The 467,351-nt window shown below is 28.9% G+C and overlaps 2 protein-coding genes across 2 annotated transcripts; one reads left to right on the forward strand and one right to left on the reverse strand.

Annotated features, from left to right (window-relative positions):
- Positions 1 to 48,576: 48,576 nt before the first annotated feature.
- On the forward strand, positions 48,577 to 299,147 carry LOC129972185 (uncharacterized). Its single transcript, XM_056086215.1, has 4 exons — positions 48,577 to 48,652; positions 289,708 to 289,853; positions 292,363 to 294,475; positions 298,849 to 299,147. Exons 2-4 carry the CDS (start codon positions 289,737 to 289,739, stop codon positions 298,935 to 298,937), a joined length of 2,319 nt encoding a protein of 772 aa, XP_055942190.1. The 5' UTR covers positions 48,577 to 48,652; positions 289,708 to 289,736; the 3' UTR covers positions 298,938 to 299,147.
- Positions 299,148 to 343,073: 43,926 nt separating this feature from the next.
- On the reverse strand, positions 343,074 to 419,555 carry LOC129971208 (uncharacterized). Its single transcript, XM_056084784.1, has 10 exons — positions 418,214 to 419,555; positions 376,982 to 377,218; positions 372,586 to 372,855; positions 369,407 to 369,494; positions 364,666 to 364,806; positions 362,547 to 362,628; positions 360,516 to 360,641; positions 357,683 to 357,881; positions 354,268 to 354,294; positions 343,074 to 346,912 (listed from the first exon to the last, which is right to left on the reverse strand). The coding sequence occupies exons 1-10, from the start codon at positions 418,803 to 418,805 to the stop codon at positions 346,767 to 346,769; spliced, it is 1,908 nt and encodes a 635-aa protein (XP_055940759.1). The 5' UTR covers positions 418,806 to 419,555; the 3' UTR covers positions 343,074 to 346,766.
- Positions 419,556 to 467,351: the final 47,796 nt, after the last annotated feature.

Here is a 467,351-nt window from a genome sequence, read left to right on the forward strand (position 1 = left end):
TTAGTTGGATAGGAATTTACTTTATGCTCATTTTAAATATGAGCAAGACAATTTATTCACAGAAAGAAAAAGGTATTTTCGCTTCCTAATTGCAATTAGAACACACTTTTCCAAAATGTTCTGTCAATACATATGAGTTAGGGATTGCAATACCGGTATACCGGGATACCGAATACCGGTATTTTGAGCCATTTGTACAATTTTATAATACCGGTATTCACAAGTTTAAATACCGGTTTTTCGGTTTTTACAAGAAATTTTTAAAATTGTCTCCACTATATGCTCAGGGATCGCGAACATAGCAATATAGTATACGTTTTTGTTTTTATGTCTCCCTAACGGGCGAAATTAATTAACTAATTAATGGCTTAAATCTAAATTGGCGAAACATGGATTATCCATGAAAGAAAATATTGTATCCATAATGACTAATGGAGCAACAGTTATGAAAAAAGTTGGAAAGTTGATTGGTGCAAATCAGCAGTTGTGCTATGCACATGGAATTCAATTAGGAGTAATAGATGTATTATACTAAAAAAATAAAGAACAGAAGAATCCAAATACTGTGGATATAGAAACTTCGGATTCCAACTTTGAAGAGATTAAGAGTGAGAGTGATATTGACAATGAAGATAATAACAGTAATTGTTGAAGAAGTTATTGCTAATGAGGATGAAATATTAACCTATTAAGAATTGCTTCCTATAATTTATAAAGTTCGAAAAATTGTTAAGATATTTAAACGTAAAAGTATAAAGCGTTACGTTAAGCGTAAACGTTAAAAGTATATCGCGCATTTGCTAACAGTACCACTAACTATCGTAGATGGCGAAAGAGCCTTTTCGACAGCTAGTATTTTTTGCACAAAAATACTTTTCAGGCTTAATGACAGTACAATCGATGCATTATGTTTTTTAAGAATCCCATTTCAAAAATTTGTATTAGTACCACAGACTGAATAGTGATATTTACAATTTTTTGTGATTTAAATAAATAAGTTGTTCCCTTACTTTTTTGTGATTCTTTATATACTGTTATAATTTATAAGTTACAAATTATTTTTTGTGATATTTACACTCTCTAATAAAACTGGCAAATAAAACAAAGAAACACCTGCGTTTTCTTTCCTTTTCTAAAATTTCTAATACCGGTATTAAAACCGGTATCCCGGTATTAAGATCTAAAAAATACCGAATACCGGTATTGTAATTTTGGTCCGGTATTGCAATCCCTAATCTGAGTGATAGAGAGTTAATATCTTTTAAAGAGGGTATCATTGATTGTTCTAAAACTCCCTTTTGCAATAGCCAAACACATAGATTCCAACAAAAAAGTGCTTACAATGAAAAAAAAAATATCAATGTAAGACAAGAAGATGCAAAATTTAGGCAAGATGGTTATATATCGTTCCATATGAGTATAAAAGACTTGATGAAGAAGTGTTGATGAGACAATTACAAGAACAGATGCAAATAATTGTGACGGGGAAAAGTAATACCGATTTTCAGATAACGCTTTTTATTTAAATAATACTTTCAAACATGGGAATAGAATGGAAATATATTGTAGATGTAAAATAGAAATATTAACATATCGTTAATTTTTAAGAACCGATTTTTATAACTAATTTATAATTGCCTAATCATGCCTAATTTATATTAAAGAAGGAATCAAATCTACAGTTGATGTTGTTTTATTTCTTTAAGGACAACCAACTATTTTCCCGATATTATTTAAAGAATCTCATGTAAAAGTTCGATTAAGAAAGATGATAAATAAATAAAAGTTGGAAATATTCGTCTATCAAAAAATAATTTTTTACAGACGAGCTCAAACTCAATAAACTCAAAATATAATTTTTGTATTTGTCCTATCTTCAAATCTCTGATTCAATTTTGCAATTTTTCTTTATTTTAATAAAAAAAATTTTCAGTCAGGGAATTTAAAGCTAACTTAAGTACCAAAAACAAAAACGTAGCGAAATCGCAAAAAACCTGCTTAAATTAGCTGTGAAAATGTTTCTACAAATAACCTCTTTTGTATTATTCAAAATAATATTTTTCACAGTTATTGCATAATAAAACGTTGTGTAATTGTGGAAAACATAGTTTGATTTTTTTTTCTCTTGCATAGTTTTTTACTTGTGATATGCATGCTGAAAAAAGATCGTTTGCTTTTATTGCATACCTGAAACCTATATATGTTTATGGAATAAAAATATGTATTTTATTTTCTAAATACCTTGCTCGGAAATAATAATAAAGAGCAAAGAGGATTAACAAGAATAGATTTCAAATATTTTGCGTTTACCGAAAAGATCTGAACTAAGCCTAACAAAATAATTAGTATGAAGTTTATTATCGTTTTCTTTTAGCTCTTTAAGCGACAAAATTTCCAGTTATAAACTGCTGGTGTAATACCATTTTAATTTCTGATTGAAATAAACACGGAAGAAATTATAAGTTTTTCTAGATTTAATTTTCATTATCTTTCTGATTTACAGATATTTCTCATTGTTTATCATAATTAATTTTTTTTTTTACTTCTGAGGTACTTGATAGAATTTTTTTCTAATTCCATTAAAACTTTGTTACACTCTAACAAAATGGTCAAATTCCAGGAAGAAAAGCAAAAAGTAAAGAAAAGAATTTCAAATTTACTCACCTTAAATGGCATTATTTGGTTTTCGTATTCTTATATTTGTAGCTTCGCATCGAGATCTAAATATAGTTGCATAGTTTGGAAAAAAATGATAAAATTCTTTTTTATTGATTGTTCATGCGTAGTTTCTTTTAGGACTTTTAAACACTTTCATTTAACTCGATTTCTGTCATGTTTTTGAAAATTGAGTTTCATTATTATTATTTTTTTTATCTTTTAAAATATAGTAGTTTTGAAATTTTTTACATTTGTGTATCTTCAGTGACATTACACTGCTTTAATATTTTCTCAATTTAGCTACCAGTTTAACAGTTAATTCAAATAGTTTTTGAATTTATACGTTTAATGCCAACTGGCAGCGAATTTGAAAAAAAAATGATTTCAAATGTCCGTAACTTTTATAACAAAAAACCCCTTTATAAATTAAAAGAAAAGATTAAGTAGAAAATAATGCTTAGTGCATTAAAAACTTTTGCTTTCCGTACAATATTAAAAATGTATGTTTTAAAATCTGTTTACATAAAATATACTTTATTACAAAATAATTGAAGTTGGTTTTACCGATATAAGAAGTTAGTATGTGTTGTATATATTGTTTTGGAATAAATTGTTATTCTTCGGATCTAAATGATAATTATACACAAAGGCAAAAAGAATTTTTTTGAAAGTGAATGCTTCATTCTTCAAATCTTTTCTGCTTGTTTTTGGTTTAGGAATAATAGTTTATTTTTTCTCTTTAAATACTTATCAGCATTCTAAACGGCAAGCTTTACAGTATTATTTCAGTAGAATGCAATGTGAATGCTTTATATTTGAGATACTAAATTTAATACTTTTCAGATGAGGAAATGGTGTTATGCTTTTATTCTGTTCGTAGAAATGAGATTTAGAATTGATGGATTCTGAAGACAATGGAACTGACAGTGCTTGTAAAACAAATCAGCCCTTCTATGTGTCAACAAAAACAAATTGATACCATGTGATGTATGAAGCACATTTTTTTTTCTCCAAGAAATGTTTATTCATTTGTTTCTTTTCTTGAGACACTTTCTATTGCTTAGTTTTTCGCTCGAAAACTAAGTTATATAATTAGTTGAAATAAATAGTAAGCGATTATTTTCTGTTTTTAGCTTAAATGCAAAATTTTATATAACCTTTTAATTAGCATGGTTGTTAAGAAGAAAAATGTGTTTTGATTAATTCTTTGAGAAGTCTATTACATCACATGCTTTAATGGGTATTGTAAATATGTCTTCAAATATAATTTTCTGGATAATTATTAAATAAATAAAATAAATTTCTAAGAATTGATAAAATTACAGTTAATTAACTATTTAATTAATACTAACAACCTCATAAAAACTAAAATAAAATATAAAAAATAATTTAAATAAAACTATTGTTGATTTTAAAAAATGGGTGATAAACTTTTAACTATATTTATTCTAATAAAGAAATCGGTCATGAATGATTAGAATTTAAATAGAAAACGATATATAATAAATCAGTTAAAAAATAATAGAAATGCAGAAAATTGAATTTATGTTCTAATGCGAGAATTAGAATATGAAGAAAATGGAAGGCGAACATAAAAAATAATTTAAACAGTTAAATAATTATTTTTATTGTTAAAAATAAGAATAAAAAGGTATATAATAGAATAGAAATTTGAATTGGGGTAATCCACTGCGCATGCATGAGGTTATTATGAATTTATTTCATTACATATTAAATTAAGATTATTGATTTATATCTTTTCTCTGTTTTAGTTTTATGATTAAAATAAATCCATTCCAAAATTATCTCCTTTCAAATATTCGTTAAGCTTTTCCATTTGTGCAGAGCGAATTGTTTTTTAAAGTAATTATTTAATTTGTAGTGCAAAATATTTTAAAGCAAAATAAATATGCATTGGGGAAATATAAATGCAAATGATTTATGTCGAGATTCATGTATGTTATAAAAGTATTTCCTCTTTTCATTTAACTGTAACCTTTTAAAGCAATCATAAATATTAATGAGCAAAAAAAAAAAAAAAAAAAGATTAACAATAAATGATTATTTCTAAAGAAAAAAAAAGAACGACTAATTTTTTTAAACAATTTTTAAAAACTGGTGGAAATATATTTTCAGTTTGTGAAACAAATTTGTTTCTCCCACTAAATAAATGATGCTATGATCAGTTAATTTACCTTCTTATCACCTTTAATCTCTTTTATTTCGTATATCATTAACATACAGACAAAATTTGTATTTACAATTTTTTTATTTAACCCATTTACTTTAATAATAAAAAAAACATATTTTAGAGCTTTCGACGACATATAAAAACATGAAAAATCACAAATTGGAGCATATTTCATGACGTTATTTTTTTTAGTTTGCCTTCGAGCAATATCATAATATGTTTTTTTTTTCAGTTTTTTGGTATTTATGCGATATTGTGAATAAGTATTTGATGAAATACAAATCATTTATATAATTAGTATTATTAAGAAGATAATAAAAAGCAATTTTTTCCATTCTATTTTCAAAGAATTCTATTCATTTGTTTATCCAAAATAAAACTCGAAAATTTGAAATTTATCTTGCCGGATTAAAAGTCAAAAACTATCAACTGTATAACTAATCCTCTGTAATGAAAAAAGTTTTTGTAGAGCAAAACTTGAAGAATTGATGGAAAAAAAAGTAAAATATATTTTTCAAAGATGAATTCCAAAGAAAAATCACGGAAAAACATTTGTACAAAGAATAATAACAAAAAGGAACAGTTGCAGACAAACAAGGGATTAAAACCATTTTTGGATGTTTTGTTTTAAGTATTTAAAAGTTCTATGTTAATTAAACAGAAAGCATGAAGGTAAATTTAGGCATTTTCAAAGGTTCAATTATTATAAAAGATACTTAGCTCTTTAAATTATTAAATATCCTGTAAATTATTCTTAATTTTATCAATATTTATTTAGTTATGATAACAGATTAAAAAGTTATATGACCGATTCCGCCTTTTTTAATTCCAAAATAATAAAGATATACAGTGGCTCAAAAAATTGAGAGTACACCTTACTTTTACTTGATAAATCCGACTTTCAATACAAATAACACATAACCGGGAAGAGCAAACATGTTTTTATTTTTACACATAACAAATGGTTTAATTTAGAGTAAAAATAAAGAAAAATCAACGAAAAACTTCTAAATTCAAAAGTTTTAGAAGCATTTTAAATAAACATACGCAGAAGTTTGCCTCAAAAAATGGAGAATACACCAATGAAATTCTTTTAATATCTCACATAGAAAGAACGTGTCAGTATTTAGTTGCATGTCTTTTGGCTTTTATAATAGCCTCTAAATGTCGTGGTACCGATTCCACCAATTTTTGGTGGTATCTGAAGATATTTTATCCCATTCTTTTTGCACCATTTGTTTTAAATGGTTTTTGTTTCTAATTTTATGTATTTGGACCACTGTTTCGAGTGTGGCCCACAGATATTCAATGGTATTGATGTTGGGGTAATGTGGTGGTGTGTGTAACTGCTGTTTACAATGAAAAAGACACCATATTTTGACGTCACAATCATTCTGTTTGGGGTCGTTGTCCAACTGGAAAATGAAATTTCTATCTAAACTCAGATTTTTAGCACTTTCCTTTAGATTGCTGCGAAGTATATCCAAGTAAACCATATCGTTTATAATGCCATCTATAAAAATTAAATTCCCTACCCAGGATGAAGCCATGCAACCTCAAATCATGACGGAGTCACTATCATGTTTAACTGTAGGAGGTAAATATTTTAGATCCAAATTAGTATTAGTCTTTCTCCATACAGTACGATGGCTGTCACTGCCAAAAATATTGAATTTTCTTTCCTTATTAAATATAGCTTTCTTCCAAAGGTTATTGGTCTTCGACAGATGAGTTTTTGCAAACTTCAGATGTTTTTTTCTGAATTTGCAAGCTGATGAAAGGTTTCTCTCTAACAATACTACTTTTATATCCAGCTTGTCTAATGGCATTTCTCACAGTTTCAGCACTTGCACATCTGCCTATGATTTGAAAAGTTTCTGCAACAAGTTGGAGGAACCCTATGGTCGCAGCAAAGGAAAGTGTTAAAAATTTGGGTTTAGATGGAAATTCCATTTTCCAGCAGGGCAACGACCGCCAACAGATTGCTCGTAATGTCAAAATATGGTGTATTTTTCATTGTAAATAGTAGTTACACACACCACCACACTCCGCCGATATCAATGTCATTGAATATTCTTGGGCCATACTCGAAAAAGTGGGTTAAAAACACAAAATTAGAAACAAAACCCATTTATAACAAGTGGTGCAAGAAGAATGGGGTAAAATATCAACAGATACCATTAAAAATTGGTTGAATCGGTACCATGATGTTTAGAGGTCATTATAAGAACCAAAAGACATGCAACTTAATAGTGACACTTTGTTTCTATGCGTGATATTGCAAAAATTTCATTGGTGTATTCTCAATTTTTTGAGGCAAAATTCTGCGTATGTTTATTTAAAATGCTTCTGAAACTTTTCAATTTAGAAATTTTTCGTTGATTTTTCTTTATTTTTACTCTAAATTAAACCATTTGTTATGTGTAAAAATAAAAACAGGTTTGCTCTTCCCGGTTATGTGTTATTTATATTGAAAGTCGGATTTATCAAGTAAAAGTAAGGTGTACTCTCAATTTTTTGAGCCACTGTAGATAAAACCAGAATAATCTAGAAGACTTATTTATTTTTACTTTTCTTTTTCTTGAATATTTTTATTTGCCCCTCAAATAGTTTTTAAATGAGAGATGCTCACATGTTAAGTTGATATCTCACTTAATTATAAGTGAGATATCAACTTAAGTTATGTCCTTTAATCATCTCAAGTAGGAAATCGTCTACCCTATCAAGTGATATATTCTAAATGGAAGAAGGCATCATAGACTCATGATTTAAAATTATGATATTAAAAGTTATTTATTTAAATAATCACTTTAAAATAACTTTTAAATAATTATTCTAACATAAAATTCAACTACCGAAAATACTAGCAATACGTCAGCAATAAAGACGAAATACTTCAGAAAATACTTCAGCAATTAAGACGAGGAATTGCTAGTGTAGCTATCTAGCTTGATTGTTTATGTTGCAATGTTGGCGGCATATTTTATCACACCAGAAAGTTGATCACTACCTCAAACTGTGCTTCAGTTAGAGAGCAGTTTAAATTGCAGCAAATAATAAAATGCATCTGTATCAGATCTTGTTTTGCGAACCTTTTTTTAAAGAGCCAAGTTCGTTCAACAGACTAGTCAAAAATTTCCATAATAAGATTCTTTCGTTTAACCTTAAAATCAATCCGTTTAAAATGAAGGTACATACAAATCTGCTTTTGTGTGGCCTTTTTTATGTGGTATATGAATTCTAATAGTGTTGGCCTTATTACACAATTTTGTTCCAATAATCCAAAATGAAATAAATAATATAATTCCAAAAATAAATCAACTCTAATTCTTCAAGTGATGCAAATGATTTTGAACCATTTCATCACACGATGCGTGTTTTGTATTACGGTGAGTAGTATTGAATTATGTGCATTTTGAAAAATTTTCCATGTTTAAAATGAGTAATTGAATTATTTGTATTATTTGGAAAGAAATTTCTCATTATTTCGGAAATCTCCGACCAATTTTTTCTACGTGAGATTTTTTTTTGTGCGGTTCTCTTCCACTGCGTAATTTTTTTTATATATGTAGTAAAAAATGTTTGTTATAGCTATTTATGAAATTTTGGAATATTTTTTTGTACGATTTCTTTTATGGGGTTCCTATTCAGTGCACAAAATCAGGTTTGAGTGTATTGCATAACATTGCGCATCAAATTAAAGCTTAAAGCTTGTGAAAATCTTAGAAATAGTTTAATTTGTCATACCTTCAAGAACAAAGGCCGAATTCATAAAAGGAATGAAAAAAAAATTATTTCAGAATTTCCCAAAATACATTCTTTTACACACCATTATAATGACTTTTCAGATTGGAAAGGAGATTTCATTTCAGTATATTATATAACAGAAAGTCTACTAGGAATGTCTCCAACAAATTGCCAACTGCCTCATTCAATTCGGAAAACTATCAATTTTTTCCAATTTCTCTCATTTCCTCGTTACACAACTTTGTAGTAATCCAATGGGAGAATTCTATTTATTTTTTATTGTATACTTTTATAAAACGACATACGTTTTATATTTTGCTTCATCGCATAGTGGCAAGAACCAAATGTGAGTTGTTGAATAGTGCATTTTCCTATTGAACTCTTTTATAACAAATTTTACATTGATCTATCATCTCTCTCTATATTGTTACAAAATTTTTTCTCTACAAATGCCACCAATCAATCGTTATGACGCAGCGCATTTAATCGCTAGGTCAGCAGCTTGCTTGCTGTCTAATCCTCCAAGATCTCTTACTTGTCGGCGACTCCGACTACTCTCACACACCACTTCCCTGCAGCTTCAGAGACTGCCTGTCTTATATAGTTCCGGGAGGCGGGGCTAGAATCTTCCAGACCAATCAGGGCGTATATGGGTGTATCTCGGTTCTTAGTGGATGGATCGTGAAAGTTCTCGAACTTTCCAGTATGATCCATTTAGTTGCCAAACTCGCCAAATTCGTCGCCAAATCGTCGCCAAGCTCAGCACGCACAAGACAGATCTTACAAAGGTTTTAACGGTTTTTCCCAGGATGACACTATTCGTACCGGGTAGCAAAATTACAGATTTGTAACAATATATATAGAGAGAGATGAAGATTTGTTTGGTTATCTTTTGTAGAATTATGCACTTTCGTTCTGAAGCGGAAGAAGAAGAAAAAGAAGAGGAAAGAGAAGCAGAGAAAGATTTGGCCTGATAGCGTTGTAGGACGTGACTTCAAAGAGTTTCAGTAAGTGCCTGTGCCGATGCCTTAATCGACGAGATTTTGCTTCTGGCCAAGATTATGGAACTAAAGGTGGATAACAGTGACATGGATGAGCTGGTAAAAGAACATAACCAGAACTATCGAAGAGTTTATGGAACTGCATTCTATGACATCAAAAAACTGCGGTGGAGATTTGACCAGGAGGCGAAGAAAGAATAAACACAACATATCGACAACCTTCCAATGAAATAACGGAGATATTGTAAGCATGAGAAATAATCAAATCTTATGATGAGAAGCATCGCCCTGATAAGGCAGAAGTTGTGCCCATTACAAATTCAGTTAATGATAATATTGTGCCTTCCTTTAGCCAGACTTCGAAGCGTAGCCAAAGATAAATGTCTATAAGCCAGTTAACAACTACATTACACGAGCGAACGCTTTTGTATCATGGTTTAGTTACTGGACTGCGAACCACAAGGTCCCAGGTTCTATCCTTCGTGCATTACATATCGCTAAATTGGTGACCCGGACGTGATATAAGCCAGTTAACAACTACGCTACACGAGCGTATGCTTTTGTATCATGGTTTAGTTACTGGACTGCGAACCACAAGGTCCCAGGTTCTATCCTTCGTGCATTACATATAGCTAAATGTCTTTAGACATTTTTCGTGTAAAAAAAACATATGCATTATAAATAATAAATTACGTTATTATAAATTTATTTGAGTAATTTTTTTCAGAATGGAGCTCATTGTCCTATTTTACATTTATTTTTATGGAAAAAAATTGTTTCGTTTAATAATTGTTTCACATTATGAGTAAGATTCAGAAACGAATCATGCTTAAGAAGCATGATTCGTTCCTGAATCGTAAGCATGATTAAATTCATGAATCTTAAGCATCTTCATTCCTGCTTCTTAAGCATGATTCGTTCCATTGTATTTTGACCTAAGTGGTCAAGATTTTATGTGTTTCTAAAGTACGCCAACTCTTATTCGAAATCGAATTCACAGTTTTGGAAAAATGGAGCTAGTATCGTAACTTTTATTTCATTTTCCTCTTTTCTAAGAATTCATTCTCAAGTTCATGAAGGGAAGAATCAAGGATACTAAAAGGTTAAATTTAGAAATGCAAAGAAAAAAAATAAGAGTAGTAAATAAATGCGAAGCCAAAAGAAGAAAAAAAATGTTGCTACTTTTTCTCAATAAAAAAAATCAGCCCCTGAATTTTTTTTTTTATTGAATCAGAGCAGATTCCGAAGAAAGTGTTCTACTATCTAGGCATTTCTGCGAACTGTTTCAAGAATTTTTCTATGATTCTTTTTATATGGCAATGGCAACCTGAATAGAGGCTCCCGAGAGGTTTGGCTCCGTCGACTCCAGCGCCCTCTGGAGGAATCAGGAAGCGATTTCAATCAACGTGTCATTTTTGCACGATCGTTCGATCCAACCTGATGTTTCGTAGAAAATGCACGAAAAAGAATTTGCTTTATTTTGTAAGAACTATCGCTCTGCATGGTTTAAAAAAGCGTGCTGGAAATTTTCGGAAGCAAAATAATGTTAGAAACTTTATTTAGTTTATGAAAAAGAGTAAAGCAAGTATCAAAATGTTCTATGTAAAAGCTTTTGAGGAAACTTTTAAAGCATTATTCTTCACTCACATAAATCGTTAAATAAAAAGTGAGAAAACTTCAAGTTGTTACTATTTACAGAAAGAAAATGTTGTATTCGCTAGTTTTCGAATAAATTCAATAGAACGTAAAATGATAGGAAGATTCAATACTAGTAAAACAAATATACTATTGTAAGCAAACAAGAATGAATTGCAAGTCTTATAAAATTTTTCATTAAAGTATTATGTAAGCCTTAATCGAAAATAACAGCAGCTTCATTTTGGCTTGAAAAAGAAATTCCTGTAAAAAGCGAGGAACATATTTGCTACTAAACGATTTGCTTTACATATGACAGTTTTATATTTGGCAACATTGTATAAAGACGCGAACGGAAAATTAAAACAGTGACATCACTAAAGGAGAAGAAAAAGGGATGCTATTTTGACATATTCTAACGAGCATGAAATAAATATGCAAATGACCAACTCTAGTTTAAAAGGGAGAAACTGATTGAATGGCAGACGATTCTTTTGTCATTCCAGAATGTGGTCTCACCATCGTTGCCACAATTTAAAAATAAATTTTAAAAATTATATAAAGATAGATAAGTTAAGCTTAGAAATGTTGCTATATTTATGTTACTATATTTCGGACAAAAGTGTTCCTTAAAATTTTCTTTTGAAATCATTCATTTTCATTTTTTTTTTTTTTGAGATTCAGAATCAGAAAGAATTAATCCTATACCTAAGAAGAATTATCTAGCTGTAATACGATGCATTTGATGTTTAGCTAAATATTACCTAACTAAAAAAATTTCTGAATAATACAAATACCCTTAAAAGCCGCCTAATCTTATTATACCACTTTATAATAAAACTATCGAATAACAATGCCGATTTGATAACATAGCTATAAATTTCCTGAGTAATAAAAACGCCATCATCTTGATCATAGAAATGACAATGAATTCAAAGAAGGCATACATAAAATTTCAATATCGCATAGTTCTTTTCTACGAAATAATTAAATAAACAATTTACTAATCACATCAGTTAAGTAACAAATGGAAATGCTATTTAACAAGATATGACGACGTGTCAAAAGTAATTCGATGAATCCATAAAAACTGTGACACTGATTTCGCTGATTACCCTAACTGGGCCACGAGATTGTTTAAACGAATTTCGGCAAAATAGGGTAATTAACAGTCAGAGCCTAACAGAAGTAAGAGAACAACCAACTATTGGATTCGTTTCCTTGCTTTGGAATTCAAGTTGTCCCGGAGCAAATATTACTTCCTCAGTTTCTTCGAGAAACTTCGTGGTTTCGTTTTAATCTCGGAGGTCCGAAATATTGTTGCCAGTTTACTCACGCATATGTATTTCTCGAGGCTCAAAATACTTTCCGAGCAATTGTGTTAAGTAGAAACCTTTGGATGTTTGAAGGGAATATAATAAACTGTTTTATCTCTCATTCAAGATCTTTTGAAGTATATATTCGAAGAACGAGCTAAATAAAGATATAATTTTTGATGAAAAAAGGGATGGCAAGGGTTACACTGACCTCGATAAAGGTAAGAAAATATTACAATTTTTTTTATTCGAATTGAAAATGATGAACAAAAATAAGGTTACTAACTTCCGCAGGACGATTTGTTAAGGTGTTGTTTTTGTAAATCTTATAACTTTAAACAATCAATTCTTGTCTCTATAAATTTATTTCGTGCATCTCGGAAACGGCTCTAACGATTTAGATGAAATTTTATTTTTAAGACTACTTATATAAATTTCTTTCCTGAAAAACGCGAGTTTAAACACACACGCACACGCGCGCGCACACACACACACACACACGCGCGCGCATGTTCACGCACATCATAAAGGCATGAAACACGCACACACACGTACACGTACACACACTATAAAGGCATGAAACACACACACACGCACACACACACATACTATAAAGGCATGAAACACACACACACGTACACGCACACACACACGTACACGCACACATACTATAAAGGCATGAAACACACACGCACACGCACGCACGCACGCACACACACACACACACAGTTTGTTTTCATAACTAACGAATAGATCCTTTTTCTATCTTCTTTCACGCTGACAATGTCGTATAGCGTCATCTCGTAAATTTTTCTGATACTTGCATGTTGTCATAGGATGATAACCTACTGGTGTATCAAAATTTTATCCGAATGTCGCTATATGACATTTTCCGAATACGAATACATTCGGCTCATATCCAATAGCAACAACGCAATTATTATATTAACCAATTCAAATACATGTTAAAATAAGTGCATTCATGATTTTTTTTTATTTAAATGACGAATTTTCACATGTAAGTAAGATTAAAAAATATTCATATGTAATGAGTATGTAATTCGTATCAAAATATTTTATCAAAAAAAAAATATATATATATCCGAGCGAAGTTTGGTTTTTCTGGTACTACACTAAATCTTTTTCACACTTAAATGTATTTAAAAGAAATCAATAATTGATAAAAGAGTACCTTAAATGAAACTCGACTGTTTTAAGATACATGGTATCCATAAAATACATTTCTGGATCTAGCAGCAATTGGCGCAAAAGTAACGTTATGAAATCAGGTTTTATACACACACTGTAGAAGGTATGGAAAGATGTATTTCAAAAAAAAAAGTCAACAAAGTTATAAAAGATTTCGGCTCTATCTGACCGAAACGGGTCTCTAATCACAATAAAGGTATGAAAGATGAATTAGGCAGTATTTCATTGATTTCGACTAATAAATAATGCAGATACAGAAATGAATGACAAACAATATGAAACTCACAAAATACGGTCTCATTAATTATCTTTAGGTATATATGAGTCAAGTGCAGTATTTTTCAATGTGCCAGCCTCCACTGTGTGTCAGATCCTGTATGGAAGAATTCTGGATGTCTTTTTAGATATTCATTTCTCTATGTCTTCCACAGATTGTATATGAAATGTGGTTTCATCCCATTCATTACTTTTGGAAGAAAAAGTTTCCTAACAGATAAAGTTTTTTTTTATTTGTACCAAGTACCTACAGATAGCTACCTACATATAGCTAGCCTATACTTTTCTACTGTAATTATTACACTGCTCCCTATTGCTGAAATATCTCCTGGAAATATATTTGTGTTATATCTCTTCTTTTGTTTCAGATAATCCATTTTTCCATCCATCCAAAATAAAAGAAAATCCATAAGATGAAATTAAAAAAAAAGAAAAGAGGAAGGTTCGTTGTTGACAGTAGTCACATGTTGGATAACCATTCAGAGAGTCAGTGGCGAGGCCTTCATAGTATTGTCCTTTCATATCACTTTCTTTAAACGATTCATTACATAAAACAAAAGCTTAATGTTTATTCTTTGAGTTATTTTAAAGAATTCATGCTTAAAGATTCCCTGCTAGCAACTATCGGAAGTGGTCTCTTCTAAACTTTCTCGCATACTCTCTAAATATTATTAACTGCATACATTGGCGAGCAGTAGTTCTAAAAGGATTATAGTGCGTGATCTTTGGCGACCATTTTGGCTAATCGCTTAGTACACAAACACCAGAAAATCGGATATTGGATATCATTTTCTCGAATGATTGAAACGAAAAATATGATTGAAATTGCAATTATATTCACAGGATTACATATTGGATTTCATAGATTTAATTTATTGTATTTTTGAGATATCGCGTTTAACTTTTTGTCAAAATACAGAGCTACAGACGGACAGACTTCATGCCAATATATTTCATTCAAAATTTGATTGAAATCTACAAATTCGGTCATAAGTTAATATACAAAATTTCATCCTTCTTGCTCAAATTGATTTTTGATTCATCGTTGTTCACAGACAGACAGATAGACAGACACGTGCCAAAAACGTGTTTGTAGCATTGAAGGATATCTGGAATGTGGAGATCCGTGAAGATCTCGACTTCGAATTTTTTGACGATTAAAATGTTTTTTCTATTCTTCATATACGAGAAAGTAAAAATACTATATGTTACAAATTTTGTTGTATAATGCCTTTGGCAACATTTATTTGAAATATCATGGACATTATTTTTTACATTTAAGTACATATAAGAAGTATATATATCTCAGTAAAAGACAGGCTCTCCTCTATAATGACATATATTTCTTTAACTTCTGCAGTCTCATAATGGAATTTTTTTGTTATTTGATACAAAGAAAAACTAGTTGTCTCAAGAAAAGACTAATGTTCTTTTCTTGCATTCTCTGTAGCATGATTTTGTTACGTTTTGTTATTTACAAAGAAGTAACTAAAATGCAAATGACTTAAAATTTGATCTATCTAATGCTGGCACACATTTCAACATTTGCATTTTTATGAAATTACGATCTCGCGTTCTTGGCGACTTCTTTAAAACAAAGAAGGACTAAACGGTTTACAAAAGCGAAGAAAAAGTTATTTTACGACATTGGCTGGGAAATATATTTTTTTGGCTTTATGTAAAGGCCTTTAGAGTTTTTAGAGCTAATTTTTTATTGTATTAGCAAATATATTTTAAGACTTTAAGATTAAAAAAGCATTATTTTTAAACAAATCTTTATTGAACTTCAATTGCTTTATTTTTGTAAATATGTAATTGAATAATCTATTTTTAATCGCTTTTTTGTGCCGGAATACTGACATTTTATACATAGTGTATTCCTTATAAAAATATAGAACTTAAAAATTTAAACACTTTATATAAATTGATAGCTGAATTTCATTCAGTTTCACCTCTATCTTCAGTTCTACCTAGGACCTCTATCTGGTAGTGAAATTGAGAAAAGTTGATAAAAATTTAATAAAAAAAGCGATTAACGTTGCAAGTACAAAAAGCGAAATTATGAGGTACCTATCTATACTCACCCTCTCTCCTCACACGCAATCACGTACGCTCGCTCGCGCGCACACACACATACGTACACGCACAATAAAAAATAAATCCTTAGAACGTTAATTAAGTTAAAAAAATGTGCTGAAAAATCAAACATAAATCGACGGGTTATTAAAAGAACTCGTAATGTGTTATGCCAGGAGCCTCGAATTACTTGTATCCACCACCTCACAGTGGTGTGCCGTGGAAGTTTAAAGGATATTGGCATAGGGATCGATCTCATTATCTAAACACGATTCAAAATCACAAGATTAGTTCAAGAAAGCTCGAAGTTTAAAGATTCTCAATGCGATTCATATGGTGCTTGTTACATAAAAAATGAAACCATTCGAAATTATCCAAGAAATATGACATCATTCGAAAAATGCAATATTCTCCTATTTAAGTCCTCGTTCTTTGTGATAATCACAACAAAACAGCTTGATTTGAAATAAATTGTAATGAATAATTCAAATCATTAACTACTTAACGTACATTGATGGGTTTGACTCGTTCATCAACCACCCGGGGGGCACCTCGAAAAGAGGATGAGATGCTTCCGGTATGGTGGTTGGATTTCACCAACCTGGAGGGTACACAAAAAGGTGGGGGATATGGCTCCTCCCATCGATGGCGGGACGTACTTCCTTCGGGAAGGGTTGTACCGTGGCCGGTGATGGCAGTTCCCGCCAGGGTTTCTGTTGCGGTGGTCCGGTCATCCAGTATTATTTATCCGTGTGCCTTCGGGCGGGTTGGAGAGTCAGTGATATGACTTGACTCGTTCATCAAAGATTGTTGATATTTAAGAAAGTATTTAAATCATAGCAGTGATTAATTTAAAAAGTAAAAAATCATTTACACATGATTAATAATTCAGTTAACTATGTGCCTCAACAATAATAGGACCCTTATTGTTATTGAAAATACTCATCTTCAGCAATCAACTGTTTGACAACCAACTTACGAGTATCAATTTATTCATCTTAGCTTACTATGGTCGATTGCATTTTATCAAAATAAAAGATTATGCTACTTCAGCTATTTGTGTCCCAACCACATTGAGATCTTCATTATTGTCGGAAATCACCATCGGCGGTCAGCTGTTTGATCGCCAAATAAATAGTAACAATTTAGTCATCTTAATTAATTATGATCGATTACATTTTATCACAACAAAAGATTATGCTATTTCATTACATCTTATGCGTTCCCCCACATTGGGACCTTTGTTATTATTGAAAATAATCCTCTTCAACGATCAATTGTTTGAGCGCCAGTAATATCAATTTGGTCACCGTAGCCAACTATGATCGATAACATTTTAATCTTTTATCACAATAAAAGTTATATTATTTCACAGTAATATAACATATTTATAGTGCGTTTAAACTTACACAATAAATACTGAGCATTACACTTATTTAACTATGCTTTCAAAATGACGAGACGAACTGCGAAATAAGCCTGGAGAAATCAATCCAGTTGTTCTATTAAGTTTTATAATGGCAGTTTTTGCAAAAACTTATCAGTGTTAATCAGTTTTCATATGAAATAAAATAAAATGAGTTCTGAAGTTGGGGCTTTGTTTTTTACACCATAGAGAAAGCATAGTGAAGTAGTGATTCCCACATATCTGTTTTAAATGGTGGAAAAGAGGGACTTATCTATCCAGCGATGACAAGTCTGAGTCACGAGCTTTCATATAAAAATTTATCGAAATAAGATAAGTTGGAACTGGATGACTGGTTTTTGATTTTCACAATTATTTCAGATATTTAGTTGATAATAAATGTTCCATGCAAGTTGAGTAATATAATCGAGAAGCGAAATAAAGTGATATGTTTATAGGATGAGAGAAATAAATATAATAAAAATAAGCCAATGAATAAAGAATGTGCTAATATAATAAAGAATGTTGAAAATGTATTAGTATAATAAAGAATGATGAAAATGTGTTAATATAATAATGATGAAAATGTGTTAGTATAATAAAGAATGACGAAAATGTGTTAATATAATAAAGAATAATGAAAATGTGTTAATATAATAAAGAATTATGAAAATAATAAAGAACATTTTCGTGATTATTGACAATATACCGTCAGACTACTTTTAGAATTACCAAAATCAACACATATATAAGTTTAAAAATGAGAATATACATCTAAAGCAGAACTTCTCCTTTTTTTATATAAAACTGCAATTAGAATACCGCTTTTCTTGAATAACATCTGAAAATATATTTGTACAAAAATTATTTTCATGCGATTTAAAAAGCGATATCAATTTTACTATCGCCAAAGTTTTTAAAGAAGCTTGATAATTTTTCAAACTATTCTTTTGGATAATTTTCAACAATATTTTTATAGTATTAAGAGAATTCAAACCATTTTTATACTTTTATAAAATATTTAATCTCGCGATATTCGTTCATTGTTATAAATTAAAGAGGGAGAAATTTATTAATTATCTGACCGATTTCCATTAAAAATAAGGCAATGAAGTTGTAGTACTGCGAAAAAATAATGTACAGTTATAAGACTGATTAATAAGACAGTTAAGCATTTTATGGTCTAATGATTTTAGGGAAATAGACACCATTAGAAATGTTCAATTTCGTAATAAAAAGACCATCTGGAAAGGTAATTAAGGTAATAAAAAGTAACATAATTAAAGTCCATCGCAATTTGATGCTCAGAATGCTGAGATCAAATGAAAAATAGAATGAAAATATCTTAATTGCATTACATTTAGCAAAACTTTCATATTAAGGAATATCGTCTGCAAAATGAAGGCTTTTAGCAGACTGTTTTGAATTTGATTTTATAGAGAAAACGCCAAAAGCATTTTACAAAACAATTCAAAATAACTCGGTTTCCCTTTTTCCGATTATATTTCTATAAGAAATAACTATTAATTTCTAAAATCTATTAAAAATTTATTTATTGCTATACAGAACAAGAAAGTGAATACAGCTTAATATAGATTAAATGGCCAACAAATAAATTCAAATTCATAAGTCGTCATTATACATTTAAAGAGTTTTAGAAGCAATCGTAAATACTTGATTTTGTCTTCTAATGGATGTTTTCCATAATTTACATAAAGAATTTTGTTCAATAATTTGAAAAGCTTTTGCTTACAGTTAACTTTAAGCAATTCTTTTATAAAAAATAATTTCAGTTTGGAATTTCTCCAAGAAAGTTGGTTTATTCTGGAGTAATTTGCTAAAAGGAAGATAAGTCGGAAGGATGTTTTTATTTGTCTGTTAATGTTAGGCCTTGATTATTTTCGCAATCTTAGTTTTGGCATCTTGTTAAAGTATGTTTGCTCATTACTTGGTAGATGATAAAATTTTTCTTTTTTAAAATATACCGTAAGGAAATTGCCCAAATAAAGAAAATTCTTATATGTACGATAAATATTTAGATTGAAATTAAAAAAACATTTTTCAATGTCGATAAAAAGGGAAAAAGAAACTAAAATTTTTAAAATGAAAAAAAAAAAATACTACCATTGTGTTCCTTTCAAAATATTGATTTTACATGACTTTCTCAATTCACCATTGCAAGAGATTTATTTAATGGTTAAATTTGTTCAGATTTTATTTTTAGGTAAATTAATGCACGAAATATAAATAGAAGAAATGATAAACGGTTGCAAAAACAAATTTTTTAAAGAGATAATCAAGCTTTAAAGGTTTTTTTTTAAGAATATATTTTGTTCCATGTAATTATGGATACAAAAGACCTAATCCTATGTAATTCCACAATTTTGCGACTTCTACTCCCCGTATATAGTTTTAAAGAAATTTTATAGCATCCTTTCTATTAAAAATCTCATATATTAATTGCAGTAACATTTATAGTCTAAATATATTAATGTAATAAAATCTATTCATAACAAGATTGTTAGCAGTTATAAAAATATTGTTTTAAACAGTTTATCATTATAGACAATCTGCATTGTACATTCAGCTATTCAATGTATGGTTGCATGCTTTAATATACTAACCGATTTTATTACTCTTACTGATTTATCTACAGATATTGGGCAGATATAAAATTGTATTTTATAAACTTAAATTTATTTAATTTAAAAAAACTTTAATGTGTGCAATTTCGTTAAAATTTTTACTAGCACTATAAAAGTGCATAGAATTTAGACAAAAGGAAGAAAGCCATCCATTTCTAGCTTTTAAATATTTCCTGACTAGCAGAGAAAAAAAAATGTTCTTTTTTTCAGAAATCATTGGTTTATTAATGTGTAACTTTTGAACATTTTAAAGGACCAATGAACGTACTGTAAGTTCGTTTAGTTTAGTTTACTTATATTAACGCCCCATTTCAAAGCAACACTAAGGCTATTTTGGGATGGAATTTATAATTTTCAACCTTGATCAGATGACTAGGACGATACCAGAGCTAGCACCTCCTTTCTCCAAACTTCCGTACCACACCAGAGTGAGGACATTTGGTCCAGATGGATTTAACGTGAACCAGATCCTTTACACGATGGTTCTTCGGTGGAATTGGGTCTCGAACCTGCAACCCTCCGTTTCGTAGCTAAGACTTTACTACGCGACGACCTAATATTGTAAGTTCATCGAAATATTTTTGTGTAACTTTGTCAACATCGCTGTTTACGCATCTTTGAATAATCTTTTCTTAAATTCACATTACCTTTTTTTTCTCGACAGCTTTTTTAATTTCTTTTCTTTTTTACAAAAAAAGTAATTATCGTCGTGCGAGAAATTCCAAACTTTGCAACAATCGTAGTTAGTACTTGATCAATTTCTGATATCGTTCATAGCTTTTCTTTAAAAGTAAAATGGTTTAAGAATTGGCAAGGCTATAACATACATAAAACGAACGTTCCCCTGCTGGTGTGGTGTGAAAGTTTGCAGGGGCAACCAACTCAGGTGTCGTCCTCGTCATCCGACAGCGGTTCAAAATTATGAGGTCTGACCCAAAGTAGCGCTAGTATTGCTTTAAAACGGACCGTTAATATAATTGAGCTGAACAGAAAACGAACTTCAAGTTGTCAACCTGAAGTGTGAACTGCGAATCAGCACGCATAACGACAATACCCACTTGGAGGAAGTAGCAAAGTCTCAGTAGCTCGAAACTGGATGACAATGCAGTTTTAACTTGTTTTTTCGTCTGTCTGTTTGTTCCGTATAAATTTCGAATCGATTTTAAACTAATTTAATAATATATGATGAGCCAAAGAATCGAAACTTTAAGGTGTATGTACACAATTAAAACTTCGAAAATCGTTCAAAATATCGAATATTTTTTTTATTGCTTAATAATGTTCTCTGATCCTTTAGCTTTCAAACGATACCAAGATGTTGTCAATTTTCGAAATATTTCTCGAGTTATAATTATTTTTCTTGAGGTGCTTTCATTAAAAACTCTAGTTACGGATTTTTTTAAAACTCATTTTATGAAGAATGATATTATCCCACTATACTGCTTCATTCAAACAATCATAACTCAACAAGAAATGAACCCAAAACAATTATTTATATATCAAAATAAACTGTATGAAATAGCGAATGTTTTGTGCTTCAATCAAAGTTATATTTATAGAAATAAATTTTTAATAGCTATTTAAAAGTTAAAACGACAGAAAAAAATCACGCTTTTTCTATTCATCGTTGATAAAAAAGTTGTTAAAAAAACTATATATTTTTATAACTTGATTGAGGCAGATAACATGAAGATTAATATAGGCATCATTTCCAACTAGAATTGTGTGTCTGTACAAATTAGAATTTAAGATATCATGTTTCAAAAAATATGCTAATTAGCTCATTAAATATTAATTAATTAATTAATAATGAGTGTAATATGGTTTTTTTCTCACTGAAATAAGTTTAAACATATATTAATGATCAACTGTAAAAAAACTGGATTTTTAAAGTTAAAATTAAAAATTTTTTTTTTTTAGTGTGTACGTACACCTTAAATCTAGCCCATAATTGAATGACAGTGCGATATTAATTCACTTTCTAGTATGTTCGATGCTAATTTTGTCATCGGGTGTAGCTCATAGGGAAGCTAGTTTAAAATCAATAACATTTCACACATAGATGAGTAAAAAGCAGAAAATATTTATTTAAGAAAAAAAATGTTTAATATAACACTTTTTAAACCGGATTAAAAATTATAACATAATTTATCTTAGAGCCATACAGCTTTTCCTGAAAATATATAATTGTGAAATTTAAAAAAAAATTCGTAATCAAAAAATTTTAGAACAATTTTTACGGAGTTAGGAACTTTAATCGAGTTAGGGAAAACTATTTTATATTTTTTAGTCTGTTTTAAAAATGTGGTGTACTGATTTTTTAAAAATTTAAATGATAATTTCGTTGCAATTTTGGAGCAAAAAGTTTTTATATAATTTTAAAATTCAAAAAATTAAATAATCAATGAAACATTTCATTACAATTGTTATTATAGTTTTTAGTAAATTTTTCATTTAATTTTTTGTTTTAAAATGCAACTAATCCTTTAGAATACTGTATGATTAATTATTATTAACTAGAGTTGTGGGTTCTAAAACTTGTTAAGTGGTTTGTTGAAAAGTGTACAGTATATATATATATGAGTGTGTGTGTGTCTTTACTTTTTCTTTCAAACTTAAACATTAAGTTTAGGTTTTCCCTCTTTGGGTAAATATAGGTATTCCTTATGCGTTAATTTACTTTTTGGGTTATAAATAAATGATGGGAAAACCCCGAGTATAGAGATTGGTTTAAAATAAGTATAAAAAATATTAATATTTTTTCAGATATTTGTGGAAAATTAATATATTTCGAAAAAGGAAACGTGGCGCATAACCGGATAAGAATTTTAATATACCATTCGTGAATAAGAAGACCCAATAAGTTATTTGAGAGAGAGAATTAATAAATAAATCAACTGCATCCAGTGACATATTCTTTAATTAATTTCGAGAAGCCCATGCATTTCGAAATGAATTTCAATAACTCTCCAAATACGATCAAATATTTTTATTTGTTGCTAGGCAATAGGCAACCACCTGTCCGATGCGAAACTAGTTCGATAAGAGTTATTTTCATCGAAGATTTTCTTAAAGTATTTTTTTTTAGCGCATAAAAGTACTAAGAACTTATTGTTTGCATTGTTTAGATATATTTCCGATTATTTAAAGAATTTAGATTTAGTCACGCAAAAAGGTAATACGTTTCTGTCATACATTATGACAGCATTTAAATATTTGTTTGTATTGCACGATATCAGTGGAGCAAAGATTCGATTTGCTATTTTTGTTTGCATTCATGAAATTGATATGGTTTTTTTACTAGATACTATAAAAGTTGAAAAACAAAATTTAGCTAGAACAAAACAAATAAAGTTGAAAAAAATTGGAAGTAAGTTGAAAAAATTTGCAATAAAGTTGGAAAAAGTATAAATATTGAAAAACAAAATTTAGCTCATTTTAGAACAAAGATTTGCAACGTCACAGACATGAAACAAAAAGAACTTTTCTCCAGAAAATTTCAAATGTGAATAAATATTTCTCTGTTAATTTCTTTTTAGGTTGATGGAATGGTTTTTTTATTGATTCAATAATTGAACAATGAAATAAAACCAGCGGGAGTAGTCTCTCCAAAATTTTTCGCATATCTATACTTATAATAAAGCTCAATGTGTGTGTGTGTGTGTGTTGGCGCTCTACAAGCCAGGTCATTTGACATACAGCTATCAAATTTGGTACATGTATACTTTAGAGGTCGGGAATGTGCACCTGGGGTCCCTTTTTTTTGAAATTTTAATTATTAATTAAAAAGTAACTTTCCCGCCAGAAAAATCTTCCATTTTCCCCACCGCCAACTTTTCCGCCAAAAAAAAAATCTTCCATATTCCCCACCGCCAAATGAGTAAGGCTTTAGTTCTTTTTTTCTCCCAACAGTAATAAGGCTAGGGTTAACATTTTTCGGCGGATTATTTCAAACGATTCTGTTTATTTTCTTAATGTTTTATGCATTTAAAATTAAACATTGTTAATTAATCCATGTTTCAGATTCATTCTGAAGTACTTTTGAATTAAAATAACACAGAATAAAGGAAATTAAAAATGTATAATCTGCATAGCGTTACCCCAACTGGCGTAGAAAAATTCACGCATTTGCATTAACGTAACTGGCGAAGAAAATTCACGCATGCGCACTCTGTTCTGATTGTTGGCATGACAACCGACGGATGATTTAAATTATTTTTAGGTTAGTTGCATGCTTTTGTAAGTAAATTGTATTTATGTTAGTTATATATTTTTTGTATATGCTTATAATTTTAAGTACATCGTTTTTTAAGTAGTTTTTTTTAACCTGTTTTCAATGATTTAAATTATTTTTAGGCTAATTGCATGCTTTTGTAATTAAATTGTATTTTTTTAGTTATATATATTTTTTGTATATGCTTATAGTTTTAAGTACATCATTTTTTAAGTAGTTTTTTTAAACCTGTTTTCGACCGATTATTTTAAACGATTCATTTTATTTTCTTAGTGTTTGATGCATTTAAAATTAAACATTGTTAATGAATCGATCTGTTCATGATGTATCTGAGAAATTTTTGTTGACAAATTCTTGAGATATTACATAAATTAAGAACGATATTCTTTAGTGCCCATAAAGTTTAAACGCTCAGTGACTCTGTTATCAGTAATCATATTATTAAAAAAAATGCTTTGTTTCAGTTAAAAATATTATTATATTAATTGCAGATTAATCATTTACACTTTAATTTAAAGCATAATTTCTACGAGGGATAACAGAAAATTAGAGAGATACATATCACGCTACGACTGAAGGCCTTTATAATATTATGAGTGATTTATATGACTATCAAAATTTGAAGTTTTAAAATATTTTGCTGAAGAATCTATTAAAGTTGGAATTGCTTAAAATATTTAATGGTACGACCGCTGTCTAAACACCTGCTTGACAAAATTTTTAAAAATCGCCAACAACGGCCTTGCGAAATGTTCAAAAGCAAAGGAGCAGATGTTCAATTATAGTGCATAATAAAGATTGCCAGCTTTGGCGCTTAATCGTAAACTTGGCGAAGAAGGGGGTTATAATCCGGTTAAACCTATTTAATTATTAAAATTTAAACGAACATTAAGATTGGCGAACCGGCTGGTCGCCAAAGGCTAGTACTCTAATAAAGGTGTTATTCAAGTGAATGCCTTGCATGGCATTGGTGCACAATAGTTATGAAATATTAACTTTTGGCGCGAATATAGCCTTTTTACTGAATCTATCGGGTGATCCTTGGCGAGTGTTTTTGGCCATTAATCCCTGGCATGTGGTCAAAATTATCCAAAAATTGAATTTGGATTTCAGGTGCTTTTTTCCTAATAGATTGAAGCAAAAATTTGACATAAAACTACACTTCAAGTCACAAAATCACGTAACAAATTTGATATATTTAAGTCATTGCATTTTTGTGTTATCGGGTTCACATGTTTCTGAAAGTACATACCGACAGATGGCCAACCTCCTACTGGATTTCGTTCAAAATTCGACAGGCGTTTGTACTAAAGATGTCAGATCCGTGTACCAAATTTTATCTATATAGCTCTCTTTGTTTTGTAGTTATAGAGTTAAGTTGTATATGAACCGTCGGACAGTAAGACTTCCTCTGAACAGATTTTATTCAAAATTTGACAAAATCTACAAATTTGGTTTTAAGCCCATATAGCTAATTTCATCCGGTAGCTCAAAGTTATCTTTGTCACAGACAAACAGACTGACATAATAGGACATAGACGGAATTTCATAAAAATTTGCACTTTAGATCCTAAACTTCTGTTCCAAATTTCATCAATCTAGTTCTTTGCATTCTGGGGTTATCGAGCTCACTTGTTCTAGAACAGTCAGTCGGCCAGATTTTCTATGATTGGAATTTTATTGAAAATTTAATGGAAAATATACAAATTTTTCATAAGTTCATATAACAAATTTCATGCTTCTAGCTTAAAGCGTTTTTGATTCATCGTGTTCACAAACAGACGGACATTTTTCAAAAATGCGTTTTTTCGAACTCAGGGAGGCCTGAAACGAGGATATTCGTCGAAATCTCGAGTTCGAATGTTTTGACAATTACAAAATTTTCTCTATGCTTCGAAAAAGTAAAAATTGAAAACGATTCAATAAGAAGCGGAAGAAAATATTTATAAAAGTTCTAAAATGGCAATTAGAATGAAAGAAAGCAGTTGATCATTGGAAAAGATTTGGACAATTATATTTTGTTTTAAATTTCTTGACAATATATGATTCTATTTTCTTAAAACAAAAATCAAAAGAACATTCGATCAAAAGAGTAGCAAGGTTCAAAAGAATATGGAATTTATAATTTCATTTCAAAGAAATTTGGTTTTAAAATCAGTATGTATATAAATATAAAAAATCTAAGGAAGTTAAATTCAATGTGAGCATTTCTGAATGAGCAATTAACATTAAGCATTTATTACTTTTTAAATTATTACTTTTATAAAAAAATTATTACTTTTTAATAATTTTTTTCATTGGAAAGATTTTTCTTCAATGAATGGATCAAATAAAAACTTAGCATTAATGAATAAAATTTTAAGTTTAGCTAAAATTATTCTTTAATTGAATTGAAGTGAGGAAGTCTCATTTTCAAAGAAAACAGTATTTAAGTTTTATTACGTATTTATTTTCTGAAATTATCTTCTTGATTTTTTTTTGCAGCTAAACATATGGTTTTGGAATTGCTATAAGAAGCAATATTTTGAAATTATAGGAAGGGAATTTCCGCTATATATCTAATATTTAAATTACATTATATATTTTTTTCACTTTCTCCTTTACTCAGTGTAGAAAGAAAAATTATTTCAAAGACTATTGTTTGTCTACGAAAAGCACTTTGAAGTAGATGAATGAAAATGATTATATGATCTTAATTTTGGACGAAATCTATTTGTATAAGGTTTCTCTGTCTGACAGTTTGAGTACAAATCAACTTGATAATTACAAAATGTAAAGAATTCGAAAGATAAAATTAGGACTCAGATTTGGAATCTAAAATAAAAGTCTATATCAAATTTGGAACGAATTCCAAAGGTTTGGTTCCATATTTGACAAACGTCAAGTGGTTGACCGTCTTTCAATACTTTCACAAATATGTAAACACGATATTTCAAAAAACAATAACTTAAGCAAATGGAATTTGGTTCATAGTTTGAACATTGAATGCATAGAATTTTTATACATGAAATAAAAATCCAACTTAACCTGCCAAAGAATTGACCGTCTGTCTATTTGTACTTTCGTATTATTTAGACCCAATAACTTAAAAACGTTAAGCCTTAAATATTGTTACGAACCTGTGATGCTGCTTCCCAGCATAGTTGGTTTCATGGGAGGTCCCAGAGCTTGGCGACAAACTTGGCAACCATTTGGCGACTTGGCGATGGATTTGGCGACTTTGGTGCCAAAATAGATTATACCCGAAACATCGAGAATTTTCCCGATCCGTCCAGTAGGAACCGAGTTACGCCTCGAACGTTCCTGATTGATTGAGAGGCTTCTAGCCCCGCCTCCTGAGACCTATAAAAGGAAGCAGCCGCAGCTGCCGGGCAGTCGTGGTGAATTGAGTGGTCGTGAACCAGATCGGAGAGTAGTCGGAAGCGACAGAGAAGAGTAGTCGGGATCGACGGAGAAGAGTGGCCTTCCAGAGATAAGAGGAGCAGCGACGGAGTGAAGCTAGTGCTGAACTAAGCTGTGCGCTACTGTCTGCAGTAGAGTCCTGTATGCTGCACGTCTCGGCTGAAGATAATCGTCTTTTGTGCTGTATATAGTTGTCGTCTTTGTGCTGTCCTGTGTGTCTTCGTGTACATAAACGTCGTTGTTTATTTTCTACTGCCGCCTGCTGAGTGAGCGTTCTCCACACCACATAACTCCCAATATCCCAACAAACCCGGAAATTTCGTAACAATATTTAAAATTTGGTATGCGACCTTATGACTACAATTCTATTTCTATGTCAGAATTTGGGTTCAGTCTGTCCGAAAAGAGGTGTCTTAAATCCATATTCAATTTTTTTTGAAAAAATAGCTACGACTTACCCTTTTGTAATTGGGATAAAGATATAAGGAATTATAAACAGCAAAAAGTATATGTCAACTAAAATGCAAAAAAAATAAATAAATAAAATATTACTTCAAAGATTTTATTGAATATGACTAAATTTTTTTTTTCAAATATTTGAGAAATTTTAAATTTATTTTTGATTGAATGCTATCCATAGCAGCAAATTCCTTGAGTGAAATAAGGATTTAAAAAATTATTCGCTCATGATTATTGAGATCAAAAAGAATACACGTAATTATCTAAGAAAAATAGAGATGCGGAAAACTCCCCTCAGATGAATTAATTTTTTCTTCAAATAAAAAAAAAATTCTAATTCATGGTATGAACAGAATTAATGGTGTTTTAACATTTAGTTTATAATATTCAAATAAACCGAAAAATGAAATACGAATTTCCAAATAACATAAAGAAATTTTATCATACAGTTTTATCTTTCTACTTTTCTGTGTGTTGTTGACACCAAAAACGATTTTCCACAATTGGCTACAATTTTTCTTCTTCTAAAATATTGAATGGTTCGGTATTGTATGCACATCTAGTTTACTGCATGAAATAAAGATTACGAAGAAAAACATAAATATTTGTTTATAAATTGGACAAACACAATATCTTTGGATAAAGTATTCTAAAACTCGAAGTAGATTTGAAATGTTTGTTTTCTTTATTTGAATATTTTATGAAAGCGGAAGCTATTGTTTTGAAAAGAAAATGTCTCTTGAGAAATCGATTCCTAAACACAGACTTTCAAATAGATTTCTATTTCATAGATTTTGTCCCAAATTCAGTATAGACATGCAATTTTACAATATAAACTGCATACCAAATTTCATTAATCTGAATCCTTTCTTTTTTGAATTTTCGTGCTCTTGGCGATACAGACAAACTGACAAATGCACAAACTGTCTTCGAGTCTGTAAACTAAGCCTTTCGGAACCAGGAAGATCTAAAACATCGAGTTTCAATTTCAAAACTTTTTCACGATTACAAAATTTTCTCTTTTCACATTTTATTTAAGAAAAAATGAGAAACTACACATATTTTATGTTTATTTTTTCAATTGTAAAACGGCAATCAATTAAAAGATAGAAGTAATATAAATAAATTTATAGACTCTACTGCGATTGAAATCTTTTCTCTTTTTTAACAATTTTCAAACAAGACATTTAAATATTTTATTTACAATCCATTTTCATAATTAATCTACGCCTATTATGCAAGCCTTCTATGGTGCATAACAGCAGCAAAACAGTTTATCCTTGTTTAAAGGAATGCGCAGAATTCTCGGAAATAAGAAATTACCTAAAAGTTGTAAATAATGATTTAAGCATGGAACTATCAGTGCCAGAAAATCTTAAAACACTGAAAGACATGATGCTAAAATTGAGAGTTTTTTGCCAACTATTTAAAAGTGTTTTCTTTTCTTTTGTTGTGGAATGTACAGCGTTAAAAAGAATTAATTTAGCTACTTCAGAGGGCTTTAAAATGTGTTCTATTGGTCCAAATAAGATAAAATTTGAACCACTGATTATTCAGATAATGCACTTTATATTTATTAATTAAAAAATTAGTACAAAAATTCACTAATAGATGGTGTTTTAACAAAAATTGCATTTATTTGCATATATTGAAAATGTGAAACATAATTTGCGTTACAGCGCATGTCTATTACCATTTTACTTTGGATAAAAAGAAGGCGGATTCTGCAAGAACATTAGTTTGTTCGTCATGCCTACGTTGCAAGAAAAAGCGCTACTGGTGAAATTGTTCAATTAGAACCAGCAAAACTCCGTTGCGGCTCTAAAGGAATTTCGTCTTATGAAGCAGATACGAAGAGGTCCAATCTCCTACGCAAGATGATGTAGAAGTTTGAAAAAAAAAAAAATTGGGCAATTTCGCATTCTTTCAGATAGAGGACAAAAAAAAAAAAAAATCCCCTCTTTCATTATCGAAAATGTTGCGACCGCGCTCGTTGAAGCCAGCAGTCAGTCGCCGCATAATAGTGTGAGTTTGCCAAATGTTTCATGTGTTCTGGATATGCCGTATTCAACCGTACGAAAAATCGTAAGACAGATTTTGAATTTTTACCCATACAAAATCAAGTCTGTGCACCTGTTGCAAGACGCGGACATAGAGGTCCGTAAAACTTCTGCACTTCAGTTCCTTGCTCGAATGGTGGTTGACACAACTTGGCTATGGAACATTCTGTGGAGTGATGAGGTCCACTTTTGTCTCAATGGGCAAGTTAACACCCACAACTGTCGCATTTGGACAAAACCCTCAAGTTATCCATACATCCTGAAAAAGTGACAATATGGTGTGGTTTTACAGCTACCTTTATCATTGGACCGTATTTCTTTAAAGAGATAACTTCAAATGGAATCCAAATTTGTTCTATCACAGGACAACGGTACCATGATATGCTGAAGGATTTTCTAATCCCAATTCTTCTACAGCGTGGAGGCCTTCAAGACATCATTTTCATGCAGGAGGGTGCGCCACCTCATATTGATCGACGTGTAAAGCGATTGTTGATACAGAATTTCACAGAAGCACGAGTTATCAACCGTCATTTCCCAATACCATGGCCTCCTCGCTCGCCGGACAGCACCCCTTGCAACTTTTGGTTGTGGGGTTATTTGAAGGATAATATCTACCGTCAAATGCAATCATCTCTACCAGATCTGAAGGACAACATTCGGTCCCATATTCTTAATATTCCGGCAGACTCACTCCGGTCATCTATAGAAAATGCAGTTCTCCGATTAGAGCATATTGTTGAAAATGAAGGAGGACATATTGAGCAACTTTAATTTTATTTTATTTAACAATTATAAACCGTATTAAATGGTTTTATTACAACGTCACCTAACGGTGAATTTTTGTACTAATTTCTTTTTATATAATAAATATAACGCTCATTATCTCAATATGCAGTTCAAATTTTATCTCATTTGGATCAATAGAACGCATTTTAGAGCCCTCTGAAGTAGGTAACTTATTTCTTCCTAACCCTGTTCGACATGATGGCCTGTTCCTTATTAAACAGATTGATAGATATAGGAGATGAGGAGGAAGGTTAAAGACTGACGGCTGTTGATTGGGGGGCTAATCGCCTCAAAGAGGATTCCAGTTCGGAGAATCGGCCAGTGTTATGGATGGATTATGATGCAGACAGCAGTCGGCCATAACAAATCCTGTCCCCTGCATCATTCAGTGGTGGTGGGGTGGTCGGCTGCACAAGAAGGTGCATGATAGCATAGCAAAATCATTTAACAGTAGATAATGTAATGTTGCGGTGCTCTTTGAAAATTTAGAAGGATCCGTAATTTATGTAAAGGCCTAGAGTTACTGTAGCACTGTTAAGTATACGATTAAAAAATTCGAATTTACTTGATCGCTAAAAGTTATAATCACCAGATCACGAAAGCAGAAACAGATGACGCAATAAATAGTAGCTGTAACAAGCATCCAGAGGTGAAACCCTATGAGCAGCTAGTAGAAAATGTAATATTCCAGATTTAACATAACTAGGGGCCATACATTTTTATAAGAAACTCAAAATATTGACATTTATTCAGTGGGTTTGGCTGGTTAACTTAGTCTCAAAATTTCCCCATAGAGGATGCATTATGAACTATTTTTTCCCAATTTCATTCAAAAATGATCAAAGGAAAAAGATGGCGGGCTTGGATGACACATTTTGAGGTCATGATCTTTTATATGAAACTGATATTATCAAATTTATACAAAAAATTATACAAAAAGATCAGGGCACAGAAAATTTTGTAAATGGTTCGGCGAACATTATTGTATAAGATTATTTTCTTTAAATTTAATATTTTATATTAATAATCCTACATAGATAGCCTTTCATTGCTCTGGCATTAACGGAATTTTGCACATTTCAATTTCTATATATTTACTGACCTATTTTTGATTTCAATTGCGCCAAAAGTTTTTATATTGGTAACATTTGATATTTTTTTGGTGAAATTCGTATAAATACTTTCCACAGTAGGTATATACATTTAGGTTTTATTCCATTTATTAATTTCATGTGCAGATGCTTCCAAATAGGAAAAGCTGTTTCATAGCCATTTTGTAGATTGCTTGTGTTTTCTCATATTTCATATGGAGAGCAAAAAAAGTAAGAAAATTAAAAGGATATATTAGATTGATTTAATTAAACAGTTTAAAAATGCTGTTTAGATTATTGCCAAGTTAAAGAGAAAACTTTGTAGAGTTTTTGAAACATTTTCAATAAGTGTCTTTTATTTATTACTAGCGGCCTTTGGTGACCAGCCGGTTCGCCAACCTTAATATTCGTTAAAATTTTAATAATTAAATATTTTATGCAATTCCTACTTTAATAGCTTCTTCATCAAAAATTTTAAAACTTCAAATTTTGATAGTCATATAATTCACTCATAATATTATAAACGCCTTCAGTCATAACGTAATATGTATCTCTCTAATTTTCTGTTAGCTCCCGTAGAATTTAAAGTGGAAAGGATTAATCTGCAATTAATATAATAATATTTTTTACTGAAAGAAAGTATTTTTCTGTAATATGATTACTGAAAACAGTCACTGAGCTTTTAAACTTTATGGGCACTAAAGAATATCTTTCTTAACTTATGTAATATTTCAAGAATTTGTCAACAAAATTTTCTCAGATTCATCATTACCAGATCGATTAATTAACAATTTTTAATTATAAATGCATCAAACACTAAGAAAATAAAACGAATCGTTTAAAATAATCGGTTGAAAACAAGTTAAAAAAAACTACTTAAAAAACGATGTACTTAAAACTGTAAGTATATACAAAAAATATATAACTAACATAAATACAATTTAATTACAAAAGATTGCAACTAACCTAAAAGTAATTTAAATCAAGTCCGCATCCGTTGATAATGGGTGTCATGTCAACAATCATAACACAAAGCGCATGCGTGAATTTTCAACGCCAGTTATGGTAACGCAAATGCGTGAATTTTTCTACGCCAGTTGGGGTAACGCTATGAAGATTAGAAATTTTTAATTTCCTTTAATCTGTTTTATTTTAATTCGAAAGTACTTTAGAATGAATCTGAAAGATCGATTCATTAATAATGTTTAATTTTAAATGCATCAAACATTAAGAAAATAAAGAGAATCGTTTGAAAAAATCAGCCGAAAAATCTTTAGCCTAACCGTATTAGCGTGGGAAAAAAAAAAACTGAAGCCTAACTTATTTGGCGGTGGGGAAAATGAAGATTTTTTTTGGCGGGAAAGTTAGTTTTTAATTAATAATTAAAATTCTAATTAAAAATTTAAAAAAATCGACTCCAGGTGCACATTCCCGACCTCCAAAGTATGCATGTACCAAATGTGGTAGCTGTAGGTCAAACGGTCTGGTCTGTAGAGCGCCAACACACACACACACACACACACACACACACACACACACACACACACACACACACACACACACACATTGAGCTTTATATAAGTATAGATTTAACAGACAATATTATTCCATATAATCTGTGAATAAGGGTTTCCTATTCAATAAGGGTAAAGCAAGAAAATCTGATAAGCTATAAATTAATTTTAGGTCAATTCCTTATAGAAAAATTACCTATTGCAATGGCTCTCATGAGAAGATTTCAGGAAAATTTCTTCAGCTCTTTACCGATTATGGTCCCTAGAACCCAAACCAAACCTTCGTTCAAAAGTTATATATAACGCTTTGTCCATGTTATCTTGAGAACAGGATAACTAGAGGAATTTTGCTTAGATTTTAACTGTCTTGGAATTTGCTGTTAGAAATGTAAAAAATCTCGGACGAGTTCGTAAATGGCCCGTCTAGTTCAAAAGGGGTGGAAATGGTGGGAGATGGAAATTTTCATTTCGCTATAACTTAACTTTCTTAATATTGAAGACAGAAAAATGAATCCAATAAACCAAATTAGCGATTCATTAAGACGAACAACTTTTGTATATAAAGTGTTTCGATAAAAGCAATATCTTAAAAGTTAGGGGCTGAAAAGTAACATTCAAGCTTAATATTGACTGTTTCTAATATCAACAATTTACGTTACCAGATAGTAACTTAGATATAAAGGAATTTACCTTTGCCTTCCAGCTTGCAGAGATGAATTTTTTTTTTTGCAGCGAATTATAATAATTTTTTTCTCATTAAAGCCATTACGGTATAAATGAAATTTCAGTAATGAAATTTGAAAATAAGCGTAGTTAGAAAACAACGAAGTTAGAAAAAAAATCTTCAATTTTTAGATTTTTTTTCTATTTGAAATTTATTTTATTCTCATTTTTGAAATTTTAAATTTTTATAAAATACTGAAAACAGAGTAATCCATGTTGTGAAATTACGTCTCAGAGTGTTTATTGAAGAAAAGAACCAACTGCATCGTTCTGTCTAAATCCAATTACTTCCATTCCAAACAAATAATTACCCCGCAGAATTGTCGATATGAATGATTAATCAATTGATATATAGTTTTATGTACTAGAAATTCATAAATAAATCTTATGATGAACAAACCAAGTTTTTGGATAACTGCCTCGAGGAAGAATCATAGGGGGAGGAGGGGGATAAGATGCATTGGAAATGAAATAAGAATGTCGATTCTTCACCAAAATAAATCTCCTTCCATCTTCCATTATTGGAAGATATTTTTTAATAAAGGAACTCATGTTAATAAATTATTAAAATGAGGTGAAAAGATTACTTTTGAATTTTAAGATAGCGCTGCAGGGTGTGACCAAAGAATGTTATTTAAAGTAACTGTTCTTTTTGGGGGATGGTATCTTGAGTGATATGGTGATGATAAACTTATTAAAAAGGATGCATCTTTTAGAAAATGTATGTTACTTTATCAAATAAGGCCTCTCTGATGACCAGCTTGCTCGCCCTGGATATTGGCTATCCTGGATATTAGAATATTACTATAGAATGCATTCATTAAAATTTAACTTTGTTATTTGATAAGATCCAAAAATATGGATTTAATTGTATCAGTATACTACAAATAACTGTGGATGCAAGTTAAAAAGAATATATTCTAAGAAAAAAAGTGAAAATGAAAATCTCATTTCGGTGTTAATGGCCAATAAAAGCATTTTTTTAAATCTTTATTTTAATATTGTCAAAATCAAGTTATTAAATAATTAATGACGAAAGGAATTTGAATTCATTCTAAAAATAAGTACAATAATATTTGTAATAAAATTAAATTGAAAAATTATTAAAAATTATTTGAGAAAAATTAGCATGGAAATGATATTGGCCTCATTAAAAAGGTAACTTTTTGGTGCCTTGGAGATAAAGTAAAAATAATTTTTGTGCAGTAATATTTCAGGAACGTAGCTGAAAAACATCAAATATTTGCTTTAATTCTAGTTAAAATCTTGATTTAAAATTTTTTTTGAAAATCGAGTGCGCTTTATTTCTTCAAGATCCAGCAAAAAAACTTTACATTTGTATTGAAGTCATACAAACAAATATTTGTCTTCATATATAAAGTTATTTAAATATACATAAATAACTAATGATTTAAAATTATGAAAGTAGTAGATATCAAAATTGAAAGCATAGCAAAAGCTAAGTAAGCGATTATCAGTTTGTAAACAGCAGTTTACAGTAACTGCTCATTTCATGTTTCACATACTATTTTCAACTATTTATAGAACTACCAGACATTTTTTACACTAATCACATATTAAAATATTGCTCATTTGACAATTTAATATAAAATACAATATTTGAAACTCTTAACATTTACACCATTTTTGAATTTTTCAATTCATATCTACATCTATCAAAAAAATTTTTTTGTAAACATTGCGTTTTATTTGCTTTGTGATTGGTAGATAGCGAGTCACCTGACCGATGACATTTGAGGTTTGGTTTGCCAGTATTGTTTGAAATATTTAATGAAACTTTTTATTACTTCTAATACTTACATTGTACTTGACGATGACGTGGTGGTAAAAAAGGAAAAGTAAAGCTTTAATGAACATCAAATGAGTTTAAACCAATATTATTTGTTAACTGAACTTTTAGACACACCGTTTGTGACAACACTAATAAATAGATTCCCTGTGTGTTTACCTTTTTCGAGTAACGGAAATTTTTTTGTGTTTCGGCTGGCAATCGTCTGAATAACCCAAGCAATGCACGTGTTAATCCTGCATTGGTTTTTTTAAAAATCGTAATGGGGCATTCAGCGATATTAGAAGAAAAAATGCAAAGAAAAACTTAACGGTTGTAAGAAAGTTTATATATAATTTGTTTAAAATTTTTCGAATTTTATGTTTTATTAGCCGTTGTTTTATAGATGTTTATTCCAGACGTAAAAAGTAAAAATATGATGCAATTTCATCTGAATTTTAACTAATAATAAAATGCTTCATTTTTTCACAAAAAAAAAAAAAAAAAAAAATGGGATTAAGTATTTATTTGTTCAAGACATTTTTAAAATTCTGTAATTCAATAGTTAGCAAACTGATAAAAAATATGAGGAAATCTTTATGTATGGAATATAATGTCTTTAGCAGTTTCCTTTTCATAATTTCAATATAACAGTTCATTATTTGTCATCTTGCTAGTTTAGTTTAGTTTAGTTATATTAATGTCCCATTGTAAAGCAACACTAGGGCTATTTTGGCACGGACCTCGTAATTTTGAACCGCGGTCAGATGACGAGGACGACACCTGAGGTGGCACCCCCTCTCCACGCCACACCACACCAGCGGGAGGACGTATGGCATGACGGATTTAACGTGCAACAGATCCCCTTACACGACGGTTGTCCGGTGGAATCGGGTCTCGAACCTGAAACCTTACGGCTCACAAGCCGAAATTTTACCCCCCAGGCCACCGCGTCCTTGTCATCTTGCTAAGTAATATAAGTAATATATTGCCAAATTATTTCTCCATCTAATCGTTATGCCCGAAGGTTATGAACCTTGAGTTCAAGCACTCTACCTACCTCCAAGCATGATACGTGTTAGTTTTTTTTTTCTAATTGAATATCATGATCAGTTTTAATTTTTATCCTACGTAATAATTTACAATTATTACGTAGGATAATTATTATTAATATCCTACGTACTGAGAAAGTAAACAACGAATTTAATTATATAATATATATATATATTTTTCGTTTTACAAAGAAATAGGTTTTTGACTCTTTTTCTCATGAATCAGAAGTCCATCTAAAATCAGATTATTCTAGAAAGCCCAGGGTATCTGGAGCATTGTTCCTAATCATTGGAAGAAAGTGTACTAGAAATGTTAGTTACTAAAAAAATAACTAAAAACTTGCGCGTTTCTAAGCAGAAAGGTACGATTTACGACCAGCACCTATTTGATTCGAGGGATTCTAAATCGAAATATTTTAACTTTTCTGTAGACTTCCGGGTTGTGAATAACACTTTAGGGAAAGCTGCGAAGCATCTGAGCCCGGTATCAAGTGAAACTATAAATCAAAGCAGAAAAAATAAAGCCCGAATAAATCGAAAGTGAATTTTCTACTCTATTCAAAGCAATGCTGGTGTCGCTTTAATTATGTTTTAGTTATTTGAATGAATTTTACTTACATTTAATTCATGTAGAGATATAAAAATAAAGTGGAAGGAAGTACCTCTAGAGTACGTCAGGTTTCTTGAGGCTTGTTTAAATTAAAGTAAAGGGATAAAGTAAAAATCTCCTTTGGACATTCTTCGTATTTTCGCAATCTGGTATTTCTCTGCTAGTAATTGAATGGAAGATACATTTAATATATTTTCTTTTTCATCGAACGAGATCCAAAATTTTGATAATCAATTTCGGTGTTAAAGGCCAAGGCTAAATTTAATTTACTTAGCTTCTCGCATTTTTACTTACTCTCGTGTACGTTGTGTAGTGAAAGTATAGCAACCTTAAAAAAAAAAAAAAAAAAAAAAAAAAAATCGAACTTGAGATTTTGTCGAATCTCCACGTTGTAGACTTTCCTGAGATCGAAAAAAACATTTTTGGAAAATGCCCTTTTGTCTGTGGCAAAGATAACAGAAATACTTTTTGAGCTAGACGGTTGAAATTTGTTATACGGTCTTTGCATCAAGTTTGCAGGTTTCTATCAAATTTTAAGTAAAATATACAGAGATGAAGACCATCTGTCTAGCTGTTCAAATGTAAGTTAAAAAGATAACTACAAAATGAAGAGCGCTAGATGTATGAAATTTGGTACACATATTTAGCATCTATAGTACAGACATTCTGTCAAAATTTTGAACCAAATCTACCCACGTATTGACTGTCTGTCGGTCTGAACTTTCAGAAACGTGATGTTAACACGACAATTCAAAAATGCAGTGACCCAATTATATCAAATTTGGTATGGGATTTTGAATAAAAGTGCAGTTTTGCGCCAAATTTTGGATTCAATCGGTTGAAAGAAAATGTGTATAAAGCACAAATTCAATTTTTGAATACTATTAACGCGTGCCAGATAATAATCGCCAAATAATTCGCCAAGGATGACGGCAATTGATTCAGTAAAAATGCTAAATTCATGCCAGATGTTAATATTTCGTACCCATTGTACGCCAATGCCATACAAGTCATTCTCTGGGATAAAAGTTTTATTAGAGAATATGAGAGAAAGTTTTTGGGAGACCATTTGCGTTGATTGAGTTGATATTTTCACAAGAGCAGACAGACCATCAGAAGCGTCAGTGCTTTGACGGTTTTGATTAAAATTTGATACATATTCTGCAATTCTAGTTATATAACTTTATGTTATGTATCATTCATTAACTGATTTTTGAATATTCTTGCTCAGTTTAGTTTAGTTATATTAACGTTCCGTTTTAAAGCAACACTAGGGCTATTTTGGGACGGACCTCGTCATTTTGAACCTCGGTCAGATGACGAGGACGACACCTGAGCTTGCACCTTCTCTCTACACCAACGGGAGGACGTTTGGTCATGACGAATTTAACGTGCAACAGACCCCCTTACACGACGGTTCTTCCGTGGAATCGGGACACGAACCTGAAACCCTCCGTTTCCGAAGCCGAATATTCTTGCTCAAATGTACCTGGAACTATAATTAGACACAATACCCCATAAAAAATTTACTGAAAAATTTAATATTGGTCTGATGACCAAGTATTAAGTTTCATTAAACTAGTCGCTTCCGTTAAAAATGGGGGCGGGGGGAGAATTGCATTTCCCGTCTATATGTACCATAATAAATCCGATGGCAACACTATATGCACATTTAGCTCTATTATGTAGAATAGGTTGAAACTAAGATTAATGTGTAATTTTCAGCGAAAGCATGTTTTCATGAGTCATGAGTCCTCTTACGATATGTTTTAGTTTTGAAGATAGGGTAACAATTCCAATATTTTTAAATCAGAACTGGCAGTTGTGCCTATAAATTAATTAAAATTTCATTTCCTCTAAAATATTACAATATCATGTTACATTATGCAGTTTTATCTTTACGCTTCATATTTATAACAGAAATACGGTTTCATTGTAGCATAAAATATACCTAAATCAATTTTAAAGTATGTATGTATCCTCCCTTTCGAAAAATAGTAAGATATTTTGAATTATACATAAATGATATATTTTCGAAGCTTTGTATTTTGGAAATGAAATACCTGTCATTATTTGCTTTAATATGGGAATCAGAAAATCTTTTCCCATTACATTTTATAAAGGTTTATTTCGAAAACATATCTTATAGCTTTAAATTAGTTTTACTGAAATTTATAAAAAGGACGAGAAAAAATGCTGAACAGATATCAGAAATTTAATTAAAGAAATATAGCACTTCTATTACTAATATTCGAAACGTTTCAAAATTTTCATTTCAAATGCATGGAAATTTAATTTTATATTAAAATATTCTGTATCAAAGCCAGTTTACAGTTTTTTAAACGGTTTTTCAGAAATTTTATTTTTTAATCCGTTAATTACTGGGAGCATTTTTGTGGTAAATGTCGACTGCAATTTACAAAAAAAAAAAAAAAAAAAAGAGTGAGAATCTTTTAAAAACTTAAGTTTATTGTGATTTTACAAAATCAATTTGATGTGTGTTTCTTTCGTGAGTGGAAAGCAAATTTAGACACTGAAAAAGATTTTATTATCATATAATAAAACCTTTATATCGGTAACTCAAAATCAAGCAGTGCGGAAAATAAATATTTTCCAAGGGTAAAAATTTATACTTTTGACCGAAAAGGCAATGAACTTTTGCATTATACAACTTCTTAAATTTAGTATAAAATATTCAATAAAAAAGTACTTGAAAGGCCTCTAATTTAGTTGTGTTAAAAATATTAAAACATGAATATTGTTAAAAATCTGTCACAATAGATTTTCCTCCGCAGTGAGTATCATGGTAAAGAAGAGACTTTTAGAGATATTTTCATGAATGTTAAATGGGTGCCAGGTCAATGACTCCAGGACTTTACTGGAGCCTGGAAGATTACAAAAAATATAAGAATTCTGGAAAAGCTTCTATATGGTGCAGAGATCTAAGATCCCTCTAAAAATTCTCTAAGCTGTAATGAAGACTATATTAGAAAAGTTGTACAAAATCTTTAGGAAGGAGCTTTCTAATTATTTGCGCTGAACCATTTCCTATTTAACGATCAGCTATTTTGTGTGTGTTGCTGATTTCATCAAAATGCCTTTTTGTGTGTGCGTCGATTGCATTTTGTTGCCTGCATTTTCATGTTATCTTTTGAAATAAAGCGTCATATCTTTTTTTCTGGTTGGTGGTACACCCACCAGGCAATTTCAGTAGCCAACGATGTGCTTCGAGCACGGTGTTGGGGTGGAGCAATTCAGTAACAGTAACAGCAATTTCAGTAACAATATCACCAAAAGAATTTCAAATCCATTTTTGATTTCTTGTATGCGATGTAAAGAGGAAGTATTAAAAAAATCCCGAATTCTAGATTTTGTCGAATCTCCACTTTTCAGTCTGAAAAACAAAATTTTGGAATTATGTCTATTAATCTCTCTCTGTCTGTGAACACGATGGCTTTGAGCTCGAATGATGAAATTTGATAATTGAAATAACGAAGAAATCTGTAGATTTATTTCAAATTGGGAATGGAATCCATTCACAACAAGTCTGCCTGTCTGGGCGTTTGAATAACTACAAAACACAAAGTAACAAGGCAGATAAAATTTAGTACACAGCTTTAACATCTAAAATACTGATACATGTCATATTTTGAGCTACATTCATCAAAAAGTTGATTATCTGCCGGTCTGTGCTTTCACATGCATATAAATACAATGATTTAAATCAATGAAATTCGGTACGCTACTTTGTACTACCGAATTGTACAATTTGTACAATTGTATTGTATTGTGACTACAATTGTACTATGTATTGTATTGTGACTACAATTGTACAATGTATTGCATTGTGACTTCAATTGTACAATGTATTGTATTGTGACTACAAATGTAAAATGTATTGTATTGTGACTTCAATTGTACAATGTATTGTATTGTGACTACAATTGTACAATGTATTGTATTGTGACTACAATTGTACAATGTATTGTATTGTATTGTGACTACATTCGTACAATGTATTGTATTGTGACTACAATTGTAGTTTTGTGCCAAGTTTTGGTGTCCATCCGTCCAAAGCCTTTTCGTAATGGATTCAGTAAAAATGTAAGACTGGTGCCAAAGATTTGTGTGTCTTAACTATCGTTTATCAATACCATGCAAGGAATTCGCATTCTTCGTCAAGTTCAAAATTTTATGTGGAAGAAAAGGGGTGAAACTTTATTGGAGAGTATATGAGAATTTTTGGGGAAGCGATAGGTTTATTATGAATTTGAGGATACTTTATACCAGGGTCCTAAAAATGAATTCCGAAAAATACATTTATTTTTACTTTTTATATGAAAGCAGATTATATATTATATTTAATAATAGATTATATATAATATATAATATAGATATATAATATATAATATTATTAATAATAGATTATATATAATATAAATATATAATATATAATATAGATATAATATATAATATTATTAATAATAGATTATATATAATATTTAGATTAAGAAAACAAGCAGTTTTCTTAATCTAAATATTTTATTAATAAAAAGAGGAATTAAAAAAATTTAAAAATAATTTAGCTAGTCTCGAAAATAAAGCGAAATAAAATCATAAATCATACATCTTGACCGTTCCAGTTTTGATCTAATAGCAAATTTATATACCGTTAGAAATCAACAAGTTGAAAAAATGGCATAAAGAATTGTCATTTAATACTCCTTGAGTCAATTAATGTAATACTGAAAAAATTAAAGTATCTAAATCTATACAATTCCCTGATTCAATGATTCCTACTCAATTATATATTTAAAATACTACCATTTGATATAAAAGAGAAAACTTTCTTACGCAGTGGAAACTAATCGAATTATGAACTTTGCATTTCATTATTTTCAGTCAATAAATGGTCACACTCAGGAAACATTGACTGTTGAATATTGATTCTTTGTCGAGGCGAATGGTCGCAGTAGACAAGTAGTAAAGTTCTAAGGTTTCCGCTTTGGAGTCGGGGAGCTCCAGATTAAAAATCCGATTCCTATAAAGTATATTTATGCGGTTCTGGTGTATGCTAAATCTGATGCCATGAACCAAACGTCCTTCCATTAGCTCCCTCAATTTCAGAAAGCCAGAACAAGTGTTGCCCTTGTCATCTGATCAGACTCAAAATGATGACTTCCCGAAATATACATAGTGTACTTCCAAACGGCACGCTAATATAATTAAACAAACAAATAAAACTTCCTGGCTGCAATTATTGAAAACGGTCCAAAAATAATTTACAATAGTGATATTTATATCATCATTGTTTGGTCTATTTTAAGTGTAAAAGATTTGACTTTTCTTATTTAAAATATTAGAGTTATATAAAAAAACTGTATAAAAATTTAGACTATAAAAATGAATAAAAATTACATAAAATAATCAATTTAGATTATAAAAATGAATAAAAATTACATAAAATAATCAATTTAGACTATAAAAATGTATAAAAATTACATAAAATAATCAATTTACTATAAAAATGAAGGAAAATTACATAAAATAATCAATTTACTATAAAAATGAATAAAAATTACATAAAATAATCAATTTAGACTATAAAAATGAATAAAAATTACATAAAATAATCAATTTAGACTATAAAAATGAATAAAAATTACATAAAATAATCAATTTAGACTATAAAAATGAATAAAAATTACATAAAATAATCAATTTAGACTATAAAAATTACATAAAATAATCAATTTAGACTATAAAAATGAATAAAAATTACATAAAATAATCAATTTAGACTATAAAAATGTGCACTATAAAAATGTATAAAAATCAATGTATAAAAGCTGTATAAAAATTTAGATATAATATTTCAATATTTTATTTATTGATTCAAATAATATAAAAATGTAATTCTTTATGTCATTTAGAGCATTTTTCCAATGGGAAATTATGCCTATTTCAACAGGTTTAGAAATGAGTTTTTGAGCTACAATCAGAGTAAGCATTTTCCAGACTTAGCTTTAGTGTTTTCCATTAAGCAATATGTTGCAACCTATTTTTTAAACACAATAAAGAGAATTAAACATGCAATTTAGAACATTACCCCTCGACAGATTTGCTCTAAAATAATGACTAAAAAGAAGGGATTGCTATAACTTTGTAATCGCTATTAAAAAGTATTGATTTACAAATACATTTATAAAGAAAGAGATAATTTTCTCATGGTAAGTGCTTGGGTTAACGGAGTGCTTGAACTCAAAGGTTACTCACCATTATTATAGGGTGTAAGTGATATTGTAGTTTCAGTTACATAAAATTATATTTCTGTTTAGAACTCGATATACAAATTTCAATCTCCGAATGATTTCGTCCAATACAGGTAACGTCTACTACAGAAGAAATTCATGCTTAATTTCTTTTTTTACTTTCTTTTATATAAGTATACTGAGAGAAAAAAAATCTTGAATGAAATTACTTTAAATGAACAATCTGGTTTTTAATTTTTTTTTCTAGTCCAAAAATACTATTTGTGAAAGTGAAACTTGTTTTTCTCAGAATACGATGATTTCAAAAACTGGATGAGTTGTGCTATTAAAATCGCCAAATAATTCACATCAAAATTACGATGAATAATATCATTTTTAACCTTTTCGAGTTTGAAACTTTCATTTGTAGATTACATTTGTTTTTCTGAGAACATGGTAGCTCCAAAATAAGAATAGTTGTGCAAATGAAATATAGAATATAAACTGTATCAATAGATCTGTATCAATCCACACAGGGAAATCTATCAGCCTATGTGTCCTTCTATGTATGGACACAACTCTGAAGCGAATAAAATTATTTTGTAAGTTGGTAAATTTAGAATAATTGGTAACATTTGGCAAGAAGTTATACCAAACACTATACTTTACATATCTTATACATAATATTACCTAATTTTTATATTTGTAACTAATTTTGGATTTCAAGTGTGTATGTTAAAGCTAAATGTTTGTATGCCTATATGTTCTTGTGAAAGTGAAGACACAACCCAGAAACAAACATAGTGCATACAAAAATAACTTAAATTTGATGTTATTTTTTGTCAAAAAAAATTTGTAACTTTGCACCAAGTTCCAATCCCAATAGTTCGACAGGAATAAATAATCTTGAAGACACAAGCTTAATCTGTTCCTGTAAAGACGAAATTAAACTATAAACTATTAACGAATTAAAATATATATGCAGCACGGAACTATTTTTTTGAAATTTTTATTAGAATTTTGATTAATTAAAAAATGAAGAGAAATTTTGGCGTTTTTCCACGATAACTTTCGAAAAGATTACGGGACAAAACTAATCTTTGCGTCATCCTAAAGTAAAATTGAGAAATAACTATTTTTTCAATGATGTCAATTTTTGAATATAAATAAAATTTCTATTTTAAATCAATTTTTAAAAAATATTTTAATTATATTTTCCAGCAATTTGTCTCTCAAAAAATAAATTTGTATGTGAATTTAACTTTATGTGTAAAATAATAAATTTATAAATTTGTATGTGTAAAATTAACTTTACTCTACATGTTGCCATCACATTGATAAAAGATTAAATTAAAAGACTGAATTAATTATCGTTACAAATTAAACCTAGAAAAATGTAACTTGCACACGTGTCTGTAAGATATCGTAATGTCGTGAAACATGACATTTTTTAGAAAGTTAAGTACAAGAAAAAATTTCTGTGAACTCTTAAAATATTTATATTATTAAATAAATAATTCTGTAGTATTTAAGGCACGCACACACGTACACATACACACGCACGCACGGACGCACAGAGAGGGGGGAGCTGGGGAACATCTTCTATAGAACATTCCATATTATATATAGAGAGAGAATATCTTTTTTAATTGAGTCCTAACATTTTATTTCTAAACATTTAATATTAGGAATATGCATCTAATAAAAAGAATGGTCTAAATGAAATAAAGAATATTATTTTATGCAATTTGAATTAATAAATATTCTGATGAATTAAAAATGTTATATTTTTATACAGACAATACCGTGAGATATATCGATTAAAATATTCTTAGGGTATTAACTTTTTAACAAAAATAAACCCACTTTAATGCAATTAAAACTCAATGAGTTAAGAAAGTTTGAATTTTACTATTTTCTAAATACGCGCATTTTAACACCATTCCATTGACTACCTTAAAGAAGATACGCCAATCAACGCCTGAAATTTCTCGACAGCTGACTAGTCTAAAATTATGAAATAGTCGACTGTCCTAATAGTGATATTTACACTTCATAACTCCGTCAGATCTAGTCACAGAAGATAGAAACGTCCTTTAATTGATTTAAAAGTTGAAGTGTCAAGAAATTTTCGCTGAAAATGATTCCTTAAGATTAAAGGACTGTATAAAATTTAGACTTCATAATTTTTTCTTAAAAACATTTATTGACTGAAACAGAATAAAAATATTATTATTTACATTGTTTAAATCCTTTTAAAAGTAAAATTAAAGTTTGAATTTTATGATGAATCTGAGAAAATTTTATTGAATAATTATTGCAATATTCCATAAATTATAAAAAAATATTATGTAGCTCATATAAAACTGAAATGTTGAACAATTCTATTTTTTTCACATTTTTTAAAAGACGTGACTGATTTCAATCAAAAATATTTTGTATTATTAATTGATATTAATTGAATCTGAATCACATCCTCTTCAACTTAAAGCTCATATTTGACGCAAATTGACAAAAAAAAAAAAAAAAAAAACATAATACAAAAAACAGATCGGCTTAAGACTTTTATAATAATATTTGTTACATATAAAAATTTGAAGCATAAAAATATTTTGCTGAAGAAGCTATTTACACAACAAGTTACATAAAATATTAAATTAATAATCTACGAACCATATGATAGCCGAAGAGGGTCAGTCTCTAATAATATATTAATATGGCAATGTTCATTGGATGAATACTATTATCAAAATACGCGATACAAAAAGGTTTTTAAATGCAGGGACCTTTGAACTTAGAGCTAACAAACTTGGCATGTAATTGAATTTTAGGTAACTGGCTCTTACTAAGACAGTATTTTTCAATGAAATTTACTTTAATAACTTCGATGCGTATTGTTTCACAAAATAATTTTTACAGCGGTATAAAATGTAAAACAAACTGAAAGACAAAAGTAGATTCCTTTTACATTTGAGTTACAACATAATTGGCATAAATTAACAGAATTGACAACACAAATTGTTGATGCAAGAAAATTAGGGCGTGACAATGACTTCTCAGCCTCTAACTTCTAAGATATTGCAGTTATCGAAATACTTTAAATACAGAAGCTGTTTGTCTTAATGAGATGCTAATTCTGCTATGAGGGTTTATTTTTCTATCTTTAATATTAAGAAAATTATAGCGAAATGAAAATTTCAACCTCCACCATTTCCACCCTTTTGAACTAGATGGATCCTTTACGAACTCGTCCAAAATATTTACATTTCTGACAACATACTCCAAACCAATTAAAATCCAAACAAAGTTACTCTAGTTATGTTGTTCACAAGATAACATGGGAAAAGCGTTATACGCAAATAAACTGTTGGACGAAGGGTGGTTTTGGGTTCTAGGGATCATGATCGGTGAAGAACTAAAGAAATTTTCCCAAAGTCTTATCAAGAATACCATTGCAATAGGAAGTCTTCCTGTAGGAATCTACCTAATATGAGCTTCCAGTGTTATTAATTTTATTTGTAGGCATTTTTTTCTAATTTTAATAAATACTTTTAGAATACTTTAAAGTATATTTTATAACAATACTTCTCATCGTTTTAATTACAGCATTTATACGCTAATATGTAGCAACGATGTTAAATATATTTTTTATGTAGATGATATCTTCTCTATAAATAGGAGTAAATTTTTAAAAATAAGTTAAATAAAATCATATTCTCAATAAAAAAGTAATATAAAGACAGACGAATCAAATCTGAAGCCCTATCGTTTGGTGTAGAATGTAAAATATCTTTTAGAGTTTTGATTATGACATTCCTACCATATTGAAGCCTAAATTTAATTAAAAGTCTATTAAAACAATAAAATATGTACAAAAAATGAATTAAAGATATAATAATTGAGAAATTCAAAGGAAATTGCTGACGTATTTGAATACAATGCTGTTTTTCTCGTCTCAATTTTTTTTTATTGGTATCTTTTGCAGAAGCATATTTCCATTATATTAGTCATAAAAATATATCTATAATTCTGAATTTTATCCTTTTTCACATCACATTCGTTTTTAATATTACTAATTTGAATTATATTTACATATAACAAATATATTTTATGAATAAAGTTATTTAAATTAGAAGTGAATATGAGTAAATGTACCTATTGATTGGATTCTAAACTGTTGCTCTAATAATCGAAGTTTAATTTTAGTTTTCACGTAAGAAAAACATTTAACTATTGACCACTGCATCAAAGGCTGCAAGAACTTACTTTCCTAATCATTATTTCTCGCTGAAATAGAACAAAAGAAAGCGAGCTGAAAACAACGGAAACGCGCGGACGCGGCAACACTGGCCAATCGGAATTGGCGTACGGCAGCGTGACGTCATTCGGTCTATGCTAATGGGATGCGTGCGCGAGAGATAAAAGTTGATTTTGGAGAAACAATCCGACCATTCACAGCTCCTGGGCTACGAGCGGTCATCCTCACGAAAACGAAGAAAATTCTCCGCTGTCTGTAGAGGTAAGGATTTATGCTAACATTTAATAAAATCTCATCTGGAATAAATTCTAATTCTTAAAATAAATTTTTGGAACTAATTGCTAATTCATTTTCAAAGAGTAAACGATTTTATTAATACAGAAATTATAAAATTAATATCTTCTCCGGCGTAAATTCTAATTTTCAAAGAAGATTTTCAAACCAGTTGCTAACTTATTTTCAAACGATTTTATTAATATGGGAATTATAAAATTAATTTTTTATATGAAGCATGATAAATCTTTTTTTTAATACGAAAAATTTTCAAGTTATTCTTTGCTTATTAAAACTGTTCCATTTAAAGCAAAGTTTGAGCGTTATTAATTTTTTAAATAATGTTGTTGCAATATAACTTTCATTAGAAATTTTTAACGCCAAGAATTTGAAGTAAATTAAAAATATGTATTTTTTGAAAAAAGCAAACTACTTTTTAATGGGTCAATCAAATAAATTATTTCATATCATGATGTGAAATACAATATTTTATCTAATTAAATAAATAGAGCATTTTAAACAGAGTTTAAACTATAATAATTTTTATATTTTAATTTTAACACTAATAAAAATGGCAGTTTATTGAGTTCTTCGTAAAAGTAATTACTAACATGAAAAATCATAGAAATAAAAATTTTAAATTCATTTTAATGCAAATTTAGAGAATAAAACAATTTCAAAAATTTTAGAAGATGCAAAGCTATTTTATTTGAAAAAATATTTCTAGACATGCAAGTCTGAAAATTTTTCCGAAATTTTATTTTGTCCTATAACTGATACTGCAGAAGTAATATTGCATCTGGAATGCCCTTATCTAATTTGAAATGAATTTAAAAAGTTCGATAAATTCAGAAAATTTGATAAATCCGCCTTTATTTAAAGAATCCATTATTTTTCAATATGGACTCTAAGCTGAAATGAAAAAATATTAGAATTTAAAAAAATTCCAATTTTAAATCAAACGAATCAGTTGGAATTCAATGATATTCTAATTCTCATATGAATTAAATAAATATCCACAATGGAATAAACATCCTCATTGAATCCGAATGAATTAAATAAAATATTTTTTTATTTTAATTAAAGTGGTAAATAAGCAGTAGAAAATGGCTCAAGTTATATGAAGACGTTTATTGCAATTCCTCTAAATTCAGTATTCCATATAAAAATAGCAGTAACTGAATGATCTAAAAGACTGATAGAGGCTCTCAAAGTTCAGAGTAAATAAATTTACTCTATCATTTCGAGTTTTTCGTTTGATTTAAAATCTTCTTTGAGATAAATCATAAATAACCAAACGATAAATAACTCAAAATATAGAGATATGTTAAAAACGATCCAATCCAAAGAATTCAAATTCGAAGCTGTTAAACTAAAGATGGATGCGTTATCTCTGAAGATATTTCATGTCAGATGGCGTTTTATGTTACTAACAAGACGCTGCTTTGTAAACTATAAATCTGAAAATTTTTGAGTGCACTTCCGCCTTTTGATTAATCTTATATTCCATTTTTTTGCTCTTTTAAAAAAAGACTGTTCTTCAATAGCTTTTCTATACTTAAGTGATGCATTTTTTTAAACGTGTTCACGACCAATTTCGATATTTTTTCAACCCATCATTCTCTTTCAAGTTCTTGTTTTTTATGTAAGAATCTTTGTTTTTTTAATCATTTTTCAAGTGTAAAGTTCTTGAGCGAATTCAAATATTTTTCAACCAAATGCGACTGATGTTTTTATGAAGTGCTATAATAATGCCTCTGGCCAAATAGTACTGAATATTTGAAATTCCTATTTCTGCATAGGCGGATGCGATAGGATGAAAGGAAAACAGCATGAAAGCAAATTGTGTAAATAATTGAAAAAAAAACATATTATATGTAAATTAATATAATTAACTGAAGATTTACAAAATACAAAAAGGTTTTAAGAATTAAAATCTTGTAAGCAACCCAAAAGTTGATTTTAATGAAGTTATTTAGAAAAATGAATTTAGAGACTTTTATGAATCAGAAAGTAAAAGTACATTACTAGCAAAATAATGAAGGAAATAAATTTAATACTCGAATTATATCAATATGGTCTGTTGATTTGATTGAGAAATTGCTATAAAAACATCATCTATAAAGAATTGCACTTAAAATTATACATAAACTGAAAAAAAAAATAATATAATTGACAAGCAACTTTTGTATATATGCATATGATTTTTTTGAAATTAAATTTTATTTAAATCCATTTAGTTTGCATAAATTACTTGTTCTCCCGATTTCAAAATTACATATATATGTTTTAAATGTATTTATAACACATTTAGCTATCTTTTTGTTAAACCAATGTCTCATTAAATCATGTCAATGCTGCATAATAATAATAAAAAATTATTAATTTTTTTTCTTTTTAAAATTTTATTAAAAATAATGAATTAATTTTTTACAGTCGTTTTAAAATATTTTACTTATGATCTTTGATATATATCGAAAACTTTTCCCATCAAAGTGGTAAAATGTTATTTATAAGTATTGAATTCTAAAAAAATCTTATTCTGATACCTTTTCATTCATATTATTATCGGTATGATTTAAAAATTTTTTTTAGAAAAATATGAAAGATTTGAGAAATATAGTTAAATTATAAGCTTTTTACAAATCAAGAGTTTATAAATCTAATTAACATAAATAAGTACGGTTTTTGAATGTAATCGTGGAGTTTTAACATTAGAATATTTATTCGTTCTTTATGAGCATTCGGGTTGCTAAATAATATACCATTTCGATCATACTTTTTATTGATATCATCCTATGAATATTTAGAAATTTAACAATAAAGAATTATAAAAGCAAGATTTAAGGGAGGTGTAATCAGATTTTATATTCTTTTAGAGACAAGATTATAGGTTTAACAAACAAAAAGAAAAATGCTTTTTTTCCTTCATTTTTTTGTCGTTGTTACAAAATCAGTCAGTAAATCTGTAGTCAACCTTTTTAGAAAATGTGTAGTCGAAATAGTATATTCAAATAATATGAGAAAAAAATTAGAATCTCAATCTAGAACTTTTTACAAACGATTTATATATTAATTTACAATAATAAATATATAAATCTAATAATAATTTTATATTTAAACAATAATTCATCGCATAGCTCAAATTTTTCCATCATTTTTTAAAAATATACATAAGAGTATGAGCTTGCTTTGAGAAGTTCAAATGGAATGAATTAGTCGCGATATAGTGAGTCTTATGTAGAAAGTTAATAAGAGATCTTGATATAAAAAACGAATTATCTGCATTTTGTAATTGAGTGTAACATATTTGAAGAAAATTTTAAAATTATTCTTATATATAAAAATCTTTTGTTGACTTTAACTTCCTAGATATGTTTGACGGTTAACATTTGCTACGCTTTCATTTTGCTGGTTATAAGATGAAGCATTTAATTCGTCAGTCGAATTAGATAACATTTAAGCAATATATTGAAGAAATTACTATCAGTAGAAACAGAAGCAACAATTACAATATTTTTTTTAACGTTTTTTAAAAAACAAACTCTGATGAAGTATTTTTGATGTGCCTATAATTGTTAATCACAATAGTGAACTAAAAATGATAATAATATAACACTTACCCTTTCCAACTTTAGGTTTACAATTTCAATTTTTTTCCAAATAAAAAATAATAATAACTGCAGAATCTCAGAAAATTTTAAGTAACCGACTATGCACATTTTAATGTATAAATGAATAATTGTTATGCATCTAAGTTGAAATAGAAGAATTAGAAATCCTCAATAGATTTATTTACTTGTTTTTCGAACAAAAACTTTCTACAAGAAACCTTTTTTAATTTCGATTTTTTAAAGGAAATAATTATTACCCCTTTTATCTGTATCGCAAAACATAATATAGAAATAAATGACCAACTTCTTTCACCATTTTATTATGATTTTATATTCCATATTATATTTCACATTATATTTATATTCCACAAGGTTAATTATTTGGATTAATATTTAAAATAATGCTAATTAATTCAATTTTTAGTTTTTACCATAGATTTCGAAACAAATAAATGATGAAATATCTGATCTTTTGGAAAGCTCACAAATTATTATAGACAAGAAAAATGGCATATAGAACAATAGATGCGCAAGATATTTATTAAGTTCTTGCAATGAATCATCTGGAGAATCATTACCAGAAAGATGGATGTAAGAGTAACTCTTGTTGAAGCAAAATATTTTTCTGAAATATCTATTATTAATCCATTTCTTGAAATCATTAGCAATATGCTTTTAGGAATAGCTTAAATTAATATGTTTTCATTTTGTTCATGTTATTTATATATATTTTGGAATTCTAAATTTCAAATGAAAGTTCAGTAACATTATATTAGTAAAATATTTATTAAAACTGAGCTGTTTTATTAATTTTTTTGAACCGTACATTTAAAAAGGTAAAAAAGAAATTCGGGACGATCTCTAAGAACTGATTTTTAAAACTTGTAACTAAAACTTCACGAGACCAGTAAAATTAGATAAGAAAAATGTTTGCACCTGGTTGAGTAGGATTGTAGTGAAATTGATGCCACTTTACAAAACATTAATGCTCATTTTCTTCTGTAAATTTTTTTTATAAATCCATTCACAATTCTTCTAGTTCAGATACTATATTTCATCGGTATGGTTAAAAATATGATAGAAAATTTTACAATATTTTCCCACAAATTTAAATCTAACCGAGAATTTAGAATGATAGAAGTTCTAGAGAGCGATGGAATAATATTATTTCAACTCTATTTGAATAAAATGAACTTATAAAAAATTCCATCTTTATTAGCATTTTACGATTATAAGCGTGCATTTTTTGGGCTCATAAAATATTTAAATTTACAGAAACTTCATACTCTTACTTATGTGATACGAAACTCCGTACGGACATCCTTTACTTTAATTAAGCCACTACATAAATTTATCAGTAATAAAAGTTAAAATCGAAATGAATTTAATTCCTCTTTGAATGGAATCTATGATGAATTGAATAAAATATTACTGGAATTATTTTTTGTTTTGATAACACAATGTTTTTATTTTATATTCTTTATCAAAAACAAAAGTTAATTAGGAAACTAATATATTTATATATTTTGCTTTAATCTTCTTTTCTAACAAGATTATTTTAACAAATCGCATGGTTTTTGTTCTGGCAACATCAAGAAAGAAAACGATTAATCAAGAGATTCATTTTAAATTCCGGATTAAATTATTAGTGGCAGAAAATGAAACTTTGTTTCTGTTGATTTAATAAAATAATTTCATAAAAATAATTGAATTAATTAAAAAACATAATCTTTCCTATTTTTTTAATATTTTTATTCATCAGAGAGTTACTTTTCCGTTTCAAATGGTCATTAATTTGTGAAATAGAAAATGAACATTATTGTAAAAATTGATGATTGCTATTTTAATATCTTTACAGTTATATTCATATACTGCAGTAGCAAACGATTTTTTATGATTTCCATAAAATTGAAAAGAGATAATGGATATTTATATTTATATCCCTGTCTTCTATTATGAGAATGTACTGTCTAAGATTATTGGGGAAAATATATGAGAATTACTCTCTACAGCTTATTTTTGTAATTTTGAATTTCGGCAAAAATGTTGAAATTGTTTTGCATTTTGGAGTCTGAGACGCAAGGCATGATATTAATAATACTGATTAAAACTTTATCAGAATAAATTCCTCTTTTTTAAATTTACATAAAAGAGAAAAAAATGTCAAATTTTCAAGCATTTTTCAAATAGAACGTGACAACTAATTTTCCATCATATATTTTAATCTATTTGTCTACATTTATTTTAAAAGGGAAAAATGGATCAAGTTTCAGATTAAAAAATTTATTTCAGTATATAAAAGTTTAAAAATTATGTCCAGATATTTTGATTCAACAATTCTGTTTGAGTATATTTATTGAATCAATGTAATTTTGACACAAGAACAAGTTTTCATGTCCTTAATAGCAAAATGGTTAAAAGAAGTTCTTTCTAATTGACTGAAATAGAATTTTAAGAGATTTGCATTTTTTAATTTTCTTAATAAGAATATTTTTCCCAATATACCGAAAAAAAATTTGAGAGGTGAGTACGTTATATGAATTTAATATTAATCAATTAACTTTTAATTATAAAGTAATTGGTAAAAAGTTTATAATGCTTAGACGTGAATTAATATTTCGAAAACTGCTAATTCATTGGAAATTTTTTTCTTTTTAGTCGAACATCAAAGTAGCAAAACGAATAAATTATAACAACACTTTTTTAACTTTCAATTCAAAATTTTAGTGAGTGATTTGGAGGAAAACCGAAGTTAGAGATTTGTGAGCAATTAAATAAATGAATTATTTTATTGAATAAATATTGTTTTAATTACTCTTGTAACTTTGAAGGCAAACAATTTTATTTCAATGTATTAAATTATTTCATATTATTGATTCATTGTAATCTCATTAAATATAAAAAAACTAAAAATTCAAATTTACGATATTTTTTTTTTAGAATTACAATAACAAAATTCTATAAATCTTTATAATTAAGACTTAGGCAGTATTATTCATGATAAATCAAGCATTTTCTCGAGAGGATCGGATATTCTTTAAATAAAGTTTTCATTAGTCAAAATTATATTCAAACATGTAGTTATTTGCTTCAAAACTCCACTTATCTAGATTTAATAAGGATTGAGCTGATTCGAATATGCGTTTATTTAGATGATTGGATAAAGCTCAAAAATTAAGTAAAATAAAAAAAAAATTAATTCATGAAATTAAGTTTTGTAAATGTAAAGTATAGAAAACTGTAATTATTCTAAGAAATAAACTACAGAATAAAACGCAAATAAAACTGTAAAAAAACTACAAAAGGAATTGTATATGAAAGTTTATTACATATAAATAACTGAATTAAAATTACATATGAGCAATGAAATTATATTTATTCTATTGAAAAGAATTGTGAAGGCACTTCAAGATCACTGACATTAACAATTCCTAAGCTGTTCTAATTTTAAATTTTTCACTTTTTCCTACAATCGATTTGGAAAATTGTATTTAGGGAAATTCCTACTCTAGGTAATTAATAGAACTATTGAATTATTTTTAAAAAATACATTTAATGTACTATATAAAAAGAAAAAGAGTCAATGCAATATTTAATAGGATATTATGAACTTTTAATTACATAAATTAATAAAAAAAACTGATGACACTCATGGCAAAATGAAAAAAAAAATCCTTACAAAGTGTTATAGTCAGAATATTTCCAATCTTTTATTTTTGTGTGATATAAGTTCATGCAGCCTTTTTGAGAACAATAACAATAAAATAATTTCAAAATATGCTTAAAAAGTTAAATTAACTTTTTTGTTAAACCTTAGCATTCCTCCAGATTTTGCTATTCAGTCAAAATGTGTAACTGAATTTTGAATACTGAATATATATTAAATTTAACCGTTTGAGACAATTCATTTCTCCCATTCATTTAGAGTCATCCATTTCATTCATTTAGATTTAAGATTGTAAGTATTGTTTCAGACTACAAGAAAGATTTTTTATATTTTAATTTTATTTTTGGTAAAAATATTAAAAACTGAAAAATATTGAAAATGTTGCTTCATAAATAATCAGTAGACTTACTTCCTAAAAAAAATCAAAAGAAAGTTTTAGAAGTAAAATTTTTAAAAAACCTTTCTAATTTTTAAAAATCGCAAGAATTTGCATAAAATTCGTTATAGATTCTTTAAATATATGTTATGTGAATATTTAAAAGCAGCAAATGCTTCCTTATTGCATAAAAAATGGAATAGAAAGAGCTGATGCCAGCAACAACCAATCAAATGAATTGAAAATGCCAAATTTATTTTTTAAAGTTTGTTACTGCACTAGTTCTTTTACTCGTTTATTCTGTCAGCAAATTCCTGAAATTGGGGAACTTCCAAGGGAATATAGTTATTTTCGATGTTTCAAAAGAAGAGTGTTTCATTCATTTTTAATTTTACCTTTTTTATTTATTATGCATACCAGATGAATCATTTGTTTGTGCATAGCAGACAAATGTGTAACGATTTCCAGATAAACACAAAAGTTTTGTTGTTTTGGAATAGAAATGTATTTATAAATACTTACAAAGTGAAAAAGATGCTGTATGAATTCATTTATGCTTCGTCTTAATTTCAAATTCAAACTCTTAATTTTCGCTTTTGTATTAATCGAAGAAACTTCTTAGAATTGATGGAATATTAAAATAATTTTATTTACCGCATTACTTGAAAGTAAAAAAGTTATTTCAGCACAAAAAGAATTATTAAAAGAAAATTAATATTTTTGAATTCAAATATTCATAACATACGAATCAATTATATATTTTTATTTCATTTTCTAAATAAATTTAGAATACATGAAACAATTAGAAACATTACAAAGGTCGAAACCCTAGTTTTGAAACTAAATCATGTTTATAAAATTTCTCTTTGCCTTAATTTCTCATTAGCAAGCTCTTTCGTAAGGTGACGCTTTTAACACTTTATCTTATTATAAGTTCAAAATAAATAATATTCATGGAAAACGTTTTTTAGGCCATTGTGTAAGTAATTGCATTAAATTAATATTAGATTTTTAAAGCAAAATAAATTGATTTTTTTAAGATTAAAATAATATCAATTTTCTTTTTTTATTTGTACTAAAAAGGCATTTTAATATTGGAAAATAGTTTTAATGCATCTGGGAGATAAGAGGTCTAGGGGATATCTCTAATGCTTTGTTATCATCTATTTATATTTTGTGTAGAGCAAGCATATCATTAAAAATTTCCATTTCTAGAAAAACCTTTCGAATTAAACGTTTCGTGAAACTAAAAGTTGCTAACTTGAAATAATTATTTTGAGACTAATATGACTAATAAAATAAAGAAGCAATTATAAACTATCAAATATCTTCTAAGACATTTAGTAAATTTGAAAATGTATGTCGATATGTTATTTTTATACTTTTTGTCTTCGTATTTAATAAGTTATTCAAAAATTACTATAGTTTATGAGTTAAAACGTAATATAAAACTATTATAAATACGTTTAATAGTTTTTCTGCTATCTTATTTATATTATATTTACGAAAACAAATATGATAATATCCACCACATAGTGGAACTCTATATCCCACAACTGTCTCAGAAAAGGAAGGACTTCAAGTTCGAAAAAAAGTTATTGACTGCAATATGTATATCTTTTGAAACAAGAGACAAGAATGTCTTCTTCTTTCATATTAATATATAATTTATCTACAGGTAGTAGCGCGAATAAAACGTAAAGCTTCAGAATTCTGGGCGAACTCGATTCACAATTCTGGAAGAGAGCTATATTTATTCATATAGACATTGTGTTCCGATATTATTCTAAGGAAATCCATGCTTTTTTGTGGAGAAAGAAGTTCCTAGTAGGTAGAAAAAAGCTTTTACTTCAGAGAAATCGTACCTACGAGGAAAAAGCCACTTTGGAAGAGGGGTTAAAATTTTTTGTTCCAGCAGTGGCATATTTCACTCCCTTTCGCTTTCGCTTTCTGTATTTTCTGTTTAGAAACAGAATCCACATTCAATCTTTTATAAAAGAATGCGGATAAACTAAATAAAGAATTTACTGAAGAATGATAATTTATTTCGTAAATGTCCAAAAGAATATTGAATTTAGAGAAACAGATGTAGTAACACAGTTAAAAATGCGAAAGATAAAGGAAATTGGTAAAAAATAATTTAAGGAATCCATAAATCCGTGTTATATCAATAAAAATTTATATAAGCATATTCCAAATTATTCAGAAATAAAAAAATTAATTAACACTTCCTTGAAAGTTGAGGTAAAAATAAAATTCAGTTAAAATGAACAGGATTTAAAGCCTGATTGCCCATTCATTCTTGTGGATTTGTTCAAACATGCGAGTCTCCAGCGGAGAAACTTAGTCTTGCATGATTTAGGGTACGATTTCTTATGAGATATCCGTAATAAATATCTTGAGTCGTTCACAGAAGAATATTGTCTACAACTGTTGTAAATTTAGTGATACATAATTCCCCAAAAATTCTCTATTGAATTAAGATCTAACATACCCGCTAGCCATTCGAGAACTTTTCTATCCTGAGAATTAAACCAAACGTTTGTGTTGTTTGCAGTGGAACTAGAAGCATTCATTGACTGGCTTGGTTGTGCCAACTCAGAGTCATTTAGAAACTCAACTAGTGGCAACAGGTTCTCCTTCAGTGTCTCAGTATAATATCATGATATTTGTCCAGTACTTGTAAATGCAGAGATGCCTGTCCATTGTAGTAAGAGATTGCCCAAAACAACACTACTAAAAAACCCTAAAAAGTTGCTTGTGCAAGTCGTGCCAGTAGGATGTCCAATCAGCTAGATCGTTCAAATTACATTTTTTAAACCGCTAAATATCACTGATTGCCATTTTGGTAAGCATGATATAAAATTTTGGGACCATAACTTTCTTTGTGACTTATCATGTGACTTTCTGGTTTGTTTCTTTTTCATTTTTTCTTCTTTCTTTTAAAGTCGAATCACGCCAGTATTAACACCTTTGTATTGCACGATATGTCTCTTTATTGTGGTTGAAACAGTAACTGAGGCCCAGTGAAAGGGCTTACCATTGATATTTATGTATAAAAAATTATTCGTTTCATTATCCTACAATAATATTTTCATATTCTGATGCATTTTTTGTCTGTAGCAATGAAATTTTTTTCTTTAACTTTTATGCATTATTTATACTTACTTTGCCTCTCTTTTACATTTAAAGCAGAACAGCTATCTTAAAAACGATTCCTTTCTTTTTGAAGGAGAGTCTTTCTGAAGGAGAAGGACTACTGCAAGCAGTAGCAAATCATTAAAAAATTTCCCACGAATTCTTTATCCTTTACATCCTTTAGTTTCTCGAGTATGTATCATACACGTTACAATGACATCAATGACAGATACATTTAGAGAACAGAGGAAAACTTAATGAAAATCATCATTTATATAATGTGTTTCTTTCTAATTTCTTTTTATGATTTAAAATAAATTCAGAAAGAATAGTAGTAAGAATATCATCTTTTTGGCTTTTTTATGGAATATTTTTATACCATATTTTAAAAGTTCGTAGTTCAGCGAAGAAGTGTATTTTGTACCGCTCCTCTTTGACCGATTGGGTTGATAATGTGAGAAAGATTTATAATTTTGGAGTTAAGACCACATGTTCAGTAATATAATATATCGCAATTTTTGAGTTATCGTCCTTACATATTATATATATATATATATATATATATATATATATATATATATATATTAGAGAGACACATATAGCCGATTCTTTAACAGACTTGTTCAAAACTTAATAGTGTTCCACAGCTTTGACCACAAAATATGTGCCAAATATTATCCGATTATTATCATTGAGTTATTCGTTGCTTGGGACAGAAACACGGGCCATAATAGTTTTGGATGTAAAATACTTTTCACTCATAATATGTATTTGCTATAAGAGAAAAGGAAACAACAACAACAAAAAACCGGTATGCTAATGGTAAAAGATTTGGGATTTTAATAATTTTGAATGAATGAAAGGAATTTTTTCAACAGTTTTAGATTATAATTATTTTAACAGAAAGTGCTATAAAGAACTGCTTTTAAGAAATAAAATTTAAGGTTTCCCGTTACAGCGGGAAACAATGATACCATAAAAGGAATCGTATCAGCATAGAGTTTTCCATCTCGAACTATTTCCAAGAAATAACCTGCTTATAGATGAATTCATTTTAAAATCAATTATTGATTTTGAAATTTTTTAGAAATTTTTTTAATGAATGCCAAAAATTAAATCCTGAAAATAAAATGTTTGATTTTTAATCGAAATTCAAAAGGTTTTAGAATAAGATAAATTTAATATTTAACATAACAAATATTATGCATACAAATGAATATTGAATTACTCATTTATATTCTATTAAAGAGTGGAAATCTTCTTTCAAGACTTTATTCAGAGAAGTCTTTCTGTTCAAATATTTTTCATAAAAGATGCATTTTAAAAACCGCTTATTATTCCATATTCCATGAAATCATTATCATATATGAAAAAATATTTGATTTGTAGTTAATATTTCTTAAATAAAAAGAAATTATTTGTTTGAGGTTAGAATTTGTAGCCCTAATTTAAGTTAAAGTAATATTTTCAGACAAAAAAAAAAAATAGAACTACTTATGTTTATCTTATTAAGTGGCATCAATAAATTTGAATAAATTTAACTCTTAAGTTCTCTGAAAATGTTAAAATATCGAGCATTGCATATTACAAAACTATTCAAATTAAAAATTAACTAGTAGCAAACAAAACTTACATTATAAAAATTTGTTTTTACTAGTTTAATATTTCAGTAACATGCTTTCAGTAATTGCAAGTTAATAATTCTTAAGGAATTTGTAATTTGTTGAATTTTTTATCATATTCAACCTGAAAGCAAAAAAAGCAAAAAATAAGCTCAGTAATTAAAGCAATAGAAAAGTACTGTTTCAAAATATCCTAAAGAATACATTTAAAATTAAATGGAGAAAAATTTATCCGAAAATAATAGTATCTCTTGAAAGATTATTCTTTGAATTTCAAAGCGATTTAAAAATAGTTATTGATCAATTAATACGCCGGTGTTATTAATGTTAAGATTTTCAATTAAGCATTTTACATAACTTGTTCTTGATGGCTTCCTAAATTAAAAAAAATATAAATTTAAAATTATTTTCGTCAGATTAAATTTTTCTCTTCAAAATAGTTTTAATTTTCAGTTATTTTGCTTCCAGTGGCAAAACCAGCAATAAATTGCAGCTATATTTTGTTTTATATATGGACTGTTTAGTCTGTATAAAAGGAGAGCATTAAACAAATCTGTATTATAGCATAGTACATAGCATTAACAAAAATATTTTAAATTTGATTTACGCTGCAATTAAGAATGCCAATTTATTATTATTTACTTTGCTCAGAAATTTCTTTTTTGGATACTGCACATTGGCATTAAAATTAAATTGTTCTTAGAAATGCATAAACAGCTCTAGCTCAAGACAAGATTGAAGAATTTAATATCGAAAAATTCTTTCTCTTTGAAATTTTCATCCAAAATTGAAAATTTTCTTTAAAACAATAAACCGTATGCAAGTTAAAAAAAATCAAAATGGACATTTTTAAAAATCGTTTTCTCTCGAATTCCGGATTCTAAAGTGAATCACTATTTGTTGACTCTTATTTAATAACTTTTCTGCATTTTATATTTCAACTAAATGAAAACTAATCAAAAACATATTTTTTCTTACCAGTTTTGCTTTAAGTAGAACGATAAATTCAATAATCCTTACAATTCTAATTATGTAAGCGTAATAGTTTTCGATATTTCAGAATATAAGATTTGTAATTTAGAATTTTAGTAATAAATAATCATAATTAAAATTATATAATAATATTAATAGATAGTAAAACAGAAAACGTTTTACTATTTTACCATAAAACTGCAATTTTCCAAAAAATACTTTGATTTTGTACTAGTTTCTTAAACTTCATGAATCTAAAGAAGAGATTACAAATTTAGAAAAACAGTATTCTAAAAGCAAAACAATGTATTAGTTTATAAAACTTAACTAATAATTATAAATTTCGAATCATTTCATATTTTATAATAAAGCTGCGATTTAAATAAAATTATATTTTAAATTCTAGCTTTATGTAACATTAAATAATTAAACCTAAAAAGAAAGGTTCTTTTGAATCATCTCTGTTAATTACAATGGCTTAACAGCTAATAATTCATAAAAATCTTTTAGTTTTATTTTATGTAATGTCAGATTTAAGACAAAATAAATAGGCTTGCCATATAAAATATGAATACTTTAGTTAATCTTAAACCATCGCTTAAAAAAATAAAGAATTTTTCGTGGGTGGTATCGATTTTATGTAAGAAAGTCTACAACAGCGTTCAAATAGAATATAAGTTTCTGCTTACTTTTATGTACTTTTACCATGTTAGAGAGAGATAAAACGCAGATCGAAGCAGTGCATAACATACTTAAGATTTCCTTCATAGAACTTTAAAGCAAATAAAATTCTCTTAAGAATTTTCTACTTGCTTCATAGAGAAGGAAAAAATTTTGATCTAATTCCACGATTTTATTATTAAAATTTAATATTTAATTAATTTTTTTCTGTTCGGAATTCAGTACTTCTGTCTTGCACGCTTCTGTTTAACTTCGCATGTTTGATGTTTGTGGAAATGGAATATTTACGATAAATTTTTCATTCCTTTCTTCATGTTTTAAAGTAAAAAAATTTGTACGTTTGTGTATTTCTTATAAAAACAATATAAACGTAATATTTTTTTATATATTTTTTTCAATCTATTTGTCAATAAGTCGTTTAATTTTATTTATTTAATATGAGAAACACCATCTTTCAATTTGAGAAAAAGTGATCTAAAAATTCATTAACTTTAATAGTGTATTATGACTGCATGTATAATTAAAACTACAAATAGAAAAAAATAAAATTAAAGATGATTTTAAAAGTACTCTATTATTACTACAAAAATAAAGTTAAAGATATTTTTTTCGTTGCAAAAATATGGTTATAACCCATATATATATATATATATATATATATATATATATATATATATATATATATATATATATATATATGCAAAATTGAATAGAATATGAAAGAAAATTCTTAAGTATTAACTAAAAAAAATTTTACTCATGTATATGAACTTAAATAGAAATATTTATCTGATTATAATTCAAATATTTAATCTTGTTTCATTTCTATTCATATTTCAGGTAGTGATATAACTTGTAGATAAATTTAGATCTTTTTTCCTCTATAACAATATTATTAACTAGCCGCCTTTGGCGACCGGCCGGTTCGCCAATCTTAATGTTCGTTAAAATTTTAATAATTAAATATTTTATGCAATTCCAACTTTAATAGATTCTTCAGCAAAATATTTTAAAACTTCAAATTTTGATAGTCATATAATTCACTCATAATATTATAAAGGCCTTCAGTCATAACGTGATATGTATCTCTCTAATTTTCTGTTACCCCTCGTAGAATTTATGCTTTAAATTAAAGTGTAAATGATTCATCTGAAATTAATATAATAATATTTTTTACTGAAACAAAGTATATTTTTTAATAATATGGTTACTGATAATAGAGTCACTGAGCGTTTAAACTTTATGGGCACTAAAGAATATGTTTCTTAATTTATGCAATATCTCAAGAATTTGTCAACAAAATTTTCTCAGATTCATCATGAACAGATCGATTAATGAACAATGTTTCATTTTAAATGCATGGAACACTAAGAAAATAAAATGAATCGTTTAAAATAATCGGTCTAAAACAGGTTTAAAAAAACTACTTAAAAAACGATGTACTTAAAACTATAAGCATATACAAAAAATATTTAACTAACATAAATACAATTTACTTACAAAAGCATGCAACTAACCTAAAAATGATTTAAGTCATCCGTTGAAAGTGGTTGTCATGACAACAATCAGAGCAATGCGCATGCGTGAATGTTCTTCGCCAGTTAGGTAATGCAAATGCGTGAATTTTTCTACGCCAGTTGGGGTAACGCTATGCAGATTATACAATTTTAATTTCCTTGTGTTATTTTAATTCAAAAGTACTTTAGAATGAATCTGAAACATGGATAAATTAACAATGTTTAATTTAAAATGCATAAAACAGTAAGAAAATAAACAGAACCGTTTAAAATAATCAGCCGAAAAATGTTAACCCTAGCCTCATGACTGTTGGGAGAAAAAAGAAACTGAAGCCTTACTCATTTTTCGGTGGGGGAAATGGAAGATTTTTTTTTGGCGGAAAAGTTGGCGGTGGGGAAAATGGAAGATTTTTTTGGCGGAAAAGTTAGTTTTTAATTAATAATTAAAATTCTAATTAAAAATTCGAAAAAAGGAACCCCAGGTGCACATTCCCGACCTCCAAGGTATACATGTACCAAATTTGATAGCTGTATGTCAAATGACCTGGCCTGTAGAGCGCCAACACACACACACACACACACACACACACACACACACACACACACACACACACATTGAGCTTTATTATAAGTATAGATATAGATATAGATTAGTCACTTTTGGTGTCTATCTGGTTTGGTGAGGATATTGACTATATTTAATTTCAATTAAATTGCTTGGATATTCACAATCCGTCAAATTGCAAGACATAAAACAGTATTATTTTAATTATTGGCTTAAGCTCTGCTTATATATATATACTAGCCGCCTTTGGCGACTAGCCGGTTCGCCAATCTTAATGTTCGTTAAAATTTTAATAATTAAATATTTTATGCAATTCCAACTTTAATAGATTCTTCAGCAAAATATTTTAAAACTTCAAATTTTGATAGTCATATAATTCACTCATAATATTATAAAGCCCTTCAGTCATAACGTGATATGTATCTCTCTCATTTTCTGTTACCCCTCGTAGAATTTATGCTTTAAATTAAAGTGTAAATGATTCATCTGCAATTAATATAATAATATTTTTTACTGAAACAAAGCATTTTTTTTAATAATATGATTACTGATAATAGAATCACTGAGAGTTTAAACTTTATGGGCACTAAAGAATATCTTTCTTAATTTATGTAATATCTCAAGAATTTGTCAACAAAATTTTCTCAGACTCATCATGAACAGATCGATTAATGAACAATGTTTCATTTTAAATGCATTAAACACTAAGAAAATAAAATGAATCGTTTAAAATAATAGGTCTAAAACAGGTTTAAAAAAACTACTTAAAAACGATGTACTTAAAACTATAAGCATATACAAAAAAATATATAACTAACATAAATACAATTTAATTACAAAAGCATGCAACTAACCTAAAAATAATTTAAATCATTGAAAACAGGTTTAAAAAAAACTACTTAAAAATGATGTACTTAAAACTATAAGCATATACAAAAAATATATAACTAACATAAATACAATTTACTTACAAAAGCATGTAACTAACCTAAAAATAATTTAAATCATCTGTTGAAAGTGGTTGCCATGACAACAATCAGAACAATGCGCATGCGTGAATTTTCTTCTGAAACTTCTTTTCCCTTTCCAGCTGTGTTGCCATAGAAACCGGCGCACAGCTGTTTACACGTTTATGTTTATCTATTCAGATTTTATAACATCTAATCAGAGTAACGGTGAATATCAGTGTGTTCGTGTTCGTCAATAAATGTTAATTTTTTTAATAACATGATTAACGAAAACAGAGTCACTGAGCATTTAAACCTTATGGGAACTAAAAAATATGTTTCTTAATTTATGTAATATCTCAAGAATTTGTCGACCAACCGGTTCCCAAATCTTAATGCTCGTTAAAATTTTTATATTTAAATATTTTATGCAATTCCTACTTTAATAGCTTCTTCATCAAAATATTTTAAAACTTCAAATTTTGATAGTCATATAATTCACTCATAATATTATAAAGGCCTTCAGTCATAACGTAATATGTATCTCTCTAATTTTCTGTTAGCACCCGTAGAATTTATGTTTTAAATTAAAGTGGAAAGAATTAATCTGCAATTAATATAATAATATTTTTTACCGAAACAAAGAATTTTTTTATAATCTGATTAATGAAAATAGAGTCACTCAGAGTTTAAACTTTATGGACACTAAAGAATATCTTTTTCAATTTACGTATTATCTCAAGAATTTGTCAACAAAATTTTCTTAGATTCATCATGAGCAGATCGATTCATTAACAATGTTTAAATTTAAATGCATCAAACACTAAGAAAATGAAACGAATCGTTTAAAATAGACGGTTTAAAACAGGTTTTAAAAAAACTACTTAAAAAACGATGCACTTAAAACTATAAGAATATACAAAAAATATATAACTAACATAAATACATTTTAATTACGAAAACATGCAACGAACCTAAAAAAAATTTAAATCCAGTCCGCATTCGTTGATAATAATTTGTACACAATGCGGAATTTAGAACACAAAGCGCATGCGTGAATTTTCAACGCCAGTTACGTAACGCAAATACGTGATTTTTTTCTACGCCAGTTGGGGTAACGCTATGCGGATTAGAAATTTTTAATTTCCTTTATTCTGTTTTATTTTAATTCAAAAGTACTTCAGAATGAATCTGAAGGATCGATTAATTAACAACGTTTAATTTTAAATGCATCAAACATTAAGAAAATAAACAGAATCGTTTGAAATAATCCGCCGAAAAATACTAACCCTAGCCTCATTACTGTTGGGAGAAAAAAAACCCGGAAGCCTTATTCATTTGGCGGTGGCGAAAATGGAAGATTTTTTTGGCGGAAAAGTTGGCGGTGGGGAAAATGGAAGATTTTTTTGGCGGGAAAGTTAGTTTTTAATTAATAATTAAAATTCTAATTCAAATTTCAAAAAAAGGTACCCCAGGTGCACATTCCCGACCTCTAAGGTATACATGTACCAAATTTGATAGCTGTATGTCAAATGACCTGGCCTGTAGAGCGCCAACACACACACACACACACACATTGAGCTTTATTATAAGTATAGATATAGATTTTGAAAAATAAATAAAATATTAAAAAACGATAAAAGAGAATTTTTTTTGAATTATAGGATCTTATACTTAAACATCTACTTTTTACGTAAAAACTGCTCATTTAATATATATTGTATGTATAATATTATCATTGAATATATGCATGTTTGAAATATTATGAAAAACATTAGTATCTAATTTTGTTTTCGATATTAAAGACATTTTAGTTTCACTTTCAAATTATTCTCACCGATATATTAGAATTAGTAATGTAAGGTAATAATTAATCAAATTTCACATAAAATATTTAGTCTTTTTTTTTATAATGGCTTTCAAATATTTTTAACTAATGTCATTTCGTACTGCATATTGCGCTATCGATGCTTCAGCTAATTTCACTCAAAAACAGTTACTGGTGTTAGATTTAGAAAAATAATTTGATGCCTGCATATATTAATAACATAATTGTCAAATTTCATTGCTATTTGTTCTAAGGTTACTCAACTTGCAAATTTTTATTTTACTTTCATTTATGAAAAAGAAATATCGCTTATTTTGTATTTCAAAATACTGGGAGTAAAACAATTAGCTTTCAAACTATTAACGGAAAATAATGAAATTAAATTTTTTTGCTGATTATTGACTTTTTGTGGTCATTTTTAAACTGGTATTCACCTTCAAAGATGACACAAAAATATTAATAACAGCAAATAATCTATAATTTTTAACGAAAAGGGGTGTCCCTATTTTTAACTTTTAACGTCAAAGGGGAAACCTTAAAAACAGAAGTGCGAGAATACATTACTTTATCTTGGCGTTACATTAATTGGGAATACATTAGCGTTTGTACCAAATGATTTTGAACACGAACCCATGCGTGTGCAAATACAGCTGATACTGTAATGTATTTTGTTTACCTTCTGAAGGAAGTTCTATTTTTCATTTTGTTTTTGCTTTTGACCATTTTTTTAAAAGTCGTGCCATTGTAGTTAATTGGATAAAGTATTCTTAAAAATTCGGACTTCATTTGCGTGTGTTCTTTAAAGTTCTTGCGAGGAAACTCTTGAATAAGAAGTTTCGATAAATTTTAACATAGAGAAACAACATATGCAGTTTCACTGCTGTAACCATAGTAACCATTTTTACATTTTTCAGAAATGGATAACTCTTTTTTTTTAAGTAGAAAAATTCTGCTAAAATTTTAGGGTTAGGGGAAAAAATTGATATGATGAAAAAAATGAAATAAATAAATAAAAATAAAAAATAAAGTTCTTGCAGATAAAAGAAAATTATACGAAAAAAATATGTTATTTACATATATAAAATAAATTTTTATAAAATAAAAATTATTTTGATATAATTTTGGGAATTTCGCAAAAATAAGTTTAGAATTTTTTATTAGAACTTCCCTTGGTAATCAGTGTATCATATCAGTATCAAGTTTTATGATCATAAAATTCTGTTACTCAGTTTTCAATATAATATAATAAATTCTTTGAATATTAAAAGTAAAGTTATTTAAAAAGTTAAAGAACAAATTAAATGATATCCTTTTTAAACAAACAAGAAAATCTGGTTCATTTTTCTTCCTTCTTCATAGTTTTTAGATATTATTGACACAGTGCTCTCTTATGTAATTATTTAACTGTAACTTGAGCTCATTTGCATAATATCTGCTTATAATTATAATAGCACACGGAAATAATATTAAATTAAAAAACAATAACCTAAAATATAAACATGAAATTCTTTCATATTATAAAAATCGTGTTTAATTTTAACAATCACAAATTTTGTTTGAGAGTTTTGGAAAATAACGGTATGAAATTGTTAAAATAATAAACCTTTATAAAAGTATTTGTCTTTCTGTTTAAAAACTATTTTCCAAATCCATTTATAATGGAAAATGAAAAGTAAAACTCTCCATTCTTTGACTCTAAATATTATGAACTTATTTTAAAAGCTATCACTACCAACGATCAGGGAACAACTAATATTTAACAATAAAAATAAATCGCAAACGGAATTTAGAATTAGAAGTAACAAACATTAAAATACTACATTTGTTTAGATCTAGATACCCTAAACTAAATATTTATAACTGAAAAATTATTGTTTAATATGGATATCTTTATAAAAACAAAATTTCGAGATTAAAATTAACGGTTCATAATTGAAAACATTAAGGCTTTTGAAAATTAATGATACATACAAATCGTAAAATGTTTCTTTTTTTATTTTGGAAATCTTCAGCCTTTTAATCTATAAATTCATCGATAAATTTAGTTCCAATTATAAACAAATTAAGAATAATCCCAAGTACTCATAAAACACGAATTTTAATTGACCTGTTATTTTGAGAAGAAATAGTTTTCGAGTTTTTATAAATAATTCACAACAAAAGTTGATGGCATGAATATGAAAAAAGCAAAGTTAATAAAAAAATGCTTTGAAAGTGCAAACTTTTTAAAAGTAATACAACAGTGTAACTTAGGGAAGAAACACTCTTTGAAATCAACTTGAACCACAATTTTCAGATTTTCCTACAAAATTTTTTACCATATTTATAAAAGGTTCATATCAATTAATTTTTTTCATGCTGTGAATCACTTTTGTAGAATAGTGCTTTAATTTGATTATATAAATATCAATTATCAATAATAGAAATACTGATTTTTATAGAATGTGGCTTTCAATATGATTCAATATAATATATTTTTTATAGAATTTCTTTTCCATATAATTGAAAAGAAATTGAATTGGCGTTGATATCTTTTTAATATTTTCTCCTATAATTTGTATTTAAAGTGGTAGTGAGTTTTTGAAACGTTACCACAATTAGAAGCTATAAGTTAATTAATAAAAATACGTAATTCAGAATCGCAAAAAGGAAACAGATGATATCTTAGCAAAACTTTAAAAGGAGAGTTGAGAAAATAACAAAATAATTTCAAAATGAAAAAACTTTTTAAAACTGTTTTTTTAAATTATTAATAATAAATAAAAGCAATTAACAACCTTAACGATGATGAAAAACGTTTCTTGACTTCAATAGACGTATTATTTTATCTAAAAGATACAAGAATTGAACTATAATATGAAAAGATCTTTATGCCGAATTTAATATTTGTAAAGAAAGCATTATAAACACAAGGAAATAAATTGCATTTTATATTATGTTAAAAGAACTGTAAATTTGGTGCTGGATTAAATAAATTTTTACAATAAATTAAAAAAAGTAAGAACGGAAAAGATAGAAACAATATATTGAATGCAAGATAAGCAAGTTACACAAACACACTGTATAATTCAAACGGAAAATCAAATTTTCCAAAAGTAATGAATGACATTTGTAGAAAATTTCATTCTTATATCTGTAGATAAAAGAATAACATTTTTTACTAAGAAAACTATTGCATATTATTAACTGTTTTGAAAATAATTTTACATGCAGTGCTAGGCTAAGACAAGGCTTCATAGATGCATTCCATAGTATTATTATTCTCCATTTATTACGAAAAGAAAGATAGCTGTGTATTTAATCAAAAATTTGTAAAAAAAATAATCTAACTAAGAATAATAAAAAATGCATTATTGAAGGAAAAATAACAATTTAAATGCTTATTTTTTCAAAATAATTATGATCTAATAACTTACAATCGATTATTTCTGGATCATTAGACAATTAGGAAACACTAAAGCATTGCATTTAAATTAAAGGACATTAATTTTTTTCTAAAGCAATAATACTTTGATACCCATAAAATATTTTACATCTGAATAAATATCTAGGAGTTAGACCTTTTATCCTTGAACTGAATTTAATAAGAAAATTAACGCTTAATTCAAATAATTTCTGCCTCCATGAATTTTTATTACAGCGTGGAAATTTCTTTTTATTATATTAATCTAATAACAGGTGCCACCACCGGTCATAAAAAATACAAATTGCATGACTGCCGTAGTATATTTTAATCAGTATATGCTTATGAATTTATTAAATAAGCGGTTTAAAGATATTGGTTATAGAAAGATTTTCTGTAAATGCTGAATCCATCGTCTTTCATTGTTTCGTAAAATTCCTATATTTACTATCTGACATGCTTTTATGAATTACCTTTTTAATTTTAAACGTTTGATTTTTTCTTTTATTTTATCAATTTTCGAAATGTATATTCTGTTTGGACCAAAGAAACTGCATTATTTATTTACAATCGAGCTTTAACTTTTTTTTTTATAATCCGAAGAAGAATTTCTATTTCCCTAACTGGCAACATTTCAGTTCTAGATTCAGAACACATTCAAATAAAAAAAATCTTTGGAGTTCTGTATTTTATTTGACTTTCTGTATTTTACTTTAAATTTCAGTTTCATGTGTTTTTTTTCGAACTTTGTTAGTTATAAAAAAATGTTGTTATTGTTGTTGTATCAAATTAAAATGTTTTCGTGTTCCAGGAATTTATTTAGGTTCACAGACATGTAAATAAATGATTTATTTCAGAATTTCGTTTTATGACTTTCAATATGATGGTGTTATGTCGAATGAAAAAGAAAATATAAATTGTCTGAAAGAAATTAAATTACGTTTTTTCATTTATGTAAAATTTTTAAAAATTCTGTTTTCGCAAATGTTAAATGACACTGAAAGTTTAATGAGCATATATTTTTTTTAATTTCGTTCAGAGTTTATCTAAAACGTTCTGTCAGCTAAATTTTCAATTAAATTTGTCTTCTATTTTCAGATACATTGTTTGAGTATTTTTGAATTACTTTCTCATTAATAATTTATTTTATGCATCAATATTTTAACTTGTTTTCAATATATCACATTTATTCTCGGATATATTATTTGAGAATCTTTGAACTATTTGATAATTAATAATTTATTCTATTCAACCAATTTTTTCAGCTATTGCTCTTAAATCTGAACTATTCTTCAATTGATGTAAAATATCCATTATTTTTCATTCAAACTTCTCATCAAAATTTAACTCTTTTTTATTCTTTTTTTTGTACTTTATTACAATGTTCACTTCGTTTCTTAATCTTTTATAGCAATCAATATTTTCAGCTTTTCAAAAATTAAATAACTTCTAATGTTAGTTGAAATAATTAAATTAATATTATTAACATGATAAGCAAAGCCAGCCTATAATAGTAGAAATGATGAGATGATTGTGTTTAGTTTTTCACTATAATACATTCTTTTTGAAAATACTGCTGGATATGTTTTATATCTGATACTGAAATAAAACAAAAATATCGCTTCAATAATTAGATGACAGTAAAAAAACAGAAAACCTGATTTTCTTCTTCTCTTGAAATACCAATGAAAGTCAACGATATAAAACATTCTTGTAGAGAGATTACTAAATTTTCTTCTATTATGGTAATATCTGTTAATGCATAAAAGTTTGATAAATCTTGCGAGACTAGTCCAACCAATATAATATTGGAAGATTTTTTACTTTTAGAACTTAGAAGAATCAACACATCCTTTCCGTGATCACATACTTCTGTAACTGTACTGTTTTAAAAATGTTTCCATTCCCTCAGTTTTGGCAAGAATCACACATCCTTTCTGTGATCACATATTTCTGTAACTGTACTGTTTTAAAAATGGTTCCATTCACTCCGTTTTGGTAAGAATCACACATCCTTTCTGTGATCACATACTTCTGTAACTGTACTGTTTTAAAAATGGTTCCATTCACTCCGTTTTGGAAAGAATCACACATCCTTTCTGTGATCACATATTTCTGTAACTGTACTGTTTTAAAAATGGTTCCATTCACTCCGTTTTGGTAAGAATCACACATCCTTTCTGTGATCACATATTTCTGTAACTGTACTGTTTTAAAAATGGTTCCATTCACTCCGTTTTGGTAAGAATCACACATCCTTTCTGTGATCACATATTTCTATAACTGTACTGTTTTAAAAATGTTTCCATTCACTCCGTTTTGGTAAGAATCACACATCCTTTCTGTGATCACATATTTCTGTAACTGTACTGTTTTAAAAATGGTTCCATTCACTCCGTTTTGGTAAGAATCACACATCCTTTCTGTGATCACATACTTCTGTAACTATACTGTTTTAAAAATGGTTCCATTCACTCCGTTTTGGTAAGAATCACACATCCTTTCTCTGATCACATATTTCTGTAACTGTACTGTTTTAAAAATGTTTCCATTCACTCCGTTTTGGTAAGAATCACACATCCTTTCTGTGATCACATATTTCTGTAACTGTACTGTTTTAAAAATGGTTCCATTCACTCCGTTTTGGTAAGAATCACACATCCTTTCTGTGATCACATATTTCTGTAACTGTACTGTTTTAAAAATGGTTCCATTCACTCCGTTTTGGTAAGAATCACACATCCTTTCTGTGATCACATATTTCTGTAACTGTACTGTTTTAAAAATGGTTCCATTCACTCCGTTTTGGTAAGAATCACACATCCTTTCTGTGATCACATACTTCTGTAACTATACTGTTTTAAAAATGGTTCCATTCACTCCGTTTTGGTAAGAATCACACATCCTTTCTGTGATCACATACTTCTGTAACTATACTGTTTTAAAAATGGTTCCATTCACTCCGTTTTGGTAAGAATCACACATCCTTTCTCTGATCACATATTTCTGTAACTGTACTGTTTTAAAAATGTTTCCATTCACTCCGTTTTGGTAAGAATCACACATCCTTTCTGTGATCACATATTTCTGTAACTGTACTGTTTTAAAAATGGTTCCATTCACTCCGTTTTGGTAAGAATCACACATCCTTTCTGTGATCACATATTTCTGTAACTGTACTGTTTTAAAAATGGTTCCATTCACTCCGTTTTGGTAAGAATCACACATCCTTTCTGTGATCACATATTTCTGTAACTGTACTGTTTTAAAAATGGTTCCATTCACTCCGTTTTGGTAAGAATCACACATCCTTTCTGTGATCACATACTTCTGTAACTATACTGTTTTAAAAATGGTTCCATTCACTCCGTTTTGGTAAGAATCACACATCCTTTCTGTGATCACATATTTCTGTAACTGTACTGTTTTAAAAATGTTTCCATTCACTCCGTTTTGGTAAGAATCACACATCCTTTCTGTGATCACATATTTCTGTAACTGTACTGTTTTAAAAATGGTTCCATTCACTCCGTTTTGGTAAGAATCACACATCCTTTCTCTGATCACATATTTCTGTAACTGTACTGTTTTAAAAATGGTTCCATTCACTCCGTTTTGGTAAGAATCACACATCCTTTCTGTGATCACATATTTCTGTAACTGTACTGTTTTAAAAATGGTTCCATTCACTCCGTTTTGGTAAGAATCACACATCCTTTCTGTGATCACATATTTCTGTAACTGTACTGTTTTAAAAATGGTTCCATTCACTCCGTTTTGGTAAGAATCACACATCCTTTCTGTGATCACATACTTCAGTAACTGTACTGTTTTAAAAATGTTTCCATTCACTCCGTTTTGGGTATATAAAATTCTTATTTTTATTTAAAAACAAATGTCTAAAAGTGAATTGCCCTAAATAAGAATAACAGAATACAAATACACTTCAATATTATATCCTTTACAAATGTAATATCTTACATTTGATTGGAGAAACTTGAACTGTCCGTTAAGATCTCTATTTTCCAATTTCTTGTTGTAGCTTTTTACTTCTCTATTTCCCTTGCATTTTTTGCTCGCTTTTCCCCTATGGGTTGGTTGTCTGGATTTCTTCATAGTAAGTACTTCTTTCCCGTGAATGTAGTTTGCCCACATTGCACATAATGAAGAAGTAAGAAAAATAACGAAAGTCTTTCGTAAGGGAGAAAAATACAGACAGAGAGAGAGAGAGAAAGAGAGAGAGGAGAGAGAGAGAAAGCGCTCAGAACGTGCATTATTAATTTGAGCTAAGAAATAAATAATTTTAATCCTATGCGACTTCAGACGAAACTTTTAAGCATTAGAATATGGAAATTGCCAGATTAGAAGCGAGAAAAATCTAGGTTTATGTTATATTAAAAATTTTTAATTAAAAGATTCTCAAAATTTCAAGTACAGTACATGTAACTGAATTATATTTTTAATCTACCCGTAAGAATTATAAAAATTAGATTAAAAACCATTTTGAAATTGGTTTTTTAATGAAGCTACAAGCATGAATTTTTTTAGGAATAAAATGCACAAAATTCAAAAAAAGAGAGAGCGAAAATGTGAGGGGAAAAACCTGTTTATTTTTCGAAGACAAATTCAAGTAATAGACCGGAAGTAATAATTATAAATTCTTATAATTATTACTTCCGGGACTTCTTGCTGCAACACATGTAGTCTATATTTAGCTATGTAATGGATTCAGAAAATGTTTAGCTGTAAGTAAGTTTTGAAATTGACGTTGAATTGATACTGAAATTCTTGCTTCTGACGTTTAATCTTCTTAAAGAAACTATATTTATTAAAGTGGGCGTTATTTAAATTGGTTCAGAGCAAAATTTATTTTCATATCAGTATAAATTTAAAAATCTTGAGCAGCTGATATTATAAAAAAATATTTTAATCGAAACATTTTAAATATTTTCGAATATTTTAGTAACAAAATTTCGCTTTTGTTATTTTATTTTATGTAAAAGATATCTTTAGACGACACAATATTTACATTTCAGCAGCAGCTCTACTAATCCGTATAAACCGTGAGAAATATAGATAAATTAATAAAAATATTGACATTAATCCTTAAACGATTTATTGAAACTGACTGATTGAAAAATTAATTTTCTAAATTAAATTTTTTCATTAAAAATTCAAAGAATGAAATAAATAAGAAGTGCTGTTAAATTATTGAGATTAATTTTAAAAATCCAAACAAATAAACTGTGCAAATATAGTATATATTTTTATATAAAGGGAAATTTTTTATATTATAAATCGACCCTGATTGGGATTCAATAACTAATTTCTAAATCGTTAGAGATAGCATTTATTTCTTAGGAAATTGGCAAAAATAATAGAATTTAGTTTAGTTATATTAACGTCCCATTTTAAAGTAACACTAGGGCTATTTGGGGACGGACCTCGTCATTTTGAACCGCTTTCAGGTGGCGAAGACGACACCTGAGCTGTCATCCTTTCTCCAAACTTCCATACCATACCAGCAGTAAAAATAGATTAAATAATTATAAAAATCAAATTTAATGCTGTTGTCTGAAAGGAGGGCTATATAATCAATCGATTCCATTTCTTCCACGCGATCGTTGATTGATCTTAAGTATTGAAATTTAAAGCATCATAGATCGATCAATTTTTATGGCAAATGATTGGAACTCTTTTAAATAAAAAAGATAGTGAATCAAGAATATTTTACTAAGCATTATTAAATAAGTAAAAGTATACAATAAAAATTAATTTTCTATTTTTTTTATAGAATTGTATTGAATTTTGACTAACAACAAACAATATAATTTTCCACGCCATTTAAAATATATCTTTTATTGGAAAAATATACATATCACTAAAGGTTTGGATATCAGCTATTAGTTGCCATTAGAATATATATCAAGTATTAAACACATTGGTAAAATCAGAATAAAAATCAGAATGAAAAAAATTAGCCTCCCATGATTTACAAAACCAAATGATAATAGATGATTTTTGTTTAGAAGAACATTTGTTCTTATCAGTAGGTAATTAATTGTATCTTCTTATCTATAAGCCAATTAAAAAATTAAAACCGTGTTTAATAAGAGAGATAAAGCTACACTCTTTTTTGTAAACCAATTTCCAGATAATCAATTTCACTATATATTTCTCTCTAACAAACATAATTAAGGATCTGTAAGCGTACTAAATTGATTTTTCCCAAAGATATTAAAAAAGAGGTTTTTTTAGTGTTTTTCAGTTTTCCTACATGCATTACCATGGATTAAGTGCTGATTAAAACTGTCAAAAGCAAGCTGTTAAAGCTTAGTTTTAATCTGAAGGATTGCGAAATATTGCTCAAGTTTATAAAAGGGGAAAGTGCTATTTTAAAATTGCAATTGATCATCAATCATATTACTCTTTTCATTCTAAAAATATTTTTATAAATACCAGTATGGAATATATTTTCAGCAATATGAACAAAGAATTTCTTTTCTATACGTATATACATAGGCACTTTATATTATCAGGTTATTTTAAAGAGTTTGTCCGAAATGCAAACATTTTTATTTAAAAAAATTCTATTAAGAGGAGGAAAAAAAAAGGCAAAATAAAAATTATGCATTAGAACCTTAGACAATTGCATTACTACTTATAAAATAATTACCTTTATATTATTTTGATAATTTACATGATTATTTTTATAAAATTGTTTTATTAATTTCATTACCTTACATAATAACTTCCTAAAATGCCTAGATAATTGCATGATACTTTTAAAACAAAAGAATTTATAAAAAGCTTTGTTGTTTATAAAAATCGTTTGCTGATGACAAAAATAATCGTGAACTTCATTATTTTACAGGAAAATATTACACAGAGAATAAATAAATAAATAAATAAAATGGCTAAAAAAAATAAAGTTTTATTAAAGAGTAGTTAGAGAAATAATAAAATGTAAAGCTATGTAAATTTTAAAACGTGTAAAAACAAACGCGGATTACTTTTGATGTATATAAGAAGAAAATTCTATTTTTCTACTTTCAAGGCAGGTTTCTTTACATGTTTAAAGTCGTGAAAAATGCGCGAAATAAATTTAGTCCAAAGAAGTTCTTGTTTTCATTCATAAATCCATTTTATTTATAAGATGTAAGAATTTTCGTTAAAAAAGGATTTCAACATTTTTCTTTTTCTAAATCTCAATGTCAGGTTGAAAATATGTATATTCTAGTTTCCTCTCTAGCAAACGATTTTATTCTTATACGAGATTTCTTATTTCAAAGGCGAAAACGATAATTGCTAAAAACAAAAGAAGTCTCTCACAAGTTTTTGATTATAGAATGACCTAGTTTCTTTATCAAAGAATTTTTTTTATTCGCTAGGAATTGCATATACATAAAAATTCAAGATGATATCTGAATTAAATTACTATAATTTTCTTCTAAATTAAGGAAAAAAACTTGGAACGAAATATAAGAGGACATTAAGTTCCTCTTATATTTCCAAATGCCAAGTGATTCATATTGCATGTAAATGAATTGTGTTTCTATCCTTAATTATATGGACAGCATCCAAATGGTAAACCGTATCAAGTTACACATTGAAAAATATATCTCAGCTTTTGCTTTTAATTACTGCCTTATGCGATTTATGTGCAGAATCTTAAGTCAATAGAATCATTAAATACAGAAAATATTGTTTTGCGCGTAGCCATGTAAATCTTTTGTCCTTACATATTATGTTTTCATCTCATGCGAGTACAGAAAAGACTTCATCCAGTAACCATCATAACAGTAATGAGAAATTGTCGCTAATGCGTAACCATTTTATTTATTAACTAGCCGCCTTTGGCGACCAGCCGGTTCGCCAATCTTAATGTTCGTTTAAATTTTAATAATTAAATATTTTACGCTACTTTAATAGATTCTTCATCAAAATATTTAAAAACTTCTAATTTTGATAGTCATATAATTCACTCATAATATTATAAATGCCTTCAGTCATAACGTAATATTATCTCTCTAATTTTCTGTTAGCTGCCGTAGAATTTATGCTTTAAATTAAAGAGAAAAGAATGAATCTGCAATTAATATCATATTTTTTACTGAAACAAAGCATTTTTTTATAATATGATTACTGATAACAGAGTCACTGAGCGTTTAAACTTTATGGGCACTAAAGAATATCTTTTTTAATTTATGTAATATCTCAAGACTTTGTCAACAAAATTTTCTGAAATTCATCATGAACAGATCGATTCATTAACAATGTTTCATTTTAAATGCATCAAACACTAAGAAAATAAAACGAATCGTTTAAAACAATCGGTCGAACACAGGTTTAAAAAAAGTACTTAAAAAACGATGTACTTAAAACTATAAGCATATACAAAAAATATATAACTAACATAAATACAATTTACTTACAAAAGCATGCAACTAACCTAAAAATAATTTAAATCATTCGTTGGTTGTCATGCCAACAGTCAGAACATAATGCGCATGCGTGAATTTTCTTCGCCAGTTACGTTAACGCAAATGCGTGAATTTTTCTTCGCCAGTTGGGGTAACGCTATGCAGATTATACATTTTTAATTTCCTTTATTCTGTGTTATTTTAATTCAAAAGTACTTCAGAATGAATCTGAAACATGGATTAATTAACAATGTTTAATTATAAATGCATAAAACATTAAGAAAATAAACAGAATCGTTTGAAATAATCCGCCGAAAAATATTAACCCTAGCCTCATTACTGTTGGGAGAAAAAAACAACTGAAGCCTTACTCATTTGGCGGTGGTAAAAATAAAAGATTTTTTTGGCGGAAAAGTTGGCGGTGGGGAAAATGGAAGATTTTTTTTGGCGGGAAAGTTAGTTTTTAATTAATAATTAAAATTCTAATTAAAATTTCAAAAAACGGGACCCCAGGTGCACATTCCCGACCTCTAAGGTATACATGTACCAAATTTGATAGCTGTATGTCAAATGACCTGGCCTGTAGAGCGCCAACACACACACACACACACACACACACACACACACACACACACACACACACACACACAACACACACACACACACACACACACACACACACATTGAGCTTTATTATAAGTATAGATATTGGTTTAGGACGTTTATATATAATGGCATCCTTCTAGAATGGATTCAAATTCTAAAACCATGCTTCGTATTAACGAATTTTGTTTTTGGTTGTTGTTACAATCACGTACATATTATCTATATTTTTCTATAGAAAATAATCTTATAAATGTGCAGCATGAAAAAAATTTATATCGGAATATTTAATCTAAACTTTTTATGCATACTAAATTATTTTCAAGTACCAAATGTCACTCACAAGGCAATACAAAAAAAAGGATATATTTTTAAAGTACAATTTATATTAAGATTAAATACTAGAAAATCAAACTATTAAATTCTTAAAATATAGTCAATAGAATAAAAAAATAGTAGCGTGTAATCTTTCTATTTAATAATATTGGTTAAGAGCGAAATCAAAGATTCAAACCCACATCTTTTTATAATGGAATCAAATTCTACACCCTCGCTTTGTATAAACGAATTTTGTTTTTGCTGGTCGCTATACAAAAAATGAAATCACATTTATATTATCAATACTTTTCTACAGAAAATAACATTATAAATTTTCATGTATGAAAAAATATCTCCCTAAATTTTTCATCTAAACTCTTTATACGTTCAAAATTATTTCAATCTAACACATGAAATACAAGAAATAGATATATTTCTAAAATTCAATTTTTATCAAGATAAAATACTAGAAAATTAAACAAATATTAAATCCTTAAAAAATATTCAATGGAAAAAAAGTTTTGTCTTAAAATCATACATAAATTCATTTCACTGTACTGAATGAACACAATGCAAGCAAAGTAGTTTAGCAGCTGTTAAACAAATATGAAAAGTTTAATAAAGTTCATAGCAAAAGTCATTTTTTTAACAGTCACACTAATTTACATAATCTCATATTGACGCATCGTCAAACTAGAATTGCTACAAGCATTCATTTGCTCGTTGCAATTCTAAGCTTGTGATTCGTCTACTTATTACTAGATGCTGACGCTACCTCTTCAGTACCTCCTTTCTTTCTACTGCAACGAGTGTTTATCCAATTATCGGAAAAATCTTTGAAGGAAAGCAATTAGCCGCGGAGCTCATTGTTTTGCAAGCACTTTTTGACGTAGTTCGAATGAAATAACGCCTAATGAATAGTGTCCGACTTCTTTCTGAATTAATAACGTGGAAGCCACTAACTAATTACTGAAAAGCTATCAGATGATTAACATCGAAGAGAATCTATTGATCGGCTCTGAGTTCGGTGAATAATTAGAGAAAAGTTAATGATAGATGTTAGTGTCTTCAAGTTTTGGTGTAAAATACCAGATGAATAATAGTCCATGGTTCACTATCCTGACTGACAGCACTGTTTGAGAAAGAACATATCTCTGACTAACTGATGTGAAAGCGATTAGAAGTATCAGTTTGTTAATGAATTCTAAATTCTACTGTTTGTTTAGTCAAAGAAATCAATTTTAACGGAAATTTTATTGTTTCACAATCTTGATCCGTGGTATTATTTGAAAAGATAAAATTCCATTTAGTAAGTGATGAGAAAAGGATTATAAATATCAGTTTGATAGTAAATTCTTAATTATGCGCTATATTTAATAATTGAAATTAATTGCAATTCAAGAATTACCAGAATCAACTTTGTTAACAGACACCAAGAATCTGGTTCAAGTTAATTTTTTTGTGCATTATAATTAGTTTTATTAATCTTGATTTTATACATTTATTTAAAGCACAAAAATTTATTTCAAATCTTATTATAAATTTATTTATACAATAATTTTTAAATCTCTTGTTGGATATTATTACATATCAAACTGAAAGAAATAGAAATATGAGCATCATATAAAAATTTCAATCCTTCAAATATTCATCTATTTTTTATTGAGCAAATATTTCTGTATTATAGTGTCGGACTAGAAATATAAATGTTTAAGTCTTGGTTTTATGTTCAAAGAAAAATTGCCTTTTATGTGAGAATGTTTACAATCTTTTCCCTCTCAATATTTTCACCTATTTATTAATATAGATTTAGAAGTAATTATTTTGTAAATAGGAAGCTATGTTAATGAAGCAAAAATTGACTTCAGAACAATGTTAACAAATATTGTTTATCATTTTGGAGGCATTCGTGTGAGAGGGACATCAATTTTCTGTTTTATAGTACAGATAACGGCTTCAATAAGATCAGTTGAAAAAGAAAACAGAACATTTCCTTTATTATATTTTTAAATAATACAAATAATAATTCTTATACAACCAATATCAGTACTTGTCGGTTTTAACGGCGACCAAAAAGCTCCAAGAAAAAATTTCGCCAAATTATTTATTATATATATATTATACTCAAGTGCATATATATATATATAATAAATATGTACATAAATATAAACCAATTCACGTGCGAATCACATGCTGGCAATTGAAATTGCTTAATTGGCGAAATTTTTTCTTGGCGCTTTTTCATTGCCGTTACAACCGACAAGTACCTCAATTTCTTTTAGATATTAATAAAATCGACATCCAAACATCGTCTGATTCTGTAATTGCTACAAAAAAGTGTAGATTACTGAGCAATTAACCCACTTAAGTCATTCGATATGAGAGGTACCTGCTAAATAGTCTCCTCCTATGCTGTCACAGATTGATCAAAAGCCAAGTTATGTATATGAAACTAAACATCTTAATTCCCTCCACGATATCGCATTTACTTAAAAAGTTTGCACCTAATGGCAATGGTTGAATGAATGCTATGGTTTGAAGTTGTTTATAGGATGTAAATTCGTTTCATTTAGACGTTTTAAAAATTTGATGGCTTTTCAGTCTTCATTTTTTTTCAGACTTAAATGCCATCAGTTTTGAAATTGACAAAAATTTATGACATTTCAGTCTTTATTTTTTTTCCATCATAGCCTGATATCTTAGGATTTATAACTTTATGCCAAATCATAATAAATTATATTAACGTATGCAAACTTCTGCATCTCATTTACATAAATTTATTGTTGTTAAATAAAAATTAATTCTTCTTTTTGAAATTTTCTTATAGCAAATATAAAATGAAGACATTCTAAATCATCGTAATAAATAATATGTTTTTTGTATGAGTTTTTTGAATTAATGAAAAATAAGATGTTGGACTAACGAAATACAAAACATTTGCTTGATATGCGTCAGTAGGACGTATTAGAAAATATATAATGAAAAGTTGTGACGATGAGTGAAAATATTAATATTTCTAATACTAAAATAGCTGTCCCTTTAAACGTAAATTTGATTTTGATATATTTATGGAATTAAAAAAGATAACACTGAATTTTTCACTAAGCAATTTTTAAATTTGAATTAATTATTATTTTGGAAAATAAATTCATCTTAGACATGTTTATTTTGTTTGCACAAAATATTTCATTTGTTTTTCAAATAGAATCTTCTAACTAAGTGTAAATTAAAAAAAATTAGATAAACAGCTTTTTTATAAATTCAGGATTCCTAATAATGCAAATATCTGTGATACTAAAAAAAAATCTTATTCCAGAAATTTTCAAAATAATTATAATTTTTAGAATTTACTTTCTGTTATTACTGTAAAATAGCCTGGAATTATTTGTTTTTATTGAAATTTATGAATAATTCTTATTCTTTTCTTTGGAGAGTTTTGAAGTACTAAATAATTATTCCACCCCTCCCCCCCGCCAAAAAAAAAAGAGTACGATTTTATTTAAAAAATATTAAAGTAGTTTCTTTTTCGCAAAATTCTACGAAACGGAAAATGGGTTTTTTTCTACATCGTACATAAACTTGTTTTATTTATGAGTTTGCATTTTTGTCTTAAATAAAGAGTGTAAATTAGATATGTTTATCATTGTTTTCGCATTTTGCCTTTTAACCTTTGTGTGCAACTTTTAAAATTAAACCAAAATAAATTCGCATAAATTTATTTATTTACTTCATTTTTTGTTTGTAATAAAAAAATGTAAATTAATATTTATAAATAATTTATATTCGTAAGTGAGACTAAACTCATAAAAAGAATCGAGCATTAAGTAAGAGTAAATTATTCTTCAGCCAAAATAATCGGCTTTAACTCTGTGAGTTATTTTTATTTATTCAGTTATGAGAAATCCACTACTCACGGAATTTAACTCAGGATTTATATTTAAGAATTCACTGTATTAATCACAATTTAAATGGATGATAAACACATTTGATTTAATTTTATTTAATGCTCATATTTTTGTGTAAAAAAACTTCTGATATTTTATATAATCTTTTACAGATACAATATACAAAATTTTTACAGACAGACAGAATGTGTTGAATGCACACAAATACTTTAATACTATTTTATGAGGCTTTTTCAGTAGCTTAGACTTTCAAAAGTGGATGATGTTTTTTTTTAAGAATTTACAACGCATATGTAATGCAATTTTAAATTAAAGTTTCTATTTTTTTAAAAAAATTTGAAATGGCTATAAATTTTCAAGTTCTAGTAGTTTCGTCTCATTAGTTTTAAAAGGCATTTATAAATTATCACCTTAATTTTTACCTCAAAATATTTTGATACTCTACGAAAACTTTTTGCTGATAAAATTATGGTATTTTATAAAACTTATTTATGCAAGAAAATTTTTGATATTCAGTATATACGAGAACCTGTCGAATGCAAGATTAATTTAATGGAGCTGACAGAATTTTAAAATTCACAATTGCTTTGATTATTAAAAAATAACTTTTTTATTTAGCTTTATAATAACTAATTTTTATAATATTTTTATAACTTATTTTTATTTAACTTTGAATTAGAAATGTGCAGCAAGCACCAAAAAGTCAATTTATTTTTTTCAAAGATTTTTAAAATTCTAAGCTGATACAACTATCTTTTAAAATAGAATTTAAACATTTATAAGTAACCTCATCATTTTCTGCTATATTCAAAGAAGTAAGCAAAATTAGCACAAAATACTTAATTTTAAAAATATCACTACGTCAAGGTTTATTTTAGTAGGGATTATAGGATAAAATTCTTTGTAACTACAGAAAACCTTTTAAGCATTTAAAAATATAATGCTAGAAATTACATAAATACTTTAAAACATATTACTAAAAATTTTATCATGCAGAGATTTATTTTAAGAGTGATTACAGAATAAAATTTTGTATCATAAGAATACCTTTTAAGGCAACTGTATAATTTTTAAAACTATTTAAACTATATTTTAGTCGTTATATTTCTACTTATGTTAAATGTTAACTACTATTGTTACTACTATTAAATGTTAACAAAACTACGTATCTACCACTTCCATTAATATTACGTTAAAATTCTCCCTTCAGTTTTTAAAATTTAAAAAAGTGTTTTTAATTGTGCTTAATTATTGCATTTTTTAACACAACGCTTTTTATTCCCTGCTGTAGTATTCCTTAAACCTCTATACTCGCTTCCAAGAATTGCGTTACAAATAAATATTTATCATTTTACACTACAAAAATGCATTTAATTAAAACAAATAATTTTAAGTAGGAATGTACCAAAATAATTCTCAAGTCACGAAATCAGAGTAAACTCTACGTTCTTCCAGAAATGAAAAAGCACTTTAAGATGCTATTTTTTTCGCTCTCGTTTTGCACGCTTATAAGCTATTCCTGCCTTTAGAGTTAATTTTAAAAAGAAGCGCGAAGTGAGCTAGAAAAAGAAAATAATAATAATAAAGAAAAAACGTCAGCGATAGAAAACCGTCCGAATAATCTTTAACGCTTTCAAAAAGATCCTTTCTTTTTTTTTATTATTGTTCGAAGAAGCCCCTTAACTTCCGCGCGAATGTCACCAAGACGTTTTAGAATATTATGCACAACCTTATGGGAGTGCAAAGTTTTGGGTACTGAAAGCACTTGTTCAGAAGTGGAAAGTGAAATTAGATTATTTTTCCCGTGCTTTTCTAGGAAGCGGGTTAAAAGCCGAGTCATTAGACACCGAAAAAGAATGCAGGGGAGGAGAGTCTCTTCGCTTTCATGACAATCATATTTGAAAAGCCAATCTGTGATTTTTAAAGTTCTCGACTTAAAAATATGCCTTTGGAATACTAGGCTGAGTTAGGCTTAATTTATTTTAATCAGAATAGCATTGGTTTCGATTACAATGAAATTTAATACAGGAAACATAATGATGTTTTTTGTTAAAAAATGAAAAGACCATTTTAAATAATAATGCATTTATGATATATCAAAATCGTTTGATGTTTTTAAAAAAGGACAATAGCAAATGAAAGAATATGCGAGAAAATTCTCATCATCACAACGTTTGCTGTGGATTACAATATAAAAAAATATATTTTAATTATTAATTTCTTTGGGATCCTAGTTAACAAGTTGGACTTTAATTGACGATGCGGAACCATGTTTTTTGTTAAAAAAATTAAAATACAATTTTTAATAATAATACAAGAATGACAGATCAAAATCGTTTGATAGTTTTTTTTTAAACAGAGAAGAAGTAATAGCAGATGAAAATGTATGCGTGAAAATTCTTATCGCCTTATCGTCTGTTGTGACTTAGAATGTAAGAAAAATATATTTCATTTATTAATAATTTCTGTTTGCTATTGGTTAACAAGTTGGACTACAGCGATATTATTAATCTATTTTAGTTTGATCAATTACTAGTAATTATATCTTAGGCTTAATAAGAGTTGATCTGCTTTAGGTGTAAAGGACAAATACATAATTGTGTTGATTACATAATTATGTATGTTACATAATTTAGAAAAATTAATTTATATAATTAATAACATGCATAATTTAGAAAAAATAATTTAGAAAATGTTTTTAAAAATATTGAAATTTGTTAATTAAAACTAATTTTTTCTTAAAAATTAGTTGAAAATTATTTTTTTATGAATAATGGAACGTGTAGTATCTCATTTGAATTTGTGAAGATAAAAGTGTTTCAAGTTAAAAATTATAACAAAATATTAACTTTATTTTTTTCAAGTTTCTACATAAGAATTAAAACTTTTTTGCATCATCCTATTATAGTCACAAAAATTACTTTTTTTATAATACGAATATATTTCTTCTTCAGTAGACAGACACCAACACTTCAAGAACAGAAATACAAATGCTAATCGCCACATATTGGACACAGTTTTTCAAAGTTGATAAGAAAGAACTCATATCTAAAGCATTTTTTCCTAATTTTTTTAATGTCTATTCCATCAGTAAAGCATTTCCCACTTTTGTTTGTAAAATATTTATTTCTATTGTAAAATGTTATGCATACTTCTTGCATTGTCTTTGTTCGGTTTTCTTATACTTGTATTATTTCATATATGTAAAAACAGAATTTTTTTTAATGATTTTTCACTCATTTCATAAGATACTAGAGATATGAAGTTTTGACACCTGTGAGTTCTCTATGACGATATACCTTTTAATGTTTTCACAATTTAATTATCAGTTAATATAGTTAAGTTTTTTATTTCCTGTGAGGAAAGCCTTTAATAATGAATTGATATTTTTTATAAATTTGATCGCTATAAGCATCAAATCTATATCGATAAAGTTTATATATTTTGCATATCTAAATATACGAAGGGTAAAATCAGTTAATAAAATAATTGCTTGAAAAATAAATCATAGGGAAAATGTATATTAACTTATACAATCCACTTTCTTGTATTAAAAACCAACTTATTTTAATATATTATTACAAATAGCAAACTAAAATGAATATTTATAATACTTTATATGTTTATAATTTTTAATAAAAATATATAGACTTTTGGAAATTTTTAATGCTTAAAACAAAAATTCCAGTTTTTCACTAATATTATTTTTCTTATGAAAATACCAGGCATTAAGTATCACCTATTTCGTCGAAAATATTGCTTGTGTTCAATTTCCATTTAATATTTTCAATTTAAAATTTTTATAACCTTAGTATTCATGATTCCACCAAGTAAATATTTTTTAGTATGGAATTGTGACAAATATCAGAGACGTATTATTTTATAACTTTATGTCTGTCATTTTTATTGTGTATTTAAACTATCCTCATAGAGTCAAGTTTATGACATCAGAGTTCTTTTAAAGTCGTATCTATCTGATTATATTTATTGTATAATTTCCTCGATTTTTCTCTCTTACTTCCTATATAAATTTTGAAGATATTAAACTGAATAATTCGTCTTTAGCATTAAGCAATGATAGAAAATCCTATGAATAAAAAGGCTTAAATTTCAATTCAATAATTAAATTTATTTTTAAAAATTATAATATTAAAAAAACGCCAAAATTTGGAAAAATTTGTACAATAATCAAATTATTATTAATAAAAGAATAATTTTTTTTAAAATTTTAAAACAGTATCAGAATTAATTTTAAGCGATACTATTTCCGAAAATATTATTTAAAAATTCTCTCAATTTTAACTTCCAAATTTCAAAGAAAAGCTTCATAGATTCACATTGCAACTTCTGAAATACATTCCTACCAAATTTGGTAGCTTAGTGAAACAATGTTCTGCAGAACATCAAAACTTAAATATATTCATTTATATTATTATTAGATTTTAAAAAAATAATTACTAATTAATTACCGGAAAAACTAATGTAATTTTTTGATAAAACTCAATCTTATCGTGTCAAAAATATCAATGGTGTATACATAATTATATTATAAAGAATCCTTAAGCTGTCATTCTTAATTTCTAGGAGCGGATAACTAAATAATTTTGATCAAATCACACTCTTTTCTTGCTGTAGATATAATTCTCTTTGACTTAATATTTCCAGTATTTTCATAATTCATATTAAGAGATAAAAATGCATATTAATGCGCCTTTGAATATGCATTATTCACTTCTTCGATTTTAGACATCTAGTTACATAACTGAGTTTCCTCTTTGTTGAATGCACGCGCATATTCATGAGATGCAATTTTCCACCATCTTAGGTACAGACAATTATACGCACACATTTTATTTATACAACTTCTTTGACGTCAAATTTGTTATGAGACTGTAAAACTAATCTCTCATCATTCCATGAGCTCCACCAATCCTAGATATGAATATTTAAGAGCAGTCTTCCGTCTTTGATCAACTGTTTCATCATCAAACTGGATTTTTGTCATTTTTATTTTATTAAGACAGAAAAGAAATACTTTTGTCTCCTTCAATTTCATCTTAGTGTAAAAGCTATGCAGAATTAGAACAATTTAGTTCATTCCGACGGCGAAGAAAATTTCTCCCTTTATTTATAGTTATTGCTAGTAAAATATAAGGGCAATCTTAACCAAAATTAGAAATAAATATTAAGTTAACAGCCAAAGAATCCAAAAGAAAGATTAAATGAATCCGGCCCGAAGACTTTCTCAAGGGTCACCCTCAGGTAAGGATTCAAACCAGGGATTTTTTCTGTGAGGGGCCTGACTTTCGTCCAACAAACTGACCCCTCGTGACCCGAAAATCCCAGAAAATTGAGATTTTGGAGATAAATTAGTATCACAAGATTAAAACAAGTAAAAACACTAGCACAAAAACAATCCAAATAAGACCTCAGCAAATCAAACCACAAAATACATGAAAAAAGAACCAAAAAGTAATATAAACACAAGGCAAAATACTTACAAATTGAAAGTACAATTCTGAAGAAAACTTCTTGAGGTTAAAACGTGATATTGTAGATGCATTTCGTTAAACTAAACTAAAATTTAATTTTTCCACGTTTAAAGCTATATCCGCCTACCACGTTTCGTCATAATTCATCGTCATCAAACTTGAAGCGCCATCTATTGAATTAAAACTCAAAGCTAACAAACCGGAGGAAGTCAGAAATTAAACAGACCCTCTCTTATCAAAACTTCTATATTGCAAAAGTTAAGTTTTACTATGTTTCAATATTTGAAAATAACATTGTACAATATTTTTTATACAAATTTTACTATCATTACAATATTATGGACTTCTATTGCTGAAAGATTCGTTAATTGGAAATAACATTTTAGCTATTTCTGTCAGTATTTTATAATAATGAGAATGGTTTAGATATAAAATGATCAGTTTATTAGAAATTAGTAGTTAAAACTTTACATTTAGTGATGGAGAACACTGCACTGAAAATTATGTTGGTATCAAACACCTGAAAGTAAAGAGTGTTCCAAAATTAAAGCAAGATTTGAATTTGACACTATTTGCGCAATAAAATATTGGCAACCTTATTAAAAAACCATGACAGCTCATAGTTTAGTGTTAGTAAAAATAGAGCGTTACACGATGGAAACAATGTGTTAACACAAGATTTGAATTAAATAAAAATTACAAATTTGTTTCTTTAAATTGTTATATTAAATCATAAAGTACACAAGATAGGGTTATGTATGGAATAGCATATAAAGCAAATGGCCTCCTAGGATTTGCTGGCGCATACGCGCTATTTATGTCGAAATTTTCCATGATCATTTTGAATAAATGTGGCTGAATTTCCTCCTTTAATGCACGCGTGGTTGAGGGCTTGTTGGCATAGACCTTTGATTTCAAATAACCCCATAAGAAGAAATAAAGTGGGGTTCAATCACACGATCTAGAAGGTCAATTCTCAAATTTTTAAGTTGTGGCCGCCAGACTTTCTTTATTTTTGAAATATTGTTCAACAAGGAAAATACGAGGTTCTATCCTGTAACGCTCCCTTTTTTCTAACCCTAAGTTACGAACTGTCAAATGGTTTTTTTAATAGAGTTGCCAACACATTACTGCTCGAATAGTGGCAAATTAAAATCGAGTTAATTTTGGGACACACTATACAATAAAATTTTTTTATTTGGAGAGCAAAACTGATGTTTTCCCAAAATATTATTCTGTTAATTTTAGCATCCAACCTAATCACTTAACACAATGTAAGTGAAATCTAATTCCTTTAGTGATTATAAGTAATCTTAGGCGAAACTCTTTAAAAATACAACACACACAAATTTTTTTCCTTTACATCCAGTTTAATTTACTATCGAATGTAATTATCCAGATAGATTTCAGAGAAAAAATAAACCATCAATCAAATAAGATCTTCCCATGTAAATACGAACCAACAGTGTGAAATAACTGTTTTAAATTTCTATGTCATTATGTTAGATATAAGCTCATAAAATCTAAACAATATTGTTATTGCAGATAATAAATGATTAAATTTTTAATATTTGTATGTTTTTTCTACATAGAAATAAATTTTATTTCTCGAAATTATCAAATGATCCGGATATTCGATTTTTCGGGATTGTCCCAATTAGCACGGATAATGAGAATTCCACTGTATCTATGTTCTGCTAATGATGAATAAAATTATTAAGGAATAAAAAGTTTTTCTGGCTCTAATGCTGGATATCGTTATAAAACTGACTATACTACTTCTGTAACAGTTGCATTACTCTTACCTTCCCTTTTGGATACTAGATGGCGATGCCTGATTAGGCCATCCCATATGTCATCCCATAGTGCATTGCGATTGTAATTAGAATGAGATGTGACGCTGAACTGTGAAGTCGCGCGCGTGAATGTTTTGTGTTTGTGCTTGTTTTAAGTGTGTGAATGTGATTATTAAAAGAAATGTTTCCAACAACATTCGTCCTGTTGCTTCCTGCACAGATCATAATAATCTACATTCCACCACACTTCTTTAAAAGGAAAATCTCTAATTTCTTACTTCATTCATACACCTTACTAAAAATATCTCTAAATCTTAAAAAATATATATGTAATGAAATTTTAATTCTAATTTCAATTTAATTAATTTCCAAGATTTTATCTTAATTTAGCCCATAGTAACTTCATTCTAAAATATTCTCTTATTTCGTGATCCAATTCCACTTTCGGTTTAATTAATCCCTTTTTAGAAATAATGCGCCATCAGTACTACGTAACAGATGAAAGTGATACTTTTGCCCTTGTCTAAGGTCACTTCAGCGGCGCGTGGCCGGAAATCCTATGTTATATAAGGCAAGTCATCATCTGTTCGTCCCTTTTTTCCCTTTTCTTACTTCTGTGTGTGCCGCGTTGCGTTTTCTTGTGTGTAATCATGCCTGCCACTCGGAATAGAATAAAAAGAAAATTAAAAAACTACAAAGTCTCTTCACTGCTTCGAACCTGCATTCTAAACCAATATATGTTACATATATATGTGTTGAAATGGAGGCTCTCAGAGCGAGATTCTCTTGTAATAAAAATGGATCGAAATATTAAGATTTGTTTTTATCGGAAGTATTTTTACAGTAAATTTTCATAAAATGTTATGTAGAAAATTCTATGATGATCTGAACGTATTAAACATAATTAAAATATGCATATCATGTTTTGTATATATATTTTACATTAACAAGAGAGATAGACATGTGTATTAAACATCTATCTGCTGTAATAAATATTATTCATATATAGACTTTTGCTCTTCAGTAAAGATACATAAATTAGTTTATATTTTACATTAACAAGAGAGATAGACATGTGTATTAAACGTCTATCTGCTGTAATAAATATTATTCATATATAGACTTTTGCTCTTCAGTAAAGATACATAAATTAGTTTATATTTTACATTAACAAGAGCGATAGACATGTGTATTAAACGTCTATCTGCTGTAATAAATATTATTCATATATAGACTTTTGCTCTTCAGTAAAGATACATAAATTAGTTTATATTTTACATTAACAAGAGAGATAGACATGTGTATTAAACGTCTATCTGCTGTAATAAATATTATTCATATATAGACTTTTGCTCTTCAGTAAAGATACATAAATTAGTTTATATTTTACATTAACAAGAGAGATAGACATGTGTATTAAACGTCTATCTGCTGTAATAAATATTATTCATATATAGACTTTTTCTCTTCAGTAAAGATACATAAATTAGTGTATAATTTACATTAACAAGAGAGATAGACATGTGTATTAAACGTCTATCTGCTGTAATAAATATTATTCATATATAGACTTTTGCTCTTCAGTAAAGATACATAAATTAGTGTATAATTTACATTAACAAGAGCGATAGACATGTGTATTAAACGTCTATCTGCTGTAATAAATATTATTCATATATAGACTTTTGCTCTTCAGTAAAGATACATAAATTAGTGGAATACATAGACATATAAACTCAAGATCTGTCTGGTCAGATATTATTTCATATATCTAAGCTTTTATTTTTTCATGCAGAGATATACAAATATCTTACTCAAGAAACAAACTTCGCAATCGCTTATGTATATATGTAGAGGGAAAGTTTTTATAATCATTTGCATTTACTACTGAAATCAGGAAACTGATTGCGTAACTTAGAATGCCAGTTTAGAAATACTGGTTGTTATTGCATTAAATTTTGCTGTGCGAAAATATTTAATGATGCGCAAACGTTTTCCTTTATATAAAATTTTAAATTAATGCAAAGATACAAATTGCGAAAGGGGAAACTTTCGAAATTTATAATTTCATTGCAGAAATATTGCCTACATCATAAATAAAACTTAATTTATCCAAATTAAATTCAGCAATATAATTTGGTATTGAGTATTGGAATTCATCAGCATATGAAAATATGTTTGCTTTATATTTAAATGTTAAAAATATTGCTTATTCTTTAAGAGTTTTTCATATGTTGTAAGCTTCAAAAGTTCTTATTCTTCGTTCAATTTATAGATGCAAAATGTTACAAAAAACTTTAATTAAAATGCTATTCTTTTTAAATATCATTTAACAGTTTTAGATTTTGAACGAATTATAAGTAAGACAATTATAAATACGAAAGATCATAAGTAAAAATTTTGCTTAGTTTTAATTGTTGTTCAAATCGTTGCAGGATACTGTAAAATTTAAAAATTTCATATTTTTCGTTCAATTTATAGATGAAAAATATCACAAAACAACCTCAATTAAAGGCTATTTATATATTATTTAGAAGTTATAGATTTTGAACCAATCATAAGTAAAACTATCACAGGTACGCATACGTACGAACAATCTTAAGTAAAATCGTGCTTAATTTTAATAGTCGTTCAAATCGTTGCAAGAAGTTGTAAATTTCAAAAGTTCTTATTCTTCGTTCAATTTATAGATGCAAAATGTAAAAAAACTGAATTAAAGGCTATTATCTTTATATATTATTTAAAAGTTTTAGATTTTTGAGCGTATTGTAAGTAAAACAATCATAAGTAAACATAAATACGAACGATCATAAGTAAAAGGCTATCCTCACCGAAATGGAAGCTGGATGGCAGGTGCAGGGCAAGATTGAATTTCAGATTCTACCTATGAATGCATTCATGAACGATTCAATAAAGCATCTTTCAAAGTTATATTGAATTTTTTGGAGATGTTTTTACTTTAGTGATTCTATGAAACAAAAATGATTTTACAGAGTTTTTGAACACAGTTTTTTTCTCATGCTTTCTTTAGTAATTGTAATTAAGAAGCTAAAATACATTTAAAAAAATTAACGAATGTTAGAAAATGTATCGAATGCTTTGAAACCTTTCATAGATAACTCGAGATGAAGAATCCCGTCCTCCACACACAAGTATGGAAGTATTTTGGAGAAATGTGTTATGAATGAATTTTAGAAAACATTTGTAAAGTTTGGGAGCTCTCTGTCAAGCGGTCTGACTTGTAGAGGGCCAACACGCATGCGCATAAAGACATTCATTTTTATTGTTAGTAGAGGTTAGCATTCGAAGGAATGCCAAAACGTCGGTAAGCAAATACTTTTTTTATTTTCAATTTTATTTATCTTATTTTTTCAATATTATTGAATTTTATTTATTTCATTTATTTTCAAGATTATTTTATACAGAATATTCTAATACACACAATATTACTATGATTTTCAAATTAATTTTTAATTAAGAAGGCGAATTCTATTGCATTAATGAATTTAAAAATGTCACAGTTTCTTCAAAAATTACTTACTATCAAGAAGGATTTTTCAAAATCGTGGAACTCTAATATTTTAAATACATTTTAATTGTAAATAATAAAAGACTTTGTTAAATATCATAAATCTGAACATAAATACGTGTTTATAATATAAAATATGAAGGTAGCTATATTCAACAATCAATTTCAATCTTCATGGGCCATCAAATGCAAATAATCAAATTTTTAATCAATTTTTAATTTAAACAAAACTTTAAAAGAATTTTAGAAAGGTAGAAATACACTTCAGTATTAATAATATAAAATAAATCATATTTAAAAATATCTCTCTCCCATGCTTTGGCCAGTTTAGATTTAATTTATTAAACAAATCTCAGATCTAACACATTCTTTTGTTGACACCATACTCGCATACACAAATTAAATAATTTTTAATTTAAAACATAAGCAATTTAATTAATCTTCGCGAAATCTTCTCTAAAACGCCTTTATACTTCAGAATATCTGTAAGAATAATTCAGAAAAAAACCAATCCAGTAGTTTGGAAATCTATAGAAATTTTTTTTAAAAATGACAAATTTATTTACTTATATTTTATAGAAACAAAACATCGTTCAAAGAACAGTCAGACTATCTGTTATGAAGTGAAAAACTGTTTTTTGATCTACAGGTCTGATTAATTTCAAAACTTTTCTAGTTCTAAGGACATGGAACATATACTTCAGATAGAACTACAAATAATTCATATCGAATCAGTTTAATGGAAGCCATTTCCTGATGAACCTGAAACAGTTACTTTGAGAAAGGATTGTTCTATGGGCAGATAGCCTCCAGACTTCAAATCATCTATCAAATGACTTGATATAAGACACGTTTGTCTGTAGAAATGGGAAAAAAATATTTTTTTATAATCAAAGTACGGAAGACGAAGAAATATTGTTGCTTGTTTGTTTGCGCCTGGCTTTTATTTATAAAGTTCACAGGTTCTTAAAAAAGATTCTCCGAATCAATAGAAAGATTTTTACCAGCTGATTATCTATTTAATGACAACCTCGAAAACGGATATTCTGCTGATAAAGAAACTGGAATAAATGTATGAACAATTGCAAAAAGGAAGTAATTAAAAAAGAAAATAAAAGATTTACAATTTAAAAATGTATCTCCGTAAACATCTTATTTAAATTTTTAATGTGAATAATATCACTATATAAAATGATGCAACCAAACAACAATTTAAATAAAAATAATTTATAAAAGTTTAAATGTTTCAATACAATAAAATATTGAAAATATTATATTATACATAATATAATGTTTATTATATATAATATAATCAAATCGATATTTGTAATATTGTTTTGATATAAATGATACTGTGAAGAAAGCCACTACCTTAGAGGACATAACAAATTATTCTGAATCCCCTTCATCATATAATTATTCCTACATCCTTAAAGTTTGTTAAAAATATTCCTTACTATAAGTTTCATTCAGATTTTTGAGAACAAATAAGTGGTGAGGCTGCAAGAAACGAGGAAAAAGTTCAGGAAGAATAAGAAGAGAGATACTGTAAACTACAAAAACACCAAAGATATAAAAAAAACCTCAAATGCAAATTTAAAAATAAAAACAATTTTTTTAGATGTGACTTTGATTTGAAAATAGAATTCGAATGATAAACCTTTTAAAAAATCTAAGACACCAGTGAAAAATTTGAATTAAAACCCGATGAACAATACCTATGGTACAATACTTTATTAAAATAGTTTTTATCATTTTATTTAAATAAATTATGAACATATAATGTTAAAAAAAATTATGATTCCAATGAACAATTCCGAGCATAATTTAGAGTACAAAATAACATAATAAAAACTTTCATGTTTTAAAACAAGCATATTAACGAGCTTTAATTATGTTAATAAATTACTTTATAAAATGGAAAAATCAAAGTATGTTTTCCATTTTAGGGCAATCAATATATTTTCCCGTATTTTGAATTTCCTACCGATTCTTCAGTTTTCTAAAATACAAATACTTTCAAAAGTAATTTAGAAACACATTTTACTCACAAAATATTCTTGTTTTTAATTTTGAAATAATACATTCTATCTCTAGACATAAATTAACTCGGGAAATAATTTTAAATGGATTGCTGAATTGGTTAGATTCTAGTTCTTTAATCTAATCAATAATAATTCTGAAATCTCAAATCTTAAGTATTACTTAATGTTTTTTTTTTGTTATTAATGGATAAAAATGCAAATACACAATATTTTTCATTAATATTTTTTTAAATGAAAATCATACGCGTTTTAATTAAGCTTCATAGAATAAATTTGCAAGTGATTTAACTTTGAAATCCTAAATAAAACAAAACTTGTTCTCTAACATGACTGAAAAATGTATCTTTGCTAATTCCAATACACTAAAGTATTTCCCAGTTTTCTTTTTTTACCAATGAGTAGCTTCTGGCGTTGTAATCAATAACACCTCACTTCATTTAATTTCGCAACAGAAGGTTTTGACTTTACTGTACAAGCTCTGACGCTTCGCGCTTCTGCTTTTACCGCTACTGCTTTAATCTTCCGCTCTCACTCTGAGTAGAAAATCGAAAACGATTTTCTTTTTCAGCAAATGAAATGCCACTGATAACTTAGAGCTTGGACATTTTAGTTTTATACTTTGTTAATCTTTTTATATTCTTAAGAACTTCATTTTTAGAGACACCAATTAAAGTTTCCAAAATCTTTTGGCATCGTTTGAAATCACACTTTGAAAGCTTTTTGGAACAAAATGCTACACATCAAAAGTAAAAAAGTGGGCGTTGCACCTCTGAAAGAAAACCATAAAATCGAACAATTTAGCAGCTGCAAAAGCATTTGCTTCTCTTTCATCGTTTAGTAAACAAGAGTCAGAAGGCTGTTTCTCCATTAGCAGTAATAGGTTTAACCATGTGTTGGTTAAGTATTAAAGGAAGTTTAGCGAAGAAAATGGCTTGATAATGGAAATGTAGAATTTGCAAAGTGATATGAATTTTAATTTCTGGATAAAGAAAATGAATTTTATTGATTATTACATTCTAAGACTATAAAGGGAAATATTTCATGTATTTATAGAATTTTCCATTTAAAACACTAGAATATTCTAGAATTAGAATTTTTAACTATTCACTGGGGGTAAATCAGATATACATAGGATAAGAATGGAACGAAGAGTAATGATTTTTTTTTCCCAGTAAAGAACGAAAAATTTGAATATGAAATGAAATAATATATAAAGAATAAGCTAAAAATTAAATCTCCCGTATTTAAAATATATAAATTTAAATTCGCAGTTTAAACTTTTTGAATTAAATTAAGATAAATCCAGACCGCGATGACAAAAAATGGTCTGAACTGTAATTTAACATGGAAGGAGAATTGAACTATTTAAAAACTCATGGAAAAATGCATTATTTAAGAGTTCTTGAAAATGATTGCACAAAATATAATAATTTTGTTGGTTGAACCAGTTAAGAAAAATACGATTTGGTCAAATTTAAAAGAACAAATATTTTTAATTGCACGAGAAAGTCTCGATTTTCTTTTACTAATTTCTGATTAAGAAATTGTTCCAGTTATGAATTTTTATTATCAAGAATGTTATTTATAATCAAATATCTAAATGATTAACTAAATATTAATTTTCAGTCAAAAATGATTAACTTTACAAATCAGTTAAAAATTAATTTCAGTCAAAAACGATTACCTTTAATAATCAATTTCAATAAAAACGATTATTTTTAATAATCAATTTCAATCAAAAACGATTACCTTTAATAATCAATTTCAATCAAAAAAGATTACCTTTAATAATCAATTTCAATCAAAAACGATTACCTTTAATAATCAATTTCAATCAAAAACGATTACCTTTAATAATCAATTGTAATAAAAAAAAAAGGTTAACTTTTATACTAATATTCAAAAATGTTAAATAATAATGTATGTTTTAAATAAAATGAAATTGAAATGAATTCTCTTTCTGGAGTTTTAAACATATTTTTAAAGTGACCAAATATGTCTGATCAACCGTAGAGTTCAGGTGTTCGACACTTGGAAAGGGATTAAAATTGCAGTTGAATTTGAAGTAGACATCTTTTATTCTCTCGGTACTTATCAGTAAATAATTTATATGGAAAAGGAAATAAAGCAGTTTAAATTTTGTACAAGAAAATCTAGGCAATCTAAATTTTTATTCAGCAAAAATATTTCTAAAATCCAGGACACAGAACTATAGTTTTTGTTATCATTAATATTCTTGTTACATTTGGAGAATTCATTTTATGGCTGGATATATTTATATCAATACATTTGAAATTCTTATTGTAAGTCGTCTGTTGAAAATTATAAGATGCGATTGAAAAGCAAGCTTATTAAAACTATTATCTTGTGATTTTCTTTCATTCATTTGAATGAAAAGTGATATATTATGTTTTGGGTTATAACTTTAGCAATGTAATATTAATAGTTAGGTTTTGGTAGCTTTAAAATAACATTTATTTACATTCAAAACTATAATTTAAAGAAATTTATGCATATATAATTGGATGTTCTAGCGTTATTATAATTTTTTTCCAGTAAATTCATGCTATTTGTATGTTTATTGATTTTTCATTTTTGAAAAGCAATAAGATCAAGGAAGTATGATCTATTTACTTTAACATAAAACTTTGAAACAAGTTTTATGTTGATAATTTAGAGAGATTTGAATGTGTTTATGAGATTTTGAATATTAAATCACATTTGATATGAATGTAAATTTAAAATGAGTTTAAGATCCATAATGAGAAATTTAATTCAACAAATATGAGAATTGCTCAAAAAACTCATTTTCGGAGTATTTATTAGTGTTTTGATTAATATTACTAATAAAGGCGAATTTGTTTGTTGTTTTTCTACTGTTTTTACTATTTTTTTATTTTTAAATTTAAAAATAAAGAGTATTATTGAAACTTGAATTATATTTATTGGTGAAATTTATTATCAGATAATGCTATAAGTATTTTTCGATTAATCGATTTGGTAATGTTTTGAAAATATAAAAATATTCTATTGCATTCCAGAATATAAAAAGTATTCAAAATTTCAAAATTCGAGCCCATCAGAAAGAGAACGAAAAATTTATCTCAAAATTCTATTAGCACAAAAATACGTTAATTTAAGTCAAATAAAAATATATAAGAACCAGCAGGAGCGATTTTCCCTAAACTTACTCGTATACTCCAAACTGAAAGTTACTCCCTTTTCTCAGCATAAAGATTGTGAGTCATGGACAAGTCAATTAACGATAGGCGTACACAAATATTTAATTTCACAGTCCCACACAGGAGAATTTTGTGCATCGTACTATAATAAAGAAAATCGAATATGAATTTTGAATGTCTTATTTTTTACGACCGATTTGAACCAAAATTTGACTTAAAAGTAATATATATATATATGAAAATTTTCATTCGTTTAAGTCGTTGCATTTTTAAATTGTCACATTTAGATGAATTCGAAAGTATTGAGAAACAGACAGTCAGATCCCAGACGGATTAAATTCAAAATTTGATACAGATGATAAATCTGAATTAGATTTTAAATTTGAGCATCAACATTTATCCACATGTCTTTTAGGTTTCGCTTTTACCGTGCTCATTTGTACCCGGAAAATTAGACCGATTTCCAATTTATGGCTTTCTTTGAACATTTGATAAAAATTTACAAATTTGGTGTAAAGGTCTTTATAACATATGTTACAGCTTCACGCCGATAGATGGCGTATCTGTAGAGTACAAAGTTCCTGTTAATTCTTTTTGTATCAGAACGTAGAGTGTGTAAGAACGATTCTGTGAGCGAGACGAGGCATCCAACTGTGAGAGGTGTCCTAATCTGTAACAGTCTACATGAAGTGGCACAAAAAATGTGTCCGAAAATAAAATGATGTTCACCAGAAAGAAATGAGTAATTATTTGAAGAGAATTACAACATATTTAATAGATAAATGTTTCCAGCAGAAAAACTTCTTTTGCCTGTTTAAAACATTTTTTGATTTATTACATTCGCAAGTAGAGAGACGTACAGTGTCTCACAAAAGTGATGGGACACTTGTGCTTTACAAAAGGAAACTGTAATAAAATAAATTTAAAAAAAAACATGTACAAATTTTTTGTGGGTAATATTATTTTTTTATAATAATATGATTAATGGAATAATATGATTAATAATAATATGATTAATGGAATAATATGATTAATAATAATATGATTAATGGAATAATATGATTAATAATAATATGATTAATGGAATAATATGATTAATAATAATATGATTAATGGAATAATATGATTTTTTTTATATCGTTTAATGATATTGAAAACTGTTGAATGACTCAAGTTAACTGTTTCAGCAGTTTTTCTAATAGATTTTCCGTGTACAATATGCAAATTAATAACTCATTTTCGAAAGGTGAAGTTTCTTTTCGTTTAGCATTCATGGCTGCACAGAGCTAAAAAACCCAAAAATTCCAAAACAAACTGTAGAGAAATACTGCAGACGATTTTATAAATTATTGCCAATTGCTTTTGAGTAAAAATAAAATCACCAAAAATATTTTTATTGCTTATTTCACACGATTTTTGTTGCATATCTAATGGTGTCCCATCACTTATGTGAGCTATTTTTTGCCCCGTTCTAAACAATTGTATTTTTATTAAATTAATATTTTAATATTTTGACAAAATGTATGTTATGTAATAATTGTTACTAAACTTAAGTATGAAATACACCCACAAAAAATGTGTACATGTTTTTTTTAATTATTTTATTACAGTTTCCTTTTGTAAAGCACAAGTGTCCCATCACTTTTGTGAGACACTGCAGTTTCAAAAATGTGTTTCTAGAACATAGGGAGATCTGAAAGGTGAAAATTTGCCAAAATCTCGAAATCGATTTTTTTGACAATTACAATACTTTCTCTTTATGTACTTCGTATATGAGGAAGTGAAATAAATAAATAAATAATAATAACGAAAACAATAACATATAATAAATCTTATTGTTGTAAGTAGAACTATATAAAATTAATTCGCAACTTTTCCAATAAGAAATAAAACATTTATATTCACTACTATTTCTCTAATATATAATGTATTTATACGCACAAAATATTGCTGAACTTCGCTTCACTCCTTGAGAATAACAGAGCTAACAACTTGTTTTATCATCCCTGGAATTACGAAATTCTTGCAGAACAATAGCAACAAAATCGTGGTAGATCCACCTGATTTGAGACGGCTAATCCCTCCCCCCATACGGAAGGATGATATTTCGAACACCCTCCATAGAAAATTCCATCTACATTTTGATGAAATATTGATAGGGCAATTCTGTTGCGTTGCGTTTTCTGCGGTCTGGCACCCGGTCTGGCACCCGGCCTGGCCGTATAATGGGTTAGCAAACAATTCTTCCGAAATGGAGGAACGGAGCGAATCATCCAATCGTTTTCAAAACCATGAGTTCGCAGGAAAAGTGGGGGGTGGGGTGGGGGGGGGTTCGGTGCGAAGTCTTCCCACAGAAAGAAAATTTTGCTTGTTCGAAGGAGGAAGATGCGAGCTTAATAGTGTAAGCTCTTAGCATATTATTGAAGATTTCTGGGCACTTCTCTAGTGTATTATAAAGCATATCTTGTTATATTAGTATCGCTATAATGTATTACTGGTTGTGTTATGTTTACATACCTCTTCAAATTTTCTGATTTGATCCGTTTTATAAATTTGAAGCATTATATTTTTCTTACAAGATATGCTTCATTTTGTGTTTTTTTCCTGTCTCAATTAGATAAAATAGCCTTAATTGTGGGGTTGCAATTTATGAATTATTTTAAGTTCACAATTTTGAGTGTTGTGTTTAGAAATAGTGTTATAAATGATAATGTTATTGGAAAATTTTCTTAATTTATTTACTGCAGCGTTTCGCCGAAAATTTAGGTTGTGTTTACTTTCAATTAAATCTCTTATGTATAATTCAATATTTATGATTCCCTTCATAAATTATTTTTAAGTATCAAATTGTGAGAAATGAAAGCCGTATTAGTTTAATAGACTATTACATCTTCTGTTTATTGGACACATGAACTCCCTAACATCCTAATTCCCATAACTACTTACTCCAATTAAATTCGTGGTTGTCTGGATAATCTATCTTATAATTTTCGCTGTTAATTCCTTTTCTTATTTTTCTTGTAAACTGTGCCGATATTAAATTGATATTTAGCATTTAAAAATGGAAGAAAAATCATGCAATTCGAAGAAACAATGGAAACTATTTGAATTTCAGATCAACAATATAATCTTTTGTCCAAAATTAGGCTAAAATTTTTAATTGTTAAAATTTAGAAGCATTTTGCACGATAATAAAATTTGTATCATTAAAAAGATAATCTTTTGAATTTTAAAATAGTTTAAAAGCTAGTTTTCTGCTGTTATTATCATGAAAAAATACAAAAATTTGTATGACTTTTAATTAGCTAAAATCCTAATTTAAATTTCAATAAATATCTACGAGGATTCACATTTCCACTCTTTAAATTATATCCGCGGCAGTTTTGCCTGCGATAAATTTCATGGTCAGTGAGGCAAACCACATGCACCCATACACTTACACACACATATTCCCTTATTGTTGATAGAGATAGAGATAAATTAAAAGTAGATATCTAAAACAATTTTTATTATTATTAAAAGTCTGTTGTTTTCACCGAAACATTTGTTGTCGAAAGTTTCACAAACTTTTCCATTATTCAATTCGAAAAAAAAAAAAAAATTAGAAATAACACCAACTGTTTGTATGTATGAGACAACTCATAACTGAAACACTTTAGATACAACCAATCATAGAAAGTCTAGGGACGAAGATGCTTATTAATTATTAAATTTGAATTAAATAGGTTGAAAGAGGAGAAGATATGAAAACTAAACTTACAATTTGTATTTAACTTTTCACGTGATTGTGCCATTATAATAAACCACGATGGTATACTAGTAAAGCTTCTGGACTGGAAGGTTCCTTGTTCTAAATCATCTCCACTGATGAACCTCCATGCAAGTGTGTCTGACGCACGGCAGAAATTCGAGGAAGCAAACGTTGATGTGGTGTGGAAATTTAATGAGGTGGGTGCCAAATAAGGTGTCCAAATATTTGAAATTACGATAAACGTCCAAAAATAGGGCTTTGAAACGGGAAGGAAACATAACTATATTGAACTGAACTAAACCAACTATGTCATAATGATGTTACTAATTTGTGATATTGCTTCCCTACACAGTAAGTATTCCAGTAAAGAAAAAAGTTTTACATGGCTGCTGAATGGATGCCGAATCAGTGATGTTAACGATCATTTAGTGATAAGAAAGAGCAACGAACACTAGAAAATCTTGGCAATAGCTCTATTTAGTTTGAGTTCCGGCGTTTGTACTAGAACATTTGATGTACTCTCACTGAATGTTCAAAGCTGAGATAAGTTAAAATGCAATTGAGTTTAGCTTAATTGAGTAGTTGAGCAAAGTCTCCAGCGAATTATTTCTTTGCGGCACTTGTGCTATTGCAGTTATTTAATAACGGTTTTCTACTAGTACTTGTGAATGATTCTGCTGGACTTGTGAATGATTCTGCTGGACTTGTGAATGATTCAGCGTGTTTTTTTAATGTGTATTAGTAATTTCGTGTTTAATAAAGTATCATAACTCGCTGCTGAGCCTACTGGACTTTTTTACCATACAATCCAAGAATAATTTTTGAATTTTTACTGTACAATATATATGCAATAGAATAAGTATATGAAGAAAAGAAATTTCAGATGGAATTCAAGCATGCGCATCATATTTTTATTATTTGTTTGAGACAGAGCATTTGGAAGACAAGAGCCATTTATTCAAATTATATAGACTAAAATATTTTTCGCTCTCCTGAACACAGTAAAATTGACGGATAATTGATATTAAACCTAATTTCGTAATTTATAAAGTTCCTCTTCATTCTGTTTATACCTAAGCAGCATCTTTCGTATATATCTCCTTACCTGTGCTAAATATAGTATTTAAATGCATAATAAATAATTAAATTTTCTCAAGTACAGGAAGCTACATTTGAGAATGAGAATGAAATAAAAAATGATTTTGTAGCAAAAGTTTGATTTCCACCATAATTATTTGTAATTTAATAATGAAATTTCATGAATTATTACAATTGCTGGTAAAATACAGCTTTAATTGTTTATGTATTTTCGAAAATAAAATAGATAGATGCGCCTGATCCAAAGCCAAACAATTGTTTTAAACATTTTTTTGAGAATTACATTTTCAACCGCCAATATATCAATAATTAAGAGAAATGTCTCTTAATTGGTTAAAATGTCTTTAAAAAAATCTGCTAAAATCTGCGAATTAAATAGAAAAATACTTTTCCATTAATCAAAAAAAGTTAAATCGATTTTTGGCGTATTGAAATTCATTATTTCATCGTATATTTATTCAATTTTTGATAATGGCTCACCGCATTTAATTCAAAATTTTAAAAAAGAAAACAAGTTTACACAATGCAGTAGTCACATTGCAACTCATCCATCAAATAATTTCATTTTGTATAGAGATATGTTATGACATTATATTCTTTAAAATTACAGAAAAATGTGCTTTGAATTCCAAAATTAAGCGTGTGATAAAACATCTGGATTCGCAGAAGCGTCACATTTTGATAATTCTCGCTAAACAGTTGAAAACAAGGGCTCTAGTTCTAACCATTTACTTTAGTTGATCCTAGAGGGCGCTTTCTAGTTCTCAACACAGCCTATCAGCAATTTTTTCATCTAATTTCCGCTACCAATTACGAATCGACGACGCTAGATTCGAACCGGAAATTCTACCGACTCAGAAATATAAAAGCTCCCACAATGCATCAGCTCTCATCGTTCATTAATTGGAAGTTTTAGGGAAAACTATAGACGCAAGAAAACCAGATTCGGGAAAATAATAATAAAAAAATGAAAAGCACTCGAAGAAGAAATAAAAGAAGGTCGATATGTCGATAATGGCGTCCTTTTTTTAAGCTTATTGAGTGAGTACACATTCGATTACGGCCAAGATCGTAAAAAATATTCCATTGAATCAACCACACAAAAAAACAGACTCGATAACGATAAATAAAATCGTGCTCAAGTGCTTATGGAAATTGAACGCTCAGTACACATAATGGCTGTACTGAAACCATAAGGGAGATCCAAACATATTTTACTCTCTCGCATATGCTTGAAAATAACATTATTTTAAATTTATGAACCTTAATTTTTCGCTGGGAATGTCGTTCGCTATAATCGCTGTATCGTGAACTCTCAAATGAGGTTGAAAACGCTACTTGAGATATAAAAATGATAGCATTTGTAAATGGCAGTTATTAAGTATGTAATCATCATTAAATGATGTTTCAATTCAACGTAGTATTATATTTTTTGGAAAAAATTAGTAAATATCTCAGAGACCAATTAAAATTTGATTTTGAATAGCCAGGCTCTTCACATTCGTTTTTTTTTTCAATAAAAAATTTGATTTGATCTGTAAATAGACTTTTATTGAAAGCTTTTTCAATGGAAAATGTGTGGCTTTTATTTTGGAAAAGGTTTTGATTGCTTTCATTTTAGAAAAATAATAAACAGGTGGATTCTTAACGATAGTAAGATTTCGGAGTATCTGTAACCATCGTTAATTTATTTACAATTCATTTTTAGAAAACATTTATATAACTAATATAATTAATATAGAATTATTAACACTAAATCTGCTACAGCTTTGCTTCCTTCCTTGTGTCTCTGACATATTGAAAGGCTAGAGCTCTAATGGCGTTATAGCCAATTTTCTGGGCATTTATAATAAATAAGTAAATATATATATAATAATACAATAAAAAATTAATATGATTTTCGGTGACACATAGGAATTTAGTACAATTATGTAATTCTAAAAATAAAGCCCTGCACCAAATTTCATTGATCAAATTTATTAGGTCTTTTTCAAACAGACAGGTTTACTGCATTTAGATTTCGACAAAAATTAAATGCAGATCTATAATTTGAAAAATAAAACGCCAGTTTTCATTTATTTTGTTAGTTTCAATTTTGAATAATCATATTCTCTGACTTACAGATAAATAAATAAATCAAAAATGCTTCTTTCCAGATTTCATATTCATATTCTCTGACTTACAGATAAATAAATAAATCAAAAATGCTTCTTTCCAGATTTCAAGAATTTGCGAGAAATTTATACTGTGAATGGATATTTGAGATTTAATTTTGTCAAGAATGATAACTTTCTCTTTATATATTTCGTGCACGAGAAAGTAGAAATGGAAGTTTAGAAAATTTTAATATATTTTTCCCTTCCGTTATGTAGCATATTTATTGAAACCGTGGTTCTATAGCTAGTATCTGACAGATCAGAGATAGAAATATGCTTTTAATAGGAAAACACTTAAAATTGAGTTGTTAAAATTATTCAAAGTGTTTTTATCCAATAAATGTATTTTTAAAAATAACGAATTCTTATATCACTGTACAGGTCCGTTCCTATTAATCAGATTCAATAAAATATTTTTGATATACTAATATTTTATACAACCAAAAAAAAATCTTTCTTATTTCAGACCTTTTTAATGGCCTATTTGTTGAAAATCGTAGTATAGGGAAAGAATTCGATACGTATTCGTAGTATAGGGAAAGAATTCGATACGTATTCGTAGTATAGGGAAAGAATTCGATACGTATTCGTAGTATAGGGAAAGTATTGTAGACATCAAAAAAATTCGGACTCGACATTTTGACGATTCCACGTTTTAGACCTAACTGAGTCCGAAAATTACATTTTTGGAAAGTATCCGTCAATCTGTCTGCTGTGACAAAGATAACTCAAAAACGCTATGAGCTAGACGGATGAAATTTGGTCTACGTTTTTTACATCGAATTTGTGAATTTCTATGAAATTTTGAGCAAAATCTGTTAAGCGAGTCTGTTAGTCCAGCTGTTTGAATATAAGTGAATACAATTTTGTATAATGTGTCAGTTTCTCAATAATATCTTATTAAATATGACGGATGCGTCGTTTTATATAAAAAATTTGAAGTAATATTTTTTTTTTCAGCAGTGAAATGATTGAGTCAAATAGTATGAAATATAATTTTACATTTTACTAACTGGTACCCGGCGCGTTACAGCAGCGGAAGAAATAATTTTGGAAATATCGCTTGAAATTTGAAATAGCTACATTGCTTAATTAGGAATGATAGAAAGAATGATATTTATTTTCTTTCGCCAATGAGTGCATTCATTGAAATTGAATGATATATAAAGGTGAGGTACAAATAATATCTATTCTAATTTTATTTTATTTTTTGACTTTATTATTGTTTTTTCTGTCTTTAGCAAAAACAAATAAATTTTTTTTAGTGTCCGCATCTTGAGCATCCACCATACAACTAACCATGTGAAAAACATGGATTTTCTTGGTTCAATCCGCACTCTAGAAATGATGGATCTTGCGCCTTGTTGATGGTCTTCGAGAATGTAAGTCGAATGGAGAACTGCAATCGTTTGGAATCAAAAGGCATGTCGGTAAGAATAATGGGAATGCGTCGAATGAGCACCTCTTCTCCATTCGACTTTTAGTTTAGAATAGTTGCCTCAATTCTTGCCGTATATAGGTCTTCTCATTCTGATGCGTATGATCGGGTAGCACATAAACGTTTTCTTTCGCTGCTTGCCGCATTATGATCTTGAGATTCTGAAGTTAGTGAATTTGCAATTTGTAACGATTTATTTGTAAATTTTATTGTATTGAAAATATTAATAATTCAAAATATTCAAGATATTATACTATGCCTATAAGCTTCGCGCAAGTACAAACAATAAAATGCCAAAGTTTTATTGCATTCGGATGAACGGTCCAGCAGCGTATGAAATACGAACAAACAAAAATTCATTTTTATATATCAGATTTACAGCATTTCTTTTTTCAACAGAAATATATAACTATTCTTAACTGCTAGAAATTATTATTGATCTTATATCCTGTAAAAGAAACCTATAAACTAATCCATTCTTAAATATTATCATCTTTAAGGTGTATGTACACACTTGAAACTTCGAAAATCGTTCAAAATATCGAATATTTTTTTTATTGCTTATTAATGTTCTCTGATGCTTTAGCTTTCAAACGATACCAAGATGTTGTCAATATTCGAAATATTTCTGGAGTTATAATTATTTTTCTTGAGGTGCTTTCATTAAAAACTCTAGTTACGGTGTTTTCAAAACTCATTTTATGAAGAATGATATTTTCCCACTATGTTGCTTCATTCAAACAATCATAACTCAACAAGAAATGAACCAAATACAGTTATTTATATATCAATATAATCTGTATGAAATAGCGGATGTTTTGTACCTCAATCAAAGTTATATTTGTAGAAATAAATTTTTAATAGCTGTTTAAAAGTTAAAATGACAGAAAAAATCTCGCTTTTTCTATTCATCGTTGATGAAAAAACTGTTTAAAAAAACTATATATTTTTATAACTTGATTGAGGCAGACAACATGAAGACTAATAGTAGGCATCATTTCCAACTAGAATTGTGTGTCTGTAAAAATTAGAATTTAAGATATCATGTTTCAAAAAATAGGCTAATTAGCTCACTAAATATTATTTAATTAATTAATAATTAGTGTTATATGGTTTTTTCTCCCTGAAATGAATTTAAACATATATTAATAACCTACTGTGAAAAAACTGGATTTTTAAAGTTAAAATAAAAAAAATCTTCAAGTGTGTACGTACACCTTAACGCACATTTTGAATTGCCTCAATAAGAAGCGATTAAACTGTACAGAACAAGTTGTCCCCTGATGAATCTCGACAGACGATATCGAAGAGACCTCGAAAGTAAACAAAATCTGAAAAATCGGATCTCTCGAAACGGAGATTCGAGTTACCCGTAACCATGTCACCAGGCAGCGCTATCAAATTAGTGTCAGTGAAATTTTGAAACTTCAGACGACTCTTGAATTTTACTGCAGCTGACAAGTATTGCAAGGAATTTAAGTGCCTCTGAAAACTCGTTACTTGCACGCGCAGAACTGGAGCTTAAGTGAGTTTTAATGCGAACCGATATATTTAACTATGTCTGCAAGTAAAAAGTAAAATAAACTTCCCATGTGTACTGAAATTCAAGTTCATGTCAAGATATGTCGAAATATTAAAGATTAAAAGAGTGGATACGAAATACAGAACATAGGAGGTCTGCAATAAAAACTTATATGAGTGAACTAGAAAGTAGCAATTTTTAGGTTAAAAAATATTAAACCTCAAGTTACTTATACCTCGATTTCCGCGGGTCGGCAATCAGTCCATTTTCTATAGTATCCCGCGTTTTTCGCAGCTTAGTGTGTTTATTTAGTATCAGTTCACTTTGTTTGAAAAATATTTGAACTTATTTCCAAACATCGCATTTAAATAGTGACTAAATAATGATTTTAAAAAATTACGCAATCAGAAGCTTAAGAAATCGCTAGAAATATTCGTAACTTGAATTTCAATTGCATATGTAATTTTAGGAATTAATATAAAAATATAAAAAATTTAAGAAATTTTAAAATGGAATTTTGCAATCAATTTTATGAGCAAGATTTTGGACTTTTGCTAGACTTCTGTTTTTTTGATAACAAAATATGTTTCTAATATTTTCGCAAATTATTTATAAGTTAACCAATTAATTAAATTTTGTTACTATACAAATAAAGCCATCTATTAATAAATTTCAGAAAAACTTGATTTCAGGATTTTACAATAAACTGTGATGAAAAATAATCGAAAAATTTCGAATTAAAGTACCTTTTGGGCTGGTTAAGGGACATACCAAAATTTATTAAAGAATATAATTTGGATTCGTCCCTTTCACAAAACTCAGATAAACATTTGAAGATGTTAGCAATAGTTTTATTTGATTTGACAATATTTTTACGCATATTTGTAAAAATATCATCTAAATTCGGAAAGAAATAATTATTTTTAAATTATTTTTAAATTTTTACGCATATTTGTAAAAATATCATCTAAATTCGGGAAGAAATAATTATTTTTAAATTTTTACGCATATTTGTAAAAATATCATCTAAATTCGGGAAGAAATAATTATTTTTAAATTATTTTTAAATTTTTACGCATATTTGTAAAAATATCATCTAAATTCGGAAAGAAATAATTATTTTTAAATTATTTTTAAATTTTTACGCATATTTGTAAAAATATCATCTAAATTCGGGAAGAAATAATTATTTTTAAATTTTTACGCATATTTGTAAAAATATCATCTAAATTCGGGAAGAAATAATTATTTTTAAATTGTCAGTTTTTTGCAAATATTTTGCTTGTAGAATGGAAAATTGAGAAGTAAAGTGTTAAGCGTACGTTATTAGCTTTAAAGTGAATTCTATATAAATTTTAGGAAATATGAGTACTTTTAGTGAATGATTTTTAATTGCGCAAGTTGTTTACCTTGCATAAACTTTCAAATCAAATAAATAAGGCATCTTAAAGCCATATTTCCTCTCACGACTTAAAACCAGTTAAATGAGACATAGCTTTAAAACCTGAGAAATAAGGCAACTTATATATAAACTCCAGTTGTGTATTATTAAGAATCAGGAAGATATAGATATTGCTCCGAGTTAAATTTCAGTTGTTCTCTATGAGAAATTAAATAAGGTTTTCCCCGCAAAAAACTGATAATTTTTGAACAAGTATTTTCAAATACTGATACTGAATTTTCCTTCCTTATACTAAATACTCCTTCATACTTATGTAACATTTACAGTAGAAAATTAGGTATCACAAGTAACAAAAATGTTGAAAATGGATTCATTATTATTGTGTACATATTAAGATTACGTAATTAAATTCACAACATAATTAAAAGCATCCGGATATCTTTATACTTTTTTATCTTGCAAATGTATCAGCTACTAATATGAAGGGGTGTCACTTTTCCCTGCAATAATGGTTGCTACAGCATGAGGCAGACTATCATTATTTTTTTCGAATTCGTTTGATCCTGGTTAATTTCTAGGCTATATACAGACCAATAAAATTTCTCGAAATCTGTGGATGAATTTGAATTTCGAATTCGGCCTAGATAGCAATACTCCACAACAGGAATACATGACAGAGCTTTAATTTTCATTTACAAAAATGGCTTGCAGAAACATTCCAAAATTAGTGCATAGCCTTTCCTTATAGTGATTATAGATTTTATTTCATAGTGCCTTTATGATAATTAATTATAATTTAAAAGCCAAAAGGCACAAAATTTTTCAAATAATATATATTTACTTTTAATACGTTAATAAGCATTTTGATAAAAACAAATTAATAAAATATTTTTAAATTAATTTATTAGTTTTTATTCTTTTACTGCCATATTATTCTAAAATTCTAAAGCAACTTTTTAGTAAGTAAAAAAATTAAAAGATTAAATTATTTAAAAGTATTTAATTTAAAGATTTTTTATGAATTATTCTCATTAGAAAGGTTGTAATTTTAGAAGCCATTATAAAATTAGAAAAACAGAAGTTTTATGTAAGTCAATTTTTGACACTCACTCGCGATGTACCCTTGCCATGTTAAAGATCTTTTTATATTAAATAATTATAATAATTTAGAGTGATTTATGAAATCGTGGTGTAATGAAGCTCATTATGATCTGTGCAATAAAAGAGGACGTATGTTTTCGGAAACATTTCTTTAAACATCACATTTCACACAAAACAGACACAAACACGAAATAAAAGACAAGACATTAACGCGCGCACACCTTAAGATGTACGTACACACTTGAAGATTTTTTTTTTTAATTTTAACTTTAAAAATCCAGTTTTTTCACAGTAGGTTATTAATATATGTTTAAACTCATTTCAGGGAGAAAAAACCATATTCCACTAATTATTAATTAATTAAATAATATTTAGTGAGCTAATTGGTCTATTTTTTGAAACATGATATCTTAAATTCTAATTTGTACAGACACACCATTCTAGTTGGAAATGATGCCTAGTATTAGTCTTCATGTTGTCTGCCTCAAACAAGTTATAAAAATGTGTAGATTTTTTTAAACATTTTTTTCATCAACGATGAATATAAAAAGCGAGATTTTTCCATAATTTTAACTTTTAAACAGCTATTAAAAATTTATTTCTACAAATATAACTTTGATTGAGGTACAAAACATCCGATATTTCATACAGATTATATTGATATATAAATAACTGTATTTGGTTCATTTCTTGTTGAGTTATGATTGTTTGAATGAAGCAACATAGTGGAAAAATAACATGCTTCATAAAATGAGTTTTAAGAACACCGTAACTAGAGTTTTTAATGAAAGCACCTCAAGAAAAATAATTATAACTCGAGAAATATTTCAAATATTGACAACATCTTGCTATCGTTTGAAAGCTAAAGGATCAGAGAACATTATTAAGCAATAAAAGAAATATTCGATATTTTGAACGATTTTCGAAGTTTTAAGTGTGTACATACACCTTAATAGAATAACGTCTCATTTCATTATAATAACAATTGCAATGCACTATGGGATGCATACCTAATCGGGCATCGCCATCTATTATCCAAAAGAGAAAAGAGAATAATGCAGCAGTTACAAAATCAAAATTATCAATCAAAACTCAAGTTCAGAATTTATAAAGATTTAGAATAATTTCTATTTTTGGTAAAATAAAAATAATATATTTTATCTGATACTTTTTATTGTCTTAGTAATTTTTTTTATCCTTTGAAATGCGCATAATAGAGATTAGAAGGTTCATTCTTAGATCATTAATTTTTTCTCTCTCACAGCTTTGAGCAAGTTTACTTTAATTCTACCAAATTCTTCATGCCCCTTCCAAACACCACTATCCTCCGACCCTTCAGCAAGGGCCCGAGAGAATCTCCCCCATAGGCAGCTGGCTAATCCACCAGCCTTTAGACCCTGCCGCCCAAAGCTTCAAACCTCGAAATCGTGACTCTTAACAAGGATTTCATCTCTCTAGAGCGAAGGCGAAACGCACCATTTCCATAATCTTTGTAGAGTTAACAGCTTCACCATAATGGTCAAATGCCATCTCATCTATGTCCGCGCCTAATTGAGTCAGCTCGCCTCATTTATGCTTTATCTGACAATGGGGGAGTTGTGTCTGCCCTGTGTCCAACTGGCTGAGAGACACTTGCCTGCTAAATGATCATTGACGGATGATGCCATGGGTGAGAATGGAGAAAGTAGACCAGGAATTAAATGCCATGAAAAAACAATAGTGACTTTGATGCAATTGAGGAATTAAGTTCTCTACAAAAGTGCACAGGGTGTTCGAGTTTTTCAATTGAATATTTAATCCCTTTTTTTTACTAATTTGGATGCAAATAGGTGAAATATACATTTATTTAAAACATCATATAATGCGTAATCATCGCTCCATTCATTTCTTCTTTTAACATTATTAAATTTTCGCATAAAAAAGTCTTGAAATATAAAGTTCTGTTAATGTATAAAAATCCAAATTCAAGACTTCGAGTAATCTTCCAGTATTTGATTTGTTTTTTGAAACTCCCACTTCAGTGGAAAAGCTCTTTTAAGAAATTATGTCCGTCTAGAACATGATATAGCAAAAACAACAAAACCTCGTCAAGCTAAATTTGGTACTTGCTCCTGACAGCAAATCTAGATATTTGGAAAATTTTATATGAAATCTGTTGTCTGAAAATCTTTCTGCTGTTCAGATAATGCAATAGAGCAACGAGTTTTGTAAATGAAATTTGGCAGATACTATTATCAGAAAGCTTTTACTGCTGTTTCTAATTTTGTATCGAACATGATGAAAGGATGATTGCTTATAGCTCGGTCTGTATGGGCGTATGTAATAATTGAAAAAAATACTAAAACACTGAAAATTTGATTCTTAAATAGGGAAAAATAAATAAAATTAATCAGACATCAATTTGATACAGACAGAAATTTGTTTTAATGACTAGTATCTTGTTTTTCATCTAAAAAGCGTAAACCCGAATTTAATCAATAATTTAACTCTAATTACTTATAAAGTTAATGAGTTGGCATCTTTCTTTATTTTGTTTAAAAACTTATTTTTTAAAAATATGTTTTAAGGATATACTAATTTATTTCGAAACAATAATTATTTTCCCTTATATTTTTCATACATATTTTTTTATTTTATTGATTGAAATTTCATGTGGATATTTCTCATATAAAAATATAAATTTAAATCATAGATGGGTTTTGAATATAAAAGTTTTCTATGAGTTTGATATAATTTTCCGTTTTAAAATCATACTGATAGAAAGAGAAAACTTTACAAACATTATTATCTTTTATATATAATCAATAACTGTTTATTCATATTATTTTTTAAAAAGAAAGTTTGGAAATATTAATTCAAAAACAGAAATATGTTCTTTACTTTCATTTGTATAAAATTATTTTATTGAAAATGATAAATGTTAATGTAACTACTTTAAGGTGAATTAAAAAATTAACTGAGAATATATTAAATTTTAAAATGCAAATGGATAAATGATAAATAGATGAAAAAAAATTTAAATAGATGAAAAAAAAACAGCTACTGTTAGATTTTTTTCGTAAAACTGAGAAATTGATTCAATGAATCAGTAAAATTTCTTTTAAAATACATTTTAATTTTATTCAGAATTAAAAAAGACCTGATATGAAATTCTGATATTTTTTATTCTTTATGAGAGAAAGAGAATTTTTTAAAGAAATATTAAAGATAATAATTAAAAGCCCCAATGATAAGAGATAATAAATACTAAAACTAGATAATTATTTTTCTAAATATCCCATTACTTCAGTTTAATATTCCAGAAAAATTTATGATATTTTAAATTTATTTATATTGAACAGAAATATTAATTTAGTTACTGATGCTTTCATAAACTTCTGGACATCTCGAAAAAAATGTGCGAGTTTATTAAAATAAAATTATTCTTTGCAATGATGTTTTATAAAAAAAAAAAAAAGGGCAGTAAAGAAATATGTAATAAATTTTATCACTTATCTAGTAAATAATTTTTTCAAGTAAATAGTGCTCAGATAATGACAAAAATTGTCTTTTTTTATTCTTTCTTAAAGTAAATGATAATTACCGGAAAATATTAATTACTGTGTTGAAAGAAAAGAAAAATATGTGTTTAGTGTTTATGCTTTTCGACTGAGATCTTAAATAAATAAATATGGCCTTTTTGACTTAGATTTGTCCCCTAAAAGAACAATAGAAGCATATAAAATTGAAAAAGGCTCTTAATAAAAGCTGACGTATATTGAATTGATAAATGATAAATATTTCACTAATAAATTTGTTTTACGATCGTTTGGATTTATTTCTAATTCTTGGCCGATTTTTATCGTTAAATGTTTTGACATAATATCCCTAAAAAATTACGTTGTTGCGCAAAATACAAACTATTTCAATATACAAAAGCAACATGGCTTTGTGTATGAACTATTTTATTGTTATTTTACCAAAATAAAATAAAAATAACGAAAAGATTTTTTTATTAGCGATATATAGAAACATTGTACTGTTTCGATTTAACCCTTATGTTCATTTTGTATAGTATACCATACATACAACTTTATAAAAATATACTACCACTATAAAATAAAAATATATATAAAATATAAAAAAATATATATATAAAATAAGCTACCTATATACATTTTTTTTGCTTTTCTTCAAAAAAGCAGTCTTGCCACGATAAGGATTAAAAATAATAATGGTGCAATTAAAAAAAACAGAAAATTTTCGATAACAAAAAAAGCGCCTGCTAAAAAACTATGGGAAAAACGGTTCCTTTTATTCACAGCATATCACCGATTTGCGGAATAAAATCGTCTAAAAGTGCGATTTTGAAAGAAGCAACATTTCTGGGATTGAAAGGGTAGGATGGGCCCTCGAATGAATTTCGTAAAAGAAAATATGACAACATTTATATAACATAGAAAGTAAATCAAAGGCATTACCATATGCAGATCTTATGAGTGCAAAATATAGACGTCAGGCCACCATTCATTCTAAAGATGAGAACTATTTGTCTCTTAAAAATAAATCCCATTGTGAAACGTCCCCTTCCCCCATAACACTCAGTATGTAACAATGGCGATTTTTCAGCTTGTGGGAAGGAAGAATAGAGGAAAATACCGTTATGACCCATCTCACCAGCGAATCCCTCATTGGTGCCCTCATTGAGTTAATTTTTCAACCCGATTATAGTTTTCTTTTTTCAGAATAGAGAAGGCATTTTCGAATGTTTTAACAGCCTTCTAGTAACAAAATAAATAAATAATTTTCGCATAATTTATTAGATTCTTTTTGTTTTACTTTTCCAATCTCAGAATTTATGAATATCTTTATAATTTTTATCGATATTAGAAAAAAAATAAAAGTTAAAATAAAAGTCAATGTTTATAAAATTTTTATAAAAGACATATGCAAATTTATGTATAATTGATAACTGAATTAATAATTTTAATGTCTCGGAGATAAACCTAAAAGTATATTTGTTTCTCCGAAAGTTACTTTTCAAATCAATTCAAAATGCGGCCATCTATTTTAATATTTTTGAAACAATAAATAATATTTTGATTTTCAGTGCATATTTTTTTTCAAAACATTTTAAATTTTATGAAGAATAAAAGATAATTTTTTTTGAAAAAAATACAAAAGAGATATTCTAAAATAATAGCTTTTTAAATCACTATATTTTTTACTTGTTGCCACAGAAACAAAGAATTTCCGTCAGAAATAATATAAGAATTCATCAGAATAAGCGAAGAATAATTTTTGAGCGTAAAAAAAATTCTTGTAATTTTTTCATTACAAATTTTTTTCTGGGTTTTAAATAAAAATAATCCTTAATAACTTTTAAAATTACTTATATTTAGGGATATTCATTGCCATTAATTTTGTACATAGATCGTTTTGAAAACGATTCACCAGTTATTTTCATTATTCAGAATACTGTTTGCAGATGTTTAACAAATAAAAATTCATCAAAATAAAGATTGTATTTCTCTTTTATTTATCAAGCATTCTAGCTAAAAAAAATTAAATAAAATATTCTATCATAAAAAATTTTATTTGCTGATTAATGTCAAATTTTTGAGCAATTCAAGAGTTAATAAAAATTATCGTTTGGTCATTTCATGTAGCGTCAAAGTCACATGACCGACATACATGCGCATAATATCTGACATGTAAATGAACATGAAAGTATTATACCATGCATAATCAACAGGATTTTTAAATTAGCAGAAATGATTTGTACTCACGTGTCACATATCTAATAGTTTCTACCAATTTAATTTTGAAGAAAGAAAAAATGATGTTACAGTTGTTTTTTAGGCAACATGCAGTGGAATTCACAAAGAATATGCAATTATTTTTGTCATTTAAGTGAGTCATGATGTGGAAATGAAATTTATAATGTTTTTCTCCTTTTGATATTTAAAATGCTTTAAACCTTTTGTACAAGAAGGCTGATATAGATTTGGACATGCATCGTATGTTGACGAACTGGCTCTAATTCCTAGAAAAGATTAGATAGCAAAGATGGTGCTTGAACCAGTACCCATTTCTTTAAATTTCCACACTACTTAAGAATATCTAGGATTTAATCATTTAAAGGGCGCTTTTTCAAGTAATGATATATTGAAATATTTTTTGGGATTGGAACAGGTTTAAGAAAATTGATACATAATGGTTATTAGATAAAAATTTTTTTGTTAATTAATAATTCATTAATCAGATAAGACATTTCATTGTAGAGTAAGATTGGAAATCAAAACATCACATTTTTTGTTTCATCCAAAAAAAAAAAAAAAAAAAAAATCAAATTTACACCAAGGTGCATAACGGTTCATATAAATTAAAGATTAATTTGGTGGTGAGTTTACACCCATGACCCTAAAAAGAGTGAAAGGAACTGAAGGCAAAATACATCCTGGTGTCATACGGAATCCTGCCAGGTCTTTTATGACAAAAATTAATTACATTTGAGAAAGCGAATTAAAAAAAGAATTAAATAAAATGTTTAAATTCATGACGATTCCATAATTAATAGTTATTTTTCTAGCAGATTATCAAACAAAACAGGAATGTTGAGGAAACAGATGAAAGAAAGTTATCCATAACTGAATCGCTTCAGAATAGTCAATGTTGTTATGTGTTGCCAACACGTTTAGCTTTAAGATAAACCGATCTTAAAACGTGAATCACTAAAATTAAGTGCTTCGAGTAATTAAAGAAAATACTGTGCCTTTGATTTTGTTTTGTTTATTTACAAAATACAGTAATATTTGCTTCTAGTTGCATATAATAGGGAGGAAAACCAAGTGGCATTTTGTACTTTTTTTCTTATGATCGATCAGATCTATAGTTTCACAATACTTTGGATGCCAATACGATATATCTAATGTTAATTATTTTATTTGTAGACGAAAACATATAAATCGATAAATTCGAGTAATTATCGTTACAGAGTTTTTACTAAATTCAGATATCGATCCATAATTGAATTGTAAAAATTTTACAATAAAATTCATCTACCTTCTTCTTTACGTTTTGAAATTAACACAAATAGACAGATGACATTGTAAGCCCAAACTCTGATATCTATTTAGAGTGCTTATTATAAAAATACATGTTAGATTTCATCCATATAGCTTGCTAAGGTTTTGAGTTATCGCTTTTACATAAACTGATTGATACACTGACAGATTGTTTTTTCTGCAGATTTCGTTCAAATTTTGATAGATAAATACAATTCTAACTATACAATGACTTCCAAATTTCCTTTATTTAGCTGATTCTTTCTTAGAGCTAACGTATTCTAGATGGAAAGATGCAATTTTGAAAAGATTTTTAGAACTTATGGAAATCTAAGTCAAGGAGTTTCATCAAAATAAGAAAAAGGAATTTTCAACGATTATAACAGATTTTCTTTCCATTCTTTTTATGTCATATATGAGAAAATTCAAAAGTACGTTACCTATACAATACGATTAACAAAATCTTTTTGATGAGAAGTGGCCGTATTGAAAAGAGGCAGTCGACTCTCTATGGCCGAAGGGTCAGAGCACTGGTCTCCCAATCAAGAGATCGTGAGTTCGAATCCGTTAGCGACAATGCGATGCACAATTTGCGTAAATATTTAATTCCTTGATTTTATGTTTTCCTTTATTTCGTGTTCCAGAAGATTCTGGACCTTTCTTTAGTTTACCAGACAAGTGTTCTGGACTTTTCTTACTGCCTCCTGAAAAGTATTCTGGAACTTTCCGTGCTAGTATAAAAGCAAAAGATCTGTCAGTCACGGTGTTCTGAGTTCAGTTAATAAATTGGTTTAGCTCTACTTCTTGTGTGTGTCATTGAGTTCCACACTAAAGTACCTACGTGACAATATGATCATTCGAATTTGCTCCACAGATTTACACCCATACATTTCTCTCTTAATCTTACATAAACTGAATTATTCATTCTTTAACAATTTTAAAGTACAGCTAAGCCTTTATTCCCTGCTCTATAAATAAGGAAAAGATTCACTTGAGAAGCATTGACTACTGTAGAAATTCAATTTTTTAACTGATTGCAGTGTCTAGGGTGCTGTTGTGTAGGAAGAAATGCTCTAACTGGCTTCTTTTCTATCGAAAAATAGGATCCCCATTTCAAACAATAGTTTCTTATTTTTAAGCTTCGACGCATTATTTTCAAATAAATTCTTTCAAAACATAAAATAAAAAATTCTTTGTTCAAAATGAATTAACGATACTTGTCATAAAACACAAATATAAGTTATCTTTTCGTATGCGAAATGTATTTAGTAAATAAATTAAAATGTCAGACTCTCTAAACATAATGGCGTTAATTCATACGACCTTAGTATCACATATTAAATACAATTTTGCTTACAATATAAAAATTTTGTTCGTCATTTTGACATTATTTGCTTGTGATCAACTCTTAGGCGTTGTTTTACGTAACCACTTAGAAGTGAAAAAACACATTATCGTTTGGAATTTTTCTATAATAAAGCAAAAAATCAATAAAAAGCATTTTTAAAATTTTCATTGACCAATTTTATTGAAGACTACTAAAATCCGAAGGGAATTATTTAAATAAATAACAGACAGTTTACTATTCTGCTATTTATTTAATTGTTACTATAGTAATATTAACCAACACACTGGTCGAAATAATTAGTTACCAACTAACTAATTAGAAATAAAACAAATGTTTAAATGTTTTATAAATACGAAAAATATTATCATTCAGTTAAACTTATCTAATAAAGTTAACGAAGGCGAATGAATATTTATTTTTGCTATGCAAATTTTCAGAAAATTGGCATAAAAAGAGAAATTAATTTAAATAAAGTCATTTTGACTGAAGTTTTTAAGAAAATTTGCAGACAAAAAGAAGTTATAATGTAATAACGCAAATAAAAATAATATCAGTAGTAAATTATTTCAATGAGCAAAAATTTTTCTAACCGTTAAAGTAATTATTAAAAATGTAAAATTTCAAAAATTGGAAATAGGCGGATATCTTTACGTTTATTATGTGAACATGAATTGATTTCATGACATACAAATTAGCAATTTCTATATATTCGACATAAAAATAAGCCTTACTCTTAAATATTTCATTAAATTACACGGAAAAGTGCATATATTATTAATTATCTTACAATTCTTAGAATTTCAGTCATTTTAATTTAGAGAATTAGAATATAATAAATCCTTTTTCATATTTTATTTAGTATTTTCTTCCACTTTTGTTTTTATCATACTTTTTTCTCAACAAATTGAGAAAATGTGGTTGATATAGTATTTCCAAGCCTCAGAGATGAGGTAATCATAACTATTATTCCATTTTTACTCTCTAACGAATCGCAGGAGTCGACTATAAATCTTTTAATAACTTGCTTTTTGTTAAATAATTTTTAGTAACATTTTTTTTGATTAAATAATATATAATTGCTTGTGACCCACGCCAGAAGAACGTCTCTGGGAATAGTTTGAAACATTATAAAGAATATTAGAATGAAATCATTAGAATTTTCTCAAAATTTATTTGCATTGTATACATTGCTATAGCTTACATGAACTGACTTCCGTAAAAAGATTGTTCAATTAGAATTATACTGTCAACAATTTTGAAAACAAAAAACGAATAATGACTTCAATATTCCAATTTTTAATTTCAAGTCAGTTTCAAATAATTCTGAATCTTGCAACAAAGAGAAGAAAATATTAAAAAGTTTAACTACAGTGAATAACAACCATTGCTTACAAACATTATCTAAATTTTTAATTGTACCTACGTTTCCTTATTTTATAGATTTTTTTCTTTTTAGAGATGCTCAGTTGTTTTTAAACTCAGTCTTTGACATGTATCACGTGATTATTAAATGAATATTTGATATGCATCGCGTCCAAATTACTCTTTCTTGACAGTAGTGAGTACAATTTAGTCATGAAATTCATTTGTATATTTATTTGAGTTCTATTTAGAGATGGCTTTCTTTATCTGTGTATCAATTACAGAGGAATACGTTTAGGGATTGGTTCCTTTGGCTGTTTTTTAATTGACTTGTCTGTTAATAACGTTGAAGATGGATTGTTTAGAGATGAGTTGTTGCTGATAAATGAATTTATAAAAATTAAAAATTCTAACAAGACAGTTTGGATTATAAAAAAAAAACAGATTTTATGGAAATGCTTTAATTGGATGCTAAAAAGAAGATTTTTTGGGATCAATTTCTACTTTTTCAATTTTTTACATAATTTTGTAAATAATATACAAACTTGAAAAAAATTTTCCTAAAATTCACTGCCAGATGATGCGTTTTGTTTGAAAACCAAATTTGATTATATTAATCAATTGATTGGCTACTAAGAGAAGGGATTCTTAAATTATGCAATGAAATTTTAACCAAGAATGCATATGTGCCTTTAAGGAAATGAAAATCGGATTACAAGATTCCAACTTTACTCATTTGAAACAAGTTAAATAAGTGTACAAAGACAGTAAAACACATACTTCGTTTTAAAATAGGCGTAATATTTTAAGGATAACATATAATAATGAAACGATATTTATTTTAAACCTGAATGAATAGAATCTTATGTTAATAAAATGGAATGAAATAACTTATAACTTTGCAACACAAATAAAAAAAATCGTCTGCTTATGAAATACAAGCGACGCATTTTTTTAATTAATCGCTGGTATAATGACTTTGAATTAAAATACACAATTGAAGTGAAGCTGCTTTGTTCTCTATACGAATAGAATAATTTCAGTAGTTTTCCTAGAAAAATGATTGAAGAGCACCAGAATTTGCGTTATAATACAAAGAATGATTAATGTAGATGTATTAGATTTCTTTTATTAGCAAATTAAAGTGAATAGATGAAAAACATTGTTTGAAAGATATTTCTTTTATAAGAGAAAGAACCGAGTGCCGGAAATTGTATGAATTTATAAATAGAATTTTGTTTTGTTTTTGCGGTTTAAAATGTTAAAAGAATGTAATATCAACATGATACGGATGAATATAATTGTGAAGAAATAAAAAGAAAATCAACGAAGTGCATGACATTCAATTACCCAATTTAAACAAACTGAATCTGATAATTTTGAACTTACAACTGATTTATTGATGAGTTTTGCGTTGAAACATTTGAACGACAGGGATAAAATTCAATGTTAATTAAATTTAACTATTATTAAAATATTTTCAATAAGTTCAAATATATTTCAGCTTTATCCACTAATTGTTATTGTAAACTTCAATATCAAGATTTCTGAAAATGGGTTTCTAACAAAACTGTAGTAAACAATTGGTTTATATTGTATGGCTTCAATCAGTTTCGAAAATGTTAGAATCTTAATTTTGAATTGTTCATAGAAATATATTTGCGAATTCGCTAAAATTTAACAAATTAATTAGATTTGTCGTTTTTAATAATATTATCTTGAAATGCTTATGGATTGGTTTACTTATTATTATCTGAATGGTATAATGTATGCACATTTTTTAAAAATAAAAGCAAAAGCTTTTATGAAACATATTTTACTTAGAGTTTTAAAAATTAAAGTACTGCTTTTGTTAAGATTATGAACGTCCAAAATAAGTGAAAACATGAGGCGTGTTGACAGAAATCATGGAATTGTAATTTAAAATGTATATATAAAGTACTCAGATGATTTGGGGAATACAGAGTATGTTCGATTATTAAATATTGAATTAATATGTATTTAGATAAAATACAGAGACGCAGTTTAATGTCCTCAAGTGTGGGTTCATCAAAAATGAGAAAAAGGTACTAAATCTTGTAACTACCTAATTATAAGACTGGTCAGAATTTCCGCCATAGTAAAGGCAATATTTCCACATCCAGTCACAACTATTGTTGTTTCTTATGGCACTTGCCATAGGCAAGCCCGCTGTTCGAAGACAGCGGATTTAAGCCTGGGGCGGGGGGGGGGGAGCGCCTCTTGTTTCTATAGTAGCGCCATCTAGAAACGACTTAGCGACTAAGAGAACGAGTTAGCTACACACACGTCACAACCCTTTTTACGGGGCGGACTTCATTCACGCATTTCATTCAATCAAACACAGATCATAATTTAGACCTGAATCAGAGAACGATCACCCCTGATCCAGTACCCCCAGTGGTATTACTCTCGACATGGAGGACTTTGTGACCACGACAGATTTAACGCGCGTCAGCCACCAAGCACGCGGGGAATCTTCGGCTGGCGGGGTTCGAACTCGCAACCTAAGGGACGCGAATCCAACCTACCAACCAGGCTAGTCACAGCTATGATCACAGTTAAAATTCCCAATTACCTCATGTGCTTATTCAACTGCTAGTGTAATTTCCATATTTGGATATACAGTGTTAGCAAGAAATAAATTGCCCACTTCAGAGGGTTCTAGAATGCTGAAGTAGTCCACATTAAATAAAATTTGACTACAGATAAATTTTAATACCAAAATTCACCAATAGATGACGCTAATGATTGATGTTTTTAAGAGGAAGGATAAAATTGATTGTACTAAAGTTACACATAGGTTAATTAGAAATTATTATTATTACTATCAGCTCACTTTTCATTTTTGTAACTACAAAGTTATTTCAATATGTCAGAATTATATATTAAATGAATTTATGTGCATGACAAACTTTATAATCTTCAAACAATAGTTTCTTAAATATCTAATACACTTAAATGATTCACGATCAAAAATGGTTGTAGGGCATGTTTTAATTGGCACATAATTGTCTAGACGCTGAGAATTGTCTAGAAATATGGGAAAGAATAATAATAGTAAATAATAAACGATAATATAGTAAAGGATGTATCTGTTTCATCTGCGAACTCCCGAAGCATTTTAGAAAGAATAAATTATTATTATAGTGTTTGGCCAATGTAATTATATGATAAAACATTGCTTTTAGCAAGATTAGAACTAATATTAATAAGCTATTTTCATGTATTTACACAATGTGGAGCTAATATGTTCTAACTTTTGCAAAATCATAAGGAATTCAAGTACAATAGATTGTCAGAAATCCCATTCGATTTTTTTTTATAGTTCAACATTTTTAGAAGGGCGAATGAGGAGCGAGTTTAAATTTCATGGTACAAGTCATAGATATGGACATGAAACTCACAAGCAAGTGGTACACTCTAAAATGTTTAGGAAAATGAAATACAAGGCGAGTCAGAAGAGTTAATCCTTTACACTCGGAAAAGTAATTCGATGCAAAATTATTCACCTAATACAAGGGTTTGTTTATTGCTCCGAAAAAAATATACAATTGTTTTAAGTTGAATTTCCCTGAAAAACGAATCTACATTTTTTTTACCATTCTGTAAGCGTTTTTAACAATCAAAATTGAAAAATAAACAAATAAAATATCAAAATGATGCATCGTCTTGAATGGTGAGAGAGAGGCCCCATCTGAGAGCAAAGGGTTAAAAGATGAACAAGTCAATGCGGATTTCAGTGACTGCGGACAAGCAAAATGACAAGTAGAAATTTTATTTTGTTTAACATATAATTTTCTTTATAATTTGATGAAAACATAAGATATGCTATTAGAATGCGATTTTTGAATCAACTTCTATTTATCAGGCGCTTTCACCATTCGCGAAGATATGGTTTAATACCTGCCTCCTTATTGAGAGTCTACTTAACTTTTGAACCACTTCTCATTGGTTAATTGTATCAAAATTTTGATACTGAACGACAGATATATGATTAATTATCTACATGCTTGCAGAGATATTATTTCATCTTTGAACCACTTCTCAGTGGCTGACAGCATCAAAATTTTGATACTGAAAGATAACTGGTTTAATACCTTCCGGCTTCCTGAGAGTCGACTTAACCATTGAACCAGTTTTCATTGCTTGATGGCATCAAAAGTTTGATACTGAACGACAGATATCTGGTTTAATACTTACCTGGTTACTGAAAGTTTACTTAACCTTTGAATCACTTCTCATTGGTTGACAGCATCAAAATTTTATTTTGATAATGAAAGACATATCTGGTCTAATACCGACCTACTTACTGACTGTCTATTTAATTTTTGAAACACTTCTCATCGGTTAATTGTATACAAAGGTTGATACTGATTGACAGTTTTAATGAGAGTCTGCTACTTAGAACCACTTCTCATTGGTTAATTGCATCAAAATTTTGATATTGATGGACAATTTCATTACATCAATACCATATATTAAACTGCATTTATACTGCTTGTTTCATTTTTGAGGCATTGAATTTATATCTTCATGAGCACTGACCCCTCTAGATAGTTATCCGTTTGACGAGTTTGGACCAAACTTTCATTCAGATGTACAAGCTTTATAATAAAACTATATATATCAACTTTCAACCTTGTGTTTATCATGTTCACATTTAGACGACAGGATAGACAAATTTCATTTAGGTGTAATTTTTCTATATTCGATAGAAATCTATAATTTTTGTAATAAGACTACACATCCTCTTTCATTTTCCATTGTAGTTGCATTCCTGCATCATCAGGTACTCAGACTGATATAGTATAAAATATTTTTTTTTCTGATTGCGAGTGATTTAACTCGTAACTGGAGGCATGAATTTCCTCAATCGGCCACAAACATGGAGTCAAGACATCATGGACTCCATTGTTATTTTACTTTTTTTGCCTTTTGTAATCTTTTATACATTTAATATTTGATTGGCTCAGCATAACGAAATATGTCTCTTGCGCCAATAAATTACACAAAACCAACTTGCAAACCGCATTTTAACTTGTTTTGGAAACAGTTCATTCTGGAAATCATGTAGCTACCAAAAATATTAATATTAAAAATGTTAAATTTTATAATATTAAATTTTGGAAAAATGTTATAAGAAAAACAAACAGTCGTTTAATGAGTATTTATTTCGTTCAGATACTACGGAATTACACTAATGTTAATAACTGTTAGAATTTAACAAACAAAAATAAAGAATACAATATTTCAAAATAATTTTTAAGAATATTTCTTTATTCTTTTTTCATTATTCAAACTGAAAGCAGTTTCAGAGACCTGGAGTCAATGACTCCATAAACAACAACAAAAATTCTAACAACTTTCATTCTAATAAAAATCTGAGTTATTCTTAGACTTTGGCCAACTGCTGAAAGTACAGAGATGTTTGTATTCAAGAACAAAATAACGCGTGATAATCATAATTAATAAACAACGCGGAGTCATTTTGGTTCCAGGCTCCAGTTATGGGTTAAAATGAAGTATTCCTCCAAGAATCGAAGCCGACTATTTTTACCATAAGAAAAATATCCTCTTTTCATGCATCGCCTACAAAAAAATGAAGACTGACTGACCTATTTGTATAAAAGATTAATGGTAAACAAGTACTCCAACCTCATCAAGGGGAAATATATGGAAATATATAAAATTCATCTATTGGAAATAATTTTTTTAAAGAACATAACATTATTTTTTATTATTCTGGTGAATAAGTGCATCTTTAAAAATTACATGGTTAGAAATAAACCCATTTCCTCATAAGTGCATAATAACAAAGGATGAAAGATTATCTGTTTTCCATGGAGTTCATTTTTCAACGATGCGGCATTACTAAAAAATCAGATTTCGAACAACAATATTTAAAGTATTCAAAGACGCCAGACAAGATAGCGTTTGTAGATTTATTCTGCTGAAATCGTATTTATTAAGATAAGTTGAATACTGAAAAGATTCCATAGTTAATGATTATTTTACTCTATTACCAACATTACATTTTCATGATATAGTCATGTTTTTGTCATGTATATTTAAGTACAAAAAGCAGCGGAAATCTGGATTGTTCAATGAAGCCTTTTTAATGTAAATAATATCATTTATCAGTTATTTTAGAAAAATAAAATAGCAGCCTGATTAAAAACATAAAAGAAATTTATTAAAACAGTCTTCAAAAATTTTTTTGGAATAAAAATGGGCAAACAACTTTCGCATTAGATGTAATTTAAGTATCTTGAAATTTATTTATGGTCTTGTGATATACATCAAATGCTCCGAACCAATTTACTTATAAATTCAATCAGTAATTTGTAGTAAAAGGAGCATTAAATCACAGCTCAATATAAAGCAATGAAATTAAATATTGAAAGACGTTTCTAACTGAGCCAGAAAACCGAGACAACAAGTGATTTGCCTATAATACAACTGATTTGATTATAATATATAATACAAGTGATTTGACTATAATATTAACATTAACCCTTAACTGGGGAGGTGCGGTCTACGAGACAGCATTTCATCTAACTCAAATTAAATTTTCTAATGAATGTATTAGTATGAAAAATTGCCAATATATTTTGCTGATATTTTTCTTGATATATAGATATGTTTTAGAAATTTTTCAAAATACATTATCACTAGAAAAATTAATTATGTTTGAACATACATATCAAAATCAGTTGAATGCGAACTTTAATCGAAAAACTCTTCTGTACAATTATCCTTATCACTAAAATCACTTTCTGCTTCATTTAAAAGTGTCTGGAGCACTGCTTCATAAAAGGATCAGTAAACTGGATGATATTTCGGGATCCAAGTTTTAGCGCCATCTGCTAAGCCTTGTTTATTTACTGGGGCACTAACAGGGAGATGCGGTCTTAGAGACCGCGCTCGAAGAAACAGCTGAATTATTTTAAAAAGCATCTGCTGAAGTCGGTTGAAAAAAATGCACGTGTATTGAAGGTCACGAAACAGGAAGCTACAGGGACAATCCATTCAATTGAGCTAAAAATAGAATAGGGGTGACAGAAAATCCATCGCTAGTGGTCTCACAGACCGCCCGTCCCCAGTTAAGGGTTAAAAATATAAGGTTTGTTGACCTGTCACAAATTTTCAGCCAAGCAATTTTAAAAAAAAGCCTTCAAAATTTATTATTAATTTCTTCATAATAATGCACCTTAATCAATTAGAAAATAGAGCTTCTCCTAATTCTTGATTTAACATCCAAGTTTCTATTTTGTCTGATATTTATATACTGGACTTTTAGATTTTTATACCTACAGAAGACTTATTGATGAAAATTAAAACAAAAGTTTTGAATCAAAGGTTTCCACAATAGCTTAGAATTGTATTAAATAGTCAATTTTTGAAATGTATTTAAAAAAATATATTTTGATGACTTATGCATTGCCCACATTTCGAGCGAAGGTATAAAAATCCCTAATTAATTACAACATTTCCTAATTAAAATATTCTTTTAAAGATACCTAAGATTCCCTTTGCTAAATCTATACGTATCAAAGATATTCCTATTAAAATCTCATTGTAAAATCAACGGAGGAGAAATTTCTATCACTTTGCCCTTAGATCACTTTGTAAAATGACGTCATTTTGATCATCACTCTTCTCTATATATAATATGCCTCAGTGGTGAAATAAGTCGAAGTTAAAGTTTCAATGCTTCTTCTTTTCTGCCCTGCATCTGTTAAAACATGTTTACATTATATATGTCAAAATGCATGACACACTTTTTGGTGCTTTGCACGAAAATATTATTTAATTTATTTATATTATAATTGATTTTGTCAGAATTTGCTAAATAAGAATATCTAAACCAATTTATATTAGCGAAAATATAACTATTATCACCTTTTTCAGACTGATAAAAATACATTAAGAATATTACTTAAATTATAATACATATACTTAAATAATCCTTGTTTTTAATCTTCTATAAAATTAGCAAAATATTTTCTTGATTTAAATGTAATCCAATTCTTTTATTATCGTCTGCTAAACATTTATTATATTTTATTCATATTAAATAATAAAAAAAAAATGTGCAGTAATAGAAACAAACTATCTCGGAAGCTAAATTAAAATTAAATATAACTGAAAATGTCATTTATTACTTACTAAATGTTCTTTTAAACAAATAACAGATTTACCAAAGGATGATTTCATAGATATCTCTTATTTAGGCAATTATTTTAAACTTCAAATAAAAAGCAACTTCTTTTATTGCATTTTTTTTCATTTAAAGAAATGCTATAATTGTTAAAAAAAGAACTTAAGGATTTCATTTCTTTTTATTCATTTTTTGCAATGTTAAATTCATGGGAAAAGAGCTGCTAGACAAACTAATTAGATTAGGCTATTTAATACAATTTGAAAATGCGCGATCTGTATCTGCTTCAATTAGCATTATTTTTTGAAGAAATAGTAATTAGAAATGTCACATTCCAGTTTCTTACAAATATTTAATGAAATGGAGTGCGCATTTTCTCGGCATACTTATTAATGCTAAACTTAATAAATTATTTTAATTCTAACATTTGCATTCGAAATAAATAAATTTAAGTAATTATATTTTATCAGTTTCGTTCTGTCTGCGTTGGTGTGAAATGTGTAAATGTTAAATTGAATGAAAATACGTCTATAATTTTGAATATATTGTTGAAAAATAAAGTTGAATTGATTCATCGAATATTTCAAAGAAAATGAATAATCGTTCATCAATTTATTGACATTTAAAAGTTGTTTGATTTAAAAGAAAAGAAATGATTGATAAAGACCAATGATAAAGTTAGATAATCAATATAGGCAAAATAGGAAGCTGCCTAGAGTTCCACATCTTTGAGAATTTTTCTTACAGAATTTTCAAGGTATTTTAGTTTTGCTTTTCCATCCGATTTCCATGGGCCTTACATTCAAATTTATTCAAATTAAAATCAAATATCATTTAGATTTCAGAATATTTTCTTCGCGATTTTAAATTCATTTAAAGTGTATGCACACACTTGAAGCTTCGAAAATTGTTCAAAATATCGAATATTTTTTTTATTGCGTAATAATGTTCTCTGATCCTTTAGCTTTCAAACGATACCAAGATGTTGTCAATATTCGAAATATTTCTAGAGTTATAATTATTTTTCTTGAGGTGCTTTCATTAAAAACTTTAGTTACGGTTTTTTTAAACTCATTTTATGAAGAATGATATTTTTCCACTACGTTGCTTCATTCAGACAATCATAACTCAACAAGAAATGAACCAAATACAGTTGTTTATATATGAAAATAATTAGTATGAAATAGCGGATATTTTGCGCTTCAATCAAATTTATATTTATGGAAATAAATTTTTAATAGCTATTTAAAAGTTAAAATGACAGAAAAAATCTCGCTTTTTCTGTTCATCGTTGCGTTGATGAAAAACTTTTTAAAAAAACTATATATTTTTATAACTTGATTGAGGCAGACAACATGAAGACTAATATTAGGCATCATTTCCAACTAGAATTGTGTGTCTGTACAAATTAGAATTTAAGATATCATGTTTCAAAAAATGCTAATTAGCTCATTAAATATTATTTAATTAATAGTTAGTGTATTATGGTTTTTTTCTCCCTGAAATGTGTTTAAACATATATTAATGACCTACTGTGAAAAAACTGGATTTTTAAAGTTAAAATTAAAAAAACTCTTCTAGTGTGTCAGACTTATTTAGTTGGCTGACTGATTTGCAAGACAACGTTTTCGCAATTTTTTCTTATTGTCATAAATAAAGAAACAATTGTATAACAACAAGTATAAGAAGTACAGATTCTACTTAACAATTTTACAAGTGGAAACTAATCGAATATTAACATAGAACCCGCCACCCACCCACCCACCATACGCTAAAAGGATACGAGAGAGATCTGCTTATTTTGTTTCTCTATATACAAAGACAAGATAATACAAAACAATTTTATTAAACTCTTGCAAAATATTTATTTTTGAATTAATATTTGAAAACTATATTTAAAAGTCATTTGAAGTTTAAAAGTAATATCTGCTATCTTGTAAGGATTATGATTTATAGAACTTATTGATACAATTATTCATAATATCCGTTATCTAAAAATAGCTTTTTTATAGAATAATTAAAATAATTATAGAATAATTAAAATAATGTTGTCAATATTCGAAATATTTCTAGAGTTATAATTATTTTTCTTGAGGTGCTTTCATTAAAAACTTTAGTTACGGTTTTTTTAAACTCATTTTATGAAGAATGATATTTTTCCACTACGTTGCTTCATTCAGACAATCATAACTCAACAAGAAATGAACCAAATACAGTTGTTTATATATGAAAATAATTAGTATGAAATAGCGGATATTTTGCGCTTCAATCAAATTTATATTTATGGAAATAAATTTTTAATAGCTATTTAAAAGTTAAAATGACAGAAAAAATCTCGCTTTTTCTGTTCATCGTTGCGTTGATGAAAAACTTTTTAAAAAAACTATATATTTTTATAACTTGATTGAGGCAGACAACATGAAGACTAATATTAGGCATCATTTCCAACTAGAATTGTGTGTCTGTACAAATTAGAATTTAAGATATCATGTTTCAAAAAATGCTAATTAGCTCATTAAATATTATTTAATTAATAGTTAGTGTATTATGGTTTTTTTCTCCCTGAAATGTGTTTAAACATATATTAATGACCTACTGTGAAAAAACTGGATTTTTAAAGTTAAAATTAAAAAAACTCTTCTAGTGTGTCAGACTTATTTAGTTGGCTGACTGATTTGCAAGACAACGTTTTCGCAATTTTTTCTTATTGTCATAAATAAAGAAACAATTGTATAACAACAAGTATAAGAAGTACAGATTCTACTTAACAATTTTACAAGTGGAAACTAATCGAATATTAACATAGAACCCGCCACCCACCCACCCACCATACGCTAAAAGGATACGAGAGAGATCTGCTTATTTTGTTTCTCTATATACAAAGACAAGATAATACAAAACAATTTTATTAAACTCTTGCAAAATATTTATTTTTGAATTAATATTTGAAAACTATATTTAAAAGTCATTTGAAGTTTAAAAGTAATATCTGCTATCTTGTAAGGATTATGATTTATAGAACTTATTGATACAATTATTCATAATATCCGTTATCTAAAAATAGCTTTTTTATAGAATAATTAAAATAAATAAAAAAAATAAACACTTTTAGAAATTAGAAAAGTAACAGGGCCAGACCTGAGATTTTAATTGCTTAAAAGCCTCTGGTAATCCAATATGAACAAGAAACAGACGATTTACTTTTTGCTAAATTATGCTTTAAATTTTTAAAAGTTTAAAAATGGATTTCGCTTTGAATTTAATTCTTCTGTTTCGAATTCGAAAGATCCTCGATTCGATACCTGATTCCATAAATGATGTACTATTTTTGTGGGTCAACCATATATCATACTTTCCTCTCTCTGGTGTAGTACATGAATTCAGTTTATATAATACAAAGAAAATAACTGAGAATTTATGTAAAAACTGCCTAAAAATATGCAGTTGTCATAAAGGGTTTTATTCCTTAATCAACAGATCAATCGTTTTTTTTTGGCAGGACATTTGATTCATGATCGTATTATCACGGATTTCAAGTATCATAATCCTTTCTGTCTTACAAGTGGATTATGTCAGTCCTAAGAGATCGGCAGACCATTCACTGATGTTTTGCAGAAATTTGAAAAGAGTTGTACTTGCTCAAATAACATCCTCTAGCTGATGTCGTATCAAAATACGACAAGGTCCATTTTGTTTCAAGTAAGGCGCTTTTTCGTCTGCTCAAAATTACGTACCCTAACCTCAAATAACTAACACCCAGTTTAAAAATGTTAAAGAAACATTTATTTTATTGGGACAAAGACAATGGAACATAACACGTATCAACTGTTTTTTGATAAAATTGAATTTGCAACCCTCTGCAAAAACGAATTACATTTCCTCCTTAAACAATTTATAAATAATTCGAAATTTCATACGTGAATCATGGATTTTGAGTAAGTTAATATTTTGTCCTATTACTTGAATCGGTTTATAAACGCGCAATAAGCTTGAAGTGATCTGAGACAATTTAAACCCACTGCTCATCTTACAAAAGAAGAATTGAGACATAACGAGGAATCGGTTACAGTTGACATATGCCTTTTATACGAGTCCCATGACTTTGTCACGTGAAATACCTCCACTGATATAATCGGCATGCCATTCATTGAAACCTAAAATCTTAACTTTTTAGCGGAAGATTTCGAGCAATGGATGCTCCGTCTCTTTGAATTGACATTTTCCTCAGTTCTCTTGCTCTTAGCATGGGCCATCCTTATCCTGGAACTAAAACAAAGGCATTTAACGCCATTCCCATTACCATGTTATACAATCACCTAAACTGGAAGAAAACTCTCTTCGTAGCTATACTCTGCTCATACATTGACTCAGTTACAGACTAAGAGCATTTATATAAGAACTGCTCTCTGTTATTTGGTAAATCATTACTAAAACTTCAGGTGTGAAATTTCATCTGAATACGAATTAATTTGTAAAAAAAAAAAAAAAAAAAAAATGGGAAGAGATTCAAAGTTCCATGGTTCGGCAACAGAACATTTTATTGAAAAGTCGTTTGAAATAATATGTCAGAATGTAAAACCATGTTTGGCATCTGGTGTTATAAGCACTTTACTCATGTCGCACCTTGTAAATAAAAGAATGACTATTATCATAACTCTAATTTTTATAAGAAAATATATTTCTTGCAATATTTTTATTAAAATGAATGCAAACTGTTTTTCTGTTCCTTTTCTCGGTTGAGAAAATTAGCAGATATTTTTAAAAAGAATTGATCTCAGATCAGAAATCAAATTAATAGTCAGGTGTGTTAGAACAAGGATGAAATTTCTAAAAAAGATGCGAAATTGATAGAAGAATCATGGCAAGTATGTTTCCATTCCAGAGTTAAATTGCTTATTTATATTTGAGAGTGGAAACGTAATTCATAAATTTCTTGTTTGTATTTAAATGAAATGTTTTCATTTTCTACCTTGATAATATACCAATCAAAATGGATTGATCTTAAATAAAAAAATCAAATTGATGGAATTGGTATTAGATCAGAAATCAAATTGACGGAATCGGTATTAGATCAGAAATCAAATTGACGGAATCGGTATTAGATCAGAAATCAAATTGACGGAATCGGTATTAGATCAGAAATCAAATTGACGGAATCGGTATTAGATCAGAAATCAAATTGACGGAATCGGTATTAGATCAGAAATCAAATTGATGGTATCGGTATTAGATCAGAAATCAAATTGATGGAATCGGTATTAGATCAGAAATCAAATTGATGAAATCGGTATTAGATCAGAAATCAAATTGATGAAATCGGTATTAGATCAGAAATCAAATTGATGAAATCGGTATTAGATCAGAAATCAAATTGATGGAAACGGTATTAGATCAGATGTCAAATTGATGGAATTGGTATTAGATCAAACATCAAATTGACGGAATCGGTATTAGATCAGACCTTCTTGGAGGATCATAGCGATGGCGTTTCCATTTCAGGATTAAATTACTTTTTCAAATTGCAGTGTGAACGCTCAATTTATAAATTCCTTGTTTGTATTTCGATGAATTAAAAATTGTGCATTTTAAATTCCTACCTTGAAAATATAAAGATAGAAATGGATTAATTTTAGATCATAAATTAAAATTAACTCTGTGTTTCTATTCAAGGAGCCATAGTAGTGACTTTTGCAATATAAGGTTAAATTACCCATTCCACAAGTCTACAAGTAACAGTAAAAATAATAAGTACATGCAGAACAAGGGGGGAAAAATACAACATGGGAAAAAGAACAAATCTAGAAAAACCAGAAAAAGGGAGGAGGGGGAAAATAAGAACTTTCTCCTGTAGTGTCGGGAGAATTGCTCAAGAAATTCTTTCTCATCCCTTCTTTCCTCCCCAATAACGATCGTAATAAAACGATAACCTTATTTATCCGTAAGAGGGGGTGATGCCGTAGCACTAACCCTCGGATTCTTGAATACATTTATGAAGGCATTTCTTTATACGCCGAATCGTCAGTGGAACCGCGACACACCAAGAAATTCAGTAGCAAACACAGTGCATGCATTTATAAGACTTGGAAATTCGCCAGCAAAAATGGTACAAGTGGTAGCGTTGGCAGAACAATATTTGTTTTTCTCGACATTCCTTTCCCTACTCCTCCCCACTTCTTTAAGGATAGATTGTGGGAATCGGGATGCGTTTGAAATTTTAATGATGTGCATTGCATTCTGCTTTGAGTTCTATTTGATACTGGGTAACGGAGAGATTTAATTATGTTCTTTAATTTCATAAGGAAAATTATTTTCTAATTTAATTAACTTTCATTCGGTGTACTACATCTTTTTCCCTTAGCATTTTCAAAATTATATTCAGGAATATAGAGGATATAGACTGTAGACTAAACTTTTCTAATATTAATTTATTTCAAGGATAAATTAAAATACAGTTTTTAAAATACTTTTTTTTTCTTTCAAGAATTGAAATTACAATTACTTGTGTCTCAGAATTCCAGCTTTGGACATTCTACATCAATGTCGTGACTTATAGCACTTTACAAGCCCGCTGACAATTATCTGTCAGCGATTTAAGAAGAATGAGCATCTCTTGTTTTTATAGTGGCGCGAACTAGGGCCAAGAGTACGTCTTAACTACACACACGTCTTTTTACGGGGCGGACTTCATTCATTCAACCATAGATCGTAATTTAGATCTGAATCAGAGAACGATCACCTCTGAACCAGTACCTCCCAGTAGTATTACTCTCGACATGGAGGACTTTGTGACCAAGACAGATTTAGGCGAGCCAGCCACCACACACACGGAAAATCTTCGGCCGGCGGGGTTCGAACTCATAACCTAAGGGAAGCGAGTCCAACACCCACCCAACTAGGCTATCCCGCCCCCGTCGTCTTGGTATTCTACATCTACAGTTCAAATGCAGAACACTAGATAGTGATGGGAAATAGGGTGATATCAATACAGAAGTCTATTTTATGAGGAATAGTTTGACGAAACAAATCTGAGAAATAAGGAAACTGAAAATAAGTCTATAATAAAGAAAATGTTTTCCCTACCAACTAAATGTGGTGACTGTTCATACTATTTCCCTTTTCATAAGTTATTATCTTTGGTGAATCATGGAAGAAATACGGGAAGTCCTTTCCAATCGTGGCACAGTATCTAGTTCTAAATGTTAGAGACAGATCAGTGGTATTAATCAAAAAACTGCTCTGAATGACTTAAGAATTAGGTTTCATAATTTTTTCCAATCAAAATTTAGGTTTTACAATTTCAATTAAACAGTAATTAACTTTGACTTTTTTCTTCAGTCAGTAATTTGTTTCACGATTTTTTTCTGATGATATTTATGTTTCACGTTTCTTTCAGTCAAAAACTAGGTTTCAAAATCTTTACAATCAAAAACTAGGTTTCACGATTTCTTCAGTCAATAATTAAGTTTCATCATTTCTTTAGTCAATAATTAGGTTTAATTATTTTTTCACTCAAAAATTAGGTTTCATGATCTTTTTCAGCCAATAAGTATACTGTTGAAAAAAAAAATGCTGTGTCTAAATTTTTAAGCAATTTTCCAACCCTATAAAATCATATTTAATAAAATATTCTTTACAAGCTAATATTTTAAGCAAACTAAGTTTTTATTCTTCTGAAAACAAAAATGATGAAGTTATAAAGCTTTATATTTCAATTTTTGAAATCAATCAGCGGCCACTTCAAAAAAGAGCCGTGTGTGAATTCCAGATCCTTCAAAACAGCGAAATGTTAGTGTTGCCTCATCCGTATGAAGTATGCCCCACAATTGGATTGGATCGGCTCTAAATTATTGTTGCATTCAGCAAGTATATAACAATTGCTTCCTTAATCAGCAACTTCTTAACTTATCCGTGATGCCTCCTGCTGTCGTATAGTAAAAGGTAACCTTACTGGAGTTACCCCTCCGCCTACGAAATCACTGGGAGTAGTTAGAAAATAGCCGGAAGTAGTTACAGAGCTGGGAACTAAGGTTTAGACATAAAAAACACCACTAATCAAATTGACTTCATCGTAGATGATATGTCCTGTTATTAGAATGGAGGTAAGCCTCCCCCACAATATTTCACTGCCCATCAGAAAACCAAGAACCATGCATCTATTCTGATATCTTTTCATCTGCTGATTTGCGGTACCCTTGGTGGAATTATAGTCAAAGAGAAATATTACCATAGCGTACTCCCCCCCCCCTCCCGACTTGTCTTAGTGTCCGGGTTAACTGAATAGTCGAGTCACTTCCAAATTTAAAATGGACATTGTTATGAAGGCATTATAGCATGTAATATGATCGTTTTAGGCGTCATTCATGCAGAGGTAAATTCTGTCTTCGGAGTGATAGTAATTAATCCCACAACATTATTGTACCTATTAGGAACGGAAGAGACATCCATATAAGAATCTTCTTATCTTATCTCCAATGTGCTTGTTCCTCCCAGGGAGATAATAAAAGATAACCATATCGGAACGGCCCCCATCCTAACGTAGACTTCCGGGTGAACTAAATGAAGGCCGTTATGGGGCAGTATGGTAGCGAAATTCCAGATTGAATTATAATGTACATCTCTGGTAACAGCACTATCTCTCCTGTTGGAGGCACGTTCCATCATAGAAATGGAGATAATTCCATCCCACAGACATTATATAACAATCAGGAAACTAACTAATATGCCAGAAGTTCGCCCCCTCATATCTAAAGCAACAATTTGGTAAAGGAAATAAAAGACAAAATCGGCATACTAGTAGTCAATATTTACCAAAGAAATAAACGCAATAGTCACTCGACGTTACTAAGAACAAACTCTAACGAAACAATAATTGCTTTTTGATGAAGAAAAGCGAATAAAGATAAAAGAACGACTCTCTAAGTTTCTGATGAATAAAAACAGCAATCACATGTTAAAAAATAAAGGATAACACCATGGAAAAGGGTCCGGCACGTTTTCGTTCCCGGACGTGATCCGGCAACGTGATATTTAACATCATTACGGAGACTAACAGTGCCAACCGAGCTACGTTGCGTTGCCGTCCATAAGAACGACTCGCTACTACGGCCAGAATTACGAAGATATCACTTAGGAGAAACAAGCCAAATCACACTGAATTTGTCCAGATTGTTTTAGCACTTTTTTTCCTCTGAGATAAGTAGAATAGACTTCGGTATGAAAGAGAACAACACTTTGATTTGAAATGAAAGCGCAATGATAAATAGAATAGAAAATTATGAGATAATGAATATAAGATGTTCTTTAAGGGGACAGAGGACTTTGCATGTTTTCATTTTTTTTTCGTCCATTTTTGTTGATTTCAATTTTATTTTTATCGTTTCATCACCAAAATACATGTTTATATTCGACTAAAATAGTGTTCTAAAATGTATTGTTCAACAAAATAAATATTTGAAGGGTTAAAATGAAAAAAAAATGCATCTTAATGACTTTTCCCAAAATGATATTGTAATTAGATTTAAATATATCTGAAATGTCCCAGGCATCTTAATTTTTGAAGAAATTAAATGAAATTGGTAATAAAGATTTCGGTCAAACATTAAAAGATAATGGGATTTGAATTTTATGTTTCGAATTTTTTCAGCACTTTAAAAGTCAATTTTAGTTCAGAAAAACTTAAAATTACTTTTAAAATTCAGTAAGTGTACATAAAAAAAAATTCTAGAAAATTAGCATTTTATTGGAATTACAAAATTATGCGTATTTTTCTTGCAAATAAATTTACATTGGGTATTAAGAAAAAAATAATAGAAAAAAATTAAAATTAAGTCATCTGGAATATTTTAAAATTGTTAAAATCTATATATCTTTTAAATTTTTAAAAAATATATTGCGTTTTAAAATGCTTTTTAAGACGTTTGATAAATTTATATTTTAATACATAAAAAATTATTACATATGTAATAATTTAATACATATGTTAAATACATATGTAAATTTAATACATATGTATAAAAAATTTCATAACCCTGACTGAAAAATTCCCAAAAGTCTCTAATAGAGTCTACAATCCCCTTAAAAAAACATTTTTATTGCAGAATTGAAAAGAATTAAATAATTTTTTTTTGTAGAGAACTTAGAAACTGAAACAAAGATCAATTACGAATGCTCATCTATTTGCGGTTCAGTGTCCAATCAAACTGAACATTCTGAAGTATGCATCGTTTTCACCTTTTTAGATAATGTTCATTATAAAAGCCTCATAAAAGAAAAACTCGCATTAATTTTTAGGTAATATAACAAACTTATATCTATACTTTTGAGCTTTCCAAACTTTGAAGGAATCTTTACATTTACATTATATATAATTATACATTATTATTTTTAGGATTAAGACATTATTACAAAAAAAAATCTGTCATAATGAAGAAATATCACAAATAGCTCCTAAATATTAACTAGAAATTTTAAAAATATAAATGTCATTGAAATTAAAAAGATATTTATATGATCACTCTCTTACTTTTACTATTTTGTTTTTACCTCCGCTAGAAATTTTTCCATACCTTTTTATGCTTATAAAAAGGAATTAGTTTTTAAAACTTTTATTTTTCTATGCATAGTTTATGACTCGTCTAATAAAAATATAAATTTCTATTTTAATATCCAACTCCCTAGTATACTATTGAAAACTAGCGCTCAAATTAATTTAACTATTCATATAATTCTAAGTGAATATAGATGTTATAAATTTTATTTAATAAATAGGGCAATGCATAATAAATATGTGAATTTCCTGTGCCGATAAATGATAAATTTTCGTCGCTAGTTGATAATGTTGAAAAGTCGATTTTTTTGCAAAATTATGAAAAATCTTTTTAATTTAATATTCTTAATGTTTGAGCTAGTTTTTTTATAGAATCGTTAGAATTTCGTTTCCAAATCCATTTTTGGAAAATGACGCTGATTTTTATATTTTCATTTATACACGCTTCAACGCTATCTTACATATTTAGAAACTACTTTCTCAAACTATAAACTTTGATAGAATTTTCTTACGAAAAACCTCATAAATTAAAATCTAAAGCATATTTTTTGTTCAATGCTGGTTCTAGAATTTTTCAATATCTTCTGCAGTTCCTGAACTAGAGAATAAGTAATATATTCATTTAGAAATATTTTATAGTTGTTTTAATGCTTTAAAATACGTAATTTTTTTTAATTTTTTCGTTATTTATAAGTCGAATCCCATTATTAAAGAATGGATAAAAATACACCTTATTTTTTAGTTAAAGAACTAGATAATATATTTCTTAAGCCATCTGTAAAAATGTAAGCAAATCGTTTGATAAACCTCTAAACTAGAAAATTTTTGCTTTGCATCTCTTTAAAAACCAAAAACTGAACTTTTTTATTTTCAATTTTAAGAAAAGTTTTCTTTATTTAACTGGTTTATTTTGGTTTCAAATATTGTTTTTTCAGTCTTTTTATGCAAATATATAAAACTATAACTATTTTCGAACGTTTTTCAAAAAAATCCTCCCAATGTTAACCTCATAGATTTAAAATAAGTACTTAAATACTGAACTTTCTACATACTATATTTGCTACGGTCAATCTATTAATATTGCGGTAAATCGAATAAATGGGAAATTGTGTATAATTACCAGTGATTAAACATAATTACCAATGATAATTATTTCATTATCACCACAGGTAATCCATAATAACTTATTGGAAATTACTTATAATCACCAAAGGAAATCCATAATAACTTACTGGTAATTACTTATAATCACCACAGGTAATCCATAATAACTTACTGGTAATTACTTATAATCAACACAGGTAATCCATAATAACTTACTGGTAATTACGTATAATCAACACAGGTAATCCATAATAACTTACTGGTTATTACTTATAATCATCAATAAGTTTAAAACTTATTTTATATATTGAACCTTTTTTTCACTTATCACCAATAAGTTAAGTGTAAAAACTGTTCTATTTATAAATCGAATGAAAATTTTTTAAAAAAAGTTTCGCTTAATTTAACATGAAAAAAATTTCTGAAATTTTCACCATTTTATACTACAGTGTAGAAACAAAAGCTGTAGTGCAGCACTGCGCCACTTTCAAGTCTAATCCACTTTCTGGATTACAAAAGAAACAAGAATTCGAAGATAACTCAAAATTTTTCCTCCGTCGTATTCTAATCAGTAGCCTCCGGCCATCTCCAGGGTTAAATTCCGAAAATTCGCCCACTTTACGATTCAATTGGTGGATGTAAATGAAAAAAAAAGGGGAGGGGGGTTGTAAATCCACTCGACTAGAAAAATCAAGCCTCCTAGTGACTTAGATTCCGAGTTGTCGCAAACAAAGTTTTATTCGCGCTTCGTTTTATTCTTTCTAAAACTATTTATCCGCTAGTATTTTATTCTTTATTCTTTTATGTTATTTTTGGCTTAGCAAAAGATTTTTTTGGGGGGAGGTAATGGCAACTTAGAGATTTGGAACGCCTGCTGTAGGTGGAGAAAATAAAATTCGTTGGATTTATTTATTTTGGAGGAAATAAAGACTACGGCAATTTTTTTTTATCTTTAAAAAAGGAAAAAAATGTCAGGTATTTAGATTTTTCATAATATCGAAATGACTTATAAGAATATCGATATCTAAAATAATATGTGAAACGTTTTTTGACTTGCCTATCTATAAAATTTTATTTTGACTCTTGAATACAACGATATGTATTATAAAATACAGCATAATATATCAGTACAATATATCTAACTGTAAACAGTCCGGAGTATAATTACATCTAATATAAACTAGTTTAGAAACCGCACACTATTCCATTCATTTTTTTATAGATGTTTATAATTTTCTATCAATGTATATATACCTTACATATATTAAACAGAAAAGAACAACAATAGTAAAAAAAAACGGATGTAGTTTAAAAAAATTCAATTTGTTGCTTGATTTTAAAGTTAACTCTCAATTGTAAGCGTAACAAAATTCAAAAATTTTATTAAAACATATTAAATTATTAATATTATTTATATATTAATTATTTTATTTACGTTTAATAAAATTTCAAAAACTTAATAAATAAATAATATTAATAATTTAAAAAAATTTTATTTATGTTTTATTATAAAATTTCAAAAATTTTCAACATGAAAATATAAATCGAATCATCATATGTTGATCATCAGCAATGGAAAAACCAAGATGAATTATTGCTAACTACGAACGAAAGAATTCATTTTCATTTAAACAGCGAAATATGTTGTTGTAAAATATATCTTAAATAATTTTTAAATATAGAAAAGATTATACGGCTAAAAACTGATGCTAACAGAATGATAATTTCTAAATTTTAAGATGATATAAAAATATTTTTGTGCTGTTATATTTTCTAAAATAATTTCAGAGAAACGTCAAAATCTCACGAAATTTTTAATTAAAATTTTAATTCAGACCACACAAAAAATCTCTTCAAGATATACATTCCCACCATCCCAACGGTTTAACCATGTTTTGTATTATATATGCGAACCATTGTCCGTCTAGATCAAACGTTGCGACTTCTAGAACACCACCATATACACATATATTCATTTTTATTATTAGTAGATATTACTATATTTTTTTGTAAACAGCACTAGAAGATAAATTGGAGCCTAAAACGAAAAAAAAATTTTTTTTGAAGGTCGGTTTGCTTAGAATTATTGTCTAATATGACTTCCACTGTCCCCTTTGCTAACATCCATATAACAGGATAATTATGCTTAATTTTAGACTTTTATTAATTATATTTGAAAAAACAAATTACAACAGATTATACAGTTTGAATTTTTAAAAATAGTTTTTTTCTAGAAACAATTCTAGCTTCGGTTGTTTCGTATAATTTCTTTCAAAATAACAAAGTTTTTCGAAACAACGTGGAACAGTTTTGACTGTGATTGGGATAATTTTTTCTTAAAAATATAGAATGGGTTATTTTAAAATCCTTGAAAACTGTTCCTTTATTATCCTTGATCCTTTTTTATCCTTGAAAAAATTTATGAGGACCACGAAATTTCATGTATAATGCTTAAAAGCAGCAAAAAAATCTCTGAAGAAAACGCTCTGAAAACTCGACTTGAGCATACGCTGTTTGAGCATTATGTCTCAAACAGAGAGTCATTGAAAAAAACCAACAAATGGTATATATTAACAGAGAACTAATTAAAAGAATGGCATTGAAGTACGTTGTAGGAAGATACTTTTTATTTACATATCAATTAGACATCAAACCATATTTTCTAGAAAAGTAGATTTAAACTAAAAATAATTTCTAACACAATTTTTAGCTTTATCTCCAAAATAAAATCTAGTTAAAATCATCTTGTTGCCGAATGGGAAAATCTGAATTCAGATTAATACATGAGCACAAACGAATGAAACAGATCGGCAAAAATTATTTCCTGAGTTGGAAAATATCATCTATGGATGAGATCCTGATAGAACAACAAAGATCTGTTTGGTCATTTAGAAAGCCAATATTCAAACATCTGCCCTTGATTCTATTTTTTGGACATTTTAATAGAGCCACTGGTCAATGAGTTTCGAACATTATAAAATATTCGAGATTACGATTTGGGTATTCTTGAATATTTGGATATAAAAGAAAAGAAAAATAACTAAACATCGGAATTCTATGAAACACATAAGAAATATTAGGTAAAGTATTAAATTTGAAAATTATATTAATTTCTCTAGGCATTAATATACAATACTTAGGAATTCTATAAAATAAAAAGTACTATTCAGGGAAGAGAAGAAGTCATATTCAAAGCGATTTGGCAATGAATCTATACTTTATTAGCTTTTTTATTCTGCTATTTATTGATGTTGTTGTTTCTTATGGCACTTGCCACGGACAAGCCCGTTGTTCGAAGACAGCCGATTTAAACCTAAGGGGGAGCGCCTCTTGTTTTTATCGTAGAGCCATCTTGGGCCAAGAGTGCGACTTGACTACTCACGCATCACTCATTCGCTTGCACAACCTCTTTTTACAGGAGGGCAGATTCACACATCTCACAGATAGAACAACCATGCCCAAACCGGGACTCGAACCCGGGACGCCCAGATCACGGGGAAGACGCGCTACCCCTATGCCAGGACGCCGGGTCTGCTATTTATAAAATGACTAAGAAACGTATGAATATATATTAAATTTTATCTAAACTTTTGGAAAAAAAACACGTCTTTTATAAAATACTGGGTTTCGAACTTCGCCAGAATTTAAATAAAGGGTGTCCCAAAATTAACTCAAGAATTGAATTTGCCACCATTCGTCCAGTTAAGTGTTGGAAACCCTATTAAAGATAATCTCTCACAACTGATAGTTTAGGGTTAGAGAAAATGGAGCGTAACCGATAGAACAACCTGTTTTCATTTAAGAGCATATTTCAAAAATAATGAAAGTCTGGTGGCCACAGTTCGAAAATTTGAGAATTGGCCCCTTAGATCGTGGGATTTAATATCATTGGATTCCTTTTTATGGGGTTATTTGAAGTCAAAGATCTATATCAGCAAGCGTGCATCAACTAAAATCAGCCACATTTATGCAAAATGGTGATGGAATATTTCGGCAAAAAGTGAGCATATGCCAGCAACGCCGTGGAGGCCATTTGCCCTATGTGTTATTCCATATACATAACTCTATCCTGTGTACTTAACGATTCAATAAAAATATAACAATTTTAAGGGAAAAAACTGATTTTTATTTAATTCAAATCTTTCGTTAACAGGTTGCTCTATCATGTAACGCTCCCTTTTTACTAACCCTAAACTATCAGCTGTGAGATTTTGTTTTAATAGGATTGCCAACACACTAATGCGCGAAAGGTGGTAAATTCAAATCTTATATTAATTTTGGGACACCTTTTATAAACTGCTCCTCAGAAAACTGACAGGTGTCATCCTCATCAGACAACGTTTCAAAATAACACAATCCGTTCCAATATAACACTAGTGTTACTTTTAGACGAGACGTTAATATAACTAAACTAAATTAAACTAAACATGAAAAAATTGCACATACTTTAAAAGTAAGATCTACTGCTTCTTCTTATGCAAGGATTAATATAAGCCCGTATCTCATTTTCGGAAAAGCCGATATAGTTCCAAAGAATACATATAAATTTTTAGCGCGCTAAACAAAAGCAGTTGCGCTAACATTTTATCAAATATCTAATTTTAAGAACAACGGCGAACAAGAGTTTACTTATTTTTTATTTACAAAGGAATTTAATCTTTTTGAAACTGTATTAGTTTACAAAAGTTGACTGCACGTAGCAACATCACATCACCTATGAGGACATCTTGTGTTTTTTTGCTCTATTCTAAATTTTCTACAGAATGACAGCAACTTCAAGTACTGAATTTTAGTACTAAAATACAATCGGCTATTTTTAAAAACAAAATTAAATTATATGCCAACAAGTTTATAGACAAGGATATAATGGGGAAAAAATAAATCGAGTAATATCAATGTTATTTCACCCGGTCCTTTTTTTTTTAAAAAAAAATTCTTATATACGAAATGTACAAAGATAAAATTTTATAATCGTTAAAAAAAAACACATTTTGACGAATCTCTAGGTTTCAAAGAACCCTGTATCCGAAAAATACCATTTTGGGAATAACACCCGCTTGTCTATGAATGTAATTCAAAAACGTTTCAAGCTAGGCAGGTGAAATTTGGCATGTAGTCTATATCAAATTTATTAAGGTTACCAAATTTTGGATGAAATCCATTTACAGAGAATCTGTCTGTTGTCTGTCCGAGAACAACTGAAGGCGATAATTATAAAACGTAACAATCTAGATGAATAAAATTTGGTACACATCTTAAGAGTCAAAGAATATATATTTGTATCAAGCTTTGAACCAAATCCTTCAAAGGGTTGACCGTCTGTAAGTCTGTATATCTGCATAGTAAACCTGATAAAATATCGAAACGACTTATAAAAATGAAATTTGGTATACAATTTTGATATTAAAGTTGTAGTCATGAGTCAAAATTGATGTCAATGGTTCTATAAAAGGCCCACAATGTTTATTCGTGCTATTCACTCTATATTAAGATGCACAATGTTCATGGTGGGGGATTCTGAAAATTGAAATAGGGTCATTTATGACATAGTCCACAATTTTTATGCAAGGTAAAAGAATACCTTTATTAAGGGTCAATTTCAGGATGACCAATCCCGCTGGTTTTCTTTCATTTTTATATCAAAAAATAGTTATAGAAAAAAAATTCATGTATCATTAACGTTATTTATTATCCATTCTTTTATGTCTGAAGTCCTATTAATAAAAATTTATGCATACCATATGCGAGCAATGATATCAACATTTCCGGGTCACATCAGAAGATTTTATACCACACAACCCCCAGAAAAAGAGGTCTTTATTAGAACCATAAATAAACAAGGTATGAGAAGTGGCCGTAATTACCAGAAAGAATTAATGAATAATAAAGACACTGGCTTGCAATGTAAAGAGAGAAAAAAACTTCATTATGTTTATCCTTTTTTCGGACCATCTCCGGAGCACTGCATGTCTCCAGATATTAGATCAGAGTTCACAGTTCATAAAGTCCGAGTTTAATTATATGTATATTAATCGGTTTGTTGGCAACAGTTTATGCTTTTGTCTTGCGTTCATTAGCATTTATGAAGAAAAGAAAGCATGACCTGGCTTTATTGCTGGAAGCAGCAAGCAGTTTTTGGACTAACATTAAGCTTAGGTTTTTTTTTTTTTTACTTTTTTTTTACTTCACAGTAAGAAATTAATTGTGAAGACCTTAATCATAAAAAAAAATGAGGAAATGATAAAAGAGGAAAAAATGGTGCGTAAACGACCGTTTAACACAATGTTATCGTTTTCTTAAAGGGATTTTGTAACCTAAATCAAGGTTGCTTGGTACCTATTAATAATAATGATATCTCAGATAAAAAATAGTATATTATTCTTTGATATAAAGCAAATATTAATATCTACTAATAATAAAAGTGATTTTAAGTTATGGCGCGTCACAGGTTAGACCATTAACCGAGAGCTTCGAAAATAAAAAAAGATGCATTAACAATCACTAGCGGCAATTTCGAGGATATGCGTATTTTTATTTTTTAATAAAGATGTATAAAGTAAAGATGCAATTTCAATAAAGACGTAATGACTTTTAATAAAGGTGTGTCGCATTTTGCTTAGAAAAAAAACGCCGAATTAAAAAAACTATCATTTTTCCAAACAACTGATTTTCTGAATGTTTTATCATAATCTAAATGCAGAAATTCTTAATTATGCGAACCGAACAGTTAGTGATATACATATAAATTCACAACATTTACAAATGAAATTCATGAAATTAAAGCAAGAAAATTATTTTAATTAAACACTATTATTGATGATATTCAATTATATGACAAACAATTATAAACGATATATTTAATAAAGAATTACAATTTTATTCCATTCAAGTTTTTAAAACATGGAGAGAGTAAAACTTGTTGCATGAGTGAGAATTAAAAGTAAGAAGAGGTGAAATAGTTGATTCAGCACAATAACTTGTTTCGGGAAAATTTTAGATAAAATATCTTTCCTAGATGCAAACAAGTCAATGAAAGATGTATCTAATTAAAAATTGATTCCTTTTTTTCATTAAACTTAGGAAAAAAAATAAGCAAAAATCTGTGAATTACCATGGATGAGATAAATGTTTCCGCAATTTATTACGAAGTTTTTATTAAGTAGATATTAAAAAAAGAATAAAACGGTTACTTTTTGCTCCCAGATGTTCCAGAATCGATGATTTTTTTATATACTTCTATAAAAATTTTAATTACTCCATTAATCGTGTTTGATAGCCCTTATTAACAGTGGACTTGAGTTTTAAGTGTCATGATAAAATGTTTAATCACCAGGAAGTTTTTTTTAAAAAATATATCCTTTCATAAGATTAATATCCCTGTTATATAATTGAAATATAATGCTTTTAAACATTTGATACCAGTTAGATCGATATTTCTCGTATGCAGTCTGTTTTCTATTTCGAATTTTAAAACTTTGAATACAAAATATTATAAAATTTTTCCTTTTTACGGAAATTGGTATATTTTTATATATTATGTTTAGTGTTATAGTTATATTAGCGGTCAATTTTGAAGCAAATGAGAATATTTTGAGGCGAATTTCGTAATTTTTGACTGCTGTTCGAATTTTTGACTGCTCATCTTTGAACTTCTCTCTAGAAACCTCCACATGACATTCCACAAAGGCTTGGCACATGACTTAAAATTTTGTGGCTGCCTGGTTTGGTTTAGTTATATTAACGTTCCGTTTGAAGCAACACTAGGGCTATTTTGGGACGGACCTCGTCATTTTGAACCGCGGTCATATGACGAGGACGACACCTGAGCTGGCACCCCCCTCTTCACACCACACCACACCAGCGGGAGGACGTTTGGTCAGGACGGATTTAACGTGCAACAGATCCCCTTACGCGACGGTTCTTTGGTGGAATCGGGTCTCGAACCTGAAACCCTCTGGTTCCGAAGCCGAGACCTTATCACCAGGCCACCGCGGCCCTCTTTATGGCTGCCTGGATCACTGGATCACTTACCCAGCGGATCTTATAAGTGGAAATGAATCTAGAATCGAGCCTGAAAGCTTTAAAGTGGACCACCGCGGTCCATTTATAAATAATAGCACAATAGGCAATTAATAGATGCTTAAAAAAATATGAGTTTGATTTCTTACAATCTATCTTGACAGCAGTATTATGCTGCATACAAAAAGTGTATTGTTGAAATGCATTTTTAATTGGTAGTAAAATTGACTGAAATAAAAAAAAAACATTGCCCAAATGTAAACGTTGCCACAACATAACTACTAAAAACAGCAACTTCTTATTTTCGAATAAATATAGCTAAATTAGTCTATAATTATAGCAATAACTTATTTTATCATTTTATTGTTGAATAAGGATAACTAAACTAGTCTGTAATTATACGGTAGTAATCAAAAATTAAAATTTTCAAAATCAAATGGCTACAGTGAAAAAAAAGATGCAAATTTTAAACAAAATATTGATAAAAATCCAACATATTATTAATAAATAAAAATTAAGAAATTATAAAATAGGCAAAACAAATTATTTAATTTGTCAGTCTGTTAAAATACGGGAGGAGATTATAATAGCATAAATAATACATCTTATCACCTTTTACTACCTTTCTCTTCAGACTAATACATGCACATTGGTTATAAAATGATATCGCTAATCCAGTGTTCAAAATTTGCTGGCTAGATGTGAAAATATCGCGAAGAGTAAAAGTTATTTGATTAATGTAATCTCTATAATGAACATTCTAATTAAGAAAGATATATTCTCATCCTAAACTAGACATACCAATACTTAGCGCCATTAGTACTTCGTTTTAACAATGGGTGGTGTTAGTTTCATATATACAGATATTTCATACTTATCTTCGGAATGTTCTTTATTTTTACTTCATACCGAGGAGATATCATCATAATGACACTAAAAATTAAATATAATCAAATCAGTGTCATTTTGGTAGAATTATTATTAATGATAATTACAATAATAATACCTAATTACTGATTTTGTTTCATTTGTTAACTTTGTTTTACTGCAGATAATGTGTGACACAATATTTTGCAATTACAGAAAAGCAAATAGGAAGAAAGAAGAAAAAAAATATGTGAGAAATCAATGAGCTAAAGAAGTCTCCTAAATGGCTTGCATTTTTTATATTATTAAGAAAATACAGCATTATTAAATATTAAGAATACATCGATTAATATGATATTTTAATGGAATGAGTCGAAACAACTGGTACAGACTTTAAACCTATAATATCAGGGCGATTTCAAATGTCTGATACTTTACATTTAAGATTAGAAAAGAAATTTTTTTTTTGTTTGTTTAGGCATAAAAGAATAGCAAGGAATAGAAAAAGAAAACTTAATGGTAATAATTTGGTAATTTTATACAGGTATGGTAATTTTATACAGAAGTCATACTGTACATGCACATTTTATAAATTAGATAAAACATTTATTTTGTACAATCTTTATGGAACATATATATTTAACCAGCGGTAATAATCTCCTTGAAACTTTCTCGCGCATATATATGTAATGATATTTTAAATTCTTAATTTAATCCAAATTAACTTCAAAAGCTTATCTTAATTCAGCCCATAATAATTTCATTCTCTTATTTCCTAATTTTTGACTAATTCGGCCCATGTCGGGGTCATTCTAAAGTGTTCTCTTATTTCCTAATCCCATTCCACTTCTGAAGCTTTGTAAAAATGATGCGCCAGCAGTTCCACGTGTCGAATGAAAATGATCCCTCCGTTGCCCTTCTCAAGGTCAACACGTGTATCGACACGTGGCCGGAAATCCCATGTTATATAAGACTAGTGATCATTTGTTTCGTCCCTTCCTTACTTCTGCTTTTGTGCCACGCTGTTGTGGACGTGTTCTGTCTGCTCCTGCTTGTAAATAAATTGCCTTCCTGAAATGGATTAAAATGAGTTTAAAAATGTAAAAAGTCTATGTCTTCGAACCTGCATTCTGATTCAACCAAAATATGCTTACACACACACATTATATATATATATATATATATATATATATATATATATATATATATATATATATATATATATATATTCTTATCCGTCGTACTCAGCATAAAACTGGGGCCTTAGGTCAGAATGGGAATACCTTGCATATCATTGGCAAACAATAATTAGGAAATAAAGATTTCTGGCGTGAATTTAGCTTTATTATTAAACATTTGGCTAGAATATTTAATTTGGAGACCTTTTTACCGACCGAATGGAACCAGTATTTGGAAAGAGAACTGCAGTCAATATCTCATACCGAATTTCATTGACTTAAGTCATTGCATTTATGAATTATTATGATCAATAGATGATCCAGCCGTTGACTGATTTAGCTCAGAATTTAACAAGAATACATATTTTAGTTACTATACCTGGGTTTCAATCTGTGATACCAAATTTTATCTATCGAGCTCTTTACATTTTTTTTTATTTATGCAGTTCACTTGTATTCGAACAGCTAGAGGAGCAGATTTCTTCAGGTTGGATTTCATCCAAAACTTGATAGAAATCGTCGAGTTTAGTTTAAAATTCATATACCAAATTTCATCTTTCTAGCTCGTAGCATTTTTTTTTTATTTATCGTGTTCAGACAAACAGACTAATACTATACTGGAGACTATACTGCTAAAAATGTGTTTTTGAAACTCAAAAAGGGGGTGGTGGAGCATATTCGTCAAAATTAAGAGTGCGAGTTTTTTGACGATTACAATATTTTCTCAGTATTACATATAGGAGGAGGTAAAAAAAAGTAAGTGAATAATAGACAATTTTTAAAACATCAGTAATTTGAATGAATTTCATACCATGCAATAGGAAACAGAAACTATATGTTTATATCCTTGACATTATAAAGAGCAGAAAAGGACTGTGCGTTAGTTTTTAAAAACTATAGTGAATTATGTTGGACATAGCTTAAGTATCTTCAAATAAAATGTATCTTTGGTGGTAAAATGCATGGACTTGAAACAATTTTCTTATGTTTACTGTTCTTCAATGTTTTAAATTACTATAATGATAATAAGATGGAATTATAAAATCAAAAACTATCGGATTAACGATCATGAAATTAAATGTTTTTGGCATTATTTAAATATTTCTTCTTGGGTATAGTTGACCACCCAGCCACCACTAAACGAGGCAGTATCAACAGGATCCTTATTTAAATATTAAGAATTATAATGAAATCAATTTTTTTAAATACCTGGATTTCCTTCTTTCCACTTAGTGCACGTTTAATCTAACAATATTGTTACGAAATGTTCGGGGGTTCGTTTGGATAGTGGGAGTTATATGGTGTGGAGAACACTCAATCAGCAGGCGGCAGTAGAAAATGAAACAAAGACCGTTAATTTACACGAAGACACACAGGACAGCACAAAGACGACAACTGTATACAGCACAGAAGATGATTATCTTCAGCCGAGACGTGCAGCATACAACAAGACTCTACTGCAGACAGTAGCGCACAGCTTAGTTCAGCACTAGCTTGACTCCGTCGCTGCTCCGCTTATCCCTGGAAGACCAGTTCTTCACTGTCGATTCCGACTACTCTATTCAATTCACGACGACTCGGCAGCTGCAGGCTGCTCCTTTTATAGGTCTCAGGAGGCAGGACTAGAAGCCTCTCAACCAATCAGGAACGTTCGAGGCGTATCTCGGTTCCTACTGGACGGCTCAGGAAAATTCTCGATGTAAAGGTATAATCTATATTGGGGCCAAAGTCGCCAAATTCGTCGCCAAGTCGCCAAATGGTAGCCAAGTTTGTCGCCAAGCTCTGGGACTTCCTATGGAACCAACTATGCTGGGAAGCAGCATCACAGATTCGTAACAATATTCACACTTTTACTCAATAACATGGTATGGAAATATTAAACTTGCATGTGTAACTCACACCCCCAAACTAAAAATTGCGTCATCCATACAGAAATAACCTTCAATTTGTTTCAAAATTAAATTTCAATATAAATATCTAAATTAAGCCTTTTAAGAAATAAATTAGTTAAATTATGTCCGAAAAGGCTTGATTTAAATTATATTATTTATTTAAATATTACTTTATTTAAATATATTATATCTGACTTAAATTATAAATAATAAAGTTAATAGCCTAGACAAGCCCTCTTAATCCTTTCACTGTTCTCTTCTGCCCGCGAAAATTTCTGTTTTTCCTCGCATTTGACAAAATAAAAATAAAAACTTAAGCAAGTAAACATTTACAAAGCGTTTTAAACGTTTAAAAGTTTGAGACTGCAGAAGAACGCCTGCAGCGGGTTACGGCTGTCCAAAAGAAATTCCACTTGAACGCGCTAGAGAACGTTACGGACGACGAAGAGGTTAATTTATGATTTTAATCAGTCTTTTATAAATGTTTAACTAAAGTGTGATTTGGTTACAAGTTATTACAAAATTTACATTTGGAATCGAAACGTTCTTGTTTTATTTATTTTTTTCATATTCGCATTAAAAAATGCTACTAATAATTCAAATAAAACAGAAGAATTTTTCAAAGAGATCTCGAAATAAAAAAAGGGAACTAGACAACAAATAGGAATTTCCGCACTGTGTTTCTATTTATGAATTAATAGGATTTGTCATAAAAGTGAAAAAAAATTAAGATCTTCATTGAATAAAAAATTTATCGTTTTTAAAAGTATTCATTGCTGTGGTCTTTTTTTACTGTTGAAATTATTAGTTTTGTTTTAAAATAAGAAGTGTAGAATTACTGCTGTTAGAAGATATCTTTCGTACGATCCTTCTAGTTATTTCCAATAAAAAAAATTCAATTATTATAATTTTAAATACGACACACGCCGTAAAGATTTCTCTGCTGTATTAAATATATGCTGCTATGCTGCATTTTTTATTTTTTAAATCAAGAAGTCCAGATACATAAAAAAAATACTTGCATCTATGTTTCATTAAAATTAACTCCTTTGATGCTACCTTAATGAAAAAAAAAATTCTGATTTATTTAAAGCTTCTTGGTTGCATCATAAACGAAATAGATATATCACATATTTCGAATGTTGGATTTTTTTTTCTTATTTTTGAGCTTTTTGGATAAAAATATTTTTTTCCTGCTTAAAAAAATTACAAAAAATGAGAGAAAAAAACCCGACGAAGTGGAGAAATGGATTTTGAAAAAGTGTTATAAATTTCGATCATTTTTTTTTTAAATGAATAAATTTACCATATGCTCTTAAAAGCATGTGTAGAATTTTTTTAGAAAAAATTTTACTTACTCAAACAACGAAACAGAATAAACTAACTACAATTTTATATAACGTTTCAACGTAACTTTTTCTAACATTTTGTCTACCTGAAAGGTACTTTTTTTATGCTATCAACTTAACACTAGATATAAATTATTCTTATCAGCGATAAAATGCCACGTTTTACTTGATCATTTTAATTTTTTTTTCAGAATGCTATATTTTAATCAAAAAATAATTATATTTTACCTATTATTGTTTAAGTTGACTTCGTTTATTTTCTAAACATGGAATCAATTTCTTTCATTTCTCAAGTTTTGTGAAACTGTGTTTCTGACGACAAAATATTTTAAAATATCTTCAGAGCTTAAATATCATCGAACATAATGTATTTTAATTAAATTTTGATTACCTATAACAGGCGCCCTCTGAGAGTGAATGTGAGAGAAAAAACTTGCTGCAAATTTTCTTTACAGTTATAATGAATTAGTTTTTAAAATTTAGAAATACGAAAACTTAAAATAAATAATTTTAGAAGCACGTTTTATCGGCGTCTCCCCCCCCCAAAAGAAAAATAGAAATAAACTTTTTATTCTATCATCAAAAAATAGAAGGCTGACTTGGAAATATCACCTGAATGAGTCATTTTTTATTCATATTTATTCATGTACTGATTTTCATATTTGACATTAATTATTTTTTATTAAACTGATACTTTTACAGTTTTGAATTTATCAGACATCATAGTTACTGACTCGTGTGCAGATATTTGTCTTCAAAAGTAAAACACCATATGAGCATAGTCTTTTCTTACTTTGTAAAGCAATTTAGAAAGATGTGGATAAACATGTATTTTGAGAATATTGAAAATGATATTCCTTTTCATATATAGCAAGAATGCTTTATGCCACGTATTGGAGAGATGTCTCAGCGTGAAATACTGTTGGATCACCTCCAAATTATTATACTGTTACTGAATGAATTATATAAGGAGCTTGTTTTGTAAAATTTGGTAAATTCATGTTAAGGAAAGATGTACTTCTTCTTGCACACATTCAAGAAATATCCCCTAGAAGGATTTTTTTTTTGTATTTGAACATATGAAGTATAATATACAATTTCAAAACCAAGTTAAGTATAAATGAGTGAGTTGAAGTATTTCTTTCTAGTAGAAGATTGAAAACAAGTTAGCTAATTTAATGTTGTATGAAATTCCATCAATTTCATTAGATGGATCCATAATAGTCCTAATAACAGTCAACAATTCTCACTTGAGCGATACTTGACAAAGTATTTCATTTAAATTAGCTTCAGTAATGAATCTGTATTATTAGTAATCTTCTGTTTGTTTGTATTATGTTATTGGCGCACGGGCCATATATGGCCATGCTGCACCAAGCAGTGGTAATCTTCTGAGTAGTTTACATTGTCGAACAGCTGATTCTAATCGATTTTATAAAATTTATTACTTTTAAAATTCAATAAGAGTGATTGGAAACTATTTTTATATTTTTTAATTATTTTTATAGTATTTTACTATATATTTTAGCACCGTGATTATTCCCCATATGCTTGGTGCAGCATGGCCAAAATGTCTATTTAACCAGTAAATCCCGAACAACCAACTAATCTAAGGTTTTACCTTTTGCTTTGTGCAGCATAGCCAAACATAGCCACTATCCCAAGAAATTGAAGTTTCAGAAGACAAAATTAGTTCATACAATTTGTACAAGGACATTAGATTCAACCATTAAGAAATTCGTATAAATATAATTTTAGATTTCATGACAGAACTATTTTTAAAAAATTCAAATCAACCAAAGCTAAAACAGCCAAAGTAAAATACCAGTCTTCTAGCTAAATTAAACAAGAAATAAATACCGATCTAAAACTCTAATAAAGACACCCATAAGGAAACTAAATATAAAGGTCAAACTTAATTAACCTCAAAAAATATTTGTGTAAAAATCAAAAATAAAACTTACTTCTGAATACAGATGCAACTATCACTTTTGAACGTTCCCGCGTTTAAGATGAAAACGCCTACAAAGCTTGACCAAAACGTATCGTCATCATACAATTTGAACGATCTCAGTGCCATCTGTTGGGTTAAAATAAAGGAGAAAAAACAAAGTTAAACCAATTAAGCATATTTTCAACTATGAGTAATGCTAGAAGATTCCTCTCTTATCTTCATTACAATAATTTTAATAAAAAATTTCTACATTATAATAATTTTTAGGAAATCATTAAAATATAAATTTTTACGAAAATTGCTTGTTGCCTCATTGTAAAAAATTTGTAATTATAAATCATTTTAATTCTGTTAAGTTGTGAGAAGATCAAATTTTTGAAAATTTTAGAGTTTAAATTGGAATAGAAATTACTTAGTTTACTTTGAAGTCAAATTCATATCTTTTATTGCAAATACCTATCAAAATTCTTCCGTTACAAATTTCTTCTTTTAAATCCAAATAAGAACATTTCCATGGTTTCCATCACCCTCATTTAAATTTAATTATTTAAATTAATTATTAATTATAAAAGAACTATCCATGTTTATCAAAAATAAATCATCAATACATTTAAATCTTTTATTAAATTGTGTTTAATTAATTTTCTCTCATAGTAATGTAGAAAAATATTACCTAATTCACTTCACTTTCAGTGGTTTATAAAAATTAATTCCGTTTTAATAGCTAATTTTTTGAAATATTAAATTTACTAAGTTCAAGCCAGTTATTTTTTATTATAAAATCGCTGTTTATATATTCGTATATATAATACAACAAACGTCAATTAATTTTTCGTAATTTAATACACAAATATTCAAAATCATAAATATTAAGTATATTGATAATGCATTCTTTTAGACATTCCAAAACTTCTTTCTAGTGATTAATTAAAGGCTTATCCTCAATTTTAATTTTATTCAGAATAATTTTTAAATATATATGAAAAATATTTTATCATATAGTAATAGTAACTATCAGTGTTACAAGTCACAACTGAATAATGGAGTTTGTTTTATGGAATTTGACTGTTGAGAACAAATACTGTTGAGTGAAAATCAACATTTTCTTGTCTAATTTCTTTTTATCCTATAATATAAAATATTCAATTATGTAAAATATATTGAAATGCATAAATATTGAATTATTATGTATTTTAAATATTAAATTATTATTTGAAATATTAAATTTTTCTCATTTTATCACGGAAAGAAAAAATATATATATTCCACATTTTGGATTCAATTTCCAAAATTACATTATTCCATATTATTCAGTATTGTTATTTAGAGGCTCCATAAATACTATTTTAATATATATATATATATATATATATATATATATATATATATATATATATATATATATATATATATATATATATATATATATATATATATATATATATAGTTCTAAAATGACTTTTTTAAAAATAAATAAGTAACTAAAAAAGTCTATTCCCACAGTAGAGCTTGTTCTTTTTTAATTACAATGAAATAAACCAAAACATTCATTAAATAAAAAATTTACGACCGTTTCTAGAAACAGAACCTTGAAATAATATAAATACAGAATCTTAAAATAATATAAAACGACATTACATTCAGAAAACCAAAAGCAACAATAATTAATTTCAGATAATCTGAATCAGATGACGTCATAACACTCTGCTAATAAACGTTTCAGACCTTATATATAAACATACATAAACAATCGATGAAGCAGAGAAGTGGTATGATGCTGATCCTCAAATATTTGGACCGAACCAACACATTTCTAGCCAGTTAGGGTTTCTAATCCTCTGGAGTATTACCCTTCAACAAAGAGATAAAGAGAAAATAACATTTGTTCCATTTATTGCTGAGATGCAGAAATACCGCGGGGAATACATTTGTAATGATTATGGACATATTTGGGATATTTGGTTTGAATGCTTTTCCATGCCTTTTGCATTTTATTAGAAGCTATTTTTGGTTCGAATGTCTTAAATTAATAATGCTGATTATTTGTGATTGAAAAGTGTAATCTGGAATGGTCTAGAAGTTGACAATAAAAAAGAATTAAGTCATTCAAGAGGGATAATTTATTTGTTTTATTTAAAATATGGGCTTATTTTCTTCAAATTCTGTTCTCATTTTTTTAATAATATCTTATCATGACAATACATAATAATTTCTGATTTTAAGACATTCTTATCATGACGATACATAATAATTTTTAATTCTAAGACATTCTTATCATGACTATACATAATAATTTTTAATTCTAAGACATTCTTATCATGACGATACATAATAATTTCTGATTTTAAGACATTCTTATCATGACGATACATCATAATTTCTGATTTTAAGACATTCTTATCATGACGATACATAATAATTTTTGATTCTAAGACATGCTTATCATGACGATACATAATAATTTCTGATTTTAAGACATTCTTATCATGACGATACATAATAATTTTTAATTCTAAGACATACTTATCATGACGATACATAATAATTTTTAATTCTAAGACATTCTTATCATGACGATACATAATAATTTTTGATTTTGCGACATTCTCATCATGAAGATACATAATAATTTTTAATTCTAAGACATTCTTATCATGACTATACATAATAATTTTTAATTCTAAGACATTCTTATCATGACGATACATAATAATTTCTGATTCTAAGATATACTTATCATGACGATGCATAATAATTTTTGATTCTAAGACATACTTATCATAACGATACATAATAAATTTTGATTTAAATGAATAAATTTTCTTGCGTACAAAATAAACAAGAAGGAAATATGATGATCATCAAGCCTTAAATGCATCAGATTTTAATGAATTTAAGTTATGTAAATTTCTAAATAAAAAAAATCAAATCGTATTTATTTGTAAAATGCAGCAATTTTAATATGCAAAAACTTATAGGGCCACAACTGTAAATTTCTATAAAATTTCACAGGATTCTACCTACAGGGTTGTCCATGGTCCGTCTTTTTCTCCATGCACATTTGAATACGAGAATTCGCATTTGAAATGAGCAGGATAGATGAAATTAAGGCATATGTTGTTATGACTATATTTATTTGTGCATCTTTTAAGCCTAATCTGTCAAAGGAACTGTCTGTCCATCAGTCTATTAGTATATATGAGAATGCGATAACTGAAAACCCTTGGAAGCTAGTTGGGTAAATTTTAAAGTACAGATCATAATTGTAGGTCTATGCTTAGTTCTAAACAAAATGTGTTTGAAGATATATTATTAGTTTATCTGTCTGTTTTTGAATAAAGGAACACTATAAATCAAAAACATAATTAATCAAAATCAAGATAAATGTAATTTAACAAACAGTCTTGCTACAAAAGTTGAGAATATTTACCGAATTTTCGATCCAATCCTTGGAAGAATAGAGATAATTTGAATCAAGAAATTACACTATATTATAAAATCTAGCATTCTTTCTGAATTCAAATATACAAAAAAAAAGTCAAGATATAAGCTTTCCCTCTGGTTTGAAACATATTTATTGCACTTGAAAGAGTGAAGAAATATATTTCTAACATTTCTTACGATAAAAAGTTACAACAATATATTTTTAAAACAATATATTTATTACAAAAATATTTTTACAACAATATATTTCTAATTTGTGTCCAACAGAAAATCCATTTTTTTAGGAAATTTTACAAATACATCTGTGTTTGTTTACGTAAAAAATAAACAGTGAAAAAAGATATTTGTAACTGACTTTTCAAGGGAAATAAATATTTAATATCAATGCATCAAAAGCTTTACCAAAGTCGACACAAAAGATTCTATAGAATGAATATTTTTGACGAGAAGCTTGGGTTATGAACCAAACAATGCTTGTCAGAAAATTTTCTATCTAAGTAAGCCAGTAATTATCAATTACGCTTGCATATTAAAAAATATCAGTATAAAAAATTTGCAAAACAGACGATTTTTATTAAAAATCTGGTCAAACAAGGCAAAAAGTAATTCAGCTTAATGTAATATTTTTATACCAAAAATAAAATTTCTGAATTTTAATCTCACATTATTATAGAAAAAATCAAAACAATTTTATTAGAAATAATTAAACTGTATATTTCAGAAAGTGTTTTATAAAAATATGTAAATAATTTTCCTTATGAAAGCGGATAATTTTTTCTTCTATACTTCCGTTTTTTAAAAAATTGGATGCTGTTTTTGCTTCTAAATAAAACCTGTGCAATCAGAAAAGTAACACAGAAACGAGGTTTTTATCTCCTGAGTCAAGGTTATAAAGACTTGAAACACTTTTTATGGGTAAAAGTTTTTTTTTACGTATTTTGAAAATTAGTCAGCATAAAATGGTTAAAGATTTATTTTATGACATCAGAATATAAATTTGAGAATATTTTTACGCACAACTCCATTCATTCTATTGATTAAGTAATTGACATTTTTGGCAATCAGGAATATTGCTATTCGAAGCCTTTTTTATGTATATCAACTTCATGAGCTAAAATAAAATGATTAAATTTTCTGATCTTTGAATCAAAATTCCAGAACATCCGATTCGAAAATCATTATTTTGCCAGCTAATCAACAATATCTGACCATTTAGTCATCAATAATAAAAATAATATGGATTTTCTTTGGTTTTTCAATAATCAAAGTAATGTTTTGCATAGAAATAGATATAAAGAAAGAAAATATTTTATTTTTCATGTACGATATTCTTCCCAAACAGTATCAAAAGAAATCACCAATCTAGGACATAATTCATTCTCTTTTAGGAAGGCAGCCTATCTCCAAATATTGGGGGAAATTGACTTTTCTTGTGATTCAAAGCTTAAATCTAGAACATCATTTGTCCTTTTCCAGGAAGGCAGAATAAATGAATATTGGAGCTGATTGAAACTTCTTTTTGTAATTCGGAACTTAGATCTATTAGTCATATAGATCTAAGTGATCTAAGATATATAGATATAAGTCTATTGGATCTCTATTATATCTAAGATGAGATAGATCGAAGAGATATAAGTCTATTGGATCTCTATTATATCTAAGATGAGATAGATCGAAGAGATATAAGTCTATTGGATCTCTATTATATCTAAGATGAGATAGATCGAAGAGATATAAGTCTATTGGATCTCTATTATATCTAAGATGAGATAGATCGAAGAGATATAAGTCTATTGGATCTCTATTATATCTAAGATGAGATAGATCGAAGAGATATAAGTCTATTGGATCTCTATTATATCTAAGATGAGATAGATCGAAGAGATATAAGTCTATTGGATCTCTATTATATCTAAGATGAGATAGATCGAAGTCCATTAGTCTAAGTCATATAATCTTAATCTATTAGTCTACAGCAGAATATCTACTAATATTGGAGCTGATTCAGTTTTCTTGTTGTGATTCAAAGCTGAAATCTTCGAAAACATTCGCCCTCTTCTAAGAAGGTAGCCTATCTTCAAATATAAGAGTTAATTGAGGTTTTTTTTAATGTAATTCAAAGCGCTTATATCTAGAAAATCATTCATCTTCTTTCCAGAAAGAATATCTTCAAATATTGGAGCTAATTGAGACCCCCTGACATGATCCAAAGCTTAGATATAGGAAATAATTCATACTTTTCCAGGACATGAAAGGAACTTCTCTCCAAATATTGGAACTAATTGAAACTTCTTGTTTGGATTCAAAGCTTACATCTAGGACATTACTTATTCTCTTCCAGTAAGGCAGCCTATCCCCAAATACTGGAACTGATTGAAAGTTCTTGCTGTGATTCAATGTTAAGAACTAGATCATCAGTCATCTTCTTAAAGGAATGCCGCCTTTCTCCAAATAGTGGAGTAATTAAGACTTCTTGTTGTGATTCAAAGCTTACATCTAGGACATCATTCGCCCTCTTCCAGGAAGGCATCTTATGTCCAAATAGAGGAATAATTGGAGCCGTGATTCAAAGCTTACATCTAGGACATCATGTGTGCTCTACCAGAAAGGCATTCTATCTCCAAATATTGGAGCTAATTGAGACTTCTTATTGTGATTCAAAGCTTACATCTAAAACCTCATTCGTCCTTTTTTAGGAAGTCAACCTACTAAATAATGGAGCTAAATGAAACATCTGACTGAATGTTTAAACGTTTAGATTTACGACATGTATCCGCCATCCACCAAGAAAAGAATTCATTTCCAAATGTTGATGCTAATTGAAAATTTTTCTTATAGTTCAAAGCTGATGTCTAAGACTTACCACCAAATGTTGGAATTGACTGAGATTTCTATTTAAAGGGTTAAAAGTCACTTTGACCAATAAATGATGCCACTGTTTTCCTTTATCATGCATCTTATCTCAAAAAGTCTGTTGAATATCTTGACCCGAGTGGGATAAGAAACAAAACAACTAGAATAGCATCCGGACTGTCCGTGAAAATGAGTAAAAAGCAAATGTATTCCAAATACTTTTATTATTATTTAAAACCTCTTAATTTCTTTTGTTAGAGAAGATGTGAAATTAATTACTATAAAGTAATTTTTTCCATTAAAAAATTATTATCTTTTTGTTTAAAGTATTCATAATAATATAACTGGCACAACTGAAAAGAAAGTAGCTAAAAACAGATATATTTTATTATTAATAAAAGAGTTCCTTTTGACCTATCACTTCTCACTAACTACGTGTTTTTTATTCCACTCGTTGCTAATTAACCATTCACCTTTTCACCAAAATCTCATTACCATTAATAACGGTTAATTGAAATCTGGCATCAAAAAATTGAGAAAGTGGCTGCGAAAAGAGCAAAAAGGTTTTCTTGAGTAAAAGTAAAGTACTGATGAAGTATCATTAATTTTTATGAAGCATTTTTTTCACGAGATATACAAGCGACAGCGACTTTATGCAGTTTTATATCTGCAGGCATAAATCCACTTTTACCATTGAATCTAAACTCTGTCTTATTTGATATCTGAATTAAGTAGTAGATTCGATTGGGAGACTTTATGGTTTTTAATTAACTACCTCCAATAAGACTTACTGGATATAAAAAACAGTTATTTCTTTAAGACATAAATATCTTTGTGCTTTTTTCTTGACAAAAAAACAATAAATGAAAACAGCATAAAGATGGCGATGAGTTGTTTTCACTTACCAATCCAATCACCTATTCATGAATACAGGATTTGGATGCAAATGAACGGTGCTAAGAATTAAAAAAAAATTCTGATTAGCACTGCTAATGACACGAGGGTTTTCTGCCATTTTCTTTCTGTGGAAAGCCTTGAGGCATTTAGTCGTCGGTATTCATTTGGAAGTAAATTATTCACAATTTATATTTTTGTTTTCAAAAAAAAGCAGACGACTAATAGTACTAAGCGCTAAAAACAGTATATCTGGCAACGACAACTTTTCGTTTGGTAAAAAAAATAAAGAAAGAATATGTGAAAAAATGAATATTTATACTATTTGCGACTTATAAAAACTCTTCAATTTTTTAATGTTTTTTTTTAAATCTTTTTATGTTTATGGCATTGAAAGAGATTTATAAATAAATAAGTTTGTTTTTTTAGGATTTATTCGTTTCTCACTTTTCGAGCAGTTAAAAAATGAATGCAATGAACAACAAATAATTTTTTTTTTGATATTTTGTAGGAAAGGAATACACATAAAATTACATACTTATATAGGTATACACAATTTAAAAAACCTCTGAAAAAATTACGGTTGCCAAACCAACTGCCAAATAATTAAATAAACATCTCATAAGTCAGTTATCTGAAAGTCATCTTTTATTAAACAATAAGTAAATAAGCATAAGGGACTTATTAATAATTGAGGCAGTGAAATGGAATGTGTTTGATTTTCCTTTTACATTTTAAATCTGTTACTTTCAGCTTTAAAAAAATACGCTAGAGTTTGTTTTCTTTTATTAAGCATACCCGAATGCTTTATAATTATTTAAAATATTTAAAAGCAGACGATATTTAAAAAAATGAATTTCAATGTAATGAAAGCCATTTATTTTAATTCTCAAATTTACTAAAAAAACATTTTAAGGGTTACTCTCTTGATTTCAGAAAAAAATACACGAATCAGTGTTTTAAACTTGTTTAACCTTTAAATATTTCAAATTTTTTAAAGTTTTAATTTTGACGATATTATAGCTTTTTAAGGAGAAATGATAGCATTGATGCATAGGTTCATAATATACAATAATATAATGTGATGGAGAAATCGAAGGCACTCATAATATTCTTTGCTTTACGGTTACAGTCAGTGTGTCAAACTGGTTCATTGAAAATGCGAGTGCGATTGAAATTGTAGAGTCCCTATTCATATCTTACTTAAAGTTTCAAATTCTTTAAATTTACTAAAAGTGATTAGAACAGAAGAAAAGTTATGAGTTTAAGGTGTACGTACACACTAGAAAATTTTTTCTTTAATTTTAACTTTAAAAATCCAGTGTTTTCACAGTAGGTTATTAATATATGTTTAAACTCATTTCAGTGAGAAAAAATCATATTACACTAATTATTCTAATTATTAATTAATTAAATAATATTTAATGAGCTAATTAGCCTATTTTTTGAAACAAAATATCTTAAATTCTAATTTGTACAGACACACAATTCTAGTTGGAAATGATGTCTAATATTAGTCTTCATGTTGTCTGCCTCCATCAAGTTATAAAAATATATAGTTTTTTTTAAACAATTTTTTCATCAACGATCAATAGAAAAAGCGAGATTTTTTCAGCAATTTTAACTTTTAAACAGCTATTAAAAATTTATTTCTATAAATATAACTTTGATTGAAGCACAAAACATCCGCTATTTTATACAGATTGTTTTGATATATAAATAACGGTATTTGGTTCATTTCTTGTTGAGTTATGATTGTTTGAATGAAGCAACATAGTGGAAAAATAACATGCTTCATAAAATGAGTTTTAAAAACACCGTAACTAGAGTTTTTAATGAAAGCACCTCAAGAAAAATAATTATAACTTGAGAAATATTTCGAAAATTGACAAAATCTTGGTATCATTTGAAAGCTAAAGGATCAGAGAATATTATTAAGCAATAAAAAATATATTCGATATTTTGAACGATTTTCGAAGTTTCAAGTGTGTACATACACCTTAAGTCTGCAAAATTTTGCATATTCTTGTAAAAAATCTGGCATACACTTTCATATTTACATATATCTGATAAATGAAACTGGATGTTTAAAATTGTCTAAATGGATATCTATTTCATGTGTTTAATGCGAACTTTGAACTTAGATAACTAAAAGATCATACGAATCGAAAGCTATGACTGATAATTAAGCTGAAATTTAATTGCTATTCGACTGAAACCCCGCCCAATTCTTTTTGATATGTGAACTCTGTACTCGTGTCATTTGGATGTTTCCATTTAATTACATGAATACAGAGTGTGTCTAAGATGAAAGTTCGATATATCGAAAGATATGGATGATAAATTAAATAGAAATTTGAGATCTATTTAAATGAAAATCTACCTGATGCTTGTGAATACTTCTGTACTCCTGTACTTAGGTGATGTATCAAATGAAAAGATTCATAAATTAAACAGAAATCGGAATGTTTTATGGGTAGAAATCTAGACTCGATATTCCATGAATGCTTTTATCAGAAGTTGACTATTCCAACTCGCCCTGGGACACTTGAAAATATCTGAATGATCGAAACGCTGCTACAGCGTTGGTGGGAACTAAGACTGAATCCTAAGGGCCATCACCAGCCCCAACACAACCTCTCCTGTGGGAGGCACGTCCCTTTATCGGTAGTAGTTAGTCGACATCACACCATTTCTGTGCCCCCTTGGGTGGCGAAAACCAACCACTATGTTGGAATCTTTTCATCTTCGTGTCTGAGGTGACCACCGGTAGGATGAGAACACTTTTATGTCATTCGAAACTCATGTGTATAGAGGATATCAGAAAGTAACACCGTCCCAGCCAAAAGCCATATGGAACAGAAATGTGGTCGCTACTCTTCCCAATCGAGAAACATAGGTACCATAGGGTTGAGAACAAAACCTCAACTCCAGATTATTTGAGTGAGGTACCATCCGATGTGTGCAAGTAATAGAGTGCCCAATCATGCTGCTACCCATTCAAGTCACACTGCAAGAAGGCTGTCGGTTCCATTGTTTCCATTTGAAATACGACTTAATATTATATTTGTAAATTCATTATTTGAAGGATGTGCCATGGTGTTCTTGAACTCAAGGACTTTAATCTCCGAACTGAACATCATTGTAAAAGCAATTAAATATTGTTTATATTTAATATTTACACTTAGAATGCAAATTCTTTATGCTATCCAGGGCTATATCTATTAATTAAAATGAAATTTAATAATCAAATAAATGAAAATTGCAGTTCATGGATATAAGTTGATTAAGCGAAACCCATGAAAACCAAAGATACGAATGCATATGATAAAGAATGTAATAGAATAATGGCAGTTAATATTTGCTGATATGCTCAAATATCGCTGCAGTGAAGCCTTCTCATAGTAAAAAAAAAATAATTATACTGATATTTTTAAACAGTTCTAGTCATCTGATTTTGAAATTTTTTCTGTGAATTCAAGCAATTTAGTTGCTTATATACAATTAATTAATACTTTAGAAAAAAAGTTATTTTATCTCAATAAACTTTTATTAATCAGATAGGAATTTGGTTATCGAAAGGAGATTTCTGATGAAATTTTATCTTTTGTATTACAAAGCAGCTTATTTGATTAAAATTAATTCCTGTAAATTTTCTTACAACATATTTTCTTGTTTTATTCTGCTGGCAAAAGAATTTTTGAATAACTGCTTAGGACGTAAAACAGAATGAAAATCAATTGTTTTTAATCAGCATTAGGATTCCATGATTGTAACTTCTAAATTATTATTTGATTTTATTTCTATTCAAACTTATATTTTAAGATCTGAAAACTCAATAGTATTAGAGATGCTTATTTAATAAAACAAATGAAGAAAAAGATGAACGCGAATAAGATATAACATCTGAAATAAAAAATTATTTTTCCACAAAAATTCTGTAGAAACAAAGGATTCTAACAATGTTATTGTTTAATATCTAATTATTTTTCTGATGATTTATTGCTTTTTTTGAATATTTACTTTAGGTTTTGGGTTTAATTTTGTTCCCAAACTTAATCTGATAAAATATTATTTTTAAGTCATGAATATCTCAATATTTTGAAGAGGATTTAGTATTCACTAAAATATTTTATAATAAGCGAAAAACTTCGGAAATTGTCTATTTCGATGCTGAAATAATAATTGAAATCTAATTCATTATTAAATAATTATATTTTTATTTTTTCACGGCATTAGTTTAATAATTTTATGTCAAAAAAACGTGCTGTTTTATTAAGATTTAATTATAACATTATTTTATTGCCTAACACTTATAATTATTGAAATATCTCTGTGATATGTTTTACTTGTAAGCTTCTGTAACGTGAAATCCAATCTATAAACTGTGGTGCCACCTCTATATAAAATTCTGCGTTGTTACTTTTTCGTATTCGAAATAAATATTTTACTATCAATAATAAACTTTTCGATGCACCAAGCTATTCAAGCACTTTTACTGATTATTAATAATAACCGATTTACCATTTTAATCGTAACATATAGAGGAGAGTATTGTGCTTTGACCTCTTTATGCTAGCAATGGGCAACAAAATTTGAAAATTTTAGTGTTTAGTACAAACTTAACCATTAATTACTTGATTTAACTTGTTGCTAATTTAAACAAACAGATAATTTTTGGAATAAAAATATTTATTTGATTTTATTACTAAAAAGAAGTATTACAAACATAACATATTGCCTCTTAGCGTTTCCTTGATACAATTAATAGGGGCATACTATAGATAAATAATCTTATTTTTTATAAACTGTGATTTATTTTTCCATTCCAAATTATGAATGAATTATAGAGATTTCTATGTGAAAGCTTCGTATGTTGTGCCTTTTAAACCAAGATATATTGTTCCTTTGAACAAATCAGAAGTATATTATTTCTTATTTAGAGGAAACTAAGGATTCTTCATCCAGTATAATTTTCTCAAATTGTGAGAAAGATGGCAATTTTTGTGGTCCACCACTGTTTGATTCTTGGTCTTATGGCTCATTAAAAGAGATTCCCATTTCAATCCTTAAAAATCAATGTAATAGCGAAAAGGTAAATATGTTTTGTCAGCCCCAAATAAATTTTCTATTTTCATTTCACTGTGGATTGAAAGTCTACTATTGAAATAAAGATAAATGAAATTACTTCTGAGTTACAAGCATACTTTAATCTATTGTTAGATGTACGTTATTATGGAATATATTGAACTCTTAGATTACTCTTTGTTTATGACTCTTTTCTTATGTGGCAACCTTTCGAATTTAGGATTATTTTTCGATTTTCAGACTTTTATTATATTATTTTTCGTCATTTGTTTAAGCACTTTATCGATAATATGCGACAAAGTCCTGAAACACTGCCTGAAAAGTTTTTCCTGACAACTTGAACCATGGAACTCACGTAACTATTCCTGTTATTGAGATGACAAAAAAAAATGACTCGATTATCATCGCTTCACAAGAATCATTGAATGCATCCGTTTGACATGGATTATTTAGCTCATTCAAAGCCTATTACAAACCAAATTACGAAAACTGGATGCTAAATATCAAGTAATAGAGCATGAACATGTTAGCATAAATGATGTAGGTAAATTGTGTGGTTAAATCTGATTTTAAATAATATCATGGAAGACTACAATGTTATAAGCTATTTTTTCTTTTAATTAAAATATTTTTACTAAAGATGAGATTTTGCCTTCATTTATAACAAACAAGTGAATAATTCGTCTATATATTAAGTATGATTTAGCGATTGTAACTTCGTCTGTGGTGGTAGCTTCATAAGTCAGTTAATAGCCTCCGGACTGGGGTGATCACTTTTGTCTAATGGTTATGTTACGCAACTACGGACCCTAAAGTCGCGGGTTCGGTCCTCGGGAATTCAATCTCCACACGCCATCACAAATTCTGACATAAATTTTGTCAGTTTAAATATATCATTCAGTTCTTCAGTGCTGTCTCTGAAATTCTGAAGCTTTTTCCTAATTTCCACAGCGAAGAATAGAAGCATGCAAAAATAGAACAAAAGTTCGATCGAATCGATCAACACTGAACATCTTTGAAGAAATTGTCATTACAAACATTAAAATTAAATTATTCCCGCAAAACTTAAAAAAGAATCGTAGAAAGAAACTCCAAAGAAATACTGTTGCTTTAACAAAAATCTTCAGAAAAAAAAAGGAATTCTAAAAGTAGTGGTAGTATTTTTTTTAAAACTATAGTGGCCAATAAAGAATTTTGTCATTAAATAGTAACATAATAAATATACTTTAAAATATATCTGCAAATACTTTCCAGAATACAATTGTTTGAATATAGTTTGGCACTAAAAGGAAAAAAAGTAAAACTTTGGCAGTGGACGGAAATTCTAGAATAATATATAAAGAAATCGCCCTGATCAATGGGATAAAGAAAAAAGAAAAAATGAGTAGATTGTATTAGATATTCGGACAATTAATTGTCAGTGTATCCAGTATTATCTAAATTAATTCCACAAATGTATTCTTTTCAATTGCACTTCCGCAATTTGGTTTTTGCCTGTTTCCACAAGAATGTGGAACACAATTTATCATTATCGATTCAGTAAAATAAATTCCCAGACATTTTTACTCGAAGTTTTGTACTTTTTTCCATAATGTGAAAAGGAAGTTCTTGAACTTTTGTGGTGATTATATTGTCACGTAGAAATAATCAGGATTGCTCTCTCACAAATGAATTTTATCTTAGAAAATTAATAAAAGCAAAAGAGTACAAACTAGAGAATAATGATAAATAAAAAATATATCAACTTTTAGAATTACTGTGGAATTATGAGATGACAGAAGAATTGTCTGCAATCCAATCAGTTAGGAACACTAAGGAATTCTGATTGCCAGAAAAATCGTTTGCTTTCCAATCAGTTTCTTTCTTTTAAAATGGAGTTGGTTATTTGTATATTTATTTCCTGGAAATAGTTGAAGAATTTTATCAACAATGTATTAATTTATTTATCAAGATATACATAAGCATCATGTAACGTTGTTAGAAAAATCAAAATATTTTTAATTAAGTTTGAAATGAATTATAAGATATATTTCTCAGCTTTTCTCGTTGTGCTCGAAATTGTATTAATACAATCAAATATCTAAAAAATAATTAAAAAAGATTTTAAAAACCTATTTTTATTAGTTTTCTTAAAGCTAGAATTTTTTTTTTAATCATTTTTTTTGTTTTGTTTTAATCGGGAAATGCATTGTTTCTCAAACCCAAGTGATAGAAAATTCGACTGCAAAGTTCCTTCACAAACAGTTACAGTTCAAGTTAAATTAAATTGATTGAAAATTAACTTCTCAGCTAAGATGTATGATTAAAATGTTTTCTTTTATAATATTGACTCTTGCTGATGATAATTTCGGAAACAATTATCCGAAAAGAAAGATTTTTTAAAGACAATTTAAATATTTCAAAAAAAATTGTGTTAAAATTGTTTGATTATTTAACAAGCATTTGCCCTGGTTCAAGATTATGGGGTGTTTGTTAAAAAAAATTCAAAAATGGAATACTAGTTTTGCTAATCTAGACTAACTAATAACCGAGTTTTTTTTAATTTTGTTATATTGGTTTTAATTTGTTTTTATTTAATTTATTGTATAATTACAGTAGTTTAGAACCATGCAGGAGAGTGGAAAAGGAATTTCAAATCGCATAATCTTAAATACGACTACTTTCCAAAATTTCATTTTAGAAATTCAACTTTTACATAATTCTTAAACTGATTACTATATTACGTTTAATCTGTTTAACAACAAATTGGGTAGCTTTTGAGTAGCAAATTATCCATGCTCATATCCAGTTTTAATAATCAACTTTATATATTTAATACGCTTGTTGATTTTCGATAGCGAAACTGAGATTATTGACTAAAAACACTTCTAAATATCTTAAAACGACTATCTAAAATCGAATTGTTTTCTAGCCATTTTGTAAAATAGAATTTTTTTTTTTCTAATTTCTACTAAAACAATCATGTTGAACGAAACTAGTATTGGGACAATTTCTGAGACACATTGTTACTTTTCTTCTTTTAGAACGAAACAATGTACCAAATCTTTCGTATTTCGTACACAACTTTTAATGTTTATTATATTTCAACAGCTATATTGTCTTAGAAGAAACAATTTTCCAACATGCTTTTTCGTTTTAAAGTGTAAAATATTAATGAGTACAACCGAAGAAGAGATTCTTAATTTCGGTCATCCTATTGCCAATTCTCTCATCGTAATCAATGAATAAAGCTTTGATTTTGAGAGTATTCACTTTGGTTTGCCAATGTCAACATTTTATTTTAGCTTTTGTGCTCATTATAAACTTTTTTATTTCACTTATAATTTTTGTTTCCTTTTTTCTGGCTAAATTTTAACGTTTTATAACTCTTCTTGTTAATATATGTTTAAAATTATTTATTATATAGAATTACGTAAATAAATATTTAGTTTCCACTTGTTATTTGGATCAGTTTTTTTTTTTTTTCATTTTACGTTTTGTTTAGAAAAATGTGATCATTTGAAAAATTAATAATAACTTATTCTGCAAATGATTGTAATTTATATTTTTGTTATAATAAGTTAAAATATTATTTCTTAATTATGAAAAAGAATTTTTTTTAAAAAATGTACGAAAAAATTTCGCTTAAAAAATCCGAAAAAAAGATTTATTTATTTTTGTCACAACTTTTTTTTTTGAAGTATGAGTAAAAAAAGTATATTTTAAGCATTTCCATAAAATTTCAGAGCATTTTAAATAAAACAGAACTCATTTAATAAAAAGGGAACTCATTATTAATAGTCTATGAAGGCATTTGTTTTTATAATAATGATTGATTGATTGGTGATTGAAATGGATTGAAAATGGGATTTTTGGCAACAGAGGCCGTTATCCCCTAATTCCGTTTTTATAATAAAAAATATAACATTTCGGTTGTCGCAACCTGGTGAATGAGTCCCAGTTTTAAAGTCTGGTGGGTTTGAGTCCTCTGTCCCGCCAAAATCCCACCCCCCTATAAATATTAAATATTAATTAGTATAAATAATGATGTGAAATAACGAAAAAATGAATATAAAATAATGTGAAGCAGAATTTTAGAATGTGGTGTCCCTCTTAAGTGTCGTCTTCGTTATGGACATCATTATGAGATTCGTGAGTAACCCATGAGTTTGCTTCAAAGTGTAACATTATTTTACAAATCAAACAATTCCTTTAGATATGTAATAAACTAAAATAAATATTATGGAATTGTACTTAAATGAAAATACATCATTATGAGATTCATGAGTAACCCATGAATTGCTTCAAAGTGTAACATTATTTTAACAAATCAAGCGAATTCCTTTAGATGTAAACTAAATTAAAATAAATATTATGAAATTGTACTTAAATGAAAATACATCATTATGAGATTCATGAGTAACCCATGAGTTGCTTCAAAGTGTAACATTATTTTAACAAATCAAGCGAATTCCTTTAGATGTAAACTAAATTAAAATAAATATCATAAAATTGTACTTAAATGAAAATACATCATTATGAGATTCATGAGTAACCCATGAGTTTGCTTCAAAGTGTAACATTATTTTAACAAATCAAGCGAATTCCTTTAGATATGTAATAAACTAAAATAAATATTATGGAATTGTACTTAAATGAAAATACATCATTATGAGATTCATGAGTAACCCATGAGTTGCTTCAAAGTGTAACATTATTTTAACAAATTATACGAATTCCTTTAAATATGTACTAAACTAAAATAAGTATTATGGAATTTTACCTAAATAATAATACAGCATATTGTTACAAAATTTTTCTATACAGCAAAATACCGTCGATCAATCGTAATGACGCAGCACATTTAATTTCTATAGTTCAGCAGTTTGTTTGCTGTCTCATCCTCTAATTTCTCTATTTTGTCGGCGACTCCGACTCCTCTCACACACACAACTTTTGAAGATCCACACAACATTTCTTCCCTGCAGATTCAGATTGCTTGTCTTTTATAGCTCCGGGAGGCGGGGCTGGAATCTTCAGACCAATCAGGGCGTACCTGGCTGTATCTCGGGTCTTAGTGGACGGATCGTGAAAGTTCTTGAACTTTCCAGTAGTATCCATTTAGTCGCCAAACTCGCCAAATTCGTCGCCAAGTCGCCAAATGGTTGCCAAGCTCAGCACGCACAGGACAGATCTCACAAAGATTTTAATGGTTTTTCCAGGATGACACTATTTGTGCCGGGTAGCAAAATTACAGATTTGTAACAATATCATATCTTAATCTGAAAAACGATTTTTAGAAATAAAGAAGTTTTAGTAAAGTTATCATAATAAAGATTCAAAACTGCAAAATCATATCGTCATATACTCTCATAAACTAAAACTTAATTTCCCGGTTTATATTTTGAGAGATAGATGCATTTAAATCATATGTCATGCATCTGATATCTGATCATTATTCATTTCATTGAACAGACCTTATCACTTGGATCTACCTAAAAAGGCTAAAGAAGCGTGTAAGCCGAAGCTTTCCGTAACGTAATTAGTATGAAATTTAGAATGGATTTCGAACCAACATAGAATATCATGAGATATTTTTAGAACATAGCTTAGAATAGTTAAATAGTTCGTTCATAGAATGAGAAGGATTTAAAATTCAATTTTAATAGTATTTTGAAAAATTGAATCGAAAATAAGGTAATATTTGAATTTAAAATAATACGGAAGAAAATTTAAAAGAGCAAAGAGAGTTTTAGCTCATAATCTAATATATAAAAATGAATTTTTGTTTGTTCTTATTTTATCGAACCATTCATCCGATTACGATAAAACTTTGCCAGTTTATTATTTGCATTTTCGCAGAGGTTATAGCCATAGTACAATTATTATATCTTAAATAAAGAAATAGAATAAATATGATTTATTTTTCTCCTTTATATATAATTTAATTTCAATGGACGTATTAAGAATCGACAAGAAAATAAATATAATTCTTTCTATCATTCCTGATTAAACAAGGGTAGCTATTTCAAATTTCAAACGATATTACCAAAATTATTTCTTCTGCGGCAGCAACGCTCATGCTAGAAGAATAGAATTTTAACGCAGAACATAATAGAAAATATTATAGAATAAAGAAAAGTTTAGAATTCCGTGGAATAAAACTTACGATACCACTGAATAATATTTAGAACAGAATTTGAACTAATAAAGAAGCTAACATGTTATAGAACAAAACAGAATTTAAATGAACGGTAAAATAAAATTTAGTATGATATAGAATAAAATTTTCAATTTTAGAGTTACATTGAGCGGAATAAGAACATAATATAAATTACAGTGAATAATTTAAAATTACTTGGAAAAAAATTTACGATACCACTGAATAATATTTAGAACAGAATTCGAAATAATTAAGAAGCGAATATATTATTAAAAAAACAGAATTTAAAAGACGGTAAAATAGAATTTAGTATGATATAGAATAAAATTTCAACTTCAGAGTTACATTAAACGGAATAAAGAACAGAACAGAAATTGCTTTATTTAAAAAGTAATATAACTTATAAAACAACAAAAGTAATCGCAAAACGCCATTGTAAAATCAGTTTAAAGGTAAAATGCCCTTCCACTTTATGTCTATCTTAAAGGTACTTAAAATCTGAAATGCATTTTTATATTTAAAACTTGCGAAGGTGTAAATTCAATTTATTTTAAAGTAGATTTTCTCAGCTTAATCTTTTGTCTCTTTTTCCGATGATAATGTGTTGAAATTATTTTAAAAATCGAAGAAGGAAGCGATAATTAATGCATAGTTCTTAGCATCTCCTACTGTATTTCAAAATTCATTAATCCTTCCGAATAGCTTAGAAACATAACATAACTTTGTAAGATTAATTGAAAAACAATCCAATTTCAGTAGATAACTTTATGAGACAGATCCTGAATCAGTTTGCTATTTCAAAAAACTTTGATTGACCATTAAAGTTACATGAAAAATGCAAATTAAATTTGTTTAAAACTTAACCCACCCACTCGATTTTAAATTGAACTTCTGGCATACATAAACAAATTCAGAAAAGCAAAACTTTTCCTTTAATTTCGTATGACTTTTAATGATTTTCAATTTAATTACAATTTTGAAAGCATAAACATTTTCTGACACTCTGAACTTTACATTCACAAACCTTAACTTTGTAAAATTTTAAGACATTTGAAAGCTTTTCTCTGATTTCATTTAATATGTAATTTTTATCAGAGTAACTAATGTAATTTTTCTTCCTTCCTAATTGACACACCATCGCTTTCCACTCCAGAATAAAATTAAAAGAATTATCGAGACTCTGAAGTCTCTCTACTCCTCTGCTTTATCTTAATTCAATAAACATTAATCAGCTTGAATTATACTGATTTGATAAGTGAATGCCGCTACTTTCTTTTGATATTTCGAGCTTTCTGTTAAGGGCCATTTTCTTGGCGGCAGTCAAAATTCATATCACCGTCAAATTAGTTTTATTGGCTGATTTTTTTTTTCTCTTGGCGTGAATTTCTTGGTATGTCTTTAAAAGAAAATATTAAAATATATTCGATTATGAAGCTATCAAGTCAATTTACTTTTATTCAAAGGATATTTTTTTTTGTTGCTCAAAATGCTTAAAAGAAAGTCTGTATTATATAACGCTAAAGAATAATTATATCACATAAAAGTACAATACGAAAAACTATCAAAAACAATTTATTGATTACTTGCTCTAATTGAAATATAAAACGAAAAAAATTATGGGAAAATATTTTTTCATTTAAAATTAGCTGAGTACACGATATTTCTAGGCATTTCTCTTATCAAAACCTTATAGAAGAAATGAGTTTAATCATCTTTATATATAATTAATATATTAAAAATTAATATCATTTAATACTATTCATGATAAAATAATGTGCCTATTAAACCTATTATAAGTTTCATCTAAATCTATGTTTATATTCTTAGATAAAAATTGCAAGAAATGTAAGGTAAACTTAAAGGAATTACTCTATCCTTCATTCCTTGTATTTCTATATGCTTCAGGTATAATTATCATCTTGATATCTTCGAATTTCTTTTATACGAATGTGGTTTACTTATTCAACCTTCAACAGAGCTTGAAAATAATACGACAGCAAAAGTAATTTATTACCAAGATTTATGCACAAGCATGGTTACTTATCGGCATAATCGTTGTAAAGATGCAATCATTTATAATATTGGTGGATTAGGCTACCAATCCCCCTCTTCTAAGAACATGTCGCCGGTGAACAGATTGAGATGATACATGACAATCATTTGAAGCTTCTCATTGTTCTGAATTTCTTTTGATTAAGTCTGGAAGTTAAGTCTATCAAGGAAAGATTATGATGCAAAAATGCTGAAACATTCGCCTTCCAAAGTATCATTTTCGACAAGATGGTCAGCCATCTCATTGTCTGACTTCCATTTTTTCAACAACTTGACCATTTCATTGAAATAATTAAATTGTTCACTTATGATGCGAATCTACCATAACCTAAAATTGGCTATCACCGGAAAGCACACGGAAAAACTTGAATGATCGGACCACCGCAACAGTAAAACTAATGGGAACTGTGGTTGAGTCCTAAAGGCCATCATCAGCTATGGTATAACCCTTCTGTAAGGAAGTACGTCCCGTCATCGATGGGAGGAGCTAGACCCCCCCCCTTTACGTGTACCCACCTTTTCGAGACTTGTGAGAACCAACTACCATACCGGGAGCTTCTCATTCTCAATTTCGAGGTGCCCCCGTGGGACAGATCTACCATAACAGAACAATATCTTCTGTTGTAGTAAATGCACATTTTTAACATCATTCATCAAGACAGTGGCTTTGAGCTTAGTGGTTTCCATCTCCTCCATGAATTGAATAACTGGCAAGGAAACTAGAGCTATCCGATCAATAAAGCATTTCAAGGAGGTTTTAAGGCATATCTCGTTTTTCTGGAGGCAACAATCTTGGATCAGAAAATTAGAAATTTGGTTCATCAATATAACAAATGCCTGAATTTTCATGGCGATTATATCAAATAGTAACCTTGTTATCATCTGAGAACATGATGTTGTTTTCGTTACGGGGCTTTGAAAAATCGAAGGCAACGAATAATTAAAGCTCGAAATCGCGTAGGCAATGAATAAAGCATAAATGGCAATATTCATCTTCATCTGCTTCACCTGCTTTTACCAGTATATATATAGAGAGAGGGGGGATAGAGACCGATAGAGAAGTGATTGTTTCAAACCGGTTTAAACTGGTTAATGACTTAAATTAATTAAGACAATAATGACTTAAAAATAATAATGTTCCCACATGATAACTTGAAATTTGCAATCGTAGATTTTTTTTTATTACTTTAGTTAAAAAATACATTTTGTTTTCTACGCTTGTCCTTTTGTATTGTTCTTTGGAGATTGAAAAATAAAAATGGCCCTTATTAGATATTACATAGTCTTTATTATATATATGTATTATGACACCTGTTCGTGTGAAATTTTGTTTTACAGTGTACAAAACCGAATGGGTGTTATATAGAAAAAAAAACATTTTTAATTCTTTCCTTCAATTCAAATTTTAAATTATTTAATTTAATCATTAATATCCTAAAGGTGATACCAGTTTACAATTTCAGTGTCAAAACCTCACCCCAGATTTCATTTATTTCCTCTTCTTTATGTTTTGAGTGCTCCTGTTCATTATAATCATTTATATAAAAGAAAAACAGAAGTTAATTCACTAACGTTTTTAATTTAAAACTGATTAAATTCATTATTCTTTATGCCTGATTCATCAGCTAGTTCGGCGCAGTTTCAAATTGTTTTTCAACTAAGTTTAAAATTCTTTAAATTTGTGCTAAATTTTTGAAATTTTATACAAGTTAACGATATATTTCAGAGTATATAAGCTAAAAGTGTCGGATCCATATCTGTATTACATTTCGAACTATTCATTTTTTTTAAATCGTTTGGTTTTTAAAAACTATCTTCAGTTCTTGAATATCTATCTAAATAGGTTGGCAGAAAACAATTATATTCCTGAAGAATACTTTTTCTACAATTTCATTTTATTTTTATATGTTTATTATTCAAAAATAAAATGGAAATTAAATTTGATACTAGCATTTTATTTCAATTATTGTTCCTGAATTCGTTCTATGCCTGAATGCTTTCAAGCCTAATGTTTGAATTATTAAATTCAGGTTAGCATCATTCCTTTTTCAGTTCGAAAGTTTCAAAATAGTGTTTCAGCAGAAATTTTAAACAATTTCATTAGATTTCGCTATATCCAATGTTACTGTATTTTGTATTTCAACCTATGCTTTATGCAATAAAAAATTATGAATTCTATATTGTTAAATATATAAGGTTAATATTTTAGATTTCTACAATTTTCCTGACAAATAAATAAGAATTTACAGACAATATGGAATAATTAAATTATACTTTTATACGCCGATTTTTTTTTTCAATAGCCATAGTTATTCCACTATCGAACGAAATTTTATCAAGCTAATACATTTTATGACGTCTTTCTAGTTATAGCCAACAATAAAAAGCATATAATATAGATGCTTGTAGAGATTTTGTTTTGAAAACTTTAATACATTCGAACAATGATACTAAATAGATTTAGTTTTAGCATTTTCCTGAAGAATTTTTTTTAACTTTGAATACAGCACTCTTTTAGAATATCCTTTTCATGTCTTTTTTTTTTAAATCTAATTATTCTGTTAAGTAGAATCGTATTTACTAATGAAATTATTAACATATTTATTTAAAAAAATAACTGAACTAATATTTAAGTGCGCGTGAGTTAAAATGAAGAGCTACGCTAATGAAAATATAAATATGCAATATTATGGAAATAAGAAAGAAAATAGAATAAGATATATAAATGAAATGCAATTAAAGCAAAGATATTCCGCCATTTTTATTGCTTAATTAATTGCAAGAATATAATTTGTTAATTACGAAACGAAATATATTGAATAAGTGAATTTCAATTAAGTAATTAGAACAACACTTTCATTCATCACGGTTTGCAAAATGAAGAGTGTTTTTATAGACAATGGGGAAAAGTAAGTAATCTTTTTGTGCAAGAAATACTTCATTTTTGATATTAAAGGAATTAATTCAGAATTTGGACGAAGTGAATTCATTTGTTTTATTTTTTTAGATGCAGATTACAAAATGCAATTTTTTTGTATGTGTAAGTGTATATATACATGTTTCAATAAACAGTTACAAATACCTTTATTTCAATATGCTTTAGTTTCTTATTTAACAAATTTGATTTAAATTCTTACAAATAGAATTTAGTATAAATTTTTTATGAATGAGAAACTTTATTCCTTTAACAAAAATGAAATAACATTCGTGTTTTATCAAGATATCGCATATGAAAACTCTCGCACAGAAAAACATACCATAATTTTATATAACAACTGAAGCTTTACTTAGCTCACAACAATTGCAGATTATGACGAAATATAACAATTATATTGTGAGACAATTTGAAAGAAGATGGAGTTAATATCTTCACTTGCTTTTGCTTAAATGAAAAAATTTCAAATTTTTATGTATGACATTTTGATATAAAAGCGATGGTATGACAAGTATAAATAAATTTGTTAAATTTCTTTTAATTTGTATAAATTCTTTTATTAAAAATTATAATACTTATTTTAAATAATGGTTGTTTTTTTTTTTTTTGCTATATTTTGTACACGAAGTATGGAATAGGATGGTATTTTAATCATCCTCAAGAAATATTTATTAGATAACATTTAAAATAATATTTTTTTCGGAACAACAATACAGAAAATAATTATTTCATCCTTAAGGAAATGCTATTTTTTTAGTAACAATCGCAATTAAATCAGAAAAAAAGTTTAATTGATTTTTTATTTATTTAAAGTCTTGACTTTTGTTTTTAAAGTACTTTTTTGCATAAAATATGATTTCAGAACAACCCTAACATCTCACTTATTTCGATTGATTTGAATTCCAAAAAAATAATTTTAAAAATTCTTTATAAAATCATGAAAATCTAGTTAATCTGTAACAAAACTTCAGAAGATATAAACATTCACTTTGAGAAGATATAGACATTTTATTTTAGGCAATTTATGTCGCTTTCATTTCATGACTATTTCTTTTTTCCGATATCGATCGAATTCATGCTGGTGAAAAACAAATCATGATTATCATATGTCTCTGAAAAGTATTTCATAAATTGGATCTATATTATTTATTATATGTTTTATTCAGTAATTATATTTCATATTAGCCTCTGTGTTATTGTTAATATCTGCAAATTTTTATTATGGACAGATTATTGCAAATGATTCAGTTATTCCTGGTTATAAAAAATTAATTTGTTTATTGCAAACGATTTATACGTTTATTTATTTTGAACAAATTTATTAAAATATGTATGGCATCATCAAGAGATTTCTAATATCATTATTGAATATTTTATATAAATTAGAATCGACACGATATATTTATTCATGCATTAAATACAAATTAGTTTGTTTTTAACAAACGAATTAAGCATTTATCTGTTTCGTTTAAATTTAATAAGACATGAATAACATCATTAAGACACTTAGAATATATTATATGCATTTAGGTTCAAGAATTATAATGAATTTTAAATTTTATGAATAAAATAAGTAATCTTTTATGTACATAAGTTTCTAAAATTAGATTAAATTAGGATAAGAAGGTTAGATTAAATTAGAAGAATTAATTAATGTAATTAATTCTTTTTAAAAATTTTTATATATATATATATATATATATATATATAAGAAAAAGTATTAATATGAACGGTTAAATTCTTATGAAGTTTCAGATTACCTAAAAAAACAGATCTATTAATTGATCATTAAATTTTATCAATAAAGCTTTTCAAGCTTCAAATAAATTCAAATGATAAAATATACGCAAGAAATGGTTTTAAAAAAACTTCATTTATAAAGAAATTCGCTTGATGTTGAATAATATATCTGAGGGAAATATTTTCAAAAGGATTTTTAATTCTCGTTTAAGTTTCATTATCAAACTAATTAGCCAATACTATAAAATCAGTTATTCCTATTTTTCCCATTGCAAATACTAAAAGCATTCTTTGACCAAGAAAATCAGTAAGTTTCTCAAGTTCTTCTTTGATTAAAAAATTTAACATTAATATGACATCGATATAAAATAAAGAACCTGAAAACGTAAATTCGTTAAATTAGTACGAACAATTATTATGAGGAATTTAGAATATAAAATTCTAATCTTTGAAAATGAAAAGGATGATTCATTTTTAAAGTCATTAAATATAAGTCAGTAATACATAGCATTTATTTTAATAAGTTTTATTTATTGAAATACCGTGCAGAAGATTTTCCCAGAAAATATTCGTTGACCAATGGATTTTTATATTTTTAAAAATTATACAAATTATAACAAAATATATTTTATTAATTTATTTAAATATATTATTGATATAATAATATTGTTAATTATTGATAATACATTATTATTAATAATATTAATTAATAACATCATAAATTAAATAACATTAATGCAATAAGATTTTATATTTTTGGTTAAATGTGTCACAAAATAAAAAAAAGTTTAAAATATTACAAAAATACAATAATTTTTTTTTCTAACAAATAATTAATAACGAACTGTCTGATGTTTCATTTCAACAACTTTCACACAATAAATGAAGTGGTGGAGGAGTGGTATTATGTATTTATATTTGGTATACAGAGAACGGAAACAAGTATATATTTTTTCTCTGCCTCTTTCACAAAATGAATTCAAAATTTAACACCTATTTACAGGGTGTTATAATTAAACTTCCCCTATAAACAGCATCATACAACGCAAACGGATGAACGGATTGCAAAATTGATATACACACTATACACGAAATGCGCTCACTAATTTTTTCACGAAAAAAAAAATTAGTTCCAAAATGTCCCCCAGATGGCGGTTTTCCGGAAAAACATTAAATTTAACACAATAAACGACCAAAACGGAATACAGAAACAATATTAACATTTATTGACAAGTTTCTGATCAGGTAAAATCAGGTCTGATCGATAAAAAAATTAATCGATTCATTTGTTTACGCATAATAATCGTAAGTGGCGTTTCAAATACATTAAATATCTTACAGTCAAACCATATTGGCAATCAGATTGAATTATTGAAAATTGCTTCGCATTTTATTCTTAAAAATTATTTATTCATTTTTATGTCAGTAATTTTATTGCAAGCGTGTATTAAAAAATGCTTCTTCTTTCGAGATGTCTTACAACTAAAAACAAAACATATTTAAATAGAGGAATTCCATAAAACATATATTCAATCAATTTCTGAAAAATTCTCTGAAACACATTTAATGTTTTCATAATGAATGTAATAGAAAAAATATTTTTTGTTTCAAAATTATGGTGAAATTTATATCGTTTTAAAAAGCAAAATGATAATCGACGTACAAAAAATAAGCGCCATAAAATTTACAAAAAATCTGAATATATTTATATAAATATTCAAAAATCTTACCTTATTTTAAAGACAAACGGTATTTACAACATACGGTAACAGGATTTTCAAATATTCATTTTTAAACAAAGCACAGTTAATAACTGTGTAAGCACTTTAATAAAACATTAATTATCAGGCGGTTCAAAACAAACAACTAAAGACTGGAATAAAATTTTCTAAGTAAATATTCGTCAATATCACTTCACGGTCATAGTTATCAGTGATTCTCCATTCTGAACCACGCATACCAACAATTGAAGTGAACCCAAAATTCCGAAATAAGCGAGGCCATTTTGAAATGAATTCTTATCATATCCATCAGCATACTATCCTGAAAGCCAGATGAGGAATTTCGAGGAATTTAACCATGGGATTGCAATGAATGATATGCAATGAATTGAATCGTTGCAAAACACCTTTATAGTATAGCTAATTGTCGTGTCCGCGTACTTCCATTGGAATAGAATATATTCTCTGAACTATAAAAGACATTTTAAGAATTTTAAGAGAGAATTCATCTCCGGAAGTTGATATCAAAAATTATTTAGTGAGATATACTTATTTAGAATGCCATAAAGAGATTATTTAGAAAAACGCTTTATTTCCAAAGTTATTGACAAATTTCAATAAATCTATCGAAATGAATGTAACAGGGCGTTTTTATTAAGTCAGTGATAATTTAAATTAGCACTCTATTAGTATATAATTTACTTTAATTTTAATTAACAAAATGAATTCATTGACCATTCAAATGAATTCATTAACGATTTAGAATGTCAAATCAGACCCATGTTGGACAGCAGAGGTTTAAAATACTTATTTCAAGTTTTTAATTAATTTATTGGTATGATTAAAAATAAATTATTAGAAAAATTTTGTATATTCAACCCTCATTGGAATACATTTTCCGTAAAAATATCATGTAATAGAAAACAATGTATACAAAGTGTTTCAAAAATTCTAAGCTAATATTTTGTTGTTTGTTATAGTTGATGAAATTATTTTGGCAACAAATTTTTAGTAGCATTTCTATGTATCTTCCTTAACTGGCTTGAAATATAAAAGAAATATTAATCTAAATATTAAATTCTATAACTGCAATTAAAATTTTGAATATTCCATTTCTATAGACTGTTTTTACTGAAATAAAAAGTCCCAAAAAATATAAAAATGCAATTTTTACTTTCTAATTCTGTAATCATTTCAGAATTTAATGAAAATATTTAAACTTAATGGTTGAAATAAAACACATATTGATTACTTAAATTTAACTGAATTTCTTAATAAAGAATATAAGGATTTAATTAGATTTTATATCACTTAAAACTTTTTTTTTATTTTCAATAAAAAAATTAAACTCTACAAAAGATGTTTTGCTCTATGGAAGCTATCAATTCATTTCTCTATTTCTGCCAATATGCCATCCCTGTTGAATTACGTATATAGAAAAGAGAAGAAGTTTTAAAAAAATTGTTTAAATAAAACCAAATTAATCATCAAATATGATTATTCTCTCCGGAATTCTTTATTCGCATCCAAATAATTTCCATTTCTCTGAAATGTTGAGAAACAAAGATTTAAATAAAAAGCAAAAGAAAAAAGAATATGCATGTTTTTTAAGTATATTTATAATTTTGAAGACGCTAAGGATTATTTTTACTTTACGTCAAATGCATTAGTTTTGAAATAAAAATTTATATTCAGAACATTTTTTAATAGATAGAGAAATAAAAAGTTTTAAAATCAACATCTACCAAAATGACATCACTGGTATATTCAACATCTAATATGTGCAAAAAATTGAGTGTATTCCTTTCTTTTAACATTGCATTTTAAGTTAATAAAAGTTTAATTCTATGTTTTTTCGGAATTTTCGGATTCTAGCCTAGCCCTACCCCTCCTCTTCCGGTCGTAATCATAAAAATCAGACTGCAAACCACTATTTTACTTAAAATCTGCAGTAGAGTAAAATTTTATCGCATGGGTGTACCCAAATTAATACAGTAGATTTAAATTAGTTGTGAATTAAAAATAAAATTCTTGTGAGATAGATGTATGTTTTCCAAATTCAGTTTGGCAGCAGAATTCCATGATGCAATCCTGCTTTTGATTAGAAAAGAATATAGTAGCAAAATAAGTATGTGATGGATTGAAATGTCTCCTTGAAAACTTCATTAAAATTCCACTTAAAATTCATTCAAATATATCATGCTATCTTATCAATAGTATTTTAAGAATTAATAATCACAATGAATACCTAATTATTTGAGCATTAAATATTTGCCATTTTTTATCAATACCTTCTTAAAAATATTTACAAGGATGAAATGATTTTGTAAATGATTAAATAAGTTTTATCGTCCAGAACTTATTATTTTAAATTCATTTAAATTATATAAAATTTTTGGAAAGTTTGTTAGCTATATAAGTGTTGGATAAAAATGCACTTTTTTATTACTTTTATTTACAAAAATATCAGAAACGAATATTATTATGACGCTTGTAATCCTCTACAATAGTTACAAAGAATTAAAATAATAATATATTAGTAATCAAATGGGGGTTTTTTGTTGTTGTTAAAGATTTGAAAGTAATTGTAAGAATTTTCCTCTGATCTAAAGTTTAAGAATTTAAACATAATAATTTTGTATTCTTCTGATTAAAATAAATGAATAGCCAAGGAAGTGCGACTGAACATTGGCTCAGTAAAGAAAACTCTTAATAACATTTTCAGTAAACAAAATTTTTTAAAAAAAAATATGTAAAAAAAGTAATGTAGCATGCATATAGCTTTAGTAATTGGGATCACGAACCTACTTAAAAAACAAACACATTTCCTTCCGTGACCATCCATTAAAGTTTTATAGCGAATGTTCTTTATCAACCGGGGAAAAAATGACCTCTGTTACACCTGAGACCTTTTTGCTCAAAACAGTCTTGAGACTTAAGAGAAAACTCGAAATAAATTAACTTTATGTTCGGTCATCGAAGTGCGGTTAATAAACGGCTCAATTCATTCAGAAAATTGCTTTTGTGGAAACAACAATTCGTGTCTTGGCTGGAGCCCATATTCATAAAAATGCAAAACATTGTAGAAGAAAAGGGAGAATAAAGAATCGAGTCTTACGGAATCGAATTTTGTCAAGCAAACGACTTTTTGATCCTGAGTTAGAATTTATTAGCCGGCGGCCATGTTAGGGTTAACTGTAGTTTCCTTTTGTTTTAATTTTGGTAACGAATCACAAACAGAATCGTTCTTAAAATGAAAAAAAACCAAGAAAGGATAATAAAATAGTGAAAGTTCCAAGCATAAAATTAAATTGCTGTTTGAGAAACTGAACTCTAGTTTACTTTCAGATATATTCTTTTACCACATTCTGGTTTGAATACTTTTTATTTTTCTTGAGATTGGAAGAACTTACTTTTCTTAATGAATTAATTGGTTGAAGAAAAGTGTGAGAAGATTAAAATAGTTTTGCTCTCTCCATTTACATAATTATAAAAATCTTTCATTAAAATTCTTATTCCTAAAAGAATTCATATTTGATTTTTTTTTAATAGAAAAGTTGTTCATAACCTTAGGACATCTTAACTGACAAAGAAAGAGGAAAATCATTTGTTGAAAAGTTTTACTATTTGTTAAAAAAAATTAATTAGAACCTTATAATTGCAGAAAAAGTAAGCGTTTTATAATATCGTTTTCGGAGGATATAACTTTCTCTTTACTATTTTTGTACCTTATTTCTAAAATATACAAAATAATGTTTAATTGTTCAAACACGATTTTGTAAAACAATAATATTTCAAAAATATTTTGTACGTTATATATACTCAATGTTTGTATATTTTATTCATCGCTGCGAATTTATACCAGTAGAACAGAAAATGACAATTCTCAATAAAGCTTAATGTCAAAAGTTTTATAATATTTATTTTCACCATAGCTAAATTAAAACAAATCAAAATATGAGTTATATAAATCATATATATAATATAATAAATTATAAAATTATACCATTATATAAATTTTTAATTGCATATAATAAAAAAGTATAAATTTACTGTTCTGTATTGTTTTGCCTTTAATTGCATTATTGTTTTACAAAAAATTTCAAAAAAATACTATAATTACTTTGAATAACAGTCCTTATATTTTACGATATAAAATTTTTAAGCTTATAAGATTCTATCTCCTTTAACAATCGTGAAAGTTATACAACAAAATACCATTTATTTGTATATTTAATTCATGCGTCAATTTAAAATGTCTTCATCAAATAGATTTTTATTTTTAAATTTCTCTTGTCAAACAAACAATAGCAAATTAAGTTAAAGTTTCCGTTTTAATATAAGGTAACTGTTTTTTTTTCCAAAACTTTTGACGTTATATTTTTATTTTTAAAAAATTATTTTTTCAAAACAAATGCTTATTTTCTGAAGTATTTTGATTTTTTTGACATTTTGGAAAACCTTAATATCATCTCAATAGAAATCGCTTTAAATCCAGAATCTACTTTTAAATTAAATCCACTTTTTTATTTATTAATGCGTTAACTCACATAAAATTCAAAATTCATAATTAAATGCTTGGTTACTTTTGAGATTATTTCCATAGGACAAAGCATTATTAAACTCAAAGACGAATGCAAATCAAATAATAATTTTGCGCTATGCTGGCCGTATTTTAAATGCAAGTTTATCTCAAAATAAATCAAATATGAAAAAATAATGACGAGTATAATCTTCCAATTATAAGCATCGGGTGTTTTTTTATGATGTTTCACTGCCGGATAAAAATCTTATTCGCTCTCGTTATTTTCAAGATGCATTCCAACTGAGCTCCGTTCTTATTTTTTTAACGTAAATAAATACTTTCAACTATATGTACTTGCAAACAGGAAAATAATTTCATATATAATTTTTGGATATTTATAAATCTGTTTAAAATTATAAATTTTCATTCAAATCTTATTTCAAAAGAATTTGAAATGTAATAATATTCGAGTCAGATTAACACTGGATAGTAATTACGAATAAGTAAAAATCCATTCTTTAATATTTTGATACAAATGAAACAAAAAGGTTTCACTATTTTAATCAACATCAATGTGACTATATGTAAAGCTGTTGGCTTTTAAAAGAAATATGAAAAATTAACAAGAAGATACCATTTGTCCACTATTTTTGTAACAATTCTAGAATTTTCATACTGTGTACCAAAATATCATACTACAACAGTTAAAAGCAAAATTGGTGAAAGCAGGCTCCTAAGAAACAAACGATATATTTTAATTTTGAAAAGATTTTGCCTTTAGTATATTAAAATAAAATATGTTATAAATATAAAATAAAAATTCTTTTAAATATTAAACTAGTATAGCACCTCTTTTTCAATTTGAACAGAGAGCGCCCCCTCATGGCGTTTTGCAGAAGATAACCAGTTGAACGGTAGACCTGCACCCTGAGGTCGACTTTTTTCCCATGCGCAAAACTTGCGCTAACGCCGACTGTTTCGGCTGGAAACAATGGAATCCCTTCACCATACTGTTCTTTAACTAATTTTCTATGTGTGTCTGTAGTAATAAGTGTTTGTGAAGATTAAAAATAGTGTATTTAAAACCGGGCAGTTTCTTAGAAAATCATAACACACCACTATACTAGGATATATTTTAATTCTTTTTTTTTCGAACTTTCGGGTCAATTTTTAGAAGGTAACAAAATATTAATTAAAAAATTCCTTTCCTATTTATCTGATGCATTAAGACAAAATGACATTCTCAAAATTCATAAAAAAAAAGAGTTATAATAATTGAAAAATTTAAAATATAAATTATTCGAGAAAAAAGTAGTAAAATTACATTATGTGAGCAAAATAAAAATACAGCGTTTAAATATAGATAAAAATTCACTATAAACATTTTGATATTGATTATTAAAAAATATACCATTTAATGGAGATGCGAGAAAATTCAATAAAAGATAATTGGAAGATATGTAATTTAAGCCGTTCAACAAAACTGAGTCCGTTCAAATGTTAATTGAAGATATTCGTACAATTTTGTGATAGAGTACAATTATTAGAATTTTTTATTAATTTATTCAGTTATATTTTTTATCAAAATAACTGAAAATAATTAGATATATTACGATAATTTCTTATCCATAAAGTTTTTATATCCTTAAGAATGAGCTGTTTCTATAATGCCATATACATTATTGATTAACAACTTTTTCCATCGTTTGAAACATCTTAATATGAATTTAAAAATGCAAAAATTATTTCAATTATTCAACAAAACGATATATTTAAAAAGTAATTAAAAAATGCAAACTTCATTTTTTTTTTCATTGTTGCTTTTCTTTTCGAATAAATACAAGAAGGGTTTAGTTTCTGTTTTATGAAAGTATAATCTTTTGTTTGATACTTTCTGAAAAATATTTTGGAAGCATCTATCTACAAAAAGTTTTAAAAGTTTATTTTCAATAAAAAAACTTTCTTCATTTTAATTCTCTTTAATAAATTTATTTTCAAAAAATAATGAAGAAAATAACAAACAAGCTTGGAAGAAAATTATTTGCTGACTATTGTCTTTAAATTTAATTAAATCCTCCATCTTTTCGACTTTTTTTACGAATGAAGACGTATTTATTTCGAAATAGGAAAATATTGCTGCGCGTTCTTTCTTTAATGAATATTTTATTATACGAATAAGAAAAATAAATCGGATTATTGTGGTTTAAAGAAATATTAATTTCAAAAAACTCCAGATGAAGAAAAATGATGAGTGAAATGGAATAGATATAAAAAATAGCAGTTAATATATTTCTATTCTTTTTTCAAAAAAGCAAGATTAATTTCTTAGTCCATTGTGATAACAGATTTTAGAAAATCTCAAATATTTTTCTGGAAATGTATTTAAAAAAATAAAAAAAAAATGAAAAACTGTACCACCGATTGTTTACAAAACTTTCATAAAAAAGATTTTTAAGAATATTTTATACACAGTTTCAGTATTTCATGAAATCCTTTTGAGTAGCATGAACTCATATGAACCTATTCACAACTTTATTAATATTTATTCTTCGGTTGTTACTTTAAAAAAGAAACTGAATATAATGAAAAGCATTTTTTTTTTTGCTAGCTAAACCGAATGAGTTATATAAAAGTTAATGCCCTCATGTTATTACTAAATGTTAAATTTAAGTGGAAGAAAAAAAAGAATTGTTTCTAACGAAAGTTTGAGAAATTTGTTAAGAGTTATCTTGTGTCTTAAGGGAATTTAAACGTTTAAAAATTATTATTAGGATACTAGCTATCATATTCAATACTTAAGAAACTAGTTGCAGAAAGGAAAATTGCTATAAATATTTTTTAACAACCAAATTAAACTTTAAGGCAAAATGCTTGCTAAAATCTATATTTACTACTTTAAAGTAACTGTGAATGTAAACTAACTGGAGAAATAAAACAGTCGAAAGTTAAAAATCATTTCATGTCATTCTTCATTTCAAAATATTTGGTGGTTCATTTTCAAAATGAAGCTCCGTTAGTCCGATTCTTTGCTCGGAGTGATTGTCCTAAATTTCTAGTTTCTAAATATGAAGAAAAAACAAGTAACTAAATTTATTGACATTTAAAATAGCAGATAGAACGCTAATTTGAATAATGAAATTACCTCACAATTTGATTACCTTTATTAGTCATATAATTTATATTTTAATAAGAATATTTACAGTGGCTCCCAAAAGTGTTCGTACACCAACAAGAATCAATTAAAAACCTCATTATTTACCATTATATATTCTTATTTTTACATGAAAATTTTTTCATAGCATATTTTTACAGTTCTTAATAAAGCATTGAAGAATAAATTTTAATTACGATGTAAATTATTTTTTTAAAAATGACTGTAAATAAAATTGCACAAAAATAGGACACAAAAGTGATCATACACTTTAAAAAAACATCCCTAAATATGAAATTTTCTAAATTTTTATAAATGCTTAGTATTTAGTAGGATATCCTTTATTCTTTATAACAGCTTTTAAACGTTTAGGCATAGATTTAACTAAACGGTCGGTTACTTCTGCACCGATCTTGTTCCATTCTTCGATCATTACTGCTTTCAGTTGAATTTTCGATTTAATGTCGTGACTTCTTATTCGCACCTCTAATTCTTTCCAAATATGTTCTATAGGGTTTAAATCCGGTGATTGAGCTGGTGTTTTAAGGGTTTTAGGGCAATGATAGAGGCAAAAAAAGACGAACATTCATGGCCGTATGCTTAGGATCGTTGTCTTGGTAATACACAAAGTTGTTTAAAATGCCCAATTTTTGTGCTGATACTTTTAAATTATTATTGAGAATATTTATATAAACTCTATGATCCATTATACCATCAATGAATACTAAATTGCCTACTCCAGCCGCTGACATACACCCCCAAACCATGACACCTCCACCGCCATGTTTTACTGTTCCAACTAAATTCTTGGGATTAAGATCTTCGTTTTTTTTTTTTTTCTCCATACAATGATTCTTCCATCCGACCCAAAGATGTTAAACTTACTTTCATCTGCAAATAAGACACGATTCCAATAACTCTCTGGCTGGTTTATCATAGATTTGGCAAATTTAAGCCTAGCAATTCTGTTCTTCTGACTTACAAAGAATTTTCTTCGTGCAGAGCGGCCATGTATACCAGCATTCCGAAGAATTCTACGAATAGTTTCACAGGAAATAGAAGTTCCATTTGATTCATTATATTGTGAAGTAAACTTTATTGCACTCAGACGTGGAATTTTTAGAAATTTACTCACAATATTTCTTTGACTTCTAGCTGACAGAATTTGAGGGCGACCATTACGAGGCTTGTTTGCAATCCTTTTTCCCTCTCTGTAACGTTTTATTATGCTTTGCACCGTTGAATGATGTAGATTAGTTATAGTTGCAATGCCTCTAATTGATTTTCAAGCTTCAAAATGAAATATAATTAATTTCCATACGTCTAAACTCGTTTCTTTACGAATGCGCGTCATTCTAAGAATAAAGTAAATAGAATAAATAATTGTGATATTAAATACTGAAATCAAACGATTTTAGTGTATTTTTCAATTAGAAGAAAAATAAGCCGCAAAAGATATTTTTATGATGAATTTAAATAAATAATGTTTGGATGTACGAAGACTTTTGTGTTCTAATTTTGTGACATTTTTTATTTATTTATTTTTTAGAACAATACTACTTGATTTTTTATAAAAATATTTGTTCAGTTTTATTAAGAACTATTTAAAGATGCTAATTAAAAAAACCAACTAATAAAATGCTTTATTAAGAAGTATAGAACACAAATTCTGCAAGTTTCTGTAGTGTACGAACACTTTTGGGAGCCACTGTGTATGTACTCGTCATATATAAGGAATAGCCAAAATCAATTATGATTTATTTAACATTTTATATCGGACCTATACTTTTAATTTGTGCATGGGTTTTACATCATTTATTTTAAAACATAAAATTTGGAAATTTCAAAATTTAAATTCATTTTGAAATCATTAATCTGATTCATAAATTATAAAAAGATAACATTTCTTCGCTAATAGACAATTGTTTACAACTGAATAAAATATTTTATTATAGTTTTGTTTTCAATTTAGTTTATCGAAATTATTCGTATCGATTTATAAATGCAATCAAATTAAAATGATGCATGTCATTATTTTTATCTTAGAATCGTCCACGAATAGAAGCAAAGTCGAAGTTATGAATTTCATTTCATTCTTTTTATTACATAATTTTCATTTTCGCAGATTACAAATCTGAATAATGAGACATGGCTCTTCTAACATTCTTTAAAAATATAGATATTAATATATGTATGTCGTCAGTATTCATAATTTTTATTTCTATAGATTTTTTTTATTTAAATTTTTTTATTTCCTTTGCACAGTTTAAAAAATTACCTAAAACCTTTTTTAAATTAAGCGAGAAATTTAAACCAAAATACGTGCAGTTAATTGAATCAACGTACATTACATGACTGACTGAAGTCAAAATTATTCTGTGTGCTATCTGCCTTCCAAACATCATTATATAAACAGCATAAAGCAGCATTGTATAAAACTTTTTCCTTCATCATAAAGTTTTAATTGCAAAGTTAAATTATAAAAAAAGAATTAAACATTCGAATCAAAAAATAATTTCTTTTCAGTAAAATGTTAGCAAATTTCACCACTTAAAATTGGAAGCAATGCTGCCATTGTAACAGCATATTTTCAGGCTTAATGATTTGTTCTATTTCAAACATTATAATTTTAAACATTCCATAAAAAATAAAAAAAACTTTTTAATTTAGTTTAAATTTTTAAGTAGTGTTATCACGAAAGTCACAAAATATTCACTTTTCTTACTGAACTTGAGAGAGAGAGAGACTATAAAAAGACAAAATATACTAAAATGTAACGAATTCGAAGGATTCTGTTTAATTTTTTATTTTTTATTTTTTCCATACAGAATTTTAATTACATGATATTTTTATAATATTTTATCCTATTTAAATGAAGTAATGAAATGAATGAATTAAAAATGAAAAAAAAGTACAAACAAATTAAATAAAACTGAAAAATGAATTCTTTTAAGATTCTACTATTTTCGGTAACAGCAATTTTGTAATTCTTAAATTTATTCGTGTTATTAAATGTATTACAGGATACAAAATATGATGAAAGCATCCACAAAGCAATGAATTCAGATAAAAATGACATGTATTGTTGTAAAAATAACCTTTTTAATAGTTAATAAAGAACTACAATTTCCAGAATTCTACCGTTTTTTTAAGTCATAATTTCATTATTGTTGCCATTTATTGTGTTTCTTTATGTAATATTATTTGATTTTCTTTCTTCTGTTCAAAACGCAATAACACAGTTAAAATCTGTGATACGTGATTGCTTCAGAATATGAGAGTAAACACCTAATAATTAGTTTTATGGAACTGCCTCGGGGATAATAACAATAATTTCTCATTAACAGAAATATTATCGTTTGAAAAATTGGGCACTTAGTTTTAAAGTGCCTGATCTATTTGAAATGAATTACGGCGCCATTTTAACGAATTATGCTTTCAAATCCCAAACGTATGTTTTCAAATACGAATTAATCTTCCGGATAAAGACAATTAGGAAAATTAAACTAGCTATTTTCCAGAGGAACTTTCAAATGTAATATTGCTTTTGAAAGTGTCCATTACAAGTGATTTTATGCATTTTTAGCTAAATGAGTTGCCAAAATTTAATTTATACATTAAGAAACTGCATTAAAAACTTCAGCATTACAAAAGATCACATTTTTGTGTGATATGTCATATGCATTTGCATTGTTTAAAAAGTAACATTTCACGAATTTGCTGAATCTTCAGAGAATTTTTTCATTAAATATTAATAAACTTTGAATCTTTAAAATTGCTTTAAACTCAAACTTTGAAATGTATTCAATTATTTTGAAAAATTGAATTTTGTTTGATTTTTTGATGGAAAAATAATTATATGAATCGATTTTGCCATTAACCAAAAAGGCATCTAAAATGTCTTTACAAATTGTAATGCTAACTTCCTGGAAAAATCTTTTTAAAGGAGTTAAACTGTTCTTTTTTGTAGAACATAGAAAATGAATTCCTGCCAAGTTTGCTAGCTCCTGTTTTCCTGTATTGTCTTTTGTTTAAATCAAGCGAGAAATACATACTAATTCTCTTAGCATAAATTTTATTGATATTTTTAATTGATTTATTATCGATGATTGATATTCATTTATTATTGCCTTAATTTTTTTTCAAAAATAAAACATAACCTATTCTAAATTCGAATGCTTTCTAGTAATGATTTTTTCGCATGCGACAAGAAATAATTTGTGTCTTCTGAACTGGTATTTAGAATTTCATCCATACAGTTTAATCTCCAATGTTTTTTTATGTCTATTATAATAATATCCTTATTGAAATGTACTTATATTCAGAAACAAAATTTGATTGAAACCTTTCAAAAATAACTAACTGAATTAATAAAGAAAGAATTTCCATTGATTTTAAATACTCTTACTTCAACTATTAATTGTATAGAGGCTAGCAGTTGTTCAAATATTACTTACATAAAATGGAAATGCTGTAAATGGCTGTTTAAGTCAATGTTTTGAAAAAGTAATTTCTCACATTGTGTTCCACATTGAAAAGCTAACAATTCAAAAGCAAAAGATTTACAGAGTAAAAATAAAATTCAAAACAAAATGAAAATATCCAATGAAACAGTCAGACGATATTTTTAAGTGTATAGTTATTTTCAAAAATTAAATCAAATAGAATTGAATGCAGAATAATGACATTTATAAATTTTAATGTTAAAATATTCATGGCATTTTACATGATGTTAAAAATAAATGTTGTTGAAGTCACATCTCGGAAATTTTAATTCAGTGTAATTTTTTTTGGCAATGTATAAATGATCGAATGCATTGATCTAAAATTTAAGTTGCTATTTCAATTGATTTCCATGAAGCATTTTCTTTTTTAGTTTCGACTTTTGTAAAGATATTTCACAAATAATATAAAATATTCCAAAGAAATTAGAAGATAAAACTTATTGATCATTATACAGTATAATTTTTTTTTTACTTATAAAAATCATTTTACATATAAACCATTTTTGAGATCGAAATGTTGTTTTTATGATACTAAATTATTAGAACTAATTATTAGAATTAAAAAAATAAACTAAATTATTAGAATTACGATATTAAATTAGTAGAAATACTTTTAAAAAATAATTGATTCTAGAAAATAAGTTAAAAACTAATTCATTACTGAGAAAAAGTACTAGAATAAAAATTACTAATTAAAAACACAAGAATAAGAATCAGATCTAATTAAAATTTAAAAAAATAGTTAAAATGAAAATTAAAATAAGAATAATAAGAAATTAACTACAAAAATAATTAGAACAATATTATTTAGAACAATAATCATAGAAATATATTAAAATTTCAAAACTGATTAGATTAAGATTGAAAAAAAGAAATGTCCCATGACTTTGGAAAAATCATTAGAATTAAAATGATTCATTGGCAAAAAAAGCAGTAAAAATTAGTTAGAATTGAATATAGTAATAAGAATAATTAAAATGAAAATGATTAGAATAACAGTAAAAAGAAATTAAAATAATATTTTTAAGAACAATAATTACAATAATAAATTAAAATTTCAAAACTGATTAGAATAAGAGTGAAAAGAGAATTGTCAGTTGACATTATTTTTTAAATATTAGGAAACTATCTTTCAAAATAATTGGCTTTCATAAATATTCAAATGTTCTTCTGTTCGACAATTTAACACAAAATTTCTAATTCACTTCCATACTTTGCACTTAAAACAAGAATTGCTTTAATTTTTGCCATTTAAAGATTTATAAGGAAAGAATTCCGGCATTTGAGCTTAAATCCTTACAGATGTTCGTTTTGCCTTTAGGAGAAAGAAGAAGAAAGTGATGGTGATTCGTTGCGTAAGACGCGAAATAGGAATTCACGCGTCCGTGATTATAACATCTCCATATGTCACGGGGGAAGCGAAGAGTACTCGATTGGTCCGGAAGGCATCCGCCTGATTTTGTACACAACGCATGAAAGAGGTTGCTTTTTTTTTTATTGCTAGCTCTCTGCTTCTCTTTACGATGAGTGATTCTCTTTATTATAAGATGGACTCTTCCAAGAATGTTGATGTTCGCTCATGCATTTCTTATCGATATATGTACTCTTCCAGCATTTTAGTCATAAAGGGTTATTAGGTTTAGCTTGGGAAAATTTGTTTCTCTCAAATTTTTGAATTTTTTATTTTAGGAACTGCATAGGTATACAATACTTACAAAAATATTTTTTAAAAGGAAACACTATTTATCTTCTTTTTCTTGTTTGTAACATTAAGTTATGTTATGAAACTACATAAGATATTGATATTATTTCATCATCTGCACTAATAATAAAGGATAAGGTCTGTATATGAGTTGATGACCACTTGACTTAGGGCTATCAAATTTGGTGCAATTATTGTCTGGAAGATGTGAATGTACATGTTAGAGTGATGTTTGTGAAATTTTAATTAGAACTAATTTAAAAATATGTAAAATAATTGCGTTTTCTCATGAAAAATGTCACGAAAATATTGTTTTTTTTCATAAATGATTATTACATACCCTAAGTTTCTGAAAGTTCAGAAAATCATCATTTCTCAGATATCAATTTTCCTCCCATAAAAGGCTTTCACTAATTTTTATAAATTTAAAAATGATTTTTTGTATACTTCATAACAATAGCTTATATTGTTACAAAAAATTCAAATAGTTTTCACTGTTACTTCAAATATTTCATTTTTTGATTTTCTTCCATTTTTGATAAGCAAGGCGCGAAAATAAGGCTTATTTTTTTACTCTCTCATATATATAGAATAAAGAAAGTATAGAAATCGCCAAAAAATTCGAACTCGAGATTTTCGAGCATATCCACGTTTTAGAACACCCTGAGTTCGAAAAACACATGTTTGGGAAATGATCGTCTGTCTGTGACAAAGATAACACAAAAACGATTTGAACTAGACGATTGAAATTTGGTATACATCTTTATACGAAATTTACATATTTCTATCAATTTTTTAGATTTTTATCAAATTTTTATTTCAAGTAAACTTACTTAACTTCAAATGACATTATCAAGAATTTTGAAATATGAGAGAGTGTTTTTCGTTTAAATGTGTGTTTGATAAAAAGGAAGAAAAAAATTATTTTTTGACATCTTTTTAAAAATATGAAAATAAAAATTATATTTATTCAACTATATAATTTTTTTAAATATCTTTGAAAAACGCTAATTTTTATCCATGACTTGTTATACAAAGTACAATTTTAAGTAAATATTTCTATCTAATTCGATGATATTTAATATTGCTTTCTTGGAATTCTGTATTCCGTTTTGATTCCATTTCATTTTTGATACCTTAATGATTCTGTGGAATAATTTGCGAAAAAATTTAATTATCAAAATTAACTATGACATTTGGCAGCATAGTGAACTTTTTTTGCTTTTTTCATCTTCCCTTTTGATGAATAGAAAGAAGAGGAAAATAAAAATTCTATTTATTCAATTATATAATATTTTTTATAATTATATAATTGATAAAATAAAATTGAAAAGAGTCTTTTGCACACGTGATTTTTTATACAAAGTACAAATTTTAGGTACGTGACTACGGTCGTTTGAATATTTTCAAAAATGTACGAAAATAGTAATATTTTTGAAAATTTGCAGGAAAAAAATTGAAAAAACATCGATGAAATCATCGGCAATTTTTTTAAAAAAATGGAGAAAAAGGAAATTTTTTGATTAAAAAGAGATATAAAGCAAAAATCTTCAGGTTTAGAGGTTTATGACATTATTTATTTAAAAATTTGCAAATAGCTTTAAAAAAGATATACAGTTCCTAAGCCAAAAAATAAACTGTATTTCTATACATAATTTATATATTCGGGTTCAAATGATAGAACACGATTTTTCTTTTTTTTTTCACATTGTTACACATGAAAGAAAATAAATATGTTTCTGTTGTTGTTGTTTATAATAGCACTTGCCATGGACAAGCTCGCTGACGAAGTCAATGATTTTAAGCCAAGGGATCGTCTCTTGTTTTCAGTAGCGCCAGCTAGGGCCAAGAGTACGTCTTAGCTACTCACGCATCACATTCGCTTGCACAACCCCTTTTTACAGGGGGGCACATTCACACATCTCACAGATAGAACAAGAAGAACAACCATGCCCGAATTGGGACTCGAACCCAGAACGCCCAGGTCACGGGGAAAACGCGCTACCCCTATGCCAGGACGCCGGCAAATATGTTTCTAAATGAATATATTACTTATTCTCTAGTTCCGAAACTTCAGAGCATATTGAAGAATTATTATACCAAATTTGAATTAAAAATATGCATTAAATTTTAATTTATGAGGTTTTTCGTAAGAAAATTCTATCAAAAATTGGAATTTGAGGAAATGGCATCTAAAGATGCAAAATAGCATCTTACGTATGTAAATGCAAATATAAAAGTCAGTGTAACCCCCCCCCCCAAAAAAAAATAGATTTAGAAAACCAAATTCTTACGGTTTTTTAAAGAAACAATGTTAAACATTAAGAATATTAAATTTATAAAATTCATTATATTCGAAAAAAAATCGACTTTTCAACTTAGTCATCTACCTTAAGTAAATATTTCTAAATAATTCGATGTTGCTTTCTTGATATTTTATATTTCTTTTTGATTCTTTTTGATTTTTTATTCGTTGATGATTGCCTAGTGTAATCAATAAAGAGATTTAATTATCGAAACAAACTTACACATCTGACACCATTATAAACTCCTTCCCTGTCTTTCATTTTCCATTTTCTTGTTGTTGTTGTCGTGTGACAAGTACAATAAGAAATAAGGGAGAGAGGGAGAGAGAGGAAAATTAGATTGGGCCGAAAGCATACAGAACAGCCCTGGCCACACCTTCAGCTTCATCGGAATAAAGAATATATCTGGTGCAGTCAATGTCTATTTTGAAGAGGGTTGAAATAACAGAACGGCAGCTCAGGATCCAGCTGCACATCTGGACAGTGTCTGCATTCTCCATAGAGTCTGGAGCCATCGGACATGATCCTCATCCCCCTCAGGTGTCCTTTTATAAGTCTTGTAATTGTCGTTGTGATGTCTATTTTATAATTTAGATTTGTCAGGGAGAATTTCTTGCAATTGGTACAGAGTGTAAAGTCTCGATCCAATAAAAAGTAGCGTTAAGATCAAATTCTTTATTTACATAAAATTACAGTTCATCATCTAGGTTAAATGAGTGAGTAGTATTCTTATTCGACACAACAAGGATAGTTCCTCGAATACTTTCGGAGAAACCTCCCAAGAAAACAGCTAGCCGACTCTTAGCGTTCTCGCAAACACAGGCGTAGCTTCAGGGATCCACCGAATCTTCTCGGGTGGAATTCTCTTCGGACACTCCGCTCTCTGCCTCCTTCTCCACGATTCTCCTCTTCCAATCTCCTTTCACTTTTATTCTGTCCCCACCCTCATTCACATCGGACCATTTTCCCGGTTATCCAATAATCGTTCAGCAACAACTTCACTGGTCTACCGTCGATCGTGGAAATCCGTTGAGGAGCCACCCTCCACAATGTAAAGAATGCAGGTTTACATCTGTTTCACATACCCGTTTCCTGCATGTGTGGTTCCTTATCTGGACTCACACTAATTGCCCAGATGTCCTTACTTTAAACGGGTTGACCACCTGGCACTTCTGGAAGCACTTACACTGCTGTAGGGCGTCACCATTGCTGATACTGCTGTCTGGATGCTAATTATGGAGCGTGGGAAAAAGTAACGTCACCATGGTCAAGCAGGGAAGAAGCTGAATCATTACAAGAGCTTCTGTCTTGCCAATGCATTAGTATCTAGAGCAGTAGTAGATACTGCTCTGCTCTTCCATTTTCTTAAATCGGTAAAAAATAATTTAATATATATTCAACTTTTAAATAGTTAAATATTACTCGCCAGTTACAAAACATAAAATAAAAATAAAGTAAACATACAGTTGCGCCAGTAAATCCCATATTCGATCAAACAACTTCGCTTAAATTTAAAATTTTTCAGACATTCGAATCAGTTTACCTCGGACGTAGACTCCTATTAATTGCATATAATCTATTACAACAATACTGACACACGCTCCAAAATCACGGACACGGTTCCAGGGAAATTGGCTAATCCATGATGAACGATAAACTGGGAAGCTAGTCGGCCTTATTTTCTAAGTAAATTAATCAGATCACGGTAGGGGTCTAATCGAATCCTGACAGGTTAATCCTCCCTTTGGTCCCGTCTCTTGGGGTGGCATTCCCTGTCCTCCATTAGCACCTGTATGCGTCTGGTATTTAATAAAGGATTACGTGGCATGCTCAAAACTGGATGTCACTTTCTAAATTTGATCAAACAAGTGGTTGCGGAATTAAGATTTTGAAAGATTTTCATCGGTATTATATTTATATCAAAATATGATAGACTTATTGATTATTAGCTTAATAATAATTAGAATTGGCATATAGAAGTGCAGAGGGAGATTATGAGTAAAATAATTTTTTTCTATTTGGTGGCATCTGAAGTAAATTAATCAGCGTAATGACACCAAATGTCATAGACACACTGTCCTAGACATGAAAAGATGATTTCTGTAAGCAAATTTTGTAATAAATGTCGCCAACAAGAAATATTTTGGCATTGCACGGACCAAAAATGGGCCAATAATTACACTGAAACCAAGAGAAAATATTTACAAAAAATAATTTATGTTAGAAAGATAAAAAAAATGTATAAACAGAAAATAATTTTTTATTAATCAGTAGTATAGCTCGCTGGACCATTTACGATATTTTCAACGTACAGATACAAATATAATATTGATACGTATAGATGCAACATTTTCCTGTGACAAGATTACCAGTGACATTTGCATCATTGTTTAATAGTAGGTGAATTCATCTCCTCGTATCTTCTACAATCTATATAAGAAATTTCATTTCATCCTGTATATTTTTTTCAACTGTAGATGCATCCAGAGAAAGAAAAGTTTAATTTATAGTCACCACATACATGCTTTTAGACTCTTCTATTCTAATAGCTGCTAAAAAATTTCCTGCAGCTTGTAAATTTATCGCAGAAGAATAGCATTTATACCGAAGTTTTTTAAAGTTCTTAGTAAGGACAGCTGTACGTTTTTCTTGGCTTCGTACGCTTTTCTTTTCTTTCATCGGTGGTTTCCAAATTCGAAAATCTATTCTATCTGAACATCAGTTATGTATATGGGCCTAGGCATTGTTATATCAGATAAGAGCTTCTTTTATATTGCATCCAACTTTTCAAAAGAATTTTCATATTAACTTCTAATGATTTAATTTATGCAAATGCTGGTCTTGGAAATTTTCATTCCATCAAACTTACATTTGCGATATTTTTAATGCATACTTATCTTTTATTTAATTCATTGGTAATAATAAATAGCCGTTGAATTTGCTATATCGTAGTAAAATTGACTTGTTTTGTATGTCTGAGCAATTTTTAAACCTCTTCCACGATTTTTGAATTATGTTTTACAAAGGTTCTGTGAATGATGTTGAATGAATGCTGTTATGTGAATACTGTTCTGTGAATGCTGTTCTTATAAGGAAAAAGTAAGCACTCCGTCATATGTGGAATTTCGAGTTTCTAATTTATTATATTTTACAATATAGTGTTTCAATTAATATGTACATTTCAGATATTGACATTTTTTTATTATGATAATATATCTAGATAAGGATTTAAAAATTTCTCTGTATTTAAAAAAATTTATATGAAAAAAATAATTATTAGCTAATTAAAGAAAATTAAACTTACATTAACTGCTTCTTCTAAAATTTATAATGGCAAAAGTAGTCCAATAAATCTGATTTACAACGACGAAATCAACTCTTTTTTTTTCTCATAAAATTTATTATTTTTGATAATTTATAGTTGACCATATCAGTATAGGAACATCTTTAAAAATAATTAAATAAAGTATAAAAATCAAATCAACAAATTTTGTTTCATACTTTTCAAAAATTATACATCACATTTGACTAATAATAAAAGATAATAACCATTAAATTAGGTTATCTATTGCATTATAGACGAATTAATTTCAATTGTTTCAACTTTTAATAATTAATAAATGATTTACATCAAGAGTTGCGCCATGACTCTAAAGTCAGTCACTTTTCTTTTTTAATAATTAATTAGTAAGTTCCAGATAATTATTCTTTATATAATTTCTTCGTGCAATTTATCGATTATTTCACTTTTTTATCGTTTCATTTTCGTGCAGGGATTACATTACTTAAATAAAAATATTTAATTGATATCCAAAAAATCCTTCATTATTTAACTTAAACATTTCCGAAACTTGAACCATCGATTAAATGATTGTGCGAACGAAGAATAGCCCGCTGTAACAATGAAAACCAATAACACAGACTTTTTAAAAATTTAACTTCTGTAATTTTGTTTTTTGGGTCCTTACAGGAAAGCGCTCGCTCTATTTTCATAAGCTCTTTATCCGATTTTCTTTCGATCGAAAGTTCACCATTTTTGCAAGCGGCGATCTGAAAGAAAAACATTCGTTTTTCATTTTAGCCTTTTTTTTTTCTTTCCTTTCATTTTCCTTACATTATTTTATCTTGAAGCCTTCATACTTCTTATTTCATTTCTCCTATCATTCTTTTTTCAGCTCCATTTTCCTTAATCTCTGTGGGGGAACAGAAGTATGATAACTCAACTCGGGCTATTTTTCGTTTGGAGGAAGGTATTCTTTTAAAATTTTACGGTATTCGTTCGTCAGGTGGAGGAACAACAGATATTGAGGACAAAGAGTTGTAGAAAGGACTTTAACATGATTTTGCACTCCGGCGAAACTCTTTTGAGATTAACGGATCACCTTTCTCTTGAGATTTGAAAACGGAAACCGACTATTTATAGTTGATTTATATTCATGGCCATCTGGATTCTGTCTGGACTCGAAGGACGCGAATAGGGAAAAAAAATCTCTCAAATCTGACTTAAATCCATTATTTAAATAATATGAAAAGTAATTTATCATATATTGGAAACAAAATACAAACATTCTAAAAGAAATCTTTTCATTGCAAATAGTATTTTATTCAAATCTTTACCTAATGTTAAAATTTAATTTTGAAGTTTTAATCTGGCAATCGGGGACTTCTAAATCCATTTTTAACTGATCAAACTGATAGCACTAAGTCCACTGATAAAACTAAGACAGAAAGTAATTTGTTAAATACCAGAAGCAAGTATTCGAGCCCAAAAGAAAGAAAAATATGTGATTTATACAAAATAATATATTTTATTCAACTTTAGGGGAAGTATTATAAATCAAATTATTCAATGACAATAATTTATGTCATTAATATTGTTGAATTACAGTAAATATTAAAAATTATTTTTGGTGATATTTAAATTTATTTATTATATAGTTAAAATGAAATATAAAAATTCCAAATTAACTTAAATTTTAAATAACTTTATTCCTTTAAATAAAATTTTATCATTAAAATAATGTATAATTAATCTGTGCATATGAAATATGTAATAAAAATAGGAAATATGAATAAGATATGAAATGTCTTAATAACAAGCAAAGCTAAAAAACAGTTTGTTATTTCTAATTATTATTATTCTAAGTGAAAATTTAATAAAAGAGAACTTTGAGTAAGTCAGTTCTCTTTTTTAATAACATGAGGGTTTTCTAGTCTGAAGATATTTTTTTTGTAAAAGGGAGCTATGTTATACTTTTTAGAAATTATTAATTAGTAATCTGATTAAAAAATGTTCAACAAATAAAAGTACAGTGCCCATTATTGTATGGACAAAATGAGGCACGATTGCAAATTTCTTAATCATTCGACAAATAAAGTTTTTTATAATAAATTAAAAATTTAAAATAAAACCTATGCATCTAGAGGAAATGAGAAGAATTGTTTTTGATAACAATTATATGTCGAGCTGTAACATAATAGCAATTGAATATGTATTAAATTCTTCGTTTTCGGATATTCTAGAAATTAATTATACGATCAGACATCATACATAAAAATTATTGCTAACTAAGAAAAGATTATTTATAAAAATATAATTAGATCCGAAGGTAAAATTCTTTATCAAAAAACAAATAAATACATATAAACACAATTTTTTTTTTATTTAATAACATAAAATTCTAAAATTTATCGCATTTTTAAAACATCATTCGAAAATTACAATGTAGTTAAACTGATCTTCAAAATGTTAAGATATCAAGATAACAAATAAATTTGATTTTAAATATTTGGATGCAAAAAAATTTTTATTAGTAATTTTAAAAATGGTTTATATTAGAAAAGAAAACTAATGCACAAATTTAATCTACTATTATATACATACATACATACTTATATATATATATATATATATATATATAATGATATTTTAAGCTTTTAAGCTCTTAATTTAATCCAAATTAATTTCCAAAATTTTATCTTAATGTAGCTCATCGTAACTTCATTCTAAAATATTCTCTTATTTCTTGATCCAATTCTACTTTCGGTTTAATTAATCCCTTTGTAAAAATAATGCGCCATCAGAACTACGTTTCAAATGAAAGTGATACTTCGGTACCCTTGAAAAGGTGTCAAAGGTCATTCCCTCGGCTCGTGGCGGAAATCCTATGTTATATAAGGCTAGTGATCATTTGTTCGGCCCTTTTCTCTCTTATTACTTCTGCTTTGTGCCGCGCTGCTCCTTTTTTGTAAATAATCATGTTTGCATCCCGGGATAAAATAAAACGAAATTAAAATTACAGTCTCTTCACTGCTTGTTGAATCTGCTGCATTCTGATTCAACCAAAATATATTGCATATTATATATATATATATATATATATATATATATATATATATATATATATATATATTCTGACATCCTAAAGAACACGTGGAAATATTGCATGCTATAAATGTTAAAACATCCACTTTGAAATCTTGCTTGTCATTCCCATATTCTAGAAACACAGACACATTTCTAAGAGTGTTTTCAAATAAAAGACATGCTTACAATATCCTACGAATATCTCACAGCAATATATCCCCGAATGTATAAAATTAGATTTCCATCTGATAGATGATTATAGTGGGAATGGATCGTACTTTCCCACCTATGTCCAGCGAACAGTGATTACATTAATCTTACATAAGGCGGAGGAGAACACACGGCATCCAACCCACGTGGAAAGAAAGCACTCAAGTTGTCTGAATCGAAAGCAGTCCCTTTTCATCTATACCTAAATTATAACGGGGTGCTGTGTTTTTTTTCGTGCAAAGACACTAACGCACAAGACCACAAAAAAAAGAACATAAATGGTTGTTATCAAAAATTTTGCTTCTGTACCATTTTGGAGTAGAGGTGCTTGCAAATGCACGAATTTCACGCCCTTAGGAAGCAGATATATATAGATATATTTCTTTCCTTTCTTTTCCTTTTACTTCGAGGTAATCTATAATTTATAGTTGATGCCCGAGTATAAAATGGGGAATGTAAAAAGGAAACAGTTGAATTTTTCGAAATATTTTGAAACTGTAAATGGACCATCTCCCGGAGTTCCTTGAGCATTAGTTTCAAGATATACGCTCCATTAAAATATTTGGGGAGAAAACATGGAAAATATGACGTTTGTTTGAAATAATACTTTTGTTTTTTTTTATGCATTTTTTTTCTGGGAGTTCCTTTATAACAGAAGTATAAAGAACATAGATATTCTTTTACATTTTGGATTCCTAAAAACCTCCCATGAATTTTAGCAACTAAATATAAGAAAGACTGTGAATTTTTGAAAATATCCGTGGATACTCTAAACTTGTTGAGAAATATTTCTTGTAAATTTAGGACTCTAAATAGGGTTCATGCGTCTACAAATATAAGCAGTTAAAGGTTCATTTTATAAATTCAAAAGTTCATAAATGAATTCACAAACGTAATATAAAGATAAACTTTTATTCCGTGATTTCTAACATCAATAAAATAATTAAATGGAATAAAGCATTAATTTATTATCGCTATTAGAATTCTAATTGAACAAAAGACTATTATAAGCATGCTTAAAATAGACTCCCATACAAAACTCATTTATCACACGTATCAAAACATGCAATAAAACTTCTTTAGAACGTCGTTTTATAATTAATTCATCATTTGGCCTTGCCCATTTCTATTGATTTCTGTTCTAAAAGTATTTTTAATGTGAATGCATTTAAAAATATCTTTAGATTATTTTAGTGTTATTGGATTTTAAATAGATACGAAAGGAAGAAAAAAAATTAATGACTTATATTCAGTTTCCTGAAATTAAAATCCATAATCAAACGACAAAATAATGGAAACTAAAAGGAGAATAAGGGTAGCAAGATTAAAGTTTTTGATTAAAAATTTTTTGTGAAAATTTTTCTAATAATATTTTTTTTAAAAATTATATGCACTATTGCCACAAAGATAATCATTGTAATTTCAATCTATTATATATAATCATATAAAATAGAATATAATTCGATAATAAGAATTATACTTTATTTCGAATTCTATAATAAAAATACAAGAAATAAATATCATGTGTGCATAGTTACTCATAAAGAATTTTTATATTAAGAAGTTGTAATTATTATTAGACTTATCGCAATTAGTCATAATAGCCGAATCACAATTCTTAAAATCTCAGAACATCTTAAATTGATTAACTGTCTAAAATTATTAGCCTAATAATATTGCAAAGTGCTTATGAAATCTTATAATAAATTAGAACTTTTCCTTTAAAATACACCGCTAAAGTTAGTAATTCATTAATTTTGAAACAATAATCTATTGAACATTATTGTCGTTGATATATTGTCTTGAAATAGACATTTGTACGAAGTATCAAAGAAGATTTACTAAAATAGAACACTGAGTCTTATAAATTATAAGTCAAATCAACTCCAAATGAAATCTTTCCAAATAAACTCTACTATATAATTTGTAATATAATTTCTTTTGGGTTATAAAATTACTGTTATAAAAATTTAATTAATAATATAAGAAAAAAATACTTGAATGCATTCTTATTTTAAAATCATACGTTTTTCATTTATCTCAAACGACTTTTTCATTTTTGATATCTTTAAACTCTCAAATTTGTTTTACTTTGTTTATATATCTAATCAGCTGGTTTGCTTAAGTAACACACCTCCTAATATTTTTTTATATATCAGTAAAATGTGCAGGCAAGAAATTTCCATAATATTCCTTATTGCTTTGCTTCCTTCTTATTATTATTTGTTTGAAACAAAGAATAATATTAATAAAACTTTAAAAGTATTTAATGGTTTTTATACATTTTATTTCGTCCACTAAACTATTCGTGAATTATATGAGTAAATTATTATTTTAATTCCAATAAAAATATAAGAGCATTTGAGATATTGAAGCCTTTTTAAATGACTATTGCATTTTAAATTATCTAATACTTTAAATTAACTGCAGATTTAAAATTAAAAATTCAACAATTTGATTCGCGGGTCATATTCGTCAATGTATACGAGTGGGATAGAAAAAAAGGCTATGCACAATATCATACAATTTATCGAATATGAAATTGTCGAAATCTGAATTTTATAAAATGGCGTTTAAATGCAAAATTTAAAATATTACGATTTACGAAAAAAAAAGTATCACAAACTTTTCCCCTTGGAACATGGATCCTAATTACTTGACCTTCCTTAATTAAAATGCAGCTAAAATTGAATTCTATAAAATAATATTTAAATACAGCATTTATATTTTTGTGTTATGCTTTATAAAGCAATAGTATCTCGAAATTTCCACACTGAACATGGTTTCCTAATGCCTAATTTTCTTCATTAAAATACAATTAAATCTTAATTCCCGTTATTTATTTAAAATTTTAATTTCTTCACAAGAAAGTGATTATATAAATGAATTTAAGTTGTTTGTCTTTTAATTTAAAATCTACAGCATAAATCTAAACCAATATTGACAATTAAATTTAAAGAAGATTTATTGAGAATACATCATTCTATTTAATGCCATACAATTTAATAGCGCTTTCTTTCACATTATTTTTCAGAAACTTGTGCATAAAATAATTTTCAGAAGCAAATATGAGACAACTAATCATAAACTACTTCATGCAGGCCAAAATTGCACCCATCATTTTACGAAAATATCCTTGACAGTCAATGCAATCCATTATAATGCCCAATTCCCGTTATAATTTAAAGATCACAAAGAACTTGCAGCCACACACCCCCATAGATCAAACCTGAGTACCATTTTTGAAATGCTCGCGAACAAAGCACCATCTTACTTTCTCTAGAACACTATGAACGGTATACATACGGAATGGAAATATTATACAATAAAACCCTTTTCTATTTGTTCTGTGTTCTGTCCACGGTCCGCTGCCCGCATCGGTACCACTTGCGATTCTGCGGCAAGACGCAGCGAAGCATAAAATCTCAAATAGTCTCGATAAGAGATGTTTGGGAAATACGACAGATCGCCAAATGGAACCTGCTTCAAATTCAATTTTTTGAAAACTTCTGGATTTATATAGTTAAAAAATACTGTGGTTGTTTCATTTTATTCAGCAAAAAGCCATTTAGGGTGGAAACAAATAGAAGCTTATGCTTACAAAGCTGTAATAAGAATTTCTATTTTATCTTCTATTATACGAAGTATATAAAGAAATTATATCGAAGCTAAGATAAATCTCCACATTTTAAATCTTCGAAAAATATAAATTTACTATTTATTTTTCATTTATAACCATGATTTATTTTTCTTTTCAATTTTTTCTGTGTCATCAGTATGTAATTCAATCGAAAAAACAATTATTTAACTTTCTAAAATTATTTATTTTATCTAACTTTGTTCGTTCTCTAATCCTTTTTCCAATAACTCTATTTTGATTGCAATTTTAGAAAAATTAAATTTTACTAAAACAACTAAATAATATATAAAGAGAGAGATTTCGAATTTAACGAAATCGTCTGCAACTAATGTTGCATTAAATTTAAAAAATTAAAGATTACATGTACAAAAATTTTACGATTTAATGAAATCGTCTGCGACTGATGTTGCATTAAATTTACGAAAATAAAGATTACATTTACAGAAATTATACAATTTCACAAAATCATCCGTGACTAATGTTGCATTAAATTTAAAGAAAATAAAGATTACATATACAAAAATTATACAATTTCAAGAAATCTGCTATTTATTTTCATTAAATTTTAAGGAAATAAAGAATGCATTTACAGAAATTGTATAATTTCACGAAATTGTCTGCGAGTGATATTGCATTATATTTAACGAAAATAAGGGTTGAAAATATATTTAAAAAATGCAACAAAATTACAAATTCATCAGTGACTGATGTTGCCTTAAATTTGATGGCAATATGGAATAAAAATTACAGAGATTGGTACAACTTTTAAGATTGTCTTTGACTGATGTTGTATAAAATTTGAGGAAAATGTAGGTAACAATTTGTAATGAGATGTATATCCGTCTTCTTACAGAGTAGCTTAAGTATTCAGCTAGATTGATGAAATTGGCTTAAAGTTTCTATTAATCAAGCTGCAGATTCATATAAAGTGCTGGAATATGGAAAATTAATTGCCTATATGCTTATCCGTATGTATAGCTGACAAATGCAATAAGGAAAAAAAAAATTAAACTTTCCATACCATCAAGACATCAAAATTGTAAACCTGTCTCAAAATTTACACTCAATTAAGTGAAGTAAAAAGATCCAAATATGAACTCGATCATAATAATATCGCAAAAAAACCATATCTAAATGTTTTCATTTTTGAAAATAAATAAATAGCAAAGGAACAAAATTAATGCAGTTATTTTCAAGCAAATAAATTATTTTTAAAAATTGTACATTTTTGCATCTACTAATAAAAAATTAATGGAAATTTTTATGATAAATTTTACAAGATTATTTAGTAGGTTAAATTCAGATATATATTATATGTATGAAATAATTATAAATTTAAATTAATTTACAAAATTTAAATCTTAAATGAGAGAAGCATAATTTTTTTGTATTTAAAACATATAATAGTCTGATGAAATTGGACTTGTACCATCACTGTACATACTATACGCATAAAATCTGTCATATAATCTTTACATCAAAACTTAAACTACGCATCAAATTTGACATTAAATCTGTATACGAATAAATTTTAAATCATCTGTAAGATTAAAAAATCATCAAGATTAAAAAATCGAAACTGTGACGTAAATGCAATTTCGTTTGAAAATCGTTTGCAATTTCGTTTGACTTGAATGCAATTTCAGATATATTATTTATATTTAAAATTATTACCTTCTTAACTTTACCATAAAATATACCATAAATTGCTTTTTAAAGCTATTTTAATTTAATATTCTCTTATGAAATAAATTAATATATTATTAGTAAAAACAACAATTTCATAATGATGAAAAAATACTACTTTTAATAAACATTTGAACATTTAAACGTAATACTATAAAATAGGTTCTTAATTTTTAAATAATAAAAGTTAAAATTCTTTGAAGATAAAATCCTAAATCAAGGATTATTGGACTGATAATATTAAAAGATAGCTAATTATCGTTCTAAATCTTGTTTTTACTTTAATAATATAATCCTAGTTTCTCTCTTGTCACTTTCTGTAGTTTTTGATAAAGATATTACATCGCATTTGAAACAAGCTCCAGAACATCAAAAACTAAATGTGAAATTAAGCAGTATTCTGGAGAAATGAGAACAATTTTCGTTGCATAGATATTGCAATCTTTTCTCCAAAGAACTTTCGAATCCGATTATCTGCCCCATGAGACTACTACGCTTGCACGTAATCTACCATCCCGGAATACAGTCTCATTAGTTAAGATAGTTTTCAGATTGTGCTGTAGTTATAGCGTCTAGATTAAGCTGTATGAATCTTTTGCATTATTAAGTTTATTACTTGAAGAATTATTATAAGATAAATCTGCATTGAAAAGCCTTTAATGATAGATCTATATAAAATAAACTATAACATATAAAAATATAAAAGTTTAAAAAAATTTTAAAAATTTAAATAGTTTAGCTTATTTTATATTTAGCATATAAAATAAACTGAACTAGGTCTATATAAAATAAATCTATATGATAAAAAATTATAATAATTTAATAAGAAAAGCGCTCCGTAATTATATTATTTTAAATAATCTGTAATATCATAAAAATTTTAATATCTCTTACTTATCATTTTAATTTACAATATTTAGCTTATTTCTTACAGAAGTTACAAGTAAAACATTTTGCTTTGTATATTTTGTTTCACCGTATACAGGGTGTCTCAAAAGCCTTGACCGTGGCTGTTATTCCTTAAATATTGATCATAGACATATACTGTAAATTACACAGTTGTGTAAAAAAAGGTGCAAAATGTTATGAAATTGATTAAAATTTTCAAGGGATTAAACTTCAAAAAATACAAAAATTAAATTTTTATACGGACCCCGTACAAAAAAATTCCCAGTGAGTAAAATGTACCCCAACCTTTTATAAGGTCATGTAAAAAATTTCAGAATTTTATCATGAAAACTCTCAAAAATATGTTAAAACAAAGTTGGTGAGGGGTCAACCACAAATTAAAATGAAAATGTTTACAGCTCCAGTGCAGATGACGCGACGCAGGAATGCGTCATAAGGAAATATAATATGTTTTATATCTTTAGTTTTAAATACAAATTTTAAAATCTATGCTTCCTGAAAAGTACTTTAAAATTTTATATCATGAATTACAGAATATAACTTAAAAATAGCACAGTCAATGAACTTGTAAAAAAACTTATGTCATCTTTCCTTAAGTTTTTATTTCTACAAATTTTTAATTCTTTTGCACTAAAAAATAGCAACATTATTATTTATTTATTCAATCATTATTTTCTTTGTTAATTCGTGTACGACCCCTAAAACGCGAACATCCGACATGATTTTCCCTCTTTGCGAACTCATATCCAGGTATCGAAAAGTGGTTTAAGTCAGCATTTATGTAGTTTCATATCATTGAGACTTTTTGTGATAAATTGCTGAAATTTTGTATATGACCTTATTAGAGACTGGGACATATTTTACTCATTGGAATTTTTTGTACAAAGTCCGTATAAAAATTTAAATTTTATATTTTTTGAAATTTAATCCTCTGAAAATTTTAATCGATTTTATGAAATTTTACACCTTTTCTTACGCAACTTTGTAATTTACAGTATATGTCTATGATCAATATTTAAGGAATAAAAGCCGTGGTCAAGGTTTTTGAGACACCCTGTATATTCACTCTATTAGAAATTAGATAAATTTTTATTTTCTTGTATGCATAGTATAGAGAAAGCATTGTAATCATTAAAAAAATTCTAACTCGAAATTTTGACGAATCTAAACGTTTTAAACTTCTCTGAGTTCGAAAAACACATTTTTGCAAAATGTTTGTCTATCTGTCTGTGACGAAAATAACTTACAAACGCTTTGAACTAGAGAGCTTAAATTTACGGTCTTTTCACCAAACTTGTAGATTTTTATAAAATTTTGAACAGAATCCATTCAGAGGAAGTCTGTCTGCCCGGCAATTCAAATATAAATTAATATAATAACTAAAAAATGAAGAGAGCTAGATGGATGAAATTCAGTTCATAGATATTTTCGGAGTAGAAGTGTAGTTTTATAACAAATTCTTGTATCACTCGGCTGGGAAAAACCTATTTAAAATACAGATTCGATTTTCGGGTGCTGTGAACCACATGCCAGAGCTTAATCGCCAAATCACTTGCCACGATAGATTTATTAAAAATGCTGAATTCAAGTCAAATATTAATATTTCTTAATTCCAATGCCATGCAAATTGTTCTCTGAGATGACATCTTTATTAACGAATATGCGGGAAAATTTTAAAGATGCTTCTCCCTCCAGTTGTCTTTTTAACTTTCCCTACAATTTATGCGTTAATATTAAAACATAATCTTCAAAACGAATGCGAGAATACTATTTAACATTACAGAAAATTGTACAACTATTGTACTAATATTGCATCAACATGACAAACTATAAGAATAAGAAATAATTACAATATTTATATCCATTATCAAACTACCAGGGCAATTCATATTTTGCACAATTCTCATTTAAGTCTCTGTAACCATGGTTACCCTCACCTAAAGCTCAGATGATACAATGGACCACAGACCGAGTAGCTATTAGGCAATTAATTGGGTCACTAATCTGTTGAAATTTGCTGCGTAAGCTACGACACCTTCGAATCGACTGGAACACAGCAACTGTTTCGAATATGATTGAGGTTGCATTAAACGAAATCTTTCGCTTTGGTTTTCAGAATTATAAACAATAAATTATTCAAAAACAATTTGCCATTATTTTTTTTAAATCGAATAGAAAAATAACGAAAACGTTTTATTTCCCAAATACTGCCACAAAGAAAATTACTATTAATGCCAGTTCAAAAATGATTGTTATTGAAATATGCTAAACAATCAAAGCTCTCATTTGATATCAATAAATTTTTTTGAGAGTAATCAGAATGATATTGTCAAGTAAAACTATTCCAACACTATTTATTTTTTATTTATAGTGTCTCAATATTTTTTAAGGTTTAATCTGAAATGAATGATACGAAATATACTATTTTTGAACAAACATAAATTCTTTAATTAATTTTTAATGACTTTGATTATATGAATCTTTTTCTTATCACCAACCAAAACGGGTTTTTTTTTAATTTTTTTTTTATTATTTTTTTTTTTACTTTGAATTCTAGGTTACAGCAATCTTTTTAGCTGCTAAAATACAACTCACCTCTGTTTCATTCTTATATGATCACACACATTTTTGAGTTGAACTAATGACTAACTTGTTTCGATCTTAGGATAAAACTGGCGGGAAAAAATTTTGTAAATTACATTTTCTATGATCAACAATTTCATAAAGTTCTACAAATAGTATATAACATTATATGATCAAATTTGTTTCTAATAACTCTCCTTGTCTTTTTAATAGAATACATTTATATATAGAAGTGTATAAAAAGCTAAAAGGAAAAAAAGTTGGTTTTTTTTTTCAATTTATTTTGAAAAGGACTTTTAAATGGAATTTCTTCTGCAAAACATCCATTAATTTATAATTTTATTTAATCAATTTATTATATATTGTAATAATAAAAAGAATATATGCTTCTATAAACTTTCGAGCTTTTTATATTCCTTTTATATATGATAAATTAAAACATTTCTAACCAAATGGAAAAAGTCTCCACGAAACTTTCTCGTATTCTCTTTAATAAAGATGCTATCCCACTCTCAAAGAATAAAATTGTGAAATCCTCGAATCGGGTAAGCCCCAGAATGTCTTGATTGGCATTGGCTTGCAGTAGTTAAAAAATATTTATCTTTGGCCTTATCTAGCGTTTTTGCAGAATCTATTTTTTTTTATTCCGATAAATTTTTTGGTGATTAATCCTTGATATCTAGTTGATACACAAATACTCGAAAACAAATATAAATTTAACAAATATAAACAAATATAATTTTGAACACTTTTTTTACAACCGAACGACACCAAAATTTGATTTAAAGCTGCAGTTGTGATCACAAAATCTCATATCACATTTCATTTATTTAAGTCATCCATTTTTGTGGTATTGCAAAGGTATACAAACAGCACTCCTTTTACAGAGAATTCTCAGATCTTTTCACAATTTGATATAAATCTACTTTTTAGATGCTAAGCTTGTGCACCAAATTTCATTTATCTAACTCTTTATGTTTTGTAGTTAGCGTGTAAACTTGTACCAAGAAAACAGAAAATATGGAATTACTCAGATTGGAAGTTTGTCCAAAATTTTATTGAAATTTACAAGTTTGGTGGAATGACCAAATTTCATGCATCTAGCTCGAAACTTTTTTGAGTTATCGAGTTTACAGGCAAACAAAAAGATAAACTATGCTTTTTGGATTCAAGAACTGAAACGTGGAGATTCGCCAAAATCTCGAATTAGAATGTTTTGAAAATTATTGTACTTTGTCTTGTACACTTCGTATACAAAAAAAAAAATCCAAATGAAAAAAATTATGAATGTTTGTTAAAAACAAATAACATTGATGTATTGCTTATATTTTTGTAAATGAAAATGGAAGACAGAAAAACTACAAGTTGATTTCAACCAATTATTTTTGTTTGTTTGTTTCTTATGGCTCTTGCTACTGACAAGCCCGCTGTTACGAAGACAGCGATTTAAGCCTGAGGGGAACGTCTCTTATTTTTTATAGCAGCGCCAACTAGGGCCAAGAGTACGACTTTGCCACTCACGCATCACTCATTCGCTTGCACAACTCCTTTTTACAGGAGGGCGCATTCACACATCTCACAGATAGAACAACAGAAGAACAACCATGCCCAAAACGGGACTCGAACCCGGGACGCCCAGATTACGGGGAAGACGCGCTACCCCTATGCCAGGACGCCGGCCCAATTATTTTTAATGTTTTTTAACATGATAATTTAGATTGGTATATTTCCAGTAAATTATGCGATGTATTATGTAAAACATTTTTTTTTTTTTTTACTTACAAATGGTAATCACAAAATCTTTATTTGAAAAAGATATAATCTAATTAAAATAAGCTTGTGTTTAAAATAAGTTAATAAGTTAATAGTTTAAATAATAAGTTTTAAGTTAATAGTTATAAGTTTGTGTTTAAAATAGTTTAATAAGTTAAAATAAGTTAATGTTTTTTTGCGTACCTTTAGCAATATTGAAGTTGAAATAAAGAAAAATTGCTTTTTTGGAGGCAAAAGCAAACTTTTCAATTATTTTAATATAATATTTTTAGGACTAAACTTTGTTCTGTAAGTTAGTTCTCAAAGAATATGACAAGTGATGCAATCAAGGCGGGCAAAAGCACCACATATGAATCAACTCTCAAACATTTAATAAACAATATTCCAGGATAACTGTTCGATTTTCTTATTTTATAATTTATTTTTTTGCTTCGTTTTATATTGATCATTTTTGTTTTTAGAAATAAGTGAAATACTAAACACTATGAAATCACTATACTTTCATTGATTAAAGTAAAATTGCCGCTTTTAACAGAAAATATACAAGTCAAAGATATGTTTATTTTTTAGAGTGTATGTATTAATTTGTGATTTCCTGATTTTATATAGAATATATTCCTATGTATATATTCCATATATGTATATATTCTATGAATATATTCCATCATTACATATTAACGCATACATAATATGAGCCGTTTATTTTGAAAGTGGGGCAAGTCCATTTTTGAAAAAAATGGGGATAATGGTAGTTATAGATAAAACTTATTATAATCTTTTTATGCATAAACAATTTATAGCAAAAAGAAAAATTCAGGTTATAGTATTTAGGAGATGGAACTTTTAGCTCTTAATAGTATTGAAAATGTGCCTATTTTGAAAGTGGTGCAAGACCATCTTAGATTGAAATTATTTTTGACCGAATATATTACGGGAAAATGTAGCTCCGGTTCTGTATGATGAAGCAAATATGGCCAATTTGACATCATGTCTGTCTAAATTTGATATTGAAAATCCGTGGTTGCACAATATTTTATAAATAATCAAAAGTATATCTTAATTTTGTGTTTCGATAATAATATGCTTACTTCCAACACCGAGAAATTTTAGTAATATTGGCAACACTCTGGAAAACTTTGTTTTTATTATTAAAAGAGGTTGATGCGACTGAAATATTTCCCAATAAAATGAACGATTACAATAATTCATTAATTTTGAAAGAGAGGCAAGTCCATTTAGTTATAATGAAACTCTTACTTTTTTGAGTCAGGACTGTAAATACTATTGTATTATAGACTTACATTATCTGGTACCACAAAATACAAAAAATATATCCATTAATATTTTCCAATATTTTTAAATTTATTGAAATGCTAACCTTTAAATAACTCACAATAACAAAAATAAAAGGCTCATATATATATATATATATATATATATATATATATATATATATATATATATATATATATATATATATATATATATATATATATATATATATATATATATATATATATATATATATATATATATATATATATATATATTATTATATTATATATATATATATATATAATATAATATATATATATATATTATTATTATTATATTATATATATATATATATATATGTCGATGCTAATAAATACTAACGTATTTATTATTATGATAGTGAACATTTACGAATACATTCGTACGTATTAACATTTATCAAAATTTCGTCAAATAGTAACTCTCAAATGAAAATATCTGATGGCTGGCTGCATAACAAAATACTCCATCTTTAAATATCTGTCACTACCTAAAACAGAATATTGTGTCACTAACTCTTAACTTAGTACTCCGATAGAAACTTTTTTTTATTCCTCACGATGAAATGTCGAAAAAATTGTTGCGACTTTCAAACTGTAAAGTAGGAAAAATAAAGTCTGGAACTGACTGAAAAAAGGCTTTCATCGCGTTTCTTCAAGTGGTTTTTCGAACGAGTACGTGCTTTGAAAAATGGAACTTTACATCTGTCGTCGGACGAGGACTGCGTTTTTGTCTCAACGTCTGAAAGACTCTAAATTCTTTTTAAGGGTTTTAGAAGGTATAAATAACATTTTATGATTTACTCTTTTAATAAATTTTCATAAGACATTCTTGGCAATTTTTATTCCATGCAGTCGTGACGATTTATGGAATTGAAATTTATTCATGGTAATACAATATTTTATAGTATGAATTGAAATGGAAATATGAAACTATGAATTCTCCAACACGAACAACATAGAATCGCATACATCGCATCTGTATTATTCCATGCAATTTGAAAAGCTAGAATATGCTTAATTTAAAAAAGGTTTTTTTCCGGGGGGGGGCTAACTAAGTTGGGATCTGGAAAAATGTCTCTGATTTTGTTAGTTTTATAAGAGAACTTTGGAGTAAGATATGAGAATTTAAAGTTGTTTCTAAACGTTCTTATTTAATTTGCTTTCTTTTATTTATAAAGTTTCGCAATCCTTTTATTTATTCATTTAATCATATACTGAAGTTGTAAAATTTCGTACACTTGAATGACGAAACACTATTTCAATGCTTTCAAAACTGATATATAAAAAATTCTCAGTTAAATAAAATTAATTTTTGCTTCGGAACCAGCATCAAGTTCTATTAGAATATTTGAGAAGCACTGTTCTCGAAATCCGATGATAAAAAATTAATACAAAAAAATTGCTGTTTAGTAAATTAATAAAAATATTTTTTTTAACTGTTTAACTGTTCGCAATTAAATTAGTTTTTTTTTAAAATAGTGAAGTTAGTTATGATAATTGTTAACCAGGAAACTACAACTGTACAAAAGTTATTCATCAGTTAGCTTTGAATTGCTTGTAGATACAGAGACTTATCTAACAAAATATGCTCCAAGAAAAACTACATGCATTTATTTTATTAGCTGTGTATAGTTATTTGCTATATAAATACTGTAACGTAACTATCAGAAATATTTAAATAATTATAAAATTTTATATAGTCTTATTGTATGTTTTTTTTAAATTTATTAATAAAAATTCAACAACTATTGCAAACTTTGTATAAAATTAGTTTGCGATGTTCGGAGTAAGTTGTTTTTAATGCATTTAAAAAATTTAGTATTTACGGAAAAGAAATAAACTCCTTAATTCTACAGTATATGAAAAAAAAAACACTTTTTTTTAGAAAAAGTAATTTTTTTTCAAAAGTTTCCATTGTAAGCTATTCAAATCTCTAAAAAGGCAACTGAAAGAGTTCTAAACGTTCGAATTTAGATCTGCATCACAAAATGAGAGTGTAATTTAAATACCATTAACCTCCAGATGCACGGTGGCCTGGTGGTAAGAACTGGTTTACAGCCCGATTCTATCCAGTAACTGTTTCAATGAACGTACTAGTCATTAAATCTGATTTAGTAATTCAAACATCCTCTGCTGATATAAAAAATAAGACACCACATCAGATGTCATTTGATCAGGTTCAAAATTTCAGTCTATCCCAAAAATGTTTGTTTGTTGTTTAAAAAAGGAGAAATAATAATAACTGATTTCTAAATCAATCATGGGGATAATATGGTTTTTGTTAATTTCTTATGATATTTCTTTTATTGTAACTACTCCCAAATATCAATGATGATAATCCTTCCAATCAAATATTTAAAACCCAGCCTTTCTGTTATATTAAGTAACTATTAGACAGAAATAATAAATATCAAAAGGTAAATAACATTATAATTATCCATATCGTCAATTTTATTAAAGACGCAATAATAACATTCTGTGTTAAAAATCTTACATGCACATAACCAATTCCTGACTCTTAATGTATGAATATTAATAAAGGAATCCCTCTCTCAGAAGAATTTCTTTGCTCCAAACTTTCAACAAGGGGGTCGATTAAATCGAAATATACCATTCGTAATATATCAGAAACGAATTTCATAAGTTAAACAATTAACTCAGTTCAAAATTATCCTAAATTCCCTCCGTATTACACTTAAATGAGGACAGAATTTCAGTATCAATTTTCTTTGTGTTAAGAAACAGGCATGAGAAACATCAAGTGACTCATATATCTAACAATTAAAGTGCCTATTTATGGAAATTAGTAATATTTAATTGGAATTTTCTGCAACCTAATCCTCATAGGATGTCAAATTGAAAGATTAAAATAACCATTTCTGTAGAATTAAAATTTAAAAAAATTGTCATTCTTAATGCATTTGGGTTGAATAAAACTCAAACAAGTTCGTTTGCGTGTAGCTTTCCTACTTCCCCTCTCGTGGGATCGTTGATCTTTTACTGTTGTGGTTAATCTTTCTATATATTCTCAAGAATCCTTGCACTAACTTTTAACGTTTCGGCGTATATCTTTGAAAAATAAATGATGAAAAATAATGAATCATTCATCGCAGATGCTTGAGCTTGATTCCAGAAATTGAAGTCTCCAAAGGTTCTTTATAAAATGACGCGCGGATCGAGAATACAGACATAAGTGGGTATAAACAACAGGAAAGGAACATAAAATTCACTAAGGAAAAGGATGACAACTACATGAGACTGTTTGAAAAATAAAAACAATTGGGAGCCGAGAAAAGGAAAAGAATACACTAGACAAAATGTACAACATAGGTTTAATGGAATACAAGATAATAATGGCACAGTATTATTTTCGTATGAGTAACACATACAAAGCGAGTACAACTTTGGACGACAAATCTTTTGAACACTTAATTCAGTAGCAACCGATAGTTGTCGCTGAAATATCATACACTATGCTATTGCATCTGTCATTTTAAGTACGATATGTCTTTTATTTAATTCGTTGACAAAGACCCCCATCCCTCCTTTATTTCAATTTATGTTCGCTATTGTTACGTACCTGTGATGCTGCTTCCCAGCATAATTGGTTCCATAGGAGGTCCCAGAGCTTGGCAACATACTTGGTGACCATTTGGTGACTTGGCGACGAATTTGGTGACTTTGGCACCAAAATAGATTATACCCCGAAACATCGAGAATTTTCCCGATCCATCCAGTTGAAGCCGAATTACACCTCGAACTTTCCTGATTGGTTGAGAGGCTTCTAGCCCCGCCTCCTGAGACCTATAAAAGGAAGCAGCCGCAGCTGCCGGGCAGTCGTGAACCAATGGAGTCAAAGAGTAGACAGAAGCGACGGTGAAGAACTGGTCTTCCAGGGATAAGCGGAGCAGCGACGGAGTCACGCTAGTGCTGAACTAAGCTGTGCGCTACTGTCTGCAGTAGAGAGTCTTGTATGGTGCTGTGTATGCTGCTGTTGTATGCTGCTGTGTATGTTGTTGTATGCGGCACGTCTCGGCTGAAGATAATCGTCTTCTGTGCTGTATATAGTTGTCGTCCTTGTGCTGTCCTGTGTGTCTTCGTGTAAATAAACGTCGTTGTTTCATTTTCTACTGCCGCCTGCTGATTGAGTGTTCTCCACACCATATAACTCCCACTATCCAAACGAACCCCGGGAAATTTCGCAACACTATCTTAATACTTAACACACTATCTTAATCTTAATTCTTAATCTTTAAGTTTGTTCTGTTCTAAACGTTCTTTGTTTCTGTATGTCTGATCCTACCGTAGAGTTTGTGAACGTTTTTTGGGAGCTGTTTTTTGTAAAGTAAATTTTAAAAAAAAATGTTTGCAAAATTATTCAAAAGGTAATTATACAAAAATACTTTGGAAATACAATGTCGACTTACAAAGTATTAAGCGTTTTTTTTTAAAGATTTTCATAATAATAGAAGCATTGTAAGCAAAAACCAACAAAGGAATTTAATGTACGACTTATTTCCACAAAAATTATTATAAAAATGCTACTAAAACGAGTGAACACTTTTGTCAGAAGCAGTGATGTATTCATAAGATCCAAGACACATCGAATTAGGCAACTTCTTCCAAAGTTATCTCTACTTATAATAAAGATGAATGTGCGCATGTGTGCCTGCAAGCGCTGATGCTCTACAGGCTGAAAAGTTTGATTTAAAGTTTTTAAAACTAAAAAAAGGAAGGTTTAATATTTGTGTAGTTTATAACTAGTGATAACTTTGTACTGGATTGTAAAAAAATGTTTACAATCCAGTGAAATTTCGAGCATGGCGCTGCTGTCACGTAGACACTAGGAATTTTGCACAATCCATTTCGATATGCAAATTTCCTCGTTAGTGCGTGGCTGCAGCGCCAATATTTCTTCTATCGGCAACTTTTGGTACTAATTTGTTTTCTACGAAATTTAACTTCCCATGCCTTCCATAGTCTTCATATGAAATGTGGTTTCATTTCGTTCGTTCGTTCGTCTTAGCTGCAAATGACATCAAACAGGGAAAGTTATTTTATAGCCATCCTGTGTTTTAAAGCTTACGAAGCATTCTTAAACTCCCTTTTATTCAAGTGTGTTTCCATTATTTTGAGAACCACCTGTAATTTCCATTCCTTCATCTCTTCTTAACAAAAAAAAAGAAAAGATCTATCCTTTCTTTTAATTTAATTTGATTTTTGGTACAGTCGAGTCACCTACCGTAGAGCTTAACACTGACGATTCAATGTGATCAAAGATTCTTCATCTTTTAAAAGAAAAACGCTCTCCGTCAGAAATCTTCTATTCTTCTGAATTATTGAAGAGCAAAAGAGCTCATTAACTTAAAAACTCCTCTTACAAATTCTAATTACAGCTCGAGTTATAACTGATTTGCACCGAAACTTAAATTGGAATGCTTTTCCCGCTTTTTTGTCTCTGTTTCTGTCTGTTAAAACTGTTAAGTATAACAAAAATAGAACGAAGAATTTCGGGGAGAAAAAAAGAGGCAATTTTCCATTCATTCTTGAATTTTTTATTGCATAGAAGTGTGAAAATAAGCCTTTATTGCCGTTTGCTAATTAGAAAATGCTCGTCTCGGATTATTGTTCCACTTAAATGAGCACAACGATGTTTCTAAATTAGAATTTAGGGACTTTCAGCGAATGTTTCTGAGAATAAGAAAGCGGGAAAATTATTTCTCGACTCAAAATACAAACGCGTGTTCCGAATGTTGTTTTTTTTCCTCTTATTTTGTGAAATGATTCGGCAATGGATTACATTTTAAACAGCGAGTGGAGTTGTGGAAAACGGAAATGTGTCTTTATTACATTTTAATTCTGTTTATGCTGGTTTGTTTCACTGTTTCGAAGCCGAAATGGGAAAAGTTATGATTTTAAATTGCAAATAAAACAAAGAAAATGCATAGAAAATTTACGAATGTGGTGTAAAATTAGCAAAATTAATTAAATATTTTATTGAAGTTGCAGTGACAGAACTTAATCCCTTTAAATTACCGAACTATTTTCAAATTAATTATAAAGAGTGGTCGTTGTTATTAAAAGTAATATAATTTTCTTTAAATTTTGTCTTTTCTGAAAGTCGTTTGCTTAAACGACCAAAAGCCAGAATTATTTAATTATGCAGAATTTTGTATTTCTACTGCAATAAAAGTTAACTCAGAAGCTGTAATTTATTCCTTCATCGCAAAAAGTTCAAAAAAAATGTTTAACAAAATTGAAGGTTATATTTAATAAATATTTTTTTTTAATTATTTTTTCTTACCTTTTTGATTTTTTAAATCTAAATATGTTTTATTTGTTTGATTAATCTCGCTGATGCAATAAATATGTATGTGTACGTATGTTTGGTCTATTCTGGTTTCAGATATAACTCTGAAATTTCAGCATAAAAAGCATTTATATTAATCCGAAATATGAAAATATTACATCAGCCTACAAACGAGCTTGTACACAGTATATCTTTAGTGAACAATTCAGTTTTGTTACATGTGCGTTCCATTATAAAGTAACAAGAAGGCTATTTTGGAAACAGTCTGTTAAGTTTCAGTCACGGTCAAATGATGAGAGTAATACCAACTCTTCCCCAAACTTCCATGCCACACTAACAGATGACTGCTTGTTCTAAATGTATGTAAAGTGCAACAGGCCCAATTGCAAGGTGGGGGAATCTGAATTTGAACAGGAAACCTCTGACCTAGAAACCGAAACTTTAGCTATAGGCCACCGCTGCTTATCTTTAGAAGAAGATTATTTATCATGAAACTTAAAAACAGTAATAAATAGAAGTAATTAATAATAAGAACTATTTGCTAAATGTGTCTATGTGTCTAAATGCGTGTGCATCTCTCTCTGTCTCTGTGTGTGTGTGTGTATGTGTGTGTGTGTGTGTGTGCGATCTGAAAATATTGCTCTATTTTATCCATATATAAGAGTATAACCACGTCGGCCTGTTGGCAGAGACACGATATGCCTCCTATCAGTAGTTCACTTCATTTTGAAAATATCGTATATATATATATATATATATATATATAAAGAGAGAGAGAGTTTAACTTCGCTTTATTCCATCCGGAAGGCGTATTAGGTACAAGAAGCTATGATTTTAGCATAAAGTTAATATGGGTTAAATTAAGATAAAAATTGGGAAATTAATTCCGATTTAAATTAGATTTTAAAATACCATTATAGATATATTTATCATATTTTATCTAGAAAAGAGACACGGGAGATCTTCCCGTGTGCCCCTCCCTCCATGCAGATCTAGACTCACTTTCAGGGGATATCTTATCTCGGCAAATTTCATCCAAAACTTGCCTATCACGTGGATCACATTAAATCCTCCGGAATAGTGATTGCAACAAATTCACCTGCAGTGTTGCAATGCATAAAGGAAAATATACGTTTTCTTTTTACTAAAAGAATATAAAGTTGTTAAATAAAGTTGAATAGAGCTATATGAAAAGGGAAATAAATTACTTTTGTTGTTTATACATGATTGAAAGTCACTTAAAAAAGTATTCAACTTAACACTGAGGAAATGTACGAAACATTAAAAAAAAATGGAAGCAAAAATTGTACTTTTAAAAAGTTTTGATAAAGGTTAATTGTTTCACTAACAATAGAATGAATACAGAAAAAAATGGAACAGATTATTTACCTTTTTTTTACTTTTAAATTCTGGGTAAGCAACCAAAGAACAATGTGATCATTTCTAAAGAAAAGAACTTTTTTTTTCAATCCATAACATGTAAATAGGGAAAAAAAGTTAAACCGAGGTTATTTTTCTATTTTTTAAATAGGAAGTGCTTGTAAGTACAACTTAAATGTTTTAATTGCCCTAGGATTTTTCTTGTCAAAGAAAAAATAGATTTATGAAAAAAACAATGTTTTTTTTCTGCTCAGACTGTTTAAACGATATGGGGAATTTTAAGCACCTCCTATACAGATTTCGCTTTTCTTTGCGTTTAAAATTAAGTATAGTGTTACAAACGGTTTCAAATGTTTGAAATGTCGTGCTTGTATTGGTATTTATACCTTATTTTTAAAAATCATAATTTTCCTAAGAAATTATTTTTTCTCTGAAAAAAAATCGCATAAATGTAGTTGTAAATCAATATGACTTCTTGTTAAAATATATATAGATATATAGCAAATGAGTTTTTAATCTCTTACTCTTTAAATGAAGAAAATTTCAAGAACTTTTTTTTAAAGTTTGTAGAATTTTGTCAATTCTTGAAATTATAAGTTTATTTTTGTAATCAAATGTTTTTTGAATTGATCACCCATTTGAAGACATTAGATTGATGAAATTATTGATTGTTAACATAGATTCAATAATCAAAATATAATTTTATTTTTATTTTATATTTTGATTTACATCAAAATATAAATTAAATAATAGAGAGACCATTGTGATGGCAAGCAGTTTTGTGCCACAAAATGTTATAGTAATTTTGACATTATATTTTCGTCAAATTTGGCGACAATCTGCTTATAATTAAAATTTGCATAGTATAATGATATCTCCAAATTATGGGTTTTCTCATGAAAATTTTTTTAATATTTCGCTTTTTTGCATTAAGGCCAATGATGTAATAAAGATGGGGAAAAACAATAAAAATTACAACAAACAGAGCTTAAATTTAAATTTGAAAAAACTGTTTTTAGCAGCGCAATAATTAATCCCAAATGAAACACAGAAATTCATTAGAAAGGAAAGCAATAATTCATCAGAAATGAACAAGGACCATTTTATTAGGCTTAGTAAAAATAAAATGCATTAAACATAATCTCATTTATTATATTGTTATAATTTTATCTACATAAATAAAAGCGAAACTCAGTTTTTTTCTCTTCACTACACAAATCTAAACTATTATTTGCAAATTAGATCAATTTTTCATGCGAAAATTGTGAAGCATAACTTAATGAAAATTTCAGGACAAATAATTATATAATTCTTTTATTTATTAAAAACTATGTTTCAATTGAATCTGCCCAATGATGGCTCAGGTCACAGCATAGTTACTCTCAAAATTTATTAAACTATCCAGGGGGGGAAAAAGTTACTAAAATTTAGTTAAAAATTTCAACAAAAAAATTGTAGTTTTCTGTTATTTCAAAATTGACTCAAAACAAAAATATTTTTTTTTTTTTTGCAGATTTAAATTTACTTTTAAAATGGTTGTCTTCAGATTCCATGTTGTAAACTAATATTTAAATTCTAAGTTCTAATGTGTACTTTGTATAATTCTATGAAAAATATTAATAATCTATGGAAGAAAGCAGATTTCTGTGGCCTTTTATTAATAAATAAAAATGTAAATAAAATTAGAGTTCTGTGGTCTCAAGATTTTTGAGAAAATTCTAAATTAAAAGATATCTTCCCCTTTTTTTTTTTTTTTTTTTTTTTGGAGAAAATTTAAGAGATTGTCGTTTTTTTTCTAGAAAATTTTTAATTAAAAAAATCATTTCATTTTAATTAAAAATTAAGATGCAAACGATACTGTGTTTGGATTTCTTCTAATACTAATATTAAACATATTTTTACTTCATCGTATTAAATGCTTACGCCAAAGTAGCTTTCAATATTTGATTGAATATATCATAACTTTGTTATAAATATTTTTTAAGAGTCAAACAAGCTTAAAAATATAAATAAAAATATTTAATAAAATTTTTATGATAGTTATTTAAATATGAAATACTTCATTAGAAAACGCATAAAAAGTAATTTCATCATATCAGTTAATAAATAATAAGTTGCAAAAAGTCTAATTTGGAGAAGTAATAAATATTAAGCAAATGAAATTAATCTGAGTTTCACAAACCTTAAAGTTTTCATTTAACAGAATATTTGACTTTCATTATTTAGAATAATTAAATTTTTTCAAACGTTAATATATTTGAAACAGAATAGATTTTATCGCTTGTCGTAAATTTTTCAGAGTATACTAACTCAAAATATTAAGAATAATTAATATTTCACTTTAATTATATGAAAAGATAAAAAATGATTTCAAGTAATTAATCCAATTAATTTAAACATAGCACGAGCAACAATTTATCTTAAAATAGAAGGAGTATATTTATTTGGCATTTTTTTCTTATCTGTATTTAATTCCTTTCTCTAAGAGAGTATTTAAGAATTATAAGTAAATAATAAAATTATTTCTAAAACATTCATTAATTTGAAGATTTCAATTTTTTCCAGCTTTTTTTTATAATTCAACTCCTGACAAGCTATCATTTTAATTAGTTGCAGGAACTTTATTTTAGATGGATAATTATCTGGACCAACAGTGTACACGTGTCTTAATTTCGAGGCAATTATTTTCATATAATTAGCAGGTGTGTTTGTATTCAGTTTTTCAAATCAAACTCACACGTTAGTTCTCTAAGAAAAATATAACTTTTTTTTCCAATTTTTTTCCCCACTTTTTTACTTTTTTAAATTTTATTTTGAGCTCATTATTAAAAGCAGGAACACTCTCAGTTTACTTATTTATTTATTAAAATAAAATCTGTAAGCTGTCAAAGCGATATCTTTATTTTGCTCAAATTAAAGAGAACATGTTGGTTTTAGAATTTTTTTTCTTAAAAGCCGTTTGCGTATCTGTCGCTGTTTTTATTGCTGTAAGAGATGTAATCAGAAATACCTGACTTATAATTGTTTCTTTTAAAATATTTTTATATTGTTAACTTTTGCATCAGTTCATATTATTAAAAATTATTTACAATTAAATAGGGCAAGATTTTTATTTTCGTAATAGATTTTAAATGTGTAAAACTCTATACTTAAAGATTATAGAAATTCTTCCAGATAAATTCATAATAGTTTTCACATACCATTGTTATTATTTTGGAAGTATTTTAAAAGATAGTCAAAGTATCCCTGCTTTGTAAATTTCATTTAATTTCAAATTAATTAAAATTAATCATCATTTCTAAAAAAGTGGATGACCAAACAGAAAAATTGACTGTTGCGCCAACAAAAGTGAATTAATTATTTCTCTGAATGAGCAAGAACTTAATTGATCAAATTCTTCAACTGCTAACATAAGCAGTGTTAATATATTCTGTATTTAATCGAATGTTAAATAAAACTATTCAGTTTCAGAAGTATTCCAAATTTAAAATATATAATAACCCAACACAAATGAAAAAAAAAACATCAACTGTTGAGTTATTAAGAGGAAACTGTTTTATAAACTACTAATATTCTTGAAGAAAAAAGCATTCAGAAAATGTTCGAAATAAATTACATCTCCGTAAAAACGAACATCAAAGAGATTCTTACAGAACATTTTTAAAATTTTACAGATCTTACGAATATAAAGCAAAAATACCTTCGGTTATAAATAAAGTTCTCTTCCAAGATTTATTACTTTTTCTTTCCAAATCAATATATTTCATCTAGAACATCTCATACCATTTATTTCACTGCCTTCAATCTGATTCTATTTCATTCAATTTCTTTAATCGAAGACTCGCCTCATATCTTTTTAAAATAGAATTCTTTCGAAGGTATTTCTTGCATAAAAATGAAAACGATTCTTTTTTTATATTTCAGATGCATGACATCTTATTTGTGAATTAAATTCTTAGTAAATGGAATAATTTCGTTCAATCTTTCATAAAATCAATATGATGATAATGTGAGTGTCTAGGAAAGTTTTCTGCTTTTTATCTCAAACCTAAAACAAAAATTCTTTCTAACGATTTTTTTTTTTTTTTTTTTTTTTTTGCGTTGTCCATGGAACATCAATACATTTACTCTCTGTGTTTTATATATATTTTGTTTTCTATCAAATTCGGGGGAAATGAATTAAAATTTTTTTTTTTAATTTTTATTAAATAGTAACATTTCGAATAACAATTTACTGATCATTACATTTAAAAGCATTACATTTAAAAGCATAATTCAATGAACAGAGCAATTTACATTTTTGTTGTTTATTGCTCGTAAACATTTAATTATTTTGGTTTGATGGAAAGCATGAGTCATGTGATTAACTGCTGTTATTTGTAGGACTGTTCTGGTCATCTCTCAGTATTTTGTGATTTGGATGCTCTCAATATTTCGTTCTTTGGAGGTTAGTTTTCATGCTTTATATTCCTTCAAAACACTTCTTTGAAAACTGTCTTCTAAGAGGATTCGAACTATATTTTGTTGTCACTAAAATCCTTTAATACTTCTTATCATTTTAGTTTCTTTCTAAAAGCAAATAATCAATCATATTGCAATAAATTGCTTTTCTTAAAAAAATTTCTGAAGTTAATCGTAAATAATTATTGTGTGTCAAAATAATATTTTTAAAATCTCTGAAAGGAATATAGAGTGTGTTATAAAAATTGAGTATTTAAGTATTGGATAAATAAAGGGTCATTTTTACCTAAAACAGGTTTTTAAAAATTTAAAAAAAGGTTAAAATAGTTTTGAAATTAGGATATTTAATAAGGGTTAGTTAAAACTATTTGTTAATTGTTATTAAAATGAATTTAGAGAAAATTAGAATTATCTGTAATCAATCCTAATCACACGAACTTACTGAAAGAGTGCCTTACCAACAACGCTATTCCGCTGCCGTTCGACGGTTACAAATTAATATTATATAAACTATGCCAAAAGTTTGGGCATTATTTTCTCGGAACAGATTTGTTATTGTTTTTTTTAATATTTTAATGAATTCTTTAACCCTAAAGGTATATTACCGTTATATTGGATTTCATCTCAATTTTCCAGCCCATGTTTTCCACTTATACGAATATTTTACAAAGTATGAGAATATGACACCAAAAGTATCGCAATTGTCTTAGTTATTGTTTTCGAATCTTCATGTTTCATTGCTCTTGATATTCCTGGATTGTGTCAGATATAACAGACGCATGTAAAATATAGAATTATTGGAATTTCAACCGTCTACTTAACTGCATTATTAAGTTGTGGTGCTCATTAATTGATTAATATTGTTTGGGATTTGTAATGTTGCTTCCCTGCGAAAATAGTTCTAGTGTAAGGAAAACAATTTGACAGACAGTTTTGTTGGTTGTTCAGATGCTCCATGAATTACCGCCACTTAAGCAGAAAACTTGGAAACCATTTGGCGACAAAATAGCAGATTTTAGAATTTTCAGGAATTTTGGCGATAGTTCCTTAGGACGCGATTTAAAGTGATATTTCGAGAAACGTCTCTACTCTGTCTCGGAAACTACAAAATTCCATGAGACCGAACTGGAGTCAGTAATTTGAGTTCAGCTCAGATTGTTTATTGAACGAGTTGTCTTTATGAGCGCTTCGAATTTCTTATCATTGATGTGTTACTTTGCGTTCTGCTGTTGTGTATTGCTTGTGTACGTCTTCGCTCTGTTTGGTCGTCTGTGTCTTCGTGTTAATAAACGTCATTATTTGTTATTGAGGCCTGCTGACTATGTCACCATACGCCCACAACAAGCGAACCCGTTGATTTTACGGAATTTTTGGATTAAGTTCAGAATAATATAATTCTAAATATGTTGTCTTCGAACTCCGGGAGGTGATATAAAACAAGGGGATTCTCGACACGCAAAATCCTATGGATGAGTTTTTTGACGATTACAGCATTTCTTTATAATATATGATTTTATCTTCCTATACGAAAAAGTTAAAACATTTATACTTAAAATATATTGACATATGCGGATACTTGCATCTTTAAAAACTTGAATTACATACCTATTTCAAAAGGACCAAGTGCTATCTCTATTGTAATAATAAATTGCAGTTTTCTTTCTCCTCCTGTAGTTCTACAAATCTTTAATGGTTCAGAAAAAAATTCTGACGACATAGAATAACAATTGCTAAATAATAAATTATTTTAAAAAATATAAAAGTAAATATTGAGTTTTAAATTACTTTTCGCACTTTATATTTCTTATTCTACTAATAGTCTGGATGTAAATCAGATGAAAGAAAGAAAAAAGAATTAAAAATAAAGTGAAATGTAAGTCAAAGAAAGATAATTTAATCAATTTATTCGGGGTGAACGCCTTGTGTTTTGTGTCGACACATTGTTCAAGCAATCGTTATTCCTTCAAATTGGATTGTATTAAAACAATTACTTTTGTGACCATTTTATTTTATGAGCATTCATCCTCCGTTTCCCTGATAAATTTTTCTAGAATTAATCTTGCGTCGAATTCAATAAAGGCTTTCAATAAAATTTGAGAACTAAAACTTTTATTTGATTTTAAAATAATATTAAATTTTTGTTTATATGATGATTTAAATTTCTTAGCGAAAATGAAGATTGATTATACAGTTTCTATGCTACGGCAAAACATTTTTATATGAGCAATAATCTACTACTTCTATTCCTATTCTATTATAGATCATCACTCAATTATTATTAAGTTAGCCGCCTTTTTCGACCAGTTGATTAAATGGGGTTAATAATTGTTAAACATTTTAGTTAAATATTTTATGTTACTTAATATTTTCCACGTCAATATATTTATGAACAAATTTTGACGGCCATATAATCCATATTATTATTTCAGAAGTCATAGATCGTTCTGGTCATTGAAATATGCATTTCTCTATAGCTTTTTCAGTCCAATTCTAATAAACAATTATATTAAAATCTGTTGCCAAATGACGATTAACAAATTCGACCTGATTTTACGTCCACATAAGCGTTTTATATGTATAAATGTTAATAAAAAATAATAAATTAGTAAAAAAAAATAAGTAACATCAAAATTTATTTGATATTAAATTTTCTTGGCCCCATATGGTTACGTCATTTAATAAAGCAAAATAATATCTAAATTTTGAAATACTGCAAAGTTGAAGTAATATTAAAAATTTACATTAAAGAAATATATGTAAAAATACGTTGCTATATTTTTAGAGATATTAATTTGAAAAGTGAACAATAAATTATTTCGTCACCAAATTCATTCCATAAAATTTGGAAATAAAATCTCATAATTCAGTACCTAAAAGAAAATTGAAGTACAAAAATTAAAAACTACGAAATATCAAATAATTTAAATGAAAAATTGAAAATACTATAATATGTAATAAGCTTTAAAGTGTCAAGATAAATAAAATATGAAACTAAAAAATTTACAAAAAAAAAAAAAAAAAAGTGCTACAAATTATTGTTGCAAACTCTGCAAATGAAGAAATAAGTGACTACACGAAAAAATAATCTTTTTTTAGATTTTTAAATTTTTAAACGATTTCAAGATTGGTTTTTTCTTTCATTTTCTCAAAGATTTAAGGTAAAATAATTTTCTTGCATTTGTTAATTTTATAAATATTTTCTTATTTGACAAGTAAGAAGCTTAAGACTCTATATATTTCATTTTTTAAGAAAAAGGATCGTCTATTTAAGTTTTAAATAATTCTTTATGACTGACAAATTTGGTTTTAATTTTTCTTTAATGTCATATTAGTGGATGAAGTGTAAGATATATTTTTTCGAGTTCCATTTTTTAATATTTCTATCATACATGAAAATGTATATTTCAATATTAATGAATTGGATAATTACTTCATTTTGAAAGGTTTTTTGAAATAAAAAGGTTAATATGTCTGTAAACGCATCATTGCATTATAGCAACATAACTTATTTTGTACTTCGAAGAAAATCGTGAATTTAATTGATTTATTTTAAAAAAATTACTCCAGATTTTACATGCTAAACCTTTTTTCTCTTAAAACACGTATTATGAATTTTCAAACATATTTATCAATAAATATCAATTGATTCATATTTTCAAAAATAATTATCGAATCTGAAATTATTTCTTGATATCAGCACAAATTTCAAGATTAGTTGCATGTATTTCCCTAAAAAAAAAGATGATTCGTTTCTGAATTTTCCTTCATTGAGTAAATATCAGGAAAATATTTTGCATCAAAATTTTACACAAAGTAATTTATTACTAAAATCTCTTTTTTTTTCTTTTTTTTTTTTTTTCAAATTTTGTTTTAAAGTTACTTTATGGGGGGGGGGCATTCTTTGCAATAATTTTTTTTAGTACATTTCAACAAAAATGTACTTATGCTGAAATTTTTAAACACAGAAAAGCAATTTCTCATAGAATTGATTATAATAAACAATGTCGTTATATTTTATAAAATCAAAATGATGATTGTAAAATCCTTACATCTTATCATTCCTGGTTGTATTATTAATAAATCTTACTATTATCTCATGTTTCATCGTAATGTAAGCATTCATTGTCATTTTGATGGATAATAAAGTTGGACACTGAAACGCCAAAATCATTCAGCTAAATTCTATCATTTGAAATTATCCTTTACTCTGTATTAAATAAGTCAGATGTTTTCCATTTTCGCTACCAGGAAAATGGAATGCTTTCTTCTGTAAGAAATTGTTCACCAAGGAATACGAAAAATGGCTTCTTTTTCTATAAACATTCAATCATTTAGTGAATTGTTAATGAATCCAATTTTTAATTTTACATACATAAACTCTGAGCATATTTGCAATACATCTAAGCATTATATTCTTTACTATATATTATTACTATATTGCGTAGAAAAAGAAGAAGGACAGTCATATTTTGTAAATATTGGTTTATATTTTGATTCTATTGATCTAAATCTCTTTTTTACGTTGTTTAACTATTTTTTCTTTTATCTTAAATGATTGAATTTTGTAAACCATTAAAAATTAAGGAAAAACAGCACTTAACGATTTTTGGTGTATGAAAAAGTAGAACTGCACAAGCTAAAATACTTGTTTTGGAAGATATTGAAAACCTTCAAAGGGGGGTGTTTCATTCCTTTTAATTGATTTTGTTAAGAAAAATATTCTATTTTATAGAAAATCAGCCCTTTAATCATTTTTTATAAAGCTTTGAGAAAAACCTTAAAGGGAATTTCAAAACGGCCAAATTATCGCCAACAAAAATGATGGCAAAGATGTGTGAGAAATTGCAACTAGCTATATATATATATATGTCAATCCAAATTCTGCTTCGAACTTCATAAGAAATCCTAGCAATTAGAGGACCAAAAAGAAGACGGGCACACTTAAAAATGATGCAGCACGATCAAAGAAAAATCTTTCGAGAACTGAAAAAAAACGGATGAGAGTGTTGTCAAAGCTCAAAACAATGTAGGCAACATTTACGTTTCAAGAATTGTCTTCAACTACATAAAAAGCTTCCGAAGTTCGTATTCAGAAAAAAGGAAGCGCCAACATAATAGATTGAAAGATACATTGAACACTGATTGTAGTGAGCTAAATTCTACACGCTCAGAATGAACCTCCATTATATTTTCTGACGGCAAGAATTTTAATTTAAATTGCTCAAATGGCTATACTATGAGCAATGATTCAGAAACAAAGACTTATTCTACCTGAGAGATGAGAAGAGAAAGTTTTACGATTTGGCTATTTATATATTTAAATTTTAAAGAAAATTTAACCTCTTCTTAACCAAATGAATGGAGCAGTTTAGCCAAAGATGGCTCTTGTGCCAGAAAAATACAAACAAACCAAACGATTTGGTTGGAAGTCAAATCTTTGAAATAATCAAAACCCAATGGTGGAAGCCAATTCCCTATTCATAAGATTTTTATTGGCACTATTTAAAAGTGTTTTTATTTTTTTCACAAAGTATGAAATAGTCAATATTGATTTTTTTTTTGTTGCAATTGATTTGTATTTTTTCATTCAAGTTTCAGATATATTCATCTGTTTGTAAATAGGCCTACAAAGTGTTTCTCATTAAATTAATTTTGAAAACATAAGTTTTCTTTATTTATCTAAAACTAATCGTGCATCCTACTTTTTTACGCAGTATAAAATAACAAAGATAAATTAAAAACAATTGAATTTCTTTCCAAAAATCTTTATAGCTCAAATTTACGACGTATTACAAAAATTTAATTGAAAACTAAGAATCAAATACAATTGAAATTCAATGCAAGAGAAAACAACTTTCAATCAAAATTGTAGAGTTTTCTTTGCCAAAGAGAGGTTTTTCAACTCCAAAATTTTTACTATAAAGTCTACTCAAGGATTTATCTTTCTAACAAGGTCTTTCAAGGATTTATCATCTTAAACGACAGCTATACACGTTTAAGCAAGAATGAACAACAATAATGATGAAAATTAATCTTCAAATCCCTATCAACAATTAATTCCCTATATTTAACCCTTATGTTCATTTTGTATAGTATACCATACATACAACTTTATAAAAATAATTTTTACTACCACTATAAAATAATTTTTAACTTAGTTTTATTAAACAATTTTTATTACACGATTTATTTTTTTAATGTTTTTTATAGCGTGAAAAAGCTACCAATATACATTTTTTTTCTTCAAAAAAGCAACGATAAGGGTTAATTGTTCAACATAAATTTAGTGGTGTAAAATAAAACAAAATTAACAGCATTTAATATAATATGATTATTCACCAAATGAATGAGTATATACATATGCCTTTTGCTTTAAATATCATTTAAATAACTAGTTTTAAATATTTGCTCTTTTTTTTCAATTCTGTACGTCTGAAAAATATAATTGCTATTAAAAGATTCTTTTTAATACAAATAATAACTTCTGCATATTCGATTACATTTCCGAATAAATACTTCAGTTCCCAACACCCAGCACTCACAGGTCCAATAAACATTGCTTGTTGAATTCACGTCACTTCGCCGTCATTATTTTTATCCCTTAAAACATCATTCTCGATTTTTTTTTTTTCTTTTGTAAAAATTTTTTTCTTTTCCTTTTCTGGTTGAAAAAGTAAAAAAAAAAATGAATTAATTCTAATTAATTCAAGAATACTTTTGAGCGAATAATTGTTTTATTTTAAGCTCTCATGTCCTGCTAGAAATTTCACGCTTCAAAGGTGGGAATATAATTATAAAGTTTTTGGTATTTTTTTTTTTCATCTTCGCTTCGTTAAAGATTATGGAAGCAGATTTTCAAACATTTTAGCAGGTGAGGGGATGGCAAATTGTTAATTATATTAATGTAAAATGAAGTTATTTTCGAGAATTATTGATTATTCTTGTTGTCTTTCAAACGTTAAGCTTCTGTTTAAAAAAAGTGTTTTACAGTTATTTTAAATTACGCTTAGTCTTTCCTTTCTTTTTTTTTTTCGTCGTACCAATGATATTATTTCTATAAAATAAATGCAAAAGGTGAAGTAAAAATATCTCAGAATTGAGGGGGTTTTTTTATGTAATCTGTTTTATTTTTAATCCCTCAAATTAAAAAAGGATGTCAATTTGTTAAAAAGTCTTCAAAATTATTTTTTGCAGCATTTCATGATTGTGTTTTACAGAAAAATACTACGCAAGGGTTGTCTTTTAAGTATGAGCTGTGAAAAGTACTTTTGTTTCATATATTCAATAAGTTTCATTTTTTAATTGTTGTTGGTCCAACATATACATTTTAAAAATAAAAGTATAGAATTAGTTATTTAGAGAACTGAATAAAGATTTTTTTGAAACGATACATATAGATCGATGATGTAACAAAGTCAGGTAAATGAGTCTGAATATTTTGTACCCACTTCGCTATATTTTGAATCCCTACAATTATAATTACTGTTACATCAGCATTCCAAAACAATGTAGCAAAATTCCAAGAGATAGTTTAAAAAATATTTTAATAGTACTAATTATTATTTAGAACTTCCCCAAATTAGAATAGTTCATTTTAGACTTGCATAGAAAAGGAAATTCTTAAAATAAATAATTATTTTAAGAATGAAATTGATTTTAACTAAAAATATAACTATTTTTAAAAATTAATTACTATTACATCGTAGTAATTACGAATGTAATATTATATCAGCATCTCAGGAGAATGTAGCAAAATTCAGAGATATAGATAAAAAGGATTTTCATGATAATAATTATTATTTAGAACTTCATCAAATTAGAATAATTCATTTTAAACGTCAAAAAAGTCAAATTTTTGTATAAGAAATAATTTTTAAGAGCAAAGTTGATTTTAATTTAAAATATAATTATTGAAAAGGTTTGTTAACTACAATATATTCATTAATTTTTCTAGATTTATATATTTGTACTATTTTCCATATTTTCTGCATTATTAACTTGAAAATTAGATATCCAGAAATGGTTAGGTAGATTCTTTCTTCTAATTCTTAAATGTTAGGTAGATTATTCTTATAATCATTTCCTAATAAATAAAAAATAGTACTGAATGCTGTAAAATAATTTTTAGAAAAATAATCTATCAAAACTTCTTTTTCTCTATTTGGAACCACCATTTTCTTAGAACTCTAATCTGTTGCCAAAAAACATTTTCCTCATTTTCCTTTGAATTTAAATATCGCAGACGATTAAATTTTAAAGCGATTTTTGGCGGAATAAGCAATTAAAACATTTATTCGTGTTTGATTTTTTGAAGAAAATGAATGTCATAGATAAATTAAGCAGACAGATAAGTAGAAATTTTCTGCTTTCCTTTAATTTCATTATCATGCAAAATAACTTCCCTTCAATAACTTCTCATGCTTTTCCCACTAAACTCGTTTTCATCAAATCATTCTGTCATAAAAATGAATACCAAAAAGACAAAACACTCAAAGTTTCCAAATAACAGACAGCTTTTTGAATCATGGATGTTTCCACAGGAATGAATTAAAGAAGAAATTATTCCTAATTAAACTTTGTTTTAAGATACAAACTAGAGCTTTCTCTTGCAACATTAATCAACAAAAGTATTTTCCATTGAAATATATTTCAGTTTTCTTATTTTATTTGGCAACGCTCTTTTTCCGAATGATCAAAATTGTTTTATTTTCCTTTTCGTTGCCATTCTGTTAATTATAAATGAAGAATAATGTAAACAAAAATTTAACTTCGAAATTGAAGAAAATTTTGCAAAGAAAACAGAATCAATGACACCATCTCTTAGATATATTCTTCAAATAATCTTTTTTTTTTTTTTTTCGTTTTTAATGTATTTTTGTGTTCAGTGGAAATAATTGTCGAATAAGTTTCAGAAATTCTTTCATATTTAGATGTTTTAATTGATTTATGCATTTCCAATTATTTTACGCTTTTTTATTATGATCACAATTAAAAACTATAAACCCCCGCAAATTTTACTTAATCACATGTAACATCTAGTGTTCTCAGTTGTAGAAAAATCAATTACAATGATACAATAAATCATTCCATCATCATAATTTTTAAAAATTGCTACGAGAAAAGATTTCGTTCTAAAAATAGCTTTTCAGATAATCATTTATAGTTAATTCATTTTTCAAATATATACATTTCAAGCATTTCTCAGGTAAATTTCATTTTCTATGATAAAATACATATATTGGAATCCAAGGTATAGTTAACATAAAAAATGAGAAATTTTAATAAAAACAGTTTTTTTAATTGTTTTATTGGTTTTATAAAAAAATAGAATGTCTTAATTTTAATTATTTTTTATTTATTCATTTTTAATTATAATTAATTGTTGTAAATACTTAGATTTTAGAAATTAATTGTTCTTACACTGAAAATAAGATGCCCGTTATGCTGAATCAAAATTTAATTAAGTTAATCGATTCACAAATATAATGCTTTAAAAATGTCATAATAGTGTTTTGCCATTAAAAATACTCAAGAATATCGAATTTTAAAATTGTGAAACATAAGAAAGTAAATGAAAATCAACAGCAAACTTAAATGTTCATAAACATAGAAAAAAAATCAAGAAAATATCTAAAACAATCGTTAATACGTCAAAGTTCCCTGAAAGGTAAATTAGATAAACTATTCTTTAGATTTTTTTAAATTTAAAATAAAAATCGATAAAAAAATTTAATCGATGAAAAAAAAAGAATCTAAGAAAAAATTTGTCCACATAAATCAAAGTGAAATCTATTTTTCATATAAGGAATTCCGAAATCCTGAAGAGTTTTGCTTTCTTGATGACAATGAATTATTTTAATATTAACAAATCTTTATTATTAATTAAGCTTTGATCTTTGTTTAGTTTCGCATTAATATGGAAAGCACCATCTATTGATGAATTTGAGAAAAATCTTTTATACGATGACGTCATAATTATAAGTATGAATTAAGACATATTAAAAATGAAAAAGTAAAAAATAATTCAAATAAAATATATTTAAAAACATTTTCATTAAGAAACTATCAATCAGAAAAGAATGTTTCATTAGAAGTTTGAGAGTTGAAACAAATTAATTTCTAAAAATTTCAAACGATGAAGACAATGCTAGTAAGAATTCATTGTTGAAAATTACATAATATTGTCAATAAAAATTGAAACCCGGAATGAAAAATTGGATTTAAAAAATTCTAAGAGCGATGAAATATCAAAACTTTCCACATGAATAAAGTATTTTGAAAATTCAAGTAGACGAACGATTTTTATTTTCTGCTGAACGAAGTTATACAAAGTGACATTATTGTTACCTTCAAAAAACACTTTTTTAGAATGAATTTTCATGATTTAAACTTCTTTATTCTCAATTCTAAAAACACATTTTTGAAAATAATGTTTGTGACTTTGTCCGTAAACACGTTAATTTAAAAGTGAGACAAATGAAAATTATTATTCGCTTCTGTACCAAAAATCTAAATTTCTATCTATTATGTAATAAAGTTAGTGAAGAGAAATTTTATGCATTTGCATGCCCGGATGCATATAAATACGATATTTCAAAATTACAACAAGCTGGTTCAATAAATCTTCGAATATTATAGATGTAAATATAAAAAATCTTCTACGTCAAATTATATTTCTGTATCAAGTTTTTAATCCAAAAAGTTAAATGGGCAAAAATTAAAAATGCACACTCTATCTTCTTCTTTGTGTTATCAATCTAACAAAAGTTGTAAAATATTGAAAAAAAATGTAACAAAATAGTCGAGAAAGAAGGCTTCCTTTAGTTTCATTTTGTTTGACCCGTTAGATTTATCTACTGATTCGAAGTTGTGCGAGAACTATTACAGAGCGAAACTAATTGTTTTTAAATAATGCAAATTAATGAAGATGATACGTAAAAACACACTCTCTTCCTTAGAGAGAGAGGCTGAGTGGAAGAGGTTGTCATTGCTGCTACAAGTAAGAGAACCCTTTTACTTGCCACACTAATGGGAGGATGTTTGACATTGGGAGATAAAATCTGCATCATCCTACCATAGACCAAGGGTAGAGTCTCGTTTACAGGATGGAGATTAAACTTACATTGTCATCCCATAGAACTAGGGTAGAGTCTCTATTACAGGATGGAGATTAAACTTACATTTTCATCTCATACATCCAGAGTAGAGTCTCTGTTACAGGAAGAGATTAAACTTACATTGTCATCCCATAGACCTAGGGTAGAGTCTCTGTTACAGAATGGAGATTAAACTTACATTTTCATTCCATAGACCTAGGGTGGAGTCTCTATTACAGGATGGAGATTAAACTTACATTTTCATCCCATAGATCTAGGGTAGAGTCTCTGTAACAGGAAAAGATTAAACTTACATTGTCATCCCATAGACCTAGGGTAGAGTCTCTATTTCAGGATGGAGATTAAACTTACATTGTCATCCCATAGACCTAGGATAGAGTCTCTGTTACAGGAAGAAATTAAACTTACATTGTCATCCCATAGACCTAGGATAGAGTCTCTGTTACAGGAAGAAATTAAACTTACATTGTCATCCCATAGACCTAGGATACAGTCTCTGTTACAGGAAGGAGGTTAAACTTACATTGTCATCCCATAGACCTAGGATAGAGTCTCTGTTACAGGAAGAAATTAAACTTACATTGTCATTCCATAGACCTAGGATAGAGTCTCTGTTACAGGAAGGAGGTTAAACTTACATTGTCATCCCATAGACCTAGAGCAGAATCTCTGTTACAGGACGGAGATTAAATTCACATCCTTGTTAACGTGAACAAGGATGTTCATATTACATCCTTGTTAATACGAAAAAGGATGCTTCCCATTATCAGGGCTGGGTATAGGGTTTGAATCTGCGTGCCACTGAAAAATCATCAGCGTTGGCTGAATTTACGTCTCAGCATCCTCTGGTTACAGATCAAAATTACCTGGCGCTTACCTCAAATCTGTATATTAATATAAGTAACTCACAACTAAATGATTTACAGAAGAGATATGCTCTGGAGTCAATGAAGCCCGTACTCTACCTATCCCTACCAGCCAATCGGTTCAAATTAAGCTATACATGATAGCCCACGCCCTTTCTAAGTATTCGGGTTCTGGATGACTAAGTTTCGACGATAATAACACCAATAATACTATGATCAGTAATGAAATGGTGTCTACATGCCCATGCACGTCCTGTCATCGGTAGCTTAACCAATGAAACAATACCATCATTTCTATACCCTTAAGAGAAGGTAACACCTGCTTTCTTATACTATTTCTCATCTACATACCGTCATGACCACAGTTTAACAGGGTCATGACGTGGACGATGAGGAGGAAGGTCAGTGATTGACCCCTTTGTGGCTGATTGGCCAGCCATCTCGAAGAGGATGACAGTTCAGTAAATCAGCCGGTGTTATGGACATCATTATGTCGACCACAACAACGATACTGCTTCGTTCAATGATGGCGGAGTGGTCAGCTGTACACAAGAAGAAGTTCCTTCCTAGAGGAACTGAATCAAGAGAAATAAGTGCGCGCATATTGATAGCAGTAATGACTAGGACATTTTGATGTTATAAGCAGTTTAATATTAAGATTAAGCGGTTTAATACTAACAATTACTTGATATCAAATTTCAGATTTCTATGAAATTTGTACAAGGTTTGATGATAGCTGAAAGCTTAACAATTTGCCAAAATGTCGACATACTAACTGGCATTTCATCTTCTTGCGAATTTGTAATCAAAGTAAAAAAAAAAAGTATTTTCGCTCCCCTAATGAAATATCGGTGAAAAGAGCATTTTGTTAGTAACTCAGCATTTCAACAATCAGCCCACAACATCCATTAAAAACTTTACTGTTTCCTTTGAATTTTTAGCAGAGAAAATGTGTTTTGTTTCAAAACACAACAATACTCTCTAATGGGTAATCTGGAAGCTTTAATCGCATTAATGTCTGTTTGGTATTTTACACACCTTAGGGACATCACTGCAAAATTCATTAGTAAACCAAGCCCCTCTCTTAGGTCAATCTGCCAATTAAGAAGATTACGCGATCTTTATTGATTTAATGAGTCTGGATTCGACGGTGTGGGAGTATGGGCCATCGGGGCTGTGTGTAAGTAATTTTGAATTCTACTGGTAAATGAAAACATCAATAGGCCTTGGTTTAATGAAAGTACAAAATTCAAAGAACTCGATGTGATTCTGTTAGCTGAAAGCGAGTCGTTCTTCATTAAATGATTAATGTAATTTCAGTACTTTAAGTAGAGTTTAACTTAGTTATCTCTCTCGTTTGACTTTTTCGTCTTCTAAATTAAAGCCATGCCTACTTTAATGGTATTTTGGAAAGATTTAATTACTGGCGTGGCAGGTAATGGATTAATTCCGCAGTAAAAATTCTGACATTTGTTAGGTAGGCATATAAAAGCATTGTTTTTTAGCAAATTTAAAATTTTCTTCAAGAAAAAAAAAACAGTGGTTACCTAGATATCTTCACATACGAAATTTGTCAAAACGGCGTCAGATATTTCTAAAAGAACAATATCTGATATGTTTCTTGCTAATTATAAGCAAACTTTCAAAAACTTCTTATAAATAATTTATGAAAAGTTTTGATTGAGGATTTATCCCAGTATATAAGCACAAAATCTCCCTAAACATTTATTATATTAACTATAACTGATTATATTTATTTTGTGGTTACTTTACGTATATAAGGCATTTTATTCCTTTTATACAAATTCTTAAATATTCATTTTTTTTATTTTTTTACTTTCTCGTATACGATCAAAACAAAGAGAAATTATTGTAACTGTAAAAAAATTCTGAGCTAAGAATAATTAAAAAATGAAACATAAATATTGTTGCATGATCTTGCGTCAAAAAATGTTATATCTGTATCAACTTTTGGCAAACACTTACTAAAGAAAAATCTGTCTATATGTCTATTTATAACCATTTGAATATGATCACTCACAGAAAAACTGCAGTAGATAATAGAAATTGAAATATAGTTTTAACACAAGTAGTATGGCTGAAAATTTGTATCCGTTTCATAATTGATTTTCTGACTTACTTTATTCCTAAGCATATCAAATGGATCGCTAAAATTGGAACTTAAATAAAGGAAATTTGGTGCGAGTTCTTGGCAGTCTTAAAAGGAATCAGTTCCAAAATTAATTTTTAAAAAATTGAAATCTGCTATCTCAAATTTCAAGTTATCATGTGAGAAAAATTTTTAAATCATATGGTATCAATCTGTCAGAAAAACATCATGTTCTCACATGATTCATATTTTGTAATCACCAACAATAAGAAAAGCTAGGGCTTTTAATAATCACAAAATCAATCGAGTTCTAAAAATTTTTTTCTCGAGTAAGGATTTTTTTTTCATGAAAAATCAGTTTAAACAGGTTTTAAACAATCACATGACTATCAGATTACACATGCGTCGATATTTACAAAAGCGATGCCCCCTCCCCCAATCTCAAAATTGCCCATGTTCCAAAATACCTCCTCTCGCTGTTTCACGTTCATTCAAATTTTCTTCTCTGTGTTCCTTCAGGCGATAACTTCTTACGACCCTGCCCTTTGTTGGCCAGATAGGAGAATTGGGTACATGGCAGACATTCGCACCAAGTTGTAACTTTCTGTTTGCGATAAGTCGTTAAATGTGACAACCTTCTTTATCATGTTCTAATAACCCTAAAAGCCAAAAATTGATGCCTCAAAAGCGATAAATGTCTAGTTTTCTGCCCATGTCTTTTGTGGCTTCAAACAAAACAACATCATGTTGTCACATGATGAAACAGACGAAGCCTAAAACGCATACTTTATTACTTCACTATAGTATTATAAAGCTTAACTCGTCGTGTCATGTATGCATAAGAGTAAATCAAGCATGAAATACTTTCGCTTTTTGTTTATTTTTTTAAACTAAAACTGAATATTTAACAATGTATGCTCGACTCATTTTAATAAATTTTGTTAGAGAACTCAAAACTACTTAAAATTTTCATACTCATTAAACAATACCTATGCTATTTGTTTAATCATTCATTTAAAAAAAATGTATTTAAGAGTATTATTTAAATTATAATATCTAATGAATTCAAGCTTTAAAAATGCTCTGTTTAACTATAATAATTCCAATTTTTCTATTTTAATTCTAGCATATTTAATGCGAAATGTAAGAAAAACCTGAAGCTCAATTCTTTTGCTATAAAATAATTTTGACTAGCAGACTTATATTTAAATTTGCTAACATTTTTATATGCCAAGAATTTTTATGCCCTCTTTTCATGCATAAACATTAGTTATAAAATTATTTCTCGTACTTTTTTACTGTCATCTTCAGCCGTTTACAGAAAAATTATCTTTTTGCATCCATTCATATTCTTATCTGTCTAACTCTTTTATACATGGATATCAAAAATAATTCATTAGGCTTACTTAAGGAATCTCTCAAAACTTTTTAAGAAAGGTAAATAATTTTCCACTTATTTTCCTTTGGCTTTCATTTTTGTGCAAAACTTCTAAATGTATGAGTTTATGATAATAAGAAAAGAGGCATAATATTGTCTGACAATAAAAATTAGTTTTAAAAAATTATTTATTATATAAAACAAATACTGATATATCCCTATGACCGCTATTCTACTTTTCATGTATTAATACATTCCGGCGATTAATCAACAGAGATCGCATGCTAATAGGCTTTTTTCGTAACTAATGTTCGCCTGTAGCATGCTGTTAATATTTCACAATACCATAATTAGAAGATATCTGAGAAAATTTGGAAAACCCATTCCCTGTTGGTTTAACAAATGAACATACTGTTCTTTTCAGTACTTTTCGACAATTCTAAAGGGGATCCCAAAAATAAAGCAAGATTTGATTTTCCACCATTCGTGCAGTAAAGTGTTGGTAACCCTATTTTTAAAAAAATACATATGGCAGCTGATAGTTTAGGATTACTAAAAATGGAGTGTTCCACGTTAGAACAATGTGTTTTCATTGTTGAGCAATCTTTCAAAAATAATGAAAATCTTGCGGCCACAGTTCGAAAATTTGAGAATTGGCCCCCTAGATCGGGTGATTTAACATCATTGGATTTCTTTTTAAGGGGTTGATTATTTGAAATCAAGGATCTATGCCAATAAGCTCAGAAGCAGACGTGCATTGAGGGAGGAAATTTAAAGCTGCATCAACGAAATTCTGCCACATTTATGCAAAATGGTTATGGAGAATTTCGACAAAGGCGTGCGTATATGCCAGCAAAGACGTGGACACCATTTGTCTTCTGTGTTATTCCATACATAAACCCTATCCTGCGTACTTTACGATTCAATAAAAATATAACAATCTAAAGAAAAAACTGTTTTTTATTAAAATCTTGCATTAATGTTATTCTATCATGTAACACTCCCTTTTCACTAACTCTAAACTATTAGCTGTCAAATGGTTTTTTATTAAGGTTGCCAACACTTTATTGCACGAATGGTGGTAAATTCAATTCTTGCGTTAACTTTCAGAACCCTTTACCTCCCTAAGGGGTAAGACGCTGAAGGATCAGCACATTTCTGGAATTTTTCGTCATTCTTTGACCTTGATTTTCGCCCCATCAGACACTTTTATTCCATTTGTATGCAAGTGTCGTGTCGTTTCTGATGGTGCTAAATTATTTTAACCCACTGAAGGGCTATTTTTTTTCTAGTCATATTATGCTAAAATATTTTTAGGCTTGAAATTAGAATAAGAAAAGTTATTCATTTAGATTATTAGATAAATTTTATTTGATTAATTAATTAATTTGGTTAATTAATAATTAAGTAACAAATCAAGACACATCATTTTGTGAAAGATAAAGAACTGAAGCATCTGAGTTTCTGTCTTTCTAAAAGATTTTGTCAAAACTGATGCCAACCTACACAAATTCATACAAAGATTGATAAATTTAAGGGGAAGCATACTTCCCACGGCTCTAGAAAGGGTTAACTCAAAATTGCGTATAGATTGCTTATAAAGTCTAGTTCAAGTGGCAAAAAAAATCTTTCAGAATTGCACGAAGAATATTTTATATAACATCATTAAATGGGACCGAAATTATCCACCAATCTTAATCTCAAAAGGCTATCAAAAATGCAATAACAATAAAAAAAACTTTTTTAAATTAAAAAATATATATACTATTATTTTGCAAAAAAAGTGAATCATCAAATTTTCAGAACAGAAACCTCCTATTTATTCATCATAATTTAATGTTTAATTTCCTTATCTTGAATAAAAAAATTCTCTAAAGTATGTTATCGGTAATTAGAATCTTTTCCCACAATATTACGAGTTATCCGTAGTTTTTACGCCTCCTAAGTCTTTGAATAATCCAAGTTCACATCACTGTTAAATGTAAACATCTCCTCCTTTTATTTTTCCTTCACTCCTATTTTGACTAAATAAAAGCATTCTGACGTATAACTAAAAACGCGGAGTGCTTTCGAATCCGAGAACGAAAAATATTTTGTAATTCATAAAATGTTTTTTTTTTCTTCTTCTTTTCTCTGTCTATTTTTGAATCCGATACATTAGAAAAACAACAATCTAGATAAATGAAATTTGGTATGTTGCCTTTATAACAAATTGCATATGTAATTCAAATTTTAGGACCTATCAGCCAATGAGAAGATGCCCAAATTTGTAAACATTTCTTTTTGTATATTATATTGAAGCTATATGCGAATCGGCTGAGTTCAGGAGAAAACATTCCACCTGGGAGTGCTGATAATTTAAAATAAGAAAAAACAGGGGAGAAAAGATTTAAATATTAGATTCAATTCATTTGATGATATATTTCATTTATATTTTATATTCATATATTTATATTATATTATATTATATTCATATATTTATATTATTTATATTATATTATATTATATTCATATATTTATATTATTTATATTATATTATATTATATTCATATATTTATATTATTTATATTATATTATATTATATTCATATATTTATATTATTTATATTATATTATATTCATATATTTATATTATTTTATATTCATATATTTATATTATTTATACTATTTTATATTCATATATTTATATTATAAAATAAGAAAAGACAGGGGAGAAAAGATTTAAATATTAGATTCAATTCATTTGATGATATATTTCATTTATAATTTATATTCATATATTTATATTATTTATATTATATTATATTCATATATTTATATTATTTTATATTCATATATTTATATTATAAAATAAGAAAAGACAGGGGAGAAAAGGTTTAAATATTAGATTCAATTCATTTGATGATATATTTCATTTATATTTAATATTCATATATTTATATTATATTATATTCATATATTTATATTATATTATATTCATATATTTATATTATTTTATATTCATATATTTATATTATTTTATATTTATATTTTAAACATAATGCAAATTCGAGTTGATTCAAATAAATGGATCATTTCTGAATTTTGAAAAAAAAACAGTTATATTCTTAGCTGCAATATAAAGCAAAATAATAGGGCTGCAAATTTACATAAAATATGTGATTTCAAATATACTTCAATAATTTACTTATATTATTTAAAAATACGAAACCAGAAATGCTCAAACTTCAAAACTATTTAAAAAATTTAATTATTTTCAATTTATTAAAATAAAATTTTATTAGAAATTCCACTATTTGTTTATAGCCATCTTCTAAAACTTCACCAAATTTCATCTTCTTTGCATTATTTTTTTGATGAAATAAATCAGGGTGATATAATTCATGCTCTAGATTAAAGGAAAAATGTTTTTAAAAATCCTAGTATGAATATATAATATAAAATAATTAAAAAACAGTACGATGGAAATATCCATCATCATGCAATTTTACATGTTAAGTTCAGTACAAAATCTTCAATGTCCCATCCTTATAAATTTCTCCACTCATTATCGCTTTTATTACCCAAAACATCTCAGATTAATTATAAAAAATTATTCAAAATATCGCACGTTTTTTCCAACCACAACAAACAGCGGATTGACAAGTTCAAACCCGCTATAATAAATGTGACATTTTATTTATTTATTTTTGTAAGCTACTTTCCTTATAACGCAAAAGTCGTGAAAAAGTTGTCAGCGACAACCCCTTTACATTGCACCTATTTTGAGTAATTTTTTTTTTATTTATTATATATCATAATAGAAATTTCTATCATCATGCAAAGAAGGGTTAATATTTTCAGATTTAATTCTTATGAATATAATTTGTATAAAATTCTTTATTTTATAGATTCATTCTCTTAAAAGAATATAAATCCAATTTTTCATTAATACTTTGACATGGTACATGCAAACAGTATTACTTAAGGGTACTGTCAAGCTGTTAAAATGACAGTTTGAACAGTCCATCTGTCTACACATTTTCTACGCTACTACTGGATCATAATCTCCACGTAAGACATAATTTAGAACAGCACCCTGATCACACGCGCACTATTTACCTTTCATCAGCTGATACTGATAGGAGCAACAAGGCTCTTTAATGACAGTGTCAACTGCAAAACACGCATCGACTTGATTAAACCGGGGATATCTAAATTACCAGCTGTGCTGTCCTGGAAATGGCCATTGGCAAAACATGTTCTAAGATATAGTTAATCAATAATTATTATGACTGATCTATAAACATTTCATTTGGAAGGAACTCAATAATGTGCTTGCGACTAAAAACTGAGTTAAAAGCTCTTTATGTCTCATTAGTGTTGTTGATTTATAATGATGAATAGTGGCGCTGTTTGTAGAACTTGAAAAACTGTAAAATGCATTAATGTAGCATTCTGAATATATGCTTAGTATGAAAATCAAAGAAAATTAGCATATACGTCCATTTAATAAAGGGAATAAGTTATTATTGATTTTATTATTATCATAGGAGATCATGATGTTATTTGAGTTTGATGTTTTTGAAGCCTGAAGATGCACGGGTAGAAAGTTGGCGATTTATCGCTTTTGATGCTTCTATCTTTCGCTTTTAGGGTTATTAGAAAATAATAAAGAAGGTGTCACATTTGGCGACTTGTCGCAAACAAAAAGTTACAGTTTTGTGAGAATGTTTGTCGTGTACCCAATTCTCCCGTCTGGCCAATAAAGGCAGGGTCGCAAGAGGTTATCGCCCGCAGAAACACAAAAAAGAAAATAGGAATAAACACGAAACAGCAAGGCAGGTATCGAAAGTTATATAATTTATTTATTTATTATAATTTTTCAATTTTTCTAGCTGGCAAAAAAAGTTTTGAAGCTCGAACGATTTTGATAGGAAATAAAATCGTCGTTTTCAAAATATAGACGCATGAGTAATCTGATAGTCAAGTGATTGTTTAAAACCAGTTTAAACTGGTTTTCCACTGGAAAAGAATTCTGGCCTCGTGATGATACCACGTAACTTAGTAATGTTCTCACATGATAAAATGCAATAGAAAATTTCAGTCTTTTTTTTTTTAATTCTATTGGTTATGTTTAATATCAGTTAAATTATTTATATATAACATAATGTCTATGATTCCATCAAATCATCAGATTAATGCTATGTAGTTTTAATTATCTTGCATATGCTCTGTTCATAATGTACATACATAAACTTTCCAATGGAGACCGGTGTTATGGCATCATGGTGCTATAACACTATAATGTGTACAGTTGTGTACAGTTCATCGATCCTCTAAATTTCGTGATGGTGTAATTTCTTTTCTTTTTCTTTTCTTTATTCGTCTTTAAATAACACAGTTTCAGCTTTCAACAATGTAAAAGAAATCATGCACTCAGATATTTTCCGAAACAATGAAGACGACTTGAACTGCCGTACAGCAATGCAATCTATTGCTGGAAATTAAGCAAAAAATATTTTTAAAGAATTGCGAAAATTTATGGAAAATTCGCACGACTATGAAAATGATATTATTAAAAAGACAATTTTTTAAAAAATTTCTAAACGTGTAATTTTTATAATATGTATATACATGTAGAATAATATGTTCAGATTTTATCATGAATAAACGCCAAAAATTAACTTAATTTTCAACTAATTAAAATTCTACTTAAAATTTCAAAACAATTTCTCTCAAATGTATATTTTTACTCTCTGAAACATTTACCTGCCAGATTTAATTTTTGTAAATCAAAAAGTCTAGCCATTGAGAGCCAACTCACAGACACACGTAGAAACACAAATACATTCACACACACACATACGCATTATCTTTATTAGGAGAAGAAACTACTCGCTTGTGGCAACCAGCTAGTTCACAGGAATTAATGCTTGCTAAAATTTTCAATTAAGTATATTTTGTATCAAGCTTTTAAGGTGTACGTACACACTCAAAGATTTTTTTTTTTAATTTCTAACTTCGAATTTTTACAGACATGTAACATGTTCTATTTTAGGTGCCTTATATCTTTATGATCATTAAGTATACATTTTAATAATTTTCTATTATTTCACCTGAAATTCGCATTTTAATTTGAAACCGAAATGATTAAACTTTAACTGATGAAAACTTTTCTTTCTTGCTGAAACTATATAAAAATGAAAGAATTTAAAGTTTTTATATTATTCCTTACTTTTCATGTTTAACCTTAATTGTCAATATAAAAAAGTTTCAAAATTTTTGTTAAATTCTTCTTTTAAATAGGAACTTCCTCATTATGAAAAAATGAGCTGAACCTTCATCAACAACAGTGGAGAAATTTATAGAACGAAATATTTGTATAAACGAAACTTCTTTACAATAGTGACATATAATTCTGTAGGATAAATTTTAAAATCTTTTTTTAAAAATTAATTTTAAAAGGAAAAAAATGTCATAGAAATTTGAAATTAGTATTAGTATTCATTAGAATTGGCATTCATTAGTATTGGTATTTATTAAAAATTTCAAATAGTATATTTGAAAAGATAACTGTTTGAATTTTAAGATGAAGTAAAATTTATTTTTGCTTTATTATATTTTCAGCAATAAAGGGGATGTCAAAAATCAAAAATTCGCTTAATCAAAACATCACTCCGAGGTCCGAATTCCCACTTTCTCAAATTTGATAACTGTAATTTAATAATCCGTTCGGTAGAGTGCCAACATGCACACACACACACATTCTGCTTTATTATCATTAGAGATTCATATGGGGTGTTTCTAAAAACATGCTGCAAAATTTAAAGATAATGCAAGCATACATAAGTCAACCTTGAACTCGGATCCAAAATTCAAAAGAAGTTCGTATAAGGAATAGGGTTTCTTCATCAATAAATTCAGCTAAAAAAATAAAAGGATATACCAATTAAAATGTACAAAATAAGCTAAGTGGAATGCAAATTATAATGCATTGCTACGAATAACAATATGTGAAGTGAGCATCACTTTGAACGGGTAGTATTTTGGACATGTTAGTACTTCAATGGTTTATTGATATTGCGTCATTCTTACAATCAAAACCATAGTGACTTCTTGATACAATCGTGGCCCGAATTCAGGAGTCTCTAGTTACTATAATTATAAGTATTGCAATCATTATTAAATTTTAAAATGTTTAAAATAATTTATATTTAATAGAATTATATTCCTTTATTTATTAATGTTTAACGTCATATCCATTCGGAAGGAAATAATTTTACTTATATGTTCCATCCATTTTAAAGATTTTTTATTTTATTCAAAAATAATTGCGTTACTAATCTCAAGATTATATTTCTTTTAAAAAATGGAAGATAATTGATTTCAGTAAAAAATTTGGCTTATGTTCTTGCCAACTTAAGTTGACAGTTCGTAAAAAGTCAGTTTCGCAATTTATTAATATTTTTATGGCTCCGAAAGAAATATAAAGAATTCCACAAAATTAAATAAATTCCATAATAAATATAGAATTTTATGAGGCAGATATCAAATTAATTGAAATTCGTATTATTTTCTCCTATACTACTATTTCTAAACATTGCTAAATCCTATTGAAAACTATTTAATTCGGATTCAGTCTATATCTCTTTAATTTCATACGTATTTTGTTGATAGTTTTTGTAATTAATTCATAAAGTGTCCTTAATTTCTATGAGGAGAATTAACGAATTTGGATATTCTTTTACAGCTTCGTAATAATAATAATTTATGCTTGAATTATATTTGAATGTCGATACTGATTAATCAGAACAACGTATTCATTTCAGATAATTATTTAGAATCAGATACATTCTAACTCGGCACAATACCAGCTGTGTGAGTCATTTAAATTTTAAATTAGCTCTATGATGCCATATCCAATTTCAATATTAGAATCATACATCCACAATTCTCTTTAGAATATATACATATCATCTATGCCATCATATGTGATTGGAAATGTTCCATACGCTTTCATTTACTACTATGTTTGTCATATGATAATAATGTCAAAAAAAGTCATTGCATTCTAATTAAATTTGTTCAGAAACTTATGAAACTTTTCAACTAACTTTCAAACTTGCTAAATTCATTTCTGTTTCAAATGTGTTCATTTCGTTAAATTGTGTTTCCCTTTCAATGAATTTTTAATTTCTAAGATGACCCAATATTTTAAAATATGGATTTTTATTTTATTAGATTATTTCATTATTTTAATCCTTCTTCATATCATGCCAAACGATAATTATATATTTCTTATTTTTTATAAAATTAGATTCGCTGGCAATTGCAAACGATACTCATTCTCAAATACAGACATCAAATTGCACTTTATATACAGTGGCTCCCAAAAGTGTTCGTACACTAAAGAAATTTGCAGAAATTGTGTTCTATACTTCTTATTAAAGCATTTTATTAGTTGGTTTTTTTTAATTAGCGTCTTTAAATATTTCTTAATAAAACTGAACAAATATTTTTATAAAAAATCAAGTAGTATTGTTCTAAAAAATAAATAAATAAAAAATGTCATAAAATTAGAACACAAAAGTCTTCGTACATCCAAACATTATTTATTTAAATTCATCATAAAAATATCTTTTGCGGCTTATTTTTTTTTTCTAATTGAAAAATACACTAAAAATCGTTTGATTTCAGTATTTAATATCACAATTATTTATTCTATTTACTTTATTCTTAGATATGACGCGCATTCGTAAGGAAACGAGTTTAGACGTACGAAAATTAATTATATTTCATTTTAAAGCTGGAAAATCAATTAGAGGCATTGCAACTATAACTAATCTACCTAATTCAAAGGTGCAAAGCATAATAAAACGTTACAGAGAGAGAAAAGGGATTGCAAACAAGCCTCGTAATGGTCGCCCTCAAATTCTGTCAGCTAGAAGTCAAAGAAATATTGTGAGTAAATTTCTAAAAAATCCACGTCTGAGTGCAATAAAGTTTACTTCACAATATAATGAATCAAATGGAACTTCTATTTCCTGTGAAACTATTCGTAGAATTCTTCGGAATGCTGGTATACATGGCCGCTCTGCACGAAGAAAATTCTTTGTAAATAAGAAGAACAGAATTGCTAGGCTTAAATTTGCCAAATCTATGATAAACCAGCCAGAGAGCTATTGGAATTGTGTCTTATTTGCAGATGAAAGTAAGTTTAACATCTTTGTGTCGGATGGGAAAATCATTGTATGGAGAAAAAAAAAAGAAGAACTTAATCCCAAGAATTTAGTTGGAACAGTAAAACATGGCGGTGGAGGTGTCATAGTTTGGGGGTGTATGTCAGCGGCTGGAGTAGGCAATTTAGTATTCATTGATGGTATAATGGATCATAGAGTTTATATAAATATTCTCAATAATAATTTAAAAGTGTCAGCACAAAAATTGGGCAATATAAATAACTTTGTGTATTACCAAGACAACGATCATAAGCACACAGTCATGAATGTTCGTCTTTTTTGCCTCTATCATTGCCCTCAAACCCTTAAAACACCAGCTCAATCACCGGATTTAAACCCTATAGAACATATTTGGAAAGAATTAGAGGTGCGAATAAGAAGTCACGACATTAAATCGAAAATTCAACTGAAAGCAGTAATGATCGAAGAATGGAACAAGATCGGTGCAGAAGTAACCGACCGTTTAGTTAAATCTATGCCCAAACGTTTAAAAGCTGTTATAAAGAATAAAGGATATCCTACTAAATACTAGACATTTATAAAAATTTAGAAAATTTCATATTTAGTGATATTTTTTTAAAGTGTATGATCACTTTTGTGTCCTATTTTTGTGCAATTTTATTTATTGTCATTTTTAAAAAAATAATTTGCATCGCAATTAAAATTTATTCTTCACTGCTTTATTAAGAACTGTAAAAATATGCTATGAAAAAATTTTCATGTAAAAATAAGAATATATAATGGTAAATAATGAGATTTTTAATTGATTCTTGTTGGTGTACGAACACTTTTGGGAGCCACTGTATGTTTAATTTCTTTTTTGCATTAAAATTGCCACGAATTTTTATCTTACAAATAAAGCCAAATATTTATTTTTTGTACACTTTTACTGTTATAAAGTGTATACTCAACAAGCATTCATTTTTTTAATTTGAAAAAGAACCGAAAAAATACCAGCAAATATCTCCCTTTCCACAATAGCTTTGAAAAGAAAATATTTTATTTAATTAAAAATTGTATACATATTAAGATTCCTTTTGAGTTTTAATAAACATAAATATTAGAGCTGAAATATTCATATTTTTTAAAAATATTAGTAGTTTGAATTTCAACTAAAGATTCAACACAAAATTAATTTTATCTTATATAGAAGCTCTAATTAGAATGTTGCCATAAATAATTCAATGAGATCAAAAAAACAAATGGACGGTTCATTTATCTGTTTCCCAATAAATATGTGGTCTATATCACTCCAAAAACAACTAGCATGTTAAATGAAAATTCATGTTTGTTCGATGGAAATATTATAGATTTGAATTAATATTTTGATATAATAGATTTACAGTAAAAAGTTTAAAACATGGTCACTTCTTTTCACTATGCTGCAAAGTCAAACTCAAATTTTGCCGTAATGTGTGAAAAGACGAGATAATGAGTGGTTAAACACTTCTACTGATTGATTCGAATTTCAATTATTAATTTTTTTTGTTGTTTTGTTTTGTTTTCATAGGTTGAAAACCACTGATTTGATTTGAAGCAGTTTCGTTTTTCACTCTTGATTATCGACGTAAATTTGACTGAATTTGACTTTTGCATATTGAGGTTAAAAGTCGATCAAAAATCATTATGCAAATCATACATTTATTTCTGATTATAGCTATTGTGGTCATATTTTGCAAGTTTCTAACCGGGGACATGTATAATTCTGATAGCTTATACAGGGATCTAGTTACGGAAGGAAGGAAAATGGTAATGAATAAAATCCGTAGAATATATAATAAATAAAATAAAAATAAATTAAACAAATATTTTTAAGAACACACTTTTATTAGGATTAAAAATGTTTAATAGAAAATAAGATAAAATAAATGTAAATAAAAAATTTAATTTTAATTATTTACTAATTTTTCGATCTCATAACACATTATTTCAAATATTACAGAATCTTGAATTATTTTTCAAATTCGCTATCATGTTCCATCACTTAGGAGGAATAAAAAATTACTTAAATTAATAGATTAGCAAATAATTAGGATCTAAAGATATTAAAATAATATATTATTGTCGTACACAGGATTTCAAAATTCAAGTACATCAGGAAGTAAAGGGAAAATATCAATTCCAAAACTCTTTATTTAAAAACATGAAGCATGTCAAGATAAATAAACGTGATAAAAAATAAATAATTGATATAATAGAACGAAAATACAAAAACAATGAAAGAGTAACTATTAAATTTCAAAAAAGAAGAGGGAACAAATAAATATTTCCTTAAATTGGTAACCAGATTATATGAATATTATCAATATACTTTATTATATAATAAAGTTTACAATGGAAACTCCAAAGCAGAATTCTTCAGATGCTATTATATTTCAAAATCCTTTCAATTGTATCGTTTGCAATGCAATTATTTAATATAAAATGAAAAACAGTATAGGCAATTTTAGACGCTTTTTTCAATTCCCGGTAAGTAGAAAATTTGAGACAGTACCTAATTTAGAATGTCATATTTCTTTAAACGGCTAATAAAATTCAAGATGGAGCATTCGTGTTCAATTTATTTTAATTTAAAATTAATTCTCGCTATTACCTTTTAAATGCCAAGTCAGCCTTTTTATTAAGATAGCTAATTCTGCTATTGACACAATCTGGAACATTTAATTCAAATTCGGTAGAATGTGTCTTTGTAAATATGTCTAATCAATTATACTTGAGTGTTTAAACTTAGGTATTGGTTAAAGTGCCAAGCGATTAAAACCTAAATTTCTATCTCATGAATCAATTGAAATGGGCTATAATTAACAGCTCCTTAAAATATTCAAACTGCCTATTCCCATTATTCTGATCGGAAATGCACGATTTTATCTTATTGTCATCTTTTCACTTAAAATCAAAGCCATCCAGATAAGAGCGATTTTCGCAGACCTTTTCGAATCCCCTTGCGATTCGAGAGCCAGATCACGCGATCTGATTTTCATTATGCCTCCCACACTTTCACCAAACGATAAAAACTGTCCGAAAATTCATTAGCGAATTTCAAAGCGAAAGGTGTTCTTTTTCTCTTCACCGGATGGCAACCAGTCGTGAATGCTGAGTTGGGTTCAGTTGCTTTGTTGAAATTCCCTCTCCTGTTTCTCCTCTCACGCGCGATTGTTGCTGATAGACTCAGCAAATTAATTAATTGCACGAGCTTTATCGAGTTGAGTGGTTTGTTTCTTTTTTCATTGTTGTAGTTATTGCAGTTCGCTAATTCGAGGTTCGATTCCGTGCGAAGACGTTGACTTTCTCGATCGACGTTTGTTCACATGAGAAATCCATTAAATAAAGGAAATGGAAAGGTGCCTCTTGATACAAGCGAAATTTAATCTTCCGTTTCCGTTTAATGACTTGGGTCTTTTGATGTTAAATAGGAATCACTCAGGTGAAAATTCTTTGATTAAGAAAAACTTTTTGCTTTTCTTACCTTTCCAGTACTGGGAAATGAACGAGGTTGAAGTAAGGTAATGGATAAATCATCGATTATGAAAAAGTTAAATAATTACGATGCATTTATTAGCTCGATAATTTAACATTTATGCAAATAGCTGATTAATAAGGATGATATTTAAAATATATATACTAAGATAATATTAAGAAATACATTAAACAATGACTATGTAGGAATTGCATTAATTCTTTAAGAATAAATGTGTTGCAAATGATTATTCAATAGTTTTGTATAATGTCATTTATTTTTCATTACCACCTCTATAAGAAATCTTTAGTTCATATTAAAATATGTCTTACGTTTGCAGATATTTTTCCAAAATCATTTTATTTAAAACAATGTGGTTGTTCTAAATATGATAAAATCGTACACATAAAACATTTTATCATTAGTATTGTCAATCCTATTGAATAAAAATATTATATTAGTTAATCATTTTATTATTTTTCCGCCCAGTTACCATTCGTAATGTTTAAATAAATTCTGTACTATTCTTAAAAATTATAATCAACTTATGGAAGAAATTAATTTTTTGAGAATTTTAAAAATCGCTTGGAATAAATAGGCTATCTTTTTCTGGGAAACTAGAAAATTATAAATCATTGATATAAATGTATTCATCTTGATTTAAAAATAAAAACCACTTGAAAATTTCGTAAGTCTTATACTTTCTAGTTTCATTTTTTATCATGTTATTATATTTACGGGTTTATAGAAAAATATATAACCTATTTCGTGAACCATCTACCATTTTGATGTAACGCCTTCTAGTTATTATTATTATTGTATTTATATATAATAATACTTTTTATTCTAATTTAATTAATTTCCTTTTATCTTAATTTAACCCATATTAACTTCATTCTAAAATGGTATTTTATTTATTAAATCAATTCCACCTTTTTTATTTAAATGATGCTCCACGCGCTGTATAAAAATGCTTACTTTTGCAAGTTCTTACGCTCCGAGTGAAGGGATAAAAATCCTTAATATTAACCACATTCTTTTAAAGATACCTAAAATTCCCTTACCTAAATCAACACGTTTCAAAGAAATCCCTATCAGAATCTCATAGTATAAAATCACTGAGGAAAACATTTTGGTCTCTTTCACTCTTTTGCTTTTGTGTCGCGATGTAGACTGACGTATTTCTTACAGCTATTACTCCTGGAATGGAATAAACCAAATTAAAAAATTCAAAAGTATCTCTCTTCGGACAAACAATTATTCAATATTATATATATATATATATATACACATGTGAAACTATTTTGTTCATACACGCAAAGGCAGAAAGTCTACCTACTGATTAATTTTATCTGAAATTTTATAAAGATAAATTAATATGACGAAAAGATCACAAAGTTTCAACAACTGATCTTCTTTCCATCTTTAAAGAATTTTTACAAGCAATCAAACAAATAAGCAAAACAAATAAACTTTTTTTACTCCAGCTTTTTTTCCTCTAAAACATGAAAGTTTTTATGTGTAAAAAATTATCAATCTTGAAATCGAATTCTTTAAATTCAATACTTTAAATTTTCCATTCTCTCTTTATTACAATACTTTCTCATTAAAAAAAAATATTTAATAAATGCGTGGAGGAATTTTAATAATTTCAGATTATATACAGAATGTCTTCAAAGTCATGAGGACATATAAATTTAGAGCACGAAGCCCATATAAAAGGGTTAAAAACACTGATATTTTATGGAGGCTATTCACTCCTAAAAATTATTTTAAGAGTGATTACTTTCTTCGCTAAAAAAAAAAAGTCGTCAATCCTAAATCCCAAATTAATATTTTTTCCCACCCAAACTCCCACGACAATAAAATCCCATTTTTACACTTATTACGTGGGAGTACAACTAAACTTGGCATTCAAGATTTCCCACTGAACAGAAGGACATACGAAAAAAGAATTAAGTAAAACAAATTAATGAAACCACCGCCAAATCCTCGGGAGGAAATGAGATTAATAGATCGCCACACCTAGGAGGCGGGGACAAAAAAAGAAGTGGTCTGCTCTGCAAAAAAATCTTAACTTAGAGAGATTATGTTTAATCAATTAACAGGATTGGGGATTCCCGCCTTCGCAGTTCGATTTTCTGTTAATGATTGAGGGAAACAAAACGTTGAAGCATCCGTCACATAAATCAGAGACTTTTGTCTCCAAGGAACGCAAGTTCAAAGAAGTTTTTATAGAAGTGCAGTACACTCTCGAGTATCCGGTTCGCGATTATCCGGCTTCTGTATTAATCGGCCTAGTTTCCTTTTATCGTAATTAAATGAGAAAGGCAAGACGTCTATTAAGTCACCTATTATGGACTTTTTTAAAACTAAAAATTGTAAGTTTTCACTTTTATCTTAGGGTTGCCTTTCCATATCTGTGTAAAATAAAATCAACTTGAATCAATTTTCTTAAGAATTAGGTCAACGATTTACGTTAACGTTTTGTTTATGTTTCCTGCATTTAAGTTGGTAATTACAGAATTTATGTTAAAATGTGAACAGTCTATATCCTTTAACTTACTTTTTCTCTAATAAATTCTTGAAACGTACAGTGCAGTATATAAACTACCAATGAAGAGCCTACTATTTTAACTCGACACATTACCGGCAACTGCTTCTATGATTCACCGGTCACGTTCACTGTCTACATGGCTTGATTGGTTTGGTTTGGTTATATTAACGTCCCGTTTGAAGCAACACTAGGGCTATTTTGGGACGGACCTCGTCATTTTGAACCGCGGTCAGATGACGAGGACGACACCTGAGCTGGCACCCCCCTCTCCACACCAGCGGGAGGACGTTTGGTCATAACGGATTTAACGTGCAACAGACCCCCTTACACGACGGTTCTTCAGTGGAATCGGGTCTCGAACCTAAAACCCTCCGGTTCCAAACCCGAGACCTTACCACCAGGCCACCGCGACCTCTACATGGTTTGAAATAAATGAAGAGCTTAGTCCTCAATAAGAAGTGAGAAAATAAGTATTATAACAGTGGTTTTTGGTATAAGAATTTTAATGGTAAGTTTTGTGAGTATTTGTCTTCTGGTATTGGTATAAAAAGAAATGAATTCATAGAACTCCAACCAATCCTGCTATTTTGTTATCCGGCCAGTCCTTAGACCGGTCATTCATTAGGCCGGATACTAGGGAATGTACCGTACAATGAAATGAGTTGACTTTTAATTTTTTTTAATGTTCCTTATTTCGTCAAAGCTTATAAATATTTTTGATAGCATCATTCTCAGATATATTCAGTAATATATTGTTACGAAATTTCCTGGGGTTCGTTTGGATAGTGGAAGTTATATGGTGTGAAGAACGCTCAATCACCAGGCGGCAATAGAAAATAAAACAACGACGTTTATTTACACGAAGACACACAGGACAGCACAAAGATGACAATTATATACAGCACAGAAGACGATTATCTTCAGCCGAGACGTGCAGCAACAACAGCAGCATACACAAGTCCCTATTGCAGACAGTAGCGCACAGCTTAGTTCAGCACTAGCTTCACTCCGTCGCTGCTTCGCTTATCTCTGGAAGGCCAGTTCTTTATCGTCGATCCCGACTACTCTTCGACTCCACTGTTCCACGACTCCTCAATTCACCACTACTCCCCGGCAGCTGCAGCTCCTTTTATAGGTCTCAGGAGGCGGCGCTAGATACCTCTCAACCAATCAGGAACGTTCGAGACGTATCTCGGCTCCTACTGGACGGATCCGGAAAATTCTCGATGTTTCGGGTATAATCTATTTTGACGCCAAAGTCGCCAAATGGTCGCCAAGCTCCGGGACATCCGACGCGACACACAGACTCCGTCCAATACAGATGACTGTAAAACATTCTTTCTGATGGTGGAACCAACTATGCTGGGAGGCAGCATTACAGATTCGTAACAATATTTAAGATCTATTTAGTAACAATTTGCAAAAAGACTAAGCCAAATGACATCTTGTGATTTTCCGTGATTTAATCTCAGCTCAGTAATATGTTGATAATTATATATGTGTTTCATAATATGTTACCAAATGTATTTAACAATAAGCTACAAAATATCTGAAACAACTCATATTTTGTCAATCATTCTTTTATTTCATATAAATTCAATAATATTTACTATTCTATATTTAGTAACAGAAATTCTTGTCACATACGTTCAATAAGATGCTGTTTAATCTATTCAATAACAGTCTTGGAAATGACAAAATGAGTTGATATTTTGTAGTGTTTCCTTTTTCATTAAAATTCTGTCATTGTCAGATATATACAGTAGGAGACTTCCATATCTGTCCAGTTCTAACTACAAAATGTCAGAATCACTTTAATTTTTTTTTCCTAGTCTTTTTTGTTTTATGAAAGCTCAACAATTCTAAATATGACATTTAGAAGCAGTTAGTGTTTTAAGATATATAAAGAAATAATCAATCATATCTATTAAAAATAATCTAAAAATATTTAATCGACTCTTGTTTCAATGAAAATTCCGTTACATGCTGACAATCAGATTCAGGAACAGTTAGAGTTGATCGAATTATTCAGCAATATGCTTTATTCTGTAACAATGAACAAAATGTTTAAGTCAGTTGATATTTTGTAGTGTCCCTTCTTTCACAAAGATTTAGTGGCATGCCAATAATTTTATTTAGTTTTACATTATATTTAGAGACTGCACTTCAGTAGCATGTTGTCAATTCGTCTGAAATATTACAAATGCCAAAGCGTGCTTTAATACTATGTAGTATATCGTATTTCATAAAATTCCTCGTGATGATTAAATTGATACTGTGATAATTAAAACTGTCTTATACGAAATGAACAAGAATGATTGAAGTAAATTTGTCACATTTGAAAACCGATTTTTAAATTAAGAAAACCGGTTTGCCTGAACTTCTGGATATTTCACTTCTTCAAACATACAAACAAGCAAATATTTTGAATTTTTTAGGTTGGGACCGATTCGTCCAGCAGCTGAAGGCTTAGGCAACGAGATGCCAATTTATTAACAAGAAAAGGCATATCTGAATTTTTGTTAAATGAACTAAAAAAATTTAAACACTGAAATAAATTTGAAATTATTATATGCTTTAGAAGAACGAATTCAAGAAAGAAGTAGAATTAGCAACTCTTTTGTTTTATTTGCGCATTTCTAGTTCAGCGAAGAAATCTAGTGTACTTTCTTTAGCTTCAAAAACCGAAATTATTGAGTTATTTGGAAAGATACTGTCTAGAATATTTCCGAATTCTTATGTGGAAACCAATTCTGATGAAAAGCAAATCGAAAAAACTACTCATCAGAGTAATGCTTTTTAAAAGAAGCCATGGAAAAAACAATTCAAAAGTTTCTTGAAGACCCTGAAGAAACACTTAAAAATCCAAAGACACCGAAAGCTGAATTTTCATTATTTGAGTCAACGAATAAAAGAACAAAAAACTTAGATTTGTTATTTGATGCCATGAAAACTATAAAACCAAGCTCAGTAGCTAGTGAACGAGTATTTTCAATTTCTTTACTATACTATAAAAATGTGTTAAAGTAAAAAGAATTTTAAAAAATATAATATACATTTATAAGGTAAATTTTAATTGCAGAAACTATAAAATCATCGAAATGAGTATGGATGCTTATCAATATTCAATTCTTCAGATGTCCTGATTGGATGTTTCTTGCACTGATATTGATAAGAATGTACTAGTAGTGACAGTAGTTCATACAATGAATTTTTTACACATATTTAAAGAAGAGTCGGTGGGAGCTGTCTCCACAAAACTTTCTCGCATACTCCTTAATAAATTTGTAAGAGCACGCGTTACATGACATTGGTGTACAATAATAACGAAATATTAACTTTTGGCGTGAAATTTATTCATTATCTATACTTATAATAAAGCTCAATGTGTGTGTGTGTGTTGGTGCTCTACAGGCCAGACCATTTGACCTACAGCTACCAAATTTCGTACATGTATACCTTGGGGGTTGGGAATGTGCACCTGGGGTTCCTTTTTTCGAATTTTTAATTAGAATTTTAATTATTAATTAAAAACTAATTAATTATTAATTAAACTAACTTTCCCGCCAAAAAAATCTTCCATTTTCCCCACCGCCAACTTTTCCGCCAAAAAAATCTTCCATTTCCCCCACCGCCAAATGAGTAAGGCTTCAAATTTTTTTCTCCCAACAGTAATGAGGCTAGGGTTAATATTTTTCGGCGGATTATTTCAAACGATTCTGTTTATTTTCTTAATGTTTGATGCATTTAAAATTAAACATTGTTAGTTAATCGATCTTTCAGATTCATTCTGAAGTACTTTTGAATTAAAATAAAACAGAATAAAGGAAATTAAAAATGTCTAATCCACATAGCGTTACCCCAACTCGCGTAGAAAAAAATCACGTATTTGCGTTACGTAACTGGCGTTGAAAATTCACGCATGCGCATTATGTTCTGAATTCCGCATTCTGTTGACAATTATTATCAACAGATGCGGACTGGATTTAAATTATTTTTAGGTTCGTTGTATGCTTTTGTAATTAAAATGTATTTATGTTAGTTATATATTTTTTGTATATGCTTATAGTTTTAAGTACATCGTTTTTTAAGTAGTTTTTTTAAAACCTGTTTTCAACCGTTTATTTTAAACGATTCGTTTTATTTTCTTAATGTTTGATGCATTTAAAATGAAACATTGTTAATGAATCGATCTTTTCATGATGAATCTAAGAAAATTTTGTTGACAAATTCTTGAGATATTACATAAATTAAAAAAGATATTCTTTAGTGCCCATAAATTTTAAACGCTGAGTGACTCTATTTTCAGTAATCAGATTATAAAAAAAATGTTTTGTTTCAGTAAAAAATATTATTATATTAATTGAAGATTAATTCTTTCCACTTTAATTTAAAGCATAAATTCTACGGGTGCTAACAGAAAATTAGAGAGATACATATTACGTTATAACTGAAGGCCTTTATAATATTATGAATGAATTATATGACAATCAAAATTTGAAGTTTTAAAATATTTTGATGAAGAATCTATTAAAGTAGGAATTGCGTAAAATATTTAATTATTGAAATTTAAACGAACATTAAGATTGGCGAACCGGCTGGTCGCCAAAGGCTAGTATTTAATAAATCTATCGTGCAATGCTTGGCGAGTTATTTGGCGACTAATCCTTGGTATGCGTTAATAATTTCCAAAAATCGCATTTGTGTTTTAGACACGTTTTCCTCAATAGATTGACACAAAACTGCCCTTGTAGTCACAAATTCTAACGCCAAATTTGATATAATTAATTCATTACGTTTGCAAAATATCGTGCATACTTATTGCTGAAATTACTGTTGAATTTCATAACAGTAATTGGATTTCGCTCAAAATTTCACAGATGTCTACATTATAGATAATAAAGCTGTGTACCAAATTTTATCTATGTAGCTCTCTTCGTTTTGTAGTTATCGTGTTAATTTATATTCTAATAGCCGCACAGATGGACTTCCTCTGAACAGATTTTACACAAAAGTTAATAGATATCTGAAAATTTAGTGTAAAGTGTTTTTGTAAAATTTCAACCATCTAGATCAAATCATTTTTAGTTATCTTTGACAGACAGACGGATATTTTTCAAAAATGTGTTTTACGAACTCAGGAAGGTCTAAAACGTGGGGATTCGTCAAAATCTGGAGATCGAATTTTTTGATGTTTACTCTACTTTCTCTATACTACGTATACAAGAAAGTAAAACAAATCTGATATCTACTCTATTGAATACAAAAAAAAATCTAATATACTCTGTTTGTAATTTTTTAATAATATATAAAAGATGTTATTAAAAAGCCTAAATATACTTTTTTTTTACAATCTATAATGAAATTTATTGTAATTTTACCAATCTACATAACTACAAAGAGATGATCTCACTTTTAAATTATTTTATGGCGGATGCTTCGACTTTTTTTTTTCGTATTTGACTCAATATATGATAGCTGAAATTTTCTCCATTTTTTTTTTTTTTAATCTTATGAGAATAATAATTTTATATGAAAAACTATCGGCCATCCCCATTCCAATTGTGAAAAAGTTCTTGAAAAGTATATCAAATCAATTTTCTGTCCTCATTTCTTTTACTGACTCTATTCTCTCAAATCTAGCAATTTCGAAAATGGTTGCATTCTTTTATGAACCAATTCATATGAAATGGATTTAAAATATAGATTTAGATTTATTAATAAGAAGGTACAAAAAATACGTCTATAATGTATGAAAGATGGAATTGTTCTCTTTCTACTTCCTATTACATAGTTTCTTTACTTTTTCGATATTCTCCGATATATTATTATTCGCTCGGTTTGATTTTAGAATCATTTTGAATGAAACTCTTTCTAAATTCATTTTTTCCCAAATCAGAAAGAAGAGGAAATCGCAGACGATTCTTCTGCCCGATTGACCGCAGAGAGGATTAGAATGTTTATTTTAGAGATTCTAAAATGACTTTCGAATCAATTCTTTTCTACTAAAACGAGATAGAGGTCTTGGAATTTTTTAAGACCATAAATTTTACTTTAAATCATATCGACATTATATTCCTTGTAATATGCTCTCATTTATCATGTTTTATAAATATAGAATTTAAAAAAATAATGATCTAATGCATGAAATTTGCTTTCTTGTGTGCAAAATATTCAAAAAAGAATCGACAAAAACTCTAATACAACTCTACCTTTTGCATGAGCATGAGCACAAAATTGGTGCACTTTTAGTTAAAATTTAGTATGTGGTTGTAGAACCAAATTAGTAGATTTCAATCAAAGATTGATCGAAATCTGTTAAGGGAATTCTAATATATGCCTGTGAGTATAATAACTAAAAAAATACCTAGACGCATGAATTTTGGAATTTGACTTTATCCCTAGAATTGTCCATGCGTATCAAATTTAGAGACAAATTTGTCGATCTGTCCGGGAGGGGAATTAATTCTTTGGCTTCCACCAATTATTATTATTATATAATTTGATTTAATATAAAGAATAAAAATAAATTGGAAACAGCAAATTTCAAACTTTGATGCACCAACTGGAACTCAAGTTAATATACGTACTTCAATTACAATTACTTGCTATATTATGTACAATCAACAAATTTATTTGAAAGTCACTGCACTTTGAAATCCTTGATAGAATGATTTTTTTTCTCACATTTACTTTCTTGGACATACGTACAGAAGATTTTTTCTAGTAAAAAAATCTTCTTCATAAATGTTAGAGAAAAATAAGTTAAATAGAAGATTATGTGTTCTAGTGTGTGATTGTTGAAACTGGGAGCACTATTTATTACTAAATTGAACTACTAGTCCTTATTTATTTTGATATTTGTTTCTAAATCTTATACATTTCCTTTTCATGTCTTATAATTTTCATCCTTTTCTGCTTTTATAAAAGCTCATTTCTCTACTTTTCCTGATAAAACTGATTACAGAAGGACTATAAATTATTCCAGTTAAAGGTATTAAATAGTTATGACAGTTTATAGGTGATATTTTATAAAAAAGATATTTTTTTATTGAAAAACGGTAAAAAAGCAGTTCTTTCGTGTAATTGGGAAATAAAATAAAATAAATTTTTAAAAAGTAAAATAAATTTTGAGTAAATAAATAAAGTAAAAGGAAGTAAAATAAATTTTGAACCTAAAAACGTTAGTTTCCTATCATTCCAAATATATTCGCTTCAAATTAGTTCATTATTCTGATCAGAAGTCAAAATATGCATTACCATTTACCCAACAGTCTCTAGGATAATTGGGAATATATCAGAGTAATTATGAACATCACTGTAATTGTCTGGTTTAAAAATGAATTAATTCGTAAAAATCAACATTGTTTAATGAGCCCATTCGAATATAATTATGCACTCATATGAATTATAGATATTTACTTTCCCATAAGAACGTTTTAAATCTCAGAAAATAACAGATTCTGTGAAATTCGTTTCCAATTATCCCAACTAGGCCTATTCGATTTTTTTTTTCAGCTCATGTACAAATAGCGCAAGAAAAATCATATATTCATCTATTAAAAAAAAGTAAACATTACATATAAGAAGCATAACTTATCTCCTTTCTTTAAATTCTTTTATCTTTCTCGCCCACTTAAGCTAATATTGAAAAATAAAATGCTCTTGTAAAATATTCATGGGGTTTTACCTTGAATAAAATTTGCTATTCATCTTATAATAGTTAAGAAATTTATACCATTATCACTGACAGACCTAGTAGATATTTAACTGTCATTACAGAAAATGTAACCTACTTTCACAAATAAGCCCTTTTATTTTTTTTTCTAAAAGTATTGTAATATTTTTGAAAATAATCGAAGTAAATAGAAATTTTTTGGGGCTTACTGCTGAATGTCACTTCGCTGCTACTCTTCGAAATATAAAAGTAACACAATTTGTTTAAAAAAGAACTCAATCAGGAGTTCTGACATATGACTTAAAATTCAAATCTCACATTTGACACACTTAAGCCTATAAAATATTCATCTTTAAACTCATTTTATGTTCTCTGTGAGATAAATAAATAGCGCCATCTATCGAATGATGATCAAATTACCCATGCGTTAAGTAAAATCTTATTTTATCATCAACTTGAAACTGTTTTTCCAATTTTTTTCTTTCGTTGCAAGTATTCTAATATACCGATACTGTATTTTATGAATTCCCTTTGACAATTCAAGTATCCGCTTTGTTCATATAAGGATTTACAAAAGACCTTTAAAATATTCACAACTTTGATGCAAACAAAAAGAATCTTTTTAAAATAAAGCATTTGTTGTAAACAATTTAGTTATTTCATTGTATTTCATATATTCTTCATTTTCAAGAAAAAGTACGAATGAGCAAGAAAAAATAACTGTTCTTTATTATTAAGAACGAATTCTACATTATCTCGTCTTTTTTTATGTTACTATTTTAATCCAGACGGAGTATAAAAATAAATGGAAGCATATGAGTACATTTATTATTTAAGAATGCATTATTTTGAAGTTTATATGGAGAAAAAATCTTAGTTAATTAAATCTAATACAAATTAAATGCTGCAATGCAAAATGACTCATGCATTACAGTTAGTAGTAAAAAATTTACGTAATTTTCGTAGATTTAAACAATATTTGATTTTAAATCTTTTCTTCTTTTATATTTGATACAAATCTCGCATTTTCTTGAATTCATAAAAAAGCAAACGATTTTCATAAATTTCTAATGATAAATTCAATGTTATTATAAGAATGAAACTTTATAATAGAAAAATAAAAAAATAACTAATTATCATTTTATTTTTTTTTACATTATTAAAATTCTATAATGCGTAAATAATTTTCAACATAATAATAATAATAGTGAAAAAACGCTTGATCATAAATTCAGTAACTAAAATAATTGAAAATTCCTCTTGTGAAGAATTATTAAATATATTTTTAGAAATTTATGAAAAATTACAATAAGAAATTTCATACAAAAATAAATTTGGCAACACTCAAAAGCTTATTAAACTTAAAGTAGCAATAACACGAAATATAGTCATACCTCGTGTGGGTATAAATTCAATAGCTAAAACAATCCTAGATATTGTTGTGAAATTTCGAACCATTTCTAAAATACTCTTTAAAAAGTATTACTTTCAATAAATTTTAAATCTAAAAAGTTGTTTAAACTTTGAAAAATTCTTTTTCAACTAGCACCTAATCCAGAAAGCAACGATCTACAGTGTGGATAATTTTCTTCTAATTTTAACCCTATAATTATCATATTAATAATCATTTATTTTAAACATCAAAAGAATTGTAAATAGAGTTAAGAGCAATAACTGTTAAATACACAATTGATCTCAAACTTAAATAAAGCGTAGTGTAATATGTGTTCGATGCACATATTCTTTGTCTAGCAAGTAAGCAAGAATTGATACTATATCGCCATCAAAACACTTTTAAAATTTAAATTTAAATTCAAGAGCTCAGTATTTACTTTGTGAAAGTTAGTACCTCTATGATTTTATGGGAAGTTTAACCTAAGAAATTGATTTTTGAATCTGAAAAATCAGGCTTATCTAATTATACACACTAATATGCAAAAAAATTCTGTTACATCTCAGGATAAACTTATCGAATATTTTTAAACTTCCAAAAAAATATCAAAAAATTATTTGAAAATTCACTTTGAACATTGCATTAGTAATCTCAAAAGCTCATGATAATACTAATATAACAATTCAAATAAATGCTCCTTTGTTATTTTAAAGGAAGATAGATCCCTAATTTTATTTGAAAAGTTCAATTAAACTTTAAATAAGATATAATAAAATAAATTAAAATCACTCAATCTATCATTTCTCGATTGTTTTGACTTGTACCGATATTTGCCCAAAATTCTTTTAGGGATTTTAAAACACCTATTAAATTCCGCTGAAAATTATTAAATCTTTTCTCGTTTTGTTCCCTTTAAGGATTCCTTAAAATTTGAGAATTCCTTTTGAAAGTAAACAATGGACCAATGCGTTGTGAAATAATTAATCTTATAAACGTTAAAAATAAAACTGTAATAGATACATTGCTTTCTTCAAATTGAAAGAGAAGTAATCTTTACCTAGCAGTATAATGGTATCTCTTGGCGATACAATCAATTGAAAGCCTGCTTAAGATGTCAGTGTTTGCATTTTACATAAAAGAACTTGAAATGACAATTTATTACAATGTCTATTGTCTGGATGCGGTTCTTAAGTAAGATGAGGTTTATATATCGTGTTGCCAAAGAATTATAGTAAATAGCGAAATCACTTCTTTGAGAATAAAAATATTTTAACAGATGCCAAAAATTATTTCTAGAATTTGTTTATTAAATTAGTTCTTAATTAAATTTTATTCATATTAAATTCGAATTCATAGATTTCAGATTATTGCTATTGGTGTCTCAAAATATTATTTGTAAAGTATTTTAAATATTTATCATATATTTTTTTTTTAAAGAAGGAGGTATTTTTTAATTTTATTTTCACTAGTAACTTATTGTGAACGTCTCTCCAATTATTTATAATAAGTTTCAAATAACTTTCTTATAGGAAAAAATGTTAGAAAATCTTTTCTAATTTTCTTTCCGGAAATAAATTATCATTAACAAAATGCTTTAAATATTTATCATGAAAAAATATAAAGGATTATAATGCATTTTTAATTTTATTTTCACTAATATATGGAGTAAGTTATCCAGCATAAATTGAATCCAATCTTAAGTCATAGTTAATTATTTAAAAAAAATTAATAGTTTTTTTTAATTCATAATCTCTTTTTTATGCATACACATTCATATTTATGTTTAGAAAAATTTCGTCACAATTATAGATATCTAAACTCCTCTTAGAAATAACAAATAGGCGGCATCTATTTAATTTTGAAATCAATTATGCATCTGAAAAAAAAATAATGACTAATATTTGCCGTTTAAGTATGTATTAACCATAGGTTAATTTAAAAATGCTCTTGACTGACATCATTAATTTAATCAGCAATATTTTTTATCACGATAAATTTTTTTTAATTCAGTGGCGGTTTTAAATAGTTCATTTTAGTGGGATACTTTTGGATTCTAAGTTTTATTCGGAATAAAATTAATTAAATTAATTCCGGATTTGTAAATTTTGACGTTATTAAAAAAGCAGGAGCATTGCGTTTACCTGTAGAATGACAGTTTTCAAAACTAAACTAAACTAAACTATATTGTTCAAAATTATGTTTGCAAAATTTTCGAAATTTACAAAATTAGAACTGAATATTTTAAGAATTTGGATTAAATTTCTAACTACATTTATTTGGGAAATTCTGAATATATTTACTTGTTTTCTTGGTTGAATGCCTTATTTTATGTTGCTACCATTCAGAAAAACATAAAACAGTTATAATATGGAGCATGTGAGGTTCGATTGTGTGCAATTTTCTCACATTTTCTAACGAATTTTATTTCTATAGTTAGACAAATTTATTAGTTTTGTATTATAAATGTATGGAATATTTTGCTAATATTAAAACAAAATATATTAGTCGTAATGAAATTGGGCAATAAAAAGTACTGGCAGATTAATTATTACTTGAATAGAACATACGAGAGATCATTTGAATTCATATGATCTCTTGTATGTTCTATTCAAGTAATATTTAACATTAGAATTACCGATGTTAAATATATACCTAGTTTTGCCTAACAAGTCAAATTGACGGGTTTTTAATCATCATGGTTTTCATCTTAACTTTTGGATTAGTTTATGTAAATAAAAGAATATAATTTAACCAAAACGATATTTAATATTATAATTCATTAATAATTAATAAAAAAAACAAGAAACGTAGTGTGTATTTTCCTTTCTAGATATCCTATTAGAGCTTTTAGTTCTAAACTTAATCAAAATCGGAATAAAATAGATCCCATTATAATGGCTGCCGGATCAATCAATATAATTTCATATGAAGAAATTCCAATTTTTCCAGGAAATGTCTGAAAGCGATGTAAAAAGGAATGTAAATACGTATTGATGTTCATCATTGGACAGATGATCCATAAAATATTATAAATTTGAAATTGCTAAAATTGTCATTTTGAAGGTCTTGGTATAAATACTGTAGGTCATACTGATTATGGAAGTTAAAATGGCTGAGTGGAAATTTAATAGGAATATGTAATTATATTTCAGTAAAATTCATCATAAATTTCTAGAATAATATATAAATTATAACAAAATTTTTAAGAATGAAATTTGAGAACCATCAAAATGTCGGTCTTGGTAGTTCTAGTGTTACGTGTCTGAAAAAGAAATGTCCTAAATCTTTTTGCATATAAATCTATCAAGAAATATGATGATGAATTTAGAGGCAATCCGTACCGATATCACAAATGTCACAAAAATGGAAATATTCTCAAGTAAATATCCTGCTGCTGTTATTAGGTTTTTAGAATGACAGAAAAAAAATCTTTTATTTGTTTACATTTAAGCAGTTTTGAATAACAAACATAAAAATAATGGCAACAGTGAAGTGTTTATGAAGCGTGGTAGAATGTTTAGAACATTTTTCTTTTAACTTTAAACGGAAGAAATCATGACAGCTGTTGACGTAGACAGATGCAAACGCATTAGCCTCGATTCACTTCATTTCTTTGGTGTCATTTATACCGTTTTCTTTTGCTTTTCAAAACATTATTAAAGAGAAAAAAACTGCTTTATATCATAAACAAGGAAATATTTCCACTTGATAAATTTTAGTAATATTTAACAGCAGCAGTTTCAAACATAAAATCATCATTTTGAATAAAGAACAAGTATTTCAAATAATTCTTTGGAACACTTTCTTGACTCAAATTATTTTTTAAAAATTATCGGCTGTTAAAAGAATTTGTATTGGAAACTTATGTTGCAGTTCGAAAATAAGAATTGAATTTTAATTTTTGGATAATACAGAGAATAATGAAACTTTTATAATACAACTATTTGAGTGATAGTTTATGAGTGATAGTTAGTCAGTGATTATTTCACTTAAGATTTATAAAAAAAAGCTATTAATATAATTTAGTCGTTTTTTATGAGTAATAGCATGGACTTAATTTTCCCTTTTAATTCTAAAGTTATTTACCTAATAAAGTAAAATTTCTATATCAGAAAAATGCATTATAATCATTCAGATATTAATTATTCACTATTCTTTACAAGAATAAACAACATTGCAACATTGAAAAACTGATTTCTTTTTTTCAGTATTCAAATATTTTGGCATAACGATGAATGAAAAAAATGTGAAACATTCTTTGATTGGGAAAATTGAATTAGAAATATTCTAAAAATAAATTGAGGAAGTATCGTTTGATATTTCGTTTACAACTTATTTAAAATCATTCTATCTTTATATTATATTCGAACATATTCTTAAACCTCATCTCCTATTACCATTTTTTTTATTTTCAAATAATAGTTATATAAATAAGTAAAGAGAACATAAAATATAATTTTAATAAATAATTTTAAACACATTTGTATGTTTACATTTTTCTAAAAATATATACTATTAATGATCCTATAAATATATTAAAAACACATATGTAGCTTTTAATACTTTTATATAAATGAAATTTATGAACTATTATATTTTTAAACACTTCCCTTAATTTGTTCTAATTACTTAAAAATTTGGTAAAAATACAAGCACATTTTACTTTACATATAATAATAGACACTTGATGAAAATATCATATTATAAAACTGGCAACAGACTATATCATTAGGTAAAGAAAAGAAAATATATTAATGATCATTTAATATTTATATTAAAACTATGCAAATATTGATCTATATGCAAAGAAAATTCAAATGATAAAAGTATGCATGATTTTACATGCAAAGTTAAATGTTTCTTTAAAAATTCACACAAACATATCAATGTAATCTTAGCTTTGAGACTCGATTCTAACTAAGATTTGCTTTAGTTTGATTCAAGTAGACAAGACACAAATTAAGAACAGAAACACATGAGACGCTAGTGTGTCGACAAAACTATCACCCGAAAGAGCCAATCAAGTTCATAGAAAATCGATGATGAAAGGCAGCAATACTGATTCGGTTTTGGGCCTTCAATATGTTCACCAGTATACTAATAGGAAGGAAATAGATGTACCAGTATACTAATATATTGAAAAACGTTCACCATTACTACTACTATATTAATATATCGAAAGACTTTCATCATTAGTACTAGAATACTAATATATCGAAAGGCATTCATCATTAATACCAATATACTAATAAGACGAAAGACGTTCATCGTTAGTATCAGTATACTAATATATCGAAAGGCGTTCATCATTAGTACCAGTATACTAATATATCGAACGGCGTTCATCATTAGTACCAGTATACTAATATATCGAACGGCGTTCATCATTAGTACCAGTATACTAATATATCGAAAGGCGTTCATCATTACTACTAGTATACTAATAAATAGAAAGGCGTTCATCATTACTACTGGTATACTAATATATCGAAAGACGTCCATCATTAGTACATTATATATTCATCATTAGTATTAATATATCGAATGAATTCATCAGTATATTAATCGAACACCTGATCTCAAAAATAAATATATTGAGCCAAGAAACATTTTTAAGGAGTGGCAAGATAGGAAAAAGTTTATATTGTGAGCATTAAATTCTACACCTTGCTTCATAAAGTGACTTCAGATGGAATTAAAGAGGATTTTAATTAAAATATATTTAACAAAACGATATCAACAATATTATATTCAACAATTTTTTTAAAAAATATAGCTAGCAAAAACTAACACAGTTGGCGATGAACTCAAGTCAAGGATGTACTAAAGAATATAGAAACACAAAGAAAAACACGGATTGGATCTGATAGACTTATTAGAGCTACTATTTATAAATAATGCCATATTCTTTCTAAAAAGGATAGAACTTATAACCTCTCGGTGTCTTGAAGGCGGGTGCACCGAAGGATAGTCAAAATAAAAATGATGTAGATGGGGGGTAAGGAATTAGGGCTCATGAAATTTTCCGATTATGAGGTGAAACGTGGAATTTTTTTTTCACACTCATATAAAGAGTTACTTAATGACTGGAAATACTTAAGGTATCGCATTAGGTTCGGAGAAGATTTTTAAAAAAATATTTTAATGTTTATATGATGTTTCTTTGTTAATATAAGGGGAAGATGATAAATAAAATTGAAATTATTTAAATATATATGTAACTTTTGAAGAAAAAGTAAGTTTTGATGTAAACTTTAGCATTTATTTAAAAAAACTAGGGTTGTTCTAGAGAAAAGAAAATGCTACAGTTTTTCATTTTTCTTTGTAATGTTAAATGTTCAACATATCGTAGAGTGTAATTATTATCTAAAAATTATATTCAAAAATTATATTTTTGTGTTTAATATATGAAATCATCTGCGAAATTTCAAAACTTTTTAGAACAATATTTACATTAAACAGTCATAAATCCACTTCTAATCCATAGTTCATTACATTCTGCATAACATAACGATAATTAATTAAGATCTCTTGATTATTTTTTAGATGTGAATATACTTACTATACTCGTACAGTAGAATTAGGAAAAAACTCGTTCTTCAGAAAATGCATTTAAAGTTTTTAAATGCTTATAAATAAATATCACTTACATGTCAATAGTTTATTATAATTGTCATAGACAAAATAAAGATATCATTGAAAACATAAACATACCTAATTTTTGAAATTACAAAAAATAAAAATACCAAATTTCATCCAAATTCATGTTTCAACTTAGTCGGATACCTTAAAAATAAATATAGGGTTATTCCATAAATTACTGAATAAGCTTGGCGATATGACCCAAGCAACACTGTTAAGAACATTCATCAAATGTAGTTATTATATTATCATCAAGATAATTGAAGTATTTATTTTGAAATAAAATATAATGAACTGAAAGGGCAAGAAAAAGTTTCCTGGATAATCTAAAAAATAAGCATAGAAGTTTTCAGCGGAGTTTAGCACAATTCCAATTCTCCCACTTGTTTCAAAATAAGTAAGAGTCGAATCGGTTCAAAAACCAATGCCTTTCAGTTGGAATATGATGATATCTTTCAACTGTAGATCAGCTGTGCTGTTCATGTATCTTTGCGAATCAACTGATTCAATAACACACCAAATCGATGGAAATCGTTTGGTGTATTTTTAAAATCTGTCGTAAAATAAACCTTCTGTTGTTTATGCGATCTGGAAGAATACAGAAATAGATTTAAATTTAAATATCGTTTGCTCATCAAATTAAATCTTCATTCTTTTTCATTATCCAGGATCAATCTGAAAGTTATTAAATTTTTTGGCAACTTCCACCGAAAAGTGATCACGAAATAAAACTACAGGGTCCCCGTCTCTAGCAACATTGTCATACTGCATTAAAAAAAAAAAGACAGTTTCTTCATACACATAGACATTTATAAATATCTTTCAAAAAGAGATTTTCTTAGTTACCATTAACTAAACTATTTTATATTAGAATTTTTTTTAGCTGCATCATCATCTAGAATGTTATGATAACAAGTACAATAATCACATAATTCATATGTTTTTTTTTCATACATAATGTTTTTCTGCATATTATTACACCAGATAAATTTTCTAGAATATTTCAAAGTAGAAAATCGTTGTAAACTGTTTTCATATTTTTATATTGTTTGGCAACGGATTCCAAAACCGACCACGCTTTTGCGCATGCGTTAGGATGGGTGTAATTAGTCAAAATAAGGGTGAGAAGAAAGATGAAAGTAGGGGATGTTTACATTGAACAATAAAATATATCGGATGACTCGTGGACTGAGTTAAAATAATACGGTCAGAAACGACAAGATACTCACATACACGTGAAAAAAAAATTGAACAAAAAAGTATCTAATAGGGCAAATATCAAGGTCAAAGAATGACAGAATTCTGAAATGTGCTCATCCTTCCGCGTCTCTCCCCTTAATGAGATACAATCGTCGAAAAGTAGTCGTCTCAGAATACTGAAATGAACAGTAATTTCTTATATGTTTGTAAATTCTGTTTGTCGTTATTTTTGTTTTTTCTTCTGTAAATATTCTGGTATTTAGTAAACATCCCCATCAAACCATTCAGTGATCATAATAGTTCCGAATACGGGGGTATGAGACGACGTTCTGTTCTATCATACTTTTCTTTCTTTATTTTTATAAATTAAAGGTAATTTCAAAAAGTAGCCTTCGCACAACATGCACAGATGGCGTAGACATAAATCTAATAAGTTTCTACAAAATTTTTCATGGCATTTTATTATATTTCTGATTAATTAAAAAAAATTCCCAAAAATTGAAAATCAGACTAATCTATACTAAATACCAAGTTCTAAGAATTAAATTTTTATGTATAAAATATATCTCCCGATTGTTTTATTTTTTTTTTTCTCCGAAAAAAAACTTGTTTTTAATCTCATGGACTTACATTTACGAGCTGTTTTTCATCAGCTCTTTTGAAACTAAAACTAAGAGAAGACAAATTACATTGTTTGAAAGGGAAAAAAACGAGTTTAGTATCCTTTAACTAATCTTCTCTGATCAAAAGCATTGGAGCGAGAAAACTCGAGCATTTTTCCTCTTCCTCCAAAGTTGTGATGGGTTCCTTCAGAGGCTGAACATTATTCATGTAAATCTGTGCTTTGTTGCTCATCATTTATGGAAAGCTCTTTGTGATTAGATTGATTGCAAATCTTTTGTGCTTGCCGAAATAATTTTAAATAAAAACGGTGGATCATTAATCCTGCATTGCTAATATGTGTAACTTTTTAATGTGCATTTTGGTAAAATGTAGCTATTTATTATAGAAAATGAAACTCATATGCGATCTAAAATAATGGAAAATTTGTAAATAAAGGTGTCCCAAAATTAAGATTTGATAGAGAGACAAAAGCAAGATTTGAATTTGTCATCATTCGTGTAATAAAGTGTTGATTTAGTTTAGTTTAATTTAGTTATATCATTACGAATCTGTGATGCTGCTTCCCAGCATAGTTGGTTCCATCATCAGAAAGACTGTTTTACAGTCATCTGTATTGGACGGAGTCCAGGTGTCGCGTTGGAGTTCCCGGAGCTTGGCGACAAACTTGGTGACCATTTGGCGACTTGGCGACGAATTTGGCGACTTTGGCACAAAAATAGATTATACCCGAAACATCAAGAATTTTCCCGATCCGTCCATTGGGAACCGAGATACGCCTCGAACATTCCTGATTGGTTGAGAGGCTTCTAGCCCCGCCTCCTGAGACCTATAAAAGGAGGCAGTCTGCAGCTGCCAGTAGTAGAGTAGTCGGAACCGACAGCGAAGAACGTGTCTTCCAGAGATTAGCAGAGCAGCGATGGAGTCAAGCTAGTGCTGAACTAAGCTGTGCTCTACTGTCTGCAGTAGAGTCTCGTTGTATGCTGCTGTGTGCAAGTCGCGGCTTGAAGATAATTGCCTTCTCTATGCTGCAAATAGTTGTCGTCTTTGTGCTTCCTGTGTGTCTTCGTGTAAATAAACGTCGTTGTTTTATTTCTACTGCCGCCTGCTGATTGAGCGTTCTCCACACCATATAACTTCCACTATCCAAACGAACCTGGGAAATTTCGCAACAATATTAACATCCCGTTTCAAAGCAACACTAGGGCTATTTTGGGACGGACCTCGTAATTTTGAACTTCAGTCATTGGACGACATTCGAGCTGACATTCCCTCTCCAAACTTCCACACTACACCAGCCAGGAGACGTTTGACCCCGACGGATTTAATGTGCACCAGATCAACTTGCACGACGGCGCTTCGGTGGAATAGGGCTCCGGTTCCGAAGCCAAGGCCTTACCACCAGGTCACCGCGGCCCCAATAAAATGTTGGCAACCCTATTAAAGGAACCCTTTGACAACTGATAGCTTAGAGTTAGTAAAAATGGAGCGTTACACCATAGAACAACGTGTTTTCACTATTGAACAATATTTCATAAATAAAGTCTGGCGACTACAGTTCGAAAATTTGAAAATTGACCCCTTAGATCGTGTGATTTAACATCATTAGATTACTTTTTATGTAATTATTTGAAGTCAAAGGTCTATGTCAACAAGTCCGCAAGCACGCGCGCATTAAAGGAGGAAATTCAACGCTACATCAACGACATTCAGCCACATTTTAAAAAATGGCCATGGAAAATTTCGATGAAAGAGTGCGTACGTGCCAGCAAAGCCATGGAGGCCATTTGCTCTATATCTTATTCTATACATAAACCCATCCTGTATACTTTACGATTCAATTAAAATATAAAAATTTAAAGGAAAGAAAACTATGTTCTTTATTTATTCAAATCTTGCGTTAACTCATTGTTCAATAGTGTAATGTACCATTTTTACTAGCCCTAAACCATCAGTTGCCAAATGTTTTTTAATAAGTTTACCACTTTTACTGACCAAATCGTAAAGTGGTAAAAGCTTATAAGCCAGTTAACAGCTACGCTACCCGAACAATTGCTTTTGTATCGTGGTCATGTTACTGGGCTGCGAACTACAAAGTCCCAGGTTCTATCCTCACTCGTAACAATCCTATACAGTGGCAAATTCAAATCTTGTGTTAATTTTTAGACATCGTTTACATGAAAAAATAAATCTGGGAGGACGAATTTCCTGCACTAGATTTTAAAGTTCTATTTTTTTTATCGTTTTATTTATCTGCACTGCCTCGCACACTGTTCTATAATCGAATGAAATGAAATACAAACATGTATCAGTACCTAGTAGCTAAATCTAGTTACTGGAAATTATGAATATCATTAACATAATTGTACCCGTGAGACTAGGTGGAGTTGTCTCTCCGAAATTTTCTCGCATATTCTTCTAAAACTGTCTTATCGCCCTTTCTTAGCATAAAAATATGGACATTGGGTAAAGCTGTGAATTTCTACCGTGGCATTGAAGAATAATAGTCACGAAATATAAAATCTGTCATTAGGGTATGTATTTTGAACGCCATTTTGCCGATCAATTGCCTTTAAAATTTAACACAAAACAAAAATTGCAGCCACTAGATGACATACCGAATTTCATTGATTTATTGCCTTTATATGCATACGAAAGTAGAGAACAACAAATGGTCGACAAATTTGATAAATTTGGTGCAAAATTTGATAAGAATCTATATTTTCTATATTCAGTATCCAACTTTTATCTATCTAGCTCTGTAAGTTCAGTAATTATCATGTTCAAGTATACTCGAACAGCAAGTTTGGCAGACTTCCTCTGAATAGATTTCGTCTAAGATTTAATTTAAATCTACAAATTTGGTGTTAAGTCCTGGTACCAGATTTCATTAGTCTAGATAAAAGCGCTTTTGAGTTATCTTTGCACAGACAGACAGACATTTTCCATAAATGTGTTTTTCGAACTCAGGGATTCTAACTATAAAACGTGAAAATGGATCAAATTATCAAATTTGAATTTTTTTTACGATTACGAAATTTTCTCTGTACTAAGTATACAAGAGAGTGAAAATTTTTCTTATTCCTAGAGGACAATATAAATACACAGAAACAAAATATACAAGGCATAAAGTGTTTGATTTGTAACTTCTGTAAGAAATAAGCTTGGCATTGTAATTTATAAGATAGGACATATTATATTTTAAAATGTAACTTATAGAGCACTTTTTTATTAAATTATTATAATTTTTAATCATCTATAATTACTTTATCATCATTACCTATCATTAAAGGTTTTACTTCAATGCAAATCTGTCTTATAATTAGGGATTGCAATATCGGACCAAAATTTCAATACCGGTATTCGGTATTTTTTAGATCTCAATACCGGGATACCGGTTTTAATACCGATATTAGAAATTTTAGAAAAAGAAAAAAAACATGGGTATTTCTTTGTTTTATTTGCCAGTTTTATAAGAGAGAGTAAATATCACAAAAAATAATTTTGTTACTTATAAATTATAATCTTCTGTTATTAATCTTCGATAACTGAACCGAATTCTTCTGAATGTGGACAGGTTTGAGGGTAAAAAGTTTTAAGAAAATTTACTATAAACTTAATCAGATTTGAATTGTTTATTTTCTTTTTATCTTTTTCGTTTTCATTTTTAAAATTATTATAATTATGTAAATACCATAAGACATTTTATATTTCGGTATGTCTTTCTTCTGTGCGATTTTTCAATGTAATTATAATTCTTCAAATAGTGATGTATGCTGTTTTTTCAGCGACTGAAACATGAAATTTATTGTTGCATTAGCTGTTAATAAATTAGAATATCTCCAACATAATGCCTCAGTAGTCAGTTTTATTGGAAGTAGAGTTGATACAGTTCTGGATATAAAGTCGAATTCACTATCTGAAAGAATTAATTTACAGGTGTAAGTCGATTATTGCTTTTTCGATTGGATTTCTCAGTTTCAAAAATCGTTCCATCTTTAGGAGTAAACTGTTCCAACGTGTTTTAGAATCTAATATTAGCATATATTCTGTTTTATTTTCAGTTAGTATATATGTTTTAGTAATATGTCATTTTTTATAGGAGAACGTTTAAATTTCTTAACAATTTTTCGAACTTTATAAATTATAGGAAGCAGGTCTTAATAGGTTAATATTTCATCCTCATTCGCAATATCTTCTTCAACAATTACATTGTCATTATCTTCATTGTCAATATCACTCTCACTGTTACTCTCTTCAAAGTTGGAATCCGCAGTTTCTATATCCACAGTATTTGAATTCTTCTGTTCTTTATTTTTTGGTGTAATACATCTATTACTCCTAATTGAATTCCATGTGCATAGCACAACTGCTGATTTGCACCAATCAACTTTCCACCTTTTTTCATAACTGCTGTTCCATCAGTCATTATTGATACAATATCTTCTTTCAGGGATAATCCATGTTTCTCTAATTTAGATTTAAGCAATTAATTAAGCCATTCATTAGCTAATTAATTGCGCCCGTTAGGGAGACATAAAAACAAAAACGTATACTATTTTGCTGTGTTGGCGATCCCTGAACATATAGTGGAGACAATTTAAAAAATTTCTAGTAAATACCGAAATAACGGTATTTAAACTTGTGAATACCAGTATTATAAAATTGTACAAATGGCTCAAAATACCGGTATTCGGTATCCCGGTATTGCAATCCCTACTGATAATTTTTCAAATAACAAACTTAATGAAGTATAGGACCGATACAGCGTAATTTGTTTTTGAATTATCCCTTTCTAGGGCCGTGGGAAGTATGCTTCCCACCAAATTTATCAATCTTTGTATAAAATTATGTAGGTTGGCATCAGTTCGGACACAATTTTTTAGAAAGACAGAAACTTAGATGCTTCAGTTCTTTATCTAACACAAAATGATGTGTCTTGATTTGTTACTTAATTATTAATGAACCAAATTAATTAATGAATCAAATTAAATTTATCTAATAAGCTAAATGAATCTCTTTTCTTATTCTAATTTCAAGCCTAAAAATATTTTAATATAATATGACTAGAAAAAAATGGCCCTTTAAAGGGTTATCTTCTTCATGCACAGACAAACAGAATGCCAAAATATGAAATTTTCAGATTGAAGATGGTCTAAAATAGTTAAAATCGTGAAATTGAATTTTTTTCCGATATTAATACTTTTTCTTAGTATATTTCGTATATGAGAAAGCATATAAGAGTATATAAAAATTTTCGTATGAAAGAATTTGTATATAAGAATTTTAAAATAGCATTCTAAGTCACATTTAAATCTTTCTAATTGCATTAATATTTCATACTTCTGACTTCTAAATGAAACAAAACAAACGTTTCCTATTACCTCGAGCATTTATTTTACAAATCTATGGCATTCGATGCTGCATATAAGAGTATATAAAAATTTTCGTATGAAAGAATTCGTGTATAATAATTTTAAAATATCATTCTAAGTCATATTTAAATCTTTCTAATGCATTAATATTTCATACTTCTGACTTCTAAATGAAACAAAACAAACGTTTCCTATTACCTCGAGCATTTATTTTAAAAATCTATGGCATTCGATGCTGCATATAAGAGTATATAAAAATTTTCGTATGAAAGAATTCGTGTATAATAATTTTAAAATATCATTCTAAGTCATATTTAAATCTTTCTAATGCATTAATATTTCATACTTCTGACTTCTAAATGAAACAAAACAAACGTTTCCTATTACCTCGAGCATTTATTTTAAAAATCTATGGCATTCGATGCTGCATATAAGAGTATATAAAAATTTTCGTATGAAAGAATTCGTGTATAATAATTTTAAAATATCATTCTAAGTCGCATTTAAATCTTTCTAATTGCATTAATATTTCATACTTCTGACTTCTAAATGAAACAAAACAAACGTTTCCTATTACCTCGAGCATTTATTTTAAAAATCCATGGCATTCGATGCTGCATATAAGAGTATATAAAAATTTTCGTATGAAAGAATTCGTGTATAATAATTTTAAAATATCATTCTAAGTCACATTTAAATCTTTCTAATTGCATTAATATTTCATACTTCTGACTTCTAAATGAAACAAAACAAACGTTTCCTATTACCTCAAGCATTTATTTTAAAAATCCATGGCATTCGATGCTGCATATAAGAGTATATAAAAATTTTCGTATGAAAGAATTCGTGTATAATAATTTTAAAATATCATTCTAAGTCATATTTAAATCTTTCTAATGCATTAATATTTCATACTTCTGACTTCTAAATGAAACAAAACAAACGTTTCCTATTACCTCGAGCATTTATTTTAAAAATCTATGGCATTCGATGCTGCATATAAGAGTATATAAAAATTTTCGTATGAAAGAATTCGTGTATAATAATTTTAAAATATCATTCTAAGTCATATTTAAATCTTTCTAATGCATTAATATTTCATACTTCTGACTTCTAAATGAAACAAAACAAACGTTTCCTATTACCTCGAGCATTTATTTTAAAAATCTATGGCATTCGATGCTGCATATAAGAGTATATAAAAATTTTCGTATGAAAGAATTCGTGTATAATAATTTTAAAATATCATTCTAAGTCATATTTAAATCTTTCTAATTGCATTAATATTTCATACTTCTGACTTCTAAATGAAACAAAACAAACGTTTCCTATTACCTCGAGCATTTATTTTAAAAATCTATGGCATTCGATGCTGCATATAAGAGTATATAAAAATTTTCGTATGAAAGAATTCGTGTATAATAATTTTAAAATATCATTCTAAGTCATATTTAAATCTTTCTAATGCATTAATATTTCATACTTCTGACTTCTAAATGAAACAAAACAAACGTTTCCTATTACCTCGAGCATTTATTTTAAAAATCTATGGCATTCGATGCTGCATATAAGAGTATATAAAAATTTTCGTATGAAAGAATTCGTGTATAATAATTTTAAAATATCATTCTAAGTCATATTTAAATCTTTCTAATGCATTAATATTTCATACTTCTGACTTCTAAATGAAACAAAACAAACGTTTCCTATTACCTCGAGTATTTATTTTAAAAATCTATGGCATTCGATGCTGCATATAAGAGTATATAAAAATTTTCGTATGAAAGAATTCGTGTATAATAATTTTAAAATAGCATTCTAAGTCACATTTAAATCTTTCTAATTGCATTAATATTTCATACTTCTGACTTCTAAATGAAACAAAACAAACATTTCCTATTACCTCGAGCATTTATTTTAAAAATCCATGGCATTCGATGCTGCATATAAGAGTATATAAAAATTTTCGTATGAAAGAATTCGTGTATAATAATTTTAAAATATCATTCTAAGTCACATTTAAATCTTTCTAATTGCATTAATATTTCATACTTCTGACTTCTAAATGAAACAAAACAAACGTTTCCTATTACCTCAAGCATTTATTTTAAAAATCCATGGCATTCGATGCTGCATATAAGAGTATATAAAAATTTTCGTATGAAAGAATTCGTGTATAATAATTTTAAAATAGCATTCTAAGTCACATTTAAATCTTTCTAATTGCATTAATATTTCATACTTCTGACTTCTAAATGAAACAAAACAAACGTTTCCTATTACCTCGAGCATTTATTTTAAAAATCCATGGCATTCGATGCTGCATATAAGAGTATATAAAAATTTTCGTATGAAAGAATTCGTGTATAATAATTTTAAAATATCATTCTAAGTCGCATTTAAATCTTTCTAATTGCATTAATATTTCATACTTCTGACTTCTAAATGAAACAAAACAAACGTTTCCTTCGAGCATTTATTTTAAAAATCCACGGCATTCGATGTTGCAACCAATTTAATTTTGTGTCAGTTTCAGATTCCTTTGTCCTAATACATCTTTAATTTCAGATATGGAATGTTCTTTATTAATTTTGTAAACATTGAGAAAGATGTCTGCAGACAACAGACATCTCACATCCAAACACATAATTCAATCTTCGAACATCGCTGAAGTTTCCAAAATTTTCGATATTATTACATCGTTTGCTCCACAAACTCATAGCTATTCTAACAAATTTAGATAATATCCTAGACTAAATGCTCGACGTGCATAATTTACGTTACTCCTCCATAACTTCCTACACTAAATGCATCAGCGCGTCGTCACTTATCGCTGCGTCTAAAGACAGCAGAGATCCCCATCGCCTATTGGATGACTCACATCTCTTGTGACAGGCATTGAGTCGTGATTGGCTTTTGCTTGCCTTTGACGTTTATCCGTACAAGCAGAATGGATTAAGAGTGCTAAATGGTCGGTGAGTGGGTTCCTGTCGCTTTTCATCAATAGATGTCAAGTAAAAGCAAGGAAATGAGGGAAACTATGTTCATGTGGGCGTTAAGTTGATTTTCGTAGGAGGGGAAAGTTCTGAGAGTTATCAAAAAGATATATTTTCGGAAACTTCTTTCTGTGTTTCGATTTGATTCTGTCAGGGTTATTTTATTTTCGTTGTCTGGTACAATCAATTTGCAACTGACGGTGACATATTTTTCTGTTTTCATAAAAGGAGAAATATTTGAAGTGTGTGTCAGTTTTTAAATACTTTGGAAACTATATAAAATTAATGAAAGATTAATAATTATGTAATTTAATAGAAAAGGGCGGGTGTGGAGGTTTTTTTCTTTACAGTGTTCTTCCTCTCAGAATCGTGAATGCAGAATTTTTGCAGAATGCAGTAAATGCCAAACATTGTTTATTTTTATATTTTGTCCGTTTCTTTAAAAATATTTTATAGTTTATATTCATGAAAAGGTTTTGTGAATTATCTTTTTAGTTAATTATTGATATTTAAAGCAACATTTCCAGACAGAATTCAGACGACAGATTATTTGTCATTTCGCTTTACCTTTTTGCATTCACTTCCTTCAAGTATATATACATGTATGTGTGTGTGTGTGTTGGTTGTCTACAGGCCAGACCTTTTGTCTATAGCAACCAAATTTGGTACATATATACCTTGGAGGGTGGAGGTTTGCACCTCGAAGTGATTTTTTTTTGAAATTTTTATTATAATTTTAAGGAATTTAAAATTAAGCTTAATTTTAAAGTTTTTATCAGATAACTTTCGAAAATACCTAACCTAATAATTATTTTTAATGACACCAATTTAATACTCATCAAAATTTTTGCTGAATTTTCTATCAATTTTTTTAACCTTTTTAAAACAAAGGGCATATTTTTGGAAAGTAATAACAGTATTACACATTTATCTTAATTAATTTCACATTTACTGAATGAGATTGGAGATACCCTTTGCATTTTGGATATTTGCACCGGAGTGATCCATCTACTTTTGGCCAATCTTCAATGTTCCTCTCTTCTAAATTTCTCTACAAAAATAACATAAAATAAACATGTAATAAAAAAAAACATTTTCGTCATACATTAGAAGTGAAACTGCATAGTGATGTAAATTTCTGTCACGTGGTTTTAGGAAGATTATTTGTGGTATTGGTTATGAAATGCACATAAATTAACAGAAATACAAAAAACAAACCTTTTTTTTCCGCACATTATCGCTTTTATCAGCAAAAAAAAAATCTCGTATTAGTTATAAAAAAATATTCAAGAAATCGCACATTTTTTCCAACCACAACAAACAGGGGGAATGACAAGTTCAAACCCGCTATAATAAATGTAACATTTGATTTTTTTTTTTTTTTTTTTTTAGCCACTTTCCTTATTAACAGTCGTGAAAAAAAGTTGCCAGCAGCATCCAATTTGCAGTACACCCGTTTTGAGTACAATTTTTTGTTCACTAAATGTTATGATGGAAGTTTCCATCATCATGCAAAGGAGGGTTAATCTTGGTGTTCAAATATCATCATTATTTTGACTGATATTTGCATTTTCTTGTTCACTAAATGTTATGATGGAAGTTTCCATCATCATGCAAAGAAGGGTTAATCTTGGTGTTCAAATATCATCATCATTTTGACTGAAATTTATATTTTAGGTAAATTTGTGCACAATGGGTTAAGAGATCGATTTCTTTCTACGATTATTTTGCTCGTTTTTATAAATATATCTTCTTGTAATTTATTTCTTTAGTGTTTATGACTCGCTTCTTTTCTATTCCAGAAAAGGCGCGCCTTGCAGCACCGTTTCGTATGGATACTCGCAGGTGGGGAAGTCCGAAGAGCCGACGCTGCCTCAAAACATTCTTCTTGGTCTGCTTCTTCGTGCACCATGCCTCGGCCGACTACTCGCCGATCCTCGACAACCAGGTGAGAACGAAGTGACCGGTCGTCTCCTGATATCTCGTTTTTTTTTTTTTTTTTTTAGTGATTTCTAACCTCTCTATTAGTTCGGAAATATCGTCAAATGTCTGTAGCAAGCCCAAGAAAATTTGAATGCAAAAGACTGGACTGCCTGGGTTATTTATCAGATTGAGATTTTCTTTAAAAAATGCCTAGAGAGGCATTTAATTGAATCAAATCATGCAATTTGTCCTTCCAAATTCACTTCGTTATTTTAAGTGATACAGTCTGATTGTCTTCGAAAAATTAAACTTTAAACTTATGTTATATTTTTTTTTTCAGAAATCAGTTCATCAATTTTAAGATTCTTCCCTATTATGGTTGTCGTTACACCCTCTACCACCAACATATGCACCAAACTCATAATTATATTTCACTAATGTTGTGTTCAGCCCATATAAAGCATTCTACAATATTCCGTTGTAATAATGGTCCATATTTAACAGTCTGGGGAAGAATAAAGCGAAAAGTCATGCCAGCGTATCTCGAGAAAATCAATTTTTATTTCCCTGTTAGCTCAGAAATATGGTCAAATGCCTTTAATGCAACCAAAAATATTTGAATGCTAAAGATTGGACTTCCTGGGTCTTTTATCAGATTACGATTTTACTTAAAAACAGCCTTCAGTCGTAATTTTATTGAACCAAATCATGCAATTTGTCCTTTAAAATTCGCTTCGTAACTTCAGTCGGATTTTTTACGAAAAATTGAACTTTAAACTTATATTATTATTATTTTCCAGAAGACGTGAAATTCGTCAATTTTATGATTCTTTTGTATTAAGACTACAGTTCCAACTACAGTTTCCATCTACAAATGATCCAAACTTGTCACTAATGTTGTGTTCAATCCATATGAAATGTTCCAAAATATACCTGTATGTTATTGGCCCATATTCAATAGCCAGATGAAAGCAAAATGACCAGTCGTACTTGGCCATCTTGTTTTTAAGTCTGTGTCCTAGCTTCGGAATTATCCGAGACCTCATGATATAGGTTGAAATTTCTGAAAGTTGTAACAAACCATGGTAACAAAACTAAATACTAGTTTAAAATATTTATTTTGCAGTTATTTAGATTTAGAGCATTTCATTAAAATTAGAATTTATTAACTAATAAACATTAGAGAATTGACATTTTCCATTAATCCTAATATTTGATTATACAACAAATACAATGTCTTAACAAGCTACTGTAAAATTCATGTTTTATGGCGGGAAAAAACCAAATGAGTACATAAAATTAAGTTTTTTCTGAATTTTCTCACATTATATATGTTTGTTTGTTTTTTGTTTTTTTTTTTGTGATTGGAATTTTACAGTATTCGTTAAATAATTTTATTTTTCGAAACCCAAATTACGAAGTCCACTAAATTAATAAAGAAAAATTTTAACGGGACAAATCTCGTGGAAACATCGTGAGGTAAATAAAATCATGTTTTTCTGATGGTACATTAAAAAAGTGAATATTTCAAAAAAATAAAAAATATGTCTGTTAAATGGCTCGTGAAACTTATTTCGTCCATCCAAGAGTTTAAAGATAGCAGCATATTTATAGGCAATACAGAAAAGAAAATGGTTTTTTCATATTAGGTTCTTGCATATATTTTAATCAGCGATATCTATTATTAAACAGGCAAAGTATCTATATAAATGACAATGGTTTTTGGTTTTACCAATTTACTGTTACTTTCTTGGTGTCATTTTGAAAGTTTTCCATTTAGTGTTATTCAGTTATTCAATGTATAAAGACCCCAATCATGGAACGCTCCATATTGCATTTTTGACATTCATTGCTTTTTTTTGTTTGTTTGTTTTATTTGAAGAAATTTGCTGCCGTAGCCCATAAGACACTTTTAGAAACTTATGGTGATGCTACTCCGTCATATCCCAATTGTCGGTTTTGGTTTCAATGATTTAAGAATGGTGATTTCGATTTCAATGACAAAAAACGGCCGGGAGGACCAAAAAAATTAGAAGACAATCAATTGCAAGGTTTATTGGACAGAAATGGAGAAAAGTTGTAGAAAATAATGAAAAATATTTTGATTGATACACAGGGTGTATATAATAAAAATTCAACTTTGAAATGGTCAAAAAAGGAAAACTACTGGACCAAATGTTATTAAATTTGGTAAGTTTAAAGGAAGTCATGGAAATTTCTTTTCTGACAAAAAACAAAATGCATTTTTAACATTCAGAAATTTCTATGACCTCCTTTAAACTATTAGTGGTTAAAACTATTGAACTATTATTAAACTATCAAAGAGGAACTTTAGTTATAAAGATCCTGTATATTGTACCAATTTTTCTCAATAAATGCCTTTTCAAAGCTAAAAAAAAAGATGACAATATATTCAAGCACTTAATGCTAAAAATTTCTTTGATACATAAAAAAGATTATTCTAATTTTTAATTATTTCATTTCAGTCAAAATTCTTTTTTAAAAAACCAATTAACATTTTTACTTTCTTTCAGGGTCTCAGTGAATCCGCTGCAGATTCAAGAAACAAGTTCGAAGCCTTAAACCACCTCCTCCCTTTTAATTCAGAACAAGACGCGGACTACAAGCGAAGCAGTTCTTTTTTCCCTCTGAGGGGCAAAAAACTCACGGCTGCGGACATGGACACTGCCAATTACCCATTCATGTCCCAACAAGGAGATGAAGAAGAGAAAAGAAGCCAATTCTACCCCCTCAGAGGTAAAAAAATCCCCGACGAGTTGAAGAGAGGTAGTTATTTCATGCCCATGAGAGGCAGGAAGGACGACGAGAGCTGGTCCGAAGATGAGGACAACGTGGACAAACGAATGTCTTCCTTTATGCCCATGCGGGGCAAAAAGAAGAGTGGTTTCCTGGACACATTTCCTCACCTTGGGAAGCCTGGTACGTATTCCACCGAAATAATGTATCCCTCCAGTAGTGGTAGTAACAGGAAGAAGAGGGATGTTGCCTGGCCAGCTATCTCTATCAACAAGACGACCGACACATCACCAGAATCAACAGGTGGAAATGAAACAGGTCACTCTATGCAAAAGAGATCTGTATCGTTTATGCCCATGAGAGGAAGAAGAGAATACGAATCATTTGGTTCTCAAGAAATTAAAACAAGATTGCTAGAGAAGAAACAATTTTCGTTCATGCCCATGAGAGGGCGTAGGTATCCTTTTAACGATTCAAATGGAAGTGTAGCATTGGAACTTAAAATCGATGATGAATCCACGACTTCTTCTTCTCGCAGTGAACCGATGTTCAGAGAGGCTGATGATAAGAATCAATTACAGATTGATAACGATAAAAGAGCATCATCTTTCATGCCCATGAGAGGACGCAGAACTTCGCTTGATGATATGACTTCTGTAGAATATGGAATGGCTCCTCAAGAAGACAAACGGCGATCTCATTTTATGCCGATGCGAGGAAGGAAAAATTACATGGGCAATGCAGATATCTCTAATGATCATGAAATCTATTCTGGTGATAAGCGAGCTTCTTCCTTTATGCCCATGAGAGGCCGCAGAAAGTTGATAGAATTCACAGATTTCAATGATCGTGAAACGGATTCCGATGATAAACGAGCGTCTTCATTTATGCCCATGAGAGGTCGCAGAGAATCTCTAGAAAACCTCAACAGTTTCAATGATTTGGTCAATAAAAGAGGCTCTTCATTTATGCCCATGAGAGGTCGCAGAGAGTCTCTAGAAAACCTCAACAGTTTCAATGATTTGGTCAATAAAAGAGGCTCTTCATTTATGCCCATGAGAGGTCGCAGAGAGTCTCTAGAAAACCTCAACAGTTTCAATGATTTGGTCAATAAAAGAGGCTCTTCATTTATGCCCATGAGAGGTCGCAGAGAATCTCTAGAAAACCTCAACAATTTCAACGATTTTGTCGATAAAAGACGCTCTTCATTTATGCCCATGAGAGGTCGCAGAGAATCTATAGAAAACCTCAACAGTTTCAATGATTTGGTCGATAAAAGAGGCTCTTCATTTATGCCCATGAGAGGTCGTCGTTCAATTGATGATTCATTGGTAGAAAATCAAACGGAATCGTCAAGAATAAAGCGATCCTCCTCTTTCATGCCGATGCGGGGACGTAAAATGGATTCTTCCATTGAAGATTTTTTGGAAAAGAAATCATCTTCCTTCATGCCCATGAGAGGACGCCGTGACCTTGAAGACAACCTGACGCAAAATCCAGAAGACAAAAGAGGATCTAGTTTCATGCCAATGAGAGGTCGTAGAGGAGTTTTCGACACAACTTACTACTACAATGCCTACCCATATGTTATTTCATCTGGCATCGGCTCATCACTTATGACAAGACCTTACAATGGAGACTTCTACCCCATCAGTTCTGTCCGGAGGTACGTATCAAAAGCCAGGAAATTCGACTGGGACTCTGTAAAAAGGGCATTCCATGCAACACGTGGTAAAAGAGTTGAGACCGGCAAGGACTCGGAGGAGGCGTGGGAATCGGAAGATCGGGAACAGAGCGCCCCTGCAAAAAGTGATAGCGGAAAAGGCTGCAGATATAAGCGAAGTATCATAAGACCACGAATCCCACTGAAGCCGCACAGGCAGTATATAGGTATCTCTTTCTAAGAAACTGATTCTCTGTGTTTAGTCATATAAGGAAAATTAAAAATAATCCTAAAACTTTCTTATTTTTACTTTAAACGAAGAGCTTTGAAAATAATTTGTGGTGTTGGTACTGGTAATTGCACAAATCAAAATCAATGATCTTTTACGCTAATACTGGTTATGGTGTATAATAATTACAGTGTGTATAATAATTACAGTGTGATTCAAAAGTCAAGAGCAATTTTAAAATACAGTATTCCTCAATAGTAAAATGATTACATAGAAGTTTCTTTCGTACAGAAAAGATTCAAATTAAGGCAAACATTTTTGTCTCGAAATCAAAAACTTATTGGAAACAAAATGTACATTTTCAATTGCCAGATTGGTGAAGCGATGAGTTAGAAAGAGTAAAATGTTAATGGCTTACAAATGTTCAATGAGTTCTCCACCATTCAGAAATACAGGTGTCTATTAAAAAGCAAAACTTTTTCTCGACAATTTGTATCCTTCTCAAACCACTGGATAGATGATAGCGTTATTTTATCCTTTTTTTTTTCGACAATTGTCTTAACTTATCAATGCATAAATCATCAAGTGCAGAGCAATTTTTTCAGTTTAAGTTGTAAATTTTGCCATCAATAAATCCTGATTTCACGAACTTTATTCAAATTCTTTTTATACAAACAGCATCTTTCTACCATCGATCATTTGAAGATCATCGACTCTCTGGACTTTTGAATCACTTGTATTCATTTCTATGTAAAATTGTTTTAATTAAGAATGCTGATAATTTTATAGAACCTCAAATTTAAATCTTTTATTTTTCTTGCATTAAATGATGACATTCTCATGAATTCTCAAATGTCTTATTGCAGCGTTAGAAAATAAATCACAATAGTATCAGTAAATACTTACTTTCAAATGCTTTGCTTCTTTTCAAATTCGAATACACTTTCTGTCTTGACATAAAATCATGACATAACACCACAAAGTCAAGTATAAGACAATTAATTTTACGATGACATATGCAGTTAACTTTTCTAAGTAAAGCCACTTGAATTTGATTTATTTCGTTCCAAACGGCATTCTCTTTAGATTATCCATATTAAAAATTTTTAATATCTTCAATTTATCGGTATATTTGCTTTAGAGCATCATTTTTTACCATTAACATGGAAAAAAAATATTAAAGATTCTATCCTCTAGTTCAAAATAAGTTTTCATTATAGTGTTTTATGATTGACTAGATGTAAAAATCATTTTTGTGCGCTTATATTTTCGGAAATTATCACGGAAAACGACAGATTTTCATTGCATTTAAAATTAATTAAAATTATAATAAAATATTCAAAAAACATTCCCAAATTCCAAGATATACATGTGCCACATTTTGTAGCTGTAGATCAAACTATCTGGCCTGTAGAGCGCCAACACACACACACAACTTTCGTCTTTATTATAAGTATAGATAAGTTTATCTTCATATTAAGTTTAAATTTTCACTCTAATCACAGAAAAAATTATGCTTCCATACAAAAAAATACACTTCCTTCCACTGGTAAACGAGTCCAGTAATTAAAACAATGAAAAGTATTGTTTCAAAATATACTGAATAATATCTATTTTATTTTATTCTATAATTAAAAAAAAGGGAAATATGGTACCGCAGAAACGAGTATTTTATTAAATTTTAAAGCGTCTTAAAAATTATTTTGGAAGAATTACGTGCTTCAAAATTATTGAGAGTAACGCTATGCATGTCAATTAAGTATTAATTTAAAATCTAATTAAAATTTTAAAACATTTTTGTGCGCATACATTCATCTAGGAATAAACTTTGAAATTCTAATTCTAAAGTTCTATCATATAGAACAACTTGAATGATTTTGGCATCATACATTTCGTATGATGCAATCTAGAGCCTTTGAACGTTATCATGTTAAATTAAAAAGGCACTGATTATATAATTTGCGTTCATTCTGTGCAAGTGTCAATGTATAACATCTCTGGAAGCGGACTGATGATGCATTCATTATTATAGAATAATTTGTGTGTGTTTGTTAAAATATAATTAAAGCACCTTTGCCAGATTAACTCAAAATGGACATACTAAATAAAAACGCCCTTCTTTGTTAATACATAATACATAATTCAAATAATTCATCCGAAAATTTGAATGTAAAAACTCCAATAGCAAAACGTTTTAAGGAATAGTTAATACAATGCTGAAATGTGTCATACCAAAATATATATAAAATGCTCAATATGTATAAAATGCTAATGTACGTGACACAGAAATTACTTTGCTATTCGACAATATGTTACAAACCATATTTAAAATTTTATTAAATCATTTTCATAACTTTATTAAATCATTTTCACAACTTCATTAAAACATTTTCACAACTTCATTAAAACATTTTCACAACTTCATTAAAGCATTTTCACAACTTCATTAAAGCATTTTCACAATTTCATTAAATCCTTTTCACAACTTCATTAAAACATTTTCACAACTTCATTAAAACATTTCCATAACTTCATTAAATCATTTTCACAACTTCATTAAAGCATTTTCATAACTTCATTAAAACATTTTCACAACTTCATTAAAACATTTTCACAACTTCATTAAAACATTTTCACAACTTCATTAAATCATTTTCACAACTTCATTAAAGCATTTTCAGAACTTCATTAAAACATTTTCACAACTACACTCCTTTCACCGTTTCTCTTAGCTATTTAATGAAGTTGATAAATGTTACTAAGCATGTTAATGAGTGAGTTTGCCGAACGCCAAAAAAGGCCATTCAGTTAGAGCAAAGAAGATATAAAAGAAATAGGCTCCCAACAGAAAGTTTAATCGAACGCAAAATTAGGCTTAACCGTCACGAGATGGATAATCGAAATTAACTTGCTTATGGAAAGTGATGTTCATATCTTCCAAAACAAATATCTTTAAAAATTATCTTTGTATTATCTTGAGACTGAAACAAACTGTCTTTTTAACTGTATCAATTCCATTTCTGTACAGTTTTTTTCCTTAATTTTAATATTTTTAATTAGGTCTGAATACACAATTTGTAATGTTTTTAAATATTGTGATGAAATTCAAACGCATCCATCAAAACCACCATAGCATGCTTTCATCTCTATAGTAGAAGTTTCACTTTCACTTTAATTCCGTAATATATAAACATTTTAATTTGCAGTAAAATCTTTCGATAGAATTCATGATTTTTAGCCGTATTAAATAACCAGATGAAATTTTTTAATGCATTTTATGTTGATCATTTAACAGCTTAAAAAGCCAATAACCTAACCAAAAAAAATTTTTTTTTTTTTTTTTTTTTTTTACTCAGTTATACTGCTATTTGCTAAAAAATTGCTTTTTCAGTTCAAGCTATATTGCTTCATTTACAGCGCACCTATAAAGGTTGCTTACAGACTGTAGATCATATAAAACAAGTAAATGATTAAAATTAAAGCGAGTTATATCTCCTATGATATGATGAAGCAATGACTATGCAATTATATGCATTATAAGTTTATATGCATATTTATATATTCTAAAAGATGATTGGCCAGAACTCGCTCAGAATACTTTTATTTTGATAGTGCATAATTTAATACATATTGCATTGCATTCATATATATATATATATATATATATATATATATATATATATATATATATATATATATATATATATTACATTATACTACAAATGATATTTATAAGTGAGCATTATAAACAGTTGATACAATGATTGGATTTAATTTAATGATTAATTTAAATTTTACCAGCTTTAAAATATTTATTCATAACAAAGATTCGAAATGATTAATCTTCAATTAAATATTTTGAATGCAAATTTTTGTATTTATTTTTACGCACACCAATATAGTCAGGATAAGTGACACCAAAGGCTTGGTTTGTTTTCGACCTCCCCTAATAGTCATCATCTAGGGTTTAGAAATTTCAAATGACGAAATGGCATTCTAATCATCGATAAAAAATCATATTTAACTTTGAAAACTCTTAACAATTTGTCTCCAAGACTTTTCCTAGAACTAGCATCCAGGACTATTGCATCAGCTTGTCCCTATCACTATATCACTATCTCCATACAGTGAAATTTATATAATAAAAACTTTTCTGACTGGAAATTTAGATGATAAAGGAAAGAATAAAGGAAGTTTTACACAAAATAAAAATTGTTTCTTTATTAGATCATTTACCCTTATGTCTAAAAAATACCATTCAGAACAATCTTTTCAAACAAATTACGGATTTAATTATGTTTTGAAAATATATCAACTGTATATGTCTTAACTCATATTTTTCTCATCTTATCGTTCTCTGTGTCTTTTCAGCGTTGAAACGACCGATGTCTTTTTTCGCCACCAGGGGAAAGCGTTTGGATGATTCCGCCATTGATAGCACAGCTTCAAATTTACGTTAAGAATATGTGTGTCACTTTGGTGTTCTATTCGTTTCACAAGCTCCCGAATTTATTTCAACCTTAATTGTACACTGAGTTTCCATTACGAGAGAAAAGATGTGTCTTGTCCTTTAAAGTTATTCAAACAAATAAATATCGATGTCAAATGTTATTTATCATTAGAAGATTGATGTACCATAAATAAAGTCAATAAAAAATTGTGAATTTAAATATTGAAGTTTTTTTTCTTATGTCGATAAAAATTCCTTATTTACAGCTTGATGATGCCATCGTTTCGAGTAAAAGCAAAAATCGCAAAATTTACTGTCGGTAACAATTAAACAATATGCACAAATGTGCAAAAGATGACGTCGTTGGTAGATGATGAAAAGTTGTTTCGGCGTGTATAAAAAAAAGTTTTGAGGCTTAATTTTTTTTCGAAGCGATTTCATTACGTAGTATAAAAGTTATTGGAGTTTAAATGTTAACTTTCTGAGAATATAATTCTCAGAAAATTAAAATATTAATCATTTTTTATACATAATAAATCCTTTTTTCAAATACATAAATATCACAGTCGGGTAATAATATGCTGTGACTGTAATATGTAATAATATGCTGTGACTATAAATTATTAATATGCTGTGACAGTATTTTACTGTAAGCCTGTGAATATATATTATTGCCTGTACATAATTGCTTTAAATATCACATTACAATAATAACATATTGTCGACTATAATAATATATAGTCAATAATATATATTATCAATTAGTAAACAGTAATTGAATCATTAATCTGTCAGACTACGGTTGATAGGGTTTATGCATCGAAGACATTTTATAATAACCTTCAAAGTAACATAAAAATAATGATAAATAATTTATCCCTCAAGAACTTTTAAAAAGTTAAATTATCAACAATTTTTAAAGAAGGAAATCAATTATTTAAGGACCAATAACCTTATTTAAAAAGCTTGATGCTGAATAAAGTTTATGCTCTATTCTAAAACTTTAATAACATATTGAGATAAAAAAAATTTTAAAATAATTAATTTTCTGACAATGAAATAATTTTTTTCAAATGCATAAATATCACATTCATGACTATAATTGACTGTAATATTATACTGTGAATAGTGATTGGGTCATTAATCTGTCCAGCTGCTATTCATATTGTATATACAGAGAAAAAATCATAATGTTCAAAATATAAAATTATGATAAATAATTTATATATCAAAAACATTTCTAAAATTAAATACCCACAATTTTTGAGGAAGGAAATCATTTATTTAAAGGTAAGGACCCATAGCATTATTTGAAAAGATGGACGATGAATAAAGTTTATGATCGATACTAAAACTTTAATAACATACTGAGAGAAAAAAAAAATTTAATAATTAATTCTCTGACAATGAAATAATTTTTTTCAAATGTATAAATATCACATTCATGACTATAATTGACTGTAATACTATACTGTGAATAGTTATTGGGTCATTAAGTTGTCCGACTATGGCTGGTATGGTTTATGAGTCGAAAAAATTTTATGATAATCTTCAAAGTACTATAAATATTATGATAAATAATTTATATCTCAAGAATTTTTTCGAAAATTAATTACAGACAATTTTTAAAGAAGGAAATCAATTGTTCAAAGGTAAGGACCAATAACATTACGTTATAAGACGGACAATGAATGCACGTTACTAAAATTTTGAAATAAATGTTGAGATTTTAAAAAAATTTAAAAGAATAAGCATTCAGCATCCGGTTGCTCTTCTGGCAAATCATTAATTATTATATTTCATGATTTTCCCCTTTCTCAGGCTCGGTTACAGTTAATCTCTGATTTATCGCTAATGTAATCAAGAAAATCCTTTTTTGAAGGTATGATACAATATATCTAGCAAGACTTGGTTAAACACATTAACTTCAAAAATCAAATAATAATAATAATAAAAAAGTTAACTCATGTAATAGCACATTTTAGCTGTGTTTCATACTAACGAAGAGAAAGGCAAGAATGTTAAATATATACTTAAGAACATTTCATGCTGAATTCTTTAGTTATAATTAGCCCAGAAGAATTCATAAAGATTAGTTAATTTTGATCCATAAATAAATTAACTTACTTCATAAGCATTTTTAAAACTGTTTTATCAACGAAACTTCAGCCAGATAACATAAAAAGAATCCTCTATCCTGTGATTGAATGATACACATTTTTTTATCAACCAGAAAAAAATCTGTTTATTATGATAATGGATAAGACATATAACACATATAAGAGTTAAATTTTTTGAAATGCTTAAGACAAGAACGCCAAATTCGAAATTTCTTAAAACGTTTTTGTTTTTTGATACCATCTGCAGTGAGTTGATCGATTAAAATTCTGAAACATTCGTAGCATCTTTTATCTAAAGAATACTAAATCCAAGGGTTTAATTATTTGCTATTTTACTGAGTTCTGTAAATAGAGAAAATGCAATAATAACTGAATTCTGGAAAAAGAAACAAATATAACACGTTGATTACAGTGCTGAAGTTCTTACAATGTAATTTATAAAGGTCAGCCAGTCCCCATGGTAATAAAGGTGTTAGTAGTAGAATCAATTTATATCACATCGATTGCTTTTTATTAAAAATGCTACTTAATTGGCATACATAGATTTTATCGCCTAAGAAAATTTATAATTAATAAATAATAATTAAGATTTTAAGAAAGTCAATTACAATTAGATTAACTTTCTTTCGTTTATTAAAATCAATATAAAATATTTGGTATCTATAACATTAATTAATGTGGTTATTAAATAAGTTTTATTTTATTAATACAAAAAAACATGAGTATTACAGTTTAGATTTTGAGAGTCTTTAAGCTAAAAACAAACAAACAATTATAATACAAATGAGAAATATTTTCTTAAAAGGGGAAATAAATCTGAATAAAGAAGATGCTATGTATTCTGGATTATTTTTAAATAATAATAATAATAATATTAATCATAGTATACAGTTCTTTATCAGTTAGTCAATTTAATTTTGTATTTCTACTTGTAACTTGAAAATCACTGCATTGTACGTAACCTATCACTGTATCAATATAACTTAACACCATACAATTGCTTTGTTGACTTTGCACAAATGCCAGTAATTATTTTCATATGTGAAATCCTATTTCAAAAATAATCCCTTAGAGTCAAAATATTTTATTATAATAATGTCTTACAAACAGAACTGAAAAACAAAACCATTGACGGCAAAACTAACCCTGAAAAAAAAAGTCTTACCTCCGTTAATCACGAAATAGAATAGACATTAGAACCAATATAACGCCTAGAGTTAAATGGATCATAAACATACTTATGTATTTTTATCTATAAATAATTATATTTCTTTTTATTTATAGTTTAGAGTGGTAATTTTATGTTAAAATAGAATTTCTATTTAGTATTAATTTCATTGATAACGGAATTTCAACTTGGAAAGTATTATAAAAATTCATAACAACATAAGTTCATAAGTAACAACGAAAACATGAAAGAATAGAATAATAATTTTTTTTTTTTACAATAAAAGTTAGTATAATATATTATACTGACAAATAATTTTCTATTATCACAATATTTTTCTATTATCTTTATCATTCAATCACATAATACAACAAAATTTATATCATAATATAGAATTACAGAAATTTAAGAATCTGCAAAAGGAATTTTATTGAAATAATGTAAATAATTTAAGAATACTCCATGCCATGATGATTTTAAAACGTTACAACAATTGTGAAGAAATAAACTGACTGATTTAGAAAACTGAAAGTAAATTTTTTAAATGTCACAAAATTTTCAGTCATTTAAATAATCTTTGAACAAAATGTTTAAACACATTTCAAATTTCCCATTTTAACATCGAAGAATCCTGCATGAATGCTGATATATCACTTGTTTGGCAGGGATCAAGAAATAATATATGATTAAATCTTGTTTTGGGTGAATTTCCTAACACACATTATTCTTGAAGATCTACTTAAGTCAAATTAGTATCTACATGCAACTATAAAATTCTAGTTTATACAAACTAAAGAACTAAGTAACATGACGTCATTTTGTTTTGTTTTCAGTTAAATAGTGGAGACTTAAAGAGCGTAGTTCCAATTTCCCAGATAGAGGACGCTGCAATCGTTATTAAACCTCCAGGGCGAAACATTCTTCTCGATATTTACTATATTCTACCTTACGGCCTTATCACATGGGCAAATACCGACTACACTTTCGTGGACAGTTTTCCGTTTATACCAGTAGGCAACCGGTCAAGCAGGATCTTCGTCATCGTGGACTGTTTCCAACCGGCATGAAATTGTAGACGATAGTGACAGAAAGATTGTTTGCAAACGAAATTCAACCAATCGTGCATGACTTTGGTAGTGATGTAGTTGCCGAGAATGGCGCGATTGACGCCAATATGAAACTAATTTGTAAACACATTTCCGAATCACTCCTTAAAAGATGGCAAAAAATGTTGTATGGTCGTGTGATAAAAAATGGGTTTTGACCGACTTTATTCATGAAAAGTCAGCTATTTGGAATCCACTCAATATTCATTATTAAAGAAAAATGTTACACGAAGAAATTCGTACAATAATTATCAGAAGATGAAGAAATATTGACACCTGTAGATAAACGTTTTTTAAAAAATAATGGTAAAATTTTTGAATTTTTAAAATACGTAATTAAACTCTTCCATACAGTTAAAAAATTATTTAATTTTTGAATTTCTAAAATATGTAATTAACATCTTCCACACAGTTAAAAAATTATTTAATTCCAATGCTGTTGTGAAAGTTAATAAGGATCAATTCATTTTCTTACCACTGAAATATTGTTCAGCACATTATATAGTACATTTAAGGGAATTGTAGAAAGAAAATGATTCTGTTACTGTTTCATGTTTTAATTAATAAATAATAGAGAAGTTTTTATTTTTAAAATTAATTGCACATCCAACTCACAAAATCGCTTTTTGTAGCATATTTCTGTGTTAAATTTGATTTTCACAATTTAATTAATAAAATACCAATACAGATACATTAAGCAATTATTAGATTTTTTTTTTTTTTTTTTTTTTTTTTTTTTTTGTACGTAAACCTGTCATTATTACTGAAAAATTAACAAAAGTTGATGGAACAGCAATATATCCCCGAATGTAATGTACGAATGTATGAACAGGAATCCCACTAACGACATGAGTAAACTACAGATATTCACCAAACAGAATAAGCGAATAAAGAGCGACAAATTAGCCATAAAGTACACCTGTGTTTTAGGTTTACCATACAGCAAATCCCCACGTGACGCCAGTCCACACATTTTTCCATGCGCGTTTGTCCACGAAATTGTGGGCGGAATTGGGCCGTGTGATAAGGCCTTTAGTTTCCAATGAATTTTATTAAATTAGGAAGAGATGGTTGTATAAACTTTTAATTTTAACAATCCAAACCATGTAATTCTCAAATAACACTTTTCTCAATAAATTGTCTCTTTCTTTAATACAGAAAATTTCTTTAATACAGAATAAACTTCTCTATTATGTACAGAAAAACAATTTTCAAAACATAAAAAAATTGATAAATTCGCATGTTTGCCTTTACAAACGATATAAAACATTTTCAAACAATTTAATTTACAGATACACTTTTCTATAAAAATTTCTTTCATATATATATTTTTTAACTCAACAGGAAATTAAGTTTAGTTGTTGATGCTAATACTATTATATCGCTGTCAGAATACTTTTAAATTTCAACAATAAAAAAATATTTAATTTTGGTCACTTTTATTCCAAACAAAAGAAATATAATAATTGAAAGAATGCAAATTCTATAGAGCGAAGAAACTACAACCATAAAATTAAAACAATATTTATGAAGCTAATTTATGAAGTAAATATCTCCTGAGCCAAAAACTATTAAAATGAAGATATATTGCATTTAGAGCTCTCCGCTGCTGCTACACCTACAATATAAATGAATTAAACCAAATTAGAAATAAATATTCTGTTTAAATTTCAAAAAAAGGGAATTTTAAAAAAAAAATGAAGAAAATTATTAATCTAGCCTGCAGGCTTTATCAAGATCATCCAAGTATTCACCACTCGTAACAAGAAAATTTAAAAAAAAAATAATGAGGGTTTTTTGAAGACAAGAATTAATATAAATAAAACAGTAACATTAAAATTAGAAAATCATAAACAAAATATTAATTTAATAGGTAGAATATTTCAAAATTTAAATCCAAGCAAAACCACAACAAAATCGAATCAAATCAACCCACTGTAAGACAAATACCAAACTAAAAAAAAAACAAAAAAAAACATGAATAAGATATGAAAAGAAAGTACGTACCAATTGAATGTAACTAGGGATTGCAATACCGGGATACCGAATACCGGTATTTTGAGTCATTTGTACTATTTTGTAATACCGGTATTCACAAGTTTAAATACCGGTTTTTCGGTATTTACTAGAAATTTTTTAAATTGTCTCCACATTATGTTCAGGGATCGCCAACATAGCAAAATAGTATATGTTTTTGTTTTTATGTCTCCCTAATGGGCGAAATTAATTAGCTAATTAATGTCTTAAATAGTTGCTTAAATTTAAATTAGCGAAACATGGATTATTCCTGAAAAAAGATATAGTATCCATAACGACTAATGGAGCAACAGTTATGAAAAAAGTTGGAAAGTTGATTGGTGCAAATCAGCAATTGTGCTATGCTCATGGAATTCAATTAGGAGTAATAGATGTATTATACCAAAAAAATAAAGAACAGAAGAATCCAAATATTGTGAAAATAGAAACTTCGGATTCCGACATTGAAAAGAGTAAGAGTGAGAGTGATATTGACAATGAAGATAATGACAATGTCATTGTTGAAGAAGATATTGCTAATGAGGATGAAATATTAACCCATCAAGAATTGCTTATTATAATTTATAAAGTTCGAAAAATTCTTCAGATATTAAACGTCTCCCTATAAAAAAAATGACATATTACTAAAATATATACTTACTGAAAATAAAACAGAGTATATGTTAATAATAGATTCTAAGACACGTTGGAACAGTTTACTCCTAATGATGGAACGATTTTTGAAATTTAGAAATCCAATCCAAAAAGCAATAATCGACTTAAACCTGTAAATTAATTTTTCAGATGGTGAATTCGACTTAATATCCAGAACTATATCGGCTCTACTTCCAATAAAACTGACTTTTGAGGCGTTATGTCGGAGAGATTCTAATTTATTAACAGCTAATGCAACAATAAATTTTAGGTTGCAGTCACTGAAAGAACAGCACACATCGCTATCTGAAGAATTATATATTACATTGAAAAATCGCACGGAAGAAAGGCATACCGAAATAGAAAATGTCTTATGGTATTTACATAATTATAATGATTTTAAAAATGAAAATTAAAAAGAAGGAAAGAAAATAATTCAAATATGATTAAGTTTATAGTAAATTTTCTTAACATTTTTTACCCACAAACCTATCCAAATTCAGAAAAATTCGGTTCAGTTATCGAAGATTATGATGACTCTAATGTCGATAGTGAAAAGGAATTGTCTCTTGAACAAAAATTAGAATTAGCGATAAATAAAAAAAATTCAACTAACCAAAATACAATTCAGAAATCATCTATATCCAAAACCATCCGACGAGAAATTGATGTATTTGAAGATGAGGGATTTAGAGGTAAATACTTGGAAAAAGTATATCGTGCATTGCTAACAGTATCACCAACTTGCGTAGATGCCGAAAGAGCGTTTTCGACAGCTGGTAATTTTTTACACAAAATTACTTTTCAGGCTTAATGATTGTACAATTAATACATTATGTTTTTTAAGATCACATTGCAAAAATTTGTAATAGTACCATAGACTGAATAGTGATATTTACACTTTTTTTGTGATTTAAATAAATAAGTTGTTCCTTTACTTTTTTGTGATTCTTTATATACTGTTATAATTTATAAGTTACATATTATTTTTGATATTTACACTCTCTTATAAAACTGGCAAATAAAACAAAGAAACACCGGTGTTTTCTTTCTTTTTCTAAAAATTCTAATACCGGTATTAAAACCAGTATCCCGGTATTGAGATCTAAAAAATACCGAATACCGGTATTGAAATTTTGGTCCGGTATTGCAATCCCTAGATGTAACTATACTACAAAAGGTTTCTATGAAGGGTCACGAGTTTTCAATACTGAGCGCGAACCTTGATAAAGTCTTCAGGCTAGATTCGTCACTTTCTTCGATTTTTTATAATTTAGACTTCAGGTTTATTTCTCATTTGGTTCTATAGAGCAAAATCATTTTTGAGGTCATAGATCTTTTTAATCTTTATAACCAATTAAACACATGCATTTGGTCTTACAGCAATATGTTATAGTAAATGTATTCAAAAGAATACCACGTGATTTTACTGAACGAGCATTTTAATTTAGAAAACAACGAAAATTAAAATCTAGATAAAAAAAACACCTTTATTAGAGTATATGTGAGAAAGTTCCGCAGTGACCCACTGCCTATATCTGCTTTTATTTACTGACCAGAATTCCGAAAACAATTTTCCCCTCTTAAGAGCAGTTTGAAAAGTAAAAATTCCTCAAAATTTCATTGTCGAATATTTTCTCGATTAAAATACATTCTTCTTCTGTATTTCGTACACGAGAGAATAAAAATTTTAAATAATATATAGAATGAAAAAAATTGCAGTCTGCTACTACATCTTGACTCTACTGCATCTTGAAAATTTTGTAATGCAGTTTAACAGATAATTTCAAACATATGATTAGCATTTATATGTTGAAAATGTCTATGTATATTGATTTTAATATTCTTATTTATATTGTATTGCTTTTTTCTAAAAAGCATTCAACTTGTTTTTGTAATCTCCTTTTCTAGAACCAAAAAATTTCGTTTAATTCAAATTATTTGAAAACCTAATTAAATTCTTTAAAAATTCGCCCGGAAATGCACATTTCCACTCTCCAAATTCGCTAGCATTAGAAAAATGATTTGGCCTGCAGAGCGCCACCACACACCTGCACATACCTACCTTTTTTATAAGAAGACAATAGAGAAAGAGGGAGTTCTTTAATCATTTTAAAGAATCATTTTATCAAACTAAACGCTGTATTATTTTTTACTTTAATTGTTTCTAAAATTTCCAGTGCAAGTGATGTTACTTTTCTAGACAACAGTGGATTAGTAGCGCCATCTGTGTGTAGTTAACAGACTTAATTGTTTCATTTACTTTAATTGTTTCATTTCCTTACCATTTATTAATTAGAATAATTAAGTTTTCATTACTTAGATGCTTTCTGTTTCTTCGTTTAATAAAGTGTTTCTATTAATTTAAGTCTAGATTTTTTGGCAAGTATGCTTACTCAAATTCAATTTGTGCAACACTGGTCATTCAATTAAAGATCAGAGTGTTTAGGTTTTTTTCTTTCTTTCTTTTTAAACAGTTCTTTCAATAGCAGTGGCTATGCTAAGCGTTCGTTGAAAGCAGTTGTATTAAACGAAAATGTTACGTTTCAAATCAAAATCAAAGATATCAATGGAGATACTGATTTATTCAATGATTTGTGTGTGTGTGTGTGTGTGTGTGTGTGTGTGTGTGTGTGTGTGTGTGTGTGTGTGTGTGTGTGTGTGTGTGTGTGTGTGTGTGTGTGTATAAAGTTAAAAGCTTTTAGAATTGTACGAGAAAATAGTTCCAATAATAAGAAAGCTGTAAAAACACAATTAAAAAATCATTATTATATCACATGATTTAAAATATTTTGTACAGTTTACTCAATTCTTCTAAATTGAAAGCTAGTCCAATGGAATATTTCTAATTTTTAAACTATGGAAGCAAGATAATTTCCTTCACTGTCATAAATTTCGTAGCTCGGACTATTTTTAAAAATATCAAAATAAATAGCATTTTTTAAAAATATCTCTAAAAATTTCCGGCTGTTATTTACAGCCGTTTTCGTTTTTGCATTTCGATTGTGATAAATAAGTTGATTCTGAAGAACAAGTTCTGATGTCTTATTTAAAAGTAGTCCTTCACTTGCAATTTATCTTTCACACCATTTGATTTAATGGCATCGCGTAAAATTATACACAAACCTTCTTTCTAGTCAGATCTTTGGTACTTACGATATAAATTTCATTATTTTATAACAAGATAGTATTTATTTTTATGATTAATCTCCAATAAAAAAATAATTATCATGGTTATAAGTTCTATAATTTTGCAATAATAGAGACAATAGCAACACAATTAGTCTTAATATTAATTGTTCATTTAATTTATAGATTGTTCAAATTATCGAGTTTAAGAAATTTGAAGAATGCAAACACAGGGTTGTGACGTAGGCTCTATTCCAAAAACTCGAACGAATGGGAAACATGAATGATAATTGTATTCTGAATGTCAGCTATCTACGCATTTCAGTTTAAAAGTCTGATATTGAAGCCATATAACAGATTATCCTACAGCGGCACGGGATTTCGCCGCGTTCCATCTTGTTCAGAACCCCAAAGAAGGACCTCACTCCTCCAAATGCACCACAACCTTGAAATGTTTCCATTCGTGGCCAGATACTCCAACCCCCTGACGTAGAATGTCATTAATGCACACTATAATTTCGCGATCACTATGCTGCAACTTGTGGGAAAAGCTTAACTCGATGTGAACTACAATACGAAAAAGGAAATATTCACACCACTCACCGGCGAAACAAAGTTAATCTCACTGATAGTGAAAAAGCTGAACGCGTAGTTAGTGACCAAAAAATCCAATTTCAGAATACAAAATAAAAGACTATGAAACGGAAAAGCTTGTCAATGTTACAGTTTCAAATTTCAAAAATTCAGTTAAAAATTTAAATAACTTTAAAGGATCCACACTACTCTCTATAATTATTAATGCTACTTAAAAATTTAAATGAAATAAAGTATCCGGAATAAATGACATTAATAAAAAAAATATTCAAAAGAGAACGTCTAAATTTCATAGCAGAATTAGTCGTTTAATTTATACATTTTTCATTTTCGGACATTTTCCTACTAGAAGTAAAGCAGCAACAATCGTAGCCATCCTGAAACCAGACGAGTTAACTCACTAATAGAATTATTCAAGAAGCATTCCAGGATGAACAAGAAGCCTCGGCTATGTTTTTGGACTTGTAAAATACTTTTGATAGAGTTTGAAAGTCGAATAATTTTTACATTCTTTGGTTTTAGTACCACTAAATACATAATACGAATTATTAATTAGTATAAGAAAATTATAATTTTTATTATAATTTTGAAAACGAATTTTCAGTCCATCGAATTATTTCAACCGGAGTACTTCAAAATTTGGTTAAAGGTCTTTCCCATTTTTATCAAGGATATGTTTAAGAAATTTGACAGCTTTTTATTTTCGCTGCTGATACAACAATCCTAATAATATTCCACTTTGGTCTCAATAGACATCTGAAAATAGATGATGTCGAATATTGAAAATTTCTTTTAATGTATCAAAAACCTCATTTTTCATAAATAACCTAGAAATATTCATTTTCTTGAACTAGAAATTACTGTAAAAATTATCCCGTGGTTTCAGAAAATTCCTTTTTGTAAATCTTGATAAAATTCTACTTTCGAAATTTCTTTCTACTTTCTATATTTTGCCATTTATATCAATAATAAGTGCGAAGATCTAACCAAAAAGTTCTCCCCCCTAATATCAAGGAACCCAAAAATCATAATAAATAATGATAGAAAACTTAAACTATTTATATACACGGCTTATTTCCGAAAGAAATTTCTAAAGCTGTTCTGCAGTAAGCTACAAAAATATCTTAAATTTGTTAAATACAAAATAAGATTAGTAAAATTATCTCTAAGCCCAATACTATATTTCCAATACCGATATCTATAGAGCAGTTCACTACCCATCTGGAAACATTCATCGAAATTTTTCCAGTCTCTGTAATAACTTTGAAAGCTTCGATAAAAAACATTTAAACGTGTCTCTAAATTTGATCCCAATCCTGGAATTAAAAGACGTCGCAACTTTCTGCTCCAACATTTTTAATTTACATATGAACATTATCAAGATTCAAAACATGGCTCCTATCGCCATTTAACGTTTAATTTTCTAACAATAACGTTAATATCAGTAGCACGTAAATAAAAATAATCTATTATCCTATTCTCCAATTAAAACGACCTCACGCTTATGCATCGACATTACATTCAGTAAAAAATCGTACACACGTACAATAGTCAATAATCTTAATGTAATATAATAATATATTCTAAAATTATATTTGCCTCTTATATTAAGAACTAAATACAATGTTATATTTAAAAAAAAAATCATTATTAAATTTCATTCTTTTTGTTAACATTCTTCGTTTGTGTGAAGCCACAAAGAAAGTTTCTTAGGAAATGAATTTGTGAAATTGCTGAATCCGAATGAACACTAATTTATGCCTAATTGTAAAATAAAGCATATTGCAAATGTAGCATATTGCATTCAGACAACATATTCCAATTGAAGTAGTATTTTTGGCACCAATAAACGCACCACAATTTATTATTTTTCTCTTATTATATAAGAAATTCGAACATTCTGTGGTGAAATGTTGTTCATAAGATATCTATGACGCTGTTGAAAAACAGCTCGAAAGTAAATGAAAGCTATTACGTGGTACCTGTTTGATGAGGAAGAAAGTTTTACTTCGAAATATATATTTAATTCATTGCGTGTTGGAATTGGTGGCAATACCGATTCGTGGAAAACCAAATCATTGTCATATTATTTGTTAAGAATTATTCTTTTTCCGAAGGTGGGCGCTGCATCGCCTCCCAAATAATCCAGATTTTTAGAAATGTATCATTCGAGTATGTGTGTGTCAGTGATGACTAAAATAAAAGCCGTTAGCGGGAATGGTGTTTTCCTGTTCTTCCCTCGGTAGTTGGGGTGAGTTTTGGTTTCTTATAACTTAATCGCAAATACATTGTTTTTAGACAAAAAAAGGAGGGAGATCAAGTGTTCCATTCTGAAATTTGGTAAACGATTGCAGCGTCATCTCATTTGTGAAGTAACGAAGATAATCTGCAAATTCTCGAAAGGAAATTCATCATCGTTTTGTGTTCTGCTTATTTTTGCTGAAGCCCGAATTGATTTATATTTTTCATTTAGAATTAGTATTTTTCATAGGCTTGAACTTTTTTCAATGTATTCTCTCTTTTGTTTCTTTATATATACTATAGACAACGTACCCTGAAATACTGATGATTTTCGAGAATGGATAAAAGCAAACCGGTTAAAATTAAAAAACAGTTTTTGCGACGAAATTATATGACAGGGCAAATATTTTCCTCCCACAGTCTTGCTTTTAGATCAAAAAATTTTTTGCTGGATGGCGAAATAAACTTGTAAATAAAGAGATAATTGTATTCTCATCACGATTTCTTTTAATAAATGGAAATCACAGTACAATTATTTCGAAATGCCTACCATCAGCCGCAATCACGTGTTGTAATTGAAGTACGAAATTGGTAAACATTTTCTGAAAAGTGGCAAATGGAATGGCTGCACATGCTTCATTGATTATTTCTTCACGTTTTCAGGGAGAGTCAAGTCTGCACATCTCATATTTCAAGGTACCCAAAAGGAAGAAATTTGAAGTATTTAAATCTGGTGAACACAATGATCAAAGTATTCCATTTTTGCGAAGCATGGGTAATATAAAGCAATTACACTGTTATCAAAATAATCCTCTAAGAAACGGAAAAGTTCAGCTTTACAGCGAGGCCTTGTAGAAAGAAAAAAAATTGCACTTCTATTGAAAACAGCTATAAGTCCCTTTTTTGGAATAGAGTGATTTTAGAACACGCTCATGAGATTCTAATCCAAAGAGATTGAAATGTGCTGCATCTGAAAAACATATAATATCCACAGCAATAATACCACCATCAATCATGGCCTGCGATTCACTCAAGAACAAGTCCCTTTTCTCAACGGATACGTTGTGAAGCGGTTGGTGTGTTTGAATTTTTTTGGGGGATCAAGGCAAAGCACTCACACATTATTTTATGCGTAACCGCTTTACTCACTTGACATGCAACTGCAGTCTTTCGGATTGATTTTCTATGACTGCGATTTCTCCCACAACGATATCTGCATTTGCTTCTAATATTGCTGAACGCCGTCCTCCTGCAGTTCCGAAATTCTCAACTGAAACTCTATTTGTTCATTTGATTCTCTCGTAGAATTGCAGTTTGATTTACTTCTACAATACAACAATTACATTAAAATAGGATTACAGAAATTTAGGAATGTGCATGAGGAATTTTATAGTAATAGTACATATTGCGTTACAATATTCCAAGTTTTTATCATTACCCCTGTTTTACAGAGATTATATGAATAAATCATGTTTTGATTCATATTGACTCACTTCCTTATTCTTTAATATTAAAATAGATCAAATTAGATTATGTAATATACTTGATGTCATTCATCAATAACGTAACAAGGCAAGGCCTTGCTCGAAGTGGTTAGCTTCAATTTCTTAGTTTGAAGGCGCTGCGATCGCTTGCCAAATCAGAGTGATACATCCTTTTTGCTATTTCTTGGTTTATACAAACATTTTTAATTTGTCGTTCATTCCGGATCATGTCAGGATTCAAGTCCCTCAATTTTTTTCATTTTAGTTCCTTTTATTTTTATCTAATATTGCTCTGTTTTCCACGTACAAGCACAACATACTGTTAAATTGCTTAGGTATTAATTGCTTCAGTCTTAATTTAGGCTTTTGTGCTCTGTTTATTTATATCTTTCTAGTCTATTTTTAAACGTTGTTCTCCCGATATTTAAACGTTTTATACTCCATTAAAGGAACAATTGGTGAGTTAGGACTCAATGATATTCATTAAACAAGCTGGAATCAGATTTCTCATCAATTTTTAAATATGTCTGTTTAATCAAACTCTACCGAAAGCTTTTTAAATGTCTAAAAACCGTTCCTTTTTTCTATTTTTTTAAAAATTTATTTATACATTTTTTTGGTCATATTTACGACTATTCTGATAAGTCGATACATCATAGAGATAGATGTCTGGTCGAAAAACAAACTGTTCAACACACATTATTCTTGAGGATCCAATTAAGTCAAATTAGTATCCACATGCAACTATGAAATTCCTGTTTATACAAACTAAAGAACTAAGTAACATGACATCATTTTGTTTTGTTTTCAGTTAAACAGTGGAGACTTAAAGAGCGTAGTTCCAATTTCCCAGATAGAGGACGCTGCAATCGTTACTAAACCTCCACGGCGAAACTTATTCTTCTTTTCGATATTTACTATATTCTACCTTAGTTTCGAATGAATTTTATGAAATTAGGAAGGGATGGTTGTATAAATTTTTAATTTTAACAATCCAAACCATGTAATTCTTAAATAAAACTTTTCTCAATAAATTGTCTCTTTCTTTAATACAGAAATAAAATTAGAAACAATTTTCAAAACATAAAAAATTGATATATTCGCATGTTTGCATTTACAAACGATATAAAACATTTTCAAACAATTTAATTTACAGATACACTTTTCTTAGAAAATTTCTTTCATACATATATTTTTTAACTCAACAGGAAATTAAGTTTAGTTGTTTATGCTAATACTATTATATCGCTGTTAGAATACTTTTAAATTTCAACAATAAATAAATATTTAATTTTGGTCACTCTTATTCCAGACAAAAGAAATGTAATAATTGAAAGAATGCGAATTCTATAGAGCGAAGAAACTATAACCATAAAATTAAAACAATATTTATGTAGTAAATATATCCTGAGCAAAAAACTATTAAAATGAAGATATATTGCATTTATAGCTCTCCAATCCTGCTACACCTAAAATATAAATGGATTTAACCAAATTAGAAATACATATTATGTTTAAATTGCAAAAAAAAAAATGGAATTTAAAAAGAATGAAGAAAATTATTAATCCAGCCTGAAGACTTTATCAAGGTCATCCTCAAACCAGGGATTTTTCTCAGTGAGGGGTCTGACTTTCGTCAAGTATTCACCACTCGTAACAAGAAAAAAAAAAAAAAATAATGAGGGTTGTTTGAAGACAAGAATTAATATAAATAAAACAGTAACATTAAAATTAGAAAATCATAAACAAAATATTAATTTAATAGGCAAAATATTTCAAAATTTAAATCCAAGCAAAACCACAACAAAATCAAATCAAATCATCCCACTGTAAGACAATTACCAAACTAAAAGAAAAAAAGAAAGAAAAACATGAATAAGATATGAAAGGAAAGAGCATACCAATTGAATGTAACTATACTCCAAAAGGTTTCTATGAAGGGTCACGAGTTTTCAATACTGAGCGCGAACCTTGATAAAGTCTTTAGGCTAGATTCGTCACTTTCTTTGATTTTTTTATAATTTAGATTTAAGGTTTATTTGTAATTTGGTTCTATAGAGCAAATTCATTTGTGAAGTCATAGAACTTTTTAACCTTTATAACCAATTAAACACATGTATTTGGTCTTACAGCAATATGTTATAGTAAATGTATTCAAAAGAATACCACATTATTTTACTGAACGAGCATTTTAATTTAGAAAACAATGAAAATAAATAACAAGATATAAACATCTTTATTAGAGTATATGTGAGAAAGTTCCGCAGTGACCCACTGCCTCTATTTGCTTTTATTTATTGACCAGAATTCCGAAAACAATTTTCCCCTCTTAAGGGCAGTTTGAAAAGTAACAATTTATCAAAATTTCATTGTCGAATATTTTCCCGATTAAAATACATTCTTCTGAACTTCGTACACGAGAGGATTAAAATTATAAATCTATATACTTATAATAAAGCTCAATGTGTGTGTGTTGGCGCTCTATAGGCCAGACCGTTTGACCAACAGCTCCCAAATTTGGTACATGTATACCTTGGAGGTTGGGAATGTGCACACGGGGTTCCTTTTTTCGAATTTTTAATTAGAATTTTAATTATTAATTAAAAACTAACTTTCAAGCTAAAAAAATCCATTTTCCCCACCACCAGCTTTTCCGCGAAAAAAATCTTCCATTTTCCCCACCGCCAAATGAGTAAGGCTTCATATTTTTTTTTCTCCCAACAGTATTGAGGCTAGGGTTAACATTTTTAGGCGGATTATTTCAAACGATTCTGTTTATTTTCTTAATGTTTGATGCATTTAAAATTAAACATTGTTAATTAACCGATCTTTCAGATTCATTCTGAAGTACTTTTGAATTAGAATAAAACAGAATAAAGGAAATTAAAAATGTTTAATCCGCATAGTGTTACCCCAACTGGCGTAGAAAAAATCACGTATTTGCGTTATGTAACTGGCGTTGAAAATTCACGCATACGCATTGCGTTCTGAATTCCGCATTGTGTTGACAATTATTATCAACGGATGCGGACTGGATTTAAATTATTTTTAGGTTCGTTGTATGCTTTTGTAATTAAAATATATTTATGTTAGTTATATATTTTTTGTATATGCTTATAGTTTTAAGTACATCGTTTTTTAAGTAGTTTTTTTAAAACCTGTTTTCAACCGTTTATTTTAAACGATTCGTTTTATTTTCTTAGTGTTTGATGCATTTAAAATTAAACATTGTTAATGAATCGATCTGCTCATAATGAATCTAAGAAAATTTTGTTGACAAATTCTTGAGATATTAAATAAATTAAAAAAGATATTCTTTAGTGCCCATAAAGTTTATACCTGAGTGACTCTATTTTCAGTACTAAGATTATAAAAAAATGCTTTGTTTCAGTAAAAAATATTATTATATTAATTGAAGATTAATTCTTTCCACTTTAATATTGTCACGTAGATGAAGTGAATGTAGCAAGTCCAAGAGAAATGAACACACTCAAGATCAACTGAAAAATTTTAATACCAATCTAACCGATTGGGAAACTATTTATATACAGAAGATTATTCAAGAACCTTCTAGAATTTGAAGGCCCGCAGAAAATTAGGAATTTACATAAATAACATATTAGAATAATTAACATAAATTTGCATATTTAACAAAAGTCTGACATAAAGCAAATTGAAATTAAAAATCAATCTTTAACTGTTCGCCTCGCTTGTATTTGAACCCGCGACCTTCCGCTCCGCTATGAAGTGCGTCGCTCAGCCGACTAAGCCATCGGCGCTTGGTCGGAAGGAGCAATTTTCGCTACAATATAAAGCATAAATTCTACGGGTGCTAACAGAAAATAAGAGAGATACATATTACTTTATGACTGAAGGCCTTTATAATATTATGAATGAATTATATGACAATCAAAATTTGAAGTTTTAAAATATTTTGATGCAGAAGCTATTAAAGTAGGAATTGCATAAAATATTTAATTATTAAAATTTTAACGAACATTAAGATTGGCGAACCGGCTGGTCGCCAAAGGTGACTAGTAATATATAAAATGAAAAAAATTGAAGTCTGCTATCGCAAATTTCAAGTTATCAAGTGAGAACATTTTTTCGATGAATTGCTTTAAGTTAGAAAGTGATATTTATAACTCAGAATCGAAACGGAGACGTTTTGTGTTGAATGCTGACGTCTGTGATTCAAAATCCAAATGAACACGTTCTGTGTTTAAAGTTGAGTGTTGCGATTGAGAATATGCAACACACTTCATACGTTTACGCTTTCTTCGTTCCCGACGTAAAGCTATTTTATGTTCATGTTTAATCCGATCAGCTGCTAATTTTAAATTTTCATCATTCGTTTTTGTTCATTGAAGGTTTTGTCTTTGAAGGTTTTGTTCCGGGCTCTGCTTGCTCTTTCGTACCTTTTCTTTCTTTTTTTTTTTTCTTCATCGGGAGAAAGCTTAGGACACCCATTTATGATTTATTCATTGCCTACGCGATTTCGAGCTTCAACCCCCCCCCCCCAAGAACCAAAACAGCATGATCTTTTTCCTCCGCTCCTATTCGTTTCTCGGCTCCTAATCACGTAAACGATGTAAATGTTATATCTTTCGTTAGAGGAAATCGAGTAGAGTGTATCGATGCCAGTCGTAACGAGGGTTTTTGCAAAAACGAGTTTGAAACCTCTCTCGAAAATTCAAATTTTTACAACTTCGAGAGACCGTAGCTCACAAATAACTCAGAGTAGCAACATGAAACTCATATAGTTACTTGCATTTCGGTGAGTACTATCCAACGATATGAGCAAATGCAATATAACTCAAATTTTATAATTTCGAAACCCGCTCTCGGGCCCTATCGAGACCAGAGTTTCGGTAAAAATGTCGTACGACTCTATTCATCGAGACGAGTGTTTGGACGGGTTGCACTTTTCTCTACAATGCATAGAAGCCGAGCTGTAACAACTTCCGGTCTGACCGGAAGTTTATGTCATCGACATGCCGAGGCCCATATGAACTCTATGGTATCGTATCCATCCGATATTGATTTGACTAATATTAAGCAAAATCCGTACTGTGCATGCGCAATGGATTCAAAATTTGGAGGGGCTTAGAGTACCCCCGGGGGTACTTCTAAGTGAAAACCCCATGACTCTAACATATGTAGTTTACGAGGTATAACGAAAACCATCTGCGCATGCACAGTAGATGAATCCATGGGCTGGGGTCTCCTATAGCCCCGTAGGATTACTATGGTGAAAACCCCATGTCTCTAACAGCAGGTCAACCTTTTAAAAACGCGTCTGCTTTCAAAGAAGCATACATAATAATGATGCAATGCTGGTAAAAGCAGGTGAAGCACATGAAGATGAATATTGCCATTTATGCTTTATTCATTGCCTACGCGATTTCGAGCTTCAATTATTCAAAACCCCGTATTGAAAACAACATCATGTTCTCACATGATAATAAATAAATTTCCAAATTTTTAACCACATTAAATACCATTATATATTTTTGAAGAATATATTTATATCTGCGTGTGGCTTAACTAAAAGATGGTCTTTCAGCGTCAAAAATAAATGGAGTTGTAAAAAATTGCAACAAAGAGTCAAGAAACTAACTCAGTGCAATTCTTTAAAAATTTTAAAAATAAATACAAAGCACGTTATAAAATAATTATTTGCTCAAATTTTTTGATTGAAAAGTTACTACTTTGTTTAAAAAAATAAACACAAACTATCATTATCAGAAGCATGCAATATAAATGCCTATTTGTAATAATAAAAATGTAAGAATCTTTTACCAAATTATTTCCGATGAGGGACTATATAGATATGATGATGATGATGATATTTTTAAAATCTAATTTAAATCACTTATATTCCTAGATTTTATTTTAAATTTACTCATGTTGCTTCATTCTAAAAATCATTCTCTTATTTTCTGATCCCAATCTCACTTTTTTATTTAATTATTTTTATTTATTTAATAAAGAGCGGCATAGTCACTGCTATATGTCCATGTAAAGTAACAAGAAGACCTACTCCAAACCATGAGATGAAACCCCAAACCATTGCGGGACTCCCCCCATGCTTCACTGTAGGTAGGAGGCAGTCTGTGTTGTAGGCTTCTGCGGGGGCTCCCCATACGTAAAACTGCCCCATAGTGGGTAATAAGGAAAAACTAGATTCATCAGAAAACAAGACATATTTCCATTGATCTGCAGTCCAGGATTTATGGTCCTTACATTACTGTACTCGCCGTTCCCATTTACATGTGTCACAAGGGGATTTGCAATCGCAGATCTGCCCCGAATATTTTGTTTATGCATTTCCCATTTTGAATAGACACTACCCTTCGGTTCTGTATATGTTTACTAAACTCAGCAATCACTTTTACTGCCATGGTTTTCCTTCTGGTTGTCACAATTCTCCTTAATGTCAGCCTGTCTCTCGCAGTGAATTTTGGTTTTCTTCCACAGTTCTAGCAGATGCTGTTTTGCAATGATCGTTGTATACTGTTACAACCTTCGGCACGGTACCACTGTGGTTAACCTTGCACCAACCCCGCCGCCGTCCACTATCTGCCTTCTTTGGAATGGTAAAAAGTTTTCCAATTTAGTTTCAAAGAAACTGAAATTAAGCAAACGATGTATATTAAACCTGAAACTATAAGCAACTTACGTAAAAAACTTATAGTTACGTATTTCAATTAGTCCTATACTATCACATATGGAAGTCACTGTTTTAAGCGAGGCTTTTCCATTATTTTTGACAACCCCTGTATTTCAGTAATAACATATTTTGAAAATACGTCTTCCATTTTGAGCATTGATAACGGTGAAAATTTTCAGGTTGTAAAATTCTATCATAAACTGACTTCTCAAAATCCAAATAAAGCAAAAATGTCATAAATTAAATTTTAAAATTTACAATATAATTATGAAGATATATATTATCAATATTTATATACAGAATACCGCATTTACACCAATATCTTAATATTAATATAGATTCACAATATTATTTGAATTTTTCTGAAAAAACAACGACAGCCATTAACAGAATCATGTTAGATAAATATAACTTCTAGAACCCAGAGTACAAAAATGAAATATAGACACGTTTTTATCAAATTATTACAGATGAGAAGTAATAACATTTTTTTCTATTCATAAAAGGTAGTTTGGAAATTGTAAATATTTCATTTAATAATTTAATTGCAATAAAAATTGAATTTAAAAAAAAATGCCAAACCTAAATATAATGAATTACTATTAATAACATTGTATAGTTCAAAAATGCAAAGAGTGTTGTTTTTTTTAATTTTGGTGGATTTTATAACATTATTTGAACAATTAAAATATAGCACACGAAATCCATGAAATTAAATATTTCATACACTGGAGGTAGAAAAATTGCTTTTTCAATTTTCCTATATGAAAGTATTTTAAATTCACAAGACATCTTTTTTATGCAGGAAAATTCACCAAGAATCAGACCTAAAAGTTGAATAACGAAATCAATTTCAATAGCAATGTAAACAATAAAGTTGCAATAATAAATGAATTGCAGGAAGAAAATAAAAATTTCTGATAGATTTCATTTATACAACAAAAATATTAAGAATGAGATATTCATCTTGGAGTTTATAACTAATAATTAAAAATTAAATTCTAAAAAGTATTATTAATGAATTCTCTTTCTTGTATCACGTTGTATTAAAAAAATTCATAAAAATATTTCAATATCATTCATAAAATGTTAGCGAATAGGATCATTAGATAAAATTAAATTTATTTATATAAATTAAGATAAATATTTCAATTCATATCAAGAAAATCTGGAGTTAAAAAATTATTAATAATAATGTGAAAAATCTTCTAAAAAATAAGTAGAAAGCGACATAAAGAAAATACTATATTGACTATATTACATCAAAATTGCATTTAAAATACTAGAAACAATGTGTAAAAATAAGTAAGCATAAATTTAACCAGAAAAAACAGACTCTTTTATTAATAATAATCTATTTCAGAACAGATCTTTTGTAACTTAAAAATTTTTACATAGAAAATAATTAAGTACGTTTAATATTCATTGCAAACAATGTTATCTCAGAACATATATAACAGTAACAAATTTCGTACTGTAAAATCATATCCCAAACTGACGCAAGAAAATAAAAATAATCTAAAAGCTATTTATAAAATTCTATTCAGATATTTGCAGTATATTTATGGATGTTTATTTTTTATTTACAGCAATATTTCTATGTTAATAACCAAAATCTTCATTTAATTTTGTTAATAAGAGATAGCTACTTTGAAAATATTATAACACTAATAACAACAGTAATTAACAATAATAACCAAAATTAATAATTTTTTGTAGTTACAGTAAAATATATATTTATTGATATCTTTTTTAATTATTTTTATTATTAAACCAAATAACTCAACAATAAGTTTATGAAAATAAAGCAACAAATGTTTCAATGATTATTCAATATTATATCAGAATTATTCTATAAGTATATAAAAACGTTACAGCAATGAATAATAACATGAAAATTCGATAATTTATGTTCAAACAGGAAAATAAATTTTTTAAGTGTGAAAAAATATTCATTTTCAGTGATCTGTGATATACGTTTTGAAACTAATCTTAAAATGTTCATAGGAATTCAACTGAATGCCAATTTTCTTTCATAAAGAAATAACCTCGTCAAATGATAAAATGAACTTAAACACATACGATAGAAAATAACATCAATTAAGAAATTCAATCAATATAAAAATTATTCATTTTATTACATGAACACAGTAATTATTAATTTATGCACACTTAATATCCAACAGAAAGAAATTTATATTTGGTTTCATTGAAATGGTATTTTATGAAAGAAATGACTGTAACTGTCAAGATTGAAACGCGACGATCGCTTATAAACTGTTAAAAAACTCTTTCGGTTTTTCCTCTAAGAAATCACACAATATTTTTGATTCTCAGCGCATAATGTTATATCATGCGCTATTATGTACCTCTCCAAATGCAGTATATTCTGTTAAGATGAAAGCACATTTGCAGAAGGATATATAAAGTTCCTTTTTATTTTTTAAGTGGTGCGTTTTTATTGAAACTTTTTCTCAATGTATATAATCATATCTGATATAATGACATCTCATAAAACATGGCATTTCAGCAAATTAATAATCGATTTTTAAATTTTCAATGAAAATAATACGAGATGTTTGCTTTTTTCTACAATTTTAGTGTGATTTTTCCGTTAAAAAATATCTTAAGAAAATTCCAGTGTCATATTTCATTATAAATGCATTTCTCACAGACAGAACAAGATTAAAATTTTATAATGCATAATTGCAGATTGCATATAGCACTTGTATCAACTATTTTAAACCACAATCCGAAGGTTATGATGACATATTTTCTCTTGCTACTTTAAAACTCCATAGCTTCTTTCATTTCAACTTTTTGTATTTCCATGTGCAAATTTTCAGAAAGCTAATCTTAGGAATTGCCAGAGTTTCAGTGGCACACATTTATGTCAAGGCGTCGGATTTACAACAGAGCATATTCTTCAGTGACTGAGTACAAACAGCTAAGGGAACACCATAAGTTCAAATTTGAACATCTTGGATATACTTTTTATTTATTTACTTAAAAATGGGGTGTAATGTAGCAAGCTTCGACGCGGTATCACCCTGATAAACACTAAATCTGATATGGCTTTGCCTCTTTCCTTGTGTCTCTGACATTTTACTGAGAATTTTTGCAAGATGTGTTAAGTTCTGAGACTGCTTCAGTGCAGAGCCGGCCATCTGGGTGTTGTGGTGGATCCAATGCCCCTGGGCACCGCTACTGTGGGGTGGGGGCACCATGCCCCAACGTGATTAAGAATTAAAATAGTGTTCTGAACAATAATAGCGGTTACACGTACTGAAAGTTTGCACGTTTGTTTCCACGTGCCTGGCTAAGAATCGCCTGACGCAGTTATTAGGCAATCATCGCAGAATCATCTTCAGCCAAGCATGCGCGTAAAACGCTTAAATGCACTTGATATACTAAGCTACGAAAAAGGAATTGCTAAAAAGTGTAATTTTCTTGAAGTTGGTGGATTAGAAAGAGCGAGAATAGAACCTGGGATCTTGTGGTTAGCAGTCCAATAACATGACCGTGATACAAAAGCAATCGCTCCGGGAGCGTAGGTGTTAAATGGATTATAAGCTTTCACCACAAAGTAATTAATAGCAAAAACAAAATCAAGCATTAAATAAATATGCATTAACAATATCTGTTCGTGGTTGTTTGTTTATTTTTTACTTCACAAAAAATAGACCCCCAAATGGCTTTTTGCACCCGGGCCCCTTTATGGAGAAGGCCGGCACTGCTTCAGTGGAATGCTGGTGGCCTCTTACATGAAAAACAGACTCAACTCCTAATTGTTCTAGATCGGGAGGATGTTGACAACATCAAATTTTTGATGCTACTCATCTGGACTCGGGGCCTGCACTTGTGTTTTTGAACTGTAAAATGTAGAAATACTGGAAGGCTAGAGATCTAATGACGTCATAGCCAATCTTCTGGGTATTTGTAATAATTAAATAAATTTATTTGAAAATTTGCATTCTACGACATAGACATAGAATTTTAAATACAAAACATATATACATTACACTCTCGAATCTCCGGTCTAAACTGACAGAAGAACAGGCCGGATAACAAAAATGCTGGATAAGCCGAAATTTCTTTGCCCACTAATAAAAGAAGACCAAAATTTGTTTGAAATGTTCCATATAATCATTATGATCTTTTGGAGGAATTGGAGGAAAATGTTGTCTACAAAAGGATAAATACCAGCAAATCTCTAGTAACCTCAATTATAAAACTTATACTTTTTCATTAAATGAATATTCCTGTATAGAATTAAATATGTTATTTCGCGGACAAAGGCTTTTTAAAATGTAAAACGAATAATAGCATTAAGCGTCGTTCATTGTATCGATTTTACGATGTCATTTAGAACTGCATTACCTGCCTGTTTTATTATAACTTATATTTTTAGCTATTTCTTTTTGTCTAATTTTTATTTTTCGTAATCAAAAGAATTTTGTTTTATTCTTCGAATGTATCTTCCCTGGGGCTGAATGCCTATGCTTATTCTGCTGCGTTCATTATATATGGAAGCAGAAAGATCATTTTAAATGCAATAAAATCTTCGAAAAAATGATGTGCTTGATAAGAAATTGTCAAGAAATGTAGAATAATAAAAATCTTAAAATTTCCTGTGGCAATACTTTTTTTTTTTCTGATGATATGAGTAAATACTGCATCATTTCAGTTCGTGAAATTAGAGCTAAATACTAAATTATGAAATATCTGACTTCGTTTAAATGCGACTCTACTGCATTTTGAAAATTTTGTACTTCTAGAAGATAATTTGAAACATATGATTAGTATAAATATGTTGAAAATGTCTAAGTATATTGATTTTAATATTCTTATTTATATTGTATTGCTTTTTCTAAAAGGCATTCAACTTGTTTTTGTAATCTCATTTTCTAGAACCAAAAAATTTCGTTTAATTGAAATTAATTGAAACCCTAATTAAATTTTTTAAAAATTCACCCGGAAATGCACATTTCCACTCTCCAAATTCGGTAGCGTCAGATACAATGATTTGGCCGGTAGAGCGCACCACACACGTGCACATACATAACTTTATTATAAGTAGACAATAGAGAAAGAGGAAGCTCTTTAATCATTTTAAAGAATCATTTTAATCATTTTATCAGACTAAACGCTGTATTATTTTTTACTTTAATTGTTTCTAAAATATCAAGTGCAAATGTTGTTACTTTCCTACACAACAGTGTATTAGTTGCGACATCTGTGTGTAATTAACAGACTTAATTGTTTCATATACCTTGCTTTCGGTTTCTTCGTTTGATAAAATGTTTCAATTAATTTAAGTCTAGATTTTTCGGCAAACAGTATGCTTACTCAAAGTCAATTTGTGCAATACTGATCAGGCAATTAAAGATCAGAGTGTTTAGGTCTTTCTTTTTAAACAGTTCTTTCAATAGAAGTGGCTATGCTAAGCGTTCGTTGAACGCAGTTGTATTAAACGAAAATGTTACGTTTCAAATCAAAATCAAAGATATCAATGGAGAAAATGATTTATTCAACGATTTGTGTGTGTGTGTGTGTGTGTGTGTGTGTGTGTGTGTGTGTGTGTGTGTGTGTGTGTGTGTGTGTGTGTGTGTGTGTGTGTGTGCGTGTGTGTGTGTATGAGTGTGTGCACGTGCGTGTGTGTATAAAGTTGAAAGCTTTTGATATTGTACTAGAAAATAGTTCCAATAATAAAAAAGCTGTAAAAATACAATTTAAAAATCATTATTGCATCAGGTGATTTAAAATATTTTGTACAGTTTACTGAATTCTTCAGAATTAAAAGCTAGTCCAACTGGCAATATTTCTAATTTTTAAATTATAGAAGCAATATAATTTCCATCACTGTCATTAATTTTGTAGCTCGGACTATTTTTAAAACTATCAAAATATATTGCATTTTTTAAAAGTATGTTTTAAAATTTCCGGCTGTTATATACAGCCGTTTTCGTTTTTGCATTTCGATTGTGATTAGTAAGTCGATTCTGAAGAACAAGTTCTGATTTCTTATTTAAAAGTACTCCTTCAGTTCCAATTTATCTTTCACACCGTTTGATTTAATGGCATCGTGTAAAGTTATACACAAACCTTCTTTCTAGTCAGATCTTTGGTACTTACGATATAAATTTCATTATTTTATACTTATATTGTATTTATTTTTATGATTAATCTCCAATTAAAAAATAATTATTATGGTTATAAGTTCTATAATTTTGCAATAATAGAGACAATAGCAACACAATTAGTCTTAATATTATTTGTTCATTTAATTTATAGATTGTTCAAACTATCGAGTTTAAGAAATTTGAAGAATGCAAACACAGGGTTGTGACGTAGGCTCTATTCCAAAAACTCGAACGAATGGGAAACATGAATGATAATTGTATTCTGAATGTCAGCTATCTACGCATTTCAGTTTAAAAGTCTGATATTGAAGCCATATAACAGATTATCCTACAGCGGCACGGGATTTCGCCGCGTTCCATCTTGTTCAGAACCCCAAAGAAGGACCTCACTCCTCCAAATGCACCACAACCTTGAAATGTTTCCATACGTGGTCCAGATACTCCAACCCTCTAACTTAGAATGTCATTAATGCGCACTATAATCTCGCGATCGCTATGCTGCAACTTGTGGGAAAAGGTTAACTCGATGTGAACTACAATACGAAAAAGAAAATATTCACCCTACTCACCGGCGAAACAAAGTTAATCTCAATGATAGTGAAAAAGCTGAATGCGTAGCTAATGACCAAAAAATCCAATTTCAGAATACAAAATAAAAGACTATGAAACGGAGAAGCTTGTCAATGTCACAAGTTTCAAATTTCAAAAATTCAGTTAAATATGTAAATAACATTAAAGACTCCACACTTCTCTCTAAAACTATTAATGCTACTTAAAAATTTAAATGAAATAAAGTATCCGGAATAAATGACATTAATAAAAAAATATTCAAAAGAGAACGCTCTAAATTTTATAGCAGAATTAGCCGTTTAATTTATACATTTTAAATATTCGGACATTTCCCTACTAGAAATAAAACAGCAACAATCGTAGCCCTCCTGAAACCAGACGAGTTAACTCACTAATAGAATTCAAGAAGCATTCCAGGATGAACAAGAAGCCTCGGCTATGTTTTTGGACTTGTAAAAAACTTTTGATAGAGTTTTAAAGTCGGATAATTTTTACATTCTTTGGTTTCAGTACCACTAATTACCTTCTGCGAATTCTTACTTACTATAAGAAAAACAAAATGTAAAAGTCTTTAAAGAACGAATTTTCAGTTCCTAGAATTATTTCAACCGGAGTAGTTCGAAAATTGGTTGAAGGTCTTTCGCATCTATATCAAGGATATGTTTACGAAATTTGACAGCTTTTTATTTTCGCTACTGATACAACAATCCTCATACAAAATAAATATACCAAATTGATCTAAATAGACATCTGAAAATAGAAGATGTCGAATATTGAAAATTTCTTTTAATGTACCAAAAACCAAAACCATCATTTTTCATAAATACCATGGAAATATCCATTTCCTTGAACTGGAAATTACTGAAAAAATTATCCCGTGGTTGCAGAAAATTCCTTTTTGTAAATTTTGATAAAATTCTACTTTCGAAATTTCTTTCTACTTTCTATATTTTTTCATTTATATCAATAACAAGTGCGAAGATCTAACTAAAAAATTCTCCCCCCTAACATCAAGGAACCCAAAAATAATAATAAATAATGATAGAAAACTTAAACATTTTTTATACACTGCTTATTTGCGAAAGACATTTCTAAAGCTGTTCTGCAATAAGCTACAAAAAAGGTAATCTTAAATTGGTTAAATATAAAATAAGATCAGTAAAAATATTTCTAAGCTCAATACTATATTTCCAATACCGAAATCTATAGAGCAGTTGACTACCCATCTGGAAACATTCATCGAAATTTTTCCAATCTCTGTAATAACTTTGAAAGCTTCGATAAAAAACATTTAAACGTGTCCTTAAATTTGATCCCAATCCTAGAATTAAAAGACGTCGCATTTTTCTGCTCCAACATTTTTAATTTACATATGAACATTATCAAGATTCAAAACATGCCTCCTATCGCCTTCTAACGTTTAATTTTCTAACAATAACGTTAATATCAGTAGCACGTAAATAAAAATAATCTATTATCCTATTCTCCAATTAAAACGACTTCACGCTTATACATCGTCATTACATTCAGTAAAAAATCGTACACACGTACAATAGTCAATAATCTTAATGTAATATAATAATATATTCTAAAATTATATTTGCCTCTTATATTAAGAACTAAATAACATGTTATATTTAAAAAAAAAAATCATTATTAAATTTCATTCTTTTTGTTAACATTCTTCGTTTGTGGGAAGCCACAAAGAAAGTTTCTTAGGAAATGAATTTGTGAAATTGCTGAATCCGGATGAACATGAACTTATGCCTAATTGTAAAATAAAAATAAGAAATGTAGCATATTGCATTCAGACAACATATTCCAATTGAAGTAGTATTTTTGGCACCAATAAACGCACCACAATTTATTATTTTCCTATTATTATATAAATATTCGAACACATCAAATAACCATCTTCGGTGCAACTGTTCCATTAAAATATATCTAGGACGATGTTGAAAAACAGCTCGAAACTAAATAAAAGCTATTACTTGGTGTCTCTTTCATGAGTATGAAAGTTTTGGGCCGAAATATATGTTTAATTCATAGCGTGTTGGAATTGGTGGCAATACCGAACGTGGAATTCCAAATCATCGTCATATAATTTGTGAAGAATTATTCTTTTTCCGAAGGAGGGCGCTGCGTCGTCTCCCAAATAATCATGATTTATAGAAATGTATCCTTCGAGTATGTGTGTGTCAGTGATGACTAAAATAAGCGGGAATGGTGTTTTCCTGTTCTTCCGTCGGTAGTTGGGGTGAGTTTTGGTTTCTTATAACTTAATCGCAAATACATTGTTTTTAGACAAAAAAAGGAGGGAGATCAAGTGTTCCATTCTGAAATTTGGTAAACGATTGCAGCGTCATCTCATTTGTGAAGTAACGAAGATAATCTGCAAATTCTCGAAAGGAAATTCATCATCGTTTTGTGTTCTGCTTATTTTTGCTGAAGCCCGAATTGATTTATATTTTTCATTTAGAATTAGTATTTTTCATAGGCTTGAACTTTTTTCAATGTATTCTCTCTTTTGTTTCTTTATATATACTATAGACAACGTACCCTGAAATACTGATGATTTTCGAGAATGGATAAAAGCAAACCGGTTAAAATTAAAAAACAGTTTTTGCGACGAAATTATGTGACAGGGCAAATATTTTCCTCCCACAGTCTTGCTTTTAGATCAAAAAAATTTTTGCTGGATGGCGAAATAAACTTGTAAATAAAGAGATAATTGTATTCACATCACGATTTCTTTTAATAAATGGAAATCACAGTAAAATTATTTCGAAATGTTGAAGTACGAGATTGGTAAACATTTTCTGAAAAGTGGCCAATGGAGTGGCTGCACAATCTTCGTTAATTATTTCTTCACGTTTTCAGGGAGAGTCAAGTCTGTACATCTCATATTTCAAGTGACCCAAAAGGAAGAAATTGAAGTATTTAAATCTGGTGAACACGATGATCAAAGTATTCCATTTTTGCGAAGCATGGGTAATATAAAGCAATTACACTGTTATCAAAATATTCCTCTAAGAAACGGAAAAATCCAGCATTACAGCGAGGCCTTGTAGAAAGAAAGAAAATTGCACCTCTATTGAAAACAGCTATCCATAAGTCCCTTTATGGGAATAGAGTGATTTTAGAACACGCTCATGAGGTTCTGATCCAAAGAGATTTAAATGTGCTACATCTGAAAAACCTATAATGTCCACAGCAATAATACCACCATTAATCATGGCCTGCGATTCACTCAAGAACAAATCCCTTTTCTCAACGGATACGTTGTGAAGCGGTTGGTGTGTTTGAATTTTTTTTGGGGATCAAGGCAAAGCACTCACACATTATTTTATGCGTAACCGCTTTACTCACTTGACATGCAACTGCAGCCTTTCGGATTGATTTTCTATGACTGCGATTTCTCCCACAGTGATATCTGCATTTGCTTCTAAAATAGCTGAACGCCGTCCTCCTGCAGTTCCGACATTCTCAACTGAAACTCTATTTGTTCATTTGATTCTCTCGTAGAATTGCAGTTTGATTTACTTCTACAATACAACAATTATATTAAAATAGGATTACAGAAATTTAGGAATGTGCATGAGGAATTTTATAGTAATAGTACATATTGCGTTACAATATTCCAAGTTTTTATCATTACCCCTGTTTTACAGAGATTATATGAATAAATCATGTTTTTATTCATATTGACTCACTTCCTTATTCTTTAATATTAAAATAGATCAAATTAGATTATGTAATATACTTGATGTCATTCATCAATAACGTAACAAGGCAAGGCCTTGCTCGAAGTGGTTAGCTTCAATTTCTTAGTTTGAAGGCGCTGAGATCGCTTGTCAAATCATAGTGATACCTCCTTTTTGCCATTTCTTGGTTTATACAAACATTTTTAATTTGTTGTTCATTCCGGATCATGTCAGGATTCAAGTCCCTCAATTTTTTTCGTTTTAGTTCTTTTTATTTTTATCTAATATTGCTCTGTTTTCCACGTGCAAGCACAATATACTGTTAAATTGCTTAGGTATTAGTTGCTTCAGTCTTAATTTAGGCTTTTGTGCTCTGGTTATTTATACCTTTCTAGTCTATTTTTAAACGTTGTTCTCCCTATATTTAAACGTTTTATACTCCATTAAAGGAACAATTCGAATGTTAAGACTCAATGATATTCATTAAACAAGCTGGAATCAGATTTCTCATCAATTTTTAAATATGTCTGTTTAATCAAACTCTACCGTAAGCTTTTTAAATGTCTAGAAAACCGTTCCTTTTTTCTATTTTTTTAAAATTTATTTATACATTTTAAAAAAATATTTACGACTATTCTGATAAGTCGATACATCATAGAGAAAGATGTCTGGTCGAAAAACAAACTGTTCAACACACATTATTCTTGAGGATCCAATTAAGTCTAATTAGTATCTACATGCAACTATAAAATTCCCGTTTATACAAACTAAAGAACTAAGTAACATGGCATCATTTTGTTTTGTTTTCAGTTAAATGGTGGAGACTAAAAGAGCGTAGTTCCAATTTCCCAGATAGAGGACGCTGCAATCGTTAGTAAACCTCCATGGCGAAACTTATTCTTCTTCTCAATATTTACTATATTCTACCTTAGTTTCCAATGAATTTTATGAAATTAGGAAGGGATGGTTGTATAAATTTTTAATTTTAACAATCCAAACCATGTAATTCTCAAATAACACTTTTCTCAATAAATTGTCTCTTTCTTTAATACAGAAATAAAATTAAAAACAATTTTCAAAACATAAAAAATTGATATATCCGCATGTTTGCATTTACAAACGATATATAACATTTTCAAACAATTTAATTTACAGATACACTTTTCTAAAAAAATTTCTTTCATATATATATTTTTTAACTCAACAGGAAATTAAGTTTAGTTGTTGATGTTAATAATATTATATCGCTGTCAGAATACTTTTAAATTTCAACAATAAAAAAAATATTTAATTTTGGTCACTTTTATTCCAAACAAAAGAAATATAATAATTGAAAGAATGCAAATTCTATAGAGCGAAGAAACTACAACCATAAAATTAAAACTATATTTATGAAGCTAATTTATGAAGTAAATATCTCCTGAGCCAAAAACTATTAAAATGAAGATATATTGCATTTAGAGCTCTCCGATGCTGCTACACCTACAATATAAATGAATTAAACCAAATGAGAAATAAATATTCTGTTTAAATTTTAAAAAAAATGGAATTTAAAAAAAAAATGAAGAAAATTATTAATCTAGCCTGAAGGCTTTATCAAGATCATCCAAGTATTCACCACTCGTAACAAGAAAATTAAAAAAAAAAATAATGAGGGTTTTTTGAAGACAAGAAATAATATAAATAAAACAGTAACATTAAAATTAGACAATAATAAACAAAATATTAATTTAATAGGCAAAATATTTCAAAATTTAAATCCAAGCAAAACCACAACAAAATCGAATCAAATCAACCCACTGTAAGACAATTACCAAACTAAAAAACAAAAAACAAAAAAACAAGAATAAGATATGAAAGGAAAGAGCATACCAATTGAATGTAACTATACTCCAAAAGGTTTCTATGAAGGGTCACGAGTTTTCAATACTGAGCGCGAACCTTGATAAAGTCTTCAGGCTAGATTCGTGACTTTCTTCGATTTTTTATAATTTAGACTTCAGGTTTATTTCTCATTTGGTTCTATAGAGCAAAATCATTTTTGAAGTCATAGATCTTTTTAATCTTTATAACCAATAAAACACATGCATTTGGTCTTACAGCAATATGTTATAGTAAATTTATTCAAAAGAATACCACATGATTTTACTGAACGGGCATTTTAATTTAGAAAACAATGAAAATTAACAACTAGATATAAACATCTTTATTAGAGTATATGTGAGAAAGTTCCGCAGTGACCCACTGCCTCTATCTACTTTTATTTACTGACCAGAATTCCGAAAACAATTTTCCCCTCTTAAAAGCAGTTTAAAAAGTAAAAATTCCTCAAAATTTCATTGTCGAATATTTTCCCGATTAAAATACATTCTTCTTCTGTACTTCGTACACGAGAGAATAAAAATTATAAATAATATATAAAATAAAAATATTGCAGTCTGCTCCTACATCTTGACTCTACTACATCTTGAAAATTTTGTAATGCAGTTTAAAAGATAATTTCAAACATATGATTAGCATTTATATGTTGAAAATGTCTATGTATATTGATTTTAATATTCTTATTTATATTGTATTGCTTTTTTCTAAAAAGCATTCAACTTGTTTTTGTATTCTCCTTTTCTAGAACCAAAAAATTTCGTTTAATTCAAATTATTTGAAAACCTAATTAAATTCTTAAAAAATTCACCCGGAAATGCACATTTCCACTCTCCAAATTCGCTAGCGTTAGAAAAATGATTTGGCCTGCAGAGCGCCACCACACACCTGCACATACCTACCTTTCTTTTAAGTAGACAATAGAGAACGAGGGAGTTCTTTAATCATTTTAAAGAATCATTTTATCAAACTAAACGCTGTATTATTTTTTACTTTAATTGTATCTAAAATTTCCAGTGCAAGTGATGTTACTTTTCTAGACAACAGTGGATTAGTAGCCCCATCTGTGTGTAGATAACAGACTTAATTGTTTCATTTAACTTGCTTTCGGTTTCTTCGTTTAATAAAATGTTTCAGTTAATTTAAGCCTAGATTTTTCGGCAAACAGTATGCTTACTCAAATTCAATTTGTGCAATACTGGTCAGGCAATTAAAGATCAGAGTGTTTAGGTTTTTTTCTTTCTTTCTTTTTAAACAGTTCTTTCAATAGAAGTGGCTATGCTAAGCGTTCGTTGAACGCAGTTGTATTAAACGAAAATGTTACGTTTCAAATCAAAATCAAAGATATCAATGGAGATACTGATTTATTCAATGATTTGTGTGTGTGTGTGTGTGTGTGTGTGTGTGTGTGTGTGTGTGTGTGTGTGTGTGTGTGTGTGTGTGTGTGTGTGTGTGTGTGTGTGTGTGTGTGTGTGTGTGTGTGTGTGTGTGTGTGTGTGTGTGTGTGTGTGTGTGTGTGTGTAAAGTTAAAAGCTTTTAATATTGTAGAGAAAATAGTTCCAATAATAAGAAAGCTGTAAAAACACAATTAAAAAATCATTATTATATCACATGATTTAAAATATTTTGTACAGTTTACTGAATTCTTCTTAATTCAAATATAGTTCAAATAGCAATATTACTAATTTTTAAACTATAGAACCAATATAATTTCCATCACTGTCATAAATTTTGTAGCTCGGACTATTTTTAAAAATATCAAAATGAATAGCATTTTTTAAAAGTATCTCTAAAAATTTCCGGCTGTTATTTACAGCCGTTTTCGTTTTTGCATTTCGATTGTGATAAATAAGTTGATTCTGAAGAACAAGTTCTGATGTCTTATTTAAAAGTAGTCCAATTCCAATTTATCTTTCACACCATTTGATTTAATGGCATCGCATAAAATTATGCACAAACCTTCTTTCTAGTCAGATCTTTTTTACTTACGATATAAATTTCATTATTTTATAACAATATAGTATTTATTTTTATGATTAATCTCCAATTAAAAAATAATTATTATGGTTATAAGTTCTATAATTTTGCAATAATAGAGACAATAGCAACACAATTAGTCTTAATATTATTTGTTCATTTAATTTATAGATTGTTCAAATTATCCAGTTTAAGAAATTTGAAGAATGCAAACACAGGGTTGTGACGTAGGCTCTACTCCAAAAACTCGAACGAACGGGAAACGTGAATGATGATTGTATTGGAAATGTCAGCTTCCACGCATTTCAGGTAAAAAGTCGGATACTGAAGCCATAAAGCAGATTATCCTGCAGCGGCACAGGATTTACGTTCGCCGCGTTCTTGTTCAGAACCCCGGAGAAGGACCTCGCTCCTCCAAATGCACCACAACCTTGAAATGTTTCCATACGTGGTCCAGATACTCCAACCCTCTGACTTAGAATGTCATTAATGCGCACTATAATTTCGCGATCACTATGCTGCAACATGTGGGAAAAGGTTAACTCGATGTGAACTACAATACGAAAAAGGAAATATTCACACTACTAACCGACGAAACAAAATGTCACTGATAGTGAAAAAGCTGAACGCGTAGTTAAAAGACCAAAAAATCCAATTTCAGAATACAAAATAAAAGACTATGGAACGGAGAAGCTTGTCAATGTCACAGTTTCAAATTTCAAAAATTCAGTTAAAAATTTAAATAACTTTAAAGGATCCACACTACTCTCTAAAATTATTAATGCTACTTAAAAATTTGAATGAAATAAAGTATCCGGAATAAATGACATTAATAAAAAAAATATTCAAAAGAGAACGTCTAAATTTCATGGCAGAATTAGTCGTTTAATTTATACATTTTTCATTTTCGGACATTTTCCTACTAGAAGTAAAGCAGCAACAATCGTAGCCATCCTGAAACCAGACGAGTAAACTCACTAATAGAATTCAAGAAGCATTCCAGGATGAACAAGAAGCCTCGGCTATGTTTTTGGACTTGTAAAATACTTTTGATAGAGTTTGAAAGTCGAATATTTTTTACATTCTTTGGTTTTAGTACCACTAAATACATAATAAGAATTATTAATTAGTATAAGAAAATTATAATTTGTAATATAAATTCAAAAACGAATTTTCAGTTCACCGAATTATTTCAACCGGAATACTTCAAAATTTGGTTAAAGGTCTTTCCCATTTTTATCAAGGATATGTTTAAGAAATTTGACAGCTTTTTATTTTCGCTGCTGATACAACAATCCTAATAATATTCCACTTATATCTCAATATTCCACTTTGGTCTCAATAGACATCTGAAAATAGATGATGTCGAATATTGAAAATTTCTTTTAATGTATCAAAAAAATCATTTTTCATAAATAACCTAGAAATATCCATTTCCTTGAACTGGAAATTACTGTAAAAATGATCCCGTGGTTTCAGAAAATTCCTTTTTATAAATTTTGATAAAATTCTACTTTCGAAATTTCTTTCTACTTTCTATATTTTGTCATTTATATCAATAATAAGTGCGAAGATCTAACCAAAAAATTCTCCCCCCTAATATCAAGGAACCCAAAAATAATAATAAATAATAGAAAACTTAAACTATTTATATACACGGCTTATTTGCGAAAGAAATTTCTAAAGCTGTTCTGCAGTAAGCTACAAAAAAAGTAATCTTAAATTGGTTAAATATAAAATAAGATCAGTAAAAATATCTCTAAGCCCAATACTATATTTCCAATACCGAAATCTATAGAGCAGTTCACTACCCATCTGGAAACATTCATCGAAATTTTTCCAATCTCTGTAATAACTTTGAAAGCTTCGATAAAAAACATTTAAACGTGTCCTTAAATTTGATCCCAATCCTAGAATTAAAAGACGTCGCATTTTTCTGCTCCAACATTTTTAATTTACATATGAACATTATCAAGATTCAAAACATACCTCCTATCGCCTTCTAACGTTTAATTTTCTAACAATAACGTTAATATCAGTAGCACGTAAATAAAAATAATCTATTATCCTATTCTCCAATTAAAACGCCCTCACGCTTATACATCGTCATTACATTCAGTAAAAAATCGTACACACGTACAATAGTCAATAATCTTAATATAATATAATAATATATTCTAAAATTATATTTGCCTCTTAGATTAAGAACTAAATATCATGTGATATTTAAAAAAAAAAACTTTCATTATTAAATTCCATTCTTTTTGTTAACATTCTTTGTTTGTGTTAAGCCACAAAGAAAGTTTCTTAGGAAATGAATTTGTGAAATTGCTGAATCCGGATGAACACTAATTTATGCCTAATTGTAAAATAAAAATAAGAAATGTAGCATATTGCATTCACACAACATATTCTAATTGAAGTAGTATTTTTGGCATCAATAAACGCACCACAATTTATTATTTTTCTCTTATTATATAAGAAATTCGAACTATTTGAACTGCTGTTCATAAGATATCTAGGACGCTGTTAAAAAACAGCTCGAAAGTAAATAAAAGTTATTATGTGGTGCCTGTTTGATGAGGAAGAAAGTTTTACTCCGAAATGTATGTTTAATTCATTGCGTGTTGGAATTGGTGGCAATACCGAAACGTAGAAAACCAAATTATTGTCATATTATTTGTTAAGAATTATTCTTTTTCCGAAGGAGGGCGCTGCGTCGCCTCCCAAATAATCCCGATTTTTAGAAATGTATCATTCGAGTATGTGTGTGTCAGTGATGACTAAAATAAAAGCCGTTAGGGGGAAGGTGTTTTCCTGTTCTTCCCTCGGTAGTTGGGGGGTGTTTTGGTTTCTTATAACTTAATCGCAAATACATTGTTTTTAGACAAAAAAAGGAGGGAGATCAAGTGTTCCATTCTGAAATTTGGTAAACGATTGCAGCGTCATCTCATTTGTGAAGTAACGAAGATAATCTGCAAATTCTCCAAAGGAAATTCATCATCGTTTTGTGTTCTGCTTATTTTTGCTGAAGCCCGAATTGATTTTTTCATTTAGAATTATTATTTTTCATAGGTTTGAACTTTTTTCAATGTATTCTCTCTTTTGTTTCTTTATATATACTATAGACAACGTACCCTGAAATAGACTGATGATTTTCGAGAATGGATAAAAGCAAACCGGTTAAAATTAAAAAACAGTTTTTGTGACGAAATTATGTGACAGGGCAAATATTTTCCTCCCACAGTTTTGCTTTTAGATCAAAAAAATTTTTGCTGGATGGTGAAATAAACTTGTAAATAAAGAGATAATTGTATTCACATCACGATTTCTTTTAATAAATGGAAATCACAGTAAAATTATTTCGAAATGTTGAAGTACGAGTGAAAAGTGGCCAATGGAGTGGCTGCACAATCTTCGTTGATTATTTCTTCACGTTTTCAGGGAGAGTCAAGTCTGTACATCTCATATTTCAAGTGACCCAAAAGGAAGAAATTGAAGTATTTAAATCTGGTGAACACGATGATCAAAGTATTCCATTTTTGCGAAGCATGGGTAATACAAAGCAATTACACTGTTATCAAAATATTCCTCTAAGAAACGGAAAAGTTCGGCACTATAGCGAGGCCTTGTAGAAAGAAAGAAAATTGCACCTCTTTTGGAAACAGCTATCCATAAGTCCCTTTTTTGGAATAGAGAGATTTTAGAACGTGCACATGATGTTTTCATCCAAAGAGATTGAAATGTGCTACATCTGAAAAACATATAATGTCCACAGCAACAATACCACCATCAATCATGGGCTGCGATTCATTCAAAAACATGTCCAATTTCTCAACGGATACGTAGTGAAGCGGTTGGTGTTTGAATTTTCTTTGGGATCAAGGCAAAGCAACTTACATTATTTTATGCTTAGCCGTTTTACTCACTTGACATGCGACTGCAGTTTTTCGGATTGATTTTCTATGACTGCGATTTCTCCACAATGATCTGTACATTTGCTTCTGAAGTTCCGACATTCTCAACTGAAACTCTGTTTGTTCATTTGATTTTCTCGTAGAATTGCTACTTGATTTACTTGTACAATACAACAATTATATTAAAGTGGGATTACAGAAATTTAGGAATGTGCATGAGGAATTTTATAGCAATAGTTCACATTGCATTACAATATTCCAAGTTTTTATCATTTAAAAATGCAAGTGATATATATACATACTAATTTTTCCTTCCTTAAATCTTTTTTTGATAAAGGTTTGAAACACATCTTAAACTTACCATTCTCTCCTTGGCAAACCTTGATTCATTACCCCTATTTTACATAGATCATATGAATAAATCATGTTTTTATTCATATTGACTCACTTCCTTATTCTTTAATATTAAAGTAGATCAATCTAGATTATGTAATATACTTGATGTCATTCATCAATAACGTAACAAGGCAAGGCCTTGCTCGAAGTGGTTTGCTTCAATTTCTTAGTTTGAAGGCGCTGCGATCGCTTGCCAAATCAGAGTGATACCTCCTTTTTGCTAATTCTTGGTTTATACAAACATTTTTAATTTATCGTTCATTCCGGATCATGTCAGGATTCAAGTCCCTTAATTTTCTTCATTTTAGTTCTTTTTATTTTTATCTAATATTGCTCTGTTTTCCACGTACAAGCCCAACATACTGTTAAATTGCTCAGGTATGTCGTTAATAAAAATAATAACACAACCAGTCTTAATTTAAGCTTTTGTGCTGCTTTTATTTAAACATTTCTAGTCTATATTTATGCGTTTTTCTCCCTATATTTAAACATTTTATTCTCTATTAAAGGAACAATTGGTACGTTAGGACTCAATGATATTCATTAAACAAGCTGGAATCAGATTTCTCATTAATTTTTAAAAAATTCTGTTTAATCAAACTCTACCGAACGCTTTTTAAATGTCTAGAAAGACCGTTCCTTTTTTCTATTTTTTCTTATTGATAAATTTTTTGTTGATATTTAAGACTATTCTGATAAGTCGATACATCATAGAGATGTCTGGTCGAAAAACAAACTGTTCTATACAAAGAATGTTGTTTTTTGATAGGGAGTGAGCTTAGTTTCTTGAGTAAGATACTTTCAATAATTTTGCTAAGGTATTGAAGATAAGAAATATGAGGTCCTAGATTGAAAAGACGTGTATGTATTTTTGTATTGAAAACAGAACTTTTAAAGTAAGAACCAAAAACGAATTTTCAATCCTCAATCCTATCAAGGGTTGCATTCTGAAATTTTGTAAACAATTGCAGTGCCATCTCGTTTGTGTAGAAGCAAAGATAAAGCAGCGAATTTTCGCATTTTGTAACTAGCTATGCAAAAAAATCCAACTTTCAATAAATTCAAACTTTATATTAAAAAATTGAAATGTTCATATCATAACTTAAAATGAGCAATAGAAGAATACATTTTTTTTTTCAATTCATGGTAACATATTAAGACAAATTAAAACAAATAGAAATATTGAGCTTAGAAATTATAAAAAAAGGTGTCAGCTGTTCTGGGAGTTGTGAAGGCAAATATAATCATTAGCAGAATATTTTTTTTTTCTCTCAAAATAAAGATATTTTATTCATACAAATTTTAAGAGGTGCGTCTTTTTTTTTTAAAGCCGAAACAGTACACATTAGTTGTTAATGAAAAATATGTTCCCATATCAATCAGAAGTTTTTCTGTAAAGGAGTATGTTTAGACAATACTATTAATATTTTGTCCAAATCAGTAAATCATCAGTCTTGAAATTATTTCAAGATTCATTAATATCAGGAAATTCAGACCCCCTTGAAAACAGAAATGATAAAGGAAACAAGTAAAACCCATTTGAAGAATTAAATTGCCTTAAACTTTTCGCTTGTACTGAACGATTAATACTATATCATTTTTCCCCAGCATTCGCTATAATGAAATAATATACAACGGAATTTATATTAAATGTCCTTGAAATAAGATGGAAGGTTACTGAAAAAATATATTTTAAGCTAATACGTCGACACATCGTTTCTCAAAAAATACCATTTTGCTCCCAACACACCATAAAAAGCAAAGAAAAAAACCCCAGAGGTAACACTTTATTAACCAGACTATCAGAAGCTGAATTGATTCGTTTTATACCATTTCATAACATATTTCCACTCGCCGGTATAAAAAAAAAAATAGTTTTTTTTCGAATTCATAGAGACGTCGTTCCTCGTAGAGCATGATGAAATACACCACTGTCGCATTTCGATTCGTATATAGCCTCTAATATTGTGTAGGAACTCCTTCAGGAGTAACATATGGAAACTTATTAGGTATAACATATTTTAACAGAAATTTCTTTTTTAGATATAGTGGTGAACTAATATTAAACTTTTTCCTCTTCTTTAAATTTCTTGAAATTTAACTATGGTAATAAAGTTACTTTCGCAGGGCTGTAAATAAACAACTGTTTCTTCGCAGAAAATTCTTCTGCTAAAAAGTTCTTTTTCTCCCGACTTTATGAATTAAATTTCAATTTTTTAAAATTAATTATATAAAAACATCCAATTTGCGTTGTTAAATATGCTTTTCTTGGAAAATTTATACATTACATTTGTACCCTTTTCAAGATTTTTTCATTCATCTTATTTTTTACAATTAATTAATTGGCTTATAAAATTGTTTGAAACACAATTAGGAAAAAAAAGAAGATTTATTTTATTTTTAAACAATTTTAATTAAGTTTTTATCGTGTTCGGAACACAGAAATTTGAAATAAATTTTTACTTAAAAGTTTTTAAAATTTTGAATTCTTGTGGTTTAATAACGGCTATTTCCATTCTTTTATAATTTTCTATTAATTAGCATTTCAATACGCAGCGTTTGGGCCCTTTGAATTTGATGTTGAAGATTTGATTAGTTTTTTCGCCCAGTCTTAATTTGTATACAGGCATTTGTCTCACACCCTCTTTAAATTTTGCTTTTGCTACTTAAATCGATATCACGTAGGGAAAAAAAAATTTCTGAAATAATAATTTAATTAACTTTAAGTATCCAATCATGTTTTGAGCGAAAGTTTAAATCACATGTTACTTTTTGCTATCACTTTAATATTTTTAAGGCGTACTTACTACATGTTTAGTTTTGTTTTAAAGCATAAAAACGCCCGAGAACAACGGAAAGTCTAGAATTGGCAGAAGCAATTTTAAGCCAGATTACTTTAAACTGTCATTTCTTTTTTCACAATTATTCTAATTAATATCTTTTAATGGGCATTTTTAATCAACGTACTCCGTACTTCAAATAGATATTTGTGTTAAGTTCTTCCGCCAGAGAGAAAAATTTTTATGCAATGTCTTCAGTTTGATGTAATTTTCAAGGACTTTCTAGATGTTATTTTATTATTATTAATTTCTTTTATGAATCAGAAAAAGTCGGCCAGATCTTCACTACCACTAATTTTAACCAGGGGATTAGCTGCTCAAGCATGTGGCGCCATCTAACGGGTTTTCCCTCAACAACTCCAGATCTGGTTTTGGTTTGTTTTTAAATAGGAAGAGAAGGCAAGCAGTAGTTGAGTGGTATTTTGAGCACCTTCTAAATGAAGTTGTTATATGCGGTCCATTAGAATTAGTGCATTTAGAAATGATTTCATTTATTTTCTGGAGTTTTGACTTTCGGCGTACAGTTAACTTGAAGTTCACACGCTGAGCTGTGATAGGTAAATTTTTGACAAGAGAAACATTAGTCTACTGTTTTTCCTAATACATGCTAAATGATTATTAGTATGTTGGGCAAAATAAGCACCGTTTTTTATTTACTATTTGACAATAATAGTATAGAATACTTTATAAAATGCACAGAAATGGAAGTGCAAAGAATTCTGGAAAAAGAATTCAAATCATAGAGCTGAGAGACAGCTTTCATAGAGCTTTATATAGCAGCTCTATGATTCAAATACAAAAGGACCGAAGCGCAAAGCTATCAAAATAAAATCGTGATAGGAAATGGTATATTTAATTTAAACCTATATAATATAGTTTTAACCAATTATTTATTGAACCAATCCTTACATAATGCCTCAATAATAATTCAAGATTAACTGGTTCAATAGCAATTCACTCTCAAAGTCAACATCTAAATCACAATCAGATACCTACAAATGTTTTCTCTCTTAATATTTAATTAATAAACTCAGATCAAGAAGTGTTCAGAGCTGACACTTCAGTTACGATATAATGATTTTTGCTGTCATATTCTTAAAAAGTTGAAGTAACTTTAAACATTCTTCTTTTATAGTTTCTTTTAGTACACGCAATTTTATAGTTCTTTTAGTAGCGACATCTAGTGAAGATCCGGGATATTTTTTTTTTTTAGTTTAAACTTGTAGATTAATTAAAACCCTCCCAATAGTTCATACTGATATAAACACGACATCAGTACCAGCTTTAGTTTTAAGCAAAACCTCTATGTCCAGACAACTCTGATGCTATCCAAGATCGTAAAAATAAGATAAGAAATGTTCTGCATTTTTTGAATGCTACATTTTAATAAGAGAAAGAAGCCCAAATCTTTAAGATGTTAAATTGAATAATTAATGATGAAAGTAAATAACTGTTCATTTCAATACTTGTTGAATGGTATCAGAAATTAAACTGAAATGTCTGACTATTGTTATTTAAAGAAACAAACAATATATATTGACAGTGTAACATCTTTATTTGAAGCAACGTTAGTCTGGCTTCTCATCAAGACACAATATAACACATTTTTATTTGGATATAATACATAATATATAATTATGATTAAAATATTTTCAATACACATTTTTATTTGGATATAATACATGATATATAATTATGATTAAAATATTTTCAAAACAACTAAAAAGTACTGATGTGAAAGTATTCAATGAATGTCAATTTTACTTCATTGAATTTTAGGTAAAAAATATTTTCGTTCGATTATAAGACGATAGTTTTAAAAAGCGAAATGAAACATGAAATAGCTTCTTTGGGAAACAAGTATATGAGGACTCTGCATTTGTAAAATCCCAAAAGATGTAATCCAATCATGTAATAAACATTTCTATAATAGGATTGTATATCTATATACACATTTTTATTATAAGAATTATTCTATGCCTATAATAGACATTTCTATTACAGGCATAGAATTATATGTCTATAATAGACACCTCTATTTTAGACATAGATCTCTTTGCACCACTGCATTTTATTAATCAGATGATTAGAAGACAGTTACTGATGCAACAAAAGATACTATGGAGCATGAAAAGTATTGCAATTTGTAGTATAATTGAACAAATCCTTTATACTATACTTTATTCTTTATACACCTTGAATGATAGTTGCATCTTCCTCAATTACTTCAACTTAAAATGTCATCGGCAAAGATCAATCATCAGCAACCAAGTATTATCCTATACTTAAATGCAATTTTTTAAAATCGGATCTCTATCTTAAATTAAAATTATTCAACTTATAGTTATATTCACGAGTTACGACCAGTTAAATTTAAATATATTTTGAAATATTTTGTCCCAAGTAGATCGATTAAATTATTTTTTCTTAGATATTAAATTTTAAATAGATGTCCAGTTTTCGCGTTTGCTTTATCAAAAACCAGAAGAAATCCAACTCTAACTCAGGTACTGCTGAAAAAGGTATTTGAGAATTCTATTGTATGCATATTGAATTCTGTAAGAAAAAGAATCCAGTGACTGTGTGGAAAACACACTATCATCAAGAAATATTCATTGTTGAATAGCCTCTTTTAGAATCTTATCGTTTTTGGTTTCTGTAAGAAAACATGACAATGACTATGAAGAACACTGTTATTTTTCAGCACTAAGAAGAAATGCAACTAAATATTCGCTATTAAACAGTATTTCTCAGAATTCTTGTATATTCTTATTTATGGAAGAAAACAATTCCATTGATTGTACGGGAAACATTAATTCTTCAACAGCAAGAATAAAAAAAATAACTAGAATTTATCCATTATTGAATAGCATTGTTCAGAATTGTAGTGCATTCTTATTGTGGAAGGAAACGATTTCAATGATTGAATTCTAGTGCATTCTTATTGTGGAAGACAATTCCATGATTGTGAGGGAAACAATAGTTCTTCAGTAGCAAGAGAAAAAACAACAACTAGAACCAATACATTATTGAAAACAACATTACTCACAATTCTAGTGCATTCTTATTTGTGGAAGAAAACAATTCCAATAATTGTGAGGGAACCATTAATTCTTCAGCAGCAAGAAATACAACTAGAACTTATCTATTATTAAACAGCATTTCTCAGAATTCTTGTATTCTTATTTGTGGAAGAAAACGGTTTTATTGATTGTGAGGAAAACATTAGTTCTTCAGCAACAAGAAGAAAAAAAACTAGAATTTATCCATTATTGAACAGCATTACTCAGAATTTTTGTGTATTCTTATTTGTGGAAGAAAACAATTCCAATGATTGTGAGGGAAACATTCTTATGTATTCTTATTTGTGGAAGAAAATGGTTCCATTGATTGTGAGGGAAACATTAGTTCTTCAGCAGCAAGAAGAAAAAAAACTAGAATTTATCCATTATTGAACAGCATTACTCAGAATTTTTGTGTATTCTTATTTGTGGAAGAAAACAATTCCAATGATTGTGAGGGAAACATTCTTATGTATTCTTATTTGTGGAAGAAAACGGTTCCATTGATTGTGAGGGAAACATTAGTTCTTCAGCAGCAAGAAGAAAAAAAACTAGAATTTATCCATTATTGAACAGCATTACTCAGAATTTTTGTGTATTCTTATTTGTGGAAGAAAACAATTCCAATGATTGTGAGGGGAAACATTACTTCTTAAGCAGCAAGAAGAAAAACAACTAGAATCTATCCATTATTGAAAAGCGTTTCTCAGAATTTTAGTGCATTCCTATTTCTGTAAGAAAACATTCCAATGATTGTGAGGGAAACATTAGTTCTTCAGCACCAAGAAGTGATACAACTAGAATCAATCCATTGTTGAAAAATATTTCTTAGTTGATATGGCTATTGAATTTCTGTTTTTGTAAAAGTACGAGAACAATAATACACAGGGAAAAAAAATGTTAATATTTTAATTGCTCCAACATCTTTGATTCATCCATTAATAATTCTCTCAGTCACTTAACTGCAGTCAATAAGAAAAACTCGCAACTAATACAGGAAGAAATTAAAGAAACTCAAACTTGCTCGTACACAGTGTTAAGGAAAAAAGATATTTTTGGAATTTTTCATTTGCTGGCATGGATTCTTCACATTCATCTCTTCTTAAAATTTATGTCAATGAATACTTACCACTGCAGTTTATGCGATTTTTACATCAAAGCAAAAAGACTTTTTACTTGGTGTATGATTTTTATAACAAAAAATACATTCAAATAAATATTTTACCACACATATAAATGATTTTCTATCCACAAGAAATACACAAAAACATGTATATTATCTTTAAAAACAAAGAAAAAAATGCACCTTTGAAAACTCTTTTTCAAACATTTTTAGCATGTTAACATAACAGTATCAGGACTCTATTAGTATCATCATCATCATTTGTATTTGTTAAACTAAGAACCGATATAAACAAAATTATAAGCCTTAAAAAATGACTTCAAAATACTTATTCTTACAAGAACAATCAATAATTATTTAAAAACTCTTTCTATGTAATTAGATTATACAGCAAAAAAGTATAAACTTCAAAACCAAATAACTCACTTTAATAATTCCTATATTAGAATTAATCCGATTGTGCAGTTATTAAAGACTGACATTTGAATTTGAATTCATATTTATAAATTTTGTTCATTGGCAAATAGAATATAAAATATTCTTAAATTTTATACAAGACATTAAATTCTTCTACAAAGAGTTGAGCAAGGATCATTTTCTGAAGTTTCTCACGCTATAAATATGTCCTTAGATGCAGATAAAAAAAATAAGAATCAGCACATGGCAAAAAGTTATTTTGTCTCACATTTTATAAGTATTGAGTTCAGATTGAATTCCACAATTTGTCAGTATATCATTTTATGTTATTCACTGGCTGAATCTGAACCTATTTAAACCGATGATGAGCCTGTTCAGGTGGATCGGTGACATATATCATTAACCACGGAAATTATAATATGTAAACATTATTAAGAACAGTAAATAAACAATCAGATTATGAGATAAAAGTCAAATGACAATATTTTTTTATATTAAAAATGAATCGTTATGAAATGAAGAAAGTTTAGATAAATGAGTTATTCGGCTATATGAGAATATTTATATAGAAGTTTCAACTTCAGATCACACTTCTTCATGTGCTCTAGAATTTCAGTCTGTCACAGCTCATGCACTCCAACTGCACTGTCTATTTTCAGTAATGGAAATGTCCCAGTTGCTGACACTAATACTTTTCAGCAGAGTATGTGGAAAAGTAACTTCGGACTGTTTCAGAATCACAATGGCTATCTCATTATTCGGCCTAGGAACAACTGAAAGGAAAAGAAACAATATGTCGCTAAATAACATGGCAAACGAAATTTTAGGAAGATCCGAAATTCTAATTCGAACTATTGTAGATTGATAACATTTTAGGCTTCTTTCCTCTGTCTCTATATTGTAATTAAAATTTGGGTTGGAATCTAAGTTGGTGTGCTACCTCATATCGTCAGCGATGCCAAGTTATCATTGCCAAGAACACAAGATGACTATTAACGCAAATAGTACTTTAGCGGTAAGTGAATGCGTTAGGATAGAACCTGGAATCTTGTGGTTAGCAGTCCAGTAACTTAACCCTCCAAGCGGCAACCCCGGAAAAAGACGGAATCTTTTCTCCCTTCAAAACGGCGGACCCGTCTATAGACGGAAACAAAAACTCCCTTAAAACTGTCACTGCCCGTATTTTTACGGGTTCCAGTTTTTCCCCTACCCCCAATCTCAAGCTGTGAGATAATGAGAAGGGAATGTGAGATAAAGAAAAGTGAATCGTTATCAGTGGACGATATGATTGATGTCTTCCTGCTCGCGCCCTTTTAAGCATTTTAAAATCTCGCTTACGTTCCGAGGCGTTACTTTTGAGATTTTGATAATAATTACGTATCCAAAATGAAATTTAAATAACGAGAATAAAATTGAAAGTGTGAAAATATATACCTGGAATGAATACATACATAAACGTATTATTATTAATAATTTGAAACATAAGATTTTAAAGCTTTCTAGCATAAGAAAATAGTTAATGTAAAAAATAAATAAAAAATATATAATTAAAATTTGACAAGTTTCTTTTTTATAACATGCTTTCATTTAAGAATTTTAGAATTGACATTGCTTATGCAACTTATTTTTGGAAATAAGACACTAAACTTATTTACAGAATTTACTTAACGAACGAAACTTTTTAACTTTTAATGAATTATTTTTTTTAGTGTTCATTAATAAGTGTATTTCAAAACGGGGAGATATATAGAACCAATATATTAAAGTGCGATTTTTCGGAAAGAGTAGTATTCGTTACATTAAATCCTTATTTTTATAACGTAATAAACTATATATGAAAATTGAATATTTGTTTCATTCTTTAAACCTTATAGAATTTCACACTCTTTGACGAATTCGAACAAAAATGTAAGCATTGTAGAGATACAAGTTTCATTGTTTTTATATTTTTCCTCTGGTTTTTAATAATATTTTCAAAGTTAATATAAGCGCAGTTTTTAAAGGTTCTATTTTTTGTATCGAAATATTAATCTTATTTCACTGTACAATCTTATATATACATTGCACGATTCTGTTTATATGAAAGTGGTTTATATTGACATTTTTACTCTTAATGCTGAGTAATTTAATCCACGAATTTTAATCCACTTGAAAGTGAGTGAATGTGTGAGTTAAATGTGAGAATAAATAATTTTAAAATTGTTGCCATTATTTTAACTCATTGATCTAATTTTATCTCATATGTTAGCATTTAAAAATTTTTTAATGCGTACAACTGGCATTTAGACTATTTTCTTCTCCTGTTTGGTCAATTCGAGTTCACTGGATGTGATTTTTAACAAACAAGACGGGATATGATCTTTGTTTTATTTTATTTTTGATCACGAGAGTAAAAAAAATTTGGAAACTCCCACTTCCATGTAATTTGAAATTCTTTATTCTTAATAACCTTTAGCCTCACATTTTCATTTTTTAAAAACAGAACTAGTTTGAACAAGGGTGTCAGACATGAAGGTCGCTTGCGAATATTTCTATTAAAGTAGCGAATATCTCTAATTATAATGAATATGAATGTTCGTATTGGCGATCTCCAGATCAAACTGTTTGACTTAGAGCGAACGCACTTCGCCATTAAATAATTAGAAAACTGTTAACGTTCACCTCGAGAGGAAATTTTCAAAATTTTAATTAAAACTTCTGTTAATTAAAAATTATTTAAAATTTTACCATTTATCAGCGATAAAATACGAAATTATTCTAATATAATTTATACAATGTGTCATTTATACATTTGAATGTATCACCAAGAAAAATCATTCTTTGAGGTAAAATTAAGATCTTGAACTTTTAGTGTCTTATTTATTGAGATGATAATTATGGAGCATTCTCTTCAGCCACATGGTTTATTTGTGTTTCAGTAAAGAAATTTTTACTCCTTTGATTTTAGCTTAGATCTTTTTAACCTTTTAACTAAATCATCATCAATGGGTAAAAGGCCGGAATGAAATATAAGGATAACAATGAAAACGTTTAGTTTCAATTCAAAAATAAAATATATTTTTAAAATATGCTAAAATGCTTTTAATTTAATTAAAAGTGGGGGGGGGATTTGAATTCACAATTAATGTACAAATTATTTTTCTACTGTGATATTTTCGAATGAACTTTAAAATTTTAATAATTTTTATTAACCCTTTCAAGGGCTTTTTTTTTCCTAGTCATGTTGGAGTAAAAGGTTTTTAAAATTAAGATTGGCCTAGGAAAAGTAATTCATTCAACTTATTAGATCAGTTTAATCTGATTTATTAATTAATTTTTCCAATTAATAACTAAGAAATAAATCAAGACACTTCATTTTATTTGAGATAAACAGTTGAAACCTCTAACCTACAATTGAAACCTTACTGAAAAATTCGTAAGAATTTATGCCAACTTACATAACTTTGTTCAAAAATTGTTGAATTTGGTGATGAGCATACTTCCCTTGTCCCTTGAAAGGGTTAATTAAAATTTTAAAGAAATGATTCCCACTGTCCAATGTATGTAGATGCAGATTTTGGTAATTCTATTTCAAATTGTCTGGTCTCAAAAGTACCAATGCAACCAGACAAGTAATGACACACACACTTGTCCATCTTTATTATTAACTTAGACGAATGTTTGTGCATGGCGTCTATTAGATCTTCTATATATATCTTAGTGGAATATGCATCTTAGAAAATAAAAATGTGTAAAATGTTTTTTTTTTCTGAAATTTTTTAAAAATTATGAATTAAAAATAAAATGAGATTTTGAAGTGTATTCCATCATAACTTTCAAAATTATTACAGAATAAGAAGGAATTTTTGGAAATTTTTATTGAATAAGAGATATGAGAAATCATCTGAGTCATTTCAAAAATTAAAAAGAAATATTCAGTATATACATAAAACTTTATTGCTGAATGATTCTATTCCCTGTATTTAGAAATTTAATAAGCCTGATTGGTTTCAACAAAAAAGGTTTTGCATTAATTGAAGTTTATTCACTCCCGTTTTAAATTAAGGAATTACTGTCAAGGAGCTGACAGAAAATTCAAAAAATCTGCAATACAGAATGGTACAATGAGTCTGCAATAGTATGAATTATATGACTATCAAAATTTGAAATTTCAAGATGTTTTGCTGAAGAAAACATTTAATTAAAAATTTTATATTGGCTAGTAACCTCGAAGTAACACATGTGCTGATCACCAAAAGCAATAAATAATGTAAAAGTAATAAGTAAAAAAGATCAATGCAACTGTATTTGCAAAGCTTTTAAATTCAGATTTTTCTTTTTAATGATTCGTTTACCCCACGGTTTGTCGTTATCCGATTGCAAAATAGTAAGAGCTTTGATTCTAACCCGAAAAACTTGAAACCGAGATTTTTCAAAAATTGTAATTTATTTTAAAACAGTACTTAATATTCTGTAGGAACTTGATTTGCAGGTATTCAAAAAATTCCAGTTGCAAATGGTTAATTATGAGTCTAAATAATCTGTATTATTTTAGTCATTTTTCCAGGCCAAATTTGTATCTTGAATATTACAAAGAAATATTTTGACAATTATTTTTATTTGTTACAGTCATAAGGCGCATCGACCAGTTATTTCAGCATTACTGAATAACTGGCCAATTAAATATTGTACAGTATATTTAATTATAAAATTTTAATCATGCAGATAAATACTGAAAATCGATATATTTGAAAGTGAAATATTGCATGAAATTCCCTAATTACACAATTATTTTTTTTTGAATACTGAAGAAACAAAGTTATAACGTAGTGTTACTTATCACAATTAATGTTTTAAACACGCATTTTAAAATATTAAAATAAATTGGCAATGCACTGAAAGGGTTTTTTTTAAAAAATTAAATCACTTGCAGGTAATGTCGAGAAATAATTTCACAGTACTACGGAATAAAATAATTTGCAAAACATATTGCAATGAAAAAAATATTAGACGAGGACTTTCATTTTATAAAAACCAGACTAGTATCAAAATAAACATGATAATAACTTATTCCTAACATAAATTTTATGTATTGTTTTATAAAATAATCGAAAAACCTCTAAAAAAACCAATCACATTTTCGCATTTTCAATCGATGTTATTGTCAATCTCTTCCTAAGCACTGAAAGAAAAATGCTCTTAGAAATCGAAAGACTAAGATAAGAAACACCTGCTACTCACAGCATGAAATTTGCTAATCACTTCCCACCTGCAGCGCTGAACTGACCGCAAAAGGGGAAAGCAATCCTTTTGACCAAACCGCGACACTTTTAAGGTTGAACCTGTTATTCCGGCGTGCCGCTTTCGGTAAGGATAGCAATCTGAAAGCCGCCGCCAGGAGGGTTAACAATTATACCAAAACAGCTGCCCGGGTAGAAGCGCTGTTACTGGCTTATATGCAATTCACCACAGTACGTGATAACAAACAGTGAAAGGTTGCTAGCGAGCAATTCAATTAATTAATTGGGTTGCCATCTTGGCGGTAAATTGAATTGGCACTTTAAAGTAAGTTTCAAGCGCTATTTAGGTTTAACTATATATTAGTGATAATGCGTGTTTTATCTTCGAAACGCGCATAAATATAGATCCTATAACTGAAACGCTTTTACATTAATTATATTTACATACCACTTAGAAATAACTCAAGGATTCTCTTAAGATATATATAATAATTTTGAACGTGGTCAGCTGATGAGGAAGATGCCTCAGATGCATCTCCTCTTTCCAGGTTTTCGTGCCAAATCGGAAAATTTATCTATTGCATTTGACCCAGAAAGATTTAGCGAGCATCAGACCAGCTTACATTGTTTGTTTGCTTGTGTGTGTGTGTGTGTGTGTGGAACTAGGTTATCAACAATATTATTTCCTCCAATTCGACTTTACCACCAGGGTACAGGACTTTTAATTAAAACGGAAATTATTGTTGTAAAATGTATTTAAAATTACTTTAAAGCTTTTAAAAAATTCAAGCAAAAATTATACGAAAATAACACTGATAATACTGAAAAGCTTATTTTTTAAATAATAAAGAATATAAATAATGTTATTATAGAAAATATACTTGGATGGAAATATTGAATTTTTTACTAATTTTTTAAATAAAATCTTATTAAAATTATGGGAAAAATCCTTATCAGTGGGCAACTATACCCTAAAAAAGAAATGAAGGATCAAATTTATCTATTGCTCTGCTTTATAGAGCGTCTTGAATGACAGCAATTTCTTGCAAGTCTCAAAATAATGCAAATAGCATAAAAGCTTATAAGTATTTTCATGTCTACATTTGTTTAATTTAAGATGCCACATGTAACATTTAAGATGCCTGAGAGAAATACTTCCAAATCCATGAAATACTCATATTTAAAGCATCATAATTCACGAAATCCTCTTATCGCCTGTAACTTCATTTTAAATTCAAAAGTAAAAATTGTTCGCAATCAAGAATCATATCTCATTGCTTCTCTTCAGAGCTACAGACAATATAAAATGGGCCAAACGATAATTTTTAACATATTGTTTATAAATTTGGCATACTATCTGCAAATTATTACAGGCATGATTAAAAATAGTCCATAAAACTCTACAGTACACTGAGAGTACGAACCAAATGAGTCGAGTACAAAATTTGAGTACAACAGTACACTGAGAGTAGAGTACCAATTTTGTCATATGACCTCTAGGCTAGAAAGGTTCATTAATGATGACATTTTCGAATTTTTAATTTGAATTTTTAATCAAAACTTCAAAGTTTTTCTTAAATAAGTTCAACATATATCATTGCTGAAAATATTGCTATTTAAAAAAAAAAAAATTATCAGTGAAACCAACTTTATTTTCATTTTTTACTAGTTTTCTTCTAATTTTAATAAATTTCTAAATATATTTTTAAGTATTTTTATAGCGATACTTTAAATTTTTTTTATTTACTTACTTAAATTTCAACGTGTTCTGAAGATATTAAATACATTAGTTGTGTGTTTAGTGTTGCTGCTATATAATTACGAGTAATACACACACACACACACACACACACACACATATATATATATATATATATATATATATATATATATATATATATATATATATATATATATATATATATATATATATATACATGAATTAGGCCTAAAAGATTATCATGTCAACATGTGTTGGTGTAGAAATTCGAATCAGCTTAAATTTTTCCAAAGATTTGTAAATATATAATAAGATTAATAAAAGATATAAATAATATAAGATATAATATAAGATTTATTAAAACTTTGCGAGTGGCAAACTGGAGGCAAAGAAATAAAAGTATTCAAAATATCTATAACATTTTGATTCAATAGGTGTGGCAACACTAAAGATAGTATGATATATGTACGTATTTAAACAACTGTCGCGAATTCTTCACTAGAAACTTTTGCTCCATTTCACTGTATTTGAGAGTAAAACTGGAGGAAAACCTTTTCTAGTAGTCTGGATTTCTGCTGTACACAAATAATTTATTAATTTCCTTATTTACTTATTGTTATACTTATTTTTAAAGGAATCCATTATCTAGATAACGGAATATGGTATTTTGTCTTACAGGAAAGCATGGAGTGTAGGTAACAGAAACACAGCATAGGTGTACACGAAAATAGTACTTTAAAAGCTCACGAGACAAGCACACAGAAAATCGCCAATTCAAAAATAGCAATAATACTCGAACTGCGCAACGAAAGAACTAGCTTCGCGATCAACCCTTTAAACGGATAGAATTGACTTGATTGGTTTGCTTCAGCTCCCGAGTTTATATAGACTTTCCAATAGGACATGGGATTTTCCAAAATAACCGTCGGATCTCTGCTTGTAATAAAGACAGAGCAAAAACTCTTGTTTATTACAGAGCTTTCATTTTTGTAGCCGAAATCTCCAAATTCATCACCAAGTCGCCAATGGCGAGGATAATTGACCTGGTATTTATTTGGCAACCATTAAAAATATCCATAAAATACCTTTTACAAAGATGAGATTAACATTGCAGGAGAGAAATATTACAGAATCGCAACAACACAGATACGACCATCTGATAATCATAATTTCACGAAATCGAACTTACCTGTGAAACTGCTTTTGTAGGATTTACCTAAAAGAAAAAGAAAAGCAATCATTATTCAAAATTCAATTATGAATCAATTATCATCTATTAAATATTATAATTGTGTTAATTGTTATAAATTAAATATTATAATTCGTGTCCTTAATAAAAAAATAAATTTAATATATTAAACTCTCAGAAAAAGTACATAAATAGTTAAAATATCTCCCCCCCCGCACACAAAAAAACTGTATTATCTTTATAAAATATATTTTAAAAAACAGAATTTGAAACATTATCAGTATTAAATATAGGGAGCGTGTTATATAATTTAGACATTTAGTGCAAAATATGAGGCTCCTCATCGTTATATTCAATACATTTCGTATTTCAATACGTTTTTAACTTAGTCAGTATACTCATAATTTATTTTAATAATTTTGCATACTATGTTTTTATTGGTTACTTACTATGATCGATGACTGCACAGCATCCGAATTGATATGCAATCTTTCTTTAAACAGATACTTTATATTTATAAATGTTTTAATAGTTGAGTTGACGTAATGAAACAGATAAAATCTGACCAATTGTGCTAGAAAAAGTGTTAATAGTATCCAAATATTTTACAATTTATAGAATTTGTGTTTTTTACAAATTTATTTATTTGTAAATAACACATTTATTTAATCATGATCGCTTGAACTCAGTCAAGTGAAGCAACTTCCTATAGTCTGTGTATTTCCTGTAGGCGGTTCAAGGTCACATTTTCTACCTCGTTATTGGTTGTCTGGTACCAGCAACGCAATAGAAAATGTGACCTTGAACCGCCTACAGAAAATACACAGACTATAATCGAATATCCGATATTGTATAAAATACGATGATGATAAGAGGTCTCTAATTAGAGATTAATCTGGACAGCGAAGTCTAATTAATCACGTCAAAATATATGATTTTAATGAAAAATTATACCTACAATTTAACAACTTCAAGTATTTCATAAATTGTTTTTAAAAGATCTAAATAATGAGACGTAAAATCTGTTCTCTTCAGATCATATTTTTTAAATCTCTAACAATAATAAAAAAGAATGTTCGTCTGTCTGTTAGTGTTCGTCAGATCAAATCATTTGACTTAGAGTACTAAATTTGATACAAATAAATTTTGGAGAATAGAAATATAAACCTCAGAGCCATGTTTCTTAAAAATTTTAAGTAGAATTCAATTTAAAATTAAAAAGATTTTTAACATTTTTGTGTTACAATTTTCGAAAACATTCGAGTGCAAAAAATAATTTTTATAACATTTTGGTGTTTGAAAAATATTTCTTTTTAATGACAACAGTTTAATGCTGTGCAAATTTTTTTCGACGTTATTATTTTTTTTAAAAAAATTGCAAAATTTTTAAAAATGCATTTCTTTAAATCTTAATGATGTGACTTTCATCTATTGCTACTAATTGAGGAATAAAGATTTTTCTAATTTTGCATACTCAATTTATATGAGGAATTAGAAAATGAAATGACATTCATACGGACAACATGCAACATTACCCAGAAACCTCAATTCTTAATTACACTATGATTTCATAGGACTCGACTCCAGTAGGAAAGTTCATCTGTACAATAGACAAAATAGATGAAAGTCTATTAAAATAAACTCGGTTTTAATATCTATCATAAGTTGTTTCTTAAAATTACTTTATTGAAAGTATTTTGAACCTCAAATTATGCCTACGAGATTTAACTGAAATTAAATTCAGCTAATTTCCTGGTTGTTGTTGTTGTTTCTTATGGCACTTGCCATGGGCAAGCCCGCTGTTCGCAGACAGCCGATTTAAGCCGGGGGGGGGGGGCGCCTCTTGTATCAATAGTAGCACCATCTAGGGCCAAGAGAACGACTTAGCTACACACACGTCACAACCCTTTTTACGGAGCGGACTTCATTCACCCAACTACAGATCGTAATTTAGACCTGAATCTGAGAACGATCACCCCTGATCCAGTACCCCCAGTGGTATTACTCTCGACATGGAGGACTTTGTGACCACGACAGATTTAACGCGCGTCAGCCACCAAGCACGCGGGGAATCTTCGGCCGGTGGGATTCGAACTCGCAACCTCAGGGACGCGAATCCGACGCTCTACCAACCAGGCTATATTAAAACAGCTGATTGCCAAAGGTGGCTATTGAAAAATATAGAAAAAATAAGTCTGCTTTCACTACACATTAAAGTTTTTCATTAGTTTCCAGCTCATTTGTAATGCTGCAAATAGCTATACATCTGAGCGCATGTCATTGAGAATTTCTTGCTGGTTACCTAGCATGAGAACAATTTCTTCCAATCTTCATTGCACAATTTGCCTGGCATCAAAAGTAATCGCTTGGAATATTCTTTGAGCAGTTTACCTTGCTTTAAGAACAATTTCTAATATTCTTTGTGCATTTTGCTTCAAGTTAAGAACAATCTCAAATACTCTTTGAGCATTTTGCCTCAAATTAAGAACAATCTCTGATATTCTTTGTGCATTTTGCTTCAAGTTAAGAACAATCTCTAATACTCTTTGAGCATTTTGCCTTAAATTAAGAACAATCTCTATGTTATTTTGCTTTAAATTAAGAACAATCTTTATGCGCATTTTCCCTTAAATTAAGAACAATCTCTTAACAGCATTCGGCAGCTTTCTTTGGCCTTCTTTGTGCAGCTTACCAGGAATTAAGAATTATCACTTTCTAACATTTTTTGTGCAATTTAACCTGACATTAAGAACTGTCCCTTCATATATATATTGCAGTTTGCGTGGCATTAAGAACAATCTTTTAGAATATTCCTTTGAAATTTGTCTCGCATGTACAATCTTTTCCAATATTCTTTGGACAGTTTACCTGGTATTAAGAACAATTTCCAGCATTCTTTATACAATTTGCCCGACATTAAGAATAATCGCTTCCGAAATTCTTAATGCAGTTTAACAAGAAGCTTAAATGAATGATTGAACTTTCGATGGGTTCTTATGATCAAATCAGCAATCGTGTAGCAAAATTTAGACCTAATCCATAAAAAGGAAGAAACTATTTCTTTTACTATATTGCGAAGCACAAAATGTACCATATTATTTCAGTATGAACCAAGTACCTGTTTTATCACGTGATGGCGCTAGCTTTTCCTTTGTGATTCGCGGCTGGGATACCGACTCTTTTACAGAGACAGTGCAAAATGAGCCATTTCGTATTATTAAGAAAATCGTAGAGTAGTTGTTAATTTGCACGAAAGATACAGCATATTTCCATTTTTTACATAAATAACACATGATTTTGATTGTAAGAGATATTTTCTGTTTTACGGAATAAAAAGCGAGATCTGAGTATGATACGTCGCAAATATCACATATTCTTCAGCATAAAGGACAAATTAAAGACAATTCCCACAAACCCTCGGTATATTTCGTTCTTCTTTCGTCAACCATTTGGTAGTAATTGCTTCCCAATTCCATGAAAATGGCCTCCTCCACCAGGGTGGTCTTTGGTGTGTCAGCTTCAGTGATCGCAGCATCTTCAGACAGTAGACTGATGATAGTTGTGGGCACTTCGGACAAGTGACTCACAGCTTCTGCCTTCAGGTCGCGTTCCACCTGATAAGGGGGGAAAATGCTTTACAAAATAATGAAAACACACCAAAGAAAAAAAAAGTTAGGAAAAAAGAAAGTTCATAAAGGCAATTAAAAACAAAACATAAAGAAGTTATAAAAATTAAACCGTTCGCTAACTTTATTTATCAAATTCCGAACCTGAGAAGAATCAATGCTTTTATACGAGTTTGCATACGGCTTGCTAGAAATAGAGAACAAAGCCGCCTAGCTGATAATAAAGCAAACACTTACGAAAAGTCGTTTGCCAATGGCAATCGAAACTGAAACAATGGCCAAGACGTATATTGCATCATCTATTAAAGAGCAGCTGCGATTTCAGCAGGAGAGATAGGGAGGCAGAAAGTTCACACAAATTTAGTTTAGTTATATTAAAGTTCCGTTTTAAAGCAATGCTGGGGCTATTCTGAGACGAACCTCGCAATTTTGAACCACGGTCAGATGACGAGTACGACACCTGAGCTGGCACCCTCTTCACCAAACTTCCGCAGCACACCAACGGGAGGACGTTTGGCCCTGACGGATCTAGTATGCATCAGACCCGCTTGCGCGACGGTTCTTTGATGGAATCGGGTCTCAAATCTGAAACCCTCCGGATCCGAGACCTTACCACCAGGCCACTGCAGCCCCGAAAGTTTACTCAAATATTCATTCATCTTCTAAATTCTCTTGAAACCTCAGAAAGAAACTCCTGAATTCTTCGTTCAAAAACAAGATTCTACTTCTGTCAAATATAGTTCGTATTCTTAAAGGGTTGTTAAACTCTTAAGAGGAGATAAAATATATGATCGGATTTTCTTTCAGAGTTCCATGAACCTCTCAATCTCTCTCTAAACCAGTCAGAGAGAAATACTATAACGAACGTAGTTGGTATTACAAGTATTAAATCAATAAAATTCATTAAAGGAAATTTCACAGGGATATTTGAGCATTTGGGCGGTCATCGTATTTTGTTCCAACAAACGTTTAGAGTATCTCAGTATTGAAAGAGATAATTTTGATCACAATTCTGAATTCTATACAGATACTATTGAAAGCATATTTCCCTTTCATATTCGATTTATACAAAGTGTTTGCGGAAAGCATTTTCTCGCAATTAAATAGTAGAAATACAATGTAATTGACTAATACATTCTGATGTCGCGTAAAAAGTAAATGGCTAGCGATAGAAATTTTGTGATAATAAATATGAGGAAAAATCTTAAACATCAAAGTGTTAATCTTTTCCTTGTTGGTAGAACCGATACAATAGAGTTTGGTATAAATGTTGTGACAACAAACCTTTATGAATTCTCAACTCCGCTCAGAACTAATCTTTATTTTTTCTAATACCTTTCAGCTCTTCTTCGTAATTGCATTTCTCTAATAATTATTACCTCAACAATCAATGATTCTCTAGTAATATATTAACAACAGGAATTCCTACACAACACTATCCTATTACAACATAACACTATATTACAACAGAATCCTACTAGAGAATTGAAGAGGTATGAGACGCGGGAGGATAGAACCTGGGTCCTTTTGGTTAGCAGTCCAGTAACTAACCGATTTTACCAAAACAGCTGTTCGGGTAGAAGTGCTGTTACTGGCTTATATGCAATTCACCACAGTACTCTCCCTCCAGTGAGTCGAAGGGGAGACGAACGATACGGATGTTGAGTGGTGATGTATTGAGTTATTATTAGTAGTAGCTGTTGTCTTAATGGGCCTGTACCCAGTTTGAATAGCGCCAAGCGTTATGGCGAGCGTGTGTGGGTGCTGATGCGCCAAGTGTGTCTGGCGACTTTGGGTTGCTGCGTCACGTGAGTCTGGCGACTTTAATTGCGGGTAGATGGCGCCACAACAGCTGTATGAAGGTTGAAGGCTCAGCGTCCGAGGTCATCAATGAAGAGGTATGCGGATGTGCTGAGGATAGAACCTGGGACCTTTGGGTTAGCAGTCCAGTAACGAACCGATATTACCAAAACAACTGTTCGGGTAGAAGAGCTGTTACTGGTTTATATGCAATTCACCACAGAATTAATGATTCTCTATAGGATTTTAACAACAGGAATAAATCTACTCCAATGATCTCATATATACGTAATAAATTACATTTATCTGCATTCTAAAAATTAAGTATCTTTAATCATTCGAATTCAAACCACACTTTAGTTGCTTGAAGTTAAGCTAATAAATAAATGCTCGCTTTGTTACATTTAGGGCAAATTCTCTTCTGAAGCCATATAAGCTCCAAATATTTTCTTTTGGTCCTATTTTAGTTCTTTCCGTCTTACTGCGGTAAAAGATTAATTCTCTAGTCATGGTTAAGAACTTTTAAACCTTCTTGTAAAATTAGCTTTCTTCTGAACCATGAAGACGTAGAATATGATTCCAAGTTAACTGATTGCACACTCGTTTCTCAGAAGATGTATATCATATACACCCAAAGGCGTGATAGTTGGATCTATAATTAATTAAGGATAATAATCCTTAAATCATACATCAATCACAAACGATATTATATCCCAATGGTATGAAGTAAATATAGGTAGTTTTAAAGGTTATTTCGAGTTTTTACCAAACAGTGATGATGATAAGTTTCCATTTTTAATTTTATGTCTCTTGTTGCCATACCTTTCTCTGCAACACTAAAACAAAGTCGTTCTTCTCTCCTTTCATTAAAGCAATATCGGAAATCTCTGCATTCGGGAGGGTCTTGTTCCATGTCGTTTTCCCCGTCTCATAGTCCAGCAAAGACACCTGAAAAATAACAGTGAATCATACATTTTTCTGTACTTTTTACAGCCATTTAAAAAATGAAAATGAAATCAATCTATAACATAAACATATTTTTTTTCGTTTGTGGTCATAAAGATACGATCAAATATGCTTTCAGATATGTAGAAATTTTCAAATTCACATGCTCTTATACCAGCGTAATTAAAGCATTATAAATCCATTAATAAAAGTCACAGCAATATTGTTTGATCTTGATACTTGAAAATCTTCAGCTAATAACTGAATCACTTCAATTAAAAAATATATATTCTTTACTTTCATGATGTTGCAGATTTTTTGTTCCTACAGATGGCGCTGTTGAGCTTCGTCTTATAATTCATGTAAACGTTTTTCTTGTGTGGCAGGCAATAAAACATAGGGATAGAAGACGTCGGAGTAGTTTAAAATAATTTACTTACTCCCAAAGCAAAATTACTGTACCTAGTGTGTATAATTTTAAGCAACTTTTAAAAATAAATAATTGAAAAGTCAATTTATAAATTCATTATCCATCGGACCACATATGCAATATTTGGTGCATCGACCCGGAAAGGAACGATATTAGATTAGCTTATTTGCAGGGTAAAGTCCTTTTGATATTTTTTAACACGCATACTTCCTAATAAAGACATTATCTTCCTCCACATCCAAGCATAAACATGGGCAAAACCGGGAACGCCATGAGTTCTCATATTTTTATTATCATGGCCCGCATAAGAAACGTTTTGATCTCCGTAGTATAATGAAACAAAAAAAAAATGCATTTTGGCTTCGGCTTTGTTTTTTTTCTCCTTAATTGACTGAAAACAAATTTTTAAACAGAACTATAAGTTCAGCAATAACATCGCACACTAAATTCGCAGATTTATATAGATAATTGTAAAGAATGCAAAAAAGAGACAATAAATATATATATAAAAAAAAGAAGGTTGAAAAGCACCTTTTTATTAGAATGCTGCAATGTAGAAAATAATTTTTTTATGAAAAATTTGAAATCAAAAGCAAAGATCATTCAGAAATGCATTAAGTAAATTGAAATTACATCTATAGTATATTTTAATTTTTAATTAATATATAAGAATTTACTTTGTTTATAATTTATTTTGTAGTTTAATGCACTTACTATACTTATGGTGCTAAAATGTAGAAAACAATTTTATTCATAGATATTCATTTTTTTTACAGCGCCTTAAGCTTTCATGATTGTTGCTTTGCCTTTTAGATTTCTGGGAACAAAAATTAATTTTGATAATTTTGTACAAATTATTTTTGATAATGGTACAATGGTAAAGTATAATTTTGAAATTTTTTTTTTCTAATTGATAAGCCTAATTATATTTTATAATTTATTAAATCTGACAGTCAATTTTTCTCACATTTGAATCAAAATTAAAGAAATGAATAACTTTATATCTATTAAGTTATTATATTAAAAAGAAATTACCATACAGAGTTTGAGAACTCTAGTACATTAGTAAAACAGCGAAAAATCCATTAAATTTTTTCTCTTTTTTACAAATATGGGCTAGACTTAAAAATAATGCAGTCATTAAAATTGAATTTTTTTAAAAACATGTTTCGCCAAATGTGATAATCCTGACAATTTTTATTATAACCCTTAAAGGCGTTTGTTACCATTGCTTGTGATCATTCAAGATGGTACACTTTAGGCGAGTTTTTGGACGGTTAACACTATTCTATTGTGCTTGGCGAGAAACCGATCAAGTGTGCAATCATTTATAGATTTCAAAATTTGCAGAAATTAAATAATAAATTTAATCATCCTTCCAATTGGCTTAAAACATAATTATTGCAAGAAAAAAGAAGAAAAAGGAAAAAGGAAAAAGAGAGAGAGAAAGAAGAAGAAAATAATAAAAAGGCGTGTACCTGCAATGTGGAAGAAGCATTGTTGCTGAACAAAGCAATTTGAGATCCAGCGTCATTGAATTTTCCATGCAAGAGAAATCGGCTATAAAAATAAAAATATGCGCATTAAAAGTTGCCACAATGTAAATTTTGTAAGAACAGTCCTATCCCGAAGTTAAGCGATCGGTAGGACGGACAAAAAGCGGGCCAATTTGGTATAAGTCTGAGTTAGAATGTAAGTACATTTGCATATTAATTATTTAATAATAATTAATTAACATGCAAATAATTAAGAAAAGGACTAAGAATACAACTTTTTGGAACGAAAGTATTTATTAAAGAATATAGTTTTCACACATGTGGCTTTACTTCAACAAGTAATGAGAATTTGTAAACCTGAACCAAGGAGTCTGATAATGATACCAGAAGTTCATTTTTCAATTTTAGGACGAACCCTTTTTCCAAGTCATGAGAAGTTCATAGTCGCAATTACCTCTGTTAGTTTTACAGATAACTCCACGATACTTTTTCTTAGGTTTTAATTACGATATAGCGGGCATCTATATAACTGGATATTTTGGCCGATTCCTTAAGTTTTAAAGTTATTTCTTGAAATATCCTTATTCCACCACTAAGGGCGCTGTAATTTGTCTTAATTAAAACAGCATAGTCGTTTTACTACAAGCGCACGTTAACTTCCTGGTTATACGAGACATCATTTTGAATTTAAAGGGCATACTTTACTTATCGCTCTGTATAATGATTAAGAACCAAATAAAACTCATTGAGTTCATCTATTCCTGTGAAAGTTCAATCATTCAAATTCAGAGTGAAAAAAATTATCACATTTGAAATAAGTTAATTTTTTACGTGTTTAATTTTTTCACATTTTAAAATTTTAACAATTCTAAGTAATGTTTTTTAATAACTAGGAGACATTTCCCCCCGCTCGTTTTTGCTAGCAAACCCCGATGTCGTCATACCCGTTGCCCGATGTCATCAGTTCCAGTTAACAAGTTTTTAAGCTCCATTGGCTATTTGTTCCATGCCAGAAGCTTAATCTTTCCGTGATGAAAACATACATTTTCCGATCGGCGTATTTCCGATTCAAAACTCAAAGTTCACCAATGAGAATATTCTGTGTTTACATCTCCAATATCTAAATATATTGAATAAATTTTTCACGTTTTGCCGCCAACTTAGCAGCTTCACGACCAGCTTTTTTTTTCAAATTGCCAGATTTGCTCTCGGTTCTTTTTCGCATTTTTTCCTCACTTGATATCACTGGACATTTCATTACCAGTTTTGAAAAATATTCGTAGATGCATCGTTCTCGGTGGATATTCAGACGATTGTTAAAAAAAGAGACGAAAAATTTTCGTTATTCGAAAAAGGTAAAGAAACCGGAATACTATTCCTTAGTGCTGCCACAAATGGTGTGTCTAAAAGTAGAATAAAAAAATAATATTGTTTTAAACTTATTTGCTTTTAATTTGGTGTTAATTAAAGGTTTACTTTTCACTTTTTCGTCACCATTTCACCGTCAAGTTCAATATAAACACTAACTATGACGTAATAATAATTTTCATAAATATTTCAAACAATATTGGTAAAATAATTCTCAAATGTCATGGGTCAGGTGACTCGTTATCCACCAATAACAAAGAGAATAAAACGCAATTTTACATATTTTTTTATATAATAGATTTTTTGCGATTTTAATAATTTTCTTTAAGAATTCACAGGAAAAAATTTTAGACTTGCACTTATAAAAGTTTTGTTGTTGTTGTTGTTTTTACTATACAACATTTAAGTAAAGAATAACAAACTGTAAATTCTATTGGCCATCTCTACGCAATATTATAAAGTTCGAAATCTACTTCAAATTTATATACAGTTTATTGTTTCATACTTTAATGTATTTTGAAATAGTGAGTGCCCATACGTTACAGTTGACATCAAAAATAAAGCGCGTTTAAAACATTTGATTTTAATTGAATTTTAGATTTGAATTAAATTACATGACGCTATAAATATAAAGTATCCCAGAATCTTTTTAAATGCCTATTGTAATTGCGCATAAAATTGTCTTGTGAACATGAAATGCGAGAGCTAGAAGCTCACTGAGATTTCTGCTTACTTTAAATTAAAATGAGGTTCACTTGAAACAGTCCAATTCTTCACCCCAGTGACGTCGAAAAAGGTCACCTCATCTTGATCCCACACGATCAGTCCTTTGGGTGTTGGAAGAATATTGATTCCATTTAAGCTACCTGTAGTTCTAATAAAAATAGAAAAAAATGTTATAAAGATCTGATGATGTAATATAGGGTTATTCTATAAGCAGCCATCGATTTAATAAATAGAGGCACGAACATATCTGGATAAAGGAAAGTCCAAGTTTTATTTTATTCATTCAACGTGGGTTTCATTTGTTATGAGACAAACATCGAAGCACAAATTCCTTTTTCGCCACATATGAAGTAGCTGGTCTTTGGTTATTGAACTCACTGCTATAATAATTCTATCTTGCAAATCTTGCAGAATAATAAGCAAGAGTTTGAAGGTTACGCCATGTTGTTGATTGTGAAATTTCAAGTTCTCCGCTTAGGTTTTTCTACGGTTACGTTCGAAAGCAATTCGGATGCGCTCAATATTGTAATCTGATGCGCAAGGACGACTAGTGTTCTTGCTTTACATATGCAGTCTTCTTCTACATTTTTCTTCTACCAAATGTAAATTTGTTTATAATAAGGAGGTTCTTTGTTGTACTTGCAACGAAATGAATGGTGCGATACAACAATGAATTCATTCATTGAATATTAAAGCACACACACACAAAAAAAACAACAAAAAAAGCACCCAGCGGGGTGGTCTTCCAAAAATTTTCGCGCATACTCTCTAATAAACTTGTTATACCAAAGAACACTTTATATGGCATTGGTGTACAATAGTTACGAAGTATTAACCTTTGGCGTGAATTTGGCATTTTTGTTGAATCTATAGTGCTATCCTTGGCGAGTTTTCCGGCGATTAATCCTTGGCATGCGTTAATAGTATCCAAAAAACAAATTAGTGTTTTAGGCGGGTTTCTCTCAACCAATTGAACCAAAAATTTGACACAGAACTGTACTTATAGTCACAAAATAACATACCAAGTTCGATATATTTAAGTCACTGCGTTTTTGAATTATCGCGTTTAAAGTACAGACCGACAAATAGTCAACCCGTAGATGGATTTAGCTCAAAATTTGACAGATCTCTGCACTATAGACGTTAAATTTGTGAACAGAATTTTATTTCTCTAGCTTTCTTCATTTTTTAGTTATTGTGTTAACTTATATTTGAATAGACGAACAGACGGACTATCTCTTAACAGATTTTACTCAACATTTCATAGAGGCCGCGGTGTCCTGGTGGTAAGGTCTCGGCTTGTGAGCCGTAGGGTTTTAGGTTCGAGACCCGATTCCACCGAAGAACTGTAGTGTAAAGGGCTCTGTTGCATGTTGTCCGTCATGCCAAACGTGCGCGGTTCAAAATTACGAGGTCCGTCCCAAAATAGCCCTAGTGTTGCTTTACAACGGGACGTTAATATAACTAAACTAAACTCAACATTTTATAGAAGTCTGAAAATTTAGAGTGAACATATACCAAATTTCATCCTTCTAGTTATCTTCATCAAAGACACACGTACATTTTTTTTTTTAACTCGGGGAGGTCTAAAACGTGCAGAAATGTCAAAATCTGAATTTCGACTTTTTTAATGATTACTATACTTTCTCTATACCACGTATACGAGAAAGTAAAAAATGATTTCTCCTGGGGTGTCACCATTTTCTCGTAAACAAATAGCAGTTCCACTTTTAACTGAATTATTAGGGAAAAAAATTTCTGACTTTGTTCTATTCAGTGATAAATCATATGTGTCTCTATTTATTATCGTTCATCTTTATAATACAGACGAACGAGTGTTTGTTTCTTTTGGAACTCTCAGGCTACCGTTTGATTGAAAGTTACCAAACTTGGCACATATATACTTACTTGAAAGATGGAAATGTAGCATTAATTAAATAGGAACATTAATTTGGAAAATGGGACATTAATTAAATAGAAACATTAATTTGGAAGATGGGACATTAATTTGCAAGATGGGACATTAATTAAATTGAAACATTAATTTGAAAAATGGGACATTAATTTGTAAGATGGAACATTAATTTGAAAGATGGAACATTAATTAAATTGATTTGAAGATTAATTTGGGTTTGGGAGATTAATTTGGGAGATGGAACATTAATTAAATTGAAACATTAATTTGGGAGATAAACATTCATTAAATTGAAACATTAATTTGGAAGATGGGACATTAATTAAATTGAAACATTAATTTGGAAGATGGGACATTAATTATACTGTAACATTAATTTGGAAGATGGGACATTAATTAAATTGAAACATTAATTTGGAAGATGGGACATTAATTAAATTGAAATATTAATTTGGAAGATGGGACATTAATTATACTGTAACATTAATTTGGAAGATGGGACATTAATTTGTAAGATGGAACATTAATTTGAAAGATGGAACATTAATTAAATTGATTTGAAGATTAATTTGGGTTTGGGAGATTAATTTGGGAGATGGAACATTAATTAAATTGAAACATTAATTTGGGAGATGAACATTCATTAAATTGAAACATTAATTTGGGAGAGAGAACGTGAGTTAAATTGAAACATTAATTTGGAAGATGGGACATTAATTAAATTGAAACATTAATTTGGAAGATGGGACATTAATTATGCTGTAACATTAATTTGGAAGATGGGACATTAATTAAATTGAAACATTAATTTGGAAGATGGGACATTAATTAAATTGAAATATTAATTTGGAAGATGGGACATTAATTATACTGTAACATTAATTTGGAAGATGGGACATTAATTTGTAAGATGGAACATTAATTTGAAAGATGGAACATTAATTAAATTGATTTGAAGATTAATTTGGGTTTGGGAGATTAATTTGGGAGATGGAACATTAATTAAATTGAAACATTAATTTGGGAGATGAACATTCATTAAATTGAAACATTAATTTGGGAGAGAGAACGTGAGTTAAATTGAAACATTAATTTGGAAGATGGGACATTAATTAAATTGAAACATTAATTTGGAAGATGGGACATTAATTATGCTGTAACATTAATTTGGAAGATGGGACATTAATTAAATTGAAACATTAATTTGGAAGATGGGACATTAATTAAATTGAAATATTAATTTGGAAGATGGGACATTAATTATACTGTAACATTAATTTGGAAGATGGGACATTAATTTGTAAGATGGAACATTAATTTGAAAGATGGAACATTAATTAAATTGATTTGAAGATTAATTTGGGTTTGGGAGATTAATTTGGGAGATGGAACATTAATTAAATTGAAACATTAATTTGGGAGATGAACATTCATTAAATTGAAACATTAATTTGGGAGAGAGAACGTGAGTTAAATTGAAACATTAATTTGGAAGATGGGACATTAATTAAATTGAAACATTAATTTGGAAGATGGGACATTAATTATGCTGTAACATTAATTTGGAAGATGGGACATTAATTAAATTGAAACATTAATTTGGAAGATGGGACATTAATTAAATTGAAACATTAATTTGGAAGATGGGATATTAATTAAATTGAAACATTAATTTGGAAGATGGGACATTAATTAAACTGGAACATTAATTCGGAAGATGGGACATTAATTAAATTGGAACATTAATTTGGAAGATGGGACATTAATTAAATTGAAACTTTAATTTGGAAGATGGGACATTAATTAAATTGGAACATTTATTTGGAAGATGGGACATTAATTAAATTGGTATATTACTTTGGAAGATGGGACATTAATTAAATTGGTATATTACTTTGGAAGATGGGACATTAATTTGGAAAACTGGATATTAATTAAATTGTAACATTAATTTGGAAGATGGAACGCTAGTTAAATTAGTATAATTAAAATAACAAATTTCCAAATGATAAAATTTTGAAAAAAAAATCAGATTTTTGCTCTAATATTTTCGTAACTTATGGCCGTAAAGCATTAACATTTCGCTAATTTTTTAAATTAATTAAAAAGATAAGGTTTTCCTTTTAAACATTTTTCTATGATGGTAAAAAAATAAAATTCTGCCTCTTTCTAGCTAACATTAACGAATTAAATACAATAGATTGTTATATAAGACTGCAAAAACAAATATGTCATTATAAACAGCAAAACTAGGACATGTCATGTTTCTGTTGTTACTTATGGCACTTGTTATAGACAGGCCGGCTGACGAATTCAGCGATTTTAAGCCGAGTTTGTGCAGTAGCTTTTGAGAGTAAATGCCCTTGAGCATCAGAGGGCAAAAGGCTGACTTCCAGCTCATAGGAAGACGACACTCACATGCACGCGACACAAATCCTTTTTGCATGGGGGGAGGGGCTCTTTTCCACAGATCACAGGGGGGAAAACAACCATGCCCGAACCAGAACTGGAACCCGGGACGTGCAGATCACGGGGAAGGCACGCTACCCTTAGGCCAGGGCACCGGCGGTCGCGTCTCTATAAGATAATATGTTACAAAAACGAAAAGAAAAAAGAAAAAAAAATCTGCAGAATTTGCCAAATTATATGCAGAATCAGCAGAATAATATGCAGAATTTCTGACTATACATAATGATATGTGCGTGCCTTTATTCTAATACTTAAAATTCTTTAAACTTTGTCTCTGTTATCTAACAAGCTAATCATAAATTTGTAACTCGAAACATAAAATTATTAATAATTAAAAACGCAAATTGATACCAATAAATCATACCCAGTTTCAAGTGCAGTTGCCGCGCTTTCGCCAGTGCCTTCATTCCTGTAAGTACACCAAGTACTTTGTGGCATCCTTATAAGCTGATCTAAAAACAAACAAGAAAATTTCATGAATTTTTTTCGTCATAAAATGAATATAATTTGAATATCCTAAGTCTTAACTTAGTACCGATTTTTTTAAATACAGTGTTCTCTTTAAAAAATTCGATAAATTGTGGAAAAAGACTAAATTGCTATTCAGCATTTTAACAGAAGATTCCGCTGTTAATATAGAGATAAATAAATATTCCAATTTTAATTAGAAGATGCATTTGAATAACACACTAATTGAATATCAGACATTTACAAAACCGAACCCTTTGTGGCAAGTATCATTTACAGTAACACGTACTGTTGCCCACCTATTGCAACAGTACGTTCTGTTACTGTGAATACCAATTAAAAAGTTTGTTTGAATGTGTGTGTTTTGATAACATTATTATTACATTGCTTACTTTTATTATATTTTGTGTATTGTCCCAGTGTATTTTGTTATTGCTTTATATTATACTATTGTTTCTGGCAACCAGTTTTATTTCTGATGCCATTAAATTTGTCTCTTTGTGAATGGCAATCCTGTTGGAAGAAGAATTCGATATCCATGGCTGCACTGTGCTGCAGGTATATTTTTCTGTAATTTTATTTATGTGCCGGCATCGTCTTGAATGTGAAAATAAACTGTTGCGCGTGCAAGAATTCTCGTCTTTTAGTCCAAGGCGATTAAAGTTCTTAAGTGACTCGAATTGAGAAACAATCCGATTAAAAAGATTGGAACTTTCCGCCCATGTTAATCTAAGAAAAAAAAGTAGAAAAAGGGTGGAAAATCAATATAAAATTCCAATATACCAAACCTTCCCAAAAACTCTTTTACGAATATTGATAACCATCATTAATGCGGATAAAGTTAAATCAATGTCCCATTTTATATTATTGTTTTCAGAACCCACAGACTGGAACTGTCCGGTGATTAAACTCCATAAAGGCGTGATAGAGTAAGATGTATGTGTTTCTTTCCTACTTTTAGACCTTGATCATAACTTCCGTCTCGTTAGAATCATTTTCTTTCATGTTACACTTTCTTTAGAGAAATAAACTCTCTCTGGCATAAACTCCCTCTCTAATTTAGATTTTTTAAAATTTAATTTGATACACGTTCTGTAACGATGTTATTATTATGATGAAGAAATTCCAACTAATTCCCTTGTTGTATTGAGATGGTCGAGCGGATACGTGATACAAAAAAGCTTCGAGTCTGAATTTGTTAAAAGTGAATCTATAGAAATGGATTAGCAAACATTACATCGCAATGTATAAAATTCACTTTCTCGATATAGTATTCGTTGTAAATGCTAGAATTGATGGTATTCTGTTTTTGCCATTTAATGAAAAAAGGATGCCTTTGCCAAGTGCAAAGAAACTTTGTAATAAATTCGGCAAATGCTCACTCAGCTGAAAGTCAACTCGATTAGCTAACTAAGAAATTAAAATTTATCAAAGGACAGTTTAGAAATCTTAAGGAAAAAAACTGTTTTTAAACAGTGCAGGTTACAGCTATTTGAAGCTTTTTTACATACACCGTGTGCTGCAAAAAATGTGGATTGAGTTTAAATATTTAATAGGGTTTTTTGTGGTTATCACATTAAACATTTATGAATAAATCGATTTTCGACTTAATGATATTTCCAAAATATTTAATTCATCAACTTTGATGCTTTTGGAAAGAATTTGTAAAGGTTGAAATTATTACAATTAACGCAAAATTTGAATTTGTTACCATTCGTGCAGTAAAGTGTTGGCAATGCTATTAAAAAAACCATTTGACAGCTGATAGTTTAGGGTTAGTAAAAACGGAGCGTTAAGCGATAGAAGAAGGTGTTAATGCAAGATTTGGATTAATTAAAAAAATACCATTTTTTTAAATTATTTTTTTTTTATTTAATCGTAAAGTACACAGGAAAGGTTATGTAGGGAAAAACTCCATGCCAGCAAATAGCATCCACGGCTTTCCTGGCATATATGCACTCTTTTGTCGAAAGTTTCCATGACCATTTTGTTTAAATGTGGTTGAATTTCATTGATATAGCGTTGAATTTCTTTCTTCAATACACACGCCCTTGTGAGGTCGTTGACATAGACCTTTGACTTCATATAACCCTATAAAAAGAAATCCGATGGTGTTAAATCACACTTCCTAGTGGGCCAGTTCTCAAATTTCCCAAATATGACCTTCAGACTTTCATTATTTTTTAAATATCATTCGATAATGAAAACATGTTTTTCTATCGTGTAGCTCTCCATTTTTACTAACCCTAAACTATCAGCTGTCAGATGGCTTTTTTTCAAAGCGTTGTTGCCAACACGTTACTGGACAAATGGTGACAAATTCAAATTTTTCGTTGATTTTAGGACAACGTTTATATGTTACGAGAAATGTAATAAACTGGTGATCATAATTAAAGGCGATTTTTTTCTAATCACCAATAAGTGAGTTTAGTTTTAGTGCTTTTAATCACACCAGCAATGTTAGTGAAAAATTAATAAGGCGCTATTTTGAATAATCGCCAGATAAATCAAATCACATTTACGTAACATATACCCGTCTATACAGCACTTCAAAGTTATGGTATACTTAAGAAATTATCCTATACAGGACAAAAACTAAACTTTCAAAAACATGCTACATTGTTATCAATAATCCATCGACTAGCCGTACCAAGCTAGGCCAACCTTCTCGTTCTTCGTGGATGTGAAGCATTTTTTTAGTTCCGTGTATCGGCCCTGCTGAGAAACTTTTAAGTTCCTCAATTTCATGGCAGGCTTTTGTCCTTACATTTTGCTATGAATTCCTTATCATTTTGGCATATCTATCGATTTTAGATTCGTATTATTCGAAAAAAAAACTGCTCTCGCTGCTACTTGTTTATCCTTAGAGCTCATACAGAACCAGAAAAGTGGTGTTTACTTCGGAATAGAAGCAAAAAAATATGAACTTATAACAGCTAAATTTCGATAACAGCGCCATAATAAGATGAACACTAAATATACAATTGCAAAAAGGAGTATCAGAACCTATTTATGGTGGAATAATTTTAATCTATGTTTTAACTTAACTTGAGCATAATACTCCATTAATCTTACCTTTTCCGTCTTTCCTGCAGGTGAAAATCAGATCTGTCTGGTTGTCCTTTATAGTCCAAGGAGTCAGATTTTCGGGTTCAGTATCACAGTTGGAAACGCTGACGGCCGATGCGATGTATCCTTGGTAGACAATTTTGATTTCGTTATGAGAAACAACAAATCCGTATTCTGACACTCCGTCTCCGAGGCAGTCGGGAAGAATCACTGGATCGTAGCGGAATATTGGTGGACTATCCGTCGAGTTTATGTTTAGTCGTAGAAAGGCATTTCCTGGAAAACAGAAATCAAATTTCAGAATCAACAGAAATCAAAAAGTCAGTGAAATTGGGGCAAAAAAAAAAAGAAAAGAATATTAAAATATAAAAAATAAATAAACTGCTCCATTTTTTCATAACACAGCTTTGAAAGATTGCGTTTAAGTAATTCAGTAATGCTTCATTACTAAATAGCAGTTCAATCACACTTGATTGGTTTTTGATGTTGTGGCGGATTGAACCAGGGACCTTGCGGTTCGCAGCCCAGTAACATAACCACAATACAGAAGCAACTGCTTTTGCAGCGTAGCTGTTAACTGGCTTATAAGCTTTCACCACAGACTCTCCCTCCAGTGAGTCGGAGGTGAGACGAACGATATGGCTGTTGAGTGGTCATGTATTTTAGCTGTTGAGTGTAATGAGCCTGTACCCATTTGAGTAGCGCCAAGCGTTATGGCGAGTGTGCGTGGTTGCTGCTGCGTCAAGTGAGTCTGACGATTTCGGTTTAGCTGCGTCAAGTGAATCTGACAACTTTGGTTTGCTGTAGGTAGATGGCGCCACAAAAGCTGCACGAAGGTTGAAGGTTCATCGTCCGAGGTCACCAATGAAGCGGATTGTTGTGGGCGAGGATAGAACCTGGGACCTTGAGATTTGCAGCCCAGTAACATGATCACAATACAAAAGCAATTGCTCATGTAGCGTACCTGTTAACTGGCTTATAAGCTTTCACCACAATGTTTATCATTACATGTACATAAGCCATAATTTACCTATCTGATTACAAAGCAATGTTTGGTACAATCTGATATCGATGTTAACATCTTCGAAGTAGAAAAAGGATTAGTAGTTTTATTTCATGAATTTTTAACGTACAGTAGATGGGTCGGAAGAAAAAATTACTAAGATGAGTAAGGTGAAAAATATTACATCATGGTGAACCTACAAAGTAGCTAGTGATGAAAAAGAAATTACTCTTATGTATAAGGGAAACAAATATTATATCATGGTGACTACACAGAAACCAGAGGAGAAAGAAAAAAATTACAAAGAAGAATGGAGGAAACAAATATTTTATGGTGAATTACACAGTAATCAGTGGAGAAAGAAGAAATTGTTTTTTAGCATAGGGAGAAAAAATATTATATCGTGGTGTACAGTAGCCAGTGTAGAAAGAAAGAATTATTAAGAAGAATACGGTGAACATTTATTATACAACCGCGACATGCACTGTAACCAGTAGATGAAATAAAGGCGATTGAGAAAATTAGGAAGAATAAATGTAAAATGGCTGATTCCATAGCAATCAGGAGTAAAAAAAGAAAATAGAATAGGAATAACAAATAGTATAGCATGGAGAAAATTAGATAGTGACCCGCAAGGAAAGTAGAAACAACTCAGAAGAATAAGGAGAATAAATACACCAAAATGGTGAGTTACATAGTAACCAATGGAAGAATTAAAAATTGCGCAGAATAATTGGGAGAAGAAATACTAAGCGATACTAAATTACACAGTAGAAAATAGTGATAGTAGGACCTTAAGAATGATTATTATAAAATAATGAATTGTAATGTAACTAGTGAGAAAAAAAACTATTCAGAAAACGAAGAAGAGAATATTCTATACTGTAGCGAATAGCACAGTAGTCAATGGAGAAAATTGGAACTACTCAGAAGAATAGTGAGAGGAAATATTATACCATTGCAAATGACACAAAAGTCAATGTTATGAATTAAAATTACTCAAAATACTGAAGTGAATAAATATATTATAATGAACATGATAAAATCATTCATTCATCAGTATGAATATCATGAATGAATTGTGATTCTAAGTTCTGCAAATATTATATGTTTGAAGTTATTTTTTTTTATGAATGCTTGCTTTTTGTTGCAAGAGCACACGACACCGTATAACAGTTATCCTTGAAGTGTGCCCTTCGATACTTTGGTAAGTCTCGACTTCTTCACAAAAGATATTCTAAGAGGAGTTAAAGCTCAGAGATGAGTAATTCACAATTTCTTGTTTGTTGAAAACTGTAATGGCGCCGAGAATTGAAAAAGTTAAGAAACCACTGACAATATAATAATACTGAAACTTTTCTATAATAAAACCGTCATATTATTATATTTGTCACTAGCCGCCTTTGGCGACCAGCCGGTTTGCCAATCTTAATGCTCTTTAAAATTTTAATAATTGAATATTTTATGGAATTCCTACTTTAATAGCTTCTTCATCAAAGTATTTTAAAACTTCAGATTTTGGTAGTCATATAATTCACTCATAATTTTATAAAGGCCTTCAGTCATAACATAATATGTATCTCTCTAATTTTCTGTTAGCTCCCGTAGAATTTATGCTTTAAATTAAAATGGAAATGGTTAAATTGCAATGAATATAAGAAAATTTTTTACTAAAACGAAGCATTTTTTTAGTATGAGTATTGAAAACAGAGTCGCTGAGTATTTAAACCTTAAAGAATATCTTTCTTAATTTATGTAATATCTCAAGAATTTGTCAACAAAATTTTCTCAGATTCATCATGAACAGATCAATTAATTAACAATGTTTACTTGTAAATGCATCAAACTCTAAGAAAATAAACAGAGTCGTTTGAAATAATCGGTCGGAAACATGTTGAGCCTTCAAAACCAAGTCCGTATCCGTTGAAAATAGAGTTGTCAACAATCAGAACACAATGCGCATGCGTGAATTTTCAACGCCAATTATGGTAACGCAAATGCGTGAATTTTCTACACCAGTTAGGTAACGTTACGCATATTAGAAATTTTTAATTTCCTTTATTCTGTTTTATTTTAATTCAAAAGTACTTCAGAATGAATCTGAAAGATCGATTCATTAACAATGTTTAATTTTAAATGCATCAAACATTAAGAAAATAAACAGAATCGTTTGAAATAATCGGCCGAAAAATCTTAAGCGTAGCTTCATTAGCGTGGTAAAAAAACAACAACAACTGAAGCCTTACTCATTTGGCAGGTGAGGAAAATGAAGATTTTTTTGGCGGGAAAGTTAGTTTTTAATTAATAATTAAAATTCTAATTAAAAATTCAAAAAAGGGACCCCAGTTGCACATTCCCGACCTCCAAGGTATACATGTACCAAATTTGGTAGCTGTAGGTCAAACGGTCTGGCCTGTAGAGCGCCATCACACACACATTGAGCTTTATATGAGTATAGATTAATAGAGTCAAGCGGCATTGTTGCAACATGCATAGATAAGTATGTAACCTCGGTAGCATAGAATGTTATACAATATTGTGCCATATTATATCATTCAATAATAAACAATATCATTTAATCCTGTGAATGTTGCTTACAATCCTACAATATTGTACAATATATTTGTGTTAATGAGGATACGATTGCGGTGATTGTATACCCCCTCCACACTAGATGGCGATATTTAATTTGCTGTTGTTGTTTATCATAAGTGCCGATTCATGTCAAACGATACAATATTTAACAATATTACACAATATTGTGGATATTGTTTAATATCGTACAATATTTTATAATATATATGCTACCGAAAAATGTGATTTTCATTCTCTTCTGTAATGTCTCATAATTTCAGACCTTTTAAAAGAGTTTCAGTCTATGTTTAATGCCATCCCAATGTGTATAACATATACCTTGGGAGGGCATTAAACAATTAAAACTATTCTTATACAATTAAAATTATCTCTCTCCTGTGCATGTGTACTTGTAGAGCATTCTTTGGTTTAAAGAGAAGCAGGCGTGGTAATATCAAGAAAAACAATTCTTTATTCTACTTGAATTTTTTATTCTTATTAAGGAAATAGCCCAAGCTATTAAGATTCCTTAAGATTTCTTTGCAAAATCCATAATGAGCACAGAGCAGTTGGCAGGTAGAAATAACACTGAGAAAGTGTTTTGAGCTTATATAATTTCAAAAAAGAATTTGCCGACGCTGTGTTTCGGTTCTCCACGCGTTAAAAAAATCACTGAAGGAAAATAAACGCACACGCAACTCAAAAGTTAAAGTGTAACCAAAATTCGAGTGAATAGAAAAAAATAACTTTTAAAACGAACATAAATTGAAATGATATTTATGTATATATATATCGAAATGTAACTGCGGAATATTTCTATCTTACCAGAAGACGTATTAAAAAGTTCGAATAATCCAAAGCGTCCAGTCACCAGACAGGCATCGCTGCTATTCTCAACCAGTTTTCCACAGCCTTTCAAATGGGGTACGTAAGAGGTTGAGCTGTTCAACACTTGGTTTCCGGTTTTCACGTCCCGGCCGATCAGGCCATTCGTGCCACTCGCACCATGGACATAGCTGTAGAATAGCATCCCTGATGATAGTTGCAGTCGAGTGGTGATTTCTACAAAAAAAAAAAAAAAAAAAAAAAAAATGTGTATTAGAATTTAATAAATAAATTACGTTAATTTTTACCATTTCAATAACATTTTAAATTATTAGTACCACTTAAGATCAGTGATAAACAGTGGCGCACGGGGCAATACGATTATTTCGCCCCCAGTCGGAATTAGTGGTTTAACAAGGATAAATTATGCTCTTTGTAAGATGTTATTTCTTTTATCTCATGTCGTATCTTGATTAAGAATTAGAATAAAAGCGCAGTTTTTTCTTCATGACGCCACACTAAAAACTGGCGCCCGAGATATTTATACTCCTTTTTTCTCCTAAGTCGTTACGATATAGGGTATAAAGTGTAAGAGATAATTGAAATATAATCCTAGTAGTAAATCAAATCTTGACCTCTGTTCGTTTGGTAGAATAGTTTTTAGGATTTGAAATTAATATTTCTTTCATCTGAAGTTATTTCATAATTTTATTAAGTTGAGAATAAACTCATGAATCAGATTCATGATTCTAATTTTTCAGTTCAGAATAAATTAGAATCCCCTTACCGTCAATTTTATTATATTACTACCTTATAATTGACGTTGTTCTGAATGACAATACTTTCATACCTTTTTTTTTAATACAGCATTAATTATTTAGTAAGATGACACAAAATTTTCAGTAAACGATTTCTTATGCTTTAATATTTACGAATTTAGTCATACTAAACAAATTCTTATAACTTATTTTCAGTTGTCAGATATCAAAGCGGTTCCTGGCGGCAGCATGGAGTTAGCGCCCTCGGTATGAAACTAAATATCTTTTAAAACTAGAACTCCATAAAATGTCAAAAAATATATAAACAAATGGGTGTTTTTTTTACTATATATATAGAGAGAACATTTTTAATGTAAAAATAACAATATAGAATACCAAAATGTGCAAAATCTTATCGTCTGCATTTTTATTTTTAATTAAATTCAAAACATCAACTGCACCAAACGATTTTAGATCTCAGCGGAAAATCCAATTACAACAACAAAAAAGCAATTTTCAAAAACATGAAAAGCTAATTTTTTTTCAATAATAATGTTTAAAGAAAGTTATAAAATTTGTTTGGACAAGGTTACCCAAAAGCATCGAACTTGGCTTTTATTAGGACTTTATACATGATTTTTAAATATATATATATAACATTTTTAATGTAAAATATAACCTAATAACGAATATTATAATCCGCAAAATCTTATCGTCTGCAGTTTTCCTTTCAACTAAATTCAAAATATTAATTGCATCAAACGACCAAACGATTTTAGATCTAAGTAGAAGTATTCTGGTATTAAGACTCAACCAAATATCCAAAAAAAAAGCGATTTTCAAAAATTACCAAAAGCTAATTTTTTTTATTAATATAATCTTTAAAGAAAATTATAAAATTTGGTTGTACAAGGTGACTCAAAAGAATTGATTTGGGCTTTTATTCCTTAAATATTGATGATAACATATGTTATAAGTTACAAAAATACTAAGAAAACGGTGCAGAATTTTATTAAATCGATTAAAATTTCCATGGAATAAATGGAAATTAAATTTTATACGACTCTCGCACCAAACAATTTGCCAACAATAAAGTGTTCCCTATATCCTATTGAGGTGATCTATAAAATTTCAACATTATCATAAAAAATTTCACATTTATGTTCAAATGAAGCTGGTGAGAATATGTTTACAAATTAAATTGTAGATGTTTACAGTTAGGGTTTAAATGATGTGAAGAAGAAATGCATCATAAGGAAATAAAATATGGCTTTTATGTTCAATTTTATCTACAAATTTTAAGCATCGCGAGTGGTGTCCCGAAAACTTTCTCGCATACTCTCTAACAAACCTGTCATGCCAGAGAACGCCTTACATGGCACTGGCGTACAATAGTTAAGAAATACTGGCGTACATATAGCATTTTTACTAAATCTATAGTGTCATTCTTGGCGAATTATTTGACGATTAATCGATGCCATGCGGTTAATAGTATCCGAAAATCGAATTTTTGTTTTAGACACGTTTTTCCCAGCCAATTGGAACATTGCGTTTTTGAATTATCGCATTTGCTTGTTTCTAAAAGTATAGACCGACTAACAGTGAAACCCTTCGTTGGATTTGGCACAAAATTTGGCATGTCAGATCTACGGCATGTGTTAAATCCATGTACTGAATTTTTTCTATCTAGCTCTCTTCGTTTTGTAAATACCGTGTCAAAATATATTCAAACATCTGGCCAGACAGACTTAGGTCCAAATTTTCTCAAAATTTCATAGAAATCTGTAAATTTGGTTTAAAGGCCGTATATCAAATGTCATCCGCCTGACTCGAAGTGTTTTTGACACAGACAGATAGACAGACAGAGGAGCAATTACCAAAAGTGTATTTTTCGAATTTAGGGTCGAATCAATTAGTCTAAATTGATTTGTCAGATCGTCAGTGGAGATTCGTCAAAATCTGAGTTCGAGTTTTTTGACGATTACTATACTTTCTCTATTCTACGGTAAAATTATTCTTCCTTAAAAATATCTTAAGTTTTTACACGATTAATTACACAATAAACCTTGAAACTACAGTCAGAATGAATATTAAAACAGCGCTGAAATGTTGGCATATGCAAATGTCTGTCTCTGACAGGTGCGTCACATAATAGCAAACGACACGTCGTTACATGAGAAAGGTGTTTGTATTCAGCCATTGATCAATATCATATATTATGTAAGTAAATAAGCAAAATGTAAAGATCGCAGACCGACAGTCTAAACGAATATTAAGTGTTTCACATTCCTGTTACATTTTGAGAGTACAATTAGCCCGAATAGACAGTATGTCACAATACAGCATCAAAGATTTTTTTGAAATACTAATCGCTGTACAGTTTCTGCAATCGCTATGTTAACGAAATGTCCCAGCAATATCAGCGTATATTTCCGAATTCTTGATATCTATATGGGAAATTCCTGATTGGAGCAAAATGAATACGAGTTTGTGCAACGAGACTGATGCAAAAAAGAATACTAGAAACAGTGCATATAGCGAGATTGGTGGAAAATAAATACGAGAAATATTTTAAGTGATACGCCGTATGAAGGAAAAAAAGAAGATACTTTGGATTACTTTTGCATTCATCCACATAGAAATGCTGTTTCACAAATGAATGTACCATGTACAACAGTATAGATGATACTGAAATAAAACAGATGGCATCCGTACAATCATAATGTACAAGGAAAGGAATTTCAAAATTCTATCCCCATAAATATGAAGGGAAAAAAAAAACAAATTAAATAAAGATTTGAATATACTTTCGAATTTAGTTAATTCGAACATTATTTATTCGAATCATTTCTCAAATCCTTATAACTTTTCTATTAATAAAATATCAAAGTAATGTAATGTAAATTTTAACAGAACAGAAAATAACTGACATATTGATTAAAAAAATTATATCCTCAATATTATGAAACAAAACAAGTTAAATAAAGATTTAAATATACTTTCACATTTTATTAATTCGAATCATTTCTTTAATCCATACAATTTTTCAGTTAATAAAATATAAAAATATCGCTGTAATTCAAATTTATTTTAATTAATTTCACAAAAAAAATCTAAAACTCGTTTATGTCAATATTGTTAATGTTATTTAAGTATGTCCGTGCCTTTTGCTCTTAGCAGTCGCATATGAAGAATTTTTAAGGTTCTTGATTCAATTTAACAAAAAAAAAATCAATAATAAATGTACTGTAGAATGTTTTTAATAGAAAAAAAGAATCAAAAATTTATCTTTCATAACTTTGACTAATTTAGATAAGAACTGTACAATTTATTTTAAAATTTTGCAATACAATTGTATTCAAAACGTTCGTATATATTATTTTTTTTAAAAATACTTTATCATTTACATTTTTCATCATAATTTTAATCGCTAAATGTTTAGCTATAATTATTAACATTTATTGTTTATAATTAGGATAATTTTATTTATTTAAATTATTTACTGTTTGTTATTGATTATATATCATTTATGGAAAGCTGTAACATATCAAAATTAAATCATTTTTAATTTAAAAATTTCTTGCGCTGCATTCATTTTTTTAGTAAAATTTCTTAAGTAGAATTTTTAATGAATCAAATTCTTGTAAAATTTAATAAAGTATTTTAAGCGCATTCAAAATTAGAAGTGCTTTGGCAATGGTATTCAATACCTTAACCAAGAATAAATCGTTGAAGAACCTAACCGTGCTATATCTAGCGACATCTGTCGACTAATAAATGAAACTTCCCAACGTTCTTCTTATATTTCACAGATGTATCTAAAAGACGCTCTGAATTGTTTAAGCTGTGGAGATACGAACCTCTCAAGTTGAGATATAATTCTTATGTAATTCTCCTAGAAAATGTAAAACTTATTTCTGTTCGTTTTCATCGAATGCTACATAAAAAAAAAAGTTCTTGAAATGAAACATAAATCTTGCAGAATGTTCGTCACAAATAATTAATTTAACTTGCAAAGCAAAAATAGTATGGAAATACAATGACGATACACAATGAAATTCCACTGCATATTTCACAATATCTCTAAGAAATCGTCCCAATATCTCTAAAACAATTATAGTGAAGCTTGGCAAAGATGACAAAACCAAAATAAATATCTGATTTCTCCAAAAAATTCAAATCAAGAAAAGTTGGGATTAAAAATGAAGACAGATAAGAAAACCCAAATTTTTAAACTAAACTTATTAATAAAAATTATTTCTTAGTATTTAACATTTAAAAATAATTTTACGAAACTATTTAATAAGTAATGAAATCATAATAATTGTAGTTAGATTTTTTAGAATTATTTTAAAGATTTTTTCAGTGAATAAATATACATAACTTTAATAAATAATCAGTTCATAGCAACAATTGTACTATAAAATTCTAAATAAACAATACAATTTACATTTAATATATTAATTATTCTATTTCTATTTACTCTTATTATATTTGTTGTTATTATATTTGTATATTAATTATTATATCTGTATTTACTCTTTTTGCAGCCATTTTGATAGAAAGCATTATGTAACTGTAAAGTTCTCAAATGAATTAAGAAACATTTTTTTTAATTCTCTTTCGATTACTAATTTGGACATATCAGTGGCAGTAGTTCAGTAACGACAGTGCTGCAAAATATAATTCACAAAAAAAAAACACAATCAAACTCTAATTATTTTTAAAAAATCCTTTTCTCTAAATAACTTTGAAATTTTAATTATAATTATTTGATTGATATTTTAGAAAATCGTTGCTGTATTCTTCTTCAATGAGCGACTTCATATTAAAGAAAACGAAAACTTCATATAAAAGAAACGAGGTTCTGAAAATTTTATCTGCTGAATTATCATTTTGATATCCACTTAAGGGGTCTCAGGACTCTTAAACCTGAAATTCTTTCATTTTGATAAAAAGGTATGTTAGAGTCTCATCTTTTCTGAACATTTTGTTACTAAAATTTTAACGATACTATTAAAACTTCCAGAGTTATCGAGAAAAAAACAAAAGTAACACCGATCAAATGTAAACAGAAACTTCCTCTGTCAGAATGTCAAAAAGACATACAACCGCAGCATTCTTTGATGCACATAAAGATAAAAAATTTAAATTTTCAGAAGAGATTGAACAATTTGAGCTAACTAAAGGCAGCGCCTAAACTTCTGTGAATTTTTAATTTGCATAGCCTCGTTTAAATTCTTTTTTTACCATTTTTTACTTTAACGCCATTTTTCTCAAAACAAAAAATGAAGTTGTGCGCAAATCTTATTCATCTAAAATTTCATGCACATGATCAAAATAAGTTCTTCTGTAACTTATACATCAATTTTCAAACAAACTTTTAATAGAAAAAGTTGCTTGAATTTTAATTAGATTTTTCTTACAATTTCAATTTTTTTAAATAACTGTATTTTAAAAATATTTTTTTGTTCAAAAAATTTTATAAAAAGTATTTATAACTTCAAAACTGAGCATGTTTCTACAAGTAAATATTGATTATGTAAATTGTGATCAAATTTTAAATTCAAAATCCTGCGGGCAATAAAATAATGATTTTTAAGATTTTGGAAAAATATCCAGTTTATAAATCTTATAACTTTTTAATTTTTTTCTTTTAACTATATGAAAAATGAAAAATAATGTAATTGTATATGAATATTCGATGGTTAAATTTTCAAACTTTACAATTGTTTCATTTGTAATTGGTTTGGAAAAAGGAATGTTTTTTTACTTCCGTGAGTCCTGACACTCCTTAATTTTCTATTATTAAAATTGGACCGAATTTATATCATGTGTTGATTATTTAACAAGTATGAAATGCACCAGATTTTATATTTGGCTTTGAAATTGAAAATTTTAAGCTATTTATTGAAAACGTAGCCTTTTAAAAAAATTACAATCTTTAGATAAATACTTTTTTTCAGTACTGCTAATTTCCGAGTTGACAAACTGTCACTGAGACAAAGTGAAAGATAGAGCAGAACAAAACGATAGTTAAAGAGAAAAAGTAAAACAAAAGCAAATCAAGACAACAAAGGTTGCCCGGGTATCACGCAGGTGTAGATTCACACAGTTTGCCAGCTGCAACAACAACAGCAAAGCCGTTGCCAAACTCAATGAGTGGAATTTTTGAGTTTCGCCTTTCACTATCCACCAGAGAAGTGAGTGGGATTTTGATACTTTTGTTTGGGGACCAACCACAACTAGCGTATCTTTTATTTATTAATTCACTTTCTGTCTTCTTTCATTGTTTTTATTATTTTCTTCTCATTTTCGTTTATCGTCAGACTTTGATTACGAAAAAATAATCAAGCAGGATTGAAAACATAAAAACTTAGTATTTAAAATAATTTCAGTACTGTTTATTTACAGATTCCGAAACCTTCTACGGTTTTGCGCATGCGTCAGGAGGAGTTTATTTTGTCAAAACAGGGGTGAGGGGGAAGATGAAAAGAAGAGACGTTTATTAGTAGGGTGAACTTGATGGTGGAAATTCACGGATTTAGGAGGCGTAATAACTACTCCTCTTTTTTGCCTACAATCCCTCAGCAAAGTGCAAACGGTGAAAAGTGCTATACTCTGTTTCACCCTAACTTGGCAGTATTGTAAAAGGTAGAAAATGTGACGCTCCGCGTTGGGAAAGAGTTCCCCATCAATTCCGACTTTAAAATAGTTAAAATGCGCAGAAATTTATCAAATAATATCATAAATTACAGAAATCCTTTTTTTATCAATATGTATTTAAAATTATTCTCAAGTTAGAAGTGCTTATATGTTAAGTATTTTGTAAATAAAGCGAACGAATAAAACTAAAAGATTGACATAATGAATTCCACTTTGGCTAGAACCGGTCTTCAAGGTCAAATATTTGGCGCACTTTTCTTTTACATCTCCGCCTAAAATACCGCCTAAAATATGACGATTTTACATTATTCTGTATTTGACGAAAAATCCATGCATATTTTCGTAGAAATGAAATCCCAACATTAGATAAAGTTTTAAAAGATGTGAATGATTATACAGATATCTTTTCGAAAAACATTAGCCGAACTACGCTTTACCGAATATTGAAAGATTTAGGGTTTTCTTTTCAGAAACGATGAAACGAAATGAAATAACATTAAGGATTTATTAAAATAATGTATCAATAATATTAAAAAAATAATGAAAATAAGGAAACAATTAATTCTCCGATAAAGTGATAATATAATAAAGTAAATAAATATTTACTATTTGGCGAAAAATTTGCGAGATAAAGTTTCGCCAGTGATTTGCATTTCTAGTAACTTTGTACTTTAAAGTAACCCAGTTCCCCTGATAACGACTGCGATTCGGCATCCCTAGAATATACACTACTGCCAAGTTAGGGTGAAACAGAGTATAGTTTATGAATCCGGAAACGAATTGCAGTTGTTGCATTTTCGGTAGCCCAAAAAATATGCCATCACTTCGAATATATGTAACTATAGAAAACATTTTTTTAATAAATTTAGTTTTGATTCCGAATAAATCAAAATAAATTCGAATTATAGATGATATTTTAATGTTCGTAAATTGTGAGAACCATCAGGAATGACATTCAAATAACCGAAAATCCAAACTAAAAATTTTACAAACTAGATGGGTTCAGCTATATTAATTTTAAATCTTCAACGAGCATATTATTTCACTTCATTCACAGAGACCTTTTAAGATTAAAAAAGTTACAGAATATTATGGTACACATTTGTGTAATTTTAGTAATTTGTAACTTGAGTAATTTAGTAATTAGTGTAATCTTACTTTTCTACCATAAAATGGCCAATTTTATTCAAATTTTAAAAAAAAAAATTATAAGAAAAACTAAAATGTTTAAATAATATCATTTAGTTGTAGAAAGATAAAAATCATTTTAAATAGATTAAATTTTTAAGGTTTTTTTATCAGCTATGTTCAAATTCATTTTGTAAATTAAACATTAAACTGTCATACAGCACAATGAAATAATTTAGTACTTTTTTTGACTAAAATTCCTTTTTAAATATTTGTTTAGCACAAAATTATCTTCGTACAAAACTATTTTTTAAATTCGATTATATGTAAATGCCTTTAATGAACAATTATTTCAGCTTTGGATAGATTGATTTTCTTCTTGCGAAAAACATAGAGTTGCGAAATGAGAGATTACAACTTGCATAAAAATATTTCGTTATTTTTGAAGCAAAGATAGGAGTTTCCTTTCAAGGACAGAATTACTATTTCAGGCAAAATGTATATTCATAGTGAATCGGCTGTATTGCAAAACAGTTCCTAGAAATTGAAATAAAACAAGAATGAATATTTATTTTACATTTGATATTTTTTGGTATTTCTAAACATTTCCGCATTCGGCAAATTCTATGTAGAGGAAAAATTAATCAAAATCCGTGTTAAAAAACCAAAGAAACAAGGAAAGAACAAAATTCCGTGTTGCCCGTAATACATTTTAGCCAATCTGTCAAATCTTCAATCTGTTTTTGTTTTTTTTAAATATCTATTAGAACGATATTTTTAAGAATAGTACCAGTTGCGCTATTATTATTTATTATTAGATCAGTTGCGCTATTTTTTTTCAATATCTATTAGAACGATATTTTTAAGAATGGTACCAGTTGCGCTATTATTAGACCAGTTGCGCTATTTTTTTTTTCAATATCTGTTAGAACGATATTTTTAAGAATGGTACCAGTTGCGCTATTTTTTTTCAATATCTGTTAGAACGATATTTTTAAGAATGGTACCAGTTGCGCTATTTTTTTTTTTTTTTCAATATCTGTTAGAACGATATTTTTAAGAATGGTACCAGTTGCGCTATTTTTTTTTTTTTTTTTTTCAATATCTATTAGAACGATATTTTTAAGAATGGTACCAGTTGCGCTTTTATTATTATTAATTCTACCATAAAACTCGTACCATAAAACAATAACCAGTACCAACTAGTACCATAAAACTCGTTTAATGTTTTAAGATAAATAAAGTCGAAATTTTATCTTACAAACAAGAGTTGATGGACACAGACGAACGTCATATTTGTTTTATTACGTCATATTATATAACGTTGTTATCGTCATATTATATAGGTTAACAAAATAAATTTTGGAATTTGGGGCGTTGAACTTTATTAAATGATTTTGACTATTGGTTTTAAATAGAAAAACATTTTCCTGTTTTTCAGCTGTACTCTTTACCTTAGAGTAGCTAAATTTTGGAATATTAAAAATTTTGACAGAAAAGTTAATTTTCGAACAGATGAATTATAAAAAAAAATATTAGCATATATTCGTACACAGAAACTCATATAATAATTGTAATATGGATATGATTTCATAGTCTCATAACATCAATGGGCAATTAGTAGACTCAAAAGAAGCTAACGTTCGTCTTGATCATTAAGAGGATGATGGATTCAATTACTCACGAATTATTCACTACGTATTATGAAATTTTTTATGCATATGTATTAAAATATAAATGTCAAATTTCTTTAAAAAAAGGTTTCAAACGAAATATATTATTTTTTAAAAAATTAAAAAAATATATATTTTTTTAAAAAAAGTTTAATATTCCAAGCGACTTAATTTTTAATTTTTTTTTATATTATTTTTTTTTCCTTATTAGCCAATATAAATTCATATAAATTTATTTTATTTTTTGCTCCATATACAGCAAACCTGTATAATTTTATGATTCCAATTAAATGCTAATTTTCTAGAAATATTTTTATGCACCCTTACTACATTTTTTAAAAATTTTATTTATTTATTTTTTGGAACAAAAATTGACATTTAATTATCTTAAAAACCTCGAAATATAAAATGCATTTTCTACTTTCTTTTATTGGTTAACAGAAACGTTTATATCATTTCATATCTTCAAAAATTAAGACATATATTTCAATATTTCAAACATATTTAAATATAATTACAATATCATTTTGAGAAAAGTCCTTTCAATGTACTTTTTTTTTCTGTGGGTTCTGTTCTTAACTGTTCAATATTCATTTTATTGAAAAATTAACATTATTTTAGTTGAATATTGGCACTCAAATATTGATATTATTTTAGTTGAATATAAAAATATATTTTGTGAACGAAATGATAAAAATAAAATGTAATGTTTTCGTCCATTTTTGCTTATTTCAAAGTTTACTGTCCCCTTAAGGGGGTCATTTGAAATATCCTTGCTTTTTTGTGCCTACGAAATAAAACATGGTAATTAGTGAGAGAAACATCATTTGTGGACATTTCGCCAGACATAATAGAGTCATCTTCCTTTTCCTTGAATTATGAAGAAGTTCCTGAAATCTCTTAATTAGCGTAATTTTTGATTTACTTACAAAAAAAAACGGTAAATGCTTGGAATGAGTACAGAAAACTCTAATGCTTGTATTTTTGATTGTTTTCAAACAACTCATAAATTATAACGATTCTTTAAACTAGAAGGTTTTAAAAGCATGGGTGTCATTTGTGCTAATTCTGAATTGTGCTAACAAGAATAAAAACTATGTTGACTTATTTAACATAAAATAGTTTGTAACATGATATTGGTTTTAATATGAGCATAAAAATTTATTATTTGAACAATCATTCCAATATTTTCCAGAAACACTCGGCAACACTAAGGAAGGATAAGATAAGGATTTCACCAGGACATAAAGGCAATGTTGGGGGGGGGGGGGTGATAATACCAGGATAAATGAGATACAGAACACTCCCGAGTATCCGATTCGCGACTATCCGGCTTAGTTTTCTTTATCGTAATTAATTGAGGAAGGCAAGGCACTGCATTGGAAAAGGAAGTCTACTACGATTTTCCCACGTGTCGTATGTAAAATACAAGTTGAGACAGGAAAAAGAGCAGCGTTCTGCTCGTTGTTCCTTGTTCCGTCAGTGTCTAACGGACACCAATTGTTGCCGCTGTTCCTGATTATAATTGCACAGTATGTACAGGATTCTTAAATTATTTTAGGGGCCTGCTTAATGTTTTTTCAAGTGTACCACAGTGAAGTGTACAGAACTTATGTTAAAATGTGAACAGTTTATATCCTTTAACTTATTTTTTCTTAAATAAATTCCTGCAGTGCAAATTATATAAACGTATATAAACTAAGAGTATAGAGCCTTCTATTTTAACTCGATACGTTACCGGCAACTGCTTCTATGTTTCACCGGGCTGCGGCCGCATTCACATTCTGCATGGCTTGAGATACATGGAGGATTTAGTACTCAATAAGAAGTGAGAAAATACGTATTATAACAGTGAGTTTTGGTATTAAAACTTTGTCTTCTCGTATTGGTGGGCAAAGAAATAAGTTCATAGAACTCCGGCTTATCCGGCTTTTTTGTTATCCGGCCTGTCCTGGCGCCACTTGGAGTGTACTGTACTGTTATAGTAGCAGATTAATGTTGGAATCTGCAAAAGAACTTTGTAAGCAAAGTGCACTCGAGAATTCAAATTAACTTTTTTATTTGATTCTTCATATTTCTAATTTTTAATTAAACTATTACAAATTTATGCGAGTGTTTGTATGGTTTTTATTCAATAAATTAAAATGTTTTTTTAAGATTTATTAAGGAAAAAACATTTACTTTAACTTCAATACCCAGAGACTAACATTTTAAGGTAAATAAAGGCATTGTTTTATTTAATGAACGAGAGTTGACGGATAAAAGCTAACGTCATATTTATTTTCAGCGTATAAATAACATATAAAATCATAACATCCGTTTACAAATACCGTTTCTAAGTGGGTTTATTTATTATGTTTGTTGAACACAAGTGATTTCGAAAGAGCCCATAGAAAAGAGATAATTTGAATGAAAGCGTTGCTTTTATAAACAGATAACGTCAGTTCAGACGGCGGCAAATTATGTAAATAACTGGTGCAGACTATTCAAATGAATTTTTCGTCCAGTGTCCCTCTGCATAAGGACGGAATAAAAATGCAATTCCAATGGTAACCAACAAAAATAAAGTTGCATTGCTATAGTTTTATAAACTACAAATCGCATTCGCAGAGATTAAATGCTTACAGATTTTCATTTTTAAAAAGCTCGTAATATTATGCAGAGAAAAATTAATTGTTGAATATTTTAGTTCAGTGACGCGTCATGAATACAAAACTTTTTCTCGTGAATGGAGTTATTTTCAAAATAAACTAAACAAGGTTTAAGCAGCAGATAAACAGTAGCTTGACTAGAGAGCAATTCTGAATTCATGCACGTATAAATGCATAAAGCATTGAAACGTGAAGTTAAAATATTATACGATCCCTTAAATTTAAAAATAGAAACACCGGCCTTTTAGGAGGTTTGATATAAGGATTCTGTATTTAATGGCTAAATGTTTTTGGCTATTTGTACTTAAAAGAATGAATATGAGAGCATCATTAATTCTACAATTAGATTTATTGGGGTAAATACTAGTTATGCTTCTCAACAAGATGGGTCAACAACACACAATTGTAGTTCGACAAAAATATGGTTCCACCAGAATAAGATCAAAGTCACGAATTGCTCTACTCTTAAAATGAGTCCAGAAGTTAAAGATGCGGCGAACGCGCGAGTACGAAAAATGTATAAAAATCTTTCTCACTCAAAAAGTATATAAAACAACAATAGAGCTATATAGTAAGATACGTCAATAGAATTTATTTCGTACTTGGCAGATGTAATGAAAAATTATGTATTTGAAACGATATAAAGTAATGGAAACATAAAATATCAGCATTTGCATATAGAATGTTTAAATTAAAAATTATCCATAAATCATTTTAATCTCGATAACTAATGGGTCTATTATTTCGTGGTTATGTTTATATAAATAATACATTCTAAATTATTTACTAATTGCCCCTAAACGATGTTTTCCTATAATATTTATTTTATCTTACGATGTGGGAAGAGCTAAGTTAATGGAGTTTGTGGGTTGTTCCTTCTCTGCCCCCCCCCCCAACACTTATCGTTGATTCTCCACGAGATTCCCGTGGTTGACGTACACGCTAGATGGTCTCGTTTTCTTCTACGATTTTCCAGCTAGAGGGGTCGATGTAGCACACGCTGGAGGTCTCTTCCTGTGACGGTCCCGTCATGGCAGGGGCGGCAGATGACACAAAGGTACGTATGCCCACCTTTGTGTGTTTCTCTTCGCTGTTGCTTTCTCTCTATCAGGGTACTGGCCCGGAAGAGAGGTGGAAACCGCCTAGAAGGGTTAATGGTCTGCGGGCCTATCCCCAGGGTGTGTGAAAGCCTCTTGGAAGGGCAGCGCATGGGGTATGGTGCATGCTTGTTTCTCTGAGTGCCTGAGTCTCACTAACTTTCATTTCTCTCTTTCTCCATTCATGGGCGCGGGGTACCACTTTCGGTGCTCTCTCCTTGCCCATGGGCGATTGGCTTTTACTCATATGGACGGCGTGAGTGGAGACGGGTGTTGGCATGCTACGGCAGGTCAAAAACGTCGGAAGGGGGTCGCCGGACGAATCCAATTCGGCTGCGTAGTTTGGCGTATCTCCGACCGATATGTGGGACCCAGCAGTCCAGACCTCGGACCACCGTGAGTCAAATCTGCTGAAAAGCCGCTCCCAAGGGTCCCAGAGTAACATCTGTTGGCCTTGCGGTAGCTGTCGTAGTGTAAATATAGTAGTTACGTTTTAGTGTGAATGTACTGCCAATTAATGAAATCTTTGGTAGCTCCACATTTAATACATGTAACTATGTTCCTGATGAATTTTTGGAAAATATTATTAAATATTTGTGCTTTTGAATGTTTGGGCACGATAGACAGAAAAACATTTGTAATAACAAAATATATCTTGAGCTTATCAAATTCTTTCTTCAAAATTTTAATGATAACTTAAGATAAATATTACCTAATTCCTTAATTAAGAAATAAGCTATATTTTTTTAATGAAATTCTTAAATACTCTGGTTTGATTGTTAAACAGCATGGAATTTTAAGTTTTGTTAGCAATATAAAACATTAAAACTGTAAAATATTTCTCATTGGAACTGTAGAATATACAGAAATATTTCTTATTGGAACTGTAGAATATACAGAAAAATTGTAGAATATACAGAAATATTTCTTATTGGAACTGTAGAATATACATAAATATTTCTTATTGGAACTGTAGAATATACAGAAATATTTCTTATTGGAACTATAGAATATACAGAGATATTTCTTATTGGAACTGTAGAATATACAGAAAGAATATAGAATATTCAGAAATATTTCTTATTGGAACTATAGAATATATAGAAAGAATGTAGAATATACAGAAATATTTCTTATTGGAACTGTAGAATATACAGAAAGAATGTAGAATATTCAGAAATACTTCTTATTGGAACTGTAGAATATACAGAAAAATTCTTATTGGAACTGAAGAATATGCAGAAAAATTATTACACCGAATTTGAATGAATAATATGTAATAGTTTTTAATTTACGATGTTCTTCGAATAAAAATATTAATTTGAAAAAATAATATTTAAACATAAAAAATAAGAATAAAATACAATTATTGCAAATACGTACATGTAGAAAAGCTTCCCAAAAAATGAAAACAAAACATTCGTCTAAAGGTTCATATATTAAGAATATCGAATTTAAAAAAGGACTTTTTTAACACAGTCTTAATAAATACTTAATCAGGTCTTTCCTCCCCCTATTTATAACTAAAAGTATAATATTAAATACAGGAACTAAACATTTTGCTCCTTTATTTAAAATTGCTCATTTGAAATTATTGCAAATTATATTGGCAACGATACAAATATTCTTCTTCTTCTTTTGGAAACATCTAGATGTTTGTTTCTATAGAAAGCTCACGCTAAGAGCCTTTTTTTTTAAAAAAAAAAAAAAAAAAAAAAAAAACATCATTGTGTGATGATGTTTTTAGCTTGACTCGTTTGTCTTGTCTTCGTCTGCTTTCATTGTTTTAGCCTTAGCATTCTGTCAGTAATAACTTTTACTCGCAATTTACATAAACATTGCCAAACTAAAAACGTGTTTAAAAATCTTTTGTTTCGCAAGAATTTAAAAACTTTTTATTCAATAAGATCTATTTGGTTTCCAAACTATTCTTCCTTAAAGCTTAATATTATTTTCAAAAACTTACTCTTATGTGGCAGTAGTAATGTGTACACAAAAATGCATTTAATATCGTTGCAAAGTGAATAGGTATAATTGCATTAATTAAAACAATGAAACATATTGCTGAAACATATCTAATTATACTGTGTGATCATAAATGAATATTCCAGCTATGAAGGGCTAGTAAAAGAAAACAAAAGTATGATTCTGTTCTTGCTCGTCAGAAATTAAGTATAACTTTTAAGTTTGAATTCAAGACGATTATAAGTGTCCAGTGGAGCCCTTTTTAAAAACTCGAAAGATATACAAGCAATACGATAACTTATCCCATACTTTTTCAGCATGTAAAGCATTGAAAGGCTGCATATCTCAATAAGTTCGTCAACTTGATAGTCACGATCAACATCAGTTGGCAGAGATGAAATAAACACCTGCGGTTTGATGTAACCCTAGAAAAAAAATCGCCTATCGCCATATACATATCAGCAGCTTCATATTAGACATGCTGAAAACACTGTTATGGTATCGCCTCGATATCGTTTGCATTTTTGGAGAGGCTTGCACTGAAAGCTTATAACTGTGTTGAATTAAACTTTCAATTATTTTTTTATTTCCGATGAACAACAGTGTTTCACTTTTTTCTTTCAATAGCCTATAAAGTTGGGATACAAACACCCTGTATTTTTAAAAATTTATTAAAGTTGAAGAAAAATTGAACCACAATAATTGGTATTACTGAAAATTCAATGTTTTTAATTTTCAAATTTTATAAAAATAATTTTGTGTGATAATAAATTCCGAAGTTATCGGCGTGGGGGGAGACAATTAAAATTTCGATTCCTTTTTAAGTAAAAAAAAAATTTATTAAAACTTTAAAACACCCTTTATAGTTAACATCTTCCAATAAAATAATTTATAGAACACATTTTTCATGAACAGTTCGCAATTTTTAAAGATTGACACACGTCATTTATACTTTTTTTAATGAAGCTTCGCGTTGCAACAAATCCCTCAAGAGAATGTTTTTAATAACTTCTTCATTTATCATCTTTATGTAGTATCTGAATTACTTCTCGCAACACTTTGATACATATAATGCTCTGTCGGAAATACAATGTCTTAAGAAAATATTAAGAAAATTAGACAGCACTATATCTTATTTAATATAAAGAGCGAATGATCGCAACAGTAATTTTGGTAGATATTATTGGAAATTTGATAAATAAAAATTATCAAAACGCTTTTTAAAAAATTATTCGGGAAAACTTCGTTAAATAAAAATGAGCTTGAAAAATATACAGATTCAATAGTATTGATTCCGTGCAAAGCAGGCTTTGCACGGAAAGCTATATCAGCTTTTTATATATAAAAGATAAATTGCAACTAAATGTCGTTCAAACTGAAGGTTCTGAAGAAAATTTAGTTGAATAGAAAACTTCGTTAAATGGAAGTTTGTTAATTGGAAATGATATTTGCTAATTGGAAATAATTTATAAATGATATTTGAAACATTTTGAAGATTAAAAAAGTACTAAATACTCTAGAGGAAAAAAGGTGAAAATATTTGACATCGTAGAAATATATCTAGAAAAACTTCGTTAAACGGAAATTGTCTTTCTAAATATAGAAAATAAATAACAAGTAAGAATCGTTCAAAGCCAAGTTTCTGAAGAACATTTCGTTGAAAAAAAAAAATTTCGTTAAATAGAAATTTGTTGATCGGAATTCTATTGCAAACGATTTCTGAAGTATTTTGTAGATCAGAGAAAAATTCCACTAAATGTGAAAAACGTATTATTGTAGAACATTGGCAACGTCTTATTGTAGATTGTATTAACGTAGACCATTGGGATATCTCATAAAACTGTTCAGTCTGCAGAAGCGTGACATTAATATTTCTTTAATGCTTCTTTGAACGGAGATTATAAGGTTCTTTTTACATTTATCGCTCTTTGCTTTTGATACTCAAGCTCTATAAAAGGTTGTTAAATTTCTAATAATGAATCTTTCAATTGTTTAATACTTCTTATCTTTTATTGTCCAAATTCTATAGCTTAGAGGATATATGGATTAAATATAAATTTATTTTGAATAATCAACCAGAGTGGCCTCTACACTTTCTCGCGAACTCCCTAATAAATATACTAATGTATTATTAGCTGTATGTCAGTGGCGAACAATAGTTACAAAAGAGCCAATTAAAACGATCTTTCGAGATCAATATCTGGAATGTGGTTACTACAAAAGAACAAGAAAATCAAAGGTGTATTTTGGACATCTTTTCCGGTTCAATTAAAACCAAAACTGGACACGGAATATAGATTTTTGGCTTGAATTATTGCATTTTTGCTGCATATGTTGTACTATCTTTGTCGATTAATTTCTGGCATGCAGTTAATATACCCGAAAATATCCCAACCCAAAATCACAAGAAAATCGAATGTATAGTTTGGACATCATTTTTCCGGCCGATTGAAACTAAAATTTGCCACATATCTACAACTGTAGTCACAAAAAAACATTCCAAGCATCATATATCTAAAACTGTAGTCACAAAAAAAAATATTCCAAGCATCATATATCTACAACTGTAGTCACAAAAAAACATTCCAAGCATCATATATCTAAAACTGTAGTCACAAAAAAAAACACATTCCAAGTATCATATATCTACAACTGTAGTCACAAAAAAACACTCCAAGCATCATATATCTAAAACTGTAGTTACAAAAAAAACATTCCAAGCATCATATATCTGAAACTGTAGTCACAAAAAAACATTCCAAGCATCCTATATCTAAAACTGTAGTCACAGAAAAAAAACATTCCAAGCATCCTATATCTACAACTGTAGTCACAGAAAAAAAACATTCCAAGCATCCTATATCTAAAACTGTAGTCACAGAAAAAAACATTCCAAGCATCATATATCTACAACTGTAGTCACAAAAAAACATTCCAAGCATCATATATTCAAACAGTGCATTTTTCAGTTATCGCTTTTACAGGTATGAGGGAGTAGAGATAACAGATGATGAGAACCCTTTCACAAATATAATTCAAAATTTAAAAGATTTCTATACCTCTGCTGTTGAATTTGTGTACCAAATTTCATCCATCTAACTCTCTTTGCTTTGTAGTAATTGTGTAAATTTATGTTCGGACAGCCGGATAGATAGACTTCCTCTGATTGGCTTTCGATCAAAATTTGACAAAAATATACAAATTTGAAGTAGAGACCATATACCAATTTCATCCATTTAGTTCAAGCGTTTTTGAGTTAATATGTTCGCAGATAAACAAATATAATTCTATAAATGTGTGTTTCGGAATCAAGCCTTGTCAAAAATCTCGCTGTCGAATCTTCTGACAGCTAAAATACTTTCTCTAAACTTCAAACACGAGAAAGAAAACATTTAGAATCAAATAACAAAGCAATGACATTTACTTCATTACATCTTCAAAAAAAACCATTTTATGTCTTTTACAATCATCAAAATTTTATTATTTAGGAAGTATTATCATCCTGAATTTTGAAATATTATAAAGGTTTATTTAAAGTGTCTCTTTAAATCATTGGGATTATTCTCCCCTCGACATTACTTGTATACTAAATCAATACAGTGTTGTTTTTTTTCATTTTTTTAAATAAAATAAAGAAACCTGAATGTGCATCCATATTTGATTACTTGGATTTCAGATTTGACACAATTTTGAAGACAAGACAACATTGAAGTTCATCGGCAAGTCAGAATTTCATTTTTTTTTATTATTATGCACATTTCTTTATTATGTAGCAGATGTTATGAGCGAGGATAGAACCTGGGACCTTGCGGTTCGCAGCCGAGTAACATGACCACAATACAAAAGCAATTGCTCGTGTAGCGCAGTTGTTAACTGGCTTATAAGCTTTCACTACAATTGCATTGAATTATTCAGCATACCGTTTTTTAGTTCTTGTTTAAATGTCGATCATACAACTGTTTGACAAAATTTGATTAAGATAGGCATTCTTCATAGTGAAATTATATGCTAAATTTCATCTATTTAATTCTAGTTTTTGTGCTATGCTGTTTCCAATCACACAGACAGACAGACTTCCCATGACTTTCACAAACAGAAAATGCTTTTTCTTATAAAAAAATAACAGGTATTTTTTTTTTAACTCGTTCTTTCTTTGAGACAACCATCGAATGTGTCGAGCCTTAACACGTGACATTAGTAACGGGCTTAATGGAAGTATTTTTAGGTTTGACAGCTTGTTTTTTTTTTTTTTTTTTTTTTGAAGCATTCTGTAGAAAACTTAGGAAATGTGAGAAGCACTAATGGCTTCACATTTCATCTAAAAAAAGCCAGTCGTTCAATAAATAAAACGATCGCATTTCATACTTTGTCGGTAGCATGTCTATATATTTTAAAGGATAAGAAAAATTAAAGAACTTGTCACTCAGTCGCTATCACATGTTCAATTTTACCACTTTTTATTTCTATGAAAATTTTTTATCTCTAGGTACATCACTAACTGTTATCTAATTCCTACCATCCATCAATTTAGAGAGAAACTGAGAAAACACTTCACTACACATTCTCTGCGAGGGAAAACTGCGACGAAGTTTCCAAGCCATAAGCACATTTAAAAAAATGTTTCTTCAGAATATTTAAAGTCCGTAGATGTGCCAACAATTGTCGTCTGGCCATCGTTCCTCTTCATTTTGAGAGATATTGATAGAATAAAAATTTTGCTTTTTTTTTTATAAAATATAATTCAACAAAGCTATTTGACGTAACTAAATATGATATTAATGAAGTAAATATTGCCATGTTGACTAATTTTGATGAAATGCCTCTTATAAAGGCAAAAAATTTCATTTTAAATTATGGTTGCATGTTAATGGTAAAACATTCTGATCGCTAGCTACGCTTGCTATGCAATGAATTCAACTAGCGATGAAAACTCACGAAATCGGTCTTGTTTTTGAAGTTGAGGGCTCTGCCAAAGATTCATTTTGCAATATTTTTTGAAAAGGGAGGAGATAGAAACATACAAATTTTGATGATATATCTATAGCCCATGTGCTTTCAGATGAAATAAAAATTGATGAAATCGGTACATTATATATTTTATTTAATAGTTGTGACTAGGGAACTAATTCAAGGTTTTCTCCAAAGAAAATATTCAAAGAAGTTCTGTTTCTGAATTTTTTTTAGAAAATGAACATTAAGTCTAATAGAAAGTATCAAGGTGTAATTTATTTTGATATGAAATAAAAATAGGCTAATTCGTACAATGCTATGAGTAGAGCCCTAGTTCTTTGATTTTACTAATTATTTTAAATACATAGATGGTGAGTGAAAAATTGATTGCCGAGTATGATTGGTTATATATATCAATTTGAAGTACAATTTCATCCAGTTTGTTCCATTTTAAGTTGTGATTATTGCATCTCAAGGTATTTGTAAATATAAGGATATCTATTTGCTCTCGTTTTTTCTTTGAACCACTGCAAAAACAAAACAGTGTGAAATAACATTTCTGAATAAATCATTTTTGGAAAGACGATAAATTATTAAATGTCTTTTTGTGTCTTCGATCTTATTGTCACGATTTATTTTTAAAAATTAGAAACAAATTGTATGAAAGAGTGCGCAGACGATTTTTAAAGCTTTTATTTTTATACTTTTGAGTTCTGAAACAAATTGTATGAAAGAGTGCACTAACGATTTTTAAAGCTTTTATTTTTATATTTTTGAGTTTAGAAACAAATTAATTGTATGAAAGAATGCATAGACGATTTTTAAAGCTTTTATTTTTATACTTTTGAGTTTTCCATATTCCATTGTAACAAAAACTTTTGCAAAGAATCAATCGGTATAGACGCCAGCACGTGACCGCAGCCGGCCTGAATAAAAGTTGGGCGCTGTGCCAAATAGATTTGTGGGTCCTTGGAACAGAATATTGTACAACAAAAATGTAATTTAAGCATTTCATATAGCGTAATAATTTATATAGTTTAATTTTTTATTACGTAGCACAAATTAGTGTAACCTAAAATAAATGCGTAGACTTATTTTAATGTACAACAAACATTATTATGACAAATTTGATATTATTTCTTAAAAAAAGGAGACATTAAAATATTTTAGAGAATGAAATCCAAAAAAAAAATTATTTATAGAAAAAGGCTTTGAAAAAATACCTATACTTTTGAACCTCTTAATGATATCTTTAATTTAAGAATACATAATTTAATATGACTTTATTCGGAAATAAATATATAACAAGAAATTAAAACTAAATTTCATATTTCGATTTTATTTTATTTTATTTTTACTAGTTCTTATGTAAACTATCATCTTAATTGATATAAAAGAGTAGTTCGAATGATTTAAACATTTCAGCAAAAAAAAACCAAAAAAAAAACATGTCTTTAAGCTTTATTGAATAAGCATATTGCCGCATTGAAAAGATGCAGTCGACTGTTCACGGCCGAATGGTCATAGAGCTGATCTCATAATCAAGGGATTGTGAGTTCGAATCACGCGATTCACAGCTTGTGTAAATATTTGTGGGAAGCGCTGACACATCCCGTATCCTGTATGGCGCCATGCTGGCCATGTTGCGTCACGTCATTATTCACGTGATGCTTTCCCGCCATTATTGGCAGACGAGAGTTAGGCAGTGAGACTGCAAGACGTGTAGCTCACGCTCATGTATCTTTTATGTTCTATGTAGTAATGTTTTGTCCTTTATCCTTTAATCTTAATAAATATATTTCAAATATTAATGCTGGTCGTTGCCTTTTCCCACATTTTTGGGGGCTCGGCCTTTCTCGTGAATACCCCTAGCAAATCCCGCCAAATTGTTGAAAAGCTGTGGACGTTAGTACAATTTAAGACGTTAAATTGATGCTAAGAATTTCGATAAGAGTGGATTTTTGCCGTGGATATTTTAATGGACGTTAGTGCACGTTTTGGATGGATATGATTCAAGTGGAAACGTTAAAGGTTCAATTACTTCGTGTTCTTGTGCAACTGTGCTGACATACACTGGCTGCTTTAAAAAAAAAAAGGAACTTTTAAGAGTGAATAATTCGACTGCTCCCAACCAGGAAGGCGCAATTTTTTCCCAAGTTTGTAATTTATAGTATAGTACGTTACTTTATTCCATTCTCCCTTTAAATTTTAATCCCGAGTAAATGTGCATTAGTTCTGTTTTAATTCATTACAATGTCTTTAAAACTAGGCGATATTGAATTAATCGCTAACTCCCTTAAATATGCAAAAACTAATTCCGTAAAATTGCTTAACTCTGTGTTAGGTTACAGTAATTTTGATCATTCTTCTCGAAAAAGAATGAGAAATTTTGAAAGATTTGAAAATTTAGATGTAGAAAAACATAAACAAGAATTGCTGAAGATTTTTTCTTTATCTGATTTTATCTCCGTTTCTAATTTATTACACTTAGAAGTAACTGAGACCGACAAAGATGCTATGTGTGAAAATATTTTTAAAGCCCTAACAAATTTAAATGAATTTCAGAACTCGCTAGATATTAGTTTTTTATCGGAAACAGAAGAAAAACCTTTGCCTCCTCAAAAGGTTTCTCAAACCGAAACTTCATCTATTAATAACAGCTCTATGAGTAATACGGGTAATAATTCTTCCTTCCCCATCCCCGTAACTTCAGACGAAACATTAATAAATAACAGTCAGGCATTAATTACTGGCGCCAAAAGGGAATCACTCGAAAATGATCCCTCGAATAAACAAACGATGAATGAAATAAACCTTCAGTTTTGTTTTTTATTACGCGATCTCTGTGGTAGTAGCAGAAAATTCACAGGAAATGATTCCTATTCGATTAAAAGTTTTTTTATGATGTTGAAGAGAATTTTTCTCTTTTTCCTTCTTTAAGCGAACAACAAAAATTAATCTTTGTAAAGAGATTAGTTTCCGGCGCAGCTAAATCTTTTTTATTCTCTCAAAGAAATCTAAATTCCTATCATGCTTTTAAAAGTGCATTCATTAATGAATTTTCCGATAAAGTAACTTCGATTGAAATACATAAACAACTAGAAAGACGTAAAATGCGCTCGAATGAAACTTTTATGCAATATTTTATTGCCATGCGTGAAATTGCGAATCAGTCTGAAACCCTTATTGATGAATGTTCTGTTATTCAATACACAATAAATGGGATACAGGGTTCTCCTTCTGATAAAATTATTCTTTATGGTGCAAAATGTTATTCTGAGTTTAAAGAAAAATTACGAATTTTCGAAACTATCGTAAGTGCAATGAACGCAAATAATTCAAAGATGTCGTATTCTAGATATGCTAATGACGGCCAAAGACGTGATACAATACATAAAATCCCTGTCCAACAAAGAGAATCAAAATTGAATCTTAGTAATCCGACTAACAGTAAGACGCGTTGTTTTAACTGTAACGATTTTGGACATATCGCAAAGTCTTGCCCTAATCGTAATCGTGGTCCTAAATGTCTTTCTTGTAATTTTTTCGGACATAAATCTTCCGATTGTCATCGTACTACTCGGAATGACAGTTCTACCCCACGGGATAATGTCAACACTTTACATTTATTGCATTCTCCGTCGAATATGCATAAAGAGGTTGTTATTCTTAATAATACACTTTCCGGATTAGTCGATACTGGTAGTTTTTCGACACTTCTCAAACATTCTGCATGGATTAAACTAGGATCGCCGCCGTTGACGAAAAACAAGATGACACTAACTGGATTCGGTTTTTCCCAAACTAAAATAATAGGTTCCTTTGAATCTGAAATTATTATTGACAAACAAAGTTTTCCTGTTTTTATTTCTGTGGTACCTAATAATTGTACTACTTATGACCTAATAATAGGTTGCGACGTAATAAATCAGGCAAATTTGACAATTAAACCTGACGGTGTTGTATTTTCCAAAATTTCTAAATCTGATGATCCTGTTGAAACTGACAGTCTTATAATGGCTATTTCTGCCGAAACTCCCACGTTTGATATAGGTCCGAATATTTCTAAACAAACTCGCAATGAGGTTGAACAGATTTTGTTAGCCTATAAACCTAACAAAACTAAAACCACGAACACCGCACTTGATATAACGCTTACTGACGATGAGCCAATTTTCCACACTCCTCGACGTTCACCCTTTGCCGAACGTGATATAGTAAATGCGCAGATAGACGAGTGGTTAAAAAATGGAATTATAGAACCATGTTCTTCACCCTATGCTAGTCAAGTTGTCGTAGTTCGTAAGAAAGATGGAAAACATAGAGTCTGTATAGATTATAGAAAATTAAATCCTAAATTAGTTAAAGACCATTATCCACTACCATTAATTGATGACATTTTAGATCGTCTTCAAAATGCTAAAATTTTCAGTACTCTCGATTTGCGTAACGGATTTTTTCATGTGCCGGTAAAAGAAAAAAGTCGTTGTTACACCAGTTTCGTCACAAATACAGGTCAATTTCAATTCCGTTATATGCCATTCGGTTTAAGTTCATGTCCTCCTGTCTTTATGCGATACATAAATGCCGTTTTTCGTGATCTTATTGCAAAAGGCATTGTCCTCCCGTATATGGATGACATCGTCATTCCCGCAAATAATGAATCTGAGGCTCTCGAACGCCTTAACACTGTTCTAAAAGTAGCTCGCGATTATGGACTAGATATAAACTTTAAAAAATGTCAATTTTTGCATAGTCAGATTGAATTTTTGGGTCACGTAGTAGAACACGGCAAATTGCTCCCTTCACCCTCCAAAACTAAAGCCGTTCTTAATTATCCTGAGTTAAAAAATGCAAAAGACGTACAACGTTTTCTAGGTCTTACGGGATACTTTAGAAAATTTATTCCCTCATACTCTACTATAGCAAAACCACTTAGTGATCTTCTTCGTAAGGACAGCCCCTTTCTATTTCAAGCTCAGCAAAAAACTGCGTTTTTACGCTTAAAACAGTTACTTTCTGATAAACCCGTTTTAACTATTTTTAATCAAGGCAGTCCCATTGAAATTCATACAGACGCGTCAATTGATGGCTTGGGGGCAGTCCTACTACAAAAATCCAAAGATGATAACAAATTCCATCCAGTGTATTATATGTCCAAGAAAACGTCTGACAGCGAAAGAAAATACACCAGCTATGAACTGGAGGTACTCGCCATTGTAGAAGCTCTTAAAAAATTCCGAATTTACATCCTCGGATCACACTTTAAAATTATCACTGACTGTAATGCATTCGTCAAAACGTTAAATAAAAAAGAAATGAATTCCCGCATTTCGCGATGGGCATTATACCTTCAGGATTTTGACTACGAAATAGAGCATCGAACCGGTTCAAAGATGACTCATGTCGACGCTCTTAGCCGAAGCCCATGCTGCATGATCATTCAAGACTGTGTCAATCTTCAAATTTTCAAAGCTCAACAGACAGATGAGCATATTACAGCTATAAAAGCATTACTTCAAAATGCACCTTACGAGAACTACATAGTCAAAAACAACATTTTATATAAGAACTTAGACGGAATCGATTTATTTGTCGTACCAGATGATATGCAGGCCAACATTATTAAATCCTGTCATGAACGAGGCCATTTTGCAGTAAAACGCACGCAGGAAATGTTAAACAAAGAATTCTTTATTCCGAACTTGAAAGAGAAAATTGAACGATGCATACGCAACTGTGTAACATGCATTCTAAATAACAGAAAACGTGGCAAATTAGATGGCACTTTGCATCCACTTGACAAAGACGATACTCCCTTTCATACATACCATATTGATCATTTGGGTCCTCTTCCCAGCACTTCTAAGAAATATAAGCATATTCTGGCAATCATCGATTCCTTTACGAAGTTTGTGTGGCTTTACCCGACCAAGTCCACCGACACCGCTGAAGTTCTCAATAAGCTCGAATGCCAAAGATCAGTTTTCGGTAATCCTTCAAGGATTATTACGGACAGAGGTACCGCTTTCACATCTACGTCATTCAAAGAATATTGTGAACATCAGCATATCACCCACATTGCTATTACAGCTGGACTTCCTAGATCAAACGGTCAGGTAGAAAGACTTAATTCTACTATCATATCTGTACTCTCCAAGCTATCCATAGAAAGCCCTGAGAAATGGTATAGCCATGTTGCTTCCGTTCAGCAAATTATTAATTCTACATTTCAACGAAGTATCAATTCTACTCCATTCGAAATTCTGTTTGGAACTAAAATGAAATCTGAGCATGATATAAAAATCCTCGAAATCGTCAACGAAGAGATCCAGTCTGCATTTCTCCAACAGCGTGATGAGCTCCGTAAAGATGCAAAACAACAAATCCTCAAAATCCAAGAAGAAAATCGCCGTACCTACAATCTGCGTAGGAAACATGCTCAAAAATTTCAATTGAATGATCTCGTCGCAATCAAGCGCACTCAATTTGGCCCTGGTCTGAAATTGAAACAAAAATTTCTCGGACCATATAAAGTGATCAAAATTAAAGCAAACGACACATACGATGTTGAAAAGTATGATTTCTTCGATGGACCATCAAAAACTTCAACTTGTGCAGAATATATGAAACCATGGTCCAGCAATATAGAACATATCACTTGAATTGTGTTTCAAAAGAAAACACTGAACACTACTTAAAGAGAAAGAGAACTATTTTCCTTCTTTTTGTGTGTGTATATTTGGACGATATAGACTTTGATTTTTTTTTCTCTGTTTATTTTGTGTTTTTATATTTTTATATGTTCAACACTAATATTATTTTTATTTTTAGTTAGTTATTCGATATTTCCAGTGCACACTATTGTATTGCTATATACTTATGCTGTCACGGATGGTATGACTAATTTATTTGTTTTATCTTGTGAATATTTCAATTTTACATATTATTTTCCTGTATTTGCTGTTTGTTTTATATATTTACTTCAATGTCCTGTATACCATAAGGCGAGGTCGCCTATCCTGTCATGATGGCCGATGTGGGAAGCGCTGACAGATCCCGTATCCTGTATGGCGCCATGCTGGCCATGTTGCGTCACGTCATTAATCACGTGATGCTTTCCCGCCATTATTGGCAGACGAGAGTTAGGCAGTGAGACTGCAAGACGTGTAGCTCACGCTCATGTATCTTTTATGTTCTATGTAGTAATGTTTTGTCCTTTATCCTTTAATCTTAATAAATATATTTCAAATATTAATGCTGGTCGTTGCCTTTTCCCACATATTTAATTAATTGATTTTATGTTTCCCTTTATTTCATGTTCCAGAAGATTCTGGACATTTCTTTAGTTTACCAGACAAGTGTTCTGGACTTTTCTTGCTGTCTACAGAAAAGTATTCTGGAACTTTCCCTGCTAGTACAAAAGCAGAAGATTTGTCAGTCACTGTGTTCAGAGTTCAGTTAATAAATTGGTTTAGCTTTACTTCTTGTGTGTGTCATTAAGTTCTGTACTAAAGTATCTACGTGACAATATTTTATAAAAAAGAAGATAGGAAGGAAAGAAATTTCTAGATTTTTCATTGTTAATTAAAGAAATTATAGAAAAAAAACAGCTTTAACTGTAAATTTTGTACTGACAGAATTACCTATTCAGAAATTATTTAACAAAGCACTATGCTTTTCTCTAAGAGACAAAGAACAGCTTTTCGAAACAATATTCAGAACAGCACAGAATATCTGATTTGGACATTTCCTGAATGGCATCAAAACTAGAATATAAAATTTTTGAACTTCTTTATCAACTTTAAGAATCTTTTAGTCTCCCATTATAAGTATGATATCAATTTATTTTAAGGAATTTAATAATTTTTTTCTTGTAGTTATTAATTAAAAGAAAGAGATAACTCATCACTCATCATGATCAAATTGAATCCAGTAGAGTTTGACCAATGATTGAGTTAATAGCAGTTGTTGGATCAAAATAAGACAAAGCAAAACAAGACCAATCTTTCTTTAAAACAAGATTAAATTTGATGAATTGATTGAAGTACTTATTTCCTTCTTATTTTCAATAAGAAAAATACCATTCTATAAAAAAAATCTATCAAAATAACAAATCAGACATATGAATAAGATTGTATTATTACAAGATATAACTCATACAAAATTTAGGTGAATTTTTAAAAAAATATTTCCATAAATGACTAACTAACTTTTTAAATAATAATGGTTAGAACAGAATTTCCATGAATTTTGCTCTAAGCAGATCAAAACAAAATGGGCGAAATAAATACAACCAATCATGTGTGAACAAAAAAAAACTACTATATTTTTTTAATTCGATCATTATGAACGAAGAGTTATTTCTTTATTATAATAGAAAACTACATCAAAAATAATTAAATTCCTTAAAATAAATTAATTAATTTCATACTTATAATAGGCAACTAAAAAGTTCCTAAAGATAGTAAATAATTCAAAAATTTTCTATTTTAGTTTTAATGCCGTTCAACAAATATCCAAATCAAATATGCTGCGTTGTTCTGAATATTGTTTCGAAAAGCATTGTGCTTTGTCAAGTAATTTCTGAATAGGAAATTCTATCAGTACAAAATTTACAGTTAAAACTATTTTTTTATAAAATATTTAATTAACAGTTAAAAACAAGAACTTTCTTTCCTTCCTATTTTTGTTATTTAATTTTTGTGCACAACTTTTCTTTTAAGAATGGGAAAACAATAATAAAAAAGAAAAATAATAATGAAAAATAATCAATAAAAATAAGAAATGTGGATAGTTACTACTAGAGAATTTCTGGCAATTGCATTCTGAAAAAAAGGAAAAATATACCATTTTTTTAAAAATAATTACTTTGTTTGACAGTTGACTGTTTGACTGACGACATATATCGAGTGTAATATCAAAAATTATTAAAAAAACAAACTGACATGATTTTTAAAAATAGTTCTAAAAGTCATGAAAGGAAATAAAGTCTAAAAAAGCCAAAAAATGAATTGAAGACTGTCAACTCCTAAGGGCTTTAAAAACAGATATATGACAACATTGATCAGTGAGAAAATATGTATTCATATGAATCAAAGTCCTCTACCAATAGCGTGTTAGATTTATACTTTGATGTTTTGTTTATCCTTAACATGAATTGTTTGCTTAATAAATAAAGTAAACCGTTACAAATTAATAAGACTGAAAATATAAAAAATAATCATCAATAAAAATTTAAAATATAAATAAAAATCCTATCATTAAAAAAGTATTTAATTTAATTTTTAAAAACTTATGTTTAATTTATTTAATATCATTTTCTTTTATGTTAAAATCAACCATATTATAAAAATAATTAGAATCTGATTTATATCATATTTTTGAAGTCTATTTAAATGATTTCCTTTAAATTATTTATTCGATTATTTTATTAGTGAATAGCTTATAGAGTCGGGTTTTAAAGAACATAAAACAAAATAAGATGTAGGCTTCAGACTACGTATTGAGTTCAAATTCCTTTCAAATTTCACAATAAATGTCGTTTAATATCTTATAATTATTAAATGCAGACGAAAGAGTTTCAGACGATAGTTATCGTTTTCTTTAGAAGTAAAAAAAAAAAAAAATCAGAAAAATAACATTTATTTTTATCTCAAAAGATTGCACAAAATGTAAATAATTTATATTATTAATGATAGACACATGCAGTAATGAAGAAGCATGATTACATAACACTCGCATTTACGTTTATCAAACGATAAATGCAACGCTCATTAATTCACTCAATATTTTTAAATATTTTTTATAAACATTTATTTTTAAATTAAATTTTCGCTACGACGATTACTATACTTTCTCTATATTTCGTATAAGAGAAAGTAAAAATTTTAATAAAATTAAAATTATGCATTATAAAAGTATAAAATTAAATGCAATTAAATGCATGAACGTTTCTTTAAAATTAATATCTCCTTTCATTAAATGTTTCGATTCGAAAAGAAAATTACTTATATAGAAAATCTTTATCTGATTTTATTTGAATGGCCCTTTTGGAATTCTAAAATATAGAATTCATTGAAATATTTTAGAAATTAGATAGTTTATCAAGAAAATAAGTGATTTTATACAGTTATTTTCAAGAAATCTCAAGCAATTTTTAAAGAATATCAATCGAAAAGTATAAATTAGTTTCAATAAATACACTTTTTATCTATTACACATAGATGTCCAAATAATCTTGTGAAATATTTTTCTCTAACCGCCTGACAAAAGGAATTTTTAAAAACTGAATATAGTTGCATTCCATTTAAAGTTTCAGAAATCAAGTAGAAAATAATCTTGGGGGGGAAATTCTGAGTAAACGAGACAGATAATATTTGCTCTTAAAGAAAATATCTTCTGCAGAGAGTAAATAAAGTCCCGGCGTAGTGTAGACAATACATTAGCTCATGCTATAAAATTACAATAAAACAATGCGGAAATGGAATCAAATTACAAAAAAAAATTTTAGAACATCTGATATTTCTAAGATATATTGTGGCTCAAAATGGTAAATCATAAAAAAAAAAAGGGATTTTTCGAACTTTATGAAATTTGCAAAGGAAGCTCTGAAAACTGGTGATCATATTTAGTAATAACAACAAGAACAAATTTTTCCGAAATATTTATATAAATTCCAAAAAAGAAAATACACATCATTAACTTTTTACATACAAATAAATATTATCTATTTGCATGAATGCGATTCTAATTTTATCAAAAATTAAATAAAATGCTATCGAAACCAGATGGAGTGATGTCCACAATACTTTCTAACGTACTTCTCGAGTAAAGATCGATATACCAAATTTCATCTGTCTAGCTTAAAGTGTTTTTGAGTTATCTTTGTCACAGACAGACAGACGAGCATTTTCTAAAAAATATGTTTTTCGAACTCAAGGAGGTCTAAAGCGTGGAAATTCATCAAAATCTCGAATTTTTTGACGATTTCTATATTTTTTCTATACCACTATATTTTTTCTATACACGTGAAAGTAAAAATACGACTATATATGACAAAAATCTTACAACAGACCGCAATAGCACAAATGGAGCATATTCATGTTCTCATTATACACATGAAATGGGCAGCAATCAAATTAATTTTAGAACCCATTACAGATAAAGTAATAGATAAGAAAAAGACCACTTTCAAAATATAACCTAGATTTGTCACGGAAGTATGCAATCGCATGAATTGACATATGATTAATTACAAAAATAGATGCTATAAAAATTCATCTGAAAGTTGTTTAGAATGATTTTACATGATTTAAAAATTTCTTGATTCTAAATTTTATTTTTGTCGCAAAGTGCAAACGATAATTTAACGACAGTAAAATTCGTAGATGTTGCCATTTGCTAACGCTGAAATTTAACTTATCACAGAGACTGGCTATCATTTTTAATGAAAAAAGAATATTCGAGATAAGAAATGAAAAAAAAAACTACTTCAAGTGATTAATTTATTAAATATCAAACGGATTGAAAAGCATTTTGTAGAGATTAAGTTTTTTTTTTTTTTTTACTTCTAAACGTAGTTAGCCTCAACTTATCTTGCATGTCTTTTAGCACATTAGACACGTACCTCAACTTATCAGATTTTGGAAAAATAAACTTTATGAAATTATTCAGAAGCCTTATTATACAAAACAAGTCACGGGGATTAAAATTTGAATTTTCTTATTAACTCACAACTACATCAACTAATTCTGAGAGGGAATATCGTTTAATTTTGTTTTTATTACCCAAACCTTATGCGATATTTTTTTTCACCGAATTTTTGTTTTATGTTTTAACTTTGTTTGGTTTTTTAACATTTCTCTTCTTTTGGTTGTTTATTTTTTTCAATTTTTAACAATGAATCGGTTGTGAAACACTTCGAAACATAATATTTTATATTTATTTCAATATTTCAAATTTAAATCGAATAATATCGTTTTCAAAATTGAGCTCTGCAGTTTATTTTCATTTTGAGAATGGTTTCAAAATTAAAATTTTTCAGGTAATCTTTCGTCTACTCTGGCTTTGAAAAGTTCAAAATTTAATTATAAGTTAGTTTTAAAAATAAAAGAAACTATTTTTACTTTCTCGTATGCCTACTATAGTAATCGTCAAACAATTCAAATTCGAGATTTTAATAATTTTCCACGATATTTTCCTTGAGTTCGAAAAACACATTTTTGGAACATGTCCGTCTGTCTGTAACAAAAATGACTCAAAAATACTTTCAGCTAGATAGTTGAAATTTGGTATATGCTCTTTATGCCAAATTTGCAGATTTCTATCAAATTTTGAGCAAAATCTGTTCAGAGGAAATCCGTCTGTTCGAATATAAGTTAACATGATAACTACAAAACGAAGAGAGCTAGATAGATAAGATTCGGTACATAAATTTAACATTTATAGTGTAGACACCTGTCAAACTTTGAGTCAAAACTAAAAAAAGAGATGTCTGTCTATCAGTCTGTACTTTCAGAAACATGTAAACACGATCATTCTAAAACACAGTGACTTAAATACACTAAATTTGTTACGGGATTTTGTGACTACAAACACAATTTTGTGTCAAATTTTTGTTTTAATCGGGTGAGAAAAACGTGTCTAAAAACAAATTCGATTTTCGGATACGATTAACCGCATTCCTGCGATTCTTCGCCAAATAACTCGCCAAGAATCATTCTATAGATTCAGTAAAACTGCTAAATTCACGCAAAACGTTAATATTTCGTATTTACTGTACACCAGTGCCATGTAAGGTGTTCTTTGGCATGACAAATTTATTAGAGAGTATGTGAGAATATTTTGGGGAGACTAGGGGTTATATCGATTTGCCAAGGGCACGTGGAGGAAACCCAGGTCATGAAACGGCGGATCATTTCGTAAAATTAGCAACAGAAATCAGCAATTATTTTCCAAATCATGTTTCTTTTTCTTCTCAAGAAAATATATAATAAGATTATTATCAAATAAATGGAACCTTAATTGGGAAGAAAGAAATCTGAAACTGATAAAAGAGTCAAGGATTTTGTTCCGACTCCAGATCAAAAGTTATTGATCCTAAAATAAATATTTAATTTGTTTTATCATAAGATATAGTTCATTTGCAGTTTGCTTGCACAGGTTTTTTTTTTATAGTTCTTGTACTCCATTATTCTTGTATAATATCAGAGGTGATACCGCCGATTATATTTTTATCTGTAAATATTAAGCTTATTTTTATTAATCTGAGCCTTCAAGAAATGATAAAAAATAATTACTTTAATTTAAAAAATAAAGCTATTATTTTTAATTTACATAATTATAACAAAATTAATCATTTTAATTATTTAATTTAATTATTTTAAATTAATTTTTAAAAAATAAAAAAAACCTAAAAATATTGTGAAATTTTAAGAAAAATATTTGCTACTAGATTACAAATTCTGGGACTAATTTCAGAATTCCAAGTTATTTAGTTGTTTCTTGCTAGTTACTAATTTTGATTTTTTTTTCTGTTCCAGATACCATTTTATGATTTCAATTGGTATTATAATATAACTATGATGAATTCTTTTTTATCGGATTTGAAAAATTTTGAATATATTTGTTAATTGCTACAAAGATATCTTTTGTTTATATATTTTAAAGTTCATTTTATATTTTAATCTTATTTTATACTTAATATTTTAATTTTGCTATTTTATATTTGGTTTGTAGTCTTTTTTTATTTTAATTTTTGATTTTTTTTCTCCACTTTTACTATTGCAAATTAACACTGTATTTTGTTTTAGTATAATTTTGATGTCTTTCGATTGATTCCTTATTCCAATTATATTGTGTCCCTTTTTTTACTGTTAAAATTAACATAAATATCTCAATAGATTTCGTTGTTTTTGTAACTGTTAACCATAATTTGTTTTTCCAAAGCGATACATTTTTTAAGCAGCGTTATTTAATATTAATAATTTAAGCACAGTCAAATTAATCCTATCCTGTTAGAACTACAAATGTGCTGCTGCAATTTGTCACTCTTTGCCTCCATTTCTATAAGTTTTCTGCTTCATGATGGAATGTTCCCCTCTTATCAATTTAATCTACACTCTAAAACTAAGATGACTGCCAAGATCTGATCCTCATGATTGCAGAATGAATGACGTCACAGTAATGTGATAACAGTAAAACAGCCCACATCGTCTAATATCCAATTACAAGCCGGCTAACATTGTTCTTCTCGCAAAGTGTTTAATCGATTTAAATATTAAATAAAAGCTTGAATGACTATGAATAATTAATTCTATTTTTTTATTGTCAAGGATCGAATATCGCCAAAGGATCTAATATTACTAAAGGATCTAATATCTCCAAAGGATCTAATGTCGCCAAGGATCTAATATCGGCAAAACGATTATAGTATATGCTCCACTTATTTGGGTATCATTTAAATAAGGAATTATTATTTCAACTTTTTTACTTAATGTTTAAGATACTTGACAAAAATATAAAAAAAAATTAAATGAAATCTACTATTGCAAATTTCAAGTTATCATGTGAGAACATTATTATTTAAGTTATTTTTTGTCTTAATTAATTTAATCATTAACCAGTTTAAACCGTTTTCAAACAATCAGAGACTTTTCTATTGGTCTCTATCCCCCCCCCTCTCTCTCTCTATTTATATATATATATATATATATATATATATATATATATATATATATATATATATATATATATATATATATATATATATATATATATATATATATATATATATATATATATATATATATATATATATATATATATATATATATATATATATATATATATATATATATACAGTGGCTCAAAAAATTGAGAGTACACCTCACTTTTACTTCATAAATCCAACTTCCAATATAAATAACACAATACCGGGAAGTGCAAACATGATTTTATTTTTACACATAATAAATGGTTTAATTTAGAGTAAAAATAAAGAAAAATCAACGAAAAATTTCTAAATTGAAAATTTTCAGAAGCATTTTATATAAACATACGCAGAATTTTGCCTAAAAAAATTGAGAATACACCAATGAAATTTTTGCAATATCACGCATAGAAATAAAGTGTCACTATTAAATTGTATGCCTTTTGGCTCTTATAATGGCCTCTAAACGTCATGGTTCCGATTCGACCAATTTTTGGTGGTATTTGAAGATATTTTACCCCATACTTCTTGCACCACTTGTTTTAAATGGGTTTTGTTTCTAATTTTGTGTTTTTGAACCCCTTTTTCGGGTATGGCCCACGAATATTCAATGGCATTGATGTCGGAGTACTGTGGTGGTGTGTGTAACTGCTATTTACAATGAAAAAGACACCATATTTTGAAGTTACTTGTATTCTGTTTGGGGTCGTTGTCTTATTGGAAAATGAAATTTCCATCTAAACCCAAATTTTTAGCACTTTCCTTTAGATTGCTGCGAAGTATATCCAAGTAAACCGTATCATTTATAATGCCATCTATAAAAATTAAATTTCCTATCCCGGATGAAGCCATGTAACCTCAAATCATCACGGAGTTACCATCATGTTTAACTGTAGGACGTAAATTTTTTGGATACAAAGCAGTATTAGGCTTTCTCCATACAGTAAGATGGTTGTCACTGCCAAAAATGTTGAGGTTTCTTTCATTACTAAATATAGATTTCTTCCAAAGGTTATTGGTCTTCAATTGATGAGTTTTTGCAAACTTCAAATGCTTTTTCTGAATTTGCAAGCTGATGAACGGTTTCTCTCTAACAATGCTACTTTTATATCCAACTTGTTTAATGGCATTTAGCACAGTTTCAGCACTTACACTTCTGCCTATGATTTGAAAAGTTTCTGCAACAAGTTGGATGAACCATATGGTAGCAGCAATCTAAAGGAAAGTGTTAAAAATTTGGGTTTAGATGGAAATTCCATTTTCCAGCAGGACAACGACCCCAAACAGAATGCACGTAACGTCAAAACATGATGTCGTTTTCATTGTAAACAACAGTTACACAACACCACCACAGTACCCTGACATCAATGCTATTGAATATTCGTGGGCCATACTCGAAAAAGTGGTTCAAAAATACAAAATTAAAAACAAAACCCATTTAAAACAAGTGGTGCAAGAAGAATGGGGTAAAATATCTTCAGATACCACCAAAAATGGGTCGAATCGGTACCATGACGTTTAGAGGCCATTATAAGAGCCAAAAGACATGCAATTTAATAGTGACACTTTATTTCTATGCGTGATATTGCAAAAGTTTCATTGGTGTACTCTCAATTTTTTTAGGCAAAATTCTGCGTATGTTTATTTAAAATGCTTCTGAAACTTTTCAATTTAGGAGTTTTTTGTTGATTTTTCTTTATTTTTACTCTAAATTAAACCATTTGTTATGTGTAAAAATAAAAACAAGTTTGCACTTCCCGTTAATGTGTTATTTATATTGAAAGTCGCATTCATCAAGTAAACGTAAGGTGTACTCTTAATTTTTTGAGCCACTGTATATATATATATTCCATTTTCCATTTCAATAAAGTTTTGGAGCTCAACCGACTTTGAGATGAAAAAAAAAAAAAAAAGAAGAAGAAGAAAAACATCGTTTTTCTACATATCGACGCTTGCGTAATCTAATAGTCTCGTAATTGTTTCAAACCGGTTTAAACTGGTTAATGGCTTAAATTAATTAAGACAATTCATAAGAATTCAGAAAATGTATAATTTGAAAATCAAATTATAACATTAGTTGGCGATAAATCGCCAAATGTGACAAACTTCTGCATTATTTTCTAATAATCTTATTTTAATTAGTTGAAATTATCCCTGAATCAACAATCTTTATCGATTAAACAAACAATATTTAAATTTGTTTAGTTTATTTTTAAAAAACGTTACGCGAGTTAGGCAATAACACTGTGATTTCCAAGGGAAATACTACAACAGCAGACGATAGATAATTCAAAAGCTATTCAGTGAAAGCCGACTACAAAATAAAACTACATTAGCAGACGATAGATAATGGAAAAACTATACTGTGAAAGACTCCAAAATAAATAAAAGAGATAAATCACCAATTTGTTCCTTACGCATTTGGAGGCTTCAGCGATTTGTTGCCTTCAAATCGTTTCAAAAACCTCAAGCCAAAACAACATCATGTTCTCACACGATAATATCAGTTAATAAAACTAACACTTACATTTCAATTGTACATCTTAAATTCTATACTATTATTATTATATTCATTACCCATTCACAGCCTTCTTAATGTTAGTAAGATCCAATTCATTACGTTAATATTTATTATATATCTTGTCAAGCTTTTTTATTTACTTATTTTGAGATATAAAATAAACTTTATTTTTACAAATTCGAATGGATGGTCGCTATTGTCTTCCTTCTTTAAAGAAATGACAGAGTGACTGTTTCATGTTGATTTTACTCAAATATATACGTTTTCTGGTATTTTGAACTTTTTTGAAAATAAAAGGAATATGGCGCAGGCACAAATTAGACTGAATAACAAAAATGCCGGATAAGCATAATTTCTATAAATACTGACTTCCGATATATTAAAAACCCATAAACGTTATAAACAGCTGTTTTATATCAAAAATCTGCTTTAAGTAATGTTTTCTGAGATCTAATTATAGATCATGGTTTCACAAAAGTTTGCATGTCTAAAAATTTTATTGAGAAACAAATCCAGGTATAAAACAATTCAGTTATAAGAAAAACTTATACTTCTTAAATTAATTCAACTAATAAAATAATATGTATTGTATACTATGAATATATGAAGCTTTAAAATAAGAAAAGCATTAACTTAAAACATAAGTTTCACTCTTTCAAAAATTCTTTAAACTTATTTTATTTCACGTTAATATATGATTGCATTAACGTTGAAAGATAAACTTAAGAATTAAAATCAAAGCTGACAATTTACTGTTTCTGAAAAAACCCTAAATAGATGTTTGACCTTTTAGTATTTTCCCACGGCATAGTGTATCCTTATTTGTTCAAGAAGTACTTTATTTTTAACTACGTCAGATAATGTGGATGTCGGATTATAGAGAATCTGCTTTATTTCCGTATAAAAATTCTACTGTATAAAAGTTTTTAAATCATAAATGTAAAAAACAAATCAAGCTTTATAAGTTCAAAGCTCATTAAATCTTTAAATAATGAACAAAAAGCAAATAAAGTGCAAAATTATCAGACCATGTTGAAAACAAAAAATAGAACTGAATAAATACTTTAAAGGTTTCTAGAAAAATAACAAAAAGAAAATAGATGCAACTTTACATACGGCAATCTCAACTAACAAATGTCACTTTAGAAAATGTAAAAACTGAAGAAAATGGCTGAAGAAATTACTGAACAGCTATTATGATTTATTTGAATCAATAACACCTTTTTTAAACTATGTTCTTTACATAGGAAATTTATGAATGGTATTCAGAAAGAATGAGTTGATGGATTCTGTTAAAAATAATCAACTTAAAAGGTGAGATAATTTAAACGGAGAAAATACCGTTAAAAGAAAATTAAATCAAACTCAAATTAGAAAGTCTACCTTTATTTAGAAAAAGAAAAAGGACCTGACATTTAAATCGTAATGCTTGAATGTTAATCAACAAAATTATATTTGTTATGGAAGTCGGCTCTAAGAGGCATAGATATTAAGCCACACTTTCAATGTAAAATTAATCGAATTGAGTTAAGACGTACGATTACTAGCTGTAACAATTTTGAGATATTAAAGTCTATAAATATAACTGTGACTTGATGCATTGAAGATTCTATGTTTAGATGCATTTTTGAATTTCGTGCATCAATCTTCTGAATAAAACTTTAATTGAATAAAATTTTGTAAGAGCTCACAATTTATCAAAATATTTCCTGTTTAATGATTGATTTAGAAAACGATTATTGGCTGAAGCGCCTATTAGTAAAACTAAAGAATATGTTACAGATTTTTCATCAATTTTTACTAAGTTGGGCCAAACAATAGGAAACGCACCAAAAAATTAATTAAACTATGTAGTTAAATTACCATATTTGTTAAATTATCGCTTTTAAAAAATTACAATTTGACGATTGTACTTAATTCTTAATTGTTATTTATTAATTATTTAAAAATCATTCTTTAACTAATTAATTCTTTATTATTATTTAAAAGTCATTCTTTAAGTAATTAATTCTTTATTATTTTTAAATCATTCTTTATTATTATTAATTATTAAAAAAACATTCTTTATTATTATTAATTATTTTTAAAAAGTCATTCTTTATTTAATTCTTTATTATTAATAATTATTTATTTAATTCTTTATTATTATTAATTATTTAAAAAACATTCTTTATTTAATTCTTTATTGTTATTAATTATTTAAAAAATAATTCTTTATTGAATTCTTTATTATTAATAATAATTTAAGAAATCACTCTTAATTTAATACTTTATTATTATTAATTATTTATAAAATCACACCTTATTCAATTCTTTATTATTATTAATTATTTATAAAATCACACCTTATTCAATTCTTTATTATTAATAATTATTTTAAAATTACGAATTACTTATAATAATTATTGCCAATGGTGCTAATAATTGCATCAATTTAGCACTCGAACATTTATAAATTGCTACATATTCCTGACCTCATAAAATTTCTAGCACGAGACTTTAATGCTACGGTTTCCATATTGGTACAGAGAAAGATAGCAACTAAGTCTTTTATTTCTTTGTTTATTTCTTTTACGAACTTAATGTCCGAATGATCAAATATTGAACTCATAAAAGCGGCGCAAGCATGGAATCATTAAAAATGACACTAAAAAGGCAATATTCAGCAAATCCATGTACTCGGATCTTTTTTCATCTGAACAATGATAGATCTTCCCAGAAAATTCTCGATTTGTGCCTAAAAATATGACTTAATTCCTAAAATTATGATAAAAACTTCGCAGAAAAACTTCTGCGGAAACAGAAAAACTCAGTAATTTATAAATAAAGATGTTTTTAAATGGTACATATATATAGCTTTTTACCATTTATAAACTTATTATTAAAAATCATAGTTAAATTTTTATATATAAACATGAACTCAAACATAAAATGACCGTTTTTCACCATAAAAAATTATTGTCAATGATAAAAATATCCTTTATGTCAATAAGAATAAGATACTACAGAACAGATTATAAAAATAATAAATCTATTGCCAATTACAAGAAAAATAATGCTCATTTAAATCATAATAAAAAAAATTTTGTAAAATGTAAAAATGAACTTACCTGTATCGTTAAGAGTTAGTGTCCACATCTCCTGAATGCAAGGCAATTTCTTTTCACATGGAAGGATGACCGCAAAACAAAGGACAAACATAATGGACGGTAAGAAAGAAAATATGAAGGCCACTTTTCGTGGTCCAGACATGTGCTTAAAATCAGTTGGAACTTCAACTTTTGGCTCTTTTTTCGCATCACTGGCTTGTACCGGCTGTGCATTGTTCATTTCAATGGATTTTTCAGTAATAAAGTTATCAGCTTTTTTGTCCAATGGTCCGAACTGAGCGTTCAAAATAACACCTTTGGAGATATCAGTTCCATTAGCTCTGTTTGAATTCACGTTTATGTCCATATTGTCCACGTTGACCACAGCCGGTGGTGTCAACTCATTCTGGTCATCATATCCGAGATTGACTCCATCCTTTCTGGCAGGTGAGCTGGTGGCATTTTCCAATTTGGCGGAATTCTTTCTACCTTGTTCTATGTCTGGCTGTTCAGGTGGATTTGGAATTTCTGCAACCATATCAGCGATGATGACAGCAGAATAACTTTCCTGACTGGTCAAACTCATACTCCTACCTGCGTTTTGTCGAGGCATCTTTAATCTAATTTGCGACAAGGATTTCCGTTAACAGTCAACAAACAAGAGTTTACAGTACGCTGAAAAATTTCAAAGAAAACGATCAACAAAAACAATCACTAAAAATAAATAAGTTTGCAGATTCTTCAGTTATAAAAATGAAGTTTGTTGTACAAGAAAGGCTTATAGTTTCTCCAAAATTACTAAAGCTCGTTGTTTTGATGATCTTTTTATTATAAAATCACTATTAATACATGTAACATTCTGTTATATTCTTACAAATGGAACAACTTTTAACTATCGGAAAATAGTTCAAGCACACTATTATTCTGATTTAGTATAAATTTATTTTTATTTAGAATTCTTTCAGAACAACGCACAGAACAAAATAATCTTTCTAATAGTAAGTTCCGCGATGTTCTGTCGATAGAAACAAAATGTCCACTACTAACATTTATCTATAACCTTCGGAACACTAATCGTTAATCACGAAAAATAAACACGCCAAGTGATCGTGCAAAGTCAAGCTGAGCTTTTAGCACGCGGATTTCTAATCACTGTAAACTACTCGTTTCTCCAGTACTGAGAACAATCAAAATAAGAACCCAGCGAGTCATTTAAAAAATGAGAAGAACAACTTGCATTTAAATGCACAAGGAGGCTTTCTCTCATTCAGTGACGTCATGTATTTTTCATCTTTTCTATCAGCTGACGGAGATAAACGAAAACGAACGTGTTATCAGGTTTGGAAGAAAAATTTTTGGCACCGTTTTTCGCTGAGGCAGCATGTGTAACTGCACGCAGTAGAGTTGTGAAAGAAGAGTGGGGGAAAAAAACTCCTGCTGATCTGGCAACAGTACAAATTGCAGCGCCCAGACTGATACATCCGAGCGGCTTTTCGTAATACCCCAAATCGAAAACGAACGCTACTCTTCGACCGAAGGACAAGGCATAAAATAAACACTGAAAGAATAGAAAGGGAAAAAAAAAGAATTGTTTTGTCATATTTCTTATTTTATTAAATAAAAAAAAGGAGACTAGTTAGTTACAAGAGAGAATAATGTTTTTTTGTAGAAAAAAAATAATTTTTTCTGGGTCTTTCTAAATGCGCTTTGTTTGTCAAAAAAAAGATGCATATTGTAAAAATAATTTTTATTATTATAAATCTTAGCAGCATGTTTGTATGAATTAATTTTCATTTATTTTGGGATTTTCTAATTCATTGATTTTTTCTCATTATAATTGTAAAAAGTTAATATGTTGAAAAATAATTTTTCTTTCTACTCACGAAAAGTTTATTTTACCCTTAAAAATCATAAATTTGAGCTTAAAATTTAAAACAATGACATTTGATTAATAAAATTTTGACATATTGAAATATTAATATATTTTAGATTTTTTTTCAAGATATTAGTTTTTAAGATTTTAGGATTCAACAGAAGATTAAATTAAACATTAATTTTAAACGTATGGAAATTTAATTGAAATATATTTATGACATTCATTTTTGAGACTGAATTTTTTTAATTGCTTTAAAATCAGTTATAAAAAAATTACCTTTTAACTATAAATTTTAATTAGATATTTAAATCCCTAAAAGAATACAGCTCGTTCAGAAGAAATTATTATCTAGATAAAAATTAATTGATTAAAGATAAAAAATACAGCTTAACAGTATTTCCTTTTTAACATATTATTTTTTATCTTTTGCTTCTTTGTTATAAGTATTGGAATAAAGAAATGTGAGAAAAATAAGAAAATGTTAAGTATATGTAACATTAAAATTCTGGAATTCTATATCTGATAAAAATTTAGTGGAAAGTTCACAATAAAAAATGATAATTAATATAAGCAAAAATAAAATTATTAACATACAAGTTTCATTATCATGGCAGATTATCTCTTTTTGATATAAATCCGCATTTAGAACACTTGCTAAATTAGATATGTTCCTTATCTAGCACAAAGCTGATAGTAGTAATTGAATGACTACGATTTACAAGGTAATTCTGAAATCTTTATTTAGCTAAGCAATATATAGCAAATATTTCTGATTTAAAATCCTATTTTATAATAATAAAATGAAACTGCTTTTCTGAGAGCTATTTTGATAGTAATTTTAATTTTGCAATAACAAAAATATCCTGCGGGATTAATTTACAATAAAAAATACTCTAATCAAAATAAAGTCCTTTTAGAATAATTCTACCGATAATAATTATAAAATAATTATTGTCTGTACTTTTTTTATTTTGTATTAATTAAACAGATTTTTAAAAATCATCGCCATATTCTATTCCATATTTGTCTTTTTTCATTCAGAAATTTTTATTTTCAAATCAATTTATACACAATTATAAAAATTTTAAATATCGTTTGTCATATTAACCATTTTTTTCATATACGCATTAAAGATAATAAAAGAAAGTTTTTTTAGAATAATTCTGGAGATAATAACTATGAAATAACTATTAAGTTACTTTTTTATTTTATATTAATGGAACAGATGTCAAAAACGTCGCCAAATTCTTTTCCCTTTTTGTCACTTTTTAATTCAGAAATTTTTTTTATTTTCAAATCAGCTTATACACATTTACAAAAATTTTAAATATCATTTGTCGTATTAGCCATTTTTTATCATTAAAGGCATAAAAATCGAACATAATTTTTTTGGAATTCTTAAGCATCATTCTTAACCAGTGCAAAGTCAAATTTCATACATGTATTGTGAAAATGATTCACGTAGCATAGAATGTATTAAAATATTCATTTTAAAACGATGTCTCACTTTTATTTGACTTTTGCATGAGCATAGCATTCCAGAATAAATTGAATTCTGAATATTATGAATTCCCATTGTGTTTCATCTGAAAATATAGGATAATTGCGAGTAAGAAAATACACACATTGGCATATTTCTAAACAAGATGCAGTTTGAATAAACTTCGGTCGATCTAGAACAGCAGAGAGTAGTGAAAATATTAGTTGTTTATCTGGCATGTTTATAAAGATAATTATATTTTATGGTTGTATTGTCATCCTGCTGAACTTGTAAATCAATCTTTAGACCTATTTTTTAAGCGAGTGTTTGAGCAAGTATATACGCATTAAAGATCATAAAAGAAGGTTCTTTTAGAATAATCCGGAAAATAATTACTATTAAATAACTATAAATTTACTTTTTTTATTTTGTATTAATGGAACAGATTTTAAAAACAACGCCAAATTCTTATCCATTTTTGGCTTTTTCTTTTGACCCACAAATTTTTTATTTTCAAATCAATTTATACACATTTATAAAGATTTTAAATATCGTTTGGCATATTAGACTTTTTTATATGCATTAATGATTATAAAAGAGAGTTCTTTTAGAATAATTCTGGAGATAATAACTATGAAATAACTATTAAGTTACTTTTTTTGTTTTGTATTAATGAAACAGATTTTTAAAACATCGCCATATTCTTATCCATATTTGTCTTTTTTTTCCATTAAGAATTTTTTTTATTTTCAAACCATTTTATACTCATTTATTAGGATTTTAAATACCGTTTGTCATTTTAGCCTTTTTTTTTCATTACAGTCATAAAGATAAAGACTCGAATATATTACTTTCAGAATTCCTAAGCAGCATTCTTAGCCGTTGCAAAGCCAATTTTCATGCATGTATAGCGAAAATGACGCACTAGGCATAGAAAGTATTAAAATATGTTCTTTATTTTAAAACAATGGACTCATTTTCTACTTTCATTTCACTATTGCATTAGCGTGATATTCCAAAATAAATCGACTTCTCAATATTATGATTCATCTGAAAATGTGTCTCATCTGAAAATGTGTGATGATTGAGAGTATGAAAGTATGCATATTCGAATGTTCTTAAAGAAGATGAAGTTCGAATAACTTCATCTGAAATGTTTACATAAAGATAGTTATATGTTATGGATGTATTGTCATGCTACTGTGTTAGTAAATCCTAATCTAGGCCTGTTTTTTAAGCGAGTACTTGAGTTGTATATGCACGTTATTTCGGAATTAATGATAAAAATTTAAATATAGAATAATTTTAAAATAACGAGAGAATGAAATAACTGTATTACGAAATATTCCTGTCCGTTTTCTAGTTTTATATGTATACATAATTTCTGTGTGTATGTGTGTGGATTAGCGTGCGTCTGCGTGTGATTCCGAAAGGCAGACCACTGAGCTCAGAATTAATTTAGAACAAATATCGAAGGTTGGGAAAACGCCACACCGAATTTATTTTTAGAAATTTCAATTAATTAAAAAGTAAAATTTTTCTCTTTACTGTGATAATTTCTGAAAATATTATCATACAAAAATGGATTTTGCACGAGCTCATAATATAGTAAGAAACCTGAGGCATAAAAGAATCATTTTTTTTCTTCAAAACATGAAAATCTTGCAAATAAACAAACCCGTAGCAGCATGTCCAAGCTATTCCTTATAAGTAAAAGTGATCATATGTTTTGGATGCTTTCTATCGACGGATTGAAGTCAAATTTCACCTATACAGTGAACTCCTAAGTATCCGGTTGGTGAGTATCCGGCTTCCCTACTATCCGAACTAGTTTTCTTTTATCGTAATTAAATGAGGAAGGCAAGGCGTCTATAAAGTTATCTATCAAAGATTTTTTCAAATCCTAAAAATTGTAAGTTTTAACTCTTATCTATTGTAAGTTTTAAGTACTCTTATCTTAGGGTTATCTATTCATACCTATATAGTCATTTGTAAGAGAAAAATAAAATCAGTTTCAGCCAGTTTTTTTAAGAATTAGGCCTACGACTTAAATCAATGTTTTGTTTATGTTTCCTGCATTTAAGTTGCATTTTACAGAATTTATGTTGGGCAAAGAAATGAATTAGTAGAACTCCGGCCTATCTGACCTTTTTATTATCTGGCTAGTCCTTCTGACACATTAGGCAGATACTCGGGAGTGTATTGTAATTACAGTTTTAGTAACCTAATGACGTACCAAATTTCATTACCTACGTCTTTTTAATTTTGAGCTATCATGTTTACATGCATGTGAAAGCAAGGATGATCAACCCATTGACAAATTACATTCAAAATTTTATATGTATTTACATTTTAGATGTTTAAACTGTATTCTAAATTTTATCTCTCTCTTTGTATTTTGTAGTTACTGTGTTCTCTTGCATTTGAAAGACACACAAATAAACTTTCTGACAATGGATCTCGTCCAGATTTTGATACCGGTATACATTTTAAATGCTTAATCTAAATTTTAGCTATTTAAATATAATGTTTCATAATTATCGTTTTCAATAGTTGCTGAATATACAGAAAGGATTGAAAGGATTTTGTTCAAAATTTAATATATAGCTACAAATTTTGTATAAAGAACACTTATTTAATTTCATCAGTCGAACTCAAAGTGCCTTTGAGTTTGTGTTTTCGGACTCAGAAAAACATGAAATGCAGAGCTTTGTCAAAATCTCAAGTTCGAATTTTTTGACGTTTACAATCCTACCTCTTTGTTCATATTTCGCATACGAGAAAGTATAAAAAATCTAGACATTTTTTTCTGTAAATTACGTGAAAAAATTCATCGCGCATAGAATAGAATGGCTGATGCAATCGTGGAATACATGCATAACAAATAAAACATAAAGGAAGATCGCAAGACAAAGTAAAGATGTAGCATTTACGTTAATTGACGCTAATTAGATTATCGTAAAGTTTCAGTGGTAAACTAGAATATTTAATTATTTAAAATTTTGTCTCGAATAGAAGAACAAAAGTTTTAAGTAACTTGTGAAAAGAATCAGTGGCAAGCAATAACCGTAGTTTAATATTTAAATATTTAATTAAAATTAAAAAATATTTTACTTTATTCAAAAAAATCTGTTTTAAAATTTGTGTCATATTTCATAAATATTTACCATAATTTTATTCATAATTTTTATACAACTGTATCTGACAATAAGGAAAAAATTATGATTTTCTGAAATAAAAAAATTAGCATTTTTGGAATTTTTAGTAATAAGAATTAATTTATCCTTTTTATTTTAACGATTTCGATCTCATTTTCAGTTATGCAAGTAATTGTTTAAAAAAATAAAAAAAAAATTATAAAACCTATTAAGTTATTTTCTATTAGTGTTTAAAGTTCAAATTTTATTTTAATAAATCTTAATGTCAGTGTTTTTCTTAAAATATAAATCACAAATAGACAACATCTATTCATTTTTCATTTAGAAATGATCAGCTTACAGGTACCGAAATAAAAATTTCAAGCTTTCCATAGATTTATTGATTATTACCTGGCCTTGCAGAGAAAAATGGCAACAAGAATCACCAGAAGCGAAACGGTTTTCAATTAAATATTTATCATGTTCATCTGCAAACGGTATATTCGAAACGCGTTGGGAAATTAAACCATTGCAAGTAAATTGTACTTCTTTAAAGAGATTACTGTTTTAAAACGTTTCGTTTGTTCAATGAAAATTCTGCTTATCTAATTTATCAACTCGCTTTCTGTTCCCAAAGAAAAAATAAAATAAAAATAAAGAATGAAGAAGAAAAAATATTTTAAGAAATCGTTGTTTTTATGCTTTATTTTTTCAAAAATATATAAATCATAAGTATTTTTAAGGATTAAAAGTTTTAAATTTAACACACAGAGCAGTCAATAACTGAACGATTTTGAGATTTTGCTCTATAAAATAAATCGTTTGTTTTGTCTAGTTAAGATTTATCTGCTATATTTTATAAGAATTACATCACATTAAAAAAAATGAAGAAAATTTCTTAATGCTAGAATAAATGAAAAACAGCTATAAAAATAAAATTAAAAACAATTCATAAATAAATAAACATTAAAAATAAATGAATAATAAACTTAATAAAAACCAAATTCACATTGATGATAAGTAGCAAAATATCAATGAATCTGAATATTGTTAGTTTTGAAAAGTCAGTATCTGATAAATTTCTCGGAAAAAGAAAAAAAAAAAAAGGTTTTATATATAAAGAAGATTAAATATTTTTAAATTGTAAATCTATTAGAAAAATTCAGGTTGATGTTGATTTGATGTTTGAAGTAGGAATTCAAACACGTGATGAAGAAAAACAATAAAAAGCACTTTACATTCTATTTACACACAGTTATGTAATTTTAACTTTCAAAACTGTTATTTTTTTTATTTTGTTTCCAAAGTACCGTTTGATTTTAACATTAAGTTTACGAATTCTAAAATTAAGAATGAAATTCTGCTTTATAAATAAACATGAATCATTCATAATTGAACAACGAACAAATCAGTCAAAACTCAAATTCATTTTAAATACGAATTACGAACGATTGTTTACCCACAGGATAGCGTAAACAGAAGACATCCGAGTAATCTAAATTTAACATTTGTTCGAAATAAACATTTGTTTGTTTCATTCTACGGAAGGAAGATTAAGCAGTTTAAAATTTTGAAAATACGTTAAATAAATAAATATGTTAGAAACTTTCAAAAGCACGAGCATTATATAAAAAAAGAATTACATGTATTTATTTAATTTCTTTCATATTAATAACAGCGGTAAGTTTTTCGTGAATTTTCGCTCATTCAGTTATATGCTTGAGTGTTCTTCTGTTGTTTACTTGATATTTTTTAACTTAACTATCAGTTAATCGAATAAAAATAGTTTGAATAAATATTCTATATTTTAGTACAATGATAAAAGCATTTTTAAAACCTATTTTTATTAAACTAATAATTAAAACTATTTACCTTAGCACAATTTTCCACCACGTTAGCTCACCCTCTAATGTAAATTTCCTGTCTGTCACTATGAAATGAATAACTTCGAAACGGTTTGTGCTTTTGCAGCTGCTTTGTTGTACAATTACAGAACATCATGAGTAAACAGTTTGAATTAATTTTTCTTCTACTGAAGTATGAACATTGGGATAAAAAGAAAATTCACTGAGCACCTGTTTAACCTTGCTTTCCTCATTGTCATATTCTAAATATTAATCCGCACTTATTATTTTGTGAAATTCTCTTTTCTGTCACAATCTGTATTGCATTTTGTAAAAGGATTTTAAATACAAAACGCTTCGAACCTGGAGTTACAACAGAGGTAAAACTTTTAAAGTAATACATTATTTAGAATAAGTAACTATGATTTAAGTAACTACATTTATTGTAATACTACTTAAATCAAAACTAATTATTAAACTAATTAATTAATTTAATAAATAATCAATTTTATATCTCAATCAATCAACAAAAATTAAGTTTTCTGTTTTGCTTCTAAAACGATGAAATTGGGAGGAGTGGGGGGGGGGCATTCATAAATCTCAAAAAGTCTGTAGTATTTCAATTGGTATTCAAATGCAACTGCTCGTGCATTTCGTGAATCAAATATAAATTTCCACGTTGTGTTAACGTAACGATATATTTTTAAAAATTCGTCAGCAGCAAGGAAAAAGCAATTGTGAAATAATTTTGTTTAACCTCATTCACATGTTTTTCATTTTTAAAAAATTTTGAGCTTTTAAGAGCGATTTCAAAAATTATACACATATTGCACAGAAATTATACATTCTAATTTAAATTTCCGATTACTAAATTGAATATTTCTTATAGAAATCCTATGGAATAATGACTATTTTAATTATATAAATATAATTATTTCTACTTTTAAATTTCTAATCACATCTGATGCAGCAAAATATATGACGAATGATAGCTAAAAAATAAAAAATAAAAAAAATAAATGGAAATAAAAAATATTTGGAATAAATGAATGAACATTTAGAACGATGTTCTGCGATTTGCTTGTCATGTCTGTAACAAGCATATATCCTGCATATGTTTCTTCATATAATAAATTATTTCGAAATTAAAAAGCATTTGTATGGAGCCTTCAGTTGCTGATAAAGAATGGAGGGAAGCTTGTTTACCTTTATTAATGAATAAAATGAATTTTTTTTGTAATTGTAAAATAAAGTGGTGCATCATTTCATGTCTACTTATAAGTAGAAAGCAATAATGATAAGAATAGTATATACTTGAATAGTATATAGTTAAAATTGAATAAAAATGAAATGCAAGAATAAAGCCCAAAAATAATAAAAGTGGGTTAATTTCTCAATCAAATTAATGTAATAAGCTTTCCCTGTATCGATAAGCTCTTAATTTTAACATTAAAATTAATGCTTCTTTTAAATGATAAAAAAATATATTCATTTTCATTTCTTTCGTTCATACAATAAAATTTTCCCTTTTGATGCTATCAGAGTAAAGACAATTCTAGCTCGAATGCAATTTAAACAAATCTTTCATTGTTCTTGAATATTTCTTGGCGGAAAAGAATCAAAACGTCCCCCAGAAAATTTCACTCTGAATATTTCATCATGTATGAAGTTACAAACGATTTTAATATGTAGATTGATGCTTCAAAGATTATTTTAAAATATCACAAAAATAAAAAATATATACTATTACTGATGTCCAGAATTTTGTTTCGAATCACTTAATCATAATTTTCAGATTCTTGAAAAAAATTTAAAACTAGTCATTTTACCCGAAAGATTTCCAAAATTAGAATTAAAATTCCTATCACCAATATTCTTATTCCATTATAATTTTCACATTTTTTTTGCGTGTAATCTTATTCGAGCATTTTCTAATTTAAAACAAGAACAATCAAAATATTTTCTTTTCCGTTGTTTTTTAATTAAGTATTTTTTCTAATGAACTCAAAGATTTTGTTTGCTGATCAGTAGCAGCTAAATCAGACCCCGGTGAGAAATTTTATTTTTTAGCTGACTTGTCAAGCCAAACTAGGAAATCATAAATTATGAAAATAATTTTTATATAATTTAAATTCTAATTTTATCGTTTGTGCCATACAAACTTTCTAACTTCATTTTTCTTCCTTTTTTAATTTTCTTTCTTTTCAACAGACGATAAAAATTTGTTTAAATTTTTATCGTCTTTTATCGTTTAAATTTTTATCATCTGTTGTTCACTATGTAGTATTACTGTCATAATGTGAAAAAAATAACATACAAAATGAATAATGTTATTTTTACTTTGTTTTCATAATTTTTTTATTATGATTTTTAATTTCGTTCGTATTCGTCTAGTCAGGAACAATGCTTTGCGGATTTTATTAGATTATAATAATATTCCAAACAATTAATTACACCAAATTAATTATTTCCCTGTAATTTCAGGATATTGGTTTCGGAATGAAAACAACCAACAAAAGCCGATTGTCTTACAGGTAAATTATTTTTCTTTCGATTCTGCTTTGTTCTCACTTCCATTCATAATTCTTTTTTTGGAATAGGCGTTTTTTCAAGCTGATATAACTACTCGTATAAAAAACATTGTGATCTTCTTAATATTAAACATCAAGCGTTTCATGAATTTTCATGTTTTAGACCTCCCTGAGTCTCTAAAAAACAAAAAGGAAAAAAATAATTTTCGAATTATCTCTGACTTTTTATGTGCATGTGAAAAAGATAATTTAGGAAAAAATTATAATGAGAATAGAATTTGTCATGTTTTACTCCCCAAAAAATAACAAAGAAACAAACCTATCTCTAATATATAAAAATCTCGTGTCACGGTGTTTGTGTTCGTACTCCACCGAAACGGCTCAACTGATTTTTATGAAATTTTTTATGTGTATTTGGTAGGTATGAGAATAGGTCGTAAAGTATATTTCATAACGCTAGGTAATTAGGGTGTCCCTATCCACGTTCAATGTACGCTTATGAGATCAACGCTTGCTTAAAATTATCGCCACTGTAGCGTATTGTCGAACAAGTCCAGCTAAAAATAAACATGCGCGTCCGAATGCTACAAGATCCATCTGCTGACACATCCTCGAACCAATTGTTAGATATAGGCGATGGAAAAGTTGCTGTCTATGAAAATACTGGATGCATAAAATGGCCCACTCATTTCTGCACTATCATCGATTCACAAAATACTACATTGACAGCATATTTCCCGATGTACGCAATACATAAATCATGCGTGGCTGGCAGAAAGAGCCATTTTGGCAGCTTAAATGTGGACGTTGATGATTTAAACTTCAAGATACAGCAGTCGTTGCCAGGTGACTTGGTATCATACAAATCGATCGATACAGTTTGCGATACTGACGAAGCTGTAAATTATCCAACAGTGTTTTTGAACTCACTGCATTTGTCAAGCATGTCACCACACCTTCTACGACTGAAAGTTGGATCTTCGGTTATTTTACTTCGGAATTTGAACCCACCATGGCTGGCTGTGTAATGCTGTACGCGATTAGTCATTAAAAATTGATGAAAAAAGTTATCGAAGTCACCATTTTGAATGGCAAATTCCGAGCTGAAAATGTTCTGCTGCCACGAATTCCAATGATTCTCACAGACGTGCCAAGTGAATTCAAACGCGTACAATTTTCTATTAGATTGGCATTCGCAATGGCAATCAAAGTCGCAAGGCCAAACGATGTCTGTTTGCGACTTCGATTTGGGCACACTACGTTTTTCACACGGACAATTATGCGTGGCATGTTCTCGCGTGGACAAACCATCGAGCTTATTTGTGTTAGCTAAAGACGGACTGACAAAAAATATCGTGCACTCAATTGCTCTTCGAAATGAATATTGATTTTCTTTATTTCATTTTTATACTTTAGGATAAAAAATATATTATTTTTTCCTCTTTAAGTTTAACTTTTAAGAAATCAAACAATGTATATGTTCGTTACGTTAATGAAATACATTGTATTGAGAAAATGAATGGTTGGTGTTTTTTTGACTTTATCGGCGATCATCGTCCACAGCGCTCCATTCCTCTTTCTGTCATAGATTCCATCCCCACACACTTACAATACATTCGTTATATTTAAATTAATAACCAAAATATTCATTAGAAATAATTTATATGGCAGAACAACGTTTGCCGGGTCAGCTAGTATTTGTATAAAAATTTAGATAATCCTTCGAGGGAAAGAATATTATTCCTAAGAAAATATTGAATTTTCAACACATTTTTATAAATCTCGAGTTCGAATTCGATCGTATTCAACGAAAACTCGAGTTCGAATTCTTCAATGATTGCAATACTTTCTCTTTACTTCATATACGAAAAAGTAAAAATCGTTTTATTGCATTCCGAGAAAAATTTTGAAAAATTCATTAAAATCCCGAAACTTGGATATTTTGATGAGTAAATTATCTATCAACGTTTACGAGAAAATAAGTAGCAATATTGGCAAAATAATTTGAATACCTTTAAAGATTTTAGTATGATAATGTTTATACCTAGCTATATACTATCTGTAAATTGTGACTTGCGAAATACATACTGCAGAGCATTCTACAGCGCCGACTAATGATGTGAGAGCTATCAAATTTAGCGCGAATAATATTTCTTAAACTATAAATTCCTTCAAAAAATATTTTTCAGAATTTATTTAAATTTTTCATCTAAAAGTACTAGAAATGCAGGGTTTTTTAAGAATAATTTTAGAGTGTATTATTATCTTTGAAGACCATTTTCACAGTACCTAAATGCATTAAATTAGCTTTTCAAAGAAACCAATTTTATTCAATATTATTTTGTCTATATATCTATGTTTGTGAATTTTTTAAGAATAATTATATTTTATAGCTGCATTTGTCATTGTTTCAGTTATTGTGTTTATACAAACAAGTTTTGTGATTATATGAATTAAAATCATACATTTTGTTGATGCTAAGTGATTTAGAGTAACTTAAAAAAAACGCATTCATATTATATTGTTCCGAATTAAGAATTCGAATATCCTTTAATCTGTTGATGGTGGTTAATGACAGAATATTCTGCTGTATATCAATCTAAGAGAAATTACTTTTGTCCGCAGCTTGAAAGTATTAATTCTTCTGGGTAAGAAAATATTTAAAAAAAAACGCTCTATTTTTTTTTTTTTTGGTGCAATAGAATTAAATTACTCGATTATTAACTTTATGGCCTAAAATCATAAAAAGAGCCTTTTTTTTTTCTTGCCTTTGATGATATTTTTATCAATAATATTTTCCAAGGTCCTCATACTAAACCTTCTTCTTAGCTGCTTTATTTCTTCCATGTCGATTTGCTCTAATCACGAGTTTCTTATTTAATTTACCGTTATTACATATCCGAGGTTATTTCCTCCATAACGGCGCTAATGACGATGTACGTAACGCTTTCGCCTTTCTAATTGCTACGCGCAGACGATATTGACCCACATTTGTATATTCGTGCAAGAACAATACTGAACGAGAAGTAAAAAAAATCTTTAGAGATTCTTTTTTCTTCCGGAGCTCCATGAGACATTCACATGTTGCTCAACAGTTTGTGACGCTGTAGTTCGAATCGTAGCGTTCGGTAATACTATTTTTTCCCCAAAATCTTTTTTTTTTTTTTCCTCCATTCTATTTTAATAAACGGGTTTTTTTTAACATTCCCTTTTGCAAGAATTGTCTCTTTCTCTTTACAGAATGCATCATATTTCTCTATTTTAAAAATAACTATTACTTATTGACTGTTGAGATGTCAAAAAAATGATATATCTGTCTTGTTCCATTTTAAAAGCAAATTATTCTATTCTTTTCTCTATTTTCAAAATTCCTACAATGTACTGATTGCCAAACCTTCTCAAGAAATAAAAATGGATATTTTTAGCATTCTAAATATGATTTAAATTCATAATTATTAAAATAAATAAATACTATAGATCAAAACTTGATAAATATACACGCATATTTACAGTGACATATGCGTTTATTTTAGTTTAGTAATATCAATGTCACGGTTTGAATCAGAATGAGGAGTATTTAACTCGTAAATTATAACTGTGGGTAGATGAAAAGGACGACACCTGAGTTTACACCTCCCTATTCAAGCTTCCATGCCATACCTACGATTAATAAAATAGGAAATGTAACTCTTTCATTTATTTTCATTATGCATTAAATGTAATTTTTTTACTAACCAGATCTCCATTTATTAATTACATCTGTACAAAGAGGTATTGTCATTGACAAAAATTCGCCATCGAGTATTTTGATGGATCATAACATTTTAGACCTCTTTGATTCTGAAAATATATATATATATATTTAGTCCTTTTTTATATGTTGCTATATTTCAAAAACTAAATTAGTTGAACAAAAGAAACTGGGCATACGATCATTACATCAAAATTGCAGAATTCTGCCAATTTCTCGGAGGAAATTTATCAAAAGGAATGTGTCCATCCAAGCGTCTGTAAACTCAGATAACTCAGAAATGAAACTGACTAAAAAAGTTGTAACTTAATGTGAAATTTTATTACTAAAAGTATAAATTTATTGCAAATATTGGCATCAATTCATCAACGGATAAAAATATTTTTTCGTATTTATGTAAGCAAAATAGGTCATAAAAGCTTTGTTTTAGCATTAAGCATTAGTTAAGCATTTTGCTTAACTTCTTTATTTACAACTATATGCACTCCTTTTGCGGTGAGTAGTTCATATAATACATGGCGGATTGCGGTATTGCATTGCAGTTGGCTTTGTTAAGCCTTACAAACTGAAGTTGCTTACAGCTTCTGCCGGGATGGAGAGCCGATGCGGGTCAACGTTCTAATGAACCCCTCGACTAAGACTCGCTCGGAAGGGCGGGTAATGGGGTTGACTTAATTTTAAGATTGGCAAGTTTGGCGTTAAGCTATATTCGCTTGAACAGCCCTGATTTATATTTTTCCATAATAATTATAAGGATGTTGAAATTTTAAATAATTGATTAATCCAGTTTCATTAATTAATAATTAATCCTGTCTTTATTCCTAATATTTCAGTTGACTTTATAATCAACGGCTTTAACTATGACTTTGTGCAACGCTTGCATTAGTACTCCAGCGGAAATGGTTAATCAATAAATAGTAACATCACGAATTGCGTATCAGTTTCGTAAAAATGAAGCAATAATATTATTCAATCTTTAAAAAAATATATAAAATATTTATTAAAAATGGATTATGTATATTAAAACCAAAAAAGGTGGCATAGGGATGGCGCATCTTCCCCGTGATCTGAGTGTCCTGGGTTCGAGTCCCGGTTCAGGCATGGTTGTTCTTCCTGTTCTATCTGTGAGATGTGTGAATGTGCCCCCATGTAAAAAGGGACTGTGCAAGCGAATGTGATGCGTGAGTAGCTAAGACGTACTCTTGGCTCTTGTTGGCGCTACTAAAAAACAAGAGACGCACCCTCGGCTTAAAATCAGTGACTTCGTCAGCGAGCTTGTCCATGGCAAGTGCAATTGGAAACAACAAAAAAACTAAAAAAGGCAGGATTGTAAAAGTTTCGAACATGAGTTAAAATAAAATATAAATTTCAATTTTTTTTTTTTTTAAACTTTTTTGTATATGAAAAGAAAGTATTGTAAGAATCAAAAAATTGAATTCGAGAACTTCGTTTCCAGAAAAAGTTTTTCTTTGAATCAGAAAAATGCATTTTTGGAATTATGTCTGTCTGTCTGTGAACATAACTAAAAATGCTTTACGCAAGATAAATGAAAATTTTGCGCTTGGACTTTACTCCGAATTTATGGATTTCTGTCAAATTTTGAACTAAATCCATTCAAAGGAAAGCTGTCTGTCCGAGTAAATCGATAACTACAATATGTATAAAGTGACATATATAAAATTTGGTACATAGAATTAAAATCTGAAACATAAGTTCTTACGAAATTCTAAACTCAATATTTCAGAGGATTGATTGTCTCCCAATTTGTAGGTTCTATCCTTGAAACTCCAATGACTCAAATAGGTAATGATTTAAATAAATAAAATTTAGTATGTAATCTTGTGCCTGCAGTTGTAATTCTATGCCAAATTTTGGTTGCAATGGGTCGGAAAAAGAACTCTAAAGTATATATTCGACTTTCGGTTATTTGCATATTACATATATTTGAGATTTATCGCCAAAAATAGCACAATAAGTGCAGTAAAATGCTAGATTCCACTCCAAATATCTATATTTCATAGCTCTTTTCGCTAATTCTATGACATTCGTGGTCTAACTCAAGGCTCACAATTTTATGCGGAGAGATGAGAACAATACCTTTGTTAGAAAGTATGTGAAAATGTTTTCGGGAAACTAGTCCCATTGCTTTAGTTCTTGTAATTCAGTTTTCAAATTTACATTAATCGAACTTTCTTTATTACGAATTGTTTCAATGAAACAGTGCGATTTTTTAAGAGACTCGTAAGAACTTTTGTTAGAGAGCTGTTCCAGAGATACAGCTCTCGCTGTTTTCGCTTTTGTCACTTAATTTTCAAATTTCTATTAATCGAGTTTTCCTTATTACGAATTTTTAAAATTAAACAAGGAAAAGACTTTTTAAATAAGGACGATTATTTCTATTAATCGAGTTTTCTTTATTATGAATTTTTAAAGTTAAACAAGGAAAAGACTTTTTAAATAAGGGCTTGATAAAACCTTTGTCAAAAAGTATGCAAAAATGTTTTGAGGAGGCAAGTCCCGTTGCTTATACTTTTGTCGCTTTATTTCCGAATTTCTGTTAATGGAATTTTCTTTATTACGAATTGTATTAAATGAAACAATACAACTTTTTTCAAGACATTCGATAGCATTTTTATTAGAGAATATTCCAGAAAGAAATACATCTCTCGTTGCTTTCGTTTTTGTCACTTAATTTTCAAATTTCTATTAATCGAGTTTTTCTTGTTACGAATTTTTAAAATTAAACAAGGAAAAGACTTTTTAAATAAGGACTTGATAAAACTTTTGTCAAAAAGTATGCAAAGATGTTTTGAGAAGACAAGTCTCGTTGCTTTAACTTTTGTCTCTTAGTTTTCGAATTTCTGTTAATGGAATTTTCTTTATTACGAATTGCTTTAAATGAAACAATACAACTTTTTCAAGGCATTCTATAGCTCTTTTATTAGAGAACAAGCCAAAAGGTTCTAGAAATGTAGCTCTTGTTGCTTTTGTTTTTGTTATTAATTTTCGAATTTCTATTAATAGAATTTTCCTTGCAACGAATTTTTCAAATGAAACGATGAAACTTTCTTAAGTACAATCTCGACAGTTTTTATAAATAATTCTTATGTATCTTTTTTTTCTGAATCCAATAATACAAAGGTTCCATCTTTCTTGCACCTTAAAGTGGACTCGGATGTTGTCCCTGAAAGTGGACTCCCTTCTCCCCAAAAATCAGAATCATTGGCCTCAGCATTCAAACGAATAGGTGATATTTTTAGACAAAGTTTAGCATATCATTTAATATTCTACAGTGCCTGAGCATTTGGACAGATGCCTCTACAAAAAAATAAGCGAGGCTGCTTAAACAAAATACCTTTAAAGCAAAACGTAAATGAATATAAAGGCATATTAAGTATCTACAGTTTTCAGACCTTGCTTCTATTTTTGCCGCATCTATTTATTAAGAAGTCAGAAAATAAGTGGGTTTTTTTTAGAGATCTCTGTTGATTCAGACAAAGTGAATGTTTTGCGACAATTCCACCATCTTATGCAATAAAAGTGTCATTTGTATGAAGGACGATTCAGAAGGCCCAAGTAACTATAAAAATCTGTACATTAGACCTTTTACGGATATAACGTCATTGATATATTGCGTACACGGTGAAACTGTTTTCAGCAAAATCAGCATTATCTTATTATATATAAAAAAATTTTGTTAACATTGCGTTTTATTCATTTCTTGATTTGTAGATAGCGAGTCATCTAACACATGATATTTGAGGTTTGTTTTGCCAGTATTGCTTGAAAGATTTAATGAAAATTATTAAAACGTCGTGTAAGTATTTATATTGGAACTGACGATAAAATGGAGACAAAAAGGAAAAAAATAAATAAAGCTTTAATTAATAGGAAATGAGTTTAAAACAATATTATTTGTTAATTCCACTTTTAGGTATATCATTTGTGGCAACGTTAATAAATAGCTTTCTAGTTTGTTTACCTTTTTCGAGTAATGGAAATTTTTCGTCTCTCGATTAAATTACTATCCAAGATATTATCTCTTACTATCAAAAAACCTCGCTTCAAATTTATTAAAATAGCAATAGGTATCAAGAAATTTTTGGCGATTTTCATTCATTCTTTCATTCACAAGGTTTAAAAATAGAAGATAAGTCATTGCCCGGATGATTATCACCTCAGCTTCACTGAATAAATTTGGACTTCATAACAGCCTCAATTGTAACAAGGAAAATGACATGACATGTTCTCATGCACTGTTTGAAGTATTCAACTTAAAGAACAAACCTAACCTCCAGAGTAAGGTTCGAAGTACTTTCAATCATCAAGAAATTTCGTCTCTTAAAATTTTGGGGTAAAAGTGAATTTTAGTGTGCCCCTTGCTGCGCCAACAATGCCAAGTCGCCAATGAAGATAGCGGACAAAATAAACAAATACTTCCGTGGAACAGTTACGGTTACCATTTACCGCCATATAATTAGGACTTTTTACTGATAAGTATTTTTTTTTTCAGACTGCCCGGTGCCTCCCACAGATGCCTTAAGCATCTGTAGAAGGCAGCGGTCAGAATTTTTTAACTTAAAAAAATATCTTACGGCTTTGCTAGCAGCGGGAGCGAGGACCTAGTAACTTCGCTAGCACATTGAACATAAGAACTGTGTGGATAACACGAACAGTACATAACCAAAAGAAAGGACAGAACGGAGGAAGAAGTAATCGAAACATTCTCCATACAAAATTTCAAACATGCATCCTTTTCCCAACTTCATCAACTCGTAATATATATATATTTCACTCACTCTTCATCCATTCTGCAGGTCCGAAATACTGTCTTCCATCCCATTTACCCGACATCCATTCTTGCACAATTGTCGACATAACAAATTATGAAGTTAACCAACCGTTAGAGCACCAAAAGAATTACGAGAACTGCGAAGAATTAATTCCATTGCAGCTGTCTTTTAAAGTGAGAATGCAGAGGATTTCGTAAATTAAGAATTCAGACGATTTTTTGAAGCGCATATTGACAATTAAAAATTGCAAAAGAATAAATATTTTCTGTTCGTATTCACATTAAAAAAGAAAGAAAGAAAAATGCTGTTTTAATTACAAGCTTAACTGTCTTTATTTAATAAACTTTTAATTATAATAAAGAACAAAAAATCTTTAATCGATATTTTTTTAATTTAACATTTTTTATAATATAGTTGTAGTTCATGTACAACTTAACCATTGCAAAATGTAGTAAAACAAAACAGCATTAAGGTTGCTGGAAGAGCGTTCCGATGGGTTGCCATATTGGCGACAAACTCAGGGGCACATTATTCTTCACTTCACCCTAGAAAACGCCTTGCATGACATTGGCATACAATAGTTAAAAAATATTTAACTTTGGCGGCGGGAATTGTTACCGAAGAAATCGAGTCATTTTTGGCGATTAATTTCTGACATGCGATTAATAGTATCCGAAAATCGAATTTGGGTTTTAGCTCCATTTTTCTCGGCCGACTGAAGCCAAAATTTGTCAAATAACTATAACTGGAGTTGAATAATAACATCCCAGATTTGATATTACATTTTTATTATTACATTACATTATTAAATTATTACATTTTTAAGTTATCGCGTTTATTTGTTTCTGAAGGTACAACCAACAAAAGATCAACCCCTTGTTGAATTTGACTCTAAATTTTATAAGTGTCTACACTATAGATGTTAGATATGTGTACCGAATTTCATCTATATAGCTCTCTTTGTTTTATAGTTATTGTGTTAACTTATATTCGAACAGCCGTACAGACAGACTCCCTCTGAACGGAGTTCGCACAAAATTTGATAGAAATTTGATGTGAAGACCGCATACCAAATTTCATCCGTCCTGCTCAAAGCGTTTTTGACTTATTTTTGTCACAGACAGACAGACGGTCATTTTCCAAAAATGCGATTTTCGAACACAGGGAGGCTTAAAACGTGGAGATTCGACAAAATCTAGAGTTCGTATTTTTTGACGATTACAATATTTTTATACAATGTATACGAAAAAGTAAATAAATACTTGTTTCATAGCATTATTAAAATTTTAAAATATGGTTGTATGTTATCTTTAATTTTATTTGTAAGTGTATTCAAGTTTAATTCTTACTTGATAAATGATCGTATACAAATCAAAACGCATCTTTCTCTCAAAATAGATATAAAACAATTTACGTCAGAAAAATTGTTTCGGAATGAGAGTGTCCTTGAACTATAATAAAATCTCTCTCAAGATTTTCTTGTTTTATTAGCTGATTCATATTTGAGTGAAATTAAGTTATTTATTAAAATGAATAATGCATAGAGTTGAGCGATATTTCCTAGAAAACAACAATTCAATCTTTCTATTTTGAAATGAATATTTCAAGATGGCATATGATTAAAATTTTTGAGTGAATTTTGAGAATGTTTATGCATAAGTCTGAATATATATCTCATTGTTATTAAAGTTTTCCTGTGAACTTAGAGAATGTTTATGCAAATGTTTTAAAAAACATCCAATTATTATGGAAATTTAATAAAATCCTCAATGCTAATGATTTGCATATAAATAATGTTACAAATCAGAGAGTTAACATTTTTATTTTTAATTTTGATACACTTACCATATTGTATTCAATTTTAGAATAATTAATGTTAGCATTATTATTGATTTGTTAAAAAAATACATATTGTTACGAAATTTCCGGGTTCGTTTGGATAGTGGAAGTTATATGGTGTGGAGAACGCTCAATCAGCAGGCGGCAGTAGAAAAAAAAACAAAGACGTTTATTTACACGAAGACACACAGGACAGCACAAAGACGACAACTATATACAGCATAGAAAAGACAATTATCTTCAGACGCGAGACGTGCACACAGCAGCACACAACAAGCCTCTACTGCAGACAGTAGCGCACAGCTTAGTTCAGCACTAGCTTGACTCTGCTAATCTCTGGAAGACCTGTTGTTTACCGTCGCTTCCGACTACTCTACTCTGGCAGCTGCAGACTGCCTCCTTTTATAGTTCTCAGGAGGCGGGGCTAGAAGCCTCTCAACCAGTCAGGAACTTTCGAGGCGTATCTCGGTTCCTACTGGACGGATTGGGAAAATTCTCGATGTTTCGGGTATAATCTATTTTGGCGCCAAAGACGCCAAATGGTCGCCAAGTTTGTCGCCAAGCTCTGGGACCTCCGACGCGACACCCGAACTCCCTCCAATACTGATGACTGTAAAACGGTCTTTCTGATGATGGAACCAACTATGCTGGGAAGCAGTATTACAGATTCGTAACAATATATAATTTTTCTTTTAAAATTTTTTTTATATAAGTTGTTATTGCACAAGGTGTTAACGTTTTGCATACTATTTCTATATACTAGAATATTACTTTATTCTTTTTAAAATATTTTAATCCAAAGAAATTACATAAAAAAACAAAGAGTTTTAGTAGTTTTCCCTCCCCCCCCCTCCCAGTTTGTATTTCGGGAGATGTCTTGAATTATTTTCAAAAAAAGAATCTAAATCTATTTCGAAATGTCTTATTTTGGAAGAGGCAGCAAAAGGAGCTTTATAATATTAGCATTAGAGCTGGGACTGCAGAATGCATTTAAAAATATATCACAATTGCCAGAACTAATCCCTATGATGAAGAATATGCAAAGAATATGTTGAATAATATTATCAAAGAACGCTTAGCAACTGAAAAAAAAAGGTAGCTGAAGACAGGATTAAACTAGCGGTAGTGGTCTCCACAAAAGTCTCTTGCATAAAGATGTTTTTCCAGTGAACAGCTTGCGTTGTATTGGCGTACAATAGTTACAAAATATAAACCATTGGCGCGGATTTGGAATATTTACTGAATCTGGCGAAAGATCCTTGGCGAGTGTTTTAGCTCGTTCAAAAGTATCCGAAAATCGAATGTGAATTTCAGATGTGTTCTTCCCAGCCGATTGAAACAAAAATTTGACATAAGTCACTGCGTTTTTGAATTATTTAATTTATATATTTCTGAAAGTACATATCAACAGATGGCCAGCCCCTCGTTGGATTTGGCTCAGAATTTAGCAGGTGCCTACAATATAGATGTTAAATCTGTGTACCGAACCTTACCAGTCTAGCTCTCTTTGTTCTGAAGTTATAGTGTTAGCTCATATTCGATCATCCGGGCAGACGAGCTACCTCTGAACAGATTTTCCTCAAAACTTGATAGAAATCTGCAAATTTGGTGTAAAGACCGCATACCAATTTTCAACTATCTAGCTGAAAGTATTTCTGAGTTATTTTTGTCACAGACTGAGGGACATCTCCCAAAAAACGTGTTTTTCGAGCTCAGGGAGTTCTGAAATATAGAGATTCATCAAAATCTCAAATTCGAATTTTTTGACGAATTTTTCTCCATACAACGTATACCAGAAAGGGAAAAGAAGCAGAAGATTATGCTCATTTGAAGATAATGCCAAACAACGTGCAGGGGCCGCGGTGACCTGGTGGTAAGGTCTCGGCTTGTGAGCCATAGGGTTTTAGGTTCGAGACCCGATTCCACCGAAGAACCGTCGTGTAAGGGGGTCTGTTGCATGTTAAATCCGTCATGTCAAACGTCCTCCCGCTGATGTGGTGTGGTGTGGTGTGGAGAGGGGGGTGCCAGCTCAGGTGTCGTCTTCGTCATCTGACCGCGGTTCAAAATGACGAGGTCCGTCCCAAAATAGCCTTTGTGTTGCTTTACAACGGGACGTTAATATAACTAAACCAAGCCAAACAACGTACATTTGAATAAGAAAAATTGAAATTTCAACTCAGAAAAGGCACCCAAAACGCATATTCTTCTTGTATTTTAAATTCATCCCAGTGATAAATCATAGAGAAAAAAAAGATAAAGTTTGCACTCTATTTGGCTCTTTTGCAACTAAGGGCTAATAATAAGGGCTAATAGTAGAACATTTATCAGTGAGTTTGCGAGAGAGATTTTGTGAGATAATTCCATCTAGTTATATTTTACCCTTGCCTAAAGAACACCACATAGAGAACGGTTTTAATATGCTTTTTGAGAAAGATGATGTAAAGTCTAAATTTCTGTTGAATACTCTTATCACTATGAAATCCTTTTATACATATTTATACGATCAGTTAAAAAGCTCAGACTTGATAAGTGAGCTTTAATATATTGTCACGTAGATACTTTAGTGTGGAACGCAATGACACACACACACACACACACACACACAAGAAGTAGAGCTAAACCAACTTATTAACTCAACTGAGAATACAGTGACTGACTAATCTTCTTCTTTTATACTAGCAGGGAAAGTTCCAGAATACTTTTCTGGAGACAGTAAGAACAGTCCAGAACACTTGTCTGGTAAACTAAAGAAATGCCCAGAACCTTCTGGAACATGAAATAAAAGTAAGCACAAATTCAAGGAATTAGATATTTACTCAAACTGTACATCGTATTGTTTCTAGCGAGATTCGAACTCGCGATCTCTTGATTATAAGTCCAGTGCTATGACCATTCGGTCATGGAGAGTCGACTTCTGACTTTTCAATGCGGCAATATGGTCTGTATGACAATATGGAACGGATGGAATATAATATAGAATGGTCTGTGGACAGTATTCAATATGCGTAAATTTTGGACCCAATATAACCTTATCAATACGAAGATATCAAAAAATCCGTACATCGCCATGGCCCGCTTATATCCCAAATTAGCAAATGATTAAATAATCAATTTTTAGAAATTGCAAGATGATGGAGCTTGGTATAGCCAAACTTTTCCCTAGGTCCCTGTTTCAAATATAATTTCCCACCATTGTGCTTCTAAAATTCACAATCAGATTTCTGTCTCGTGCAGGTAAAAATCACGTGCTTTTCACTGATAATAAGTGAAAAGTGCCTGCTTTGACAAATAAATATTTTCGCGATAAAAACGCAGATGTCAAAAAAATAATTCTGACTTGAGGGAGTTTTTTTTAATCTCTTTTTTAGATTTATTGTCCTGAAATGCGAGAATGTTCTTTATTCTATTCTTTTTTTTATCACCAGTTTGCATTGCTTTTATCTTAATCCATTCGTAAATCTGGATTATCAGGTGTTATCAGATACGTCAAGTGTACTGCGATGGCTTTTTCTTGAAGCAGTAAATTATCTTATCACTCTATTATGAGTGTCCCATTGTTTTTTTGCTAAGAATAGATGGAAGATAACTGAAGAAATTTTTATTTCGCAGAATAATCAATACTTATCATTCACTTGCTTAGATAAGTTCCGATTAAGTTATTTTGATACGAAATCGCATCTCATTCAAAGTTCGTGATAACATAACAGGTGCGATGTCGTTGACATAGTCACAGATATTAAAAAAGTTACATGAAATGCTTTCAATGCTTGCTTAGTGTACAAGTATTTAAACCAATACTATTGGTCAGTCGCGTAATGACTAGGAGAGATGGGGGAGGGTATACATACTCTTTATGGGTTCAATGGGGACAAATCATTATTGGGTTAATATCATTTTTTAAAGAGAACCAGCGGTAGTGGTCACTCCAAAATTTTCTCGCCTATTCTCTAATAAACTTGTCATGCCAGAGAACGCTTTACATGACTTTGGCGTACAACAGTTACGAAACATTAACCTTTGGCGTGAATTTGGCATTTTTCCTGAATCTATCCAAGCGAGTAATTTGGCGATTAATCCCTGGTATGCGGTTAATAGTATCCGAAAATCGAATTTGTGTTTTAGGTACGTTTTTCTCAATCGATTGGAAAAAAAGTTTTGACACAAAACTGCACTTGTAGTCAGAAAATCCCACACCAAATTTGATTATGTTTTTAAGTCAGTGCATTTTTGCATTGTCGCATTTACATGTTTCTGAAAATACAGACCGACAGACAGTCAAATGTCGTCGGTTCTATCTGACACTTCGACAGATATCTACACTATAGATGTTAAATATGTGAACCGAATTTTATCTGTCTAGCTCTCTTCATTTTGTCGTTATCGTGTTAACGCATAATCGAACAGATGGACAGACAGACTTCCTCTAAAAAGATTTTGTTCAAAATTTGATAGAAATATACAAATTTTGTGTAAATATCATATATCAAATTTCATTCGTTTAGCTCAAAGCGTTTTAGAGTTATCTTTGACACAGGCAGACGGACATTTTCTAAAAATGTATTTTTCAAACTCAGGGTAAAAATTAATTAAATCGGACCTGTTGCTGGGATCGTAGGTTGGTTCTTTGGGTTTTGATATTTCTTTTAAATATATTGATATCTTTTTAAAATTATTCAGAAATTATGTACATTTTTTACAATATAGATGGTATCGATAACCAATTTGCTAAAATGAAATTCAAATGCCAAATTGCAATTGATATTTAATCATAAAATCGGTCTTGGATGGATATGGATTCACTGACATTTATAAATAAATCTTCCAAGGGTTTCATGCTTTCTCTTTCTTCCTCAAAAACAATGAATCAGTACCATTGTAGTTCCACTTCACTTTGAAAAATGAAAACTGTAAGCACAGCTGTATAAAATTTTTCCATGACAAACAAGGAAAAATCACGTTTTGCTTTATTGAATAGAACTGTAAAAACTTTGGGAAAAGTTCACGTTTCATTAATATTAGGGTTGTTGTTTTTTATGCGATTGAAAAATGGAACAATACTGTCAACCCGTCACGCGACGGCCCCGCAAAACCAAAGAGAAAGAAACCGTCTGTCATCGATCGTTCTAGTTTGAAAATGTTTCAGTTTTTTTTTTTTTTTTTTTTTTTTTCTTTTTCTTTTTTTTTTTTTTTCGAGTTTCTATTTTTGTACGCAATTGTACTACTATATTTCGAAAAATATTGTAAGGCATTTTCACAACATTGCTATATTTAGATTCTTTTTATATTTTAACTGCAACGTGAATTTTCAAATTATCATAAATTCATATCGGTATAGTATAAAAAAAGCATTTAATATTAATCTACATATTTAAAAGAAATTGAAATCTGTTACAGCAAATTTCTAGCTTTCCTGTGAAAACATTACTATTTTTTTAAGTCATTGTTTGTGTTACTAATTAATTTCAGTCATTAATCAGTTTAAACCGGTTTGTAGCAATCATGTGACTATCAGATTACGCATGCGTTGATTTTTTGGGAAAACGATGGGTTTTACTCATCTCAAAATCATTCGAGGTCCAAAACTTTTTCTCGAGTCTCGAAGTCAGACTTTTTATCATGTGAGAAGAAGATGTTGTTTTGGTTTGAAGTTTTTGAAGTCTCAAAAGGCGTAGCCAACAAATTATTGAAGCCTCAAAATGCGTAGCTAAAAAATTGCTAAAGTTTCCAAATGCGTAAGCAACATATTGGCGATTTATCGCGTTTGAGGCATCAATTTTCCACTTTTAGGATTATCAAAAAATAACTCAGAAGGTTGTTACATTTGGCGATTTATCGCCAACTAAAGTTACAACTTGATTCCCAAATTATTAATTCTCTGAATTCTTACGAATTGTCTTAATTAATTTAAGTCATTAACCAGTTTAAACCGGTTTGAAACACGAGATTATCAAATTACCATGCGCGGATATATAGCAAACGATGGGTTTTTTTCATTTCAAAATCGGTCGAGCTCCAAAACTTTGTTTGCCAGCTAGAAAAATTGAAAATGAAAGTATTAAAAAAATTATATGTATATATATATATATATGTGTGTGTGTGTGTGTGTGTGTATGTGTGTGTGTGTGTGTGTGTGTGTGTAATGATATTTTAAACTCTTGATTTAATCCAAATTAATTTCCAAACCTTTATCTTAATTTAGCCGATAGTAAAATATTATCTTACTTCTTGATCCAATTCCACTTTCGGTTTAATTAATTCCTTTGTAAAAATAATGCACCATCAGTACTACGTATCAAATGAAAGTGATACTTCCATTGCCCTTCTCAGGGTCACCACATGTATTGAATTGGCGCGTGGCCGGAAATTCTATGCTATATAAGACTAGTGATCATTTGCTTCGCCCCTTTTGCCCTTCTTTCTTACTTCTGCTTTTGTGGCGCAATGCGTCTGCTTGTAAATAAATTGCTTTCCCGAGATAATTTATTAAAGAGAGAATAAAACGAAATTTAAAAAAAAATACAACGTCTGTCTTCAAACCTGCACTCTGCTGCAGACAAAATCCATTACATATACATATATATAGAGAGAGAGGGGGGGATAGAAACCGATAGAGAAGTCTTGTGATTGTTTCAAATCGGTTTAAACTAGTTAATGACTTAAATTAATTAAGACAAATAATGACTTTAAAAATGATAATGTTCTCAAGTGATAACTTGAAATTTGCGATCGTAGATTTCATTTTTTCTTCTTTTTTGCGAACATTCGATTTAAACTAGTTTTAAACAATCACGTGAATTTCAGATTATACAATCGTCAGCTCTTAGAAAAGCGATAGTTTTTTTCACACACACAGACACACACACAGACACACACACACACACACACACACATACACACACACACACACACATATATATATATATATATATATATATATATATATATATATATATATATATATATATATATATATATATATATATATATATATATATATATATATATATATATATTATTTATGCATGTATGGCATGTATGTTATGTATTGTTTTCCTAAACAGCTGAGTAGAATTTCTCCAAAATTTGAACACTTATTATTTAAGAAAAAATAGAACATTAGCACCTTTTTAAAAGTAAAATTTAATTAAATTTTATATTAATCAGAAATTAATAGGTTCGTTGCCATGAATCAAACCAGTGATTCGGACCACTACCTAATAAGATGCTTGCTATCTAATAAAATGATTACGAATAAGATGCTTACTTTGCTCTCTTTTAATTGCAGTAGAGAAGAAAATGTCTAATTAAATAGTATGCATGAATCACAGGCGATTCAGTTGTTGAGAAGCTTGTTAAAACATAAACTAAATATAAGATTGTTTTACTTGTATCAAATTCTACTTCGACTGAGAGCTTTTGCTGTCACGCGAATGTGATTGACACGGCAGTCACCTTGTTAATCAAAAGTTTACTATTATTCTGCAATATCTTAGAAGTACAATTTTCCACAAAAAAAATATTTTTATACCAGTTTAAAATCGTTTTCAGTTTATATTTCCATGATACCAGCTTTAATTCTGTGCATTTTTTTTTCAATTTTTGCATTCAAAATTTAATAAATTATAGTGTAGATGCAGACGATTTTGAAATAAAAACATTTTTTGATAATCCACTGTAGAAAACAATGTAACTTTTATTTATTTATTTATTTATTTTGGTATTTTTATTTTATAGATATTTTTGGTTGCGTTTTGATTGTTTTTAAAAGAATTCTAAAGTTTATTTGTTAAAAATAAATTTGTAGACGATAGAAGAATACTGCGTCATATAATAATTTAACTAAAATAAGCCTTTGAATAATAAAAACATTTTGAATTGAAATGCGTTCCAACAAATGATAATCTGTATCTTAATCTTCACTTGTAATAAAAATGACTATCACTTTCTCTCTCTCTCTCTCTCTCTCTGTGCGCCTGCGTGTATGTGTATGCCTGAGTTAGAAATAAAGTTTTAAAATCATTCTGCTTGTAGCTCTCTCTCAGCTTAAGGAGCTTGCAAAGTAGCAAAGCCACCACTTATCTTCCCCCTATTTTGTATTTTTTGTAAATGAACATTTCTAAAAATACAATTCAATACAATTCGAATCCAAAACATCGTAGTTCCATTAAAAGCTTAACTCTACAGTCATTTGTCTTCTAATTTCGCATTATTATTCTTTGAGCCTTGTGTAAACTAGCCAGAAAATAAAAAGGATTTTGTCATAGCTTTCGCTTAGTAGAAAACACGTAATTAAATATTTTTTTTAAATAGTGAAAAACTCTGTTTGAATATCTTGCAACAATGAAATATGTATTTAAAAGTTGTATTAAAAATGTTTTTAAAAACTGACCAAATTTGGAGGAAAAATTGCATCGTAACTAAATTGGTCTAATTAAAAAAGACAATTTTTAAAGTTCCAAATAGTATTAAAATTAATTTATAATCAATAATAATTTCGATAATTATCATGATAAACATCACAATTTCGCTTCATTTTTAATTAATAAAATTATAATTAAAATTTCAAAAAACTCGCTTTGTTGTGCATATTCCCATTCTCCTAAGTATAAGCAAAGCGCTAAATTCGATTGCTCCAAATTAATTTATTTGAGTAATTAGCTCCAACGCACACTCATTCTTCGTGATTAGTTATAGGTAAATAAGTAAGAGCAAAATGAACGTTTTGACATGGATACTTCCTGTTTTGCAAGTAATAAAGACGCTCTAATCTAGGAAGAAAACACTGAGATAGAAACTGTTTCGCTCTTCTGCTATTTCATTCATACAAGAAAAATTTTGTCTGGTGTCAGAATTTCACAGGAATTTGAATAACCTTCTTAACTATTTTAATAGCTCAAAAAGGTCGAAATTAAAGTGTACGTACACACTAGAAGATTTTTTTTAAAATTTTAACTTTAAAAATCCAGTTTTTTCACAGTAGGTCATTAATATATGTTTAAACTCATTTCAGTGAGAAAAAACCATATTACACTAATTATTAATTAATTAAATAATATTTAATGAGCTAATTAGCCTATTTTTTGAAACGTGATATTTTAAATTCTAATTTGTACAGACACACCATTCTAGTTGGAAATGATGCCTAATATGAGTCTTCATGTTGTCTGCCTCAACCAAGCTATAAAAATATATAGTTTTTTTTAACAATTTTTTCATCAACGATGAATAGAAAAAGCGAGATTTTTTCTGTCATTTTAAAATTTTAAACAGCTATAAAAAATTTATTTCTATAAATATTACTTTGATGGAGGCACAAAACATCCGCTATTTCGTACAGATTATTTTGATATATAAATAACTGTATTTGGTTCATTTCTTGTTGAGTTTTATGATTCTTTGAATGAAGCCACATAGTGAAAAATATCATTCTTCATAAAATGAGTTTTAAAAAAAACCGTAACTAGAGTTTTTAATGAAAGCACCTCAAGAAAAATAATTATAACTCGAGAAATATTTCGAATATTGACGACATCTTGGTATCGTTTGAAAGCTAAAGGATCAGCAATTATTAAGCAATAAAAAAATATTCGATATTTTGAACGATTTTCGAAGTTTTAAGTGTGTACATACACCTTAAGGTTAAATTAAGGCGCATTGAAAAATTTGACTTTCCATAGTTTATTTATTTATTTGTTTTACAATTTTGATACACTATCATAGTTATCTGGAAAAGGATTTACTCACTATATTACAAGTATAATAGAAACACCATTAACAGAACTTCTATCGATCAAGTTTTCTGCTTTTAGAGCCTCTTCAAGGATTTTCTTCTGCAAAACACAACTGGGGTTTTCAGCTCTGTCATTAATAAAGGAGCGTGCATGTGCATGCGTGCGTGTGTCTGCCACTCAATCTCTCCCCGTGTGTGTATGTGCCTTTCTATAAAGCTAACCACTGATCAGAATTACTAAATTTGGAATAAAGATATTTACTTGAAGATGAGAACGTATTCCAGTCGAATTTTTTTAGAAATTTCAGTAGTTTAAAACCAAGCAAAATTTTTTTTGGTTATAACTATAAAACTACTTAATCTCTGGTTTGTGTTTAACGAAAAACTAATTTTGATGTTCTACATGTCACCGTTTGACATAGAGCTACAAGTTTATTTGTAGGGTAAAAATGTGAACCTCTGAAAAAAAATTTAATTTATTAATAATTTTAATTAATTAAAAACTGAATAAGATTTTGGCGTTATCTGCAATAAAACTGCTGAAAATATTGCTTCAGAAAAATAATTTTTACACTATTTTAAAATTAAAAACAATTATTTTTAATGAGGCCAAATTAATTGTCTTGCAATTTTTTTTTTCCGAATTTTGTCAGAGGTTTTTTTTTTTTTTTTTTTTTTTGTATAATTTTCAACGATAATTTTAGTTGTTGCATTGAAATCGGACAGTTTTCAATATTTATAAATTATTTAATTGTGTAAACTTCTTCTATATTAAGGTTCCGAAAGGAAGATTCTGCTTATTATTTGACCAATTTATATCCTTGGTTTTATCTTTATGAAATAATGTATTAAGATAACTTGTAATAAAAATGAATGTGTGTTTCTATAAATGTACATATTGGCGCTCTACAGGCTACACCGTTTGACTTAGAGCTACCAAACTTTGCATATATATATACTTGGAAGTGTAAGAATGTGTGCCTCCGAGCTATTTTTTTAAATTTTAACTAGAAATTAAACCAAAATTTGGCATTTTACAGCGATAACATTTGAAAATACTAGAATACAAAAATAATTTTCATATCAACTTAAAATTCAAAAATTATTTTTCAATGATGGCTATGTTTTTACTTGTAAATTATGTCCCTGTTTGTATAATCAATTAAAAAAAACATTTAAGTATATTTTTAACACAATCTAGTGAATATTAAATGCATTACCAACGATTATACATTCTGGAAGATCAAAGTTGTTAATAAAAGTCATTATTAAATTTACAAATATTTTTTCGTTTTTGTTCCACAGTCCTGTTCTTAATTACACAACAGGAACAGGATATACAGTTGCTCTCCTAATCTTATTACAATTGTTTATACACAATTCATTATTGGAAAAGTAGAAACCGAGTGATTTCAGGAAAGTAAGCGATACATTTACTTATATCTCTAAAGAATCTGTAAAAGATTTAAATTCTTATTTAAAATACTATTAATATGCAGAAAGGATGCCAAATTTTGCATTGCTATGTGTTAGAGATTAGATTACATCGTTAAAGTGAGGGTATCCACTTTTTATAAATTTTAGGCATCTCACAAAAAAATAAGGAAAATGGATAGTAAAATGTATAGAAAAGAAAAGTGCTATTACATATGAATAATATATCTATCAAAATTCGAAACTTAAAAATATTTTTCTGAAACTTTAAAACCAAGTTATATAAAATGTTTAATTAATTATTTTAGCGACCGTTAATCCTGACGAACCAGCTAGTCGCCAAAGGCAGCTAGTGAGAAATAAGACTGTGAAATTATAGCTCTAGAAAAAGTAATGTACAGTTAGAAGGAATATTATCAGGTCATTTGAGTTTTTAATAGCACTTTTATATCACGGACTCAAATGCATTATAAAGTTTCATTTACACAATAAGTAAAACAGGTATAAATGTGCCAAAATAATATAGTTTAAATATCTATCATAGTTTCATGTTTAAAATACCTCTTTGAGCAATTCACTAGCATTAAGTTATGCAAAAGAAAAATTTAAATTTAACACAACCAATATTCCCAATAAACCTGCTGGTCGTTAAAAAAAACCCGACATAAGTGATATTTATAATTAGAAAATTAATTGACATTTGAAGATAAATGATTGCAATACTTTCTTCCCATATTGTCTCCTTAAGTAAATTTTTCTATTAATAACTGTACTATTATAAAACTGTACTGGTATAAAAACAAAATGTAAAGTACATTCAAAACTTTTTTTAAAAATCTTAATTGTATGATATTGTTTTAAATTTGATTCCTCTTATTTATATTTAATTGTTTTATATTATATTTAAAAATGCATCCTTAATTTAAATATAATAAATTTACACCTATTTGTAAAAAAAATATTGTTGCAAAGTAGACTTAAAAATATGGCGAAAAATTTATTAAAATAAGATAAAGAAATTTTATTGAAATAAAATTGATATTATTGAAATTTATGGATTTTTAAAATAAATTAAAATTAACTCTTTTATGTGATAATATGTTTTAAAGTTACTAAGGGTGGGGGTTCAAATTTTAATTAATTATAAATTATAAATATTTTTAAAAAATTAAAAAGTCTTTTTTTAAGTGAGCACCTACAACCCAAGAAATAATCATGTACCAAGTTTGTTAATTCTTGATACAACGATCTGCACTTTAAGAAGCTTTGAACAACTTTTGATGTTGCATGTTACATGACACAATTGAGTGACAGAATGCCAGCATAGAAACATTATCAATTAGAAATAATCCATAGCGGTAAAATGTATCAACATTTGGAAATAAACAATTATTAAAATCCCAACGAAAAGATTAAAAAGAAAAAATGCACGTTAGAAAGAATACCTTAAATGCGTATTCTAGAGAACAAAAAAACATGGCATTGAAAATTACACCAACCTTCATCACTTCTATCGGTACTGGATTTCCTAGAAAACCACCTGTGCACACGAACATATTATGTAACAAAACAAAAAGCACGGCTACTAAACAGCAAACAATGAAATATGAAAATGGCGCCACGAAACAAGAAACAATTCCATTGTGCTCGAAAAAGTAGTTACTTTTCACTTTCTTTTGCATACACGCGTGGGTTTTTTTTTTTTTTTTCCTCCTTTCTTTTTTTCCCCATGAACAAAGCTGCCTTTTTTTTAAATTTCTTTTCCTATGTTGTCTTCATGCGCTGTCAAGCGAACCAAAGATTTTAGGTCAAAAACTGATAATGGATTAATTTTTGTGATTAGTCAAGATAAAAGACCGGCTATCTTACGCTTGACTTCCGTTTTTAGTTTATTTATTCGTCGCAATAACGAATAAGTGTGTTTTTTGGAACGTAGAGATCCAATCTGCTGGTTTACCTGGTGAATTTGTATCGGTTTTGTTAAAATGTAGTTGTGGCATTTTGAGATGTACCGTACACTCCGACCTAATGTGCGGATAACAGTATTTTTTGGAACGTAGAGATCCAATCTGCTGGTTTACCTGGTGAATTTGTATCGGTTTTGTTAAAATGTAGTTGTGGCATTTTGAGATGTACCGTACACTCCGACCTAATGTGCGGATAACAGTATTTTTTGGAACGTAGAGATCCAATCTGCTGGTTTACCTGGTGAATTTGTATCGGTTTTGTTAAAATGTAGTTGTGGCATTTTGAGATATACAGTACACTCCCGAGTAGCCGACCTAATGTGCGGATAACAGAATGGACGGAGTTCTATGAACACGTTTTCTTTGCCTACCAATATCAGAAGACAATGTTTTTATACCAAATCTCACTGTTATAATACGAATTTCTCACTTCTTATTGAGTACTAAGCTCTCCATTTATCTGACTGTGAACATAACCATGGCCCGGCGAATCATAGAAGCAGTTGCCGGTAATGTGTCGAGTTAAAATAGAAGGATCTGTTCCGGTAGTTTATATACCTATATGTATATACTGCAGTGCACGCTTCAAGAATTTATTAGAGAAATAATAAGTTAAAGGATATAAACTGTTCACATTTTAACATAAATTCTGTGATGCCCAACTAAAATGCAGGAAACATAACAAAACATTAATATAAATCTTAGGCCTAATTTTAAGAAGATTGGCACAAATTTGATAATAATAACTTAATTTGATTTAATAATTTTTCTCTTACGAATGATTATACAGGTATGAAAAGGTGACCCTAAGATAAGAGTCAAAACTTGCAGTTTTTAGGTTTTGAAAAAGTCCTTAATGGATGATTTAATAGACGTCTTGTCTTCCTCATTTAATGACGATTTTTAAAAAAACAAAGCCGGATAGTGGCGAACCGGATACTCGAAAATGTACTGTAATTAACTACAGTTTAATCTCGGAAGACATTCATTTATTTTAAATACTAATATTTCGACTTTATTATATGGAAAAATTATGCATTATTTCAACCAAATGATAAACTAATTTACGCATATTTTTTACTATTAATTTATACGCATAATTTCGACACGCTTGTTGATATGCATATGCAAGACATATCTAAGTAATACTACTATATTGACTTCTGGCGGATTGGGATGAGCGAGGATAGAACCTGGAACCTTGTGGTTCGCAGCCAAGTAACATGACCACAATACAAAAGCAATTGCTCTTGTAGCGTAGCTGTTAACTGGCTTAAAAGCTTTCACTACAGACTATAGCATAGATATTGTATAAATTGTGGGAAGTTATACACATGATGCAAAAATCGTTCAAAATATTCTGCAGGCCACAACCTTTGAATCTAGGATTACCATACTTAGCACATAGTTATTTCTTGGCTAGAAATTCATTAAGAACAACTTTTTCAAAAAAATTGTTTGATTTTAAATTAAACCAGCGGGAGTCTACCCAAAACTTTCTCGCATATTTCCTAATAAATTTGCCATGCCAGAAAACGACGTCTATGGTACTGGCGTATTGTAGTTACATAATATTCACCTTTGGTATGAATTTAGCATTTTTACTGTATCTGTCGTGTGATCCTTGGCGAGTTATTTGGCGGTTAATCCCTGGCATGCAGCATCCAAAAATTGAATTTGTATTTTCGTTCCGTTTTTTCCAACCGATTGAAGCCAAAATTTGACGCAAAAATACACTTGTATTCACAAAATCCCATCCAAATTTGATATATTTATGTCACTGCGCCTTTGAGTTATTGCGCGTAACATGTTTCTGAAAGTACAGATCAATAAAACATCAATCCCTTATTGGATTTGGCTCAAAACTTGAAATGTGTCTATGTGGCAATTTGCTATGAGCGAGGATCGAACCTGCGACGCTAGCATTCATAGCCATGTAACATAACCACAAGACAAAAGTGATCACCTCTGTCCAGAAGCTGTTAACTGGCTTATGAAGTGTCACGAATCTGTGATGCGGCTTCCCAGTATAGTTGATTCCATAGGAGATCCCAGATCTTGGCGACAAACTTGGCGACCATTTGGTGACTTTGGCGCCAAAATAGATTATACCCGAACCATCAAGAGTTTTCCCGATCCGTCCAGTAGGAACCGAGATACGCCTCGAACGTTCCTGATTGGTTGAGAGGTTTCTAGCCCCACCTCCTGAGACCTATAAAAGGAGCTGCAGCTGCCGGGGAGTGGTGGTGAATTGAAAGGTTGTAGTCGGAAGCGACAGAGAAGAGTAGTCGGGATCGACGGTGAAGAACTGGTCTTCCAGGGATAAACGGAGCAGCGACGGAGTCAAGCTAGTGCTGAACTAAGCTGTGCGCTACTGTCTGCAGTAGAGTCTGGTTGTATGCTGCACGTCTCGGCTGAAGATAATCGTCTTCTGTGCTGTATATAGTTGTCGTCTTTGTGCTGCCCTGTGTGTCTTCGTGTAAATAAACGTCTTTGTTTTATTTTCTACTGCTGATTGAGTGTTCTCCACACCATATAACTCCCACTATCCAAACGAACCCCGGAAATTTCGTAACAGAAGCTAGCGCCACATCTAGCCTATAGATGTTTTATTCCGTGTTTCGAATTTAATCTGCCAAGCTCTTTCGTCATTTTGTAGTTATAGTGTTAAATTATATTCGAATAGCCGAACAGACAAACTTTTTCTGAGAGTAATTTACTCAAGATTTGACGGAAATTTATAAATTTGGTACAAAGATTGTATACCATTTTTCTTCCGTCTAGATCAAAACGTTTTTGTGGTATCTTTGTCACAGATAGACAGATGGACATTTTTCAAAAACATGTTTTTCGAACTCATGGAGGACTAAAGCGTGGAGATTCGTCAAAATCTCGAGTTCGAAATTTTTGACAATTACTATGCTTTCTCTATACTACGCATAAGAGAAAGTTAAAATAATTGAAATGCTAAAAAATTTTTCTCGGAGCATGTCATTTCCAACTGACTATTTTTACACCACTTTAAAATAAAATGCAAAAAAAAAAAAAAAAAAAATGAGTTATAGGAACTTTATTTCTATGTTATTTTTTTCCGCTCTAGCTTTAATAAATTTTTCAAAAAAAAAAATTGTAATAGTTTTTATTGTTTTGGTTGCTGACTTATATTCGTGCGTGTTTCGGTGATATTAAATGCATGTTCTGTGTTCACGTTCTCATTGTTACACGAAAGAATAAAGTTTTATGAATAATGTAACAATAACAATGCGAAACATTTTTTTTTTTTTTACTTTTTCGTATACGTAGTATAGAGAAAGTATAATAATCGTCGAAAAGCAATGATTTTGACGAATCTCTACGTTTTAGACCTCCCTGAGTTCGAAAAAAACGTTTTTGGAAAATGTCCGTCTGTCTGTCTGTGACAAAAATAACTCAAAAACGCTTTGATCTAGAGCGATGAAATTTTGTTTACAATCTTTCTACCAAAATTATTGATTTTTTCAAAATTTCTTGACATTTCTATCTAAACTGCCTCTTTTATCATATGCTGTCTTTGATTTTTTACCATTTTTGCCGCATTTTGCTCTATATATGTTGTAAGTACATCTGCATTATAATTTTTTACTTCTGTTTTTTCACTCGGTAGGACTGCATTACGATTTTCAATCGAGTAGTAGAATAGTAGATTTTCGAGTAGTAGATTTTCAATCGAGTAGTATCGAGTAGTAGTACAGTTTAATGCATTTTAGATTCGATCCACCCAAATTTATATTATAATTTTATCCTCAGTATCAATTATACCTCTGCTAAAGATGTCATCAATGTAGTCCAAACCTCCATTATGCTGTTGAATACGTATTTGTTGCAGTTATCTATTGACAGGCGTTCTTTGCAATCTATTATTATTCAGAAGAGGACATCTAACGTATTTGTAGTTTAACTGTAGGCAGGTTATGTAAGATCTTCGGCAATTCAGGTGCAACTTCTTCTAATGCTTTTTCCGAGTGTTCATCGTTCTACAGAAATTCTTTAAATTGGCAAATGTCTTTGCAAGTTTCGCATGCCCTTCTTCCAAATGTTCTCAAATCTGCAAATGAAGTCAGTCTTCATTGTTCAAGTAGTAGAAGTCGAAGTAGAAAACATTGAGAGTTTATCGAATGAACCATGCACAATTGCCCAAATGCCTCATAGAAACTTATCCCTTGTAATAAATTACTGCCCATGATCTGAGGCAACATTTGTACATTTTATTTTTGCCTCAATAAAATGCCCTCACATACTCGTATTCTCCATTCGGTTATCGGGTGTCTTCCTTGCCTTAAGGGGGTGGCTCGTTTGTTTCCTTTGTGCTGGTGGATGGAACGCATCCCCGGCGGACTGTTTCAGCTTTAAACCCTTGTTGAGTAAGCTAGTCCGTTATAGGTATTTAGTAGATCTCCCTGTTTGCACTGGTACCGTCAATGTTTGTCTTTTTTCCATTGTTCCAAGTATAGCTTTTGTATACTTGATTGTACAATAAAGTATATTTAATCTCGTTTTGGAAGTAAAGTCTGTAGAAAGACGTGTGGTGTATTCTGAGGTGTTTGGACACATTGAACAACATTTTCTTTTGAGAAATAGACTTTTAGGTGATTTTCATGATGGTCGCTGCATACTATATCGCTAGCGCTGGTATGTCTTTCTGTTTGATAAAAATAGATTTTATTGTTGTTATTTTTATTTTTTTTTTTCAATAGTGAGTTCAAACACAATCATGCTGGATTCTCTGTTGACAGGCTTACAGACATATTTTATACAATTATGATATTCTACTTTGATTGAATTTGATTGATTCTTCTTCAATTAATTCTTCTTCATTGATTTCTATTTTGATTGAATTTGACTTTATTTGCACTGAAACAAACAAAGTACAGTTATCTAAGTACAGTGCGGAATAATCCATGTATTGTCAACAAGTATTTTTGATCTACGAAAACTGATGTTTCTAGTAAATTTCATATCTTGCGAATATCTTTTAGACAGTATTATGGATATCTGCTAATTTGTACAGATGAGAATCGTTTTGTGTAAGTCCCATATATGGAGAATGTAAATTTATACATCCTGTAATGTCTCGATCTAGACTGATCAAACAACGAAGCAGAATTTCTAGACAATTCTTTATTTTACAGCCCTATATATACAAAAGAACAACTTGTTCTAATCTTTGTTAAATAAATAGTTATTTACACCTGTAGTAGGAGATACAATAGTCAAAGTCGGAGGCTTTCTTGAAACTCAGTTGGTTCACGGACGCCGAATTCGTGGGCGTAGTCCAACAGTCTCCTGCAATTCGTTTCTTCTCTTCTCCCTAAAAAAAATCTCCTCACTTTATTTCGGCGACAATTTCCGCCTCTTAATTTACATTGGTCATTTGAGCTCTCTTTCGGTCAATCGGGGTTCAGTAATATGCTCCCTCAGCGGCACCAGTGGGTCGTGAGAAGGTCCTTTCACAATGAGAAACATTCAGCATCCAGATGTTTGGACACCCCTTTCTCTTTGAAGGTACTATCAATACCTCTTGGACGAGGAATTCCACATGTGGTCTTTCACTGTAGTCGCTAATGAACAGATGCGAGACCACCCAGGTGAAAACATCCACCATATGGCTATCTCGAAGAGTTTAGTAAGCAACAGCGACGACACAGCTGGCTGTAAATGTCTTATCAATACTGGGAAACGGCGAATGTAACAGTCCGTAAGTACATTACACCACTTGCTTTACTAAAATGTTAACCCGCGGTAGTTTCTCCCACATTCTCCAATAGAGCTCTTATCCCTCTACCCCCGCATAAAAATGGGGAACCTTAAGTAAGACCCCGAATACCTGGCATGGCATTGGCGCACAACAATCACAAAATATTGATTTTTGAAGTGAATCTAGCATCTTTACTGAATCTATAGCGATAATAGATATTTTGGATGCTTTTCTGTCTGCCAATTGACACCAACATTTGACACGGAGCAACAGTTGTAGTTACAAGATAATATAACGAATTTCATTAATTTAAGTCTTTACATTTTGCCTTTAATTTGCCAAGCCTAAGTTTACGGATTTTAATTTCGACGAAATTTTACCAAAATCTATAAAAATAAAATACATAATTGTATTGAAAACGTTCTAGAATTACGGAGAACTTAACCAACCACATTAAATTACATTGACATGATATATTTTGTAGTTTAAGATTTCTGTACAATATTTATCTATAATATCCAATGAAACAATAATGTTTCCAAGTATTTAATATAATAAGCATGGTGCCTCACCTGTTGACAGATTATCAAATTGGTAAAGTAGACAACTGCCTAGGGGCCCGGGACTTTTTGATTTTTTCTAGGGATCAAGGACCCTAGGGATCTTGAGATTTCTTTTGCAATATTTACAGGATGCAAATTTTACAAGGACAGTGCAATCAAATTTGAAATTTCGGAACATTATTCCTATGGGATTTTTTTCAGGCTTGTAGGTGACTAGTGTTGGCACTCTTTACAAACTTTGTATTACAGAATTCGGAATGTGACATAAAAGTGTTTGTAATTTTTTGTATCATTTTATTCAGAATTATTTTTAAATTTAGCATTTTATTATATTCAAAATAATAAAAAAACCAGCTCTTAAGAAAATGATTCGCAATCAAATTTTGTATTGTTTCAGATTGTCACGATATTTATTACTTAAAAGTTGACAAAATAAAAGAATAAAAAATTATCTAATTAAGAAAGCTGGGAAAGGGAAAGGCAGCTCTTGAATCTTCCACGATTTAATATAGGGTTTAATAGAGCCCTACAAGTTGACATATTTTGGCCGGCAAGGCAATAGTGCTATTCTATATTGTAATGTTTGTTGCATGACTAAATAAAAATTGCCAACTCTTGAATTTAAAAAAATGTATTCTATAAAAGAAAAACTCAATATACAGGGTGTTATAATTAAACTTCCCCTATAAACAGCATCCTGCAACGCAAACGGGAGAACAGATTGCAGTGAAATTTGGTATATTGGCTATACACGAGATGCACTCATGGAATTTATAAAAAAAATTTTAGTCCCAAAATGTTCACCAGAGGGTGTCTTTTCAGGAAAAACATTGAATTTAACACAATAAACGACCAAAACAGAATACAGAAACAATAGTAACAACCTAGAACAAGAATTGTGAGTAATAAATTATAAAACTGGGAAAAGCTGTCAGTTCTAAGAAAAAAATGTCCAGATTTGTATACTAGAAAAGAAGAGGAAGCTTTCTGCCAAACAGGTTAGTGTGTGAAACGTTTGAAGTCGTTGTCATGTTTTATGTCGATGTTTCTGGCTTTAATGATGAAGGTATCTTGTTGCGACATTGAATGACTTACAGAATTCCATAATGCTTCCTGTGCGAAGCATCGCAACTGAGCAGTTACGATCTGCTGTTGAGGACACTGTCCATCGACTTGAAATTTTGTTGGTGAATAAGGGTGGTCACATGGAGCACCTTTCCCTACATCGTTCTGGACATGATTAACAATTGCTCCTCTTGTGCAATTTTGTCCTAATCTGTTCTTGTTTCTACAAACTGATCTGTTTTCCCAAACAGCGTATTGTTGTTTTTTCCTTAACTTTAATTAGTATGGTTCGATGATAAAGTGATCAGAAACCAGTCAATAAATGTTAATATTGTTTCTGTATTCCATTTTGATCGTTTATTACGTTAAAAGTAATGTTTTTCCAGAAAAGGCGCCCTCTGGGGGACATTTTGGAACTAAAAAACTTTTACTAAATTCCGTGAGCGCATCTCGTGTATAGTATACATACCAAATTTCGTTGCAATCCGTTCACCCGTTTGCGTTGTAGGATGCTGCTTATAGGGGAAGTTTAATTATAACCACCCTGTATTTAAGTACTGAATCTACAAGAAAAAAAAATGTAAAATGGTATCATTTTTAAAATTTACAATCCGAAAATTCAAAATCATACATCAAAGCCATAAAATAAGACAAAAAGGAAAACGCGTTATGCAAATGACTTACGAAATAGATTCGATCAAAATATCGTATGAAGATGAAGTTATTTCAGGAAATTGCTGCGGCGTCTAAAATAATAAATAAAAAATCACCGCCGCATCCAATTTTGCCTTGAAATGCAAGTGAAACAAGGTGTTGAAACACATGGGGAATCAATATTGCAAAACTTAGAAAGAACAGGTAGGTGTTCTTTATCTCCCCCCGCCAGATTTAAAAAATGCAATTTGTAAAAATGAATCGACTGGTATATCATCTATAAATGTCTGCATGATTTGTTTATTCTACAGACTTAAGGGATTTAATTAATTTAGACAGGTATTTTCCAATTTTCGAGGAAGTTACAAGAATCATAATAAAACTGGGTATTACAAGAACTGGTTAGCATAGCTCGTGTTGAATAGATGTCTGGAAATAGAAGAAAAAAAGTAAAAATTAGAAGGTTATACATTTTTCGAATGCTTATTGGTCGAAAATAAAGACAGATTTTTCAAAAAAATTTTAAATACAGTATATCAGTGAATCAAAAAGTTCGGGGAATATTTTCAGATCATTCTGATTTGAGATACTTTTTTTTTCCTTACATAATGAAAAATGCATAAAGGAAAAATTTCATCCATTATGATTTTAATGAATCTTTAGAACTCCCAGTGCCTCATAAAAGAATGAATAGTGCCTGTCTACGAACATAACTAAGGTAGGTAAGTCTGTCTGTCTTTCTGTATCACTAAAAAAAACGATAATCTATCCGAGTATATGCAAAAATGTTTCTCCTAAAAATTTATCGGGACCGCGGCGGCCTGACGGTAAGGTCTCGGTTTCGGAACCGGAGGGTTTCAGGTTCTAGACCCGATTCCACCGAAGAACCGCCGTGTAAGGGGGTCTGTTGCACGTTAAATCCGCTGGTGTGGTGTGGAGAGGGGGTTGCCAGCTCAGGTGTCGTCCTCGTCATCTGACAGAGATTCAAAATTGCTAGATCCGTCCCAAAATAGCCCTAGTGTTGCTTCAAACGGGATGTTAATATAACTAAACTAAACTAAACCTACATATTTGTCCTTTTCAGAATTTGCATTTTTTTTTTTTTTACTAATTTATTTATTTGGTTTCTAGGAAAAGAAAATCCTTTAATCGACCTGTTTTTGGTCCCTTCTCAACATAGAGGCTTTAGGCAGCTTCTTAGTCTACATGGTTGGATATCCGCCATTGAATGAGTCCTTTTCCTTTAGTTTTCATTTAATTTTAAAATAGTTTATTTCGAAAACAAACTTAGAAAAAGGTAATTTACTTTTGCACAAATATAAATTTCCATTTATATTTTCCAGTTTTATCACACAATGAAAGAGGAAATTTTACCTAATTCCGTTCCATATTTATAATTTAACAGTTAGAAGAAAAAAATACAACATGCAGTATTTTACTTAAAGACAGGCAGGAGTGGTCCCCCCAAAACTTTCTCACATACGCTCGAATAAACTTGTCATGCCAGAGAACTTCTTACATGATATTGGCGTACAATAGTTAACAGTTACAAGCTTTTGGCGTAGATTTAGCAATTTTACTGAATTAATCATCTCATCCTTGGCGAGTTGTTTGGCGATTAATCTCAGGCATGCGTTAATAGTATCCAAAAATCGAATTTGTGATTTAGGCACGTTTCTCTCAACCACCGATTGAAACAAAATTTTGACACAAATCTGCACTTGTAGTCACATACCAAATTTGATTGATTTAATTCATTGCTTCTTTGAATTATCGCGCCTACTTGTTTCTGCAAGTACAGACCGACAGACAGTCAACTCGTAGATGGATTTAACTCAAAATATGACAGGTATCTACACTATAGATGTTAAATCTGTTACAAAATTTTATCTATCTAGCTCTCTTCGTTTTGTAGTTATCGTGTTAACTTATATACGAACAGCCAGACAGACAAACGGATTTCCTCTGAATAGATTTTACTCAAAATTTGATAGAAATCAGCACATTTAGTTTAAAGACCGTATACCAAATTTCATTCGTCTAGCTCAAAGCATTTTTGAGTTATTTTTGTCACTAACAGACAGACGGACAGACATTTTCCAAAATTGTATCTTTCGAACTTAGGGAAGTCTTAAAACGTGGAGATTCGTCAAAATCTCCAGTTTGAATTTTTTGACGATTGCTATACTTTTTCTAAAATACAATATGAGAAAGTTAGTAATACAGAGATATGCTAATCTGCTTTTCGCACCTTTTCTAGCTAGCGCGGATGCATATGAAATAAAGTGTGCATGTAGCAAGTAGAATTAATCTTATAACTAAGCAAAGCTGCTGTTTAATCTACACGCAGGTGTTGTGGAAGTTTTAAATGCTGCAATAAAGTTTTCATGGGCATATAAACGTGGTCACGCTTTTTAATTGTAACAAATGCAGAACAAAGCATCTGTCAGCTTCAAGGACTTGGCGAGTGGGGGGAGGGGAGAAGATCAGCAGAAAGTCTTCAGTCCAGTCCTTCCAGATTTTTTTCCATGTTGGAATTTTGGTCGCCGGTCGGCAATATTTGAATTGATAATAGAATGTGATATTTTATTCTGTATCTTGTCAACCTTTGTTTTAATATGATTATAATATAGAGAAAATAAATTAAAAAATAAATTTATGGTTCTTTAAAAAAAAGGAAAAATATTTTTGATGGAAAATTTGAAGACCGAAACAAAAATCGTAAAAGTGTCAGACGCAGACAGAAATGTTTTGAATAAAATGGAATTTTTATCATATTTATAATGTATTTTAATAATGAAAAATGATAATGAATGTTTGGATTTTTTTTTCTTCTTATGATAGTTATTGTGGGCTTACAGCAATTTTCCAATGTTTAAACATTTCCACCGAATACAAAATAAATAAATAAAATAATAAAAAAGTCTTTTTTTCCTTTGTGATATAACAAGTATATTTTTAGTTCTTTTTTATTACTATTATTATTTCTAGTCTTTATTTCTTATTATATTTACTATGATTTAAATTATACAATACCAATATCCAACGCCTAAAATACTTTATCTGGAATCGAGCGCGGTCACCGTACGAAAACCACATTACGACAGCAGCGACTGATTGTAATTTTATATTCACATTTTAAACAAGTATCTAAAATTTCGTTGTGAAGAAAATTACTTTTAATTAATAATCTAGATCTCTAAAAATAATCAGATTTGCTTCATATATATGTGTGTGTGATGATATCTCTTAATCTAATTTAAATCTTAACTTCCTAATTTTTATCGATTCGTTCGATTATCGATTAATTCCTTCCTAAATTTGTCCATGTAAATTTCATTCTAAAATGCTCTCTTATTTCCTGATCCAATTCCTTCTACCTTTTTATTTAATTAATTCTGCAATCGTAGGTATTAATTCCTACATACCTACGATTCCTTTGCCTAAATCAACACGTAGCAAAGAAATCCCAATCAAAATCTTATAGTAAAACCACCGAAGGGAAAAATTTCGATCTCTTGTGCCACGATGTAAACGGATGTAAGTTTTATCATCGCTTCCTGCACATAAAGTGCCTCCCGTAATGAAATATATCAAAAGTTTCTTCTTCTCGGCCACGCAAGTGCCATCTTTGGTAGCAAAAGAAAATGTCATACTGTATCTATAAAATGGTAAAATATTGGATATTTTTGTAACATCATACTTAAACTACACGATTTTGAGAACTGTTACAATAAACTTTATTTTGTTACACATGGTTTATAAAGAAAAAGTCTTATTACAATCATGTTTCAACTAAATTTCAAAAAACTTTTTTTTAAATTATAGAATAATTGCATAGTGATAAAATTAGTATTACTAAAAAGCTACTCTGTTTTACTTTAAAATACATAAAAGTAGTTTTTAAAATATGTTCCAATGTTATTGAGGAAGAGCCCTAAAATTTCGATTATTTAAATCATATCAAAATCTAATTAAAATTGTGAAAATTCCTTTTTTGTGAATGCGCAAGAAGTAAATTTGTGACAAATTTAGATGTTACAGATGCCAACAGTTCAACTTGTAGAACGCTTTGAATGATCTTTATAATCACGATATAGTATAAAGGTAATGCCATCGTAAAAACATTATTGTATTACAATCATACATCTAAAAATGCATTTTGTAATTTCACCTTCAATAGACATGTTTTTGTTTTTATGTTGTGGCAGATTCCAAGCTAATTAGACAACTGAGATGAGGAATATTGTTCTTAATTTTTCATTAATTATTGTTCGTTAAATAATGAATATTGGTGAATAAAGAGAATGAGGCAAGCCAGCTCATAAACAATCGGCAAGAACGAATTTCAATAAAAACCAACAGTGGTCACTAACACTAGGCCTTGGGAAGTATGCTTCCACCAAATTTATCAATCTTTGTATGAATTTATGTAGGTTGGCATAAGTTCTGACAAATTTTTTTAGAAAGACAGAAACATAGATGCTTCTCACACAAAATGACGTGTCTTGATTTGTTACTTACTTAATTATTAATTAACCAAATTAATTAATGAATCAAATTAAATTTATCTAATAAGCTAAATGAATCCCTTTTCTTATTCTAATTTCAAGCCTAAAAATATTTTAACATAATATGACTAGAAAAAAAATGGCCCTTTAAAGGGTTAACAGCGCAAGTAAAACCTCAAGCACAGAAATGAAGTTCTTTACGAAATGGTGCGAAATACTAGTTAGAGTACACTAATACAAGGAAATGTTAAATTGCACATCTTTTTAACGTGACATTTATAGATTGCCATATAGCTATAAATTATGCTACTAAATACGGGGGGAAAAAAGGATCGAAAACACTCTGCACGGCAAACCACTGGATGTATTACCAAATTTAATATGCAATTATTATCTTGCATTAAAGTATTCATTAAGAAAGTATTTATCAAAATTTAAAAAGTTCATCGAAATTGCAAAGATTTTCTTCAGTAATTTAGGAGCATATATATACCCAGAAAAATAATTTTCATTGAACTTAAAAATTAAAAAAAAAAAAAAAAAAAAAAAAAAAAACTTCTCAATGACGTCATTAGTACAATTTTTTCTTCCAATAATTTTAATAATAATTTAAAATATTTAATAATTTTTCCAATAATTTTAATATTTTAAAAAAATATTTTAAGTATATTTTACAAGAATACTTTTAATTATTTTAGTAACTGGATTTATACTCACGAACGTTACGACGGTATTAAATTTAATTATGCACATTACTCTATTATGTAGTTTTAAAAATAAAATAAAAAAGAATGAACCAAGCTAAAAAGTTTATCGTATTATGATATTTTGGATTAAAGGTTCGAATCTTCAAAAATTTGTTTAGCACAAAATTTACCATTCAATTTTCATGAATTATTTTATATCTTTTAAAATGAAATATTAATTTTATATAATTAATTGATACATTATTTCATACAGTTATTTCCATATATTTATTTCGCTTTATTTTTTTAAACTCGATGTTAATATACTGGCTTTGAGACGATTGGAAGGTTCTAGGTTTGAAACCCCATTTCATAATATAATGCGACCAATACACACCAAATCAGATTTTGTAGTAAAATATCCTTTCACTGTTATATTGAGTAAGTCTAGAGAGCTAAGTCATATGAACTAAGTTTCAGAATAACAAGTTATAAATCTATACAGTTTTACAGCAATCATGAAAATGTCATTGAAAATCTTTTATAAAACAGAGTTAATTAGAAGAAGAGTTCATCTATGAATATGGCACCACATATGTAGGACTGGCTTTAGGTAGTTAACAAGTACATGACATTACTATTCTCAAAGGGGAGGAGTGTCAGCTTTTGTTCTCCAAAGCTACTTTAGGATAGCTAGGCATAACATGATGTTGAAATCTGACTTAATTACTATAAATGGAAAACTCTAAGGAGAAACTAATCCACATTTGTGCTTTGCCAGAAGGAAATACAAGGCAAAGAAATTATCTCACAGACCAACCTTGTATGGTTTTCTTTGAAAAATAATAATTGAACACAGATTCAATTTATAAATATTTATTTCAACCTCCCTTAATTACTATAAATGCTTTACTCTAAGAGAAATCGATCCACATTTGTGTTTCAGAAGGATTAAAAACCAGGCAGAAAATTGTTTTATAGACCTTCTCTGTATGGTTTTCTTTAGAAAATAATAACTGAACACATTCACAATCTATAAATATTTATTTCAACCTTCCACACTAAATGCAGTACACACAGAGCACCGTGTATAACAATGTATAAAAGGAACACTATGGTATTACAGGTAAGTCCATTTTTGTTATAAAAGAAAGCTTTCTTGAACGGCACTTGATCAAGCAATCAATGCATGCACAAAGTTCATTCAATTATGCTCTCAGCTGGAAACTAAATCTACATAAGAAGTTCAGCAATAGAACTTTGCAGTGATCACAGACAATTTACAGAGATATTTACAAAAGCAAGACAATTTTATGCTATCTACAATGTTTGTACATATATTTTTTTTTCTCCTTCACACAAATTCCAACAAATCATTTTAAAATAATGTACATTAAATAATGGAATGTTAGTTTTATATAATCCTAGCTGTACAAAGACATAATTTTCAAAATAAACATTTTCTAATTGAAGAAATTTTAATATTAAAGAAAAATTTGTTTAAAAGTTTGGAACCAAAACTTTCGGTCATTTAATTTTAAAAAATAGCTATTAATGAAATCTC

The sequence above is a fragment of the Argiope bruennichi genome, chromosome 6, assembly GCF_947563725.1.
Source record: "Argiope bruennichi chromosome 6, qqArgBrue1.1, whole genome shotgun sequence".
Lineage (NCBI taxonomy): Eukaryota > Metazoa > Arthropoda > Arachnida > Araneae > Araneidae > Argiope > Argiope bruennichi.

Coding starts and splice junctions, on each gene's coding strand:
- LOC129972185 (XM_056086215.1), top strand. CDS start 289,737: ATGGATACTCGCAGGTGGGGAAGTCCGAAGAGCCGACGCTGCCTCAAA. Junction 289,854..292,362: donor CGCCGATCCTCGACAACCAG/GTGAGAACGAAG, acceptor ACTTTCTTTCAG/GGTCTCAGTGAATCCGCTGC. Junction 294,476..298,848: donor GCCGCACAGGCAGTATATAG/GTATCTCTTTCT, acceptor GTGTCTTTTCAG/CGTTGAAACGACCGATGTCT.
- LOC129971208 (XM_056084784.1), bottom strand. CDS start 418,805: ATGCCTCGACAAAACGCAGGTAGGAGTATGAGTTTGACCAGTCAGGAA. Junction 372,856..376,981: donor ACTTTTTAATACGTCTTCTG/GTAAGATAGAAA, acceptor TCTGTTTTCCAG/GAAATGCCTTTCTACGACTA. Junction 357,882..360,515: donor TTTTAGTGTTGCAGAGAAAG/GTATGGCAACAA, acceptor CCCCCTTATCAG/GTGGAACGCGACCTGAAGGC.